Source organism: Urocampus carinirostris, chromosome 1 (assembly GCF_059441175.1).
Source record: "Urocampus carinirostris isolate Australia breed hairy pipefish chromosome 1, RoL_Ucar_1.0, whole genome shotgun sequence".
Taxonomy (NCBI): domain Eukaryota; kingdom Metazoa; phylum Chordata; class Actinopteri; order Syngnathiformes; family Syngnathidae; genus Urocampus; species Urocampus carinirostris.
The window spans coordinates 59,061,861-59,638,576 of NC_142349.1; the positions used below are offsets into that span (position 1 = coordinate 59,061,861).

At 39.3% G+C, this 576,716-nt stretch overlaps 19 protein-coding genes and 1 long non-coding RNA gene across 25 annotated transcripts; 9 read left to right on the forward strand and 11 right to left on the reverse strand.

Moving 5' to 3' along the window:
* Positions 1 to 6,482: 6,482 nt before the first annotated feature.
* On the forward strand, positions 6,483 to 37,476 carry LOC148376415 (phospholipid phosphatase-related protein type 4-like). Of its 2 annotated transcripts, XM_088346924.1 has the most exons (11): positions 6,483 to 6,931; positions 13,871 to 14,056; positions 18,024 to 18,153; positions 18,995 to 19,190; positions 24,188 to 24,245; positions 24,353 to 24,526; positions 27,369 to 27,504; positions 28,527 to 28,752; positions 29,651 to 30,248; positions 31,694 to 31,841; positions 36,144 to 37,476. In XM_088346924.1, the coding sequence occupies exons 1-11, from the start codon at positions 6,851 to 6,853 to the stop codon at positions 36,911 to 36,913; spliced, it is 2,703 nt and encodes a 900-aa protein (XP_088203050.1). In that variant the 5' UTR covers positions 6,483 to 6,850; the 3' UTR covers positions 36,914 to 37,476. The 2 variants fall into 2 exon arrangements, with proteins under 2 accessions (XP_088203050.1, XP_088203059.1); XM_088346933.1 differs by lacking the exon at positions 6,483 to 6,931 and having other exon boundaries at positions 13,982 to 14,056; positions 18,065 to 18,153.
* LOC148376416 (uncharacterized) lies at positions 19,857 to 43,133 on the reverse strand. Its single transcript, XR_015851972.1, has 4 exons — positions 43,079 to 43,133; positions 38,424 to 38,478; positions 20,774 to 20,894; positions 19,857 to 19,995 (listed from the first exon to the last, which is right to left on the reverse strand). It is a non-coding gene; the product is annotated as an uncharacterized LOC148376416 (long non-coding RNA).
* Positions 43,134 to 43,240: 107 nt separating this feature from the next.
* Positions 43,241 to 64,638, forward strand: LOC148376417 (solute carrier family 53 member 1-like). Its single transcript, XM_088346952.1, has 16 exons — positions 43,241 to 43,605; positions 44,903 to 44,954; positions 45,616 to 45,717; positions 45,806 to 46,029; positions 46,769 to 46,918; positions 47,151 to 47,234; positions 47,657 to 47,738; positions 52,202 to 52,291; positions 52,553 to 52,650; positions 54,027 to 54,206; positions 54,304 to 54,469; positions 54,554 to 54,748; positions 56,372 to 56,538; positions 56,637 to 56,776; positions 58,417 to 58,638; positions 61,847 to 64,638. Exons 1-16 carry the CDS (start codon positions 43,537 to 43,539, stop codon positions 61,899 to 61,901), a joined length of 2,076 nt encoding a protein of 691 aa, XP_088203078.1. The 5' UTR covers positions 43,241 to 43,536; the 3' UTR covers positions 61,902 to 64,638.
* Positions 64,639 to 68,280: 3,642 nt separating this feature from the next.
* asph (aspartate beta-hydroxylase) lies at positions 68,281 to 91,414 on the forward strand. Of its 2 annotated transcripts, none has more exons than XM_088346963.1 (7): positions 68,281 to 68,427; positions 78,109 to 78,261; positions 78,415 to 78,483; positions 80,336 to 80,425; positions 83,301 to 83,413; positions 87,187 to 87,249; positions 89,962 to 91,414. In XM_088346963.1, the coding sequence occupies exons 1-7, from the start codon at positions 68,385 to 68,387 to the stop codon at positions 90,691 to 90,693; spliced, it is 1,263 nt and encodes a 420-aa protein (XP_088203089.1). In that variant the 5' UTR covers positions 68,281 to 68,384; the 3' UTR covers positions 90,694 to 91,414. The 2 variants fall into 2 exon arrangements, with proteins under 2 accessions (XP_088203089.1, XP_088203097.1); XM_088346971.1 differs by having other exon boundaries at positions 89,965 to 91,414.
* A 5,630-nt stretch (positions 91,415 to 97,044) lies between these two features.
* On the reverse strand, positions 97,045 to 102,512 carry ift20 (intraflagellar transport 20 homolog (Chlamydomonas)). 2 transcript variants are annotated; one of them, XM_088319783.1, is made up of 6 exons: positions 102,405 to 102,510; positions 100,892 to 101,021; positions 100,733 to 100,818; positions 100,551 to 100,654; positions 98,065 to 98,139; positions 97,045 to 97,397 (listed from the first exon to the last, which is right to left on the reverse strand). In XM_088319783.1, the coding sequence occupies exons 2-6, from the start codon at positions 101,016 to 101,018 to the stop codon at positions 97,394 to 97,396; spliced, it is 396 nt and encodes a 131-aa protein (XP_088175909.1). In that variant the 5' UTR covers positions 101,019 to 101,021; positions 102,405 to 102,510; the 3' UTR covers positions 97,045 to 97,393. The 2 variants fall into 2 exon arrangements, with proteins under 2 accessions (XP_088175909.1, XP_088175915.1); XM_088319789.1 differs by lacking the exon at positions 97,045 to 97,397 and having other exon boundaries at positions 98,061 to 98,139; positions 102,405 to 102,512.
* Positions 102,513 to 105,371: 2,859 nt separating this feature from the next.
* On the reverse strand, positions 105,372 to 142,900 carry depdc5 (DEP domain containing 5, GATOR1 subcomplex subunit). 3 transcript variants are annotated; one of them, XM_088346998.1, is made up of 42 exons: positions 142,821 to 142,900; positions 141,918 to 141,983; positions 141,763 to 141,850; positions 141,619 to 141,665; positions 139,884 to 139,969; positions 138,974 to 139,057; positions 138,862 to 138,911; positions 138,729 to 138,798; positions 134,582 to 134,660; positions 134,441 to 134,502; positions 134,291 to 134,360; positions 134,153 to 134,225; positions 133,984 to 134,087; positions 133,825 to 133,899; positions 131,427 to 131,561; positions 130,981 to 131,042; positions 130,850 to 130,920; positions 130,692 to 130,761; positions 130,571 to 130,607; positions 130,374 to 130,494; positions 130,039 to 130,262; positions 129,754 to 129,954; positions 129,354 to 129,489; positions 128,060 to 128,148; positions 127,889 to 127,942; positions 125,928 to 126,084; positions 125,576 to 125,736; positions 123,267 to 123,387; positions 123,025 to 123,192; positions 121,300 to 121,522; positions 120,573 to 120,697; positions 119,304 to 119,382; positions 117,751 to 117,863; positions 116,596 to 116,688; positions 115,704 to 115,836; positions 113,707 to 113,806; positions 113,380 to 113,622; positions 110,281 to 110,450; positions 109,125 to 109,296; positions 108,992 to 109,052; positions 107,913 to 107,995; positions 105,372 to 105,837 (listed from the first exon to the last, which is right to left on the reverse strand). In XM_088346998.1, exons 2-42 carry the CDS (start codon positions 141,973 to 141,975, stop codon positions 105,539 to 105,541), a joined length of 4,647 nt encoding a protein of 1,548 aa, XP_088203124.1. In that variant the 5' UTR covers positions 141,976 to 141,983; positions 142,821 to 142,900; the 3' UTR covers positions 105,372 to 105,538. The 3 variants fall into 3 exon arrangements, with proteins under 3 accessions (XP_088203124.1, XP_088203116.1, XP_088203109.1); XM_088346990.1 differs by lacking the exon at positions 142,821 to 142,900 and adding an exon at positions 142,096 to 142,113 and having other exon boundaries at positions 113,380 to 113,619; XM_088346983.1 differs by lacking the exon at positions 142,821 to 142,900 and adding an exon at positions 142,096 to 142,113.
* Positions 142,901 to 143,645: 745 nt separating this feature from the next.
* mrpl37 (mitochondrial ribosomal protein L37) lies at positions 143,646 to 158,579 on the reverse strand. Its single transcript, XM_088319802.1, has 8 exons — positions 158,112 to 158,579; positions 155,898 to 156,075; positions 153,980 to 154,095; positions 150,807 to 150,995; positions 150,525 to 150,679; positions 148,263 to 148,394; positions 144,576 to 144,650; positions 143,646 to 143,936 (listed from the first exon to the last, which is right to left on the reverse strand). Exons 1-8 carry the CDS (start codon positions 158,494 to 158,496, stop codon positions 143,853 to 143,855), a joined length of 1,314 nt encoding a protein of 437 aa, XP_088175928.1. The 5' UTR covers positions 158,497 to 158,579; the 3' UTR covers positions 143,646 to 143,852.
* A 3,374-nt stretch (positions 158,580 to 161,953) lies between these two features.
* On the reverse strand, positions 161,954 to 174,350 carry LOC148376422 (beta-1,4-galactosyltransferase galt-1-like). The gene is made up of 5 exons (XM_088347009.1): positions 174,251 to 174,350; positions 168,972 to 169,592; positions 166,133 to 166,463; positions 165,880 to 166,055; positions 161,954 to 164,835 (listed from the first exon to the last, which is right to left on the reverse strand). Exons 1-5 carry the CDS (start codon positions 174,259 to 174,261, stop codon positions 164,607 to 164,609), a joined length of 1,368 nt encoding a protein of 455 aa, XP_088203135.1. The 5' UTR covers positions 174,262 to 174,350; the 3' UTR covers positions 161,954 to 164,606.
* Positions 174,351 to 180,816: 6,466 nt separating this feature from the next.
* Positions 180,817 to 188,514, reverse strand: LOC148376423 (ER lumen protein-retaining receptor 2). The gene is made up of 5 exons (XM_088347020.1): positions 188,237 to 188,514; positions 186,913 to 187,013; positions 186,538 to 186,696; positions 183,172 to 183,424; positions 180,817 to 181,824 (listed from the first exon to the last, which is right to left on the reverse strand). The coding sequence occupies exons 1-5, from the start codon at positions 188,325 to 188,327 to the stop codon at positions 181,790 to 181,792; spliced, it is 639 nt and encodes a 212-aa protein (XP_088203146.1). The 5' UTR covers positions 188,328 to 188,514; the 3' UTR covers positions 180,817 to 181,789.
* Positions 188,515 to 191,361: 2,847 nt separating this feature from the next.
* LOC148376424 (immunoglobulin superfamily member 6) lies at positions 191,362 to 200,291 on the forward strand. The gene is made up of 6 exons (XM_088347045.1): positions 191,362 to 191,425; positions 191,494 to 191,820; positions 193,705 to 193,805; positions 193,880 to 193,927; positions 197,464 to 197,574; positions 197,655 to 200,291. The coding sequence occupies exons 1-6, from the start codon at positions 191,371 to 191,373 to the stop codon at positions 197,709 to 197,711; spliced, it is 699 nt and encodes a 232-aa protein (XP_088203171.1). The 5' UTR covers positions 191,362 to 191,370; the 3' UTR covers positions 197,712 to 200,291.
* Positions 200,292 to 200,300: 9 nt separating this feature from the next.
* Positions 200,301 to 211,724, reverse strand: mfsd13al (major facilitator superfamily domain containing 13a-like). Its single transcript, XM_088347031.1, has 7 exons — positions 211,356 to 211,724; positions 209,731 to 210,045; positions 206,001 to 206,417; positions 205,770 to 205,924; positions 205,609 to 205,692; positions 204,442 to 204,585; positions 200,301 to 203,228 (listed from the first exon to the last, which is right to left on the reverse strand). The coding sequence occupies exons 1-7, from the start codon at positions 211,686 to 211,688 to the stop codon at positions 203,087 to 203,089; spliced, it is 1,590 nt and encodes a 529-aa protein (XP_088203157.1). The 5' UTR covers positions 211,689 to 211,724; the 3' UTR covers positions 200,301 to 203,086.
* Positions 211,725 to 215,597: 3,873 nt separating this feature from the next.
* cdr2a (cerebellar degeneration-related protein 2a) lies at positions 215,598 to 230,088 on the forward strand. Its single transcript, XM_088347058.1, has 7 exons — positions 215,598 to 215,804; positions 218,790 to 218,902; positions 220,052 to 220,200; positions 222,633 to 222,788; positions 226,009 to 226,323; positions 227,879 to 228,125; positions 228,907 to 230,088. The coding sequence occupies exons 1-7, from the start codon at positions 215,726 to 215,728 to the stop codon at positions 229,144 to 229,146; spliced, it is 1,299 nt and encodes a 432-aa protein (XP_088203184.1). The 5' UTR covers positions 215,598 to 215,725; the 3' UTR covers positions 229,147 to 230,088.
* A 2,395-nt stretch (positions 230,089 to 232,483) lies between these two features.
* sdr42e2 (short chain dehydrogenase/reductase family 42E, member 2) lies at positions 232,484 to 255,143 on the reverse strand. The gene is made up of 13 exons (XM_088325962.1): positions 255,134 to 255,143; positions 254,504 to 254,658; positions 253,176 to 253,448; positions 248,579 to 248,674; positions 245,576 to 245,633; positions 245,382 to 245,500; positions 245,240 to 245,315; positions 237,438 to 237,520; positions 236,326 to 236,463; positions 234,578 to 234,643; positions 234,211 to 234,274; positions 234,058 to 234,131; positions 232,484 to 233,512 (listed from the first exon to the last, which is right to left on the reverse strand). Exons 1-13 carry the CDS (start codon positions 255,141 to 255,143, stop codon positions 233,252 to 233,254), a joined length of 1,473 nt encoding a protein of 490 aa, XP_088182088.1. The 3' UTR covers positions 232,484 to 233,251.
* Positions 255,144 to 272,391: 17,248 nt separating this feature from the next.
* Positions 272,392 to 309,801, reverse strand: mosmoa (modulator of smoothened a). The gene is made up of 3 exons (XM_088347072.1): positions 308,881 to 309,801; positions 294,989 to 295,201; positions 272,392 to 278,285 (listed from the first exon to the last, which is right to left on the reverse strand). Exons 1-3 carry the CDS (start codon positions 308,984 to 308,986, stop codon positions 278,101 to 278,103), a joined length of 504 nt encoding a protein of 167 aa, XP_088203198.1. The 5' UTR covers positions 308,987 to 309,801; the 3' UTR covers positions 272,392 to 278,100.
* A 7,438-nt stretch (positions 309,802 to 317,239) lies between these two features.
* LOC148376429 (kelch-like protein 24) lies at positions 317,240 to 328,155 on the reverse strand. The gene is made up of 12 exons (XM_088347085.1): positions 328,102 to 328,155; positions 327,575 to 327,820; positions 325,058 to 325,192; positions 323,774 to 323,965; positions 322,612 to 322,755; positions 322,328 to 322,514; positions 322,040 to 322,186; positions 321,654 to 321,782; positions 319,866 to 320,042; positions 318,994 to 319,140; positions 317,775 to 317,940; positions 317,240 to 317,707 (listed from the first exon to the last, which is right to left on the reverse strand). The coding sequence occupies exons 2-12, from the start codon at positions 327,797 to 327,799 to the stop codon at positions 317,551 to 317,553; spliced, it is 1,806 nt and encodes a 601-aa protein (XP_088203211.1). The 5' UTR covers positions 327,800 to 327,820; positions 328,102 to 328,155; the 3' UTR covers positions 317,240 to 317,550.
* Positions 328,156 to 334,346: 6,191 nt separating this feature from the next.
* anks4b (ankyrin repeat and sterile alpha motif domain containing 4B) lies at positions 334,347 to 341,538 on the reverse strand. The gene is made up of 2 exons (XM_088319814.1): positions 341,378 to 341,538; positions 334,347 to 335,669 (listed from the first exon to the last, which is right to left on the reverse strand). Exons 1-2 carry the CDS (start codon positions 341,536 to 341,538, stop codon positions 334,547 to 334,549), a joined length of 1,284 nt encoding a protein of 427 aa, XP_088175940.1. The 3' UTR covers positions 334,347 to 334,546.
* A 3,729-nt stretch (positions 341,539 to 345,267) lies between these two features.
* slc25a17l (solute carrier family 25 member 17-like) lies at positions 345,268 to 354,706 on the forward strand. The gene is made up of 9 exons (XM_088319823.1): positions 345,268 to 345,521; positions 345,632 to 345,692; positions 348,421 to 348,487; positions 348,577 to 348,731; positions 348,850 to 348,966; positions 349,045 to 349,190; positions 349,466 to 349,561; positions 349,820 to 349,902; positions 353,608 to 354,706. The coding sequence occupies exons 1-9, from the start codon at positions 345,447 to 345,449 to the stop codon at positions 353,753 to 353,755; spliced, it is 948 nt and encodes a 315-aa protein (XP_088175949.1). The 5' UTR covers positions 345,268 to 345,446; the 3' UTR covers positions 353,756 to 354,706.
* A 65,093-nt stretch (positions 354,707 to 419,799) lies between these two features.
* Positions 419,800 to 421,788, forward strand: LOC148376432 (forkhead box protein Q1-like). The gene has a single exon (XM_088347098.1). The coding sequence runs from the start codon at positions 419,847 to 419,849 to the stop codon at positions 420,531 to 420,533; it is 687 nt and encodes a 228-aa protein (XP_088203224.1). The 5' UTR covers positions 419,800 to 419,846; the 3' UTR covers positions 420,534 to 421,788.
* A 5,201-nt stretch (positions 421,789 to 426,989) lies between these two features.
* On the forward strand, positions 426,990 to 430,654 carry LOC148376433 (forkhead box protein F2-like). The gene is made up of 2 exons (XM_088319837.1): positions 426,990 to 428,006; positions 430,164 to 430,654. The coding sequence occupies exons 1-2, from the start codon at positions 427,148 to 427,150 to the stop codon at positions 430,340 to 430,342; spliced, it is 1,038 nt and encodes a 345-aa protein (XP_088175963.1). The 5' UTR covers positions 426,990 to 427,147; the 3' UTR covers positions 430,343 to 430,654.
* Positions 430,655 to 441,016: 10,362 nt separating this feature from the next.
* On the forward strand, positions 441,017 to 443,109 carry foxc1a (forkhead box C1a). Its single transcript, XM_088319852.1, has one exon. It carries the CDS (start codon positions 441,202 to 441,204, stop codon positions 442,645 to 442,647), a length of 1,446 nt encoding a protein of 481 aa, XP_088175978.1. The 5' UTR covers positions 441,017 to 441,201; the 3' UTR covers positions 442,648 to 443,109.
* Positions 443,110 to 576,716: the final 133,607 nt, after the last annotated feature.

Genomic DNA, 576,716 nt, shown 5'->3' on the forward strand with positions numbered 1-576,716 from the left:
AAATATAATGAAGTAAAATAATACATTTTCTTATTCAAATTATCAATTCATTTTCTGCATTAAATTGTTGTTTGTAATATACCGATTAAAGGGATAACCACAAACCTGTCTTTTTTCATTTTCTCATTTTACCCTTCCTTTTTTCTTAACTTCTTTTTACAACATAAAAATTCGTAATATAATCCATCAAAGCAAGTGAGCCTTTTGAGAGACTGCTCTCTTTAATAAGTTGAGCCGAAAAAGCCGGTTCTCTGAAAGAGACGGACTTCCTTTTACTACATCAAACTGCTCGCTTCGTTTGCAACGAAAAAAAACGATACCGAGATAGAGGCTTCCGCGGCGAACTTGTTTGACTTCATTGATTTGCCGTTTCATGATAGTCGGTGTATACCGGATGGTACCCATAATTGACAAATTTGCGTTTTTTCCGTACAGATTTGCTCGTACGTTGTACACGTCTTAAAATGCATAATAGATGTACTTTGTACGGCAAAACCGTACAGGTTGACAGGTACCCATTTGGTATCTTTCATATAGTGAAAGTAGTCTTCGGATGAATCCTAACTATGCTTACTGTATTTTTAATTTTTCCTGTATCTGGCTTGCTTGTTTGTTTGTATCAATGCCAAATCCCATTTCATAAATTTACCAGGGGAAAAAAGTAATTGTCTTGGGTTTTATTATAAAATAAGAGTTCCCTGTTCTTAAACATTATATTTGATATTTAGTTTTGTCCCTAGGTGTGAATGAGTGAATGAGTTGTCTGTCCCTGTGTGCCCTGCGATTGGCTGGCAACCAGTTGAGGGTGTCCCCTGCCCACTGCCCGGAGATGGCTGGGATGGGCTCCAGCCCCCCGCGACCCTAATGAGGATAAGCGGTACGGCTAATGAGATGAGATGAGATGAGTTTTGTAGTGCTTTTGTAGTATTTCTGTTTTTTTTTTGTGTGTTACACCAGAAAAGTTAACCGCTCTTTAGGGCCCCCTAGTGGTTGCAAAGCCCTAAGCAGCCGCTTCGTTGGCTTATGCCTTGGGCCGGTGTAGTGCACCGGCTGCACTCTAGGATAAACGTGTGATAAAGACTTAAAAGATAAAAATAAGATAACAATGTCAGATAGATAGAAAAAAATTAAATATTAGAAAACTGCCTTAAGTTTGATTAATACTGTAGTACAATACCATTTAGCAGCAAGAACATTTCAAATAAATAAGTGATGAATACCCTTATTAATAGAATACCCATCGTTTTTCAATCGACTACCAAATGACTGTTATAATAATGTAAGACATGATCATGTGTGGCAATAATTGCTAGAAGCAGCGTTCAGTTATTTAGCGGGGCAGGTCTCTTATGAGCCTTAGGCTTCAAACCGTCGTCGCTTTTTCATTTCAATATGTTAAATCTGATGTTTGTTGCAACTTGAAAAAAAGAAATATAAAAAGAAACATAATCAGGCAGCATGGCGGCGGAGTGGTTTGCACGTCCGCAGCACAGTTTTGAGGTCATGGCGTCGAACCTTCATGTGTGGAGTTTATGGAGTTCATGTGTGATATTTAGTTTTGTCCCTAGGTGTGAATGAGTGAATGAGTTGTCTGTCCCTGTGTGCCCTGCGATTGGCTGGCAACCAGTTGAGGGTGTCCCCTGCACACTGCCCGCAGACAGCTGGGATGGGCTCCAGCACCCCTGTGACCCTACTGAGGATAAGCGGTGAAGATAATTGATGGATGGATGGAAACAAAATCATTTTTAAGATGAAATGATAATATATGTAAATTTGTGCAAGATGCTAGGTAAAGCATACGTTGGATTTTGGGGGTTGTTGGGGGTAGTCAAAGCCTAGATCTGCAACCTCAGTGGAAATGTTTATATCTAGGCCTAAAACACACTTCTATTCTACAGCTTATGAATGCCCTATATTTCACATTGAAAGTATCTGTGTATTATTTGTTGTTGCAACATCCATTGCAGCCTGGTCAACCTGGAAGGGTTATTACCTCATGTGCAGTCCCTTCTCACGGTTTCTTAATTTTCCCCATGTTGAAGTTTTTGAGTTTTTCCTTGCCCTCATGTAGGTTTTAGATTAGGGGTGGTGTAATAAAAGTCTGTACTTTGCAATAACTTGTGGTCCGTGCAGCACTTTGAGACTCCTTGTGATTAACGGCTATACAAATAAACATTACTTGACTAAGCACGGGTGCGGCACAGTTCTGAGGTCATGAGATCGAATCATCCTATGTGGAGTTTGCATGTTCTACCCATGCTTGCGTGGGTTTGCTCCAGGCATTCCAGTTTCCTCCCACATTCCAAAAACATGAATCAGGTTATTTGGCCGGCCTTGTATTGTTCCTAGGTATGAATAAGCAAGTGAGTTGTCTGTCTCTGTGTGCCTTGTGACTGGCTGGCAACCGGTTCAGGGTGTCCCCTGCCCACTGCCCGAAGATGGCTGGGATGCGCTCCACCCTACTGAGGATAAGCGGTGCAGATAATGGATGGATGGATGACTTAAAGCGCTTCTGGGGGTGGTGGATGGACGCTGACACCTATTTAACAAGAGCTAGCATCAGAGCACAACCACACACATTACAATTCTGCCAATTTATTTTCTCAAAACCTTTACTTAAACCTTTTGAGCTAATCTTTTCATTCATTTTTTATTTATTTATTCTTTTTTTTTTTTAAATTGAGGCTGCCACTATTATCCAGCATCGACCTTGGGCATGTTGGACAGGTGGCCACACAATTCTTTTAGTACCTACAATGTTAATATATAGACTATCATTGTGGTCTTGTTCATATGTAATTTTCTAGGATAGTACATTACCTTCTTCCCCTGTAACTCAATAGTTTTATAGGTTTAAAAAGGGCACCCACAGCTATCCATTCATCCATTATCTGCACCGCTTATCCTCAGTAGGGTCGCGGGGGTGCTGGAGCCCATCCCAATTATCTTGGGGCAGTGTGCAGGGGACACCCTCTCGTTTCAAGTGCCCCGCCTGAAAAGTATTGTAATTTTAACAGCAATATATTTGTCGTCTAAGGAGACGATCTTTTTGTGATCTTTTATTTTTGTAATATTTGAACTGTAGACGTTGCTGTAGTGTGTGGTTTAGGGCATCCAAGCCCATCACAGCAACCACCACTCCATTTTTTTCCCGTTACCTTTTTGTGCTTTTCCGCAGACCCGAAGGACACATCCTTACCCTCAGGACCTTTCCCTTTTTGTTTTTAAAGACTCCTCTTCTTTTCGTTCCCTACTGGATTATTGGACTACATACATCATTGTTTAGTCAGGACTACGTTTACCACTTTTCTCTTTTTGGTTGTGCTTTTTTGTTCACAATCACAGACAGAATGTACTCAAATTTATTTTCTGACAACAACTCATGCTTGTCAGAACTAGAACAAAAGGTAGACCCAAACGCATGAGGTTTCACACAAAAGTTTATCGGGATATCAAGGAAACAAACGCCAGCGATCCGGTGCCCGCTCGACAGGGGGAGTAAGCAGCTCACAGGATCGAAGCGTGATCGAAATGCGGAAGTGGATTTGCCGGGGCGTGAGATCGGAGCGTGGTCAAATGGGCAAAACGGGTAGATAGCCAGAGCGGGAGACCAGAGCGTAGTCAGTGGTCAAAAAAATGGGTCGATAGCTAAAGCGGGCGATCAGACGTGGTCGGTGGTCAAAAAAAGATCAATAGCCGGAGACAAACTGGAAGTCAGGAACAGACGAGAAGGATACGGATGAAGACCGGACCGACGGAAGCCAGAGTCAGAGTGCTTGCCTTGCATATGCAGAGGTTCGCTGACGGACTGACCAAGAGTGACTGGAGTACTGGGTATAAATAGGAGGGGAATCAATCAGGCAACTAGCAGCAGCCGGCGCCAAACGAACGGGCACAGATGAGTGCAATGAGTAATCATGACAATGCTTAAGAATTGACTTGAGGGATAACAACTGAACAATTGTATTTCCTCTCCTTTTCACATTCATCCTAGAGAAAAAACTCAGGCCTTTTGGATGGGTGGAATGATGGCCGGAGGTACACAGGTCTCATCATAGGGACAAAAAAGTCTTTAAGATTTAAACAAAGTCTGATAACACGTTTTTGATCGTAATTAAAAACATTCTTCGCTATCTAACGATAAGTGATGCTCCGTGATTATAAAATGTGTAGATTTTGGACCATTCAAACGTTCAGGCTTACTCAGTTTTAAAGATTCACCCATTGGCCTCAAAACAATCTTAAAAGTAGGAACCTTACCTACCACACTAATTTACTAACCAGTTAATACCCAAGCGCATAGGGAAAGGATCCATCTTTCCTTTGGGCGTGATTTTAGCTGTTCTGGCCCTTTAAAACGGGACAGCACTCAGGTATCGGTCTCTTTTTGCCTGCCTGCCGGACCAATTAATCGCCCAAGGTTCCAATATTTGGAAAACTGCACTTCACCAGAAACCCGATCACCATGTCCAATGAACTCAAACAGTCCCCACAATGTAACTCCGGCCAATACATGGATTTCACCTCAGACGCTGCGTCTCCAAGGTGACTGTTTCAAATTGAAACTCATGCTCTTTTGGTTTGTGGATAGTCAATTTTACATGTGGGGTGCGTCGGTTGTGTTGTCGTTAAATAGTTGAAAGTAGAAAAATAAATTCTATTACGTGTGTGTTAGACATGCCACACTGAGTTCTAACAGCCTTTATATTTTTTTTCCGCTGCACCTATCAGCTTTTATCTTGCTTTTACCAACACTGATCCGAGACGCGTAACACATTAGGTAGGAGTGGGTGGGTGGAGGATTCAGAGAGAATGACTTTATGCCTGTCGTTGATGTTTTTTTTGTTAGTGTAGAGAGGAAATTATAAGAAGTAAGGAAAGGCCTGTTTCAAATACAGTCCAAACGGCAAACCTTAAAAAAAGATGAAAAAAGAAGAGTTTATTCAAGCGCCTCTAAGATATGCACGTACACTGATCTGACTGAGGCTGAGATCATGACTTTAACCCAGGAAATGGCCGCAGACAGTACCATTTTCAAATACCAAACAGCACCTTTAATATGCCCTAATACAGGGGTGGCAAACACGCGGCTCTAGAGCCGCATGTGGCTCTTGGCCAATAAGAATGCGACTCTTTGCCTCATCCTATTTTCTATATACTGTGGCTCTTTGCCTCGTTTAATGTTTAGTTTTTCCCCTATTAAAATACACTTCAAACCATCAGAGTTAATAATAAATAATAAATAATATTTTGAAATTAATTCGGCAGATTTGTTGTTTTTATGCTGCTCCGGACACATAACTGACTGCCAATCATCTGCGTAGGTTACGTCTAATGCCGGTCAGTGCGTCGTGTGGCTCTTTGACTCTCACAGTTATAATTGTCGGCTCTTTGTGTTAAACTTGTTCGCCACCCCTGCCCTAATAGAACAAATGTGCCACTTCATGATCTGAGTGACATTGTGCGCCTCTAAATATTGTCTCACTCGGCCACAGTGGTCTTGTTTAATGTTTAGAGCAAAATTCAACCGTCTATTATTGATCTATTTTTACCCAGAATATAGCTGACTAAATTAAACATCTATCTAGAATTATGAGAATATATTTTTCTTTTAACCCATTCAGTACCATACATATTCAGAAGCATTGTCTCTGAGTGCCAAAACATAAAAATATGTTTTTTGTTTTATTTCAAAAAACAAAAAACTTCTTAAGGATTTGGCGCTGATGATCAGTAATTATCAAGCCTCTGGGAATGATTCCAGTATGATAAATCACCACTAAATAGTAGGAATGGCTTTGATCAGCTCTTGGTCCACACATACAGGAGCCCCGACTTCCAATTGTTCTTCTGCTTGCTTTATCCTGCGATTGAGAGTGTGTGGGCCACCCCTGACTGATCAAAATTGTGAGATCACGTCACCGGAAACATTGGGCGCTGAAAAGTTCTTGCAAAATGTATGCATAAGTGTAGTGTTCTTGTAATAAAATGTTATTTTGCAAGCAAAGTGCCCTTGTGTATGGGAAGCTTTGTTTCGACACAGGTTTCACAAATGCAAAATGCAAGTTTTTTTTGGGAAACTGGTATTTTCAAGAAACTTCGCAATGTTAACTGTTGTTTACTAAACAATGGTGAACGCTTGAAACATATGTTTTTTCTAATGAAAGATGAGGGTGCAAGCTTTGATTTATCCTATGCATTAATAGTTACAGAACTATAGGCCTTCAAAAATGAACCCAAATGGCAAAAAATTGGCTTGCACACGCACTTCACTTTCGAGAGAAAAGTACCACATCGAATGAGTTAATATATACAATAATATATCGTTTTCCTCATAGAATCTCTGATACACTGTATTTTGTATCACCCTTGAACAGTGTATGCATGCGTGGTCAGCTGAACGAAAGGCGCGGGCGGGTATCAGTGTATTAGGCGCATGCATGCACGCGTGCGCGCAAGTGAGCTCGTGTAGATGTGTGCGCGTACGTCTGCGTGGCTGGCGGCTCGCGAGCCTCAAGTTAGCCACCCCGAGCCATACCAGCGAAACACAACCGGGCTGTTGCGAAGAATTGCGAATTCTGCTTTTCATATTCGAGCTGTGGACTTGAGGAGCTCCTTCGGGATATAGTTTGCAATTTGGAGGACGTCATGCCAATCGCACGCCACCTCGACAGCGCGCCACATAAACGCATTTAGGACAACCGAAGATAGGATAACCTCAGCATCAGGTCATCATCTCGGCAGCAGAAGGAAGATCTTGCAGGAAAAACAAGAGGAATTGATCAATAACACAAGTAGCAAGTGCAGCGCCTTGTCTCTTGGCAACGGGAAGCAGCAGCATCGGCTCGGAATGACGACTCTCAAACGCCTCAAATTTGGAAAGGAGACAAAGGACAGCGTTACACTGCTGCCATGTTTTTATTTTGTAGAGGTTAGTTGATTTTTTTAATCTATCTATCTATCTATCTATCTATCTATCTATCTATCTATCTATCTATCTATCTATCTATCTATCTATCTATCTATCTATCTATCTATCTATCTATCTATCTATCTATCTATCTATCTATCTATCTATCTATCTATCTATCTATCTATCTATCTATCTATCTATCTATCTATCTCTACACACCTACCTATCCTTAAGATCTAATTGCATATACCTGTCCACCTCAGGCAATCGTTCCCCTTGTTAATCAATTAAATTCCTCTTGTTAAGCAATACTAAACCTTAAAAATACACCTCAGAACCTATTTACTCACAGCAAGACAGACTATGTGGAACATTGGTGTCAAACATGTGGTCAGTAGGCCTGATCAGCCCCGCCAAGGGTTTTAATCCAGCCCGCAGGACAACACCGTGAGAAGCTCAAGAGAAAAATGAGCTGCACTTTTAACTATGTCCACTTGATGTCACCAAAGTCAGGTGCCTCTGTCTCTCCCTCCCTTTCTCTCTGTCTTGCTCCTTCTCTCTATCTTTATCTCTGTCTTTATCTCTGTCTTTATCTCTTCTTTGTCTCTTCCTTACTCTGTTTTTCTCTCTTTCTCCAGCTCTTCTCTCTCTCTCTCTCTCTCTCTCTCTCTCTCTCTCTCTCTCTCTTTCTCTCTCTCTCTCTCTCTCTCTCTCTCTCTCTCTCTCTCTCTCTCTCTCTCTCTCTCTCTCTGTCTCTCCCTTACTCTCTCTCTCTCTCCCCCCCTCTCTCTTTCTCTCTCCCTTACTCTCTCTCTCTCTCTCTCTCTCTCTCTTGCTCTCTCTCTCTCTCTCTCTCTCTGTCTTTTTCTCTCTCTCCCCTTCTCTCTACCACGCGACCAACCCGGGCTAAAATGAATTTGACTTGAATTTGGGATAAATTTAGGCCTATTTTTCCCTTTGGAATTGCTTTAATCCCATCTCTAGGTTTCTTAATTTTCCTCTTGCTGCTTATTTTTAGTTTTCCCTGACCTTGTTTGGTTGTCAGATCAACTTTTTGTGAGAAAGAGCTCTACGGATACATTTGACTTGACTGTAATCCGGCAATACAAGCGATTTCTAGCACTTTTTTTTTTTAATTCAAAAGTTACTTTACGAGATTGCTTGTCGACTGTAATACCCAAGTGTGTGTTTGTGACAAGGCCTTACACCCCAGGATTTGAGATGTGTTCTGATTTTAAAGGGGTGTTATCTAGCGCCTCCTGGTGGTTGAAAAAACTTTATTTATTTGAAAAAAACAACACTGAAAAATACACGAACATATAAACAGGTCAAGAACTTTGCATTTATTTTACATGACATGAGCCTCAGCTCGAGGAAGCTGATATAATTTTCCATCTTCTTGCTGCTACTAGTAGCTAAAAATTAAAAGACAATATTATGAAAGGCCTGGCAAAAGATTGAAAATGGTGCAATTCAACAACTTTGTGTTTCTTGTAGGTTGTATTCCTTTTTGTGGTTTTCAGCACTCGTTTTCAGTTGCACTACATAATAAAGCGACATCTAGTGGTCAAATAATGCACACTCTCTTTTAAATACAATGTTAATTGACATTTGGTAAATACAGTATTTGCGATACTTTGTCCAGGAATGTATAAAATCTGAATTTAGTGAAATGCTAAGTTGTGAGTGTTTATTACCTGCTAATTTATGCTTATATCTGTTAATGGCTTTTTAAAAACAAAGTCTATAGAGATTAAATACCTGTGGGCCAAGTATTTTATCTTGAAGGACCTCACATGCCATTTGATGGTAAATGCAGTGGAAATCATATTCAGATTCGAACCAATTTAAAACTGGGCCTCTCAAACTGGTTCCGCAGTACAACATTTTGTGTGGTCAAAACAGCCCAAAACTCATTAAGGCCGAGCAAATAGAGTACGGATATTTGGGCGCAATCTGTGTTTGTAGGCCATTCACATTATTGATGAACGCACTTCCTTGTGAGTGAAAACCAGACCAACATTTATCCAGAGGGGTGTTTAAGTGATTTTTTTGTAAGTGATAGATTGAAATTAAAAACATGCCCCAACACGCAATCGTGCTGAGAATTGACGTAATTTCCTTTGGATGTGATGAAGGCAAAAGTACTTTTTTGCAGATTTTCTTCTCACTTCCATTATCTCTTTTTTTACTCTTTCTCTTTTTCCTCTTTTGCTGGAGTGCTGGAGACGATCCCATCTATCCTCAGGCAGTAGGCAGTGCACACCCTGATCTGGTTGCCAGCCAATCACAGTGTTTGTGCTAAATATGTAGGGTACATTCATTAAGAATTCTTGGAAATAGTCTTTTTTTTTCAAAATGGGAGGAAATAACATGAAGTATATACTGTATATATTTTTTTTACAAGGGCGATGTAAACAATTCGGACGTTAAATGGAAATGTATTTTCTCTATTGCAAGACAAGGAGTTTCGATCGAACAGCTGTCATGGATTATACTATTAAAATTATTATTTTATAGTTATACATAATATACACCCCTCCACTATCTGCCTCGCTTATCCTCAATAGGGTCACGGGGTTGCTGGACCCATCCCAGCTATCTTCAGAACCCTGAACTGGATGCCAACCAGTCGCAGGGCACACAGAGACAGACCACTCAATCACCTATTCACATCTAGGGACAATTTGAACCGGCCAATTAACCTCACATCCATGTTTTTGGAATGTGGGAGGAAATCGGAGTGCCTGGAAGAAATCCACGCTGGCACGGGGAGAACATGCAAACTCCACACAGGGAGATTCCAGTAGCTGGACTTGAACCCTGAACCTGTACACCATGTGAGCTAACCACCCAGCCGCTGTGCCGCCTGTACCAAATATACTTAATTATAAAATGGTTTGTAGAGAGAGAAGCACATAGCACAGCAACTATTGCCTCATACTGAGGGCGGGTGATACTGGGAATGTTGGTATCGGTCTAATCCAGTAAATTACACGATAATCAATCTAAATCGACCCGATACCGACCAATTTTGCTTGGAAATGTCATGATCATTGAATAGTTGACCCCTTGAGTTAGTTTATGATTCCAATAAACACAGAATATATTTTTTAAATCACTATATTGAGATAAGCGGTATGGCTAATGAGATGAGATGAGATGAGACTATATTGAAAACTTTATCAGTAAAAAAAAAAAAACTGAAATATTTCCTCTGTTTTAGAAAAAATGCCAAGAGAGTCAAACCAAAAAAGCAGCGATGTGACGGAAATACAAGAACTGTATAACAAACTAAAATACCTTCCCTTGCACAATATTTTAAACTAAAGCCAATAAAGCAAATAAAGTGTCAATCGTCTCTCATTAGCTCTGTTGCCATGGTGACAAAAGATGTACAGGTTTTTGTTCAAGAACAGTAACATGTTTACATTTTGGTTACAGCTCATTGTTCTTTGTAGGGTGAGATTTGGTTACGATTTTATGTAAATTTGTGGTGTTGCTACAACAGCAGACCACACTTTAGCACACAAATTAAACCTGGAATTGTCCTTTTCTGTAGTTGAAAAAAAATCCCCACATATTGTGCTTCCTGTTTACCTCTTTCATTTTTATTTTCTAGTAAGGGTTAACGTCTAGAATTGGCCGCCTCTTCTGACTGGCAGGCAGGATGCAGCAGCAGGCTTGGTAGAGAGAGGTGCTGAAAGTCTTTCTGACAGTCACGACTATGCCCGAGTATGCTGTATGAGAAAAGGGCAGTACATAGAAAATTGGGGGAGGAGTAACGTATCGATCAAGTACTTTTCAAGTACTTGCTTACAATCGATAATATCAATATTTAGATCGATCCGCCCAAATAACGCTGGTTATCTTTTGGTGAAACTTTACACGCTTGGTAAAGACATTTTTTGTGTTTTAATGAAAAGGTCGCACAATTTGAATAGTCAACTTTTTTAAACTTGAGACCAATTTGTGTTTTTACTAGTGCAAAGGACTACCAGTTTGATTAACATTTCTGAAATAGCTCTTATAGTGTTACTACAAATACTGTTACTATGTTATAACGTAGTTATGATTACAAATGAGGCTAAAATCGTCTTCAAAAATAGTTGCACAGGAATTTCAAACCTACTTGATAGGCTGATTCTAACAAAGGGTTTTCAAAATTATTTATAAGAATTGATAATGTAGGTCAGGGGTATCAAAATAAACTCACCTGGGGTCGGGATTTACACAAAAAAGTTGGGTTGAAAACATTCATTTATCAAATTCCCTATTCAAAACAAGATCTAAAAATTGAAGAAAATTGCACAAGGGGCCAAAATTCACAACATTCTGAGAACAGGGAGCCTGATGTGCTTACCTTTGGCGCAGACGTAGTAGGGCGAGAGATGGGAGGGAGTGCTTGCACTTTTTGCATAGCTCCACCCCTCCCTCCCACTCACCCAATCAAATAACTTGAAGTTCTCGTCCTGTGTTTTGGGGTATTTACAATTTGTTCCGTGGATTCATCAAAACGTATCTGAACACTGAACACAGATTATATAGTGAGCTTTTATATGAAGGATTCTTTAGCGTTATACAGCCAAAACGAGTTTTTTTTTGTGTGACACCTTGACTGTAAATGTAGTGAAAACATGACTTATACATTCTGAAAAGTACTGTTCTATAATTCAGCTTTGGTTTAGCTTTGCATGTATCTGAACAGGATCAAAAGTTTTGAACGAGAAAATATGCATGCAATTCAATTTGTCAATGAGCCATAGATTCCCGACCCCTGGTATATAGTATAGTATACGTCATATAATGAAGGAATAGGTACAGTGACTAAAACGTCAGAATATGATATCCAGGGATGAGATGGCGTTGTTCATATTGATGGGCCATTATTAGCAATAATGTAAAATGGTCATGCGGGGCGAATATGATTACACGGCAGGCCGGACGTGGCCCGCGGGCCGGGAGTTTGACACAAGTGATGTAGATGAAGAGCCCTGGTGTGCACTTTATGAAAAAGGAAGGGTCTTGTAAACAAATTGTGGGTCTTTCAGTGTTTTGGCAGAGTCGGTGGTTGACAAAGGGTAAGGGGAACTAGATTTGTGGCAATGTAGTTCCTCGACAAGGGAAATGTGAACTGAATGCTCATTTTTTTCCACCTTTGAGGTCGACACTTGTTTGCTTTATCAAGCTGCTCCCAGCAATGATGTTCAAATTTTGCTCTAATTCCCGCCAAGATTTTTAAGATATCAAATACAAGTCGGAACCAATTGCAGGGGTTTCCTCCACTGCTTCATAAGCCTGGTGGGCCATCACTTTTATTGCCCCGCTGTCCCCCACCCTTGCCTCTACACCAGGCTATTGACAGTATGTTCCAACCGTAACGAAAACACCCAGCTCCCATCAATAACCCCACGATTGTGCACCTTATCGTGCGTTTTAAGAAAAAATGAAGTTTGTTGTAGGCCACCAACACCTAAAAGGGCCAGTTTCCATTGTCCAATAATAATATGATGAGAGTGGGCTATGCAGTATTTTAGGGTTGGGGGTATCAGCCTGATGCAGATATACTGTATAGGAAACTGTCCCGAGAAGAAAGGGTGCATCAACATCTTACTGGCCTGTAGTAATTTGTGGTCTCGATATCACACTTTATTGCATGTTTTTGTACCTATGACATTGCACCCCCCCTCCCCCCCCCCCCCGCCCTTTTTTTCCATGTCAGTTGCTATGTGTCCGCATTTCAAATCGCACTCTGTCGGATCATCCTACCCACTAACTGGCTGCTAGGCAACAAAGCGGACTGAATGGGGTTTATTTTTGTACTGTAGAAATGTAGAAACAGGAAAATAGCACGGAGGGTTATGCATTGTAATTATGTTTGTTCGGATTATTTATTAATTCATTTATTGGTTCATTTACTTATTTAAAAATTAAAATAGGTTACAACAAAAGAAGTGAATCGCAAATGTATTCATTTATTTGTATGTGTTCATTACAACTCATCACAAATTTATATCAATAATTCCAAATATGATCATAATTCATACTGATATGGATGCTATGGATTTTAAATTGACAAGTCTTATGCAAAAGGCTACTTTTAACAAATTAAAAACTGTATGACACCAACGCTAAGAGCTGTAATATGTATTGTGGTCAAAGTAAATAACTGTGTGAACAACATAATGTCATGATTACCGATGTGAATCACCTGTGCCCGCTCATTTGGCGCCAACCGCTGCAGGCTCTGATTGGCTCTCTGTCTCTATTTAAACCCAGTCCTGTCAATCCCCTGTTGTCAGTCCGTCTGTGAACCTCTGTTTATACAAAGCAAGCCTTTTTCAACCCTGACTCCTGCATGTCCCGTTTGTCTCCGGCTACGACCTGTTTTGACCATGACTGCTCTCCTGTCCCGTCTTAAAACCCATTTTTGATTGGCTATGTCTATTCTCCTGTCCTGGCTTACGACTCGTTTCCGACCCCGACCACGCTTTGCTCTCCCAGTCCCAGCTACCGACCCGCTTTTCCGTCCCTGACACCACCATCGCTCGCTACGGAAGATCCACTGCCGTGTTCAGATCACAATCCGAGTGCAAGAGCGATTTGCTTCCCGCGTCCAGCGAACACCTGATCGTGGGCGCAGCCCTTCCTCTTTCTTTCAATAAAACTTGTGGTAAACGTTACGCAATTGGGTCCTGTTTCTGTTCTGGTCCTGACACATAATCGGCCGTTTGTGGCGCCTTGCCAGTATGTTGCACCCTGCCCATTAAACGTCTTTGCTTTTAAATGTGTCCCTGTTTGACCTTTTATGGTCATTTTACACTAAAGATGCAAAGTTAGTTTGTCTCCCGCTATGCACTATGTGTGGAAGTGTTTTGGAGTTTGTTTTTGCTACCCTGCATTCCAACTTCTTATGAATTGTTAAATCTGTTTTATGTTTTTGTGTCTTAATTGCAGATACCCATTCTAACCCTTTTGGTCATCGGTCTCTATTTCCTGGAGCTGACAGATATTTTCCAGCCAGTCCATTCAGGGTACAGCTGCAATGACAAAAGTCTTTCATTGCCTTACATCTCACCCCAAAAAGACATTTGTCCTCTGGCTCTGCTCTTCAGTTTGACATTTGCTATTCCCACTGGTACTGTAAGTAAAATTTATTCTGCATTGAGTAATATCTGACTCATTGTTTATTGGGAAAGTACCATTGCAAGTGGTTCAAAAAAGATTAACAGATTATGAGTGAGGCATATTCTGCTAAAATACGGCATTGTCTAAGCCAGCAATCGATACTGATGCTGATCTTACACAATTGCTAACAAAGGTCAAATCAAAGCAAAATGTATTTGTAAAGCATTTGTAGTCACAGAAATACAACTCAAAGTGCTGTATTTAACATTAGATGTACAATATGAAAACTGCCTCAATTTTTCCCTACTCAACATGTTAATGTCAAATGCAGACACTCACACACACAATTAACTAACTAACTCACTCACTCAGTCACCCAATCAATTAATATAATAAATTCATTAAAACATGATGGCTAGGCACAGACTAACCATGTGAGGACAAAAGTGGCTGAACGCTGCCTCACGATTGGTTTTGTTCTTCACCCTGAGAAACGATAACAGATCGCTGCCATAGGACCTAAATGCCAGCAAGGGCCGATAATATAAAAACAAGTAAGACATACCTGTGATGCAGAATTTTGCAACAGCAGCATATTGTGATATTCTCTTTGGGAAGTCCAGAGAGCGGGGAATATCATTCATTTAAATTACAACAGATGAAAGATAAGAAGTCAGATTCGAAGCAGATTAATAAAATGTGTCGTATAGAAAGATCTCAAATAGAGTGTAGTAGAAGACAGCAAAAACAAGAATTAACATCAGAACAGGTTAACACTTAGAGCAGATTTGTTCATGAAACATTGATTCTACATTGGAGATCAAAATTAGAGCACAATTTTCAAACACTTGAGTACCGTAAATTCCGGACTATAGAGCGCACCTGATTATAAGCCGCACCCACCACATTTTAAAAGGATAACCGCTTTTGTACTTACACAAGCCTCACCTGTATATAGGCCGCATGCGCCCACATTAAAACATGTATCACAATCATAAAATAATTTCCTTTGTATTGTCATTCTTTGTAAGAACGAAATGTCGATACACCTGACCCGTTGTAGCGAGCCGATGCAGCCGCAGCCAACAGAGGGCGCCGCCATTTTACCAATGTTATAAGTCTTAGGTATGACTCGGCCGAGGCGCGAACCAGCGACCTCCCAGTCTCAAAGCGGGCGCCCTACCATCTAGGCTACTGAGCTGGTATAAAGTAACCCAAACCCGACTGTAAGTCCCGCGATTGTAACTGAATATAAAGTACACAGTCTAAACACCTCAGCCGGCAAAATGAACGAAAAATGATACCGGTACTTAAGATTTGATGCAGACCTGCAGAGTCCGGGTGCCCGTTGAAAGTAATCCAAGGAAAAAAAGTGTATATTTCCAAAGGTAAGGGTGGGAAAAATTTATATCCACTATTGTCGGCCGCGTCCACAAACACGTCTCACCTAAAGTAAAGTTTACGTGCAATAGCTCTGTTTCCTTCTTTATCGGATTGCTCGTTTGCTTTTAGCTTTCTTTTTGCAATTTGCATGATGAGGGTAAGTTTACGCTAATTTAATTTGTGCACAAGCTAAGAAGTTGCAGTCTTCCTCGGCCCATATGTTCCAGCGGTCTAAATCTTACCTTTTGTACTCGAGCGCCGCTGGCGGCCGTTAGAAAAATTACATAAATTGGCCGCATCACTGAATAAGCCGCAGGGTTGAACGTTTGGGAAAAATTTAGCGGCTTATAGTTCGGAATTTACGGTATTTAAAAAAATGCCAGTTTAAGGACATAATGTTGTGTCCATACCATGATACTACAACACTTTTTCACAAAACGGATAAGGTATTTCAACAAAGAAAAACAGTATTTTGCCAAAAATGCACTGATCAAAATTAGAGAACACTTTCAGGTGCCTGCCACTTAATGGTGCTAATCTAGCACATGGTTCAAATTTCCTTGATTATCAGTTAACCACTATTTACCTGACATTCTAACTGCCAGTTTCAATGACTTTGCAAGATGGTGGGCTAGTCTACAGTGACTGAAAGCCTCCGGCAGCAGGTGGTCCACATGAAAACAAAAGGGATGACCTTATCAGTCATATCAAGACTAGTTGATCGTTCCAAATTTGTGATTTTAAGAATGTAGAATCTGTATAAAACTAAAAACTCATTCAAGTAACACAAGAAGAAAAATGCAAGATGACAGATGACAGGTCACTGCAGAGAATAGAGATGGGTAATTGTTTCCACACTGCAGCTGGAATTGCTCACCAGTTCAGTCTCGCCATACAGTGTCTCGCCGTTCAAGAGCATTTGGATTGAACGCCCACACTGCAGTGATCAAACATCTTGTTAGCAAAAAAAATAATCAAAAAGGTAGACTGAGCTTTGCTGAGCAGCATGTAGTGTGGACAGAGGAGACCTGGTCCAGAGTTCACTTCGGTGATGGAAGCAAATTTCTTTTATTGGGGTTTGATGGAAAGAATCGTGTTCAGCGACACATTGGAGAAAGATTAAAGCCAAAGTGTGTAAAAAAAGTCGGTGAAAGGTGGAAGAGGGAGTGTCAGGGTTTGGGGCGTGGTTTCTGCTGCAGGAGTTGGGTCTCTTGTACAGCTACATGGCAAAGTGAATGCAAATGTGTGTCAGAAACTTCTTCAACAACACTTGGTTCCTTACTTGCGTTCATCGCCCAATCAGCCTGCAGTCTTCATGCAGAACAAAGCTCCATGTCACACAGCAAATCGAGGAAAGAATTTCCTTGAAGGGGAAAACATTGGATTCATGGCACGGCCTGCCCAGAGTCCTGGTCTCAACCCAAAAGAGAACCTCTAAAAAATCCTTGTTGACAAAGTTATGGCAAAGAAACCCTTTACAATCACCAAACTGTGGAGGAGGCTGGAGGAAGAATGGACCACAATCGCACCAGAGCAGTGCGAGAGACCAGTTCTATCCCATGGCTGCAGATGTGCTGAAGTCATTCACATCTGAGGCCTGTTGACTGTTGTAGCCTTCAAAATCTTTGTTCCGTGCCAAAGTCATTGTTGTTTTTTCATTTTGATCAGTGCGTTTTCTGAAAAATATCTTCTTTTTTTTTAAATGCCTTTGATCATTTTGTGAAAAATGTGTTGTCGTACCATAATATAGACACAGTAAAATGTCATCTAACTGTGGAACAGTGGAGATGGCATCATATCAAACGTATTCAATTCCTTACAAGTTGTTCTTTAACTTTGATCTCCAGTGTACATTTGCTTGAAAAGTAAACTAAATTTTACCTACGAGCAAAAGGCAGGAGCATCAGGCAGAGGCTGCAGTTACACTTGAGGCCAGAGGTAGCGGCCATGAGTAAAAAAGTAGCAACCGCCGTTCATTCGTGACTTAAGCAAAAATTTTTGGTCTATGAACTTACTTCTTCGAGTAAAATACATAATGAGAAGAAGTAAACATCACTTTTGCCTCATGAGGAGATGTTATTAGCTCAAGAATTTCAGCGCAGAAGATCACATTAAGCAAGGTCCAACCTATTCTTAGTTAGCAATAGATTTTCTCGGGCAAAAGTTGAGCGACTTAAGTAAGATTTCCCTAAAAATAACGAGGAAATCGCCAGTAGGATAATGGTTCATTTAACTGTGGGAACCTTTTATGGTTTAACTCTGATATTTATTCACACTCATCTTATAGACTGCCCTTTTCATATAATAATGAAGGTAAACCACCTCTGTCTATGCACAAGTGAATTTCTTAAGCTATTGTTGTGTAGTTCATATGTGCTCGGAATATTCTGTGATAAAACTTTTGAATGATCTTCTTATCCCCAGCTCTTATTTTGACCGACCTCTCATCTCATAACACGTATACGTAACATATAAAAACCAACACGTGTAGGAAGAAAAGCCGTTACTCAACATTTGTCAATACCATCTGCGTGCCATATAATAAATGGAACATTCAGCAATTTAACAATTACTTGACTTATTCTTCCTTTTTGTTTAGATTCTCATTGGAGAAGCTATTTTGTTCTGCTACTTATCAAGGAGGTCTTCGACTATGCAGACCGAAGCAGACATTAGTGCCGCAGGATGCAACTTCAACTCCTATATTCGCAGGGTCGTTCGCTTCATCGGTGAGGAAACACCTGCAGTAGCAGCCTGGATGACTTTTTTTTCGATGAACACAATGAACCATGCAAGGACAATCATCGATTGAGGGAGTTTGTAGCTGGGTCAGAGGGAGTGTAAGACGATAAGCTTGGCAGTTATCCCCCATATTTTTATGAGAAAAGATGCAGCCGTGGGAGTTGCCGGCTCAATTGGGCCATTTGGATTATGTGTAGTGTGCCTTAGCCCGGCCTGTTGTGGTCTAAATCAGGTCGATGGAAATTGAGGAAGGTAATGAGAACAATGCTGGCTGGTGTCTTTTTGCAATGATGAAAAAAAGAAAAGAAGATATGTTGTTTTATGCTACAATATTTATGAATTGTAAACATGTTTGAACTGGGAAAATAGTGTTCAAATATTGTAAAATAAGACAAATTCTACTTCACATGCCATGTCGCTAAAAGAACAAGACATTTACTTGGAAAGATTATTGTTTTTCTTATTTTGCTAAGCTTTATTTCTCACTTTCACTTTGAGTTTTTACAGTGTAGGTTTATAATGGTAAATGTGGATGGTAGTCTCAAAAGCAAGTGTGGGGATGTTGATGTCTCTTTGGCGATGATTTGACTGATTATACACGTTTTTGAATGACATAACCAAAGCACAGCCCAAGATCATAGATATTTGCAATTGTCCAAATCAAAGATAACATTAATTGCATGAAACGTTTATAAATCTTAATATCGTTGTAGAATTTTCTATTTTTAATGTAGTTTAAAGTGTATTTATGAAACCAATCCTTTTTAATTAATGAATTCAAAATATTTACATTTAAATACAGTTCTTATCATTCGTTTTTGTGTGCAGGTGTCCATATCTTCGGACTTTGTGTGACAGCGCTGATAACTGATATTTTTCAACTCTCTACTGGAATGCACACACCTTATTGGTTGGAAGTGTGCAAACCCAATTTGACTCAAATTAATATTTCAACTTGTGACCAAGCGTTTATTTTGGATGATATTTGTTCGGGACACGACACCATGCTCATCCTTGGCGCAAGGTAAATACACTATATTCTGTGCTGGATGAAGAATGTGCATGTGTATATTATATGTAGAGTATATAGAGCAAGCTTTTTATTTTATAGTGTGGATGACACAGTTAGTGTCAACAACTGCTGTTGTGTTTTAACTAATCTGTTTTTATAAGATCTGTAATATTTCCCAGAACAAAATTTTGTCTAATCCAATGAATTACACAGAATTCTTTACTTAAAATGCAACTTCCTATGCACGTTCATAAAATGCAGTAACTCAAAACAAAGTGCGCAATCAATAACGCTCAGTCACGCAGTCACTGTCTTATCATCTGGAACACACCTTTACCCAAACGTAAATCCCTACAGTAAAAGAGCTAGCATTCACTTCAACTCAAACAGCTTTATGGACTAACTCACTCTCACAGAGAACCAGCGCCTGCAAATAAACCATTACCCAGGGGTGGGCAAACTTTTTGAGTCGCGGGCCGCATTGGCTTAAAACATTTTTTGAAAGGGCCAGGAGGAGAAAAAAATGTTGATTACATTTTTTGTATATAGCGATACAGTCTTGAATAAAAACCTCAGCAATACCTGAGTGTAGCTCCTATGCTGTTAGACAGAGGAAAGAAAAGCTACTGGACTTGTTCTAGGTTTGAGGAGTGCTAATATTTATTTTGTTAAATATGTTTAATTTCGGTCAGCATGGCGGGGCAGTCATTAGCGCGTGTGCGGCACAGTTCTGAGGTCATGAGATCGAATCTTCCTGTGTGGAGTTTGCATGTTCTCCCCGTGGGTTGCGTGGGTTTCCTCCGGGCACTTCGGCTTCCTGCCACATTCCAAAAACATGCATGTCAGGTCAATTGGCCGGTCCAAATTGTCCCTAGGTGTTAATGAGCGAGTGAATGGTTGTCTGTCTCTGTGTGCCCTGCGACTGGCTGGCAACCAGTTCAGGGTGTTCCCTGCCCACTGCCCGAAGACAGCTGGGATGGGCTCCAGCACCCCCGCGACCTTACTGAAGATAAACGGTGCAGATAATGGATCGATGGATGGATGTTTTATTTATTTTTCAGTTTGATAGCCGGTCATCTACTCTAATTTCGTTGTTAACCTATTTTTAGTAGCAAAATTTACGTTTATCTGCACTGATAGGGTTTAGAATTAACAATCAATCTATTTTGTGTCAGAATAAGTTTCACAGTAATACACTTTGAATTTCAATGACAGTTCAAATGAATGACAAGAAGGTTCATTAAATAGGCAAAGAAAACACAATTCCAATGTTTTCCAGTTCAGACGATCCAAAACGCATTGGTGGAGAAGCACCTTTTCCGTTACTGGCTTCATCCAGTGTTAAAACTGAGAAGTGCAACAGAGTTGAGCTTAAGCGCCATGTGTGGGCCATATTCAACTATATTCTCCAACCCGCGGGCCGCTGTTGGCCCGCGGGCTGTAGTTTGGACACCCCTGCATTAACTTCTAAACACCCTTGGATCAGCTGATTTTACCCAAGTAGACTCAAGTCAAGTTAATAAAGCACACTTATGTGTGATTGGCAGTTTTCTGTCAAACATCAGATCCTTCAAATTAAAACGCTCTCTACTCACCTCACCACGGACTGCAACAGCCAAACCTACTAATTTGACTTTTTTTCGGGACCTTGGCCATTTGATCGTGTAGCATGATGGGATTTGAGTTTTGAAGCACTCCTGATCCTGCCGACAATGCCTGATAGAATACAGAATAATGTATTTTCAATGTTGTTGGAAAAAAGAGACGGATTACAAGACCGTTAGCTTGACTGAAGTGAAAGGAAAAGGCACTGTTTGTCGGCAGAAAGCTAATGTATAAAAGCTCTGATTGTCTAAAGGTTTCGTCATGAGGAAATACTTATCTCATCCGTGTCAGGAACATCACTAAACTTGGTCGATTCGAGTGTTGAGAACGTTCTTGGTTATGTGTTAGCACCAACGCTTTTATGAAGAGGGAAAAGAAGCTACTGGACTAGGACTAGTTTTGATGAGTGGTAAAATTAATGGAGGAAATACCAGAGTTAAAATGTATTTTCACAAAAGCTGCAAATTTATTGAACAATGAACAAGACAATAGACAACATTTACCATAAATTATAGTAAAAGAACCCTCTTGCCTGGTTTATGGTGTTAGAAGAGAAATCATAATTTTGGTTTCGGAAAGTTCTGGAGCCCACAGTCAAGATCAAATTATACAATTCGTACCGCGACCTTGATGTGAAGATATATGATGAATCAGACCTTTGTTGGATTCTTGGTCTGGCCAGCTCGCTACTCGGGTCAGTGAAATTTCCAATCGCCCAAAGAATCAAAGATTTTTCCCGGGTGTGAAAAAAAAGCCTGGCCTTTGAAAAAGGCCAACGGAAAGAACTATATTCAGTCTTTTCTGAGAGAATAAACGTTGGCGATGTGGAGCCGTCTGCGGGTACGTGTCAAGGAACATAGCCTAAGTTAGTTAAAATAACTTTAAATACACAAAGGAAATAGGCAAGTCAAGTAAGAATATAAAAATAGAAACATCAAAGACATACAATATTAAAAGGATATGTCAAATTTGATTTAACTTTTAAAATCCATGGGCCATGAGCAAGATTTTCTGTTTATCGGCAGAACGCTAATGTATAGAAGCTCTGGTTGTATATTGGTTTTGTCACAATCCAATTCTGATCTCATCAGCGTCATCGATATCACCAAACTTGGCCAATTCGAGTGTCCAGAATTGTTTTGGTTACGCAAGTACCTCAAGTCAGTTATATAACACGGATATCTTTCAAGATGTGACCTGCAAAGTTCATGTTCCTCCACAATACTAACGAAAAAAAATCCTACATATCTAGCAACGAAGATGGAAAGCATTGCTCAACTTTGAGCTTTGTGGACAAATCTCGTAATAAACCATTTAGTGAACAAGCAGGCAGGAAATTAACGTGCGTCATGTTTCATCTTTCACAGTGTGCTGCGTTTTAGTATCACGTGAGACTAGCTGACTAAAAACAAGTGCATTTCAGTAATACAGTATAGCCGAGACGCGCGATTCGGGGGTTGATTCTATGAGCCGAGGTTAATGAGTTCTACAACATCACAGAGATCACAGTAATACTTTCTTCCCGCTTTTTCTTTGCCAGGAGATTTTTCAAAGAAGTAGATCGCTATATTCTTTCCAAGTTGCATCGAAAAACTGCAAGCACAGCAACAAGCAGAGTACTGACCAGGTGTTTTACCTGCCGGCAGCTACGATCTGCTTCTTGAAAAACAACAGATGGCGGAATTGCTGCAGAATACAGTATTATCATATTGACTGCTCTTCAGTAGCACAGAGTTAAATTCATTTGGTACTTGAAAGGTCAAGTGCGGAACTTCCAAAGTAAAGATTTTTCACCTCATTTGACATTCTATAGAGACAGTATCCATAGAAACAGCTTTAAGTATCTGCACAATTATTCTTCATTTTTCCATTTGCAGATAAAAAAAAATTGGTGAATTTTAAACGTAATAAATAAGTAATAAGGAGAGAAGGCTCAATGGATTTTTTTACTTACAAGGAGGACAGGGCTGGAATCCCTCAGATGAGGGGTTCAAACCCCTGTTCTGAAGCCCTCCCCTGAACACCTTCTTTTTACTATATCTTCTAGGTTACAAAAAAACAGATCAGCCGCTCGGGGTGTGGATATCAAAGCACGGCAACATGATTGGACAATAGTGAAATAACACATATCAAGACAGCCTTGGCAACAACCATAACAGGGAGTAGGTAAAATAATAGACAGCCTTGCTCTGTCCACTCCACGCATCAGCCCGGTATTGCAGTACCTCCGGGAACGGTGCATTCGCAATGATCGCAACAAGGCTTTAGGGCTAGGACCTTAGCTTAGTCTTTTGGCTGAGAGTAAGTGTCCCGGCTCCTAGGCTTTGTAGCATATAATGAACTGACCGATAACGGATAATGGATAATGAATAACGAAGATAGATCAATAACCCTTAAACCCCCCCCCCCTTCCTTTGCAAATGTCATACAATAAATGACTTACTTAACATTTTCATTTTAGTATTTATCCAACTAGAGAAACAGGTTAAATATAGCAAGTTTCATCAAAGTTTAGATAGACAATTTCATGCATAGAACAATTTTAAACTGGAAAATATATTGGTATGTACCTGAACATATTCTCTCTGAACAGATCCAAAACAAAATACAATAATTTATTATCAACTTCAAGGGACATTTTGTATTATTTATAGCCTCTCAAGCAAAACCTCTTTCATTAAAAAAACAATAATGTTTTAAATAATAAGCAAAAATACACAAACTTTCCTATGAATTTGCATTTTTAAAATACTCATTGGTCGAGACATTTGTATTTATTTTACATAACATGAGGCTCACCTGGAGGGAGCTGACATGATTGTCTGCCATCTTGCAGCTATGTGTACCCTCAACAACCCAAAAACTTGTGAAAGGCTGTAAAAATTAAATGATAAGTAAAATGTTGCGGTTTGGTCACTTTGAGATTCTGTAGGTTGTATTCTTCCTTGTAGCACTTGTTTCTGGTTGCACTACACAATGTAGTGACATCTAGTGGTCAAATATTACACAGTGTGCCTTTATAACTTGCCTCAAACAAACTGCTTCATGAAGGTTCCGTAATGAAGGATTATAGCATAAAAAATCAATAATTCTGTCAAAGGAAGGCAGCATGTTCGTTTTAGCATTGATTTTTCACCTCATTTTTTAAAATTCAAATGAGTTATTAGTGATAGAAGAAAAATCCCAAGAATAGCCACATCTTTGTATACGCTGCATTGTTCTAATCAAACTTCAATCAAAAGATTAGTCACCCACATGATTTTGAATTATTAATAAAAATACTGGTTGTCATAATACATACAGCATCAACCCTGGAAATGTGCTGTTCAAGGGAGCTGTATTTGAAGCTGACTCATTTTCCAAGTATAACCACGAATAACTCATTTTTCTTTTTTTTTTTAAAGGAAATCTTTTCCCTCCCAGCATGCCTCCCTGGCTGGCTTTGCAGCGGTTTATGTCTCCGTAAGTGCACACAAGCTCGTTTACACAAATTCTACTGATTTTCCTACAGTAAATGAATAGTCGGAGGTGTGAGTGAATTGCCTAAAGGGGTTTCAATTATGTTTCAGATGTATTTAAACACTGTCCTGACAGACTCTACAAAACTGCTGAAGCCTCTATTAGTGTTTTCTTTCATCATGTTGGCTATTATAGCCGGATTAACCAGAATCATACAGTTTCGAAACCACCCTGTCGATGTCTACTGTGGATGGATCCTGGGGTTGGCTGTTGCTTTATACTTGGTAAGGCACACGACAAATATAAACCCTGGGGATCAAAATTGGAGAACATCTTCACTGTTGCATAGTTAAATTACATTTCATTGTGTTTATATCATGATACTGCAACTTTTTCTTCACAAAACGATTACAGGAATATTACCCCCATAAATATTTTTCAGAAACGCACAGATCACAATTACTGAACACTTTTAGGTGCCTCCCGCTTAATGGGGCTAATCTACCACATGGTGCTAGTTTCCTTGATTATCTCTCAACCCCTATTTAACTGGCATTCTAACTGCCAGTTTCACTGACTTTGCAAGATGGTGGTCCGTTCTAAAGTGACTGAAAGCCTCCGTTAGAAGGTTCAGTTGAAAACGAAAGAGATGACTCTGTCAGCGATAGCAGGACAAGTTGATCGTTCCAAGTCTTTGATTTCTAGAATATTGAATCTTTACAAAACTATAAACTCATTCAAGTCGCCTACAAAGGCTGGACGTCAGTGAACATGTCACTGCGGTGGATGTCAATGGGTAATCGCTGTAATTGCTCGCCAGTTCAGTTCTGAACATGGTACGGATCTGTCCCGCTTGGACTGAAGGCCGACACTGCAGTGACCAAACTTCTTATTAGAAAAAAAAAAGCTCGACCTATCTTTGCTGAGGAGAGCAGGAAAAAGAAGAACTGGTCCAGGGTTGACTTCAGTGATGGAATCAAATTGAATTTTTTTGGGTCTGATGGGAAGCTTTATGTTCGGTGAGGCTGGAGGAAGAAGGGACCAAAATTGCACCAGAGCCGTGTGAGAGACCAGTACAATCCTATGCCAGCAGATGTGCTGAAGTCATTTACAGCAGAGGCCTGTACACTTCTTATTAACTGCTGAATTTTGTAACCTCCAGAATTGTTTTTTCATGCCAAAATCATTGTTGTTCTTTAAAATTGATCAGTGTGTTTTATTTTTATTTTGAAGTCATTTTTTGCAAGTTGTTCTCTAATTTTGTGTACATATACTAAGGTATATAAAGTGCTTCACAACTACGTTATATATTCAAGTTCTAATTTTGAATACAATGTCTAATCAAATCTAACATTAATAGAAGGGATGCAATAATTATCAGGCTGATAGCTATCAGACAACAAACACAAAAAAAGACACCCAGTGTAATAATCAATCAGCCGACGCTACTTGTTAAAAAAATTCCAAGCATTTATGACACTCATTATAATATATTGTCATTTTCTACGTAGTATTAGCACAACATGGTTGTCTCTCCTCTTTACCTATTAATCCCATGGCTCAGGATGTATACAGGCTGTTGTGATTGTATGGGTTACTGAACCGTAGTGAGTACATTGAGTTTTGTTTCCTATGTAGAATGTTTTTTTGTCCTGGGCTTGTTGCCACTTGATGAAAATAAGTGTTGTATTTTTCTTGGCCAAGGCATGTGGCCATTAAGCATTGGAGCACATGTATGATATTTACATGATTATTAAGACTATAATAACCACAATCATACCTTTATGTGGTTATTATAGTCTTAATAATCATTACTGTACTGATAACGTAAGTACTGTATTAGTCAAATGACTGACTGATAACACTACTTTTTGGAGACATGTTTATCATAGTTATATACTGTTGTTGTAATCGTAAACTAAATTAATGACACTCATTAAAATATATATTTGTATTACGTACATACAGCAAGGTTATTTGGATCAGTATATCTAGAAGCATGATGCTCAGTATTGTAAGAAAAAACAGTCAACGTTCACCCTAATTCGGATTCATTTTATAAATGGATTATTTTTACATCTTATGTACTAGGAGTAATTTATTTTCCATCGGAACAACAAATTGGGGTCATTGACTGTGAAACAGTCAGGCATTGTATATTATAATCTTGGATTCAAGTCAAGTCAAGTCATGTTTATTTGTATAGCCCTTAATCACAAAGAGTCTCAAAGGGCTGCACAGACCACAGATTCTTGCCAACCAGACTATTATTACACCATTCCCTGATCTAAAACCTACTTGAGGGCAAATAATACACAGATATTGTCACCATAGAATGTAGGTCATTCATATGCTATAGAATAGAAGTGTGTTTTAATCCTAGATTTAAACATTTCCACTGAGGTTGCATATCGAATCTCAGGGGGAAGAGCATTCCACAGCACCGGGGCCCGAATGGAGAACGCTCTTGAACCTGCGGAGCTCTTCTTGGCTCTTGGGATTACTAGTAGACCAGCATTTTCAGAGCAAAGGCTCTGGACGGGAACATAGGGGGAAGTTAAATCTGAAAGATATGAGGGAGCAAGTCCATGCATGATTGTGTATACTACCAACAGAACCTTAAAATCTTAAGCTAACAGGGAGCCAATGCAGGTTTGCTAAAATCGGGTTAGTGTGCTCAAACTTTATTGTCTTAGTTAAAAGCCTTGCTGCAGCATTTTGCACCAGCTGAAAGCTCTTGATTTTGGACTTCAGGAGACCGGAGAGTAGTGCATTACAGTCATCGAGACGGGAGGTAACAAACGCACAAATTAAAATCTCCGCATCCGACTGAGACAGCATCGGGCGAATTTTAGCAATGTTGCGAAATGGAAAAAAGGTGTTCTAGTAATATTCTTAACGTGTGTTTGAAAGGACAGATCGGGGTCAAATATGACACCTAAATTTTTGACTGATTCACTCTGGGTGATATTCCTGTCTTTTCTGTTGTCAGTATAACAATATTTTAGACAACCACAAGAATGTACACTATCACATAACCCAATATTACTGACATTGGAATTATAAAGCGTTATATATTTGTCTTGGTCACCAGACATCAGACTGACACTGTATACTTGTATTTAGGGAATTTTTGCAGTGGGTAATTTCCGACCTGGAGAAGATAAGTCAAAAAGACAACAGCTTCCCTTGTCATTGAGGAAGCCTCCCCCACCTTCTTTCCATAGTGTGTGCCAATCAGAAGTCAACAACAGCCACCAAGGTAAAGACATTTGATAATCTCTTTTCGGAGAGGGGCGACTGACAGCAAGACAAACACATTCAGAAAAACAAAGAAAATAAAAAAAGGGAAAAAAGTAGCAAAAAACACACACAAAAATGTTTGGACCATGGCCAACCCAAATGCCCAAACACCCAAACAAGTTAAGCACCTCGGCACCCAGGTTAATCATGCTTTCATCCCTCCAGATGAAACGGGACACAAGAAAGCGGCCGTGTCACTCGGGTCAGGGTGACACAACACACTCTTCTGTTCAACAGCAGGGCCCGACAGCTTTCACTGGTTTACCCCTGCCGCATCATACGGGTGACCTGCTCATCCCTTAGAACACGTCTAAACATCCCACCATCCTTTTACAACACGTCTCCACTCATTCCTATCACCAACAAGAGCTCTAGCTTCCACTATATTTAGACCTCTTTCCTGCAGTGCACTCATAACACCATCCATCCACATCAATCGCAGACTTCCCCTTGTTCTTCTTCCATTTACTTTGATTCCTGAAGCGTCTCCAGCTCCAATACGATAAGCCTTCACCTTCCATGTTCCAGCTTTGCCATAACTGCTACGCCATCCCTCCTCCGGTTCCCTCCTTGTCCACACCATCATTCACCCGGGCCACCTTGCTTAAAGGTATTCCCAAATCATCACCTCAAGCTCTTTCTTCACCCTATGACCCCCCTCTCTGGTTTCCCTCCATTTAAAGATCACCTCCTTTGCCATCCCAGTCCCTCACCCCCTCTCACTGAGTTTTTTTCACCTCTTTATTTTTTCTCCAGGAATATCTGAAATTAGTAAAAACTATCGTTCAATTTAATTCAATTTCAATATTTATTTTTGCTACAAAATCATGTTAGACAAAATGTTTAATCCATAAAATGGAAGAAACTTACCCACCATGGAACAGATCTCTTTAAATGTTTAGTTCCTTCTTATTTTCCCTGTTTCTAAAGTGGAGTTTGAATACAGCTCCATCAATTTTATCTTCTTTCCTTTTGATCTAGGGAGCCACCACATGTTAACGGCCAACCAACCGGAGCCAGTCCCCATCAGGACCACTTCGCATCCTTTGTCCCCCGGCCAGGCAACACGAATGCTGACACGGAGCGCCTCGTACCGAGAGCCTTCCCACGCTAATATGAAGATCGCCAATGCCGATGTGGAGATGATAGTCCCCCCTAGTCCAATGGTCAACTGTGATAAAAATTTCAATAGCAGCACGTTGCCAAGGTAATCCCTCAACCCTAAATCCCTAAAGTCTGTCATGCGTCTTTTAAATACCGTAAATTCTAGGCTACAGAACATACCTGATTAAAAGCCGCTTGCGCAAATTTGAGAATGAATCTTAATTTTGTCGAGACGAGCCGCACCGAATTCAAAGCCGCAGGCTGAAAGGTGGGGTGAATTGTTTTGAGGTGTCCGTAAAAAAAGGCAAAAGTTAAATATTTTCTCAATTAAGTATGTGTTAAAATGCCCACCTGAGATAAAAATTGCCTATATGGTTTTATTTTACCTTTTGGACAGCTGTTCAGGGCAAGCTCATTATGTAAGATGAATGGGTGACGGGGAGAGTGGAAAGTGAGGTTTTTAGTTGCGCAGTTCCCCCCTACCCTAGTTTGCCGAGTATCAGGTATCGTATCATGTGACGATTCAAGATGGCGATTTGAAAGATTTCAAAAAACTTGAATGACGGCTGCATCTTGGATTCATTTGTCATAGTTCCTTGTGGATTGAAGAAAACTCCAGCGACATGACAATAACACCGAATACATGGAGAGAGAAGCGTAGATAGATAATTTCCACCCCTGTTCAATTTGGATGTATAAATTGAAGACTTGATAAGTGGGTGTAAAAGTCGAAATACTGAAATTTTGTGAGCACCTCTAAACACGAGAAATGCGGTGCAGCTCGTCTTGACAAAATTGAGATTCATTCTCAAATTTGCGCAAGCTCTAAGATATGTGATCTCCATGACCCCTCCTTTCTACTGTCAGATGTCCCTGCCAACACCCTGACGAAAAGAAAGTGAACCAGCCGCATTGTATTTAAAGCTTCATTGTTTAAAACGTAGGAATAAGGTAGCGGCTTGCTGTCAGGAATTTACAGTATGTTTTGCCTCTTCACCCAGGTCTCATGGTGGCTCATCAGGAGAAGGATGTCGGATCCCTCGACGCCACGCCTCCATCCACACCTCGATGGATTCGACCCGATCCAAACAACTACTCAGCCAATGGAAGAACAAAAATGACAAGAGGAAACTGTCCCTGCAGGTCATGGACGGCATCAAACCGGCATCCTTGTCCCCCCAAAGAGACGTGCAGCTGCACTACCCCTCCGAATCATCTGCCTTGGGTCCGGATGCAGACATCCACAGTGGAAACCAGCTTTTTTCGGCCCCCGGCCAAGAAGCTGCAGCCCACATCCCACCCTCTTATATGAAAATAGCACCGAGTTGCGTACCCGTTGCCAATAAAAGTCCCCTGACCCAGAACGGAGGAAACGTATTTACCGGCGGCCCGAGAATTATCCAGTCGCGTCCTGGATCTTCCCAACTCGTTCACATTCCTGAGGAGGAAAATATCGCCGTCAAGGATCAAGATAGTGAATCTGAGGACAGCCCTTTTGATCTGGTTGGGTCTTCCAAACAGAAATGGGTTAGAGTAACGGAGAAGAGCAACCTCCCTTGCAGACCACTCAGTGCGGGTGGGCAACCTCGACTCATGCAGGTGATCCATACTGATATTTTATGTTTAACCAGCTCTAGCGTTGTCTTTGTTGATAGAAATTTACATTCTTCCTTTGCATAATGAAAATGTATCTATTAAGTATTTTTGAGTAACAGTGGTAGCCAAACTGTTTTACCTGAGGGCCACATAAATAAAAATGATTAGATGTAGAGGTAAGATCAGGCCTAAAAAAATCCTGCCCGACCACCCAGCCTGAATCTGCCCGAGCCCGACCAATTAACTTGATTTGAGGGACCGAGCCTGAAGCAAACCCGAATTTTAATATTTTATTTGAGGACTCGGGAGGAGGAAGCGTGACTTTGATTTTATTTTACTCTGATTTAGCAAGCTCACAAATATTTTTGTTTTTAAATTGTGTTTTCAGGATTTACTTTTCATCGTTTGGGTACTTTACAGATTTTGCTTGCTGATTGGCTAAACAGTCTTCACGTTTATTAGTATTTGACAGTGAAGTAGTTATTGATAAAAAAATAAATAAACATTTATACAATCATTTTATTTGTCAAAGGAATGCTTGAGCCTCTAGGGAAGATTTGTACTTATTTAGTTTTAATATAATTCTAAAAATTAAAGGTTTCTTTTCTCAGATTTCGCCTGTCACTGATTATTTTTGGAATGTAACCCCTGCAATAAAACGAGGGATTACTAAAGATTTGGGGAAAAAACAACGTTGTTGGTTTCAGACTAGTTAACCTATATTTTTTTATATTGAGAAAAAATTCAGTGTGTGAAAAACACCATTTTTTGTAAGAAAAAGAAAAAATTTAGCGATGTGGGCCGCTCAAAGTTGTGAAAAAATGTTTACTGTAGGATGGACAGCTCTGCTAGAAATAATTTAAAGAGTCAGCGTGTATTATTTGACCTCTAGAAATCACTGTATTGTTTAGTGCAACTAAAAACATATGGAAGTGTACAAACTACAGAAACTCAATGTGAACAAATTGCACCATTATTTTTCTTATTATTTTTCTGTCTAGTCTTTCGCAAGGTTTTTGTTTTTTGGGTACCCATATCAGTAAGATGGCGGACAATAGGTCACTTCTCACTAGGTGAGGCTCGTGTTATGTAAAAAATATTTCTCAACCTTCGAGAATTTTTAAAAAGGCACCTTTGTAAGACATGTTCAGTTTTTTTTTTTTTTAATTTCTAATCCATACTGCTTTTTTAATGAATCATGTAATTTTTTTTTAACCACTTTTGGGGTGCTTAAAATACACACAGTCCCTTTGAAGCAGGTTTTTTCTCTCGGGTTTGCAAGTTTTGGAATTCGCAAACCCATCCATCCTTCAACCTTACACAGAGAACCACGTCCACAATGAAACCCCGTTTAACTTTTGTATATTAGCATCGATTTGTGCTCAGTTAAATATCCCGCAGTTGCTAACATGATGTATTTTTCTTTTCACTGCAATTCGTCCTTGTAGGTCATTTCTTTCTCAAAACAACAAGGTTTGCTCAACTCTCGATCAGAGGATGGTGGCAGCACTGTCAGCTGCACCGGATCTATTCGGTATCGAACCTTGATGGATCAAGACCCATCACCACCAGCCTCCACCACAGGTGCAATGGAAGGTATGGATTGCTCGAAGACAATGTATTTTTATAATCATTACCGCATATTTAGATTAAATACAATCAAGTAGGATTGCTTTTTTTTCCTTCCAAATGTCAACCGACTCTAGTATTTTGTAGTAGTCGTTTTCCTCTACAGAACAAAAGTCCTGAGATATAGGCTCTTTCCCATTACTGCCTCTTCCCCTCAATTTTATTACTTACGGTAGCAAAGCACATTTGCAATAAGCCTAAGATTGTTCCAACCCTGTGCAAATCGTAGAGTGAGGCGCATGAGTAAGGGAAACATGCCCTTTTTCACCAAGTCAGGTCAAGAACACCCTAGTGTCTCCCTAGCCACGCCCCTACAGCATTACCAACCCACTGGTAGAATCATGGAGGAAATCAACCAAATATATGTGTTTATGTTGCGCTGTATGTTCATACAAAGAGTGCAGGACAAGGAAAAGAGTAGGGGCAGGACAGGTGGTAGGGGGAAAGATGAGAAAGATGAAGTGCAGTGCTTGTCTACCGGCATATTTTTTTTTTCAAGTAACACTACAGTATATGGTTGTATCCAATCCAAATGATACAGTTTTGAAGTTAATAAAATTAAAAGGAAAATAAAATACGCAAATTGTTGCATATTTTAGGTCACAACTTATCTAGCTTGAAGTGATGACATGGTAAACAGGAAGTACACTCTTAATTCCTAGATGAATCATTCCCTTTACCCTTACCAAATAAGGTGAAAGGTGAGGACAAGTATAAAAATACAAAGTGGGTAGGAGAAAGAGGAAGTAATGGGATCGATCCTCATGGTTTAGTTCCTTTTTTGGTTACTGTTTAAAAGGGTTCAGAACAGACACAAGTCACACGTATACAGTAAAAACTAACTTTGCTTTATTCTACATTGTACTTTTCTGTTTTCGCTTTGGGGAATACGATTATTGGAGAATATGGGCTCATTTCCATAACAGAGTGCGCTATAAACTCAGCAAATCCTTGACAAAACTCAGCAACCACTTTTTAACAGAACCCAGAGCTGATATTGAGGGCTGGCTTTGAAATTACTCAAAACCTCAAGGGTACAGAGAGGAACACAGAGCCTCACTTTCCTGCCAAATTTCTGGTGAGCTGAACAAAGGCCCTCTTTTTGCATGGGCTCCAGGTAACAAATACTTCCAGATTTAGGTCCTCTGTTGTCAGGGGAGGGTAGCCTTTATTTATTAATGAATGATCAATTAATAAAGGCATGCCAGCACTGTTCTTTTTATCTAATAAACAAAAGGTAACCTTTAACAAACCATTTAAATAACACAACAGGCTAATTTATAATGATCTTGCAGCACAATCCAGTTTTAACAAAAACAGGGTACCACTTTCTATAAATGCGTCAATGGCTGTAAAATTCAAACCTATACAATTTCATCAATGTCCAACTGAGTTTAAAATTCCTTACTTATAATTTTTCCACTGCACATATTTGCTTTTATCTTACTTTTAGCAAAGCTGTTCGGGGTGAAACAGGGCGGTTGGAGAGTAACTTCATGCCTGTCCCTGCAGTTTGTTTATGTTTGTTACTTCAGCATAAAAAAAGTGAAAGTTAAGGAAAGGCCTCTTTCAAGTACAGTCTGAATGCCAACCTAAACCCCAAGAAAGATGAAAAACACGAGTTTATTTGAGCGAGTCTAAGAATTATGTCACACCTATGTTGTTAGACAGAGCGAAGAAAAGCTCCTGGACTAGTTCTTGGTTTGATAAGTGGTAAAATTGAAATAGGAAACACCAATGTCAAAATTAATTTGAACAAAAGTTGGCAATTTAATGAACAATGGACAAGTTAATAATAGGGGCGGCAGTAGCTCAGGAGGTAGAGCGCTCGTCTTAGGATCAAGGAATCCCAGTTCGAATCCTGGCTTGTCCTTGTTACATGTCGAAGTGTCCTTGGGTAAGACACTAAACCCCTAATACCCCCAATAAGCAGATTAGCGTCTTACACGGCTGCAATACAAGGCCGCTATTGGGAAATGTGAAGCACACTGTAAAGCGATTTGGAAAGTCATTGACTTGAAAAGCGCTGTAAAAATGCAGATCATTTAATTTCATTACAACATTTAACATACATTATCGCAAAGAAACACTCCTATTTGATTTAAGGTATTAAATGAGAAATCCTAAATTTGGTTGATCTTGGTTTTCTAACCCGGTTTTACTTCTATTTCAGTTTTGATGACCAGTCATCTATTATAATTTCGGTTGATAACCTATTATTAGTTGCTAAATGTACAATCTATCCGCACGGATAGGGTTTTAAAATCTACCTTGATCAGTTTCCTGTCAGAATTTAAGTCATACTCTAATATACCTCAAATTTCAATGGCTAGTTAAATGAATGACAAGGTTGATCAAATAAGAGAAGGAAGACAAGAAGGTTCATCAAATTAGCAAAGAAAATGCAATTTTGATGTTTTCCAATTAAATTATTTACGAATCCAAGGGTATCGCCTATTTCGTAAAGTTCATGAGTCACCAGTCAAGATCAAAAGAAATACTGTAATCCAATTCCTTGTGCGAATTTGATGTGAAGCCACATAACGAGTCAGATCTTTCTTGGATTTTTGGTCTGGGGTAGCTCGCTACTCGGATCATCCTGATTCCCAATCCTCCAAGGAATTGAGGGATTTTCCCAAAAGGAAAAAAACCTGACCAAAACTCGAGTTTTCCGTCGATTGTGACTCACTCTGTCACAGGGTGGCGAGATTTGTTTTTTCCAAGCTATGTCTTGTTAACAATTGCTATTGACAATAGTAGGTTCCGTCTGCCGTCTAGTCTACCTAGGTGTGCTTGTTCTGAGTAATGACAAATAACTGGCTATCGAAACTTGCTGTGTCTATAATTTCTTTGATGTATTTGCTTACAAAAACTTTAAACAAGGAATAATAGATCATTGTCGGCCAATAGAAATAATACCTTTCATTTGATAATTTAGTTATATGATCAAATATTTATAACAATGTGTTTTGCGTCAAATGTTGTTTTAGTGTAGAATTGTTTTTTTATTTTTTTCCCCAACCTGCTTTGTAACAAGGGTTACAAAAGTGTTTTAGATTCGATCTATATCTGTTTTGTGCCAGAGCTTAAAGTCACTTTAAACTGTAATGACAACTCAGATGAATGACAAGGTTTATCAAATAAGCAAAGAAAACACAAATCTGATGTTTTCCAATCCGGGTGATTCCAAATCCATGGGTCATGCTGGTTTCCCAAAGTTCATGAGTCCACAATAAAGTTAAAATTAATAATCCAATTCGTACCGCGACTTTGATAAAGGGATTTTGATGAATGAGATCCTGGCTGGATTCTTGGTCTGGGATAGCTCCCCAATCGGATCACAGAGATTTCAAAAAGAGATCAAGGAATTTTCCTGGCAGGAAAAAGAACCTGGCCAAAATTTGTCTAGTACAGGTTTTCATCTTCACCGGTGGAGTAAACGAAAAACAGCACGAATTTGGTTTTCCAATTCTAAGCAATGTCGTGCTAATAAACGCAGGTTCTATCCGTCATCTACACTGGCGTGCATGTTCTGCCCACTGTGAGGACAAAAACATTATGACGCCAATGATGTCTTTGATGTATTTTCCTACAAAACCTGAAACTGTCACGATTACTGATGTGAATCACCTGTGCCCACTCATTTGGCGCCAACCGCTGCAGGCTCTGATTGGCTCCCTGTCCCTATTTAAACCCAGTCCTATCAATCCCCTCTTGTCAGTCAGTCTGCGAACCTCTGTTTATACAAGGAAAGCCATTTTCGTCCCTGACTCCCGCCTGTCCCGTTTTTGCTCCTGTTTGTCTCCGGCTACATCATGTTTTGATCCCGACCAGCGAACACCGGATCGTGGGCACAGCCCTTCCTCTTTCTTTCAATAAAACTTTTGGTAAACGTTACGCAATTGGGTCCAGTTTCTGTTCTGGTCCTGGTCCATAACAAATCACTGTTTGCTAATTAAAATAATCTATATCATTTAATAATTTTGTTATACGATCAATTATTTACTAGAATGTGTTCCCTGTCAAATTTTAATAATGTATTTATATGTCAAATTATCCCTTTATTTATTTATTAAATTCTTATCTTGCTTTTTAACGGGGCCTACAAATACATGTACTTGTATGCGCAACATAAGGAGCTTGACAGAGGCTACAGTGATGACACAAGCTAGGAGTTGGTGGCAACGAGTAATAAAGTTTAAACTTCTGCACGGCTTAAGTCTCTTTAAAACAAGAACAGTCTTTAACTATGTTTTTCTTCCTTTGAAGGCTCAGGGTTGGAACGAACCGGCAGCATAGTCCGGGTTGAAGCTCACCCGGAGTCAAACAAGCCCGTGGTTAAACCACCAAGCACAGACGGAAGCGGCTCCTGGCGTTGGAATCCAGCGGAGAAGCGTCCTTCGCTTCGACACCCGGCCTTTAACATCAACGACTTCCACCGAAACACGGACAGCTGCGATTCCTCCCAGGACAGCGCGTCACAGGACGGGCGTCAAAGCGCAGGAGCACCCAAACCGGAGAACAAAATTGTAAACGAAGGCGCCCACCCCACTCACCCACACTTCGTGTATCAGCCTCAGCCGAATTACCCGGATCCCAACTCCAACAAACATCTCCCTCCCAGTACTGTATACGCTCCTCCTTTCCATCACCACCCACAGTCCATCACAACTATTCGGGTCACCCCCGTGGAAGGGACGGCCGCAAGCAGCGACGGCAGCTCCGACAGCCAATCGGCTGCCTCCTCTAGCCGGGAATCCACCTTGAGAAGAAAAAGCGGCACGCATATTCACTTTAACCAAGATTCCGGGCTTATCACTGATCGTATTCTCTGCGACAAAAGTGACCTTTATAAAAACGAAAGCAGCAATTTTTTCCAAGAAAACTTGAAAAGTTTTCAAGAAAACCCCATCCACCCTAACAGGCATTTACAAGGGATGTTTGGACGTCCAAGCCCGCATCCGCCACCTACTTTGCCGCGCCCCATCATGACTCATTCCTCGCCTCCGACCCTAGGCCTGGCCTATAAGGAAGCGTAATGCTACGTCTGCAAATTAAAGCATGATCCAATCAAGACTTTTTTTCAAAGAAGTATTCTGGAAAGTAGGGATGTCAAACTTAGTTTGACTCTGGGGCCGGATCCAGACTTTCTGTCCCAGGCGGGCTGGATCAGTAAAAGAATGTCAACATAAGGTTTTTAGATTACCATAGTTTTTCAGTATTTAACTTTATCATATTACTTTAGGCAGCATGGCGGGGCAGTGATTAGCGCGTGTGCGGCACAGTTCTGGGGTCATGAGATCAAACCTTCCTGTGTGGAGTTTGCATGTTCTCCCCGTGCCTGCGTGGGTTTCCTCCGGGCACTCCAATTTCCTCCCACATCCCAAGAACATGCATGTCAGGTTAACTGGCCGGTTCAAATTGTCCCTAGGTGTGAATGAGCGAGTTGTCTGTCCTTGTGTGCCCTGCGACTGACTGGCAACCAGTTCAGGGTGTCCCCTGCCCACTGCTGAAGATAGCTGGGATGGGCACCAGCTCCCCCCGTGACCCTACTGAGGATGAGCAGTGCAGATAATAAATGGATGGATACTAGTTTAGAGAAGGAATCAAAGAAGGAAGGAAGTAGAGAGGGAAGTAAAAAAATGAATTTTATGTTCGGCATTGAAAGTGTTAACTCATCTATTTCAAAAGATAAGTGAATGCAGTTTTACAACTCAACCAACTCACCAAACTATACAGACTCAAGTGGGAGCTATCAAAATCTATATGAACACTGGTTTCAAATGATTGAAAAATAAATACAAAATACCAATTTTAGCAGTGCATGGGCAATAAGAATAGACTACATCAGATCAAACAACTGGGCAGGGGCCTATTAAAACTGAGTTGTATACTTAGAGGAAGCATTTGGTTTGCATTTATTCTTAAAATCCTAACTCTTGATAAATATGACCTAGAGACTCGTTTCTTATTTTGGCGTACTTAGAAATGTATGCCGGGCTGGATTAAATCATCCAACTGGCTGGGTCCGGCCCGCAGGCCTTTTGTTTGACATGCCTGTCGTGAAGTAATACGAGTTGTTGGACAACTTTTTGCTTCGCATCAATTTCAATCGATGGCCTTGGTGAACATTATTTTATGATATTTTGAAAGTGAATTCATGTCACAAGCCATAGAACAACACACTGAGACTACCTACTACCTACTTTTAACAATTTTTGTCTCCAGCGTGAAGTTTAATTTTACATTTACTTTCTACAACTTAAACACACATTATAACAGTTGACAAGGAGCTTTTTTCATGGTAAACCATACATGCCAATGAAGAATAAATGGGGAAGAGTTCATGATATAATTGCTAATGTATTCTCGACTTTAGAGAAGCCCGCATGTAAATGCATTTTAGCAGTGACGTGCAGCGAGTTTTTCGTCTGGTGAGGCACAGTTAGATTTACAAATAAATAAACCTGGATCTTATTCATCATTTGATTGTCAGAGCAAGAAATAAATATATTGTGTCACAGAATAAAAAATGTGTTATTGTCTTACCTTATAAATGAAGTCTATGGGCTCCTTTATAAACAGCATCAATAAATAGGTAATCCTGAAAAAATGATAAACACAAAAGCCCATGAAATTATTACAAAAAATATATTTAATGGCTTGATTGGCTGTTAACTTGTTAATACTATGACTAATTGTATTGTTTCGGGCAGAGGTGTGGGCCAAATCCGAATCCTTGGTCTCACTATCGCCACCCGCCATTAGGCAAGAGAACTGCGTGCCTCACTTTGCATCTGCAGGCACTTAGCACAGTACAAGTTACATACTAATTGTTTGAATAATATTCATATTATGATGTTAAAATTCAGCAAAAAAAATCCAAAAATTGTTTTGTTAAATGAGAAAAACTTGAACACAATATAAATATGAGGACATACCCTTATTTTTATATTTTATAATTCCACGATGACAGGTGAGGCACACCCTTACCTGCCTCCCTCCCTGCACGTCACTGCATTTTAGAGGGCGGCATGTGAAAAAAATATGAATAAAAAGTGCAACCACAAAGCAATATAATGTACAGGAATACATTATTACAAAAATCTCAGAATACACGTGTAAATTATTTCATATTCAACAATGGTGTATTTCTAATATGTATTTATCAAAATGAGTACCAGAAGATTTTTTATGACAAAAAACTAAATACAGATAGATTTCTTAATTAAATGCCGGTAATGTATGTTATATATAATTACTTATTGTAATGTAAAATCAAGTTTATATCAGCCATATTATATTTAAAATGCTGCGTATTATCATACATTACTAATTGAGCTAGATGTATTTTTTGTAGAGAGCAAATGGAAACTGGAATTCATTTCCAAGCATTTACCGTAATTAATTTCGATCAATCTGTAAATAAATAGGTACACTTCTGTTTTATCACCAAAATCACTATGACCTATTGTACAGGTCAGTAAACTAGCCTTATTTTTGAGTTTTTGGAGTGCTCACGATGGGATCCGATAACCTTAACGGAAGTCCTTGTGTTGTGGTTTTATAGAAATCTGAAAAAAACTTAAAACTGCTTTAGATTTTTGTGCATTTTAGCATTATTGATGTTTTGGGATGTGTTTCTTCTAAGTTATTTGATGTTTTTTTCGGAGGAGGGGGGTTTATATAGAAATTTCTAGTTGTATTGTACTTGGTATCAGTAACTATACTAGAGTTGTGTACTACTACTGCTACTGGCTTAAAAAGGGGGTATTGAACAGTTTTACCATTAGATAACCTCAACAAATATTTCAACCTCTTTTGTCCTCTTCCCAAAACGTAACACAGTACTGCGCTTGCCGAGCGTTGTAGCACAAACTAGGAGTGTATATCGAACCAATCCAAGTAAAATCAAGGTAGTATCAATCAATATCAAACCGACACAATCCTCTTTCCTTAGAAATGTAAGGATCATTGAATAATTGAACCTGCCCCCCCTTGAGTTAGTTTATAATTCTGATAAACACAGCACAATGATTTTAAGCACTCATTTTTTATTTTATTTCAACTACAATGCAAATTCTAACAGTAATATATATATATATATATATATATATATATATATATATATATATTCAGGGTGTCCCATGGCCACTGCCGAAGATAGCTGGGATGGGCACCAGTTCCCCCAGGACCCTGTGATTGGCTGGCAACCAGTTCAGGGTGTCCCCTGCCCACTGCCCGATGATTGCTGGGATGGGCTCCAGCACCCCCGCGACCCTACTGAGGATAAGCGGTGCAGCTAATGAGATGAGAGATGAGATATATATATATATATATGTCTCTTACTACTGTTTCAGAACAAAACTCAAGCGAGTAAAACAAAATAAGCAGCAATGTAACAATAAATACAAATAGAACAGTCAACATAACAACCTTATTTTCAATCGCACGATATTTTAAAAATCAAGTCAAAGTGCAAATACCGTAAACAACACAATGTACAAACCTTAAACGATATAAAGTACAAAATACTTCTACGAAAACAACTGTTTCAGAAAAAAAGTAAAAAGTCAAACTAGAAAAGCAGCAATGTAACGAAATTACACATACTGTACTGTATAACAATGTCTACATGACATCTAAAATACCTTCCATTACAAAATATTTCAAATATAATCAGTTGCGCAAATAAAGTGGAAACACAATTGGATCGAATTTGAAAGTTATAACGTATGTATAATTTTACGACACTCTCACAACATAATTATAGTGATAGTTGACATGGAAAGACAGTATCGATCCCAAGAAAATAGTGTCAAACCGATCAAAATACTTGCTCAGTATTGACAATATCGATATTTGGATCAATTTGCCAACCCTTAGCACAAACAAAATAAGCGCTATGTGGTTTTCTGAGTCTGTCGAGGTTTTCTTTCCCTAGACATAATTTTATGGCCTCTATTGAAAAATAAGCGCCAATGTTAGCCCTTTGGAAAACCACATAACGATGTGTTGCTCTAATATAATATAAACACTAGAAAAATATGTACTTTATAACATTTAAAACACGTCATAAATAGGACCATATAGGCAGACGACGATGTTGAAGTTGTCTCATACTAAGGAATTGTCGTTCTCGCCAAATGTTTGACTTGTTAAAACAAACGCTTGCGTGATTTTGTGTTGTGTAATAGTGCGCATAATTAGCAAACTAATATTTAGCTTTCGGGTCGTAACATAAAAAAAAAAGCTTTTTACCATCCAAAATGTTACATTTTTAGTCGCTTTTACTTCAATATTCAACAATGTACTGTGGCTATGCGCTTATGTCATTTCTTATTGCGCTTTTGTGAAACTGCGATGTAAAAGTGCTGAATTTGTAAGCAACGATTCAATCATTTGGAGGTAGAAAGGTGTCAAATGAACGTACTTACAAGCTTCTTTGTATAAATGACAATTTGCAGAGTTTATGACAGAATTGTATTTGTTTTTGGTACATTTTTACTGGATGTGTAAGACAATGTGCACGACGTTGAAAGATTTTAATGTCGCTAAACGATGTAAAAACAATGGAATGCTTTATTATAGAAAAATTGACATTCCATTTTTATTTTTATCTTTTTTCAGTGTTGCCTTATTTAACTTTGCGTGTACACAAATAGAGATAAACTTGCAATAGCTATTAATATGATACCATGTGTGCATTCCATATTTATTGTTGGTTATATAAATGAGCATTTTGAGATTCTTCTATATGTTATATAGTATACAGTAAAAAGACCTGATTTTTATTCGGTGTGTGAGTATGTTTTTCAATATTTACATATTTGAAACCTTGGTCAAATAGTATTACTGTGGTAATATTTTTGTGGTAATGTCGTGGTAATACGTTTGTAGTACAGTGTATTACTTTTGCATCATAGTTGTAGTATCACTGTCATAGTATGTTTTCAATATTTTTTAGTAGACACACATGGAGACAAAGCTGGCACCGAAGGAAAATACATTTTGTCCTAGTAGTATTTTTTTAGGCTACTACTGTTATATATTTTCATACTTGGAACCACAGGCGTAACCAATCTGTTGTTGGGGTACCCCTCAAAAAAATATAACATTTATAAAACACTCTGTTCTTTAACAAAGAACGGGATATGTATAAATATAATGAAAAACGCTTGCTAGAATTAAAAAAACTAAAATCTCAACAACTCAGTGTTGGAAATACTTCACTGCCTTAAAATGGTTCAGTGCATTTGATTCTTAGCACAGCTCTCTCCCCTTTAAGACAGCTAGTGTCACTTACGCATTGCGGCCGGCTCCGGTGTATTAGGGTGAGAGTATATTATAATGTAACCCCAATTTTTTAAATTTCTGGTCAAGTCAAATCATGTTTATTTGTATAGCCCTTAATCCCAAGGAGTCTCAAAGGGCTGCATAGACCACAGTTTATTGCAAACTACAGGCCATTATTACACCATGCCCTGATCTAAAACCTACATGAGGGCAAGGAAAAATTCAAAAACCCCAGCATGAGGAAAATGAAAAAACCTTGAGAAGGGACCGCACATGAGGTAATCATCTTTCCAGGATTACCAGGCTGCAATGGCTGTTGTAATAAGAATTAATACACAGATATCATCTACAGGAAATATAGGTCATTCATAAGCTACAGAATAGAAGAGTGTTTTAAGCCTAGATTTAAACTGTTCCACTGAGGTTGTAGACCAAATCTCAGGGGGCAGAGCATTCCACAACATCGGGGCCCGAATGGAAACCACTCTCGAACCTGCGGTTCTAAAGAAAAATACATACAAATATATGCTATACACCTGCAAATAGATATGATACTTTTTCTACCACCTTATCCAAAGATCATATTTGGATAAAAAAGAACATTCAGTTAATAAAAAACGGCCTTGAAGCAAACATTCAATTAATAACACCTGCCTCAAAACAAACATTCAGTTGATGAAAACGTCCTTTTGAAATGCAAAGTTTTCATCCAAGTATTTTCATTAAAGTGTTATTATAATTGAATGTTACTTATTATAACACTTCCTATAACACTAAGTGAAATGAAACCAACCAGAAACTCTGGGTGCTCAGCTTTCCCCAGAGCACTGAACCTAATATCGCCAATTCTTTGAACATTTTTGTTCTGGATTTAAAAAAAAAGGAAATAAAGATAAAATAAAATTTACCGGCCGCATGTAGCCCGCGGGCCGCAATTTGCTTCGAGCCAAAAACCTCTGCTTCGAGCCAAAAACCTCTGCTTCAGAGAGTGGCAGTGTGGGTAGTACGCTGAAGAAGAAGACAAAGAGGAAAAAAACAAACGAAGAAGAAGCCAACGAAGAAGAAGAAGATTAGGAAAAAAGAAGCAGACGAAGAGAAGCTGAAGACGAAGAGGCATTAGCTGCAGTAGCAACGAAAGAGGCCATTGCTCTTAACAATGTGATTATTGAGTTTAAAATAAAACACGTTTTGGCATAACATAGAAAGGCCCAAGTGTCACTTTTGGCCAAAATCTGACTCACTAGCTTTGCTTCTATGAAATGACTGACTCAAGGAAAAAATGAGGTTAGCCATGTTCCGTTTACGGTAGTGAGCTTTTATTCCACACGGTTTTCAGCAGACAGCGATTTGTATTTGAACCTCCAAAATGAAGTTCACGGAGCATCTATCAGCTCACATCACACCGGAATGGAGGAAACAATATATTCAATATGAGGTGAGTGTTTGCGTTCCCTCTTGTCTGTGTTGTTTACAAATAATGCAAACGTATTATTGCAAGTTCCGTATCGTTTCATCGCTGAACACAACTAGTGTCTCTGGTGCAAATCGAGAGGTTGTTTTCGTTTGAGATTTCTATGCATTTTTATTGTTAGTCTAGCAGATTCTGCCTTCATTGTCATCCGTCCAACCACTACGTCAATAAATGCTGACTAAGCATCTAACATTTTTGTGATGATGGCGATTTCTCATGTGATCCAATTAATTTCCACCATCCACTGTAGTAATTTATCTTATTCCTTTTGATAGGCAAGGGCAAATGTTGATTCTTGCTGATGCAGGAGCATTTTGACCAGCACTGTTCTGCTGCTGTCATCGCGCTTGGATCAGTGTATTTCATTGATCTGAAGTTTGTTGTTTTTTTTAAATATTTTTACAGATTTTAACTCTATGCGTTTTTTGTACTCCATGGTGTTTCTTTGGAAACACAAACGCCAGAGTATTTCATTTTTTACCCCTTGTTCACACTTGTGGCACACTGCAGTGAAATCCTTCCTGAGAAAAACTGTAGAAATTAAACTCAGAATGCCAATGGGTTTAGAAACACACAATACATAGATATTTTGTTCTGTACAATTGTTTAAGAATCTGTGGAAAAAAATCCATAAATGTCATGTCAATGTGTTTGACTTCTAATGGATTTACCCTTTAGATCACGAGATGGAAAATTTGACATGATCATGTGGTTTCAGTTGACCAATGCAAAAAAAAAAAGGTCTGTTTAATTTGTTTTCTGCAATTACATAGAGATCGAATCTTACCAATCATAAGATATATTGTCAAATGACGCAACAACAGCCTCTTGATTTGTTGCCAAATATTTTTAGGGAGCTTTGTGTGCTTTTTTGCACGTTTTGTGAATGAATCAATTACTCTTTGCTGATTACGAAGAGTCTTATGTAACAAACAGTCCATGTGGCTTTTTTCTAAGGGCATATCAACGCAAAAAAATCAGGATATGCGACATTTTTCTTTGAAAAGTTGTAAATCCACAAATTGTTGAATCAATTTCACCAAATATATTGTATTCTGTTGAGCTTCTATACACTTCTCACCATTAATGCAAGCGGTTCAGTGTATCATTTCGTGAACAAGGTTAAAAACATTTTTGTTTTCATCTCTCTTTCAACTTCATGCATGATGATGTCCAACACGCACTGAATTAAAAAAAACCTCATTGTGACCTAAAGGAACCCTTTATCACATTAAATGTTGGTTTTTTTCTCAATCTCCAGGCTTTTAAAGAGATGTTATATGCTGCTCAGGACCAGGCCCCATCAATTGAAGGTATTTTCACTCGCCATTGATATTTTGGATTAGAAATTCAGATTTACTTCCGTAACATAAATGTAAATTATGTTGAAACTTTACTAATAACATTTTGGTTAGTAAGGCCAATTTCTTGTAAGTGGATAATTAGAATAGAATAGAATAGAATAGAATATACCTTTATTGTCATTGTTACAAATGGGCTAACATATTGTGACAACGAAATTGGGCATGACACTCCAGTTTTACACATAGTGAGGGTATGAGCAAGAAGATAAAGGAACAGAGAAGATAATGTTATAAAACAAGGGGAATAAGGCTATAGTTATAATTTACATGGTATTTACACAACAATGTCAGCATGTGGGATGTTACATACAGGGTTGTCGTGATAACGTTGTATCGTAACGGTTGTGCAATATTGCATTTGGTGCAAAGTCATTGTCATCAATTAAATGTTCTGAATGGCAGTCATTTTATTTTATCTTTTTTCTGGTACAAAAAAATATATTGGTACATTTTCTCGCAAACTTGATCACAGAATATATTTTTTTATTTTATAATATGTTGGATGGTCTTATTGATAGTAATATTAAACATTTTATGGCTTGAAAATAGATTTACTAAGGCATGCATCATTCTTATCTTGTAACAAAATTCTCAATGTCTCTCGTTGTAGTGACAGATGATGACACTGTTAAACGATATTATGCAAAGTTCGAAGAGAAGTTCTTCCAGACATGTGAAAAAGAGCTGGCCAAGATTAACACATTTTACTCAGGTAATTTACATCACAAAATTAACATTCGGAAAGAAGTGATGCATTCAATAGAATTATATTCCTCTGTTTATCTTCCTTTGTATCCCAGAAAAGCTGGCTGAGGCTCAGCGTAGATTTGCCACGCTACAAAATGAATTGCAGTCGTCTTTGGATGCCCAGAGAGAGATTACCACCAATGGTCGGGGTTTGCGAAGGAGGAAAACTGTATTTACTCTGTCACAGCAAGAGCGATGCAAACACAGGAACATAAAGGACCTTCAGCTGGCTTTTTCCGAGTTCTACCTCAGCTTGATCCTGTTGCAGAACTACCAGGTTTAGAAACACAAACTGTACACCCAAAAGTTGTTTTCCCATACATACGGTAGTCTTCCTCATTTTGTCATTTCATGATTTTGTCATGAACTATAGATATTTTTTGTTGTGACAGACAAAAACACTATTTTGCTGCCATTATAAATGAACCCTAAATATATATTTCTTTTCTCAACCTTGTAAAACGGAAGTTGATTAAAATGTTGTGGAAAAAATTCTAAACTTGAAATGGTTCGGATCAAGAAATGTGGAAGAGCTGTCAGAATACAAGCACGTGTGTGTGAATTCTGCATTTTCCGTGTGGACTTGTGTACGTGGCAGCAGAGGCATCTGCAAACATAAATGTGCACTGACCCCCCCCCTGCTTTGACAACTGCACTAAGCAATCAATTAGCTGTTATTTATCAGAGTCTTAACGCTGTTAGGTAATTCTAATCTGTGCATGCAAACAAACCTGTTTGAGCTACTCTAAGATTGAAGCTTTGATGTAGTCTTTCAAGCCTCCATGCCCGGACTATATATCAACAGCATGAAAATGATACCACAATCTCATATTTAACTCTTGACTTGCTCAGAGAAACATTTTCCAAAATGGGAAGACAACATAGGTCTCTCAGATCACAATTCGTGCATTATGGAGACCCAACTTTAGGAATACAATCAATTAAATATTGTCTTCATTGTTCAACAATATGATCCAATAATTGTTTTTTTTTCATTACCCTATGCATGTCTGCAGAACCTAAATTTTACTGGCTTCAGAAAGATCTTGAAGAAACATGATAAGATTTTGGATACGTCACGGGGTGCTCTTTGGAGAGTTGCCCATGTCGAAGTGGCGCCGTTCTACACCTGCAAGAAAATCACACAACTTATTTCTGAAACTGAGGTAAACACATTTCTTATAATTACAAGGACCATCACAAAACAATAATTTGAAAGGATCTGCATGGCTGACTACCGGCAGGTTCACATACAATTGGTAATTGAAGTTAAGGATAAAAGTTCGGTACTGTTGGTGCGTTTCAATGTGTGCATCCTGAGACACTCCAGGAAATGTCAACATTGCCGCTAATTCAGCCTGTAGCTCTAACAATGGAATCGCTTTTGCTGTCTTTCAGGCTTTGGTTACAACAGAGTTGGAAGGGGGTGACAGGCAGAAGGCCATGAAGAGACTGAGGGTACCTCCCTTGGGAGCTGCACAGGTAAGAAGGCCATATAGATTGTATACGAAATACACTGAATAAACACGACTCAGTCCTATCAATATTTCTGATTTTTACATATAAAAACAGTAAAATGCAAATCGTCAGCTTTGGCTGTTTATTAATGTATTAATGCTATGCACCAAATGATTTTGAATCCTCCTTGATTTTATTAGCACTTTCACTTTTTTAAGACTGACCCAGTAGCTACTGAGATAGAGTATAATGCTTCGAACTAGGAATGTGACCATTCCCCCTTTTTCCCCCAAAATAATTTGTTGTGCTAAAGCTCACAAACTATAGATGCCACTGATATTTGAAAATTTTTGTTGTAATGTCTCTCTGCTTTTGTGTTGGACCTATTAAGTGATTCGGTATGGCATTTCCCCACAATAATTTTATCTTTTTTCGTATTTTTACAGCCGGCGCCTGCTTGGACAACCTTTAGAGTCGGACTGTACTGTGGAGTTTTCCTTGTCTTAATGGTCACTGTCATAATTACAGGTAAGACAACTGAAGCTACTTAATTTTGTTTTGTAGTAGTCAAAAGGAGACTGGGCTGTACGTATAATTGACTTGGCTTGTTCTACACTCTTTGGTCATATATTTTGACACCAGTTTTGAAAGATGCTCGATTTCGATCGTGCACAATTCTAATGAGTTGGTAGCCTATTGAGTAGGTAATTGTGAATACCTTCGGAGTGAGCAGCTTTTCTTACCAATGTGGTTGAAAACTGGGCTGGGCTCTCTTTCATTTGTTACATTTAGCACCTTAATGTGAAACTGTTTAGACAGTAAATGGAGATAAGAAACTAAGTCATTGACAACTGTTCGAGAACTTAAAGGATTGTTGGTCAATTCTTTGAGTAGCAGGCAACATCATATGTACATGTAAATGTGGAAACTAAAATTTTTGCTCCTTAGGTTTTCAATGTTGCTCCCTCAAATTAACTCATTGATTAGAAAGTACCGTATTTTCAGGACTGTAAGTCGCTCTGTGGTATGAATTGCACCGACCAAAAGATGTCTAAATAAAGAAGGAAAACTAAAATGTAAGTCGCAATGGAGTATAAGTCACATTTTTGGGGGAAATTCTAATTGATAAAACCCCAACACCAAATAAATATATGTAATTTTAAAAGTCAATTTAAAATAAAAGATCAATATATGAACGTTACATGATAGATATGCCTGTTAATTTCAGTAACGATGTAACATTATATTCAGATAACTCTAGCATTAATTACATATTTACCAAACTAACGCTTATACTCCAAATCACTAAATACAATGAATTTTTTCAGCACTACAGGGAAAAGGTTGAAATTATCAACACAGGCCTTAAGCGCCACCCGATAGCAATGTGTCAATAATTTCACAGATGAGTCTCACCGGAGTGTAAGTCACACCCTTGGACAAACGATGACAAAAAACTGCTTATAGTCTGGAAAATACGGTAAGCATGTCATAGGCAACGAAATATGCATTTTAATGTATAATTGCAGTATAATACTCTGGACCTTTTTTCCTATCTTGGCTCCCGTTCTTAGCTGTATTGAACTCTTAACAAAGATTTAATTAAAAAAGTGTCACCAGAAATGACTCTAGCCACCTTCCACTAGGGGGATATGGCTGTGGTATATATATACTGGACTGTCTCAGAAAATTAGAATATTGTGATAAAGTTCTTTATTTTCTGTAATGCAATTAAAAAAACAAAAATGTCATACATTCTGGATTCATTACACATCAACTGAACTATTTCAAGCCTTTTATTATTTGAATATTGCTGATTTTGGCTTACAGCTGAAAAAAACTCAAAAATCCTATCTCAAAATATTAGAATACTTCCTCAGACCAAGTAAAAAAAATAATTTTATAACAGCAAAACTAAATCAAACATTTGAAAATGTCCATTGATGCACTCAGTACTTGGTTGGGAATCCTTTTGCACGGATTACTGCATCAATCCGGCGTGGCATGGAGGCAATCAGCCTGTGGCATTGCTGAGGTGTTATTGATGCCCAGGATGCTTCGATAGCGGCCTTCAGCTCATTCTCGATGGGGCTCAGGTCAGGGGAATTAGCACGCCAATCAAGGACAGTGATGCCATGGTCAGTGCACCAGTTACTGGTGGTTTTGGCACTGTGGGCATGTGCCAGATCATGCTGGAAAATGAAATCCTCATCTCCATAGAGCTTTTCAGCAGATGGAAGCATGTAGTGCTCTAAAATCTCTTGGTACACAGTTGCATTTACTCTGGACTTGATGAAACACAGTGGACCAACACCAGCAGCTGACATGGCTCCCCAAACCATTGCTGACTGTGGGAACTTCACACTGGATTTCAAGCAACTTGGATTTTGCTCTTCTCCAGCCTTTCTCCAGACTCTGGCGCCTTGACTTCCAAATGAAATGCAAAACTTGCTTTCGTCTGAAAAGAGGACTTTGGACAACTCTGCAACTGTCCAGTGCTTCTTCTCCATAGCCCAAGTCAGACGCTTCTTCCGTTGTCTTGAGTTCAGAAGTGGCTTGACCATGGGAATACGGCTATTGTAGCCCATTTCCCGGACACGTCTGTGAACTGTGGCTTTTGATACCTGGACTCCAGCTTCAGCCCACTGTCTTTGAAGCTCCCTCAAATTCTGGAAGCGGCTCTTCTTCACAATTTTGTTAAGGCTGCGGTCATCTCTCTTGGTTGTGCAGCGTTTCCGGCCACATTTTTCCCTTCCAACAGACTTTTTGTGGAAATGCTTTGAAACTGCACTCTGTGAACAGCCTGCTCTTTGAGAAATTTCTTTTTGTGTCTTACCCTCCTGATGGAGGGTATCAATGATGGTCCTCTGGACAGCAGTCAGATCAGCAGTGATTTAGTTTACTGAACCAAGCTGAGTGTTTTTAAGGCTCAGGAAACCCTCGCAAGGTGTTTCGAGTTAATTAGATGATTCAGGTGATTAGTTGAATAGCCTACTTGTATACTTTTTCATGATATTCTAATATTTTGAGATAGGATTTTTGAGTTTTCTTAAGCTGTAAGCCAAATTCAGCAATATTAAAATAATAAAAGGCTTGAAATAGTTCAGTTGATGTGTAATGAATCCAGAATGTATGACATTTTTGTTTTTTTAAATGCATTACAGAAAATAAAGAACTTTATCACAATATTCTAATTTTCTGAGACAGTCCAGTGTATATATATATATATATATATATATATATATATATATATATATACCTTTAGTTAGACAATCAACTAAAATTTTATTTGATTTTCTTTTACATCAGGGAAGAGACTGGATTAGGTTCCTGTGTAATCGTCAAAACAGGAAAATGACTGTACAACTGTTCAGTAATTTTATAGTGTTTTTAAAGTCAAGGGTTTAATCCCATCACATACTCTTTCATAAAACCAACTTTCTTATTGATCTTTCTACTCCTTCTGCTTGTTTGTTGAGGCCATGGTATTGATTCTTCTCTAGTCTAGTCTAGTCCGGTCAAGTCATGTTCATTTGTATAGCCCTTAATCACAAAGAATCTCAAAGGGCTGCACAGACCACAGATTATTGCAAACCACAGACTATTATGACACCATCCCCTGATCTAAAACCTACACGAGGGCAAGGAAAACTTCAAAAACCTCAGCATGAGGAAAATGAAGAAACCTTGGGAAAGGGACTGCACGTGAGGTAATCCCCCTGCTAGGATGACCAGGCTGCAATGGATTTTGCAATAACAAATAATATACAGATATTGTCAACATAAAATATAGGTTATTCGTATGCTATAGAATACAAGTGTGTTTTAAGCTTGGATTTAAACATTTCCACTGAGGTTGCAGATCGAATTTCAGGGGGAAGAGCATCCAACAGCACCGGGGACCGAATGGAGAACGCTCTCAAACCTGCGGATCTCTTCTTGGCTCTTGGGATCACGAGTAGACCAACATTTTCAGAGCGAAGGCTACATAACGGAAAATAGGGGGAAATTAAATCTGAAAGATATGAGGGAGCAAGTCCATGCATGTGTTTATATACTACCAACAGAACTTTAAAATCACATCTTAAGCTAACAGGGAGCCAATGCCGGTTAGCTAAAATCGGGGTAATGTGATCAAACTGTCTTGACTTAATTAAAAGCCTCACTGCAGCATTTTATACCTGCTGAAGGCTCTTGATATTGGACTTCAGGAGACCGGAGAGTAGTGCATTACAGTAATCGAGACTGGAGACAAACGCATGAATTATAATCTCCGCATCCGACTGAGACAGCATAGGGCAAATTTTAGCAATGTTGCAAAGATGGAAAAAAGCTGTTCTAGTAATATTCATAACGTGTGTTTGAAAGGACTGATTGGGGTCAAAAATGACACAAAACATTTTGACTGATTTTTGACATGTCATGATCTCAAATCATCCTCAGTGATTAGAAACATGCTACCTGCTTATCACTTGACACTGCATTTAATGTGACATAACATATGCAGCAATCGTTCATTCCTCTTTTCCTTTTCTTTTAATTTTAAACTAAAGTGCTTCACTTGCAAAAAGAATAAGCATTCTACTAGATGGGTTCATCGCTTCACTCGTGTTTATTCTCCCTGTTTTGCCATAACCATCTCTCCTGCGCCTCTATGCTTTTCATGGTCCCGTAGGAATTTACGTGCCATAACGCAACATGATCACATATTGTTGATTCATTCCCTTCCGCAATTTCTTCCAGCTGGTCGGTAATGTGGAGTGGGCATGACTAGGGAGAAGCTAGGGGCACTCCAGAATTAATTTGGTGAAATGGGGGATTGTGTGTCTCACTCTTTTCTTACTCCAAACTTTGCAAAGGGTTGGGACCTTCTTGCCGTCATTGTGAACACACTTTTAGAATAAAGAAAATTGATTTGTGGAGAGTTATGGGATTTAGTCGAAGTTGGATTATTTTGTCTGTACCTTTAAAATGTATCCACCTTTTTTCAGGAGCTGTCATGTTTCCCATCGCTGACGTTTGGCCAATGATAAGAATCTACAGAGGAGGCTTTCTCTTAATAGAATTCCTCTTCCTTTTAGGTAATTCACATTTTAACAATAATGGGTTACTACGCTCGAGTGGATTTTGAAACATGTTACATTCTAATCCCTTTAGAACAAAAGGTTTAAGCCACAGTAATGGTTCACTACCATGACCAATATTTTTTAACTGGTATTATTAGGCAAAGGGGGATATTGCATGGATTGCTATACATTAATACTAGATGTTGGGTAGCAAGCTACTGTTCCTCAAATAGTATCTGCTGACATTCTAACTGTTTTTTCTTAATTTTGTTGTAGGTATAAACACCTATGGGTGGAGGCAAGCAGGAGTCAACCATGTCCTTATATTTGAACTCAATCCCAGAAATAATCTTTCCCATCAACACCTGTTTGAGGTTTGAACAAGCAAATGTGTATTTACGTTGTGTATGTATCTGCATGTGTGTACAGGTTGACTATGTACACAGTGTGTTCAGAGGGTATTCAGACCTCTTGAAATTTTTCACTTTGTGTCATTGCAGCTCTTTGCCAAAATGATTTCTCATTAAAAGTGGGTTGTGTTGTTTGAGCTATCCTTAATAGAGTTGAATGATATTTTCTCTATCATGTGCCCAACTTCGTTCAAAGAGCTCTTATGCTTTTTTTCTCACAATACTCTTTCTGGTTTTATCTTACTTTTAGCGAAGCTGTTCGGTGCGGAACACATTAGGTAGGAGGAATGGGGGAAGGTTTAGGCTAGGCAGTGCTTACCCCCTCTTTTTGGGGGGGGATAGTAAACGTTTAGGGACAGGTATTTTTTAGGTCCTTCCAAAAATGTCCGATTGGTTTTAGGTCAGGGTTCTGGATGGACCAATTAAGAAGAGTCGCACAGCTATTCTGAAGCCACTCTATTTAAAATGTGTGCTTAGGTTCATTGTTCTGTTGAAAGGTGAACCTGTGGCCCAGTCTGAGCACTCTGGAGGAGGTTTTTCTACAGGATATCTCTGAACATGGCCGCATTATTTTTTTCCTTCAATTGCAACCTGCAGCCAAAAGCCCCGCAAACACAACTTGATGCTCCCGCCACAGTGCTTTACTGTAGGGATTTTATTGGACAGGTGTTGAGCAGGGCCTGGGTTTCTCCACTCATACTTTCTCCTATATTCCTTCATCTATGGAGCTTAGTCACTGTGATCTTTGGGTCTATTCTCACCAAAGCTCTTCCCTCACAATTGTGTAGTTTGGCTGGTGTTGGCAGCATTGTTGTTGTCCTAGACTTCTTCATTTTAATGGCTATGGAGGTTACTGCTCTATTAGGAACCCTGAGTGCAACAGATTTTTTTTTGTAACCTTGGCCAGATCTATGCCTTGCCACAATTCTGTCTCTGAGCTCTTTGAGCAGTTCATTTGACCTCATGATTATCATTTGCTTTGACATGCACTGTTGGCTGTAGGGTGGTGTACAGCTGGACTGCAATAAAGAAGCAGAACTTTAAAGAGAAGGATCAGAAGAATTAATGAAGCACAATATTTCCGTTTACTTGTTAGATACAGACTGGGAAAAATATCTACATTGTCAATATTAGGAGCTGAGAGTACATTAATGAAAAATGAAATCGTGTTTTTTTTTTTAATTTGGCAAATGGTAAAAATGCGGAGAATGGAAAAATTTCAAGGAGTCTGAATACGTTCCATACCACAGAAATTGACTTTTATCAATGCTTGTAAATATGCCAACATCTGAAAAGATGTAATGGAAATCAAACCACAATATTTTATTTGTTTTTGTTAGATTGCAGGCCTTTTGGGAGTGTTGTGGTGCGTCAGCCTGCTGTCATGCCTTTTTAGTGACAGCATTCCAGTTCCGATGCAAGCCAATCCCTTGGCTCTTTATGGCTTTTTCATCATTTTCCTCATCAACCCGTTCAAGACCTGCTACTACAAATCACGCTTCTGGCTTCTCAAACTTCTGGTAACGTCACTCCTTGTTTCAATTCATGAATGTTGTAGTTGTGTAGGGGGAAAATGCTTACAATACAAAGCGCTACAATCCATATTTTCTTCCACAGTTTCGTGTAATGACCGCACCATTCCATCGTGTGGGCTTTGCAGACTTCTGGTTGGCTGATCAGTTAAACTCATTGGGAGTTGTTTTATTAGATATAGAGTACATGATCTGTTTTTACAGTTTTGAACTTGATTGGAAAAAACACGATGGACTCATCAACAGTGAAGGTGCGACTGTTCTCTCAAACACAAAATAAATAATTGAAAATGTAGTACATTCTTGTAACGGGATCTAAATGTATTCATGTTCAGGTAACGATGTGTGTAATTCCTACTCCTATGGAGTCCGCGCAGTGGTTCACTGTCTCCCTGCTTGGTTCAGATTCATCCAGTGTCTCCGGCGTTACCGGGACACGAAAAGGGCTTTCCCTCACCTGGTTAATGCTGGGAAATACTCCACTTCCTTCTTTGTTGTAACTTTTGCTGCTCTCTACAGTACACATAAAGGTACATTTTGGACAGTTTTGCTCAAATAGGTGACGGAAGTAATGGTTGCACTAGCAGTTATTTAAATGCTTTTTAAATTTTGTTTCCCGATTTTTCTTAACCTAGAGCAGGGGTCACCAACCAGTTATGTTATGATTTTGTTATTACTATTATGTTATTACCAGGGTGTAGTTATTAGGAGTTGGGTTATAATAGACCACCGCCGCTACCTTAAATTCCGGACTACAAGCTGTGAGCTTCTCCGTTTTCTCTTCATTTTAGGCACTGCAGCTTTTAATACGGTGCTGCTTATTATTTTTCTTTCGTTGCTCCACCAAGGAAAACTGAGCGCTTCTCTTTCCCTTATTACACGTGTTCTGAATACAAAACACTGCGGTGATATCTGAAAGCATTAATGACGCCCTTCAAGAGATATTTGTTTATTTTTTGGCCAACATTGTTTATATAATTCATAATTTGAGCAAATCAGGAGGTTTAACAGTACCTTAGTAGATATTTACAGCATACTCTTGCAATTTCATCTTTTTCACGCACAAATCAAGTCCTCAATTTTTACATCCGAATTGAACAGCAGATGAAGTTATCTAGCAAAAATGCTACACTTCTTCTGTATTATCGGGCTCAATGTTAGGTCGCTGGAGTTTTCTTTAATCCTTGAGGAACGATAACTAGTGAATGTAATTTGCTCGGGTACCGCGGCAACTACTAATGACAACATTAAAAGATGTCTTCCACATCTGTGTTGCAATCAGGCGCTATTCTCATGGGGGTTGCACTGGCACTGGCGCTGTCGTCTAGAAACATTGGGCTTACATTTTACGCAATTCAGCTCTGATTTGCATTTTCTTTCGAAGCGGTAGTAAATGTGTGCTTGTCTTTGTAATCACCATCTTGAATGGTCACATGATCCAAAAACGTATCACGAAAACAACTTGGAGCAGAACTGAAAAACAATGCAGCGGAAAAGGGCTTCAAGTGTGCAGGGGGTGCCCAAGGTGTCAACACCAATTTTCTCATGCGGTTGGCACCAGGCATAACATGAGAGAAATGGCCGTGAAATAGTTCCATTTTATGACTGTTTAAGCGTGCAGCTTTAAATCCAGTGCGGCTTGTACAAAGGCAAAATTGAGTTTCATTCTTAAATATGAGCAGGCAGCTTTTAATCAGGTGCACTCTGTAATCCGGAATTACGGTATACAGCAGAAGTTATTGGCACATTTCTAAGAATTTTGGATAAATCTATTATGTAATTAAAAACAGATTCTGTCAATGTTTCCTCATTTCACTTAAGTGTCACACTTCATTAGAAAGTCCAATAACCCATCCTTGTTGAGCTATTTTCAGAATTGGTCCGCTTGATACTCAGGTGATCTTTGGGAGCTACTTGGTGTCCGGGGGCAGCACATTGGTGACCCTTGATCTAGACTACATTCAGTCAACCATTTTTTTTTTTTTTATGACTTCTCTTTTTTTGTTCTACTCAATTTAAAATATTGAAATGTTAATATCTACTTACTATTTTTCATTTTATAAATGTCTTATAACTTATCTTTATTTAACCCAGATTTGTCTGCCGGCTTTCTGCCAATCTAACCGACTACTTTTTTTCCGTTGCTTCCGCAGCTCAATCATACGATGACGCCAAAATCTTCCTCTACTTGCACATCGCGTGCTTAGTGGTCAGCTCTTGTTACACACTAGTCTGGGATCTAAAGATGGATTGGGGCCTGTTTGACCGCAATGCTGGAGAAAACACCTTTTTGAGAGAGGAGATAGTCTACCCACACAAGGTGTGTTCATTTCTTTTTTGTACTTTGAGTACTGGGCTGAACTTTGTTCATGCACTTTGACGATGCTCATGTTTTGTCGTTCTTTGTTTCTATTCTAGGCCTATTACTACAGTGCAATAGTGGAGGATGTACTGTTGAGATTTGCATGGATATTAACTGTTTCTCTCAGCACATTCGTCAGCCTTCATGGCATCTCCGACATACTGGCCACTGTATTGGCCCCAATGGAGGTCTTTAGGTACGATGCTGTCCTTCCATGTTGTGGTAATAATATTACATTCGACTTCAAAGCACCTTCCAGGACAACCAAGGTTGCTGTACACAGAATACCAAAGATAAACAAAGATAAAACAAGCAAGTGATAAATACTAAATAAAAAAAAAAGTAGTGTTCAAAAGGGGGCAGTATGTGAAGCAAATGATTATGAATAGGCAAGTCTGGAGAGATGGGTCTTGAGTCTGGATTTGAAGGTGGACAAGGTGGCAGGATTCCAGAGGTCAGGCAGTAATGAGTTCCAGAGCTGGGAGGCAGAGCAGCTTATAGTGATTTTTTTTCATGCCTGTGTTTTAATTTTTCTCTCCCAAATGGATTAGGAATTGGTTTCTCTTCACCTGATTCGGCTTCTGATGTGACATCACTTTCTTGCTTTATGGTCACAAAAGGATGAAGTTACTTTTGCTCTGATTAGTGGTTAATATGTGAATGACCACTTCCCAGGTCAGCCACCTTAGAAACATGTGCTAAATGTCCCACAACCTAAATCCTTTTACAATAATTTAAGTAAATTTATAGATGTGGTAGCTTGTTCAGATGACCAATCTTTAGCAATCTTTGCTGTCCTTTTTTCTCCATTTTGTCTAGACAAGGCCTGTCATGATAACCGATTTTAAATACTGGTCTTGGATTATATTGATACTATGAATTTATTTTTTATAAGAACTATTTTCCAAGTACAGAGAAGAACAGAGTCGTGCGGTGAGGTTCATGTCTGGTAAGGCACAGTCGGATTACGAAAAATTAACCTACATCTTTTTCATCATTTGGTGGAAAAAGGAAGGAATATAAAAACAGTAGCATAGAAAAAAGTGCTATATTGTCTCATCTTATAAATGAAGTCTATGCACTGCTTTCTTTGATTAAAAGCATTAATAGATGGATAATCCTCAGATATGAAAACAATCCATGCTATGAGAAAAATATAATGGATGGCTTGATCTGCTGTTAACTTGCTGATACCATGACTAATTCTATTGTTTGGGGCTGAGGTGTGCGCCTTGTCAGAATCCTTAGTCTCACTATCGCCCCCCTTTGAGGCAAGATAATTGCTTGCCTAACTCTACTTCTACAGACACTCTGTACAGCAATAAGTTACATACTAATTGTATTAATGATATTCAGAAAATCAGAAAATCCAGCACTTTTCTAACAGTGAATCCAAAAATTGTTAAATGAGAAAGAATTTCAACACTGAATAAATATAACCATTTATTATAGTTTTGATTTTATATTTCAGTGATCACAGGTAAGGCACTACCACACTGACTGCACATCACTGGTATAATACGACCTGTTTTTATTCTCGTCTTAATTGTGAGCGATACTCAAGACCAAATATTCTATCAGCGCATTTTACGTTCCTCATCCTTGGATGATTATCCTTTGGATATTTGACCTTTTGTGTTCATTATAATTGAGAAAATATTGTTTCAATTTGTGGTTAGATGCCTGAGAAGCATGTACCAGTCAAATTTCTAAACCGGATGATTTCTGCTCCTTTCCTCAAGCTTGAACATAAGAGGCCTTTACTTTAGCTATTAAGTCAACATCCCTTATTGAAAATGAAATGTTTTTTTCCATTCAGCACTTTTTTCTTTGCAGGCGTTTTGTGTGGAACTTCTTCCGACTGGAAAACGAGCATCTGAATAACTGCGGTGAGTTCAGAGCTGTCCGAGACATCAGCGTGGCTCCACTCAATGCCGATGACCAGACCCTGCTGGAGCAGATGATGGACCAAGAGGATGGAGTCAGGAACCGACAAGGAAAAAAGAGCTGGAAACGGAGCTATAGCATGAGTCTACGTCGGCCAAGGCTTGCCTCACAGTAAGTCTCTCTCAACACCCCTAACACCCACAGCTAATGCTAGCAAGCTGCTTGATTTTGTGACAAGCTGAAAATCTTATGGTCCTATTATTTAACTCATCACAATCAATGACCAGTAGATTATGAATTTACGGTCGACCCCAGGATGAAACATTGATCCTTTCTCATGAGGGTGGCGCAAAGTGAAATTCGTGTGTGGCGGGGAATAGAAACCTATGGTTATTAACTTCAAACATCTGGTAGTCCAGAGAAGAAAATTAAAATAACAAAATAGTATATTGGAAGTAGTACTAAGTTTGAATTTTCATGTACATGAATAATTGGCAAATAAATATACAAACGCTCTCCTACATACGACCATTCGACTTACAAAAAACGGTAGATAAGAAAAAAAATTCGGGATGTCGAAAATTATCCAGACAGCGCTGTAAGTTAGATTTGGTATTATGTGCACCTTTTTCCGAGTACAGGATAGTACTGTAGTGCTTCTTTCCGCCGTGTGGCGCTGTAGGAGGTCACCCAGCATCCACCCCGAAGAAGAAATCCGGCTTCTACTTCCTAGTACTGTGTATACATTCTATACTGTTTATCCAGCGCTAAGAACTTTGAAATTTTTATAGTTGAATATCTCGTGCATCCGTTCAATATGGTTGGTGTAAAGAAAAGGCGAGCCGTTTCTTTTGAAATGAAAGTGTAATAAGAAAGCTTGATGTGGTTGAGAAAATGGTTGGATCGCTTTTTTTTTAACACTTTTTGCCATGGAGGAGGAAGTCGCCTAACTTTTGAAGCGCATCTTCCTAAATAAGTTACACTTAACTTTATTTATCTTTATAGAGCATATTATTTTATGAAATGTTAATTTTTTTTTGTGCAAAACAATACAGGTTACTTATACAAGCCTTAAACATACAAAACATACAAAATAAAGCACTGAAGCAACTGCCGAACAAATTCAATTTACAAACGATCGTCCAGAACCGATCTCGTTGCATTCCAAAAAGGTCCCGTGTTAGACAAAACCCAGGGAGTAGAACCCATAATTTATTCATTAAATAATCTATTATACATTGAAACCAAAGACCAAACCAAACTTACATGTTCAAGCATTTGTTTAACAAATACTAGTACTGCACTTGATAAAAATGTTTTTGTTTAAATACATTTCTGTACTGTCAAATTATAAGTTTGAAAATAAACAGTTTAGAAAATGAATGGATGGATCTTGTTGCTACGTAGCACTACAGTGAATCCACTTTTTTCTTACTTCTGATTACTTGTCGCCATAATGTGGAGGTTACTGATTAACAATTATGAATTTACAAATAAATATTCAGATTAGGGGGGACAAACGGTGATGGCGGATTAAAAATTTAACTGATTTTAAAACTTCAACTTGCCAGGAATTTAACCTAAGTAGATTTCCTTGCCATAATTGCCTCCTTACTTAACTTTTAATAATGGTCCCGATAGTCGATTGGTTAGCCACTTAGTGAGGGTAGCATTTCGCGTGCCTTCTTTGTATTCAGGGATCAGAATTTTCCGCGGATCCGCGGATTTCCGCTGTTTTTGAACCCCAAAGGTCATTCCCGTAAATCGTCTAAATTCGATGAGAAAATATTTTGGGGGGGTGAGGTATGATACGTGACTGTTTCATCACCCCAAGTTAGCAGTTAGAGATCGCGAGAAAAATCGGCAAAAAGAAGCGCAGCGCATTAGATCTATAACACACAACGTGGTTTAGCTAACAAATAGATCGACTCCTACCATTGGTCGATAGGTTCGCTGATAACCAATCAGCGGAGCTTTTGTTCAGAGCATTGGCTTTCTCAAACATGGCGCTCCTTCCGGTCTTTTCAAACGGTGAAATGAGTGTTGGAAAAAGTAAATATGAAAATACTAAGAAAAGAAGACGAGGCTTTTGTCTCTAAGATTGATAAAGGAATCAAGAATAAATTTAAGTGGTTATGGCTGGAGAAGACTGTCACAGTAAACGTTAAAATCGGCGCAAAGATCGAGGAAGTTACAGAAACTTTGAGCCAGTTCATCGCAAAGTGTGATGTTCCAGGGAAAGCAAAGTGTCTATACTGTGTCGATCTGATCAATTATGGTACGCGAGGTTGTGTGGCACTGATCGATCATGCTAAAATGAACAAGCACAAAGCAAAAATAGCTTGCCGGCGATCAAATTATGCACTCGGATCCGCATTTAAAATCGGCAGTGAAACTAACAGTAACACCACCGCTTCAACAATATTGGCCGTTCCAAATCCTTCCACTTCAAATACTAGCAGCAGTCAACCACTGGTTCCCCTGTGTGACAGAAAATCCCAATCTGAGGTATTTATAAATCTATTTATTTATGAAATGATTTTATCTTTTGTGTTTATACAATATTTAGAACAGGATAAACAAAATTTATGACATGTATTTTCTTTAAGCATGTTCAGTTTGTGCATTCTATTTTCAAATTAATGATGAATGGTTATTAATGTATATATTTTCATATATATTGTTGATTAGTAGCTAAATACAAGGTCCATCTTCATCATCAAAACACAACAACAATGGTGATGGTTGTAACATTGTAATCCCCCAATTGTTTTAAACATCTTAAAACTGAAAAAAATACATGGTTTCTGTTTTGTTGGATTTAATTCATTCTAGTGCAATTTTCACATAGCAAATAAGATAAATGCTGTTGGCATCACTGCAAGCCTTGGGACTCATAGTGAATTAATACAGTACAAAACTACTGTACTGTATTGCCAAATGTGCTTAGAAGCGGCACAAAAAAATTCTGAACTGAATGTGTCATAAGCAATAGCAGACCAGTATTTTATATGATGTTAGCCAACAGCAAACAGGGATCTGAGTAATTTGTCCCTTGCATGGCTGACTCCCTATTGGTGTGTGAGTGTGTTTGTGAATGGGTAAGTGTGAAGCACATTGTAAAGCGCTTTGGGAGGTCTTCATTGACTGGAAAAGCGCTATATAAATGCAGACCACTTACCACCACTTTCTTTGCATGAACACTGCAAAGTTTGAAAAAGGTTTTTGGGGCTTGTAGTCGTATTGTTGAGAAAATCCCGTAAGGAGGGGCCTAAAAATAACTTATTCCTCACCTTGAAAATGCTTTAAGGCGGGGATGCCATATCCCGGGGGTCTACTGTACTTTTAATTTTTTTTTCCTTTTTGTTGTCTCTTCCAGATCCAAGACCCGTGACACCAAAGTCCTAATAGAAGATACAGATGACGACTCCTGACATCAGGCCACGCCCCTTGCCTGGGTCCAGAATTTATTCAAAGGAGGAAATGCTTCCTCCTAACCAAGGTTCTACCCGGCAGGTTGGGCGTTGTACTCCGAGGGAGTTCAAGACTTTCGTGACTACAAATAACTCTTGATACGCGAGCCTATGCCAAGGTTCAGTGCTGTTTCAAAATTGAGGGACTGAAAGTGCAAGTGGAGACCTCCGTTACAATTTTTCCATGGAATTCACCTTCACCATATTCTCCAAGATTATTACCCCACTTCCCCCTCCTAGTGAGGTGAACAACTATCCATGTCATCAACAAACCCAAGATGTCTTAAATTATACCCAAGTCCTCATCATTCCTCTCCTTCATTCCTCCTGCTTGACACCAACCAAATCCAAGTTTTGGGAGCCTAAGCAGACTTTACGGACAGGAGCTAATCTTGCTCCACTTGGATGCCGTGCTACCATTTCGTGAGAGACAGACTTCCCCCACAGACACTCCTTCTAAGGACCACAAAATGTCCCTGAGTTAACGTTTGTCTCAGGATCATCCATGCTTTCCACACTCCATAAGAAGACTGCGTATATAAGGGAGATGTTACCTATTTTTGTTCACCTTTCCAGATTCAAGGTGGACGGACTTAAATGGGATTTGATAAATAAGCTACAAATGTGTAATTATTTGTATCTGTGGCTCTTGAGTAGAAAATGGACAAAAGTAAGCAGGTGTAGATTTTTTTTCTATGTTCGCTAGAATTCCAGGAATGGTGTCTTCCGAGCTTTTAAACACTCGGTGGTATGTGAAATCATGCATACGTACGGCTAAAATTATACGTATTTGTTGAATGTCTGTTACATGCTGATTCTGAGACTCCAGGCAGATTTCTTTTCAGGTGCGTACTCTGAATCGTTTTTTTTTTCTTTTTACAATGATTCCGTTTCGCAAATATGTCACTTTTAAGAAAATGTGTATTTCGTCAGGTAAAATCTGCATTTTGTTATTATTATGAAATCAGTTGTATTTGTATTAGAAGTTGCAATAGTACTTTACTGTTACTATTCTTATAGCACCTTGTTAAGGGACTCAATGATATAAAATGTAAGTCTAAATGTGTGCGGTTAGGCTCTATATTTCTTTAAGTCTGCGCCAAAGTGGGCTCAAATCAGTAGATATTGATATCTCGTGTTACGGGTGTAATCAAAGCAGGCCAATATGGTAACCAATGAAAATGACTCTTCTTATCCTCGATAATATCTAAGCAAGAACTAAATTCCTTGAGTGTCTGCTGGATGTCAAATTGCATAAAGTGCTTCTAAGAGAATCTGCCAGCAAATCTCTTAAGAGCAGATTATGTAACCATTGACCGGGCACAATAAAGCTCCTCTCTATGCCAGAGGGTGATTTAAAAATAGATATTTTAACCAATTTTGCTTTGTTTAATCAGTTGATTTACTCGATGATTCAGATATTGGTGCACTTTTGTCATAGTTATGAAGCTTGAGCTTCATATATATCAGTTTGCACCATAATCAAACTGGATAAATTTGTGTTATAATAAATGCACCACAACTTAGACCAACAGCGGACAAATTTTTAGTCTTCTCACCAAATTGTCATGTGCACAGGCGGAGTGTTTAAATGCTAGCATGACAAGCATGGCAGAGAGCATTTTGCCAAATTCCCAAATGCGCTTAACAAGACTCACTGGCACGAGAAGAGGGTGTCATCTGCATTCTCGACAGATTTAGAGCCTGTGGCGTTTCTTTACTAAATCGGGAAAATTTCCAAATTCTTGAGCATTGTGTTATCCTGTCCTCAAAATTTTTGAGTGGTCATCTGAAATATAAGATAGATTTTATTTGAATAATGGAGAGGAGTCAGGTTTTGTTAAAAGACTTGCAGCCCTAGTGTTAATACGGACACCTCCTGCCTTGTGTCTCAAAATGAGTTGTTGTATAAATATGTCCTATTTATTTAACTACTTCAGCTTATTTGTCTCCAAAGGCAGTTCATTTACCTAAATTCTGTGAAAACTAGAATAATCTGTTTTCTGGACTGCAAATCAATTTTTATCATTCCTTATTTACGATGGTTGTGTTTATTGAAGGCTTTTACCGGTCTTTTTATGTGGATCGTGTTCATTTTCCGGTAAAAGTGTTTATAAAATGTCATCAAATACTTTTATGATCATTTAACTTGTGATATGCCAATTTATTTTCAAATAGTATGAGAAGTAACCTTTACATCGCCAAAGCGAGACATTTGCACAAGTGACGTCTGCCTTTTTAGTTACTGATTTTAAGAAACCAACTTTTTATATGGTGGTATCCAAATTTCACGGTTTATCGAACGAATACGGGCGCCTGCAGGGTTGCGGCGAGGATGTGGCTGCAGAAAATGTTTTTACACGTTGCTTTATGTTTTATGTGGGTGTGTCATTATCTTCAAGTCTTAAAGTTGACCTCGGAGTTTGTAACGGCTTCTTAAAAAGAACAAGTAGTTATGATCCATGATGCCAACATCTCCTGTTACTCTCATGCACATTTTGACATGTTGAAATGTCCCTAAAGCAAAGCTTCTTTTCTCTCTTGTGCAATGTTTCTTGTTTTCTTTTTGTGTGCTTATTATGTCCTCAATTTGTTGTTGCTGTCATTCTGTTACATTGATGGCAATAATAGTCGTGCAAAATAAGATTATCATCTTGTTATGAAGTCTTTAGATGAACAATAAAGACAGAAAACTGTCCGTTGTTGTCATTCAGTCGGGTCAATGGTTCCCAAACTTTTGCAGGCTGGCACCCCCTTGCCTCCCCAGTGTATTCCTATTCCTAGCAAAATGGGACCGAATAAGTGATGTACTGCCCTTCTTCGGTGCAAGCTTTGTTTCCTTCTCGATTGTTGACTCTGGTACTATGTTTACGGAGTCCGCTATGACACCCAATGAGCTCACACGGTGGGTGTGGTATAGTGTGGCGCTTGCAAACTTTGAATCACGTTTATTGGCTTGTGCTATTATTAAAACTTGCCTCTGATTGGTCGGCGCTTTTAAAATTTGAATATTAACAATTGTGGTCGGCCAAAACTCATTCGCTACAAAACCTTGAAAAAATACGTAGTGGTTTGCGGTTTAAACTTCTGACTTTGACTTCAGACTGCCGCCCCCCTTACTGCGCCCCTACCGCCCCATTCTTCCTCACCGCCACCCCCGGATCTTTCCACCGCCCCCAGGGGGCGGTACCGCCCACTTTAGGAGCCGCTGAGTGAGGTAGATGTGAATATGGCAAATGGTCTATATTTATATAGCGCTTTTCAACTCAATGAATACCTACCAAAGTGCTTTACAATGTTCTTCACACTCACCCATTCACACACACACACACACTCTCTAGAGCAGGGGTCGTCGATATGGTGCCCGCGGACCTGTTTTGAAAATAGCTCACCAGTGCTGGGTCATTTTGGTTTTCTAGTTAAATGATTATTTTTTTTATTGTTTGACTGAGTCCATTTAACCCTAATTTTTAATATTTACCATGGTGATAACATAGTAACAACATGATACGTTGACATTTTTGAAATTCAGATAATTATTTTTTTTTCAAGCAATTAGGAGAATAGAATGAGAATCTATGTATTCATCTTGATTTATTTTACAGGAAATAGAAAAAACTGAATTTTAATTTATAAGTTTTATAAAGCAAATGTGTAAAAAAATGTGTGTTTTTTAGCTAGCTAGCTGGCTACTTTTTTAGTTTTATAGCTAGCTATCGTTCCTACCTTTATAGCTATTTAGCAAGATATCTAGCTTTTTACATTATTTGCATGCTATCTTGCTAACATTTTATATTTTGCTAGTTATCAGGCTATATTTGGGATTTTCAACTGCATTTTTCCATTCTTGTTAACCCAAACGATTTTGTCGTATTTTACACAATTTTTTGCTATTTCAATTCGATCATATTCCGAAATTAATATGATTTTCATTTAACATGTTTTTATCCCCGAGGTTTTTGTTGTTGTTGCGTTACTTCAAAATTTTGGTATTTAGTGTATCCCTGTGGATATTCTGGGTAAAAAGGGACTTGCAAATATAGTTTTCTAAATTGTTTACAGTAATGTCTTAATATGCCAGGGATGGATTAGTTTTTTCGGCTTACTTAGAACATATTGTATTTTTGTTAAGATTCCTGCTTGATTTAATTGCATTGTAATAATGTATACATGTTTCTGTAGTGCAGTGGTAAGCACATTAGAAATACTGTATACTGAAGAAAGCAACCCCCAAAACCTGTCGTTTTCCCTGCTTTTAAATTTTTTTCATTTCGTCTTTTGCTTCTTTTCTCCTAACGTTTTACTTATTTTTTTAGAGGTTCCCCCCTAATTTTGTTTTCGATTTATCCTTTTTTCTTAGCTTTTTTTTTTCTTTTTCAGCTTCTTTTTTTCCTGCTTTTTAGTTTTTTCCTGCTTTTCCACCCTAATTTTATCTTTCATTTCTCCTTTTTTCATAGCTTTTTTTTGTATTTCATGTTTTTTACATTTTTTCCCCTGCTTTTTACTTATTTTTTTCCCTGCTCCTCCCAATTTTGTTCTCCTTTTCTCCTTTTTTCGTAGCTTTTTTTTGTTTTGATATTTCATCTTTTCTCCTTTTCCTGTTTTTTTCCCCTCAATTTTGTTCTCCATCCATCCCTTTTTCCTAGCTTTCACTTTTCATGCTTATTCCTCCTTTTCTTTTGTATTTATTTGTTCTTGCTTTTTATTTTTTTCTTCTTTTTCCTGTATTATTATTATTATTTGTTCTTTTGTTTGTGTTTTTGTTTTTTCAGACTGCCCTCACCACTACATACAGTTTTCCTTGAATGGGCAGAGTGTGGGTCAGCACACTTGGCTTACCAGGTTGGTTTGTTGTCAATTAAAATCAACCATCAAAGTTCAACGTTTAGAAATATTACACATCTTCGACAGAGATCACATTTATATATATATATATATATATATATCATGTAGGTTTTAGAACAGGGGATGGTGTCATAATGGTCTGTAGTTTGCAGTAGTCTTTGATCTGTGCAGCCCCTTGAGACTCTTTGTGATTAAGGGCTATACAAATAAACATGACTCGACGCGACTCAACTTTATAGAGAAACTGATTTCCATTGTATGGGCTACTTCCATGCACTTCCATTCCAAGTGATTTGTTGTTCGCGAACGAAAAGGCTGAATGAGCCAGCTCTTTGCGTAATAGTCGGCTACTCATCAATAAGGAGCCGGCTTTCTTCAAATCGCTCTCTTTCTCTCTGATTTCCCGTTTCTATTTTTCTTTTTTTTCTCTCTTTCTTCCCCTCTTTTCTCTGTCCCTCCTTCTTAGCCTCTCTCTATCTTTCCTCTCTATCTCATGTTCTCTCTCTCTCTGTTTTTCTTACCTTCCTGTCTTTTTTATCTTTCTCACTGGTTCTCCCTTTCTCTCCCTTTCATTCTCTTTGCTCCTATCACTGCTATTTTTTAGTACTCTTTTTCTCTATTTCTATATCATTCCCTGCCTCTCTCTCTTTTTCTCTAGCTTTCTTTTCTCTCGCATCACTTTCTCTATTTCCTCTCGTTATATCTGCCTCTGCTTCTTCCTCACATTCTCTCTTTTTCTTTCTTTCCTTTCCCCTTGTCTTTCTTTCTCTCTCTCACACACATTCTCTCTTTCTCTTTCTCTATCTTTTCCCTTCTCTGCCTTTCTCTCTTTTGAAGGCGCTTGTAAACTCTGTGTTATTTGTTTAGTACAAACAACAAAGTTTAAATTTCACCAGACATCAAAACAATAAATGCTATTGTAACTTATGTATTGTATATACTGGCCATTTCCCACTAATCTGGGAGCTTCATACAGAGGAGGGGATTCCCAGCCCCCTCACACAACCCAACCCATGTGTCGCAAGACCTGTCATTGGGAGTCATGAGGTGAGCAAAGCCCCCAATTCCAACCCCTAATGCCGAGTGCCAAGCAGGTAGGCAATGGGTACTAATGTTTTAAGTCTCAGGTACGACTCCCGGTCTAGGAGCGGGCGTCCTACCCCCCAAGATCACCGAGCTAGGAATTATAATACAGCAGCATGATGAATTTTCAAAATGAATTAAAATGGTGCATCATGTTTCATTTTTATTGGTTATACGCTATCAAAAGTAAAACTATATTTTTTCCCCTAAAGAACCCTTTGGGAGTCGAGCCGAAAAAGCCGATTCCTTAAAAGAGCCGGAATCCCCATCCCTGGCCGCCGCCACGTATGTACGTTTCTAACCCGGAGTCCCGCCCCCTTCGTCACCTTTCGCTTATTGACGTCATCACCAATCTCCTCATTCGAGAACAGCCATTGGTCGCCCTTGCCATCAATCAGCTTGGAAACGCGCACGCTATTTTTTAAGACCCCGCACAAGCGCTCCAAACTCCCTTTTCCGAAACACGCCTTCCACTCCACCGAGATCCCCACCCGTGGCTTCTAAAGTCCGAGAATCATGACCCTGACGGAAAACGCCAAGATGAATACAAAATCCAAAGGTAACTCCGGTTTCTCGTCGCTTATTACGCATTTATAACCTAAGCGCAAATCTAACGCGCAGCCATTTTGATGGCCGCCTTTGCTAGTTGCAAGTCTTATCGCGTAGTTTAAATGCTGAGTGCAGAAAAGTCTTTATTCGTTTTGTGTTCGTGTCAGTGGTACGCGCTGGTGTATGCAAAGTACTGTACACGCAATATTCCGACACTCTCCAACTTGCACTCTTGGTGTCCTCCATTTAAACAGTGAGCTTCTAGTTATCAATGGAATTGTCATTATATCGTGTTGAGTTTAAGTGTAAAATGTGTTGTATTTTAATTGGTGATCATGCGTGACTTAAGGGGGTAGTGGGTGTGACTTTCCTTCGGCCTGAACCGCTGACCCCCCTCGGGGTCTCTTAAAGCCTTGCACAAATCAATCCATCCAAAGTTATTCAATGTATTGCCACGTGGTGGGGTGGACGTGCGACCGACTGTTTAATATGGCGTGGGCTGCATGCTGCCCTCATGCATACGTAAATGTGCATTTGCATTTCCTTCAACAAACCTTATGGGCCACTTAAGATGCAATCTGAAGTCCCTGGGAACAAGATGTTCCGCTTTATCCTCAGCTCCGCCCACCACTATACGTTTGCAACCTGTTAATAGTGAACTCGACAAAGTTATATATGCATAGTCAAGTCAAGTCATGTTAATTTGTATAGCCCTCAATCACAAAGAGTCTCAAAGGCCTGCACAGATCAATGACTATTGCAAACTACAGACTGTTATGACACTATCCTCTCATCTAAAACCTACGTGAGGGCAAATAATATAATTGTGACATTATTCCTTCACCAATCTCTGTGCCTCACATTGGATTTTGTGAGACCCTAGTGGGTGGACAGTCTGGGCCAGGGGTTTCAAACTCATTTTAGTTTGGGGACCACAAGATAGAAAAATAAACCTTACGGGTGCCGGACTAGCTTATTAAAGAAAAGTAAAGTGTGAGAGAGAACAAAGAGAGAGAGAAAAGATATTTGGAGAGAGAGAAAGTGAGTGAAAAATAGAGAGCGTGAGAGAGATAGAGATGGAGACTTAGAGACAGAAAGAGACGGTAAGAGGGAAAGGGAGCTAGAATGAAAAAAAAGTTGACAGAGTAAAATAAAGACAGCGATGGAAAGTGAGGGTGAGAAAAAAATAGCAATCAGGAGTAAGAGAGAGAAAAAGTGCGAGAGAGAGGGAGAGAGAGAGATAGGAGAAATAGTAAGGGAGTGAGAGAGTATGAGAGAGAGATTGAGACAGAAAGAACGAAAGAGACGATGAGAGAAAGAAAAAACGTGTAGACAGAGTGAAGAACGACTGGAATGGAAAGTGAGGGTGAGAAAAAAAGAGCAATCAAGTGTAAGAGAGAGAAAAAGTGTGAAAGAGAGAGAGGAGAAAAAGAAAGGGAGTGAGAGAGTGTGAGAGAGAGATTGAGACAGAGAGAACAAAAGAGACAGTGAGAGAGAGGGAAAAACATGTAGACAGAGTGAAAGAAAGAGTGATGGAAAGTGAGGGTGAGTAAAAGAAAGGGAGACCTAAAGAGAGAGAAAGAGGAGAAAAGTAAGAGTGGGCAAAACTGGAATTTATGGTATCGATCCAATCCAGGTAAATACATGGTAGTATGGATCGATCCCGATAATTTTTGCATAGAATTGTCATGATTATTGAAATTTTTGTTCAGGAACAGCATCATGTTTGCATTTTTGTTGCAGCCTGTTGCTCTCTTAAAGGTGATTTGTTTTTGTTGGTTTATGTTGATTTTTAGCAGTAGCAGCCCATTTTATCAAACAAAATACACTTGGCATTGTCCTTTTCCTGTAGCCACACAGCGCTGAGCTTCCTGTTTGCTTCTGGTAGAGGTGGGTACAAAACTATGGTCCTCTCTTCTGCCTGGCAGGCAGGATGCAGCAGCAGGCCAGGTTGGGAGTGGTGCTAAAAGAGTGCTTGTTTTTCACAAACCAGGCATAAACCTAGACAGTTGCCAAGGGCTCTGTTTGAAAGAGAGAAAGAAGGGCTGCGCAAATTGGGGAAAACGCCACATTTTACCCAGCCGTCTAATCACAGTGCAGGCGGGGCGGGGCAAACACCAGAGAACGCGCTTTAAAAATTCAAGTTGTCGAGACTCTGGCGGGACCACTTAAACCCTGGCAGTCTGCCAGAATCTTCCAATGGTATGGGAAACACTGCATCTATCCGACCAAGTAGTCATATTTAGTGCATTCAAAATGCCCGATTAGAATTGAAGTATAAATAATTGTAACACTCACTATTCCACCCCATAATCAGCCGGCCACCAGTCGAGAGTTTCCCTTGCCCACCGGCTCAAATCGAGCTGGAAAATGAAGGAATGAATGTTAATGTGAGGTTCAGACTGAACCATTCAGTTAATGATATTTGTGGCAACTATTGCTCAGTACCAACTTTGCCACAAACTCAGGCCAGGAACCGTCAGGAGTGGAGAAACTTGTCCAGAGTTGCGTCCTCTGTGGTGCCCTAACGACCCAGGCGAGATCCGTGAACTGTAATAACTCATAGTTGACTAAACTCATCAAACTTTTGCTTCCACCCTTTTGATTTGGGATTTTCCTTGGGCTGCAACTAACGATTATTTTAATAATCGCTGAATGGGTCAATTATTCTTTCTGTTAGAACCCGAACAGGCGGAGGACCCAGACGCGTAACGTTTCACACAAGCTTTATTTTATGGGTATGGGGCAGTCATGCGCGTGAGCACAAACGCCAGTGATTTGGCGATCGCTGGGCGGAAGAAGTGAGACAGAGAAGTCATGCGCGGGAAAACAGGAAGCCAGAGGCAGAGGAGAAATCGAAACCAGACAGGACAGATGGGATCAATGCCAGATTCAGGATACACGAGCATATACCGGACAGGACGGAACAGGCGGGATTGATACCTGACACTGGGTACACGAACATGATACCGGACAAGACGGGATCGATACCGGATACTGGAGCCAGATACCGGACAGGATGGGACAGACAGGATCGATGACGGATACTGGAGCAAGTTACCGGACAGGGCGAGACAGGCGGGATCGATACCAGATACTGGATACACAAGCAGGATACCGGACAGAGTCAAAATACAAGTCTTGCAAATGCAGAGTTTCGTTGACGGACTGACAAGGAGTGAATGAGAGCACTGAGTTTGAATAGGAGGGAGCCAATCAGGCAACAAGCAACGACTGGCGCCAAACAAGCTGGCCCAAGTGAGGGCAATGGGCAATCGTGACACTTTCGATTAATCGATGATTCGGATTTTTTAAAAACATTTTTATTTTCCTTTTTTTTTAAATATTGGACATCTTGGACAAATAAAAACAAGTACACAAAACAATAGAATATTTTATGATATAAAACCATAAAAAGTCCAAGTCGAAATCTTAAAACCTCATTGGAAATGTTAAAATCTAAGCTTCTATAGCATATGAATAACCTATATTTTATGTTGAAAATATAAGGGGACGGTGTCATAATAGTCTGTAGTTTGCAATAGTCTTTGAACTGTGCAATAATAGTCTGTAGTTTGCAATAGTCAGACTCTTTGTGATTCAGGGCTGTACAAATAAAAATGACATGACAAGTGTTTGTCAAATTATTTAATAATGAACAAAAACACATACAAATTTATGCTATACCCCTGCAAATGTGTAAGATACCCTTTTCCTATCACCTTAGCCAAAATATATATATATATATATATATACCGGAGCCATATCCCGCTAGTGGGAGGTGGCTAGGGTCTATTCTGACTCTTTCTGGGAGATTGATACAGAGGAGGGGATTCCCAGCCCCCTCGTTGAACCCAACTGATGTGTTGGGAGTCATTATAATTACAACCCCTAAAGCCGAGGCAATGAGTACCAATGTTGTAAGTCTTAGTATGACTTGGTCGAGGCTTGAACCACAACCTCCCAGTCTCAGGGCGGGCGCCCTTACCCCCAAGCCCATCAAGCTGGTAGACTTAATATACAAAACAAAAATGAAGAGCAATAAATTACATTTTATGCCTGTCAAAAATTGCATTTGCCAATATATATAAAAAATGTCAACCCACTTTTTAAAACAGATTTGTTTTTTGAGGTTAAATCTTTGAATATGATAAACATTTCCAATGTGCAAATGGTATAAAATATGATTAAGAATCTCCCCCATGTGTTGAGACAAACATGTCATTATTTTTCTTTTTACTTTATAGATATTATTTAGTTTATTTTCATATTATCTGTATTTCTGCAGCACTTTCTGTTCCCTTTAAAAATTGGTAACTTTATAATTTCATGCAAATTTTGTTTTTAATGATGCGATGTTAAAAAAATCATTAAAAAAAACCAAGGGTCTCAAGGTGCCTTTTGCTGGATCAAAGTGGTACTACAACCAACTACTTCACAACGAGATCCAATGCACTTATAAGCATTGATTTAACATGCTCAGTGGCTCATAAATCAAGCCAAACGACGAATCGATGAGGTAATTAGTTGCCAACACGTTTATTTTATCGATTAGTTGTAGCAGCCCTAGTATACACATGGACAATTTACCAGTAATATTCTGGTATCAGGTTAAATCTTTAATCAATATAAATGTTCATGGTTCTGGTAGTTGTTTGCTTTTAAAATAAAATTTAGTTTTGTAAGAACACCAATACATTATTTACAACATACAAATAAACATCACTTGATGAGCTACTACTTAATTTGGTAATTAATGGCCAAAGTATGTTTAATGAAACAAAATAATTCACTTAACATAAGTAAAAAACATACATTAAATGAAAATGGTATTACTTTCTCAATATGATCGTATTGAAATATTTTATTAAAAAATGTGTTAATTATGATAAAATCGTATAAGTTAACATCCAGGAGTATTTCATAGTGATTTTTAAATATAAAATATAGTCATATTCATGTTGATTTTTTTGTGACTTTAATCACAAGAAGTCTCAAAGGGCTGCACAGACCACAGATTAATCGCAAACTACAGACTATCATTACACCATCCCCTGATCTAAAACCTACATGAGGGCAAGGAAATATTCAAATCAACTTATAACTGTAAAAATGCTTTATTTGTATGATCTTTGTTGTTCTGTGTAAATAACAATAAGGTAGTTGTGGGAAAGTTACTTTTAATCCGTACTACAGACGCTCCCCTACTTACGACCATTCGACTCGTGAAAAACAGTAGATGCGAAAACATTTTTCGGGATGTCGAAAAATATCAGAAAATTGCTGTAAGTTAGATTTTGTACTGTGCACTATTTTCCGAGTACAGGACATTACTGTAGTGTTTCTTTCTGCCGTACCGGCGTGTTGCGCTGTGATCACCCAGCATCCACAGGGAAGAAAAAAAATCCAGCTTTTACTTCCTAGTTCGTGTGTAACCATACAGTGCTATGTGTACTGAATATCCAGCCCGCTCAGAACTTGGACGTTTTTATTGTTTACTATCTCGTGCATCCATTCAATATGGTTTGTGTATAAGTAACCTGTATTGTTTTGTACTCAAAAATAAATATTTCATAAAATAATATGCTCTATAAAGATAAATAAAGTTGAGTTTGACTTAGTTTTGGAAGATGAGCTTCAAGAGTTAGGCAACTTCCTCCTCCGTGGTAGAAACTGTCCAAAAAAAAAAGCAATCCAACCATTTTCTCAACCGCATCAAGCTTTCTTATTCCACTTTCATTTCAAATGAAACGGCTCCCCTCTTCTTTACACTTTACACCAACCATATTGAACAGTTGCTTCAAGCTGGACGGTATATCAAACAATAAAAATGTCAAAGTTCTTTGCACGCTGGAGATACAGTACAGTATGTTTATACATGAACTGGGGCTGTGACATGAAGAGTAAGCCGGTGGATGCTGGGTTGGTAGAAATTTTGGTCATGCTGCTATAATGGTAGATTTTGTCTATATCCAACTTACAGCATAATATCAGGGTTAGGGTGCTTGAGATCCTTGAAATTGCTTGAATTTAAATGTTGTGTTTTCAAGGTTTGAAAGATGCTTTTGTATTCTTGAAATGGTTGCCATGTTTCTCAGTTGTCTGACTCGAAAGACCAAGCGTTAAATGATTTAAAAAAAAAAAGTTCGCTTAAAAATGATGCCAACGCGCCTGCCCTGGTGGCTTCGTTTTGCCGTTGCATTTCTTTTTTCCTCGTGATTAACGGCAGCTGGCATTAGTTATATTACGCAGGTGCATCAGACCAAGATGTAGGAAGGCTGAGGTTTTGATTAACGATGGCTAGTACATGTAAAATATAAAAAGTGGCTAATAAGTGGAACAAATCCAAGCACAGCATGCTGCAAATCAAGAAAGAAATCCAACCCTTCAAAATGGGAGAGTCGGATTTCTCCAGTCTAAAATACGGGTAATTTGAGGAGTTTACTACCTTAACTATGTATTTTTTTGCTAACTCTTTGCTATATGCTACACCTAGAAAAGTCACTACGAAATGTGTATCAGTTCAAAAATAATGTATCAATTATGCACATTTATAATGGGCCATGAAAATTATTAAGGTAGCATTCCTAGTGGCAAAAATGTAAGCTACATATGACTATCATTTGCTAAATGATATGTGGAGAGATTTGTCTCAAACAGATTTACACACGTATTGTTCAAATCAACGAATATATTCGCAATTTACTCAAGATCTAAAAATCATATGTCTTGAGAAATGTACATGCAGTATTAAATATCACATAGGAAGATCACAGCTATAGATGCCTTTCCATTTTTTTGAGTTTTTCCTTGCCCTCATGTAGGTTTTAGATCAGGGGATGGTGTAATAATAGTCTGTAGTTTGCAATAATCTGTGGTCTGTGCAGCCCTTTGTGACTCCTTATGATTAAGGGCTATACAAATAAACATGACTTGACTTTGTAAGCCAGTGTGATGTAGACAAGCTGTGTTGTTGTTGGTGGGATCAATAACAATAATGGCTAGAATATTAATCAATAATTTTTACTATTACTAACAATATAATAATGTAATTGCTCATTTTTGAATGGTTCTGGAAAAATTGGGGAATTTGCTTTGTAAGTCCTTTAAAAAAAGCTTGAATTTGGCCATGAAAAAGGCTTATGAACCCTGTGAGATAAAATCCAATTTACCCGTAAGCTTAATATGCTTGTTAGCACTTTTGACTGGTTTGCATTCGCAGCTCAAGTTCCATGTGTATGTGGCAGACTCGTTCCTCCCCCATCCCAGATGCCCAACAGATTACACCTCGACCCGGGGATAAAAAGCGGACTCCGCTCCATTCGTTTAAGCAGAGCAACCTATTTACGGTAGTCTGCCGGTTGTAAATGCAACCGGCAAAGAAACCCAGAAAGCGAGCAGAGATCAGTGTCTTCCAACGTGACGCCGCTCAGCCAATCAGATTGCTGGTCGAGAGCACTTTTGAGAGGTGAGCAAGGAAGGCGAGTGACGAGGAAGAAAGGTCAACAGATAAGGTTGTGCTTGAGAAGAAAACAAACAAGAAAAAGGACTGAAACTTGATTTAATTAATACACTCAAATATTGATATGCATGAGGTGGTGTGTAAGAGCGATTAAGAACTGTCATTTATATAAAGAATGGCACACAAACATAAAGAGGTAAATAACTTACAGGTAAGATAAATCCCATTACAGTGGTACCTCTTACGAATGTAATTAGTTGACGTTGTGAGTCATACCTAAGACTTATAACATTGGTAAAATGGCGGCGCCCTCTGTTGGCTGCGGCTGCATCGGCTCGCTACAACGGGTCAGGTGTATCGACATTTCGTTCTGTGTACATTGTTACAAAGAATGACAATACAAAGGAAATTATTATTATTATAATAAATCCGTTGTAAATCGAAACACGTCTTCCCATTTAAATTATTTGAAATGGGATTAATCCGTTCCAAGGTCTTCAAATGCAACCACCCTCCATTAAATCAACTGCAACTGCCTTATACGGACACTAATGTTCAGTCAATGTTCATAAATTTAGCACATAATATAAAGAAAACGATAAATAAGGCTAAAAATGCAAACGATAAAGTTAATGTACAGTACAAAGCTTTATTAGACAAGAAAAGTTAAAAAAAAAACGAATGAAAATGATAAAATATAAAAAGTCACTTGAATGTCTTGGCACGATTTTCCACTTTCTGTGCCAGTTTGGTTGCTGGATGCATAAAATAGCCCAACTTACAAACAAGATAGGTTCAAAAGTAGCTTCAGTGCTATATTTTGTAGGTTTAAGGTTTATATCAGCATGCTTAAGGCTTGTTTAAGTAACCCGTATTGTTTTGTACTCAAAAATAAACATTTAATAAAATAATATGCTCTCTAAAGATAAATAAAGTTGAGTTTAACTTGCTTTTGGAAGATGAGCTTCAAGAGTTACGTGACTTCCTCCTCCGTGGTAGGAAAGGGCCAAAAAAAGGAGCTCCAACCATTTTCTCAACCACATGAAGCTTTCTTATTCCACTTTAATTTCTTCTTTACACTTTACACCAACCATATTGAAGGGATGCACGAGATATCAAACAATAGAAATGTCAAAGTTCTTTGCACGCTGGAGATACACATGAACTGGGGCTGTGACCTCTACTTACATGCAAACTCTGCAGAGGAAGGCCGGTAGCTAGATTCAAACAAATGAACTCCGAACTGTACCGCGGACGCGCCAACCACTCAGTGCCGGTGCTGCCCGGTGAGCAACAATCCCACCCCAATTACAAGCCGAGATCCAAATCAAGAAAGGAAATCCACATCTCAAATTAATCGCATGAAAGGATTGTGCAGTTAAAACCAGGGATAGTAAAATGTATCCACATAAACAAAATACTAGCAAAAACAAAACAACTATTCCCTTTAATGCTCAATTAGTTGCATATTTTTGTCTTCAATAATAAAATCCATATCTCATATATTCTCTGTTATATTTGTGTTTGGCCATGCTCACCATTGGCAGGGAACCATCCCATTAAGCCCATGGGTGGGTCCAGACCCAACAGTTGAAACACACTGCTCTTGGAATTATGAACGTACTTCCTATTTACCATTGCATAGATTCATGCGTTTGATGCGACAATTCAATATCTTTCCTTTCTTTTTTTCATTCAATTTTGCTCACTTCAAAACAGATTGAAACTGGTTACAAAAATAAACTAGTGTATAACTACTAAATAAATGCCAGACGAGCACTGCGTTTCAGTTTTCTTTATTCTTCCTCGTCTTTCCCACATCCCCCAATTTCTGTTCTTGTCCCGCAAAGCCCTGAGTAGAAATTTATTTCCCGTAACACAACTCAACATAAGTAAAAATAATTGGCTTTTTCCCTCCCACAATCACTTTCAGCTGGTTGGTAATGCCCAAGGGATTGTGGCAGGGGTATCCTCAGGCAGTCTAGACCTAACCTGATGAAACGGGACATGTGTCCCTCACTCTTCTCCTGACCTTTATGCTTTGCAAAGGGTTTGGACCTTTTTACTCTCATCATGAATGCACTTTTTTAGAGTAAGGAGTAAAATCGAAGGGAAGTGATCATGCATTAGGGAAATATATGGGCCTACATCTGAGTAGAATTACAGTAACCACATGTTAGTTACCTGAAAAATCCCTTTCTAAAATAGAAATTGTCCTTTCTGATTCAGATGGTACGAAGACAAACAAGAAAGCAAAGAAGACGGAGTCCGCTTCAAGCAGCAACACATTCTTTACCTGTTTCATTGTTCTTGCCCTGCTGGGGGTCTGGACGGCCATAGCAGTGGTATACTTCAACCCATTAGACTATGACGACATTGTTGGTGAGTTTAACTCAGATGCTATTGGCAACATTTACAGCACAATTTTTACTGTAACATAATTTTACCAACATTTGTACCATTTTTCCTTATAGCAATTATTTAAAAAAAGTACAAAGGAAACAAACTTGTTTACTTATCTTACGTACGTTTCAGGTAAACTGGTGGCGTACGACACTGACGGGGATGGCGACTTTGATTTTGAGGACGCTAAAAATCTTCTAGGTGAGTATTTTCTTTTATATCTGATAACAAAAAATGTTGTCAGTGAAATGCAATAGATGCAGGTGAAATACGTCTTGAATTTCAAAACTCCTAAAACACCAGAGCAATATGCTTTGGCAAGTCTTCTTGTTGGATTCTATTATGTATTTATGACATTATTGTCAATTTATGGTTGTTTGGGGATGATAATACGTTCCTCATTAAAGTAGGGATGGCTCAAAAATGTTTAAAGCAGCAAGGAAAGATTAGGTTTCTTCAAAGTTGTCTTCCCACCCACACATGCAAATCCATCATCCATTAAAGTGTTTCCTACATATTTTTCAACCATAAACAGCAATATTCAAAATTAAAATACTTATAATACTTATAATTATATTTCGGTTGATTTGTAATAAAACCAGACTATGTGAACTTTTGTTTTTTTCAATTTACATTACAGGGAATAAAGACCATGATCACTATTATCTAATTTTACGAGACAATTCTGTCTTCTCTCCTTTTGATAATCCTATAAAAAATAAATTAACCAAAGGTACTAGTATTGATAGCCATGGCAAGCATTGATACTCAAATATTGCCCAGTATATTGGCTGAGGAGACCAAGAGGAAGGACGCGATTGACGTGGATGGATGGTGTTATGAGTGCACTGCAGTAAAGAGGTCTAAATATAATGGAAGCTAGAGCTCTTGTTGGTGATAGAAAGGAGTGGAGAGGTGTTGTGAAAGGATAGTGGGATTGTGGACGCGTTCTTAAGGATGGGCTGGGCACCCGTATGATGCGGCAGGGGTAAACCAGTGAAAGCTGTCGGGCCCTGCTGTTGAACAAAAGAGTGTGTTGTGTCATCCTGACCCGAGTGACATGGCCGCTTTCTGGTGTCCCATTTCATCTGGAGGGACGAAAGCATGACCAACTTGGGTGCCGAGGTACCTAACTTGTTTGGGTGTTTGGGCAATTAGGTTGTCCATGGTCCAAAGATTTTTGTGTGTTTTTGCTATTTATTTCCCTTTTATTTTCTTTGTTATCGTATGTGTGTGTCTTGCTGTCGGTCACCCCTCTTGAGGGATATGACCAAGGTAGATAGATAGATAGATAGATAGATAGATATTGGCTGATATCTTTTGTTACCTGGTATCGGCCCTTGCCCAATCCTCCGAGCTATTGTCACATCTGCTCTTGTTTTAAGAGTAACCTATGCGTTTTATTTATTCAGCCCATTGGAGTTGATACTACACTCTTTCTGGTAGGAAATACGGTAGGAAATTTGATTATGGTCACTAAGTCAATAGATAGATAGATGGATGGATGGATGGATGGATGGATGGATGGATGGATGGATGGATGGAGAGAGGTGTGCGCTTTGATGTTTTTCACCAGAACAACTCGTTCGTTAGTCTTATTTGGTAGAGAGTTCACATTTACCATGATTACGGACAGTACCGAAGACTTATAACGCCGCTAGCTGCTTAGCTAGCTCCGGCCTTCCATCCACGATAGGGCCCCCTCAACACACCGGCACGAGAATTCTTCAAGGCAAGGAGTTGATTCCTCGAATAAACGTATTTTTGTGCGTTAAAACCCATCACGATAGGATAGAAAGAAATCCAAAGTGTAGTTGTCAAACGGGACAAAAAACACAGAAGATAGAAGCAGACACTTAAAACAATAAATCACCAGGCTTAAGAGCTTTTCTATTTTTGTCTTTTGGTTGCTCCCAAAAATTGCATTCAAAGACGGGATGTCTGGAAGTGTTTATTAATACAGGATGAGGTCCTCATGTTGACAGAGAACATCCTTATTTAGTAACCCAAATATTAGTTAGCATTAACCATTGATATCTGCATTATCTCACAGGATTGAAAGGTGATGCTGCTCAAACGACTTCTCCTGATGAAGATGATGTAGCCCCAGTCGTGATTTCTCCTCCTGAACCAATAGAAGAAGGTAATACAATTGTCACTAATCCTGAGTGTAAATGTTTGGAATTTTGGGATGTAAATTGAAATGAAATCAAATGAAAAAAATAACTGTGATTAAAATTCAGAGATTAGAAATAAAAATACAAGAATCAGAAAGGATTTGAATCAGTAAATTGCTGATGATGGTGTTGATCAACTAGCAGGTCTGCATTTGCATTCAAGATTATTTACAAAGTGTCTTAGCATTGCATAACCGGGCTTCACCAGGCACCGATTAAACTTCACCTGTTGTGTCCTGCCCAATCCTATTTGCATTCTTTCCTCACGGGATGACTTCCCTGAAATCAAGCGCCGTTTTATTGTCCAGACTTGTTTTATTAATATGTTTTATAATATTATTTAGAGATATGTTTGGTCATTCCCTTTTTCGGAGATAAAATTTCTGTTTTCATTTCAAAGTTGCGTCCTAATTGGTGCACTGACGACTTATCCGCGAACCGAGAATTTCAATTTACCGGATCCCTTGTTTGTCAGATAAGACCTTTTTGGAGACATGGCATACTTTTTTTTTTCATTTAAATAAATCTCCAGGCACACCGCCCCACGATAATGTTTATAAAATTATTTTTGGCACTATTTGCATGTTAGTTAATTGTTGTTTTTTTATTCATAAATTATTATGTTGCCTAAATTGTATTTCTTACTTGGGAGTAAGTTTTTCTTATAATTTGTGATCACTGTGGCTTATTAAATACAGGTTATTTTGTTTTGGTCAAGAATTTTTCTGTAATGTTGGATTTTACTATATTTTCAACCAGTTTTTACAATTTTTATGTGTTTTCTAGAAAATAACCATATAATAATAACAAAAATATAAATTCATTAATTGATTTTACATTAAAATCAGCAGAATCATGTGCAGTATTTTTTTTAACTTTATTTGATTTATTTTAATATTTCTTTGCAGGTACATTTTAAACAGCTTATTCGAAAAACGATTTTTAAAACATTTCCCTGTACAACTTTCTTGGGGGACGGCGGAGATTAGGTCTGGGTATGGTTAGGCAGCATTTCTACACAAACTAAGCTACACATTAAACTGCACATAGGTTGTATGTTCTCCCCGTGCTTGCGTGGGTTTCCTCCGGGCACTCCGGTTTCCTCCCACGTTCCAAAAACATGCATTTCAGGTGAATTGGCCGGTCCAAATTGTCCCTAGGTGTGAATGAGCGAATTAGTTGTCTGTCCCTGTGTGCCCTGCGATTGGCTGGCAACCAGTTCAGGGTGTCCCCTGCCCACTGCCCGCAGATGGCTGGGATGGGCTCCAGCCCCCCCGCGACCCTAATGAGGATAAGCGGTACGGCCGATGAGATATATATATATATATATATATATATATATATATATATATATATATATATATATATATATATATATATATATATATATATATATATAATAAAACAGATCATGGGTGAAGAATTCAAACAACTGCAAGAAAAAGAACAGCGACATGATTGGCTGATAGCAACTGGGACATAATCATCAAAACAACAAATAAAACTATGCAATACTACTCAAAATAAAAATCCTACGAAATCCCCTTAGCAAGTGTCCAATATTAAAAACAGAATAAACTATTTGGTGTTCCTCGTGTCCCACAAACATAAGGTTGAGCGATGAAACAGACCATGAAGCTATCCCTTTCAGTAGGCTCACTCACGCGAACTGACAATCTGGCGCATTTGAAACGTTTTCAGCGCCTGTGTGCATTTGTGCACCACTTATGTGCAGCCATGGCAGAATTTCCACTTGGTTGCTATGACAATCTGCACAGCCTGCCTGTGACGTTAACAAACAATTGGTCATCCAATTGAGCTCATTCACATTGGCAAAGGTGGATTTTCATAGGTATTAGGATTTTAATCCCAATTCCGATCCGAGGTGGGTGATTGCTGTGTAGGGGTGGATAGCAATCTATGGTAATGCCTTCCGAAACGCAGTTTCTCAGCTAAAAACATTAAAAGTGACAAAATAGTACATATGGAGAAAAATATACATGTAAAGGAAAAAAGGAAATTTGATTCACCGATAGTGTGATGTGACTTGAACTGGTCGAGTGAAGTTACGGGTGGATGCAAACAACATTGGCTGATTAAATATGAAACTGATTTTAAAATTTCCATTTGCTAGGATTGTCATGCCGTTAGAAGATTTATTTTCTTTATCCGCCTAATTATTTTTAATAATAGCCCTAATTGTTGATTTTTTTACAGCCATACAACTTAGCGAAGGTAGCCATTCTGTGTCTTCTTCGTATTTCTTGATAATTGCCAGCTGTTAACACGGTTATCATGCTTTTGCTTCTCCCTTTAGCATTATGGCAAGCCTTGACAACAATAGGGGAAAAATTAAAAAATACAGTATTGTAAGCTGGGAAACAACATATTATAGAGATTTTAAACATGAAAAATGACTAAAATTGTCAGGAAGTGAGGAATATTATCATACAGAAATGATAAAAAAAAATCATAAAATAATTTGATTCTTCCCTCTTATATTAGTAACAGAAGACCACCATACTAAATAGGGACATAGCATTTTAGTGTACTTGTACTACAATCAGAGTAATTTATTTTAAATGAATTGATGCTGCATATATCCCAGTATGGTAGAATGCAGTTAGGTAAACAAGAATATATTTGAAAAATAAGTTTAAGCCCACACAAAAAATACCATTTTATGTCACTGGGACTCAAATGGCTCAGAATAACAGGAATGACTCGTATACTGTACCAGCGCAATTACTCTGCAAGAGTTACTGTGCACAAACTATTTGCCAAAAATGTGACCGTCTTACATTCTGCACGGCTTTTCTAATCCTTTGATTTTATTGTTAGTTGTAGAACCTGCATTCGAGGAGCCAGCCGAGGCTGAAGGCGTTGAAGTAGAAATTGAAGTGGAGCAAGAACAGCCAGATGAAGAAGAGCAAGAGATTTTGGATCAAGCTGAGGTTGGTTCAGGACATAAATGAGCGATTCAGCAAATGTTATAATGCAGCACGGTCTTTTTTTGTTTAGTTTTTTTTTCATTGCGACATTTAGGTAGTTCTTCGGCAGGGTTAAGAAAAGTGCAGCTCAGCGGCTTTCTTGAAGTTAATTGCTTTTAATTAACTTGTATTCTTTCCGCCTGCTTCTTGAAAAGTAAATTGTATAATTGGGGGTGGCAGCTTGTCCCCAAAAATGACGCAAACTCAGGACTGCTCATAAAACAGCACACTGGGGATTAGACATACATCAAAATTGTGAATGTAATCTTTTTATACAGTCCTTTACAACAATAAATAGAAAAAAGTAGAAACAACAATTAAAAAAACAAACCAAAAAAAAAATCAATATTGGACAATCAAATACAACAGGATCAAATAACATGAAATATGAAAACATGAATGAAACTTTATTTCGAACATAACAAAAACAAACAACAAGTCAGAAAACAAAAACAATGTACAGTATTTTCACGACTATAAGGCGCACCTAAAAGCCTTTATTTTTTTCAAAAGCTGACCATGCACCTTATAGTACAGTGCGCCTTATATATGGATCAATATTGAGTCGCAAGGTCTAAGGCAAACAGCCGCTGACTAGATTTTCCCGCGTAGGCAAAGTAGTCCGCCGTGTATGCTGGGATCCAAATACCGGCGTTTTTTTTTCTAACCAATGTATCAATTATCATTTGAAACGGTCCCTTTTGGCTAAAGTTATTCGGAGGGAAAGGAGGCCGGTCCTTTTTAGCATTTATAGGCTTGCATAGGCTAAAGCGGGGCAAAACAAAGCCTGCAATTGGCCGAAAAAGATGAATGTGAATCCCACGTTAGGTTGCTCTATAGCAGGGGTTTCAAACTCCTTTTTACTCGGGGGCCGCACGATAGAACAAACATTCTGTCGGGGGCTGGACTGGTTGATTAAAGAGAAAGAAAAAGAGATAAAGAAATAAGAGAAAGAGGGAGGGAAAAGGAGAGAGGGCGGGACAAAGAAAGAAAAAGAGAGAGAGGGAGAGAGTGTGAGAAACAAAAGATAAAAAGTCGTGAGGGAGGGTGAAAAGAAAGGGAGAGGAAGAAAGAAATCCAAAGAGAAATGGAAAGACAGAAGGCGAGAAAAGAGAAAAGAAAGCGCAGAGGGTAGGAAGAGAGAAAGAGAAAAGGAAAAAAGCATGTTAAAAGACACAGAGAGAGAAAGAGCAACAAAGGAAGAGAAAAAGAGAGACACAGAGAGTGAAAGAGACAGAGAGTGGAAGAAAAGGTGTGGAAGAGAGAGAGAGAGAGAGAAATAAATACAAGTACAGTGTCTATATGAGAGGCACCTGGCTTTGGCAACAACAAGTTGACATATTTCAACCTGCAGATTGTTTTACTCTTGCGCTTCTCTGAGTGTTGTCTCGCGGGCCGGGTTCAATCCCGTAGCGGGCCTGATCTGGCCCGCGGGGCGCCCGTTTGACACCTGTGCTCTATGGCACGGAAAAAACATTTCTTACTAGTGTGTATTTGTAAAAATGAATTATGGGGCTAAATAGACAGCTAGCAACAAACAACGTCCATCAATGCAGATGCTTCTCGGCGGATATTTTCTTGTATTTGTCAGCATTATTGCGGTCACTATTGGCTAATGTTATTTGGAGGTAAAAGAGGCGGGTCCTTTTCAGCATTTACAGGCTCGCATAGGCTGAAGCGGGGCAAAACAAAGCCTGCAATTGGCCGAAAAAGATGAATGTGAACCACAGTTAGGTTGCTCTACGGCAGTGGTTCCCAAAGTGGGCAGTACCGCCCCCCTGGGGGTGGTGGAAAGATATGGGGGGGCAATGCGGAATAACGGGGCGGTAGTGGGGGCGGCAGTCCGAAGTCAGAAGTTTATTTCAAGGTTTTGTTGTGAGTGATGGAGTTTTGGCCAACCACAAATGTTACTGTTCGAGTTTTAAAAGCGCAGCCCAATCAGAGGCAAGTTTTAATAATAGCACAAGCCAATAAACGCAATGTCATGGCGGACTCAACAGAGTGATCAAACGAGAAGGAAACAGGGATGTGATTTTTCCGACTATAGTCGGAATACCGACTTTTTCACTTGCGTAGCAAACAAATTAAAAATCCGACTGTCTCACTCTTACCTTTATTGCTATGGCGCACCCTGGCGGGCGTTAGAAAAGTTGCATAAATTGGCCGCATCGTTGTAAGAGCTGCAGGGTCTGAACTGCATTTGAACTGACCTTGCAGTATTTACAAAATAATCAGGTATGTGGGCAAATTATTTTGTTATTTAAAACTTCTAAAGATGTTACTAAATGATTAATTTAAGCATGGTTTGGACAAGTAAATTGGCTTTGCCCTGGACACCCCGGGGGGCCTGCGGTTCCAAACCCCCGGCTAGGTTTCAGACTTTATCTCCTTTCATCAATCACATCCCTTAAACTAAGCTTGCACCGAAGAAGGGCGGTACATCACTTTTTTGGTTTTGACGAAGCGGACGGGGAACAGAAGAAAACGCGTAGTCGCTAGATCCAGAGGAAACAAGTCATTTTTTACCAGCACCTTAAAAATGATCGCATATTACAATGTAAGGCATGTCAAAAAGGATTACAAGTAAAAGACAAAGACGGTGCATCTACAATTCGACTAGGAGGGAAACAAACCTCCATCAAAGAGGCATTTGCGGCCATACGAAAAAAGTTCTCAAAGGCGCAAAGAAATAACCAATGCTGTGACTCTAGCTCAAAATGTCTAATAGTTTCCAACCCCAAAACTGCATTATTTATATTTTGTATTTTTAAGGTTTATATAAGTATGTTTAGGGCAGCACGGCGGCGCAGTGGTTAGCGCATGTGCGGCACAGTTCATGTCTTGGGAACCTCCTGCGTGGGTTCAAATCCAGCTCCAGATTTCCTGTGTGGAGTTTGTATGTTCTCCCCGTGCTTGCGCGGGTTTCCTCCGGGCACTCCGTTTTCCTTCCACATTCCAAAAACATGCATTTCAGGTGAATTGGCCGGTCCAAATTGTCCCTAGGTGTGAATGAGCGAGCGAGTTGTCTGTCCCCGTGTGCCCTGCGATTGGCTGGCAACCAGTTCAGGGTGTCCCCTGCCCACTGCCCGATGATTGCTGGGATGGGCTCCAGCACCCCCGCGACCCTACTGAGGATAAGCGGTGTAGCTAATGAGATGTGATTAGATAAGTATGTTTAAGGCTTGTATAAGTAACCTGTAGTGTTTTGTCCCAAATAAATTCATAAAATAATATGCTCTATAAAGATAAATGAAGTGAAGTTTGACTTACTTGTGAAAGATCGGCTTCGAGAGTTAGCTGACTTCCTCCTCCGTGGTAGAAAGTGCCCGAAAAAAAGCGATCCAACCATATTCTCAACCGCATCAAGCTTTCTTATTCCACTTTCGTACGAGATAATAAACGATAAAAACGTCAAAGTTCTTAGCACGCTAGAGATAAAGTACACGTAGTATGGTTACAAAAAACTAGGAAGTAGAAGCCGGATTTCTTACAGCCATATGCAAGTATTTTTTGATATCACCCAAAAATGTTCATATCTACCGTTTGTACTTCATTTCTGAAGTACAGGATGGTTGTTGAATTCTGCATATTTTTGGACTGAAAAATTCTTTTTGGAGACTCCAAGTCCAATTTCAAAACTCCTGATTTAACAAGTGCCTCCGTGCCAATGAACCGTAGCACCGTATATATCAATAGAAATGCAAGATGTTAATGACATGAATTCTTCTTCGTTTTAGATATTTGAGGAAGAACCTGAAGCAGTGCAAGAGGATCCTGTTGCCGAAACGTTGGCCATGGAGGTGCGTATTTACTCTTTTCAAATGTATTTATTATATATGCATACGTGGGCGGCACGTTGGATAACTGGTGAGCACGTCCGCCTCACAGTTCAGAAGTTCCGGGTTCCATTCCAGCTTCCAGGTTCCCTTTGTGTAGTTTGCATGTTCTCCCTGTGCCTGAGTAGGTTTTCTTGGTACCCCGGTTTTCTCCCAAGTACCAAAACCTGACTCGCAGGCCAATTGTCAATTCAAATATTTCCCTAGGAATGACTGTGTTAATGGTTGTCTGTCTCTCTGCCCTGCGATTGGCTGGCAAGCAGTTTATTTTTCCACCAAAAATGGGAAATATACTATTTTCATGTTTGGCATTGGATGCTTTATTATAACAGTTGAGTGAGTGTAATGAAATGAAATGATCTGCATTTATATAGCGCTTTTCAAGTCAATGACTTCCCAAAGCGCTTTACATTGTGCTTCACATTTCCCAATAGCGGCCGTGATCTGTGCAGTCATGTAAGGCTGCTGACCTGCTTATTGGGGGTATTGGGGTTTCAGTGTCTTACCCAAGGACACTTCGGCATGTAACACGGACAAGCCGGGATTCGAACTGGGATCCCTTAATCCTAAAACGATCGCTCTACCTCCTGAGCTACTGCCGCCCCGAGTAGTTTTATTCTTGAACCAACTCACCACGCTGTACAAACTCAAATGGGAGCTATGAAAAGAATACAATTTTAGCCTTAATTGTACTGGTTAGAATTTAATAAAAAAGAAACATGCAATAAGATTAGACTACATCAGATCAAACTACTAGGTTCGGCCTACTGAAGCTGAGAATATATCCTTAACTGTAGCAGCCAGAAGGAGCACTTGGTTTTTATTTATTTTAAAAGTTTTAATAGAAATTACCAAGAGACCCACCTCTTTTTTGATATACTCATGGCGGGTTGGATTAAATCATCTAAAGGGCAGGGTCTGGTACGTTGAGATCTGGTATGTTTTTCATGCCTGGTCTAGGGTTTCCTATGACCACTGCCCAAAGTCGGCTAATAATTCTCCACCCTAGTGAGTACAAGTGGCTGAAAAATAAATGATTGAATGAACAAATATCTTTACATATCTTCATGCTTTCAAGTAAAATTGCTGTCCTCGTTGAAGTCAAGTCAAGTCACATTTATTTGAATAGCCCTTAATCATAAAATGACCTAGGATCACAATTACACCATCCCCTGATCTTAAACCAACATACGGGCAAGGAAAAACTCAAAACCTAAGCATGATATTCTGCAGGCATTCAGGGTGGTGTGGAAGGCAGGTGGGACATCAAAAATTAAATATAATACACTTTAAATTGAGCTTATGAAAAAACCACTACTGATTTTAACTACTATAACAAAATTGTCACATATGAAAAAGTGCCGTGGAAAATCACGTTTTCTGGAAATCCCTTTAAGGATTAGAAAAATCTAAGATATTTATTTGCCATTTTTATTACTGGACTTTTACTATTATTGGAATAACAAAATTGCATTCACTGTTTTACCATATATATCCCTGTGGTAACCAAACTTTATGAAGCTAAGAGCTATTTTCTTTTGGTGATCAGCGCAAAGGGCTACTTGTTTGATATTCATATAAAAAATGACAACGTATATAAATGTTCTTACTATGTTATAATTAAGTTATTAACAGGTTATAATTATTAGAAGTAGGGTTAAAATAGGCCCAGTAAACCACTAAAACCTTGCCTAAGGGCGCTCGGTGGTGTATGGATGGATGGATGGATGGATGGGATAGATAGATAGATAGATAGATAGATAGATAGATAGATAGATAGATAGATAGATAGATAGATAGATAGATAGATAGATAGATAGATAGATAGATAGATAGATAGATAGATAGATAGATAGAGGTATGTTATAAGCTAAATTATATGCTAAATGTAAAGAATTTTGAAGAATTTATTATTTATCTGAATACACTGATCTAGTCAATGTTTTCTTGTGTCAGTTTAGGTAGAAATCAAATTTCATAGAAAATCACACTGCCCCATCACTAGGAAGCTATTTTCAGGCAGGCTACTCAGGGGCTATCTGGTGAATCCAATTTTTTTCCAGGATCCAGTTCAAAAGTGTTTTAGTATAACTTAGTATATATCAATATGATTTCAATTGCCTTATTTGTTGGCGGCTGAGTGGATAGCACGTCTGGGGCACAATTCTGAGGTCATGGGTTCAAATCCAGCTATATCTTGCCATATCTTGCATGTTCTCCCCGTGCTTGCGTGGGTTTATTCCGGGCACTCCGGTTTCCTACCACATTCCAAAAACATGCATGTCAGGGTAATTAACCGGTCCAAATTGTCCCTAGGTGTGAATGAGTGAGTAGGTTGTCTGTCTGTGTGCCCTGTGACTGGCTGGCAACCAGTTCAGGGTGTCCCCTGCCCACTGCCCGAAAATAGCTGGGATGGGCTCCAGCACCCTCGCGACCCTACTGAGGATAAGCAGTGCAGATAATGTATGGATGGATGCCTTCATTTTGTCAAAATCAAGGCCTCTCCTTGTGTTTAAATACTAATCTGATCCCAAATAAACAATGATTCTGTTGTCAGAGAATATTAGTTACTGTGCTAATCACTAAAAGATAGCACCTCTATTGAATATGGATACCTTTTTAATGAATGCTCAGGGGATCCAGGTGCAAATACCTAAACAACTGTGTTTTTTCAAGCAGATTGGTGGAGAAATGCCAACAAGAGAAGAAACTGAAAACAATAACGAGGAACCACCTACAGAGTGGGCCACAGAGGAGCATGTGGAGACCCGTGAGGAAGAGCCACATGTAGAAACAAATGAGGAACTATCAGAGATGCAGGCTGATATGGAATATGCTGCCGACCAAGGAGACGTCCCGACAGAGGAGGATGTGGAGGAAACTGGGGAATGGGACTCTTCACCACCTCCTTATGAGCACATAGAGGAGGAACCTCCCATAGTACTTGAAGAAACAGAAATCATTGCCGATGTTGCAGAAGAACTTGAGGTAATTGCTCAAGAGACATACGAACAAGATGCTCCAGAGGTTTTGAATGATTCAGTTGAGCCCATTGAAGAGGAGCCTGCTGCATATGAAGATAATAACGAGGAAGTATTACCAGACGTGGAAGAAACAGAGGACATCAATGAAGAGAACGAGGCAGCGCCTCTCGATGAGTCTGAAAACGAAGAAGTACTCTCAGATGACGCTGAGAATGAAGAGGTTTTCTCGGATGATACTCAATACGAAGACGTTATTTCAGATGATTCCATGGATGAGATGGAGGAAGTACATTTAGATGGGCACGAAAACACAGAAGCAGCAGACGCTTGGGCAGAAGCTGTTGAGGAAGATGTGGAGGAAGCAGAAGAATTAAAAGAAGCACGACTTGAAGAGAAAGAAGTTGAGTTGGAAGTAGAAGAATAGAGCTGTGATCATTTATAAACGGGCATTGATGCCCAGGACACATTTAGACAGTGGAACGCTGGGACGCTAGCACATTGGAATTTGGGGGGGGCAAGAAAATAAACAACAAACGTGAACTTTAACTATATATTTTTTAATAACAGCCCGACGTTTGCGCAGATCTGATGGGTTTTTGCGCACGCTTAGAACCTTACCTGTGTTTTTTCTTCAAGGTTGGTGGTTTTTCCCCGGAAAAGGAATTCCTTATCCATGTTGGAGAGGTTAGATTGGATGTCGCCAATCTCGGTTAACTGTGGGCCTGTGAACCCCTTTTGAGACTTTTTTTTTGTGAGTAGGGACCATTAAGAAAAAAGGACCTTAACTTAACCTCACTCTTGTATTTGCTGTAGGGTTTAACGACTGTTTAGCATGTTTTGATAACATCTGTCAAATGCTGTGTTTCATATAATCAGTGCTTCAGACTAATTTGAAATCGGCTTGTCTTCCATTAGAACCTTTCACAAATTTCACTGGTTTTCGCACAATTTTTAGACTTTTTAACAAGAACTTTGCTTCCTGGGAGTTTTTTTCGGGCACCTCACGTAGCATTAGAGGTAAGATCGGGTCTAAAAAATTCAGCCTGACCCCGTATATAAACCCGAACTCGGCGGATTAACTTGATTTGATAATTGATTGTAAGCTATTGGCAAGAAGCACAAATAACGTCTGACATGAGGGAGGTGGAGGGTCTTTTACCGCATCACCGAGGAGGAAAATTTCTTTGGATATAGTGATTCTGAGTTGAACTGATATTTTGGTAAGCATTGTCTTTATCTTAATTATTACTTGAGTAAAAGTAAGCGCATGCTGTGTAGACCTTCCTAGAATGGGAAAGTAACGTCGAGAGAGAAGCCCGACCGGCCCGACTAAACGATTCACATTTTAAGCCCGAATTTCGCCCGTCTCCTACCTCTATGTAGCATCTACCGAAAATATGCACAACATCAAACTGAATTTTGATTTCCTGAAAATACACCTCAGGACGTTGTGGCCCACCTAGTTGATTGCAGCTGGGATTCCATATTTTGACATCACGAGACAACAAAAAGTCCCAGCTCCAAAATATCTGTCAGGAACAGCACACAAATATCTCTTTGCTATTTCACCATTAAGTCACAGTAGTGGTGTAACACTATCCAAATGTCACAATATTGTGGATAAGACAGGATCATAATATAGTATTGTGGAGAGTACTGATGTTAAGTTTAAACTTGAAAAATAAGGCGAGACAACATCAATGGATTTTACAAGGAGAACCGGGAGAGGGGCTTTCAGATAAGTGAATTCCATTTTGTCCTGAAGCCCTTTTCCGAGCCCCATCTATTTATGAAATCTCAGAGATTACAAAAACAGAGCAGCCCTAAAGGGTGTGAAAAATCAGAGAACAGCAACATGATTGGCTGATAGTGACAATGATGTAATAGTCAAAACAACAAACTGCCATCCTATTAAATCTCCTTTGCTTCTTGTCCAGTATTTAAAACAGAATTAACCAATCAAATGACAAAGAAATTCCGGTCAGCATGACCCTGACATGTCATTTTCATTCGTATGGGCAAAAATATGAATTTCGATGCGGTTGTTGAAAATGAATTGGTGCTGAGGCTGATTTCTAGGAGTTCTAATTGCCGTAGTGGCAAAAACATATTTGATAGCAAACTGGAAATCTGACTTTTTTATTTGTTCTATTTAAATCTCTCTCTCACTCCGAGTCGATAAGTCAACAAGTCGCTCTATTGAAAGCCGGTAAACAAACAAAAAAAATAAAATAAAGGTGCCACACTATCTATCTATCTACTTTGGGCATATCCCTCAAGAGGGGTGACCAACAGCAAGACAAACACAAACAATCTCATCTTATCAGCTGCACTGCTTATCCTCAGTAGGGTCGCGGGGGTGCTGGAGTCCATCCCAGCAATCACCGGGCAGTGGGCAGGGGACACCCTGAACTGGTTGCCAGCCAATCGCAAGGCACACAGGGACAAACAACTCGCTCGCTCATTCACACCTAGGGACAATTTGGACCGGCCAATCCACCTGAAATGCATGTCTTTGGAATGTGGGAGGAAACCGGAGTACCCGAAAGAAACCCACGCAAGCATGGGGAGAACATACAAACTCCGCACAGGAAGTCCGGTAGCTGGATTTGAACCCACACAGGAGGTTCCCAAGACCTTAGAACTGTGCCGCACACACGCTAACCACTGCGCCGCCGTGCTGCCCAACACAATAATAACAAAGAAGAAAAAAAAAAGGGAAAAAGTAGCAAAAAACAGAAACAAACATTTTTGGACCATGACCAACCCAAATGCCCAAACACCCAAACTAGTTAAGCACCTCGGCACCCAAGTTGGTCATGCTTTCGTCCCTCCAGAAGAAAGCGGCCATGTCACTCGGGTCAGGATGACACAACACACACTATTCAACAGCAGGGCCCAACCGCTTTCACTGGTTTACCCCTGCCGCATCATACAGGTGCCCTGCCTATCCCTTAGAACACGTCCAAACATCCCACTATCCTTTTACAACACCTCTCCACTCATTCCTATCACCTACAAGGTGCAACACTACTTCGCGGATTTTCCCTTTTTGCGGGTGGTTCTGGTCCCCCTTAACTGTGAAAACCGAGGGGATCTCCGTACATTTAGTCACATAATAACAATATTTTGTGGTCATCCTTATATCGCAATATTGTCGTTACGGGTACATCCCTGACAATTGCGTCACGAGTTGGGCATTGATGAAAAATAATGTGAGGACAATCGAGAAATTCCAAGCAGTTTTTAAATGTGAACACTTTTACATGTTGGTTCTTTTCTGTGTGCGAGTTTGCGCCGGTGATGCTTAAGGTAGAAATGCAATGAAATGTCTACCTCTGAGCCCATTTTAGGGATAGCACATCTTCAAGGTTTATTTGCATGTGGGATGTCTCTGTTATGTATTTTATTTTTTTCTCCACTCCTAACTTAAAATTAGAAGCATCCTTAGCTATGCCTCCCGATAAAAAGTTGCTTTTCTTTATTTTTGTGGTAAACGGTACTCACCCGACTTTTTTGTACTCGTGTTTTGGTTCCGTGTGAATAAAACAACGAAAGGGAGGACGTGTTTTCATTTCGATCTTATTTGTCTTTTTGTATAGGTGATTGAGTGATTCTTTGAAATTTTTTTATTGTTAAAATGTCATGAGACGTGGAAGTGTTTTTTTTCCCTCCCTGCCTAATAAATACAGTCATGGGTCCACTAATTATTTGTTGTTTATGTAATTTGACATCAATTAGATGAGTGTTTCCTAACCTTTTTTTTCCAGCTAATTGACATTTTTCCCCCATCAAATAATCTCAAGACAAACTCCGCCAAAAATATTAAAAAAAATAAGAATTCCGGGCAACTGTTTCTTGATTTTTTTTCAAACACCGTGTGTAATATTTGACCACCAGATGGCACTGTTGTCTAATGCTAACGAAAATCAGTGACATAGCAAGAAACAAGACGGGAGAAAACATGGCGGCGACCTCAGTAGGGATTCCACCATGTAAAAAAAAATCAAGTTTCTCGACTTGTGATTCTTACCCACAAAAGTGAACAATGGTATGATGGTTCGTGTATTTTTAATCTAGTATTCAAATTAATGTTTTGTTTCGTTTACTGACCAAAAGCTTTTTGTTTCACGAGGAGGCACTAAATATTACTCAGGGTCCCTTTAAATAATCATTTTGCCTAAATTGATAGTATAGTCAATGTAAAGCTTAGCGGTTACCATTGCTCAGGAAGTCATAAGCATTACCCAGACTACCTTTCATTGTGTCAAAGCAATGTTTCTTCAGTGTAGTACAATTAAACATACTGAACAAATCTTTGCAGAAATGTGAGCGGTGTACTCACTTTTGAGACATAAAGTACTGTAAGTGCTGCACTGAAGTAAAAAGAATTAGACAAAAGCCTCTCAATTTTCAAATCCATTTAATAGCCAAAAACATTTATTTGAAAAACATGAACATGATTACAAAAATGGGGGTTCAACGACTCCTGACAGTAAAAATCGGCAAATAAAAATGGTTTGTTTTGGATCTGTTTGGACATCAAGGTTAGATAGCCGGCAGAAAGTATAGCCCATGACTGGAATAATTTGTCAAACATTCTAACACACTTATTTTAAGCACTATAATTTAAAGATTATTGTGTTACAGAATAAATACTTGGAATGCACAATTAATCAACCCTTCCTTTGACAGTTCACAAGGACATACTTTACAATTTCAGAGCAGGAACTAGCAACTTTTGAGTGTTGCACAGCAATGGATGCTAAGCAACGTTTTTGCCTTAGCAACCATATGCAATTTTCTTACTACTATGAGGTGCTAGTGTTGATCTGTTGTTTTAACAAACAAACAAAAAAAAACGCTTCAATCCCTTTGGAGATTATCAGCCAATCAAATCTTGACCTTTAGTCAGAAACATGACCGAAATGGGCACGTTATAGCAGGGGTTAGGTTAGTTGTGGCTTCTTTCATTTCTACGTATGGCTCAGAGATAAAATAGGCAAGACATAAAGTTTCTAATTTTGTTAGCGCTGTGCTAAATTCAGTACATACAATGTCGAAGCAGCACTAGGGTGCCAAATGATTCAGTCCAGAGTATAGAGGGCAGTCCCACCAGTTAACAGTCGAGGTGCCACACCAACAGACCCCCTTTTGGCTCTAATGTTGCGAAGAAATCCTTTATAACAAAGCTCATTAAATAATAACTTTACAATAAAAACCCATAGAACAAACTGTCAACACCCCAAAAGCCGAGCCAAGCACCCGGAGCGATTAGATTCAATGGACAGTAGGGGTGCGATGAAAGGACGCATTCGATACATCCATAAACTTTCTCGGTTGAAGTATTTTGTGACATTTTTACAAAATAATTGCTAGCATCTCATTTTGAAACCATTAATTATGAAAAGAAATGAAGGTCAAAACAAGCCTTAACGATCTTAACTGTGGGAGAGAGACAAGTTTAAAGTGGTGTATTTGTTGATATGGGACATGGGCTTTGGCATCATTATTATTTCATAACTTTTATTAAATCATCTAATGTCACGCAGTAGAGTGCACTGAAAAATTAGCTTTTGTTTGGAGGTTTTGTTAAATTTTGTCATAAAATATATGGTATTATTGCTCTTTAGGTTCAAAAGGTTCCCAACCCCTGGGTTAATGTATCTCGAATCTACAAACATTTTTGGAGCAATCCAAGTACAGTATATCGTTTACATGCCTTGAGAAAAACGAGTTTGCGAGTATTCCGATTACAAAGAAAAGCATGGAGCGAATCATCACGCAAAAAGACAAGTACATTTAGACGTTAAAGGTTAATTTCATTCATGTCTCTCAGCTAATTCAACGAAAATCCATGCTGCATTGCTTTGTCCTGTGAATTTACAACATGTGCTCCTGTGTTGTTTGCCAAAAGCACAGACTTACAATATACACAGATGGATACAACTGTGACATTTTAACCATGAAGGCAGAAGATAAAACGGAAATGTTCTTGAGACTTCCACATTTACACATGAGGCTTTTTAGTCAGTACGTTTGCGTGTATCATTTGTCTCCATACTACAAGTCCCATGGCGCTTTGGGGTATAAAAATATCTCATCTCATCTCATTAGCCATACCGCTTATCCTCATTAGGGTCGCGGGGGGGCTGGAGCCCATCCCAGCCATCTCCGGGCAGTGGGCAGGGGACACCCTCAACTGGTTGCCAGCCAATCGCAGGGCACACGGGGACAGACAACTCACTCGCTCAGTCACACCTAGGGACAATTTGGACCGGCCAATTCACCTGAAATGCATGTTTTTGGAATATGGGAGGAAACCGGAGTGCCCGGAGGAAACCCACGCAAGCACGGGGAGAACATACAAACTCCGCACAGGAAGTCTGGAGCTGGATTTGAACCCACGACAGGTTCCCGAGACATGAACTGTGCCGCACAAGCGCTAACCACTGCGCCGCCGTGCTAAAAATATCCCGGTTGAAAAAGAATCGGATCATTCAGATCTGTATACATGCAAAAGTATTTGGAAATGAAAGGACTAAGCCAACCATCACAATTGGAATACTCACAGTCAGCTTAAGACCTTATATGTATTTCTGTGCATGCTTTAGGTGGCTTTACATTATCGAGATAATAATAGTAAACAATATAAATAATAGTCAGTTTCCAATCGGATTTTAGTCAACAAGTAACCACTAATCATGCTGACAAGTGGCAGACAGGTAGTGAAGTGCCAGTGTGAAGATCTGCCGACTACCTCCACGTCTTCATCAACAATTGAGGAAATGAGCTCCTCCAAATTCCAAAGCAATTCCTTTACATAGCTGCACATTTGAGAGATGTGGATCCTGTGAGGCCTTTAAACGTGTTTGTAAGGCACATTTCTTTTCTGGATTCAACAAGGCTCAGTTTTCCCACACGGATAAATTCAGTCTTGCACAGGATTGGCATAGCATCCATGCACCAATGTTTGTGTGCCATCTTTAGTTTTTTCTTCTTTCAAGTATTCAAAAGCAGCGTTACAACCTGAATCCTCCAATTATAATCCAAGTACCTCTCGAGCAGCGGTACTCCGAGGGTTCTGAATGACGAATTCATGACGTTCTGGTTGAATTCCAGGATCAACTGTTAAAAGAAAATGTTGGTCAGATAAAAACTATATACCCGGACAATCGCTCACCCTTAATGCATTTGTTAATTGTTAAGGTACAGATTGTACATATATTTGTTAAACAAATGCTTGAGCCTGTAAAAAATACACTATCCAAATGGGGGTGCTGGAGCCCATCCCAGCAATCTTCCGGCAGTGGGCAGGGGACACCCTGAACTGGTTGCCACCCAGTGGCAGGGTACAAAGAAACAGATAACTCACTCGCTCATTCACACCTAGGGTCAATTTGAACCGGCCAATTAACCTGAGGAAACCTCCTGCAAGCACGGGGATATCATGCAAACTCCGCACAGTAAGGCCGGAAACTAGGTTTGAACACATGACCTCAGAACTGTGCCTCGGATGCTAACCACTCATCCGCCGTGCTGTCTTGTAGAGTAATCAGATAATAATTATAAAAAATAATAAAGGTTTATACTTCACAGTTTTTTTCTTTTTAGAATGTTACTGCCGCGGTTAACGAGTGTTCTCTGAAGTTTTTGCTTTGTTGAAGAAAGGTTGGCCCAAAAATTGGCGGTCATTTCTCAATTGCCAACCTTGTGATGCTAATCAGAGTTGGAGATTTTGATTTGATTCAATGTAAAAATAAATACAATGTAAGAGAACACACTCATTACTCACTGCATAATAAACTGATTGATGAACTCATTCTGCTCAGATTCCACTTTAGCCAACGCCTCACATTCAATGCGATATCTGAAATGATACAGAATTCAAAATTAGCTTCGATGGAGAAATTTCAGTCTTCTAAATGTACAAAATGTTTTAAATCATTGAGGTTATTTCATGTTAAAGCCTGTAATAGTGCATTAAAGACTCCTGGTTTGACCAGAAATGTCATTATACACATTCAAACATTTGTGTTTTCCATGAAAAAGTCCCTTTTATTTCTCAAATGAGTTGTCCAAAGTCTGTGTTCTTTTGTTCATCATATCAATGTCTTCCCTTTGCTAGCCAGTCTCAGATATGGGTTCTTTTTTACCACTGCGCCTCGGAGTTACTTCCTTACTGTAGATGTTGACGCTGGTGTTTTCTGGGTAGTGTTTGACTAAGCTGCTAGTGAAGGACCTGTCCCGCTTCAATTTCACAAAATAGAGACTCTAATGTACTTGTCCTCTTACTCGTTTGTGCAGTGGTGCCTCCCACTTATCGTTCTACTCAGTCCGTGCTGTTCTCCTAAGAGAGTAGTACACACGGTTGAAGGAGATCTTCTGTTTCTTGGCAATTTCCCGCATAGAAAAGGCTTCATTTTTCAGAAGAATAGAAATGAACGCTTTCTTATCCTGGCCATTACAGAACTTTGACCGCAGCCGCGACACTTCAGATACTCGACTAACCCAAAGGAACGTCAGTTTTATAGCTTCTCTTACCAAACAGTTTTCAGTGGTCCTGACTTCATTGTACAGGGGTTTTCTAAAAGCCTCTTTGTCTTCTAAAGCAATTAGCAAATACAATGTACTATTAGAACACAAGTGCTTGTTGCCGGAAATGGGCCTCTATACCAGGGTTGCTACAGTTAAAGTCAAGTTAGACGGAAGACTTTTAAATAAGATTTAAGACCATGTCGGCAAATTAAAAACAATCTAAACAAAAAAAATCCCCCCCCCCCCCCCCCAAAAAAAAAAAAATCAATAAAAAGGATGTTTACAGTACATTATGGATCATCAGTCAAAAATGGCTATTAACTCCTAATTCCAAAGAACTCTTCTGCTACATTCATGAAGCATTTTAATTTTATGCATGAAAAATGAGTTTAGTCCAGTGTAAAACATTTTTGAAAAATATAACACTGCTTTATTCATGACACAATTTGAGTGTAGAAAACACATACTTGGAGAAAAAAATCTTCGTAATATTGATAAATTATAATTCAGATTATAATTCATGCGTTTGTTACCTCCAGTCTCGATTACTGTAATGTACTACTCTCCGGTCTCCCTAAGTCCAAAATCAAGAGCCTGCAGCTGGTACAAAATGCTGCAGTGACTAAGACAAAGAAGTTGGATCACATTACCCTGATTTTAGCTAACCTGCATTGGCTCCCTGTTAGCTTAAGATGTGATTTTGAGATTCTGTTGGTATTGTACAAAGTCATACATGGACTTGCTCCCTCATATCTTTCAGATTTAATTTCCCCCTATGTTCCAGGTCCGGAGCCTTCACTCTGAAAATGCTGGTCAACTAGTGATCCCAAGATCCAAGAAGAGATCCGCAGGTTTGATAGTGTTCTCCATTTGGGCCCTGGTGTGGAGAAAGCTCTGCCCGCTCAGGTTTGATCTGCAACCTCAGTGGAACTGTTTAAATCTAGGTTTAAAACACACTTCTATTCTATATCTTATGAATGACCTATATTTCATGTTTACAATATCTGTGTGTTGTTCGTTATTGCGGCATCCATTGCAGCCTGGTCATCCTGTAAGGGGGATTGCCTCATGTGTGGTCCCTCCAAGATTTCTTCATTTTCTTAATGCTGTTTTTTTTTTTTGAGTTTTCCCTTGCCCTCGTGTAGGTTTTAGATCAGGGCATGGTGTAATAATAGTCTGTAATTTGCAATAATCTGTGGTCTGTGAAGCCCTTTGAGACTCATTTTGATTAAGGGCTATACAAATAAACATGACTTGACTTCCTGGATGTGGACTATTAATAAATATGATCAAATCTTTGTGTTTACATTTTAAAGACTTTCAAAAATTGTATTTAAGACCTTTTAATGCCAACCAAGCCCTTATTTTTAGAATAATGAATTGAAAGCCTTTTAAGAATTTTCAAGGATCTGCAGGAACCCTGTATAGGTATTGCATTGAAAACAAACATTTGCATTTAAAATAGTCATTTACCATTTTAACAATGTTTCAGGTGTATTTCTAAATAGTTTTGTTATCTTCATTGGAAAAAACATTACTTTTCTTTCAAAAGTAAGGACATTTCTTAAGGACCCCAAACTTTTGAACGGTAGTGTATATTGTACCTCTCTGACTATAGCGAACAAGGGAATGTAGCACGTAACATATAAATAGCTAGCGCACAGTACAACAGTTTGGGTATTTAGTCATCAGTACTGCTTTCTAATTGTATTTAGTAATGACTCAGAACCTTCAGTTCTTCACCTTTCAAGTTGCATCTTCTTCTCTGCAATAAGAGCTTGAAGCTGTTGCTGCATAGCCTCTCTCTGCTTGGCCATCATCTTCAGCACGTTTCTTCCTCCGATAGCCTCAAATAGGAGAAAGCATTGCGTGACTTGCAGGATTGATTTTGACGATAAGTGGGGGGAAAAAAAAGCCAATTTTACCTTTAACTTTTCAGCCTCTGTCTCTTTTGCCAACTCATCAACAAGTTCCATTAAAGATCCAACTTTTTCCTGGAACTGTCCAATCTCTGAAAAAGCGCGAATAAAACAGTACAAGAGACGAACTCATCAACGTTTAGGCGTAAGTGACACTAATCTTACTGTCGACAAACTCAGTGCACTCTTCTTTGAGTTCGGTGGTCTTTTGGCTGACATCTGGTTCGAGCGCTCGGAGTTTGTTGAATTCGTCAAAGAAAATGCCTTCCTCTTCTAATAAGTCTTGAGCCATGGCCTAACAAGTAACACAGAAAGGTAAATAGTATGCCCATCACACACATGTAATAAAAATCAAAGATGAGACTTTGGACCTGACAACGTAAAGCGTGACTTATGTCTGAACAGAAATTGGGCCAAGAATTAAGACTGTGTTTGTATTTGATCAAAGTTTAGAAATTTGTCGCTAAATTACTCAGATTAGTAGAGATAGAAAAACTTAAAGAGCCATAAACACAGACCAGAAAGTCATCAGCTGCTTACTACACAGTGTGGGAGACATTTCAAATGGAATAAGATTGTCTTTATTGTCATTGAAACATTGCGATTGGACACGGAATTCGAAGGTAAACGTGTAAGAAAGACTTAAAAGATGGTGTCTGTAACTTCGAAATATTCTACTTGCTGACGCGATCTTCTGGCTAAAATCATCATTGCAGCCTCTGCCAAGCACCTTCTGTTGCGCCTGCAAGTATGTGCAATTCTTAGCTGCGCTTTAATAAACTCTTCCTTTTGTCAACTTTTTGGAGGTTTGGGTTAGCATTTGGACTGTATATAAAACAGTCCTATTCTTACTTTCACCATTCTCATCTTGCAATAAAAGAAAACCACGACAGCGAGCCAGAAATCACTCTTCTCCCACGCCCTTCTCCTGCCTCCTTTCCTCCAGCGAGAGGATTTCTCCTTCTAAAGGGGAGCGTGATGGAAAATAATTGGGAAGCACTGCACTAGAGAGTCAGAGAGAGGGGGCAAGATTGTCCTAGAGTGTGTTGGAAATTTAGAAGTAAACACTTAGTGTGTTTAAAACAATATTAAGTTCACGGTGTGCTCTTAATGTGAACTAAAACAGAGCATATCTTATCAGCCATATGAAAGAGAACGGTTTATTTCTACATGGTTAAAATGTGAGCATTCTTTTTGTTGGACAAAATACACTTGAGCTTGGTTTTCTCGATTTCTTTCTCAAGGTTGTATTGTTCATTTATCTTACACTACATTCATTCTATTTATATTTATTTTACTTTGTCTTTTATTAGCATATTCGTTTTTGGAGTACCCAAAAGTAACCGAAAGGTAATCAAGTTAAATTACTGCAACGTTATGGTATTCAGATAACGTTACCGATTACATTTTTCAACAGGTAATTAGTAACTGAATCGGATTCCATTTTTAAAGTAACCCTCCCAACCCTGATTATTGTAAACATAACTGTGCCGAAATCGAGGGAGTTCGCTCGAAAATAAACAAAACATTAACATTTATCTGGTTACAAATTTGAACAACAAAACTACGTGGCATTAAGTGACGTGAATCGACAATGAGCGTAGCTTCCTAAGCATTAGCGAAACGCATTTTATTACAAATTAAACATAAGGTAACATTCATTCTGTTTAATGCTTACCTGTGACGATTTAGTTTGTACCAAATAAAGTATATAATAAGTGTAATCGTTGCCTCTCTACTCAATGTTCCATACGGGAAGAGTCCCGGAGATCTTGTGCTAGCTACCACCACGTATTATTGACGTGTTTTTCGTGAACGAAAAGGCTTTATGAAACGGCTCTTTGAATGGAGCCGGCTCCCTACCAAACAGCTGATTCCCTTCGAGATGAAATGAAATGAGATGCCTTTTTTTCTCGTGAAAGTGGTCGATATGCATTTGTTTTATTCCGTGACTTTAAATATGTTAAGTGCTTTATATAAAAGGCTAAAATTGATTTTTTTGGGTAGATATTTTATGTTTCCTGTGTTGTTCAGGGAAAATATTTTTCACAATTAGCTGTTTATAAATGTGAAGTTTGTTCTGAAATTTCATTATTGCACTAACAAGTCAATATTTTATTGAGGTGTTGTTTGTTTTCAGAGATTCAGAGTTGCTTTACTTTAAAGTTGCTTAGTACAAAAAGGTTCAAAGTTCATTGAAGAGTAAAAATATTAAAAGCTATTGTAACTTAGAACGGTCTCCGGTCCGAGGCCGGGTACAAACATTTGTTGGCCGAAGAGGGATGGGTACTAATAGGCTGTACTTGCCGAAGACACATCGCAGGAAAGAGTGCCTTTATGACCCTCGTGGTTAAGGGATCCACCTACTCACCAATTTTTTTTAGAATAATAGATTTATTTAGAATGTCTCTATTCATATTGAGCATAATTTTACATAATTTCTGGTAAAATACCGATCTTTATTTTTTCTTTCTTATTTTGTTTCTCTTTTCACGGCCTATTCTTTTCTTTTTTTCTTTCCCCCCCCCCTCACTTTTTACATTTCTCTTTTCTTTTTTTTCTCTGTTTTTCCTCTTCAATGTTTTTATTTTTTAAAAATATATATTTTCTTAAATCATTTTGTGCATAATGTTACATACTGTATCCCATTTTATTGTTGTACATTCAGCTTAAATGCTAGTATACATGGTAGGGAGAGTATCTAGATGAGTAGAAATTCACCCCTCGTACTTAGTTGTATTTCGTAGCTAAATGCACGCTTCGGGAATTTTCTCTCCAAGGGATGTATATGTCAACATAGGTAATGCAACAGTATTCATCCATCAAATAGCACGATAATTATCTGCATTTATAAAGTAACGGAGTAATGTAGTAACGCACAAAGTAGTACCCATGGTAGAGTTACAAAATGTTATTGATAACGCATTAAAGTAGCTGTTACAGAGAAAAGTAATTGCGTTCCAGGAATGTCTTTCTTTGTAATCCGTTACTTCCAAAACTAAAAGGGAGTTCAAAAACAAAAGTTGTTTTCACAATAATTTGCAATAATCTGTGGTCTGTGCAGCCCTTTGAGACTCCTTGTGATTAACTGCGTCACAGATAAACTTGACTTAATTGGTAATACGTGAGCCAGAGCAAAAAAAACAATCTAAAGAGCCGTCTCTCTTTAGCAAGCAGAGCCGAAAAAGCCAGTTCTTTTTAAGTGCAGTACTACCTTTCTGCCTACGTAGCCGCCATGTTGGAAGGGGCGACTTTGATTCAAAACCAATCCTATTGCATTTGCAAAACGATTGTTATTTGTCAAAAACCAAAGGTGTGATTCGATTATAGTATTTTACAAATAATAAATGTTTCCAATCCAATTTTGTGGATTGTTGTGCACACTCACAGGACTCTGCCGCTGCTAGCTTGGCATTGCACTACGCACGCGCGGAATAAGTCGCTATGTCTTATTGCTATGACAAGTCACAACAACAAATTTTTTTTTTTTTCTCCTGACAATTTAAACAAACAGTTGTATAACGACACTCTTGCGTTTATTGCTGTGGTTGTGTTTAAAAAAAACCCTGCTCAGCAACATTTGTGGAGTAAAAATCCATTTACTATTTTATACTATGAAACCAAACAGCAAACCGTTTTTACAGGCCCAATAATTTGTTTAGCAAATAAAAGTATTGTAAAATGTACCTGTAAAAATGTAATTATTTTTAACCAATATCAAGAGACTGTTTAGCAGCCCAAGTATGTCTCAGCGAAGAACAAACTGCGATACAGCGAGGGATTTCTGTATTAAGATTGAAATGTGTGCTCTGACAGTAAAACTTAATGAACAGGAATAGACTTGTAGAATGAAAACAAAGGACATTCATTCATTCTGTTCTCAACATGTCCTCTCACAAAATTATTGATAGCAACATGAAATTTTATCTGCACCCTAATAGCTAAAAGCAGCAACCATGACGCAAGTCAGATTCCCGTGACGTGTCACGGCAGAGACCGAATACGGTAAAGTTGTGTTTTTTAACCAAATTCCAGCAAATAAAACATTTTGGGTCAGAGGCAGAAACTCGTGTAAGGTTATGTGCAATGTGCATTCACTGTCCTATAAGCTTCAATTCAGCAATAGGGACCATCTCCCCCACCGTGTCCCTGGTATCTAAGATAAGATAATCATGTATTCGTCCCACAATAGAGGAAATTTCTTTTGTTACAGCAAACGACGCCTTTCGGAACATTTTCTGATTAAGATCTCAAGCGTCTTATTAGCGTTATTGGTTTGTGATGTCTTCAAGCTTCAGCTTAATCGTCTGCCCTAGTCTTGTCCGCTTGCAACACCTTTAACCTGCCAAGCACACCGTTCTTTGCTCGCCTCCCTTTGTGGTAGCAGTGAATTGCTATATACGCTTCATTAAACTTACTCGTCTTAACTTCAGTGAGAAGACTTGTTTGTTTCTTTACCCCAACTCACTTTGTCTGTCTTTGCATCTGTGTTAAATATATTTTTCATGGGGTCACTTGAGGGTTTGTTACACTTCATGCTTATACTTCATACTCAATGCTTATACGGTGTTCTTAATGCCTTGCGTGAAGGCTAAATGTAAACAAAACATTCTTCTAAAGAGAACGCCACTGCGCCCTAGTGTAGTGAAGGTACAATTTCACTTTATTTGGGGAAAGAAAAGAAAAAAAACTTCCCCAAAGTCAAATGCGCCCGCGCCCTCCTTGACGGAGATTTGACACCTACCCCCCCGAGGGTGGCCTGCGTCACTATTTGAGAACCACTGCCACAGTTCAAAATGGACTGAAATGCTTTTAGGGAGCGCTGGTATTAAGTTTTTCCTGGCAGATTTCCCAGAAGCCGAGCAGTCTGTTGTCTTTATTAGCACAGAAGTCCGTAAAGTCTTTCAGCAGACGGTCAGCCAGCTTCTCGTCACCCAGAAGTCCGGTTCTCCAAGCTTTAGTCAACATGGTGTTGTAGGCCCAATAGTAGCCAATGCGATCCTCGCCGCTGAATGACCCCTGGCTGTTAGACGTGGTTGAGTTCCGGCGTCGACGCTGCTGCCCGCTGCTATATTTGCGTTTGGAGTATGGCAGTTGAAGCAGAACGGTGCCTGGAAAAAGGGCAGACTCAAATTGGATCAAGAACAGGGGTGCTCATTACTTTGTGTTTTTCCCCTGCTTTTTTTCATCTCTTTTCCCCTTTTTCTATTTTTGTTTCTTGTTTTCTTAGCGTTTTACTTATTTTGTTCTTGCTTTATTCTTTTCCTCTTTCTCTCTTGTCCTTTTTTCTTGTTTTAGTTTTTTTAATAGCTATTTACTTTTCTCAGCTATTGACTTCTTTTTCCTTCTTTTTTTCCGAGCTTTTTCTTGATTTTTTTGTCCTTTTTTCCTTTCTTTTTCTTCTTTTGTGTCTGTTTTTCAAGCTTTTTTTCTTGTATTTTTTATTCTGAGAGCTTTTTTCTTCTTCATGTTTCTTTTTGTTTGTATCCCTTTCCTTCTTTTTATTCTTTGTTTCTATTTCAGTAGCTATTTATTTTTCCCCTTGCACTTTTCTCTTCTTTTTTTCTCGTTTCCTTATTTTTTTATAAATTTATTTTTTACGCCTTTTTTTCTAATTCATTTTGTGCGTAAAGTTACAGAATAGCATATGATTAACCTATATTTTATGTTGATAATATGTGTATTATTTGCCCTCATGTAGGTTTTAGATGAGGGGATGGTGTCATAGTCTGATCTGTGCAGCCCTTTGAGACTCTTTGTGATTAAGGGCTAAACAAATAAACATGACTTGACTTGACTTACTTAGATCAGGAGCTACAAGTGGATCGCTGAGGTAATACTGTACTGCTAGATCACAGGAAAGTATTCAGTGCATTGTATTCTTAGGGACGCGCTGCCATCTAGCAGTCAAATGCAGCATTTTAGCATAGACATTAATGTTGCTTAGCAGCAGTAGCAAATAGGAGAACTCAAAATTTTGTCAATGTAAGGTGTAATTTAATACAATTGTTTTGAATTGTTTGCTTATGATGTAAAAAGTATTTCATGATTAAGAGTCCAAATTAAGTGTATTTTCAATGTATTTTCATTCGCGTTAATAAACCATAAAATGTATGTTGTTAGAGTTTATCCATATGCCTTACAAATCAATAAAGAAAAGCCATTACAGAGACTCATCACAACTTCGCGCTTCAGGTATCGCTCTTTGTGGGAAAAAATAAAAAAAGATCAAATGAAAAAACAAAACAAAGGATTCCTCCCACATCACGGGGGAGCGTTTTGTACACCCTACATTTACACTGATAGGCCAGCACCTCTTGACTCTCCGATGTCGATTGGCCAATTTATATCATGGCGTCTTTCATATTGTACTGTGACCAGACACCTGCTCTGCATTTCTGCATTCCGCTGAGAAGAGTTTGTGTCCCGCTCCTTTCATTATGCTCCCTAAATGATGCATATATACATAGAGCGTGATATCTGTCTGTCTCTCTCTGTCTCTCTGTCTGCCCCTAAAAACCCCAAACCATAGACTAATTCAAAATAGGTACAGGGTTTCAACTTGCTGTCACTCTGAGTTGGTAAGTCCCTTTAATAAAGGTATGCACAAAAAATACTGTGTACCTTTAAAATCAAACTTTCTTATTTATGCTCTCTCCCATCGCTCTCTTCAGACTCCCCTCTCTCCCCACTCCCTCGCTCTCAGCCCCTCTCCTGCCTTTTCGGATGTCATCTGTCCTACTAGTCAAGTCATGTTTATTTGTATAGCCCTTAATCACAAAGAGTCTTAAAGGGCTGCATAGACCACAGATGATTGCAAACCAGAGACTATTATGACACTATCCCCTGATCTAAAACTTACATGAGAGCAAGGAAAAACTCAAAAACCTCAACATGAAACCTTGAGAAGGGACCGCACACTAGTGGTCTAGCAATAAAGTGTAAGTTCCCTCATCCCCGATTCCTGTTGCAAACAATGTTTTGGGATTTTAATTACCATTGCACTATTATATGCCGTAAACATAGAAAGAGCCCAATGGTATCTCTTACTGTAGTCCTAATTTCATGCAGCTTCTAGTGTGTTGTGCATTGAGTATGAAAAATATATGACTAATTTTTGGGGGGGGGGTTGCCTAATAGTGCAGAAAATACAGTACATTCTGTGTGTGTAAACTGAAGAACCAACCTGTTACATGGATGTACTGGGGCCTATTCTCCGATGGGAAATTGAAGGCAGAAGCAGAAAATTTGTCCTGAACAAATCCAAATCTGTAAGATTTTAGGTACACAGAGGATTAGGAACTTTAGAAAGATATAATGTAAATAAATATGAGCTGCGAGAGTTATGATACAAGGCTTGATAATGGAAAGATCTTGTGTTGCAAAAGTTGATGACGGTCAAGTAAGACTGAGTCTCATAATACATCCCTCATGCCCATTTATGTTTTTTGGGGGGAAATTTGAAATATATATGGGTAATTTCTGTTATTCTAGAGAGAATTCAAGTGCATACATGCCAACCTTTTATCATTAAAACGTGCTAGATGTTATCATGCACTTTTTATGTGTGAAACACAATCCGTCTTCAGAATATTAAAAGAAAAAACCATGTGCTTGTTTAAAAGGGACAGTGTGTATTATTTGATGTCTCCTAGTGGTAAAAACACATAATTTTTTTAAAAACAAAAAACAATATTGGTTTAAATAATAAGCAACAATACATATCATACAAACAAGTTTTTTTTTTAATTACTCGTATGTAGAAAAATAAGCATTTATTTTAAGACCTAACATTAGGCTGATGGTTGGCCATCTTTCAACATAATGGGGAAAAAGAGAAAAATAAATGAACAAAGGGGGAAAAGAAAGACGAGGAAGAAAAAAAAGGGAAAAAGCTGCATAAACGAGAATAATCATGGTAATTTTTGGTCACTTTGAGTCCCCGTAGTTTGTAGGCTTCCTTGTGCTTTGAAGCGGAACTACACAGTTGTGACACCTAGTGGTCAAATATTACAAACTTTCCCTTTAAAATTGAAAGTGGAAAACTTCTACCTAAAAGGAAATCTAATGTGATGGAGCGATTAATTTACACACAAAGTCTTCAAAAAAAGAAAAGCAGCCATTGACTAAAATACTAGTCTCGAGCCAAAGTTGATATTTGTTTCAATTGGAAAATAATGGTTAAAAAGTTTCAAGGGCGAGAAGCAGTAGGTGTTGGTGTACATGCAAGTTTAAAATAGCAACTTCAGAGGAAAAAAAATAAACCTGCTCAATATGGCCTCTTGAAAGAGCTGCATCCTGTCCCAATAGGTCTCTGGTTCAAAGCCTGTTCAAAAGGGTAAAAAAAAACAAAAAAATAAATCAATTGGAGAAAAAAAATGGCCATTAAGAATTATACCGTCAAACAGGTTTTCGCTGCCATTCTTCATCAGACATTGAATATTGAGATGAATGAAGAGTTGCGCTCTCAGAGGGTCTCCGTACAAGTGCGACGTCAGTGCAAAGGGACCCTCCAACACAGGAACCAATAAGAAACCACAGGATGCCGCTTTCCTGTGCCAACCTTGAATCTTTAAAATAGACAATTATTAAATAGACTTGGAAGAGCGGACAGATAGCCGGTAAAATTAACCACAGTTCGGAACTTTCTATTCCTGTTTATCTTTCGATCTAAAACCCAAGCGTCTTCCGCAAAGATTAAAAGGTTTCTGTTCCAAAACTTTCGAAAGTAAGAAGAAATCTCTAGGGGTAAAACCCTCAACACAAAAATGGAAAAACTAAAGAATTTTGAGCATTGGCATGTACAGTGCTGTTCAAAATAATAGCAGTGCAAAGTGAATAACCGGAATATTTCAGGTTTTAGTATATCTACTCCATAGTACGTGACAGACAAGTTACCGGTAGGTGCAGTAGATTCTCAGAAAACAAACAATACCCAGCATTCATAATAGGCACGCTCCGAAGGCTGTGCAATTGGGTAAATCGTTCATCCACCCCGAAGAAGAAATCCGGCTGCACTGTATCTCTAGCGCGCCAAGAACTTTGACGTTTTCTTGTTTAATATCTCGTGCATCCATTCAATATGGGTGGTGTAAAGTGTAAAGAAGAGGCGAGCAGTTTCTTTTGAAATGAATGTGTAATAAGAAATCTTGATGCGGTTGAGAAAATGGTTTGATCGCTTTTTTTTGGCCACTTTTTACCACAGAGGAGGAAGTCGCCTGGCTCTTGAAGCCCATCTTCCAAAAGTAAGTTCAACTCAACTTTATTTAACTTTAGAGAGCATATTATTTCATGAAATGCTTATTTTTTTAGTACAAAACAATACAGGTTACTTATACAAGCCTTAAATCTACTTATATAAACCTTGAACATACAAAATATAGCACTGAAGCAACTTACGAACAAATTCTATCTTGTTCGTAAGTAGGGTCACCGTCTTTATTGTACTAAACAGCTGTTTTTTTATTGCAATAGTTTTGTGTTTTCTTTGATTAATTAACGATTAATGTTGATGTTTTATTGTGCTGTGCCTGAATAAAAAGCCACAAACTTACCATCTCAAAGAGGACTGCTGCAGTGACAGTCATCCAATGGAGTTTGATCTCAAAGGCGGAATTCATGGCGAAGTTGCCGTGGTAATAGCAGGTGCACCATTCATTTCGACCTCGGCGATTACTTGCGTCCACATCCAGGGTGACTGTCTTCTGTTCCGGAACTGTGGCAGCTAGAAGAAACACAGATAGTAAATGGACAGGAAACTTGGCTGTTTGTGTTGACACGATTTCATTTTTTGTGTGTCATCAACATCAGTGGTTGTCAACTAGTCTGACTTCAAGACCCACCAGCCCACGTTAATAACAAGTCGCGACCCAAATTGAGAATATATTTCCACTTGTATTAAATAAAATGATTGTGCAGTTTAAACCAAGCATAATCTAACCTATTCAAATTGTTTAGGAGACAAAAGTCAACTCAGGTCAGGTTTATTTGTATAGCCCTTAATCACAAGAAGTCTCAAAGAGCTGTACAGACCATCATTATTACACCATCTCCTGATCCAAATCCAACACAAACCTTCTCAGGTATGAAAATTGATGTATATATTAACATGTGTGTAGAACACCAAAAACATACTTATCTTAAAAAGCAAGTTAAAAAAAGTGTGAAAATAACGAATGAAAGTTTTACCCCCTAATTATGTCTTAAAAATTTCACAAATAAGTCTCACCGGAGTATAAGTCGCACCCCAGGCCAAACTCTGAAAAAAAAAACTAACTTATAGTCCAGAAAATACAATACTCCCTGCACCAATTCAAATTTCATAATGCCCTGTCCCGGTGCAGTATGCCCCTGTCCTTTTGGGAACCACCGTTGTTGTTTTTTTCCTGTGGCGTGAAATGGCGGATGATAACTCATATTTGCAGGGCATTATTGCCATCTACTGCTAAGGAGTGAAATTGACTCAATTATTTTTATTTTCTTAGTAATACTTAGCCAAGGGAAAGGCCTGTCAAATCCATTGTAAACAAGTCTGCGATCCAAAAGTGAGTCGTGGCCCACTAGTTGAGAAACACTGCTTTTTGGAGTCAACAGCATATTTAGTGGATGCTGCTGGAAAATGGTTAGTGGTAGCTTGGACATCCCCTGACAAAACCAAATGGTGCACATTTAGCTTTATTTTATAAATGGACAACATCAGATACCCAAAATATTGTTTATACATATTATATATTCAGCTCGGTGGCCTTGGGGGTATGGCGCCCGCCCCGAGACTGGGAGGTTGTGGTTCAAGCCTCGGCCAAGTCATACCTAAGACTTAAACATTGGTACCCGTTGCCTCCCTGCTTGGCGTTCAGCATTAGGGGTTGGAATTGGGGGGGGTTTGGTCACCTAATGACTCCCAACACCTGGGTTGGGTTGAGCCAGGGGCTGGGAATCCCCTCCCCTGAATCAATCTCCCAAAAAGAGTCAAAAATGACTCTAGCCACCTCCCACTAGGGGGATATGGCTGTGGTTTATAATAATAATATAATATCTGTCAAGTCACATTTATTAGCCCTTAATCACAAAAATGTCTCAAAGGACTGCACAGGATTACAATTACACAATTACCTGATATTAAACCAACATGCGGGCAAGAAAAAACTCAAAACCTCAGGATGAGGAAAAAAAAATTGTTATCTGTTATTATAACACGATGAGAAACACAACTGCTCCCTCTTTTTGGAATGATCCGTTTGATAGTTTCATTGACAGATTATAGCATGGGTAGTTTTTTTCTGATTATCATTATCTTTGTCAAAGCAAAGGGCCGCGACCCACTGAAACCAGGTCCACGTCCTAAAAGTGAGTTGCGAACCATCAGTTGAGAAACACTGATATATATCACTGATGTCGTGATTAGGTTTCGGCACTCTCACCGCCAGGGCCCAGGTTCAATTACCGTCACGTTCAATGTTTTGTGATTTTGGACAGCGATATTTTTCTACTGATCAATGATTGCACTAATAAATGCTGCAAAACCTCGTGTATGCATGCACCCAAACTTTCAGTTCTTTTTATGCAAAACAAAAATGTGCAATAAATACGTTCTACTCTCACTACAGTTTTAATTCCTTTCGCCTTATAGTCCGGTTTCCCTTTTATATGCAAAATATATGACAAAAGACCATTTTTAGGGTGATCCGGTGCGCCTTATAGTGCAGAAAACACGGGAAAGGGGATAATTAATATTGCACACCGAACATTTCAGTTCATTTTTCAAAACAAGTATAAAAATCCAATAAATTTCATTCCACTTCACAATTGCGTGTCCCAGTTCGACAATAAATGTAAATGTTCCTTCTCTATGTTTGAAAGCATCAATGGGGCTGAATACTTTCGCAAAGACACTGTACATACAGCACTAAACTGAATGCAATGATGGTCCGCTTCAACTACAAAAGAGAAAAGGCCAACAACAGTGGTGGGCCGTGAGGTCATGCAAGGTCTTCTCTGCTGTCCTAAAAATATCTGAAAAATGTGATGCGATTTAATAAACATTCATGGAAAAAATATAATTGATTCATAATTGTCAGCTTCTTTTTATTGATTTTCCCTTGGTTGGGCTGGTCCCAGATGTGTGCTTTCAAATGTAATCATTTAACCAATCAAATATCAGTAAATAGTAGGAAATCTACCCTGAGGCCTTCCCAATTAGTTCTGCAGGCCCTGAGGCATGACATCAGTGTCGATAAAGCTGTTGGTTTAGCCAGATTTCGAGTTGGCAGAGCCAGGGCCCTTCTAGAAGGCGTAAAGAAATGTCAGCCGTTTCACCAACTATGATTGGCTAAGGAGTTGAATTTAAGCATCACAACACGAAACAAAGAAAAAAACGCTCTTATTCACTGCTCCGTTCAAACGGAATTTTTCAGCCGTACATCGAATGAAAACATATGCCTGAAATACAACAGGACAGGCTCGACTTTCAGCATTAGCTACGATGGCGATAAAAGATGGAATTGAAACGCATGGAAAATCTGTACGACAGTCAGTGAAATTTTCCTCAGGTAAGAAAGGACGATCGATTTCGTGCACAAATAAGAATGGAATTTTGGCAGGAAAAATTAGGTTTAGGTGTGAAAGGCACCGCCCACCACTGGGCAACAATTTACCTAGCATTGCAGCAGACTGGCTCCGTCCTCCAAAACTGCGACTGAAAGAGCTGTGCCTGCTCGCATAAGAGGCCGGTCGGCTCGGCAACCAGGGCAGGAGGAACGCCGGGAGGTCAGATGGTTGTTGCTCCTCCAATACAAATGCCACCTCGAACCATTTTTTCTGGAACAGGGCAAATTCTTCCAAACCGGCATTGGACCAGCCACAAGCCACTGTGGGGGGGAGCTGCGAGGCTTGACCTGCAAAAAAAGAAAGGAGAAGATCTAACGTATGCAACTCTGGATATTGAGCACACTTTTAAACACATTTTTTTTTAACACATTTACCATCCTTTTCTGCCACAATCCTGTAGATGTAGAATCCATAAACAAAGGTCCGCATAGCATCTCCAGAAGCATGAGTGACCAAACCTTCCTCGAGCATTTTCTGAGACGGAAAAGAATGAAAAACATGATGCACTCTAGTACAATGGTTCTCAACTAGTCTGACTTTAGGACCTAAAATTATACACTATGACAAGCAGCGACCCAGGCAACAAAAAATGGCCACTTGTCAAATGTATCCAATGTAAGGATTGTGCAGTTCAAAGCACATATAGTAGAATATATTCACATTGTTTTTTTCTTTTTTTTCCAAAAACAAAATGACCAGCAAAACCAAAACAACTTCAAGTACCGCATATACTCACATTTAAGCATACAGCGCATATAAGGAACTGCTTAAAACTGCTTTACAATAGCCACGTACTAAAATAGTTCCAAAATATTAATAAAACATGTGCCTAAACATTGATAAGTGTTTATTATATAGTTAATAAAGAGTAATTTACAGGTAAAAAGCTAAACATATTACCTTTTTAAAACATTTATTCTACCTTCCAGGGGTTCTTCAATGGTAGACATTTGTACGCCATTTTCGTATTTTGCAATAGTTTCTCTTTGACCGTTGTCACTGTTTTCCCCTTTTGCTTCCCCTCATCACTAGCTTTCTTTGGACCCATTAGTATGAGCAGAAAAAGGAAATAAAACCAAGAAAATCATAATAAAATGAGATGTGGTCCGTCTCAAATGCGCCGGTTGACTGAACAGGTAGAGGAAATCGAGCAGGGCGTCATTGCCCTCTGCTGTTGAGGAGTGTAATTGATCCTCCGTTTTTCTTCTTCGTAGCATAACTTTGCAAAGCAAAAGGCCAGCGACCAACTGGAAACGGTTCACAAATTTGGGTCCTGACCCACCAATTGAAATATTCGGCAACCTATGGCACGCGTGCCAGCAATGGCACACTCGAGGGGTTAACCAGTGGCACTCGAGCGCACGGCAAAATACTAATGATTTTTTTTTTCATGCGCATTTTTAGGTGAAATTTAAACATTTTCATTTGCGCTCTGTGTTACTTAGAGGTTTTAAGGTAGCGCCCCTCTGCCCTGTGTGTGAGCGTTTCTGCGCCGCGCCTCGCAGATAAGGAAAGATCTGTGTTTTAACCCACCCACAGAAACACCGGCGCGCGATAAATGAATGAATCACAGCAGGTCCTCCAGCGTAAAAATCTCGTTCTTTTCAGCCAGCGTGGACAGACGACTGTGCAAAAAAATGACTGTGCTTGTTTGTGCATTATGCCTCGAGAGCGTTGTACCTCGCACGTGTTAAGTGTCATTACGAGACGAAACATGAACATGAATTCAAGGACGAGTCGTACAAAGCGGAGACTTTAAAACGCGCTGTGTCCAGGTAAGGCAAACAAACACAATCCCTGAAAACATTTGTCACTGCTAAAAACTTCACCACTGAAGCAAGCTATCACATTGCTCACTGCATGGCAAAGCACGGAAAACCATTTACTGATGGCAAGTATATTAAAGGTGTGTGTGTGTTTCAAGTTTTGATGGTTTCTAAAATAAGATTTTATTGATGAATGGTTGCTGTCTGGGTTGCGTGCATACGTAAAAAAGCTCGACAAAACTAAATTATGTATGTCAAATCAAATGTTTTTTTGATTGTAGTTCATCGTTGATGAAGAATAGTTGAAGTCCACATGTTGCTCAAATTCATTTTTTAGTTTGTTGATGAACAAAAATAGTAAAGATAAATTGGTCAGTTGTACAATGTATATTCATACAACATGAATATAAAAATGACAGCTCTGTTGGATATAAAAAAATTGTTGTGCGAGTCATTAATCTTGGTGTGGCACACTGATTTATAAGGACATTTAAAAGTGGCACTCTCCACCAAAAAGGTTGCTGACCCCTGCTCTAGGGAATAGATGCAAAATCTTAAAGACTGTGAGAAAGATTTCAGATTTGAATCAAAGACGTAATTTTTACCTGCATAACATCAACCGCCATGTTCTGTGTGGTGACACCTTCTACATTAGTGACAAGCCAGTGGATGACCTCAGCACTTATAAAGCAGTTGAATGGCAGGCCTCTCTGTTCCGGGAGGAGGAGGACACCCGTCCTATGATATCAGACACCACAAAAATAAATCAGAAAACATCCCAACAAATGAAAAAGATGTCATCAACCATTTGCTTGGCATATCACAAGGCACACGTCACAGCTCTTGCATTTTGCGAAGAGGACAAGAACTGGATTTTGGTCTATATATTCAGGGTTTGTACACCTTTTTAATGGCTAAATTCAAGCACTTTTTAAGGACTTTCAGAACAAATTTTTCAATTTCTGTAGTACCATCAAAAGAAGAAATCCAGTATGAATCGCTACAGAAAGGCACCCCACTGAGGGCCTTGAATTCTCGCTAACTTAATTTATGCATAGCCCATAATAATAGTCCAGAAGTGATATGTAATCCTGGCACTAATACATATTTCATAGTGCCCTGTTGAGGTGTAGCATGCACCTGTCCTCTTGTGGGTGATCCATAGGGGGTGATGACGCTTCATAGGCCAATGCCATACTAACTAATGCCAGCTGCTGTGAATGACGAGGGAAGAAATCCAATGACAAAGTGAAGCCAACCAGAGAGCGGTGTCAGCGTCCTTTTTAAGCAGACTTATTGTAAAACAATTTCAAGTATTTACTAGCACTTCACCCAAAATCAGGCACTTTTTAATCCCTGAAAACACAACATTTAAATCAAAGCATTTGCAAAGATTTGAAGCAACCGTATGAACCCTGTATATTAGGTGAGGGGATGTTGACAGATTCTAATCGTTGTTGTGCTCCTGACACGCTTAAAATTCATGTGCCTACTTACGTGGGATTTTTAATGGCCTCCAGGATCTCCAAAAGTGTTGATGAAGAGGACAGTGAAAAGTCATCAGATGCCTGCTTATTGCATACTGCTGATCTGTAAAATATAATAAACTGATAACAGGCACCGTTTAATTTGCTTAGGACAACTGTGTTCAATACTACAATTATTTTTAATACAAACACCCCGTTAGCAGTGATCATACAGATATTATAACTTTGACATTGTCTTCCCTTCACTATTTTTATACACAAACCTTAAAATCAAATGTTCTCTTGTCTGACACACCATTCCACCCTAAATACAAGTTACGAACCAAAACAAGAATACCAGTTCCCAAATTCATTGAACAAAATTTGCGCGGTTTAAACCAGAGATAGTAGAATAAAACCCAAAAGACCTCAAGTCATAATATTCCATTTGATACTCAATTAGCTGCATTTTCGATGAAATCCAAAACACTGAATTGAAATTCAGTGCCTTTTTTTAAGATACTAATATTGATAGTTCATATATTCTCCGCTGTATCCAAATTTGTCCAAAAGATTTTATCGGTCTATAGCTGTATTTTCAGGGAATTATCAGCATCTACTATTAAGGGAGCTTGAATGACCCTGTTATTCTTTTCCCTTTTCTTAGCAAGGCAAGGTCCTGGGACACATTGAAAACCGATCTTCGACTCTGTTGGGTTGAGAAACACGGCTCTAAATCACAACAATTGTTTCTTTATTACAATATAACATTCATTTGAATGAATTTTAACTCTTATATTAATTAAATTGCCACTTAAGGGTAGCCAATAGCATTGCCGACCGCAGAAAGTACAGAGACAGAAAAGGATCGGCACAGATACTTGGTATTGGAACCCGCCACTCTTTACATTTTAATCATTACTTTCAAAAGGTGTTATTTAAAATGAAATGCACATAGAACACAAACACTCTTAACCAGTTGTTTGAATTAAATATTTCACCACGGATGATTGTGAGTTTTCGATGTAGTTATTTGAAAAAATATATATAAAGTGTAACAACAAATGAGTAATTAACTTTATGTTTAAAAAAATCCACGAAGATACCTACTCTTGTTATGGACCAGATAAGAAAATAATAAATATTACCACTATCAAGAATAGCCCGTCATTGAATTTAATGTTACCTTGGGTCAACACTAACGCTTGTTGCTCCTTCTCCAGCTGACTGGACAGATGTTCCAGATGTTTGTCCCACTTGTAATCCTTTGTCTACCACTTCTACACATTCAGCAGCAAACTATACAAATAAAAACACAGGATCATCACAATCGTCTCTCTTTGTAATGAATTGCCATGCTTGTTATTTGGGTTTCGGAAGGGAGGGAAAAAAATAAATACAGCAATCCCTCGCTGTATCGCTATTTACTTATCACGGTTTCGCTACTTTACGGATTTTCAGCGTGCATTGTGTTCCGCATTTTGATTAGCTGAACAGGCGCCCCGCCACTTTCCTGCTTGAGTCTGCCTGCACGTTAGAGATAAGATTCAGCCAAAAAAATCCAGCCCAACTGTACCGCAGGTATAAAAGCCTGAAACAGCCTAAGACCGACCGATTAACCTGATTTGAAGCGACTGAGCCCTAAGTAAACCCGAAGCTGCACTTCGGCACCAAAGTGCAGTGCTAAAATGCACAATTCAGTGCCGAAGTGCGCCGAACAGTGTGCATGTTGTGCAAATCCTCCATAGATAAGAAAAAAGTAATCAATGAGATAAGCTTGGCCAGGCTTAATGATTGGCATTTTACCTCTACTGCACAATGACGTTGCGGTCTGGGTTGCACGCATACGTAAAAAAGCTTGACAAAACTAAATTATGTATGTACTTTTTTTCAATTTCAAGTTTTCCTGTCACCAGCAAAGTTTGACTTCTCGACCCGATAAACTTGCTCTGGAGCCACATGCGTCTCAGAGGCTCCCTAATGGCACTCTGGGGCCTTTTCAAAAATGTTTGATAATGGAAAAATATATAGTTTCTGTAATGGGCCAAACGGGAAACATTTTTTACGTTTTCCAATGAATATAGATAGATCTAGAATGATTCCTTCTTTATAAGGCTTTGAATTTTTTTTGCAGCATCAGACATTTTGTCCATTTATGGCTTTCCCACCATTTTGCTGACGGGTAGTAAATGCAGTTTTCCATAACATCCACATGATGACAACAAAGTATCATGTAAAGTTAAGTGAATAGTGTCCTTAATCAATATAGTTGTGCAATAAAGCAGATTATTTCTAAAATTAAATCTGACAATACATCATGTTTATAAGGTACCGAACAGTACTTTTGTTCATTAAACAAATACTTGAGCATGTAAATTAGGTTCGTTCTTTGGTTTGAATCTATAATAGAATATTTAATAAATAAATATAGGTTTCAACTCCCCAGGTTTTGACCATCATGGGACCTTTTTGGAAAGCAACCCCCGCGAAAAAAGAGGGATTACTGTACATGGCACTTTAATACCTGGTTACTGAGGGCATGTGAAAATAGTCAACATCACAGAAAGTTGCAAAGAGCATAAGCATGAGTGCAGCCACATAAGCATGCGTGCACATAAGAATGCGTAGTGATGTAAGGATGTGTTTAGCACTTGTTTTGGACCGGTCCAAATGCAAAAGCAGATTTTTTACGAAAGTCAGTTTTCAACTTTATTCGTTCATTGAAGAGGAAACACTAACCTTTCGTGGACTTTCTACACTTGTAAGTTCAGGGACAGGTGTTAAGGGCTTGACCTTCGGCTGCTGCTCCTCCAACGTCCTTTAATAAAAACAAAAAAGGAATAAATAAAAAGAGAGTCTCATTAAAATTAAAATCACTGACTATGTCATAAACCGTATGATTCAGACTATAAGCCGCAACTTTTTCCCCAAGCATTCAACCCTGCGGCTTATGCAACCATGCGGCTAATTTACGCATTTACAAGCAGGAAAAGGTAAGAGTGATACACATGTAATATGTGTTGAGGATGCAAGCTTAATGTAACTTTGTGTTTTGTCTATGAATAAAACAATAAAAAAAAAAAACTTGAAAAGGTGTCAATCATTATGAACCATTTTACGAGTCTGTTTATTCTTAAATGGAAAAAATGTGGCGAATTGAACGGATTACAAAAACCAACGTCTAACGAAGCTGAAATGTTTTAGGCGGATTTCTATCTATCTGTTGGCATTATCGTGTGTTTTGGAGTAAATAATTTACACGGTTGGATTCTATAGATTGTATGAATGCAACAAAGCCATTTTTGCGGACATTTGAAATGTTTTTTCCTTTAAAAATGTACTGGGTGCGGCATATAATCAGGAGCTTATAGTCCGAATTTAACGGTATATGTCTGGTTATGTTTGCACTTTCGTTAGTTTTATAATTACGTTTTTAATAATTTATTTTCATAAAAGGTTACAGGATATTTTCGCAATGACCGCCTTGAAAACCCGAGCCCCGCCCAAAATTTGGGATGGGTTGGGCCTAAAATGTCAATCATTTCGTCCGGGTTCAGGCCAGTTCAGCACTTGGTGGCGTCAGAGGGGGGCAGAATCCATCGCACATACCCTCCACAAAGCAAAAGAAACAAAGAACAATTAGATTGGATAATTTTTTTCAATAAATAAGTGAGAGCCCTACTACTCCATCTTCCTCACAAATAAAATATGAGAACTATGGTTTGCTTCAGGCTCGGTCGCTCAAAACAAGTTAATTTGTCGGCCTCTGGCTGGGATGGGCTTTAGTTCCTGCAGGCCCGGGTCGGGCAGCGTTCTTTTTAGGCCCGATTTTACCCCTACTTGGAACAGTTTTGATGTGCCTACTATGTAGTCGCTTTGATTTAAAAAAGCTACATAAATCCGTTAAAATAAAACGCATAAAGGTTAAACAATTGAAACTTCTATGGTCTAAATTCTGCAGCACCGTTTGGACTGCGCACATTCTACAGAGCACGCTTCTTACGGTACCTATGGTTTTGATCCATCTCCAGTAAAGCTGTTAAAGCAGATGTCCCTTTCTTGCCTTGCAGTGGTGCCATTGGTTCAGGAGGATATGAAAGGAGAGAATTCAAGGCCCTCAGTGGGGTGCCTTTCTGTAGTGGAAAAATCCACACACACACACAAAAACAAAATCAGATCAATGCAGCAAATGGTACCAATTTTTAAAAAAAAACAGTATGCTTTTACTAAAAATGAGGGTAAAAAAAATAATCTGACAGTTGGTAGCTTTAAAATCATGCCGTCGTATACCAAGCATAGCGAAAGTATTCGGCCCCCTTGAACTTTTCAACTTTCCCCCACACCTCAGGCTTTAAACAAAGATATAATATTACGTTTTTGGGTGCAAAACTTGCAACAATTTTGGCACATATATGAAGTGGTATTTAACTTTTTAGATGGTTTATACTTTTCTTTTTCTTTGTAAAATTAAAAACTGAGACGTCAAAGCAATATTTGAAAAACTGAAGCCTAGATGTTTAAGCATAGATGGTTAAAAACATTGATAAAGTCGTGGGTTCTGCAGGAAAATCATATCATCAGGGCCACAGGTGACAGTTTGGATGCAGGAAACAAAAAATCCTCGTCTTTAAAAAGAAAATAAATAATAACTGAAAATAACTGACCTAACTAACGTTTCTATGTAAGCTGATATCGCCTTAAGCATGAATTGCCCCCACTTTCCACATATACTCACTCTGATTATCCTGTCAGAGCGATGACGTCGTCGTATGCGGTTGACTCCTTCAAGGAAGCGGATGAAGCTATCCAGCGGAGCCCAGTCACAGCTACCTCCCATTCCGGTACTCGATCCCTCTCCGTATACATCCCAGTGTCCGTCTCCATCAGCTACACGTCGAGATCCGCCAGCTGGAAGCACCAGGAACCGTGTTCTCCAGAACTTAAGTGAGTCGATCAAACTGGCAGAGGAAGAAAGTAAAGTCAGATTTGGGGTCAAAAGTATAATTCTTCCTGCATTTTAAACACTGCAGCTTTAAATCTGGTGCAACTTGGGTTGTTTTTTCACAAAAGTGGATGGTCGCAAGGGTGTCGGCGACAACTTCAGACGCGCACCACCCTTTCCGCAGATCCCCCCAGCTGAAGTGCCCGTAAGGGCTCAGAATGCCCTCCCCTGAATCAATTTCCAAGAAAGAGTAAAAAAATGTGAATGTGATCTTGACTCTGGCCACCTCACACTAAGGGGATATGTCTCCGGTATATATCAAACCATCCATCATCTGCACCACTTATCCTCAGTAGGGTCTCGGGGGTGCTGGAGCCCATCCCAGCTATCTTCGGGCAGTGGGCAGGGGACACCCTGAACTGGTTGCCAGCCCGTCGCAGCCCACACAGACAGACAATCACACGCTCATTCACACCTAGGGACAATTTGGACTAGCCATTAACCCACGGGTGTCCAACTGATTTTAACTCGGGGGCCACACAATAGAACAAACATTCTGTCGGGGGCCGGACTAGTACATTAAAGAGAAAGAAAAAGAGGGATAAAAAAATGAGAGAAGGAGGGAGGGAAAAGGAGAGAGGGCGGGACAAAGAAAGAGAGAGAGTGAGAGAGCGTGAGAAACAAAAAAAATAAAAAGAGAAGTCGTGAGAGAGGGGGAAAGAAAGGGAGCGGATGGAAGAAATCCAAAGAGAAATAGAAAGACAGAAGGAGAGAAAAGGGAAAAGAAAGCGCGAAGGGTAGGAAGAGAAAAGGAAAAAAGGAAAAAAGGAAGTTAGAGCAAAGGAGGTTAAAAGATAAAGAGACAAAAAGCAACAAAGGAAGAGAAAAAGAGAGACACAGAGAGTGAAAGAGACAGAGTGGGAGAAAAGGGGTGGAAAAGAGAGAGAGAGACAGAGTGGGAGAAAAGGGGTGGAAGAGAGAGAGAGAGACAGAGTGGGAGAAAAGGGGTGGAAGAGAGAGAGAGAGAGAGAGAGAGAGAGAGAGAGAGAGAGAGAGAGAGAGAGAGAGAGAGAGAGAAAGAGAGAGAGATACAAGTACAGTGTCTTTGTTCGAGGCACCTTTCTTTGGCAACATCAAGTTGACATATTTCAACCTGCAGCTTGTGTTTCTCTTGCGCTTCTCTGAGTGTTGTCTCGCGGGCCGGATTCAATCCCTTAGCGGGCCTGATCCGGCCCGCGGGCAGCCTGTTTGACACCTGTGAATTAACCAGACATGCATGTTTTTGGAATGTGGGAGGAAACCGGAGCACCCGGAGTAAACCCACGGGGAGAACATGCAAACTCCTCACAGGAGGTTCGATCTCATGACATCAAAACTGTGTCGCACACGCGCTAACCACTACGGCTTGTACGAAAACAAAGTTGCGTTTTTCTCCTTAAATTTACCCATGCATCTTTCAATCAAATGCGCTTTGCAGTCAAGAATTTAGAGTATTTATAACACATCATTCACATATACCTGAAGTCCTCAGAACCCGCAGAGCAGATATACTGGTCTAAATAATTCCATTTATATTCCTCTGGTCTTTCGTGGCCAAACTCAACCCAACAGGAAACAAACTGAGCATCCGCATGTGGGGGACACAGGCTGTAGCTGTACTGGATTTGACGCGACTCACATGGGTACCTACAACAGACAGGCAACTCTCTTGTGCATCATTGTAAAGAGGACACATGTACAAAATCCGCTAGTGAACTCACTTTGGCAAGTATCGGGTGACAGTGAGCATCTTGTCTTTAAGGCAAACTTTATGGAAGGTTCTACCCATACTGAGCCAATAAACTGTCTCCTCTTCCTCTCCTCGGCGCATTGATATCAAACCTGGAAGAACAGAATAGTTTTACTCTGTAAATATAATTAACATTTAAGAGACAAACACAGAAATCATTGCAATTGAATTTTGGTCTGTTCTGCTTTTTTTGAATGATAATAATTGTGAATTTGATTCTTAATCCTAATTAATGTTTTTATCCATTACTTAATGCCCACTATATAGTTGTATGTACAAAGTTTTCTTATGTGAATTTTATATCAAATCTATTACGTGATTATTACTAATAATAATAATACCATTATTAATAATAACCCGAGAATGCCACTGTTCCAAGAATGACAGTGCTCGTCTTGGGACCAAGATCGGAGGTTCGATTCACTGCTCCTGTGAGTTATACGTTAGTGGGCAAGACACTAAACCCCTAGTACACCCAATAAGCAGGTAGGCACCCTGCATAGTTGTCGCTGCTATCGGTGCGTGATTGTGTCTGTGAATGCACATTGCAAAGCGCTTTGGGAAGTCTTCAGTGACTTGAAAGGAGCCTCATAAATGCACACAATTTACGATTTAAGTGTATTCTGAAATAGCTATTGACTGGTGTTATCTAAATATTTGATCAGAAATTCATCAAGAATATTTCATTGCAACATTTTGAAAGACAAAGTCTGAACCAAACCTACAGTTGACAATTTAACTCTAATGGTCAATTATTGGTTAAATGCGTAGTCCTTAGCAGCGGTATTTGGTCCCATGCTCATCTAAACATTGGGTCAACACTCCAAGGACACTTTTCAAATAGTTGGCTACCAGTTTAAAACACAAATCTTTTTTTTAAGTATTCATGGAAAGCAATAAACCTTTTTACTGAGTGTCAAATAGAAACATGTGATATTAAATAAGGTCACGGATTCTGATTGGCTGATTTTGGTGTACAGTAATCCCTTGCTGTAACGGTATACCTTTTGTGGTTTTGTTACTCATCATGCCTATTTCACTGCATTTTGATTGGTTTAGTCAGTTAGTTCTGCCGTTTACCCACGCTTTATTGAATTTCTTTATTTTGACATTCAGAGCATTGGGCAGAAATTGCATCACCTACACACTCACCAATTTTTCCGGTACCTTCAAAGGAGGAACAATTTTTTTGATGACTAAAATAAAGTCACTAGCTAGCTGCGAGCACATACTTTGTGCTATTTTGAGGTGTACATATCCATGTTCTATGATCTTTCTTTGTCAATGGGCTGGTATAAAATGAAATGAATTCTGTCATTGTGCTTCAACGGTACACGCGAAGCTTGGCTACATCACTAGTGTTGACAAACACAGAAAGGGCTAGATGGGTGTTGTGTAAAAATTAAGTTCAATAAGAAAGACAAAAAAACGAAAGAACGTACCATATGTATAATACTCATTTTAATAATATCGATTGCCTCAAAGCAGAGTGCATTCAATTTTTCAATCTTAAAGACTGCTGATATTTTGATTTTTGTTTTACTTGTTTTAATTTATATTTCTTGCGTTCTTTTCAGGGGATCCGTGCAGCTTTCCCAAGATTTATTTTATATTTCTTCATTTAATGCGTGGTTTAAAGAACCAGACTGCTAAGAAACAGGGCAATGGCAACAATTTCAAGCATTTTCGAGCATTTCACCCAAAATTCAAGCAGTTCCCTTAAAGTTAAAGTTAAAATTTAAGCATTTTCAACGATTTCAAGCACCTGTACGAACCCTGAATTTAACTGATTTACCTGGTCCATACCAGTTCTAAGCCAGCTGCTAGGCGCCAACCAAGGGCGACTTAAGCCATTCTGCCCCTGCAGCAGCAGCACAGGGCCCAGACGGGCTAGAGAGATCCGCGCTTTACAATGTGCTTCACACTTTTCCCTTTTACACACTAGCTAACCGATAGCAGCATCAGCAAAGCAAGGCAACTACCTGGTATTGGGGGCATTAGGGATTCAGTGTCTGGCCCAAGGACACGCCGACATATAACACGGAGGAGCCAGGAATCAAACTTACGACCTCTTGATCTCAAAACGAGCACTTTAACCTCCTGAGCCAATGCCGCCCCCAAGACATATAATAATTGTAAAACATTTTTTTTTTAACTTTGTACTTTGAGGATATTGCCTATCATGGGTCATTTTTGGAATGCAAAACCCGCAGAAAACAAAGGATTACTGTACTTTCACTAGTCATTTTTAACAGACAAAACATTTCTGAAACTTGTTACCTCTAGTGTATAAAGGGCTGCTGCCAAGAGAAGCAGCCACAGAGGGTTGCCGTTTCCTCTTGTTAGACTGGACAATTATCTGGTAGCCTTGCATCAACCTCTGACAGATGAATTCTTCAAACACCTGAGTAGCATTCATCCCCGGCGACTCATCTTCTCGCCTAAAAATAATGAGGCTTATAATAGTAGTCACAAAAACACGATCTTCCTAAACCAATACTGTAAATGCCCATTTTTAATCGTGATTACATAATAAAATGTTATTTAAAACTTTATTCTTGAAATTTTGCACGGATATGCTAAGGAACTATAGTTGAGGTACAATTGGGTAAAAACTGAGGCCTGCGAGTACCTCTCCAGATCACCGTGTGGCAGTAAGTTATAGCATCCTTCAGTGTAGTCATTTTGTAGAATTTGCCGGTCAGGGAAGTAGTCAGTTGTGAGAGGAAGGCAGGCAGGCGTGGTCAAAGATTTCCAGTCAACCCCCACAGCGCAACAAAAGCTGGGAACTAATCAGACAAAGGAATCGGTACAAACATCTCGATATAAAATTAGCAGAATAATTGAAAGGGCAGCCTTAAAACACCCTAAAGGTATAGACCAAGGGTCTAAAACTCACGGCCCATGGGACTATAGTCTGAGGTGCCACCCATAACATGAAAGTTCAATATACCGTAAGTGCAGCCTAGTTTGATATGGATGCTTCCACCGTGCTAACTAGACTAAATTGTTGAATTATTAAAAAAAGACAATTGACAGAGGGTTACTAAATCATTTTAGTTCAAACAGATATAAATCTTAATGTCTTCACCTTTTTAAGACTTTTGAAAATTGGATTTGAGATGTTTTAAAGCCAATTAAGGCTTTTTTTAGAACAATGAATTCAATGCCTTTTAAGACTTTTCAAGGATCCCGGAAACCCTGTTAATAACCCATTTCTACCCTCTGATTTCAAATAAGACTGCAGAAAGGGGGATGGAAGATCGTCACAGCTCTTAAACTAAGACTTAAATGACAGTGAACACACCTTGAACATAACTTATGTCAAGTTTCTGCCTTTGAACCAACCGTGTTAAGCACATTTTCCCTGCTTCATCATTGTTATAAAACAGAACTTTGCTGATGTTGCTTCTGTCATGTTATCAAACTAGACTGCATATAAGATTTAATGTTGCAGTAACTTATTCTGTGAGAAGCCACATTGAGTACAGGAAAGACTGTTGTAGCCCAACTGGTGGCCCCCAAGTCAATTCAGTTTAAGACCCCTGGTATAGACAGTTACGACGGGTAAATTAATTAAAGAACATGATATAATAATTTAGATAAAAGATTAATTTATCATTTACAAATGTGACTGCACCCAATGCAAATTAGTAAGAGACGTTTTAGGGGCTCGCCAAGTAGAGCACTCTACTCATTCCCAACAAAAAATACACACTCGCCCTCTAACCCTTTTATGGAGAACACTACTCATGAAATCAATGTATGTTGCGTGGTGGTCACATACACCAAGCCCCCAATTGGCAAATATGTCTTTTGGCAATATTTATGTAAAGACTAGATAAAAACCAAATCTGCAAAGTGAGTGAATGGATTCAAATAATCACCAGGACTACAACTACCACTAACCCAGAGCCATAATAAGAGCAAAAAAAAAATGTGTTCTTGTGTTTCCATTTGAAAAGTTGTACTCTGTTGGGTGTTATCTCTTTGCAGAAAAAGAACCTGTTCACAAAAGCCAGTACCTATTGAATAAGGTTCAATTGAAAAAAAGGGAGAATCCATAACTTCGTAAAAAAGCCATTGTGCCACCAGAAAAGATATTCATTTATGGAATGATTTAAAGTCACAACCCTAAAAACCAAACCTAAAAACATATATTTATATTTTGCATTTTAGATAAATATACTAAAGAATATTGATATATCAAGAATTTCTTTGGATAATATGCTATGGGAGTCATTAGCGATACTATTATAACTTTGAAATGTTATTTATTTGTTTTCTAATTTTTCTTTGCGGGGTAAGGTAATGTTTTTATTTTTTGACCACGAATATTTCGAAAACTTTCAAGGTGTAAGCACTCAAAGGACTCGACTTCAGCCTCCCGTTGGGCACATGTATTATATGATTGTATTAGACAGTTTTCTTTTGTTAATTAATGATTGACGTTTTTTTTGTGCAGTACCTAAATAAAAATCCACAAACCAATAAAAACAATAATAAAGAGCTGCTATTAACACACAACATAGGTGTGTAATCCGTTTCAAACTTACAGGTTCAGACTCCTCCTAATTCATTTGAAAAACTTACTTGGATTGGCACCGTTGCGCGATGAGTCTTCAAAGTCAGAGGCATTACTTGTTGCTACAGAGATAAAAGCAAATTTTAGACCAGATAACGAGCTGCAGAGATGGACAATAATAATTGTGAACTCTTTTATTGGACCAACGTTCAAGCACTTTATGCATTGTGACAGTTTACCACCGCTGTTGGCTGAACTTTGAGTGCTTTCTTCCATCCCTCCACTCATGTAAACAATGTTTTCATCTGATGGCGGGCAGCCCGTTTGTCTGAAACAGAAGTAGTTTGCACTTGGTCTTTTATTTTGCAGAAAAATACATTTGACAAACTAAGATGACTTTGTCTTGCTGTTTATTTGAGGAATGCGAGTTTCACATATCAATGAAAATTGACTACTTAAGGAGCCTGGATGCCAACAACATGTTCTGAATTTCTGTGTTAAAGCAGGTAGCGTATTTTCCGGACTACAAGGCGCAGCCAAAGACCACAAATTGGCCAGAAATTTTAACATGGGCTTTATATTCTAGTGTGCCTTATATGTGGACGAAATTCTAAATGTGTTACCATTTTTGTGCAATTATTCATCAGTAAATAAAATCCTACTGCTGACCAAAATTGCATAGCAATTGTGGCAACGGCGCTCAAACCCGCTAGCAATGGTAAAAAGGACCGATTCCTAACCACCAAGCCGCTGGGGACACAATTGCATACGGTATTTCAACAACCATAGTGTGCATTGTGTTTAAAGGTGTAGGCTGTGGCTGCCTTACAAAAGCAGGGACAAGCATACAAGTGTGCATATTTGAAAATACAGCAGGAGAAAAAATGACTTTGCTTGTCGTATATTTAAGTACTTATAACAAAGTAAAACAACTTGTTGGATTTTTTGATCCGGCTTCCTCCACTTGTGAATCTTCAATTCTGTTGCGGCTGCTCGATTTCCGTGTTCTTCCGTATAGCGTAGAAATCAACACACCATGGCGGACAAAAACACGGAAAACATTTAATGGAGGAAAAGGGAGTTTTTGGATTTAATAAATCTTTGGGGAGTGAACTCTGTTCAGCCTCCAGTTGCACAATAGCTTTTATATTGCTAGATATGCTAAATCCATGAGTACTTCTGCAAACAATCGACGCATTTCGTGTGACGTCATGTGCCGTTCCTTTTGAAGCTATGCAAGTGTATGCAATGGTGATCAGTTATATATTCTAACTGATGAATCAACGCGCAAATACGGCAATTTTTTTTTGTGTGCAACCCCAGCCCTCACCATAGTTTTAATTCCATGCGCCTTATGGTCTGGTGCAACTTATATAATAATAAATAGAAAAAGTTCACAAAATACTTTTTTTAGGGGTGCGCCTTATAATCCGGTCAGTATTTTATTGCGGGAAATACAGGAATTATTCGTTCTACATACACAGATTCTAATTAAAAAATTTTAGCACTTGATAATTTGCAACTTTATCCAACCTTCCAGAGGCCTCCTGATATGCAAGTTCCAGCAGATCCGCTGAAGTGTGGGCAGAATCTCTTTGGGAGCCATCTTGCAACTCTGCAATGTTTTGCCTGGTCTGGTGGTGAATTTGAATAGCTTCTCCAAATGGATCTAAAAAACAAATGAGACTTGAGTTCAGTGTTTTAACCTTGTCCTTTCAAGAGGGGACACAAAAGCATCAGATAAAGATACACAATTGGGCACACCTTTCTTACAAAAAAGAAAAAAAATCAATACTATTTGCGAAATGCATCCACAATGGACAAAATTATGTCAATATTTCAAATAATTCAATTGATAAAAATGTTGAGATAATGGAAAAAGTGATGGTGGGTGTGAAAATAGATGTTTTTATGTTAATGAAGTAGAGCTCACCAACGGGGAATGTGTGCATCCAGCGCCTACGGTTAGACGTGAGCTTTATGGGCAACCGGGTTGGCGTGAAGGGGTTTATAAGCGCCCTCTGGGATGTGTAACCAGCTGGATGGATGAAAAGGGTGGACTCAGCACTTCCCACCGCAAACCTGGCGGGGGCGCTCGAGTCTCGTTGAGAGTCTCCCGCCTTCTCAATCAAATCTGGATAAAGAACGAAAATGAATGCAAAAGAGAATTTTGGATTATTGAATGTGTATTTTTTTGATTCTCTGACATTCAACCTACCTTTCGTACACGAGTATCCTAGAGAGCTACTGACTTCGTACACCATAGAGGGCATCCTGGGTATCAGAAGCATGTTGGCTACATGTCCCAGACTATCATCAGATGTCAGGCTATGCTGTTCATCACCAACACCATAACACAGAGGAGGGGATGTGCCTATGGCAGAAGCCAAGTCCACGGAACAAGAGCTTTTCTTCCCACTTCTCTCTTTACCTCTACCAGTCCTGTAAGTAGAGTTACAGTATATAGAGTACAATATTTCTGGCAAACATTGATGCAAGTGTCGAGTATAAATTATACTATGGTATAAAAAGTATATAAAAAAGGAAACACACCTGCTATTTGGACTTTTCTGAATCAGTGAAGGACCAGGGAGTCTAAAAACTTGAGAATCATGTGCATCATAGTCCACTTGTATTGGCAGGCCGTTTTCACAATCCTTTTGTATACACAAAGCTGTAACAATAAATTTTAAAAAAGGTTGGAGCACAGAAAAAAGTTAAAGCAAACTGTTGCATATTTTAGAACTTACTTTGATCGATGCCTTTCTTTTGTTTTTCAAAATGATGCTGAAGGAAAAATTAGATTTTGAGTTGAAACATGAGATTATACACTATAGAGTTGTGAAATTCAAGTAAAATGTATTATTATACCTTGTGACCAGCAAGTTTAATCCGGGGAATGAATGTATTACAAGAATGCTGACTTTTGGAGGTATAAAAGCTAAAAAAGAGCAAACATTCAAGAGAACGATTATTATTTCAGACCATAAAACTGTTTAATTATCCAAATGATCAAAATACACTCTTGCCTATGATTGATCCAGTGGGGTAGATTATAGTCATTGCCTGCACAACCCTCAGGTGTTGATTTATTATGCAACTAGGGAGTAAATGTGAAGTTAATAAATACAACTGGTTATACAGTATCTTTGGCTTTTACCTTAAAGAGTGGTACTGCGTGTAATGGTTGCTCTCCCATACACACCAAGTCCACACCAATACCTATAATATTATTTCTTTGTGTAAGACTCTTTACATTAAAGCAAAGTTGAAAAATTCAAACACAATTATTAATCAAAAGAGACAGGTACAAGAGGACGAAATAAAATCCCTATTTAACCTATTCTCACACCACTGGGAAGGGAATAAATTAATTATCTAACCACATATTCTCCTCATGAGCATCCAACAGGAAATTCACTTTCAAATAGTATACTATACAAAAAAAATTAACAGCAAAAAAAACTTGATGTTCTGAAGTTCTCTATCAGGTCCTTGCAATTAGATGATTTTTCATTCATTGGGAGACATCAAATTCAAATGAAAGTAACTGGCTTCAACATTTAAAATGTGGAGGATTGTGTTTGTTTTAGAGTTTATACTTGCCATTGTCAATCATTCGTTGCTTGGTAAGAATCATTAGAAGACGATCCACTTCAAAAACTCCCACGCCCGGCGTGATGACAACTGACATCTGACCAGTCCGGTCAAAGTTGCGATTGATATAATGCTTGTCAAAAACTAAAAAATGAATTAGAGAACATTAGTTTTGTGGATGTGGTTTGAAAAAACTGGGATTTAATTTGTAATGCTGAAACCTTAAATTTTCCATGCTATTTTATAAGACTTATTTTATGATCACAGTATCCTGAGTAAGGCTACCACTATCCTTAAATTTTACTCCTCAATTTAGCAAAGCAAAGCCTGAACCCACTGTAAAGCAAGGAGTAAGGGGGAAAAGTTAGGGACCCAAGCCTCTTTTCACAAAGTCAGGTCGGGAGCTAACTAGCTCCTCTCAAGCCACACACGCTCAGCATTACCGACAAGCAAGAAGCCATTGTGGGAACGAAAAAAAAAAAAAAGATGGGTGGAGGGGGGTGGGATCGGAGGGGAAGAATAAACAAGAGTGAAGCGCAGTTGTGAGTACAGTACTTGTATGCTGCCATACTTCTTTATTTTTCAGGATAAACACTACCATTTATTATCATAACCGGTTCCAATTTTTAAGTAAGATGAATTGAGAAAAACATAGAAGAGCAATTGTCGTATTTTACAGCACAACAAACTCAGTTCGAAATGTCAATGTGGCAAGCAGAAAGTATGTTTGCAAATCCTATTGGAATTATTCCCTTGTCCTCACCAAAGAAGTGGAAAGGGTGGTAAACAGATAAACAAGACGGAGTGGGTTGTTCTAGGACAAGGGTGTCAAACTCATTTTAACTCGGGGGCCACACGATAGAACAAACATTCTCTGGGGGGGCGGACCAGTAGATTACAGAGAAAGAAAAAAAGAGAGAAAGAAATAATAAAAAGAGAGGGAGAGAAAAGTAGAGAGGGCGGGACATAGAAAGAGAAGAGAGAAAGAGAGATAAGAGAGAGAGAGAGAGAGAGAGAGAGAGAGAGAGAGCATGAGAAACAAAAGCGATAAAAAGAGAAATAATGAGAGGGGAGGGAAAAAAGAGGGAAACAGAAAGAAATTCAAAAAGAAATAGAAAGAGAGAAGGGGGCACGAGAGATGGGGAAAGCAGTAGAGAGAGAAAGAGAGAAAAGGAAAAAGGAAGAGAGAGCAAAAGAATGTAAAAAGACACAGAGAGAAAAGAGGAACAAAGAAAAAAGAAAAGAGTGAAAGAGAGAGAGAGAGTGAGAGAAAAAGGGAGGAAGAAAGAGAAAGAAATACAAGTACATCGTTTGTGAGAGGCACCTGGCTTTGACAACATCAAGTGGCCATATTTCAACCTGCAGCTAGTTTTTCTCTTGCGCTTCACTGGGCGTTGTCTCACGAGCTGGATTCAATCCCCTAGCAAGCATGATCCGCCTGTTTAACACCCCTGTTCTAAGAGGAAGTAATGGGAATAATTTTTAAATGACTTGAATATGATTCTTTTAATAATAATAATAATAATTTCCTTTGTATTGTCATTCTTTGTAAGAACGAAATGTCGATACACCTGACCCGTTGTAGCGAGCCGATGCAGCCGCAGCCAACAGAGGGCGCCGCCATTTTACCAATGTTATAAGTCTTAGGTATGACTCGGCCGAGGCGCGAACCAGCGACCTCCCAGTTTTAAAGCGGGCGCCCTACCATCTAGGCTACTGAGCTGGTAAGAAGGTAATGCAAAAAAAACCCAAACATCTTTATAACCATCACATAGATGGCGATAACTAAAGGATCCAATAATCATTTTTGACATCTAAACTGTTTTCCCCAGTCCTTTAAAAAAGAAAATGGCGAGGTACTAGGCTATAGAAGAATTTTAATGTCCATCTGACATTCAAACTCAATCACTCCTACCCCCTTTTTAGCCCACTTCCAGTTAACCAAACTTTGCTAAATTGGATCACATTTCAAATCCGTCCCATCCTTTTCAACCAGGTTTTATGGAGGAAACCCTGCAAGTGAGACATATTTTCAAAATGGATCTTGATCAAATTCCCTATGTTATGAGAAAAATGGTGATCCCCAAACTTCAACCAATATCTCGTACATTTTTCATGTAAGGAGGTGGCATGTCCGCACCAACATTAAGCAATCATTGTTTTGTCCCCAATATTATGTGGTAACTCAAAAAATAAATAAAAATCGATCAGTCATCTAGCGTCGCAAAAAGGGTTAAATAGGTTCTCTGCTGAAGCACTGATGATGTGACCAATGAGATTGGCTGTGCATTGTCCCTGTTAAATGTGAGAATCGTGTTTGGTTCTTATTTGGGCCCTAACAATGCCAACCGCAAACATACACCCATGTGTATTTACACTTTTTTCCCCAGACAATTAGTATACCAACCATTGAAAGAAAGGTTGATGGCTTCCAAGTAGTTTCCCTGAGCAGAAGTTGAATTATATCCAACAGGAAAACCATCTGCAATAAAGAAAGAAAAGTTTTGAGTCATTATACAGTACAACATTCAGATGAAAGTCTGGGCTTTAGTCCCCGAAGTGTCACCTGCTTCTTTAAGTCGCACCAGGACAGGATATTGAATAAAGAGATTCTTGACGGTGACTAATAAGGCAGTCCACTCATCACGCCTTTCATTCTGAGCCACGACTCTGATAACAAAAGACATGTTTCGTTCCTATTCTGCCGCCACCTCATTAATATGAATACTTTGTACCTGTAAAAGTCCTCATAAAAACGTCCTTCGTGATCTTGTTGGATCGATGCTCTAATACTCTCAGGAAATTCATCTGTGAGAATGAGGACTCATTACTGTATTAATAACGTGCAAAAATGGAGATGATGAGAGGCTCACCTTTCGATTTGGCATTGTAGAACGTACGTGAAAAAAGCACAACTGTCACTTCATGACTGCAATTTTTATCCTATTAGAAAAGAAAATTATCACATATTATGTCGCTCACTGTGGATAGAATATCGCCGAACAAAAAGAAAACTCACAAACCTTCCACTTTCCAAAAAGGTCTGATAGGAAACCATTTACAGCCTTTTCAAAATATAGGTCACCTACAATTGAAAGGCTGAGATGAGACTAAATCAATTGAAAAACATGTGAGGTGTATGGTGTAAAAAAAAGGTAACTAACCATAAATGTCAAAGTCCCACATCTCACAGCTCATTTGGATAAAGATGTAAACCATTGCAGATGTGGATCTGAACACAACCTGGATCACAAGGTAATTAGGTTTAATATTGATGTTTCACTTTGTTGATTGTACTTTTACTTAATGTGAAATCTATGACAACAAATAAACACAGGAATTTTTTCCTGCCGCAAATGAGATTTGGGAACTGATATTCTGGGTAAATATGCTTAAGGCTCAATCTCATTACTCCCGCTTCCCCTCAAATTTGCTTCTTACTCTAGAAAAGCATGTTCCAGATGAGGTTTAGGAAATCTGTATCCTCAGTAAGTGCAGAGTAAGGTGGAAAAAGTGAGGAACAGAAGCCAATCCTGGAGCGCCCTAGCTCCTCACTGGCCAAGCCTCTTCAGAAATAGCAGGCAGCTCAAAACAATAATGGGAGGGAAAAACAGTTTTAGGTGTATGTTGTGTAATGGAACATTAATTCCTTCGAGTCAAGTGAAGTCATGTTTATTTGTCTCATCTCATCTCATTAGCTACACCGCTTATTCTCAGTAGGGTCGCGGGGGTGCTGGAGCCCATCCCAGCAATCATCGGGCAGTGGGCAGGGGACACCCTGAACTGGTTGCCAGAAAAATCGCAGGGCACACGGGGACAGACAACTCACCCGCTCATTCACACCTAGGGACAATTTGGACCGGCCAATCCACCTGAAAGGCATGTTTTTGGAATGTGTGAGGAAACTTGCATAGCCCTTAATCACAAGGAGTCTCAAAGGGCTGCAAAGACCACAGATTATTGCAAACTATTATTACACCATCCTTTGGTCTAAAACCTACATTAGGGAAAGGGAAAACTGAAAAACATGGAAAGGCATCTATAGTTGTGATTTATCTATGTGATATTTGATCCTGCATGTACATTGCGAATATATTTGTTGATTTGAACAATACGTGTGTAAATCTGTTTGAGACAAATCTCCCCACGTATACGTGTTAGGTAGGAATGATGGTCATATGTAGCTTACATTTTTACCACTAGGAAATGCTACCTTAATAATTTTCATGGCCCATTATAAATGTGCACAATTGATACATTATTTTTGAACTGATACACATTTTGTGGTGCCTTTTCTAGGTGTAGCATGTAGCAAACAGCTGGCAAAAGAATACATAGTCAAGGTAGTAATCGCCACAAATTACCTGTATTTTAGACTGGAGTAATCAGACTCTCCCATTGTAAAGAGTTGGATTTCTTTCTTAATTTTCAGCATGCTGTGCTTGGATTTGTTCCATTTTTTGGCCACTGTTTATATTTTACATTTACTAGCCATTAATAATTAAATCGTCAAGTTTATTTGTATAGCCCTTAATCACAAAGAGTCTCAAAGGGCTGCACAGACCACAGATTATTGCAAACTAAAGACTATTATGACTAAAACCTACATGATGGCAAATAATATACATATTATCAACATATAAATATAGGTTATTCATATGCTATTCTGTAACTTTACACACAAATTGAATTAGAAAAAAGGCGTAAAAAATAAATTTTAAAAAAAATTAAGGAAAAAGAAATACAACAGGAAAAGGAGAAAAAAGAAGAGAAAAATGCATGGGGAAAAATAATTAGCTAGTGAAATAGAAACGAAGAATAAAAAGAAGGAAAGGAATAAAAACAAAAACAAGAAGAAACACGAAGAAGAACAAAGCTCCAAGAAAAAAAATACAAGAAAAAAAGCTTGAAAAACAGACAGAAAAGAAGAAAAAAGAAAGGACAAAAGGACAAGAAAAAACAAGAAAAAGCTCAGAAAAAAAGAAGGAAAAAGAAGTCAATAGCTGAGAAAAGTAAAAGGCTATTAAAATAAACTAAAAAAAAGAAAAAAGGACAAGCAAGAAAGAAAAAAAGAAGAAGAAAGCAAGAACAAAAAAAGTAAAACGCTAAGAAAACAAGAAAAAAAAATAGAAAAAGGGGAAAAGAGAGGAAAAAAAGCAGGGGAAAAACACAAAGTAATGAGAACCCCTGTTCTTGATCCAATTTGAGTCTGCCCTTTTTCCAGGCACCGTTCTGCTTCAACTGCCATACTCCAAACGTAAATATAGCAGCAGGCAGCAGCGTCGACGCCGTAACTCAACTACGTCTAACAGCCAGGGGTCATTCAGCGGCGAGGATCGCATTGGCTACTATTGGGCCTACAACACTATGTTGACTAAAGCTTGGAGAACCGGACTTCTGGGTGATGAGAAGCTGGCTGACCGTCTGCTGAAAGACTTTACGGACTTCTGTGCTAATAAGGACAACAGACTGCTCGGCTTCTGGGAAATCTGCCAGGAAAAACTAAATACCAGCGCTCCCTAAAAGCATTTCAGTCCATTTTGAACTGTGGCAGTGGTTCTCAAATAGTGACACAGGCAACCCTCGGGGGGGTAGGTGTCAAATATCCGTCAAGGAGGGCGCGGGCGCATTTGACTTTGGGGAAGTTTTTTTTCCTTTCTTTCCCCAAATAAAGTGAAATTGTACCTCCACTACACTAGGGCGCAGTGGCGTTCTCTTTAGAAGAATGTTTTGTTTACATTTAGCCTTCACGCAGAGCATTAAGAACACCGTACAAGCATTGAGTATGAAGTATAAGCACGAAGTGTAACAAACCCTCAAGTGACCCCATGAAAAATATATTTAACACAGATGCAAAGACAGACAAAGTGAGTTGGGGTAAAGAAACAAACAAGTCTTCTCACTGAAGCTAAGACGAGTAAGTTTAGTTGGATTTCTTAATTTTCAGCATGCTGTGCTTGGATTTGTTCCATTTTTTGGCCACTGTTTATATTTTACATTTACTAGCCATTAATAATTAAATCGTCAAGTCAAGTTTATTTGTATAGCCCTTAATCACAAAGAGTCTCAAAGGGCTGCACAGACCACAGACTATTGCAAACTACAGACTATAATTACACCATCCCCTGATGTGAAACCTACATGAGGGCAAGGGAAACCTCAACATGGGGAAAATTAAGAAACCTTGAAAAGGGGCCACACATGAGGTGACAAAATGTGATGTTGTACAGGGAAAAACACAAAGGGTGGTTGCCGTGAAGACAAGGGAAACATAAGAGTGAATTGCAGTAATTGTCTGTTGACATAATTATTTATTTTGCACCATACAATTTATTGTTGTAACCAGTTCCAATGTTGTTTTGAAGTGAGTGAATTAAAAGAAAAAAAAGGTAATTGTGGACCTTACTCTGGACAAGCATGTTCCTGATGAGGGCAATGAGATTTGGGAACTGATATTCCGGGTAAATATGCTAAGGCTCAATCTCATTACTCCCACTTCCCCTCAAATTTGATTCTTCCTCTAAAATAGCATGTTCCAAATGAAGGTTAGGAAATCCGTAACCTCCACAAAGCGCTGAGTAAGGTGGAAAAGTGAGGAACATAAGCCCCCTCTGGAGCAGTCTAGTTTTTCACTAGCCATGCACCTTTAGAATCACCGACTGGCTCCAAACAATCGAGGGAGGAAATAAACAGCTATATTTGTTCATGTTGTGTTATGGAACATAAATTCATACAGATTGTGATATTGGACAAGGAAAAGCACAGGTCTGTCGCAAGTTGAGGAAGAATTAACAAGGGTGAATTGCAGTACTCGTCTGTCAATACAGTTTGTTGTTGTAACCAGTTCCAATATTGTTTTGAATTGAGTGAAATAAAAGAAAAAAAGCATGAAAAAATGTAACATGTTACTCAAACGCTGCTCAAACTGATGTGATAAGATGGAATCAAGTTCTTAATTCCTAGAGAGGAATCGATCCCTTGTCATCACCAAAGAGGTGGATGGGAAAAGAGAAAGATGAACAAGACGGAGTGGGTAAGTGAAAAAGGAAGTATTGGAATTGAGCCTAAATTACACCTGAGTTCATAAATATCAGCAGGACTACCAAACTATGACTTTTAGTAAAATGAACTAAAGAGATTAGACCAAAAAGACAATTGATGAAAAGAAAAAATGCTTTTCAATTTTTTTTTAATTTTCTAATTTTTCAAGTGAATTACAGTACTTCCTCTGCATGAAGCAAAGTGATACTATATTTAAGGTGTTTAGGAACTAGTTTCCCCGTTTTTGTTTAAGTATAGTCTCCATCTTACCCTGGTGTCTTCACTGACATAGCCGCAAGTCACTTTCTCTCCCTTCACCCACAGTTCACTTGCCTGGGACCTAGCACACCACAAAAAGAAGTACACTTGAATGAAAAAAAAAAGAAAGAAAGATTGAATGTACCTGATTCCAGCGTACTCCACTTTCTGTGACACATAAGCGCATGTCCTCACCTACAAAAATAAAATTCAATACAATTGACAAAATAAACATCAAAAACCTTTGAAACCCATACCAAACTCTTTTTTAGTCTCCACATGTCTCCCCTGCCAATGTACTGGTCCTTAAACGTCAGTTCCATTAAGTCCAGAGTGACGTCCTATAAACATGAACATATCGTTATTAGTTTCAGTACATTCACAAACTGTCATGGCCTTTTTGGTCAATTATTACAGGCTCGAGGCGTCGTTGCTACATCCTACCCATGTTTGTTATTGACGTTCACTATGTTTTGTGTACTGTTACCCGATGCTAAATCTATTGCACCATGGTCATCCTGGAAGGAGGATTACCACTTGTGAGGCACCTACTCAAAGTTTCAGATTTTCCTCAAGTTGAGGTTTGAGTTTTTCCTTGCCCGCATGTTGGTTTAAAATCAGGGGACGGTGTAATTGAACCTGTGCAGTCCTTTGAGACATTTTGTGATTAAAGCCTTTACAAATAAATGTAACTTGACTTAAAATGCGTTTTCATGGGATATTTAGTAATAGACTAATATAAGTTGGCTAATTTGACCACACACCAGAGACCTCTATCTGCAAAAATAATCCATTATTTTCCTTCTGTTATTTGCAGCACTTTCTAACAGCTTTTTCATTAAATCTTAATTAAATACTTAATAAATAAAATGATGACAAACTGATCTAATATCAGTAGCATCCCCCAGTTATTTGGGGGTTTAGGTTCCAGACTATTTCCAAAATAAGCACAATCTAGATTTATAAACATATGTTCACATCCACATTATACACATAAACACAAGTAGGCTAAAATAAAATCAACAAAAAGTATTTCAAAACACTGAATCCATTTCTGTGACTTGCTTAAGGGAACAAAAAATTGACGGAAACTATGATGGAGTAGTGCAAGTATACTTTAGTACTTCTTTTGAAGCCATTAGCTAAAGAAACCAAAACAAAACAAACCTTTGGGTCAACAATGTTAACAATGACATCTTGATATGCACGGAGTCTGAAAGCTTGTGCCACAGCCTGATCCACACTGATGGTTTCTAAAGAGGAATGGAAAATGAAGGAATTTAAAGTATTGGAAAGTAAATAACTATATTTCTGTCACAGACCAATCGGGCTCAAATTGATGACAAAACATTGTTTTTATAACTACAAGTGTATTTTGTGCTGTATTATGTCGCATGAATTTCAATTTCAGTCAATTGTAGTTGGTGTCTGAATTACATTTAGTGATTAGTAGCATTATATATAAAACAAAATTAATCTGGTATTATGATAAATATTATTGATGATTGTTATTATACCTATGATGTGACTTATATTGTCATTATTTTTGGTATTATTGGTATCAAATAATCTAAGTGAGCAGAGGCCTTATACAGTCAATAGATGGGTAAAGCTCATAATTAGGCTTGTTATTATTATTAAAACAATTATCGTGACTATTATTTTTGTTGATATTATTATTATAATTGTCCACTATATGTCTATTATTGGGCAGAAGGGCGGCGTAGTGGTTAGCGCGTGTGAGGCACAGTTCTGATGTCATGAGATCAAACCTCCTGTGTGGAGTTTGCATGTTCTCCCCGTGCTTGCGTGGGTTTCCTCCGGGCACTCCGGTTTCCTCCCACATTCCAAAAACCTGCATGTCAGGTTAATTGGCTGGTCCATTATTTCCTTAGGTGTGAATAAGCGAGCGAATTGTCTGTTCCTGTGTGCCCTGCAACTGGATGGCAACCAGTTCAGGGTGTCCCCTGCCCACTGCCCGAAGATAGCTGGGATGGGCTCCAGCACCCCTAAGACCCTACTGAGGATAAGCGGTGCAGATAATGGATGGATGTCTATTATTATTATATTGTTATCGTGCTGTCGCCATCATATTATGCAAATTCATTGCAACCTGGATCTATATTTATAAACAAACAATGAGGCTAATAAATATGTTGGTGATGAATGTGAAAAACAAAAACAAAAAACACTGGGGATCAATCACATAGATATACATCTTAAAAAGAACAAAATACAGACATGTCCTGCACATCTAATAGTTAGGGAAGACAAGTGGGAGCTTGATGCTGGAGGCATCTTGCTCAAGCTTCCATGCCATGTGTTTTTAATGCACAGATCAGGACACTTAATATTGGGTGGTTATGCTACCTGTGGGCAGACCCCCTATAACAGCAGGTCCAAAAATACTTTTATGATTGACAACACACACCACAAAATAGTCAGTTCTCACTATGAGCACCCATGAGAATTATTGTTATTATAAGAGATACTCTTATTAAATATTATGCCGAAAATGTATGGCGACAGCAATGATGATAATGATGACGGTGAAAATAGTGAAGATGATGTAGTGACTGCATCCACAAAACCAATGTTTATATGGATATTCATGAGGTGTTTTTACATGTATATACACAAGAGATCTAGCTTTAAAACTCAAATATTAAGAAAGTTTAGGGGTGGGATTAAATAAGCATATGTTTCTTCCTATTTCTTTTCGGACATGTACGTTAACTTTTTTTGGTGTTTTTTTTTTACTTCTTTTGTTTTGACATGTTCAAAATAAAGTTTGATTCATTCTTTCAATTTGAAAAAGCTGAGAGAAAGAGAATGTTCTTAAGATAAAACTCTAATAGCGGCAAACATGATTTACAGGAAAGGTTTCAAATGGTCGACATACCCTTTTGAAGGTCTTCTTTTAAACTCTTCACTTGGAGCAACAGCGGACTGCACATTTTAAGAACAACGAGAAAGGCCGTAAGCTCACGTTTGTTGGGAATAAATTAAAAGCTCTAGTAACTCTCTACTTATGGCATAAGTTTACCTAAACTCATCTGTGGGATGTGCAATTTCAATGATGTCCCAGAGGCAGATCAGGGGGAAAACCTTTGGATTAACCACCACCTCATCATCTGGCCAAAATCAAAAATAATATTAGATAAAAACAATATAATAATACGTGTGATGATTTTAACTTACCGTTTCCACCAAAACCTTTCTTGTGCAGCACAAGTTTGTAGGATTTGTTGGTCTTCATTGTGTAATCTTTGATGAAACAAGCATAATAGGCTGATCAATCATTTTATTGGGCACATAGCATCACTAGTATACATACAAAATAATGTGTTTTTCAGTTAATACAAGTAATCAGGTATACCTCTAAATGCTTTGGCACACATAATCAGATGTCATCTAAGTGAGAGCTAGTTTGTTGCTTTTAATACATGAACTACTGCATAAACTTGGATGCCAGTAAAGTTACAATATGACTGTGACCATTGTACGGTTTTATGAAGGTGAGAGCCTAGTTACTGGACTTAGAACTGATATTTAATGTAGCCTAGCAACAGGGTTGGGTAGGGTTACTTTAACTTGATTACTTTCAATTACTTTTAGATTACTCCAATACCAAATATGCTAATAAAAGACAAAAGAAACTAAATATGAATAAAATTATGACTCACAAAACGTGGTAAGCTTTCTCTCCTGGCTTAGATCTCTTTGATCTCCGGCAAAACTAACATAAAATGCGACAGAAACAAAATGAAAATAAATTCAAACAGCTTGCCATCATCATTTTGCCGTTTCATGTATTCAGTTACTCCCCAAGCCTGCACAAAATTAAGTAATTTTATTCATATTTAGTTTATTTTGTCTTTTATTAGCATATTTGGTATTGGAGTAATCCAAAAGAAATTGAAAGTAATCAAGTTATAGTAACCCTACCCAACCTTGCCTAGCAATAAATGAAGAGGAGTGTATAATTAAGTAAACATCCTAACACACTGGTTTAGTTATACGTCCAAATAAATCACGTGTCATGATTCAGTTATATTTAAAGCTCTGCGAAAAGGAAGATTTCGTCATCATTTAAATGCTTACCAGTTTTAAATGTCACAGTCGCGTTTTAGTTAATATAATTGTCATAACAAGTTGCAAAGATAAATGTTTTCATCCATTTTATTTCTTCTTTGTTTCATAATGGGTACAGAAAACGTTTAAGTGCATTTACCGCCATCTATTGGTAGGGAGTCTGAACAATGACGCACCAGTGGAAATACGGGGTAAAACAATACAGAATTTTAAATTCTAAATGCCTTTACATCATCGTCACTAGTGATGTCGACTTCAAGAATTATTTTTTTTCAAAAATATTTTCACGTTTCACTACCTTAGTGAAACCAAAACTATATAGATATATAGATTAAGCGTTTCTTTTCTGCTGTTTTGCTTTTCCTGGACGTCATTCCTCTGGTTTTCGATTCAGTTTATTTTTTTAATATTTCCTACTCCACTACTTTGAAATTTTGTACTACTTCCTTTGGTTTTCATTTTGGTCTTACTGAAATTAAAATTTAGCATCTCCCACTCAACTAAACACTCAGTGACCTTTTATTTATACTCTCATCATTCAGGATGAGCTTGTACCCAAATAATTTACCGGTAATAATACTAGTTGTAGTATTTTATGCAGTATTCATCCAGCTATCCATCTTTTCTCACTTGACTGGCAATTGATTGCTGTATTTACTGTATCCAAGCACATTTGTCTCTCATGTCAATAGTGATTCAATCAATATGCGAAAATTGCATTCCAAGTGTTGATTGTTTTGTTTTGTGCACTACTCTTGAGAGACTCCAAATCTAAACCCTACTGAAGCAATTGTAATCCTTGAAGCAACTGAATAGATTGAAAACCACTGTTACTTAGTATTAAAACCATTTATTAGTCATTCACTCATTGTCCAACTGCTTATCCTCAAGAGGGTCAATCCAAGCTGATTTCGGCAGCGGGCGGGGGACCCCCCCGGACTGGTTGCAAGACAAATTCAGGGCAGAGACAATTTTGCAGAACACTATTACAATAATTACACGATTTCCCCACACTCCTTTTCAAAAACAGGCTTTGGTTCTTTAGTGCTCCACAGCCCCATGGAGGTACAGGGCAAGAAATTTGGAGAACGTCTCTGGCTTGTATCCTACAAGACCAGCTGGTACCTATACAAAGAAAGAAAACAAATGGAAATCCTTTAATTGTTACTTTTAGTGACTCGCTATTGCCGCAGCAGTGGTTGGGGTATTATTAAAGTTTTGGTGTGTCAAAAAGTTAAAGGGTGGAATATTTGTTTGTATTAAGTATGTGTTAACGATGCCCAACTGAGTTCAAAGAGCCTTTATATATTACATAACAAATGAATATGGTATTCTCGGAATCTACTGTACTGCGTGACATCTTAGTTTACGTTATAATATTGGGCAAGAAGCTTGAAAGACATCTTTTATCTCAAATTTGTAGTTAGTAGTGTAGCTCGTATGCAGAAAGGCCACTGTTCGTCCTTTCCAAAATGATCAATAAAGAATAACGTATTTTAAAACACCTTTAATCCAAATTTAATACACATAATTTATGCAAATCTACTCGTAGCATGCTTGCTGGAATCCTACAATTATAATTTGGTAACGATTATTCAATAATCACAGTTAGAGCTAAATTTATCTAAGGGTGGCATATTCTTGGTTTGATCTCCACGCCAACCACAAAATAATGCGGTTTAAAGTATACTTTTTTTTGTTTGAAATAATCGAGAAAGCATCACACGCCAGCATTTATTATAGAGAAAGCCAGGATGCAATTACCTTCACTTCCTTCCTGAAAAGTATCGGTTTGACGTTGGCACTTTCGTGCAGCTCTACATCTTTATCCAACCAAACCTAAAACAATACAAATAAACAATGCTCAGTTGCCAACTAGAAAAAGACACATGAACAAACCCTGAATAACAGAAATTATTTGAGTAAAACAGACACAGTATATCAAATATATATATATATTTTTTTGCTACTAAGGTAATTTGACTTTTAAGGCATGCACATTCCGATTTTAGTTTTGGCTCTTTTTCTCCGAGAGATGTGAGAGGGAGGATTTAAAGCAGCAAAAACACATGACATTAGATAGACCCGCTTCTGGATCAAATTGTCCCTGATATTCATATAATAGCTGAATATATATGTATATATATATACTGGACTGTCTCAGAAAATTAGAATATTGTGATAAAGTTCTTTATTTTCTGAAATGCAATTAAAAAAACAAAATTGTCATACATTCTGGATTCATTACACATCAACTGAACTATTTCAAGCCTTTTATTATTTGAATATTGCTGAATTTGGCTTACAGCTTAAGAAAACTCAAAAATCCTATCTCAAAATATTAGAATATCATGAAAAAGTATACAAGTAGGCTATTCAACTAATCACCTGAATCATCTAATTAACTCAAAACACCTTGCGAGGGTTTCCTGAGCCTTAAAAACACTCAGCTTGGTTCAGTAAACTAAATCACTGCTGATCTGTCTGCTGTCCAGAGGACCATCATTGAAACCCTCCTGAAGGAGGGTAAGACACAAAAAGAAATTTCTCAAAGAGCAGGCTGTTCACAGAGTGCAGTTTCAGAGCATATCTACAAAAAGTCTGTTGGAAGGGAAAAATGTGGCCGAAAACGCTGCACAACCAAGAGAGATGACCGCAGCCTTAACAAAATTGTGAAGAAGAGCCGCTTCCAGAATTTGGGGGAGCTTCAAAGACAGTGGGCTGAAGCTGGAGTCCAGGTATCAAAAGCCACAGTTCACAGACGTGTCCGGGAAACGGGCTACAATAGCCGTATTCCCATGGTCAAGCCACTTCTGAACTCAAGACAACGGAAGAAGCGTCTGACTTGGGCTATGGAGAAGAAGCACTGGACAGTTGCAGAGTGGTCCAAAGTCCTCTTTTCAGACGAAAGCAAGTTTTGCATTTCATTTGGAAGTCAAGGCGCCAGAGTCTGGAGAAAGGCTGGAGAGGAGCAAAATCCAAGTTGCTTGAAATCCAGTGTGAAGTTCCCACAGTCAGCAATGGTTTGGGGAGCCATGTCAGCTGCTGGTGTTGGTCCACTGTGTTTCATCAAGTCCAGAGTAAATGCAACTGCGTACCAAGAGATTTTAGAGCACTACATGCTTCCATCTGCTGAAAAGCTCTATGGAGATGAGTATTTCATTTTCCAGCATGATCTGGCACCTGCCCACAGTGCCAAAACCACCAGTAACTGGTGCACTGACCATGGCATCACTGTCCTTGATTGGCCTGCTAATTCCCCTGACCTGAACCCCATCGAGAATTTGTGGGGTATAGTTAAGAAGAAGATGAAAGACACCAGACCTACAAATGCAAATGAGCTGAAGGCCGCTATCGAAGCATCCTGGGCATCAATCACACCTCAGCAATGCCACAGGCTGATTGCCTCCATGCCACGCCGGATTGATGCAGTAATCCGTGCAAAAGGATTCCCAACCAAGTACTGAGTGCATCAATGGACATTTTCAAATGTTTGATTTAGTTTTGCTGTTATAAAATTATTTTTTTACTTGGTCTGAGGAAGTATTCTAATATTTTGAGATAGGATTTTTGAGTTTTTTTCAGCTGTAAGCCAAAATCAGCAATATTCAAATAATAAAAGGCTTAAAATAGTTCAGTTGATGTGTAATGAATCCAGAATGTATGACATTTTTGTTTTTTTAATTGCATTACAGAAAATAAAGAACTTTATCACAATATTCTAATTTTCTGAGACAGTCCAGTATATATATATATATATATATATATATATATATATATAAAATAGCTGATTTCAGAACATAGAATCCTTATTTGAAAATACAGTAAATATTAGTGGTGGGAATTAATGGGTATCTCAAGAGTCAATTCCCATTTATATGGTTACAGTATGATTCGATACCAATTCAAATGCCTGAAAGTTAATTTATACAATTACAAAGCACACTGCATTGTCTTATGTTTTATAGTCTGTAAAAACACTGATCCTTTTAACGAGGGCGGAATTTTTTATTCATCCGGTTACGTATTGGCTTTAGCTTAGCCTCAAAACAGACATATTTCCCTTAAAGGACAGGGTATAATACCTAGTGCCTTCTAGTGGTACAAAAAACTTTCAGTTAAAAAAATTATTGATTTTAATACTAGGCAAATATATATGAGTTTTTATACCAATGTTAATTGTGTAAAAGAAATCATTCGACGAGAAATTTGTATTTCTTTTACATGGTGGAATCACGACCTAAGGTCCGCTCTATGTTTGTCTGGCAACTTGCTGCTACACTTTGCTCTCTGGCACTGGTTTCCGTTCTAATTGGACAACCGTGTGCTCTAATGGTCAAATATTACACACTGGGGCTTTAAGCTCAAGCTTATTTATGTGGACCGACAACAATAACCTTTGGTTCTTGATTCAAATTATCAACAATTTGTATATATTTGAATTAATATTTTTTTAATTTATTTTTTTCCAATGATACATTTGAGGAATATAATATTTTATTCCTTTTCTAAGGAAATTACATATTTTCGTACTTACGCAGGAGCTTCGAAAAGTGCTTTGTAAACTATTTTATGTTACTTTCTGACTATTGAACTTCCCTAAACAACCCCATGTTTTGTTATTATGTTACCATGAGCATTTTTAGCAAATCTACTTTAGTGCCTGAGTAAAATTTTACAATCCAATTTACTGTGTTTGTATAAACCAGTGGTTCTCAAATAGTGGGGTAGGTTCCCCTTGGGGGCACATTTGATATCGGGTACTTATTTTTTTTATTTTTACTATCCTAGAAGAAAGTGCAATTGAACCTCCACTACATTAGGGGGCAACAGCGCTCTTATTGGCAGTGTGTCTGTGCTCGATGGTAAAGCATCTGCACTTTGTACATACATAGACGAGAGAATAAATATAAAGAGTAGATACGAAGTGTTGCAAACCCTCCGGTGACCCCATGAAAAAATATTTAATGGGGATGAAAAGACAGACGGAGGGATAAAGAGACTGGGATAAAGAAGAAAATTAAAAGTCTCCCAAAAGCTAAGACGAGGAAGTTTGAAAAAAAAAAACATATATAGCAATCAGCTTTACTGTGTTTGACGAGGAAATACAGCTTTTTTGCTTTAGTTGAAAATGTTGGCAGCGGACAGCATGGAGCTAAATCAATTAAGCTGTCAAATAACCACATCACACCAAAATCACGCTGATAAGACGCAGGAGTTTTTTTGGAGGGGCAAGAGGTTTTAAAAAAATAATTGAGAAGCACTGGTATAAACTGACCTGGGTGGGTATGGGATTTCAATGAAATTGAGAAAATCAGTTTGTTTGCAAACACCTTAGGCTATATCACAGACCTTTTTTTAGTCTTTGGCATTTTTAGTGCATCATTATTACCAACGTAAGAAAAACAAACACAAAAAAAAACATTGTTTAACTACAAAAAGTAAACAAACCTGGTTTTTAATACCGTCGTCTCCACTCAGATCGGTGGTGTTGAGTTGAAAAACAATGAAATGGAAAATTTGGTCTTTGACACCAACTGCCTGTATTGTGATTGGATGATCCAAGACGCCGTGGGACTCGGTCTTGGCGTATGCAAGAACGGATGAACAGATGCGGACAAGGCAAAAAGGATGCGGGGGAAGAAAGAAAAAAATAGAAATCAGTTAGTAAGGTCTCACATTTGGCCCTTTTGGGGGTGGTCAATAGTTTTCTTTCCAATATGAAAAGTTATGACAAATCAAATATCATACCTGTCAACATCAGACAATTTCTCCACTTATTAATAATTGCAATTCCCCTTATTAAGCAATGATAAATCTTACAAACACAACACGGCACCTATTTACTTACAGCAAAACAGACTATGCAATTTATTTATTTATTTATTTAAAACAAGTTTAATTTAATTTCAAACAACCCTTTGAGGAGCTTTCTTAGATCTTTCCCCACTTGCAGTAAATTAAGTGTTGCTTATTATAGCATATCGAACCTTCTTTTGTGGAATTTGCATGTTCTCCCCGTGCTTGCGTGGGCTTCCTCCGGGCACTCCGGTTTCCTCCCACATTCCATAAACGTGCATGTCAGGTTAATTGGCCGGTCCAAATTGTCCCTTGGTGTGAATGACCGATATGGGTTTTTCAGAGCCCATACCGATTATTAGTATTAGCAGGAGGCAAATAACCGATATTTGGAGCCGTTCTTAATTTGCTGTAAAAGTTTAAAAATTGGAATCATACATTTTTAATAATGCAAAAAAAAAAAAAAAAAAAGAAAAGAAAAATATTTATTATAAATTCAAATACAACTAAGAGGCCACTGAAACATTTTATATTAAATCAATGATAACACGGGGCAGCACGGCGGCGCAGTGGTTAGCGCATGTGCGGCACAGTTCATGTCTTGGGAACCTCCTGCGTGGGTTCAAATCCAATTGTCCCCGATATTCATATAATAGCTGAATGAATATATATATATATATACATATATATATATATATATGCACGGCGGCGCAGTGGTTAGCGCTTGTGCGGCACAGTTCATGTCATGGGAACCTGTTGTGGGTTCAAATCCAGCGCCAGACTTCCTGTGCGGAGTTTGTATGTTCTCCCCGTGCTTGCATGGGTTTCCTCCTGGCACTCCGGTTTCCTCCCACATTCCAAAAACATGCGATTCAGGTGAATTGGCAGGTCCAAATTGTCCCTAGGTGTGAATGAGCGAGTGAGTTGTCTGTCCCCGTGTGCCCTGCGATTGGCTGGCAACCAGTTCAGGGTGTCCCCTTCCCACTGCCCGATGATTGCTGGGATGGGCTCCAGCACCCCGCGACCCTACTGAGGATAAGCGGTGCAGCTGATGAGATGAGATGAGAATATTAACACAACTAACATGACTAATCTTTCACTTAAATAAAAAACAGTGCATAAAATAATATCAGGCTTAGCAGCAACTCGTATAAAAGTACATAAAAACTTAAATAGCTCCCTGATTTTTTTACAATAAATAATAATGTTTATACAACCAACATGGCTTAAATTAACTTAAAAACAAATCATGAATACAAATTTCAACGGACCTCACGAGCTGAAGTGTGGGCACTCCGGTTTTACACCCAGATTGACAAACTAATGTTGTGATAACAGCTCATCACTCATCTTTTCACTTTAGCAAGCTTTTTACGCTCTCAACCAAATAAAAACATGCTTGATTGACAAAGAAATGTTACTATAAGAGCTAATATATCAGTCTCCACCTAAACAAGTTTCCCTCGAACAAGTTAACTAGATTTTTTACGCTATCTGTTAATCAACCACACGGTTTTCTACCACGGACTTTTTTAAAAATCTCAATTTTATCAGCCGTCTTGATTCACAGGCATGTCGGGAGTCAGGAGTTAGCAGAGCTGCTGCTGTTTACTTCGCTCTAACGTTATTCTTTCTGCTTTAATGGCTCAGCCACTGGTTGCTTATCCAATCAGAAGGCGAGGGATAGGTAGCGTGTGAGACTGAAGGCAAAAGAGAGGGAGAGAGGGGGAGAGGGGCTCAGCTGCATGAGCCTAAATAACCCACTCTTAATAAATGTTGAATAAATACAAATGCCGACACCGATATCTGTCAAATTTCCAAATATTGTTGACGACAATCGGCCTGCCTGATAATCGGTCGACCTCTACAAAGTACCTTGACTGATGGAGCAAGCACACATACACACAAACTTACCCCATATAGCATCCGAGCACGTGCAAGAGCATTGCCGAAAACAAACATGATCATTTTGGCTCTGAATTGATCTGGACGAAGTGTGAAATTGAGATCAAAACCCTCCACAAAGTAAAGTGTGTGGGCATGAGGGTAATAATGCTGCTCTCTGAAACCTGTTTGAGAAAAATGAAAAGTGAAAAAAAAAACAAGTAGTTAATTACAATAAATAACTCCTCTTTTATGAGAGGAGTAGGGTGACCTTCACTGGAATGGACGCAAACAAGGAGCGCCATTCCGTACCTGTGCAGTTGACGTCCTCCTTATACACATTAATTTTCTGCAAGTCCACCGTAGGTAATATCGGATAAAACGTTTCAAGGACTTGATCCTTAGTTTCTGACACTAGCTGTTGTCCAGAAACTCTTGGAAGAGGATCCATGCTGTGATATAAAAAGCCATTTTGACCCCGAATCTGCAACAAGTCTTTGCCTGATAAAGAACACAGAACACACTTTCACTAAAGAAAGCATCAGCAGAAAGATTGCGTTAAGCAGTTACAATGTGGCAGAGTATGAAATCAACAATTTAAAAGGAACATAGTGTATTATGGACTCAAATAACAAATCTAGTGAAAGTAAGGGCAAAAAAAATTAATGGTAATTTTGAGTTCCTTTAAAATATTTATAAATCTCCCAAAAAAAGATAGAATACCAAACTATTTTAACTTAAAAAATTTGAAGTCAACAACAGCATATTGACAAATTATAAGAGGAAAAAAGGCGTATTGAAGGGAACAAGCTGTTGATTGTAGGGAGCCGACTCCCTTCGTTCACTTCAAAGAGCTGGCTCATAGAGACGTTTTGTTCGCGAACGACACGAGTGAGGTGGTGTCAAAACTCAGTCCTCATTAACCCTTTTCTTTCGGCACATTACTAAATATTGTGTTCGTAATAGCTATCTAACTATGTGATAGTCGCTATTTTGAATGGTGACATAATCCGGAATATTCAAAAGGAAATTAAATGTTTTTGATAAATGTTTTTTAGATGAAGTGTTTGAGGAGTATGTTAGGAGTGACAAGATTGGATAGATTGAGAAATGAAATTGTGAGAGACAGAACTGGAGTGGTAGTGGAACTGAGCAAGCGTGTGGATAAGAGCGTACTCGGTTGGTTTGGACACATGGATGAGGAGTGAATGTTGAAGAGGATCTACAGAGCAGAAAATGGAAGGAGACCAAGAGGACGGACGCGATTGACGTGGATGGATGGTGTTATGAGTGCACTGCAGGAAAGAGGTTTAAATATAGCGGTGATAGGAATGAGTGGAGAGGTGTTGTAAAAGGATAATGGGATGTTTAGACGCATTCTAAGGGATGGGCAGGGCACCCGTATGATGCGGCAGGGGTAAACAGGTGAAAGCTGTTGGGCCCTGCTGTTGAACAGAAAAGTGTGTTGTGTCACCCTGACCCGAGTAACATGGCCGCTGTCTTGTGTCCCCTTTCATCTGGAGGGATGAAAGCATGACCAACTTGGGTGCTGATGTTCTTAACTTGTTTGGGCATTTGGGTTGACCATGGTCCAAAAAATGTTGTGTGTATTTTTTTCTACTTTTTCCCTTTTTTTTCTTTTGTGTGTGTTTGTCTTGCTGTCGGTCAGCCCTCTCGAGGAATATGACAAGGGTAGATAGAGAGATAGATTGACAATAGGTTCCAATTATTCAGAAAAGATATTGTACATGTAAGTTAAAGCCAAAGGAAACCTTTTATTGTCATGTTTATTTTTTTAAACAGCAGTAAAAAAAAATCACTTATATTTCATCGTTACTGAAAAGATAACGCTGTTACGTAACGGCGTTGTTTAAAACAGCGTTGTTCCCAACACTGGTTCTAACTTTTAAAAAGACCTGTTGCTGGTTAGGAAACTCTTTAAGGAACTAAGGCACATATGAAGGTAATTTTTTACATATACAATAACAGTGTGTTATGTAGCATAATATATATTATACATAACACACTTAAATGGCTAGGTAGAAATAAAAACATTAAGCTGGTTTGCCAGTAAAATTCCTTAAATTTACAACATTATTATCTGAAGCACAGAATTAAAAGAAGTGGAATATATCCCCACTGTTTTGTAACCTTGGGAAAAAAATTTGACACTTGTGTTGCTCAGTACAGAAAAACGTAATCAATGTAAAAAATGTAATATTAACTCTTACATAAGAAGGGTGTTTTTATTTTTTATTTTTGTCCTCTGACAGAAACACAACTCTATAAGAATATAATTATAGCACACACACCAAGCAAAAGTCAATACTCTTAGTGCAATGATTTGGTCTGTCCATCAATTCTGTTGGTCATTAAGATATTCCTTAATTTGGGATTGTGAAGAACAGACAAGCCGAAGCAAAAGGATTAATCCTGTTGTATTGATTTGAAATGATAAAAATAATCTCGGTGTCACTCCACCATTATGCAAATCCAGAGGTGGGTAGTAACGGAGTACATTTACTCATCACTCAGCCTTTCACTTTAGCAGTAGTTATTCCGTTACATTGACTTGAGTAAGTTTTGGGAAATTTTGTACTTCTAGGAGTATTTTTAAATCCCTAACTTTTATTTTTACTTGAGTAAATTCGTGAAGACAAAAACGGTACTTTTATTCCGCTACATTCGGCAACCGTGAAGTCGTTTCTTCGTTACTTAATAAATCCCCCTCCACGTAAGTACACATCTGTGACTCCGCTCTACCATGTTTAACCAATCAAACACAGCAGCCTCGTCACGTGACCCTATTCAACTTCAGCTAGGGTAAAACTTGTTTACGGATGAAACAGATAGAAAATGTCGCTTAGCAATAACGACTATGAAAACACAGAAGAGGAGGAGCACCACTGGCCTCACATCAAAAGCATGTTCCCCTTAAAAAGTGTGCGAAACACCGCCTACAATATGTAATGTTTCCTTTTTGAGTTCATGGGCTAGCTTGTTCTACTTGCAGAGCCTGTTAAGATAAGTATTGGGTCTTTAAATGTGCCACTCGGTGTAACATGTGCTTAATTTATTTATTTGATTTATACTATTTAATTTTTATTGTTTATTGTAGCACTTGAACTTAGGTTGATTATTTCAATCTACTTTTAAATCAAATTAATTTTTTGGCTGATTGGATGGACTTTTAGAATTTGATGATCTAATTGGTTGTTTTAGAAAAAATCAATACGACGTTGCTAGAGTTACTCAGTACTTGAGGAATTTTTCCACTAAGTATTTTTTTACTTCGACTCAAGTAAGTATTACGATGACTACTTTTACTTCTACTCGAGTAATATAATTCTGAAGTAACAGTACTTTTACTTGAGTAAAATCTTTGTGGACTCCACCCAACTCTGTCCAAATCCTCTCTAAATCAATTTACACGTATTATTAGCAACATAAAGGCGGTTGGTAATCAACTTCACAGTAATATTTACCTCTTTTCCATGAAGCTGCCAATGAGTATTTCTCAGTGAGCATCCTTCTTCCAATGGATGGATGGCTGGACTGAAGTGTGCCACAAAGATGGAGCAGGTTGAAGAGGAGTGTTTTGCTAAGACAAATATACGTCAAAAAATAGATTTAGAAGATGTTGTGTGAAGTTATGACATTTTTTGATGCTAGTACAGTACGACCATAGGGTGCACCGTGTTAAAAGGCGCAGCCTCCGTTGCTGGTTTTATTTCTGAATTTAACACATACACAGGGCGCACCGCCCTGTAGGGTGCGAGTGCCCTCTGCTGCAGTTGCCTTACAACAACACAGACAAGCGCACAAATAACATTGATTCATTTCATCTTCAATTCTCTCACGGATGCTCAGTTTCCATGTTCTTCCACGTAGCGTAGAAATCAACACACCATTGCAGACGTAAACACGGAAAGCATTTAATAGGGGGAAAGTGAGGTTTTGGATTTAATTACAGTAATACTTGGGGGGGGGGGGGGGGCAATACCATTCAGCCTCTGGTACCACAGCAATTTTCAAATGGCTAGATACGCTACAGCGTTAGCATCCATGAGTACTCTTGCAAACATTGGACGCATTGCGTGTGATGTCACGTGTCCTCTTCTGCACAAACGGGACACTTGTGGCATTCAAATTTAAGTCACAGGAGATCGCGTACAAGTCGTATATAGTTAGAGAAGTGAACAAGCTCACAAAAACATCGGATTTAACCCAAAGATCAAAATAGAGCATTAAGCTCTGCAGTGTAAACGGCAGCCTCATCGTGTCCTCAGCTAAGTCCGCCACTTCACATCACACGCAGCGCGCACTGCACAATTTGGAGAATATCTTTAAGGTTCTCTTACCAACATAAAAATGTTTGCATGGACCATGCCTATTCTTATCTCTTCAATTTGATCTCCCCCTATGTTCCTGCACGGAGCCTCTGCTCGGAAAATGCCGGTCTACTTGTGACTTCAAGAGTCAAGAAGAAGTCTGCAGGCTTGAGAGCGTTCTCCATTCGGGCCCCAGTGCTGTGGAAGGCTCTGTCTCAGATAAGATCTGCAACCTCAGTGGAGGTTTTTAAACTAGACTTAAGACCCACTTCTATTCAAAAGCTTATGATTGATGACCACCTCATACTTTTCTTTTCCTGTCTTTTTCCGACTGCCTGGCTCGTGGTGATACAAGGGAGGACGATATGAGATGAGTCAGCGGACCAGCATCTGGACCTGAAGCATGTCAACGCCTGCATCAATCAGCCGGCAGAGATGGGAAGCTGCGTCCTTGCTGTCATGGTCTTTTTGGACTATTTTACAGGCTTTAGGCGTTGTTGTTGTCATGAACTTTTTGGACAAATTTCAAAATATTACCTATTGTTGTCTTTTATTGATGTTCACTATGTTTTGTGTACTGTTACCCAATGCTAAATCCATTGCACCCTGGTCTTCCTGGGGATTACCACTTGTGAGTCACTTTCTCAAGGTTTCATATTTATCTCGTGCTGAAATTTTTGTTTTTTAATGCAAAATCAATTGCAGCCTGGTCATCTGGGAGGGGGATTACTTCATAGTACCTCAAGGTTTATTCATTTTCCTCATGCTGATAATTTGAGTTTTTCCTTACCCGCACGCTGCTTTAAGATCAGGGTATGGTGTAATTGTAACCTGTGCAGTCCTTTGAGACATTTTATGATTTAGTGCTATACAAATAAATGTAACTTGACTTGATCGGAGACGTTTATGTGTACTGTAATCAATTCAAGATGCTGAAACCTATGAGACCAAAGGTAAAGTGTTCTCAACGCTTCATTTGTTTTTTTTTAACAAAAGGATGGAGAATGTAAAATATATCCAGCAACATCGGTGCCTATTCTACAAATATGTAGGAAATACAATGCGTAAATACCCAAATTTTACTGGTTGCTCCTCTGTTGTGTTCCACAAGCAGGCATGTCGAATGGCGTTCTGAACACGGTCGTCTTGATTGGGTAACTGATTGGCAGGATTCTCAGCCAGAGCTAGAAGCTGTGGTGGCAAACCAGAAATCTGCACACTTTTGGTTAACCAAAGCGCCTGTCGAACACCTGAGAGGAGAGTATAACATTATAACACTAAAACAAGTGCAAACATGGTGAAGCAACTTTCAGACACTTTGGTACTAGCCTATGGAAAAAGTGTGCCGGGGGACATAACATAAGATCTGCAGAGACCCTTCGATATTTTGAAGAGGAGGCTCAAGACACACTTTTTTAGTATGGCTTTTAATTCAGCGTCTTTATTTACCTTGTTTGTTTTTTTACTTCTAACCTTCTCCCGCATCACATGTTACTTTCAATTTTCTTCTTTTATGTTTCAGGTCTCTAGTTGTTTTACACTCCATCATTCCTTACAAGTTCATTTAAAATTCTGTATTTCCTCAAGTGGGGGTATACACAATGGTAGGGTGTGGTTAGTTGGCTGACAGGAGCACAGTTTTAAACCCTTTCTCTATTGCACATTAAATGGTTTTCTACAGCACTGAGTTGCAGTTTGTCATCTGAAAAGTTCTACAACGAATGCAATTTGATTTGATTATCTGCCAGTTGATCATTGATTATAGTCAAGAAGGCTACTGCCTCAAACAAACATATATTTTTTAATAATGTATTTTATACATGATTCTCCAGTATGGTAGAGGAATGTTAGGAACCTTACAAAACTTTTTTCAACAAATAAAAAAGGGAGATTTATAATTTTTTATTCTGAACTTTTCTTCAGGGTTCGTACACCTTTTTCATGGTGAAATTCAAGCACTTTTGAAGCACTTCGAATGCCAATTTTTCCATTTTCCCAGAACCTTTAAAGCAGGGGTATCAAACTCATTTTAACTTCCGAGCTACAATAAACAATAAAACTTAAATAGTATAAATCAAATAAATAAATTAAGCACATGTTACACCAAGTGGCACATTTAAAGACCCAATACTTATCTTAACAGGCTCTGCAAGTAGAACAAGCTAGCCCATGAACTCAAAAAGGAGACATAACATATTGTAGCTGGTGTTTCGCACCCTTTTTAAGGGGAACATAAGGCCAGGGGTGCTCCTCTTCTGTGTTTTCATAGTCTGTATTGCTAAGCGACATTTTCTATCTGTTTCATTCGTAAAAAGGTTTTACCCCAGCTGAAGTTGAATAGGGTCACGTGACGAGGCACCAAATTTTTCGAAGCTGGAAGCTATGTATGTGCAATTCGAAAACAATACTGTTGATATGTTACTTTTATGTTGTTACCAGGTTGTAATTATTAGATGTAGGGTTAAAGTTTACTCAGTCAACCACTAAAATATCTGAATTGTATAGGGGCACCGAGTTATTCACATATACAAGATATTTAGAAGAAATTATCATGATTTGAAAGACGCTGATCATGACAATGATTTCTTATGCCAGTAAGAAATTCCATTTCTGAGAAAAGTGAAATGACCCATCACTGTTGAGCTATTTTTAGAACCGGTCTTTAAGCTACTTAGGTGTTCTAGGGGGCTACCTGGTGCCCCTCCAGCACCATGTTCGGACCCCTTGACTAGGGATTGGCCTCTCTTCAGTCTATTTACATACAATCTATTTCAGGGGTGTCAAACTCATTTTAACGAGGAGCCACATGCGAGAAAAAAAATCTTACGGGGTCAGACTAATAGATTAAAGACAGTGAGCAAGAAAAGAGAAAGAGAGAAAGAAGAAATAGAAAAGGGAAATGAGAGAAAGACAAAAATGAGAGAGAAAAAGTTAAGTAAAAAAAAGGAGAAAGAAAAGAGAGGGAGAGAGAAATGTAAGGGGGAGGCAGACAGACAGACAGATAAAATTAGATTGGGAAACACAGAGACAGACGGGAGAGAAAAGTAATACAGCTCCAGTTGTCAGTGGGGTCTGGCTTTGGCGACATCAAGTGGCCGTATTTAAAACTACATCTTATTTTCCTCTTGTGCGTCTTTTAACAATGTCTCGAGGGTTGGATTAAAACCTTTGGCGGGCCTGATTCGTCTCACGGGGCCACATGTTTGTCACCTGTCATCTATTGTCCATGCGTCATCATGATTTATGTTCAAAATGGAAGTTCATACTGGTAAAAGTTTGAGGTTACCTTCCAGTGCGCTGGTCTTCTGGTTGAAAACATAACAGGGCGTCTCTTTATACAAGGGCATCTCGTGTTTTGGAGGAGAACGGTATTGCGTGGGATCATGATGTTCACGAGTCCAAGGCGGATAGACAGGTTTAGCAAGCCCCGGGACAAAGTGCATCTTTTCCCCGTAAGTGATCATCTCTAGTCCTGGGATGTGCACTTTTTCAATTGGCCTCTTTACGACTTTGGAAGCTCTCTTAGCGTAGCTCCGACTCCCATGAAAACATCGGGATTGTATTCGGATTCCCTCTCCAAATGTAGAGAAACGATTTAAATCTCTGTTGCATATTGATTTTGAAAAACGCAAAGCCAAAGCAGTGGCAAGGTAGGTCGTTTCTGGAAACATTGTCCTGATAGTTGTCAATGAATCGCGAGCGTGTTTTTACTTGTCAAATGTCGCCCCGGAAGCATTTTTTTCTTCTTCAAGGTTAACAGCCGTTGTCCTCATCACTTTCCAAAAATACTGCCCCCTATCAGCAAAGAGTCTCATTTCCGTTCAAGTCCTCAAAGTGCAAACATTCATTCATTATCTGCGCCCCTGATCCTCAGTAGGGTCGCGGGGAAGTGCATAAAGTATAGCGAAAATTCTGGTCTGAAATATAATACTTTATTGCCTATAATATTGACAATGGGTTCCAATTGTTTTAGAAATATATTGTACTTGGCATATATGACTCAGAGACGTTTAAGTTAAAGCCAACAGAAACCTTTATTGTCAAGTCTAGTCAAGCCATGTTTTTTGCATAGCCCTCAATCACAAGGATTCTCAAAAGGCTGCACAAACCACAGACTATCACACCATCCTCTGATCTAAAACCTACATGAGGGCAAGGTGTCATGTCCTGCACAGTTGTCATGGCGCCCAGCTGGCCCCGCCCCTTGACACCGGCTGAGACGCATTGGGCTGATTGCTCTTGGAGTACTTAAACGCTCCTTTTGGAACTGCCCGCTGCCAGATCATTGCTTAACCTTGTTGAAAACTTGTTCATGCCTCTTTGATCTGAGTAATGCCTAGATTGTAATTTTGCCTGCCTTTGAACCTGCTTTGTTTTGTTTTTGGTCCCTTTGTGTGTTGGACAACTTTTCTTTCTCAATTAAAGTGACAGATCGTCTAAGCAAATGAGTTCCGACTTTCTGCTTCCCGGCCCGTTTCGTGACACAAGGAAAGACTCAAAAACCTCAGCATGAGGAAAATAGATAGATAGATAGATAGATAGATAGATAGATAGATAGATAGATAGATAGATAGATAGATAGATAGATAGATAGATACTTTATTATCCCCGTAGGAAAATTCACACTTCCAGCAGTCTACCCCGTTGTTTATTAACAGATTAACATGATGCCCTAGGGGGCTTGTAGCGGAGTGGATGACGTCACGCTAGTCCAAAAGTTCGACATCCCTGCGGCAGATGGAAATCTTTTCTTTGTGAAAATCCAGGGATACACCACCTCGTGTTAGCAAGTCCGCCTTCTCTCCGATTCCCCCCGGCTTTCGTGTCTCTGTATAGCGGCGTTGAAGCCAGATAGCTCCAGGTAGCTCCGGGTGGCTACACGTTAGCGTCTGGAATGCTAAACGTGAGCCACGTTTCCGCAAAACACAGCAACTGCGCTCCCTGTGCGCTTCGATGTAATCCCCCTCCCGGATGACCAGGCTGCAATTGATTTTGCGTTAAAAAACAAAAAACTTTTTGGAAAAAAATGAAATAATTAAAGTATAATTCATCCATCCGTCATCTGCACCGCTTATCCCCAGTATGGTCGCGGCGCTGTCTTCGGGCAGTGGGTAGGGGACACCCTGAACTGGTTGCCAGCCAGTCACGGGGCACACAGGTACAGACAGTTCACTCGCTCCTTCACACCTAAGGACAATTTGGACCAGCCAATGAACCTGACATGCATGTTTTTGGAATGTTGGAGGAAACCGGAGTGCCCGGAGAAAACCCACGCAAGCACGGGGAGAACATGCAAACTCCAAACAGGAGTTTCGATCTCATGACCTCAGAACTGTGCCGCACATGCGCTAATCACTGAGCCGCTGTATTGCCCAATTAAAGTATAATATGAAATCAAAATCAAATCAAAAGGATGACCAGGATGCAATGGATGTAGCATTAACCAACAAAACATAAATATTGTCAAGATGAAATATACAGTAGGTCATTCATAAGCTATAGAATACAATACTATTCAACCCTAGATTTGAGTATTTCCACTGTGGTTGCAGATAGAATTTCAGAGGGCAGAGAATTCCACAGCACCGTGGCTCTTAAACCTTCGGATCTCTTCTTGGCTCTTGGGATCACTTGTAGATCACTATAGTATTGTCAATATTATCATCATCGTTGCGAAATATTACATTCACAAATGCAAATTAATTAGTAGAAAAAACTTTCATTGCCTTCCAATGTGAAGTGAAACATCACATGATATCCATAAAGCCTTCCCAGAACCCAAAGGCCATTAAAACAAATACTATTTGCAAACATTTTGGCATTTTTGTGTAACTTTCAGTCTCCCCTATGGCATATTGTCTTTTTTTTATGGTATTTTGGTTTGTTGTACAGTTTGAATGTACGGTTTACACAACACTGTGGTATGATGTTTTTATGGTAATGTATATGCAAATGTTCAATAAAGCCCAAAAAAACAAACAAAAAATATATTAACTCATTCAATGCCAAACATTTCTCTAAAATGGGAAGAGCCAGTGCCAGACAATCGTCGTCATAACTCAGTCCAGTTTTAAATTCAACCCAAGCACCCCCCAAAATCTTACCATTTTAAAAACTCTCTTTTCCCTCATAGACAACAGGAAAAGAGTCAAACTAAACAGAAATGTGAACAACGTAGCGTCGGAAAAATGGGCGTAACCGCTGTATAATATACTCTTACCGTAATACTCTTCCGCTATGCCGCAAGTGACAGTAGCCAAACAAAAAATTAGCGGGTTGGGGGCAAGAGCGGTGCTTGGAATCGAACGGACTGAACCATTTCAAGGCAGTTGAATATTTCCGATGCTGTGTTGTGTACATTTTTGTTTTAATTAATTTCTTTTTAATCTAGAGTTTTTCATCATATTCATGCCTATCCTGTCCTTTATCAAAATAAAGTGCATTTTAAAAATACTATAATTTGGGGGGATTGTGTTTAATTTAAGGGCGCTTGAGCACCCCCCAAAACCGGCTGGTTACACCCATGTGTTAGGAATAATTAAGGGACTTTGCTTGTCTTGCAGCGCCCTCTACAGAGATTTGTATTCCACAAAAATAACAAAATGTCTTTATTCCCTCTCTCAGGTTTCTTGTCAGTAATGCATTGACGCACTCCTGACCTAACTTTGTGAAATGTGTCTAGTGTCCCTTACTCTTCTACCTTCCTTTAGGCTTTGTGGAGGGGCGGCAGTAGTTCAGGAGGTAAAGCGCTCGTTTTGGGATCAAGGGATCCCAGTTCGAATCCCGTGTTACATGTCGAAGTGTTCTTGGGTAAGTCACTGAAGCCCTAATACCCCCAATAAGCAGGTTAGCGCCTTACATGGCTGCAAGGCCGCTATTGGGAAATGTGGAGCACATTGTAAAGCGCTTTGGGAAGTCATTGACTTGAAAAGCGCTATATAAATGCAAATCATCAGATCATTGGGATGGGACATTCTTCCCCTCCTCGCTTTACTCGAGTGGTATTTTTCAACCTTTTTTGAGCCAGGGCATGTTTTTTTACATTGGAAAAATTTTGCGGCACACCACTAACCAAAAATGACACTGAACAGTATGTTTAATTACAGTGTAATTTATAACACCCCAGTTTTTACAGCACATACACTTGACAATGACATACTATTTGCAGAAAATGATTCATAAATGTTTTTATAAAATTTTACATTTTAAAAGGTGTCATTGGATAATTTCTCACGGCAGACCTGACGATCTCTCAGGGCACACTAGTATGTCGCGGCACAGTGGTTGAAAACCGCTGTACTAGAGGAAGGATCAACATGGTGGGGAATGGAGAGTATTTTGTCTGAAGGTTAACACTTACCCCAAGGCCTAAAATATCATTCACTATTCAGCCCTGCATTTTTGTGGCCAGACAAAATAAAAACACTTGCACCCAGATATATAATGTTTATAAAAAAGACACAATTTTGGGATCCAGATGATTTTATGTGCCACTACTTGACACAATTCAAATCATTGCAAAATCAGTGCACTTCTACTTTTGTCAATCCATTGATATGTAATTAATTCTAAGAATAGTTTGAAATGATCAATCATCTGATAATTTAAAGAAAAAGTGGATAGTTACTCTTAAAATTTCGACAATGTACAAATGGAAATAAACAACCTTTCGACTGTGCGACGAGCTGCACCCTCCTGAGATTGCTTTCGACTAAACATTAATCTTTATGAGAACGCTGCAGGAGTTTTTATGACCCCTTATTGTAGACAAAAGCAATAAAGTGACCTGCGTGTATGTAAGCTACAGCAATGATTCATTTGGAATCACAGAGAAACACTGATTAACAAAAAGGAATTCTGTGACTCAGAAGAGACTGGTCAACAGCCCCTTCAAATGCTCTTTTCTAAAATATATATATATTCACATTTATTTGGGTCAACATTAATGGTCATAAATCTATCTATCTATCTATCTATCTATCTATCTATCTTGGTCATATCCCTCGAGAGGGGTGACCGACAGCAAGACAAACACAAACAATAACAAAGAAAATAAAAAAGGGAAAAAAATAGCAATAAACACACACAAACATTTTTGGACCATGGCCAACCCAAACACCCAAACAAGTTAGGCACCTCGGCACCTAAGTTGGTCATGCTTTCGTCCGTCTAGATGAAACGGGACACAAGAAAGCGGCCATGTCACTCTGGTCAGGGTGACACAACACACTATTTTGTTCAATAGCAGGGCCTGACAGCTTTCACTGGTTTACCCCTGCCATATCATACAGGTGCCCTGCCCATCCCTTAGAATGTGTCCAAACATCCCACTACCCTTTTACAACAACTCTCCACTCATTCCTATCACCAACAAGAGCACTCGCTTTCACTAGATTTAGACCTCTTTCCTGCAGTGCACTCATACACCATCCATTCACGTCAATCACAGCCTTCCTCTTGGTCTCCTTCCATTTACTTCTGCTCTGTAGATCCTCTTCAACATTTTGGTCCTCATCCATCCTCTCCATGTGTCCAAACCAACCGAGCAACTCCAGACTTTTTACCATACATACCTCCAAGCTGTAATTCAACCTTTCCTTTCATCTTTGTGTCACTCAAGGCTAACACATCAACCTTCCTTTTAGTCATCATCCTTCCGATCTCTTTTTTCCACTCAGTCGCTTTACTTCCACATCCTCTCACATTTGGTGACCCTATAACTAGGGTTTGCGAGACCTTTCGGTCCCGCGCCCCCCTTTCTTTGCCTTACTGTCTACCCCTGTGCTGTTCTTGTGCTTGCAGACTAGTCTTTATTGGTCCCCACATACAACACTGTCATGATTACTGATGCAGGGCACCTGAGTCTGCTCCGTTGGCGCCAACAGCCACGGCCGCTGATTGGCTGCTGATCGCTTTTTAAACCCCCGTCTTCCTGTCAACGATTGTCAGTTTGTCTGCAAACCTTAGCTACACAAGGCAGCTTTTTTTGACTCCTGACTCTATCCTGCCCTGTTTTCCGTCTGATTCCCGGTGCCGATCTCTTTCCTGAACCCGTTTAACGTTTTTGCTCCTCCGTCCTGTTTTCTCCCCGCTCTCGACACTGCCTTCGCTCGACACGGAAGTGCCACTTCTGCATTCCAAGCGATCTGCTACCCGTGACCGACGATCACCGGATCGTGGGTGGAAGCCCTTTCCTCCTTCTAAATAAAGATGAGTAAACGAACGCGATTGTGTCCTGTCTCCATTTCTGGTCCTTGAGAAACACAATGCCCAAAATGACAAAAAAAGGAATGTTTGACACCAAATAAATACAAATGGTTAGAACTACTGTACATATAACTGAAATAGGTGGACATAATGATCCAGTTCTTTACACGAGCAAAATTTAAGTAATAGTTTTTCACAGTTAAATTAAACATCTCCAGAATAACAAACCATTACAAATTAATAAAAGCTTGTTTGAATAATTGTTGAGTAAATAATTCTTAATGTATGGATGCGACCTCATATAAATTAATAAATAATAGGTTAATAAAAAATGGTGCAAATGATCTATAATATAGCATAAAATATTCACTTTACGAAATAGTGAGTAAACTTAAAATTATTTTCACAGATAAACATAAGTTCAGGCTTTGATATGATCACAGTCATGTTTAACGCTAAAAGCTCTTCTTTCTATCAGTAAAATAATTAGGAGGCTCGAATACTAATCTGCATTTTTGAGAAAATTTCGGTTGGTTTGTCGGTCAGTCAGGCAGTCAACTAAACAACAGGTACACTATTTTGTACCTCCTTTGCGCATCCCTACTCTCTTCAATGCGCTATCGACATTGGGGATCAGCTTTTCATGAAAGTCCCAGAGTCTGGAATCCACGTGGAGGTCCTCCAGCTTCAGAGAAGACCGCAAGGCGTGGCGAACGTGGATGATCCGGCATACATTCGGTGGGACTTTGTAGCTACGTCCGAATTGTCGCAGAACTTCATGCACGGATGTCTGCTCCACCAATCTAGCAATGGCACAAACAGTTTTCACTGTGTTTGTTTTGGTTTCATGGCACAATCACGGCATTTTGAAGTGGTTTCTGTGTCTCACAAAAATGTCGAGAAGGCTGTACCGGAGCCCTCACTTGCAAGGTTTGAGACGGTATTTGAGTCTCAAGTGTGTTGTGCGTGTAAAACATACACTATACCTGTTTTGCAGAATAGTGGTTCTCAAACAGGTGTACTAGCACAGAATGGGGCAGTGCTATGCAATTAGGTTCTTGTTTGGTGAGGCACAGTCTGATATACGAATAAATTATTTTACATCTTAGTCATTATTTGATTGACAGCACAAGAAAACAATGTATAAACTGTAGCATAGAAAAAACAACGTTTTGTTGTCTTTTCTTATACATGTAGTCTCTTTGCTGCTCCTTTTGAATAAAAGCATCCATAGGTAGTGCTTCAGGGTCAAATAGAAAATCCATGGAACAAGAAAATAAATACTGGATAGCGTTACCGATTGTTAACTTGCTAATACAATCACCAATTCAGTTTTTTGGGCTGAGGTGTGTGCCAAATAAGGATCCTTGGTCTCTCTATCACCCTCTGCACTGAGGCAAGATAAGTGCGTGCCTCACTTAGTATCTCCCGATGCTCAGCTCAATAAATATGTTTTATAGTACTTGTATTAACGTGTGAAAAATTGGGGATTTTGAAAAAGAAATTAAAAAAATTGTACAGTTACATCGGAAAGAACCTTTAACACTGACGATTTAATATATTGTTAATTTTATATTTCCATGATGGCAAGAGAGGCCGGTTGTCACTGTCCCGTAAGGGTATTTGAAGACACTTCAAGGCGTATTTGAGATTTGAAAGTTAAATTTATTTAAAGATTTACAGAACTTGCTTCGCTTCTAACTAATCTGCACCTACAAATAAGCTGTATTTATTGTCCTGTTGTGTTTTCATTTCAATTTTCTTCTTCACAATTTATTAGAGTACTCAAATACTTTCCCAGAAAATAATTCCTTAAAATCAGCACAATTATCCACAGATAGTATTACCTTGGTCGAATGATCATCTTGTAAGGGTGATAGACCGCATAGTCTGGCTCTTCTCTGTAGATATGCTGCAGGATATTGATACCCGGCACACCTTCCCACTGTGGCAGTCGGAACCTTCCCTGGGGCTCTGAGTGGATCTTTGGGAATATGTGGTTTTCAATGCGAAACTCACTGGTCTGGAGGACAAACAAGATGAACAAGAATGAGTATCTCCATTTATGCCAAATTGTCCCCGGAGTACGCAAGACTTTACAGTTGGATGCTGTTTTTCCAGAACGCTCATGAGGGACGGCAGGTCTTTATAAAGGTATGGCATTATGATCTCATCCAAGTCATTGAGCAAGACATAGCGAGACCGATGCATTGATCTGTAGATGCACTCATTGAGCGTGGTCAGCTGGCCGAAATAATGAATGTCACCGCCGCTTTTAGCGAAGGACCAACCACGTGAAGGTGTCAGATGTCTGTCAATGGGCCAAGGGACGATCTCGAGGAAGCCTTCCTGACTGTAGCTGTCCAACAAGCGACCGAGCTCTGGGCCACTGCTGGTGTTGTAGATCACAACTTTGTTCACTCCGAGCATCCTAAGGAAGTGGACGATTAAAGTCAAATCACCTCTATTTGTATAGCTGGAAATCACAAAATGTCTGGTAGTGCTGCACAGACCACCATTATCTTCATCTGAAACTATATGAGGGCAAGGAACTACTCGAAAAACCCTAGGATGAGTAAAATGAAGATAACTTGAGAAGGAGTGGCGCATGAGGTAATCCCCCTTTCAGGATGACAAGGCTGTAACGGGCTGGATATTTTAAGGGCATCAACAGACAATAAACACTTAACATCAACAATAAAAACAAGTAAAAATTGAAATCATGCAAAAAGGGCATTTGACAGTAATCTCATCGTGACTTTTAAAGGTTTTGGTGGTGAACAATACTGTACTTGGTGTTGGCATATCAAAATATTTGGAGAGCCATCTTGGACCAGAAAAAAACACAAGTTTGGAGCTGCAAAAAAAAATGAAAGCTTAATATAAGCCTTATAGGGAAGGAAAGACATTATGCATATACACTGTATGTATATCTATATTTATTGCAAAATTTTAAGAATGTTTGTGTCAAATTTTCCCCTACAAAAAACGTATTTTTTTCTATTATCAAACATTTTGAAGCGCCAGGGAGCCACAAGGGAGAACCAAAGAGATACATGCAGCTCCGGAGTTGCTTGTTGCTGACCCCCATTTCAGACAATATATCCCAACTATCATATATTTATGTAAAATAAGCTGTATTGGTTGAAAAATACATTGAGCCAAACATTTTGGACCGGAATAATTGATTTATTTTTCAGTTTAACACAAAGTTAAAATTAGGATACTAGCAGTATACTGTATATCTGCCTAACCTGATTTTAATGCCACTGTACATTTGCCGATAAAAATAGATCAATGATCATGCATGCTTGATTTATCTATCCATCTACCCTGGTGATATCCCTCGAGAGGAGTGACCGACAGCAAGACAAACACATACAAAAACAAAGAAAATAAAAAGGGGGAAAATTAGCAAAAAAACACACACAAAAATGTTTGGACCACGGCCAACCCGAATGCTCAAACACCCAAACAAGTTAAGCACCTCGGCACCCATGTTGGATCACGTCCAAAACGTCCATACATCCCACTTTCCTTTCACAACACCTCTCCACTCATTCCTATCACCAACAAGAACTCAAGCTTCCACTATATTTAGACCTCTTTCCTGCAGTACACTCATAACACCATCGAGCCACGTCAATTGTGGCCTTCCTCTTGGTCTCCTCCCATTTACTTCTGCTCTGTAGATCATCTTTAACATTCGCTCCTCATCCATCCCCTCCATGTGTCCAAAAAAAACGAGTACTCTCTTATCCACACGTTTGCTCAGTTCCACTACTACTCCAGTTCTGTCTCTCACAATTTAATTTCTCAAACTATCTGATCTTGTCACTCCTAACATACTCCTCAAACACTTTGTCTCAAAAACATTTAATTTCCTTCTCAAATCTGCGTTCAGGCTCCAAGTCTCTGCACCATACAACACAGTCGGCACAATCACACACTCATACAGTCCCCTTTTAACATTCATACTCTTGTTGCTCATCACTCTCCTCAGAGCACCCAAAACCTTGCTTCCTTGATTCACTCTGTGCAATACAAATAAAAAGCCTTACGACCAAGAATAAGCCGAAGCCAATAACTTTAATCTTGGAGTTAGGGAAGATAATCAAAATTGAGTTCTACTTATTACAATGATATCATAGTCAAATATCCATGTCTCATAATTGATCCTAAACTGTAATTTTGGTTACATGTGAAACAAACTGCTAGAATAACATTTTTCCAAATACGCAAGATTGCGAAGATTCTTCCAATGCTGTTGAAATCAATGCTGAGATACTAATCCATGCGTTTGTTACTTCTCAGCTTAATAACTGTAATGTACTGCTCTATGCAGCTGGTTCAAAATTGGTTTGAACAAGTTTATTGACACTAATAACAGAAAACAAACAGTGCGAGGTTTGAACAACCCCGCTTGACAATCTCAACAGCAATCAAGCACATTCACAATATTATATTTCAATATGATGTTTAACAGCAAACACAATGTGAGGTTTGAACGACCATCTTAACAGCCAAGCATATTCACAATTCCGTCATGTCCGGCAACACGACTTTTTAACATTTTTTCTGACATTTTTAACATCTTTGTTAGTGTCAATTGAAAGTTTTTTGGTTTGAACAAATTTATTGACACCAATCACAGCAAACAAACAATGTGAGGCTTGAACAACCCTTCTCGACAATCTTAACAGCAAAAACAGCAAAATGCTGCAACAAGAAATTTGACTAGGACAAGATAGTTTGATCATATCACCCCAATTTTCACTAACTTGTACTGGCTCCCTGTGTATTTAAGTGGAGGTTGTCATTGTGGCCTGTGCAGTCCTTTGAGACGTTTTGTGATTACAGACTTTACAAATACATGTGACTTGACAAGAAGTTAAGCGCATGTTACCCAAAGCTGTAATGGCTCTTGAAAAAAGCTCACCTGTACATCTCCAGGGTTTGCGCCGCCTGAAGGACATTGTTGAGGTTTCCAAACAAGACTGAGATGCACACCGTGAAGTTGAATGGTAGGCTTTTCTCGTTTTCTTCTGCAATTTTCTGGTTTCTTACAGGCAGCCACGTCAATGTTTCGGTGGAAGTCATCTGTCGGAACGGCACCAGGGCCACGTGCGAGCCTTGGCAGCCGGCCGGTATCCGACAAAGGACATCAGTGGTGACATAGGGGAATCCGAAGTTATCAGAATGAAGCAGAACTTTGGCTGGGATTGGATTGGACTTGGAACCCTGGCAACAGAACCTGCAATACAGATCCTTTACAGAGTCTCTCTTGAAGATGGCGATGATGCGTATGTCCTGGCCAGATACCCTCTTATCCACGTAGGCCGACACCAGTAGATGATCCGTGCCATTTAGGCGGGTAATGGTCTCCTCTGTGACTCGAGCAGGGCACGTTATAAGCGAAGTTTTAAAATCACTAAAATCACTGATTGCTGTCCTTCTTGACCAGAAGACAAAGATGACAAGAACTGTGGCCAAAATAACAAGGGACAAAGTCCTTTTGAAGGCTTGGACATTTTTCGCCCAATTCTGTGATGAACACATCCTAGGAAAAAAGCACATATTGCATAGAAATTTGTCAGATTCACAGCCAACCGGGGTGTCAAGAGGGCCAAAGAGTTTAATACAAAACTTCATATTATTTGCTTCACATTAGAAATGGTAAGGTGCAGTAACGCCTCTCTACTGATAAAGTACAAGTTGCATTTCACTGATTAGAACTCTGTGTGTGCCTGCTGTTTTCGACTTATATAATAGCATTTTGAGGGCCAATAGAAAATTGAGTTCTGAAGCTCTTTTTAGGATGAAAGCCACCAAATGAAAGATCTAACCAAGTCAAGTCAAGTCAAATTTATTTATATAGCCCTTAATCACAAAAATGTCTCAAAGGACTGCACAGGATTACAGTTACAAAATTACACAATTACCTGATCTTAAACTAGCAAACCAGCATGCGGGCAAGGAAAAACTCAAAAACCTCAGTGTGAGGAGAAAAGAGAAACCTTGAGAAAGGACCTCACATGTGGTAATCCCCTCCTCTTTAACGTGAAAATACAATAAATTTCTATATTTTACCCTCCAAAAGTGAACCGCAGTTGAGAAAAGGACGTTTTTGTGAAAGGATGTATTTCAAGCAGATATTTTTTATTTGCATTGAAGACAATACTGTACACAAAGTAAATCGGCTCTAACCATTAATTGATTTTTTGTGTAATTTGCAAGTTCAACGTCATGTCAGGAAGTTCAACAAGACCGGCAGGGCCACAGGGACGACTTTCGAAATGACTAATCAAACAGGATATTCAAAAACCCCCAAACTGTCGAACTGGCTGAAAACAGGAAATTATGCAAACCGGGAGTTGATTCAATTTGCTCACAACAATCGCAAGCAGAAGAGTACATCTATCTATCTATCTATCTATCTATCTATCTATCTATCTATCTATCTATCTATCTATCTATCTATCTATCTATCTATCTATCTATCTATCTATCTATCTATCTATCTATCTATCTATCTATCTATCTATCTATCTATCTATCTATCTATCTATCTATCTATCTATCTATCTATCTATCCATCTTGGTCATATCCCTCAAGAGGGGTGACCGACAGAAAGACAAACCCATTCAATAACAAAGGAAATAAAAAGGGAAAATAAAATAGCAAAAAACACACACAAACACTTTTGGACAATGGCCAACCCAAATGCCCAAACACTGAAACAAGTTAGGCACCTCGGCACCTAAGTTGGTTATGCTTTCGTCCCTTCAGATGAAACAGGACACAAGCGGCCATGTCACTCGGGTCAGGGTGACGCAACACACTCTTGTTCAACAGCAGGGCCCGACAGCTTTCACTGGTTTACCCCTGCCGCATCATAGAGGTGCCCTGCCCATCCCTTAGAACGCGTCCAAACATCCCACTATCCTTTTACAACACCTCTCCACTCATTCTTATCACCAACAAGAGCTCTAGCTTCCACTATATTTAGACCTCTTTCCTGCAGTGCACCCATAACACCATCCATCCACGTCAATCGCGGCCTTCCTCTTGGTCTCCTTCCGTTTACTTTTGCTCTGTAGATCCTTTTCAACATTCGCTCCTCATCCATCCTCTTGATGTGTCCAAACCAACCAAGTACTCTCTCATCCACACGCTTGCTCAGTTCCACTACGACTGAAAAAGTATAAAAACATTTATTCATAATGTCACTGACACTCTGTTGCCAGACATGAGACTTTATTTATATGACAATGGTTTCCACAATAGCAGCACGGCGGCGCAGTGGTTAGCGTGTGTGCGGCACAGTTCTGAGGTAATCAGATCCAATCTCCTGTGCGGAGTTTGTATGTTCTCTGTGCTTGTGTGGGTTTCCTCCAGGCACTCTGGTTTCCTCCCGCATTCCAAAAACATGCATGGCAGGTTAATTGGCCAGTCCAAATTGTCCTTAAGTGGTAATGAGCAAGTGAGTTGTCTGTCTCTGTTCGCCCAGCGACTGGCTGGCAACCAGTTTAGGGTGTCTCCTGCCCACTGCCTAAAGACAGCTGGGAGGGGCTCCTTCTACTGAGGATAAGCAGATAATGGAAGGATGGGTTTCCACAATATTCCGCCAATTAATCTTCTTTAGAAGCAGTAGGTCTCTAGCCTCTGTTTTTACCAACATTTTTATCATCCCAAATTTAACACACATGTGAGGGACAATAGAAGAATACTACCGTCCTTCCAGAGAATCCATCCATTTTCTGCACCACCCATCCTCACTTGGATGGCGTGGGAGCTGGAGCCCATCCCAGCTGTCTGAACAGGTTCACAGCCAGTCACAGGGCACACAGTCAGACAATCATTCACACGCTCACCCATACCTGTGGACAATTTGGGACATACTTTTCAAACTGCTATGAATGTGTTTTTGGAATGTCTGAGGAAACCTGAGTTCTTGGGTATGTGGGAGGACATGCAAACTCTGCACAGGGAGACCGGTAGATTAATTTGAACCCGGCACCTCTGAACTGTGGGCATAACATGCTTAATCATTAAGCCGCCGTGTATCCAGTATACATGACATTTCAATAATCTAATTTTTTCTGCCATAAACTAACACAAAAAAATGTTTTTCCTTAGTATAACAGTTGATAGTGAGATGTTTGGACGCGTTCTAAGGGATGGGCAGGGCACATGTATGATGCTGCAGGGGTAAACCAGTGAAAGATGCCGGGCCCTGCTGTTGAACAGGAGAGTGTGTTGTGTCACCCTGACCTGAGTGACACGGCCGCTTTCTTCTGTTCCGTTTCATCAGGAGGGACGAAAGCATGACCAACTTAGGTGCCGAGGTGCTTAACTTGTTTGGGTGTTTGGGAATTTGGGTTGGCCATGGTCCAAAAAACTTTCTGTGTGTTTTTTGCTCCTTTACCCCCTTTTTTCTTTGTTTTGTATGTGTTTGTCTTGCTGTCCGTCACCCCTCTCGTGGGATATGACCAAGGTAGATAGATGAATATAACAGTTCATCCATCCATTCATTATCTACACCGCTTATCCTCATTAGGGTTGCAGGGGTGCTGGAGCCCCTGAACTGGTTGCCAGCCAGTCGCAGGGCACACAGGGACTGGCAACTCACTCGCTCATTCACACCTAGGGACAATTTGGGACGGCCAATTAACCTGACATGCATGTTTTTGGAATATGGGAGGAAACCAGAGTGCCCCGGTAAAACCCACGCAACCACGGTGAGAACATGCAAACCCCCGCAAAGTAGGTAGCTGAACCCATGACCTCAGAACCGTGCCGCAGACGTGGTAACCACTCAGCTGCCGCACCGCCCATAACAGGTCACTCAAGGAATAAAACAATTGCATCAGTCACTTTTTGTTTTACTTTTCCTTGGGTTATTTGTTGTATAATTTGTGAACGACTACAATGATATTGGTGTTCTTTATTTTGCATGTTATATGATTAAAAAACAAGTATCCCAACAGTTAGCCCATGGGTTTGCAAGATCTCCTCTCTTTCTTTATTCTAAGGGGCTGACAATCTGCTGCCCTCTTTAATTATGGCAGACGGTCATCAACCATTGAATGAGTCAATCTCACTTATCTCAGAGCTTTTAAAAGGAGGGACCTTTACGTTGGCTGTAGGTATCCTGTTATTGAAATAAGACAGCAATTTTTTTCTAACTCATTATATTTGATGTTAGAGGTAAAATCGGGCCTAAAGAAATCCAGCCTGACCTGACCCAGGCCGCGAGTATTAAAGCCCAAGCCTGACCAATTTGCTTGATTTGAGGAACCGAGACGGAAGCAAACCTGAAATTTAATGGTATTTGTGAGATCCTAGGAGGAGGAGGGGTGAATTTGGCTGACTTTGCATCTCCACCCCAACCCCCGCAGCACGCACACTCCTCTGGGTACGACCGTGCTGCCGTCAGTACGCCCCGATCGCGGCCCGCGAGAGCGCTGCCGAGAGGGGGGATGGAACACATCGCGCGGATACGCCACAACAAAAAAGAAACAAAGAACAATGATGCGTGGATAATTAAAAAGAAAAAAAAACTGTGACAGAGAAGCCCGGCCCATAATGATTGACATTCGTGTAGGGCTCGTATTTAAGATCTTACCTCCAGTTGAAGTCAATAAACAGGCACCTTACTTGTAAAAATCCTACATTAGTCAAATAACATTCAAATAAAGTCTCCTCCTGAGCTGTTTTTTTAAAATATATCTTGTTCAAATGTTTAAAAACTGAATTGAGTCTTTATGCTGGTTGTCATTTTACTTCTGTTTCTCTCACATGTTCCGTTTAAAATAGGGAAGGAGAACATGCAAAAGCTTATCTACCGTTTCACAACCTGCATAAAAACCAGAAGTTCTTACCAGACTTGTTCCGCTAGACCCCCGAAGAAGTTGTTAACGAAAGAGAACAAACATACACAGAGCCATCCAACCTAAAAGCCTAGAAATAAATCCTAAGTATTAAAACAAGGAAAGGTTCTTGGAAAATCCAGCCATGAACGTTCGTCTGTCCGGATAGAAAAAATGAACACTTTAGAGTTTCTCGCTCAGATGAAACATTTTGGTACTGTGACAGGAATTCAGAATAGGAGACAAAAACATTGACTTAATTGCAAACCAATTGGCTATAGTTCAGAATGCTTTCTCCTTAACATATATTTGGTAACATTCTCAAAATTTACAAAATTTACTTACAGAGTGGTCATCCTCCAGGCAGTTTCCCCGATCCTGTCATTATTATTCCCTTAGACTTTGAGTGTATATCTGCCCATGTGCAAGCGTTACACAGTCTAACTGAACCTTTAACTCTATATGCATTGTGCAAGTAAGGTAAGTGGGTGGATGGGGCGGCACCGTTTTTTTTACTCCGGGGTAGAACTGCCCATCATTTGCATACACCAGTCATTATCATTTAACACCATCTCGGATTGGATTTCAATCTTTAGATGGAAAACTTGGTAAAAATGATCAAAACAAAAACATAAACATGGAAAAATATCAATGATTTGTATAGTACAAACTGCATGATTTCATGGGGGTGTAGTAATAGTCTGTTGTTTACAATTATCTTTGGTATATACAGCCCTTTGAGACTTCTTGTCATTAAAGACGTCACAAATAAACATGACTTGACATGAACTGAGTAATAGGTAAAAGAGTCATCCACTAATAGTGAAAAGGTATACACAATGCTCTCCCAACTATGTGATTACTACAATATTCCCAAAACCCTACGCAAGTTTTCCCAATACATTTTTAAGGACATGTTATCAACCCCCAAATCACAAATGTATACAGAACTTTCCAAAAATTGTATTTCATTGTGGTCAAAGATGATCTGAGACTGCAATCAAAACAGGAAACAGATATAGAAATAATTGTATTGTACAAAACCCTGCTGCAATTCACATCATTTATATTCTATAGTTTTCCTTTCAACTTGTTTTGTTTTGGTGTCCTTTAGATGAACAACAGCATTGCTGTTTTACATTTAGTGAATGACGGCATTGCTTTTAACATCTTCCAGTTGGACTTGTTGTATTTTGTTCTAACATAAGCGTTCGTTCAGAGCAGGGGCCGGCAAACATTTTGAGTCAATCAATCAAAATCAATTGCATTTTTTGTGTCTATCGTTAGAGTCTGGAATTTCAAACATGAGGGGAAAAGACAATATTGGCCTTTCTCGATTATTGACATTTTTTAAAAATGTTATTTGCATTTCTTGCACATTTGATTCAGGCAAAAATAAAAAATAAAATGACCCAAAAAATGGGGATATTTATCTTTAGAATAGCAGCAGCGATACGCATTTATGAATCAACAAACATGCAGACATTTACAAGTACATGCTAGATTCCTTCTTTTGAATTTGAATAAACCTTTTAATTAAATTGGTTTTGAAATGCTCAGAAATAAAGCAAAGTAATAAATAATTAAAGCACTATATTTGATATTTATTGAAAAAACTCAAAGTGCAAAATACAGCAGTTGTTTTTTTTCTTCATTCAATTTGTTAAAATTTTAATTTGTATAAAATAAATACAGGATAAAAAAAATGGCATGTAAAGAAATGTGAATGTTGGGGACACAAGTGGAACCAGATCAACATGTTTTATCATTATTATTTAAATATATCATTATTTTTCTCGCATTTTTGCCTTTTTAAAGCACAAAATTCGATATGCACTGAAAAACTCAAAATGCAATACAGTTCGCTCAGGAGTTTTTTTCCCATTTCATTTAGAAATATCTTCCAATTAATCTGACATGCAGGGAGGAATGCTCAGAGGAAAACCCACACAGGTACGGGGAAAACATGCAAACTCCACACGGGGAGACTGCGGTAGTTGGACACTTGAACCCTGAACTTCTGCACTTTGGGGCTGCGCGCCAACCACCTATCCGCCGTGCCGCCCTATAATTATCATGAGAGATGTAATAAATAAATGATTAAAAAAATAGTAAGTAAAGAAAAATGAATGTTAGGCACACCGGGAACCAAATCAACAGTTTTTATTAGCATTAAAAAAAATCATTTTATACATACCATAATACTTTGAACATATTTGTTTGGCCAGCCAGATGAAAAAGCATGACAGGCCGCAAGTGGCCAGCGGGCCGTAGTTTACCCACCCCTGTCAGAGACACTTTTTGTTTTTTTAAAGGGGGGGATGATGATGTGCAAGAGTGAGGTTTTCTCTATTGAAGAGTCGACTCATTGTTCCCTTTTTAGGTTAATCATCACCAAACAACAATGTTTAACTGTTGGAACAAAGAACTCCTAAAGGATAGTGACACACCCAAACAAAGAAGATTAAAAAGGCACCTGGTTTTAAATGGACTTGGTTCGGGTTCACAAGGTGAAGAATGCCTTTGATATACCAACTGTTCCCGTTGAATATTTAATGAGGTGCGCTTTGAAATAGGAGTTCTTTTCGTATGGTGGTGATGTTGGTGATACAGTGCCTTGCATAAGTATTGCCCCCCCCCCTTCAAGAACGTTTTGACATCTTGCCATATTTCAGGCTTAAAACTATTTTCAAAGAATCGACAACTTTTGAGATGAGTGGGATGTGAAAAGAAACCAAATTTATGCAACATTTTGCATCGTGAAAACAAATAAAAAATTGAAAAGGTGGCGTAGCGAAAATATTGGCCCGCTTTAGGTTAATACTTTGTACGTCCCTATAAATTTACTCCATGAGGAATATTCATCCAGCCCACCGAACAAAAATTGTCAAAATATGATGTTATTATATACTGTATATAAAATTTTAATTCAAGTTCTACTTATAAAAAATGCTTTTTGGTGCCAACTCTGCGACAACAATACTTTGACAGAAATACTATAAACTTAATTCAAAGCTAAATATCAAACTTAGTGCTTAAACTCTGAAAACCAAAAATATTACATAAATACTACAAAAATAATACTACAGTAATACTGTACTATAATACAAAAGATTCTATGACAGGAACATTACAACAGAAATACTACATAAATACAATTACAATAATGTTACAAAAATATAAAATAAATACTTTAAAAATACTATTATGGAAACACTACAAAAACACAGTCAAACTATTACAGAAATATTAAAACTCGACTACTATAGAAATACTTAAAAATAATTTACAGAAATACTACAAAAATATCACTTCGGTAACAATACATTACTAAATTACTATTACAGAAACATTCAAACAGAAATAATACAAAAATACAACCACAGTAATGTTACAAAATATATAAAAGAAATACTTCAAAAATACTATTATGGAAGTACTACAAAAACACAGCAGAAATATTACAGAAATATTAAAACCCTACTACTATAAAAATAGTTAAAATAATTAACAGAAATACTACAAAAAGACCACTTCAGTAACACTACAATACTAAATTAATGCTACAGAAATATTCTAACAGAAATACTACAAATATACAACTACAGTAATACAAAAATATTAAAGAAATACAGAAATTACTACTATGGAAATACTTCAAAAACACTTCCAGAGAAGTAATACAAAAATACCACTCCATTAATACTTTAATAGAAAAAAAATACTACAACAGAAAATTATGACTGAAATATTTAAAAAAACTTCTACGGCTGTAAAATACTACAGATATACTTTTAAAATTCTATCATGGAAATATTATAAAAAATACTAGAAGAATACTACAAAAATATGACTGCAGAAATTCCAAAAAAGATAATAAAAACAAAACTACAAATATATGACACAAATACTACAGAAATACTGCTGCAGAAATTCTACAAAAATATTTTGAAAGTAATACTACATAACTCAATATGGAGTTAAGTTATTAAAACAGGGACATAATATATTGCTTTGCTTTAATTGTGAGCTTTTAGATCCAATTTGATGAATTTTTTTTTTAAAACAAATATAAATAAATATAACATGTAGATGTATGCAGCAAGGAGGTGCAGTGGTTAGCGAGTGTGTGGTACAGTTCTGAGGTCATGAGATCGAACCTTCCTGTGTGGAGTTTGCATTTTCTCCCCGTGCTTGCATGGGTTTCTTTCGGGCACTCTGGTTTCCTTCACCATTCCAAAACAACATGCATGTCAGGTTAATCAGCCTAGGTCTGAATGAGGATAAGCGGTGCAGATAATGGATGGATGTAGATGTGTGCATGTATGTTTATTCATAAATGATAAAAACACATAGGCTCTGGAATCGGCCCCTTGGCCAAATGTTTTAACCCATGCGGCCGCCGACTCCAAATAATTACTTCTGTTTTAGTCCAAGGCAACATGAAAGGAAATATATTGTGAGTGAAGCCACAAGGAGGAGCAGTGCAAGATCAAGGCGCTCAGTCAGGCGCAACAATGGCAATGGACCACCTGGGAAAGAGTGATCAACAGGACCATCAAGTGGTCCAAGATGTGGAAGATGCCTCAAGCAAGGCTGAGTTTCTTCATGCGGGCCACGTATGACCCACTACCAAGTCTAAGCAATTTGAGACAGAGGTATGGCTCAGAGAACTGCCCCAAAACCCAAGCCAACAACATATCCTGTCCAATTGCAGGGTAGGTGTATGTGGAAGCACGATCTGGTAATCCTGTAGTACCCTGCAAGCAAGACAGGAATCCTGGTAGAGTTAACTGTTCCTTGGGAGTGAGGAGTAGAGGCCACGTATGAAAAAAGAGAGACAAATACACAGAGATAGTAGCAGAGTGTCACAAAGCACATATATCTGGTTGGCTGCAGGGGGTTTGTTGAAACATCCATCCAATGCCTCCTCAGGAAGATTGAAATGAGTGGAGCGAAACTGAAGAGGGCAACTAGGGACCTGGCAAAGAGGCAGAGAGAGCCACCTTCTGGCTGTGGCTAGGAACGAAGGACAGGTCGTGGGGAAAAGAAGTGGTCCTAGGGGTGGCTGCAGGGGGCTGTTAGTCCACCACCATTAGATGTTCCAGGATAAACGGAGCAAAACATCGATGAAGGGTAGCTCCTGGCTGATGACGCTGCAGTTACTCGTCCCATTTTGCACCGGCCATGCAGGTAGTTCTTACCTGTGCTCTCATCTAGTTTTTACATATTACTGGGGCCTCGCTTCCTGCCATCGGGGACATTTACAGGAAGCGTTGTCTCAGGAGAGCTACATACATATTTAAAGGACTCATACAACACAGCACACTGCCCTCTGGGAGGCACTACAAGAGCCTAGAGAACTAGAACCACCAGGCTTAAAAACAGCTTCTTCCCCAGGGCTGTCTTCCTGCTGAACTCTGCCCCACTTCCTCCCTCCGTCCACACTCCCTCTGCTAAACTCTGCCCCAACTTAACCCCCAACACCTCAGTACATCCTGCACTTTTTATAAAAATCTTACATACTTTAATCTTTAGAGCCTTTTCATAGTCAATGACCTGCTTATAATCTGTACATACCTGTTCCATACTAATATATATCTCATCTCATCAGCTGCACCGCTTATCCTCAGTAGGGTCGCGGGGGTGCTGGAGCCCATCCCAGCAATCATCAGGCAGTGGGCAGGGGACACCCTAAACTGGTTGCCAGCCAATCGCAGGGCACACAGGGACAGACAACTCGCTCGCTCAGTCACACCTAGGGACAATTTGGACCAGCCAATCCACCTAAAATGCATGTCTTTGGAATGTGGGAGGAAACCCACGCAAGCACGGGGAGAACATACAAACTCCGCTCAGTAAGTCCGGTAGCTGGACTTGAACCCACACAGGAGGTTCCCAAGACCATAGAACTATGCCGCACACGCGCTAACCACTGCGCCGCCGTGCTGCCAACTAATATATATATATATTTTATCCCACTACCATGTCCTTCTTACATAACCATACATATAGTTTACTTCTGCACTCTTACACATATTTATATGCTGCTATGCACTTCTGGTTGGATGCTAACTATATTTTGTCACCTTTTATTTGTGACTTGTTCAACAACAATAAAGTTGAATCTAATCTAATTTATTCTTTTAATCCCCCCGCCCAGGAAAGTACAAGATGATAGAAAACTGAACTGTATACTGTACATATGCATACAATTTTTATGTAAATATTTCATGTGGCCTAACTGAGCTTTGATTTAGTCAAATGTGGTGACAATAGATGCGAATTTCCCCCCCACATCGTCGCCTATTCATATTATGAATTTACATTTGTATAAAAATAAAAAACGGGACGATTTGGTTTATTATAATTTCTGAAACGCAAGGTCCTTTACCGGACCAAGCACCTTTCCGCCTTGAATATGTCACAGAACGAAAGGATGTAACGACATTGCCACAAATTTAGTTTTAACAAGTATATGAGAGCCATATGTGATGCAATGTGTATTGTACGGTGTAATCCTTAAAATTTGATTAAAAAAAAAAAAAGTTTTCCCCAGTGACGGGTATCATTATTTTTACACGCAGCTGCCCACCATTGCCGAGGTCTTGCTCCTCTCTAAAGAGCAGGAGGGCGCTTTACACAGAAAAACAACGACCAGATGATGAAGGTGCTGTATCTAAGACAGATCAGGAGGTCTCTTCCACTACTGTTAACCAAGGATAATGGTACTGTTATATGAGGGGGTGCAAACTCGTATCTAAAATAAATGTGCCTCGAAAGGGACGGCGCAGTTCGGCTGGACTTGCCCAAGACACACCACGGGAAGTGATGCCTGGATGGCACTGGCGGGAAAGGACTCCATCAACCATCATCGAATATGTTTTGGTTCTATAAAAACTCCCAAAAACTGGCGGTTCTCATGAAATCTTTAATGTAGGTGATATCATGCAAAAAAAATGTACAAACTAGAAAAACAAAGCAAAACCATGAAAACCCTTGGAGTAACCAACTTGGATAACATTTCTACTCTGTGTATTTACTCGTATGTTCATAGTGATGAAACAATTTGACAGTGAACTCTGATCATATTGGAAGAACCGCATGTAGTACTGACAATGAAAACGAACAATGGCTGAAACTTAAAAAGAAAATGTTAACTGTCACAGAAAAAAAAGTGTTTAATTCTTTACTTATTAGAAATGTTGAGTCAGGCTAAAACATTATACCTCAAATCCCTACCTTTATAGGAGAGCCTCAAAAAACAACTTTACAGCTCCTCAGATTGTTCAATTAGTAAAAATAACACACCCACGTGAGTGAAATGACCAATAGTGAAGATTTAAAAAAAACGAAAATATATTTTCAAATTCTAACTTGGTACGTTTCAGCCTGAATCAAAAAGATTCTCAGACGATACCTGCGGATAAAATAATATGCATACAAAAAGAGAATTAAAAAAAACAAAATACAACACTGTGGGAAGTAAGAAATGGCTGTTCATCACGAGGCACTCAGATACATATTTTTTTGGGAATAAGACTGTACAATTGTGCATTTTCTTAATGAAACTCACCCTCTTTGTGACTGTTGAAAAAATGTGTGTATTGATGGTCATGTGGAGGCAAAAAAATAAGCCTTACTCCTATTGGAACAGCCAAGAAAAAGAAGTTTAAGGCAAGAATGCTGAACAGAAAAATCTGATGAGGACTTGGAATGACGGCGTTGGTCGTGCTGCTGTAGACCGCCCGTTGGCGATCGCGTGTCAACAAGACTTTAGTTTGTTATTTTTCCCTTCGTTCTTTGCTGTCAGCTTTGTGGTACGCTGGAAGGTGACGGCATTCCGTGATGTTATTTTGGGGCCGGGGGGCCGAATCTGCAACTCTACGCCGGCAGGCTCAGCTTCTTGCCTTTCAATACTGAATGCAGGGGGGAAAAAAATGAGTACTGTATTTTCTGCACTATAAAGGTACACAAGAATAGAAGGCACACACCATAAAATAGTTATTTAATATATTCTTTATATATAAGGTAAACCGGACTATAAGGCATGTGGAACTGAAACTACAATAAAGGGCTAGTGCTGCACATGTACAGGAATTGAAACTGGATCGCACTGCATCTTATCCATTAGACCACTAGAAATTTAGACAACAAATGAAAAAACATTAGCTTTTTTTTCTCATCATCACTACTTTTAGTCACGGTGCAAAATTGTTGACGTTATTATTGGGTAGTTCCGTGAGAATATTATCATACATCAAACCAGCGCATGGTACAGGAAGGTTGGGGACCACTGAAATACAGTATCGTATCGCCTACTCGCACAGTCCTTATGAAGCGCACACGATTCTGAACAGAGTAACGAGAAAGGCATTGTGGGAAGTAATTTGGTCGTCCTGATATAAAAATATGGCCGCACATATTCAAATCATTTTACTTACAATGCTTGGTTTGATGAGAAAAAAATGACACCAAATTTTAATCACCCTCATGTTTCTCATTCGTCTAAAATTTGGTACCATAGCAAAAAAAATGTGATAATAAAATACGACCTAATGCCTTTTACTTTTTTCATCAGCATCACTAGAGCTGTTGTGGACGTTGGTTACCTGTTCCATCCAATGTGCAATTGTTAACAACCATCAATGTCACTCATGGCCTGGTGGTTAAAATTGGGTTTCTCTTATCATTGCTAACCAGTTCAATCCCTATTGCAACAATATAATGTAACGAATGATCAATAAATGCAAAAATATGGTAGCGCATGTCCACTTTTGTCCGAATGTATTGAGCAGCGGATTATAAGGGGCATGTTCAAATTTCCGGCCAATTTGGGTGTGCCTTATAGTTCGGAAAATATGGTAATTCATACAAATACCAATTATCGTAAATTTCAAAATATAAGGGGCACCAGATTATAACCCCCTACATTTAAGGAATGTAGGTTGAGGATAATGATCAGGGAGCTATTTGAGTTTTTGTTTCTCTATACAAGTTGCTACAGAGGCTAATCTTATTTCCTGCACTGGTAGTTTTCGGTTTAAGAAAAAGAGTAGTCATATTCTTTGTTTTGAAGCTATTCAAGTTTTATTGAATTTATAACAGATATTCTTTGTATCTCTTTGCATAATAATTTTTTTTTGCAGCAAATGAATATCGGCTCCAAATAACGGTTATGGGCCTTCTCTTAATGCTAATAATCAGTATCAGCCCCGAAAAACCCATATTGGTCGATCTCTAAAACGAAAACACAGGGAACCTACCTTTGGTGACGTAAAGGTAAAAGAAGTCGCAGTAGAGGATGGTTTGGACCACGCCGGCGACGATGGCGATCATGTCGAAGAATCCTTCGAAGTAGAAGCGCCAGATCCAGTTAAAGAGGTAGAGCGCTCGGTAGAGGCCCAGACAGAACAAGTAGTGGGTGGTGATAGTCTCTGCCTCGCCAGTCTTGCTGATCATGAAGAGCTGCGGCAGGATGGCCACCGACTCCAAGTAGATTGAGAATGTCCACAGGATCTGGAAACACAGGCATGAGAAGCTATGTTGGTGTGGGCTGAGTAGCTTCCTTTAGTCTAGACCAGGGATCGGGAACCTTTTTGACCTAAACAGCCATAAAAGCAAAATATTTAATTTTCTTTTCGAAATGGCCACAACATAGATTTTAAGACAAAATTAATCAAAACAGCCAAACCTGCTCTCTAGAAGCTTATTCTTCAGGACATTTTATTTCATTTTGTGAAATTTGATGATTTGATCAAATCTATGAAATAGTAAATATGCCAGATCCTTTATCCCATTCAATATAAACATACCACTTAAAATTAAGTCTCTCTACCACAGTTACTTAAGAGGGTTGAGGTTCATTTTGTCATGTCCTAGATAATAGTTTTAAAACAAGGTGCATGCAAAGTTTTTTGTGAAAATATCAGAAAATACTGCAAACAAAGATACCAACGTGTTTACCCCTAGTGCAGACGGGGCTGGGCAAAGGAGAACAAGTGCACTGGCCCTGTGTATAAGTACGCTCATTCCTACCACTCACCCAATTAAATTGCTGTAGGTGCTTTGCTAGAGATTCTGGGTAAAATGTCTGTTTTGGATAGAAGTTTGTTCTGTGGCTTTTCATCATAAAGTGTGTCAACAATGAACATAGATTGTTTAATGATCTTATATATAAAGGATTATATAAAAATTAACAGCCACAACGGGGTCTTTTGGTGAGACATATTGACTGTATACTGTAGTTATATTTGTGTCGTATATATACACACCGATGTATACATATACTGTATAGCCAACCCTTCGTGAAGGGTTGAAACAATATATTAAAAAAATTGCACATGTTCTAAGCCATATGAACTCATGAAAAGAGCAATTTATTTTACGCGAGCCATAGGTTCACGACCCTGGTCTAGACACACTCCCATGTTTTTCAAAGATATCTAGAAACACTTCTAAGACTTCTTGAAGAAGGGAGTCACTTACAAGCTAGGCTGAAAACAACATCCAAACTCTTGGACTTAAACCAAAAAGATAAAATAAATTATCATATATTCCAGACGATACGGTGCACCAAAAGACCGCAAATTGGCCATAAATTTGAAAAAAGGGCTTATATACTGCGCCTTATAGTGCGGAAAATCCGGTACAAAAATAAAATAAAAGCCATTTTTTTGTACTTACTAATAATAACCCAATATACATTGATAAATATACAGGAATACTTGTAGCTGCTGAATTACGGTATTTATTTGTATTAAATTCTTATAAAACAAACAAAAATTGAATACTTATGAAGATAAAACCTACTGACAACAAAGTGCAACTGATAAAGTAAAAAACCTGAGAGATAGGAATGCTAAAACACAGGCAAGTTCATTCTATTTTAGTACTTTGAGTAAAAAAGGCTGGTTATGATCAAATTTAGCTTGTAGCTCCTGCACTGAAGGGCCCACACACATGTCTTTTTTTCCAAAAAAAGTACATATTTGAGGCATTTAACTTACAGTGGACAGGAGAGTGAATAATGAAAAAAAAATGGAGTAGGAACTGATAATGCGGATGATGATGATTGTGAGGCAGTCTATAAATAAGTCCCTCTTGAATATAAAAGAAAGAGTTAAAAAAATACCATAAAAGTAAATTAGACTCTCCTCACATCTATCTTAGTGCCAGCTAATTGACTTCAAGAACAAATGTACTGAATGCGACACACACACAGTGTGTGTTTACGGATTAAAAGTTCCCAACTGGAGTAAGTTGGTTAGCTCTGTAGTTTTAGCATGTAAACATTGGCCAAAGTCTGACAAGCTGACAATATCTGTGTACAGTCTTATTTGTTATTGCGACACCTGTGGCAGCCTGGTCACCCTGAAAGGGGGATTACTTCATGTGCGGGGTTTTCTCGAGGTTTCTTCAGTTTCCTCATGTTGAAGTTTTGAGTTTTTCCTTGACCACGTGTAGGTTTTTGATCGGGGGATGGTGTAATAATAGTCTGTAGTCTGCAATAATCTGTGGTCTGTGCAGCCCTTTGTGACTCCTAGTGATAAAGGGCTATCCAAATAAACATGACTTGACAAGGAGCTGACAAAAAGGTGCAGAGGGACACACAAACTTTGGATAGAATAACTCGTTGGTAAATAATCAAAAGTTCATTCTCTCATAGGATTAGCCAAGTGAGGAACTTTGGTTTGTAATTCAAATCCGGTTTAAAAGGTGCTTAATTTCAAGGTTCTTTCATTCTCCTCATGCTGAGTTAATTTTTTCCTCGCCTTCATGAATGTTTTAAATCAGGGGATGGTGTAATAGTAGTTTGTTGTCTGCACAGCTATACAAATAAACATTACTTGACTAATCAAAAACAATACACTGGCCCCTCTACATATGAAATACCCTAGTTATGAGAATTTATAAATATGAGATGTCTTTTGAGCAAAAATCTTGCCTGACATACAAGAGAAAATCCAAGTTCTGAGAATTTTTAGACGCAACCACTAGAAGGCAGAGGACCCGAAACCCTTCACCCCTAGAATCCCGGTTAGCATGTTCGTTTCCCGCCATACAGATCTGAACCCGCGCACGTGTCTTGTTTTTATCCATCGATCCCCCTTCTCACACAGCTCTCCCTGAATCCTCCACCACCACGCATACGCCGCGGATTCCCTTCAAGTCAAGTCACATTTATTTATAAAGCCCTTAATCACAAAAATGTCTCAAAGGACTGCAAAAGATTAGAATTACACCGTTACCTGATCTTAAACCTCCATGGTAAATGCTCATAATAAAATCACATTTTATATTACCAATACCTTTTTACAACATTTTTACGCAAAGTTACTATTTGGATGTGTTTTAGGGATCAGGGGAATGTGTTTTGGATTTAATTGGTTTTCATTCATTTCTTATGGGAAACTTTGTTCGAGATACGGGAAATTCTAGATACAAAGTCGATCCGAGAACAAATTTATCTCGTGTGTAGAGGAACCACTGTACAACATCGACTAGGTCTCGGTCTACTTGGCCCACCACAGATTTCTAAGGTGTCAATTAAGGTATCCTGAGTGGTCAAAATATCAAATTAAAAGCAGAAAATGAAAACAAATAGGATTTTTCATGATAACTTAACACACCTCAAGTGGAGAAAAATCATGATTGATTAGGACAGCCAAACCCCCGACAGGGACCAGCAGGAACTCCACCCGGAAGCTGTCGTGATTTCCATCATAGGTAGCCCGGAACTTGGCGTAGATCAGGTAGACGGTTGCGTACGCACAGCCGATGTAGATCACCTTTTAAGGCAGAAATAGAACTTTTACTCGAGGGCAAGTAGTCACATTATTTGATCAGATTGCAGGAGATTGTTTAACAATGACAATGTCATCCCAAGAGACAAAACACATCAAAATGTTTTCCATTGTTTCTTGTTTATGTCAGAAGTAGTCGATCAAAGCTTCCTGGAATACCCCATTGTTTGCAAACAGGATGAGGTTTTATTTGCAATTTACCTTCATGCACGTGTTGTAGAGCGAAATGAAGGAAGTGAGCAGGTCCAAGTAGCGTGTGGTGAACACAATCGCAAAGAGAATTTGACTCTTTCCAGAGATACCTTTGAAAACAAGTAGGAGACCTTTCACTCATGAGCAGATGAGCTTGAAAGTTCACTGAAAATATTTTAAACTTGACTGTACGGATGTCATTTGTCATAAAAAATGTTTACAAAGTACAGTGTTTTGTTAAATAAACGCTTGAGCTTGTAAGTTGGGTTTGTTCTATGGCTTAAATATATAAAAGAGCAATTAAAAAATTATAAAAAAATAGTTTCCTCTTCGCAGGGTTTGACTATCGAGGGACCTTTTAAGAACGCAATCCGCGCAAAAAACGAGGCATTAATGTACTCAAACAGCAGCATCACCTAATAGAGTTACACTTGTAATGATCAGTTACTGTATTCGGCAAATCCCTGTACAGAGTTGGATATTTCATCATTCACATTGAAACCCGAAAAATGAGCTAGAATTTGGATCAGTGTGTTGTTCACACAAAAAATATACAAAATAAAAAAGATAATAATAAAAAGTTAAGTCACCCACCCCTAATTTTCTCAAACTGACAATTTAAAAAGCCAGTTAGCTCAGAAACAATATGTGTCCTGAACACTGTACTCACAAATACCGAGAGAGGGAAAAACAAAGTTCACTTGTATTAGCAGTTAGCAATTTTCAAGCGATAAAACTGCAAAGATATCTCCGCTGGTTATTTACGACTGAGCTTACCTTCATTAAAAACATAAAATCGTGTTAGATGTTAGCATCCACGCTACTTCCGTAGCGCTTTCCCAAACGCCACGTCAGACCCAAGACCGAAATAATCGAATATCGAACACAAGAACACATGCCGAGTAAAGGCTAAATGTAAGCGTTCCTTTGCTATACCGCGTGCAATATTCACAAATGTAGAGCTTTAAAGTATGCTACTCTGTAAAAATTGTTTTAAAAAAATAAGTTGACCCACATTACCAAATTGTATAACAACAAGTTAACTCAATCGATTCGAAGGTTTGGCATTAATCAACACTAAGTACATAAAAACGTATGTCACCAAAACAATCATGCAACTAAATCCTGCCTTCAATTCTTTTCATTATTATCTAATAATCTAGTCGCGATCGTCGAGAATTAAAGTGAAAGCCCCCTCATGAATGGGGATCGCTCGCTATGTTAGCATCCAACGCTTCTAGCGAATGAAGTAACCGACTATGTTATAACTTTAAATATTCTTTATGTATTTTTTAGTTACTTAGCAGATGGCGCTTATGTGTCCTAAACTGACCTGCACACGACCTGCTTTTCCATATCTTCAGTAGCAGGATGATGATGGCTGCCAAGTGGGAAAGGTCTCCAGTTAGGCGGAACACGTTCATGGCTGCAAACTACAGGGCCCAAACAATCACTTTGATATATTTTATCCTCTAAAAACTATTGTATCTTCTTTTAAGACCTCCAGTGAGATCAAATTGTCTGCTTTCACTTGGTTGGCCAACGAAGCCGCGCGGTTCTCTCCGGTTTGAGAATATGGCGAGTTTGCAGGTCGACGTGGAAGGGGGCGTAAACATAACACATAGACGGATTACCATTGGGTATAAAGTTTGATTGACGGCTACCCAAGCCGCGCCTATGAAATGGCTGGGTGACATGTCACAAGGGTGGGAGCCAAATATGGAATTTAAAACTTAAAATATGTTTGGTGATTTGGATTAACAAAAAAAATCTACAATTTGGAAATATAAGTAATTGTGTGAAACTCTCATTTTCAGGAAAAATAATTTGGATTAGTTTGTGTAATTATTTTTGAATGGACTCCTTACCAGGCTACGTCATCACCGAATCACCACAGGATTCGTGCGCATTATTGACCCCAAACAGCGGGAATATCAGTACGATTTTATAGTATTCATCCATCTATCCATCCATTATCTGCACCGCTTATCCTCAGTAGGGTCACAGGGGTGCTGGAGCCCATCCCAGCTATCTTCGGGCAGTGGGCAACGGACACCCGGAAGTGGTTGCCAGCCAGTCCCAGGGCACACAGAGACAGACAACCATCCACTCGCTCATTCACACCTAGGGACAATTTGGATGGGCCAATTAACCTGACATGCATGTTTTTGGAATGTGGGAGGAAACCGGCGTGCCCGGAGGAAACCCACGCAAGCATGGAGAGAACATGCAAACTCCACACAGGAGGTTCGATCTCATGACCTCAGAACTGTGCCGCACACGTGCTAACCACTGCGCCGCCGTGCCCTCGACACTAACGAGTTAGTGAGAGCTGTCTGTCCGTCCGCTTTAGTTCTTCTAAAGTTCAACTTATTTGTGAACTAAGCTACTGTAAACATGCATAATTTTGAATGCATCCAATCTAAACCATTTAACTTGCTGGCATAAAAAGATATTTTACTTGTTACTTACCCGATTTGGACCGGCGTTGTATACAAGGCGAAAAAGTGCCACACAAAAGCTCCACAAAGTGGATACCACAACATGGGTGTAGCACCGGTTAAATAATTAATTTTGCTGTTGACCTCGATCACTAGAATGAAGTTGTTATTTTTCTGCTTGCATATACTTTGTGATTATTTGAGACATTAATATCAATGAGCTTTTTCTGTCAATCGCTTGTAATAGACTGACATGAATTCTGCCGTTCTGCCTCAACTATGCCCACGGAGCTTGGCTACGTCACATTTATTTACAAAAGCAAAATAGGGTTCTATCTCTACAAATACAAATACTGCCGTGAAAAGTATTTGCCCCCTTCCTGAATTCTGTATTTTTTGCATATTTATCACTCAGATGATCAAAACGATTTTGATATCACAGAGAACCAAGAAAATACAAAATGATATTGTGAAATGTTGGTTAAATTTATTAAGGCACCAAAAACAAAATCAAAACTTATGTGAAAAAGTAATTGCTTCCCTTGTTAGATCACAAAGTAACCGTGACTAGCCACCGTTTTGGGAAAGCTGAATTCAATTTCACAGGCCACACAACCTGTGTTGAATCAAGAAAGTACTTCAATTTGAATCTGATAGACAAAATGAAGCAGGCTATGAAATCTCAAGAACACAATTGAAATGTCACGGTCCCAAAAATTACAGAAGAAACTGGAGAAGAAGTTACTGAAAACAATCCATCTGGTAAAGGTCACAAAGCAATTTTTATGGCTGTGGGCTTTAGTGAACCACTGTCAAGGCCATTATCCGCAACAGAAAACTGGGAACAGTGGCAAACCTTCCCAAAAGTGGTCAAACAACTAGGATTACTCCAAGAGTGTCTCGTTGAGTCAATTGACAATCGGAGTGATCAACGGTATATAATGTCACAGCGAATGTGCAAAATAAATCAGAATGACACTCCTCTCTGACGGCACAAGTGATGTGTTTTAGCGAGCATGTATTGTGCGCCGTTGCTAGACTACTTTACTAGGAAAGAAGAAATTAAATGGCAAAGCAAAGCCGCCAGAGCAGGTGTGCCGGCCTCATTTTTAAGCAGTCCTGGGGTTTTTTCTTCAAATTAACGCGGTCCATCGAGTCAGACTGATGAAAAAACATGGTGACAATTAAAGGATTTTATACGATTGACTACAAAGTACATGTATGCAGTTCAATGCAATAAAGATATTCACTGACTGTGTTTTTATTCAAGGTACATTAGAAGGTTAGGCTGTGTGGAATGCATCAGACGTATTTCTGATAACAGAATTCCCGTGAGTGCTGACGCAGAAGGCCAGACGCAGAAGGGCAGACTTCGGGGTGCCGCTGGTATGCGAAGATTGTGGATCCCAGCCGACACGCCCTCAAGCGGGGAGATGACCAATAAGAGAAAGCTAACGTTAACTACAGGTGACACATAACACATAGCCAATGGGATGTCTTTGCTTTGTTTGTTGAAGTGTATAAATGATCCGGGGCAACTCGGAGGGGGTGGTCGTCTCCGATTGGGTACACTTAGGTCTTCTTGTGAGGAACAATAAACATCCGCCCCCGTGTGGAACAGCCGACTGCCTGGTCATTTTTTCTCTCTCAAAAAACGAGCGCGCATAATTGTTGGATGAATGTAGGTCGTGTATGGTTAATGGAGTCAGATAACTGATTCGAACAATTTGGCAAAACGGTACATTTTTATGGATAAAAAAATCCCAACACAATTTCAAGAATTTTCAAGCACTTCACCTGTAATTAAAAGTCAAACCTTGAAAATACAACACTACAAATCAAGCATTAGTAAGGATTTCAAGCACTGGTATGGACCCTGTTGAGTTCATATCATGTCAGTGATGATGCAAATGCATGCAGGCTAGGAGAAAAGAGGAAGGAACACAGCAGTGTTGAGTAAGGGGAATTTACCCATCGCTTCAATTTGTTTGTTAGCGTTAGATCAGTTTTGTTTGAGTCTACAGACATGGTGCTTTTGTTTTGGCTTTTACTCCTTTCTATCACTTGGTGGCCAGCAAAAGGTAGCTACACATTTGCTTGACATCTCAACAGACTTCTTTCATTTTAAAGCTTGTGTCAAATCCATCAGGAATGTTCCAACCGCCGAGCTGCCTTACACAACCGAGTCGGCTCATTTGGCGAGCACCGGGACAAGACATCATCATACGGTGCAGAGTCCATTCCGAATGTTCGCCCGAAAGGTTTCGCTACAAGTGGTTCACTTTTGAACGCAGGACGCACGGTGCGCTTAACCTGAGTCACGATCATCACAAGTACAATTTACAAGGGGCTGACTTGCAAATTAGATCCCTGAACAGCAACGACAGCGGGATTTATTATTGCGCTGCCAAGACTTTAGGAGAATCAACAGCCGGAGCTCAGCACGTCGGACTGGGAACGACACTCGTTGTCAAAGGTAAGTTGTCACGTCACCAATTGAATAATCCAGCTATTTTTCATTACAGAAATACCATTTTTCTGCGAGGGTTGCCTACCAAAAAAGTCCCATGATAGACAAAACCAGTAGAAACATTTATTTATCAGCTATCAGTTCATGACTGGATAGGTAAGGGATGAAGAAGTAAGGAGAAGAACCGGTGTGGTGAGAGAGCTTGCAGAGAGTGTTGATGAAAATGTTCTGAGATGGTCTGGACATATGGAAAGAATGGATGAAGGCTTTTTGACTAAAGGAATACAGTGGCTTGCGAAACTAGTTGCCCCCCTTGAACTTTGTGACCTTTTGCAACATTACAGACTTCTAACATAAATATATAAAACTGTAATTTCTTGTGAAGCATCAACAATAAGTGGGACACAATCACAATGTGGAACACACTTTATTGGATATTATAAACTCTTTTAAAAAATAAAAAAAACGTAAAAGTGGGTGTGCAAAATAATTCAGCCCCTTTACTTTTCGTGCTGCAAACTCTGTCCAGAAGTTCAGTGAGGTTCTCTGAATGATTCAATGTTGATCTCAATGACTAACGATGATAAATGGAATTGACCTGTGTGTAATCAAGTCTCTGTATAAATGCACCTGCACTGTGATAGTCTCAGCATCATGAAGAACGAGGAACACACCAGGCAGGTTCGAGATACTGTTGTGGAGAAGTTTAAAGCTGGATTTGGATACAAAAAGATTTCCCGAGCTTTAAACATCCCAAGGAGCACTGTGCAAGCAATAATATTGAAATGGAAGGAGTATACGACCACTGCAAATCTACCAAGATCAGGCTGCTCCCTTAAAGTTTCAGCTCATACGAGGAGAAAACTGATCAGAGATGCAGCCAAAAGGCCCATGATCACTCTGGATGACCTGCAGAGATCTACAGCTAAGGTGGGAGAATCTGTCCATAGGACAACAATCAGTCGTATACTGCACAAATCTGGCCTTTATGGAAGAGTGGCGAGAAGAAAGCCGTTTCCTAAAGACATCCATAAAAAGTGTTGTTTAATGTTTGCCACAAGCCACCTGGAAGACACACCAAACATGTGGAAGAAGGTGCTCTGGTCAAATGAGACCAAAATCAAACTTTTTGGCTACTGTGTCAAGACACTCCCAAAAAATTCCAAGGAAATAGATAAACATCTACTTTTGTGTACAAGCAGTTTTGGAGCTGCATGTGGCTTTGGCACTTCCCTGGTGCTTTTCCAAAAAAACAAAGCCACAACAATCCAAGCCCAAGTAGAATGCCCGGCAACCCCAGGCCATTATGCTTTTACAACCCCTAGCAAAAAGTATGGAATCACCAGTCTTGGGCAAGTCCTCACTCAGACATTTTATTCTGTAGAAGAAAATCAGATCACAAACATTATATATTTATTTACTATTTATTTCCCTGCACTTGCTGCATAAAAGTAACATTTACTGACCATTGCAATGTTTTTCTTAATTTATTTTAGAGTTTCTGAATGCCAATATGTTGTACTTTGGAATGACCTTACAGTTGTTTCGTGTTTGTGATCAGAGTTTTTTCTACAGATTAAAATGTCTGAGTGAGGGCTTGCCCAAGACTGGTAATTCAATACTTTTTGCTAGGGGTTGTATTAACATAGGATAAATAAAAATCTAATATCGTTATTGGTCTGGAGGAGCAGGACGTTATCTGTATTGGTAGGAAAAACAGCTATCGTGTATCCCAACTTTTTATCAACTCACATTTTCAAATTCCAGTCATGATCTTTTGATATGAAAAGGCAGATTCAACTAGTTTTAGAGAGAATCTTCCCCACGTTTGGATTTCCCCTTGAATACAGAAGTATTATACAGTAAGAATAAGTTTCCTTGTGCTTGCAGAAAGGACACAACTAATGTTGGGTCACGTTCTCTTATGGTTAACGTTTGTCGTCTTGGGCCTCTACAGTTTGGCAACCGTGACGTTGATTTTTCAAAAGAAGGTACAGTGAATTATGCAATTTGAGCTTTTAATGTTGACAGTTTCTAACTTCAAGCTTGTGTGTATGTATTCCAGTACGGTTTTAATATATACAACTGCCAACGGATACAAAAAAGTGACAAGGTCAGTTTTTTTCCATTGTTTGTAATTTTGGGGATTCGTTTAAAAGCAATATGGAGTAAAGGTCCAAGGAAAAACAGAACAGGAAGTATGGTTGGCGATATATTACTTATGACAAAGGCGGTAGCATTTACACCCAAGTACTGTACAGTTATCGTCATTTACAATGCCCATTAAATCTATTCAAATGATTTGACAGCACGTTGCTTACGCATTATTCCTATAATAGGCTGTTCTAGTATGTTTTTAATTAGTTATTTTTGTTTGTAATACCAATGTTACCATACCATTCTGTCGGGCCACAAGGGTTTAATTCAGGGGTCGGGAACCTTTTTGACTCAAAGAGCCATAAAAGCAAAAAATATTAATTTTATTTTGGGAAAGAGCCACACCATATATTATGAGACAAATTTACTAAATTGCTAAACCCGCGCCCGAGACAAAAGCTTAGTCTTCAGCACATTTATTTTTGATGATTTGATAAAAAATATGAAAAGAGAATAATGCCAGAGCCCCTGTCCCAAAATCAACAAACATACCACTTTAAACTTGTCTCTTTCTTGCAATTACTCAAGATCGGTTAAACTCCTTTTGACCCTTTTTTTCATACATATTGGTTTCAAAACCAGATGCAAGCAGTTATTGTGTAAAAACGTCACAACATTCTGCAAATAGGGAGCCTGATGAGCTCACTTTTGGCGCAGACGGCGTAGGGCGAGAGATGGGAGGGAGTGCTTGCACTTTTTGCATAGCTCCACCCATCCCTCCCACTCACCCAAACAAATGACTAAGTTCTCTTCCGGTGTTTTGGCGTATTTACAGTTCTGTGGATTCATCATAAGGTATCTGAACACTGAACACAGATTATATAGTGAACTTTTATATAAAGGATTCTTTAGCGTTGTACAGCCAAAACGAGTTTTTTTTCCCCCTTTTTTTGTGTGACACCTTGACTGTAAATTGTAGTGAAAAACGTGCCCTATATATACTGCGAAGTAATTTCATGTTATTTAGCTTTGGTTTGGCTTTGCGGGTACCTGAATAGGATAAACAACTCAAGTTTTGAACAAGATGGAGGAATTTTGCATGCAATCAAGTTTGTCTCTAGGCCACAGATACTCATAGAAAGAGCCATATATGGCTCGCGAGCCATAGGTTCCCGACCCCTGGTTTAATTGGTCCCACCAGATTCTCATGAATTTGTATTATTAAAAAATATTTTAAGAATATAGATACAAATTCAATCTGAAATAAATTTAAGATTTCTCATTATATAAATGATCGCAATCGCCATGGTGTGAATTTGTGCAACGTATCAGTCAGAAGGAATCTTTGTCAGTCAGCCCCTCCCCTAATGATGACAATTGGTTGTTGTATTGTTTGCCTCGACTGCACTGTGATTTAACAGCTGGGTTAATGAACATAAAGACGAGCATCTTGTTTTTCCAAGTTGAACATTGAAAAGAAAAAAAAAATTAAAGACAAAGAAAAGTTTTAACGCTAAGTGTTGCACACAGAAACCCTGCTCAGTGCCTCGTTGCACTGTTGGCGTTTTCAACAGAGTGTACGCAGCAAGCAATTACAAAAATGTGCCCAGAGCAGGGAAAGGCATTGATAGACATAAATGCTTACTATATTACAATAACCTCCTGTAAACCATTGAAGAAGAACCGGCACATCCTGTCATTGAAGCAATTACAAAAGCAGCGATACTGATACCAAATCGCAGTGATTTGATCTATTTACTCGGCAATATGATACCTGAAAATTTTAAAGCATCGCAGTCGGAACAATAATAGTTATTTTTAGTCTAATTGGATGACATGCAGATTTTTTTGCCTTAAACCCCTGTCTTGTTTATTATGTTTTGTTTGTGTGACTTGTTTGCTGTGTCATAGCCTTTCATAACTGTATTTATGATTCAATAGTTTACAAGGGCAAGCATTCATCGTATATCTCGCTTCCTGATTTTGCTTTAATAATGCACCAAATCGCTTCGCTTGAATTTAAAAGGTGCAACATTTTCTTAGAGTGGAGCATTGAAATTAATTCAGGCATCAGTTTCTTCTTTTTTTTGTCTTTAAAGTTGGGGTGCGGTGTTTGAGGTGCTATTAAAAAGTTGAAACTAGATAATCTTCTTGTTTAATCATGGGTTGACAATGCCCAACTGAGTTGAAAGAGTCTTTATGCTTTATTCTACCGTTTCTATCTGCTTTTATCTTACTTTTAACAAATCTGTTTGGGCTGGAACACATTACGTAGGCCGAATGGGTTGGGAGTACGGTAGGGAGTGCTGGACAGTGATGTCATGTTAATCCCTGCATTTTTTGGGTTTATATTTGTTAGTGTAGCATGAAAAAAATTAAAGTAAAAAAAGATTTGTTTCAAGTAGAGTCCAAACGCCAACCCAAACCCCAAGAAAGATGAATAAAGAAGTTTGTTTGAGCATGTCAAAAAAATGCATGTAGTTGCATGTGCAACATAAGGAGCTTGACAGAGGCTGCAATGACAACAGAAGCCAGAAGATGGCAGCAACAAGTAAAACAGTTTAAAATTCTGTACCTTTTAAGCATGATTGACAACCATGTTTATCTTTTTGGTCATTGTGGCTGAGGAAGTAATACAGGTTATCAATTTAATTATGATTTTACTATATTTTTAACAGGTTTTAAGTTTTACTGTCATTTTGTTTTTCTAGAAAAATAATAAAATACTTAAAATCAGCAAAATTATCTGCTAGGTTTTTTTTTTTTTATTTAGGTTGTACCTTAGGTTTTATTTTTGTAAAATATAAAATAAACATTCCAAAAACATGCATGTCAGGTTAATTTCCAAATTGTCCCTAGGTGTGAATGAGCGAGCGAATTGTCTGTCCTTGTGTGCGACTGGCTGGCAACCAGTTCAGGGTGTCCCATGCCCACTGCCTGAAGATTGCTGGGATGGGCTCCAGCACAGCCGCGACCCTACTGAGGATAAGCGGTGCAGATAATGGATGGACGGAGCAGAATATAAGTATAAAAAAAGGAGAAATCTGCTGCCACTTATTAATATGGATGAATATTACAGTTCCTCACTACGGCATGCTTAAAAACAAAACAAAAAAACAAATAAATTGGGCTCTTTCCTGCACCACACTAGAAATGTCTCAAGGCACACCCCGGCACAATGGTTGAAAACACTGACATCTATGTCCCTTAATTATCTATAATTCAATACACATTACTCAATAGGTTGGTAGCAGGCTCCTTTGAATCCTTAGATTCAGAACCCTTCAACCATCCATCTTGACATTTTAAAAGGGTTGGGAGTGGGGGGCTAATTCAAGAAATAATTTACATACGTTTCTATTGACAGAGTAATTAAGCATTTACGAATAACTGTTTGTAAGAAAAGTGCGAAAAACTTGGAGAATAAGGTAAAAAAAAAAAACTAAATAATCAAAATTGCAAAGCACCAAACCTTTAAGGTAAACAAGCACCGATCCAGCCCTAGACATAACATGGACACTGTAATCTGCATTGATTTGCTTTGGTTGACAGAAAAACACCAACAAATCAAGAATATTCCATGACGTGCTGCAAGAGATGCGTCACAGGAGGGAGGTGAAGCAAAGTAAACAGAAATCAAAAAGAAATTCTGCACCAGTTAAGGTATGTGCTCTTTAGTCAATTATGTGAGTTATAATCACACAGTTTATTTTTTCTATCTATTTTAAAAATCTCTTTGGCAGGTAACAGCTGCTGATTTAAACAACAAACCTGATGATGACATCTATCAAAATGTGTAAGAAGGTTTCAAATGGAACAGGAAAGAATGAGGCTTTTATGTATGGAGGAGCAATCTTGCCACATGTAGAAATGCATGTATGAATTAATACCAACAAATATATGGCATATAAATGAATAAACACATAAATTAAACATGTAATATCTAAAAACAGTGCCGCAAAAAATTATTTGCCCCTTCCTGATTTCTGCGATTTTTTTCATATTTATCACTCACAAAAGGTTTCAGATCATCATCCAATTTTATTATCACACAAAGATAACCCAAATAAATACAAAATGCGGTTTTAAATTGTTGTTTCCATTTATGAAGGACTGGAAAAAATCTAGGCCTATGTGGCCCTATGTGAAAAAGTAATTGTCCTTGATACCAAAAGCTACAGTATTTGGGCAACCTTTGGCAACAACAAGACATTATATATTTACGATAATTGGTAAGGAGTTTTTCAAAATACTGGGGATATTTTTGACCCACTCTTCTTTGCGAAATTGCTTATATTAGCCATATTGGAGGGTTTGCTAGCATTACCTGCCCGCTCAAGGTCAGAGAACAGCATCTCAATTAGATTTAAATCCAGACTTTGACTTGGCCACTCCAGAAACTTCATTTTGTTGTTTTTTGAGCCATTCAGCAGCCGACTTGCTGGTTTGTTTTTGGATCGTTGTTCTGCATGATCCAAGAGCGCTTACGTTTGATGGCACAAAATGATGGCCGGATGTTCTTCTTCGGGATCTTATGGTAAACACCAGAATTATTTTTATCCGTCAACCACAGCAAGTTGTCTTGGTCCTGAGGCAGCAAAGCATCCAAAGACCATTACGCTGCGGCACCATGCTTTACAGTAAGGATCTTGTTCTTTTTGTCAAATGCTAGACCATTTTTACGCTAGATGTTATCGGGCTGCACCCCTTCCAAATAGTACATTTTTGGACAACTCAGTCTACAGAATGTTTCTCCAAAGGTCTTGAGGATAATCAAGATTCTTTTTGGCAAATGTGAGAAGACTCTTTGTTATTTTGTGACAGCAGTGATTTTTTTATGCCTGGGAGCCCTCCCATGTATGCCATTTTGGCCAGTTTCTTTCTGTCGGATAACCAGTTGTCATCCTACTTCAGAAGTAGTCTAGCACTGGCGCACAATATATGCTCTTTGCCATATCATACGTTAACAAGAATCACATGTTTGACACTTTTGTTTGACACAGTGGAGTCATAAACACATACCTTAACTGAGGCCAGCAAGGCCTGCAGTTCCTTGGATTTTTTTCAAGGTTCTCTTGTAACCTCCTAGATGAGCCGTTGCCGCACTCTTCGAGTAATTTTAGTTGGTTAACCACTCTTTGGAAGGTTTGCCACAGTTTTTTCTTGTGAATAATGGCCCCGACAGTGGTCCGGTGAGCCCTACAGCCTTAGAAATGGCTATGCGACTTTTTCCAGAGTTACAGATTTCAATAACTTTTCGATTTTCTTCTGGAGTTTCTTTGGATCGTGGCATGTCAATTGTGTTCTTGAGATTTTGTAGCCTACTTCACTTTGTCCATCAGATTCAATCTAAGTAATTCCTTGATTTAACACAGGTGACAATCAATTTTTCGAATTCAGCTTTCCCATAACTATGGTTAGTCACCGTTACTTTGTTATTCTCTGCCACCATCTCTTGGCTTGTGTCATCATTGCAGTCACCTCACTCATGATGCGGACGCAAGGACATGTAGTTCTTAGACACACTCAAATCAACTCTTGTCATCTGTTGGCATTTGGACTCTACTTGAAGCAAGCCTTCTCTCACTTTCACCACTTTCATGCAATACCAACAGATAGAAAAAAAACAAAAAAACCTGAGGGGACGAGCATGACGTCACTTTCCAACATTTTCCACCAGCCCCCATTCTTTGAACTGCCCCGAACAGCTTTGCTAAAAGTAATATGAAAACAGATGGGTGCCATTCGGGCAATGTTCATACATACTTAGTAGAGAAAATATTTAACTTTCCACTTTTTAAGGACGCCTCACACGGCGCACTCCACCTTTAATGAATGAATGAATTGATTTAATGCCATATATTTATGTATTACATGCTTTATTAGGTGTTCATTTGTTTAGATGACATATAGTTCAATAAATTTAGTTATACATGTATCGCGCCCCGGCCGAGTCATTCCTAAGACTTAAAAAGTGGTCGGCGGCGCCCTCTGTTGGCTGCGGCTGCATCGGCTCGCTACAACGGGTCAGGTGCAATCGACATTTCGTTCTGTGTACATTGTTACACAGAATGACAATACAAGGAACTTATTATTATTATTATTATTATTACATATGGGAAGATAGTTTGTTTATATTTCAAGGCCTGGAAGACGTCACAACACTTGGGTACTTGTACGAAAGTATCACTTACTATTAGTGTATTTACACTTACACTGGGCCCAATAACCCGAGCTCACCACAATTTGTTTAAATATTACATACAATTTATGAAGCTGAAGATTGGATATGAAATCTCGTGATAACTGTTTATTTTATAACCTTTCACTTGTGTACCATATTGTACAAATATCACCATGAATGAGTGTTAATGAAGGGAGACACCATAAAAGACTAAAAGAAACTTATTTTTTAATAAAAGTCTAAACCCAACCTGAGTTTGTTATTCTGTCCGTTGATCATTATACATGTCCAACAAGGCACATTAGATTATCTAGTACAAAACTGGACAAGGTACAGTTGGAAACAGTCATTACCCCAGACAACGACAAAGAAAACAAACATAATATTTTCTTACATTCCGTATAAAAGTGCAATAATTTCCCATTTCAAAATACAGTAATTCATGGTTGCATTGTTTTGACGATTAGAGGAAAGTGATTCAGTAAAGTTTAGGCAAAACACAAGCACACAGTGTGGGGCAAGAAAAAAAAGTTCTTGGATTTGGATGATTCGGATTCTGGATAAAATAAATTCCCTTTTTCCTACTGTTGATTCCTATGATCATAATCCTAGTTTGTTCAACATCCTCCATTAACCGGGAAGTTGCAAAATAAAAGCAACAAGGCATTTCTACGTGTTTTCCCTTGATGGGGTTCCACTGAGTGACAATTTGCTTGTAATCCAAGGTGATTATAGCAATACTTTAACAACACATTTAAAGATGTCCTTAGCCTTTGGGACTCTAGTGCCTGGCATGTACTGATATATTTTCGTATACAGACGCAGCCCTACTTATGAACGAGATAGGATCCAGACGATCGTTCATGAGTTTAATTTGTTCGTAAATTGTTTCAGTGCTATACTTTGTATTAAATGCATGTTCAATGTTTATACAAGTATGTTTAAGGCTTGCATAAGTAACCTGTATTGTTTTGTACTATAAAAAATAAACATTTCATAAAATAATATGCTCTATAAAGATAAATAAAGTTAAGTTTAACATACTTTTGGAAGATGGGCTTCGAGAGGTCCTCCTCCGTGGTAGAGAGTGGCCGAAATAAAGCGATCCAACCATTTTCTCGACAGCATCAAGCTTCCGTATTCCACGTTCATTTCAAATGAAACGGCTTGCCTTTTCTTTACACTTTACACCAACCATATTGAATGAACGCGTGAGATATTTAACAATATAAATGTCAAAGTTCTTAGCGCGCAGTATAGAATGTTTACACACGAACTAGGAAGAGGAAACGGATTTCTTCATTGGGGTGGATGGTGGGTGACCTCTCACAGCACCACACCCTGGTAGCGGTGGAAGAAGCACTACAGTAATGTCCTGTACTCGAAAAAGGTGCACACAAAACAAAATTTAACTTACAGCAATGCCTGGATATTTTTTGACATCCCGAAAAAAATGTTCGTATCTATCGTTTTACGTAAGTCGAATGGTTGTAAGTAGGGGAGCGTCTGTATGTCATTTTTGTTTTTTCCCATAATAACAACAGATGATATTAAACATGATATGTGACAATAATTACACCAGGAGTGTCAAACTCATTTTAAATCAGCTGCCACATGGTAGAATACGATCTCACGTGGCTGGGACAAGTAGTTTATAGGCATAAAAAGTGTGATTTCTATTTTAGGTAAAATAACAACGGATGACCCTTTACTTTCTTAATGTCCTGTTGTTGATAAAACAGTAGTCTGCAAATAGCGCTACAGTGGGTGGATTTCTTTGAAAGTGGTTTTTGGCTTTGGTGACATTCAGTGGACATGATTAAAACTGCAGGTCATTGTTTGACGTGATGCAGCTCATTTTTCTCTAAAGCTCTCTCAGCATTTTCTCGCAGGCTGGATTAAAATCAGTTGGCGGGCTTGATACAGCCCGCCAGTTAGATAATTGACACCACCGGTTTTGGAGCATCAAAGGGGATGGTGTAATGGGATGTGTGATGTAGTTAGTAGCCTGTACAGCACTTTGTGACTTGTGATTAAGGGATATACAAATTAACACAACTTAAAAAATGGAGGTAAAAATATGCAAATCTGCAAATGTTACGCGTAACGTTCCTCTCTGCATTTTTTCACACAAGCAAAAAAAAAAAAAAAACACACGCAAGCATTCCAAAACAATAAGCACCCGCCAGAACCTGTTGCAACTAGCCATAATTCTATAGACAAAAGGATTAAGATTTTTGCTTTCAAGATTTTCCATTAAACAAAAAAAGAATGATTTGAAGTACACTATTGACTGGTTTTAGTTCTAGATAGGCATGTCAACTGTGACAATTTCCATAGTACAGTGGGACAAAATTGGAGTACCAAATACCTTCAACCTAGTCTGTTGAGAATTTACTCCAATAATGAATTACCCACCTTCAACAAACTGAAAAATGAGCAAGAGAATGAATCTAAAATTACCATGCAGATCCGTAATGTAAATATTATTCTTTCTGAAGTTCGATGTTAATTGATTTGAGAAAACTCAAACAAAAGTCAATAAGTTGTTTTCAGACTTAAAAGTATGGCCTGGCCTTTTTAATCTTAGTTTTGTCACATCAGAGCCAACTTCTCTAGATGCTTTATGATTGTCTGGCAAAAATTAATTGACAATACATTTCAGCGTAGGATTACTCATTTGAACGAACATTATGGACTGTATTGTTTAGGTTTCAACTGCCTAAGGCACAATTGTTTGTCCGTGTCGCAGTGCTTAAACTGGTTCAACGGTTGTTTAAACATTTAACCAAGGAACATTTTTAGATATTCATCTCCTTACTCAAGTCGGTCACACATATCAAGAAGAAATAAAATACGCGCTTTCACGAATAACCCCTTTTTAAAGCGCTTTCACGAATAACCCACTTTTAAAATCCGGATGATCTATAAAATAAACACATTTACGAGGTACCGTCATTTAATGGTCCGCCGTCCTCTTCGGCGTCGCTTCTAGACTTCAGTGTACTTGCTGTCCACAGTATGAGTGTTCCGGATTGAAAAAGGCCTCCAGGCCAGGATTTGAATGGCAGCGACACACATGGGCACCACACACACTAAGTAGAACATGACATTGTTGAGGCTCTCCGAGATGCTGCCAAAACAAAGACGTTAAAGAAGGTGAGCTAGAAAATTCAGTAAGTAAAAAGTCAGTAGGATTTCCTGTCAAATATCCCAAAAGCTAACACTATGCATCGGTATGAAATACAAAACAAGCAGCAATAAATACAAACATTCTTATAAAGCATTTGCTGTAAAATGTACGGACTAGACCAGGGATGTCAAACTGAGTTTGGCTCTGGAGCCAGATCCAGGTTTTCTGTTCTCATGCAACCAGTAGAAGAAAGTCAACTTACATTTGTTTAGCTTACTCTAGTTTTTCAGTATTATGCTTTATCATCCAGCCTACTTTAGTCGCCTACCCTAAATACTGTAATCACGGATGACAAGGGATCTTATTTAAGCAGAACACATTTATTTAAAAACAATGTGGAAGAAAAAAAGATGTCATGTTCATTTTCACGTTTGATTGGTCTAATGGCTGATTTTAACAGTCTAACGAATGCTGTTTTACACCTGAACCATCTCACCACAATATAACAACTCAAGTGGGAGCCATGAAAAAAAATATATAATTGTTGCCTTAATTGTCGTACTGGTTTGAAATTCATACAAAATAAATACAAAATAAAGGTTTTAGCAGTGGATTGGCATTAAGATTAAACTGGACCAGGGATCAGCAACCTGCGACCCCAGAGCCACCTGTCGCTCTTTAGAGCTGCCCTAGTGGCTCCCTAGGGATTTTTACGAAATGTTTAAAAATGGAAAAAGATGGGGAAGGCAAATAGATAGATGCATTTTTGGTGTGATGGTTTTTATCAAAATAATTATTAAATATTGAATGACTAACTTTTATGTATGAATCACAATTTATTTTAATTAAAAAATAGATATCTAAAAGCTTTTTGTTTTTTGCAGCTACAGACATATTTGGCTTTTCTGTTTTTTGGTATGTCATGACTCTTTCAAATTTTGGAGTTGCGGATTCTTTGACCAAACAGATAAAAGTACTAGGCTGGGCCTATTAAAGCTGAGAGTATATCATTTACTGCACTCTAACAGCAAGAGAAACCATTTGGTTTGCATTTATTTAAAAAATTCACATCTTTTAATATAAATGAGTCAAGACTGGCTTCTATTTTTAACATTTTCAGAAATTTATAGCAGGCTGGATTAAAGCATTTAACAGGCTAAGTCCAGCCCGCAGGCCATATGTTTGACATAGCTGGGCTAGACACACTATTGACCTTGGATTCGCATCCTTTCCAGCATCCTTCACGTGTTCATAGCCAAACTGGTTGAGGATGTTAATCACCAACATTGGAGCCAGAGACTGAGCAGGCTTAGTGAACAGAGCGTTGGTCCCAAACACCATGGAGGAGATTGGGGAGCTGCAAGTACACCGTATAAAGAGACAGTTGTCATATTTCACTACACTGAAACATCATGACCTGCATTTGACCTCCCCCGCCAATTTTAATATGCACTCTGCCAGCCCCCGCACCCAGCAATAGTTGTCCAGGGACAATGGATTGCTGCCACAACCGTGTAAAATAATACTTTTATATACGAGCATATCGCCGCCATTATACCAATTAGGTATGTCTCGGCCGAGGCGCGAACCAGCGACCTCCCAGTCTCAAAGCAGGCACACTACCATCTAGGCTACTGAGCTGGTGCATCGACTCGCTACAACGGGTCAGGTGTATCGACATTTCGTTCTGTGTACATTGTTACAAAGAATGACAATACAAAGGAAATTATTATTATTATTATTATTATCTAGACACAAGAATTTTGACATACGAAGCAAAATCTAAGTACGAGCCTTCCCAGAGGCTACCACTAGAGGCCGCTCACCGCGAGCATCAGCTTGTCCCAGTTTGAGTATGCGCTTACCGCCATTAGACGCCTAAGCTTGCGCATATGGTTATTTTCTGGAACACGTTTTATTTTATTTTTTTAATTACAAGCACTGAAGAAAGTTCTTGACCTATTTAAAAAAAATCACAATGACGCAAAACGTGAACAGACAAAAAAAAGGATCGTTTTGTGAACTAATAAGCAGATGGGCCAGGCAATGCCTGGCCACGTGTCTCGATTATGTAGGTATTTATCGGAGGTGCTTCAAACGAAACCTAGCAATAGACACTTGTGGAGACCTAAAGTACAACAGTGTACATTTTCAGGAAAATCGGAGCCGCATGGGAGCCTATGAGTCACCAAAAAACAAACATTTTAAAGTAGTATAGGGATAAACAGACAGACAGACAGACAGAACTTGGCCCTGCTTGATGATACAAACCTTCCCCTCAATAACAATGTTGTTCTTCTTTAAGCATTAAAAAATACTAGAATGATTTCAAAATAAAGACAAAAAAAAGCACTGAGAGCTGTGAAATCACTGTGCTCACCTGCGTTTGTACTTTTGCATGTCGGTATCAATAATATCCGCCAGAGGCAAGCCAAATAGACTGAAAGTAGCTTGCACCATGACCCTGAGAAGCACCAAAACAGTTAAAAGCCATCATCAAGGGTTGTGAAAAGAGGTACATGTTTCCGTTGATTCTCTTACATGCTCAGAGTGATGAACAGTACCAGGATACGGTAGTGCTGAGCGCCGAGCACCAGCATGAAAGCTCCCATCAAAAACTCCAAATAAAAAGTGTACAAAATGATTTGGTAGTAGCCAAGGCTGTGTAGAAGTCGGTCACAGCTCAACACTAACAGCTAGAGACGGCATCATATTATACATCTTGATCTCAAAAACAAAATTAATAATCGGTGCTCAAATTCCAAGCTTTACCTGAGGACATATGAATCCCGCTCCGTACATGAAGCTCCTAGCCATTGACGGAAGGACATCAGGGGGAATCAGGTGATCAGTAAATATCAGAGTAAAATTACTAAAAAATGCCAGTGCGAAGACCTGGAAAAAGTTCATGAGCACAAAGAGCCGGAAGTCCCTATTCGTGATGATTTGCCAGATCAGCGTTTTCACCGCCGGGGCGGAAGACTTGGAACTGTTGGAGGCGGGATCAGTCGCATTGTCGTACACTTTGTCGTCAAACTGGCTTCGGCTGTGGAAGCCAGTGTAGAGCATGCAGCCGCAGCTTAGGATGGCGATTATCACGGCAAACCCCTGGAAAGCTGCAAAGTCCTCCATGTTTTTGGATAATACGCCAGAGAAGAGGACGCTCGACGAGCCCAGCAGCAAGGCCATCTGGAAAACCACAAAAAAGATGGCCGTTAGGGCTACAACGATTAGTCTGCGCTGTCAAGAAAAATCCATAATAGAAATAGTCGACAATGACGTCCACTCTACACGAATGTAATCTCTGCTTAAAGTCGCTCATGCTCAATAGCATCTGTCTCGACCAGTACCATAAACATACAGAAATGGCAGCGTCAACATTTAGTACGAGCAACAAAAACTTATGAAGTTTCGGAGGTACGGCCAATAAAAATACTGGTTGGAAAGTTTGTAAAGCAGACCTTCAGTATCATGGCAGTGGCTCGGTGACACACGAACATTTAAAGAGCATGTCGGACAGTTGAACCAAACAAAATCTGACTCGCCTCGGTAAGATTCAAGTAACATTCAAGCCAATACGGTTTTGATGACACGCGTATATTTGCCTCTAAAGAGAGCATGAGTGTTATAACAATCTGTGCCTGACAATTAAAGGCAAGCAGTCCAAGGAACAAAAATCAGTTATTGAAACATTAAAAACGACAACTGTCAAACTTTTAAGAATCGTTAAATTCTTTTGTTACAGACTTAACAGTTGACAACTAAATGTACCAAACAAAATGCACATATGTTTCATTTACTGTTCTACTGTTGCTCATCGGCCTGTTCATAGTTTACAGAGATGAGAAATTTTCACTATGTGTGCACTGCTAAAGTTTGCGGAAAGGTGTGTTCACATTCACGTGTCAGATTGAATATGTTTGTGTACAGGACTGGGAGCGTGGATGTATGTACACTGTAAAGGTAGTTGTACTATTCAAATGGGACAGGAATTACCCAGGTGGGGTCAAGTGTTGACTGATCCAATGCGTGTGTCAAATTAACCCAATTCTCTGGATTGCTTTGAGTACAAGAGACAATACCAAATGACTTAAAAAATAAATTAAATAACCGAAATTTAGACAAATTGACCTAAACAGTAAACTAACCAGTGTCAAATTAACACTCGTAAATAAGGTCCACTCATTTTATTGGACAACACCCCAGAATTAACTAATCCTAAAAGTCCCCCAAATTTTGACCTTTCACTTTAAAAAAGAATAAAAGAAAAACGAAAATATCGTGTCCTCCAACCGTTAGTTATTCCCTTTTAATTATCAACTTGATAACATTCCCCCAAAACAGGTCGTGTGGTACAAGGAAACCCAATAACTGTATCATTTTGTTAAATCAATCCCCCAAATTGGGTCCTCCTTTTTATTTAAACAATATTCAATCCAATTTGGGTTATTTTTTATCCTTTCAAAAAAGGGTAATTTTAATAGACAAGACTCCAAAAATGTGATCCTGCTAAAACAAGCTCCCCCAATCCTATTTTAAACACATGCTTTAAAAAATAAAAGAAAATGCAAAGTGTATGCCCCCTAAAATTGACTTAATTTCTTAAATCAAAAACAGATATAAAATTTTGATGACAACCCACACAACCAAAACTGGATCGTTTGTTTGACCAACCCCCACAATTTAGTCATCCTGTTGGTTCAGACAATCATTGACCCAATTTGGGTTGGTTTTAACCCAATGTCGGGCAAATTTGGACGGATGCTCTCATGGGTAAATTTGACCCGAATTCTTGGGTTGTTTTGCATTTACAAGCAGCACAGTAGAGGTCAAGTCAAGTCATGCTTATATGTATAGCATTTTATCACAAAAAGTCTCAAAGGGCTGAATATATATTTTTTAATACTACAACTATATTAGCTATAATAACCTACGATCAAAATGACCATGTTTAATGCTGCGCATCCTGTGGAGAATGATTCTCCACATGACTACTCTACTAGGGTTCCTACAGCCCAAGGTGAGTTAAATTCAAGACTTTTTAAGAATTTTATAATACCTTCTGAAATCAAATTTAACACCAAGTCGAGAAAAAACTTCTCATTCAATTGACACTTTCCTAATACTTAAGGAGCATGAAGTGAAACGCGTACCGAGAACTGTGAATCCCACCTGGCCTGGATGGGGTTCCAGGAAGGGTGCTGAGGGACTGCGCAGACTAGCTGGCTGGGGTCTTTACCCAAACTGTGCCTGGCGGAAGCTACAATCTCACCCTGCCTTAAAACCTCGACCATAATCCTCATCTCAAAGAAGTTATGAGTGGTCGGACTCAATTAATACAGGCACTTGGCCTGTGGGCATGAAATGCTTTGAAACGTTGGTGTTCCAGAACATCAAAAGTTACCCGCCTCCCACACCAAACCTTCATCAATTTGGCCACAGGGCAAACCACTCCACTGATGACGTACTAAACACTGCTTTATTGGCTCGTAGATCTTCCAGCTGCTGCTCCTGCACTCCTCCACCAGTTCCTGGTACTTCACATGTTTTGTTGGCTTCCTCCATGTGCTCTTCCCATGCTACTGTAAGTTCCAGCATAATCAGGATGTTTTGAAGCCTCAGACGTTATGATCATGTCTGGCCGGAGGAATGTTACTGCAATGTGCTTATTGTCTTATATCACAGGTGTCAAACTCACGGCCCGCGGGCCACATCCGGCCCGGCGTACAATTATATCCGGCCCGCAAAATAATTTTGTATACATCTACTATAATGGATGAAACGCTGATAACTTTCAAACTATACTCCGATATTAAAAACCACAATGACCGAGAAAATTATGTTAACTGACATTGCCGGTAAACCCGTGTGTCTCATTTGTGGAGCTTTTGTGGCCGTAATTAAGGAATTTAATCTAAAACGGCACTACAAGACAAAACTTCAGAGTAAGCTGAAAAACTTGAATCCAGATAAAGGATACAGAAAGTTGAAAAGTTCAAGAAGAATATGAAGATGTTTTTCACCAAAGCAAAATTCCCAAAGTGAAAAGCACAAATTTTATTTATATTTCCATATTTTCAATTTGTATGGTTTTTACAGGATATATTTTTATGGAGAGCAACAATTTTTAATTCATTTAATGTTTAAGTTTGTTGATTCTGGAATAATATTCCTGACTGTTTTAAATTCATATTTATTCATGTTTTTTTTTTTTTAAAGGTACAGTTTTGTGTATTCAATATATATTTATCCTGTTCGGCCCGTGACCAAAGGTGTGGTTGGAGTTCTGGCACTCTGTGTAATTGAGTTTGACACTTCTGTCTTATATCATATGAGATTGCTATGTCTAATCTCGTTGCATACAATGCTTTACAAGGATTTTCAATGACACTAAAGACAATTCAATTTAAATTGGTTAGAATTATATTTGGCGAGAACGTTGATTTGTTGGTGCACCTATCGACTAAACTGTCATTTGTCTTTACAACTGCACTCAGTTTACCTGGTTATACTTGACGAGTCTCAGTCGGTTCTGATGGTGACCTGAAATCTCGGCGAACAGGGCGGACTGAGCCAGTAGCACAAACGTGAGCAATCCGTCGAAAGCGCACAACGACACAATCAAGTGGACGCCGCAAAGCCAGTCTCCAGGGACGTAGGACCTCCATGGGAACCAAGCGATGAGGAAGGCCAAGGAATAAAGCGGGGCGCCGTACAGAATGGACAGGCGGCGCTGAGAGCAGCACGCCAACTTAGAGTTGTCTTGCATGTATCCGAACAGAGGGTCGTTGATGGTGTTCCACAACATATAAACGACCTGTGGAAAGGCAAAGATTTAGATGTTGTTCAAATACAGAGACACATCACTACTTCACGCTTCGGTTATCGCTGGTTCACTGCTTAGGTGATTTTTACTTGAATTGAATTGTCTTCATTGTCATTGATGTCAAGGTATCATGCATTGTGTTCTGTGTTCTGCAGCAGACAGGACACAGCGATTGCTATCACAGGGCAGATTGTGTGTGCGTGTGTGTGTGTGTTGGGTGGGAGTGGCTGTCTCCAACAGCTTGGGTGGTCGGGCGCACAAGTTAATGTGTGCACCCAAAACAAGAGAAAAAAACTGCAGTATGAAATATGTCCACTTGATCTCGCCAAAGCCTGGCATAACTCGCAAAGCAACTGGAGTGCGCTCTCTCTCTCTCTCTCCTTTTTTCCATTTCCCTTTCCTTTTCACTCTCTTTCTTTTTCTCTCTTTTTACTTCTCTTGTTCTATCCCTTAATCCCTCTGTTTCTCACTTTAGTTTTTTTCGTCTGTTTTTCCTCTGTCACTTCCTTTCTCTCTTTCTCTCTCTATTGTGCTTTCTTATTCTTTCTTTCTCCCTTTCCTACTCTCCCGCTCTTACTCTGTCTCCCTTGTTCGCTCTCACACTCTCTCTTTATTCCTCGCTGATTTACTATCATTCTCTCTTTTCGTTTTTGTCACTTTCTTTCTCTCTTTATCACACTATCTTTATCTTCATTTTTTTACCCTCTCTTTCCTTTCCCCCCGTTTTTTTTGTCTCTCTTTTTCTCACCATCTATTTCTCCCTTTCTCGCACTCTCTCACTCTAGTTCTTTTTGTCTCTTTTCACACTCACTCAGACTCTCGCTCTTTGACTCTTTCTTTTCACTTCTCTCATTCTTTTTCTCTCTTCATATCTTTCTCACCTCTTCCTTTTTTCTGTCTCTTTGTACCACTTTCCTGTCTCTTCCTCTCTCCCCTTTCTCTCTTTCTCCATTGTGCTCCCTCTATTTCTCTTTCACTCTCTCTCCGTGAGTCTCCCTGGTTCTTTCTCTGTTTTTATCTCTCTCTCTTTCTCTTAAATATACTGGTCTGGCCCCCGTGAGATTTTTTTTCTAGCATGTGGCCCTCAGCTTAAATGAGTTTGACACCCCTGATTTAAATGAACTACGTATTTTTCACCACTAGGGTTCGCTAAATAATACGCACTGGGGCTTTAAGCATTGACTACAGTACAATTCCTCCGCTATTGACAATAATAGGGGTACCATGCTGATAAAGTGCATGCTTTCCTAAATACATAACAAGCATTGACACAATACGTGTTTTTAGTAAACTTGTCTCACCTGTGATTTCTGAAACGCTCCCTCGGATATCTGGTATTTGTTGATGAAGAGTTTGACATAGTAAAAGTTGAATATATTGTTGATCATGGCAGATCCCAATGTGGCCATGGCATAAGTCAGAGCCACCGGGTTGACTTCCATATTGCCCAAAAGCCGAGGCAACTTCATGCTGCCCAGCGCACCTTCCACGGCCAGGTAACACTGTCTCCAAAACTGGTAAATATCGCTCAAACGGACCTTTCGAGTGGCATTTTTCAGTTGTAAGCGATACAATGACTTGCGTTCGTTAATGGTTGTTACGTGACGCTTGTGGACTTTATTAATAAGCAACATTGGTTTCTTGATGTTTGGTAAAGAAGGCGGTGCTTACATTTGGCTAGCATGGTGATAGGTCAAACGCCTTCTTTTACTTCCGGTTGTTGTTTTATGAAGTGTAGTAATGGGAATTCCGGCTCTTTTGAGAGAACCGGCTTTTTCAGCTCAATGCACTAAAAAGAGCCGACTCTTTCGGCTACCAAATGGCTAATCAGATGGTTTTTGTTACTTGAAGCCAAGGGTCACAAAAAGTGTCCCGCGGGCCAACTGCAGCCGAGCAATGATAGTTTGTGGCCTGTCTTTTTTATTTTTTAAGAGTTTAAGAGTTTTTTAATGTTGATTTGGTCACTTTTGCATTGTTTTGCGGTCGTTTGGGGTTGTTTCAGGTAATGAAGGTAATTTTTGTTTTTATTTTAGGTTTGCTTTTTGGTTATATTTTGTTCTTATATGTTGTGTTTTTATCGCTTTTTTTGGTCAGTTTTCAGTCGTTTTTAATTTTTTTCATACCTTTGAGTAATATGTATATTTTACTACTGTTCAGTGCTTCTACATACATTTCACTTCTTTTTCATACCATTTAATTTAGTTTTAGTAATTTTTCACACTTTTCACAAGCTTTTGTACTTTTCCGTGCTTTTCAGCACTTTTAAGTTATGTTTCATTCTTTTCAGCACATTGTTAAAATTTTTAGATAGTTTTTGGGCCCCTCTCTTTAAGAAAAATAGATTTGGTTTTGGTGGTGTTTTCTGCCGGTTGTTTTGTTCTATTTTGTTTCAAGTTTGTTTTTTAAAACATATATTTGTCGCTTTTTTGGGGTCATTTTTAACAATTTTCATACTTTTGAGTGTTATGAACTTTTTTTTCTTCTTTTCAGTACTTCTTTTTTTATTCCTACTGTAAATATCTATTGAATTGGTATACTTTTATTCATTACTATTTCTACAGCAAAATTTTGTAGCTGGACTGTACTTTTATTTTGTCGTATTTCTACCGTAATATTTTTATGGTATTATTGCACTTTTATTTTATAGTATTTCTACAGTAGTAGTTTTAAAGTATTACTGTACTTTTATTCTGTAGTATTTTTAAAGTAGTACTTTTAGAGTGTTACTGTACTTTTATTTTTTAGTATTTCTACAGTTGGCTTTTTATAAAACTATTGTACTTTTATTTTGTCGTATTTCTTCAATAGTATTTTTAAACATATTGCTGTACTTTTATTCCGTAGTATTTTTACTGTAGTATTTTTAAACATATTGCTGTACTTTCATTCCGTAGTATTTTTACAGTAGTATTTTTATAGTATTACTGTACTTTTATTTTATAGTATTTCTACAGTGGTATTTTTATAGTATAACTGTACTTCTATTTTAAAGTATTTTCTGTAGTAGTATTTTTGTGGTATTTCCATAATAAATTATTGTACTATGTCTGTAGTATTTTTATGGTATTTTTGTTGTAAAATGTTGGGAGAAGTATTTCTGTCAGAATATTTATGGAGTAGTTTTTTTTTTTATTATAGTGTTACTGTAGTGGTGTTTTTATAGTATTTCTGTGGATTTATTTTGAAGTATTTCCATACATAGGCTAGCCTGGAGAGGTATGGGCCTCACCAGGCTGTACTTGCCCAAGACACACCACAGGAAATGGTTCCCCTACGACCCTAGTGGTTGAGGGATACATTCAACCAACCAACTGACCAACCAACCTACCGACCAACCAACCAACCAACCACCAACCATTTCCATACTAGTATCTTTGTATTCTTTTATATTACTGTCTTAGTATTTTTGTAGTATTTCTATAGTTTTTTTGTAATCCGAATGAATACAAATATGCTAGACCCTGTAATCAAGCACTAAATTTGATCTTTAGTTCTGTAGTAATTTTGTAGTATTTTCGTTGCAGACACATCAAGGGACAATGGGGACAAAATGGCACCCCCCAAAAAAAAAACATTATTTTACCAGTACTACATTACCAAATCTAAATCTTCATGATATTTTCACCATTTTTGTTTGCCCACCCATGATCTGGGTGGTCAGCACCCCCAAAGCTCTGAAGGTAAAATTTTAGCCGAGAACTCAAAGGGTATATTGTATCTCCCTTTCCACCAACAACCACATACAAATATCTTTTAGTTATACAAGTATTAATTTTGTCATTTGAATATGTCGTTAATATTAAAATAGTAAATAAACAATCGACCTCCGTGTTCTCAAACACAAGCTTTTTCATTACCAAGAAGATAAAAAACTCAGTATTATTAAAATTAGTATCAATTAATAACTTATTTTAATAATAAATGGTAGGAATCAACGTGACTGAAGCATTTCAAGGCAGTGGAGTATTTCGGACGCTGCGTTGTTCACGTTTTAGTTTTGTGTTACTGTTTTAGTTTTCATCTAGCTTTTTCATCATATTTAAGCTCATTCCTATCACCAACAAGAGCTCTAGCTTCCACTAGATTTAGACCTCTTTCCTGCAGTGCACTCATAACACCATCCTTCCACGTCAATCGAGCCCTTCCTCTTAGTCTCCTTCCACTGACTTCTGCTCTGTAGATCCTCTTCAACATTCGCTCTTCATCCATCCTCTCCATGTGTTCAAACCAACTGAGTATTCTCTTATCCACACGCTTGCTCAGTTCCACTACTACTTCAGTTCAGTGTCTCACAATTTCATTTCTCAATCTATCCCATATTGTCACTTCTAACATACTCAAGAGCAACACTTCATCTAAAAAACATTTAATTTCCTTCTCAAATCTGCATTCAGGCTCCAAGTCTCTGCACTATACAACACAGTCGGCACAATCACACTCTCATACAGTCCACACTCATATTCTTGTTGCTCATCACTCTCCTCAGAGCACCCTAACCCTTACCTAACCTAAAGCTTTCAACTTCTTCCAGCACCTGCCCATGCAACCTTATTTCTAACGCCATGCCCACTCCATCACGTCAACATTTCATCACCTTACTCTTCCCAACATTCACACATAACTTACGCCTATCACCAGGGTTGGGTAGGGTTACTTTAACGGGATCACTTTCAATTATTTTTGGATTACTCCAATACCAAATATGCTAATAAAAGACAAAAGAAACGAAACATGAATAAAATGATGACTCACAATGAAATAAAAAGGTTCTGCATTTATATAGCGCTTTTCAAGTCAATGACTTCCCAAAGCGCTTTACAATGTGTTCCACATTTCACAATAGCGGCCTTGCAGCCATGTAAGGCGCTAACCTGCTTATTGGGGGTATTATGTGTTCAGTGTCTTACCCAAGGACACTTCGACATGTAACACAGACGAGCCGGGATTTGAACTGGGATCCCTTGATCCCAAGACGAGCGCTCTACCTCCTGAGCTACTGCCGCCCATAGAGAAAGCTCACAACACGTGGTAAGCTTTCTCTCCTGGCTTTGATCTCTTTGATCTCCGGCAAAACTAACATAAAATGTGACAGAAACAAAATGAAAATAAATCAAAACAGCTTGCCAACATCATTTTTGCCGTTCCATGTATTCCGTTACTCCCCAAGCCTGCACAAAATTTAGTAATTTTATTTATATTTAGATTATTTGGTCTTTTATTAGCATAATTGGTATTGGAGTAATCCAAAAGTAATTGAAAGTAATCAAGTTAAAGTAACCCTACCCAACCCTGCACATAACTTACGCCCATCACATATTCTTCCAAACTCCATTACCAAATTAATAAATAAATGCATAAAAACACTCAGCTTGAACTCAATGAAAATATCACTTTTGGAAATATGGGTCTGAATGCGTAATTGTTGTAATACTATCTCACTCAATCTTCTATATTTTTTCATTATTTTGGGGAATTGAGCGCCACCTTTTGGCAATAGGTATTAACGACATGCCACGTGGCTGCAGTCAACACATGAAGCGGATGTGGAAGCTTGGCAGCAGGGCGGGGAGTAAAGAGAAACTGACAACTTCGGAACAACTTAGAGCTCAGTGACAGCTGAGGGAGATTTTCTCTTCTAACTTATCAGCTGCTGCCTCATTCGGTCGTAAGAATGCTAACTGAAGGGATTCTGGAGGACGATTTTGACAAAAATGGTGACGGGTGGTGCCCTCAACAGAACCTCGAGCACGGTGAGCTCTGTTGCATCCTTGTCCTCTCAGTTTACCTTTAACTTTTTAAACTCTAGCTACGTTTCCTTTCAAAGTACAGTTATGTATCCAAATTTGAGCACAAGAGTGAAGAATGAAGGTCGGAACTGCATATTTTTACTGAGGAATCGCATTGTGCTTCACTGATAGTCATGAACTTTACAGTTTTAATGCTCGTCTGTATAGCATATTGGGGTGTTGCACCTGCAAAATTGAATTTGCACGTAGTTGCATTTTTTTAATGTAAGATTTAAGTTTATTTAATAACATCTGTCTTTGGTTTGTTCGGATACAGTTCGTGATGCATCATTTAAGAGTTGTTTACATCACTGGTTCTTAACTGGTCTCACATCAGGACCCATTACACCTTAATAACAAGCTTCAAACCAAATCAAGAAACAATTTCCACTTCTCAAATGAAAGGATTGTGCGGTTTAAACCAGGCATAGTAAACTATATTTACCTTATTTCCCTAAAAACAAAATGACCAGCAAAACCTAATCTACTTGATGTAGTGCAACGTATATTATCGCATATAAGCCTACATCGCGTACAAGCAAACCCCTAAAAGTGCTTTAAACACACATACTTAAATCATTTTAAAATATTAATGAAGCGTGTACCTAAATGTTGATAATTATTCGTTCATTAAGACGAATATAGTAGTAAAAAAGCAAAAAATATAATATTTTCTAACCTTTTACTGTTCTTTCCAGCAGCATTTCAATGGCCGACACTCGCACACCATTTTCGTATTTCGTAATACTGTAGTTTTTTTCTTCGACTCAATTGTTGTTGTCACTGTTTACCACTTTTCTTTCCCCTAATCACTAACTTTCATGGGACTTGTTATTATGGGCAGGAAAGTGAAATAAAACCAACATAATCACACTAAAATTAGATGTGGATCCTCTCATTGACTGAACCAGAAGAAAAGATCAAACAGAGCATCACCACCATCTATTGTTAAGGAGTATAATTGACCCTCTGTTTCTCTTTCTTGGCATTATTTTGCCAAGGCAAAGGCCCATGACACACTAAATGGGGCTTCACGGCCACCTTTTGCATCTCAACCCACCAGTTGAGAAACTCTGGTTTACGTTCCAGTATTTTTATAAAAACCCTTGTATAAAATGATATTGTGCCTACTTTTAAGAGGTGATTATTTCTACATTGATATCGATGCACATTCTGAACATTCTAATCCTCCCTTAGGAGGATTTAATATATTGCATTAGTTGAGCATGTAGGTGACCTAATCAGTGTACAGTACAGATAAACTGACTCCTTTGTATCTTGAGTAGTATGCAAGAAAGTAGGACTTAAAATCTCCAACTAACCACCGAGTGTTTACTATGGAGACATTACTTGTTGTTTCATTTATTTTATCATTTTAATATCATAGGTATTTCGGGATTAATATGGTAATCATATTTTGGATAAATTAAATAAGTACTGTCAAATCAAGGTAGTTATTTATCAAATCAACATTGATTTGTTGAGCACATTCGGATGAACTGCAACTCAAAGTGCTATATAAAAACATTCAAAGTCCAGGAAGAAAATGAAAACAGTTTTAACACCTAACATTCGGTAACTCGCACACAACGGTTAAAATAAAATGAAAAGAGAAATGAAAAATATATGAAAAATTCTTTATATATAGTAGGACCTTGATTCCTTGCCGATCGTTTCCATTATCGCACAATTAAGCATTCTTTGTACACATAATTCTAATCATGGAGTGGTTACCAAACTGCAATTACCATTTTTGATCCAGGAATACATGTAGGCAATGTTGTGAATTAAAAAGTCAATAAAGAGCTGGCTGCTGATCGTTTTTGTGGCCATCTTTTTTTTCTTGCCTTATTATTTTATTCTTAGGACGACAGCCTTTTTGTATCCACTTACTTTCATTTCTATTGTGATTTCGTGGATTTTTGAACTGATTGTGACTTTGCTTTTGGGAAGAGATGAGGGAAGAAAAAATTAAATGTCAACACCAAGATATGGTCAAGTCATGTTTATTTGTATGGCCCTCAATCACAAGGAGTCTCAAAGGGCTGCACAGACCACAGATTATTGAAAACCACAGATTATAATTACACCATCCCCTGATCTAAAACCTACATAAGGGCAAGGAACAACTCAAATACCTCAGCATGAGAAAAATGAAGAAACCTTGAGAAGGGACTGCACTTGAGGTAATCTCCCTTCCAGATGACCGTGCTGCAATGGACGTTGCAATAACATGTATAAAATATACAAATACGGGTCATACATAAGCTATCAAATAGAAGTGTGTTTTAAGCCTAGATTTCAACAGTTCCACTGGGGTTGCAGATTGAATCTCAGGGGAAGAGCATTCCACAGCACCGGGGCCCGAATGGAGAACGCTCTTGAACCTGCGGATCTCTTCTTGGCTGTTGGGATCACTAGTAGACCAGCATTTTGAGAGGGAAGGCTTCAGCCCGGAACATAGGGGGAAATTATATCTGAAAGATATGAGGGAGCAAGTCCATGCATGATTTTGTACAATACCAACAGAACCTTAAAATCAAATCTTAAGCTAACATGGAGCCAATGCAGGTTAGCTAAAATCAGGGTATTGTGATCAAGTTCCTTGTCTTAGTGAAAAGCCTCCCTGCAGCATTTTGTACCAGCTGCAGGCTCTTCATTTTGGACTTAAAGGGCACTTGTTGAATGTCGTATATATTAAGTGTATTCATTTTCATAATCAAGGGGCTCATGGAGATTTATCAGAAGCGATCAAATAATTCCCCTAAACCAGTTGAGGGTTTCAAAAAGCATCTATAGCAGCAAAGGAAGGGCCCTCATATGCCTAACATACCTCTGTTTCAACGGCTTTTGGGAACAGGAAGGAAGCCTGTGTACATTTTCGGTCTGTAGTTGTTTGTGTCCTGAGTGTTGACGTGTTCGAGGGTGTCTTCCCGTGTTTGGCGACAGATCTCCATTTGGCCGCCAGGCTCGGAAAAACCCTCCTGGACCGAAACCGCGAGCTGGAACAGGCACTGCAGCAGATGTACTCAACCAACCAAGAACAGCTGCTGGAAATTGAGGTGACACAAACACATACACAAATTCATGGAATAAGAAACTGGGTGAGCAAGTCAGCAGATGTGTTGGGATGTTTCTTTTCCCTACTTCGGTTCGGCATTATAACAACATGTGATTTCAGGAATGAGGTTGCATGAGAAATGTTTTTGCGTAAGCAAGGCGTCTCTGTAAATAGAATAGAGGCTCAAGTTAAGTCTTTTGTTTCGAGTCGGTGAGCTGTGTACAAATTGCGGAACGTTCATCTAGTTAATTCTGCATTTAAGCTGACTTAAGACATTCCTGAACATGTACTTTTGTCTAACTAATTATTACGTGTTTCATTTTTGCCCACTGACAAAAACCACTTGGACAAATGCACTCAAGTTCACTAATGTTACAATTGAACCCACCAGGTTGCCTCACATTAGTAATCTAAGTACGGTACTTTCTGTCTGTTAAACTTGCTCCACTTTCAGTGTTTGAATATTGTATGTTAACATTGTGCCTCAAATACCCTATTTTCACGACCTCAGGGCGCCGTGGTAAAAGGAGCAGTGCAGTCTCGTATTTAACACATAGTGTGCACTGCATGCTAGGGCGCGGGTGCCCTCTGCTGCGGCCGCCTTACACAGGGTTCCCACGGATCCTTTGTCTTAAAAGGCATTGAATTCGTTATTCTAAAAATAAGGCCTTCATTAGCATTGAAATGTCTTAAATCTCATTTTCGAAACCCCTAAAAATGTTTACACATTAGCAAGATTTATATTTGTTTGTACTAAAAACATTTAGTAACATTTAAAAAAGCTTCCTGGATGCGTTGAATCTTCTTATTGAAGAAGACCATAAAGTCATGAGCATAATGGGTAGGACCATCTGAAATAATCTGCTGTCCCGTGAGCCGCTACCGTGTCAAACAGGTATTTGGAGTTCTTTTTATGTGCAGCATAAGCCTTAGAGAAAGTTGCTGTTTAATTGTTATTGATATGTTATACTCTTTGGGGTTTGTTCTGGAAGCCATAACTATAGCCCTTTGAGACTATTTATGATTAATAGCTGTTTAAATTCATCTGATTTGATTTAAATTCAAGATAGAAGATGCTCCACTGGATGATGGTGGGCAAGAGGCAGCAGCTAAACAGAACTGAACCATATAAATCCTGTTTCATTACCAGTATTTAGCCAGGCAGGTGGAGCTGCTGCGTCACACCAACGAGCAGCACGCCAAAGTTTACGAGCAGCTCGACTCGTCCACGCGGGATCTGGAGCGGGACAACAAGAAATTAATTCACGACGACCGCTTGGCTCAGAACAAGATCAACAGGTCCGGACGCAACTCACCAAATTACAAATATTGTGTAAAACGGGGTCACCGACTTGTAACCTTCAAAGAACATTTGAGTAGCTTCCAGGACAATTCTAAAAATAGCTCGCCAGTCAAATAAAAGGTTGGAAAATTATTTGGGATAGCATAAAAAAATAATTTTGCGTTTAGGCCTGCAATTTCTAATTGGGATACTTGTATCAAGTTCAACCTTTGACTTGCCTTGCTTTCAATTTTCTTTCCATTTCTAACCTAATCTTCAATTTTATTTACCATCTCCAATACTTACCTAGTCTTCAATTTGATCTACCATCTCCAGTACTAACCTAGTCTTCAATTTGATCTACCATCTCCAGTACTAACTTAGACTTCAATTTGATCTACCATCCCCAGTGCTAACCTCGTCTTCAATTTTATCTACCATCCCCAGTACTAACTTAGTCTTCAATTTGATCTACCATCCCCAGTACTAACCGAGTCTTCAATTTTATCTACCATTCCCAGTACTAACAGAGTCATCAATTTAATCTACCATCCAAGTATTGACAAAATCTTCAATTGTATATACTATCCAAGTACTAACCGAATCTTCAATTTGATCAACCATCCAAATACTGTAAAATTCGGACTATAAGGCGCACCTGATTATAAGCTGCACCGAGTACATTTTTAAAGGAAAAAAAACCTTTTGTACATAGATAAGTCGCACCTGACTATAAACCACATGTGCCGACTTTGAAACATTAAATATTTACAAAGAAAAAGTTTTAATAATATACGCTACCTGTGGGTCGCCAGACTTTTGATAAACAAATATGTGTCCATATGATGTCACTAGTCACTGAAATATGTCATGCCGTATATGATCGGAAAGCCTAAATTCTCAGGATTCAATATATGATTATCATTTTAAAATATAGCCATCAGAAAAACCTCACTATCAATCTGAAACAAGATATCCGAAAACTATAAAGCCGGCGTAACTCACTATTACGTCCCCTGGCTGTCTTCAACTTCTTTGAAAAGACTCGTAAAATGATTCCCAATATGGTAGTGTTCCTCTTCTGCATGATAGGGGTCTGTTCATGCTCGTTTTATTCATGCACAAAGCGTTAAACTTTGACACATTTATTCCATGTGTCTCTTACTGCTCGGGCGCCCCTGGCGGCCATTAAAAAAATGCATAAATTAGCCGCATCATTGCATAAGCTTCAGGGTTGAAAGCCTGGGAAAAGTGTTGCGGTTTATAGTCCGAATTGTACAGTATTAACCTGATCCTCAAATTTATCTCATCTATACCAATATCCATCTATACCACAGGTGTCAAACTCACGGCCCGCGGGCCACATCCGGCCCGGCGTTCAATTATATCTGGCCCGTAAAATCCTTTTATATACATATACTATAATGGCCCGGGTCTATGAAACCCTGATAACTTTCAAATGATACTCGGATACTAAAAATCACATTGGCCGAGAAAATTATGTTTACTGACATTGCCGGTAAACCCGTGTGTCTTATTTGTGGAGATTTTGTGGCCGTAATTAAGGAATTTCATGTAAAACGGCACTACAAGACAAAGCTGAAAAACCTTGAATCCAGAGAAAAGATACAGAATGTTGAAGAGTTAAAGAAGAATATGAAGATGTTTTTCACTAAAGCAAATTCCCAAAGTGAAAAGCACAAATTTTATTTATATTTTCCGTTTTTTCATATTTTCATTTTTAAAGTTTTGACAGATGTTTTGAGATATTTTTATGGAGAGCAACAATTTTTAATTCATTTAATGTTCAAGTTTGTTTATTCTGGAATAATATTCCTGACTGTTTTAAATTGATATTTATTTTTTTTTTTTTTAAAAAAAGGAAAGTTTATTAAATCAATAATTATCCTGTTCGGCCCGCGACCAAAGGTGTGGTTTGAGTTCTAGCCCTCTGTATAATTCAGTTTGACACCCCTGATATATACCAACCATCTTGGTGCCCGCAGAACACCTTGCCCGTGTACTGGTACTGAAAATAGCTTACCAGTGATGGATCATTGCGATTTTCTATGCAATTGGATTTCTAACTGTCTTGAGAAATCATTGACATGATCACTGTCTTCAAATAAATGAACAATTCATTTTACAATTAATTTGCATAAACAAAAATCACTCAGTGCCTTATGTTTTAGTGGTTTTCTGAGACGATTTTGATCCTAATTTTAATTGCAACCTTGTAATTAAATAACAATATGTTTTTATTTTAGAAATGAGTGTGAAAATGCTTGACCTTAGTGCTAATCTGTAACCAAAAATAATTCCCAGTTTCAAAAAGTTCTGTGTCCCTCGGTATAGACAGTGTCTTGTAAATATAATTATGAACAAAATAATCCCAATGAATCGAAATAATAAAGAAATTCAGGCTTATTTTTGTATTCCCTCTTTCTAGTCTGACCGAGTCCATACACGGGCTTCAGACGCACGTGGAGAGTCTGCAGGAGAAGCTGGAGGCGATGGTGTCTGCTCAGTTAGATGCAAACAAACGAGAGCAGCGACGCAACCTCACTGCACAGAGCGTTTCCTGTCTTAAGGAGCTCCATGAAAGGTGCAGTCAAACTGAGTTTCCCATACGGGATGCACTTCATGCTCACTTGGGAGTTACTTTTATATAGGGAGTATTTCCAAAATAAGAATGATGGTGACTGCGAATGCAACAAGTAAAGGAACGGAGGTCTGGCTCATCGGATAGTCAAACTCCCATCCCTTGATGGGAAAGCCGATGGCCTCCTTGAGGATGGTACTGAGTCAGTTCTTACACTTCCACAATAAAGAAAAGAAGACGGTCAAAGGGGCAGTGAACCTAGTGGTGGATGAAGGGTTCTTGTTTTAGGGAGGGCCAAGATCCCCACTAAGGCCGATACGCCAGACCTTCATCGCTTTCCCCTTTGCATTCGCTGTCACCATACTTTTCACTTGAATACCTTGCTCGGTTCAAATAACATCTAAAACTGAGTTGGAAGAAAATTATTAATAGAATAAAATAGAATAGAATATACCTTTATTGTCATTGTTACAAAATGGGTTAACATATTGTGACAACGAAATTGGGCATGACACCCCAGTTTCACACATTCACAGTGAGGTAAAAAAAAAAAAAGAAGATAAAGGAACAGAGAAGATAAGGTTATAAAACAAGGAGGATGAGGTTATAGTTATGATCTGCATTTATATAGCGCTTTTCAAGTCAATGACTTCCCAAAGCGCTTTACATTTCCCAATTGCAGCCTTGTATTGCAGCCATGTAAGACGCTAATCTGCTTATTGGGGGTATTAGGGGTTTAGTGTCTTACCCAAGGACACTTCGACATGTAACGCGGACAAGACGGGATTTGAACTGGGATCCCTTGATCCCAAGACGAGCGCTCTACCTCCTGAGCTACTGCCGTTATAATTTACACAATATTTACACAAGAAATGTCGGCATGTAGGATGTTACATACAGTTTGGAATCGTAAGGGTTTGTGCAATATGCATTTGGTGCAAAAATAGTCATCATAGTGCAAAAAATATAAACATCATGCTAAAATACAGTTCACCACACAAATGTGACACGATTTTATTTCGATGTTTTACACCCTATGTGATTCTTTAGAACCCGAATTTCAAATGCACAAAAACATTTTACCGCGGATCCTTCTCATCTCATCTCATTAGCCGTACCGCTTATCCTCATTAGGGTCGCGGGGGGGCTGGAGCCCATCCCAGCCATCTCCGGGCAGTGGGCAGGGGACACCCTGAACTGGTTGCCAGCCAATCGCAGGGCACACAGGGACAGACAACTCATTCGCTCATTCACACCTAGGGACAATTTGGACCGGCCAATCCACCTGAAATGCATGTTTTTGGAACGTGGGAGGAAACCGGAGTGACCGGAGGAAACCCACGCAAGCACGGGGAGAACATACAAACTCCGCACAGGAAGTCTGGAGCTGGATATGAACCCACGACAGTTTCCCATGACATGAACTGTGCCGCACAAGCGCTAACCGTGCTGCCCTCCGCGGATCCTTGAAAAGTCTTAAAAGGCATTCAATTTATTATTCTAAAAAAAGGACTTGCAATTTTCGAAAGTCTTAAAAATATGAAAACATTAATAAGATTTATATTTGTTTGAACTAAAAAGACTTTGTAACCTTTATCAATCATCTTAAAAATTCACCGTTTTTTTTTTTTTTTTTTTTTTTTTTGTGGCCACATGGCGTGACCACAATAATGGAACTATCAAAACGGTGATGTGGTTTCAGTCGGGCCTTTCATAGCAGAGCCAATTCTTAGGTATACCCACAATACAAATAGCCCGGAAAGTGGACATTTAATGGGAAGTGGCTGTATGTCGAACGTTTTTCACCATGGCTAAAAACTGTGCCAGGTAATGTGCACGAGGCAAAAAATATTTGTGTTTTTTGTTTTGTTTTGCTTGTTTCTATTGTGTGTTTTTTTTTGTTGTTGTTTTTTTTTTTGTCGACTTTGTCGTAAATTTGATTTCAAAAGGCATTAAAAAGGCTTGTAAATTCTTGAATTTAACTTGTCTTAAGCTGTATGAACCCCGACCGGGACAAATTGGCCTTGGGGCACCTCTTAAATATGTGATTTATCCTAAACTTCACAAGATGTGTTTTCTTTTTTTCATGGTTTCACACCGTATTCAGGGTTCGCTTATCGAAATAATCATTTTGGATATTCTCCCTACACAGTACTATTCAACAGAGGTCGGGAACCTATGGCTCACGAGGCCTACATGGTCCTTTTCATGAGTGCATATGGCTCGGAGATAAAATTGAATCCGCCCAAACAGTTAATATATTGTTATTTTAGAACAGATTGACACACATGTGAAGCTAATATGTTACTGGACCTTCCAAGGGTTCAGTCCAGTACATATAGGACACAATTTTAACCACAGTTTACAGTCAAGGTGTCACACCAACAGACCCCGATTTGGCTGTAAATCGCTAAATAATCCATTATATGAAAGCCCATTAAACAATACATGTTTATTGTTGAGACACTTTATGATGAAGAGCCACGTAAAAAATTTCAAACACCTAAAAGCTCTTGCCAAAGCACTTGGCGCAATTTGATTGGGTGAGCGGCAGGAATGGGCGGAGCTAAACACGGGGCTCTAGCATCCCTCCTTCGCTCAGCGCGGTCTGCACTGAAGGTAAATACGTTGGTACCCTCCTTTACAGAATTTTGTGACATTTTTACTAAAGACTTTGCTTACACCTTGTTTTGAAACCATTCTTTAGGACAAAAATGACAGTCAAAATCAGCCGTAACTCTCTTAAGTAACTGGGGGAGTAACACAAATTTTAAAGGGTGTACTTACATGGGTCACAGGTTCTGGCATTCTTATTGTTATTATTGTTGTTCTCATTGTTCTATTAAATAATCAAATGTCACACAGTGAAATTAAATGTGCTGAAGAATAAGCTTTTGTCTGGAGAGCGGGTTTAACGGTTTTGTTGAATTTTGTCTCAAAATATATGTCTTTTTTTTCCACCCCCAAAAAAATCTATTTTGCTTTAATGGCTCTTTGAGTCAAAAGATTCCGACCCTTGGTACATAAGGACCACCCTTTTAGACTACTGTAACCAAATGGCCTCGGTACACCTTTTGAATTTGTCTTATCGAGGTGAAACGTCTCAGGGAGCGTTTTCTTATGGTTTCACACCATGTGAAGGACTTTGCTGACTAAAAATCAAATGTTTAAAAATGAGGACCACCCTAATTTCCTTACCCAACGCCATGTTGTTGGATCCTAGGTGCTTACCCGAAGGTAGGCTACAAGTTGATGGATCCCGGACGCTGCGAGAGTCGGCGGGTGACATTCACCGACGTCAAGACCCGGAAGAGGAACACGAGTCCCTGCGCCGCTCCATCTGCTCTCTCCGGGGTCAGCTCGCGGCAGAGACGAGCCGTCGAGAGGCGGCCGAGAGAGAAGGCGAGAGAGCAGCCGACGACGTGAGAGGCCTAGAGCGCCGGCTGGACGAGCTGGCGGGTTGCAGGGCCAGACGGGCGGAGCTGGAGACGCAAGTGGAGCAACTGAGGCTCCAGTGGCGCGCTGACTGCATTTCCAGGTATATAATTCCCACTTTAATGGATTGTCAGTTTCCATGTGCATTTCACTGAACACCTGGAAAGGTATTGTGAGTGAAACACACAAAACCATGCACGGATACAAGTGTCCACAACAAGCAAACATTACTGAAGATTAATCCATTCCAACATAATGTTTCGTAGCTCGAATTGCTCAATATGAAAATAATTCATCCATCCATCCATCCAACCATTATCTGCATCCTAGCTATCTTCGGGCAGTGGGCAGGAAACCTTGAACTGGTTGCTTGCCAGTCGCAGACCACACAGGGACAGACAGTTCGCTCGCTCATCCACACCTATGGACAATTTGGTCCGGCCAATTAACCTGACATGCATGTTTTTGGAATGTGGGAGGAAACCGGAGTGCCCGGAGGAAACCCACGCAAGCACGGGGAGAACATGCAAACTCCACACAGCAGGTTCGATCTCATGACCTCAGAACTGTGCCGCACACGCGCTAACCACTGCTCCGCCGTGCTGCCCTGAAATAATTCAACACTAGGTATTTTAGATTGCAGTATTTGTCTATTTTCTCGTTATCCATTTATTTATTTGTTTGCGTTTTGCTTTGTATTTACATTTTTCGCATTTTAAACTTAGGAGTTATATTTTACTTTTAGTTTTTATTTATTATATATCATCTGTACTTTTATACAAAAATACAATATTGTTTTGACTAATTTGCTTGTCTGTTATACAAATAATTAAATGTTCTTGTATATCCATAAAACCTGTTTTTAACGAACATTGTGTATTATTTAGTGCCTCTAAATTTTACGAAAAAAACGTAATTTATTTTTAAAAACAATAGCGATTTGAATAGCAAGCGAAATACATATCATACAAACATGCATTTAAAAAAAAAATATATATATATATATATATATATATATATATTCATGTCTTTGGAATGTGGGAGGAAACTGGAGTGCCCGGAGGAAACCCACGCAAGCACGGGGAGAACATACAAACTCCGCACAGGAAGTCTGGAGCTGGATTTGAACCCACGACAGGTTCCCATGACATGAACTGTGCCGCACAAGCGCTAACCACTGCGCCGCTGTGCTGCCCGAGGGTGGAGTATAATATCTATATATTATTTTGAAACCGAAACCAAGAAGATGTGGTCTGGCTGGTCCAAATTGTCCCTAGGTGTGAATGAGCGAATGAGTTGTCTGTCCCTGTGTGCCCTGCGATTGGCTGGCAACCAGTTCAGGGAGTTGACATGATTGTCCGCCATCTTGCCGCACCGAAAACCCATAAAAATTGAAAAAGCTGGGCAATTTATATTTCAAATATGTGCGGTCTTCTTTGTGCTTAGTAGTACTTGTGTTCCGTTGCACTACACGATGCAGTGACATCTAGTGGTCAAACTTTACACCGAGTCTTTTAAGTATTAGGGTCCAAAAAATGAAGTATGCTTTTAATCCAAAAAGTTCTTATTTATTTCTTCTAATTTATTATTTGAAAATTCCATGTGGCCAATGGAAGAGCCACTTTTGAGTTCTTATTCCTTTCTGATCCTCCCTAAAGCAGAAAGCCAGACAAATTGCCCCTTCGTGACCTGGTGTTCTTCACGTCCGAGAATAAACCCGAAGACGATCAAGACGAGTCTTTGGTCTTTGAGGACGCGAAGAAAGAAGTTCAGGAACAAAAAGACAACAGAATTTCAAACTTGTCCGATGACCACGACAAGATGTGCGTAAGGCGAGCGGAGGTGGTAAAGAGAAGGGGCATTTTGCTGCTCAACGAAGTGGATGCGCAGTACAACGCACTGCAGGTTTGTACCAGGGGCGTGTTTGTTCATTCTGGGGCCCCGTTGCAAGCCCAGTTGTGGGACCCTCATTGTCAGTTAGAATTGAACTGTTGAATTGTTTCTAATGTCATTGATTTCAATGTTACGAACAGGGTCGGAAATATTGCAGTTCGGTAACGGCGTTATTTTTTTCAGTAACTGGGTAATCTAACGAATTACTGTTACTGACGGTCAAAAGGGGTGCGTTACTTTGGCTGCAGAACGCCTCAGTACTCCTGACACTGTTTTCAACAACGCGGTTTTCCGCTCTATTCCTAGTTGTTTATGTCACGTCTTTTCGGCTCATGTCACTCTTTAAAATAGCGACTACCATATAGTTGGATAGAGATTACGAATATAGTATTTACTAATGCGCTGAAAGAAAAGTTAAATGAGGGCTGAGTTGCAAAAAATGTTAGCCTATTATTTGAAGAAACCCGACTCATGTTGTCCGCGAACGAAAAAGGGATTCGGCCCCCCACCAATCAATAGCTGCTTCCCTCCATGACACCTTTTTTTCTTTTGTGTTTCGTCAATATGCATTTTATTGTGGGATTCTGTGTTGTTGACTTTACATTTATTCAACATAAAAAAAGTTAAAATAGTTTTGTAGTTTATCTTTTTTCGGTAAATAATTTTTTTAAACCTTTCCTTTGTTACCTGCAATATCCCCAAGGTTTATGTGTGTGTCAAGATACCTCAACTGAAACCCCCCCCCCCCTTCATTCTTTCTTAACCCCTGCCCAATTTTCATGCATTTTTTAAGGTAAAATATGAAGAGCTGCTCCAAAGGTGTCACCAGGCAACTGCAGGGCTCACCCACACATCCGTCCAGACGTCCTGCAGTCCATCCAAAGGGGTTCGCCCGCAAACCCGCCGCTTTTCCGGTTCGGTAACAGAGCTCCCAATAATGTCTGAGGAGGCCGAGTACAAAGTCCTGTTTAAGGAGATCTTCACCTGCATCCAGAAAACCAAAGAAGACCTGCACGAGAACAAATTTGTCTAAAACGTGTCCGCCCTGAGATTGTATCAGTCCTTGTCCTGGAATGTCATGTGTACATTTTTTATGCGCTTTGCTCTCAAACTATCTTGGTGCTGCGTGCAGATTTAAATTGCACCGAGTTGTTCGTAATAATGCTTAAGTCAGTCTGCACTGATCCTTCTTTTTCCTCCAAAACTTGAAATATCAACAGTATTTATGTTTTACGTCAAAATTGTGAAACTTATCAAAGGCCAATACCGTCCAAAGGCTGTACAAGACATTTAGGAGTTTATGTGTGGATTTACGTTACAGTTTGTGCTGAGGCCCTTTATTTTACAAGTTTTTATTTGATTTGAGGTATCTGCACTTGATCTAGACTCAAACTATTTCAAAGTGTAGCTGCTTATCTGCAAATATGGCACAACAGTTTGAATATGTCGTGTGTTACTTAATAAGCAAAGAAATGTTGGAATGCTATAATAGGATCTGGAACCCTTGCGTGTGAGTGACGCTATAATCCTACTGTTTTTTTTATTTTGTTTTTTTTTGCACAGTAACATACTCTGGAACAAAGATCTGTGTTGCACAATTTTGTTATTTATCTGGATTGATTGAGTTTATTTATGTTTTTGCTTCATAGTTGACTGAGTGAAAATGCTAACATGCAAAAATCAAGAGTTGTAAAAAAAATAAAAGGAAAAAGGTTATTCTTTTTCACTTGGTTAGTAAAGGATTTGCATGTCTTAGTGTCGAGATTTAAACCACTGCTCAAGTACAGTGGCTTGCGAAACTATTTGGCCCCCTTGAACTTTGTGACTTTTTGTCAAATTTCAGACTTCAAACATCAAGAGATAATACTGTAATTTCTTGTGAAGCATCAAAAATAAATGGGACATAATCATGAAGTGGAACACACTTTATTGAATATCTTAAACACATTTTAACAAATAAAAAAACAAAAAAGTGGTTGTGCAAAATTTTTCAGCCTTTTTACTTTCACTGCAGCAAACTCTGTCCAGAAGTTCAGTGAGGATCTCTGAATGATTCAATGTTGATCTAAATGACTAATGATGAATGGAATCCACCTGTGTGCAATCAAGTCTCTGTATAAATGCACCTGCACTGTGATAGTCTCAGAGATCTGTTTAAAGCGCAGAGAGCATCATGAAGAACGAGGAATACCAGCCAGGTCCGAGATACTGTTGTGGAGAATTTCAAAGCTGGATTTGGATACAAAAAGATTTCCCAAGCTTTAAACATCCCAAGGAGCACTGTTCAAGCAATAAGATTGAAATGGAGTATAAGACCACTGCAAATCAACCAAGATCGGGCCGTCCCCCTAAACTTTCATACAAGGAGAAAACTGATCAGAGATGCAGCCAAGAGGCCAATGATCACTCTGGATGAACTGCAGAGGTCTACAGCTGAGGTGGGAGAATCTGTCCACAGGACAACAATCGGTCGTATACTGCGCAAATCTGGCCTTTATGGAAGAGAGGCAAGAAATAAGCCATTTCTTGAAGATATCCATAAAAATTGTTGTTTAAAGTTTGCCATAAGCCACCTGGGAGACACACCAAACATGTGGAAGAAGGTGCTCTGGTCAGATGAGACCAAAATCAAACTTTTTGGCAATAATGCAAGACGTTATGTTTGGCGTAAGAGAAGCACAGCTTATCACCCTCAACGCACCACTCCCACAGTCAAACATGGTGGTGGCAGCATCATGGTTTGGGCCTGCTTTTCTTCAGCAGGAACAGGGAAGATGGTTAAAATGGATGGGAAGATAGATGGAGCCAAATAGAGGACCATTCTGGAAGAAAACCTGATGGAGTCCGCAAAAGACCTGAAAATGGGACGGAGATTTGTCTTCCAACAAGACAATGATCCAAAACATAAAGCAAAAGCTGTAATGGAATGGTTCACCAAAAAACATCTAGGTGTTAGAATGGCAAAGTCAAATTCCACACCTCAATCCAATTGAGAATCTGTGGAAAGAACTGAAAACTCCTGTTCACAAACACTTTCCATCCAAGCTCACTGAGCTCAAGCTGTTTTGCAAGGAGGAATGGGCAAAAATAACAGTTTCTCGATGTGCAAAACTGATAGAGACATACCCCAAGCGACTTGCAGCTGTAATCGCAGAAAAAGGTGGCGCTACAAATAGTTAACTCAATGGGGCTGAATAATTTTGCACACCCACTTTTTCGTTTTTTATTTGTTTTAATAATTTAAGCAATCCAATAAATTGTGTTCCAATTATTGTTGATTCTTTACAAGAAATTACAGTTTTATATCATATAGCGACAAGTCTGTATTCATCCATGGAAACCGAATGACCACAAACTAAATAAAAGCTAAACAAAAAGTACAACTACTTTTTGCATCTCAATTCTTCCTTAAAGGAACTTTAAAGAGTTTGGAAGCTTGTTACTCCCTGCCGCCATCTCCTGGTTCAAGTCATGATTGCAGCCTCAGCTCATTCATGCGCTTGAAGAAATTATTTTTTCATATTTTGGGGGGAGCTGGGTTTGGCTTTTGGACTTTACTAGAAGCAGGCCTTCTCTTTTACAACTTTCATTCTACACTGACAAAAAACTGCAAGTACGAGCATAACGTTACTCTTCAGTCCCTTAACCCCCATTCCTCTAATCTGATGTGTTCCGCTCCGAACAGCTCTGGTAAATTATAGGCGCAGTGGACAATAAAGCATCAGGGCTCTTTGAACTCAGTTGGGCAATGTTAACACATAGTTAGTAGAGAAAATATCTACTTTTAAGGACACCTCAAACAACGTACCCGAGTGAGCCCCCCTTTAACGAGGAATCTGCGAGGTTTAAAAAACCCAAAACATAAAACAGTGTGACGTCATGATGATTACTTTTTTTTCCTTGTGCAATGGCGCCCTCTTATGATAGCCGTAAACACACTCAAACACAAGCACACACCTTAAAATTCCTTAACTGCGTATTGATAGACGTTAGTCATATTATTTTGTCAATTTAAGTGAGTACATATAATTATGTTCAAAGATGACTAGACAATTACATACAAAACCGAACACATGTAATTTTTCATTTAACAAAAAAGCCCAACCCTGCGAAATTGTTTAATTTTGGTCATTTTCTCATTTTTATATATATATATTTTGCAATATTATTTTTTTAAATGGTTACAACTACGTATTTAAAACATTTTTCTATTTTGAATATATATTATTTCTTATTTTACAATAATATTGTTAAAATAAAATAACTACTATTTGCTGCACTTATTTTAGTATTCTTTTGACAGCCGATCATCTGCAAATTGTTTTTTTTTTGTGCTCATTTTACTGTTTAATATTTTCGTTTTTTTAATTCATATCCCAAATTAAAAAAATAGTAACTTATTCCTGAATTATTTTATATATTTTTTGTAAATCTTTTGGCACATTGTTTGTTTCTGTGGTTCAAAAAAATAGTTCCAATAAGCATATTTATTTGCAATATTGCATATCACATTATGTTGCACAAACGAACAAAGGTTATTTTGCAGTGTAGATCCAATGATATTTGTGAATCAGCTAGGAAAATGTATCAAATAAAATCGAAATGAAATGAACTAAAATTCAAACTTGGATATCTTGGATATCTTTTACTAAACAAAAACAAAATAACACACTTCATCAATTTAAACTGTAGCCTTCGACGACTCATTTTATTATACATGCATGATGACTATTTTTTGCACCAAATGCATATGTTGACTATTTTTTGCACTATGATGACTATTTTTGCATCAAATGCATAATTGCACAAACCCTTACGATACCAACTGTATTACGATACCAAACTGTATGTAAGATCCTATATGCTTACATTTCTTGTGTAAATATTGTGTAAATTATAACTATAACCTTACCGTCCTTGTTTTATAACCTTATCTTCTCTGTTTCTTTATCTTCTTGGCTTTTTTACCTCACTGTGAATTTGTGAAACTGGAGTGTCATGCCCAATTTGGTTGTCACAATATGTTAACCCATTCTGTAGCAATGACAATAAAGGTATATTCTATTCTATGAGGCGATCAGCTACTTCACACACTGGAGCATCAAACACTGCGAAGGAGGTACAAATATTTAACAACGTTACAAGTCAGCTTTAGAATTCCTTAACATGCAGCTCAGCATAAATAACAGCATGCCCAAAGCTAGCATTAGCAATAGCAGAAGCACATAGGGTCTGTGTATTTGGTGGGTCCAGTGGTCTTGAGGCGATCCAGACCCAGCCTGTCTGGATTTTAGGTACTGCTCCACAGAATCGGCCAAGTTGTACGATTTGGGACAGTATCCCAGATCTCTGCGGGCCTTGTCTATTTTGAAGGTGTGGCTGACTGCAATGTTCCTCACCTGCACACAAAAAAAACACACACAGACATGTTGGACTTTTTGCCACAGTGGCACCGCAGACTGTTATGTTTTATTCAGCTATGGGACAGAGAGCAAGATCCTGGAGCTCAGCTTTGGTTTCGGCTTCGGCCTCATCACATATTCTCGAGGAGGACCTCGTGGGCTGTGACAGAACCCTCCATGAGAAAGATTCTCCTAAAGCTTGTTAAAAGTTGTCATGGGAGTTCATATTTAAAGGGACAGTGAATAAAGCACTACAGTACTGTCCTGTACTCTGAAAAAGCTGCACATAATACAAAATCTAACAGCAATGTCTGGAGATTCTCTACTGTTTTTCATAAGTCGGGGAGCGTTTGTACGATAGTGCATATGTTTTTGCCTGGAATTTAAATAAATGTTCTGTTTTTTTTAACTGAATAAAAGTTTGTTTCATACCTCTAGAAGGCACAAAATATTACATTCCGCCCCTCACGAAACACTCCTGAAGCGCAACTATTACTTGACTTCAATTTATGAGTGGAAGAGATAAGGAAAAAATACATTACTTCACTTCTGGTGAACAGGAGAGGCACCTTTATCACAGGCCTCAGAAATAAGTGCAAATATTCCATCAGGATGGCTGGAAGAGAACAGAAAAGTTATAATGGATGCATGTCAGAAAAATTCTGAATAGGGTTTTTTCATAAGCAATGGGTTACCTGCTGAATAAACGAGAGAAACGGGCAGATTTATCAGCGGCCGACTGTAGCCCAATCTTTCAAACTGCAACAAAACCAAGGAAGTAATCGTCGTTTATGCAATTCCACCCAAAAATGTGTCAACAAGGCTTTTTCCAATTTCTCTTATCATTGAAAGGCTGCGCTCTTGGGGAAATGGGTTTTCAACAGCAGGTTTTTTTCATCAAATAATTCAAAAACAGGACATTGTCCAATCAGGTACCGACTTGTTTGCCTTTGCGGTTATATAAACGTAGCAGGACTGTAATAATTAGCAAGATTACAATAATGACGCCTTCACGTACTTTTAAATGTAGCCCCAAAAATTTATTTCAAATGTTGTACTCACAAGAGGCGTTAACCATACAAAGAGGTTAACTGAAAGTCCATCGTTGATGAAATAGGACTGCCCACTCTAGGAAAAAATAGACAAACAAAGAGAAATATCTTGTATAATTGGTTATTGTGTACCACGGTGTCTTAAAGGGACAGTGTGTATTATTTGGTGCCTCTGAATGTTATCAAAAAATAATTTAAAAGAACAATATTAATTTAAAAAATAAGCCAAGAAAACGTGCATTTTGAAAAATCCTCGAAATTTGAGAAATTTGCATTTATTTTACATAACATGAGCCTCAACTACAAGAAGCTTACATAATTCTCCCCTATCTTGCTGCTGCGGGTACCACCCCAAAAACATCTTCAAAGGCTCGGCAAAAATATTAGATGAAAGATGCTTTCTGGTCACTTTGAGTCTTCGTCGTTTGTATCCTTGCTTGTTCTATTTAGCACCCGTTTTTGGTTGCACTCTACAATACTGTACACCGACATCCAAGGGTCAAATAATACACACTGTCCCTCTAAATAAATTAAAAAACAACAGAACCTAAATAAAAAGAAATGAATACATCAATGATTGATTGAAACTCAACCGAATTGCCCCAAATTCATAAGCAGATAAATCAGGGGTAGGGAACCTATGGCTCGGGAGCCATATATGGCTCTTTTCATGAGTACATATGGCTCCGAAATAAAATGTAACTATTGCACATCTCTCTGTCAAGTGATTTCATCCCGATTTTGGTCCATATAAAGCCGAAGCAACTAAATGCAGAAGTTCGATAAGAAACCATTTAAACTGATAAATAAAAACGCTGGCAAACGACTTTGTTTGGGTGAGCAGTACAGGTGGGCGGATCCCTGCACACAGCGCAAGGCACTTGCTTCTCTCTCTCTCGCTCAGTGCGGTCTACACCGAAAGTGAATATGACGATATGCTTATTGTTTGCAGTAATTTGTGACATTTTTACAAAAGAACTTTGCATGCACATTGTTTTGAAACCGTTATTAAGGACAAATTTCATGGAAAGAAATTGCCTCAACACTCTTAACTGAAGGTGGAAGACAAATTGTAAATGACATATTTAGATTTGGGACACAGGATTTGGCATTATTATAATTTCATACATTTGATTAAATCATCAAATGACACACAGTGAAATAAAATGTGCTGAAGAATTAGCTTTTGTCTAGAGAGCGTCTTTGGTGTTTTTTTTTTTAATTTTGTCTGAAAATATATGATGTGGCTCTCTCAATTTATTTTTAAAACATTTTTTGCTTTTATGGCTCTTTGAGTCAAAAAGGTTCCTGACCCCTGACATAGATGGATATATATAGATAGCTCACCAGGGATGGGTCATTGCGATTTTCTAGTAAATTTGATTTCTAACTGGCTGTTTTAGTAGTTGACTTAACTTCTAGTAATTACAACATGGTAATAAGATAGTAACAACAAAGTAATAACACAAGTCGTTATCATCTCTGAAGAGTGGGATGATGCTCTACAATGTAGATGTACATCAAAAACAAGTGCTGCATCTGAGCCAGATCAAAACCTCCCTGGAGAAGGATGAGCGTCGCCAGGCTGTACTTCCCCACGACATATCACAGGGAATGGTGCCCTGACAACCCTGGTTGTAAATAATCTCTGAACTGTGATATCAAAATGGTAGCCCTTGGTGCCAGTCAGTAACAAAAAGTAGCTCTCGGCTTCAAAAAGACTGATGAGCCCTGATTTAAAGTGATATGCGCACTCACAGCGACGCAACCCTTCTTCACGGTGAGCGCTTCGGCAGCCAGCACGTGAGCTAGCACCAGGTTGTCCACGTGCACCCAGTTCATTCGTGCCCGCTGGTTGCCGAATCGGAAACTGAATAACCGGCGCTCCACGTTCACCTGCCAGTGGCAAAAGTGCGAGGTTAGATAGTTCAAACACTTTATCATCCCCTCAATGTCTTAAAAACCGATCAATCAATCAATCACTCAATCTATCAACCAACCAACCAATCAATGAACTATAACCTCAAAACCTATTACCAAACAGCAGCTAGCCCACCCCAACATAGGTTTTATTGTCACTGGTGACTTCAATCAGGCGTTCTTAAAGCCTGTACTCCCTAAATTCATTCGTACATAGACTGTGCAACCAGGTGAAATAAAACAATAGACAAGGTATATGACAACATAAAGAATGCATACAGAGCTTATATAAACCGTTCAGATTTAAATGGACAATAAAAGGTCGGGGCAGGCTGTGTGAAATGATGATTTGTCTAGGACATTTCTGATAACAGGAGGCCTGGGTGTGCTGACGCAGGACGACCATAGATTGTTGGGCACAAAACAACTACCTTGGCACGCCCATGGAAGGAGCCGACACGACATCATGCGGGGAGAAGATAACCAATAAGAGAAAGCTAAAGTTAGATGCAGATGACACATAGCCAATAGGGGAATAGTAGGATGTCTTTGCTTTGTTTGTTGAAATGTGAAAATGATCCCGGGCAACTCGGATGGGGGCCGTCTCCTGTTTACACTTAGATCTGCACTAGGAATAATAAAAATCCGCCCCCGTGTGGTCCTTCCTGGTCATTTCTCTCTCAAAAAACGAGCATGCATAATTGTTGGATGAATGTAGGTCGTGTTTGATTAATGGAGTCAGATAACTAATTAGAACAATTTGGTAAACGTTACATTTTGATAGTTAAATCCCAAGGTTTTTGAGTTTTCCTTGCCCTCATGTAGGTTTTAGATCAGGGGATGGTGTAATTGTTGTCCGTACAGCCCCTTGAAACTTCTTGTGATTAGGGGCTTTACAAATAACCTTGACTTGGTGTTTTTCTAGTGGCGTGTCTGCGTGTGGTCCTCACCATCACTCTATGGAGGTGTCGGCGCTCCTCGGGGCCATAGATGCCGCAGGGACGTAGGACACAGGTTCTCAGCAGACCGCCACCTGTGCAAAGCACCATCACAACACTTTCCAGGGGTTTCACATTCACACATGTTATAAATATGAAATCTATTTTAAAGGAGACAATAAGCTGAATCGACATTTGAACTGAGTTTTTGTGAACAAAATGTTTTTTTTTTAAATTTTTGAATTGTATCTAACACAATCAAGTTTTAGATAGTTAAAAAACATATCGTCTTAATCTTTTTCAGTCGCAGACCGCAATGGGTTAAAACATTTGGCTTGGAGGGAAGGCCAGACGGTAAAAAAAAGATTGATCTGACTTATTCTATTTGCCGCCGAGGAGTCTCTAATCTAATGCCTCGGCAAAAAAAGAGGGAAAAAAAGGATTGTTTAAACAAAGCCAATTTTTCTCATATGCTATTTCAAAAAGACGTACTACAATTTTAGGGCATTTTTTTTTTACGACAAAAAAAAATTGAGATACGTCTTTCTAGAATAGAATAAATAAACAAGGCAGACATGCTGATTTTGTATTTAATTTTTGTATTTGAAATTGATTTACAGCAACAGAATTACAGCAAATAAATATAATCCATCCATCCATTATCTGCACCGCTTATCCTCAGTAGGGTCGCAGGGGTGCTGGACCCCAACACAGCTATCTTCGGGCAGTGGGCAGGGGACACCCTGAACTGGTTGCCACCCAGTCGAAGGGCACACAGAAACAGACAACTCACTCATTCCAAGGGACAATTTGGACCGGCCAATTAACCTGACATGCATGTTTTTGGAATGTGGGAGGAAACCCACGCAAGCACGGGGAGATAATGCAAACTCCACATAGGAAGGTTAGATCTCATGACCTCAGAACTATGCTGCACACACGCTAACCACTGTGTTGCCGTGCTGCCCTAAATCGATATAATATGACCCTATTTTTAAATAGATATAGTTTAATATTTAGTGCCCCCTGGTGGTACAAAAAACTTTCATTCAGTCAAGTCAAGTCATGTTTATTTGTATAGCCCTTAATCACAAGAAGTCTCAAAGGGCCGCACAGAGAGTTGGGACCAAGGTAACAAAGGCTACTACACCGTCAAAAAACTCAAATCCTGATGTGTCCCCCTGCTTAAACCAATACACAATAAAACCAGTCTAAAGTTTGCTAGAGAGCAGACTGGAAGAATATCGTATGGTAAGATGAAACCAAAATATAACTTTTTTGGGGGGGCAAAAACAAAACTTCTCGTGTTTGGAGGAGAAAGAATACTAAATGTGGTCCCTTCTCAAGGTTTCTTAATTTTCCTCATGCTGAGCTTTTGAGTTTTGAATACTAAGCAAAAATATGTGCACACGAAAGCACAATGTGGACCAACCAAATTTTTGTTGTTAGTACTTTATTCATTATTATAAATATACATCTAATTTAAATCTAATCCAAACTACTTAAATCCCGTGTGTGTGTGTGCATGTGTGTGTCTGTACGGGACTTATAAGCTCTCAAACGGCTCAAGCAATATTTGGGAAAATATATACAGTTGTACTTTAAATCCGAGCAGGTGTTTTTAGCTAGGTTTTGTGTTGAGGCAACCCCAATAAAAAACAACAAAATCGATAAACATCTGCTTTTGTATGGTCTGCTTTCGTGGGGTCCCTAAAGGTCTTTGGTGGCCAAATTGAGTACTGCAGCTCTTGACCACCCACCACTCCAAGCAAACGAACCAATCATCGATCGGCCCGGCAACGCCAGGCCTTTTTTTGTATATTATAATATTTTCAATATTTTCGTTGGGCGTAATAATAAGACATGTGTAGAGAAATCGAACATAAACTGCATTAATGTGATTTTATTTACTTTATATTATCAAAAGGCTGCTGTTTGATTTTTATTATTATGCTACGTTGTATTGCACTTTTTTTGTTGCAAGGATAAGGGGCACGTTATTTTTCACGTTTTCGTTTTCTGAATCCTAAAAATGAAAATTACATCAAAAATGTGAATTTTTTTTGCATTTCTTTACTTCGAATCAATGAAACATGCTGTAATTTATTAATAGTGTAATGATGTTAAACTTGAGGAGGTATCCTACAATAGAGTAGTCACGTGGTGCATCATTCTCCACAGTATGCGCTGCATTAAACTTGATAGCAGGCTAATATAGCTAATATACATCCTCACAGAATATGTTGCATTCATTATTAGGCGTATATGGTTAGTTGGATCCCTTAACCACTAGGGTCGTAGGGACACTATTTCCTGTAGAGCACAGGTGTCAAACAGGCGGCCCGCGGGCCGGATCAGGCCCGCTAAGGGATTGAATCCGGCCCGCGAGACAACGCTGAAGGAAGCGCAAGAGAAAAACGAGCTGCAGTGAGAAATATGTCCACTTGATTTCGCCAAAGCCAGGCGCCTCTCACAGTGACACTGTACTGTATTTCTTTCTTTCTTTCTTTCTCTCTCTTTCTCCCTCTCTCTCTCTCTTCCTCCATTTTTCTCTCACTTTCTATCCCTCTCTCTTCCACTCGCTCTGTCTCTCTTTTTCTTTCTTTGTTCATTTTTGTTTGTTCTCAATCTGTGTCTTTTTACCTTCTTTTGCTCTCTCTTCCATTTTTCCTTTTCTTTGTATTTTCTCTCTCTCTCTTGTGGCCCCTTCCTCTTTCTCCCCTTCTCTCTTTCATTCCTTTCCTCTTTCTCTCTCTCTATTTTCATTTGGACTTCTTTTTCTCTCTCCTTTTTCCCCCTCTCTCACTATTTGTCTTTTTATCTCTTTTGTTTCTCACATTCTCTCTCTCTTACTCTCTTTTATCTCTCTTTCTTTCTCTCTTGCTTTGTCCCACCCTGTCTCTTTTTCTCTCCCTCTTTCTCTCTTTTTCTTTCTCCTCAATCTACTAGTCTTTTTTTCTTTGTTTCTTTCTTTCTCTCCGTTGTTCCTTTTCATGCCTTTTTTCTTTCTTTCTTTCGTTCTTTCTTAGTTTCTTTTTTTCTCTCCATCTTTCCTTTTCATTCTTTCTTTTTCTTTCTTTTGTTATTTCATTCTTTCTTTCCCCCATCTTTCCTTTTCATTCTTCTTTTTTACTTTCTTTCCGTCCATCTCTCCATTTCATTCTTCCATCCTCATTAGTCCGGCCCCCGACAGAATGTTTGTTCTATCGTGTGGCCCCGAGTTAAAATGAGTTTGACACCCCTGCTGTAGAGTGTCTTAGGCAAGTACATTCTAGCGGCGCTCACCCCTCTCCAGGGCGACATATGTTTCCACCCGGTCTTTCATTTTTTTGCGGCCCCGGACAAATTTTGTTTTTTGGTCCAATATGGCTCATTTAACAGTTTGGGTTGCCGACCCCTTGCACTAAAGAGTCGCATTGCATAGTGTCTTGATGCTATTTAGTTGTATTATTTGATGTGAAATCTGGTATTTACAGTGTTATTTAAATGCCAGTGAGTGGGCTGGACTGACATGTGATCTCTGGATTTGAAAGTGACTGTTTGCCAATGCTGTCGGCGTGCTGCTAAGAGGAATTGGGTAAACTGCCTTTTAGGGAGAAGAAGTGTGAATATTTTTCATCTGCACTGTAATCAGTGGGCCCACGCATATTTGCAAATTATTTTTCACAGAAATATTTGCTTTGAAGACTCTCATACTTGCTGACAAATTCGTCTATTAGCTATATCCATCCATTATTTGCACCGCTTATCCTCAGTAGGGTCGCGGGGGTGCTGGAGCCCATCCCAGCCATCTTCGGGCAGTGGGCAGGGGACACCTTGAACTGGTTGCCAGCCAGTCGCAGGGCACACAGGGACAGACAATTCGCTTGCTCATTCACACCTAGGGACAATTTGGACCGGCCAATTAACATGCATGTTTTTGGAATGTGGGAGGAAACCGGAGTGCTCTGAGGAAACCCACGCAAGCACGGGGAGAACATGCAAACTCCACACAGGAAGGTTGGTAGCTGGATTTGAACCCATGACCTCAGAACTGTGCCGCACACTAATTAGCGCAAAGGGTATTTGGTGTGCCTTTCTCAAATAACAACTTATGATGTTATTACCATCTTGTAATTATGTTATTAACAGGTTAATTATTGGAATTAGGGCTAAATTGACTCAGTCAAAGATTCAAAAATCATTTTACTTGAACATCACAATTATACAGCACTGGGGAGCTATTATCAGAACACTGTCCTCAGAGGGAACCCTGGTGCCTGTGTACACCACGTTGGAGAACCCTGATATAAAGTGCAAGTATTTGCTTTTGCCAAGCCACCTTAGATACACATGGGGACCCAGCAATGGAGCTCATTACTGAAGCGTAGAGGAAACAAGCAAGGTACATCATTGAATTCAATGAGTGACATGAGTGAAATTGGAAAGGACGTCTATTTTTTTAATGATGTTGCTACCGCTTTGCCCATGTAATCAGAATATTTGTAAACGCTGTGTATACGGGGTGATTCGCCTGTCTTTAGGCGTGTAAACGGTTCATCCGGAACACAAAAAAAAAAAAAAGACTTCTGATCCCGGTAGGACTATTGCGTGCAAGTTAACATAGCCTTTCCAATGACAACTTACTTTAAAGACTTAAAGGCATCCTGTGAATACATTACAAAAACTAAATAAATGGGGAAACAATCACATAGATACATCTTAAGAAGAACACAAAACACAGATATTCTTTACATCTCAGAGTTAGGGCAGACAAGTGGGAGCTTGATGCTGGAGGCAACTGGCTCAAGCTCCCATACCTTGACTTTTTAATGCACAGATCAGGAATGGTGACCCTGCTGTCTGGGTCCAAAGATACTTGGATGGCAGAAAACACACACCACATAGCAGTCTGTTTCACCATGAGCACCCAAGAGAACTACGTTTTCATAATAGATACTCTAATTATACAATATGCTGAAAATGTATGGAGATAGAAATGATAACGATGATGGTAAAAAAAGTGATGGAAGTAGTGATGATGGTGATGATAATGAAGAGAATGTGTTGTCATGATTACCGATGTGATGCACCTGTGCCCGCTCCTTTGGCGCCAACTGCCTCGGACTCTGATTGGCTCCCTGTCCCTATTTAAACCCACTCCTTTCTGTCACCTGTTGTCAGTCCGTTTGCGAACCTCAGTTTACACTAGGTAACCCTTTTTCAACCCTGACTCCCACCTGTTTTTTGCTCCCGTCTGTTCCCCGGCTTCGATCCTGACCACATCTACTCTCCTCTCCAAGCTTACATGTTTTTGCTCTCCTGTCCCGGCTACTGACCCGTTTTTCCATTCCAGACACTGCCATCGCTCGCCACGGAAGTCCCAGTTCTGCGTTCAGAGCCACCTGCTTCCCACGCCCAGCAGGTCGTGGGTGCGACCCTTTTCTGTTCTTCCAATAAACTGAGAGAAACGTAACGCAAGTCGGTCCTGTCTCCGTTCTGATCCTGACATGTGTATCCACAGAGCCAATGTAAATATGTATATTGATAAGGTATTTTTTATACACAGGGGATTTAGATGTGGGTTACAATTGTTAAGGAAATCTGGGAGTAGAATTTAATAAGCATATGCTTTTTCCTACTCCTTTTCGATCATGTATGTTAATATTGTTTGTGTGTTTTTATTCTTTTTTCGATTTGTTGTTTTGATTTTGCTTTTGTCAGGTTCGAAATAAAAGTTTAATTCATTCATTCATTGATTGATTCAGACACTTTCCGGCCCAAAAGCTGGAAAAAAGTGAATTCCTGCAGGCTGATCTTTAACCTTGTGTCCATAATGAAACAGCACTAAGCTAAATTGAATAAATAAGGAGACGGCTGGTAGAATGGTGTCGGGTCACAAAGCAGTCAGGAGGGGAAGCCTTGCAGCTGTTGATATCAAGGAGGTGTAACATAAGAGGATTTGGAAGACTTCATTCATTGACTTACAATAGTAAATAATTAAAAAGAAAACAGCTTTTACAAAGTAGTTATTTAAAGGGACACTGTGTATAATTTGCCCACTAAAAGCTGTTGTATTGTGGAGTGCAACCGAAAACATAACACAAAAAAGAATACAAACAACGGAGAATCAAAGACAAAACCATTTTTCTTCTTTTTTTGCCCATCCTTTCACAATGTATTTGGGTTTTTGGATACCGGTAGCAGCAAGATGGCAGACAATCATGTCAGGGTGAGCTTCATGTTATATAAAATTAATACACATCTCTTAACCTTAGGAGTATTTAAAAACATGCTCGTTGATATGATAATACATATATTTTTCCTTATTCAGATCAGTACTGCTTTTTTAATAAATTCGATTTTTTTTTACCACTAGAGGCGCTAAATAATACAAAATGTCCTATCTATCACTCTGATGGATAAGTAACTCAGTTTTGCTGAAATCATTTTGAGAGACTCCTCCAGATGCTCATGATTATGAACAGGATTAGCAAGGAATGCCTCATTAAAATAAAATAGGATTAAGGATCAATTTTTGTCAGTTATGTATTTTTTTATGGAATGTTTATATTCAGCTTTAACGCCTCATAAGTTACGGAGAACATTTCAATACCCTCACCTCGACCCCAGATAAGTGGACGAAAATACAGATAGATGGATGTGTTTTTAATATATTTCTGGTGGGCCATCTGCTGGCAGAAAAAAATATCTGAAAAATGTGATGGTAGCTATATTTAGTCCACGAGTACCAATTAAATAATTCAAAATTGTCTGTTAGCTTCCTTTCATTGCTTTCCCCCTTGCTGTGCTGCTTCCTGATGTGTGCTTTTATATTTTAGCATTCAGCCAATCATATTTCAGCCATTACTTGTTGCCAGGATGATAAATCTACTTGGAGGCCTTCACAATCAGTTCTGCAGGTCTTCAGGCATAAAACAAGTGACGATAAAGCTGTTGATTTATCCAATCAGATTCCAAGTTGGCAAGCCAGGGCCAGCTAGCGGGCCTCTGGAAACGTTAAGATTCAGATTCAGATTCAGATATACTTTATTGTCATTCTTGTACACGTGTATACAGAACAAAATGTCGATACATCTGATTAAGCTATGATTGGTTAGAGGGCGGTAACGGCTAAGTCTCCGTGACGATTAAAATAAAAGAGTTCCAAATGTAGCAGTTTCCCTCCAATTGTAGCTCCAGGTCATTTATTTCATGTGTAATGGAAAGGTCTTGAGGAAACGCAGGCTCCTCAGGGATAGCTTGTGGGGGTTGTTAGCCTAGCTGTAGCAGTAGGTCGGACCTGCAGACTCGCTATTGCTTTGTCTCCCGACGCCACCTCAGTTGATTTTTGACCCGATAATCTACGGAGCACCCTGTAGTGATCAGCTGTTCCTTTTTGGGCTCGTCAGACTTTCCTCAGAGTCCAATTTGATTGATGAATTCGTCTTCGGACTTAGAATGCGCATTGCCCAGTCCGGCTGTTTGCCTGACAGCATCCACCAGCCTATCACAGTCATGCATGCAAAAAGTCATAGCCACCCAATACACGCACACATGATCTGCCCCGTGCAGTACCTACTCTGTGCTCTCTCTGACCACAATGAACAATACGTTGATATCAATGACAATAAAGACAATTCAATTCAAAATCTGCGAAGGAGTGAACCAGCAAAAACCGAAGCGCGAGTAGCAAGGGGGTCTCTTTATATGTCTTGCTCAAAGAAAGATTGGCTAAAGTCCACCCCAGCAACATTTTCAAAGAGAACAAATTAGATTAGCTTAAATTGATGTCAAGATTATATCATTTCTATGGCAACCAGCATGTTGCATACCTTTGAGAGAACAACCGTTGGCAGAGAGGACCATCTGCTCCGCTATTGCTTTGGTCCTGGAGTAGTGATCAATGTGCTGAAGCATGCAAGAATGGACTTCAAAACACAAATTTATCTAATGACAAGTTTGAGCTTTACTTGCCATGTCAGGGGCAACAGAGGAGACGGAGTCCTCGTCGCCATCTTCGATTGGTTCCCCTGTGAAAACGGCATTGGTGGTGCTGGTATACACCAGCATGGAGATGTTTTGTTCTTTGCACACTTGGAAAAAAGTGAAATAGTTAAATATGCCGATATTTTTGCTACTTTGTATTTGACTATGGTTTCCTGCCTTACCATTTATGATGTTATTGGTGCCACCCACATTAACTGTCTCCACTTGTTCTCTCCTCAACTGGGAATGGACAGGCAAGATAATTGCAATTAGCTCCGTACCTAATCTTACTCTATTTTGGATTTATCTGTAGTCAGGGGTGTGCTAGTACACAGAGAAATAATATTTTCTGGACTGTAAGTCATACCTGTGTATGAATTGCATCGTCTCTATTAAAATATAATAATATATACATAGGCAAGCCACACAAGGTTATAAGATACAGATATCTATGTTAAAAAGTTTGCCATTTACTGAATGTACAGAACATTTTGTACTGTAAACATACATAGGTTTTAGATCAGGGGATGGTATAATAATAGTCAGTAGTTTGCACTAAGTTGTGGTCTGCACAGCCCTTTGAGACTCCTTGTGATTAAGGGCTTTACAAATAAACATGACTTGACTTGACATGTACAATATATACCTAAACAGATGTATTTAAAACAGTGCATTATGATAAAGTAGACACTTTTGGCTGGATTCAAACAGAACAGATCCAACAAATAACACGGTACTGTAATTGTAAGAGAAATTATGGTCTAAATGTGCCTTTTATACTATATTCTATACTACCCAATATATACTTTTATACTCTTATATTTTTATACGTTTATATTTCTATAGTGCTCAATAAGTGTGTGGTTTTACGATTTTGCAAACAAGATCAGGAGAATAAGTTCTCAGGCACCAAAGAAAGAGCCACTGATTTAAAAGCTACAACTCGAAGGCCTTTATCAGGCCTGCTAGCTGGCTAAATCAAGATTACTTTGACTCCCATAATCCAAGCCCCTCGAAAGCTTGTTTTTTTCTTCTCTTAGAGAGGCATTGTGTTTATAAAGTTTCACTATCCTTTTCACTCATTTTTTATACTCACACGCCATCTAGCCACCAACATTATACACTGCATTTAAATATGTGATTTCTGTCTGAACCAATCAGATTGATTTCCTGTGTTCATATAAACCAATCAGATGTGTATTTTCCTTCTTGTGTTTTACAATAAATGAGACTTGTGCTAGAGGAGGAGCGTGTTTTCTCCCTGATCTGATCCTGGAAACGCACACCGATGGAAGGGGCTATAAAAAAAAGTTTTCGACTCAGTATGTTCTTTTCTTCTTTCTACTACAATCTCAAGTTTTAACCTTGACAGAAATCTGATCATCTTTACTGAAACCCATGAAGCCCTCTTCGTTAGTGTCTGTGTTGAACCACCTTAGAAGTGTTTTTTTCTTTGCATTAAATCTCTTGTTATTCGTTCTAAGAAGGTCTAGCGGCCCTAGCTGAGGAAGAAATATCCACAAAATAGCTGCAGCGTTGTATAAGCCTCATTAATCAAAACCCAGAAACAAAGTAGCTATTTATAGTCCAGAAAATACAGTACTGTATATTATTCAAAGGAAGAAGAAGAATGTAACAAGCAAAACCAATAAGACCAGAGAATTCAATTTTTTTGTGCTTCAGTTGAATTTAAATGACATTGTGCCTGTCTGTTTTGTGCACGAGGAAACAATATAATTTCAATTACATATTGATACTGTATATTCTCAGAGACCATTGCTCACAATAATATTAGTTAATCTACACTTAGGACAGGAAAAATCTTGCCTGTGGATGTTGTTATTTTATCCATCTCCATTTGCTGCTCCACCATTTGTGTTAAAAATGGTTACAGCCAGTGTTCCCTCTAAGCTACGCGCGTGCGCCATTGCACACTGCTCGCATATTCTCAGCGCACAAGAAAATCTAGCCAGCGCACGAGAATGAGGGCTCAAAATTACGAATTAAGAAGCGACTTAAGTCAAAGTTACAGTGCATGAAGGTAAAAATACACGGGTTCCCCTGACGTTGTGTCCTAAATGCGGTATTTTGAAGTCGAGTCGAAGTAGAACGAAGTTAAGTAAAGTTAGTAGAGTTTGTCGAGAACCGGCTTCTTCGGCTCGGCTCACTAAAAGGAACCGGCTCTCTCGGGTTCTAAACGGCTCTTCAGGTTGTTTTTGCTTCTTTAATCCCAACATGAACAAATATTATGTAAAATTATGCACAAAATTACTCAAAGGAAGGGGGGATAAAACAAAAAAGAAAAAAATACCAAAATGAAAAAGTAGTTAAAAGCTGGGAAAAAAGAGACAAAAGGAAGAGAAAAAAGAAGGAAAAATTTAGAAAAAAAACTGAAACAAAGAAAAGAAAGAAACAAAGGAAAAAAGTAAAAAGAGAACAAAAAGAAAAAGTAACAGCTAGGAAAAAAATAACAAAATGAGATTTTTTTAAAGGAATTAAAAAAAAAAGTAGAAAAAAACACGGAAAAAATAAGAAAAAGTTTGCGTTGCATTCAAATAATTTCCAATTATATCAAGTGAATCTTGTTGCCAGCATTGTACTTCCACTAAAAAATGTGATTAAGTACAGTTCTGTATCTTGCAACCGACTAAATAAGCCCCCAAAAATGTTAGTTTTATGCAGCAAAATATATGAGGAAAAAAAAAGAATTGGAAATCTTGTGAAAGAATTGTTGTAAAAACAAATGACGTTGGCAAGCCGTACAACCTTTGCAATAAAACATTAGTCAATTCATTCAAAAGTGAATTTTTTTTTGGCATTGCCGGAAATTCAGCAAAATGTAACGTGATATCAAGTTTTGGACATGTTTGATAATGGATTAGTTGCCACACTTGAGGTTGCTGTTGCTCACTGTTGTTTCAAGCGTTGCTCACCGACTTTGTGTGAACGCTCAGACCCGTGGAAAATTAGAGGGAACATTGGTTACAGCACAGTGAAATAAATAGCATTTAACCATGATGAACTCAAATATGTATCGTTTGGATACTGGTTATAATTTACAGATAATGTTATCAACTCATCAGCTTGAAGCCTTGAAGCCAAACTACTGAATGTTGCAAAGTGAGTGGTTTTCACTGGTACCATAACAAAGGAAATTAGGTTGATAATGTCCGTTGAATATTTACCTGCTCAGGGCCGGACATGCCGTACGAAGCTGAGTGGAACACACATTCGATGCCCTGACAAATGTCCAAGAGTGATGAAGAATCCCGGATGTCTCTCTGCCACAATAAGAAGAGAAAGGTCATCTTCAAAAGTCACCTTCAGGTGATTTCTGCTCACCGTTTGCTGGAAAAACTCCAGGCAAACTTAAAATCAAGTGTGAGATTTATCACAGAAATGTGGATATTCGTAAATTATCATGTATATGGTCTGCATTTATATAGCATTTTTCAAGTCAATGAAGACCTCCCAAAGCGCTTTACACTTACCCGTTCACACACACTCACATGCCGAAAGCTGTGCCAACCATGCAAGGCAACTATTTGGGGCATTAGGGATTCAGTGTCTTGCCCAAGGACATTTCGACATATAACACGGAGGAGCCGGGAATCGAACCTGTGTCCTTTTGATCCCAAGTTGAGAGCTTTACCTCCTGAGCTACTGTATAGTAAACCCTTGTTTATCGTAGGTTACGTTCCAAAAAGAACCTGTTGTAGGTGAAATCTGTGAAGTAGAAACTTTTATTATAAATATTATTATTGTTAAACAATAAAATACTCTATCAAATGATGGAACCAATGGGAAAAACAGGCCCAAGCATTAGTTAAATAGGTAAATACTGCAGTGACCTTGTCTAGTGTGCCACAGGAACTTGTCCAATTTTATCTTTGCAAAAAAATCAGGCCGTTGTTCCATTTATTTGCTTTCTTCCAGTGATCAGCAAAAAAAAAAAAAAAACCTAAACAGAAAAATTACGAACCTACTCAAACCCTTTTTGGTCCCCCTGGCAGATACTTTTTACTCATTTTTGATATGATTTTTGCTATCTTTCTAGAAAAAAAGAACATGAAAATCGGTAAAACTAAAAAAAAAAAAACAGTTTAAAACTGAAGTAAATTCACAAACTGCAGCAAAATTACGAACTTCCTTAGGCACGGGGATCAAAAAATTTTGCAATGTCAATTTAGGTAACAGGCTAATTTTCATTTAAGATTTGGAAAACATGAAACTTGTGCCAGGAACTCATTTTCTAATACTTTTGACAGAAAAAGTATCCATCACGGTTGCCATGGCGCCCGATTGGCCCCGCCCGTGTGATGCCAGCTGCGGCTCGTTGACAGATTGGCTTCCCTTCTTTTTAAGCTCTGTGCTCTCACTCTCCCTTTGTCACTCCGTCAACGAACCTCTGCCCCGCAAGACGTGGGTTTTGACTCTGTCCGATTTCCTGTCTGCGTTTCCTGTCCGGTATCATTCCAGTCTATTTTTGTCCTGTTCATTATTCTCTCCAGTTTTCGTTCCTGTCCAGTTTGTGCTGTTTAACTTTGATATCCTGTTATCAATCCTGTCTGTCCCGTCCTGTCCGGTATCGACCCCATCTGTCCGATATCTGCTTGGGCAATTGGTATTGATCTCATCGGTCTGGCTTCCTGTCATTCCACGCCAGACTGCTGCCTAACGTGCATGACTCCCCATTTCCCGTAAATTTAAAGGCTTGTGTGAGAAACGTCACACATTTGGGTCCTGTGCGGCACAGTTCTTAGGTCATAGGTTCAAATCCAGCTACCAACCTTCCTGTGCGGAGTTTGCATGTTCTCCATGTGCTTGCATGGGTTTCCTCCGGGCACTCCGGTTTCCTCCCACAGTCCAAAAACATGCATGTCAGGTTAATTGGCCGGTCCAAATTGTCCCTAGGTGTGAATGAGCGAGTGACTTGTCTGTCTCTGTGTGCCCTGCGTCTGGCTGGCAACCAGTTCAGGTTGTCCCCTGCCCACTGCCCGAAGACAACTGAGATTGGCTCCAGCACCCCCGCGACCCTACTGAGGATAAGCGGTGCAGATAATGGATGGATGGATAGTTACTCTCTTAAGGATTGTTCAGCCAATCAGAATGTAAAACACTATGTATAATCAATATATGTGAAGCAGCAAAACCATGAAAGGTAAACCATGTTATAGCCAGGGATTGTCTAGTCTTTTGAGTTACATTACACTTTTCATTAAAAGGGATTCACCACTGTCTTTTGGCACAAACATCCAACTAAAATTCCATTTTTGTGTTGCTTAGTGATACATTTATTCTGGTTCCAAATTTGGGAACCTGCAAAAGAGATTTCCTCGGATGCCAATTCCAATTTGTTGGTGGCGGAATGAGGGAGAGAGACCAATCAGGAGGAGTCAGTGGACCAGCCGGCAGAGATAGGAAGCTGTGCTGTCGCTGTCATGTTTTTTTATTGATCTTGATTACGTTTTGTGTATTGTTACACAATCAAATATCTATTGCAGCCTGGTCATCTTAGAAGGGGGATACCACTTGTGAAGCCCCTTGTCAAGGTTTGTTATTTTCTTCATCCTAAGGTTTTTGCATTTTTCCTTGCCCGCACGCCGGTTTCAGAACAGGGGATGGTGTTATTGTGGCCTGTCTAGTCTTTTGAGACTTATGTGATGAAAGGCTATACAAAAAATGCAACTTGATTGTTTTTTACAATTTTTTGTGCACTGTTGTTTGTTGTTTTGACTATTAAATCGTTGTAGTATAAGTCAACCATGTTGCTTTCCTTTGATTTCCCACACCCTTTACACAGATCTTTTTTTGTAACCCAGGTGATTTAATTTAAAAAAAAATCTCTGGGTAAGGCCGTTAGAACAGGTTGGACTTTCTTATCTGAAGGCTTCTCTCCCTGTCCTCCATCTTCCATTGATGTCTTCTCTCCTTATTTTGAGTGTCTATTAAAGTTAGTAATTTTAATTGGATTTTTGTAATTGACAATCAGGATCTGTTACATACGCCCATAAATAATTGCACATGTGTGACAATAAATTAACAGTATGATTTTCTGAGGAAAACAATAACCTTAAAAAAGGTGTTTATATTCTACAACCAACATGCATAGATCAAATAGAAAAACGGACAAGAACTGCCCCACGGAAAGATAAATGATTCTAATTAGGTTAAGAGTGTCATGAAGCTGTCACGTGAAACCCGAATCATATCGTCTGACCTCTGGGACTCAGTCACCAGCCGTCTGGCTCATTGAGCCAGGAGGATCCTTCGACTTTGAGTTTCATTCCACATAGTCAGGTCAAGCAGTAAGCTTGATTGGCACTCGTCATACGTGTAAACACTTGAATGGCTGTGGAAACCAATATCTGTACTTTCTGGCTTTACAAAATATACATTTTCAATACTTTGCGACCTCAAAATTGAATAAATATATAAAATAAACTCCCTTTTGATTGAGGTTATTTAGAAAAGAAGGTGTGGCTGGAAGCTAACCTGGAGTTGAGCTTCAGGAGCTTCTTGTCACAGTCTGTATTGTGTGTAGCCAGTTTAAACATGACCATATCATCCATCCATCCATTATCTGCACCGCTTATCCTCAGTAGGGTCGCGGGGGTGCTAGAGCTCATCCCGGCTATCTTCACGCAGTAGGCAGGGGACACCCTGAACTAGTTGCCAGCCAGTCGCAGGCCACTCAGACAGACAACTCACTCGCTCATTCACACCTAGGGACAATTTGGACCAGCCAATCAATCTGAAATGCTTGTTTTTGGAATGTGGGGGGAAACCGGATCGCCCGGAAGAAACCCATGCAAGCATGGGGAGAACATGCAAATTCCACACAGGAAGGCTGGTAGCTGGATTTGAACCCATGACCTCAGAACTGTGCCACGGACGCGGTAACCACTCAGCTGCCCTGACGCCCATGACTCGATCAGATTACGGTGATTCCCGAGAATACGGCATTAATTCCCTCTGATGCAAACATTAAAATGACAAAATAGTATATAGTAAGGACTACTTATGTGGAATGTAGATGTGTTTCAAAAAGGACCAATGGTAGCCCTTTATGTCCCTTCTTCATATTTTCTGATAATCACAAGCTTAACAAGGTATTCATGTTTTTGCTTCTCCCTTTAGCATTACTGCAAGCCTTGGGGACCCATTGTGAGCAAATACAGTACCAAAAATTTATTGTATCATCAACACGCATAATCTCTCCAAAGCATATTGTATTCTGAACAGAATGAATAGGCATTGTGGTAGTTAGTTAAGCCAATAACATATCAGCATTTTCAGGATACCATAACGCTAACCAACAGCAAACCAGCATTTCATATCAAGTCAACCAATAGTAGACATCTTTAAGAACGCACACAACCATTAGAATGAATATGGCAAAGATTTAATTTTGTAAGTTTTTGGACAAGCTGTTTATGTTATATAGTGGGTTAATGCCGTAACCAGGGGCCAAAAAACATCTCATTCCATCAAGCATCATAAGGTGGGGAAGCCTATTGCAGGGGTCTCCTGTACAGTGTATGTAACTCATTTTTAAATACTTTGAGTGTAAGCAGCTGAAATAATTTGTTGTTGTTTAATAGTAAGGAAAACGTTGTAAAGAGGGACTGAAACGCCATAAGGCAGGGTCTACTGTTTACAATTTCCCTTGGGCTTCTTTCATAACATTCTAACATTTTTTGCAACCATTAAGTAAATAAAATATAGGGCAAGTTTTAGAGGCTAGCAACAATTGGATCCAGTCCACTTTGTGTGTTGTACCTGATAGAAGAGTACTCCGTCAGGGATGTCCCATGATGGCTTTTTAATGTCCAGAAGAATCACAGACTTCCCCTGGGCAGCCAGCGCCCTCCCCAGCCTGAAGCCAAGGTATCCTCCACCTCCAGTCACCAGAACCTTCTGACCTGGTAAACCGTGTCGAACCACTCTGGAGGAGGCCACTTCGTTTTCCCGCTGCCGCTGGGCCAAATTTGCTTGATTGAGCCGGGATGACGCACTGTGTGGGGGAACGTTGCGGAGGGGCTGGCCGTTGGTCTGAAGGCGGCAAAGGGAGACGGTGTGGCAGGGGAGCTGCTTCACTTGGCAAAGGGAGCCACTGGATTCCCTCATGTTGGGACTGTAAAGCTCCATTGATGCACTGCATTCAGTGCAAATTAATTTATCAGTGCTTCAATTTCCTCTGTACTTTCAATGTTACATATTTTCATACATAAGGGCACACACCAGAGGGCGCATCATATTGAAACTATAGTAAGAGCTTCCATTTATACAGACTGATACTGATGGGATAATTGTAAATACATTTATCATTAATTTACTCTAATGTAGAATTAGAATTGTAATAAGAAATTTCCTAATTATATAGGGTTCCTACAGTTGACTAAAATGTTTTCCTTGCTTTAAAGAGATTTCTCACCTTGTGAACCACTCAACCATTCGCCTGAAAAGATAAGCTGCCGAATTGTCATGTTTATTTTTCTCCGGTCTGTTTGATATTTCTTGTTTTACGATAGTGTCCATTGGCTATGTTAAACTCTCTTCCCCTAGCTAACCTGTGACTTAATTTTTTGTAAAAAAAATAGGGGAAGCATATCCTCATGAGAAAATATTGGTGTCATTTGTCTCTCTTATTGTGTGTTTTATTCAGAGATGTAAGGTAATAGACCTAACACAGACACATATTAATGCAATGCATATGTGCCAAAATCGTAACTGAATTGTTTGGATTCACTTAAACCTTGGGCCAGTTTCCAAGCATTACTATTTCAATATTTCTTCCTATTTAACCTGACATTCTTTTCATCTTCATTTTGGCTTTTAAGTCTTAACCACGCGTTTATCCTGGATTGCCATGTCTAATCTTGTTGTAAACAATGTTCTCTACGTAGTTATCAATGAAAATAAATAGAATTCTTATTAAAATTGTATATTATATAATGTTCTGAACTTTTGAATACTGGTAGAACTCTTTTGCAGCTTGATTCCTGTGAAAAGTCATTTTAACTATAAAAAATAGCGTAAAATGATATTTTCTATAAACAAGGGTTAACTTTAACATTATTATAGAAGAAATGAACGAATGAACGTACGTTTGTTACAGCAGTGGTCCAGTCGTATCCTTCTTGTAGTTCATGTAGTCTTATGCCGTCACCTGTCTCGCCTACATTTCCACCTGCACCCTCTGATACCGTAATGCAAGACTGCAGCACGTACTCCCTTTCCAGGTGACAAGTGGTAAAGAGAGCTCCGTCGGTGGCTCATATTTCCTCTTGAGCTTCTGTGGCACCTGGTAAACCACGAAAACATCAAACAACTCTGAAGTGATTTCATATTTGTTTCAAAAATTATTCAAATCCAAATGATGCAGGTACATTTTGTGATGATGTGAGAGTCATACATTCCAGTTCCGCTATTTGATTATTCATCAAGTTGTGATGGCTGCCTAATAAATTCAAATGATCAAAATGATGAGTTTAAATAATTATGATTTGGACTTAAGGGCCGAAAACCCACAACGAGATGATTTTTGAGGAACCTCGAAAAGGTCAAACCGTTAAATAATTTAACAGGTAGGAAGCACCTGGACTCTCTTACAGCATGCTTCGTTGTCTGAGGTGTAATCGGAGCCGGCGTGTTCCTTTTAGGAGGTAGCCAATTCAATAACCTTGGTTGACTAAGGAAGTTTGAGAGTGAGAAAGACCCTTGAGGGAATATTATACCATCTACCATCTTTAGAACATGAGTCATCTACTATCTAGCCTTCAATTTGTTTCAAGTGACTGCTGTTGTACCACATAATTTGTCCATCCATCCCTACCTCCCTCACTCCCTCCATCTATCCATCCATCCACCCATCTATGACGTGCGTTCATGTCTGGTGTGGCAGTCAGTTTTACGAAAAACTGAGCTTACATCTTATTCATCATTTGATTGGCAGAGCAATAAATAAACTGCAACATAGAAAAAAATGTTCTATCGTCTTACCTTAGCTTATTAATGAAGTCTGTTTGCTGCTTATTTTGAATACAACTAATCCTCTTGCGCCCCCTCAAGACGTCTCTCTCCTCATCCGGGTTATTCTTTCTTCATAGGGTCACTTAAGGGTCTGCGCCACTTTGAATCTACACTTCATAACCAATGCTTATACAGTGGAACCTCGGTTTTCGAACGCCTCTCAGTTCGAACAAATCGGAGTCCGACCAAAAATTTCGAGAAATTCTTGCTTCGCTGTTCGGTCAAAAAATCGGAGTTCGAACGCCGGTAATGCGTGGGTGCGTACGCGAGGGTGCGATGCTGAGCGGCGTACGGGTGTTTTAGCCCCTTATTATGCCTCCGAAGTAAGTCAGTGCAAGCAGCAATGTTGCTACAGGTGAAAAATGAAAAGTAGTGCGTACAAGTATTGCATTTAAGAAAGAAATAATAGCCAAATATGAAGGAGGTGTGCGAGCGCCTTCTGCTGACCACCACAAAGGTAAGAAATCCTACTCATAAGATTACGATAACACGAACGTACGATTAGCCTGGGTTAGCTTTAAGTTTACTTTAAACATTCAGGGTGTTGGAACGGAGCCCAACATTGAGGTTGTTGGAACCGAGCCCCCTTTCCAATGAACCGCTCACCACTTGTTGTGGAGCCCCGGGTGCTAAATGACTTTTAAACGACCTGATTTTTTTTAATTTTTACACGTTCATGTTAGCGTAATCTTTCGTACGGAAGATTACGATAACGTGAACCTACGATTAGCCTGGGTTAGCTTTATGTTTACGTTAAACATTCATGGTAAACATTCTGGGTGTTGGAACGGATTAAGACGATTTGCATTATTTTTAATGGAAAAAATGATTTCGGTGATCGAACAAATCGGATTTCGAACAGGGTTCCGGAACGGATTATGGTCGAGAACCGAGGTTCCACTGTACTCTGTAACAAAACACTGTCAAATAGAGCGCCGCTGCTCCCCAGTGTAGTGGAGGTGCTATTGCACTTGATACTTTGGAAAGTTCAAAAAAAAAAAAGAAAAATTAAAAGGTCTAACGCACCCGTTCCCCACTTGATGGAGCCTCACGCCCGGAGGTCCTGCCCCACTATTTGAGAACCACTGGAATACAGTAATCCCTCGTTGTATCGCGGTTTACTTTTTGTGGTTACCCAACTTTGCGTATTGTCATCGTGCATTGTGTTCTGCATTGATTCTGTTTGGCAAAACGGTCACGCCGCCCCTTTTCTGCCTGAATCTGCCTCTGGTTAAGGATACCCAGGGTATCCTATGTAGGACACATACATAAAACGAACATTCATGACATATGCACAATCTTTTTCAATTTTGCCTTTTTCTAAAAGCTGTCATGTCAACAAAACGCTAGCTACGCTAGCAACTCATTAAAAGCCAAAAGAATTACGTGCCTCACTCTGCAACTGCAGACACTCAGCTCAGTTATACGTTACATACTAATTGTAGTCATAATATTCATAATTGTTGGTTGGTTGGATCCGGTAACCACAAGGGTCATAGGGGCACTATTTCCTGTGGTATGTCTTGGGCAAGTACAGCCTGGAGGCGCCCATCCCTATCCAGGCCAACATAAGGGGAAAATACATCAATTTTAAAAATGAAAATCCCCAAATTGTGAAGTTAAATCACTTCAACACTGAATAAATATCATAAATATCCACCCATCCTTTAGTGACGAATAACATACACGTGACTTCAGCCTACAGTGCCGATTAATAGGAGTGTGTGTGCATGCTTGACACTCTCACTAGATGATGCCTCGCTCAGATCAGTCACTCAGTATCCGGAGGAGATGTAACCTTGTCTAACTTGCCATGACAGAATAGATGGAGGAAAAAGTGGATGGAAAACGCTCTGGCTAGCCAACTCACTGTCCAAGAATTCATGTAAAAGAAACGATAACAGGCACTTAAAAGTGTTGGGAAAGGATCCCTAACTGTAGGCAACAATGTCTTTTTTATTGGCTCCTCACTGCTCAGTCTGGAGGACATTGCCAGTTTGCAATGCCACAGCATTTTAAAGATGCCAACATTTTAAAGGACTTCTCTCACCCAGGCCACCACCTCTTTGACCTGCTGCCCTCTGGTAGGTGCTACAAGTCCCTTAAAACAAGGATTATCAGGTAGAGAGAGTCTTTTTCCCCAAGTCCATTGTTGGTCAAATGACTGAATTTTGGTTTACCATTTTATTTATTTATTTTATTTGAAACCTTTGTTTGTGTCTGTTTATTTGGCGTTCCGGGTCTTTGGGTGGGTGGGGGAAAATACAGTACTATACATATTGCTATATTCTAATACATACTACTATACTCTCACTCATGCACATACTACTTTATCCAGGCTCATTCACATACTAGAGCAGGGGTCGGGAACCTGTGGCTCGCGAGCCATATATGGCTCTTTCTATGAGTATCTGTGGCTCTGAGACAAATTTGATTACATGCAAAATTTCTCCGTCTTGTTCAAAACTTGAGTTGTCGATCCTATTCATGTACACGCAAAGCCAAACCGAAGCTGATCAATAAAGAATTACTTCGCAGTATATATAGGGCACGTTTTTCAATACAATTTACAGTCAAGGTGTCACACAAAAAAAGGGGGGAAAAAAACTCGTTTTGGCTGTACAACGTTAAAGAATCCTTTGTATAAAAGTTCACTATATAATCTGTGTTCAGTGTTCAGATACCTTATGATGAATCCACAGAACTGTAAATACGCCAAAACACCGGAAGAGAACTTAGTCATTTGATTGGGTAAGTGGGAGGGATGGGTGGAGCTATGCAAAAAGTGCAAGCACTCCCTCCCATCTCTCGCCCTACGCCGTCTGCGCCAAAAGTGAGCTCATCAGGCTCCCTATTTGCAGAATGTTGTGACGTTTTTACACAATAACTGCTTGCATCTGGTTTTGAAACCAATATGTATGAAAAAAAGGGTCAAAAATAGTTTAACCGATCTTTAATTGCAAGAAAGAGACAAGTTTAAAGTGGTATGTTTGTTGATTTTGGGACAGGGGCTCTGGCATTATTCTCTTTTCATAATTTTGATCAAATCATCAAAAATAAATGTGCTATCGACTAAATTGTCTCATAATATATGGTGTGGCTCTTTCCCAAAATAAAATTAATATTTTTTGCTTTTATGGCTCTTTGAGTCAAAAAGGTTCCCGACCCCTGTACTAGAGAAACGATATAAGAATAGGCAAGAACAATTTATAGATAGCATAAATTGATTAACGGAAGTCAATATGGATTCAGGGATTTATTAGAAACTTTATGATCTCGTGGAGTTTTCCACTTCACAGCTGCAATTGTAAGTGAACAAGGAGGTACTGCCAATCTGTCAATTGTTGATGTGAAAAGAAAGAAGCTATAAATTGAGGGGATGTAGTAATTTCAAGATTCAATCATTATAACTATTGTGATGATGATTATTATTATTATAACTTACATGACTATTATTGTGAATATTATTAGTACTAGTGTTATTGGTATCCAAATAATGTTAGTGAGCAGCCTTATACAGTCAATAGATGGGGCAATTATTATAACTATTATCAAGAGTATTAATTTTGTTGTTGTTACTGTCATGGTTGCCATGGCGCCAAATTGGCCCCGCCTGTGTGGCGCCAGCTGTGGCTCATTGACAGATTGGCTTTCCGTCTATTTAAGCTCAGTGCTCTCACTTTTTGTTTGTCAGTCCGTCAACAAACCTCTGCCCCGCAAGATGTGGGTTTTGACTCTGTCCTGTTTCCTGTTGGCATTTCCTGTCCGGTATTGTTCCCGTTTATTTTTGTCCTGTTTAATAGCGGTTTCCAGTTTTGTTCCCATCTATTTTTGTCCTGTTTATTATTCTTTCCAGTTTTCGTTCTCATCTAGTTGGTCCTGTTTTATTTCAATATCCTGTTTCTTTATCAAACCTGTCTGTCCCGTCCTGTCCGGTATCGACCCCATCTGTCCGATATCTACGCGGGCAATTGGTATCGATCTCATCCCATCATTTCACGCCAGACTGCTGCCTAGCGTGCATGACTCCCCATTTCCCGTAAAATAAAAGGCTTGTGTGAGAAACGTCACGCGTTTAGGTCCTGATCCAGTTCTGGTTCACGACAGTTACTTTTATTATTGTCATCAACTAAATGACTGGTGATGATAATGATGATGGAGTGACAGTGCATCCACAAAACCTATATAAATATGTGTATTCTTATGGTGTTTGTTATACGAAAATACACAGAATATAAACAGTAGGAGTAAGTGGGGTAGGATCTAATAAACATATGCTTCTTTCTCTTCCTTTTCGGACATGTTACATTCACATTAGTTTTGTTTTTTGACTTATTTATGTTTTCTCATGTTCGAAACAAAGTTTCATTTATTTATTCATTCATACTATTCTCTCTCACGAGTTCTAGTTTAGTCTAATACATGTTTAATTATATTGTGCAGTATTAAACAAGAAGTTGGTTTCGTCAATAATACATTTTGATTTGATTAAAGTGACAACCCTAGAAAGACGAGTTCTTTCCTGCACCTGTGTGCATTTGGATCCTACAGAATAAATCAACATTCTTAGCTGTGTTCTGGAAAGTTTCAGCGGCTGTGATGTCAAGAAGTACTGATAGTGAAGGGGGCAGCTGAAGGAGAAATAGTGATGAATGAAGTGCCGGGAAATGCTGGTCAAAATAAATAAATAAATATGAAAGCCACTGCGTGCAACCCACTTGTACTTGCTCTGAACGACAAGGTTTCAGTTCCAGATGGGTGGAAAATAAATTTTTGGAGGTGACATTGACTCATTCTAGACATATTTGACCTGTAATCTATGATTTTTCATGTCAAGAAACGGAACTGGATCAGGACCCAAATGCGTGACGTTTCTCACACAAGAAATGGGGAGTCATGCACGTTAGGCAGCAGTCTGGCGTGGAATGGCCAGAGGCCGACGAGATCAATTGCCCGAGCAGATATCGGACGGATGGGGTCGATACTGGACAGGACGGGACAGACAGGATTGATAACAAAACAGGATATCGAAATTAAACAAGACAAAATAAATGGGAACAATACCGGACAGAAAATACGACAGGAAACAGGACCGAGTCAAAACCCGCGTCTTGCGGGGCAGAGGTTCATTGACGGACGGACAAAGGAAGAGTGAGAGCACTGAGCTTAAATAGACGGAAAGCCAATCTGTCAACGAGCCGCAGCTGGCGCCACACGGGCGGAGCCAATTGGGCGCTATGGCCACCGTGACAATAGGCCAAATATTCTATTTTAAGAGATTTTAAAAGCTTTATATGTAATATTCTAGTGACGAGCTGTGGTATTTCACACCTAAGCCTTCAGTAGGCTGAATCACTCCAACCCTCAATAACTATTGTATGGCTATAAAACAGTTACTGCATCTAGAACTGCGACACATATAAAAAGCATCAATAATAACCTCATAAAATTGCAATATTATTTAGGAATATAACCACATTTTACTCACCAACAATATGTTTTTATTTGTGCAAAGAATCCATCTTCCTTTCTTTCCTCGCGAAGATTTCAATTGCTGTGTACAGACTCTCCTTGTGTTTCAGTTCCATCAAGAAGTATGTTTCTATCGCCATCAAAGCTAGTGATGAAAGTCAAGCATGTCTTGTCGTATTTCTGGCATGTTTTTTTAACACGATTTAGGGCTGAAAATGTCCGTTCGACAAAAGCAGTGGACATGGGGATTCTGTATTCTTCTTCACCTTTTCGTTGTGATATTTCCATTACCGCCCCCTAGCCAACCATAGTTTGTGAAACCACTAGCAGGCACTCACTCGCCAACTTGGAATCTGATCAGCTAAACCAACAGCTTTATCATCACTTCTTGTTTTACTTTAGGGCCTGCAGAACTGACTGTGAAGGCCCCTTGGTAGATTTTTGACTAGAATGTAAATGGTTAAATGCTTAAACATAATAAATAAACACCCGTTTATTGTACAGCAAAGGAAAACATAATGCCAATTTGCAAGAACGAGCTTATAATTAGGATTTCTCTGTTGACAATTTTGAATTACAATGTTTTGGCCCTATACACCATTGATATATTGGGATTAAAATGTAATTTCATTTTTCTATAAATGTCTGCCTTTAAAGGGGCAGTGTGTAATATTAAATACCTCCTAGTGGTACAAAACACTCTCATTCAGTAAAAAAGACAACAACATGGATTTTAATACTAGGCAAAAATGCGTGAACCATTATACCAATGTTAATTTTTATATATAAAAAAACATAGGTCTAAGAATTCGTATTTCCTTTAAAAAGTGGAATCAATACCAAGAAGTCGCTGCCATATTTTTCCGGCATCTTGCTGCTATGCTGTACTCATGGCACTGGTTTTCTTTTGCATTAGACAATACAGTGCCATCTGGTGGTCAATTATTACACACTGGGGCTTTAATTGCATTTTAACTGCATTAGAAAAATTACTCTGCAGGATTCAATTTTAGACATGACTCTAAATCTGAATTTTTAAAAATAGTACGAGCAAAAGAGCCGTTTGCCCCATTTTTGGTCTGAAAGACTAATTGAAGTGGGTTAGTCACCTTATTTCATCTCATTTCGGGCTGGATGGCAGACACCAGAGCATTCGCTTTTGCACTTAGAAGAGGATTTACAGCGAAATCAATTAGCTGAATTGTATGTACAGTACTGTAATGCTTCCTCCATAATAACAGAGTAGAATGTTGTGAACGCGGTAGCGCAACACCCAATGGGACACACTGCATCATTTATAAATGTAAAAATAACTACATAAAAGGGTTACAGGTTCTACAATACGAAGGTTTTGTACATAATGTATACATAATTAAGAAAAGAAAAACAAAAAACAGGAGAGTTCACAGTGAGCACACAATGCTATATCCATCATCAGCAAAATCAATGCGGGGTTTAATAAGATGACAAAATGAATGTTCCGGAAAGGGAAGGAAATGTAGTGGTAGCTCATATATGCATTTAAACAATTATAGCGGGTCGAAGTTTGATTAATGGGAACTGGAACCTTCGAAGGGGCCTCTGGTATACCGCTTGTGAAGGCTTAATTCTGAGAACAACAATATATCCTCAGATAATCCTACAAACAATGTGTAGTTTACTGAGTAGCGCCTTTTTCTTATTAATTGTCAGACATAACGTAAAACAACCTCTATAATCTTATCATGATTTAGGGGTGGACCAATATTCGAGGAAGCAGGAAACAAGGCAGGCGCGAGCAAAAAAGGATGGATGTTTAATAACAAACTCAGGAACAAAGTAAGAAATAAGTGGTCTCAACAACCTCTGCTGTAGAATACAGTCAATATCAAAATCACGAATAATGAAGTGGAAGTTTGCAAACAAATTGGGTGCAGGTGGGCGCTCTCCAGGCTCTCCCTCCAGGTGGGCGCCCTCTAGGGGCTAGTAGTGTTCTAGATCCTGACACTTATTATAGGATATAATGTATGACATTACGTTTTGGTGTTCGGAATAACAAACAATATAATGGAATGGATGAATAAAGGCCACTATGGTGATATAAAACAAATTAACATTGGGTTTGTTTACATGCAGGCAATAATCTGATTGAAAACGGACTACTGCCACTATTCCAATGTGAACGGGCAGAGAAATCCTATTAAGGTCCGACTGCGACCATTATGCTTGCTATGGTTGAGTTAGTCCTTTCAATTCCCGATCACTTGTACCTGCACATGATTTGGGTACCGTATTTTCGCACTATAAGGCGCACCTAAAAGCCTTTATTTTTTTCAAAAGCTGACCATGCGCCTTATAATACAGTGCGCCTTATTTATGGATCAATATTGAGTCGCGAAGTCTTGCAACTAATGCAGCAGCCGCCGACTAGATTTTCCCCCGAACGCCAAGTAGTCCGCGGTGTATGCTGGGATTTATTTACCGGCGTTTCATTGGCTAACCAATGTGTCATTCGTCATTTGAATCGATCACTATTGGCTAAAGTTATTCGGAGGTAAAGGGGGCGGATCCTTTTTATCATTTACAGGCTGGCATAGGCTAAAGCGGCAAAACAAAGCCTGCAATTGGCCGAAAAAGATGTGTCAATCATCAGTTGAATCGATCACTATTGGCTAAAGTTATTCGGAGGTAAAGGGGGCGGATCCTTTTTATCATTTACAGGCTGGCATAGGCTAAAGGGGCAAAACAAAGCCTGCAATTGGCTGAAAAAGATGAATGTGAATAGCAAGTCTGGTTGTCTACGGCATAGAGGAAACATGTTTTACCATTCTGTATTTGTAAATATTTTACTCTCCTGGATTTACTACACTCACGGATATAAGAGGACCATGGTTGCACATTATTATCGAACACAACGACTTCAGTGAGCTACACCGGCTATATATTTTCCCTGTATCTTGTTTCAGACTGAACTCGATGTTTCTGTCATAAGCTGTGCAGATAATGGATGGAATGGAGTGTCTATTTTTAAATTAAACTCAATTCCAAGTGTTTATTGTCATATGCACAGTAAAGTTGCGAGCGAAAAAGAAAATAGAAACTAAGGAATGGTTGGCATTTCTTGAATCCCAAGACTTTAACCTTCCGAATGATATTTGGAACGATGCATTTGAGTGACATCGTACGGACATCGCATCCGCACGTGTCTACGACACGTATTTGCTTCTTTGCAAGCTTTCGGAATGTTAAGGGGGTAATAAGTTTGACTGAACTATCTGACTGTTTTGTCGACGTTCCCATTGTAGCGCCTTATAATCCGGTGCGTCTTATCTATGTCAAATATAGGACCAAAAACTATTTTTTCGGGGTGCGCCCTATAACCCGGTGCGCCTTATAGTGCGGAAAATACGGTAATCCTATTAAACTGCACTTATCAAGATCACAAACGACCTCCGCAATGCCGCTGATTCTGGTTTACTTACAATTGTCATCCTCCTCGACCTAAGTGCTGCCTTTGACGCAATTTCCCAATCCACACTTCTTTGCAGATTCTCTTCACTTAGCATATCCCACAACGCACACAACCCTATCCCACAACATTGGTTCCACTTGTACATCACTGGCCGCACTCAATCCATTCAACTTGAATCCTTCTCCTTTAACCTCTCTCTAATCTACTCAGGTGTGCCCCAGGGCTCTGTCCTGGGGCCCCTCCTCTTTATACAGGGATCAGAATTTTCCGCGGATCCACGGATTTCCGCTGTTTTTGAACCCCAAAGGTCATTCCCGTAAATCGTCTAAATTCGATGAGAAAATATTTTGGGGGGGTGAGGTATTATACGTGACTGTTTCATCACCCCAAGTTAGCAGTTAGGGATCGCGAGAAAAATCGGCAAAAAGAAGCGCAGCGCATTAGATCTATAACACCCAACAAATAGATCGACTCCTACCATTGGTCGATAGGTTCGCTGATAACCAATCAGCGGAGCTTTTGTTCAGAGCATTGGCTTTCTCAAACATGGCGCTCCTTCCGGTCTTTTCAAACGGTGAAATGAGTGTTTGAAAAAGTAAATATGAAAATACTAAGAAAAGAAGACGAGGCTTTTGTCTCCGAGATTGATAAAGGAATCAAGAATAAATTTAAGTGGTCATGGCTGGAGAAGACTGTCACAGACTGACATGTATTTTCTTTAAGCATGTTCAGTTTGTGCATTCTATTTTCAAATTAATGATGAATGGTTATTAATGTATATATTTTCATATATATTGTTGATTAGTAGCTAAATACAAGGTCCATCTTCATCATCAAAACACAACAACAATGGTGATGGTTGTTACATTGTAATCCCCCAATTGTTTTAAACATCTTAAAACTGAAAAAAATACATGGTTTCTGTTTTGTTGGATTTAATTCATTCTAGTGCAATTTTCACATAGCAAATAAGATAAATGCTGTTGGCTCCGCCCTGGACCTGGCCGGGGCCGGCGGCCCCTGGCTATTTCAGCTGAAAATGAAAATCTTCATTCTGATCCCTGTTTATAACCTATCTACTCCCCCGAGGCCATATCCTCGGTATATTTCCTTCCACTGCTTAGCAAATGACATCCAATTTTACCTTTCCTGCAAGCCCGACTTGATACTCCCACCACCCAACATCAACTCCTGCCTTTCTGAAATTAAATCCTGGTTCACAGTCATCTTCCTAAAACTAAACAGCAATAAAACTGAACTACTTCTCATCAGCACCAAATCCACTCTCTCTAAAGTGGACTCCTTCTCTTTTCCATTGACTATTCCTATTCTTGATCATCTACTTCACTTACTGCCCCATTTTAACGCTACTGTGTTTTTATTTAGCTATTTATTACTTGCTTGTTTTATTCTTACTTTATTGTTTTTTACTATGTGTACAGCGACCGTGGGTTTTCTGAAAGGAACTTCAAAGTACAATGTATTAATAATATTATTATTAGGTTTCTCTCATCCGGGATGTTTTTATGCTCCAAAGCACTGTAGGACTTGTAGTACAGAGACTAATAAAACACAAAGCAGTTTGCTCGCTCAAAAAGCCTCAACAAATTTCTGTTGTATTTTCTGCCCCTACAGTGAAAATGCTACAGTCTATGTATAGTTGATGTCATAGTTGTAGCCATTGATATATAGTGTAAATCAGTTCCTAGGTAAGCCATGTACGAGCATACCTTGTATACAAACGTGATGCAGCAATGGAGCTAGTTTTTGAAGCACGGAGGAAACGCAGATGGTATTTCGTTGAATTTTGTGAGCTGACTTAAATGATCCTTTAAGGTCTATTTGCATGATGAAGTCATGCTCGCCTCGCCGTTGTAATCGGAAAACAATCTTCGCAAATGCCAAGTATTGGGGTTATTTGTTTGTCTCTGGGCATGTAAATGATTCTTTTAATACGTCCGGCTTCTGATACCAGTTGGACTATTCCCTGCATGTAAACAGAATCATTGAAACAGCCAACTTACTGCGGATGACGGAGATGAGTCAGAGATTGATGCAACCTCTGGGTGTCATTCATGCCTCCAGCCCCTCCCCCTGCCCCTGCTGTAAATGACAGATGGATCATGTGGGTAGCAGACAAAAGCGCTCAGACGTGCAGGAAATCAAACTGTCGGTACTCTGCTTGGTGTCGTGTAGAAATGATCTTCAGTTCACCTTTTAGAAAGGCATGGGTGAAGGATGTTGGGGCACTGTCTTGGCTGCAGATGAATGACTGGCGGCTAGCCAGGTTTATGGACTGTGAGGAATGGAGGCAAACACATTATATGCAAGACAACAATCGCTTTTTATACAAGCACGGTGGAGAAAAGGTGACCGTTTGTTTACAGTTAACAGGTTCTGCGATCAAATCTCAGCTCAGAGAAGCTGTGGAACATTGACAATTTTGGAATAATCTATGCGAGTTGTATTAAATACTAAATCAAGGGTGCACCAGATAGCCACCTCAGTACACCTGATTTGCCTGGGGAACGGTGCTCAAAAGCTCACCAGTAACGAGTCACTGTGATTTTCGGAGAAATGTCCTTTCCAACTAGTGTGAGAAATCATTGACATAACGCGTCTTTCAATACATTTATCCAAAATTATTTTAAAAATAGGCCTTTAATTTCTACATCTAAATCACTCAGTTCCCTAATACAAGGCAGATGTTTTGGTGGTTCACTGAGCCTATTTTAACTCTACTTCTCATAATGATAACCATGTAATAACATAATACAGTAGTAACATAGTAACATAGCTTCAAAAGGTTTGGTGATCAGTAATCTAAATCCTTCATGACCGGCGCCAAAAAAATAAACGTGCCTAGGTTATTTGTGTGTTTATACTTTCAAAGTATGAACATTAAGAACAACAAATATGTTACACCAGTAAAAAATTGTCAGTCTTTCATTGACTAAGCTTATATCTTTATGTGATAGTGCACATTCTACATTAACAAACTAAAATATTATATATATCTCATCTCATTAGCTGCACCGCTTAGCCTCAGTAGGGTCGCGGGGGTGCTGGAGCCCATCCCAGCAATCATCGGGCATTGGGCAGGGGCCACCCTGAACTGGTTGCCAGCCAATCGCAGGGCACACAGGGACAGACAACTCGCTCATTCACACCTAGGGACAATTTGGACCGGCCAATTCACCTGAAATGCATGTCTTTGGAATCTGGGGAGGAAACCGGAGTGCCCGGAGGAAACCAACGCAAGCACGGGGAGAACATACAAACTCCGCACAGGAAGTCCGGTAGCTGGATTTGAACCCACACAGGAGGTTCCCAAGACCTTAGAACTGTGCCGCACGCGCTAACCACTGTGCTGCATATTTTATATATATATATATATATATATTAAACTTATTCAAACAAGACCATAGTCTGGAAATAAGTATCTTAAGGGTCATCAACAGGGTGCCCGAGTGCAACAGGCAGCTCCCTAAGAACACCTAAGTAGACAGCAGGCCGGTTCCTAAAATAGCTCATCAGTGATAGAAATGAACTTCCTAGAATATCACAATAACCTTTTCAGGCATGAGAAATCATTTAAATGACCCTGTCTTTAAATACATGATCAATTCCGACAAAATTCTTATTAAAATGAACAATACAAGGCAAATTTTTTGGGGCTCGATTGAGCAGATTTTAACCTGGAAAAAACAACATAACAAAAACATGATTTGTTATTCTATGAATGCATATAAAACTCGTAGCCCTTCGCGCTAATCGTGAACCAAAAATGAGTTCTCTGCTTCAGTTATTAAAACGATTTATGTTCTAATATTAACAAATTTGAAATACAAAATATTTTTAAAGTGTTTGTTGTATTGTGATGGGGGAAAAAGCCCTTCCCATGAAGCCACATAATGTGTGCGTGTGCAGTGTCCATACTGGCAGCAATACACAGTTCTCTCATGTATCCCTTCCCAAGCAGCTGATCTAAAATAACACAAGAGGCCTATCAGAAAAGACATTCATGCCCTTGTGGAAATAAACACAGGGGGACTGAGCAGAAATAAACAGTCGGTTCAGGCGGGAAGGTCTGCAGAGCCTTGAGATTTCCCGATTCTCATCCTCCTCCTCAGGCTCCTGGAGCTACAATAACACACATAGCTCAAAACTAAAACAGGTGAACTCTCTAAGGTCAAAACATTGTAAGGTAGGAACGCTGTAACCCGAAGGTCAACTTTAAAGATTGTGTAACACATTTTTAGGAGAAAACACTTTTGAGTGTAAGCTACAGGCCGCAAATGGCTCCTGAGCCATAGTTTGGACATGTTTGCTGTAGGGTTCTATAACACAACACAAACACACATGTTTACATTCTCATCATTGGACCATTTCAGAGCACTTTTAATACTGAATATAAAACAAAAAAGCATCCAAAAGAAAATGTACTAGCTTGGTAGCTTAACATGATTTTAAATGAAGAACATTGGGACATGACTTTTTCTGTGGTTTGGCTGGGTTTATTTTAGGCCAGAAGCGTATCTCGCCTCCATCTGGATGCAGAGAACTGTTTGGGATCTGTCAGTGCTGATATGTCGCATTAGGCATCCTATCAGCTAAGCCTGTCAAGCCCAACTAGTCAAGCCTTCTCAGATTGTTCCTGGCAAATGTCATCATCGTCATGGTGGGCTTTTACAAGCTTATGGGAATAGCAATGCGGAAAAGCAGTTAAAAGTTTCATTTATTTTCAATATTCCCTGGTGAGGATATCTTTACTTTTTAAAGTTTTTGTCTGACTTAAATTGTTATCAAAATTTAAAGAGTTGAAATTTTGATAAAGGCTCTCAAGTCCATAGACGAGTCACAAAGTGAAAAAGTTCTTGATTAGGTTTTAGATAATAATGTTAGGGCCTTCACCATTTTTTTGCAGGCTGATGAATCTTTCAACACTTGGCAAAAATAATATACTCTATCAAGATTATAATAGATGGACAGAATACTGCACCAAACTACAACCACCCTACTAAGGGATACCCTTAGGGCCATATAAATCCTGGCCCAAGGGAAAGTGATACTTCCATATAAACCGAGAAGTAGAGGCAGCAGTTAACTCACTGTAAATCAGAAAGGAATCGACAACATTTCGTCAGAACTCAAATGAAATAATGATAAATTAACTATAAACAACTTGACAACGATTAGCAAAAGGATCTGGTAAGGACAGAGGGCATCTGCATGGACAAAATGGCAAGTAATTATTATACCAAAGAAAAGAAAGAGGGGAGCACAGCAGATGAGTGGTTAGCACATCTGCCGCACAGTTCTGAGGTCATGGGTTCAAATCCAGCTACCAGCTTTCCCGTGCGGAATTTGCATGTTCTCGCCGTGCTTGCGTCGGTTTGATCCAGGCACTCCAGTTTCCTCCCACACTCCGAAAACTGTCCAAATTGTCCCTATGTGTGCGAGTGAGTTGTCAGTTCCTGTGTGCCCTGCGACTAGCTGGAAACCAGTACAGGGTGTCCCCTGCCCACTGCCCAAAGATAGCTGGGATGGGCTCCAGCACCCATGCGGCCCTACTGAGGATTAGCGGTGCAGATAATGGATGGAAGAAAGGAAACCGCCAACGATCAAGGATCCCTTAACCGCCAGGGTCATCGGGGCGCCACTTCCTGTGGTAAGTCTTGGGCAAGTAAAGCCTAGCCTTTACAAGTACATCTCTCCCCAGGCCTTTTTTGCTCAAATGATATAACAATCAGTCTCGGCAGCCATACAAGTGAATTTATGCCACAAGTCCTACTGAACAACCTAAAAAAACAGGCTGAAAACATTCAAGCCAAAGAGTAGGCAGGTTTCAGGAAGGAAAGGAGCACCACAGAACAGATTTTTAATCTGCACATCCCATGTCAGAGGTTTCAACACCATCAGAGAAACCTTTATCGTGTCTTGATGGGTTTCAAGAACGCATTAGACAAAGTATGGCAAGCAGTCTTGCGAACCATTATGCAAAAGCACGACATGGGCCAAAAACTAGTTCAGATAAACTGAACAGCTTCATCGCAATGCTAACTGTGCGGTACTGATCAAATGTTGGAGTGTGGTTTCGAAGCACAGACAAGGCTGCACTCACTCTACAACTTTATTCAACATGTTCCTGGAGAAGATCATGACCGAAACCCTGGACCAACATGAAAGTTCAGTTGTTTTTGTGGAGAATGCCTAAGCCTTGTGGTGCAGGTAGGTGCAGCAATGGTACAATGAATGGCGAGCAGACAAAATGGGGCGAACTGGCAAAAATAAAACACAGAGAGCTAACAGGGGCTAAAAGATCTGGAACACAACAGTTATTTATTTTTCATCCTCTGATATTTTTGTAATTTTTTGTATTTTTCTGTTATCATTTCAATGTACCTACCTTTCCATTAGTTACCTTCATTCAAGACTAATACATGCCTTTCTTTTAGGATGAATACTGCTAACAAACTTGGTCAATAAATAGATGATTGAAAAACGCGCACTTATAAAAAAGGAAGGAAAAATCACAATCACATACCTATAAGGGCGCAAAGGCAAAAAAGGAACGCTCGGTGTACAAGACGGCAGGTCTACTTACCGGATGCAGCTTGAGATGATGAAAGCAAGTGCCTCAGACAAAACAGTCAGAAGTCCCCCAGCGACACGATAAGCAACTTTAATTACTCCAAGCTAAAATGAGCGCTATGCATTCGCTAATCGCTACAATCGCCATCTGTTTTTCAGTGCCATTGCTTTGGTTCTCATTATCATCGTCACAGCTATAGGATGATACGGGATCAAACTGTCTACTTTGACAACGAATTCCTTGAGATCCATGGTGCGTGGAATATTTTGAAACATATCTGCATGATTGGGGGGGAGAAACAGTACATGATCTCAGTGTCTGAAACTCGTAACAAAAAGTTACCGGACACCAGGGCAGACAACTCTGAAAAGTTGCCTGCCCAACCATAAAGTTACCTGCCCCATTTTTCATAACTTAAAACACAAGACGACTAATCGCAAAAAAACCCGTTGTATTATAGTATTAAGGATTGATAATGAAAATATATAACAGAACAACAACTTAAAATTAAGTGTATTATAAATCTACTTATAACATTCATTATATGTATATGACATCACCGTTTTCCATCTGCCATCAGTATGTACCTGTATTTACTCGTCTTCATTCATGCAATGTTTGCGCTGCATCGTCTGCTACAAGCCACGTGAACTCCTCTTTCCACGATGCTTTTAATGTACGTTTACGTTTTGTAGCGTCATCAATTTAGCTTCTTTTGAATATTTCTTCTGGGGCTGAGGTTTTGGCTTGATTCCTAACCACTTATTAACTTTTCCTGTGTTCTCTGTACGTCTACTTTGGAAAATGATATGCAAATGCACGAACTTATAACGCTCGGAAAAGTCCGGAAGCACGAAGTTATTCGATGTAGCCTTCTGATCGGCTGCCGAGAATGAAAATTGCGAAAACGAACCAAAATTCCGAAATTTCCAAACCGAACAAAGATTTCGAAATTGGAATAAAGCAAATGTTTGATTTGAAAAAAAATCTTTCGGCTTTTTTTTTTTTTTTTCTGAAAAAGTTGTCGGCCACCCAGGCGGAGACGACTTGTAAGTTGTACGCCCGACGTAAAAGATGCACGCGTCCGGGCAGACGTTATTTCAAACACTGATGTTCTTTGCCTAGTTGAAAAGGAAAATGGGTATTTGTAATACCTTTATATATATATGGATTGAAATGCAATAAAGCAAAAAAAAAAAGGGATGAACCAAAACAAAACTTTCGTCAAGAAGTTAATCCAGGCATAACAATGAATCAAAATCATCTCAAGGGCCTTAAAAACCTTTTTTTCGGGGCCACATCTTGCCCCCGGGCCTTGATTTTTTTCTTATGTATCAGCTAACAGTGGGACATTAATAGTACAAATAAAATCATTTTTTTCAGATTGTGAACTATCTACACAAATTGACACAATTCAATGAGAAACAATTCAGTCCAAGGTCAAATTGTCACCATCATGAAACCTTTATTACAGTAACTGCACAGGCAAAGCTTGAGTGACAAGTGAACATTTTGAACTGTCGTACAAGTGTAAAAATAAGTTAAGGGTGTATTTTTGGGACTTAATTCGCATCTTTTTACAGAGACTTAATTCCTCAGGGATGTCCAACTTGAAGCAAGGTACACACACACAAAACCAGGCCAAATTTGATTTTCAGGAAAATACCAATTAAAGCAGGTCTGTTTTTAAGCAGTGTGACTAATCGCTTGTAAGTGTGTACCAGGCCATCAAGTTGTAGACAATATCATAAAAAAAGTGAAATCACTACAATCAGATGTTTTAACGTTCCCCTTAGCAAAAACAAAACTCACTGTTAGCTAACCACTCAAAGCCACGTTCCTCCTTTTATTCAGTGATAAATAATTTTCTATGATCATTTATGTTATCTGATCAAAGCAACAGACAAGGTAGGAGTTTGCCACCGTTTGAAAATAATACAAATAATGAGGTAAGACGTTCTTTTTTTGTTAATGATTTTTGTTGTCTTTACATATGAATGGTGCAACTACTGTATTCCTGTCAGCTATTCAGTCCTTTCTACAGAAAGTGTAGCTTTTGTGTTTGTACATCGATTGAAAAAAACAGGTCATGGCACAATACTGAAACAACAGAGAAATATTATGTAAGGATAGGAATCAATACAATTCTGTTGATATAGTCTTAAGACTTTGTGATTGAGCTTTGTGATTGTTTTCACACTCACACATTACGAAACGACTAACGATTTTTTGAGTGTGTAAAGGTTATTATACTAAGTGCATGACAGTAACCAAAGACGTTTTTTGAAATTTGTATGTGAGAGTATTTCATCAATATATATGTGCACAAAAAAATTGTATGGAAAGTGTGTAAGAGGGCATTTCAGTTGCTTGAGAGATAATGTACCCACAAATTAAGGGCCAGCCTATCCACCAGTTGCCGAATAAACATGAGAGAACGTGAGTACATTCATTTCCTTTGATTCTAAATGTACACACAAATACAAGACTGGATTTGTCCAACTAGACCCGGTGAAGATCTGACATTTTTACCGAGACGCTGGACTGATGCCATCTAAATTGATGTTGAAATGTAAGCAGTGAATTTTATTGGACACAAAAATTTGCTTTAACAGTGTTAGCATAGAGAATTTTTCACCTACATTTGTTGTTGTTTTTTTTCCCCCCCTTTCTTTTTCTTTTAAGACTTCCTTGCCGTCGTTTTTTTTTTTTACTTTGGAAATAACTTACTCCTGTCTTGGTTGTCATAGCAACAATCTGAGTACTGTAGACCGCTGTTTAGTTTGGTTGATGGGGACCAGAACCCTCGTCATACACGGAAACTTGTGAAGTAGAGCCGTCCCTCATTTTTAACATAAAGTTTGCCGGCCCTCGTTTGCAACAATAGTCAATCGGAGATAATAGATTGCGATGACACTGGTGCGGTTTATTTAAAAGAAAAAAGGAAAAGGAAAAAAAAAGAAACGCTTCATATGAAAAAAAAATTGTCGGCTTGGACCCCACTCTCAGCAATAGTCAACTGGGGATAATGGATCACCTCCAAAAGAGGGCAGTTCATTCAATGCAGAAAATAAAAATAACCTTTAGCGATAGTTGACTTGGGATAATTGATCGCGGAAGATTTTCAATACGCGATGCACCGAGGCTGCAAATGACGAAAAAGCGAGGGAATACAGTATTCCTGCTTTGGACCCACTGGTTCACACACCCTTCAACATGGCTCAATTTTAGAGAAAAGGGAAGATTTGTGGACTATTATACATGACCAAAATTGATTGGCCAATTTCACAGTTCTTTACATAACATGGCAAACAGCAAAGCTTGAAAATGTATTAATGTTATTTAGTTTCCTAGGCAATATTAAAGACGTTCATCTTTCCCTGACAGCCTCCAAAGCAAAAGTACACTGATCCGAAAATTATTGATATTCATATTTTGTTTCCTACTTCAAGTTCACCTTTGGGCCTTGGGGCTTTACAGTGAGTGTTTTTCCACTTGACAAAACCCCCACGCAATATGTGAGTGTGTGTTCTATTCACAAAGCTCAAGAACATGAATGGACCTGACCTGCAGATCCTGTGTCTCAGTCATCATGTTAAAAAGGTGAAACAAAATGAAAAATAAAAAAATAACGCTCCCCGCTCACTAGCTTCCTGTGACCACCGACCACAAAGGAGAATACCATCGATTGTCAACATGCACAGAAAATCTCTCACCTTATGCAATCATAGCTTTTTTGTCCAAAGCGGTCAATACTGGGTTTTATATTTAGCACCGTAAGTCTCTTCCAGCAGCACTGAAGCAGCACTTATCTGTATGTCCTTGTGGCTGCACTTTACTCACACAAAAAAGGATTGCTGACAAAAAGAAGAGGATATAGAATTACACTACACATTCAAATCGTTTTTCATTCAGTTGAACTGAAAATCAACTTTCACTTGAATATGTTTGACAGATACTGATAATTATTTTTCTCCTCCAACTCTTTTTTATGCGTTTATCTTGGAGTGCCATAGTCAAATCTCACTGCAAACAATGTTCACTACATTGTTATTACAGACAATAAGACATATAATTTTAAAATGACAATGGTTTTCTCATAAATTCGACTTTTTACGAGACTTTGTTCATAACAGTGACCTGAAATCAACTGTGTTTATTGAAATGGAATGCTATTAAGCATTCCAGTCTTGGAACTCCCTGAACTGGTGCTGATGTATGAAGTAAAGAATGCATGCTTCTGTGTATTGCTACATGTGGTGTTCACAGAGTTCAAACAGGCATTGCTTAAAGCACAGGTCTCAGAGTGCAGTCCTGCATGTTTCCCTCCTCAAACACAGCTTGATCACATGCCACTTTTAGCAGAGATTTCTGATGAGTACGGTGTACAGGACTGTCTTAGGAACGTTAAATATTGTGATAAAGTTTCTTAATTCGCGTAAAGCATCAAAAACAAAACAAAAAATGTTATACATTCTGGATTTATTATAGATCAACGGAAATATCGCAACCCTACGAGTAAACTTGTTCATAATATTTTGTGATTGGCTATTTGAGTGTATTCCATAGTCAGCATAATAAAACAAAAAAGGAATTGTACATTTTGGTTGTTTCATAATGAATCAAGAATGTATGACATTTTAAAAATAAGGAATTTAATCAGAAAAATCATATTTTATGAGACAGTCCTGTATAGGAGGGACATCCCTGAAACATTGAGGACTGTGATCCTTGAAGACTAGAGTTTGATACCTATGATTTAGAGGTTTATCGAAAATATGATTAACTTTGATAAACATTCGCTTGTCTACATTTCCTATGCCTTCGTTTTTTTTCATCTGTAGTTTTCAAAGCACACAGAGTAAGAAATATAATTTGTTTTATATTACATCTGACTTATAATTGGCAAAGACAATTAAGAGTTTTAGCACACTATCTGTAAAACTCCTGCTAGTTTTGGAGTGAATGGAATCAGGGGTACCATCTGTTAGCAAATAGTACAGGTGTCAGGAATCTTTTTGATTGAAAGAGTCATGAAAGCAAAATAGTAAGATTTTTTGTGTGTGAGCCACACCATATATATATTTTAACACAAAATAAAACAAAGCTGTCAAACTTGATCTACGGACAAGAACTAATTCTTTAATGCATTTTATTTCACTGCATGACCTTTGATTTCCTAAAACATGATATAATGCCAGAGCCTGTGTCCCATGTCATTAAATATCCCAATTAAAGATGGCTTCCGCAGTTAAGATTTATTTTAACCTTCATTTCTGTCATGAATAATGGTTTCAAAACAAGGTGCAAGCAGAGTTCTTTTGTAAAAATGTCACAAACTCCTGCAAACAATAAGATTGTATTTACCTTTTAGTGACGTGTTGTGGTCAGTTTTTAACCGAGGGGATGGAGTGGTCATTATTCGTCATCCCTTCCGTTTTATAAATGCTATTCTTTAAAAGCAGTAGCTCAGGAGGTAGAGCGCGTGTTTGGAACTAAGAGGTTTAAAGTCCGGGCCTCCAGGTTAAATGTCCAAGCGTCCTTGGAAGATACTGAACCCCTAACACCCCAACGCCCTCGATAAGAAGGTAGGTGCATGGCTGACTCTGCTATTGGTGTGTAAGTGTGTGTGTTTGAGCTACATTGTAAAGCACTTTGGGAGGTCTTAAGGTACTGGTCAATTTATCATCTTTTAAAACTACAAAAATCTGCCTTAAAAGTCCTCGTGCGCAAAAATGATCATTTGTTATTTTTTCATAACTTGCACAAACTATATGCTTGAAAAAATCTAAAAAGGACCCTCCCATGTGGATTCGATGCGTCTCAATTGCTGAGAAAAACAGAAAAAAAATCCTAGTGACATTTTTATGGGGTGCGTTGTTTGAGGTTAGGGTTAAAACAAAGTTAAAAGTAGAATATTTTCGCCATTATATATGTATTAACAATGATCAACTGAGTTCAAAGAGCCTTTATATACCACCCACCCACTGCGCTTATTTGCTTTTACCTTACTTTTAGCAACGCTTTTCGGGACGTGCAGCACTTTAGAAATCAGGAAGGGGGCATTAATAGTGTTTTCATGCTTGTCCCAGTGTTTTTTTGTTAATGTCGCATGAAAATGGTGAAAGTAAGAAAAATCCTGTTTCAAAATACAGTCCAAATGCAAACCCTAACCCCCCAAAAGATTCGTTTTTTGACAGAGGCTCCTATGATGACTTAAGCCGAAAGATGGCGTTGCGAGTAGATCATTTCCAGATTCCGAACAGAAACTTTAAAGTTAGATAAGGGCTAGAACACTCCTGGCACTAGTGGTGGAAACACGATGTTGCACTTCCGGCACTAATATGTGATAGTGAATTGCATCTCTGAACCAGATGTACTCGCGAAAAGAGCTTCATCATTCCTGACCCGTGACATAGTATTTTGTCACTCACATCTAGCTGTTTTGAGGGAATTTAGAAACAGAAGGTGTTTGAGCACATTTGGCTTAGTCAATGTAAGCTGTTGCATGTTGGTGGTATTCTCCTCTGTGGTGCGTATGCAGATTGGGGTTTTCGCACTCACCTCCGCAACCCACATGCATTCCTTTCAGGGGGAGTTATGTGATGGGTGAGCAGCAACCCAAGTCGACAGCCAGCGTTTCCTCATTCACACTCAAAATACTTCTGTGGAAAGGCCAACACAATGAAAATGTACAAAAACACAATCTCAAAACGGGTAGGGGCAAAGAACACAGAAAGAAGTAAAGGCGCAAATAATAATGCGGAAGCATCGGTCATGGTGTGGATGTGTGCCAAGGGCACAGTGACCCAACAGGTTGAAGTTCCAAAGGGGGGAGTTAAGGGCTTCAGTGGTCCTCAAAAACAGCTTGCTAGTCTTATCCTCACAGTTGCCATGACAACAGCATCATTCCAGACAGGACTACGGAGACGGCCTGTACGAAATGAACAGCGGCAGGGTGCCTATGTCCTTCACACTCGTCCTCTAGTCGTAGTATTTACGTTCTTCCTTTTGTAGTTATACTTTCAACAGGACTCAGAAAATCTCGGACAGAGTTTGTTTGTTGTCCTAAGATCTTCTGTGTCTCCATGACCTGTAAAACTCGACACGTTTTTTGTTTTGTTTTTTGTCCAAAGGCAGGCAGGGTCCAGACCTCAGCCTGGAAGGCAAACTTTGCCGGCAAAAAGCAGTCCAACTATAGTGAAGAAGATACTGAGGACGAAGAGCACATAGGAGGAGCCCACGACTGTGTTGTTGGGGAGCTTGTACGGTTGGCCTCCCACCTCGTTTATGTAGAATCCTATGGGAAAGATGAGTGCCGCCATGCAGAACAGGATCACTGAGGAGCAAGAAAGAAAACAGATCGATGAGTGCACTTTATTTGACAGGGCAAAATTATACCCTATCTGGCTAGCAGAACAGTCTCAAACAGATACTCTGCCACCTGCATGCAAACAATTGTCTAAAGAGGGCATTATTGTACATGTGGGTCTTTATTTTAAGGGTGGGTGACATGCAATTGATATTTCCTGAAAAATTTGTATGAATTGATTTGTGTGACATCAGCTAAAGCTACCTTCATTGGTTTGCATATCAAATACAGAAATCAAAAGTCAAAACAAGAAGCAAACAGTTATGGGCTACTGACAAGCATCCAGTCCACCTTGATCATGTCAATGATTTCTCATGCCAGTTAGAAATCAAATATTCTAGAAAATCATAAGGACATATCATGAGTGAGGTATTTTCAAAACCAGTCCTTGAGCAAATAAGGTGTTCTTATGGGCTATCTGGTGAATGTGGATACGGTGTTTATGACCACTGATCTAAACTTTTACCAAACAGTTGAAACTATTCATTTTAGATTGAATAACACTCCAATTAATATTCTTCCAAGATTCAATTTTCAGGTTTTGGATCAAGCCCAAACTAATACTCTGCATTTTGATCTACAAGCATAATTATCACACTCAAATGAGTTATGTTCTGCATATGCTAAATAAACTCTCAACCACCATAACAGCCCCCGCACACCTGTATGTACAATCGGATTACTTGAAAGAGTATACATGCATGAGTAATCGGAGAATAAAGACTATTGCAATCAGAAAACTTGAAGTCTGTCGGCGATCTTCATCATATTATTTGTGGCTGTTGAAAAGGGTTTTAAATGATAAAAATACTTACAATATTTAGTTTCTGGTCGAATTACTGCCTACATGTAAACATACCCAATGTTTAATGAAAGTATCATATTTTGTGAACAGGTTACTGTAATGCAAAACCTCCGACTTATTGGCTACCATCTGCTCGAAAAAGGGATAGAGGCCATACAAATATGCTCTTGCTAATCCATTCATAAGAATCCAAAGGTCTGATGCACTGGGGTAGTGTTAAAACGAATCCTCGAAAACATACCATACAGTTGTCAATTTAAGGCAAGGCTTTTGCAGTTGATTGGTCTGAATATTCGGCCCCCTCCTTACACATAGGTCACACCCAAGAGAAACTTGAGTATGTACACAGAAATAGTCTGAGCAAGTTACACAAAGCTATCCATTCAGGACTGGTGGCCAGAGCCCAGTTCAGCTAGATTCGCCACCTTTCGCCCCATTAATTACTTTGTGAAATGTCAACTTCCAACTAAATTTAACTAAAATTGCTTTCACGCTCTTTTGCCAGACAAAATACCCGATTTTCCATGTATTGGACCGCTCGTGAAAATATACAATACTGCAGGAATATAGTAAATTTGGCCTAAGTATATAGTATATTCCTAGCACGTATTCTTGTGGGTTATCATAGTATTGACAGAGCAATAACACTTAAACATGCACGTTAACAAATATTCGATAAAACTGTATTACATTCAATGCACCAACGTTGGTAACAAAACATGCAAATCACTTTCTTGTTACATATACGGAACTGTATCTTACAAATGCCCTGTGAATTATTAATATTTAGGACATAGTTTTGATGGTAAAATGTTACTTATATACAGTGATGCGTAGTAACGGAGTACATTTACTAAAGGACATTTCAAGTCTAAAGGACATTTCACAATTCAACAAAGTAAGATTTTAATAGCACTGAAGATCCCTAGTGCTGTTTACCTGTTTATAGAGAATTACAGAATCCAATAATGCTCCTTAGTCCAGGCCACATTTACATTCTTTGTTTTAATTACCAGAAGGTTAATGAAACTTTTGTGGTTGTAGTTGGTAGAAAATCCTCTACTCAAGTCATATAATACAGAGTGCATTTACTCAGTTACGTTTACTTATGTAAGTTTTGGGACATTTTGTACTCCTGGGAGTATTTTTAAATCCCTATACTTTTACTTGAGTAAATTTGTGAAGAAGAAAACGGTACTTTTACTCCACTAAATTAGGCAATCGTGAAGTTGTTACTTTGTGACTTAATAAATCCCCTCCACGTAAGTACGCATTTGTCTGTCTCCGCTAAAGCGCATTTATTTTTACGCAAAACTCCGCCAGGCTATACCAAGTTTAACCAATCAAACGTAGCAGCATCGTCACGAGACCATATTCAACTTCAGCTGGGGGGAAATTATTTAAGGATGAAAATGTTGCTTTCAATACCGACTATGAAAACACAGAAAAGGAGGAGCACCCCTGGTCTCAAATCAAAAGCGTGTTCCCCACAAAAAGGGTGCGAAACAGATGCTACAATATGGAACGTCTCTTTTGTTCGAGTACATGGGCTAGCTTGTTGTTCTACTTGCAGACCCTGTTAAGATAAGTCATGAGACTTTAAATGTGCTATTTGGTTCTACATGTGCTTAATTTATTCATTTGATTTATGCTATTTTCATTTTATTGTTTATAAAGCACTGGAGCTCGTATTGATTATTTTAATCGACTTATAAATTAAATGTATTGTTTTGTTTATTGGATGGACTTTTTGGATCATTTGTAATCTCATTTGTTGTTTTTTTTAAAAAACAACAATAAATACGACGTTGCTACAGTTACTCAGTACTTGAGTGATTTTTTTCACCGAGTACTTTTTTACTTTTACTTAAGTAGGTATTTGTATGACTAATTTTACTTCTACTTGAGTAATATTATTCTGAAGTACTTGACTTGGTTACTCTACTCACCTCTGCTCATATATTTCCTATATAAAGAAACTGGATTAGAAGTTGCCACTAAGAGTCACAGACACGAAAATCTGCAATGGCGTAAATCGCCATTAATTCACAATATAAATTGTAAAATATAAATCTATTCAATTTGCCATTCAACTCTAAAGGACATTTTACAATTCAACAAATTAAGATTTTAATAGCACTGAAGATCCCTAGTGCTGTTTACCTTTTTATAGATAATTACAGAATCCAATAATGCTCCTTAATCCAGGACACATTTACCTTCTTTGTTTAAATTACAAGAGGGTTAATGAAACCCTTGTGGTTGTAGTTGGTGAAAAATCCTCTACTCAAGCCATATAATACAGAACTAAACTGACAGGGACCGCTTGCTGCTGCTTTAATTGGAGTGCCAGTGAGGAGATTAAGGAGTCTCTTGCGATTTCTCATTGCAGCTCTCAAATTCTATTACTTAGTTAAGTGTCAACTTACATTACCCCGGAAAGTATAGGTTCAATCGCTGCTTATTCGAAATGATTGCTTTTTCTGCATTTGTGCCAAGTACCATTGCTAGTATTAAAGGTGAAACCTATACATTCAGTATTTTATCTCATATGTCTCCAGATATCACATTTTCCTTCTCATAATCAGAAGCCAAAATGTGTGTTGTTCATCACCACAATTAGAGCTCAGCAAACATGAAAAGACAAACAAATCATATCGGCCTTAACATCCCTTAAAAATGCCAAAATAGAATGTTGAGTCTAGATTGATTGTATAAGGCCAAAAACAGGTTATTACCAGAAAACATTCAGCACATATTTAGAAATCCAGACACAAAACTTTCAAATCTTAAATATAAAAACAACATTGAAAAGTTTCTGTAGATCTATAACTGATATAACACTATGGAACAATCTCAATGAGGACCTGAAGCAAATTCAAAATATCCATCAGTTCAAGAAAAAGTACAAACATATGTTGCTTAGTGGCTACAAAGGAGAAAGACCATGAATAATTACTGGTGAATTTGATTTATGTATTAATATGACACAGTAACGAGAGGCAGAGAGATCTAGTTGTATGTCTGTATGTGGGGAGCTAGGTAGGTAGGTACGTATAAAGGTAGGTAGGTAGGTATGTGTAATTCAGTGTATGTATATACTCTTCTCTATTTACGACCACTCGACTTAAGTAAAACGGTAGTTACAAACATTTATTTTGGGATGTCAAAAAATATCCGGACATTACTGTATGTTAGATTTAGTATTGTGTGCACCTTTTTCCGAGTACAAAACATTACTGTAGTGCTTCTTTCCGCTGCTATGGGCGCGTGGTTGGGCAGCGTCTGTGTGTGTGTATATATATATATATATATATATATATATATATATATATATATATATACATATGTGTGTGTGTGTATGTGTAAGTATGCATATATGATTGTATGAGGGTGTCCCCTGCCCACTGCCCGAAGATAGCTGGGTTGGGCTCCAGCAACCTCACGACCCTACTGAGTATTAGCGGTGCAGATGGATGGAGTTTATATGATTGTGTGTAGCCTGTGTATACACATGTATATAGCCTGTGTATATACATGTATATAGACTGCGTGCATGTATGTATGTCAGCGTGTATATGTACATATGCAGTATATATATATATATATATATATATATATATATATATATATATATATATATTTTATATATTGTTTTTGTAAAGGGGTAAGAGCTAAAAAGCTATGCTTCAGCTCACTTCTTTCTGAATATGTATTTTGTTTTCTCTTTGTTTTCTGATTTATGTAGCTTCCAAATTTTTCTTCTTCTATTTTTTTTCAATGTTTTTGAGAAATCGTTGGACAATACAGTGGAACCTCGGTTCTCGACCATAATCCGTTCCAGAACCCTGTTCGAAAACCGATTTGGTCGATCACCGAAAATCGTTTTTGCCATTAAAAGTAATGTAAAATATTTTTAATCCGTTCCAACACCCTGAATGCTTACCATGAACATAAATATGAAGCTAACCTAGGCTAATCGTACGTTCGCGTTAGCGTAATCTTCCGTACGAAATATTACGCTAACATGAACGTGTACAACTAAAAAAATCAGGTCGTTTACACGTCATTTAGCACCCAGGTCTCCACAAAAAGTGGTGAGCGGTTAAAGGATAAAGAAAAGAATTATGAATAGGATTTCTTACCTTTGTGGTGCTCAGCAGAAGCCATGCTGTATGTATAGCAAGATCGGAAACTCGCACACCTTCTTCATATTTTGCTATTGTTTCTTTCTTAAATACAATAGTTGTACGCACTACCCTTCTTTTTTCACCTGAAGCAACTTTGCTGCCTGCACAGACGTTCTTCGGAGGCATAATTAGGGGCTAAAACACTCCGTTCACCGATATCTAAAGCGAAAGCAAAAAGAAGTGCGCGCGCACATCATAACCGTTCTTCACGAGGGGTGGGGGCAATCTACACCCGTACGCCGCTAAGCATCGCACCCTAGCGTACCGGCGTTTGAACTCCGATTTATTGAACGAAAAGCGAAGCAAGAATTTCTCAAAATTTTTGGTCGAGAACCGATTTTTTTCGAACTGAGAGGCGTTCGAAAACCGAGGTTCCACTGTAATCAGAAATCATTGCAGTACTTGTAATGCATATTCAGAATAAATGACAACAACAACTGTACTATGTGTCCTTCTCAGAAATGGACTGCACCTATTCCGTTTTTCACTGTCAAACCTCTAATGATTTTCGCAATTTAATGTTGTGAGAAAATCAATGTACATACTACATACTTTACTCGAACACTCGCAGTACAGCTGGGAGAGAGTTGCTCACAAATGCCATGGCAACAGAATGCATTTTCCTCTAGGTGTAATAATTTAACCATGGATACAACCTTGGGCGATTACTGTACTCGTACTAAAAAAAGCTCTGACACGACAACTTTATGCCTGAATACAGTACATGGATGCTATGAAAAAGCAATCTGGCGAAATTATTGTAAGGGTTTGGTGCGTTGTTTGAGGCTGCCCTTAAGAAGTTGAAAGAAGTATATTTCCTTTATAAAGTATGTGTTAACAATGACCAACTGAGTTCAAGGAAGCTTTATCATTTTTTTCCCCAACGCGCCCAACTGCTTATCTTACATTTAACACCGTTGTTGACTCGCAACTCATTAGGAAGCAGGAAAGAGGGAGGGGGAAAAGAGTGTTTTTTTTTTTGGGTCGTCCCAGTGTTTTTTTTTTTTTTGTTTTTTTTGTTTGTTAGTGTAGCCTTAAAATGGTAAAAGTAAGAAAAGGCTTGTTCCAAATACAGTCCGAAGGCCAAACACCAAAACAAATGAAAAAGGAAGAGTTTATTAGTCCTGGACAAATGAGCTGATTGATGCTGCGATCATGACTTTAAGCCAGAAGGTGGCGGTGGAGAGGAGCAGAATTTTAAATTGCGGACACACATTTAGTTAATTCAATGCCAGACGTTTCTCTTAAATGGCAAGTGTGGGTGCCGGCCATTTATTCTTGCCATTTTGACTCCTTTTTAAACGCCTAAAGAAGATGTAATCCTGAAGGTATTGTAATGTCTGTTACTTTTGTGGCAAAAGATGCGGAGGTTTTGTGATTTGAAGTCAGTCTGTGTGTGCTAGTGAACGGTGTAAGTTACGACCAACAGTAGGTCTTGTGTGAATGTTTATACCGCTTGTTATTTTGTAAATAAATTCGCGAGGAGACATAATCAGTGACTGAGTGCATCACTGACCACATGGAGGGGCTTTACACTCTGTAGACATAGGACATTTCAAAAGGAAGCTTGAACTCATCTTCCATTAGAAAATAAAATGTTTCTAGCTTTTACCATTGTTTAGTAAACAACAGTGGAACATTGCTAAGTTTTTAGAAAATACTCTACTCGTTTTCAAAAAAACTAAGAAAAAATGCTGTGAAAGGATGCATTTCAAGCACAACTTTCACTTCAGTACTGTTTTTCACTCGTATTTGTGATAATTTACATATCCAAACCATGGGTGTCCAACATGGTGCCTGCGGGCACCATGGTGTCCCCTAGGGAAAGCTGAGGTGCCTACAGACCTAAAAATAGCCCATCAGTGCTGGGTCATTATGATTTTCTAGTAAAATTATTTCTTTAGTGAGTGAGTCCAGTGAACACTAATTATTAATCTGGTAATAACATAGTAACAACATAGGGATGACAAGTTAGTTTGTTATTTTAGACATGAATATCAAATTGGGTGCACTAATTAACAGCAAAAAAGTAGCTCTCAGTTTGAAAAAGGCTCGAGCCCCTCGATCTAAACAACGCTTCCCATAAACACAAGGGCACTTCGCTTGCAAAATAAAATTCTATTGCAAGAACACTGAAGTTATGCATGAACTTTCCAAGAACTTTTCAGTGCCTGATGTTTCTGGTGATGTGATCACACTGTTTTGGTCACTTGGGGGCGGCCCACCCACTAACAATCAGAGGATAGAGAAAGCAAATCAACACACGGAAGTGGGGACTCCTCGATGTATGGACAAAGATCTGATCAGAGCCATTCCCGCCATCCATTGGTGATTTATCATACTGAAAAATTCCCAAGGGCTTGATACTTACTGATCAGCAGCGTCAACGCCTTTAGAATCGTTTTTTTTTTAAATTAAAAGAAACAATAAAACATATTTATACGTTATGGCACTGAATGAGTTAAGGACAATAATAAGATTGTGATCCAAAAAAAACAAGAGAGCATTAGACCATCTATCGTACACACAACCAATAAACTATTCATGCATTCGCTGTTGTTTTGGTTTCGATTTGCTCTTTATATGAATGACATTTAAAACTGGGAATAGATGGAGCAACTCGTGTGACAAATGGCCATCGAACATTATGCGTTCACACTCATTTTTCATTTTGAACATGATAAATCAACACGGGGGACACCACACAACCCCTATCTCGTCGCTAGTTTTCATAAAAAGATTAGAAATTTATCTCAGCACTTTTTACAGTTTGGCTCGTGAGCCATAGGTACCCGACCCCTGGGGAACATTATTTACTATGTTCCGACATTTTTCCGTTTTTCTTTATAGTTTTGTGAGCAAAACAGTGACAAAATAATTGAGATCAGAAAAAATGTATGCAATCTTTTTATTTGATTTATCTTATTTTTTTTTTTTCAGTGCAATTTCATTCCAGTTATCAAATATATTTCCCTGTGCTATTTTGACCATATCGTTAGTATTTAATGGCACTGTGTATAATTTTTAGTGCCTCCAATTGATACAAACGTTTCATTAAGAAAAAAAACATTGTTGAATATTTAAGGAAATACTAGGCAAAAAAACATTGTTATCTTTTATAGAAAATAATAGGTTGAGAATTTTTCATTTCTTTTACATAGCGGAATCCCTACCTCGGAGCCGCCGCCATGTTTCTCTGGCATCTTGTGTCTACGCTGTGTTCTGTGGCACTGGATTTTCTTTGTATGAGATAATAAAGTGCCATTTAGTGGTCGAATATTACACACTGGGGCAAAGAAAATGATAATCTGCTGCGGCTTACTGATATGGATAAATATTAGTTACTCGGCTGATCACTGGAGGCAAGGATACTGTACACTGGCATGCGTTTTTGCAAAGATAAAATTCGTTATTTTCCTGCAGCAAGTAGATGATAAGATTATTGTATTTTATGATGAATTAACTACAAATATTTAGCATTACAGAGACCCTTATAGTTAGTTGTACGGTATTTTTCTTGCTTCAGAGAGTTTTATCACCCTTTGGGGACGGAACCGGTTAAGACCTATCAAACATTTGCATGTGGAGTAAAACTGCACTCTTCTGTTTTATGTTCCCCTGTATACAAATGGAGCCTCAATTTACCATGTTTCTCCTCCCATGCCGGTAACCCCTGAACACATTTCCCACAAAAATTGACTATGGACATGTAAAATACAGTGTTCTTCTGTTGTAGCATAGTTTATTTTTGAAGGTGTCGCTGTTTTTGTAGATTTTTGAAAAAAAAAAAGTCAAATCTGACATCGTAATCTTAATTAGAAAAAAAGTCCAGTATTTGGTGTAATTGATCGATTATGGATAGATTTATTGTTATAAATTAAACCAGGCTAAGACCATAGAAATACAGTATTTAAAAAAAGTGGCATAATCATTTGAAAAGTGATAAACTTATTGAGAAATCCCCATTCCTTTCCTTGAAATTGTGAGCCGTTGTTTGACAATGGCTCAAAAGAAGGGAGAATAAGAACTGCAACGGTGGTCAATGGAAAAAAAAAGTTTTTGTTCTAAACAACGAAAAATGTTTGTGGGATTTGAATGATTTTTCTTAAGTCATAAAGATGAATTTTTTATTGTGTTATTTAATTGGGCTGTTACAGTTCTAGAAATAAATTTTCAGGACAACATCTCATTAAAGAGCATTGACACGTTTTAAAGAGAGATTGCCACCTTTTGTGAATTTAATTCATACTAAAAACCTTAAAATCACATTACTGTTAGAATGTTCAAGGTGTTCAGGAAAGCTTTATGTGGAAAAAAAAACCAAGAGCGATAGCAATTAGCATTACCGGACTATAAAAAGCTTTTACACAAATAGTCGATTATGAAGGTGAACTTAGCACTGTGTCACAGTAATGTTATAATAATTAAAAGCATGCTGATAATGCAACAAATGCCCGACAAATAGGAATATTGGCAAAACAAGGAGCAACTAAAGGAAACAATAATACAAAAAAGTAATTATATACACCCATAAGAAATTAATTTAAACAAAATGTACATTAATGTTCAAGCCACAATGATTGCTATGTCTCAACAAGAGGGATAATAGCACAAGTATGACTTCAGATTTGAATAACTGCTCAAACATTTTTTCTAATGCATGTTTGATCTTTGCTTGAAATAATTCAAATTGTAATTCTAGGCATGAGTAAAAATAAATACATGGAAGGGAAACATTTCTCCATCAACTTCCATCCATCCATCCATCCATCTATTGTCTGCACCGCTTATCCTCAGTAGGGTCGCGGGGGTGCTGGAGTGCATCCCAGCTATCTTAGGGCAGTGGGCAGGGGACACCCTGAACTGGTCGCCAGCCAGTAGAAGGGCACACAGGGACAGACAATTCACTCGCTCATTCACACCTAGGGACAATTTTGTACCGGCCAATTAACCAGACATGCATGTTTTTGGAATGTGGGAAGAAACTGGAGTGCCCGGAGGAAACCCGCGCAAGCACGGAGAGAACATGCAAACTCCACAAAGTCGGTTCGATCTTATGACCTCAGAACTGTACTACACATGCGCTAACCACTGCAACGCCATGCTGCCCCTCCATCAACTTATTTTTCTTAAAGTATTTTATTGAATAGAAATAAAGTGAGGAAAATAATTGCTTGTCATCATAGATGCCGACAGAGCATCAAGTTGCACCAACAGTAAAAAAAATAGATATTATGGTATTTGGCAAATAATTTATAACAAAAAAAGTTTCACTTTAATTTAAAACAACATTTCGTTTATCATCAACAAAGAGTAGGGTAAATGGAGAGAATGAAAGGCAGAATAAAACAATTATTAAAAGGGAACTGGATGGAACATTTTGATTTTGTTAAATATTACAAGTGTACAAGAACTAACACCTTAATGAAATGTTTGGTAGACCAGATAGAATTCAATTGTTAAAAAGATAAATAAACAAATGAAACAAAGGATATAATGTGAAACTAATGAGGAAATTCCTTTATAAGCAAAGACGGGTTGAACAAAGTAATGATGTTATTGCCACTCTGAGCAGCATGCGACCCCTTAATGAGCTGTGAGATAAAAAAAGAACCGCTCGCAATTTTCAAGTTTTATTGACAACACCAACAAGTATAAAAATAGCAAAAGGTCAACTTGGGTTGATTAGTCAGATAGAAAAAGATCATATTTGCTGTCCTGAAAGAATTGGCGAGCAAATAGCCCTATTTAAAAGCTGGGGCTAGACGTCCAAAGTCTAGAAATGGCTAAAAATCAGTGAAGAATTTTAAATGCCGCTGTGGCTGTTAGAGGAATCTGAAACTCAAGACTGTGCGAAACAATCATGAAACGTGATAAATTTGATATATATTGTACTTGAAGTAATTCCAGTTCCACTGTTTTAAGCATTGTTCTATCCACTGTTTATTTTCATCTATTGAAGAAGGTGTTTGGTGAAAGAAATGAAACTGAACATGAATGGTGAAGGTGATCCAACATACATCGATGCCATTGGAGTTTCTCGTGGTGTGATAGATGAATATAAATTGGCTAAAAAAATTGCTGGCAAAGGTGAACCTATATTTTTATGGAATACAGTATCACCTACAAAACGTATATAGGTCCAATAACATCCACAACAACGTCCCAAATGTTAATTTGAGAAAGGAATGTTTCTCTTACCTTAAAGACCAACTTGCTGCTACCCCCCCACCCCAAATGGCTTATTAAACTAGAATGGCGGTTGAGGTGCTTTTGGTCAAAAAGGTAGGGTTTATATGATGTTTTGCGAAAAATGCTGCACAATAATCCCAAATTCCACTGGCCTAAATGAGCGCCTGACAAGAGCAACTGAGGGTCTTCAAACCATGAAGCGCAAAATGAAGGACCACTCTGGGTAGAAACTTCCCCGTGGGACCAATGGTTAAATGCTTTCGTGAGGTACAAGGCTTTGATGCATGTTATTCAGATCTTTATTTCCGCATTTTGCAGCCATAATAATCTAGTTGTATCTCTTGTCTGTGTGCTCTTATTCCGAAACTCATTAATTCTCTTTTCTCACCCACGAAGGAACAGGTGGCAGAGATGTATCCTTTGATGATGAAAAATGTCAACGATGATGATGATGAGCATTCGTGAAACAGGCTTGACCTCTAGTCCAGGATCATGATTAAAAACGCTTTGTTTAAAAACTATTGTACAACTGAACATTGAAAGACGAGTTTACTAGATGGTGTGATTTTTTTTTAAAACAATTATAAAAAGGGTAGAAATTTTAGAACCCTTACAGTCAAATGGTATTTTTCTTGATTCAGAAAGTTTTAGTACCCTTTAGGAACGTGGCCTGTTCAGACCTATCAACCATTTGCCTGTGGAGTAAAGCTGCATTCTTCTGTTTTATGTTCCCTTGTATACAAATGGAGTGTCCCTTTTGTTCCTTCCCCTGACTTCCCACCCCCATAATTCTGTGGAAAAAAGGGGAGTTGGTGAAGTTTTGGGCAGATGAGAATCAGGCTGAGAACTGACAATCTCCTCATGCGCAATAATAATGTCTCTGACTCTTATTGTATGTTTTATTCAGAGAGGTAAGGTAATAGACCTAACAGTAGGTACCACGACGGCACATCATCGGGCTTTTCAATGACAATGGTCCAGCTCGCCACCCTTTTTTTGGTTTTCCATTATGAAAAAGTACCTGGTACCACTGTTTTTCATACCACCTGTGTCAATGTTTCAAAACACAGTCCCGGGACTAAAGTCACTGCAGACCACCGATTGGTCAGAGAGGATCGTCGCATTAGCTGGAGTTAGAACAAAGCCGCCATTGTGTGTTGGCATATTACCTAAACAAAAAACGATTTTATTTTAGTTATTACTACCCTTAATTATATCCCGTGGTCAGATGACGAGGTGCCGTCGATGAACGGATCCAGCGGCAGCTCACCCGGTGCAACACACAACGAAAAGGTGTGGTTTGAAGTGCAAACATGGAAGTTGTTTGAAAAGATGGATTTAAGTTATTTATTTAAGAGTTTACATCTCCGTGCTTTTTACCTGAAAGATTCTTTTGAAGTAGTTGGATTTATATGTGAAAGTAGAATTTCAAAAGAAGGGCTTTGGGCAACAAATTATGGAGATTATATATTCGCTCAGACGACACGACAGCTGCCCCGGTAGCTAACATTTCCATGTGTTTTTATAGTAAACCAACAAAAAACAAACAAATAAGTATTTCTTTTGGCTTTGAATACTTGCCAGAAGTTTTATTTATGTTCTTAAATCGTAAGTGTTGCAATAAGGGGTAAGAACGGGCCAAAAAAATTCAGCCTCGACCCGACCAGAGTGTATATAAACCCGAACCTGACTGATTAACCTGATTTGATAAACGATCCTGAAATGAACCCGAAGCTTTAAATTTTCGTCAAAGTAAACACAAAGCTTTACTCTGGCCCCGCACACTTCAGCGCCGAACTGTGTGTTTTGGCGGAACTACGAAGCTTGGAATTGACTTGGGGCGGAGTCCCTCAAATCAAAAGTGCACTGCAAGTGCAGCGCCTAAATGAACGGTTTGGCGGTGAAATGTGCATCTCGGCGACGTGCAGCGAAGGAAAGTGAAACTGAATGAAATGGCACTGGAAGGAAAATCATATTCTGCAGTTTACAAGCTGTGAATTACTAAAATTTTGAAAGAAGTTTGTAAAGCGCAGCACGGCGGCGCAGTGGTTAGCGCGTGTGCGGCACAGTTCTAAGGTCTTGGGAACCTCCTGTGTGGGTTCAAATCCAGCTACCAGACTTCCTGTGCAGAGTTTGTATGTTCTCCCCGTGCTTGCGTGGGTTTCCTCCGGGCACTCCGGTTTCCTCCCACATTCCAAAGACATGCATTTCAGGTGGATTGGCCAGTCCAAATTGTCCCTAGGTGTGAATGAGCGAGCGAGTCGTCTGTCCCTGTGTGCCCTGCGATTGGCTGGCAACCAGTTCAGGGTGTCCCCTGCCCACTGCTGGGCTGGGCTCCAGTACCCCCGCGACCCTACTGAGGATAAGCGGTGCAGCTAATGAGATGAGATGAGAAGTTTGTAAAGCTTGTAAGCTATTGGCAAAAAGTAGAAATGATGTCTGACGTGAGGGACGTGTCTTTTACCCCAACACCGAGAAGGAAAATTTCTTTGGATTTAGTGATTTTGAGTTAAACTGATAGTTTGGTAAGCATTTTCTTTATGTAAATAATCCCATGAGTAAAAGAAAGTGCATGCTGTGTAGATCCTCCACGATGGGGGGGTAAAAAAAACGGTGGGAGAGAAGCCCGATCAGCCCGACTTAATGATTAATATTTTAAGCGTGAAATACGGGCCGGGTTCAGGCCCAGGCTCTTACGTTTAGTTGCGATGCATTACTTTTCGTGGATGAATGGCCATTACATTTATATTTTTATGAGCAGATTACTGGTCTCTTTTACTTCACATATAAGATAAGTGGATGTAGTGTCCTTTTCATTAAAAAAAAAACATGAGAGTATGTGAGTCTTATAGGATATTTGCTAATGTAACCTGACAATATAAGCAATTGTTGGCTGTTACCAGTTACTGAGATCTGGATTAATGCCGTAATGAGCTAGACTGTTAAAACAAAATCAAGTTTTTTAATATTCCTTAGCATAGCAAGTATCTGCGTACAACTGAGTGATTGGTCCAAAGTAAAAAACTCACTCGTGGAAAAAAAAAAACACTGATGAATGAATGCCTTCAAACTGATGCAGCAAATATTGTCATTTGTCAGATACTTTATGTAGAACGGGGAGAAAAAATGACTTTTTAATGTATTTTTCATTTGTCACCCACATTGTAAGGGAAGATATCCGTCCCTGTCAAAGCCACAGAACACAGGCGTCAGGAAAAAAAATGCATCCAAGAGTCTCTAATAATACAACGGTTGCATTCAAAGTTCTGTCATAGCGTCGTTTGTTTAGGCGTGCTCCTGACAATATATTCTCTCAGCGACCATTCAACACCCACTCAGACTGATGAATATGGTTCTGTCAAAGAACAAGATGAAGAATAGAATCCATTCTAGGTTTCTGTTTGGAAATTAACAAAAGTGGAACGTTCACGCAAACAGACCTTGAAAATAAATAACAGTATTTTCTTCTGAGAAGAAAACAGTGGCTCAAATTCCAGTGAGAGAATTCAATATTAAATTAGCCCAGACAGTTTTGTAAGGGATGTGTTCAGGGTTGGGAGGATTTATTTGAAAATGTAATCCAATACAGTTACTAACTATCTGTTGAAAAATGTAATCAGTAATGAAATTCAGATACCATAATATTGAAGTAATATTACTGGATTATTTTTGGATTACTCCAATACGAAATGTGCAAATAACAGACAAAAACAATATTAAATAAAATTACTAAACTGTGTTTAGCATTAATGAACAAGGTAACCTTAAAAAGGGATTGGAAGACACCAAGATCATTCATACATTCATTCATTATCTGCACAGGTTATCTTCAATAGGGTCGCAGGGGTGCTGGAGCCCATCCCAGCTATCTTTGGGCAGTGGGCAGGGGACACCCTGAACCTCTTGCTAGCCAGTTGCAGGGTACACAGAGACATACAACTCACTCACTCACACCAGGATCTGTTCTACAAAAAAGTTCTCAAATTTTAACAACGTAGTAGAGACTCTGCCATACTTACGAACGAGGTTTCGGACGATCGTTCATAAGTTGAATTTGTTTGTAAGTTGCTTCAGTGCTACATTTTGTATGGAATGTATGTTTAAGGTTTATATAAGAATGTTTAAAGCGTGTATAAGTAACTTTTATTGTTTCATACCAAAAAAAAAAAAATCATAAAATAATATGCTCGATAAAGATAAATAAAGTTAAGTTTAACTTACTTTTGGAAGATGAACTTCAAGAGTTAGAAGACACCCTCCACTGTGGTAGAAAGTGGCCGAAAAAAAGTGATCCAACCATTTTCTCAACCGCATCAAGCTTTCTTATTCCACTTTCATTTCAAAAGAAACAGCTCACCTCATCTCTACACTTTACACCAACCATATCGAATGAATGCACGAGATATTAAACAATAAAAATGTTAAAGTTCTTAGCACGCTGGAGATTTAAGTACAGTATGTTTATACACGAACTAGGAAGAGGAAGTGGATTTCTTCTTCAGGGTGGATGCTCAGTGACCTCTCACAGAGTCACACGCCGGTAGCGGCGGAAAGAAGCACTACATTAATGTCCTGTACTCTGAAAAAGATGCACACAATACAAAATCTAACTTACAGCAATATCCAAGTATTTTTCGACTTCCCCCAAAAATGTTTGAACCTACCGATTTTCATAACTCGAATGGTCGTAGGTAGGGGAGCGTCTGTATAGTTTATAAAGCAAAAAAAAAAACAACAACAAAAAAAACCCACTGAATGTTTACTTTTGAAATTTCCACTTTTATTTTTTAATTGTTTGAAGTGGGGATACCAAACCTTTTAAAAATATTCAGATTTATAGGCTAAGTTAATTATTTTAAGCAATAAGTGGGTTCTCTTAACCATTACGGTCACAGGAGCACCATTTTCCTGTGGTGTATCTTGGGCAAGAACAATCTAGTGGCGCCCATCCCTCTCCAGGCCAACAAATGTTTCCACCCAGTCTTGAAATGGGGACCTTTCGCATGTTAGGCGAATTTGGCAAAAGTGAGCAAATGGTGGATTTTGAACAACTATTACCTGAAAATTTAAAAAAGATAATCAATGAAATTTACTAAATGTCCCTGAACGCATCACTAGCGAGCAACTTTGCGGCCTAGCTGCCTCGCGCACGTCGTGTATAAACCCAATCTCTCTCTGTCTCTCTTGTGTCAGTGATTAAAAATTATTACACAATTAAAATTGTAATCCTGCAAAGTAATTCTTATTCTAACTACGTGTATCTGTAGTTTGATGAAATCTTTTTTCTGTAAATATCGGAATAAAAAAAAAAAATCATGCTAATTACGTAATGCTGTTACATCTATTCTGTTACTCCCCAACCCTGCATGTGTTATGGTAGACTCGAGATAGACACAGAAGAAAAATAAGAAAACCTTCGGGGTGAATGTGCTGGCATCGAGTCTTGCAAATAAACATCATCTCTCATTGTGCAGCTAACTTACTGCCAGTGAAGGCGATCCAACGGGCGTACTTGGTGGCTTCTCGGCGCCAGTGAGATGCCACGAGGAGTCCGCAGGTGACAGTGAGTGAGATGATGCCCATGATTATAAAGAAAAGGGTGGTGACCCACTCAGGGGGCAATCGTGGAGGGATGCAAGTTCGGTCCCGCCCGTGGATGGTCTGACATTGGCGGACAAGACCAACTGTGAGGGCACCTGCAAGAAAAAATTAAATTCTTTATTTAACTCACCTGAAGTATAAACAGTTCTGCAACCTGTTCATCTATGATACGTTATAATGTCCCATAGTAAGTAACCTCTCGACTGAGTCTATAGCAGAGAACCGAAAATAATTAAAATGAACAGCATCTCACAAATTTCAGGGAATTTCTTTGGATAATAGTGAGATGAACCTCAAGAGGGAATGTCACTTGCGTGCTGAAAAACTATACAAAATTTGAACAGGCTTGACAAGAATGTAAAGGCTTCTTTAATTTGTTAAAGAGTGGCTATTCAGGTAATATGGATCTATTTACATATACATGCCCAAGAAACTAAGGCTATCATGCTCATTGATATTTAACTGTAGGGTTCGACTGATCATTCTTGGAAACTAGAAATTTCTCATGACTTGTTCATACAAGGCATGTTTTGAAAAAAGATGACAAAGGTATTTGTTTGATTTACACAGTGAGGTAGGCCTGGGCGATAAAACGATAACGATAATTAACATGATATTTTTTTTTGCCACGATAAACAATAAATATGTTTGATAAAAGCCGATACTTTTAACTGTAATTACCACCAGAAGCTCAGGCAATCATTTCGCAGGAATAGCAGCTCACACAGAGGAAGCGAAAGGACTACAACAAGGTCAAAATGAGTGATGAAGAGATGAAGGACACCCAACGTACTCAATCAAAGTATGCTGAAAGATTCGCAGACAGGAGAGTTGTTTAGAGGTATTTTGGCTAATTCCAAGTTTGATAAAAAAAAAACTAAAAAACAAACAATCAGAGCAGCAACATGCAGTGCTAACTTTGCCGACAACATGCGATAAACCAAGATGGGCTACACCACAAACTTATGTTGCCATTCAAAACAGTACGCTGAAGGAAAAACAATTCAGTCCCAAACGAGTGCTAGCGGACTTTCAACAAACAGCGAGCCGGTACAACAAACGGCTAGCTAGCAAGGCGCTACCTGCAAACACCGACCCCTGAAGGGCACTGAAACGAGCATTAATGTTTCCATTCAAATTGGAAAAAAAGATCCCACGGTTTCTCCTGGATAAAAACTTAATCAGGAGTAGCTTTTCATTCTGTCATGATCTTGCACATTTAAAACTAAAAAAGACACTTCAAATTAATACAAGATTATTACTTCATCCGACCAGACGGGCAAATGTATGGCCCCGGGGTAGCAAAATGAGGAAGAGAGGCATCATAGCAAAGTGTCAGCAGTCAGAGCAGATACAAGCTCTGCTGACATTGGTGCAGCCACTCCAGATGACGGAATTCAATAAGGCTCCGCCTCAAGGAGAATTTCTACCTGACTAAGCATAAGCAGATTAGTGCAGTGAACACTTGATGTCTGCTCGCGCTTTCAATTCAGGGGTTATCTGCCACAAGTAATTACCGAATGTAGACAAATAACAAGGCGTCAGGTATGACAATGTGTCCTGAGATGCAATTGTGTGACATTTATAGAAAAAAACTATAATCGATTAGTCATTGGGGTTTTTACTAGGGATGAATTTTGTTCAGTTTCACTTTCGTTCGCTCCGTGTCACTGAGATGCGCACTTTGGTGCCAAACCATTAATTTAGGCGCTGAACTTGCAGTGGTAATGGTAAATGGTCTGCATTTATATAGCGCTTTTCAAGTCACTGGAGAACTCCCAAAGCGCTTTACAATGTGCTTGACACTCACCCATTCAGACACACACACACATACATCAATAGCCAGAGGCAGCCATGCAACGCGCCTACCCTCAGTGTCTTGCCTAAGGACACTGTGACATCAAAATATCAAACAGAAGTGAGGTATAATAGTCAAAATAACAAACTGACATCCTATGCAATCTCCTTTGCATGTGAGGGACTCGGCCCCAAGGAAACCCCAAGCTGAGTGGTTCAGCCAAACCGCACAGTTTGGCGCAGAAGTACGTACTGCCGGAGTAAAGCTTTGCGTTCACTTTGGCGGCAAATCAAAGCTTCGGGCTTGTTTTGGGCTCGTTTATGAAATCAAACTAATCTGTCCAGTTTTGGGCGACTTCGGGTTTATATACTCGCGACTGAGGTCGGGTCGGGCTGATTTTTTTGGGGGGGCTCGATCTTAATTCTAAAAGCAGGGTATGTACACCCTATTGTTTTCCCTTCTAAAAGACCTTAATGAGTTTCAGATAAGAGTGAGGGGACCTATGTCTTGGCGCCTAATGCTATAAAAGAGGCAAAGTTTTCTTTAGGCTGTCTTTGCACATAACTTTATAAGTTCATAACCTATGACTGAACCAACACATTCCGGAATTTTGTAAGGTGTTTCCAGGTATTCTATGGTGCGAGAGTGTAGGTGAGCGCGAGAGTTTAGTTTTGGAGAGCGTTTGGTGTGTTTACAAAGAGATCGTAAGTGTTTCTGAGTATTATTTTCATGTACGAGGAGCAATCCATTACCCACACAAAACGACACGCTACATTGGTAGCAGCGGTGGGATTACGAGCAGGTGAAGGAGAGATGTTTACATAGGAATTAGGAAGAAGAAGTGGATTTTTTCACTTCCGGGTGGATACTGGGTGACCTCAAAGAACACCACACGCCGGTAGCGGCAGAAAGAAGCACGACAGTACTGTCCTCTACTCGGAAAAATATGCACACAATACAAAATCTAACTTACAACAATGTACGGATATTTTTTGACATCCCGAAATTTTTTTTTTCGTTTCTACCGTTTTATGCAAGTGGAATAGTCGTAAGTAGGGGAGCGTCTGTACAAGCTTGTGGATAACATGTGATACAAAGATGGACGACCTAAATCAGCATTCACTGGCTGTCGTCATCCTCACGTTCTGATTGGCTGAGAACAAGCTTCGTCGTATCTAATATTGGCTGAAGTCGGCAGGCATGAAATAACCTCCTGTAAACCATCAGAGGGACCAGCATTCTTTCATAGCATCAATCACAAGCAGTAATGATATTTAATACTGTGATTTACTAACTGACTGATATGAGTGTTTAATTGAATTAAATGTAAAAATTCATATCTATGATTCGGTCTGTTTACTCGCCTATATGATATCTTAAAATAGTACAGCATCGGAACAACACTAGTAGTTTTTAGAGTAATTATATGACGAGCATTTTTTTTTTGCATTGAACTCCTATCTCGTTTACCACGCTTTCTTTGTAGGTGTGACTTATTTGCTGTGTCATTGCCTTTCATGACTTTTGTACGCCGCCACCCCGCCACGTCCCTGGGCCTCCCTATTCTGTCCACCCATCGGGGTCTCACAAAATTCTATTGGAAACACTGTAATGTGTTCCGCCATCTTTGTAAGATAAAAGCAGGAATGATAGTGGAAAATAACGAATATGGGCTTTTTTTATTTCAGTTGGGCATTGTTAACACATACTCAACAGAAAAAAATCTAGATTTCAACTTTTTAAGAACAATGTAAACGATGCACCCCTCCTTTAAATGCCATACTTTACCACTAGTTACCAACTGCAGTAAACAAGTGTTGTTAACCACATAATACTCATCATTAATAATCCAGAAAACAATTGAGCTAGTTTTCACCATATTGTATGAATAAGTGACAAATATTTCAGCAAATGTATTCAATTGAATTCAAAATTTTATTGCCACCCAAGCAATGCATAATTTTTGTAAAACAAAACTGCTTCTTACTGCATGCACATTGAAAATACATAATGTAATAATAAGTAAGGGGTGATAATATTAACATAAATAATATTTGAAAAAAAACTTAAGGACTTAATCATCACTTGGCATTATCACACAATACCAATATTGTGTATAGTGTGGTCAAACCAGTACTTTATTTTGCAACATTGAGGGTGATGATTGCAGTTGCGTAGAAGTTAAAAAAAAAAAAAATGTTAGTTCTCGACTTATTGACCCATTATTGTCTACCTAAGGGCAACAGTTCAAACATAGAATGTCTGGGCTGGAAAGAGACCTTCACAATTTTCTGTGGTCTCGCCACAGCGAGCAAAGGCACAGTTCGTCAGGTGAGGAAAGGGGGACAGTCCACACGTTTCTGGTTTTAAACGGGTTATTGCCTGAATACAAACTAAGTCAATGGCTACTGATTAATCACATGCGTGGATATCGTTAATAACCAGGTCTGACAACATTCATACGAATTACGCTAAAGACATGGCCTATGTTACTATCCTGCTGCTCGTTTGAACACAATTCTTGATTATAAGGGCAGCAAAATTTTGTCCCTCATTTGTGTATTGCTGCCCTGCAATTAACTCACATTGATTGAAAATATAGTGTTTCTGGTCCCCGTGAATTGGTCAGAATGAAAGGGAATGACCACAGTAACTGCTCCTGTTCACAATGGCGACAGAAATCATTAGCGGGGCATTGAGGACACTGCTTTTTTATGAATTTTGAATAAAACAAGCTCCAGAAACGTGTGGTGGCAAGTAAGAACAGCAGCCATTTTAGTGCTAGTGATATGGGCTTTAACGCCGTGCACTAACATTGAACCTCATTTAATTTAATACCTAACTCAGGGTTGTTGAAAATTGTCTTTTTCCACCGAGCATCTCGATTCGCGCTAAAATATTAACAACTGTAACACTAAAGGCATTTGTTATGAGTCAAAGCATTTGCAAAGCAGCACTAAAAATGAATTCTTTCAAAAATGGGTCTAGTAAAACAAAGAAGGCCAAATGATGACTTTTAATAATGTATTAAAAACCTCTGTAAAACGAAATTCAAACTGGTCTGAATAGGAGATCCACCTCTAAGGGTACAATTTGATGGACTGCAAACAATATATATAAGTAAAGCAAGAGTGAATAGTTGACGAGCAGATTGTTTTTTTTGGCATTTACCATGATTTGTGGGTGTGACTTGTCTGCTGTTTTATTGCCTTTCATAACTAGTGTAAGCATGCCCCTAGGAACGTCCCTAGGTACGCCCCAGGGCACGCCTCTGGACCCCCCTAGGATGTCCACCCACCTGGGTCCTACAAAATTCTATGGGAAACACTAGATGATGACTATGTATTGTCTGTTTATGCCATTGCAACAGCCTGGTCATCCTGGAAGGGGGATTACTTTATGTGTGGCCCCCTGACAAGGTTTCTTAAATTTTCTCATGCTGATGTTTTTTAGTTTTCCCTTGCCCTCATGTTAGTCTCAGAACAAAGGATCTTGTAATGGTGGTCTGTGCATCCTTCTAAAACTTTGTGATTAACAGCTTTACAAATAACTGTGACTTGTCATGACCTTATACAAAAAGAATAAAAGACAGGGATAGTAATAGGAATGGATTCAATGATTGGTGCATGTGACTGACGCCTGAGCTTAATGCCTTCTGCCTTAATTTTGTCACATTGCACTGGAAGAATATCACTACACACTGCAACCGTCAAGCACTGATGCAGACAATGAAGTGTCTTATATAGGGGAGTCCAGTTTTCCGAAGTTAGGCCAGATTTGGTTAGCTAAAATGTGTGAGGGCAGACTATTCAGCTTTGCAATATTTGAACAGGCTTTAATAAATTCAGCTTCCGTGAAAAGTTTGCAGTGCTTGACAATTAGCGTCACAACCTTGTAGCTCTCCTTTGAAGCATTTTCATTTGACTAGCAGGGTCCCATGAAAAGGTGCAGCTTTGGTGTTAAAACAGTTTCCAGTTGCATCACTTTTTCACAGCGTTTGTTTCCAGTTAGCTTTTTGTAGTCAGCATGTCTGGCAGTGCCTCTTATTATTATATTATTTGAAAGCAGCCACAATCTATTGGCTAACTAGGTAGCAAGATTGTTTCGGATTTTGGTGAAAATATTTGTCCTGGAAGCGGCGGCCCTCACAGTAAACTTGCCTTTTTTATTTACAGTTCCCAAGTCGGAAATGGGGTGGGCTAAAATTCTCACAGAAAGCCAAGGGCTACTGCCATCATCTGGTGAAATGGTGATTTAATTTTATTTTTATTTTTTTTGGGGTACAAATGTATTTTATGCAGCAGGCAACAGTACTGGTGGGCCACATATGATTATTTTACGACAAAAGCAGCAGGCAAGTAAAAACCTGATCATGGGCTTAACTAGCCCCTAGGCCGGACTTTGGACATGCTTGGTCTAATGTGCTTAATAATTCTTTAAAGTGAGATTGGACGGAACTGAATATACCCTTCAAGTGGTTGTTGCTGCAAATTAGAGAAATACTGTATGTCTAAGCCAAATTGCTTAGGGTAGTGTTTTTCAACCCTTTTTGAACCAAGGTACACTTTTATTTATAAAAAAGTTCCAAGGCACATCGTTCGTCGAACATGTTTGAATATTAAGTTATGCCAAATATTTCACTGTACTACCTCATAAGTAGGTAATTAGTATATAAAAGAAGAAAATGATACTTAAAATAAAAAAGAATGATGTGCTTCATTTATGTTTTTATTTTTTACAGTGCAATCTTAAACCGCTCTGTTAAACAAATTAAGTGATTAAATGTACTGTGCTACCTCATGAGCAGATAATTAGTATATAAAAAGTATATAAAAATCTACTGCCACCTACTGATATGGATGACTATTACAGTTCCTTGTCTGACGATTGCAAAAATACTGAATAATGGCCTGATTTTTTTTTCCCTTTTAAGGCTGCTGCCCCCGCGACCCGACCCCGGATAAGCGGAAGACAATGGATGGATGGATGGCCTGATTTTTTGGAAAGATAAAATTGGGCAAAATCCAGCGGCACACAAGACAAGGTCTCACGGCACACTAGTGTGCCTAGGCACACTGGTTGAAAAACACTGGCTTATTGTGAAAATATTTAAATTATTTGACTTCCACATGTCTGCAAAAATGTTTGTTACCAAGCCATTATTTCTGAACATTCAGTTCTACATTTAGACCAAAAAGATCCACAATTGCACCACCTACCCCCCCCCCCCCCCCCCCCCAAAAAAAAAGGAGATGTGAGAAGCTGGCGAAGTTACAGGCTGTAAATTTTGACCAGCTGAAATGGAAGAACAAAACCTACAAAAATAACATTATTATTACTCCTCCTAAAATAACCTGGTCCTCTTATCTTGGGTTGTATCTTGGACTGAAAAAGCCAGTCTGTTCTTGGTTAAGACTTGGCCATTTTCAGACAAGTTTACAGAATGATTCGGGTGTTATTGAGACTCAGCAGAATGACACTGGTGAATATCGAGGGCAGTTGTGGATCATTTGCCAAAAATCACACATTCTGTCTGCTATAACAATGGGTCAGCACAGGAAATCAGCCAAGGATATCATGCTGATGTGAGAACAATGGCAAGACGTTTTGCACATAAAGGTGGTCCCTTTTTGCACTTTGTCACAGGCCTGTCAAATCTGTCAATAAAAACAATTGAGACGGTTGAGTTACTCCTTGCATGAATGAAATTCTTGTTTATGTAAACCCTAACCTATTTAGTTTATCTAATGCGGGGGTATCAAACAGGCGGCCCGCGGGCATGATCAGGCCTACTAAGGGATTGAATCTTGCCAGGGAGGCAACACTGAGGGAAGCGCAAGAGAAAAAAGAGCTGCAGGTTGAAATATGTCCACTTGATGTTGCCAGAGCCAGTTGCCTCTCAAAAATGCTGTACTTGTGTTGCTCTGTCTCCTTCTCTCACTCTTCTTCTCTCACTCTTTCACTCTCTCTGCCTCGCTTTTTCTATTTCATTGTTCCTCTTTGTCTCTTAGTCTCTCTCTGTTTTTTTACCTTTTTTGCTCCCCTTTTATGTTTTCCTTTTCTCTCTTTCTCTTGCTCGCTTTGCTTTCCCCTTCTCTTTCTCCCCTTCCCTCTATCCATTTCTTTTTGGATTTCCTTCTCTCTTTTTCCCCCTCTCTCACTATTTCTTTCAGCCCTTTTTTTCGCACATTCTCTCTCTCACTTTTCTATTTCTTTGTCCTACCCTCTCTCTTCTTCTCTCCCTCTCTTTTTGTTATTTCTTTCTCTATCTTTTTCTTTCTCTCTTATCTACTAGTCCTGCCCCAAGAGAATGTTTGTTCCATCATGTGGCCCCAGAGTTAAAATAAGTTTGCCACCCATGATCTTATGCCTTAATTGGATGCTAAATTTCTTTTTCATCCATGCTTTTCTACATTGTTTGACACCCAAGAATTGTAGTACAAAAATAGAAACATAAATAAATTATACAAGTTAAATCTGGCTGACAATGAACAAGCATCAAGTGGATCTGTATTTTTCACCGAGGCATTTCCCTTTTATTTGCTGTCACTAAATCCAAAATTATCAGTTTATAAGAACGTATTGTAAATCTGGCGACCAACGTAAGGGCAGAACTTGTAAACACCTGAGATGCAGTGATAAAACACACTTTTATAGCGAGGATTAAATAGCTTATGGTATTTTGTTGATGGTGGTGAGTCACATGAAAAAAAAGGATGTATTTAAAGTACTGTAAAAAGTGAAATGCAGACACAATGTCTATTTGTATAGTAATGTCACTGAGGCTTTGCTCCTTCCTTATTCTTTATCCCCATGCAAACAGGGCTAACTTTTGTCACTATTCATGTAAACAGCTTATTCTAAATGGTACAGAAGCACCGATTGTTTCTTGAATCTTGAACGAGTTTCCCTACATTTAAACATAGCTTACGTTGATTTTCCTAAAGGTTCAACACTTAGTAAACAATGTTGACCTTCCCACACAGTATTTTACCCATAAAGACTTTAAATAAAATATGTGACATTTTTCAATTATTAAATCACAGCTGCCAGCAGGGTTCATAGACCTTTTTCATGGCCAAATTCAAGCACTTTTTAAGCACTTTCAAAGCCAATTTTCCAATTTCTCTTGAACCCGACATCTTGGTCTCTTCCCCTGTCCTCTTGGGTGCTATGTGATGATGCTTCGCATGACAATGCCATACAAACTAATACCAGCTGCCGTTAGTCAAGAGGAAAGGAAAAATCCAATGGCAAAGCGTAGTCACCAGAGCAGGCATGTCGTCGTCCTTTTTAAGCAGACTTGATTTACTTTTCTTCATTTAATGCGGACTATCAAGTCAGACTGCCGGGAAACATGACAACAGTTTCAAGCATTTACAAGCACTTCAACTGAAATTCAAGCACTTGTCAAACCTTGAAACCACATTAAAATTCATGCATTTTCGCGGATTTCAAGCACCCGTACAAACCCTGTGCCAGGCATATTGTTAAATGTTAGAAAACAGAAATAAAACGAGGTCTACCCCTTAAACCTAGAATTGTGTAACACAAGTGAAGAAAGATCGCCAATCCCGAGGTTTAGCTATTTGCCATGCTTAAGCCTAAAATAAATGGTTTACTTATTTGGATTCACCTTGCCTAACAAGCTTGATTTAGTACCTATACCCTTATGGTGGTGCCAGGTTCTTCTCTGATAAGTACGTTGAACTGATAATATGTATTCCAAAAGGGGTACAAGCCAACATCTGTTTCTGATTATATTAATACTGTTGGTACATTCAAATGTTGGTTTATATTAAAATGTACCAAATGTGATTCGCCAACTTATATCAGATGTTTCCTCCAGTGTTTGAAAAGTTTTATTGATGGACTTTGGATGGATATGAAGGGAAAGATTGATCCACAAATATGAATGACAAATACATTATATTGTACAATTAAACACTCTTTTGCTCTTTCTACCTTCTTAACATATGCATTACTATCAACTCAAGTGTTTGTTTTAGTACCCTTTAATCTGTTATATACAGAAATAACCCCAGTAAGTTAGACTGTGCCTTTTAAAACAGTATTTTATCGTTATACAGTATTGTTTAGAAAATAGGGTATCCTGGGTGGTACTGTAGTTTTATATCATAATTTACCATAACTGAAAAAAATTGTATAACACTTGTTTGTTTCATAAAACTAAAGATACATTCACGGTATATATTACATGTTTAGTTGTCAACTAAACTATCAACTTTAGTTTTCGAATTTATAATCAAATAGTTAAATTCCTGTATCTTTCAAAATTGTTCAAATGGTTGAAAGTTGGGTGTTCTTGACAGTGATTTTTATTTAATTACCATTGCCGTGTAAGCATTGTTTTGAATAAAGAAAATTGTGTTTACTTTATTTCAGATTAAATTGCATTCATTGTATTTTCCATCCAAGCAACTTTCCAGATGGACTAGACAAAGGCCTCCCCTAGCTGTCAAAAAACACAAAGAGGGGTTGACCCTGAGACTGTAGACATGCGATTGCAACAGAATTCGTTTTTGTTTGTGCAACTTCTTCACTTTCAGTTTAAAATATGGAAATGGACTCTTTTGGAAAAAAATGGGTGGTAATTTAAATGTTTCATGGTTCTGAAACAAAATAATTATTGATGCTAGCTTTAGCTCTCACAAGTCGGTGCTAAGGATTAACAAATGTTTCTTTGCATTTCATAGATATACTACAAAAGCTCTCAAAACTCTTTAGTTGCAGAAAGGAAAAGTTGCGACATGAACCGAATAATCCTTGGTTTCGCAATTCACAGTAGCTGGATATGGGCATAAATGTCATTTGGTGTTGGTTTTATCAAAGCATTGGCTAGAACAAGAACGGAATATGGAAAAAAACTGTAATTTGGACACTTATTGCTTTGTCTCAACTTGTCTTCTTCATGCGAGCAGCCAAAGAACAAAGCACATTCAAATCGACCCAAAACACTGGGCAAACAGATAAGGAAGTGACATCTGCGACAGTCAGTCAGACAAAGGAAGTTGGTTACTCCGACTGGGTTGACACGCAGGCAATCTTCATGTTTAAATTATAATTTGGGTTTCAGAAATGACCCTAGTAAACTGTTGTATAAGGAAATATTTATTCAGCTGCTTGTGGTAGATAAAAGACATTTCATTCATGACACTCAGCACGCTAAATAAAGCACAGCAAAATTGCCTCCATCCATCCATTATCTGCACCGCTTATCCTCAGTAGGGTCGCGGGGGTGCTGGAGCCCATCCCAGCCATCCTCGGGCAGTGGGCAGGGGACACCCGGAACTGGTTGCCAGCCAGTCGCAGGGCACACAGTGAAAAAGAATTCGCTTGCTCATTCACACCTAGGGATAATTTGGACCGGCCAATTAACCTAACATGCATATTTTTGGAATGTGGAACCCACGCAAACACGGGGAGAACATGTAAACTCTACACAGAAGGTTCGATCTCATGACCTCAAAACTGTGCCGCACACGCGCTAACCACTGCGCCGCCATGCTCCCAGCAAAATTCCCTCCAGTGAAACAAAAAACCCAAGACTCCTACTAATAAAAATCAAGATAATGTGAATGTGTTGATGAAAACAAAAACTCTGGTTATTTGGAGGGGTATCTCATTCTATTTTTTTCCAAAAACAAATAAGATCCTGAACATTTCTGTGCGCGTTTATATGGCCATGGTAAGATCCCTTAACCACTAAGATCATAGGGGCACCATTTCCTTTGGTGTGTCTAGGACAATTGCAGGCTGGTGGCGCCCATTCCTCTCCAGGCCAACAACTGTTTCTACTTGGCTTCGAACCAGGTAACTTTAGCATTTTAGGCGAATGTGCTTACCACTGCACGACGGAAACACTACCAAACCCAAATACGGGGAATAATCGGTTTTGAAAAGGTTGTTGACAACTTGCAAAAATAGTTTGTGCCACCCACGTCACAACGCTGTTGTTGTGGATTTTGACAGCAAAACTCAGAAGTGCAGGTTGACAATATGTTTATTCTAATAATGCAACAAATGCTAAAAAAATGCTTGATGCAAATGCAATAATATGTTTTTGTAGATGATGAACCCGCCCTGACCTAGTTACTAATCTGTCATTCTGCGGGGGGAACAAAGAGACACGTTATCTGTAATCAGAACCAAAACGTATCCTAGCAAACACTTTACTGTAGCATGGGTTTAAGAACGTTTTTGTGTCGCATTAATGAATCTTGGGCATGATAATCAATTCATCAAACCTTCAGAATTTAGTCGACATGCGGGTAATTGAGTTGATTTAGAAGATGAATAGTGAGGAGAAGCTACCGCCATCACTTTCTAACTGAAGTTTATGGGTGGGATTTTGCTTATTAAAATATTTTTGTTGTAGTTGAATTCTACTATCATAAGGGTTCATTCATGTTACATAAACAAATCAAACTTCCAATGTAAACATGAGCTGGATTGCCTCAAATTATTTTCAAAATTCTTGGGGGTTTTCTGACAACAGAGGATCATTTTAGAAAAAAAAAAAGGATACAGAGAAAAAAAATCCCTGGGTGAGCATGAAGTTCAAGTGAATCATTAGGAACTGTTTGTTCTTAAATATAGAAGGTCGGTAGGATCCCTTAACCACTAGGGTCGTAGGGGCTTTTACACAGAGGAAAGTACATTTTGAATTGGTCTTTACACAATACATGAATGATTGTGGCACTAATATATATTTTTGGATCATTTAAGTTTCAAACCCACTAATCTCAGCTGCATCAATATCAGATATTGAATGAATTGGTAATACCACGAATGTTAAATTCATATAACTAAATTGTTTTACGGACTATAAGGCACACCTCAAAACCCAAATTTGGCCAGGAATTTAAAAGTGCGCCCTATAAACGGATGCGCCTTATATAGTGTGGATAAGATTGGAAATATGTACAGCATTTATACGAGTGCATACTACCGTATTTGTGCAAAGACTGATCAATCGAAAAACATCGTTGACCACAAATGAAAAGCATATGCAACAGGACTTGAACCCGAGTCGTGGCATAGAGAGCCCCGACAATTAACCATCATTGATACAGGTGACGTACGAAAAGGCATTCGATTTTATCTCATGATTGCGCTATTTTTACTCATTGTGTTAGAAACAAATGTTAGAGAATGGAGAAAACAGTTAGTCGCCCCAAAAAGTACAAATAAAAGGTAAGCCTGATTCATTATCAGGTAAACCAAAGAGAGTTGTTTTTCTCGAATAGCTTTTTTGCGATCAATTATATCTTTCAAGACGACTTTCTTATTTCTCTATTTTCTGACATTTGTTTCTGGCACCGTGAGTAAAAATAGAGTGATAATTAGATAAAATCTAAAGTATTTTAATATTTCATCTGTGCAGAAGCTGCCCGACCTACGAACGAGTTAGGTTCCGGACGATCGTTTGTAAGTTGAATTTGTCCGAAAGTTTCTTCAGTGCTATATTTTGTACAAAATTGAGTTATTATTTTTTTTGTACAGGAGGAAATCATTTGTTTTTTTTCGTTGGAACAATCTCGTTTTACCTAATTCGGCTCTAATCTAGAGCGTATCCATTACTGGCAGCAGACGACAATGTCATCGTGGAATGTTACTGATAAAGTCTATGAAATCCTGCACCACTACATATAATAAACAACACTAAATTTACTGAATAAGGGTGTACAGCTGAAAAAGATGCTTAAAGATTGTTTGAGTGGTTCATCTGGTAAATAAAATAAACCTGTTTACACAAATTATCTTTGCTTTTATTCTACAAAGTCTGTCTTGCTGTGTTTGTAAGGATTTTTATCTGTTAATAAAGGGAACTGTGATCATTAATAAGGGAATTAATTGGCTGAGGTTGACAGGTATGATCAAAAGTCAATCAAATAATCAAAAACAGTTAGTAGTTGTGCACCCAACTGAAAGGCTAGCAGTACTTCCATTTACCTGCTGACTCGCCAGTGTTGATCCAGTCTGGATTTGCAATGCTGGCTATTGCAAATATATCCGCTGCCAGAAACAGGCACCCCGAAATAATGGTCAGCTTATCCATAGTTTGTCCTTCATCCAACGAACTTGTCAATGACGAGAGGGAGAAGGAGGCAAGGATTCGTGTGGCAGTCTTTGTCCAAATCCGACCCCGGGAAAAACAAGGAGACAGCGGGGCGGCTGTTGTCAGTCTAACCTCGCCCCCCGATTCTCTACCACCTCAGCGGGATCCCCTCTCGTGTGCTTCCACGGTGGATTTTTCTCGCAGCCATGTTTTAGCTTCCGACTCCAGCACGCCAGAGCATCACATCTTAAACCATAGATCGCGACTGATGCGCTGGGCTTGTCCTATCGGAGGCAAAGCATCGGGTGAAGATGTAGCAAGCAAGCGGCTAGCTACTTTCCAGCTTCGGGCTCGGTGAGACGAGCTGCGGCCTGTAGGTTGCTCCACTGCCGTGGGCACGAATGGGCTAACATTTTACTCACAAACCAAAGCACCAAGACTCATAACAGAGTTCTCCGTGGGTTTTTATGGTTGTTTTATCCAAAGTCACCGTGGAAAACGAGAAGCCATCACCGACGCGACAGCTCCCCTGGTCCCCCTCAGGTTGTTAGCCGAACAGCCTCCTTCGCTCCTTGTTCCTCTACCGTGGACGGCGTTCGTCGTACGGGTGAAGGAGGAGAAACACGAGCGTGTTTAAATCCACGTCGCGTTGTTTGAGGTCCACGAAGCGTGCGGCAAAATAGAGCGGAGGTTGTTAATGCGCGCGTCCCACCCGCGTAGTCGCCGTTAGCAGCTGAGTCTCCCGTTCCGCCTCATGACATCAAGCCGAACATGAACACCCACTTGGTCCACTCTCCATACTCACTGCCCCGCAGTGTTCTCGTCCTACGGGGGAGGGGAGGCTTCGTTCACTTCTCTCGCGATATTATTAGTTAATAGTAATAATAAAAAAATATGGAAAGTCTTGTCCTCGTTTGCACTTTTTTTGTGGAACACATACCTGTCAACCTCCAGGGCTCCATGCCCTAACAAACCGTCGTATTTCCCCTTACAAAATACCAAAAAGTCTTACACCATATTTTTTTTTCAAACGTGTTTATTTATGTCGTTGAACATGTTATATTGTACATGTGTTTCGTTATATCATATATATTGTAACATTATTTATATTATATACCGTAAATTCAGGACTATAGAGCGCACCTGATTATAAGCCGCACCCACCACATTTTAAGAGGTGAACCGATTTTGTACTTACACGAGCCGCACCGGGCAGCACGGCGGCGCAGTGGTTAGCGCTTGTGCGGCACAGTTCATGTCTCGGGAACCTGTCGTGGGTTCAAATCCAGCTCCAGCTGTGCGGAGTTTGTATGTTCTCCCCGTGCACTCCGGTTACCTCCCACGTTCCAAAAACATGCATTTAAGGTCTAAATTGTCCCTAGGTGTGAATGAGCGAATGAGCTGTCTGTCCCTCCCCCTGTGTGCCCTGCGACTGGCTGGCAACCAGTTCAGGGTGTCCCCTGCCCACTGCCCGGAGACCCTAATGAGGATATGCGGTACGGCTAATGAGATGAGATGAGACAAGCCGCACCTGTATACAAGCCGCATGCGGCCACATAATGACATGTAATAAAATCACAAAATTAGCCCAAACCCGGCGATGAGTCCCGCGATTGTAACCGAATATAAAGTACACAGTCCATAAACCACAGCCGGCAAAATGAACAGAAAATGATACCGGTACTTAACATTTGATGCAGACCTGCGGTGTCCGGGTACCCGTTGAAACTAATCCAAGGAAAAAAAAGTCTATATTTCCAAAGGTAAGGGTGGGAAAGATATATATCCACTATTGTTCGCCGCGACAACAGGTCTCACTCACCTTTACCCCACTTCCCGTCAGCCCGCCCATGCTCCGTCCCTCTTTATTAATTCGCAATACATATCAGAATAAGTGTCTCAAATAAATACATTACAAAAATATACAGGTGCAAATACATATTACACATCGGTTACAAATATTTACAAAGAAAGACTGTACACCAAGAGTTTTCAAAGCTTTAATTATGAAATTATAACTTTCATCCCAAACCGTGCCTGTGGAGGGTAGCAAAACGCTACTAGCAACACGCTCGCAGGACAGTAGACGGGTCTGTTAAAAGAAACATACCGTACTTGTAGAGACTACGGTGAACTGTCTTCATCTTCCTGACATCATCAAAGTTGTCTTCCCTAGTATAGGAAAGAGACTTTGTCATATAGACGTCGTCCCATGCTCCCTTATTCAAAAACACGCTAGCAACACGCTCGCAAAGTAAATTTTACGTGCAGTAGCTGTGTTTCCTTCTTTATCGGACCGCTCGTTTGCTTTTAGCTTGAAAGCTACGTCATGTGCCTTTCTTTTTGCAATTTGCATGATGAAGATATGTCTACGCTAATTTAATTTGTGCACAAGCTAAGAAGTATCAGTCTTCCTCGGCGCATATATTCCACCGGTCTAAATCTTACCTTTTGTACTCGAGCGCCGCTGGCGGCTGTTAGAAAAATTACATGAATTAGCTGCATCACTGAATAAGCTGCAGGGTTGAAGGTTTGGGAAAAAAGTAGCGGTTTATAATCCGGAATTTATGGTATATATATATATATGTTACAATATATATGATACATTTTGTTGTGAGATACTAAGTTGCTCGACATGAATGAGGTTTATTATAAAGAAAAGTTCAAAAATTAAGTATCTTGGACGTTCACTGTAGAAGAAAAAAATACATGCAAATATAATTAAGTAGAATAATACATTTTCTTATTGAAATTATTAATTCATTTTCTGTATTCAATTATTGTTGGTAATATACCGATTAAAGGGATAACCACAAACCTGTCTTTTTTCATTTTCTCCTTTTATACTCCCTTTTTTTCTTAACTTCTTTATACAACACTTCGTAATATAATGCATCAAAGCAGGTGCGCCGTCTGATAGCCGGCTCTCTTTAATGAGTTGAGCCGAAAAAGCCGGTTCTCTTAAAAAAGACGGACTTCCTTTCACTACATATCTACCACATGAAATCCGAGGCGGCAGACGCATGCGCACAGTAGCATCAAACCAAAAACGATACAGAGACAAAGGCTACCGCGGCGAACTGGTTTGACTTGATTGATTTGCCGTTTCGTGATAGTCGGTGTATACCGGATGGTACCCATAATTGACAAATTTGTGTTTTTCCGCACAGATTTTCTTGTACGTCGTACACGTCTTAAAATGCATAATAAACGTACTTTGTACGGCAAAAACGTACAGGTTGACAGGTATGGGAACAGTCTGGGAAGGTTTTGGGGTTCAATAGCGAAGGACATTGTTTTTCGACCTTTTGGGGCAAATGCACACTTTTTGCAATAAAAACCGTCATAAAAGCCTCCTCTGTCATTCCGAAATATTAAAAAAATATACGAAACTGTTATTTTTATTCTGTCAAAGTGGTCCAATTTAAAGGAACAGTGTGTACTGTATGACTGCTAGATGTCGCTGTATAGACCCCTATCCAGTCAGGGTTGGGGAATAAGTAATAGAATACATGTAACGTTACGTCTTCAGGATAAAAACCATGAAAATGTATTCAGTTACAGAAAAATATCAGGATTACTTTGCAGGATTTTGATTTTGTTTAAAATCATTTTTCTGTTGCTGGTACTTCAGGGGACAAAATTCAAGTCCGGTGTTTGTTAGTTTGAACAGTTTTCTTATCATTTTCCTTGTTCTTATTACCTTTGTTTACATACACCATGTTTTTTCCCCTTCCACCCGCAGAGCTGCCCAAAGGTAACTACAAAACCTGACTTTGTGTTCCCCCCTCAACAAAAAAAAAATTATCGCAAAATTGACAGAAAAGTGCCCAACAATTAAAGTGCAACGTACTAAACAACATAAACAAACAATCATAAACAAATAAAATACTGCACCACGAAATGAATGCAATTTAATGCCTGGGAGCATGAGCCCTCTTCCCCGGCATCCTTTTAATCATCCATTCATTCACTACATGCACTCATTCACATGATTCTTACATATACATAGGGCAGCGGATGAGTGGTTAGCGCAACCGCCGCACAGTTCTGAGGTCATGGGTTCAAATCCAGCTACCAGCCTTCCTGTGCAAAGTTTGCATATTCTCCCCATGCTTGAGTGAGTTTCCTCCGGGCACTCCAGTTTACCCCTACATTCTAAAGATATCAGGTTAATTGTCCCTAGGTGTGAATGAGCAAGTGAGTTGTCTGTTCCTGTGTGTCCTGCGACTGGCTGGCAACGAGTTCAGGGTGTCCCCTGCCCACTGCCCAAAGATAGCTCGGATGGGCTCCAGCACCCAGGCGACCCAACTGAGGATAAGCGGTGCAGACAATGGTTGAATGATGTACCCATAGATGAATTGTAATTTCAATTACCGACACTAGAGGGACAGATAGAGATGACAAGAAGTCCCAGAGTGTGTTGGAAATTTAGAAAGTGAACACTTCCTGTGTTTAAAACAATATTGAGTTGTTGATGTGCTCTTAATGTAAACTAAAACAGAGCTGTTATGTCTACAGGTGCACAGATAGCAATTTTAAGGAACACAATTTTTTTTGCAATCCCCAGAGTAAACATACCTTTTCGAACCCACAGTAAGCGACTATGGTGACAAGCCATTAAAATAACTGACTGGAACGAGGACATTAGGATTATACGTGTTTGCATTCCCATTTCATATCTGGTAAGTTATCAGAGGTATCAGGTTTGGAATTAGTTGAATGCCTTAGTAAGTGTAAATAGGATAAGTGCCAGGGAAATTATGACTTGTTTGCTACCAATGCCTGCTATATACCGTATTGTACGTTTGTTACCACTTTTAGAATAGTATTTATAACAATAATCATGACATTATTATCTGTTGTCCCACCAAGACTAACAATGTATATAAGGTGGCTGCAAGCCATAGGAGTCAATTCTTCAAAAATATAAATTATGTGTGAACTAAGCTACTGTTAAGATGAACTGGTCTTCGGAGACAACTTTTCGTCCATTTAAATTGCTGGCCTTAAAAGTGATTTAACTCGTTACTTATACGATTTTGACCGACATTGTATGAGGCAAAGAGGTCACACACAATGTCTCCACAAAGTCGCTTGTATAATTTACAGGTAACGTCGATCCAAAGAATGGGTTTTTTTCTGTGATCACCAAAATAAAGTCGCTATCTTGCTGCTTGCACAAACTCTGTGCTTGTTTGAGATGATTCCATCTACGATCCACAATCTTTTTCTGTCAATCCGCTGGTATAAAATGACATGAATTCTGCCATTCTGCCTTAACAATGCATGCGCAGCTTGGTTATGTCACTCTTGTTTACAGACAAGGAAAGCGGTCAATTGAGTAGTGCAAGGACAAATGAACTACTCTCAAAATCACCATACTGCACAATTTCTTTTCACATTTTTTTTTTGCACAGCCTTTCACGAGTTTTGGGGCTTTCAGATAGCTGTAGCAGCAAGAGGGTTGACAATCATATGAGCCTCTTATGGGTGTGGTTGATGTGATGTAAAACAAAGACTACGAGAGATTAAGGGGTATATAAATGAACATGACTTTAGAAAAAAATGCACGTGTTTTTTTTTTTTTTTTTAAACATTTTTAGTGAAGGCCTTTGTCACACATAGTCTCTTAAACTTCACAATCTTTGGATTTTCATTTCTCAAATCGCTGAGTTTTCACATTATGCTACGAGTATTCATACAATTAGTATGTACTGCAGATGCAAGAGAGAGGCATGCAATTCTCTTGCCTCGTGGCAGAGGGCGAAAGAGAGACCAATTATTCTGATTATGTGCACACCTCAGCTCCAAGCAATAGCATTAGCAAGCTAACAGCAAGTCAAGCCACCCAGTATTTGTTTTCTTGTTGCATGGACTTTTGCTAAAAATTGAGTAATATCCCTTCTCTATTTATACTTTATTAAAAAGAACAGCACATACAGTTCATTTACAAATTAAGACAAGGCAATACAACGTTTTCTATGCTACCATTTGTATATTACTTTCTTGCTCTGCCAATTAAATGATGAATAAGATAGAGGTTCCTTTTTTTTGTAATCTGACTGCCTCAGCAGACACAAACATGCCCTTGCATCACTGTGGCTCAGCAGATAGTACAGGATATTCATTTTAGTTAATATTTTACCCCTTATAATGTGTTACTCTACTTTTTTTAATCTAGTTTCTCCAGAAAAATAAAAACTATAATACTTAAAGGTGGGGTGCGGCATTTGAAAACTTAAGGCTCCAGCAGATGGAGGCAAAGTAATACATGATTTACGTCCATTCCTTAGACGTGCACAAAGAACCTGTTTTTTCATCTTTTTGGGGGTTTGTTCCGCCTTGAACAGGCTGGATAGAAGCAAGATAAAAGCAGATAGTTTCAATTTTAAGCATAATGGCTCTTTGAACTCAGCTGGGCATTGCTGAAACACACAGAGAAAATATACTTTTAAATGACACCTCAAACAACACACTCCACCTTTAATATGAGCAAAATCATCTGTCGTTCTAATTTCGTATTTTTTTCTGCAAAATAATTAAAACAACAAAATAATGAGTGATATGTTTACTTACATTTATAAAAATGGCAGTGATCAACAGCTTCAATAAACCAGTTATTGAAAATATCTCCAGGCACTACCTCATAAGAAGATAATTTATACCATTTATAAGGAAAATGTGTGATATGTTGCAATGATATGGAAGAATGTTACAGATACTCGGCTGACGATTTGAGGAAAATAGATACTAAACAATGCCATGGTTTTTTGCAAGGATACATTTAAATCCATTTTGTTAGTGTGTAGTGGGGAATATTTTAATCAAGATGAGTAATAGCTTTGCTAAGTCAGAAAAAAAAACACAGAATTACCTCGCTCTTAAATTACTAGATACTTGCAATTTGTTGTATCGATGTGATTAGGAAAAAAATATTTTTGTCTCTACAATTGCTGAAATTGTGCCGGTGGACGTAATCTTTATTTGAATCCTGGCATGAGCGTTCCTGTCTTTATGGTAAACTGTTGACACTAGTTAAATGGCTCTCCCTTCTGGCTGAAGAGAGAATGACCTGGATGAATTACATATATTGAAATACATGTCTGCCTTCGGTGACGTCCTCTCACGCAGATTTATACCTAAACTATAAAAGAAAACAAAATATTTAAAAAGGCGGATATAAGATTGTTTAGAACAGGGATGTCAAACTCAGTTTGGCTCTGGAGTCGGATCCAGAGTTCGTGACTCAGGCAAACGGGATCAGTAAAATAATGTCAACACTACTGCTTTCTGCCCCTAAAAAAACAAAAAAAACAAAACCCTACCGCCTTTAAAAAAAACAAAAAACAAAAAAAAAGTATGGCTTTCTGAAATTAAAAAAAAGAAAAGAAGTCAACACAAGGCTAGTATTTCTAGTCTACAGCTACTTTATTTTCAACCAAGACCAAGTCTTTGTGCGAATTAATGGCTCCGACGACCGCGTTCTAACCGTTTTGTTTAGTTTACCATTTCCAGTTTCAAACAAGCATAAATATTCTGGGGACGGATTATGTTTTGTGTGTAAAAATACACTTTGCAATGAAAAACATCACTTAGTAATGTCAAAGGTTCGCACGTATGCGTTGAGTAAATGCCGTTTTACACCTGAACCAGTTCACCACTCTCAAACCATAACCTGCTCTTGAGCCATTGGTTTGCATTTAATGAGAAAAAAAAATCAACTTTTGAATGAAATTAACAAAGGAATCCAATTTTATGGGCATACTCTGAAATTTGTGGCAGATCGGATAAAATCAGATCCGGCCCGTAGGCTGTATGTTTGACACGCCTGGTTTAGGTGTACAATCAGCCCAGCTCAACAGAAAATGCCTTCGTAGTGGCCCCAAACTTGTGATTTTTTTTTTTTCAAACAAAAGACATTGTTAAGCAAATTTCTGTTTTTGGTTGTAAGCACAAATATGCATTACAATTGCCAGGTAAAGTGGTACTGTGCAAGGAGCAATTTAGCTTCGAACTGATGAAAGTTGTTCTTGGAAGATGCAACGCAATTTTGATAGCACATAAGACAACAAACCTCATGACCAGCACTTTGATAAAAGCCATTTTAAAATTAGTCAGGAAGTAGTTTCAACCACTTGGTGAGAACTCGGGTAGCTTTAGATGAATCCCACAAATTACAATTAACGATAATAAACACGCTCCTTTGATGCATTCGATTATATGTATGGAGAGCAAGAATAAAGGCATGAGTTTTCAGTTGTATTAGTCCACTTTAATTACGTTTACTTTATTTAAAAATACAAAAATAGTCGAGGCGAAGTTAATACAATCTTTAAAAAAAAACATTCATACAAAGCACAGCTCACATTTGAATTTTGCATGGGTAGCTTAAAATATTCACAGTTTAATTTATTGGCCCATACAGCACATTGTTGATAGAAAACAAAGTTCAGCGAGTCATTCTCACAGTTGGATGTAGTTTAAATAAATATGTCAAGGTGTAATTCTTAAATACAGGTCTGTATGTTGATGCCCCAGGCAGCACTATCCGACATGATCACTTAGCTGTTATTTGGCACACTGGGCGAGTAGAGGGACAAAACATCTTTCCTTAGCATGAGCGACACACAACTGAGCCAGCTTCGACTGGTGGGCATCTCACCGACAATCTCCCACGTGTCGGTCTCCTCGCAGAACCTCTCAATTGTGTCGTGATATCTAACAGGAGGATACGACAGAGTGCACGTGATGTAATGTAGAGATGCAGTTTTTTCTTACACCTCACCTGTCCCATCCTTCCTCTCCTCCCAGCACATAGATTTTACCATCTACTACAGCGACGCCAGGCCGGTAGCGTCGTTCTTTCATGGGGGCACACATGGTCCACTGATTGGTCTTGGGGTTGTAACATTCCACCTTGTCCGTGTTTTCCTTTGATGCATGCCACCCGCCTAAAGTTGAACATTGTAGCTCAGAAATTGTGGAAGAAGCTCCAAAACCAAAACATACACTTCCACATACAATATGTAACATTGAAATGCAGTTGCATTCAAAATATACATAAAAATGGTGTACCAGCGCATCATATTTTTTGTAAGGGATTTTCCTTCCATCCATCAATCCATTACTTGAATCACTTGTCCTTAGTAAGGTCGCTGGGGTGCTGTAGCCCATCCTTGCTGACCTCAGGCAGTGGGCAGAGGACACCTTGAACTGGTTCCCAGACAGTCGCAGGGCACACAGGGACAGACAACTCACTCACTCACTCATTCACACCTAGGGACAATTTGGGACAGCCAATCAACATAATATGCATGTTTTTTTGTAATTTGGGAGGAAACCGGAGTGCCCGGAGGAAACCCACACATAACATCATATGAACTGGGTGTGCTGGTGAAAAACATCAAAGCGTACAGGGAGTGCAGTTTGCTGTGTTTTACGGAAATGTGGCTCACGTCTAGCATACCGGACGCTAAAGTGTTGCTACCCGGCTTCAGCGCTGTTAGGGCAGACACAAAAGCGGAGAAGAGGTGGACTCGCCATCTACGTGAACACTAAATGGTGTAACCCTGGGCACAAAGACTTCCATCTGCTGCAGGGACGTCGAGCTTTTGGCCTAGTGTGTGACGTCATCCACTCCGCTGTTGCTAAACTACAACACAGCACCCTGAGGCCATTCTGTTAATCTGTTAATAAACAACAAAAAGGATACTGCTGGAAGTGTGAATTTCCCAACGGGGATGAATAAAGTATCTATCTACATGCATGGGGAGAACATGCAAACTCCACACAGGAAGGCGGGTAGCTGGATTTGATCCCAAGACGGCAAACTTTGCCGCGGACGCGCTGACCACTGAGCTGCCATGCACATTTTTTTGGGGGATATTGACTGATATCTTGCATAGTTTGGCTCTAATCTAGATCATCTTGGTCACTGGGAGCAGATGACATGATTCACATACAACTAGTAAACAAACTACAAAACCCAGAAGTGAATACTTTACCTATGACATAAATCTTTCCTTTTAGCGTACAAGCAGCTGAACCAGAACGAGGAATCTGCATTGGAGAAACTTCTTTCCATGTCGCAGTTTTAGGGTTGTATACTTGAGTAAGATCTGAGCCGTCGCCATCCTCCAGAACAGCGCCACCTACAAGACAAACAAAAAAATGCAAACTTTTAGAGGGTTTTGAACCAGTCAAAGTATTTTCTTACATAGGCTCAGTGAAATTGAGGAACTTCGGTTTGTAATTGAAATCTGGTTAAGAAGGTGCTTAATCAAGAACAATACAGTGGCCCCAATACATTCGAGCCACTCTAGGTGTGGAGGAAATACTATATTTATTCATGTAGTTACGAGAAATCCAAGTTACGAGATATTTTTCGAACAAAAATCTTGCCTGGCACACGAGAAAAAAATCCAAGTTACGAGCATTTCCAGATGCTATCACTAGAGGTCCAATTGCCTAAGACCACACACGTCCAGCTGCAGTTAACATGTTCGTTCGTGATTTCTCGTACACCCTCACTCCTTCTCTACCTCACTCACTCACTCTTCCACCAACATGCATACATCTGTTAGGAACTGCTTATTTACTCCATGGTAAGTGCTCATAATAAACTCTCATTTTGTTTAGTTAATACCTTATTTATCTCATGACTTATTTTTATGTCTGAGTACTATTTCATACTTTTTACAGCTATTAAGTCTCAACTTGGATGATTTTGGGAAGCCTGGAAACTGACTTTTTCAGCAATTTCCTAGAAGGGAAATCCTTTGAGATGAAAAAAAAAAAATTCTAGATACGAAATTGATCCAGTAATAGATTAATGTCGTATGTACAGAAGCCACTGTACGTTTGCGTCATGTCTCACCTGTGATGTAAAGGAGACCATCAAGTGCCACGACAGCAGGACTCGTGACAGCCATTTTGACTGATCCGGTAAAGTGCCAAGAGTTGGTGTGAGGGTTGTAGCATTCCACTGAAGCCAGACGAAAGTGACCTTGCCAGCCACCCACAGCATACACAAATCCATCCAGCATCGCAAGGCCTGCAAACAAGGAAAGATACTTGATTCAGGCAGAATGATCCTTGTAGGTCAGGTATGGGAGAATGCACCGCTAAGGCACTTCGCTGCATTGTAAACATGTAGACTACGATGTTTTACCGAGTTTGTATGTTTAAATATCCTGCAAGAGAAGAGGTCTCAAACTCACGGCCCACAGGCCAATTGCATCCCGCAAGACAATAGTTTTAAGGCCACTGCCTTAATATGAATGCTTAATGCAATTGTGGCCTGTGCAAGTTTGATATGGCTATATATATATATATATATATATATATATATATATATATGCTAATTAGCTAGACAGAGCTCAATGTGGCCACAATTTCAATGCATGTGGGCGGAAAAAAAATACTTAGCTTGCAAAAGAGTTCGATTTAGAGTGCTTTTTAAACGTGGCACTTTATCTGGAAGTCAGTGAACTTGGCTGATAGCTCCTGTTGAAAGCACGAAATATAGGGAGAGAAAATGCGCGACAGTGAGAAAGCGCTTGAGCCTGATGTAAGTCTGCCCTGCAATACGACTGGCTAGCTACTTTTGGGTTTAGCCCACGGCACATATATCCATTACAGACTATATTTCCAACAAATTAGCGGATTCCATTAATTAACCTCTTAATTTTTTGCAACACAATCATGAATTATTTGATTCAAATTGAAATGCAGAACAGGGGCTCAAAGGGTTGGGAGGGATTATCGCCACTGTTGATGAGCGTTGCTGATAACTTTTGGGGAGTTTCTGCCTTTGAGCAAAGTGAGCTGAACATCTTTTGTCTGCTTTACCATAGTTATTGATCACAACTTGAACGTTTTTGCTTTTGTCGTGTCGTAATATGCCACAGTTGCCTGACTTGGAGCTACCACTTTAAGCCGCGAATGTGCAGATATAGTCTCATCTCATCAGCTGCACCGCTTATCCTCAGTAGGGTCGCGGGGGTGCTGGAGCCCATTCCAGCAATCATCGGGCAGTGGGCAGGGGACACCCTGAACTGGATGCCAGCCAATCGCAGGGCACACAGGGACAGACAACTCGCTCATTCACACCTAGGGACAATTTGGACCGGCCAATCCACCTGAAATGCATGTTTTTGGGAGGAAACCGGAGTGCCCGGAGGAAACCCACGCAAGCACGGTGAGAACATACAAACTCCGCACAGGAAGTCCGGTAGCTGGATTTGAACCTACACAGGAGGTTCCCAAGACCTTAGAACTGTGCCACACACTGGCTAACCACTGCGCCGCCGTGTTGCCCGTGCAGATATAGTGTTATGTTTAAATACATTGTACAGGGAGGACACATCTTCAGACCAGTTCATGTTAAACATTCAAATCATGTTTAGAAAGTTGCACACATTTGAATAGAAAAAAATAAATACATTTTTCTATTCAAATACTTAGTTTTGTCATATGTACATTTGAAAAAGTGGAATATTTTTATCAGAACTTTTCTTGATGCCATCCATCCTTACCTCCGGCGGCTCTCAAGTACGAGGACTTTAAAACCCCCATGTGCTAGAGAGTATTGTTAAACTAATTCCGTTGTTTCTGATAATTGACTGTTTAAGTAAAATAATGGCACCAACTGAAATAGACACACCAAGTTCAGAGCGAGACGTGTTCATAGGAGCCATTTCCATCCAGGTGTCAAAGCATGGGTCGTAGCGCCACATCTCCCTGCTGGCTGAGCCGTCAGGAAACTCCCCTCCAGCTAAATACAGAATGGAGTCTATAAAAGGGAGACAAGATGACAAGTTAAAATGTTTTGTTGAAAAAGCAAAAAACTATTCATACATTAGAGGTTCTTTCACATCTGTGAATAGGGAGCAGGTTATTCGAAAAATAAAATGCTCTCAACGAGAGAAAGTGAGAAAAATAAGGATTTTAGTGCCCTCTGCCATTATAAAATACAAAGAAAACATTAGCAGTATCCTTTTATCTGTGTCTTGTAATGTTTCAGATTTAATCAATATATGTTTGCCAGACCTGATACTACCAGCCCGTGCTTGCTCACAGCAAATGGCAGGGAGGCATGTTCCCTCCACTTATTCGTCATGGGATCAAAGCTCTCAACACTGCGCAGCACTACTTTGTCATCCTCACCCCCAACTGTTATGATGAGTTCCGATGACCCTGTTACCATGGACACAGCAGCAAAGCGAAATCAAAGGTGAACTTCACTCCCGTGCAGAAATTGCCCCATGATGGGTGCTATTCATTTTTGTGAGGTCAAATTATACTACCACACGACATACAATATAGTATAATGGCTACCTGTGGATTGGCGTGGCCGAACTCTGGAGCAGAAGAACTCCCTTCGGCGGTCTTTCAGCAGCATGTAGTCTTTAGCCTCCGAAATGAGCCACTGGCAGCCCTGGTTATCCTTTACCACATCAAGAGACTCAATCACATCATGGAGGTAGTAGGGGCTGATCAGTGGCAGGCGGACGTGTTCCAAGACCTTCAACAAAAAAGGGAAATTTTACTACACTTAAAATCCTGCCAAATTATTCAACACCCACAAGTTATGCCGTTAGATACTATAGACTTAACCAGACCTTGTCAAAGCTCTGCTTGCGAGATGGACATTTATTTAGCCACAGCATGACTGCTTCAAACACAAGCTCCTCTTTGCAGACGTTCAAGTAGTCACTGGTGATAATTTCAGTTAGTTTGTCCACACATAAGGTCAAGAACTCCTCCTGCAATGCAGAATTAAAACATCACAAAAAGCTGCAGAAAAGATACACATCACTTATAGTTGTGGTTCAGACTGCATGCAATAAATTACATGATGGGGTGGTACGATACTGCATGACTAATGTATTGTGAACCCTGCATATCCTTGGTCAAGACAAAGGTAATGTTTTCTTCCAGTTTTTAAACACTACTTTTCAGAAAGGTTTTCATTTATCGCACCACGCCCCACTCTTTGCACTGAAAACTGCATTAAAATCATCTAAGTTTCATTACATCTTGCACAAACTAGAATTGTTAGCTTTCCTAGACTGCCCCAGTCTTCCTTCCTTGCATATAACGGATGTCAACTTTAAATTAATGTGAAATAATGATTTTAGCAGAATTTCAAAAGGTGTAACACTCTTGGTGCATTTGACCAGGTTGCACAATTTATAGACTTGCCAATTTGAGACAGGGTCCATGCCCTCCAGTAATGATAAAACCCAAAATAGTACACAAAATAAGAGTTACATTATGGAATACAGACTTGAATAGAAAAGAATTACAGACCCCCAATGCTAAACAGTAAGCACAACTGTAACAGAGGGGATCCTCCTACCAGACCATACTACATTACTTAGATATTTTTTAATGACGCACGATTGCTCTACATATGATAGACTGTAGTTGTAGACAACACTGCTAAAAATTGTTTCCTATTCGTAACTAGAAAAGCTGATCTCTTGACTATTTTAAACTCAGTACTTCCCATGCTCCATGTTGATATCATCCTAATGCCACAATTTGAACTTCTGCAAATTAGGTTTTATTCAATTTCAGAAATTAGATCATTTTACATAGAGATGATCCTTAAAGTGAACACACAGATACCAAGCAAAAACACATAAAACATATAAAATAATACACAACAAAAATAAATCGTACCCCCAAATTGCATTTGAGGCTCAAGCATTAATGACTTGTATTATTCCATCAATCCTTTCAGCCATATAATACATGATGGCACCACAACCCTCTCACCTGTTTGCAAACACTGCTAAAGTGCTCAAGAATGTAGTCCATGCTTTGTTTCTCCAACACCTCACAGGAGTGGGCCTCAGCGAAGCAGTGGATCCCTACACAGTTTGTCTCGTCCATCTGACGCTCCATGAACTGGCAGCAAGCCTCTCGCACCGCCATCACGTCCAATAGATTGGCTGCTGCTAACAGTGCCTGGACATAGCAGAATTTAAATGGCAGTTTCAACAATTTAGTTTGGTCAGGCTGGCTGTGGAAGACAATACAGTAAGAGCCATGTACAATAGATAAGGAGATTTTGATCACTAATGTTTCATTAGAGATGATGTGTTAATAGGTATTGTGGCTAAAGATGATTTATATCATATGTGTCAAACTCACAGCCCGCAAGCCACATCCGGCCCAGCGTACAATTATATCAGACACATTAAATAATTTTACAGTACAGATGCTGCCCTACTTACGAACAATTGTTAGATGAATTTATTCGTAAGTTGCTTCAGTGCTATATTTTGTATGTTTAAGGTTTATATAATTATGTTTAAGGCTTGAATAAGTAACCTGTATTGTTTTGTACTAAAAAAAAATTAACATTTAATAAAATAATATGCTCTATAAAGATAAAGTTGAGTTTAACTTACTTTTGGAAGATGAGCTTCAACAGTTAGGAGAAGTGGCCGAAATGCAACCATTTTCTCAACAGCGCCAACCTTTCATATTCCACTTTAATTTCAAATGAAACAGCTTGCCTCTTCTTTACACCAACCATATTGAATTGATGGACGAGATATTAAACAATAAAAAGCCAAAGTTCTTAGTGCTGGAGGTACAGTATAGTATGTTTACACACTAGGAAGAGAAAGCCGGATTTCTTCTTTGGGGTGAATGCTGGGTGACCTCTCGCAGTGCCACCACACGCCGATAGCGGCAAACAGAAGCACTACAGTGCTGTCCTGTACCCGGAAAAGGATGCACTCAATACAAAAATCTAACTTAAAGCAATGTCCTGTTTTTCGACATTCCGAAGAAATGTTCGTTTCTACCGTTTGTTTTTTGGAAATCTAATGGTCGTAAGTAGGGGAGCCTCTGTATATCTACTATAATGATATTATATCAATTGAAACCATGTTCTTTTGGTAAAATCAAACACAAAATCATGATGCATTTTTCTAACAACGCTCATATCAGAGTGCAGGTCTGATTAGATGTCGTATATAGCAAGTGGGAGAACCAACTTTTAGAATCTTTTACAGCAGAAACAAAAAACCACACGTGAGCAAAACCTACCTGGACATTTGCTTTAGAAATATGGACCTCTGACGTGTAAGCATAGCTAACCAGCATGCCGACCATCTGTGGCTCTACTCCGTTGATGGCCACCCGGTCTTGTTTTGACTCCTTGAGGTCAGTGGTAAACATTACCTTGCGGGAGCAAAAAAAGGATGCGAAGTTGATAAGAACAAGATCTGTTCAGGGGTCAGGATTAAATGAAAAGGAGGACAAATAAGGACCAGTCGATTCCCAATGCTAGAACTGTAACCACTTCACATAGCTGAAGGTAAATACACCTGTATCCTTCTCATTTCTAGCATTTACTGATATAACAAAAATAACTCGGTTCTCACCTTCTTTTGAAACCATTTACCAGCAACAGAAATGGACCTCAACAAGCTTAAGTAAACTGCTGGATGGAGACTAATTTGGACAGAGTTTCTGGTGTCATTTAATGCATTTTATTAAATCAAACATCACACAGTGAAATAAATGCACCAACGAATTAACTTGTCTGAAGATCAGGTTTAGAGGATTTGTTTAATTTGTTCTGAAAATACAGTGTCATGCAGAAGTACTAGCCCCCTTTCTAAATTCTGTGTTTTTTTTGCATATTTATCACTAATATTTCAGATCATAAACCCAATTCTGATATCACACAGGGACAACCAAAGGGGAAAAAAAAAACGTTGAAATGTTGATTTTTTTTTTTAAGCCACACAAAAAAAAAAATCTAGGCCGATCTGGCCCTATATAAAAAATTTCTCCCCCCTTGCTAATTCACAAAGTAAAAGGAAAAGCGGAGTTCAATTCTACAGGCCACACCCAAAATGTATTGCAGCCACCTGTGTTGAATCAAGAAACCACTTAAATTGAGTCAAAGTGAAGTATGTTACAAAACCTCAAGAACATAATTCACATGCCACAATCCAAACAAATACCACAAAAAAAATAGATAATAAGTGATAGAAATCCATCAGTCTGGAAAAAGTTACAAAGCCCGTTCTAGGACTATAGCAAACCATTGTAATAGCCATTATACACAAATGAAGAAAAAATAAACAGTAGCAAACCTTCCCAGGAGTGGTCGACCAACTAAAATTACTCTAAGAGTGCGACGAAGGCTCATCCAGGTTACAAAAGAACCTCTAAAAACATCCAAGGAACAGCATGCCTTGCTGGCCTTAGTTAAGGTCGGCATTCATGACTACACTATAAGAAAGACACTAGCAAAAAATGGCATCCAAGGTAAAGTTCCCAGGGAAAAACCACAGCTTTCACAAAACATGAAGACTTGTCTCACATATGCCAACAAGCATCTGAATTATCCTCAAGACTTCTGGAGAAACAATGTGGAGTGACGAGTAAAGAACCTTTTTGAAAGTTGTGCAGCCTATCTCATCTGGCACAGTAATTCACAAAAAGAGCCTGTAAAGCATGGTGGTTTGCAGTGTAATGGTCTGGGCCGCTTTGCTGCTTTAAGACAAGGAAAACGTACAATTGTTGGCGGAAAAATGAATTCTGGTGTTTACCAGAAGATCCTGAAGGAGAAGTTTCAACCATCAGTTTGTGCCCTAAAATCCAAGCGCTCTTGGATAATGCAGCAGGGCAATGATCTGAAACACACCGGCAAGTCCACCTCTGAATGGCCAAAAAGAAACCCCAAAAAACTAAAGTGAACGTTCTGGAGTGGCCAAGTCAAAGCTTAGGTTTAAATCTAATTGTGATGCTGTGGTGTGACCTTAAATGCTAGAAAACACTCCAGACTCTGAAAGAATTCAGCAAAGAAGAGTTGGCCAAAATTATTCCACACCGTTGTGGAATACTCATTACCGATTATAGTAAATCGTCAACTGGCTATGAGGTCCATTACTTTTTCCAAAGGGCAGCATGGCGGCGCGGTAGTTAGCGCGTGTGCGGCACAGTTCTAAGGTCTTGGGAACCTCCTGTGTGGGTTCAAATCCAACTACCGGACTTCCTGTGCAGAGTTTGTATGTTCTACCTGTGCTTGCGTGGGTTTCCTCCAGGCACTCAGGTTTCCTCCCACATTCCAAAGACATGCATTTCAGGTGGATTGAGCAAGCGAGTTGTCTGTCCCTGTGTGCCCTGCGATTGGCTGGCAACCAGTTCAGGGTGTCCCCGGCCCAGTGCCCGATGATTGCTGGGATGGGCTCCAGCACCCACGTTACTGAGGATAAGCGGTGCAGCTAATGAAATGAAATGAGACTTTTTCCACATGGGGCCAGAAAGGTTTTGATTTTGTTGTGCTTCAATAAATTCAGTCAACATTTCAAAGCTACTTTTTCATTTTTCTTTGAGGTGTCCAAATGGTGTTGATCTGAAACCTTTGAAACCTGAAGTGATATGCAAAAACACATAAATCAGGAAGAGGACAAATATTTTTTTGTATACGGTGTGGCTCTAATGAGAAAAAAACAGGTTTTCCTGACTTTCCCGACACCGGGGTTAGTTTGTTTACAGGTAAAATTGGGAAGGCTCAAAGACGGCGATGTAAAGTCCACCCAGGCTTACCTGAAAGTAAGAGCTAAAGGAGGCCAGCACAATACGGTGACAGGGGAACTCCTGCCCCCCACAGCACAAAGTGACATCGCAAAAGGAGTTGTCCAGCCGCATGGAATTCAGGCCCTGCAGGACCGTGTTGGGATGCCGGGCTTCCACAAAATAGTAGTCCTCGTCGCAGACGACGGGGGTCTCATCAATTTTGGCCACAGGGTTGGTTTCCACAATCTCAGACATTTCCGACGCTAGAAGGGAATCCTGTGAGCCAAGCAAAGACAGAATGTGGAAAAACAAGATACCTCACATGCGTGCCCCAAAATAATGCCAACCCCACAAAGTAAAGAAACAATATAACCAATGTTAGCATCTGAAGAGGTTGAAGGGGAGAAATCGGTTTATTAGCTTGCTCACTAATAAGGCTTAAGTTAGCTGTGTAACAAAAACTGTGTAGCTGTAGGTTTATTAGATGTAATTACTTTAGCCCATTAATTCAGCAGAATTTCAGCATTGTAAACTTAAAAACTAGAATGTAAAATGACCTGAAGGCATAATCCTGAAACAGAAGTCCAAGTTTTTGATGCGAGCAGGTAAACAGCTACTTGCTCTTTTTATTAGAGGTTGAAAACAGCTGTTCGGATCTGGTGCTGCCCCCAGTCAGCAAAGAAGTGTATTGCAAACACATTTTGTGAAACAGTTTCTCAAACCAAGGCACACTTTTTGATTTAAATAAATCTAGAAGAACACCGTCCGTTGAAAATATTTTAAATCTAATTATCGACACCAATTTTATGTTGTTGTTTTAGAAACATAAATTATCATGCTGCCTAAATAATGGGGTATGATGTTTTCCAGGGTTGGGTAGAGCTACTTTAACTTACTTTCAATTACTTTTGGATTACTTCAATACCAAATATGCTAATAAAAGACAAAAGAAACAAAATATGAATACAATTACTCAATTTTGTGCAGGCTTGGGGAGTAACGGAATATACATGGAACAGCAAAAATGATGTTGGCAAGCTGTTTGGATTTAATTTAATTTTGTTTCTGTCGCATTTTATGTTAGTTTTGGCGGGATTCAAAGAGATCAAAGCCAGGAGAGAAAGCTTACCACATGTTGTGAGTCATAATTTTATTCATATTTAGTTTATTTTGTCTTTTATTAGCATATTTGGTATTGGAGTAATCCAAAAGTAATTGAAAGTAATCAAGTTAAAGTAACCCTACCCAACCCTGACGTTTTCATACCTGTCAACCTCCACGGCTCCATGCCCTTACAACTGTCGTATTTTCCCTTACAAAATACAAAATAATCCTATGTAACCGCGGTGTACTTGTCCCACCAAAGATCCACATTCACGCTGGACTGGATGATGAGGTTTTTATTACAGTTACTGCAAATGGATGAGTCACAACATTAGCTTTTCTGCTGGCTTTGATCTCTTTGATCTCATTGCAGTTCTCTCTGGTAAGACTGCCAACAAAGCATATCAAAGAGCTTTCTTTTCACTTTACATAAAATACATTTTAGAATATCACAATACATTTTTACATCTTTACATTTTAACAAGATACTTTTAACAAGAGATCGTATAGTGGATTTTTAACGTTTACAATGAATTCAACATATTTTTCTTTAGTCTGAATTTTAACCAACATCATCCTTTTTTAATGTATATGAGAAAATAGAAATAAAAACAATAATAAGTATAAAAATGGGTACAATTTACCTGCAAATGGATGAGTCACAACATTAGCTTTTCTGCTGGCTTTGATCTCTTTGATCTCTACAAGGGGAATTAATATTTAGTAAAACGGAAACAAAACGAAAATAAACCTAAACAGCTTGACAATATCAATCACATTACTGTGCATGTTGAGAGATTTGTCAGCTGGGGTTATAATGTTTAAAATTAACTTCTTTTGTGGAGCACCAAAAAATGTGTCTTACCATTGCAGTTCTCTCTGGTAAGAATGCCAACAAACCCCGCCTCCCGGTCACATGTCAGAAGCCAAAACCAAACCCCACCCCATACCAGCAGATGGCACTGTTGGACTCATCATTGCAGGACATTTACCAAAAACTATACACATATTTCAGCAGGAATTTCAATTAAACAAAAGTTATTATTACACCCGTTACATATATATTGTTAATTAACCTTTTTGTTGTGAGATACTGTGTTGCTCGACATGAATGAGGTTTATTATATAAAGTTCAAAAATTAAGTAGCTTGGACGTTCACCGTAGAAGGAAAAAATACATGCAAATATAATTAAGTAGAATAATACATTTTCTTATTCAAATTATTAATTCATTTTCTGGATTAAATTGTTGTTGGTAATATATTGATTAAAGGGAGAATCACAAACATGTCTTTTTTCATTTTGCCCTTTTATACGTCCTTTTTTTTAAACGTCTTTATACAACATAATAATTCGTAATAAAATGCATCAAAGCAAGTGAGCCTTATGAGAGCCGGCTCTCTTCAATGAGTTGAGCCGAAAAACCCGGTTCTCTAAAAAGAGACGGACTTCCTTTCACTTCACAACTTGAACTCGTTGGACTTGATTGATGGACTTGATTTGATGTTGATAGTCGGTGTATAATGGATGGTACCCATAATTGCCAAATTTGCGTTTTTCTGTACAGATTTTCTTGTACGTCGTACACGTCTTAAAATGCATAATAAACGTATTTTGTACGGCAAAAACGTACAGGTTGACAGGTATGAACGTTTTATCATTTGTGGTCACTGTTCACAAGACAAAGGAGGAAATACCACATAACATCAAATTTAGTAGATAATTTTGTTTTAATTTTGGATGTTACTGTATTTTAACCTGTTTCTAGAGTTTGACTACGTTTCAATCTAGTTTTTCTAGAAAAATAAATACTCAAAATGAGCAGGAAAAATCTGCCAGTGGAACAAACATTTTTGGGGAAGTTATACCCTCTTTTCTTTTATGTATAATACAAAAATAGTAGTTAAAATCAGAAAAATGATGTGTAAGATTTTTACTGACTTAATTTATTTTGTAATTTGCAGTGCGATGTGTTTTGTCAAAAAAAATAAATACGGCGCTACCTCATGAGTAGATAATTAATATATAAAAAACCAAAATATACATATAATATATAATATAAACACTTTGACATTAAATAGCCAATAAACTTTTTTTCTACTTCAGATTTGATTTCGGAGCAAGAATGGCTTATTTTCGCACAAAAAATTGTTCTGAAGACATTCTGCAAACAGGAAAACAAAGCTGAAGTGCAATAAGTTCCACACACCGATGCCCAAACACGTAGTTGCACTTCAGCTTCCCGGATATGTTTAGAACTTTTTTTTTTTTTTTTTGCATATGCGTAAACCCATAACCGCTGTTCTTACTCCAAAACCAAATCTGAAAAGGAAAAAAGGTCTCTTACCTTTTTCTAGTCAAAGTTTGTACTGTACTGTATACCTTTTTGGGACACCCTGCAGTAATCTGCTGACACCTACTGATATGGCTGTACAGTTATTTGGCTAAACACTGAAAGAAAACAAAGATACTGAACAATGGCATTCTTTTTTGTTTTTGTTTTTTGCAAATATTAAATCTTGCTATTTTCTGTGGCACAAAAGGCAAGCTACCCTACCTTTTCGAGAAAAGACTTCCAAGGCCCCTTGAAATAAATCAAAACGAACTGTTTTCATCATATGTACTTGCTACATATTTCTGATACCCATCACCACAATACGCGCTCTGTCGTGTTCTTTCTACAATGTCATATAGAACCTGAAATGGAAACAATTTAACTTATCATTTAAAACAAGTTTTTCCCAGTATGTTTTACAAATTTGTATTTAGTATTTTAACTTAACATCAGTGACATGAGGTGAGGTTTGTGTCTGATGAGGCACAGTCAGATTTAAAAATAACTCAACCTACATCTTATTCTGGCTGGGATGGGCTCCAGCCCCCTCCGCGACCCTAATGAGGATAAGCGGTACGGCTAATGAGATGAGATGAGACATCTTATTCATCGTTTGGGTGGCAGAGAAAAAACAGCTATATGAACTGTAGCATAGAAATAAAAACGTTTTATTTTCTTGACTTAACTTATCAAATAAGTATTTGTGCTGCTAGAGTGCCTACGCCTGCAACCAGCAAATGGATCAATAGATATAATGGATGGGTAACATGCATGCTATACTTTTGACATTAAAAAGCGGTAGTTTTCTAAACCTACCAAACACATATTAAGAGTATTCTTGAACAGCTTTTTTCCACCTTCGCAACATTGCTAAAATTCAACCGATGCTGTCCCAATCTGATGCGGAGATTATAATTCATGTGTTTGTTACATCCCGCCTTGATTACTGTAATGTACTACTCTCTGGTCTTCCAAAGTCCAAAATCAAGAGCCTGCAGCAGGTACAAAATGCTGCAGCGAGGCTTTTGACTAAGACAAGGAAGTTTGATAACATAACCCCGATTTTAGCTAACCTGCATTGGCTCCCTGTTAGCTTAAGATATGATTTTAAGGTTAGTTTGGTAGTATACAAAATCATACATGGACTTGCTCCCTCATATCTTTCAGATTTAATTCCCTCCTATGTTCCGGTCCGGAGCCTTCACCCTGAAAATGCTGCTGCACTAGTGATCCAAAGAGTCAAGAAGAGATCCGCAGGTTTGAGAGCGTTCTCTATTTGGGCCCAGGTGCTGTGGAATGCTCTACCCATGAGATTCGATCTGCAACCTCCGTGGAACTGTTTGAATCTAGGCTTGAATATTATTATATTCTATAGCTTATGAATGACCTATATTTCATGTTGACAATATCTATGTATTGTTTGTTAATGCTACATCCATTGCAACCCGGTCATCCTTTTGATTTTATTTTTTATTTAATATTACACTTTAAATATTTTATTTTATTTTTAATTGTATTGTCTGTAAATGCAACATCAATTGCAGCCTGGTCATCTTGGAAGAGGGATTACTTTATGTGCTGTCCTTTCTCGATGTTTCTTTATTTTCCTCATGCTGAGGTTTTTGAGTTTTTCCTTCGCCCTCTTGTAGGTTTTAGATCAGGGGATGGTGTTTGCAATAATCTGTTGTCTGTGCAGCCCTTTGAGACACTTTGTGATCAAGGGCTATACAAATTAACGTGACTTGACTTAATTAGTTTGTCTTGTGTACTCTATTTTTACACCTGAAACACAAACCGTCTCCTAAATATTGCAGCCCCCCCCACAAAAAACAACAACATTATCTGCTTGTTTTGGAAGTGGCAAACTTTTACCAAAACACAAATCGAATATGATAATTTGAGTGGTTTATTCACGCACAAAATAAGCCATTGATGATGTGATAATTAAAATTAGAAAGAAAATATTTTTTCCCCAGTGGTTTCACACGCCATTGCCCATCAATGCCGAGGTTCGGCTCGTTTTGGAAGGCGGGATGACTCCTTCCATCGGAAAATTACAGCGACCAGATGATGAAGGTTCTGTATCTGAGGCAGATCAAGGGACTTTTCCTGCATCTTGTGACCATGGAAACCAGTACTATCTGTTTCATGTGGGGGAGCAAACCCTTACCCCAAAAAATAGCCGAGAGAGGGTTTGGGCGATGCCAGGCTGTACTTGCCCAAGACACACCAAAGGAAGTGGTTTCCTGTGAACCGTGAAGATAGGTAATCATCATTAATGGAAAAGCTGCGGTCAATCGTGGACAATTCATCACATCCACTACACAGCATTATCTCCAGACAGAAGAGCAGCTTCAGCGACAGACTGCTGCCACAGTCTTGTACCACGGACAGACTGAGGAGATCTTTTCTTCCTCATGCCATGAGGCTCTTTTACTCCACCCGGCGGAGTAAAGGCCCACATTAAACCACACCCCCCACATTGCATATTACCGTATTTTTATTGCAGTGTGTATTCTGTGTGGCACTATCTAGATACTCTATATAACACATTACATTGGGTATTAACACGTCACATTGGGTATTTGTGTATTGTATTCTTTTTGCTTTATAATTGTTTTGTTCTCTAGCGCACGGATGCCGCTGGAAGTGTGAATTTCCCTGCGGGGATGAATAAAGTATCTATCTATCTATCTATCTATCTATCTAATTCTATTGTTTGGGGATGAGGTGTGCGCCGCATCGGAATCCTTAATCTCACTATCGCCCTCCCCCTTTGAGACAAAAGAATTCCTTGCCTCACTCTAAATTTGAAGACGCTTGTCACAGTAATATATTACATACCAATTGTATTTATAATATTCACAAAAGAATACATTTTTTTGAAAAAGAAAATTCCCAACCTTAGATAGAACTTTGGCACTGAATTAAAAAAAAAAAAAAAAAAAAAAAAAAATATATATATATATATATATATATATATATATATATATATATATATATATATATATATATATATATATATATATATATATTTAATTCTATATTTTCATGACGACAGTGAGGCACAGCCTCACCTGCCTCCCCTGACCGCACGCCAATGCTATATATAAATAGAAAAGCTTACCTAAGATACTAAATTTCATACCATCTGATTAGAATAGAGAAAAAAAATCTTGCATAAGACTGGCAACTTACTATTGAAAAGACTTTTTGCCTAAAGCAATCGATTGAGTGCCAATAATTTCAATTACGAAGCGGCAGAAAAAGGTATCTTGTATTGTGTTTTACTGAGGCTAAACATGCAGCATATTTATATAATCATGTATTCAAACATAAATAACATGGTGTGATTGTCACGTTTTAATGGGGGTGCCACAGAGAAAAGCAACCGGCCTAAAATAAGGAAATGTGGATATTTTGAGAGGCTGCTGGCGAGGATGGAAAAATTGGTGTATGACAGTTTTTTATCCACAGATAAGAGATTAACTTGTTTGATCACAGAAACACCAACACCATGCCTTGCATCAAAAAGCAGAATGCGGCATCTTTTATTGAGGTTATCACAGGCAGGTGTCTCCCAGAACACCCGGTCTCTCCAACGCATTCTTACGGCGTGCAACAGCTTCCAAGATTTTCTTTCTGGGCCCCAACTGAATGCGAATGCTTTTCAGGTCTTCATCAGAACACAGCATGAGAGCATCCAGATCCAGTTGCTCTCTGGTGAACGCAAGAGCAAACTCAGACAACGAGATAGAGGACAAGAATGCATTAAGTGGAGACGTTTCCTCCTCGTCGTCATCCAAGCCCAAATCGTCCTGCTCCCACGGGACGTCCGTGTCAACGTTGCCCTCTAAGCCAGAGAAATCTTCTTCTCCTTCGGGCAATTGGCTCTGAACGAGGTAGCCGAGGTTTTCATTATTCCTGTTTGCGACGTCTTCCGTCTCCAGACTCATCCTTTTCATGAAAGTAAGACCACCGAGACCAGGCCTGTTGAAGATGGATTGTTTGACTTGGCCTAATTCCTCATCACCGGAGCCTGCCTCTCCTTCGTCTTCCAGCGCATTCTCGTCCTGCTCGTTAAAAACATCTAAAAACTCCGGATTCTCTGATGCTGCATCCTCCTGCTTGTAGAATATGACATTACCATCTGCCCCAGATCTCTGCAGGGTGCCCTTTTCTTTCTTCCCAAGCTTCTTTTGAAGCGTGCCTTTCAACCTAGCTGTGAGTGACCCGGATTTGTCAGAGGCAATGAGCTTGGAGAACTGCTCGTTGACGCTGCTCATGGTGCCGATGCTGGACACAGCTGACGTGCCTCCGGTCTCAGAAGAAGACCCAGCGGCGTCAACACCACGGTACATCTTATCCATCTTGCTTTGGTGTCGCCTCTTAACCTTCTCACAGAGTTTCACCCGCTTCTCTGCTTCCTTGGTGGCCTCTTTCTTTAAACGGACCACCCTCTTTGGATTCTGGTTGGTCTGTTCGGAGGAGGCGCCATCCAGGAAGCGCACACACTCCATGCGGTCCCGCGAAGCAGCCACGTCCATAGCTGTATGTAGCTCGTTGTCCAGAGCGAACAGGTTGGCGTCAAAACTGACAAGAAAGCTAAGGATGTGCATGTGGCCGTTGGCTGCGGCGTGGTGCAGCGGTGTGTTTCCCCAGATGTCACTGCGGTTGGGGTCTCCCCTGTGACACACAAAAATATTTATAAAGCAAGGTTTTGCATCAATTGCAAAGCATCCACTCTCCCGTCTCTTTTTAAATCGTGCAGTCAATCGATGGACTAGTCAAAGAGTACAATTAAACATGCAAAAGGTGAAATAAAAATTAAAGGGACAGTCTGTATGATTTGACAAATAGATGTCACTGTATTGTGCCCTGCTACCGAGAACGCATGCTAAGAAGCACAAGAAAGAATACAAACTACAGAGACTCAAAGAGATTAAACCACACAATTTTTCTTCCAATAATTTTGCTCATCCTTTCACAATAGATGAAAAAAGGAAGAAAAAAACAGATATAGGGGTAGAAAAAAACAAAATAAAAAGGAAAGAAGAAAAAGTAAAGACAAAAGGGAAACAATAAGAAAAAAAAGGAAAAAAAAAATAAAAAAAGTTAAGAAAAATCTTGTTTCAATTAATAATGCCAGCTTCCTCTAGGTGAGTCTCATTTTATGCAAAACACAAATTTCTAACCTAAAAGGGTTTTTAAAAAGCACGTCTTGTCACGGTGGCCATGGCGCCCAATTGGCCCCGCCCGTGTGGCGCCAGCTGTGGCTCGTTGACGGATTGGCCTTTCTTCTATTTAAACTCAGTGCTCTCACTCACGCTTTGTCAGTCGGTCAACGAATCTCTGCACCCACAAGACGTGGGTCTTGACTCTGTCTTGTTTCCTGCTGGTTTCCTGTCTGGTACTGTTTCCGTCTATTTTGTCCTGTTCAGTATCGATCATCAGTTTTGTTTCCCCATCTAGTTTGTCCTGTTTAATAACGATATCCAGTTTTGATATCAATCCTGTCTGTCCCGTCCTGTCTGGTATTGACCCCATCTGTCCGATATCTGCTCATGCAATTGGTATTGATCTCGTCGGCCGCTGGCTTCCTGTCATTCCATGCCAGACTGCAACCTTACGTCTTCCGACCAACAATCGCAGAATCACTGGCGTTTCGGTTAACATGCATGACTGAACGATTTCCCGTAAAATAAAAGCTTGGGTGGGAAACGTCATGCATTTGGGTTCTCCTCCTGTTCCAGTTCATGACACGTCTGTATGATAGTTCATGTATTTTTGTTAATTATTTAAATCAAACTTTTTTTATTACGTTGTTTTTCCCCACTAGGAGGCGTTAAAAATACACATTATCCCTTTAAGCTTGTGTTTCCATAGTGCAGTCGTTTTGCCTAACACGCGAAAGGTCCCCGGCTTGAGACCGGGTGGAAATATATGTTGGCCTGGAGAGGGACGGGTGTCACCAGGCTGTACTTGCCCAAGACACACCATGGAAAACGGTACTCCTGCAACCCTACTGGTTAAGGGATCCAACCAACCATGTGTGAAGGCATCACAACCTTTTCTTCTAAGGGCCGCAAGCAGAAAAATAGAATTATCTATTGGCCGCTTTGCAATTCATTGACTTGCAATCGCCAAGCTATGAAAAAAACCCGATTCATTTTGTGGATATTTTCTAGTTTTTTTAAAAGTGATAAGGCCAAGACTTTAGGTTGGACCCTGCATTTTAACAGACTACCCCTGCGCTAAACAGCGACCAAAACCCATCTTTGCACTGGGGATGATGACATTGGAAATGCGACATGGACACAGGTGAGAAAGAGGAAGAAATAGCATCAACCCTTTATCTGTTAATGATGATAAAAAAATATTTAAAAAGTAACCAAACAAATAATCCCAAAGTTTTGCTTTCCTTAAAATGTGCCATGTGACTCTACTCGTCTATATCTAGGATTTTGATTTCACAATACTATTACAGAAAATTAATTGGCCAGAAATATCTGTCCATTTGATCAATATCATCGGGGAGACACTTTGCCACATAATCCTAAGTGAAACCAGTTACAGACTAATTCTACTAGGGGTCGATAAGAAACTTTCACTGTTTAGTTTTACCCTACAAATGCTTAATAATTCAGAATAATGTGTTCTGACTAGGAGTGGGGTGTTTAAAGAAAAAACATTTTGAAATTAAATTGTGGGGATTAACATACTCCATTAGCTGCAAAGTCCCCCCCAAAATGTGCTCATCACCCTCAATAAAATAATGAAATTACAACAGAATTTTTAAAATATAAAATCAATCAGTAGTTTTTCATCTCTACTTTGCAACACCATTATTGTGAATGTTCAAAATGTAGCTTCTTACATTACTATTCCGACATAATCATTCAAAAATCTAACAACAGGAGTAATCGGTAAACCATTAAGATGTAAAGTCCTCAACAGGTGTGCCTCAGTGTTCCAGCAATAAAAGCCATTAGAGCAGCAAACGTTGTGCCTTATGAACAATATGTCAATTATTTATGGGTACAACATGGAAACGAGCATCACCTTCCGCTGGAAAGCTTTTCAGTGAGAATGACATGATTGGTAATGACCAGGCGCTTTTGTGATGCCTAATGAGGACTGGAGTTGAGGGGGCCTTTAGAGGCAAATAAATGGTTCTTTTGATTTTGTGGGGTCTTTTTTTCTCCTCTCTAAATATTTGGCTCATCTTACCACAAGTTGCTATGAAAGAAGAGTGAAGATTGGTTGCAATTATGGTAAAAAGAAGTAAAAAATGTGTTGCACAAGATAAACAACCTTGCTAATTATTACAATGATAATTTTTATGGGTGGCACGGCAGACGGGTGGGGAGCGCACTACCACACGGTGCGGAGGTTCAAGGTTCAAGTCCAGCTATTGCAGCCTCCCTGTGTGGAGTTTGCATGTTCTCCCCGTGCTTGCGTGGGTTTCCCCCAGGCACTCCAGTTTCCTCCCACATTCTAAAAACATGCATGTCATTTGGCAGTGTCTGAAATAATCTCTGCACGGACGCCCGGGGCGTGCATCTTTTATGTCGGGCGCACAACTTACAAAACGTCTTTGCCTGGGTGGCCGACAACTTTTTCAAGAAATCATTTTCCAAAGTAGACGCACAGAGAACACGAGAAAAAAACGATAAGTGGTTAGGAATCAAGCCAAAACCTCAGCCCCAGAAGAAATATTCAAAAGAAGCTAACAAAAATGATGACGCTACAAAACATAAATGTACTTTAAAAACATCGTGGAAAGAGGAGTTTACGTGGCTTGTAGTAGACGATGTACCGCAAACATTGCATGAATGAAGATGAGTAAATACAGGTACATACTGATGGCAGATGGAAAACAGCGATTTCATATACATGCAATGAATGTTATTAGTATATTTCTAATAAACTTAATTTTAAAGTATTGTTCTGTTATATATTCTGATAATCAATCCTTAATACTTTGCAACAATTGTTTTTTTTTTAGATTAGTCATCTTATTGTGTTTCAAGTTGTGAAAAATGGGGCAGGCAACTTTATGTCCGGGCGGGCAACTTTTGAGAGTCCAGTAATTTTTTGTCATGAGTATCAGACACTGCAATTGGCCAGTCTAAATTGTCCCTAGGTGTAAATGAGCGAGTGAGGTTTCTGTCCCTGTGTGCCCTGAGACTGGCTGGCAACCAGTTCAGGGTGTCCTCTGCACACTGCCTGAGGTCAGCTGGGCTGGGCTCCAGAACCCCCGCAACCCTACTGAGGATAAGCGGATTATTCTTGCACATTCCCAAAGAGGAGTGAACCCTACACAAAGGGTGTCACAGTCGAATGGGAAAAACTGCTCCAAACTAAGGGCCACACTGTTTAAACGGTGAATTAAAAAAAAAAGAAATTGTATATAGTCGAGTGGACCTAATAGAACCTACTGACGACTTGACAATGAAATTCCAATGTGACCAAATAAGTAAATCAGTATTTTCTCATGCCTCTGTCAGCAATATTTTTAACAGACACAAAGACCAATTTTCTTGATATAGAAATATCCACAAAATGAACACTAAATTAAAATAAGAGGCCAGTAACTAGGCACCATATTTTCAGAAAAAGTGGGCTAGGTTTTCTTCAAAGAAAAAAATTAAAATAGCAATTTTCCATCATTCACTCAAATAATTTTTTTTTTATTCAACATTCGGACTGAAATTTTGAAAAACTGCAAGCAGCAGTTAAACAAAAACAACTCTTTCATCAAGAAGTACTGTACATTATAAAAATATGAATCCTGGTGCGTGATACCTTAATGAATCAAGTTCACTTTAAGAGGCCTTGGAAATTCTCCACACAGACCGGATGTGGCCCGCGGGCTTTGACTTTGATATACTGTATGTGGCCTACATTAAAGACATGACATTGACAAGTGGAAAGTTTTTTACAAAATTAGTGTCAGTGTTGGTTATTTTAAGTTTTGCCAACGCTGTATGTCGAGTTTTATGACTCCTGAAATGATACAAGTATAATATGTTTGCCTTCCCCTATCTCTTCCAAAAATGTTGTGGGTTAGGTCTTCTGTTTGGTAAGATGAGCTATTTAGTTTCAGAGGAGGAAAATTAACCTTTTTTGTTTACGACAATCTGAGACATTACTTTAGGGCTCATGTGACAAAAACCATGGACTGCGAGCCAAATGTGGTCCACCACATCAATTTATGTCGCCTGCTAGAGCTTAAAATGTCTGAGCATCTAAAAATAAACGGGTCAGAAGAGACATTTCCCCCCCATGTCTGCTGCGATAACTACGAAGTACAGGCTCTGCGCCACTACACACCATTATATACATATCAATGATTGGGATTGAGATATAAATGATCCTAAAATTTGCAGGAAGATTTCGTTATACAGTTATATGTCTACATACAACATTAATTTGTTGCCAGATCATGCTAAAATTGCTCATAACTTGAGCAAATCTTCCTGAAATGAAAACAAATTAATTCCTTTCCGGCCTCCCAAAAGCGGTTAACCCTAAACATCTAGAAAACACATCCACCTGATTGTTGAAAACACAATCAAATAGTAATTGAACCTAAAAAAACAGTTATAAGATAAACAAGATGATAATAAAATGAATTCAAAGCCCCGTTTTTTAGTAGTAACGTCTGGAAATTATCGTAACTGAGATTTTCTCTTGCATGTCGGTCAAATTTTTTCTCAAAATACATCTCATATCTCGGATTTCTCTGAATTTGAGTAGCTTATATACTGTATATAGAGGATTTACTGTATTTAATTTCTGACATATTATAGACAAGCATTATGGCCAGGCGTTGCCGGGCATTCTACTTGAGTAAGGTTGTTGGGGCCGTGTTATGTTGAAAAAGCGCCACAGAGTCACCAGGAAGTGGCAAAGAGCAGTTTGACCGCATGCAGCTCCAGAGCCGCTTGTACACAAAAGAAAATGTTTACCAATATTGTTAGTATTTATTGGGGGTGCCTCGGTACTCGCTAATGCCTATAGTACTACTGTGTACAGTTTCATGAAAATCGGTCCAGTCAAAACCCACATATGAACACATACACGAAAATCGGGATTTATAAAATAGTCTAGAGTTTAGATGTGTCGTGACATTTTTTCAATGCAACTGTAATGTTTGTGACCTGAATATTTATTGTATTCTGACTAACTCTACATGAAGGAGTAGTTACATTTAATTAACATACCCATTACATTTAGCTAGATTAATAAGTTACATCAGGCCCCCTAGAGGACAGTCACTAGCTGATGTGGCCCTGATGAGGGTGTCACCTCTGCTTTAAGGCCATTAATCGTACATCTTTTAATCCAAATAATGCAATCCAAGTGGTGAAAAACAGAACCAATTTTACCCTCTGCTGCATATAAGTTGGAGCGCATCCAAGTGTCCATGAAAAGCAGCCAGTAGCGTGGGCGTCATGCCATCTTCGTCCGGAAAGTTCAGGTCCTTCCTTGTGGCCTCCTTCAAAAGGTCCAGGTAACCGTCGATGGCTGCCTTGTGGTACCGCGACATGACTGTTCTCTTCCACGATTAAAAGGGAGCAGAAACAAATTGCTCACCTTCTTCGGGAGCACAAAGCCTTCAGATCAAGCGAGCTAACACAGGGTGTCGACATGTCAGCAGCAAAGAGCCATAAAACAGTGGCAAAGTCCAGTCCGCTGATGTCTGCTCACTCATCGGCACAGAGCTCTCATTATGTGACAATTAGCCTGAAATAGGCTTGCTCTACTGATTGCATTCTTTAGTAGGGCGACTGTGATACCTGTAAGGATCAGCCCCTAAATTATAGAAAATTAAGGTTTAGACATCACTTAAAATACACTTATACAGTAGATTATATACTGTCAGGGTTGGGTAGGGTTACTTTAACTTGATTACCTTCAATTACTTTTGGATTACTCCAATACCAAATATGCTAATAAAAGACAGAAGAAACTAAATATGAATAAAATTACTAAATCTTGTGCAGGCTTGGGGAGTAACGGAATACATGGAACGGCAAAAAATGATGTTAGCAAGCTGTTTGGATTTATTTTCATTTTGTTTCTGTCGCAATTTATGTTAGTTTTGCCGGAGATCAAAGAGATCAAAGCCAGGAGGGAAAGCTTACCACGTGTTGTAAGTCATAATTTTTTTCATATTTAGTTTCTTTTGTCTTTCATTAGCATATTTGGTATTGGAGTAATCCAAAAGTAATTGAAAGTAATCCAGTTAAAGTAACCCTACCCAACCCTGTATACTGTATGTATGAGTTATAGTTGATACCGTTGCTTACACATCAAAAATGAATTCTATCTATCTATCCATCCATCAGAAGTGGGTAAAGTAGCCAAAGAATTTCCTCAAGTAAAATTATTGTTTCTTCAGGATAATATTGCTCAAGTAGAAGTAAAAGTATTCTTCCAAATATTTTCTTGGGTAAAAGTAAAAAAGTACTTGGTGAAGGTACTAAAGTAATGAGTAACTGTCGCAACATCGTGTTTATTGATTATCAACAAAAATACATTTACAGTGGGACCTCGCTACTTCGCGGTTCCACGTTCGCCGGTTCAGAGCTTCGTGATCTAAAAAAAATAATAATTAAAAAAAAAAATGTATATATATATTTTTCAAGCATTTTTGAAGGGGCGTCGCTACTTCGCGGATTTTCACTTTTCGCAGGTGGTTTAGGTCCCCATTAACCGGGTCTAAAAAGTAATAATAATAAAATAAAATAATTTAAAAAAAAAAAAGTAATTTTCATTTTTCGCGGGTGGTTTTGGTCCCTATTAACCGCGATAACCGAGGGATTACTGCAATTTCAAAGTAAATTAAAGTAATCAATGTAAATTCAAGTGCTACTACAAACAATAAAATAAAAATAGTATAAATCAAACAAATAAATTAAGCACATGTAGCACCAAGTAGCACATTTAAAGCCCGGATACTTATCTTACCAGGCTCTGCAAGCGAAACAACAAGCTCGCCCATTAACTCAAACATAGTAGACGTTGCATATTGTAGGTGGTGTTTCGCTCCCTTTTTAAGCGGAACATGCTTTTGATGTGAGGCCAGGGGTGCTCCTTCTCTTCTGTGTTTTCATAAGCGACATTTTCGTTCAGTTTCGGCTGTAAACAAGTTTTATCCCCGCCGAAGTTGAACATGGTCACATGACAAGGCTGAAAAGGGCACCCTGCAGAGATCTGACAAGGCTACCTTTGATTGGTTAAACAAGATAGAGCCTGGCAGAGTTTTGCGTAAAAATAAATGCGTCGTAGCGGAGACAGACAGACGCGTACTTACGTTGAGGGGAATAATTAACTAACGAAGTAACGACTTCAATGTTGCCTATACAGCGAAGTAAAAGTACCTTTTTTCATCACAAACTTACTTGAGTAAAAGTAAAGGGATTAAAAAATACTCCTAGAAGTACAAAACTTACTCAAGTAAAAGTAACGGTGTAAATGTACTCTGTTACTACCCACCTATTGTAACGACCCTCAATCATGCGCGACACAAGGGTTCACAGTCACTCGATTTATTGCCTGCATTCAATAAGCAATACAAATAAGTCAGGGAGTCTGTGCACGACTGCATACATCTTCAGCACGAGGTGATATAGCTGAGGGTACTCCAAGCAAACAACATGCGAGCACATTGATAATGAAACCTTAATAATTACAATGAGCATAGCTTTCCCATGTACCTGCATCCAACAAACAATACAAATAAGTCAGGGCGTCTGTGTACAACTGCATACATCGAATACATTAACAAAAATACAAAAAACGGGACATCACTCAACATGCCGCACACCATGGAGTGGTTGCATTGAAACATAGATAGATAGATAGATAGATAGATACTTTATTCATCCCCGAAGGGAAATTCACCTTTCCAGCAGCATCCCTAAGCTGAGAACAATCGAAAATAACTGAGAACAATCGAAAATAACACGGGAGCTGCTGGAGTGGCTGCCATTCGTGACGGCGCCGGAGAAACGATTCAATTTGAATCATGTACAAACAAACAAACAATTGAATCATGTACAAGAAACGATTCAATCTGAATCATGTACAAACAAACAAACAATTGAATCATGTACAACAAACAAACAAAATATTTATGTTTCAATAAGTGGAGTGTTAATAAAATGGGGGGAAAATAATTTCTGATACTGATATAACCAGGTAAAACTAATTTTAAGTTACCTGTCCAAATGAATGTTGTGCCATCTCACCTTTCCCACTCTCTCTGCTCGCTCCTGAAACTTTATCAAATAGTCCAAAATTTTACCTCATCTTCTCCGCTCACCTCGTCGTCCTCTTCTCCTTCCACTTCGCACTACAGAGACTTTTTAGCTGAGCCGTCTCTTATGACACCATCCCCTGATCTAGACCAAACTAATGCAAGCAAAAATGCAATGGCAAAGCAAAGCCACTGAGGAGCTACAGTAAGACCTCGGTTGTCGCGGTCAATGGGGACCAAAACCACCCCACTCTACAAAATAGGTTTTGAACAAGTTAGAAGGAATAAATACATGCAAATATAATTAAGTAGAACAATACATTTCTTATTCAAATTATTAATTCATTTTCTGCATTAAATTATTGTTGGTAATATAGTCATTAAAGGGATAACCACAAAACTATCTTTTTTCATTATCTCCTTTTATACTTCCTTTTTTTTATAACTTCTTTATACAACATAATAATTCGTAATATAATGCATTAAAAAAAGGGAGCCGTTTGAGAGCCACATCACAGTAATCATCGTTTCAAGCTGCATTACTTTACTTTTAATTAGTGTTTTTTCATGCATCATTTAGCACAACTTATATACATTTACATACAAAAATACTGTGTGAAAGCAGCTCCTATCTGTAACAAAATATGAACTTTTACCCAAACGGATATTGCCTTCAGCATGATATGAAATAGCTGAAGGGACGGCAAGCGCAGAAGCCCATAAAGTGCCAAACGAGAAAGACAGTCGCACACGCCCATGGCTTAACAAATGGATGCGGTACCAGAGTTTTAAAAGTAATGCAACCAAAACACAGATTTTGTGAGGGTTCAAAAAAACTCAAAACAATCAAATTTCAACTCTGTTACACCATGCTATCGATGCCTAATACCGTAAAATTGGGCTGAGTGGGTGGTTTGTTCCCTTAAGTATATGCTGTACTTCCCCCACCAGCTCTTTTGAAGGCGCTAGTGAGTCATTTCCTTGCACGCGCGGCAAAGAGAAGGAATGCGGAAGTTGAATAAATGAGCTCGTTGACAGTGGTTCCTGGTGCTTCGCTATTTAGCTCCAAGTGATAGTTTGACATGTGCATGTGAATGTTTTACCACGAATTATTATTTAGTCGGTAAGCTAGGCATTCAAGACAAAGTTATTGGCAGACCGACCGTGTGCTTTGACCGGGAAGAGCTGTCAATATGTCCGCTAACGGGAGCTCACCGGTTAGTTTGTTGTCTTACGAGACTCTGGTCCACGCAGTGGCAGGTGCAATGGTGAGTGAAGGAAGAAGTACGATAACGTGACAGTTGCTCGATACTAGTCTATTAGTAGTCATCTTTATACTAGTACTTTTACAAAAAAAAAAATATGTATTTCATTTTAGGGCAGCGTCACAGCAATGACTACATTTTTCCCTTTAGACACAGCTAAAAGTCGACTGCAAGGTGAGTTCATCGCGAAATCGTTCAACATTCCTGCCAGACATTGAGCCTATTGAATAATTCATTTGCTAGCTCAAGTTATTGGGTATAAATATGTACCACATGCTTACTCTGAGAAGTTTCAAAGTCTGTCCACAGACTTTTACAAAAAGCAATCTGATATATTGCAACCAAAGTTCCGGCTTTACGATGTATAGCATAAATAGGATTACCTGTTGTGCGTCAAGTCATGTTTATTTGTTTAGCCCTTAATCACAGGAACTCTCAAAGGGCTGCACAGACCACAGATCATTGCAAACCAAAGACTATCATTACACCATCCCCTGATCTAAAGCCTACATGAGGGCAAGGAAAAACTCAAAAACCTCATCATGAAGAAAATTAAGAAACCTTGAGAAGGGACTGCACATGAAGTAATCCCCCTTCCAGGATGTTGCTATAACAAATAATAAACAGGTATTGTCAACGAAGAGAGATACTCAATTTTGGTGTTGATGTTTTCACACACTTGCCTTCAACCTTAGAGCTTTCATGTTTTTAAATTCAACTCAGAGTAACCTTAATAAACCATTCATACCACTGTTGAAGTATTAATTCATAGTATCGTTGTCATATGTATTCTGGCAACAAATACTTCATCACAAAAATGATGCCACGTGTGTCAATAGACAATACCGTATTCATTAGTAGGGGTGTAGATATGGCATGGATGTAGGTGGTCGCCACCAATAGCAAGTAATCTTTGTTTTTTTTTTGTTTTTGTCCCCACCAATATTATGTGATTACTCAAAAAAAGATTAATCAACATATCAACTTAGCCGCGCAGAAAGTGTTAAATCACGTTCTCTGCCTAATTGCTGACACATATGACCAACGTGATTGACTGTACCTTTCCCCCTTCTTTCTCGTGAAACTTATGTTTGGTTGCTAGGAGTGCTAGACATGGCTTGGCTGTCAAGGAGCCACGTAAATACGGGTGGTGGGTTTCCAGAGCCCACGCAAAGCAGTGTCATGTTGTCTCCTTCTTTGTAGTAACTGATGCCTTCAGGGAAGTGTATTTGGGCACTTTTGGGGGTGTCTGAAATTGGATTTAATCACATTTTTTTAGTGGAAGTACAATGTTGGCAACCAGATTGACTTGGTATAATTGGAAATTATTTGAATGCAACACATATCGTTTAGCTCCTCAGTGGCTTTGCTTTGCCATTGCATTTTTGCTTGCATTAGTTTGGTCTAGATCAGGGGATGGTGTCATAAGAGACGGCTCAGCTAAAAAGTCTCTGTCACGAATGGCAGCCACTCCAGCAGCTCCCGTGTTATTTTCGATTGTTCTCAGTTATTTTCGATTGTTCTCAGCTTAGGGATGCTGCTGGAAAAGTGAATTTCCCTTCGGGGATGAATAAAGTATCTATCTATCTATCTATCTATCTATCTATCTAATTTACTACTGAGGAAAACTCAACCTGGGTGACACTTGACTGTGATAAAAATGAGTGAAGATTGCACTAAAAAAGATTAAAGGGAATGTAAGAGGTTTTTTTTCCTTCAAATAAAGCTTTAAAATCATTGCTAATGAAATTGGTCATGACTTCATTGCTTTACGTTATAAAGTTAATGAAAAGCCTTTGGAACATAAATTATCTGACAGCACAACTACATTTCAGTATATTATCATTAAAGTGGTTCTTAAATTGACATATGTAACGTTGGGTATTTTTACTATTCTACTAGTAACGAAACTACGTTAAGGCATGTATCACTAGTATGCTTTTGAAAGTTTTCTGTACAGTTGTTATGATTTAGTCCCCAGGTATGCCAAGACCAAACCTACACTCATGTTCACTAACATATTTAGTATCGTATTTATCCTCTGTACAAATAAAGCATGTATAAAAAAAAAATAATCAGTAAAATTAGGGCAATTTGCTATGGAGTGGTAATGGGCTTCATGTATTTATAAATTTAGTGAAATAACTGGGCCACACACACAAAAAACACTTCCTAGTATGTGTGTAAACATACAATACTGTATCTCCAGCATGCTAAGAACTTTGAAACTTTTATTGTATAATATCTCGTGCATACATTTATAATGGTTGGTGTAAAGTGTGAAGAAGAGGCGAGCTGTTTCTTTTGAAATGAAAGTGGAATAAGAAAGCTTCATGCGGTTGAGAATGGTTGGATCACTTTTTTTGGGCCACTTTTTTCCACGGAAGAGAAAGTCGCCTAACTCTTTAAGCTCACCTTCCAAAATTAAGTTATACTAACTTATACATGGCTTAAACATATGTATATAAACCTTAAACATACATTCCATAAAAAAATAAAGCACTGAAGCAACTTACGAACAAATTCAGCTTACGAACGATCATCCGGAACGTATCTCATTCGTAAGTAGGGCAGTATCTGTAGTGAATAAATTACTTTTCAATTCTTAACATTAATTTAACCTGATACCATAGTGTTTTAGCATTAGTTCAGGAGGTAGAGCACTCGTCTTGGAACCAAGAGGTGTCAGGTTCGATTCCTGGCTCCATCTAGTCAAATGATGAAGTGTCTGTGGCCACGACTGTACCACTAATGCTCCTGATAAACAGGTATGCGCCTTACATGGCTGACTCCGCTTTCGTTGTGTGGGTGTGAAGGTCATTGTATTGGACTTTAGTGACATGTTATAGTGTTTTATAAATGTAGTCCATTTACTATTTACCATGTGTTTTTTTCCTTTCAGTTGATGAGAGTAGAAAGTCTAAACCCACCCCAGTAATCCTGGCTGAAATCGCGCAGGAAGAGGGCGTGTAAGTACACTGATGAAGTTGAGTCATAGACATAGAAAATGTGTACTGGTAAAGATGACCAAACCTGTCCGAAACACACGTCGTTACAGGCTGGCATTGTACAGAGGTTGGTTCCCGGTCATTTCCAGCCTCTGTTGCTCCAACTTTGTCTACTTCTACACTTTTAACACACTGAAGAGGCTTACACCCACAGGGCCTCATCAGTCAAGACTCACCAAAGACCTGCTCATTGGAATTATATCGGGTAAAAGACAAAAATCATTGTAAAGCTAGGGAATATAAGGATTTTTTTTTTCCAGGCTGAAACTGTATTTGTCTGACAATTGATCTCTGGAAAGCAACTTTCTTATTTTCTTTCTCAGGGGCTGTGAATGTGGTACTAACCACACCCATGTGGGTGGTCAACACCCGTCTGAAGCTCCAGGGTGCCAAATTCCGAAATGAAGACCTTCATCAGACTCATTATAAGGGCATATTTGGTGGGTGACTCATACAATGATTAATCACACTTTTTGTGTAGGATGTACCGTAATGTTTTTGTCGCATTCGTTCTTTAGATGCATTTTCCCAGATAATTGCACATGAGGGAGTCGGCACACTGTGGAACGGCACTCTGCCCTCACTCATCCTTGTCTTAAACCCAGCTGTGCAGTTCATGTTCTACGAGTCCCTGAAGCGGAGGGCATCGAAAGGAGGCAAGAAGGTAAGCCGATAAAGTTATAAAGCAGGGATGGACGTTTGGCTTTTGGAAAATACAGTACAGTATTGACGCAAACGTATAAAGTGTGAAATGTAATTTCCGCAAAAGCAGCAATTTATCTTTAGCCCATTTAGCCTTTTCCTTTGTTTTGATCATGCACTTAGAGTGATTTTATTCATTTTGCTTCAAATAATGCTAAAAAAATAGTAGTTTCCCTTGGTTCCTGGCATTTACTTAACCCACACTTTGTTGACAACTAAGGTTGGCTTTTCCCACAGATATCTTCCGCAGAGATCTTCCTCATCGGAGCTGTTGCCAAAGCTATCGCCACCACTGCCACATATCCACTGCAGACGGTACAAGCCATCCTGAGGGTGAATAATGGATTTTTAAATTCTTTAAAGCTGCCTTAAATGTTACATGAAAATGGTTCGAGCAAACTGCTGACTGTGCACAAAGCCCAACAAAGGAATGGTCATTAATGAATATATCATAGATTATAATGTAATATTGTGTGGCAAATCTCATTTTGTGAAGTCTCATACCCCTACTTGGTAGATTGGGCATTTATTTTATGGGACTTCCATAATTTTACTGAATAATGTAAACTGTGTGTTTTTTTTTTTTAACAGTTTGGTCAGTACAAAGGTGATGGAAAGGGAGGCCTGATTGGAAGTCTGGCAAACATTGTTTCTTTGCTGATGGAAAGAATTAAGTAAGTCCTCTTTTCAAGACATAAGGAAAACTTTAATCTTTTTTTTTCCTTTCCTCTATTTAGTTTACCGATTTGTAAAACGGGAAATGTTAAAGAAAATTTAATTTTTTCATCACTGCTATTGTATTCCAATAGTAGTTTATGACTGGGTGGCATGTCTATTAACTCCAGCCAGTCTCCTGGTGTGGATTTTCCATGCTCTCCCCTTTCCTGACCGCGTCTCCTTGGGTTTACTCATAATTTCTAAATACATACAGATTTTTAATGAGTATAAATTGTTCATAGGTAGGAGTCCACATGTGCGTGGTTATTTGTCCCAGTGTTCCTCGCGGTTGGCTGTCAACAAATTTGGGGCGACCATTTACTGCCCGGGGACAGCTGAGATACAGAATTAGCGATACAGATGATGGAAAACGTAATGCTTTCTTTACTATATGAACAACTATGGCTTTGAAGTAAATGCAATCATAAATATTTACAAAACATTGTAGGTAATCCAGTTATTTTATTTTTCCACATTGTGTCAGTAATTTATCCATAGACCAAGTTCCTATCCTCTTTTAATGAGAATTGAAAGTGTGATGAGACCATCTCAGCTGCCTTACTTAGGGCAATGCGCATGGGACATCCTTGACTATTGGCCAGCCAATCACAGGGCCAATCTACCATCCATGTATGTATGTATGGAATGTGGGTAGAAAAAAACCTCCACTTGAGCATGTTTAGAACATGCAAGCTCCACACAGGAAGGACGGTTGTTGGAACTAAATCCTTGACCTCTAAAATTTGGTGTGATGTGCTAATAATTCACCAGTTTACTGCTAAATATTATCCTTATTTTGACAAATTTTATTCTGCCTAGTGCAGATAATGGCATGTACAATAGCAGCTAAAATGGTTTCAGTTTGTACCTGCAAACAAGTTAAACTGGTGTAATCAGATTTTCTATTGCCTCTGTAGGAATTTCTCCGGGTACAGAAATTAGTGAACTTAAAACAGATTGTGATATTGTTTAGTGAGCTCAGTACACCACCTTTGGATTACTGGGGTGCTGCTGAGGATTTTAAGAACATTTTACAAGAATAGTTTACGATTTACAACATTTGGTGTTGAAATCCTTGAAAAATGCTTGAATTTTAATGTTGTTTTTAAGGATTTAAAAAGTGCTTAAATTTTGGATGAAGTACTTGCCATGTTTCTTAACAAGTCTTGCAAAAAAATGGCGCTGACACTGCTCTCTGGTGGCTTCGCTTTGCCATTGCATTTCTTCCTTTGTCTTTGACTGCAACTGGCATTGGTTTGTACTGCGTTTCCCCTTTTGGGTTGTGCCCAAGATGAAAGGTGCATGTTACACGTAAACAGGGAACTGTGAAATATGTATCAGCACAAGCTTACGTCTCAATTATGGGACAAGCAAAAAATGAAGGTAACTTTTCCCAAATGTAGTCAATATTTACTCGAGATCTAATAATCGTATGTCTTGATAAATGCGCTTGCAAGATTAAATATTGCATATGTAAGTCGCAGATATATTTGTCTATGTAACACACATGATTCGCACCAGATTTTTCTTCACAGTACTAAACAAAATTGGACATTTTTGAAAGTCCTTAAAAAGTACCTAAATTTGACCATGAGAAAAGTTGCACAAACCCGGTTTACTCTCCATTTTAAAAGGTAGTGTGTTTGAGGTGTCCTTAAAAAGTTGAAAGTTTAATATTTTGTCTATTCTGTACTGTATGTGTTAACATTGCCCAACAGAGTACAAAGAGCTTTATTTCCCATTGCGCCTATCTGCTTTTATCTTACTTTTATCATACTTGTTAGGGGCGAAACACATAAGGTTCAAGGAATGGTGTCTGGGGGGAGTGCTGAAGAGATGTGTCATGCTCGTCCCTGCAGGTTTTTTTTTTTTAATTTTTTTGTTATTGGAGCGCCAAAAAGGTTAAAGTAAGACCTACTTCTAGTAAAGTCCAAACACCAACATAATCCCAAAACCTGTGCGTCTAAGACGGTCTTTTTCAACCAGTGTGCCGGGGCACACTAGTGTGCCGTGAGACTTTGTCTCGTGTGCGGCTGGAATTTGCCCAATTTTATCTTTCCAAAAAATCAGGCCATTATTCAGTATTTTTGCTAACTTCAGACAAGGAACTGTAATAATTATCCATATCAGTAGGTGGCAGTAGATTTTTATATACTTTTTATAAACTATCGTCTCATGAGGTAGCACTGTACATTTAATAACTGAATTTGTTTTATAAAGTGGTTTTAGATTGCACTGTAAAAAATAAAAACATAAATATAGCCCATGATTTTTTTATTTGAAGTATTTATTTTCTTATATACTAATTATTTATATCAGTATCAGAAATTATTTTTCCCCCCATTTTATTAACACTCCACTTATTGAAACATAAATATTTTGTTCGTTTGTTTGTACATGATTCAATTGTTTGTTTGTTTGTACATGATTCAAATTGAATCGTTTCTTGTACATGATTCAATTGTTTGTTTGTTTGTACATGATTCAAATTGAATCGTTTCTCCGGCGCCGTCACGAATGGCAGCCACTCCAGCAGCTCCCGTGTTATTTTCGATTGTTCTCAGCTCAGGGATGCTGCTGGAAAAGTGAATTTCCCTTCGGGGATGAATAAAGTATCTATCTATCTATCTATCTATCTATCTATCTATCTATCTATCTATCTATCTATCTATCTATCTATCTATCTATCTATCTATCTATCTATCTATCTATCTATCTATCTATCTATCTATCTATCTATCTATCTATCTATCTATCTATCTATCTATCTATCTATCTATCTATCTATCTATCTATCTATCTATCTATCTATCTATCTATCTATCTATCTATCTATCTATCTATCTATCTATCTATCTATCTATCTATCTATCTATCTATCTATCTATCTATCTATCTATCTATCTATCTATCTATCTATCTATCTATCTATCTATCTATCTATCTATCTATCTATCTATCTATCTATCTATCTATCTATCTATCTATCTATCTATCTATCTATCTATCTATCTATCTATCTATCTATCTATCTATCTATCTATCTATCTATCTATCTATCTATCTATCTATCTATCTATCTATCTATCTATCTATCTATCTATCTATCTATCTATCTATCTATCTATCTATCTGCTTATAAGGTAGTACAGTGAAATATCTGACTTAACTTCATTTTCAAACATTTTCGACGGATGGTGTGCCTCGGAACTTTTTTATAAATAAAAGTGTACCTTGGTTATAAAGGGTTGAAAAACACTGGTCCAAGAAATGCAAGTATTTGCACCAAATCATGTGTTCTCTGCCGCCATCTCCTGGCATAAAGTCATGATTTCAGCTTTAAGTTTTCCTCAACTTTAAAAGTCTGGGAATCAGAGTAAGGAAGCGTAAAGCATTTTGAAATCTCAATTATGTTAAAACTTACGCAGATTTACAATTGTTAGGTAATTATTCTTTTATCTGATTGTACTCAAGGTATTCTGGGACTATTTGGATTTTGTATAATCAATTAAATATTATATTTGAACTGAAATCTTTGTCCAAGTGTGACAGAAGCTAAGTAGTTTGGTATCAGTGTGCTTAAGTCCAGGTCAGATTTCAATATTTCGACTTTGCATGATGGCTGGTCGTTCATTAATCAATATGTGTTCTATTTTTGACAGGAAGTACGGTGTTCTCGGGCTGTACAAAGGCCTGGAGGCCAAACTACTTCAGACGGTGCTCACAGCCGCCCTCATGTTCGTCGTGTATGAGAAAATCACCGCTGCCACCTTTAAGCTAATGGGCCTGCACGAGAAACTGAAGCGCTGAGTGAGACGTCTCTAGCAACTAAAATGCAGCCGCTCAATTGGATACACTAGCTAAAGAGGAGATGAGGCACATAAAACGGATAAAATGACCAATTTGGAAATGTCTTTGCCAGACGTCTTAATGAAGTCAGGCTGCCACTTTAAATCCAACTAATGGAATTATATAATTAACGACAAATTACCTCTAATAGGGTGTTTAGTGAGCCATTCCTTAACCAGTTTTGTGTATTATTAGGGGGGTGCTTAAGGTGACTATGCATAAGATAAATATTTATCCTAATGGCTATAGATTGTTTCAAACATGTTTTTAATGGAAATTGTATGTGACTCCAAATAGTGACCAAAAGGGCCAATGTGAGACACTTTAAGAGATGATTATTAATACATCTCTTCCCTCATTGTGGGCCAAGATCTGATCCTGAGGTTTCTTCCACCCTTTTGCACATCTTATTTGAATATTTATGATGGTTAAGATTCTTTGAGTTTTTGTTGACTTTCTTACTGTACAAATAAGGATTGTTGGACAATGAAACGTCTAAAAATTGCAGGAATCCAGCCGTCAATGAACATAATTTATGAATCCTGATTTACAAAATGTCTTTTGTATCAGCAGTTTTATTGACTATCTGTGTGAAATCTTAGGGAAGCAGGTGAGGTGTAAGGTCACATTTCCTTAATGCATATGTTTTAAATAGGTGATTACCAACAGTTCATCCCAAAATGTCTTATACTGCTGTCATGAATAGTATATTGCCACTGGACCTGATGACTTTTTAAAGGAGGTTTTATTTTATTAAGAATAATTTATTTGAAGCAGGGGTTGGGAACCTTTTTGACCCAAAGAGCCATCAAAGCAAAATATATTTTGTTTTTAAGGGAGTAACATAGTGTATTGTAAGACAAAATGCAACAAAACGACAAAAAACTACTCACTAGACAAAAGCTAAATCTTTAGCGCAATTTATTTTCACGTGTTTTATTATTTGATACAATTTATGAAATTAATGATGCCAGAGCCTTGTAGATATACCACTCAATATTTGTTTTCCTCCCACAGTTACTTGAGTGTAGAAGCTCATTTTGACCTCTGTCATTTCTGTCTTAAAAAGTGATTTCAAAACTAGTTCTTGTGTAAAACTCACAAAATACTGCTAACAAGAAGGCTACCAACGTATTAACCTTCTGTGCAGACGGCGCTGGGCGAGAAAGAGAAGGGAGTGCATGTATGTAGAGATCCGCCCGCCCCTATCGAACACCCGAATAAATATATCTGGGTCCTTGGCTGGCATTTTCAGATGTTTACAGTTTGTCGTGTGGGTTTTCATCATTAATGGCCCAACAGTGAACATGCCTTGTTTAATAAGCCTCTATGTTAAACATTTCATGGAGACGTACAGCCAAAAGGAGTCTGTTCGTGTAACACCCTGACTGGAAACTTAAGTTAAGAATGTGCCCTATATATTCTGAACAAATATTTTTAATTCTCAGTGTTGCTTTGGTACCATAATTGCCTCTCTACATACTAAATTTGGAATGGCACAAAGAATTGTATCATATTTATTCTCAGACCCAGGTTTTTATCATAAAACGAGCATTTTTTTTGGCAAGACATGGATTCCCAACCCCTGATGCAAAGCTTTCTCGCCTAAATTCAATTTTTGTGCTCCGAATGTCTTATTTGACTTTACAACTGTCTGTCAATTTTTCCAACTCTATTTAAATAATTCCTATATCCTGCCATTACACTGTTGATGTCATTATAATACTACTTACCTTTTTAACAAAACTCTGCCTGGGTGGTGGTGGCATAAACAAGTGCCTATGGTTTAGCGAATGCACTAAACAAAGTTAGCCATTTGAACATACCTGTCAACCTGTACAATTGTTTTCAAAACGGATAACATCATTTTCAAATAACCTACATTTTTTTTTGCATATCATAAGTCAAATTTATTTTATTGATTACATTGTCTTATGTGCACTGAATTTGAAGAGCTGAAACTGCGGCTACAAGGAGAAATAAAGATCTGGATTTTGCAAATCAGGAAAATATATTGAGAAACGGAGCAAAGAGCGTTAAGGCGTCATGAAGTCATTGAAATGAAAAGGAGTGTGACAAGAGCCTTGTACTCCTGGTAAAGATATTTCACATGAACAATTATGTAACCTAAACATCGATGGGGCAAGTTAAGAACTTTTATTTCACCTTCATTCAGCAATTTTCCACTGATAAGACATTTTCCCCCCAGCTTGATGTTTGGTCACTCAGGGTTGACAGGTATGTCTTTATATGACATCGGTTCAATGTTTACATGAGAATAACATGTATTGAGCTCTTGAAGCCATTTTTAAAAAGTTTTTGGGGGAGAAACACTGTATAAAATTGCTTTTCTCAAAAGGAAACTTTTTTAAAAATAATATGTTTGATGTGGTGTCAGTATTTTAAATAAAGTATTCTGTTTGACATTGCTTTTGGGGAGTATGATAAGGCATCAAAGGCTGCAGTAGCATAAAAATAATATTTAGATCAAGTAAAGATCTGAATAACGATACTGCAAAGGTATTTTCCTTCGCAGTAAAGATACCACTAGTATCACCTAGTTTTTCCTTCTTTCCCAGTGCATTCCATCCCAAAAATCTCATCAAGTGAAAGTACCTTTTTTTCCCTTAGGTTTTCTGCAGAAATATTTTGTTTACAGGGTATAAATTCTACGAAATATTTATTTGTTAGAAGCACGGCGGCGCTGTGGTTAGCGCGTTTGCGGCACAGTTCTGGGGTCATGGGTTCAAATCCAGCCACCAACCTTCCTGTGCGGAGTTTGCATGTTCTTCCCGTGCTTGCGTGTGTTTCCTCCGGGCACTCCGGTTTCCTCCCACATTCCAAAAAACATGCATGTCAGGTTAATTGACCGGTCTAAATTGTCCCTAGGTGTGAATGAGCGAGCAACTTGTCTGTCCCTGTGTGCCCTGTGACTGGCTGGCAACCAGTTCAGGGTGTCCACTGCCTGGAGATGGCTGGGATGGGCTCCAACACCCCCGCCACCCTACTGAGGATAAGCGGTGACGATAATGGATGGATGGACGGATTTATTCATAGCATGTTTGGAATGTATATGTAAAACTTTGAATATTTATATGAAAGACAGTCCCATCTATATTTGTGTATGTATGCTGATTCTCTTATCAGTAGTCCCAAACCATTGACGCAATACCAGTCTGCACAGAAAGCAAAATAATATTTGTATTTGTTTGTTTATTGTTAACCTTTTGCCTATTACTGATACTGTAAAGTAAGAAAACAGCCAGAAAAAGACATGACCAAAAACTGGACACAGACTTGTCAACAATGGCCAGACAAGGTAATGCTGTAAAGCGACGTCATGCTCATCTCTTTGTTAATGTAGCATGAAAATGGTGAAAGTAAGAAGCGTGTCTAAGAAATGGCGTGCTTGAAAGTGCACCATGAAGGCGGACACAATTAAAACAGTTCCAAATTCTATTTAGTTCCTTTAACAAAGTTGTTTTGTTGCCAACTTACAATTGGTCCTTAAATCCAACAGTGACGGGGTACGCTTTACATGGGACAATACAACCCTTAAAAGTCCAATTTGTGCCTGCTGCATGTCCATCCACATGCAGTTGTAACAGTACCCAGCTTCAAAGAAAGGGGAAAAAAATAACAATTAAAATGAAGAGTAAAATGGGGTTGGATATTAAAACTCTAAATATGTTAAGTCTTCTGGAGGAAAAATGTTTTGCTAACCTTGCACATGGTTGTTGCTTTGTGCATTTAACGATGAGCGGGGACTTCTTGTGCTTGCTTTAGCATACCTGCGGTAACCCAACACCGGACTCAAGGCCCGTGACCCAAACATGTTTTTAGGGTCGGGCATTACTGAGCCCCCCGCCCGCAATTTGATGACAGTTTTACTTAACCCCGGCCCACTCCGATCCTGCTTGTTGACCCTGCGGTTAGGGGGGCGCTGACCTCATTTGCCTTTTTATGTTCTTTACGTCAATCGCCGGCACCGCTCGTCACTCAGACGGCCTTTGCCGCCAGAAGATAAATAGCCGAAAGCTGATTTCTTGAATAAACTCATGTGAAAGGTGTCGAGACAGTTGATGGGGAGGGACCAAGATAAGCTTCGGTTTTTCGCCCGTCAGCCCTTTTTTTGTTTTTCATTTCACTACATAACACACAAAATGTTTTGGCTCCAATCTCTCAGGTACACAGTAAGACACCAATCTTTTCCTCATCCATAGTCACGCTTCGTCATATTCCCTCGCCTTGGCTTTCGGGAAACTTTCATTCTTCTCTTTTTCTCCGTTTATCTCCGCCCGTCTTCTCATCCCTGTTACAGTGGCTTGCGAAACTATTTGGCCCCCTTGAACTTTGTGACCTTTTGTCACATTTTAGACTTCAAACATCAAGCTATAAAACTGTAATTTCTTGTGAAGAATCAACAATAAGCGGGACACAAACATGAAGTGGAACACTATTGGATATTTTAAACTTTTTTAACAAAAAACCCCGAAAAAGTGGGTGTGCAAAATTATTCAGCCCCATTGAGTCAATACTTTGTAGCGCCACCTTTTGCTGTGATCACAGCTGCAAGTCGCTCGGGTATGTCTCTATCAGTTTTGCACATCGAGAATATTCAAGATATTTTTGCCCATTCCTCCTTGCAAAACAGCTCAAGCTCAGTGAGGTTGGATGTAAAGCGTTTGTGAACAGGAGTTTTCAGTTCTTTCCACAGACTCTCAATTGTATTGAGGTCTGGACTTTGACTTGGCCACCTTGGTATGTTTTTTTAGTGAACCATTCCATTGTAGCTTTTGCTTTATGTTGGTGCTATCCATCTTCCCATTAATTTTAACCATCTTCCCTGTCCCTGCTGAAGAAAAGCAGGCCCAAATCATGATGGTGCCGCCACCACCAAGTTTGACTGTGGGAATGGTGTGTTGAGGGTGATGAGCTGTGCTGCTTTTACGCCAAACATAACGGCTTGCATTTTTGCCAAAAAGTTCGATTTTGGTCTCGTCTGACCAGAGCACCTTCTTCCACATGTTTGTGTGTCTCCCGGGTGGCTTCTGGCAAACTTTAAACAACACTTTAATATGAATACCTTTAAGAAACGGATTCCTTCCTGCCACTCTACCATAAAGGCCAGATTTGTGCAGTATACGACTGATTGTTGTCCTATGAACGGATGCTCCCACCTCAGCTGTAGACCTCTACAGTTCATCCAGAGTGACCATGGGCCTCTTGGCTGCATCTCTGATCAGTTTTCTCCTTGTATGAGCTGAAAGTTAAGGGGGACGGCCCGATCTTGGTAGATTTGCTGTGGTCTGATACTCCTTCCATTTCAATATTATTTCTTGCACAATGCTCCTTGAGATGTTTAAAGCGTGGGAAATGTTTTTGTATCCAAATCCAGCTTTAAACTTCTCCACAACAATATCTCGGACAGCCTGGTGTGTTCCTCATTTTTCATGATCTCTGCGCTTTAAACAGACCTCTGAGACTATCACAATGCAGGTGAATTTATACAAAAACTTGATTAAACACAAGTGGATTCCATTTATCATCGTTAGTCATTTAGATCAACATTGAATCATTCAAAGATCCTCACTGAACTTCTGGACAGAGTTTGCAGCACTGAAAGGCTGAATAATTTTGTACACCCACTTTTTAGATTTTTATTTGTTAAAGCTTAAAATGCCCAATAAAATGCGTTCCACTTCATGATTGTGTCCCACTTATTGTTGATGCTTCACAAGAAATTACAGTTTTATGTTTGAAGTCTGAAATGTGGCAAAAGGTCACAAAGTTCGGAGGGGCAAATAGTTTTGCAAGCCACTGTAAATATTATTTTCAAAGTTTAACCTGGGGGACTGCTACACTTCGTCTCAACACTTCCTACTCAGTGCAGAGCAATAATCCTCAATGAAAACAAAACTTCTTCACCACAAATGCACTCTGCCAATGAGCGCTACTGCCCCCTATAATAATGGGGGTGTAATTGCACTTTTTTCTTGGACAGTTAAAAAAAATATTCCCCAAGGTCACACGCGCCCCACTATTTGAGAAAAACTGGCACAACACAAGGTACAATTGAATACTTTTACATTTTTTGATTATTATCGTGAAATAAATAAATGCCATTGTTCCTTTTAACCTTGCAGTATTTCAACATGCACTCCATAAAATATTGTGATAAAAGTAATGCGTATTAAATATGTAGAAACTTAGGGTTCGCTTCATATTTTGTCACCTGCTCAAATCTTTGCATTAAAATAAATGACCAGCAGGGGCCGCTGCGAACCAGGTAGGTAAAATGACCAGACTTCAATTATAAATTCCCTAATTTATCACGGTACTTGGATTACGACAGCCTATATAGAGTCTGGATCCGCCCCTGTGTATAGTTGCTCGATTTAATTCAAGTTTACTCCCAAAAAGCAGTATCCTCAGACAGGGCGACTTTGTGTGATCAGGGTGACGAAAGAGACGGCGGGTGACGGCTTTGCCGCCTCCGCGTCGCGTGAGACTAAGCGGGCCTGTTTGCAGTGTCTGTGTGGTCCATGCCTCGTCAGGGTGTGTGGTCTCCGGCTGACGGGCAGGGGGAGGACGGGGAGAGCCCTTCCGTGAGTGCCTCGGTGTGTGCGTGTGTTTACTTTATCCAGAGGCAGGACCAGGATCTCTGTGGCCACAGCTTGTCAAGAAAGCCCGGCCTTCCGGCACTCGCTGGGTAACGGGTAAACACTTCCCACCATTGCTCCGGCAGGGCTCGTTCCGAGATCAGTTTTTGCTTCTCGAGTGTTTTCTGTCACGCACCCCCTCGGAAGAAGAAATCCTCTCGCAGAGTCTGTTGCCGCCGCATTCACCAATATCTCTTTTTCTTCCGTGGTTAGTAAATACTGTATTCGTATTTGCCATCTAATTGCAAGTCTCTATTTTAAATGGTGACATGATCTGATATCACGGTTCACAGATCCCTTAACCAGTGTTCATTTTACCTCTGAAAAGTGATGGGTCCCGGGGACTCGCATGCTCAAAAATCTATGGGTCCCAACAGAGATCTATGGGTCCCCAAAATTTAGTGTGCTCCATGCCCTTAAAAACTGTCATATTTTCCCTTACTAAATACAAAAAAAAAACATTTTTCTTCAAACATGTTTATTTATGTAGTTTAACATGTTACATTGTACATGTGTTTCCTTATATCATATATATTGTTAATGAACATTTTATTGTGAGACACTTAGTTGCTCGACATGAATGAGATTTATTATAAAAAAAGTTAAAAAATGAAGTCGCTTGGACATTCACTGTAGAAGGAAAAAATACATGCAAATATAATTAAGTAGAATAATACATTTTCTTATTCAAATTCTGAATTTATTTTCTGCATTAAATTATTGTTGGTAATATACTGATTAAAAGGGATCACCACAAACCTGTCTTTTTTCATTTTCTCCTTTTATACTTCCTTTTTTTATTAACTTCTTTATTCAACATAATCATTCGTAATATAATGCATCAAAGCAAGTGAGCCGTTTGAGAGCCGGCTCTCATTAATGAGTTGAGCCGAAAAAGACGGTTCTCTAAAAAGAAACTGACTTTTACTACACAACTTAAACTGGAGATCGGCGTGCAGACGAAAACTCGGACCGCGAGACCAAAACAACAATGGCGGATCTGCCTCACGAAAAGTTTGGAGTGCGGTAAATCTTTGTTAAAAATGATAATGACAATTTCGTGTCAAAAAAGTTGCGTCCCAGGGACGCACGTTGATTTGACACGATGCGTCCCCAGCAAAAATAATGCGTCTAGGACGCAGGGACGCAAGCAAACGAGAACACTGCTTAACCCAGGGCCGTTGCTAGCCATTTAGGTGTCCTAAACACAAATGCTACTGCAGGAGTTTGAATGTTCTCCCTGCGCCTGCGTGGGTTTCCTCCCACATTCCCAAAAATATGCATCTCAAATTAATTGGCCGGTCCAAATAGTCCCTAGGTATGAATGAGTAAGTGAGTTGTCTATCTCTGTGTGCCCTGCAATTGGCTGACAACCAGTTCAGGGTGTCCCCTGCCCACTGCCCGAAGACAGCTGGGATGGGCTCCAGCACCCCGTGACCCTGCTGAGGATAAGTGATGCAGATAAAAGATGGATGGAAGGTGAGGACATTTTGTTTTCTGAGTAAAATGTTGTTTTAACATGCTTTGAATGAGATTTGTGTTAATAATTTCGTGCTGTTAAAAAAATATTTTACATAGACAACAAAGTAATTCATACTCACTTTATCAAACCAAAACTTTCACTGACACGCCTCCTAGTGACACTTTTCACTATCTGCCCAACACATTCACTATCGGAGGGCTTTGTTTTAAAATGTGATTACCTAAGTGGTCTTTTTTTTTTTTTACATTTTTGTTGTCTTCTTGTGTTTTACCTTGTGAAAAATACTTGATGAAACCACAACCAAACTCAATTTTGTTCCTGGTGCTTTTTCTTTTTTTTTGTTTGTTTTTTAAATACACACACTTGTTTTGGTATTGAAGGTGCTTGCGTGAGACTCATCTAATAGGCCTGTGCACCAAATGAGCAGACAAAAAACTAATTCAAACCAAGGAGAGTGCGTCCTTTAAAACAGTGCGCCAAATGTGTGTGGAAATACGGTACAATAATGAGCTTTTTTATTTTAACATTGACTACTGGCAAGCGACGCTTGAGCTTCATCTCATTTCTCCTTTTTTTTCATTTCTGGGGTCCAGACTCTTGTTGCCATTTCGAGGCCATGCAATTGCAATTGAGGCATAATCGAACATACCACTGGGAGGGTTGGGGGGCACCATGAAAGTGGAGATACGCTGCAGATTCACCCCTTTTCTCGGATAATTTGGTTTATGCTGCTTTTGTATTGTATTGTATTTAACCATTAAGCGCAGACTATTAACACTTTTAACACTTTACACTTTTTTTCATGACCCAAATTTCTTTTGGTTCAATCCTGGGCACTTGATGCCCTACGCCTACGCGTTAACCCAGAGGTGTAATTCTATTGCACAGAGGCCCAAAACTCAAACCACAACCTAGGTCGAGGGCTAAACTGGATAAACATTTTTTTTACATAAATATGAATTAAAAACAAACAGGTCTACCATTCCAAAATGAACAAACTCAAACTCATTTAAAATACTTTGCCCTCCATAAAAATATCTATGGTCAAAACTATACAAATTCAAAATATTTAAAAAAAAAATTATAATATTCATAATATAATGTGGACTTTCTGTGATTTTGAAAAAAAAAATCAAAAATTGTGAAGTTAAATGAGAAAGACAATTAACACTAAATAATATAACCATTTCCAGTCTCCAAGCACTACATGTTTTTACATTATCTATCCTGGGTGGATGTCTAAGGCTTGACCTCGAAAGGTGTCAGTGTGACTCTCTTTAAGGAAACCTAAAGGCTCAAAAAAATCATCCTGATTGAGCTACCTGTACTGTGGGAAGAAGGATGCATCGAAGCCCATGAAAGGAAAAACGCCAAATATCAAGACTAGTCCAACAGTGCAGGGACAATCGATGGCAGACCTGGCTATTCGCAGTAGAGGTCGGGTGCAGGGGCAGGGTGGGGGAAGCCACGGAGAGAGCCTCTTGCTGGCTCTGGAGTAGGAGAGAGTAGTTTAGCTGGGGACCAGGAGAAGATGACGAGTGACTGGCCATCACTGCCGGCCCGCCAACTCGAGGGCGTTGTGGTTTAGGGTCGAAACCGCCCAGTGAAAGTTGGACACCATCTGATGACATCTTCTCCTGGTTGAAGGCTACAGTCACTCTTAAAGTGACTGCAAATTTAGCACTGATTAGAAGTGGATGTAATAGTTCTAAACATTTCCAGTCTCCAAGCACTACATGATCTTATATTATCTGTCCTGGAGTGCCATGTCTAATCTTGTTACAAGTGATGTTCACTACGTTGTTACCAATGACAATAAAGACTATTGTGTTCTATTGATATATTATAAATGTTATTTTTCCATGATGACATGTGAGGCACAGCCTCAGCTGCCTACCCTGCCTTCACGCCATGATTTTCAGTAGAAGTTCTCATTCTTTCGTAGATTCTGTTCACGGAATGCCCAACGCACACCAAAAACAAACACAAAAGTTTTCTTTGTGATTTTATTCTGCTATGTCATATTCCCCGGTACAATTTGGCTCCTAATCTTGAAAAATATACAATTCTCCACCCAAGCTCAGTTAAATAAATTGCCCCGTGCAGCTTTACTACCTCGAGTTGAGAGAGAAACAAAACCAACAGGCGCTGCCAGGGTGAACGCGTACCGAATTTCAACAATCGAACTCGGGTTTAAAATGGGAGACACTCTGAACATGAGGGAGAATAGCAACGCAAGACTGACAGGGACGTGCACAAATGGACATTAAGAGGTGCTATGTTATGGAGTGAATTCATCAATATAATTTGATGAGTTTATTTTAACAAATTAAATAACTGATAAAATGGGAACGAGGGTGGAATGTATTTTAATGATATAAATATAAGCAGAACACAATCTGATTAGCGTTTAACTTATATTCCCAAAGATCATGTCTTAAATATAATTTTAACAGTTTGGACATTTTAATGTATTAATTAGCCAGTACCAATTGGGATTCAGTGATTAGGCGTAGACGATACCGCTATTTTTGTAGACACTCCCCTACTTACAACCATTCAACTTAGGAAAAACGGTATATACGAACATTTTTTTCGGGATGTCGAAAAATATCCTGACATTGCTGAAAGTTATACTTTGTATTGTGTGCATTTTTTTCTGAGTACAGGACATTAATGTAGTGCTTCTTTCCACCACTACCGGCGTGTGGCGCTGTGAGAGGTCACCCAGCATCCACCCCGAAGAAGAAATCCGGCTTCCTCTTCCTAGCTTGTGTGTATTTCCAACGCACTAAAAACTTTGACATTGTCATTGTTTAATAGCATCCATTTATGTTTGTATATTTCACGTATTATTCGATTTTTTTTTCAATGAAAGGTTTTTTTCTTTACCACAAGGAGGCGCTCAATAGTACACAATGTCCTTTTGATGCAAACACGTGAACTGTGAGATAATGGTTTTGTTTTGGTTTTCTTAAACCAACAATCATACCTTTTACATACACTGTATTCATACGTTTAGTTTTCTCTATTACTATTGCTGTGATACCCCGGTTCCCTAAAGCAGGGGTCAGCAATGCCCGGACTGCGAACCTGTACCGGGCCGTACAGAAAGAAAAAAAATGTGCCCCTTTTTTTGGCTTGTACCGTATTTTTCCGTGTATGTACGCAAAGTTTGGGTAGGTGTTATACACGAGGTTTAATAGAACTGTAACTGCAATGATTTTATGAGTGACAAATACTGTCGACCGCATTTGCTGAGTATGGGAAGAAATCGTAATCGAACCTAGATCACTGCGGTATAAGTGCTTAATCCTAACCACTAGACCTCTACAATTGCTGATGACTTAGGAAAAGGCCTTTCATATTTATCTCATCATCACACTATTTTTGCTCGCGGTGCCACGTTGTACAACGTTGTAACGGAGCATTATGTGGAAGAGTTCAGCCAAAACAAATCAAACCATTGTGTTGGTGAGATAAGACCTAATGCCTTTTCTTATGTCATCGAAATATCTAGTCTTTTTATCATTATTATCATTGTTAGCATTATTATTACTAATGTTAGTATTGGGCCGGACCGCGTGAATATTGTCAGGCATTAACACTGGAAAACCCAAGAACCCTTCTCTTCTATGGAAACTGATGACCCGTGGGTTCTCCAGGGTCAAACCGTTCCGTGGTACAGAAATGGTTGCGGACCTATGCCGTAAAGCGTATTTGAGTAGCTCAAAATGATGAGACCTGCTTGTTTTGAAGACAAAAGTGTAACATCGGGACAAAGCGTAGGAAATTAGAAGTCAAGTAAGCTCTTCCCTTCCACTAATTCGACCGACGGGCTCCTCTGCCTCTCCCACCGCCATCTCAGGGGAAGGCCGAGTAATGCGGCCTTGCTGAGAACGCGCCATGAAAATATAAATACAACCTCGCCGCATTTCAACCATGCAAATAAACAGGGCCACCCGTATTTCCAATTAGAGGCGGTATGGAAGGCAGGAAACTCGCTAGACGAGGACAGGCAGCACCCCCGCGCCCATTTCTGGCCATTTTCCCCTAAAAGGGTCCGGGGTCAGGGACAAGTAGTGAGAGGGGGACCGAGATATTCAAACTGAGTCCATTAACTATTGACACAACCTTGTTTTCGCCCAGTTTTGCTAAGAGAAAATAGTCAATTCTGTATAACCATTCTGAGGAACCTTGCGTAACTGGAAGTCTGTCGTAAAAAGCGACTTTGAAATAAATAGATTAAAGGATAATTTGGCATTTTAATCAGGAGCGATTTTAGGTTCAGAGCACCCAGAGTGTCTAGCGGGTAAAAACATGTTTTTTTTCATTTCACTTACAGTGATTTAAGATCATTCAACACTGCTCAGGAAGGTCATTTTAAATTTATGAACATCATATTACATTTTGTGTTTAGTCAAAACAGTAATACTACTACGGTCCAATGAAGTTAAAATGTGGACTAGCATCTGTTGATAATAACAAAGTCATGGTATTGGGTGGTAAAATAACAACTGTATAACATACTCTCATTGTAATACACCAGAGCCTCCACAGACTCCACCGCTATGCCACAGGTGACACAAGCCGAGCACAAGAGGAGAGAGGGGGACATGGAGATGCTAGGAATCAAATGAACTGAACCATTTCAACGAAGTTGAGTATTTCCTGCACTCTGTTGTTCACTTTTTGTTTAGTTTTACTTCCCCTTTTCTCTAGTATTTTTCTCAATTTTTAAGCCTTTCCTGTCCTTTATTAAAGAAAAGAGATTGTTTTAAATGCTATAATTTTTGGGGGTGCTTGGGTTGAATATAGGGGTGCTTGAGAACCCCCAAAACAGGCTAGTTACGCCCATGATTTAAATCAATACTGAAATTTGATAGCAAACATAGTCGTAAATATTTTATCATGCAACTAAATTATCAAGCAAAATCTATCCATCTATGTTTCTACCTTGGTCATATCCATCAAGAGGGGTGACCGACAGCAAGACAAACACATACACAAAAACAAAGAAAAAGATACAAAAAAACACAAAAAATCAGTTATATCAATTAGCCAACAACGATTTGTTATCCATCCATCCTTCCATTATCTGCTACGCTTATCCTCAGTAGGTAGCTGTCTTCGGGCAGTTGGCAGGGGACACCCTGAACTGGTTGCAGGGCACACAGGGACAGACAACTCACTCGCTCGTTCACACCTAGGGACAATTTGAACCAGCCAATTAACCTGACATGCATGTTTTTGGAATGTGGGAGGAAACCTGAGTGCCTGGAGTAAAGCCATGGGGAGAACATGCAAACTCCGAACAGGAAGGTTCGATCTCATGACCTCAGAACTGTGCTGTACATGCGCTAAACACTGCGCCAAAGTGCTGCCCCTACGATTTGTTATACCTGACTAAAGTAAAAAGAAAAATCAAAAGTCATAGATATCATTGCTCGCTGCTGGCAGAACACGCAAGGTAACGTAGACGACAGACAAATATCAATAGCGAAGGTTAGCATGACATCACTTGGATAACCAAATCTCTCGTTTTCAAACAAAACCTTCCTCTTGACTCCACCCGGTGACGATGTGATTTACAAAGGAGAAAAAACCCGAACTAAACCAATGTTTTTGCCAATTCTATTCCAAACACGTGGACGCAAAATTTTCCAGATTAGTACTCGAGAGTTGTTTTGCAGATGTTTCTGTCAACAGCAGTCCGTCGTTCATCAACTAAATGACAGTGATGGACTTCGGGGTTCGGTTGTAGAGACCCATTTGGTGATGATGACTGACAGACAAAGACCTCTGTTAGTGCTTAGTCTTTTTTATTGTTTTTTTTCTCCTTGTCAAAAGTCTGAAAATATCAAAATCAGAATGGCTCCTATTATCATTGTATGGCTACAACAAAATTATGGGTGCACTCTAGTTTGCAAAACATACAATATGAAGGCAAATAAATGGAAAAAAACTAAGTATTAACATTTAAAATAAAAACTATACACAACCGGTATATGGTACTTAGAGTAAAAACGCAGAATACTCACCTCTGGTAACAACTAACTAACACACACTAATATCCTTATACAGTACTAGATTGTCATGTCCAGCATGGTTGCCGTGGCGACCGGCTGGCCCCGCCCCCTGGGTACCGGCTGTAGTAGATAATCTAATCTGCGTGTGTGCTTTTTAAGGGCTGGTTGACGAAACTTGACAGGCGGGTGAATGCTTGGCGGGAATGGTCGCGGACAGGCGTAATCGTAGTGTTGATGGCCGCGGCTGGAGAAGAAGGGCGTCGTAGTATTCGGAAAAGAGTTCAGGAGTCAGACGGGCAGGGCAGATTACAGAAACGGGTCGGCAACGGAGATCAATGAGAAGAAAACAGGGAGCAGGCAAAGAGTCAGACATACGGGCTTACTGAGCTGAAGGCAACAGGTAGCGTGAGTACAATCAGACAAAGTTTTACCAGAAGTTGGGGATTTAAATGTACAGGGTGCGCCAATCAGCTGTCCTGGCTGTTGGTGCCAAATCCTGAACACAGGTGTTCCCGATCCGGGTGATTGTGACATAGATGAGATTTACCATCTATCTATCTATCTATCTATCTATCTATCTATCTATCTATCTATCTACCTACCTACCTTGGCCATATTCATCGAGAGGGGTGACTGACAGCAAACCAAACACATACAATAACAAAGGAAATATAAAGGTAAAAAAATTGCAAAAAACACACACAAAAATGTTTGGACCATGGCCAACCCAATTGCCCAAACACCCAAACAAGTTGGGCACCTCGGCACCTAAGTTGGTCATGCTTTCATCCTTCCAGATGAAACGGGACACAAGAAAGTGGCCGTGACAGTCGGGTCAGGGTGACACAACAGACTATTTTGTTTAACAGCAGGGCCCGACAGCTTTCACTGGTTTACTCCTGCCGCATTATACAGGTGCCCTGCCCATCCCTTAGAACGCGTCCAAACATCCCACTATCCTTTTACAACACCTCTCCACTCATTCCTACCCCCAACAAGATCTCTGGCTTCCACTATATTTCGACCTCTTTCCTGCAGTGCATTCATAACACTATCCATTTACGTCAATCGCAGCCTTCTTCTTGCTCTCCTTCCATTGACTTCTGCTCTGTAGATCCTCTTCAACATTCGCTCATCATCCATCCTCTCCATGTGTCCAAACCAACAGACTACTCTCTTATCCACACGCTTGCTCAGTTCCACTACTTCTCCAGTTCTGTCTCTCACAATTTCATTTCTCAATCTATCCAATCTTGTCACTCCTAACATACTCCTCAAATACTTCATCTCAAAAACATTTAATTTCCTTCTCAAATCTGCGTGCAGGCTCCAAGTCTCTGCACCATACAACACAGTCGGCACAATCACACTCTCATAGAGTCCCCTTTTAACATCCATACTCATCGTTTTGTTGCTTATAACGCTCCTCAGAGCACCCAAAACCTTGCTTCCTTGATTCACTTGATCTACCATGGCTGCCATAATTAGTACCGTGAGAACGTTTTGTTTCATTTTACTGTGAAATCTAACCACAGTATCATAATAATGTTTTAAATAGCGAGGCTTCAAAAGTATGCCACTGAAATACACACTGCACAGAAAATCAGATACATTAAGATACTTTTGCTCATTTTGATTTATTTTCCATTTTAAAATCTTAAATCATACAAACTGCAGAAAACTCGCACATTTGTCAGAGACGGCAGAAAGATTACTTTTCATTTTAATTCTAAGTAATATTCTTAATATTGTTAACCATAATTCTTACAATGGGCAAAACTACATTTGGTAATTTTGAGTACAATTTGTCTCATTTCCTCCCAAAAATGTAGTGAAATAAAAAAAATAAGAAAATATTGTTTTCCTTTTTTCTCTAGAATTTTCATAATATTTGAGCCTATCCTGTCCTCTTTAAATGAAAATTGAGTTTTTAAAATACTATCATTAATATAAATACAATTATAGATATATTTTTATATATATACTGGATACATTATTTTTGTCGGAAAATGAAAATTTCCAAGCAACCCCATACTTTTCCATTTTTATTTCATTTTTTCTTTTGATACCTGCTTGAAGACAAAAAACCCCGAATCATAAATTAAGAAATAATAATAAAACAGTGATTAAAATTATGTCCCAAAAAACGTGTTTTTTAGTGTCTCAAAACATTTACAGATTAGAAAAACAACTCAAAACATATCGGGTCATATATCTTAATTTCCATTGATAGAATTATGTGTGCAAGGCTAAATCTATTATTGTCTGGATCTGAGTTGCAGTTTTTAATTCATTGGGGGAAACCATATTACTAATTTATTAAAACTAACTAAATATGGTATGTTGGACCTGAGATTCAAACCCCAAGACCTTCAAAATGCAAGGCAGAGGTGTTAAAAAGTAATTCACCCTGCTGCTATATAAACCCATTAATCCTACACTGAGTTTAGCTTCTCTTGCTCATAGCTCCTTGCGCGAAACCAAATCTGTCTTTATCGACACAATCTGTGAGAAACGAGGCCCTCGCACCGGCGTTGCATACCCACCGTTTTTTTCCGAAGGCCAGCTGGGCAGCGTTATTGCACGGCTTAGCCTCCAGACCACCCAAGAACAGCTGCCAGCCCGAGTCCAGGTCCTTGTTGGGATAAGCGCTTGTCCTGGAGGAGATTGTGCTTTGATAGCACAGCTAGCTCCACCTGATCCTACACTACTGGTTGTGCGCTCCAAGGGAAGCCGACCGAGGCCGTTGCTCGCCGCTCCGGCACATCAAGGGGCCCATTAGCCAACATAAACACACAACTTAGCTTAATTGCTCTGGAGAGACGCCAAGTCAAGAGTCACTTTTGCTCTAAATTGGCTCCAAGGACGTCGGCCGCGTTCTTGCACCATTTCAATGCGTCTGCAAAGGACCGCAGGAGTGAGTCTAGGGAAAGAATTGAGTCATCACCAGTGTTAGTTTACAACCATCATCAGCAGTGTTGGCACCAGAACCTGACCCGAGTTTCAGGTCTGGTCGGGCCTAAAATGTCATCATTATGTTCAGGTTTTGGCCGGGCTTCTCTCTCGCAGACTTTTTCTTTTCAAATTATACACCTGTCATTGTACTTTGTCTCTTTTTCCTTGCGCAGGATTCACGATGGATACCGTCCCCCCTTTACGATTTGGTCCCCTTCTCTCGTCGGCGTGCTCCTCACGAGTCCTCGCTATAATAGATGAAAATTCGGGTTTGTATACCTGTCAACCTCCACGGCTCCATGCCCTTACAAAATGTTGTATTTTCCCTTACAAAATACAAAATAATCTTACACCATATTTTTTTTCAAACGTGTTTATTTATGTAGTTTAATAGGTCATATTGTACATGTGTTTCGTTATATCATATATATTATTAATTAACATTTTGTTGTGAGATACTAAGTTGCTCGACATGAGGTTTATTATAAAAAAGGTTCAAAATGTAAGTCGCTTGGATGTTCACCGTAGAAGGAAAAAATACATGCAAATATAACTAAGTAGAATAATACATTTTCTTATTCAAATTATTAATTCATTTTCTGGATTAAATTATTGTTGGTAATATACTGATTAAAGGGATAACCACAAACCTGTCTTTTCATTTTCTCCTTTTATACTTCCCTTTTTTCTTAACTTCTTCATACAACATAATAATTCGTAATATAATGCATCAAAGCAAATGAGCCGTATGAGAGCCGGCTCTCTTTAATGAGTTGAGTCGAAAATGCCGGTTCTCTAAAAAGAGAAATCGAAAGGGAAATATTCAACTGGTTTGAAGATAAAAGACCAAATTGATATGGAGTGTCTCAACAGTTAGTGTGCAAGCTCTCAAGATTGCACAAGCCGAGAAATATAAATGGGTTCACCGCTTCCACATGTTGGTGTTCACGTTTTCCTTTATTTATTTTATCATTTGTCTATTTCTAAGCAGTTTTAAGCATTCGGCTTCAAATTCACAATATAAGATAAAGTGTAACTAGAAAAAAGCGCTACTTTTGGGTGTCAGTAATCTTTTTAAATTAAAGGAATAGTAACTGTAACTAATTCCTTTTTTCGGTATTGCGCCCAACCTTGCGTTGAGTCATAACTAACGGAAACAGCGTTGATATCCTTTTGTATCCAATCCCCTTTTTGAGTTTGTTTACGTTGAATTGACTCGCTGTGTCCCACCGCAGCCATGCAGGAACCCGGCAGGATAAACAAAAAGACTCGGGAGATTCTCTCAGGGCTTCGCTTTAAACTCTAAACACAAAAAGACATTCATGCACAAGACCTGACACTCAAACTGGAATATACATATATAAAATGGTCCTGCTGGGCAGCAGTAGTTCAGGAGGTACAGCTCTCCTTGGGAGAGGTCGTAGATTTGATTCCTGGCTCCTGTGAGTTAAGTGTCAAAGTGTCCTCGGGCAAGACACTGAACCCCTAATGCCGCGATAGGCAGGTAGGCGCCTTGCATGGGTGTCGCCGCTATCGGTGTGTGAGTGTGTGTGTGTGTGTGTGTGTGTGAGAATGGGTCACTGTGGAGCCTTGAAAAGCATTAAGTGAATGCAGAACATTTACCTTTAACTGCTAGTGACAACAAGATGCATGTCTTATTGTTGCTCAGACATGATTAAAAATCTGAAATTTGCAGAGGTGATCAGGGATAGTGAAACCAAGCCATCTTTTGGTGGCGTTTGGAAAAGTACACAGTGTCGTTTTCACAGTGAACCTCAGTTTTTGAACTATTCCTGGAGGCTCAAAGTTGTGCCGAGGCCAAGCTTCAATTTGCCAGTGAGAGTTATTATGGAGTAAAATGCATTAAATATCCATCCATCCATTATCTGCACCGCTTATCCCCAGTAGGGTCGCAGGGGTGCTGGAGCCCATCCCAGCTATCTTCGCGCAGTGGACAGGGGACACCCTGAAGTGGTTGCCAGCCATTTGCAGGGCACACAGAGACAGACAACTAACCACTGCCCCACCGTGCCAACTGCATTAAATATGTTTTTTTTTTAAACAAAGGCAACAATATTTATCTTTACTACAAAAAAATAAAAATAAAATACTAGGTGTACTCTAATCAGGTCTTTATTCCATTTTTCCCAATTTTAAATCTTATCTGTTTTTATTTTATTACCAATAACTCATTCTTTTAATTTATCATCACTGCTGTTGAGCTGCATCCAACACTTATGTGCTGTGTTATTTAATCTCATTGTATATTATCTTGCACTACAGGATAGCATTTTTATAATTTTACATTTGACATATTTAAATAGAATATTAATTCTATTCTATTCTATTCTATTCTATTCTGTTTGCTGTGTGCTTGTAGCTCCCCACCGAAAAAAGCATGGTTAAAATAAAGGAAAAGGAAAAATAAAGAAAACTAAATGTTAAAAATATTGCAAAATAAGGAAGATATTACTTCAAATTAGTAAAATGATCATATAAATAATATCAGTTTCCTATTTTTACAATACATTTTCTTTAACTGGACTTCTTTCTAGCCAATTTACAATTGCAAATATTTTTTTCTATTCAGAGTTTCCTATTCGGATTTCAATAAAAAGTGGCACTTTTTGCTAGAATAGTACTTTATTGTTCAACAGCTTATCTTTGTTAGGTGTTTTTCAATTCACAATGTAAAGGTGGGTTAGTATGAAGGCATTGGATCAAAATCTGTTTTTATTTCAAGGCATTGGCACTTATAATGGCATTTTGTGTCCACCATACAATCAGGATATAGACATTACTATTTACAAAGAAGTAGCCATGGATTTAATTATACCTGATCAAATATACAACATTGGAATCCATATGTCTCATTGTTTTTTTAAGAGAAATTATATTAAAATGACTAGTAGGATGGATACTTCATAACTGTAAAATATAAAAAAAAACCTAGTGTGAATTTAACACTCTTTAGGTAAGGACCGTAGGTTCACTGAGATGGTGTTAAAAGTTTACTCTTGTGTGTTAAATAAATACCATTACTGAGTGCCTTAAGATAAAGAAAATGTTAAATTAACACCAGTTAATCTACTGTTTATCCGTACCTAATCAAGAGTTCAGTACTTGTTTATGGTCTGGATAAAATTGTGTGGTGTATCCTACAACTAAATGTTTTATAGTACAAATCCTCAATTCTAGATTTTCTGTGAGATCTGAGAAGGCTTCAGTTTGGTCTTAAGTGCACCTCCCCAGTTACACGGCCACAAGTGTGAAAATGAAAACTGCAAACTAATATTGACCTTCCATTAAAAGGGCTTTAGCGTGTTCTGTCCTGCTTTTACATGAGGACTACATTGCTGGAATGTATTTTAACAGGTCGGAACGACCTGGGTTAGACTAACACATGACAGATTTTTACGGCAGGGCTAGCTTAAGCGCTTTGCACAACATCAGCACCGACATCGAGTCTGGCCTACGGATGTTCAGTGCTGTGTGATAAGAAAGATTAGTCAGAAGCCTCTAGTTTTCTTACTCTATGAATCACACACTTTACTGCTACTGTTTGCGAAAGTGGAGTCTTTAGTTTGAGTCTGAACTGTAATCAAAATTTAAAAACGAAATTATCACTGCTGATTGTGGAAACGTTTGCATTGTATTCTATGAAAGCATCTTTTTGTGATCTTCATACTCATGTTATGTTCTCAGGGTATGGTAAAACGTAGTCATGTTTATTTAATAGCCCTTAATCACAAGGAGTCTCAAAGGGCTACACAGACCACAGATTATTGCAAACCACAGACTACTTTGACACCATGCCCTGATCTAAAACCTACATGAGGGCAGGAAAAACTCCAAAACCTGAACATGAAGAAACCTTGAGAAGGGACCGTACATGAGGTAATCCCCCTTCCAGGATGACCAGGCTGCAATGGATGTTAAAATAACAAAAAATACACAGATATTGTCAACATGGAATAAAGGTCATTCATAAGCTGTAGAATATAATAATATTCAAGCCTAGATTTAAACAGTTTCACTGAGCTTGCAGATCGAATCTCAGGGGGCAGACCATTCCACAACACCTGGGCCTGAATGGAGAATGCTCTCGAACCTACGGATCTCTTCTTGGCTCTTGGGATCAGTTGTAGACCAGTATTTTCAGAGCGAAGGCTCCAGACAGGAACATAGGGGGAAATTAAATTTGATATGAGGGAGTAAGTCCATGCATGATTTTGTATAATACCAGCAGAACCTTAAATTCACATCTTAAATTAAAAGATTGCCAATGCAGGTTAGCTAAAATTGGGGTAATGTGATCAAACTCTCTTGTCTTAGTTAAAAAGCCTCACTGCTGCATTTTGTACCAGCTGCAGGCTCTCGATTTTGGACTTTGGGGGACCGGAGAGTAGTACATTAGCAAGCAAAATACGAAAATCCAGACATGCTAATCCATCTTTGTATTTCTGATTTATTGAAAGCCTGAAATGTATTCAAAATATATGTATTTATTTATGTTGGTCTCTGTTAATGGGGTGCAGTCTTTTGGGGCATTTATTTTAATTTTATTTTTTTATCCTAATTGTCTTTCCTGCAAGAGAAAAATTGAGTCGTAGGGGCTTGAAAATTTCTGCTTTCGCCTAATCCCTTTGGGCACTTGATTAGGTATTAGATCAGTGTATTGATATAAATATTTTGTCATTTTCTTTTGATTATTGGTTGATTTAGTTTTTTTATGCTGTGCCCAAATAAAAAGCCACAAAAATAGTCATAAAATGGCTACAAAATATTTACAACAAAAAAAAAAAACAGCGATCGAGTGATTGAACTGCAGAATAGTGAAGGAAATATATAACCAGAACAATAATTTTACCAACTATTTTTCAGGCTGATACTAATTCTTGACTATTGTCGTTTTTGATCCCAATTCCATATCCTGATACCTTTAGTTTATAAGATTCCTTGTGAGTCCTAACATAATATATTACCTTCATACTGTTTTTAGTTGATGGCAATGCATTATTTCTCATTTCTAGTTCCTGATTCTAAATGGCCACAAAAGGGCAGCTGATACTGGTGTTGGTCCCCACTACAATAAAAAAAATACTTTAAAAAAGGCTGGTTTTAGCATTTATACCAATACTTGGAATTGATACTTGCATATCCCTAAAAATGTTGCTCAGTATTAGCCTTCTAAAACAAATTGAATGAATTTTCATTCATTCTGTTTTAATAATAAAATAGTTCTAGTTAAAAATTATTATTATTTTTTTTACAAAAAGAGGGGGAACAAGTTATCCATCCATCCACCATCCTTCCATTATTAACGCTTTTCAACGTTGAAATGAGTCCAGCAGGGGGAGTTATTCAGTTAGGACCTAACTGTTAGGTGTTCAATCAGATAATTCATTAAAACTAGTTTTTTGTTTTGTTTTTGCAGGGAAATATGGTTCTTCACTGTGCATATGACAAAAACACTTTGAATTGAATTGCATTTAAAAATAGACTCATCAAAGAAACATCAAGATCAGTCTGAAACAAGATACAGGGAAAATATAAAGCCGGGTTAGCGCACCAAACTAGGTAATGCTTTGAAAAGATCTTTTGGAAATACTCACCAACTACAGTACGCTCTACTCTGTTGCAAGACGAGCGTATGATTTTGTGTACCTACACATTCTGCTGGTTTGTAAAAGTATGACGTAAAACTCGTTTTTTCTCTCTTAAAATTTTATTGTTACTGTACAATGAACATGTTTGCCTGACTGCCCATTTTGCCCACCTGTTCAGCTGCTCCCCTTGCACTCTTGCTCTCCTGTACAGTAGTCATGAGTATGATTATTTACCTACTACTGCAAATGCATATAATTGTACATTATAGGATCTTCAAAATCCTTTCTTTCTTTTCTTTTTTTAATATGTCATATGTGTAACCGCGGTGTACCTGTCCCACCAAAGATCCACATTCACGCTGGACTGGATGATGACGTTTTTATTACAGTTACTGCAGATGAAATGAGTCACAACATTAGCTTTTCTGCTGGCTTTGATCTCGTTAGCAGCTCTATCTGTAGACTGCCCAAAAGCATGTCAAAGAGCTTTCTTTTCACTTTACATAAAATATATTTTAGAATATCACAATACATTTTTACATCCATTTTAAGATGATACTTTTAACAAGAGATCATATTGTGGATTTTTAACGTTTACAATGAATTCAACATATTTTTCTTTCGTCTGAATTTTAACCAACATCATCCTTTTTAATATATATGAGAAAATAGAAATAAGAACAATATGAGTATAAAAACGGATACAATATACCTGCAGATGAAATGAGTCACAACATTAGCTTTTCTGCTGGCTTTGATCTCTTTGATCTCTACAAGGGGAATTAACATTTTAGTAAAACAGAAACAAAGCGAAAATAAATCCAAACAGCTTGACAACATCAATCACATTACTGTGCATGTTGAGAGATTTGTCAGCTGTGGTTATAATGTTTAAAATTAACTTCTTTTGTGGAGCACCAAAAGATGTGTCTTACCGTTAGCAGCTCTCTCTGTAGACTGCCAACAAACCCCGCCTCCCGGTCATATGTCAGAAGCCAAAACCATGCCCCAGCCCATACCAGCAGGTGGCACTGTTGGACTCATCATTGCAGGACACTTACCAAAAACTATACACATATTTCAGCAGGAATTTCATAAAACAAAAGTTATTATTACACCCGTTACATATGTACTCAAAGAAAACTAGTTGAAGGTGGTTTGCCAAAAGATTGCCTCGATATTTGAGAAGTGCCCAACCTGTTTCCTTTAAGACAGCATTAGAATGGAATTAGCGATAAAAGAACCGTTTAATTTTTATAACTGTAACTTACCAGGCACACCTTACTTTTATAACTTTGCTTTGTTTTATACAAAGCCATACAACTTTTTATAAGGTTGTTTTTTGATTTTTTTCGAATGATCCATTGATACATTCCATTTTGTAATCATTGAATTGTATTAGAGCAGTTGTCTCCAATCTATTTCAAGCTGAGAGCTACTTTTTGTTACGAATTAGCGCAAAGGGAACCCGGTTTGATATGAAATAAAATAACAACTTAGCGAGATGGCTCGCTAAATAGCTAATAAGTAGCTTGATAGTTAACCAGAAAGTTTAAACAGGAAAAACACAACAAGGGAGCTAGATAGCTAGCTAGAAACGAGGCCCAAAATTAGCTTGATAACCAGCAAAAAAAGATAAAATGTTAGCTAGATGCCATGGAAAAAAATTGTATAAAAGTAGTTAGATAGCTTGCAAAATAATTAAAACTGTTGCAATATAGCTAACTACAAAGTTAAAAGGGCAGCCAGTTAGATAGCTGAAAAAAAAACACATTTTGTGCTGATTTGCTTTATAAAACCCATAGAATTTAGTTTGTTTCCTGTAAGATAAATCAGTAAAAAGATGGATGAAAACATTTTTCAATACACAAATATAATCTCATTCTGCTTTCTCAATTGTTTGCTTGAAAATAATTATCAATACTTGGATAGAGTTGTTTCTGTCCATGAAGCCTATGAAATGGAATTAATTTATTTGAATTTCTAAAATAACAACTTGTCAAGTCACATTTATTTGTATAGCCCTTAATCACAGGATGTCTCAAAGGAGGTTACAATTACACCATCCCCTGATCTTAAACGAACATGCGGGCAAGGAAAAACACAGAACCTCAGCACGAGGAAAATAAGAAACCTTGAGATGGGGCCTCACAAATGGTAATCCCCTTCCAGGATGACCAGGGAGCAAGACATTTAGCATCGTAACAGTTCACAAAACATAGTGAAGATTCAAAACAGGTTCGATTCCCGGCTCCTCCGTGTTATCTGTCGAAGTGTCCTTGGGCAAGACACTGAATCCCTAATGCCCCCAATAAGCAGGTAAGCGCCTTGCATGGCTGACTCCCTATTGTTGTGTGAGTGTGTGTGTGTGAATGGGTAAGTGTGAAGCACATTGTAAAGCCATTTGAAAGGTGTTCAGTGACTTGAAAAGCGTTATATAAATGCAGACCATTTACCATCAATAAAAGAAAACAATATGTTGAAATTTGTCCGGAAATATTATTGTTATTATTATGTTGTTACGATGGTTGATCATAAAAATAGGGGTCAAATAGACTCAGTCAACCAATAAAAACAATAACTTTACAAGAAAATCACAATGACCCTGCTCTGGTGAACGGGCACCTCAACTGTTCTTGGGGGGCACCACGTTGGAGACCTTTGCATTAGAGTGTATTACCAAAATATGCAACGGGGATGTTCTGTTTTTAATATTGAACACCTGTAAAGGAGATTGCATAGGATGTCTTGTTATTATTTTGACCATTATTCCTCCCAGTAGTTCGTTATTTCGACTAATATGCATTGTTTACATCATTGTCACTATTGGCCCATCAATATTGCTGTTCTTTGATTCACACACTCTTAAGGGGAATTTGTACTTGTAACCTAAATATACAGTAAAGGGATCAGAAGAAGGCTGTAGGAACATAGATGGAATATGGCATTGAGAAGTTTTTTTTCCCCAAGTCCTCTCCTGTTATCCTTGCAAGTTGAAAATCTTTTGAAGTCTTCTCCTTATTTTGACTGTTTACTAAACTAATACATTTAGGAGTAAGCGTCATTTTTAAAGAAGGCCGCAGATTGCTGAAAATAGTTTTGACGCCAAAATCATTTCTACAATAGCGTAACTTAGCGTTTTTAGTCAGATTTATGTCAAACCCTATGTGGTTTTAACCATCTCACAAGAAAGCCACCATCTTCTAAAATGTATTTTTGAATCCAACAACTGAAAATGTAACACGAAAAATGGCCAAGTTGTTTTCGCCAACGGCAAGGTACTTGTTCAGGCCAGCGGGGCCCCCCGAAGGTGAGGAGTAGGATAGCGTGACTTGTAGCGCGGCAGCTGTCAAGAGGTGTAGAAAGGCCTCGCCGTTTTGCTCAGCTGTGAAAACAGCTGACAGGGCATGTATGCATTTTCGCACTCGCGTTCATGCAGTAAAACATCCATTCCAGACAAAGAAACTCCTCATTGGTCCTACTTCTACTTTCAAAATACTGAGTTAGATTATTGAGGTTCCAGAGAATTAAAAATGTTTCTTCCTATTGTCGTTTGAGCTTATGACACTGAGGAGAGTGTAATAATTTTGGTCTGTGCACTTGAATACACTTTGTTTCTTATCACAAGTATGTCTCACATGCTGTCGATTCTTAGATGATAATTTGAGTTGTTTTTATCTATAAGTTTAAAGCCTGAAATATGGCAATATGTCAAAAGGTTCTTCGGGGGCCAATACTTTTAGTAAACAATATCTCTAACCAATGTTCCCTGTAATTTTCCACGGGTCTGAGCGTTCACACAAAGTCGGTGAGCAACGCTTGAAACAACAGTGAGCAACCATAATCCCAAGTGTGGCAAGATAAATAATTATCAAACATGTCCAAAACTCGACATCAAGTTACATTTTGCTGAGTTTCCGGCAATGCAAAATTATCTTTCTCTTGAATGAATTGACTCATGTACTATAGCAAAGGTTGTACGGCCTACAAACGTCGTTTGTTCTTACAATTGTTTCACAAGATATCCATTTCTTTTTATTTCCTGACATATTCTATCGCATAATATCAACATTTTTGGGGGCCTATTTAGTCGGTTGTAAGATACAGAACTGTACTTAATCACATTTAAAAATTCCTTTTAAAAAGAATCTCATTGTGTTTATTTTTTTCGAGCTTTTACTTTTTTTTTGTTCTCTATTTACTTTTTTCCTACATTTCTTTCTTTTCTTTGTTTCTGGCTTTTTTCTAAATTTGTCCTTCTTTTTTTCCTTTCCTTTTCACTACTTTTTCATTTTGGTATTTTTTTCTTTTTTGTTCTATTCCCCCTTCTTTTAAGTCATTTTGAGCATAGTTTAACATAATATTTGGTCATGTTGGAATTAAAGAAGCAAAAACAACCTGAAGAGCCGTTTAGGACCCGAAAGAGCCCGTTCCTCTTAGTGAGCCGAGCCGAAGAAGCCGGTTCTCGACAAACTCTACTAACTTTACTCAACTTCGTTCTACTTTGACTCGACTTCAAAATACCGCATTTAGGACACAACGTCAGGGGATCCCGTGTATTTTTACCTTCATGCACTGTAACTTTGACCTAAGTCGCTTCTTAATTAGTAATTTTGAGCCCTCATTTTTGTGCGCTGGCTAGATTTTCTTGTGCGCTGAGAATGTGCGAGCAGTGCGCAATTGCGCACGCGCGCAGCTTAGAGGGAACACTGTCTCTAACTACTTACAAACTTTTTTAATTTTAATCTCATTCTTGAGCAATACTAGTTTCGGCGGAGAACGCCTGGGGCAGAGCCAGACACATGCTTGTTTGTTTATCATACTCCTTAGCTAGCATAGTGTGCCGGCTGGGTGTCAGCCGTGTCTGCAGCATTACCAAGCTAGCAAACTGTCACACGTCGAGACATTAATCATTACTTTTGACTTCAACAACTATTAGTCCCCCCTACTTTGCATTTTACGCATCGGTTGTTGAGTAAGCATTCTAAAAGCACGTGGAATCCTGGCTTGTACGCGTTTTTAGACGCCTGTGCTTTGCAGTAGTTAGCAACACGGCGCCTCAACCTATTAGATAGCTTTCATTCACTCTTGGCATTTAAGAACCTGACGCCTCGAAAATACATCACCTTTTTTACGAGATACTGTTGCAAACACACACCTATAATAATGTTGTACTTCATACTACTTGTAAAAGTCCAAAATTAGCATTGTAAATTATGGTTACTAAGCTCGGTTTTATTTGTTGCACAGCTGCTGAGAAACAGTCACAAAAGCTAAAAATAGTCATTAAAGTTTGAATCAGAAGAAAGATAATATGGAATTTAAAACCCTCCACAGCCCTTTGAGACTCTTTGCGATTAAGGGATATGCAAATAAAAATGACTTGACTTGATTTAACCCTTTTTTATACTAATTGAACAGGTATGAGAACGTTACCTGAGTACTAAACAATTCCATCTAACACACTAGTATTTTGCTATGTGTACTTTATTTAATTGAACATACAAGAGATAATTTTAAAGAAAGACCTTTGCATCCTCATCAGGGTTGGGGCGGGTTACTTTAACTTGATTACTTTCAATTACTTTTGGATTACTCCAATACCAAAAATGCTAATAAAAGACAAAACAAACTAAATATGAATAAAATGACTAAATTTTGTGCAGGCTTGGGGAGTAACGGAATACATGGAACGGCAAAAATGATGTTGGCATGTCGCATTTTATGTTAGTTTTGCCGGAGATCAAAGGGATCAAAGCCAGGAGAGACAGCTTACCACGTGTTGTGAGTCATAATTGTATTCATATTTAGTTTCTTTTGTCTTTTATTAGCATATTTGGTATTGGAGTAATCCAAAAGTAATTGAAAGTAATCAAGTTAAAGTAACCCTACCCAACCTTGATCCTCATATAGTTTGTTCCTTAAATTGTGGTGAAATTAATGTTAATTTCCCCCCTATGTATTTTTTTAGACCATACAAAAGATAAAATAAAATGAAATATTTGTCGAATGGCAATTGTGTCAAGACCAGAACAGGAGGAGGACCCAGATGCGTAGCGTTTACTCACAAGTTTATTGGGATATAAAGGAAAATCAAGCGCCAGCGATCCGGTGCTCGCTGTACGAGGGAAGTAAGCTGCTCACAGGATCAGCGCGTGTTCGAAATGCGGAAGTGGATCTTCCGGAGCGGGAGATCGTAGCGTGGTAAAACGGGAAAAAAATGAGTCGATAGCCAGAGCGGGGCATCAGAGCTTGGTCGGTAGTCAGAAACGGTTCGTTAGCCAGGACGGGAGATCAGAATCGTGGTCGGTGGTCAGAAACGGGTCGTAGCCGGAGACAAACAGGGAATCAGGAAGGGTGGGATATGGGTGAAAAAATTGGGACAGACAAGAGTCAGGGTAAAAAAATTCTTGCTTTGTGTAAAAAGAGGTTTGCTGACGGACTGACAAAAGGCGAATGAAAGCACAGAGCTTAAATAGGAGGGAGAACCAATCAGGTAACCAGCAGCAGCTGGCGCCAAACGAGCGGGCACAGGTGAGTGTAATCAATATTCATGACAAATTGGTGAATTTCGGCAAAATAAAGGTTGTGAAATATAAAATATGAATTAATTTGGGGTAGTTATATCAAGGTTTGTCATGGAGGGTTAAAAGGAACTAAGTTTTTCATTTAATTTATGATGAAATTAAAATAAATCGCCTATTTGGGCTGAAATACTTCCTGTGAGTGTATAATGGTTCAACAAGTCCATCTACACTCAGTAGTATTGTCAATTAATCACATTACATTAAATGATCCATCACACTCTAATGCTGTAAGTGTTATTTTAATTTTGATAATCTACCCTCATCCCGTTAAAACAAAGATCTGAATATAACATAAATAACATTCATAAAAGATTATGTAAATTAAAGTTAAAAAAAAAGTATTTATTGTGTGGTCGCAAGCACATCAACAGATAGAAATTAGCATTAGCTGTTACCGTACCGATACCTCAAACTATGGTCTGGCATCATCCATACACATGCTTTCATCATTGCACTTATCCCTCTCTTCCATAAAATGTATGTTGTATGCAAATTGCTTCATAAAAAATGGTAGACTTTTAAAATGTGATAACTTAGGTGCACTACTACTGATTTAAATCAATCTAGGTAGAGGTAAGATCTTGGGCCCGGGCCCAAAACCAACCCGAGCCCAGGCTTGAATGTCAATCATTAATTAGGGCAGGCTTCGCTCTCACCTGGATTAAAAAAAAAGTTTTATATTGCAGGGTCTTTTCTAGCTTTAATTTTGAAAATCTTTAGGGTTGAAAACAAATTCTTCTGTACTGCAATTAGTAAACCAATTTGCCTCTAGGTGTTGCTTTTGCTCCACCATAAATATTTTTTCCCCCGAAGGATGCTAGAATTTCCTTCACTGATAAAAAATTAAATTAGGTTATTAATTTGAGTTCTTTGAGTTCTGATATGAATTAATAATGTCCCTAAAAAATTGAATGAACCAGGTCGATTGAAACAAGACACACAATTTATTAACACAGAGAATTGATGATAAGGAAAGAAAAGGGGAGGGGAAGGCGCCGGAGATTATGGGAGTTTTCGACCGCCGAAAGTCTGGAAGTTATTAGCACAAAAAGAAAGTTTACCGCTATAATGCTAGTCGATTTGGGGAGAATCCCTTGCTTATCCCCAAGAACCAGCAAACATATTGTTAAATCTGAAACTGTCCTCTTACTTGTTGTTGCAGAGAGATACGGTCTCGTGCTCTGGATGGTTGCAATGTATGGCCCACGTGTCGTCGTGCGAGACAAACCAGCAAGGCAGAAGAAAAGAGGACGGGCTATCAACCAGCTACTCTTTTTATATGGACCAGGGACGGTTGACCATATCATGCCTTTTTGGGTGTGGTCTCAGATATCTGAGACCACCAGGATCAGATGACGGTGTTTGAAGTTGCTAAATTTGTTACCAAAGAAGTGAGACATTTGTGTAATGTTCTGTACTTGAGAATGTCCCTACAATCAACATAATTATGTACGGTAAGAATGTTATTTTATCAATACATTGCCTAGGATGTTTTAATTACATTCAAAACTTAATTTTATCAGATTTCATTATGTTACGTAGTAAATTGATACGCCCGGGAACTGTCCAAAATGGTACACAGTCATTTTTGTGCTGGGCTCTACAATATTATAGAACATACGGTTGTTTTGTGCACTATTTTTCTATCCTCCCAAAACTTCAATATTTGAATAAATAGGAGGCAATTAAAAATGTCTAACAAATCCGATTCATCGATTAATTAAAAGAAAATAATAGACCCATTCTCATCGACAATCGTTAGTTGCAGCCCTATCAATCATGCTCCGTGTGAAAAGGGAAAATATCTGCCATTTTCCCGTTGGTGTGCAAGAACCTCTGCTGTTTTTACTGTTTGCATCGCATACAGACGTGTTTCCTCGGCAACAGTATCCCATGCAGGGTGACATTCGCGATCGCTTGCAAGCTTCCTTTCAGAGTATTGCCTTTAGGCTCACTTGGCATTCCCATAATGTCGTTGTCGTTTTTTTCTCTTCTTTGAATGCACCTCCCTTCCCATTATGCTATCAAGAGCTTAGCAAAAGTATTTGTTTCGCACTCATGCCAGGTTATTTATTTTTTTGAACTTCCATTCCTGTCATTGACTACAGTTGACTAAAAAATGATTTAGACTCAAAAGGTTCTAATATGAGGCCGTTTGCAGCTGTCCTCTGGAGACTACGTCATTCTCGCTTGTAACACGAAACTCTGTGTTCACCGTTTTTTAGTGTTCTGGTTTAGAGATTAACATTTCGGTAGAGTGGAAGGCTTTTGATCGTTTAATGACTTTTGTGTCTTTAACCTCAAGCTTGTATTTGCGTGCCAGGTTATTGTCACGAGAATTGCCAAGTGAAAGGCGGGGCAATGTTCAATGGGTGTCTCCTTGCGGTCACAAGGGCATTGTACTCCCTCTTTCCATGACTATTTTGGTGCCCTTTACTTTTTTTGTTGTTGTTTCTTTTTGGGCCAAGTTCGTTTGATGCTGCATGAGGATCGGATTACAAAGGACTTGTTTTGATCTGGTAGTGCACCACAGCAGCATTGAAACAACAATAGGTCAATGGAGGGGAAATGCTTTTCAGGGGGTCCGACTCTTTAACGTTGGGCGTCCATTTTTTTGAAGTTTTACACATTCCCACGACTCACCTGAGTCCTGACATTTGATTAAACGAGTAGGATGGAATCCAAAGTTGAATACGCTTAATTTGCAAACAGACCACAATTTTTTCAGCAGAGTGAACTTTCACCTGGATGAATTAACAAATTTTCTGAAGTATATCCGTCTACCTAGGTCATATCCCTCAAGAGGGGTGACCGACAGCAAGACAAACACCTACAATAACAAACAAAATAAAAAGGGAAAATAAAATAGCAAAAAACACATACAAACATTTTTTGACCATGGCCAACCCAAATGCCCAAACACCCAAACAAGTTAGGGACCTCGGCACCTAAGTTGGTCATGCTTTCGTCCCTCTAGATGAAACGGGACACAAGAAAGCGGCCATGTCACTCGGGTCAGGGTGACACAACACACTCTTTTGTTCAATAGCAGGGCCCGACAGCTTTCACTGGTTTACCCCTGCCGCATCATACAGGTGCCTTGCCCATCCCTAAGAATGCATCCAAACATACCACTATCCTTTTACAACACCTCTCCACTCATTCCTATCACCAACAAGAGCTCTAGCTTTCACTAGATTTAGACCTCTTCCCTGGAGTGCACTCATAACACCATCCATCCACGTCAGTTGCGGCCTTCCTCTTGGTCTCCTTTCATTTACTTCTGCTCTGTAGATCCTCATCACCATTCGCTCCTCATCCATCCTCTCCTTGTGTCCAAACCAACCGAGTACTCTTATCCACACGGTTGCTCAGTTCCACTACTACTCTAGTTCTGTCTCTCACAATTTCATTTTTCCATCCAACCAATCTTGTCACTCCTAACATACTCCTTAAACACTTCATCTAAAAAAAATTAATTCCCTTCTCAAATCTGCGTTCAGGCTCCAAGTCTCTGCACCATACAACAAAGTCAGCACAATCACACTCTCATACAGTCCCCTCTTAACATCCATACGCATACTCTTGTTGCTCATCACTCTCCTCAGAGCACCCAAAACCTTGCAATACATCGCACTCCATTCCACCAACTGCGGCCACATCCCAACTCAAGTACCTAAATTTTCTGAAGTAATACAACAAAATTTATTATTTGTCTTTTTGATTTGTTGTCCATTACCAGAATAGTTAAAGACAACAACAAAATGCATAGTGGACATGTATTATTTGAGATACTTCAACTGTGTGACCATGGATGGATGGATATTTATTTTTTTCCTTTTTAATTTAATTTCACAATAGTTTCTTTTAAAAATCTATCCATGGAAATATCAAGCTGACTAAAAACAGGATAAACATGTACACAAACTATATTAATAGTGAAGCAGGATAAAAAAATACTCCTCCAAAACAACATCTCAAGCACAATTTGTTTTAAAGTAAATGCATAACAAATGTATCATTTATTCATATTTAGTTTCTTCAGACCTTTTTCTTATACGTACTACGTATCCCGAAAGAATATACCGAGTTAAATGTCAAAGTGACTTGAAAAGTCATATATAAATGCAGGTCATTTATCATTTGCTCTAGTTTCCCCAAATGAGATGCTCAGGTGCTACTCAGGATAACTGGCAAAAGAAATAATGCTCTGGAAACCCTTTAACTTCGCCTGATTTCAAAAACGTCTGATATTGAAGGAGTTGAATAAAAATGAATACGCACTTCATATTACCTCCTTACTTCACATTTTCACTGCACAAGCACAAACATAGACTAAGTAACACAGAACAATTCATGTTAAAACACTCCAAATATACAATAAGTTACAAAAGGGAGTACACCATTTAAACTTCTGCAGATATTTCAATACAAGACTTAATAAACACCACTTGGACACAATAAAAAGAAGGATGTGTAAAGCTTATATAACAGAGTATTTTTTCCCCTTAAAAAAATTGAAAAAATAGCCATCAATAACGAAACCCCAGGCAACAAAAGTGAGTACACCCCAGTGTCTGAAAAAACTTCTGCATCTTTTACGTGGGGCGTACAACCGAAAACTCTTTCAAGACAAAAAAACAAAAAAAAAATGAATTTCTTTTTTTCCGAATCAAACGTTTGCTTTATTCTGATTTTGAAATCTTCGTTCGGTTTGGATATTTCGGAATTTCGGTTCGTTTGGGAATTTGCATACTCGGCAGCCAATCAGAAGCCTGCATCAAATAACTTTGTGCTTCCGGACTTTCCCGAGTGTTATAAGCTCGTGGATTTGGAACAGAGAACACAAGAAAAATGGTTAAGTGGTTAGGAATCAAGCCAAAACCTCAGCGCCAGAAGAAAGATTCAAAAGAAACAAAACGTGAACATACATTAAAAGCATTGTGGAAAGAGGAGTTCACGTGGCTTGTAGCAGACGACACAACACAAACATTGCATGAATGAAGATGAGTACCGTAAATTCCGGACTATAAGCCGCTACTTTTTTCCCAAACCTTCAACCCTGCAGCTTATTCAGTGATGCGGCCAATTTGTGTTATTTTTCTTACAGCCGCCAGCGGCGCTCGAGTACAAAAGGTAAGATTTAAACCGGTGGAATATATGCGCCGAGGGAGACTGCAACTTCTTAGCTTGTGCACAAATTAAATTAGCGTAGACATATCCTCATCATGCAAATTGCAAAAAGAAAGGCACATGACGTAGCTTTCAAACTAAAAGCAAACGAGCAGTCCGATAAAGAAGGAAACAGAGCAACTGCACGTAAACTCCACTTAGCGAGCGTGTTGCTAGCGTGTTTTTGAATAAGGGAGCGTGGGACGACGTCTGTTTGATAAAGTCTCTTTCCCAAACTGGGGAAGACGACTTTGATGACGTTAGTTATACGGAGGAAGATGAGGACGGTTTACCGTGGTTTCTACAAGTACGGTATGTTTTTTTTAACAGACCCGTTTACTGTGTTGCGAGCGTGTTGCTAGTAGCGCTTTGCTACCCTTCACAGGCACGGTTCGGGATGAAAGTTATAATATTATAATTAAAGCTTTGAAAACTCTCTCGGTGTACCGTCTTTCTTTGTAAATATGTGTAACTGATGTATAATATGTATTTGCACCTGTATATTTTTGTAATGTATTTATTTGAGACACTTATTCTGATATGTTTTGCGAATTAAAAAAGAGGGGCGGCGCAAACGCGGGCTGACGGGAATTGGGGTAAAGGTGAGTGAGACCTGTTGTCGCGGCGGACAATAGTGGATATATATAAGTCTATATTTCCAAAGGTAAGGGTGACCTTTGAAAATATAGACTTTTTTTCCTTGGATTAGTTTCAATGGGTACCCGGACTCTGCAGGTCTGCAACAAGTACCGGTATCATTTTCTGTTCATTTTGCCGGGTGTGGTTTTTGGACTGTGCACTTAAAATTCAGTTACAATTGCGGGACTCAAAGCTGGGTTTGGGCTAATTTTGTGATTGTGTTACATGTTTTAATGTGGGCACATGCGGCTTATATACAGGTGCGGCTTGTGTGAGTACAAAATCGGTTTTCCTCTTAAAATGTGGTGGGTGTGGCTTCTAATCAGGTGCGCTCTATAGTCCGGAATTTACGGTAAATACAGGTACATACTGATGGCAAATGGAAAATAGCGATGTCATATACATGCAATGAATGTTTTCAGTAGATTTATAATAAACTTAATTTTAAAGTCTTGTTCTGTTTACTATTTTGATTATCAATCCTTAATACTTTGCAACAATGTTTTTTTTTGCGATTAGTCTTCTTATTGTGTTTCAAGTTGTGAAAAATGGGGCAGGCAACTTTATGGCTGGGCAGGCATTTTTTCCGGGTTGTCTGCCCTGGTGTCCGGTAACTTTTTGTCATGAGTTTCAGACACTGGTACAGCCCAAAGGCACTACACCCCTCTATGTCCAAACAAAGCACTAAATGTCATTTTCCCTCCAAAATACCACGTGACTTGTTACTTTTAGTAAGCCTCACATATGAATAAGGAGCAAGGCTGTTCAATTTGAGGTACACTCTGTCAGAATTCTCACTGAAACACCCAATATGGAACACCATGGCAAGGAACTCTCTGGGTACCTTAAAAATGAATTGTGGCACTAAACAAGGCTGCCCACGGCTACAAAATGATTGCCAACACCCTGAAGTTGAGATGCAGTATAGTTGCAAGGATCCTTCGGGATGCACTCACAGCAGGGCTTGTGTTGGATGTCCAAAGAAGCTATGTGAACTTGCACAGCATTACACTAAAATGCCATCCAAGAAATATATAGGCAGGACTATATAAAATCTGTACTTTGTTAGATTTGGTTTTGTCTGGACATTTTGTGGTTTTGTGACACTTTGTTCCTGATAATACCTGATAATACCTTCTTTTTGAGCACCATTGCCTCCAGTTACTGCTTCCCTCATATGGGGATCTTGGAGACCGGCGTAAGTTGTAAGTGCATTGTAATATCTGCACTGAGAATGAATGAATGAATGAAAACTTCACACATCAAAATAAAAAACAGAACAAAAACAACAACTCAACAACAAAATAACGTTACATAATATGTTCAAAAAGGGGTAGTAAGAAGCAAATGCTTATATTACCTACCCCTTCCAATCGACGCGTTAAAGAAATAAGTGGAGAAGTGAAGTATCAATTCTTGGTATCGAACGATCCAATTACGTGCTTAGTACCTATAATATCGATATTTGGATCGATCCGCCCACGAATATCAGGTTCATCACTGTTGGTCCAGTGGTTAGGATTCGCCACGCTCTTTGCCGCGACCTGGGTTAGATTGCTATTGCATCCAACCGCACATTTCGAGTTGAGAAAAAGTGAAACAAAATTTTATACCGATTGCGCATTATAAACAAATAAGTACGGCCCATTATTCATGCAATTGGTATGTGACCTGTGTTAGTTGTTGATGCCATAATCTGGGTGATAAGTGATCGGGAAGATGCAGACCCTCAAAGGTTGGAGATCCTTTCCCACCTGGTGGTGCACAAGAACAGATCTTTTAACTCCCCTGAGCTTTTTTTCAACCTGATCCCGACCCGACAGGCATCCTCGCAACTAGCCAAACATGGGTTGCGGTAAAGAAAACATCCTTTTCCAAAAAGCCCTCCCCCAATTTCCTGCAAGACATATCAGATGCCATGCCAAGTGTCTAACCCGAACTTCCCTGTTGGGCGACAACAGGCTGCCGCTGACTCATCGCAACGACATCAGATTCCCACAGATTATTTACTCGTAACAAGTTTGGTCGGTGACTGTCACGTAACGATGATTTTCAAATTTTCGGGAAGCTTGCGTTATAAAATTGTTTGTTTTGCTTTGACTAAGAGCATGGTCGAAGGGATTTAGGTTAGAGTAGCCTTATTGTCAACACATTATACAATATGGAGCTTTGTATGACTAATAAAAACAATGTGGTTAAATACCTAGGTTGAATCTGGATGGTTTCATTGAAAAAACATCTATCCAGCTATCTATCTACCTTGGCCATATCCCTCGAGAGGGGTGACTGACAGCAAGACAAACACATACAATAACAAAGAAAATAAAAAGGTAAAAAAATTGCAAAAAACACCCACAACATTTTTTGGACCATGGCCAACCCAAATGCCCAAACACCCAAACAAGTTAAGCACCTCGGCACCTAAGGTGGACATGCTTTCATCCCTCCAGAGGAAACGGGACACAAGAAAGTGGCCGTGACAGTCGGGTCAGGGTGACACAACAGACCCTTCTGTTATACAGCAGGGCCCGACAGTTTTCACTGGTTTACCCCTGCCGCATCATACAGGTGCCCTGTCCATCCCTTAGAACGTGTCTAAACATCCCACTATCCTTTTACAACACCTCTCCATTCATTCCTATCACCAAAAAGAGCTCTAGCTTCCACTATATTTAGACCTTTTTCCTGACAAAAAATAATTAGGAAAAAATGCCTAAAACTAGGAGTCTTCGACATCACTTTTTTTCAGACCAATAAAAGAACTCGACTGTAATATTCACTGATACCGAGTGCCGTTCCTGTCACTAAGCAGATACCAGACTCAATAGTGGTTGTGTGTACCGATTTCAATGTGGGTTGGTATCAGTTCGATAACGATGCCTGGTATCGCCACTTGGGTTATGGGCAATGAAACAAGTTGAATTTGGTTAATTAAGTATTTTCAAAATCCACAATTTGAAAATCAGCCAAAGGAAGGAATTTCAGGATTTTATTTGATTCCATCAAAACTGGTTCTGTTTATAAAGCGAGCATGTGGGCAGGATACTGGTTGTGGCAGTTTATGGAATGAAGTTACACAAGCTATTCCAGAGTTATGGTTTGCACAAGTTATAAATGTTAAGTTTATTTTAAAATCAGTTTTAAATTATTTCTTGTATTTAGAACATTTTGCATTTAATATTTTTGTAATTTAACTTAAAGGGATACCCTAATCCTAAATCAAGCAAAATGTGAAAAACCGATCAAAAGCATGCCAACAACAACAACAAAAATCCAGGGCAACAAACACAAACTTAGACGTAAATATACCAAATGATCATGCATGCTCGCCAGCTAGCCAACTGCTGAAATGGCTTACCTGCACCAAACAAAACTGGATGCCTTAGGCTGGACGCTAACCGGGAGCTTTCAGGAAAATGTCATATTAATTGCAAGACACGCGATGAAAATCACAAAGGAAAAGTCACAATCACCAACCTAAAAAAGAAGCGAGGGCAAGAATATTGAACGTACACTGTTACTCATTCAAGCAAAAGTGGGCTAAATTACTTCAAAGCAGAAATAATAATAGCATACCTGTCAACCTGTACGTTTTTGCCGTACAAAGTATGTTTATTATGCATTTTAAGACGTGTACGACGTACAAGAAAATCTGTACAGAAAAACGCAAATTTGTCAATTATGAGTACCATCCGGTAAACTACGACTATCACGAAACGGTAGCCTCTGTCTCGGTATCGTTTTTTTTCGTTGCAAACGAAGAGAGCGGTTTGATGCTACTGTGCGCATGCCGCCTGGGTATTTCCCATCATGCATCATCCCGAAAAAAAAAATGGTGTAACATTATTTTGTATTTTGTAGGGGAAAATACGACAGTTTGTACGGGCATGGAGCCGTGGTATTTTTTAATACTATTTGGTTGAAATACATTAAAGTGAAAACAATCTATTAACCAAAAACCAAACTTTGTTTCCCGGATAAGTAAGGTACTTTTATAAAATACACGATTTTTGGAATCCAATACAATAGTGGATCAGGATGATCTAAAGTGTAGTAGAAAACCTTCTTGAGGGCCTTGACTTTGACATATGTGCTTTAAGGTTACATTGTGTAATATTTGACAACTAGATGGCACTGTTTTGTAAAATGCCAACGAAAGCCCGTGCCAAATGAGCACGTGTAGTAGCAGGATGCCAGACAAACATGGTATAGACTACTAAGTATGGTTTTCGCCATGTGAAAGAATTTCAAATTTTCATATCTATGAATTTGATATATTTTTGCCTATTATTTAAATTCACGTTTGTTTTTCACTAAAGGGTTTGTTCTAACTGGGAGGCATTTGCTATTGCACACTGTCCCTTTAAAAAGAGGTTAAATACATAAAAGAATTAAAAACACAGCGATTCCTGGTATGCAATACACTATTGAATCAGGTGCCGTAGAAAACCTTTTTGTGGGCTTTGACTTTGACATATGTGGTTCAAAGAGACAATGTTAGGCACAGAGACCCGTGTAAGGAAAAACTATGAATTATTTTATTCATTGTAGTGCAGAGACAACCCCGCCATCCCCCCATACTAGGACTACCCACAAGGAGTGGAGCCATTTCCTTCCGCTGGTCGGAAAAAAAAAAAAAAACAGTTCATGAATTACTAATGTTTATTTGTATAGCTCTTACTTACAAGGAGTCTCAAAGGGCATGCACAGACTATTGCAAACTATACTGTTATTACCCCATCCCCTGATCTAAAAACTACATGAGGTCAAGGTAAAACTCAAAAACCTCAACATGAGGAAAATGAAGAAAGCTTGAGAAGGGGGCGCACATGAGGTAATCCCCCTTCCAGGATGACCAGGCTGCAATGGATGTAGCATTAACTAACAATACAAAAAATTGTCAACATGAAATATAGGTCATTCATAAGCTATAGAATATAATAATATTCAAACCTGGATTTAAGATCCAATCTCATTGGGCAGAGCATTTCACAGCACTGGGGCCCGAATGGAGAATGCTCTCGAACCTGCTGATCTCTTCTTGGCTCTTGGGAACACTAGTAGACAAGCATTTTCAGAGAGAAGGCTTCGGACCGGAACATAGGGGGATATGAAATCTGAAAGATATGAGGGAGCAAGTTCATGTATAATTTTGTATACTACTAACAGAACCTTAAAATCACATTTTAAGCTAACAGGGAGCCAATGCAGGTTAGCTAAAATCAGGGTAATGTGATCAAAATTTCTTGTCTTGGTTAAAAGCCTCGCTGCAGTTGCTGGCTCTTGATTTTGGACTTCGGGAGACCGGAGAGTAGTACATTGCAGTCATCGAGACAGAAGGTAACGAACGCATAAATTATAATCGCCGCATCAGACTGGAACAGCAAAGGGTGAATTTTGGCAATGTTGCGAAGATGGAAAAAAAGCTGTAGTAATATTCTAATGTGTGTTTGGAAGGTCAAATGTGACACCTAGATTTTTGACTAAGTCATTCTGGGCGATATTACATTTGTCTAAACATTCTGCCTTTTGGACTAAAATTATCTTGCATTTCTGCTAGTTACAAAATCTGAGAGAGACCTGGAATATATTGCATTGGCTACTCAGTCGATAGTATCATGGTGTCAGAGCCTTACCCACATGAATCACACAACGGACTTGGCCGGTACGCAATCCCTGCTGTTGGCTTCCCCGAACCAGGAATGTTTATGTAGGAAACTGGTTTATGCGTATTTATCAGATGTCAGTGGCTGTGTAAGGAATGAGTCACAAAATGGGGTGGGGCACAGCCTCTCACGCACCTGAATTGGCACAGACCAGCTGGCGGATCGAGCAAATTTTTTTTGCAGGCCTACGAACTCTCTAACCCTAATCGCCGTTGATCCCAAGCTACCCCAAAAGACAGCCACTGAAGGTGGGCGGATCGATCCAGATATCAATTATATGGATATTGTCTTGGATCAGATTGATTATATTTGTCTCGGGATTGATATCGTCTTCCCATTTTGACTATCACTCTAATAATATTGTTGGTCATAAGATTGACATTCCAGTTGATGGATCCCTCGACCACCAGGATAGTCGGGGGACCACTTCCAGGATGTACTTAACATGTGCTACATCATTGTGGGGTATCTTGGGCAAGTACAGCCTGGTGGTACCCATCCCTCTCCAGGCATTGTTTTGGGGTTGGGGTCTACTCCCCCACATGAAACAGGTTTCATGATTTAAATGGTTACGAGTAGCAGCAAATGCCTCCTGATCTGACCCAGATACAGCACCTTCTTTATCTGGACACCGTTTTTTTTCGGTGTAAAGCGTCTATCATACACCTCATCTCATCTCATCTCATCAGCTGTACCGCTTATCCTTATTAGGGTCGCGGGGGTGCTGGAGCCCATCCCAGCCATCTCCGGGCAGTGGGCAGGGGACACCCTGAACTGGTTGCCAGCCAATCGCAGGGCACACGGGGACAGACCACTCACTCGCTCAGTCACACCTAGGGACAATTTGGACCAGCCAATTCACCTGAAATGCATGTCTTTGGAATGTGGGAGGAAACCGGAGTGCCCGGAGGAAACCCACGCAAGCACGGGGAGAACATACAAACTCCGCACAGTAAGGCCGGTAGCTGGATTTGAACCCACGCAGGAGGTTCCCACGACCTCAGAACTGTGCCGTACACGCGCTAACCACTGCGCGCCGTACATTACATTTTCACTCTGTTCAGTGCAGAAAATTCGGTCATTAACCGGATTTTTGAGACTTTTTTTCCTCTTGTGAGGAATTAAATATATTAAAATGTACCATTTACCAAATTGTTCGAATTAGTTATCTGACTCCATTAACAAAACACAACCTACATTCTCCTAACATTTCTTGATGGAAAAATGAACCACACGGGGGCAGATTCAATTTCTTGAACAATTTAGCGAAGTGAACTCCATCGAATATCAGCCGAATTAGCCGAATTAGTGTCACTCGAGTCTCCGTCAAGCCTCCTCTCTCGATCTTCTGCCTTTCTTCTTCTGCCCACGTTTTTTCCCGCAAGCTGGTGTGCAGGCTCCTCCCATGGGCATGCCGATGAAAGGGGGGGGGGTTGGGGGGCTGGAGCCCATCACAGCCATCTCTGGGCAGTGGGCAGGGGACACCCTGAACTGGTTGCCAGCCAATCGCAGGGCACACAGGGACAGACAAATCATTCGCTCATTCACACCTTGGGACAATTTGGACCAGCCAATTCACCTGAAATGTATGTTTTTGGAACGTGTGCGGAAACCGGAGTGCCCGGAGGAAACCCTCGCAAGCATGGGGAGAACATACAAACTCCACACAGGAAGTCTGGAGATGGATTTGAACCCACGACAGGTTCCCATGACATGAACTGTGCCGCACAAGCGCTAACCACTGCCCCGCCGTGCTGCCCCATACAATATGTATTATTGCATTATTTTGTCGATTCTCCTGACAGTTGTTCTAAAACAGTTGTAATAGAAATCCTTTTTTTTTTGTAATCCTACTCAAGTTTTTAATTCAATTTTTTATACTTTTAGCACATCTTTATTTTCAAAATATTGTGCATTGGAAGGTTTTTTTTTAATCTTTTTGACAGTGTTTTAAAATTTTTAAGTTTAATTGCTACTCTTTTTGTTTGCTGCTCCTTAATTTTGCTCTGAAACATTTGTCGTAGTGGAAGTATATATACCCTAGTTTCACGACTATAAGGTGCACCGGGTTATAAGAGGCACCCCCAAGAATAGTTTTTTGTCATATATTTTCCATATACAAGGCGCACCGGACTATAAGGCACTACAGTGGGAACGTCAACCAAAGGGACAGTTCAGTCAAACTTATTAACTTATTATTATTCATGTATTTTAGTTGTCCTCCTGAAATTGTTATATCATATTTTTGATGCATTTTTGCTTTTTGGTTCATTTCTCTTGACTTTCGTGATTTAACTTATTCCTATGTACTTGTAGAAAAAGGCTCTACACTTATTTTTTATTAATGCTTTCATACTGTTAAAGTTTTGTAGTTATTTCATAAAAATAGAGCATTTTTAGTGCATACAATCCTTTTGCTGTGCTTATATGAAATACAAACCAACTCAAGGGGGAGGGACTTATTTAATAATCATGTCATTTCCAAGCAAAAAGCATTTGTATCTGGTCAGTATCGATCAATACTACCCTCATTTATTTGGATTGGGTTGACACCAAAATTCCCATGTATCTCCCACCCCTACCACACATCAACAGGACATGCATACAACTTGTAGCCACACCTCCCGGGTGGAGACACCCATTCAGAAATATGAACACTACAATGAGTTTTGACGTCAGAACGTGGCCCCTGGAGCGCAACCTAATCTCTGAATTCTGAAAAACTCAGGACTTTTAAGTGCTGCGGATCAAATTTTGAGTCAAGTAGACATTCAGTTTCTAGACATGCCACACACGATGACGGGAGGGGCGGGGAAGGGTGTTTTTCCCAGGATGTACTTAACAAGGACTACATCATTGGTCTTCATATCTTGTTCACAGGGTTGGGAGGGTTACTCGAATAGTGTAACCCGATACAGTTAAAAGTAAATAAAACCTGCTTTTTCACATGACGGATAAAATATGCTCTGTTTTAGTTCACAATAAGAGCACATAAAGAACCTAATATTGTATTAAACACAACAAGGTTCACTTTTTAAATTTCCAACAAACAATGGTATATCTTATGTCCAAGTTAAAGTTGTACTTGTTTGAAATGTGAATGCCAAGCCACTTGACAGTACGCAGATTTACTAAGCTAAGTAAAACATTCTCACAACATAATAATACGGTGATAAGTGTATTGTGATTTTGAACACCTATTAATCGCAAAATACAAGACAATTATTCACAAAATGTCCCTAAACGCATCACTAGCGCAAAGCTGCGCCTTCCAATTCAATAAAATGAGAGGTACACTGAAGAACAAATTATTATAAAATTATGATGGACACAATTCGTCCATTGGCACATGTTGTATGGACCCACTGCACAAACAAGACCATAACCACATCACAAAGGTGCCTATGCCATAAACCGTAGGATGCAGTAGTCACTCTGGGTGAGGCCAGTAAACAACAACAAAAAAACTATACTATTCAACACCATTAGTAATGACTAGTCAACAGAATATTGTGCAGCTGTCAGATGAGGGCTCTCACCTTGTCGGAAAGCACAAAGAGCGGTATTTAAAGAAACTGAGGATAGAAGGTCTAGCTACCAACCCATACTGTCGCCAATCAAATATCTTCCTGCTGCCTGACTAAGATCCACACATTCTGTGCCATTATATTGTCAATAGGGAATCCCCATACATGGGTGCTGCTCTAAAAGCTTATAAAAGTCAATTCTTTAAAGCCGGTTGAGTTACCGGTACGCTTTGCTGCGCTGACAAGGGGAGGTACCCTCATAATGGCAGATGACACCAACGTTAGCTGTGTATGTTTTATCCAGGGTGCCATCAAATCTCAAATAGACTGTAACCAAAAGCTGCTAAAATTGTTTATCACCTTTATTTTATACAGTAACACCAGCTAATTTAGCTACATTAAGAGTCTTCAACGTGACTCGTACATACAGGAAACGTACCTAGTAAAAAAATTCTAATTGCAAATCCTGGAGTACGTTGAGGGTTGTCAATCCCTTCGATTGATAGCAGATATCCCTAGCCGTTTTCCGTCTTTATCAAAAGGGATACGATAAAATGCCAAATTGGGCTTAGAATTCATTGTAAAGTCGTGGTCAGATTCCTTTGATGTGGATATTGATATTTGTTCAGTCCCAACTGCTTATTCAACTCCTATATTCAACAGTGTCCCCTCTAAGCTGCGCGAGTGCGCAATTGCGCACCGCTCGCACATTCTCGACGCACAAGAAAATCTAGCCAGCGCACAAAAATGAGGACTCAAAATTACTTATTAAGAAGCGACTTAAGTCAAAGTTACAGTGCATGAAGGTAAAAATACACGGGTTCCCCTGACGTTGTGTCCTAAATGCGGTATTTTGAAGTCGAACGAAGTTGAGTAAAGTTAGTAGAGTATGTCGAGAACCGGCTCTTCGGCTCGGCTCACTAAAAAGGGTTCTAAACGGCTCTTCAGGTTGTTTTTGCTTCTTTAATCCCAACATGACCAAATATTAAGTAAAATTATGCACAAAATGAGTTAAAGGAAGGGGGGAATAGAACAAAAAAGAAAAAAATACCAAAATGAAAAAGTAGTGAAAAGCTGAGAAAAAAAGAAACAAAAGGAAGAGAAAAAAATGAAGGAAACATTTAGAAAAAAGCCAGAAAAAAAGAAAAGAAAGAAATGTAGGAAAAAAGTAAATAGAGAACAAAAATAAAAAAGTAACAGCTCGGAAAAAATAAACACAATGAGAATTTTTTTTTTAAGAAATTTAAAAAAAAAGTAGAAAAAAAACACCGAAAAAAGAATAAAATGTTTGTGTTGCATTCAAATAATTTCCAATTATATCAAGTGAATCTTGTTGCCAACATTGTACTTCCACTAAAAAAATCACATTTTTTAGTGGAAGTACAGTTCTGTATCTTGCAACTGACTAAATAAGCTCCCAAAAATGTTAATATTATGCGACAAAATATATCAGGAAATAAAAATAAATGGATATCTTGTGAAGGAATTGTAAAAACAAACGACGTTTGTAGGCCGTACAACCTTTGCAATAGTACATGAGTCAATTCATTCAAAAGAGAAAAATCACTTCGCATTGCCGGGAACTCGGCAAAATGTAACTTGATGTCAAGTTTTGGACATGTTTGATAATTAATTATCTTGCCACACTTGGGATTATGGTGGCTCACTGTTGTTTCAAGCGTTGCTCACCGACTTTGTGTGTACGCTCAGACCCGTGGAAAATTACAGGGAACATTGATTCAACTGACGTCCGCTCAGGTGCTTTCGCCGTCCATCATGACACTTATAATTCCCACAAATGCAACAAAACGTCACGTGCAAAGGTTCTATATTTGCAATATATATAGATTTAAATCAAATTAAAATCCTGCAAAGTTATCCCTATTTTAACTAAATGTGCTTGTCATTTGTTGACGTCTTTTTTTCTGTAACGGAATACAATTACATTTTTTTTGTGTATCCTGATTACGTAACCTCATTACATGTATTCCGTTACTCCCCAACTCTGCTTGTTAGTGTCAACAGCAGCAATTATAACAGCCATTGAGACATCGACTCGAGACAGCGAGATGCCTGACGGTGGGAAAGCCGTCTCGTTGATGCTGAGACACGCTAAAAGATGAGTTACGACGACACTTGTGTCTGTCTGTCGCGGCCTATTACACTCCGGTGTGACATCTGGGCCGGCCGCATTCCATTAAGTGGCGCCTAACAGGAGTTGTAGACTGTGTAACGTGACAGGAAAACATTTTCGGCTATTGTCAACAAGACAAAGGATCTCCGAGAAAGCAATTTTATTTGCTATTAAGTGGCGGTTGTTGTAAAGTAGTATAATGCTCCTAGTTTCCTCGTCAGACTGCTTTTTTGTTGTTGATTTAAGTGTTATATTTGTTAGACTCCTGTTAAACAAGCCAAATGAATTCTATTACCTTTCACATCGCTTTTCGTGAATACTTTTTTGCAATCAACTTCTACGTCACATTGAATGATTCAGATGTATGATTAAAAAAAGCAAACATAAAAACCCTTCGAATATATGCAAATGTTTTTTTGTAAATCCGTTTAATCAAACTTGCCATTAATTGGTGTAAGTCTCAAATACATTCCACTGCATGTGCGGGCCAAATATAATTTACCAACCAATTGCCATTGAAGTAATGCACTGCATACATCAATAAACAAACAAAATTTACCACAATTTTTAGTTGCTAACAAAAGATATGTTTGGCTGTATGTTGAAGTGTATTTACAAATACAAATTTGTTTATTTACAAGAAAAAATAAATCGTATAAACATACCATATTTAAAAAATATGACGGAATGGATTTTTGTGTATGATCCATTGTAATTATATTTGAACATACCAACGAGGATTTTCCTGTCATGATTACCGATTGGAATCACCTGCGCCCGCTCATTTGGCGCCAGCAGCTGCGGGCTATCTGATTGGCTAACTGTCCCAATTTAAACCCTGTCCTGTCACTCTCCTGTGGTCAGTCCGTCTACGAACCTCTGATGATACAAGGCAAGCCTCTTTGACCCTGACTCCCGCCTGTCCCGTTTTTGCTCCCTTTTTTCCACCGTTCCTGATCTCCCCGTCTGTCTCTATGACCTGTTTTTGGATCCCGACCACGTCTACTCTCCCGTCTCGGCTTACGACCTGTTTCTGACTCCGACCACGTTTTTTGCGCTCCTGTCCCAGCTATAGACCTGTTTTTCGGTCCCTAACACCGCCATCGCCCGCTACGGAAGATCCACTTCCGTATTCGGATCACAATCCGATTGCAAGAGCGACTTGCTTCCCGCGTCCAGCGAGCACCGGATCGTGGGCACAGCCCTTCCTCTTTCTTTCAATAAAACTTTAGGTAAACCTTGCATTTACAGGTCAATTTAATTGCATTTACATACTATTCAAACATATATAAAAGTGAATACAAATTTATCTACGCACGTGCATTACAACAAATTTAATAGTGCATTTGTAAATATTTAGAACTATGTTCTAATAATCATAATAATATGTTGAGTGTATTCAAGTATATTTGACTGCATTCCCGAGTGAATTGAAAAAAATAAAAGTAGTCTGTAGCCCTTTCTACAAGTACATAGGAATGTATTTTCAAGTACGTTTCAAGTGAAACTAATTTTAAAGTACATTTGAAAGTATTTCAAATTTTAGTATTTACTGTACAAGTACAAATGCAACTACATGCTTGTCACAACAAGTATACTGTATTTTCCAATTTTAGAACTACAGTCCAATGCATCTACATGTCAAGTAAGCTGCAATGTATATACAACAACGTATTTCAGTGTATAACCCAACAAATAAGCGAGTCCAGTATAAACAATAATTTCATGAGTAAGCTGTAACATTACTTACAAGTACATTTAAATGTATTTGCAAATATGCTTCAATGTATTGGCATATTTGTGTATTTGCATTGAGTCAGGCACATGTTTTTTAACTTCTTCTTGATAGTGGTCCGCTGGTTCGAGAGCTTTCTCCATCCGGGCACCGGTGCTGTGGAATGCTCTTCCTCCTGAGATCCGATCTGCAACCTCAGTGGAAATGTTTAAATCTAAGCTTAAGACTCACTTCTACTCTATAGCATATGAATAACCTATACTTTTTGTGGACAATATCTCTGTATTATTTGTGATTGCAACATCCTTTGCTGTCTGGTAATCCTGGAAGGCGGATACCACATGTGCGGTCCCTTCTCAAGGTTTCTTCTTTTCCCTCTTGTCGAGGTTTTTTGAGTTTTTCCTTGCCCTCATTTTGGTTCCAGATCAGGGGATGGTGTAATAATAGTCTGAAAAAATAGTCTATGTAATAACCTGTGAAGCCCTTTGAGACTCTTTGTGATTAAGGGCTATACAAATAGAAATTTGACTTGACTCAACAGTACTTCATGAACTCAGATGATGTAATTGATAGACTATAAATGATGAGCGATTAGGTAAGTAACGGGAAATTACCCACAACAAAAGCCAAAGCCCGGATTCTTGCTATGCAGCCTGACTGTTTTAGCAGGAATGTTGGCAGCACCGCGGATTATATAAATATCATATAGCAGCTGGGTATTAATATCATTTAGCCAGATAGAGTTGGGTTTAGCACGTTTTGCCGTCAATAGCCCGGTATACTCCATTGACTCCCCCCATGCACGCATTCACTTCCTCGCAGACCACCGGGGAGATGTGTTTACGGAACATGCCAGGACCAAGAAATAAGAAACAGACATTGTGCCTTAATTGAGGCACAAAGGACTTCAATGGACACAAATTGTAACGTTGAATCCAGAATTGAAACGTATAGAAATGTGCATAAAAATGTTACATTATAATCACAACACAAAATTCCCTTCAAACCCAGAAGTAATTGCCACATTTGTAGCCCGATTCCGTACCCTCGCCATTTTTCACATTTGATCCGGCCCCTGAGTGTTTACACAAACACGGCGACTCAATCAGGAGAGGAATCCCTCGTAACCACAGCAACAAACAATAACAGACGCTGCATTCAATCTTTATGACAAGGCAGCGTTTGCTCTGTGATTAACATCCGAAGCAGCCGTGCCGCCAAACCTGTGGGGGGGCTCGGCGCTAAGCTAACATTTCACAAATATCTCCCCTCAAGGGTTTTCTTCCTTTGTCATCAATCCCACAATACCCAGTCTTCCTTCCGTCATAATTTCCGCTGTGTTGAGGAAAACCCTACTACCGTAACATTATCGCACCTGAGGTCGCATTACTTTCCTTCCGTTAGTGTAAGATGCCCTGAGGCAGGAGTCTCAAACTCAATTTACCTGAGGGGCACTGGGGTAGGCTGGGCCACACCAGGTTTTTCACAAGAAACCTGTGGTCAGGAAAGGAGCCAAGGGTTTGGTACACTGGAAGAAAACAAGGCTGTGACAAGAAGGCTTGGAACGTGACAAGAGAGGCAACAAACTAGCACCAAGCCAAGGAAACAAAAGGTTTAAATAGTGAGAAGAGAGAGGTGAGATTAGAGAGTAATCGGGACAAGTGACACCAGGTGTGGGGTGGAAAATAGAGCCATGAAGTGAATGATCAAAAAAGAACAAGTGAGGGGGAGAGAAAGAGTAAACCAAAGCTGACTGCAAGACAGAGACACGAGATATAAATTGAAAAAAACCACATATATTGCTGACGAGAAAAAAATGTTTTTTATTTAGTTCAATTGCCTTTATCAACACTTCTTTAACGTAAAACCTCCTAAACATGAATGGAACAGTGAGTATGAACTCTTCTGAACAGGGCTTTTCTTGCCTACTGCTTGCTGCAAGAAAAACAACCCAAAAACAGAACAAAATATGAAAAGAAAATGATAAACAATGAACCCTAGAATGAGAATTGATCAATCAATAAGAAAAACTTGACCCCAAAAACACTGGAAAGCGGATAAAACAACCCAAAAGAATGCCTAGAAAAGTACAATAAAATTAAATCCGCTAAAAAGTAAATCTTTCAAAGAATTTACTGAAAAGTCTGAAAAATAACTAAATAAGTACTGAAAAGTGTCCAAAATTATTAAAACTGAACTAAATGGTATAAAAAGTACTGTAAAGTATAAAAAAGTGCTAAAAAATAAGCATTGAAAAGTAGTCAAAAAGTATATATTACTCCAAGACGAACAAAAACGACTAAAAAATGACCAAGAAAAAAGTGACTAAAAAACAAAACAAAAAACAAAAAAAAAGACCGAAAAATGATACAAAAAAAACGACCCTCAAAATATAAATCTTCCAAAACACGACCAAAAAAAGGCAAAAAAAACCCTAAGAAAGACAAAAAATAAACAATCTTGTCGACCCCCAAAAAACAACCAAACCCACAAAAAAAATTGGAGCCACAAACTATCAATTGGCCCGTGGGCTGTGTGTTTGAGATCACTGCTTTAAGGCTTTTAAAACAAGTCGAGCATGGTTTTGTGGAAAGGTGATTCCCTTCTGAAAGCGATAACATTGGTTTCTATCTCAGGCCTGGCTTATTATTTACACCTGGTTATGCAGAAAACAAAAGATGATCCGAATTGTTGGAATCGCTGAACATTTTCTACCTGACTGGAAAGCATGCGGCGGTTGACGAAACACCTAAACCGCGTGGGACGATTGACAAAAGCTTCGGGTGTGTTTTCATGGCGACGGGAGGATTGTTATGATGTTTTTGAAAAGTTTTGTGTCTAGGGTCTAGACAGGAGGGCTCCAACATTTTTCAAGCTAAGAGCTATTATTTGTAGTTAGCGCAAATGGCACCCAGTTTGATATACATTTCTAAAATTGCAACTAAGCTAGATGACTGGCTAAATAGCTAAAAAGGTAGCGTGATAGTTAGCTAGAAAGCTAAACATGCAAAAGACTAAAAGGGAGCTACATAGCTTGCTAAAAGAGTAAAAAAACATCTAAACAGTCAGATATAAAGCTGAAAACAAAGCTTGTCAGAGCCAGAACAGATGCTGAAAACAAAGCCAAACGCATAATGTTTCACACAAATGTTCATCGGGATTTCGAGGAAGTTGGGTGCGGGGAAAAATGCCAGCGATCCGGTGCTCGCTGGACAGGAGGAGCAAAGCTCACGGGATCGGAGCGTGATGGGAATGCGGAAGTGAGTGGATTTGCTTGGGCAGGAGATCGGAGCGTGGTCAATGGGCAAAACAATAGCCGGAGCAGGAGATCAGAACGTGGTCGGTGGGCAAAAACGGGTCAATAGCCGGAGCAGGAGATCAGAGCGTGGTCGGTGGGCAAAACAATAGCCGGAGCAGGAGATCAGAACGTGGTCGGTGGGCAAAAACGGGTCAATAGCCGGAGCAGGAGATCAGAGCGTGGTCGGTGGGCAAAAACGGGTCAATAGCCAGAGCGAGAGATCAGAGCGTGGCCAGTGGGCAAAAACGGGTCACTAGACGAAGCAGGAGACCAGAGCGTGTCGAAGGAAGGGAAAAATTAGGGAGCCAGAGTCGATCGGGAAATCATGAGCAGACGAGCAGGATACGGATCAGGATGGAACAGACGGGAGCCAGAGTCAAAGTGCTTGTCTTGCGTATGCGGAGGTTCGCTGACAGACTGACAAGGAGTGACTGGAGTACGGAGTTCAAATAGGAGGGGAATCAATCAGGCACCGAGCAGCAGCCGGCGCCAAACGAGCGGGCACAGGTGAGGGCAATAAGTAATCATGACAAAGCTAGATAGCTAGCTGGAAAAAAGGCCAACATTTTACATAGTAACTAGCACAAAAGGTAAAACTTTGGCTGGATAACATGCAAAAAAATAGCTGGATAGCTTGCTACATAGCTAAAAAGGTAGGAAGATAACTAGCTACAAAGCTAAAGAGGTAGCCAGGTAGCTATCTAAAAACAACTTCACGTGAGGCACGTGTAAGAGCAGGGAGAGCAGGTGTAGTGTGTGAGGGTGGGTTGCAGGTAAGTCAGCTGTTGTTTTCAGATGACACTGCTTTGGTGTCTGACTCTGCAGCAGGACTGAGTGCTTTGGTGGTGGAGTTTGATAGTGTGTATGAGAAGGAAGCTTAAGGTGAATGCAGACAAGAGGAAAGTAATGAGGTGTTTGAGAGGTTGTATGGTAGGTGAATTGGAGAATTTGTTGAATGGTGTAGAGTTGAAGGAGGTAGACAGACAGACAGACAGACGGACAGACAGAAAAATAGACAGGCCTGTTTTCTCAACCCAAATGTTCATTTAGACTTTATCGTCCATCTATTCTGCATCTTTCGCTTCTGTAACTGGAGTGATCTGCAACAATGATACCCGATCAATGGCAGAGACTTCAAGCACCCTTATGTCGCCTTTGGGAAGACGCCTCAACGATGCATGCAAAGGGGAGCGGAGCGTGGCCTCACGCAACTATTGTCCTGGTAGATGCATAGTGCAGATTGGTGCTCGCTTTGTAAACACAACTGGTACCTTAGTGGGACTGGCAGCAAACATTAATTGGAAATCATTGACTGTTGAATTCTATAACCATGTGCTTGATATCAAATATATCTTGTGGATTTCTGTGATATATTTTATATTCATATTCTATATTATATATTTCATAAAAATCCATCCATTTTTGGAACCGTGTCATGATTACTCATTGCACTCACTTGCGCCCGCTCGTTTGGCACCAGTTGCTGCCAGTTTCCTGATTGATTCCCCTCCTATTCATACCCAGTACTCCAGTCACTCCTTGTCAGTCCGTCAGCAAACCTCTGCATACGCAAGGCAAGCACTTTGACTCTGGCTCCCGTCGCTCCTGTCTTCATCCGTATCCTACTATCTGTTACTGATTTCCTGTTTGTCTCTGGCTATTGACCGGTTTTGCCCATTTGACCACGCTCCGATATCCCGCCCCGGCAAATCCACTCACTTCCGCATTCAGATCACGCAACGATGCCGTGAGCTGCTTGCTCCCCCTGTCCAGCGAGTACCGGATCGCTCAATATCCCCAATAAACTTTTGTGTGAAACGTTACGCGTTTGGGTCTCCCATTTGTTCTGGTCGTGACAAATCGCTTATCCTCACTGGGGTCGCGGGATTTAGTAAAAATACTAATCATAATTCTTTAAAGGGACATTGTGTGTTATTTATACCCTCCTAATTGTAAAAAAAAACTTTATTAATTAAGAAAAAACAATATTGATATAAATAATAAGAAAAAATACATTAATTATCATCTAGACAGGCATTTTGAAAAATACTCCCAAAAAATTGCATTTACTTTACATAACATGAACCTCCCCTAGAGCGGGCTGACATGACATCTTGCTACTCGGGGTACCCCAAAAAGAACACCTTGTAAAAGTCTTTGCAGAAAAAAGGAGACAATTTATAGTGCTGTTAGGTCCCTTTGAGTCGCCGTAGTTGGTATTCTTCCTTGTGCTTTGTAGCACTCGTTTTTGATTACTTTACACAATGCAGCAACATCTAGTGGTCCAATATTATACAGTGTCCCTTAAACACTTAATAATACAACAAGATTTAGAAAAAAAGTTTCATCATATCTAATGCATAATTTCACATAAAATAGTGCTAATCCTTTAAAGATAATTTAAATGATATGTTAAGTAATCATATAAATCATAATCCATCTGGTTTAGTGAGACCGTGTTATGGCAAGGGTTTATTTAACAGCAGGAGTTTCCAACCTTTTTGAAGCTGTGAGCTACTTTTTGGTTCCTGATTAATGCGAAGGGCTGCCACTTTGATATGCATTTGTTGAATAACATGTTATTACTATGCTGTTACTATGTTATTACTGTTTTTCCAGTTTGTAATTATTGGAGGTTAGAATAGGCTCAGTTAACCACTAAACATAATGCTATTTACAAAACAAATTTTCAGGATAATCACAATAACCCAAAGTATATTTTCAGAACCAGTTCGCGGGCTACTCAGTTGGTCTTTGGGCACCATGTTGGAGACTTCTATTTTACAGCGTTCCTTCATTTTACAGTGTTAACATGTTCTGAGCCATTTCCCAATAAAAGCATTCTCACAAAGTAGAGGAAAGCTTTTTAACTATTTCACTACGACTTACAAACTGTTTTATTTAATTTTGGGTGATTTCAAACTTGACCGCAAGCCTTCCATACTTTAAAACACTTAATACACTAAATAGAGCCTTTGAGACGTTCCCTGATGGTGGTTTTGGAGGACCAGGTCCCTTTTTGTGCCACCTGGTCCAATTGCGCCTCATCCAGAACCTGCCGTTGTATGCAGTACTCCCCAAAAGAACCATCCTCCATGTTTTTTTTATGTTTATAGAACCTGTTCCTGCGTAGTTCTATAGACCTGCTCTGCAATGAAACTGCCACTCGATTGCAGAGGAGTGAGCAAGCGAAGGCGGCCCTTGTGTGCTCTACTGATTAAAGCGGCCTTCCTTAAAAGGTGGGAGTGACGTTCAGTTCCCTGCCCTTATTTGATAGCTCCTAACGTCAGTTTGATATAATAATAAATGTAGGTTTTAGCATCCAACGTGCAAAATAAATACCTTGTTTCTGATATTATTGTTCCTTTCCATCTATGAAATGGTTGATATCAACACTGATACTTCTTATCAGTAGTCCCCATCCTTAATTTACAAAATTCTATATCAGCAATATTCATTGGCATTGCATCCATCAAGCAAAGTCCATTATATACAGTGAAGAAAATAAGTATTTGAACACCCTGCTATTTTGCTATATCTCCCACAAAGAAATCATTAAGGGGTCTGAAATTTTCATTGTAGGTGCATGTCCTCTGTAAGAGAGATAAACTAAAAAGAAAAATCCAGAAATCACAATGCATGGTTTTTAGCAATTTATTTGTGTGATACAGCTGCAAATAAGTATTTGAACACCTGTGTATCATCAACAATTGTGACCCTGAAAGACTTCTCAGTCCGCCCATTAGAAGTCCACCTACACTCTATGTATCATTCTGAATCAGATGCACCTGTTTGAGGTTGGTAGTGGCATAAAGACACCTGTCCACCCCATACAATCAGTAAGACTTTAACTTGTAGCATGGCGAAGACCAAACAGCTGTCCAAAGACACCAGAGACAAAATTGTACGCCTCCACAAGGCTGGAAAGGGCGACGAAGCAATTGCCAAGCAGCTTGGTGAAAAAAGGTCCACTGTTGGAGCAATCATTAGAAAACAGAAGAAGCTAAACATGACGGTCAATCTCAATCGGAGAGAAGCCCAATTCAAGATATCACCTCCTTGGGTCTGAATGATTCTAATAAAGGTGAGGTATCAATACCTAAAGAAGGGGGGAGCCAGGGATTTGAAAATCCTCCTTATAATCTGGTGTGATTCTTCAGCGTTAAAATACAGTACTATATATCCTATATTAGTGAAGAAATATTACACAACATACTCCGAGCACGTACTAAAAATTACCTGCACTCCAGGTATAAGCCTGAATAAAATGCATCTGTTTGAGGTCATTAGCTACATAAATACAACCGTCGACCCCATACAATCAGTAAGACTTTAACTTGTAACATGGCGAAGACCAGAGAGCTGTCCAAATACTCCAGAGACAAAATTGTACGCCTCCACAAGGCTGGAAAGGGCTACGGAGCAATTACCTGAACCCAACTGAAAATCTTTGAAGGGAGCTCAAACTTTGTGTTTCTCAGCGACAGCCCAGATACCTGACTGATCTAGAGAAGATTTGTGTGGAGGAGTAGGCCAAGATCCCTCCTGCAGTGTATGCAAACCTGGTGACGGACTAAAGGACACGCTTGACCTCTGTAATAGCAAACAAAGGTTCCTGTACCAAATATTATTATTCATTTTCTCGGGTATTCAAATACTTGTTGCAGCTGTATAACACAAATAACTGATTAAAGAAATCATGCATTGTGATTTCTGGATTTTTCTATTTAGTTTATCTCTCTCACAGTGGACATGTACCTATGATTAAAATTTAAGACCCCTTCATGATTTCTAAGTGGGAGGAATAGCAAAATAGCAGGGTGTTCAAATACTTATTTTCTTCCCTGTGTATTCTCAATGTTTTTAATTTGTCCTTGCTCATTTTCGTTTATTTACGTTGCAAAAAAATACAAACCTCTAATCGTCAAGCATGCACCGGCTAGTTGTATTTTTTGCATTGCAAAAGATTTTAAGTGAGAGTTGTGTACTTGGGTCTGTGCAAAATAGAGAAAACAGAAATACACAGGATTTTTAATCTACCTTCAAAATCTGTTTTTATTTTGATCCTTTAAACGCACTGTAGAGTCGTCCGAAGCTACTGTTTATGCTTCGGGAGGCTTAATCATCTGGAAATCATCTTGACAACCACTGCGACTAACGGCCGCCTCACACGCACTCAGCTTTTGTTTGTATAGACGGCAAGAAGCCTGGAGCAGGCCTCGGGCTACTTCGCACATAAGTGGACGTCTTTACGGGGTTATTTTTAGACGCCGTGCAGAATTCGCTACCCCGGTTTACATGACTGAAATGTTTTGCGACGTTCAAATACTTTTTTTGTGTTGCAACGTGAGGCGTGTCTTAATCTGTTATGCAAATATCTCAGGATGTGTAGACCGTGCCACGGCAACAAGTCCGAATTGGAAGCACAAAATAAACAAGTTGATTTCAAAGTATCTCATGTGCACATCTTTTTTTTAGCTTTGTTTATTTAACATTCGGCTTAATAAACAATACAGCCGTAAATGTGTAATTAAAACTTCTGATGAGTCAAGTCAAGTCACATTTATTTGTATAGCCCTTAATCACAAAGTGTCTCGAAGGACTGCACAGACCACAGAAAGGTTAAACAGGAAAAACAAAACAAGGGAGCTAGATAGCTAGCTAGAAATGAGGCCAAAAATTAGCTTGATAACCAGCAAAATAAAATAAAATGTTAGCTAGATGTGTCATGTCCTGCACGGTTGTCATGGCACCCAGCTGGCCCCGCCCCTTGACACCGGCTGAGACGCATTGAACTGATTGCCTGTGGAGTACTTAAATGCTCCTTTTGGGACTGCCCGTTGCCAGACCATTGCTTAACCTTGTTGAAGACCTGTTCATGCCTGTTTGATCTGAGTAATGCCTAGTTTGTGATTTTGATTGCCTTTAAACCAGTTTTGTTTTGTCTTTGGACCGTTTGTCTGTTGGACAACTTTTGTTTCCTAATTAAAGTGACAGATCGTCTACGCAAATGAGTTCCGACTTCCTGCTTCCCGGTCCGTTTCCTGACAAGATGTCATGGAAAAAAATTGTATGTCATGGGAACCTGTCGTGGGTTCAAATCCAGCTCCAGACTTCCTGTGCGGGGTTTGTATGTTCTCCCCGTGCTTGCGTGGGTTTCCTCCGGGAACCCCGGTTTCCTCCCACATTCCAAAAACATGCATTTCAGGTGAATTGGCCGGTCCAAATTGTCCGTAGGTGTGAATGAGCGAATGAGTTGTCTGTCCCTGTGTGCCCTGCGATTGGCTGGCAACCAGTTCAGGGTGTACCCTGCCCACTGCCCGGAGATGACTGGTATGGGCTCCAGCCCCCCCGCGACCCTAATGAGGATAAGCGGAACGGCTAATAATAATGTACCAATATAGCTAGCTACAAAGATAAAAAGGCAGCCAGTTAGATAGCTGCACATTTTGTGCTGATTTGCTTTATGAAACACATAAATTATAATTTATTTTGTTTCCTGTAAAATAAATCAGTAAAAAGATTAATACATTTTTCAATACACAAATAGATTCTCATTCTGCTTTCTAAATTAATTGCTTGAAAATAACTATCAATACTTGTATAGATTTTTTTCTGTCCATGAAGGCTATGAAATTGAATTAATTTATTTGAATTTCTAAAATAACAACTTATCAAGTCAAGTCGAGTCACATTTATTTGTATCGCCCTTAATCACAAGATTTCTCAAAAGAGGATACAATTACACCATCTCCTGATCTTAAACCTACATGAGGGCAAGGAAAAACTCAAAGCTTCAGCGCGAAGAAAATAATAAACCTTGAGAAGGGGCCTCACAAGTGATGATCCCCCTTCCAGGATGACCAGGGTGAAATAGACTTAGCATTGGGTAACAGTACTGTCATGATTACCGATGTGAATCACCTGTGCCCGCTCCTGTGCCAACTTCCTCGGGCTCTGATTGGCTCCCGATCAGTACTTGTACCCACTCCTGTCTGTCCCCTTTTGTCAGTCCGTCTGCGAACCTCATTTAACACTAGGCAAGCCTTTTTCGACCCTGACTCCCACCTATCCCGCTTTTTGTTCCGGTCTGTCCCCCAGCTTCAACCCGTTTTTGATCCTGACCACGTCTACTCTCCTATCTTGGCTTACGACTCACTTCCGACCCTGACCACGTTTTTGCTCTCCTGTCCCGGCTACTGACCCGTTTTCCGTTCCCGACACCGCCATCTCTCGACACGCAAGTTCCACTTCCGCGTTCAAAGCGACCTGTTTCCTGCGTCCAGCAATCACCGGATTGTGGGCGCAACCTTTTCCCTTTCTTCCAATGAAAATTATAAGAGATGCAACGCAAGTGGGTCCTGTCTCCGTTCTGGTCGTGACAAGAAGAGAAAACATGGTGAACATCAATAAACGAAAACAATATGTAATATGTTGAAATGTGCCCAAAATGTTCATGGGAGCAATGACCCAGCTTCCCATCTCTGCCGGCTGGTCAATGCAGGCATTGAAATGCTTCAGGAAAAGGAAATTATACCTTTCAAATATTTAAGGGACAATAATATTTCCTAATATTGTTGGTTGGTTGGAACCCCTCACCACTAGGGTCGTAGGGGCACCATTTCCTGTGGTGTGTCTTGTGCAAGTACAGCCTGGTGGTGCCAATACGCCATGTAAAAATAGCGACAGTGTTTGGATATACGATACCTTAAAAATTAAAAATGAGAATAGATATCGTAAATCCCAGACAACCGATGATTAAAATTCGCATGCACAAATTTAATTAAGGAACCCACTTTTGTTTTTGTACAAGCCTCACTGGATTTTAAGCCGTATGTCTAAATAACACGAAAGAGGAACGCCCATTTCTTACATTCATTTCTGCTTATCTTCACCAGGGTCAGGGGGGTGCTGGAGCCCATACCAGACATTCTCAGTCAGTGGGCAGGTGACACCTTGAACGGGTTGCCAGCGAGTCGCAGGGCACACAGGGCTCATTCATACCAAGGGGACAATATGGAGTCACCATTAAACCTCCCATGCATGTTTTGGGTATGTGCGAGGAAATCGGAGTGGCCGGAGAAAACAGGCAGACAAGGGGAGAACATGCAAATTCTGCACAGGGAGGCGGTAGCTGGATTTGAACCCAAGACATCTCAACTGTGGGGTTGACACACTGAACCACCGTGGCGCCCGTCCATATATCTAATGTTTATAATGTTATTAATTTGTATGCACGTATACTACATAACATGTACTTACTATGTTTTATTTTGTTACTAATGTTTAACACATATGTACAATTTTAATGATTTTATCTGGAGTACGTGTGGTTTGGAATGCATTATCTAATCATCATTGTCAGGAACAGAACGGAGACAGGACCTTCTTGCGCACATTTCTCGTAGTTTTATTGGGAAGATGGGAAAGGATAGTACACACGATCCGTAGATCGCCGGTTGCGGGGAGCAGGTTGCTCACACGCGGAAGTGGTATTTCCGTGGCGAGCGATGGCAGTGTCGAGAGCGGAAAAAACGGATCAGTAGCCGGGACGGGGGAGCAAAAATCGTGGTCGAGATCAGAAAAGGGGTTGAAGCCGGGAAACAGACGGGAATCAGAACAGGAGAGAGTCAGGGTCGAAAAGCTTGCCTAGCGTAAGCTGAGGTTCGCAGACGGACTGGCAACCGGTGACAGGAAGATGGGGGTGTAAAAAGTAACAGGTAGCCAATCAGCGTCCGAGGCAGTTGCCGCCAAAGGAGCAGGCTCAGGTGTCTCGCATAAGTAATCATGACAATATAGGCTTCTATCCCCCGCCATATGACAATTTCACCTCAGAACAGAATAAATACCTATCCCAGTTCTCAATCCCAACTTGTTCCACAATTAGGTTATCCTTTTTCTCCTCAAACAGCCACAGTCGATGCCGGGAGAACTCATTTGGAGAATCATGTGTTTGTGAGGCCTTTTACGAGTCATGGCTGAGATCAGCCACCCTGCAGGATGGGCTGTGAGTTCTGAGCGCTGTGCAGAAATGCTTGCATGTGATCTTGCACAATTGTGTTCGGAGAAGCCCATCAGTGTCTGTTTTAGGATTGGTTGCATTTCAGTGTAACTCTACTCAGATATTGCTCAACACAACCTATGACCGATCACCCATCGATGGTTGAGAAGATTTTTTTAAATTTTTTTCACCCCGTCCAAACTCAAAACAGAGATCTTGAATACTGTAAATCCTATTAAGATGCATGTAGAGTCAAGGCACAGGCATTTCATTTATGTACTTCCAAGTTTTAATTGAATGACATCAGCAGAACACTTTTAACCGTGCAGACGTCTCGCCAGGTTATTATTTTAATGGCTGATGGCAATCAAGTGGTTGTGGTCCATTTGTTAGTAGTTGGCAGTACAGATGAGTTTTCAACTCATTTGCATAAAGTATGTCCTTGTGACATTTAGACCTTGTGCAATCAGTGTGACATATATTATAAAACTCCACTGCGTGGGAAAAGGAGGATAATAAATCATAAAGTGAACATTTGTAGTATGATAAGCATAAAAAAATCAAAGTCATATTAATTATGTTTGCTTGAAGTTGTTTACGAGCATCATCTCAAATAACGTTTGTGTGGAGAAATCATAACTTGCTCCAACTGAGGAAAGGAGGTTGTTCCCTGAGATCTCACAATACAAGGCCCCAGTCATCCCTTCTTTAATGCAGTGCACTCGTCCTGTCCGTTGTGCAGGAAAACACCCCCAAGGCATGATGCTACCACCACCATGCTTCACAGTAGGGATGGACTTCCTCAGATTGTTTTCGCCATTCTTCTTCCTCTGAACACACTTAGTGGAATTATGACCAAAAATATATATTTTGGTCTCATCTGATAGCAAAACATGACTCCTCAGTAGGGCAGCGTCTGTGTCGTTTAAGCAAGTAACTAGTAACCCAGAGTGCATTACTGCCAATTTAATTGTCAAATTTTACAATGATTTATTACCACTGATAATGCTCAAGTGTCTAGCCTGTGACATTTGGTGACAGCTGCAATTAAAACTACTAGAACGTAACCGTAAAATAAATGTGCGCGCACTTTGCTATGTGCTACTCTTGCGGAGGATTTCTTTATTTTTCATTCTCTAAAGCGGTGTTTCTCAAACTTTTTTTCATTTGAAAGAAATTCAAGTCACGCCGCCAGTTTATTTTAAAAAATATTTCCAAAACAAGTTTGATGTATCTTTTTGTAAACCTTAAATTGACATGTAGACTAGGTTGAAGTAGAGATTATCAATTTTCTTATCATTTGTGGTCACCGTGGCTCAGAATGAAATGAAATGAAAATGAAATGATCTGCATTTATATAGTGCTTTTCAAGTCAATGAAGACTTCCCAAAGCGCTTCACAATGTGCTTCACATTTACCCATTCAAACACACTCACACGCCAATAGCAACCATGCAGCCATGCAAGGCGCCAATCTGCTTACTGGGGGCATTAGGAGTTCAGTGTCTTGCCCAAGGACACTTCGACATGTAACAAGGAGGAGCCGGGATTCGAACCTGCGATCTTTTGATCCCAAGACGAGCCAAGACTACCTCCTGAGCTAATCTCGCCCTAAGGTGGTACACGTTATTTGTTTTTTTGATAACTTTTATATTTTTCAACCTGTTTTTCAAGTTATTCTATGTTTTGAATGGGCAAGAAACTGCCAGTGGAACTCTTTTTTAACTTATTTTTTTCTTTATTTTTCAACAAAATAAGAAAATAATTCAAAATAAAACAATCAAAAACGCTCACAATTAAATCAAATAATATGCTAGGTTCCAGTTTTAAGCACTTATTCTAATATTTAGTTGTATAGCATTTCTGTAGTATTTTTGTTTCATTTCTGTTGTATACCTGTAGTAGTATTTTTATAGTATTTATGTGGAAGTACTTTTCTAGTAATTCCGTAGTTGTATTTCCGAAGAATTATTGTATTTTATAGTATTATTAAAGTGTCACGAGGGGTGGTGGAACTGGAAGGAGTGATCGGACCAGAACAGGAAGACAGAGGCAGGAAGGGAGAACTCAAAAGCGTGACGATCCAAAAGTTTTATTTAACAAAATAAAAGTTGTCCAAAACTCTGGGACATGACAAAACAAACAGTTGATTCTTCCAACTCAACTAAACAGGACAAGGCATAACAGAACGGACAATGTTTTAAACTAAAACAGGACAAGGCATAACAGACCGGGGAATGTGTAGATATAATGAGCCAGCACCCGCAAAACCCACAATCCAGCCTTAAATAGCAGACACGCGATTAGTTGAACTGCTTCAGCTGGTACCCAGGGGGCGGGGCAGACCGGTCGCCAAGGCAACCATGACATAAAGTAGCATTTCTGTACAGTTTTTGTAGTATTTCTAAAGTATTCCTATTTTTGTCGTTTAATTATTGTTGTATTTCTGTAGTAAATTTGTAGTATTCCTGTAATTGTATTAATGTGATATTTCTGTAGTAGTATTTTGAAGTCTTATTGCAGTTGTATTTTTATTGTAAATTTGTGGTATTTATGTAGTAGTATTTTGTACTATAGTGCTGTTGCAGTTGCAATTTTGTAGTATGTTTTTCAATTGATATTTAAAGGGACAGTGAGTAATATTTAGTGCCGCCTAGTGGTACAAAAACTCAATTAAAAAGTCCTTGATTTGAATAATAACTATCGTCCCAATATTAAATTTATAGGTCGAGAAATTTGAATTTCTTTTACACAGCGGAATCCATACCCAGTAGTCTCAGCCATGTTGATCTGTCATCTTGCTGCTACGCTGTGCTCATTTGGCACTGGTTTTCCTTACCATTATACTATACAGTGCCATTTGGGAGTTTTAAGTAGTACCTTTTTAGTAGACACAAAACACAAAGCAAAGCTGTCTCCCAAAATAACCCCCCCATATTTTCAATTGGTAGTAGATTATTAAAGGAGCTGTACAGAATTTGAAACTTTGTCGCTCTATGCCGCCATCTCATGATTGCAGCCTCAATCAGTTTATTAATAAGTATGACCATTTCTCAGACACGGTCGAATAAAATCTTCTTTATTTGTCTTTTGGGGGTTTTGGTTTGAGTTTGGAGTTTACTAGAAGCAGTGTGTTTCTTACTTTCACCATTTGCATGCAACACTGACAAATATAAATAATGAAAAAAAAACTGCAGGCATGAATGTCACTCTCCAGCACTCCCCCATTCCTCCTACCTAATGTGTTCCATCCCAAACAGCTCCGCTAAAAGTAAAATTAAAGCCGTGGAACATAAAACATAAGGGCTCTTTGAACTCAGATGGACATTGTTAAGAAATGCTTGATTGAGATAATATTCAACTTTTTAAGTACACCTCACACGACGTGCCCCACCTTTAATAATGGGAATTGCAATCATTATTCAGGGGGAGCAATTGGCTGAGGTTGACAGGAATGTATATGTGTATGGTGTAGGTATTTATTCATGTACACATTCTACATGTGGTAGGATCGGTCCTCCATACCTAGAACTAGAGGTAAGATACCGCCTAAAAAAATCCAGCCGGCCCAACCCGTCCCGCGGTGTATAAGCTTGAACTCGGCCGAAACCCAACCGATTAACTTGATTTGAGGTACCGACCCCGTAGTAAACCCAAAGCTTTACTTTGATGCATGCTAAAGTGTTCGTACTACAAAACTGTGCCAAAAAGAAAATCTTTCTCTGCAGAATACAAGATGCAAATAGTGACATATTTGCTTGAAACGCAGAGAGAAATTTTGTAAATCTTGCAAGCTCACAAGAAGCGTAGACGACATATGACGTAAGGGACGTAGAGGTGGAAAGAGGAATCCGCGCATCTTTAACCGTGACACAGAGGAGGAACATTTCTTTGGATTTCATGATTTGGAGTTAAACTGATAGTTAGGTAAGCATGTACTTTATGAGATGTTGGTGCCGAACTCTAGGGTGTTAGTCAAGTACAGACGCTCCCCTACTTAAAAATGGTAGATATGAAAAAAAATTTGGGGTTGTCAAAAAATATTCGGATATTGATGTAAGTTAGATTTTGTATTGTGTACACCTTTTACAGAGTACAGGATATTACTGTAGTGCTTTTTTCTGCCGCTACCGGCATATGGCGCTGTGAGAAGTCACTTAGCATCCACCCGGAAGAAAAAAAATCTGCTTCCTCTTCCTAGTTCGTGTATAAACATTCTATACTTTATCTCCAACGTGCTAAGAACTTTGACATTTTCATTGTTTAATATCTTGTGCATCCATTCAATATGGTTGGTGCAAAGTGTAAAGAGGAGGCGAGCTGTTTCATTTTAAATGAAAGTGGCATGAGAAATCTTGATGCTGTTGAGAAAATGGTTGGATCGCTTTTTTCGGCCCCTTTCTTCCACGAAGGAGGAAGTAGCCTAACTCTTGAAGCTTATCTTCCAAAAGTAAGTTAAACTTCATTTTATGACATTTTTGTTTTTAGTACCAAACAATATAGGTTACTTACTTATACAAGCCTTAAACATACTTATATAAACCTTAAACATACAAAATATAGCACTGAAGCAGCTTACAAACAAATTCAACTTACGAACGATCATCCGGAAGCTATCTCATTCGTAAGTAGGGTAGCGTCTGTAAAAGTACTGTTACTTCAGAAAAATATTACTCAAGTAGAAGTAAAAAGCAGTCATCTAAATAGTGACTTGAGTAAAAGTTAGTGCATGCTTTGCTGATCATCCTCAGAGAAGAAAAAAACGTCGAGAGAGAAGCCTGACCCAATTTAATCATCTTACCTCTACCCAGCACCATGGGCGTAGCCAGTCGGTTTTGTGAAGTTCTCGAGCACCCCACAAAATAAAGCATTTTAAAAGCTTATTTTTTCCCTAAGCTCAGTTTACCTCATTATCATCACATTGCGATAGATTATCTACAAACCATTTACTGTTTCAAAAAGTTTTGATTTGATACTGATTTTTATTGTAATTATTATCTTCATGGTAATAAACAGCTTTTGTTTGATAACACAGAAGTAGATTATACAGTTGTGTTACTCGTTTAAATGACTGAAATAATATTTTAGTCATTGATAGATTTTTTTAAGTGGCTGTTAGCTGAAATAGGGAGAGAGATGATTAACTTTTTGACTTTAATAAGTCCCATGCTGCTTCTTCTGTATGTGTGTACTAGAAATGAGTAAAGACTGAGCATGGTGTAGTAATAGTGTATCTGCTGTGGTGTTCACACATGGAAAGTGACACTCCTGAACAGTGTTGAATGATCTTAAATCAATTGAAATGAAAAATGTTTTTAACCAGCCTGCACCCCTCAAAATTCCGAACCAAATATCACCCAGGTTGTAAAACACTTAGAAAAATCCGCCTCGGCTTAAAGGATGGGTAACACCGCTTCAATGATTCATAAGCCCCGCCCAATTGGGTTGTCCCCGAGGTGAACTATAAAACAGGTTGAAGGTGAGACACTCAGGTGTGATTTTACGCACAGAGAACGCAGAAAGACTGACAGGGGAGGGAGCTGGAGGAACGACATTATGAATTTCGGGATCGCCTGTGAGAACTACCGCAAGCCGGACTTTGGAGAGGCCAACAACAGGTCTGCAGAACCGAGAGAGTCTGAGGAATTGGGTTCGGACGGGGATTGCGCGCCGCACAGCCCGATCACAGCCGTCAAATCCAAGCCGTACACGCGCAGACCCAAACCTCCTTTCTCCTACATCGCCCTCATCGCCATGGCTATCCGGGACTCCCCCTGTGGACGCTTGACTCTAGCCGAAATCAACGAGTACCTCATGAGCCGGTTCCCCTTCTTCCGCGGCAGCTACACCGGCTGGAGGAATTCGGTGCGCCACAACTTGTCCCTCAACGACTGCTTCCATAAAGTTCTACGCGACCCTGCGCGACCCTGGGGGAAGGACAACTTCTGGATGCTCAACCCCAAGAGCGAGTACACGTTTGCGGATGGCGTTTTCCGGCGCAGGCGCAAACGCATCAGCGGCAAACGCGAAACCGAGGACGCTCCACCGTGCGCGGTGAAAAAGTTCTCCAGTTCTTTCACAATAGATAACATTCTCAGCACGCCGTTCAGAAAGGACTCGAACCGTGAACACTATGACGTCATGACGCCGAAGCCCGCTTTGTTTTACGCGCACCCGAGCGGCCTCGTGGAATTTGGACCTGCGCATGCGCCTAATTGTGGACTTCTTTTGCGATCTTGGTAGTACTTCAGTATTTACTCGGCATATTTTAAAGACGGGGGGAACAAATAAAAGTCTTGTAAACTGCTTTACAGTTTGATTCTATCAGTACGAAATCTGAACTAATAATTCAAGGGTGGCCAAACTACAGCCCGCAGGCCACAAGCGGCCCAGGAGGCTTTTTAACCCGGCCCGCCAAACGGAAATGGTAAAACGTAAATTACTACTGTTATATAATTATATAAATAATTTGTATAATTTGTATCATTATATATTTATGTATTTATATATTGATATATATTAATGGGTGCCAACATTGTCCCTTTGTGTGTTTGCTACAAGAATTCTACAACCAAAGTACTGCAAAACTAAACAGCAATTTCAGTGATAGAAATAGGGACCTGGCGTATTATTTTGCCTTCATGCTGTAAAGAAAACCAATACCTACAAAAATTGTACTACTGTAGTACTACAACCCAAAAATACGCCTACTGAGATACTGCAAAAATACTATACAATCATAACAAAACTAAATATCAAATTTAGTGCTTAAAAACGATGAGCTAATCTATTATTTGCTTTCATTTGGACAAGAAAAGAAATACTACAGAAATCCAACAAAAAACTACTACAATAATACTATGTGACAGAAATACTACAAATTACTATATGGAAAAACTACGGAATTACTATACAATTGAATGTGATATTTAGTGTTTGAAAGACAAATCCAACAAAAAATACTACTAAAGTAATACTATATTACAGAAATACTACTAAAATACCACAAAGCTAAATAGCAAATCAAGTCCTTAAAAACGGGGATTTAAATTAATGTTCTATTTTACTTTCATTCTGAAAAGAAACAAAACATTACAGAAATACAACAAAAATGCTACTACGGTAATAATACAGAAATACTACTTCAGGCGTATTACATATTACTACTTCTGTGCAGAAGTACGACAAATATACTACTAATGAAATAGTACACGTTCGCGTTTTCCCGCGCATGCGCAAACGCATCAGCGGCAAACGACACCAAGATTGTTGAAAAAAAAATCTCTTGTTGTTTACAATATATAACATCCTCAGAACGTTCAGGGGGGACTTGAACCACGAACACCATGACGTCATGACACCGACGTCTTCCTTGGTTTACGCCCACCCGAGCACCCTCGTAGAATTTGGACCTGCGCACGCGCCTATTTGAGAACTTTGACATTTGCTGAGCATGTTTTTCAAAATGGGAGACACAAATAAAAGTATTGTAAATGCCTCTCATAGTTTTTCGTTCATTGTGAAATCTGAATCTATAAATGAACTCAACGAGCAATGTTTTGAGTATATGCTCTACGCCATTTATAGTGAAATACGGTAAATCGGAATTATTTGGCTTATCATGATATGTCGCTGACATAGAACGTATGTATGTGTGCGTTTGTTTATACGTGTGTGTTTGTGTGTGTTGCATAATTTATTGTTTATAGCAGGAATCTCCAACCTTTTTCAAACTGAGATCTACTTTTTGTTACTTATTAGCGAAAAAGACTGCTTGTTTGATATTTGTTTTTTAGAATAACAACTTATTGTGTTATTACTATGTTGGTACTATGATATTACCAGGATCATTACTGGAAGTATGGGTAAATAGACTCCCTAAACCACACAAAAAATAATTTTACTACAAACCCACTACTGATAAGAACAGGTCTGCGGGGACTCCAGGTGTCGTCAGGGGGCACCACGTTGGAGACCCCTGGTTTATAGTGATATATGGAAAGGCAAATGTGTTATGAAGGGTAAAATAAGTAAATAAATAATTTATTTGAAAAATCTGTTACCATTTGGATATTTGCTCACAGTGGATGCTTTGATTCCATCCATCCATTATCTGCACCGCTTATCCTCAGTAGGGTGCTGGAGCCCACCCCAGCTATCTTCAGGCAGTGGGCAGGGGACACCCTGAACTGGTTGCCAGCCAGTCGCAGGGTACACAGAAACAGACCACTCACTCGCCCATTCACACCTAGGGACAATTAGGACCGGCCAATTAACCTGATAATGCACGTTTTTGGAATGCGGGAGGAAACCGGAGTGCCCAGAGGAAACCCATGCAAGCACGGGGAGAACATGCAAACTCCACACAGGGTGGCTGGTAGCTGGATTTGAACCCATTAACTCAGAACTGTGCTGCACACGCGCTAACACCCGCGCCGCCGTGCTGCCTGCGTTGATTCTGATTTATTTATTTATTATTTTTGAATACGTACCCGGGAACCTCATCCAACTGCTTCACTTATTAATAATTACAATTCCCCATTTAGTGCTAATTAACATTACAAACTCAACCCAGCGCCTATTTTCCTGTCAATTACCTGTAATACGTTTTTTTGGATCAATTCAAATTGTGTGCGACGTAAAACATTTTTTAAAGGATTTTTTTAGACATACTGCGTATAGCAACATTTAGTTTAATGCAAGTGGGTGAAACTTTAAGGAAGATGCTGAAATAATTGTTTGTGTTGTTTAATTGGTAAATAAAAATATCTTGTTTGACACAAATTGCATTCTAAATATTCTGCCTTGCTGTGAATACATAGGTGCGGTGTTGGGTTTGGAAGGTTTATCATCGCTTATTTAGGGAAATTAAGGGGAGAAATTGGCTGAGGTTGACAGATATACAGTATGGACTATTGAGAATAAAGACTACGATAATTTGTGTAAAAGGGTTTATTTACCAAATTACCAGCGCGGCAATTATTTCAGTATTTTTCTTGGATCGTTCCCACTTACAGCAAATTCAGTATTGCGTATTATACGTAGCAGTGTATTAAAACATATCCCGTGCAAATATTGTTATACGGTGTACACAAATTGAAATGATCAAAACCACATATAGAATGCGGAGAAGCATTTAAGTTGACAGGTATGTAAGCCTTTTCGTGTTTTTTTTATATAAAATAATTAGATTGACGTGTGAGTGGGTAGCATTTAAAGCTGTGGTCCACTCTAAGGGCTTTAATATTTTAAATAGGATGACTGTAATCTCTTCTTAAATGCAATGATCTATCCATCCATTATCTGCACTGCTTATCCTCAGTAGGGTCGCGGGGGTGCAGTGCATACGCAGACGGACAAGTCATTCGCACATGCACACCTAGGGACAATTTGGACCGGTCAATTAACCTAACATACATGTTTTTGGAATGTGGGAGGAAACAGGAGTGCCCGGAGGGAACCCATGCAAGCACGGGGAGAACATGCAAACTCCACACAGGAGGTTCAATCTCATGATCTCAGAACTGTGCCGCACACGCGCTAACCACTGCTCCGCCGTGCTGCCCCTGAACGCAATGATAATGTTTTAAAATTAGTATCCCCTTTATTGTCATCAATAACAAACATAGTGAATATTGTTTATTATGAGATTAGACATGGCACTCCAGGATACACTCGAAACAAATACTTAAAAGAGACAGAGAAAAAAGGAAAATTTTAGAATAAATAGACACATTTAAAAAGTGCTTAATTGAAGACTGGCCCAAGTTGTACAGTAAATCATCAAAAAAAAATAGTGCAGTGAAGAACGGTGCATTTTCTGTTCGTTTTACCTAAAGTACAGCATAAGAGGATCTTGACTTGAATTATAGTTTTTCCCCTATTGCAAACAATACATAAAGTAAGCAAATACAATTACAACTGGGGTCAGATTGAGTCCAAAGATAATGTCTTTCGCTCGTAATTCTCTCGAGTCATTAAACTGTTTGTTTTGACAATGACATAACCGCACTTTATTGATATGTTTCCATGGTAACACGACGTAACTCTTCGTTCTTCATGTAATAAATTGCCGCATGTTTTCCTCCATCCACGTTCCGAAACTGCGTTTGGATGCAAATTCATCTCAAGAATGATGATGATGGCGTTGATTCAATATGTATGGAATGCTTGGCTCTTCTTCTCGACGCATGCGCAAAACAAGATCCACGTGACGTGATGCAAAATGAGCGTGAGCTTCCTCCAATTTTGCAACGACAACAATAAATAAACGTCAGTTTAGCTGATCTTTATGGCGTTGGATAACCAGACCAAGTGGTTTATCTCGATTTATTTACCTGAGCAATGTTTTAATTGCTTGCTAATTAATTTCCTTGAAGTTACTTATTTTAGATTAATTGTATTGGCAGGGACGATTACAAACGACGGAGACACCATGTGACCAAAACACATACCAGTTTTTTTCATTTTTTTTCCCAACCTTTCACAGTGCTTTTGTTTTTAAGGGGTACCCCTAGCAGCAAGATGGCGGACAATCTTGTCAGCCCCCTCTAAGTGGGCCTCAAGTTCTGTAAAATAAATAAAAATTCTTGACCTACAAGTACTTCTTTTTAGATGAAAATTAAAACATCGGTTTGAGACCAGGTGGAAACACATGTTGGTCTGGAGAGGGATGGGCACCACCATGCTGTACTTGCCCAAGAGACAACATAGGGAATGGTGCCCCTGTAGTCAAGGGATCCAACCCACTTACCAATATTATATGTTATGTATTTTTGTTTATTATTCAAATCAGTATAGTTTTGTTTTTAATTCCGTTGAGGAAATACTACTGCAGAAATACTACAGAAAACTACAGTAGTACCACAAAAATAATACTCTACATTTATATATACTACAAAAAAAACTCTGAATATAATACAGCAGAAATAATACAAAAATAGAAAAACATAAACTATGGAGATACTATAAAACTTCTAAAGAAATGTTACAAACATAATTCTATGGAATTACTACAGCAGAAATACTCCCCAAATACTGCAACAACTACAGTAATACTACAAATGTAAATACTACAAACAAATACACTATGGAAATACAACGAAACTAGTGTACTACAGAAAGGTTTCAAACATACTATTATGGAAATACTACAGCAGAAATATGACAAAAATACGGCAAAAATATGACAAAAATACTACAAAATATTACAGTAATACTACAAAAATAATACAGATGTGCTCAAAATAATAAACTATGGAAAGACTATAAAACTACTACAGAAATGCTACAAACATAAGAGTATGGAAATTCTACAGCAGAAATAATACAAAAATACTATAAAAACTACAGTAATAATACAACAAGAATACATATATTTTACAAACAAATAAACTAGGAAAATACCACAAAACTACTACAGAAATGCTAAAAACACACTACTATGGAAATACTATGGCAGAAATACGACGAACATATTACAAAAAAACAGTAATACTGTAAAAAATAATACATATATCCTACAGACAAATAAACCATGGAAATACTACAAAACTACTACATAAATGCTACCAACACAATATTGTGGAAATACTACAGCAGAAATACTACAAAAATACTTAAAAAGTACAGTATTACTACAAAATGAATACATATATACTATAAAAAAAACTATGGAAATACTACAAAACTACTATGGAAATACTACAAAACTACTACAATAAGCAGATCGGCACTAACACAGTCTTATGGAAATACTACAGCAGAAATGCCAGAAAAATACTTGAAAACTACAGTAATACTATAAAAATAATACACATAAACCTTAAGAAAAACTATGGAAATACTACAAAACTACAATGGAAATACTACAATAATATACGACAGAAATGCTATAAACATATACTATGGAAATACTACAGCAGAAATACGACAAAAATCTACTACAATAAAATTACAGTAATACTACAAAAATACAGCTCTTTGAGACCTTTTGTGACTACGGGCTATACAAATAAACATGACTTGTCTTTAACCGCAAGCTAAATAATTCCCAGTGTTCATTTAATGGAAGTGTTCATAAAAAAACAAGGTGTTTATTAGAAAATACGCACCTTTGTACGGAATCAATCAGAAGAAATATTCGAAATGTGGTAAATTTTACCCTTTGGATAAAAAACGGTGATCTTGAAATTTTGATCAATAGTGCTTCTGTTTTCTTTATTTTGATGGAAGCAAAAAGGTTGTCTGAAATCTCCGATTTTTTGTGGCACAAATTCCGTTTTAAGTCACTGATAAAATGGTGGTGTAAAATCTTTAAACACATGTTTAGAGGATGTTTATAAATAAAAGTGACATTGTACTTGATGTCTTCACAAAAACACGTTTATTTATATATTACATTTACACGTTTTTGGAAAATAAAAAACCTAGAAAAATACAGTTTAGCACGTAATATTAGTACTAAATCACAAAATATTGATAAGTTAAAATACTGTTTTTAAAAACAATCCTCATATTAAGATTGTGAGGGGAGTGGGGGTAAGACGATGCTTCCTTTTTTTGTGGTTGTCTTCTATACTCCAAATCCTTCTGTCCGGCTCCTAGTCTGGATCTGGTCCAGATGGGAGGGAGTTGAGTTCTGAATGATTTCTTGGAGGGCTTGTAAGAGGTTAGAGGGGCAGAGGCAGATTTGGAGAAGCGGTAGGTGGTCGAGGGGGTGTCGGGGTAAAGTCCAACCAGGTTTTGCAATGAACCAAGCCGAGACTGGAGGCCGTCATCGAGCATGTACTAAATTAAAAGAAGGCACGTTACTTTTTATGTGATATTTTTTAAAATTTTATGTCATTTTTCATATCATGACGTCCAAGATCCAACAACACGGAGTCTTGGACCCGAGCGTTGCACGCTCTATCCTGACCCCCAATGACGCAGTGGCCAAATCCAAACGCGGGAATTCGGGTTTGCGTCGTCCGGAGAAGCCCCCCTATTCATACATCGCCCTGATCGTCATGGCCATCCAGAGCTCGCCCAGCAAGCGCCTGACTCTGAGCGAGATCTACCAATTTCTGCAAGCGCGCTTCACTTTCTTCCGAGGTTCGTACCAAGGCTGGAAGAACTCGGTCCGGCACAACCTGTCGCTCAATGAATGCTTCATCAAGCTGCCCAAAGGACTCGGCAGACCCGGTAAGGGTCACTACTGGACCATAGACCCGGGCAGCGAGTTTATGTTCGAGGAAGGCTCCTTCAGACGCCGACCTCGCGGTTTCCGTAGAAAGTGTCAAACCTTTAAACCCGTTTACAGAATGATGAACAGCATCGGGTTCGATTTCCAAAGCGCCCCTGGTTCTTTGGTTTGTCACAACGGCTATAGTTTCGATTTCAACCCTCACGGGGGCTTTGAGGGGGCGTCAGGAGCGCATTACGCGTCCTCTGGCTCTGGATCCTACGCGACTGCGACCCCCAACGTGGACTATGCGTGCCCTGAGAGCAGCAGCAGCAGCTCCTTGCAGTCCTCCACGGCCGTGGTGGGGTCCCTGGACTGTCAAAGTCCTTACGGGAATGCAGCCCCCCATTGGAGTTCGTGTGCAGTTCCGCCGTACCTTAAACAGCAGACTTTTGCGTCCAGTAACGGTACCAGTGCGCACGGAATGGCGTCGTATGCGTTGGATCAAACGTATCTGCATCACAGCGGACGAGATTCTGCTGACATTCCAGGTAAGAAAACGTTCCTTTTTAGGACTTAAAACGAGATTAGTGTACAAATTATTATTATAATGATTATTATTGTTATTTTTATTGTATTTTCCCCCGCTCAAAAAATTGATATACGGCGTACGAAAATTAAAATAATCAAAAACATACAAAATATGGGGAAATCAAGTAAATTGACGGTATGTTTATAAATAAAAGTGACATTGTACTTGATGTCTTCACGAATGTTTATTTATATATTACATGTACACGTTTATGACAAAAAAAACGTAAGAAAATACAGTTTAACTTGAAATATTAGTACTAAATCACAAAATATTGATAAGTTAAAATAGTGTTTATAAAAAAAAAACTGATATGAGGGACGTGGGGGAAGAGGGGTAAGAGGATGCTTCCTTTTTGCTGCTACCCTCCACCACCACTCTCACCACTGCAAAAGAAAAGGAGCCCCAGTCCCACAAAAGAAATATTTTAGAAGGATTAATAACAGCAAGCAACATAAAATACGGTTCTGGCATTATATTGTTACGCAAGATATTCGTTTATAGCGGGGTAATTATTCCACTACAATTTTAAAACGGTATATTTATACGGCAAGATTATTTTATGTTGATCAATGACATTTGAATTTACATTGATTAACCTAATTTAAAAAATATATACATATATACATATACATATATATTCAGGTGCTAGCCATTTTATTCATCAAAATAATGCAAATCAATACTTTAAATGTAATTTTCTTTTTTTTTTAATTCTGTAAGGTATATATAAAACTCATCGTCGGTTTTTCTGCAATGCCCGTAAAGAAATGTAAACGAACTTCCATCACAGATGGATACTTTAAAAACACAATAAAATCCTGCACAATTTATATCTTTACATTGACTCTCAGAAATTGACTCAACTATTAATTTTCGTTTACAACAAAACGACTAAATATTCTGCCTAAAAAACCCTCAAAGTCAAAAACTATGTTTTAATAAACTTGTTACATATTATTTCAGCGTATAATATGTTAATAAATAAGACTTACCAAGACCCAATACAATAACATTGAGCATAACCCAATTAAAGTAAAAGTGTGGATTTATTTGTTTTATTCATTTGCTGTTATTTTATTATTGCTGCTTTTTGTTATTATTTTTGCACTCATTTTTATTTCTTTGAAGTATTTTTTTATTTTCTATAGGTATTCAAAAACAAATGTTTTCATTTATTTGATAAAACTCCTAATTTTTAATCTTCCCTACACGAGTTAGTTGATATTTTCTCCTTTTGCGTTTTTTTACTAATTGTAGTATTTTAAATAGCAGTTGTTTTGTGGCAAAATGAACAAATAATCTTACATTTTAGCAACCTAGTATATTTGACACTTAGTTATTATCAATAAATACGTAGATGCACAAAAATACCAGTCAATGTTTTCCGTATTTGTTACTTAAAAGTAAAAATAAAATTGGAAAGTAAGTCGTTTTTTGTTGGACCGATCTCGTCTAGCCTATTTCAGCTCTTATCCAGATCGTCTTGGTCACACGAATTGCAGAAGCCAACGTCATCGTAGATTGCTAGTACTATTGTTGTATTTTACATAGTACCGTGTGTCTTGCTGCGAGTAAATAGGGTGCCGCCTCGTGTTTATAAGGTTTATTATCGATTAATAAGGGGAATTCCAATCAGTAATACGGGGAGCAATGTAAAAATATACACTGAACTGAATAAATAAACGAAAAAAAGAAAGAAATGGAAGAAAGAAAGAAAGAAAGAAAGAAAGAAAGAAAGAAAGAAAGAAAGAAAGAAAGAAAGAAAGAAAGAAAGAAAGAAAGAAAGAAAGAAATGATAAAATATAACATAGATGAGCAGAATGGTTTAAAAATACGCACACCGTTCTTTGCAGTTTTTCAATGTTTTATTGAACAAAACACAGAAACATTTCCATACAAAAACTGAAATGTTGCACTGACAGTACAATCAAACTGTACAACAAACCAAAATATCATGAAAATAAGTCGACATACCAAAAGGTTCCATAAAAATTCCATAATGTTTGCAAGTATTAATGGTTTTCATGGCCTTCTGATTTGTGGGCGTTCTTTGCAGTTGCCCGATTAAATTTTCCTGTCACGTGGCCATTAAAAAAATATATTTGCGTTGCAGCTGGACTTTCTCGCTTCTCCGGCCACTCCAGTGCAGTCTGCGATAGGAAGGATTTGGTTCTGAGCCTGAACGGGATGTCCCCCCTGCACTCGAGCGCCAGTGCGGCTTATTATCATCACCATCACCATCCTCACCATCATCAGAGCGCCTACCAGGACGTCAAGCCTTGCGTCATTTAAACAGCCAAGAGGCAACACAGGCATCATGAAAAAAGAACTACACAATTGCACCATATTTTGGAAAATATAATTAGGTTCGTTTGTTTAATCCAAAACTTGAAACTCGTTCGATGGAGGAATTTTATTCCTCATTGATGACTAGATTTAATTCAGTAGAGACAGAAACTGCAAAAGCACCCAACCAGGAAAAATCAAAATATTTGACTGGAGTAAATTATAAAGTTTTTTTTTAATGAATCTGAAAGTTTACTTTGTTGAATCCAAAAACTGAAACTTATGAATGATACCATCTCTTTTGAGATGCGCTTGTACAATCGTTACTCTTTGCACTTAATAGTTCAGAAATGACCATTAAAGGAATGTATTTTATCTAAGATGTTGAATTTCATGATATATTCTATTTTTTGTATTGCTTATTTCCTGTTTCCAACGTGAATCGATCAGCATTTTATTCATAATAATTATTTTTGGGGAATTATAATTTTCTTTATTGTCGTTGATTGCAACGGAGGTTCTAAAGGGTATTGTTCTAAACGAAATTAAAAGTATAATTCCAGGATAAACTCGAATTTAAATATTTTAGAGAAAAGGGGAACTATTGGGATAGGCATTATATTTTACATAGTGCTTTTTTATTTCTTCCCATTAGGGAACATTGATCTGGTATTTTGTGCGTTACAAGTAGAGTTCCTTTCACTTCAGTCAAGTCATGGTTATTTATATATAGCCTTTAATCACAAGAAGTATAATATGGTTTTAGATTTCAAATTAAAACAGTTAAACTTTTTTAGGACATAAATCAATACTAACCAATACCAGGTATAAATACTAGTGGTATATATGAAATTCAACAATTTCCTTCCCCTAAAACTATCTTTTCATTTCAACATTCCGTTTTCCATACAATTATTCAAATAACACGAATAATGAATATATATTTTCAATCCACCAACAAAACAAGGTGTGAAGTTCTTCTTCACCTCTCATAGTCATTCAAAGCAATCAATTCCTGCTCTCTTTCTGAGCCCAAAACATTAGACAAGCGTTTTCCAGAGGCTCCGAGCAGGATCATAGCCGTGAATTAAATCTGAAAGATATGAATGGGCAAGCCCATGCATAATTTTGTATAATACCAAAACACCTTTCAAATCACTTTTTAAAATGACGGGGCCAATGCAGGTTAGCTAAAATCGGGGTAATGTGATCAAACGTTCTTGTCTTAGTTAAAAGCCTTGCTGCAGAATTTTGTACCAGCTGTAGGCTCTTGATTTTGGACTTCGGGAGACCGGAGAGTAGTACATTACAGTACTGTAATCGAGACGCAAGGTAACAAATATATGAATTATAAACTCATCATCAGACTGGGACAGCACATGGCGATTTTTTTCAACATTGCGACGATAGAACGGACTCTGCTGCCATCAAGTGTTCAACTAACGTGTATAAAACATATCTACAAATGAAAACCATTGTAAATAAGTCAATAAATGACGTGGTTTATTCATTCATTTAGTTGCTTATTTATTTAGTTGAACAAAAATATATTTCTCAGAGAAAGTATTTGAATAAGAATTCTGTAGCATGCTGTATACTGGAGGCCAATTCAACAAGAAAAAGCACGATAATAAACATATACTGATACAGCTAGTAATCATATATCATAGAATAAAAGTAATAATGGAATCCATAAAAAAGTAATACACTTCATCACGGCACCAGAATCAACATTTGTTTTGGCTGGGACGTAAATAACAAAATAATCCATTTGTCATTGCATTTTGACCATTGTGTGTGTCTATGATGTGTTTAGGTGTTTCGGCTGGTTGGCCGTGGATACATGCGGGGTTTGTGTTGTCTTATTGTACACTGAAGGTTTTATACAGCAATTTGAGTGGCATTTTATAGCCTGAAAAGTGCTCTACGAGATAAAATTTAATTTGATTTGGTTTAGGACGTGATATTTTTGGAATTCCAACTTTCATTACTTTAGGCCTCGTCCAATAATTTTCCAAAACTGTTGAAAACTATTTCAGTCTTTCTACCTTCTTAGTAGAGTTAGTACCTTCGATTTAAATTTCAAATTCTAATCATATCATGTAACTGTCGAAGGTATTGACCTCTTGCACGGCAGAATGAGACCCAAGACGGATAGTAAAAAGCACCCTAGCAGACATCCCTTGAATGGACGTTTGAGTTGAAACAAATATCAATGACAACTACTGAAGAAAATAACCACAACTTTTTACAATTGTGTTTTATTACTGTGTGCTGGGCTGTGTGAACTGGCAAGGTTCTAAGCCTGATTTGGCATTTTATCATATCCCTTTTAATAAAGACTGAAGACAGCATTCAAACGAAGGGACTGGTGGCAACCCTTAAAGTATTTCGGGATTGGCAGCCAACATTTTTTACAAGGTATATTTGATGTATTTCCAAGCAATTTTATCTTAAGTAGGTACAAGTTATGTCGAAGACACTTAAAATAGCTACCAATAAATCAGCTAGTGCCAACTAGTTAATGTCAGTGTCTCACCGTTGCCATTTCTTACTACGTAAACTAGGTGCTTTTACGTACTATCAGCAATTCAAAATAGTAATCTTCTGAATATCACATGTATTAAAGAGTACTATGTGCTCTACCATAAGTTTTTGATGTTGTTGTTGTCTACTGTTTACTGGCTTCACCCACTGTTTATTAACATCCGTCATGGTGTGATCACGTGTGTGTCAAAGCTTATTACGCTGAAATGAACCATGAAATTATCAACAGATAATACAGGAGAAGAATGTTCAGAAGATATAGTATCATTTCGCCAAAATTAAAAATTTCAACATGCTCAATAGTGATTTCTATACAAGGTGCAAATGTCTCTTGCTTTACTGTTTCATTAAATTCCCTGAAAAAAATAGATACAAAGTCATAGTAGTATTGTTTGCTCCAGGGGGCATTTCACGCCGGCAGTGCATTTTTCGGCACAACACCTATAAAAACTGGTAAGCATTAAGACTCATAAGCTTTTATATCAGCGCCGGTGTATGGGGATACTCCATTTACCATATATGGGTACAGAAATTGTGGATTGAAGTCGGGCAGACTGGACGATTTGGTTAGATCATCAATATGTTAGGAGGAAGACGGTATGGGTTGGTAGCTAGCCCTGCTATCCTCAAGTTTTTCTACATACCGCTCTTTGAGATTTCTGCACAATATTCATTTGACTAGTCATTGACAATGGTGTTGAATAGTAAAGTTTTTGTTGTTGTTTACTGTTTACTGGCTTCACCCAATGTTTATTACAGTTTATTAACATCCTTCATGGTGTCGTCACGTGGTTAGGTCACGTGGCTAGGTCACGCGTGTGGAAAGTGTCAATATCAGGTAAGATGACCGACAGTTGACGAAGGCGCACAAATTGTGCAGTTCCTGAAGATCTTGCATAAAACTGTTATTCAGGGGCTTGGGGTTCTTTGTGGATAGATTTGGGATTACATATAGGCAAGTGTGTATAATAAATGCTGGTCAACAAGACTAAGGGACAAAATGTTTATTAAATCAAATCAAATAATTACCACTAGGCGAGGGTAAATAATACACACTGCCACTTTAAAGCAGCGGTTCTCAAAAAGTCGTGCGTGCCCTTCTGGAGAGCGAGGCTCCAGCAGGGGGCGTGCAGGTGTGTTTGACTTTGGGGAACTGTTTTTATTTTACTCCCTCAGAGAGAAGTGCTATTGCACCTCCACTACAATAGGGGAGCAGTGGCACTCTCAGTGGCAGTGTCTTGTTTACATTCTGCTTCTATGTAGTGCATAATGTAGACACATAGTGGAATATACGCTCATGTGACCCGGTGAAAAGATATTTCAAGTCAAGTCAAGTCATTTTTATTTGTATAGCCCTTAATCACAAAGAGTCTCAAAGGGCTGCACAGGTTATTGCACAGACTATTATTTCAGACTATTATTACACCATCCCCTGATCTAGAACCAACATGAGGGCAAGGAAAAACTCAAAAACCTAAACATGAGGAAAATGAAGAAACCTTGAGAAGGGACCGCACATGTGGTATCCCCCCTTTCAGGATTACCAGACAGCAAAGGATGTTGCAATTACAAATAATACACAGATATTGTCCACAAAAAGTATAGGTTATTCATATGCTATAGAGTAGAAGTGTTTAACACAGATGAAGACCCAGGCGAAGTGAGACGGGGTCAACAGACAAACAGGGTAAAGAAATTTGACGAAGCAGGTGTAGTGCTTAGCTTTCCTACGATCTCCACAGTGTTAAACGAGCAAAGACAGGCATGCTTGCCCCGTTTAAAATGTTGGCAGCGGACAGCATGAACCCAAATAAATTAAGTTGTTACTTAAAGACATTACACCAAAATCACGCCGTTAAGTTATTCTGCATGCCCAAAAAAGGGCAAAGTTCTGCCATGAATGGAGGTTACATTTTACCATGAATATTGAGCAATCGTCGTCATGCCACTATCATGTGATCACATAAAAATAAATAAAGATCGATTGATCAACACAGAGGTCAGCACGGCAGCGCAGTGGTTAGCGCGTGTGCGGCACAGTTCTAAGGTGTCGGGAACCTCCTGTGTGGGTTCAAATCCAGCTACCGGACTTCCTGTGTGGGGTTTGTATGTTCTCCCCGTGCTTGTGTGGGTTTCCTCCGGGCACTCCGGTTTCCTCCCACATTCCAAAGACATGCATTTCAGGTGGATTGGCCGGTCCAAATTGTCCCTAGGTGTGAATGAGCGAATGAGTTGTCTGTCCCTGTGTGCCCTGCGATTGGCTGGCAACCAGTTCAGGGTGTCCCCTGCCCACTGCCCGGAGATGGCTGGGATGGGCTCCAGCCCCCCCCGCGACCCTACTGAGGATAAGCGGTGCAGCTGATGAGATGAGACACAGATATTGTCCACAAAAAGTATAGGTTATTCATATGCTATAGAGTAGAAGTGTTTAACACAGATGAAGACCCAGGCGAAGTGAGACGGGGTCAACAGACAAACAGGGTAAAGAAATTTGACGAAGCAGGTGTAGTGCTTAGCTTTCCTACGATCTCCACAGTGTTAAACGAGCAAAGACAGGCATGCTTGCCCCGTTTAAAATGTTGGCAGCGGACAGCATGAACCCAAATAAATTAAGTTGTTACTTAAAGACATTACACCAAAATCACGCCGTTAAGTTATTCTGCATGCCCAAAAAAGGGCAAAGTTCTGCCATGAATGGAGGTTACATTTTACCATGAATATTGAGCAATCGTCGTCATGCCACTATCATGTGATCACATAAAAATAAATAAAGATCGATTGATCAACACAGAGGTCAGCACGGCAGCGCAGTGGTTAGCGCGTGTGCGGCACAGTTCTAAGGTGTCGGGAACCTCCTGTGTGGGTTCAAATCCAGCTACCGGACTTCCTGTGTGGGGTTTGTATGTTCTCCCCGTGCTTGTGTGGGTTTCCTCCGGGCACTCCGGTTTCCTCCCACATTCCAAAGACATGCATTTCAGGTGGATTGGCCGGTCCAAATTGTCCCTAGGTGTGAATGAGCGAGCGAGTTGTCTGTCCCTCTGCGCCCTGCGATTGGCTGGCAACCAGTTCAGGGTGTCCCCTGCCCACTGCCTGATGATTGCTGGGATGGGCTCCAGGACCCCCGGGACCCTACTGAGGATAACCGGTGCAGCTAATGAGATGAGATGAGATGAGATGATCAACACAGCAAAGGGTTAAATCAAGTTTTTTTTTTTCAAGTTGGGGCGCATAGGACAAGTGTATTGGCTGTGCCTTTACGCTATGAAGAGAGGATTTTTTTCATTTAAGGGAGAGGTGTGACCGAAACCAATAGAGAAGCACAGCTTTAATGTTAAAAAGCAATGGTTGAGTTGCATGCGACTCTGATTTAGGCCACAGGAGAATAGACTTTCACACAGTGAATCCAGGAAGTTAGCCTGCACTTTCAGATTGCTGAAGTGAAAGCTGTCGAACAGGGATCACCAACATGGTGCCCTTGGGCAGCAGGTAGTCTTCTAAGAACACCAGTGGGTAGCCCACTGATTCGGAATATAGAAATAGACATGATCAGTGCCTTTAAATACTTGATCAATTCTTCCCAAATTATTAAAAAAATTACCCTATAATGTGATTATCAAAAATAAAAATAGGTTGCCCCCAGTGATACAGGATCTAGTGTCAGAATCATCAATGAACGGCAAAAAACTGTGGCGACCAGACAATGTAGGTGCTGTATCTTAGTCAGATCATTAGGATTCTGGTAACCATGGTGTGTAGTATATTATCTATCATGTGGAAGAGAGACCCCTCACCAAAACAATGGCCTGGAGAGGGATGTGCGCCACCAGGCTGTACTTGCCCGAGACAGACCACCGAATGTCCAGATGTACATATGTAAGTAACTCAGAGGCAAGCAAATGTTTTAGCTGTCGACTGAGCCTGTTTTAGGTTAGTTTTAATACTCACAACCATGTAGTGTCATAATATTAACATACTAACCCTAACACAATAAGTTGTTATAATAAAAATACAAAAATACAATTAAACCAGCGTCCCTTAGCGGTAATCGGTAACAAAAAAGTAACCATTTGGTAACCCCTACTGTAGAGAAATATTTTATTGGTTATTAACCACGTTGATATAGCAGTCTGAGTGTCTCTGGAAGATGGATTAAAGTCAATCTAACGACATTGACGTTGCATTGCAAGCTCATTTTTGCGTATGACGCATACTCGAAGATCAGACGAAATAGAAAGGTAAAATCCTACCGAATGTCTGTTCACCATGACACCGAGTAAATTGATGGCTAAACCTTTTGGAGCCATTCAAGACACCAAGTACTACTCATATTTACTGCTAGATGGCAGCAGTGTCTCATATATGCTAAAAGAGGAAACTGACAAATTCAACCCCGCCAGGGTCCTTGCGCATGTGTCTGTATGTGTATATATATCCAGGACCCGCCCAAGTCTTCATGGGGCCCCAAGCAAAATTTGATTTGGGGCCCCCAATTACTTGATAATTTCTATACCTACTAAAACTCCTTCCATGTTCTACTCCAGGAGTGGGGAACTATTTGGAGTCAGGGGCTGCATGTGACAGTTTTATCAAAGTGGGTTTAAAACGACCGCGATTAGAGCAAAATAGTATATCAAGTCCCCGTTTTAAGCACTTCAATTGTCTTTTAGTTTTGAAGTATTGCTCTAGTTTAACATTTTTTTGTGTATTTCTGAAGTCGGATTTTCACTGAAGTTCTGAAATTTTGTACTGTTACTGTAGTTTTATTTTTGTACTATTTTTGGGAGAATTTATGAAGTGACTTTTACGTAGTATTTTTTTCAGTATTCCTGTAGTACTTTTGTCGTATTTTGAAAGTCCTTTTTTGTTGTATATGTGCAGTATGTTCGTAGTATATTTGTATTATTACAGTAGTTGTATTATTATAGTATTGTGGTAGTTTTCCTGTAGTATTATTTTAGTTTGGACTATCCGTGTATTTTGTAGTATTTTCACATAAGAATGTTTGTTGTATATCTATAATTTTTCTGTAATGTTTTGCAATATAGTGTTTCTGTAGTTTTTTTTTTTTAGTATTTGTGATATTTCCATAGGATAATTTTTGTAGTATCACTATAAGTGTAATTTGCAGTATTTCTGTTGTAAAGCACTTGTAGTAGTACTTTTGTAATAATATTTCTCTGGTAGTTTTTTGTATTATAGTATTATGTATTGGTATTTGTTTTTTTATTTCAGTAGAAGTATATGTGATGTATTTCCAAAGCAGTATTTTATTTGTATCTTTGTAGAATTTTTGTAGTATTTCCATAGTAGTACTTTTGGAGTGAATTATTCTTTAGTTGTATTTTGCCTGAATAAAGCTGGGATGGGCCCAGACTCGAGTGAGTATAAACAATTCAGGTGATGGATGGATGGATGTGTTCACACTTGATTGATATTTTGAATTTCTTTAAGTATGCATCTATTTTGAAGTAGTTTTAGGGGGTTACTTGTATGCGAGTATGTACAGTACTCACAGTCGTTTTGGTTTCACTGGTCATTTTAATTTGGGGTGAAAAAAAGTGGAATATATTCTATCTGCTTTAAACTGTAACTTCCTTTAATTGGCTACATTTGAGAGGTGTACATCATTTCTTGATTTGGGTCACAGCTTGTCATGAGGGTGAAATGGTGGGTCCTAAAGTTAAACCAGTTGAGAATCAGCGCCGTAATCCTAATACCAACCCCTAATCCTCACACCTTAACCTCCCGACTCGAAGCACTAGTCCCAACCCTGCTTTAATCGTAAACCCCAAACCATAACCCTAAACTACCAACTAACCCTACCCTAACGCGAACTTTAACCCTTAAACCTCCTCAAACCATAACCTATAACCATAGCCTAAACCCAAACGCTATCCCTAAATCCTAACCACCCCTAACTTTGCCCTAAACCTACAACATCTATAACCCCTAACTCACCTTAACCTGAATCCCGCGGTTGCAAAATGAAGAAATTATTAAATAAACCATTAGTAATTCTAAGAAATAAAACAATCCCAATTCGAAAACCTGGACCTTGTTCATGCAGAGTAGAAATTGTATTCATGATTTGTTTACAAAGATGGTTTATTTTTTCAAACATCCAATATAGAGGCTGGGATCCTTACTCGCCCCCTTTTAATATCCTAGCCTCTCCCAAATCACCCCCAACTCCAGTTTTTGGACCGACCAATAAAAAAAAGAAGAAATAAAGAGATTTATAACGTGTCTAGTTTTTTGGGCCTGCCCTTATTGTGGCGCTAGAGGGCACCACATGCCAAATCGTGATTTTTACCTGCACCAGGTCTTTCTTTTTTCAACCCTTTTCAGTGAATCGAAAATTGTAGAGTTCACAATTTTTGTCAACTGAGCGATTTAACGGGATGGAGGGTGGGGTGTGTTCTTAGGGTAACATCCTTATTTGCAACATCCTTTCAAACCCATCATATTCATCGCTGCGATGGCTATACTGTGAAATACACCAAAACTATTTACACTATTTCCATGTTTATGATTGGAAAGTTATAAAACAATTCGTAATCATTAATTATCCATAGCTATATTGTAACTAATGTGCATGATAGACTTCAATACCTTCTCATCCGTTTAGGTGAATAGGCTCAATTGTGGCGGCTTAAATGGGGCTCTGGGTGGCCAGGCCGCGGTAGGCCCATCCCGGGATTCGTGAGCAAACAGACCCGAGGCGATGGAAAAAAAAAAGGTTCATGCCCGGGTCCATGTAAGGAGAAACCGCCCGAGTTCTGCACGGTCATTTTAATTAAGAAGACGTGCAAAGGCTTACGGACTCATATCGGGGGGTGTAACGTTGCCTCGCGGTCACTATGGGCGATTTCACGCTGTGGATTGTAGCCCCTTTTGATGGGATTTTTTTTTTTACCTTCGCACATTGCAAAACTTGACCGAGGTTACTGGAGAAAACGTAGTGTTTAAAAGCAGCACATTTAAATGTGTGTTCTCTCATCTGGGTGTCAAAAACGCCATTTGGCGTTCAAGCCCACCCTTGAACAAATTTTCGCACCTCTCGACCCCAAACTTGCCTTTTAATTCCCTTGCTTAATGAGGCCAGTCTGAGCTTTGATGTCAACTTGGAGCTTAGGTTGAAATAAATAAACAGAATAGAATAGAATAGAATAGAATAGAATAGAACAGAACAGAACAGAATAGAATAGAATAGAATAGAATAGAATAGAATAGAATAGAATAGAATAGAATAGAATAGAATCGTTTTTTTATTGTTATTGATATCAACGAATAGTGAAACATTGCATGCCTCAAATTCATACATGGCACTGGTGGGTAAACGTGTAATAAACACTTTAAAGAGAAAAATAACACACAAAACTGTCGGAGTAAATAAGCAAACACATTAACAACGCAGTGCTTAGAGACTAGCCCAAGTTGTTAAAACAGTACAATGAAAAAATACAGTGCATTGTATCAATACTGCAATGAAAAGTAGTGCAATAAGATTAGCAGCAACTAAAATTCGGCAAGATGTATAATTTTACAAATTTGAGCACTTATTTAGGGTGGTCATTGCTCTGTGGAAGATATCGTCCCTGAGCCTTTGTGTCCTTAATGGTGGTGTCGGCTAGGATTCGAGGAGTCCCTTATAATGTTGACGGCTTTCCTGCGTTCCTCTGGACACAATTTCAAATAAACTTCTTGAACATTTATTTTTAATTATCTGTGTTTATCGTTAATGTTGACTTTGTTTTGTGTATGGAAGGGGATCAATTCACGTGTGGCCCCTTGTCAAAGATTTTCCTTGCCTGTATACAGGTTTCAGATCAGGGGTGTTGGAATTGGGGAATTGGAATTGGAGCCTGTGTTTTTTGGTTATGGGTTTTATGCAAATAAGTAGGACTTGACCTGACAGACGATGGTAACAATATAACAAATTTGGGTAATATTTACGCATTTGCAAAAGATAATTCGCTCTCTGATTGTTGTGACTCGACACAGGCCTGACATGCATTGGTTACCCCCTCCTTCAGATATCCCCCCTCCTTACTCTCTTCAGCACTTTCTATTGGATACTGGTGGCCATAAGCGAGGAGGAGCTTCACTGGCAGCAAAAAAGGAGGAAAGAATTTAACTGCGCAAAGTCCTGGGTGCTGACGGATGTCCAAAGTCCAGAACTTTTCCAAACGCTCTGAGATGGGGACTGCTTAAAGCAAGCTCATTCCCTCCCTTATATTTTTTAATCCCCCAAAAGACAGCTGTGAATCGATTTTAAGGAATCTTTTTTTGTCTTCCTCGGTGGAGGAGCCGAAACCATGCAGGCGCGCTACTCCGTCTCCAGCCCGAACTCCTTGGGCGTCGTGCCGTACATCGGCGGCGATCCAGGCTACTACCGAGCGGCAGCCGGCGGGGGCTACACGGGTATGCCGGCACCCATGAACATGTACACCCACGCCGCGCACGAGCAATACCCGGCTGGCATGGCGCGCGCATACGGACCGTACGCCCCCCAACCTCAACCCAAGGACATGGTGAAACCCCCGTACAGCTACATCGCGCTCATCACCATGGCCATCCAGAACTCGCCCGACAAGAAGGTGACCCTCAACGGGATTTATCAGTTCATCATGGAGCGCTTCCCTTTCTACCGGGACAACAAACAAGGCTGGCAGAACAGCATTCGCCACAATTTGTCCCTCAACGAGTGCTTCGTCAAAGTGCCGCGCGACGATAAAAAACCCGGCAAGGGCAGCTACTGGACTCTAGACCCGGACTCGTACAACATGTTCGAAAACGGCAGCTTCTTGCGCAGGCGGCGGCGCTTCAAGAAGAAGGACGTGCTTAAGGAGAAAGAAGACCGGCTTCAGAAGGACGCACCACCCCGTCAACAAACCCAGCAGCAGAACCGGGACCAGCAGGAACAAACCGGCACTCAGCCCGTCCGGATCCAGGATATTAAAACGGAGAACGGCACCGTGACCCCACCGCAGGCTAACTCGCCGTCCTTGAACGCAGTGCCCAAAATCGAGAGCCCGGACAGCAGCAGCATGTCCAGCGGGAGTCCGCAAGGTAGCATCCCGTCGAATCGCTCCATGGTAGGCATGGAGGCCGCGGAGCAGCACCAGCACCACCACCAAGGTTTCAGCGTGGACAACATCATGACCTCCCTTCGGGGGTCTCCGCAAGGTGCAGGTGAGCTTCCCCAAGCAAGGACAGCTGGCATCGCACCGTCCCTGTCGCTCAGCTACTCCCCGAGCCAAAACTCGGCGTACGGCTCTCCGTGCAACCAGAACTCCATCTCCACTACCTCCAACGCCACCTACCATTGCAACATGCAGGCGATGAGCTTGTACGCTGGAGAACGGGCGAGCCACCTGGCTGCACCCGTGCAGGACGAGACCCTGCCAGACTACTCGGTCACCACCACCACGTCGTCTTCCTCCCTGCAGGGCCACGGCGGCCTAGGCACAGGCCAGGACGGGCATCCACACTCGCACCAGGGCAGGCTGACATCGTGGTACCTGAACCAAGCCGCCGGGGACTTGGGTCACCTTGGGGCCACCTACCCGGCGGCTGCAGCGGCTGCCGCAGCGGCGCAGCAGCAGAACTTCCATTCTGTTCGGGAGATGTTCGAGTCGCAGAGGATCGGCTTGAATAACTCGCCAGTCAACGGGAATAACAGCTGCCAGATGTCCTTCCCGACCAGTCAGTCCATCTATCGCACTTCGGGAGCTTTTGTCTATGACTGCAGCAAGTTCTGATCCAAAAACAGAAAGAGGAAAACAAGAACAGAGGCCTGAATAGTTTTACCAATACTGTCCGACTTAAATAGACTAATATGAGACAGAAAACAAAAAACAAACAAAAAAGACTTGATCTTTCTAAACAGTGTTACCGCAAATAACACGTAAGTTTCTCTCTTTTACTTTATATGTTAAAATGTTTTTTTTTTCATGGACGTGTAACTTGCATATAGTAATTTATTTTCAAACTGTAGCCAGGATATATGGACCAAAGACACACAACACAACCACGCGCACACACACGCACGCACACACACGCTGACTTACCCCCCAAAAAGTGTTCCATTATAAAAGTGACTGAAGGAACGTGTATATCGCCGTATACTATCTGAAAGATTCTTCACATGTTGATAAGTATTTTTATTTTATTTTTTTGAAGGATTTTTGTCTGTTTGTTTAATAAATTGTCATTTTATGTGAGATCGAGACCGTTTGGTTTCTTGCAGGAATGAAATAAAACGGCTGGTGATATTTTACACCAAAAGCCTTAGACAAAAACCACCAATAATACATTCAAAATAAATCGAAATGGTAATTAAAATTGTAATTATTTAATGAAAAATACATATTAAATCAGTGCCGTTTTCGTTATGCAAATAAAACTGAGCTCAATTCGGACGCTGTTATTAATTTAGAAAAGTACAAATTAAGATGACGATATGTGCATTTTATTTACACTGGGTGGGTAAATTAGACAAATGTGCTAACAAAAAAGCCACAAGAAATCCCAAAATGATCGAATAGTTCTAGTATATTCGTATAAATTAGCTGTTTTTATTTTATTTTGTAACCTGATAATTACGCATCATAAAGACAATTATGAGAAATAAACGCCTATTTTTGTAGTTTTTAATTGTTTGGCAAGATAAGTTTGATTCCGTTTTGAGTTTTAGCTGCGTGTATGATAATAAAATTATTTCTAAATTCTTTTTAATAGTAAAAAACAGCTTTGATGCTTTGCATGTATATTTCGTCAACTGTCCATTTGTTGAGCGAGAATTGTTGACACAATAAAGTAATAACAGGAAAGGGTCAATCAAAACATAATAGAAACTAATTGCTAAATCAAATTGTAAGCATCGCTCCCATTAAACCTCCTTTTTAATTTATTTTTTTTAAATCTTGCACAAAGTGTGGCATTTGGATCCAAGATTGATAGTGCGTTCACGGAACACTTACAGGTCAGGAAGGAATAAAACTCCAATCAGCGCACTGAAATCGGTTTTTCATGCTTGAAGGGGAGTCAAAGAGGAGCGTGACGGCCCCCAATAATACACCAAGACCCCCCAATTTTTTCTCCCATAGGAAAATACTTAGTTAATTTAGAATTGCATGCGTATGATTTCATGCAAACACATTTTGGGGCCTCGGCTTTCAACTGAAGCCCCCAGTTTGTCTATTTTTGGGGTGGATGGGGGTCCCTAAGCATCTGGGTGTCGGACAATCCCCCCACTCTGCCCGATCACCCCCATTACCCATCTCTCCTTTCTCTGTTGGAATGTTCTGCTTCATTCCTCAAAAGCACATGCAAAAAGGAGAAGACACATTGTTATCCGACATAATGGCATGAAAAATAATGACCTTTGTTTAAGTGAAATTGTATTCATTTACATTTTTTACAATTTTTTATTTTACCGTATTTTTTGATAAAATATGTTTTTGATGAAAATAGTACTTTTATAAAAATAACCCAAGATCGAATATCACGTCAATTTATTATTTTTTTATTTTCACATTCAGGTAAACCTCAATTTCTTTCAAAAATATTTTAACCAATTCATCATCAAATTGTTAAATAAAAAAACTACAATTGTGCAAATATTACAGGAACCTCTTTTACAGGAAAGATACCTTTCTAATTCGTTTAAGTCAATTTTCTAATGTTTTTGCAGCGTGGCAAATAAAAATTTGAATGTTTGAAAACAAATTAAATTAAATAAAAGCAAGGTTTTAATGCAGCACGAAAAAGAACCAAATGAAGGGATTTAAGAAAAAAATGATGTATGGATAATTTAGAATAGAATATACAGTAATTGGATTTATTGCCATTTATATCGACGTAGTGAAACGTTGCATGCAACAATATTAGACACGGCACTCTAGGGTAAACATGTGGTAAATATATTAAAGAGAAAAAAATAGAATAAAAGACTGTCAGAATAGGCACAGATAATGGATGGATGGATGATTATTTACAAATTGGTGCTTAAAGAGTAACCCAAGTTCTAGTAACAGTGCAACGAAATTATAGTGCATCATAACAATGAAAAATAATGTACAATAACATGAGTAGCAAGATGAATCCCCGAGTAAGTCCCAAAATATATCCCTTTTCACGTTTTGCACGCTTATTTCGACTGGTGGTGGACCTGGGGAGCAAATAGTTTAAAAAACGACCGTAACGTTCACAAGTGAAAGTGCAAAATTATAGTTCTGAAATGTAAATTAAACGAACAGCAATAATTGGAACGTCTAACTCAAACAACAACATTTTTTCCCACGTTATAGTAACGGCCCAACCCTCAAAATACGAATATAACATCCTGAAAAGCAAGACATGCATCCGAATTTCAACTCCTCTAAACGTGCTCAGATAACCCCCCTTCCGCCCCCATTCCCTTTCCTTCGACTCCCCACTGTCTTTCCTGACTTCTCGTCAGCTGCTGCATGACCGCAAGTGAGTAGAAGACAACCAAAAACCCGAACAACTTGACACACGTCATTAGCGCCGAAGCCGCTTTTAAAAGACGATGCATTGAAGCTTGGGAGGTGGAGTGAGATGGGAGTCCTCATGCACACGCATTCGTACTTTCCGTGCACCTGCATGACCCACGCGGCCCTGTGTACAAAAAAAAAGAAAAAAGTTTTGAATTCTTCCCATCTGCTTCCAATCCAAAGAGTCAGTAAACGCTAATTGTGCGCGTGCGCACGCGTAAAACGACGGCAAGACACACACACACTTGTCCCTCAAAATCTCGCGAGGAATGAGTAGGTCCTGTGCTAGAATCCGCGGATAAACAAGGGAAAAATTATTTGAAGTAAGAGTTGGGCATATTTTGATTGGCGGGTTTGGGTTAAAAGAATGGTAAAACGCCCAGGCCAGGAGAACAAACTATTGATTAGATATCTATTTTGTATTTACCAATACATATTGCAATCTAATACCTCGATGAGGAAAAAAAGGATAAGGTGGACGTATCCATTTTTCTCTTAAATAGTCACTCTGATTATAAAAAGACCAATCTCATTATTTTATCTGTTTTTTTTTTTGTGTAAACGTTACATTCACGCAAAATGAAAATGGAGATAGGCTATTTTAAGAATATGGACAATGAATAAACATGGGAAAATTTATTCATCTTTCTTTTTTTGAATCTGTAAATAGAACAGATAATTAAATTGGGTTCGAAACACTCCAAATTAAAGAAAAAGTTAAGGAATTGATTATGTCCCTTTTTAAGTAAAACATTCTATCCTTTACATTGAAAAACTTAAAATACAACAAAGTAATTTTTCCCAATACATTTAAAAAAATACCTGTTATTTGAATTCTGTGGAAACTGGGGAGAAGAGCAGCACCAACTCTTTTCTTTATTTGTCGTACTTTTAAAAAATATGCAAATATTATGATTATATTTTTAAACATTTAGCAGGCCAGATTAAATAGCCCGATGGCTCGCATGCGGCCCGCGGGCTGTAGTTAGCCCACTCTTGTTCAAAGTGAATCTAGAGAATACGCGAAAATATTGTTGTGTATTTTGCAAGAGAAGACTGTTTTAAATGCACAATCTCGAGAAAAATAGGAAAATAATCAAATTACGAACATAAATGATTTTTTACGTCACAAGTAGGCAAATTAGAGTAAAACCCCCAGTTTAATTTTGCCAAATGAGTGTGTAATAGTTTGTACTTCAATTGAAGGTAAATTAAAATAACAAATACAAATAAAATGAACCAAAATAAAAAAATCCGGTGTATAAAATCCTCCTGTTTTCTCAGCTTCTGGGTAAATTGTATTTGATAGAGATTAGATATTATACAGCTACAACACTTGGTAAACACACTGTATAGAATGTGGGTCAATTAAACAAATGTAATACCGAAATGTAGCCAAAATTTCAGTTGGAAAATTCAAATTCAGTCAACTTTTCAGCCGTAATATTCATCTTTTGGGGGGAAAAGGTGGTAAAATAGGAAATGTTTCAATAAAAAACGAATTTTAATTTGTTTTGAAACCGGTTCGAAATACGGAATTTAAAACAATTCTAAATAAATCACATCTTTATTGTTTCCCCCATACATCTGCATCATTTGTATACGTATTTTCTGAATCTCATGACTGTATATCTCTCTAGAAATAACACTTTTTTAGCAGCGTGGATATGAAGAATTCCAAAGAAAGATGCACTTTAAACCGATATGAAACCTGATTCAAACTTAAAAGTAAAAACAAATCAGCAAACGGAAAGGCTATCTATGTGACTATCATTTAATTGCCCCCCCCCCAAAAAAAATTCGTATTTTTCCACTGAAATCACCGTGTAAGACTCTAAAAAGAACAGATTCTTTTACAGCGTCAATACGAGAAATTCCGTGCACGCAAACGCACCAAGTAGCCTGTGTAAACTCAATTGGATCACGCAAATTAGCACAAACAATTGACAAAAAGCTCAAAATAAAATGCATTGATAACAAAAAAAAGCAAACAGCTGACGTGCACGTGGATTTGTTGGGAGCAAAATCGCGCGTGCATGGATGTGACACGAGAGGGCCACTTTCAAAGCCCTGGGGCCATTTGAGCCCCAGCTGCAGTTGTCTGTTTCGTTTCGAATTTAAGGGGAGGGGGCATGGTGGGGGCTGGAATCTCCTTGTGTTGGCAGGCTGGGAAAAGATTGACAGAAGGGCTTGACGATTTTCATAAGATATTAAAGACACAGAAAGAGAGGGAGTTAATAAAACACGGGCCTCATTTTTGTGCATGCATTTCCCCCTCAAAAATCGAAAATATACAAAAAACAACTTTGACGTGATTTATGTCCTTGCATTTAATGGAAACGATGCAAAAAAAATCAATTAATCGATTGAAGCTTGGCTTAATGTTATTTAATCTTTGTTTATTCCAATTAATTTGCACGGAATAAACCATTTTCGAAAAAATAATTCGTAGCTAAAGGTAAATGTCTATTTAACAATATCAAGCATAATTTCCACAGATTAAAAAAAAATGAATAAAAAACAAAGTAAAAAAAGTTTTACCTTTTTCGGTGTTTGAATTTCCAAAGCTGACAGTTTTTTAATCAATCGACTTTATAACTTTAACGTAGTGTTTTGTTGCTGCTATTTTAATAGAATAGAATAGAATAGAATAGAAGAATAAAAAGCCTTATCTCAAATTTTGGTCATTTGTTATTTGGTTGGTTGGATCCCTTAACCACTAGGGTCGTACAGGCATCATTTCCCTTGGTGTGTCTTGGGCAAGTACAGTCTGGTGGCGCCCATCCCTCTCCAGGCCAACACATATTTTATCCGGGTTCGAACAAATATAATATTTACAATGAAAAAAAAACAAGGGATACGTCTTTTATTTGAATAGCAGCGATAATAATAACAACAACAACAATAATAAAAATGATGATAATAATAATAGTAATCATAATAAAAATAATGTATTTTGTTTATATAATATCGTTGCTCTCATGTCAAAACACTCTCTGAAATTAATTTTGCCTGTTCATTATCTATATCATCCTTCAATTATTTATTCAAGCGTTGTTATTAGCCCACTTCACAAGTTATCTCTTAACTCTGAACTCTCCAGTGTTGAATTTTAACAAAACTGAGGGGTGTGATTTTTCACCTAGTGTAAAACTCGGCTGACACTCCAAAATGCAATCATTCGTATCAGAGTATAATTAACTCTGAAAATGTAACTGTACGTTCAGTGTCCATTTTACACCCTGTAGAAAGGAATATATATTCACTGGGGTAGTGTTAACATTTACTCGTTAGGTGTTGAATCAACACTTGCTATTTTATTGTGAAAATTAATATTTTTCTTAACCTATTAATATCAAACGTAATGTTGCTTATGTGCAAAACATGCCTAAAAATATAATATCATGCAGGGTGTCCTTCAATTATATACACATTTTGATATAAAAAAGCCAATATTTTTTATTTATTTTTATTTTTGATCTGATTTCAAAGTAAGAATGGCATACACTGTAAATACAATGTAAAAATGAAGCTAAAGTGGAGAGTTCCACACACAAAGAGCCCAACACGTCTTTGCACTTCAGCTTTATTTTCACATTTCCAGAATGGATTCAACACATCTTTTGTTTGCAAAATAAAAAAAAACCAAAAAAAAAACCCCAAATCTAAAACAGAAAAAAGAGTATTGGTGGGGCTAGGCCCCTGAACTGCTAAAACCTTTATTATGTGTTTTTTTTATAACTAATTTCAAACCAGTAAGATGATTCAGGCAACGATCATTTATATTTTTCATACCTCCCACCTAAGTTTGTATAGCATTGCGAGTTGGTACAGGTGTAAAACAGGATTCACTCAACTGTTAAAATGAACCAGCTAACGCATTCAATGCCAAACATGAAAAAGTTTTTTCCCCCCAATTGTGAATAAATGTGTTGTTATGCTTAGAAATCATTCCTTGTCATCCATGATTATAATATGTAAGGTAGGCTGAATGATAATACTGAAAAAACTACAGTAAGGGAAACATTTTAAGTTCACATCGTTTTACTGTTGTGGCCTCTCTGAGAACAAAAGGTCTGAATCTGGCCCCAGTGTTAGTGTCTGATACGTCTTCCATCGCCAAACCCAACTGGGGTTTGAACTGGGCACAGGTTAGTGGCGATTGGACACACCTATTCGAACCATTGTTGGGGCCCTCTGGTGATTGGAGGCGAACAGGAACAGTAAAAGCAATCAGCCGACCGTAAACACATAATTTACGGTAAAAGAGTGCTGAATTATGCCTGGAAAAAAATAAAGCATTTTGGACAGTACCCAGAAATTGAAAAAGGAAATAGATATCTGACTGGTTTGAAGACTTAAGACAAAATGGATATGGTGTCTCTCAAATGTTAGTTCGCAAGCTCTCAAGATTGCGCGAGCCAGGAAATGTGAAGGCTTCATCACTTCCACAGGTTGGTGTGCACATTTTCTTTCATTTCTTTTATTAAACAATGTTAATGAGAACGTGTGTGAGTTTTTGTGTGAGAGTGCACTGAAATGCAGGAGAAGTCATTTAGATGCCTCGGCAAGCGTCAGTACACACCAATTATAAAATCTTCAATGTTTTTCCCTGCCCTCTTAAAGGGTCTGGTGTCTAAAACAGACAGACCCCCTATATTATTTCCAAATCCGTTTTTTTTGCTTGGATTCGGAAAAAAGGGGAAGAGGTGGATGCTGACACACTGATACGTTAAGTATGTTTTCGATGTTAGGGAGATTTGATAGGATTCCAGTTTCTTATTTGAAATATTTTGCATACTGTTGGTTGCTTTTACAATTGTCATTCTTGCTACTGGCCAATCATGTTTCGGTTCCTTGATGTCCACACCCTTAAGGACAGATCTGCTTTTTTAACCGATGTGGGTTGGGAACCTATGGCTTGCAAGTCTTAGATGGCTCCTTTAATGAGTATATATGTCTCTGAGATACATTTTGACCATAGCAACTTTCTCCAGTTCCAACGTCGGGTGGTTAGATCCCTATTTTGGTATATGTGAAGCCCAAGTATTACTGTGTTAAAACCATTTAGTCCAGTATATACATGGCACATTATCAACTACAGCTTATAGTCAGGGTGTCACTCCAACTTACCCCGTTATAGCAGTAGGTCGCTAAGAAATTCTTTAAATGGAAACCCATTATACTATGTATGTTCACTGTTGAGCTACTTTATGATGAAAACCCACAGAACAAACTGCAAACACCCGAAGATGAACGCAACAACTTAGAGTGATTTGGGTGAGCTGTAGAGGTGGGCAGATCTCTGCACACAGCTCAAGGCACTCTCTCCGCTCTCCCACTCAGTGCAGTCCGCAGCAAAGGTAAGTACAATGATATCCTTATTGTTTGTATAATTTCATGACATTTTTTTCAAAATAACTTCGCCTGTACCTTGTTTTGAAACCATTATTCAGGACAAAAATGTAAAATTGAGCCTCAACTCTCTTATGCAACGAAAAAAAGGCATGTGGTATATAAAGCGACAGTGTTTGAATGTAGCAAACAAGGCAGCGGTTTGCAGTCTGGAATGTATGGTGATACGTTTCTAAAATATGAAATAAAAAGTGATCCCGGTCAGGGGGCAGCCATTTTGCTGCTTGCTTTTGATAAAAATCAACATCAGAGTGGACTATTATGTCAACAAATTTTTTCACATGTTTTTCATAAAGATAGACAAGAAAAAAAAAAATCTATAAATGTGATTTAGGCGGGGGGCGTATAAATCTTATGTGAGTGTTACGGACCACTTTTAGTGATAATAATATTTTAACTTGCATTCAAGATCTATCATGGGAAAACCCCTGTTGCGTTGTATCGTTGCGAAACTGAAATCGTAACTGTAAAATGAAAACATTCTCTCCACTAACTTTCGACTTTCCGCTCCCATCTGATAACTTCCAGTGCGAGTATCGACGCAATATCGATTTCATCAGGAAAGATGAGGCGGGTCCTGATCTAACTCAGCTGTTTTTCTTCTATCTGATGGCAGATCGATCGTGATGCTCACCGTTGTAATTGTAACAACATGCTCCTGAACTATGCGCACCCCTGACAATCAGATTGTGTGTGTGAATGTTGTGTTTGTGTGTTATCTTCGAATGTTCATGTCACATCTGCCTTCCGATCCCATCGTGTCATCTGAAGCAGTGTTTCTTCACTGGTAGGTCATGACTAAAAAGAAGGTCGCGGTCCTTTGCCCGACCGATGGTCATTACAGTCTTGAACAGTAGATGGCGACACAAAAATGGATCCGGCATTTTGCACCACAGAAAAAGACTAGTGAAGTTTGTTTACACAAATACTGTAATATGTTCATCACAATTAATGGAGACCAGAACTCACTGTGATATGCACAAAACTACCAAGAAGCCCCATTTTTAGCATGTGCTCTGCCAGACTCCACTCACAGCAAAATACTTGAGATAATGGATTGCAGCCGCACGGGAGCTGTTCATTTTTGGCAGAAAAAGAAGGAAAAAAAGAGTTTCTTTATTGGCTTGACTCTGTGACGCTGATTCTCCACAGAGCCTCCGCTCAGAAAATGCCGGTCTACTTGTGACGCCTAGAGTCAAGAAGAAATCTGCAGGTTTGAGAGTGTTCTCCATCCGGGCCTCAGTGCTGTGGAATGCTTTGCCTCTAGAGATAAGATCTGCTACCTCAGTGGAAGCTTTTAAATCTAGAATTAAGAGCCACTTCTATTCCATAGCTTATGATTGATGTCCTCCTCATACTTTTCTTTTCCTGTCTTTTTCCGGCTGCCTGGCTGGTGGTGATACGAGGTAGAAGGAAGCATATCAACGTTGGCACTTTTTGGACTATTTTACAGGCGTCGTTGCTGTCATGCACTTTCTTGACAAATTTCAACATATTACTTATTGTTTTAGTTTATTGATGTTCACTTTGTTTGGTGTGCTGTTACCCAATGCTAAATCTATCGCACCCTGGTCATCCTGGAAGGGGGATTATCACTTGTGAGGCCCCTTCTCAAGGTTTCTTATTTTCCCCGTGCTGAGGTTTTAAGTTTTTTTTTTTGCCTGCATGTTGGTTTAAGATCAGGGAATGGTGTAATTGTTACCTTTGCAGTCCTTTGAGACATTTTGTGATTAAGGGCTGGCTATACAGATAAATGTGGCTTGACACAAATTTGCTCTTCGCCCCTCACTCACAGCATCAGTCGTTTGGGAATAATAGATCGCAAGTGCACGGGTGCTTTTCATTTTAGGTGGGAAGAACAGAAAAAAGAGCCGCCATAAATGACAAAGATTTACCCTCTCGGCCCCTGCTTTCAGCAAAAGTCAACGGATTGCAGCCATGACCGTGCATTTCATTTTCGGGTTGGGCATAACCGTACGCCTCTCGACAAAAGTGTGCCATGCTGGTGCCCCCTCATAGGAATGTGCAATTAGGGATAATAGGTTGTGGCAGCAAGATGGCAGTTCATTTTAGGTGGAAACGGTAACGGCAAAAAAAGGGCCGCCAGGCTCAACAAATGTACAATCTATTCGTCCTGTTTGCAGCAATGTGCAATAAGGGATAATGGATCGAAGCCGCCGAGTGCGGTTATGTTTTTGATGGACAAAAAAAAAACTGTCAAGCATTTTGTATATTATTAAACATGCAGTTAATTGAGAATTTACACACACACACACACACACACACACACACACACACACACACACACACACACACACACACACACACACACACACACACACACACACACACACTTATAATATTATCACTTGTTGTTGTTTTGGTTTTGCTGGTCATTTATTTTGGAAAAAAACATCATGAATATATTCTACTATATACTATGAAATAAAAATGACCCAAAATTTGTGTTTCTTTTACATAGTGGAAACCCCACCTCGAAGTTGCTGCCATGTTTGTCTGCCATCTTGCTACTAAGCTGTCCTCATGGCATAGGTTTTTGTTCACAGTAGACAATACAGTGCCATGTGGAAGTTAAATATTACACACTTGGGCTTTCAGAAATTCATTTTCAGGCAATAAAACATTACTGAAGTTGCCCATTCAATTGAAATAATCAGATTTAGTACTCAACAAAGGGGTATTTATATTTGCTATTAATTTTGATTAAAGTTTTTATATGTACTGGACGTATTTATCGGTATTTACATATTTTGAGTGTTTAAAAACCAGTTGGCCGAAATAGTCCCTTTCAAACTAAATGACAATGAAACATATCATATGCAAATCAATGCAAACAAGAAACATGTATTGGCTTATTTTTTTTCTCAGGTATCAGATCTAAAACTCTCTTTCAGCATATACAAAAAAATAATACATCAGGCAGCCATTTTTTTTTGCTCCCGTGCACATTTTTTCAACCTAATGTGGCCCAGGACTCAAAGGTTTGGTGACCCCAGCTGTAAAGCACTGGGTCTCAAATGGTCTGACTTTGGGACACACCATCCCACCCTAATTACAGGTTGCAACTCAAATGAATGAAAAACTCTGCTTCTCAACTGTACAAAATTAAAAGATTGCGATGTTTAAACCAGAGATTGTAAAATATCTTCATGTCAGTGATTGTTCTTTGCAATACTTTGCTAAGGTAAAAGCCACCCGACCCACTCTAAACTTGTCCCGCGACCCTCCCTTGGCTCACGACCCGCCAGGTGAGGATGCGTAACTTTAAAGCTTGTTTAATTCTGAAATAAAACATTAATATTATGAGGCGAGAAAAACAGCCGGGTGAGCAGAAGTCAGTCTCAAATATCACCTGTCAGTTTGTGTGTACGGATGATATGACCTTTGACCCCCTCGGATTGAAACCTTTCCTCCCAGCGGCCTCGTTCAGTCGGCCATTGTTCGCTCTCTGGCCAGTTAATGCACATTTTTTTGTCGTGATTGCATTGTGAAAATTTGTACAAAAACAAACATTACAAGGTGGACACAAAAGAACATTTCAAAAGGGCCAAAGGGTTGATTTTCAATTTGAATGGGGATGCTCATTGCAGATTCACAGAACATTGAGTGACATCTGCAATTTTTTCAGTGTTTTTTTGTGATATTGAAGGGAGCCTGTCTTATATTTAATGGCACTGTATTATGTAGTGCAAGTAAAAGGAGTGCTACAAACAACAAAGAAGAATATAAATTACTGAAAATCAAAGTGACCAAAATGCGGCTTTTTTCTGCCCACACTTTCATAAGGTTTTTTTTTTAATTCGGGTACTTGTAGCAGCAAGATGGCAGACAGCTCTATTCCTAGGTGGGCCTTATGTGTTGTAAAACACACCAAACTTTCTCGACCTACAAGTATTTTTTTAAAAACTGGACATTTATATGATTGTTCATGTATTTTTGCTTAAGCAAATTAATGTTGTCATGATTACCGATTGGAATCACTGTGCCCGCTCATTTGGCTCCCTGTCCCTATTTAATTCCTGTCCTGTTACTCTCCTGTTTTCAGTCCGTGTGCGAACCTCTGTTGATACCAGGCAAGCCTTTTTTGACCCTGACCCCCGCCTGTCCTATTTTTGCTCCTGTTTGTCTCCGACTACGACCCGTTTTAAACCCGACCACGTTTTTGCACTCCCAGTCCTGGCTACTGACCTGTTTTTCCGTCCCTCGCACCGCCATCGCTCACTACGGAAGATCATTTTCTGTATTCAGATCACAATCCGAGTGCGAGCACGTCTTGCTTCCCGCGTCCAGCGAACACCGGATTGTGGGTGCAGCCCTTCCTCTTTCTTTCAATAAAACTTGGGGTAAACGTTACGCAATTGGGTCCTGATTCCATCTGGTCCTAACAAATGTATTTATTTATTTAAATCAACATATTTTATTGAAGGGACAACGTCTAATATTTGACCAATAAATGGCACTGTACTATGTAGTGCAACTTTCTACAAAGCACAAGGAAGAATATAAACTACTGAGAATCAAAGTGACGTGACCAAAATGCAACATTTTTCTCCACATTATTATGCCCAGCATTACATAGATTTTTTTTTTTTTTGGCTACCTAAATGGCGGACAGCTCCCTCTCTAGGCGGGCCTCATTTTATGTAAAACAAACCAAACTTTCTCGACCTACGAGTATTTAAAAAAACGTTAGATTTATATGATTGTTTATATATTTTTGCTTATTAAGCAAATTCATGTTCTTTTGATTTTAATGAACATATTTTATCAATGTGAGACTATCCGATATTTAACCAATAGTCACTTATTATCAAAGCGGCGCTGCCACGAGCGGCTGCCTTTTCCAGCAGCTGCCCTGTTGTTTTATTGTCTGCTCCTATCTTCGGTGTTTTTTTCTTCACGTTTTGACAACTACACTATGGATTACTTCTATCCTATGGACATGGGTTTTAACGCACAAGAAATGCGTGTATTCAAGGATTCCTTGCCCTGAAGATTTCTCGTGCCGGCGTGATGAAGGGGCCCATCGTGGAGGAAAAGCCGGAGCTAGCGAAGCGGCTAGCGGCGTTATAAGTCTTCGGTACCATCCGTAATCATGGTAAATGCGAACTCACGACCAAATAAGATCATCGAGTGCTGGTGGAAAACATCGAAGCGCACAGGGAGCGCAGTTGCTGTGTTTTGCGGAAACGTGGCTCACGTTTAGCATTCCGGACGCTAACGTGTAGCCACCCGGAGCTACCCGGAGCAATCCGGCTTCAACGCCGCTAAACAGAGACACGAAAGCCGGGGAGAATCGGAGAGGAGGCGGACTTGCTAACACGAGGTGGTGTATCCCTGGATTTTCACAAAGAAAAGTTTTCCATCTGCCGCAGGGATGTCGAATTTTTGGACTGGCGGGACGTCATTCACTTCGCTACAAGCACCCCTAGGGCATCATGTTCATCTGTTAATAAACAACAGGGTAGACTGCTGGAAGTGTGAATTTCCCTACGGGGATGAATAAAGTATCTATCTATCTATCTATCTATCTATCTATCTATCTATCTATCTATCTATCTATCTATCTATCTATCTATCTATCTATCTATCTATCTATCTATCTATCTATCTATCTATCTATCTATCTATCTATCTATCTATCTATCTATCTATCTATCTATCTATCTATCTATCTATCTATCTATCTATCTATCTATCTATCTATCTATCTATCTATCTATCTATCTATCTATCTATCTATCTATCTATCTATCTATCTATCTATCTGTATTGTGTAGTGCAACCGAAAGCCTTGCTACAGAGCACAAGGAAGAATATAAACTACTGAGAGTCAAAGTGACCAAAATGCATTCATTTTTCTTCTCATTTTTCTGCCCAGCCTTTCATAAGTTTTTTTTTAAGTATCTGGAGCAGCAAGATGGCAGGCACAACTCTCTCCCTAGGTAAGCTTCATGTTGTGCAAAACAAACCAAACTTTCCCCACCCACCAGTAGTTAAAAAACGGCACATTTATATGATTGTTCATTTTTTTGCTTATTAAGCAAATTAGTGTTCTTTTAATTTTAATGAATCAAGTTTTTTGTTACTACTGACAGGCAATAATAAACAATGTCACTTTAAGCATACCAGAATCAGTTGTCAAGCAATTTATTATTTATTTTTAGTCCTTTATTGGGTAAAAGTGAGGAGCTACTACCACAGCTTTTTATAAGCCAAATAATTTTAATTTTTTTTCTTAAACAATATTTTGTGCTGGAGCCAATCCCAGCTGTGTTCAGGCAGTGGGCAGGGAACAGGGTTAGGGTCAGTCCCTGCGACTGGCTGGCAACCAGTTGAGGGCAGAGACAGACTGCTCAATCGCTTATTCAAACCAAGGGACATTTTGGACCTGCCAATTAACATGACTTGCATGTTTTTGGGAATGTGGGAGAAAACCGGAGGGCCCAGAAGCAACCCACACAGCCGCGCGGAGAACATCCAAGCTTTGCAAAGGGAGGTTGGATTCAAACCCTGAAACGCCACGGAATCGACGCACTAACCACTCATCTGTCCGTACTAAAAAGTATTTTTCCAATTTGACAAAAGTGAGTATCTCGCTTTAAGAGAGGACAACATGAAGTTGACTTCTGTTGTGCAGGTGTGAGGTGCCCAGATGGTGTTTGCGTTTTTTCCCCTCCTCTCCTCTGAATCTCTTCTGGTATCGGTGTTCCATCTCCAAAATCTAGGCTCTCGTAAACATCCCCAGTGCACGAATCCTCTGATGTTTCGCTGCCATTGTGTTTAGTGAGACTGTTCGGGCAAATACGTGAAGCGTGAGACAAAAGGGAGCAACGACTAACAATAGACGATGCACGGCCCAGATGCAACGTTAGTCAAAGAGAAAAACCCGACATGGAAACACAACTTTTTTTTTTTTATGAGATTGACCCCTTGAAGAAAGGATGTAGACTGGTGGTAGATTGTTGCTTTGCTGCCAGTCATGTCCTTCTATTTGTTTCCCGCCTTCTGTATGATGCAACTCAAACATTTGTTCCCATGATAGTATTGTCTGAAAGACTGAAACGTAAACATAAAATCCTTGCCTAGAACCCCATTTTGGTAAATAGAGACAAAGGCTGCAACTATCAATAACTAAAAGAAATTAAGGAATTTTGGTTTTCCACATTTATTTTGTCAAGTCACGTCATGTTTATTTGTATATCCCTTAATCACAAGGAGTCTCAAAGGGCTGCACAGACCACAGATTATTGCAAAATACAGACTATGATTATTACCCCATCCCCTGATCTAAAACCTACATGAGGGCAAGGAAAAACTCAAACCCTCAGCATAAAGTTAAATAAGGAAACCTTGAGAATGGACCGCAATTGAGATAATTCCCCTTCCAGGGTGACCATGCTGCACAGATACTGCAATAACAAAAACAGATATTGTGAACGTAAAATATAGGTCATCCGTAAGCTATAGAATAGAAGTGTGTTTTTGGCCTAGATTTAAACAGTTCCACTGAGGTTGCAGATCGAATCTCAGTGAGCAGAGCATTTCACGGCCTGAATGGAGAACGCTCTCGAACCTGGGGATCTTTTCTTGGTTTCGTAAAAAAAAAAACTTTTCATTTTGCAGAGCAAAAAATATATATAGACAAATTATCATTACTCCTCCTCCCCCCAGACCTGTGTTGGTTAGAACCAAATGGAATAGATAAAATGAGGTCAGATGAAACAGAAAGGCAGCTTAGTTGTACTTATCCATACTTATATGTATGACATAAAATTAAAAGTATTCTTGTAAATCTGTTTTATGTTTGCGTGAAGAAATCAGACACAAAGTGTCCAAACTTGGGCCAAACACAAACAAATTGTAGGATTAGTATGGGCGGTATTGGGGATTTGGGGAATTAGCAGGCATTATTTTAATTTACCAAGACCAAACATGTTTAATTTGAATTTGTTTGTAAATGTAAACACAAATAGTTCTTAGAAGATGAGTTTAGAACTTTACAAAAGTGATTACAGTGATCCCTCTGTTTTTGCAGTTAATGGGGATCAGAACCACTGGAAAAACATGAAAATCGGTGAAGTAGCGTCACATCTTCATAAAAGCCCCCAAAGGTTTAACCGTCATTACCGACACAGTTGTAGATCTACAAATAATAGCACATAACACAAATTTGCAGTTCAAAGAACGGTTTAATTATCATTATGCAAAAGTAAAACAAAATTGCGGGGCTTTTCATTTAAATGTAAGAAAGCAATTTAGAGAGCGGCCAGCTAGCTGCATTGACGCATCGGGTGTCCTCGTATCCAGATTTCCGTGATGATTAAAATTAAAATAACCGACCAACCAACCAACCAACCAACCAACCAACCAACCAAACAACCAACCAGCCACCGTCAAAGCAAACCTGAACACAATCTGAGCAAAGGACAACCAAATTCAAACCAAACTATACCCAAACCTAATCCAATCTCCAAACCCCTAAATGCTAAAATTGTTTTGTATTGCCCCAAACGGTAGAAAACAGGTCATCGGATGGATAATATACACCATTCCTCTGATTAAACCCGGAAACAAGACGGTCCACAAGACGAGGAAAACCAAAACAATATCTGAGCGATGAGCGGCCTGCGGCCACCGAGAAGAGTTCATCAAGAGTACAAGGCGAGCACGCACAAGCTGCGCTCCTTCCGCCAAAAGTTCAGGTCGTCTGCAGCGAACGGCAAATGAGATGTAGCGTTCACTTTTGGAAATGAGGCTTTGTCTCCAACCGATCTCACTGAAGCAATCAGGCAGCTTTCCAATCCCACAACACGCAAGGCTGTTCACATCAAAGCTCCGAGCAATTGTCTTCCCGCCCTCCCTCGCTCCTTGCAGAAAAAAAATCCCCTCACACATCAAAGCGGGAGACGGGGGAAAGTCATTTAGCGTTATCTTAATTGGGCAGCAATTTGAATAATTATCTTACACGTTGGGACCCGAAGAGAAGCGGAGGAGCTGCCATCCCAGCTCCCTGCGTCCATTGGGCTGCGATTTACGATGATTTAATGCTTTGTTTACGCTGCGCTCAAAACAGAAGGGCCGACTGCATCGGGAAAGCCTCGTGGTCCGATATTAAAGCGCTAGGGAACGATTGTAGGGCCGGCTTCCCCGAGCGGCTGAATTCAAATAAACAACCATGCATTGCAGCCACCAGCATCAGGTCCGGAAGGATTTGTGGCGTAATGTATGTGCCAAGATGTGTGCTTAGGGCAATTTTCAACTTCTGTTGAGATAGCAAATCTGTCAACTTACACCTTTTCCCTTTTTTTTCCAGCTTTTTTGATTTTTTGAAATTGTATACGCTGTATATCAATTTTTGTACAGGAATTTCTTTCATAAATCCGTTTTTTGTTAGACCGATTATGCCTTGCCCATTTCTGCTCTAATGTGGATCGTCTCGGTCCCTGGTAGCAGACGATGTCATCGTAGGTGGCTAATATTGTCGCAATACGCTAGCAAATGTTATCCTTGATTAAGACTTTATTTTTGGGGGTGTATTATTTGCACAAAAAACAAAATCAGGGTGTCCCCTGCCCACTGCCCGAATATGGCTGGGATGGGCTCCACCACCCCGGCGATCCGACTGTGAATAAGCCGTGGAGATAACGGATGGATAGATGTTTGCACAAACATCTTTGTTAGGCCAGTCTAACCTCTACTTACGAACGTCTCTACATACGGATTTTTCAGGTTACGAGCAAACTGAACGTAAAAAAGTTACCTCGAGGTACGAATTTGTTTTCCGGATTCAAATATGTTTTTGTTATTTCCTTTATCCTTTGATTTTTTTTATATAGTGTGCCTCTTATTTTCAGTTTTTTTGTGGGGTATTGTAATTTTAACATGTTTTAGTTTCATGTTCTGATGATTTTTTCATCTCATCTCATCTCATTAGCCGTACCGCTTATCCTCATTAGGGTCGCGGGGGGGCTGGAGCCCATCCCAGCCATCTCCGGGCAGTGGGCAGGGGACACCCTGAACTGGTTGCCAGCCAATCGCAGGGCACACAGGGACAGACAACTCATTCGTTCAATCACACCTAGGGACAATTTGGACCGGCCAATTCACCTGAAATGCATGTTTTTGGAAAGTGGGAGGAAACCGGAGTGCCCGGAGGAAACCCACGCAAGCACGGGGAGAACATATAAACTCCGCACAGGAAGTCTGGAGCTGGATTTGAACCCACGACAGGTTCCCATGACATGATGTGATTTAAAAAGAAAACAATACATACTTTTGCATTTCTTGGAATGGATTAACTAATTTACATTAAGAAGGTGCCTCTACTTAAAAAAATGTCCTGGTTACAATTCTGCTCCCGGAAGGAATTAAATTCGTAAGTAGAGGTACGACTGACTGTCTTCCACATGGTCTGTCTTGCTGTGTGTACATAAACGTTGCGTTGTGTTTGTAAGGTTAATCATCGCATAATAAGGGAAGTTGCAATCATTATTAATTAATAATAATTGGGTGAAGTTGACAGGTATGACTTAAATTTTAAGTCTGGTCCAGACTAAAATCGGAGTTGTCAGTTCAAAATACGAGTCAGTGTTTTTCTGGCATATTTAACTATCTACTCCAGATTTACAAACAAATATCTGAAATATAAACAAATTTAAACAGTGTCATATTTTTAAAACTTTATTTTTTTAAAGCTGTGCCCATTTTGTGTAGAGTAAAAATAGCATTTCCAGAATTTAACTTGATTTACCATGTATATGCATAATACATGTATTTGGTGTGCTCTGAAATTACACAAAAATATGTTATACAGTTAAAAGTTTTCTTTTAAATACTTTGCAATAAAGACATTTTTTCTTGTACTTCACATGATGATTTGGGGAAAAATAAAACAATACTTTGCGGTTGCGTGTAGTGCAACTAGAATCAACTACTTCTGTTGCAAAGTTACCTTCTTCTATGTCATTTTAGTGTCTTTTTTTCTTCTGAGAACTAGCATTGCTCTACGATACGATTATAGTATTGTTCTATGCCGCAAACTAGCTTCTTCTTCTATGGTGACAACTAATGTTGTGTTCTTCTGCAGGGAAAGCTGTACTTTCCGCATCTTCTTTGTTCGAAATACGCTCTGCCTTCTTCTGTGGTAAAAAAGAACATAGTCTTTTATTGATGTTCACTATGTCTTGTGTACTGTTACCCAATGCTAAATCTATTGCACCCTGGTCATTGTGGAAGGGGGATTACCACTCTTGAGGCCCAGGTCTGGAGTTTTTCCTTACCCGCATGTTGGTTTATGATCAGCGTATGGTGTAATTGTTACCTGTGCAGTCCTTTGAAACATTTTGGGATTAAGGGCTGTACCATTAAATGTAAAATAAACTTGACTTTTTCCTTAATTAAGCAGTATTGTTAAATAAGCTTGCAAAAAGGGAATAATGATCCAGTGCAATTTATGACGTTATATTTATTGCATGGTGACTCATATTCCGTAGCCACTTACATTTCAGAAAATATGCTAATAACATAATTTTTAACATAATTAAAAAATAAAAAATAAAATTCTATATAATATGATTTGAGAATTGGCAGCTATTAGACTACAGAATGAAGTCATTTTTTGGAAACACTCTGTACATCAACAAGTTACAACTAAGTTGACATCATCCAGCAAAAGCTGCATCATCGTGCCTTGTTTCCAACACAATTGGGCCACGGGAGGCAAGGCAACTCCCGTGAGTTGAGAAGTCCCAACGTGTCGCTGTTTTTTTCCCTTTCTCCGTCTGTGCATTCAAAATCCAATTTGAAAATGCCATCAGATAAGCATTTCCTCCTCCTGCACCGGCAACCAGAGAAGACCATTGCTACATTCTTATCTTATCAGTCACATCAATCTTCTGTCGTGCCTTAACAGGGTAAAAGAAAATCACAAGTAGAGTGTATATTCAAAAAAATCTTCCACAGTGTGCTGGAAATAATGCACATACTCAATATAGAAAGCAGCTTCCTCACTCATCAGCTAAGGCCTGGAGTTGGCCCCATGTCAAGAAAAAGCGCATAAAGGAAAACCCCTCTTCTTGCACTTAATACTCCCCCAACTTCCCCTTCTTTTCCTTCTCCCCCTCCGGCTTGGTGACATACGTGATAAGAGCAGAGAAGCGGGCTGTCTGAGTCTCGACAGGAAGTGCAAGCGAAACGGCGGTGTTGTCCCTCATTGGTGAAGCCCGAGAAACAATCACCCTCAGGTTGACAGATTAAACGTTTTGAGATGCTAAGAGTGAAGAGCAATCTGACTAGGTTGCTTTATGAGATGCTTTTAATAATTATTCCAAATGATTCTCCACACTCAAATCAATGGAGAGCCTGCGAGGAACCGATTGATGATGCCCTATTTGTCCCAGGGTCTTTAATGCTATTTTTTTCAGACCATAGTCAAGTCTTGAATCATCAGGAGTAGCGATACCAAGTACCAATACCCAAATAATCTTTGACAAACTGAATTTCCAGATTGAACTGGAAAACAAATTTTAACCAAGACCTAATCATAGTTCCTCAAAATTACATAGATTGAGTGGAAATTTACAATTACAGACGCTCCCCTACTTACGATCATTCGACTTACGTAAAACGGTAGATATGAACATTTTTTTCAGGATGCAGTAAGTTAGATTTTGTATTGTGTGTAACTTTTTCTGAGTACAGGGCATTACTGTAGTGCTTCTTTCTGCCCCTGGCACTGTGAGAGGTGACCTAACATCCACCGGGGAGTAAAAAAATCCGCTTCTTCTTCCTAGTTGGTGTGTAAACATTCTATATTGTCTATGTCTATACTATCTCCAGCGTGCTAAGAACATTTTTATTGTTTAAAATCTCGTGAATCTATTCAATATGGTTGGTGTAAAGTGTAAAGAAGAGGCGAAAGTGGAATAAGAAAGCTGGATGCGGTTGAGAAAATGGTTGGATCGCTTTTTTTCGGCCACTCTCTAACGCGAAGGAGGACCTCTTGAAACGCAAGTAAAAAAGTTACACTTTACTTAATTTGTATTTACAGAGCATATTATTTTATGAAATGTTTATTTTTTTAGTACAAAACAATACAGGTTACTTATACAAGACTTAAACACGCGTGTACAAACCTTAAACATACAAAATATAGCACTGAAGCAACTTACGGACAAATTAAACTTACAAACGATCGTCCGGAACCTAACCCGTTCGTAAGTTGGACAGCGTCTGTATTCTAAATTCAAATTGTAAAAACAACCAAATCGATACCAATATCTTAGATTAAGGCTGGATATTGACCCAATCGACCCTCATCACCAATAGTGTTAAGGAGAATACTACTGAAGTTGCACAAACCGACCAGGATTTTTTGAAATTTGAACATACATGTCACTGTCGTGTAAAAAAGTCGTGTTTCGATTTTCATTGCGTTCTACTAGTGGAAATGTTTACGATAAGTTTAAAGTTTGGTAGACACTCAATATAAGGAGATAAGACAGATGGATTTTGATCTTACAAAGAGTACAGAGAGAGAAACCAAACACCATATAAAGGATTCCAGCCAGTTCTATATACTCATAGGTGGAGAGATTTGTATTTATTTTACATAACATGAAGTTTCCCTAAATGGAAATAACAGGATTGATCGCCATCTTGCTGCTAAGGGTACACTCAAAAACCTTATAAAAGGCTAGGCAAAATATTTCATAGAAAAATGATGCAGTTTGGTCACTTTGGGTCTCCGTAGTTGGTCTTTGCCCTGGTGCTTTGCAGCAAATTGACATCTAGTGGTCACATATTACACAATGTCCCTTTAAACATTCTGAGATACTATTGAAAAGGTATTCCACCAATGATAACTTGTAATAGTTGATGATTAACTCAATAGTCGAAGAGATTAGTTGTTGCACGCCTCCTGTAGTCTACTACAACTGACAATAAAGAATGTTCATACATGAAGTGGAGATCACCCATACTGTTGTTTGGGATGGAGCCAATACTACTTTGTTTCACACTTGGCAAATTAGAGCAACCTGGAAGTCGACTCTAATTGCCCTGTAATTATAAACTTCCTTTGTTTGAAACACGACTGATATTAACCAGAAACCAGGGGTGGACGAAACTGGGAATTGTGGTCTCGATCATGTTCTCCCTAAGCTTTCATGGGTCTGAGAACTCACACAAAGTCTGTGAGTGTTGCTTAGAATAACGATGATCAGCATTTTTACTGAGGCTACCAAATCATTATCCAACATGTCTAAATTCTGAGATCAAATCAAGTAACATTTTGCTGGCCATTCAGCAACACTTATTTTTCAATTTTTATTGAATTGGCTAACGTAATATTGGAAAGGTTGCACAGCACAAACATCAGTTGTTTTACATCAACTATTGCTGTCATGATTACCGATGTGATGCACCTTTGGCGCCAACTGCCTCGTACTCTGATTGGCTCCCTGTCCCTATTTAAACCCACTCCTTTCTGTCACCTGTTGTCAGTCCGTCTGCAAACCTCAGTTAACTCTAGGCAAGCTTTTTTTGACCCTGACTCACACCTGTTTTTGCTCCCGTCTGTTCCCCGACTTTGACCCGTTTTTTTATCCTGACAACGTCTACTCTTCTCTCCTGGCTTTCAACTCGTTTCTGATCCAAACGATGTTTTTTGCTCTCCTGTTCCGGCTACTGACCTGTTTTTTTCCGTTCCCGACACTGCCATCGCTCACCACGAAAGTCCGAGTTCCGCGTTGAGAGCGACCTGCTTCCCGCAACCAGCGATCATCGGATTGTGGGTGCAATCCTTTCCTTTCTTCCAATAAAACTGGGAGAAACGTAACGCAAGTGGGTCCTGTCTTTTTTCTGGTCCTGACAATTGCATGAGATTTCTTTTGTTGCATGTGGATTTCTTGAGTTGGTTGCACAATACAGAACTGCATTGAATCACACTTTTTAGTGTAAGTTCAATGTTACATTCAAATATTTTGCAAATTATTTGTATGTAACAGAAGATTAATCAAAAAGACCCCAAAAAACGTGTCCTTTTTCCTGCATCTTTATTTTTTTACCCTTATTTTCTTCTATTGTTATTTTTCCTAGATTTTTTTCTTCTCTTTGTGTGTTTGTTTGTATTATATGGATGAAGAAACAAAAACAATCTGAAGAGCCGTTTGGGTGCTGAAAGAGCGAGCTATTTTTAGTGAGCCGAGCTGAAAAAGCCGCTTCTCGAAAAAAAAGAAAACTTGCACAGAAACATTGACATAGTCATGTTGCTAAGAAAGGTAATGAAGCTACGTAGTTTTTCTGTGCAGGCGATAATTAAGATAAACCACACTTGTCTCCTTTAAGAGAAACTTTAGGAATAAATATAAATATTTTCATTACAACTGTTTTTGGACAAAAGTCAAGAAAGTCAGACCCAAAAGCAGCAATGTATCAAAAATACAAATATTGTATATCAATGTCAACAAGTCAATTGAAATATCTTCCCTTGCAAAATACTTTCAAAATAAAGTTAAAAAAGTTATAACACAATTGGATTAAAAAAAAAATTGTTAATGTATGTATAATTCCGTAGTGCAGTGGTTAGTACATATGGTGGCCTGGAGAGGGCTGGGCACCACCAGGCTGTACTTTCCCAAGACACACCACAGGAAATGGTGCCCCTACGACCGTAGAGGTTAAGGGATCTAACCAACCAACATTTTATGACCCACTGAAATATTGTCATAGTAATAACTCATTCAAAGACAATAGTACCATTCCGATTGAGGTATCAATAATATTGAAATTGGAATTGATCCGCCCACCCTTACCAGAAACAAACACGGACTCAACTCTCAATAGTTTCGCAGGTTGTTTTAATTTAGTCTATTTTATGTTAAATGTATTTAAATAGTACTGTTTACTTTAGTTACACTTGACCTCATTTCCATAATTTTGTGCAAACGGAAGATATTTCACTCGTCCTGTTACAGTTTTTAGTACAATATCCCGGTTCAAAGTGCAATATCCTTGTAGTGTATATTTTTTTATTTCAAATGTGAATACTTAACATTTGAGTAGAACACTTTATGTTTTTCTATTTATAAGTCTTCCTATTTTGTATTTTTGCCAGATGAAGTGCGCCCGTAATCTCCTTGTAGAAATACAATGATAACAAAGGTGATTCTGATTTTTACAGTGGCTACGTGATATTAGCGAAAGTGTTACATTTCCACACAAAAGCCCGCGTACGTCTTTCAGTCGGACCCTCAGAGTTCAGAATACTTCTATTACACGGTACGCTCTGCCGCTGTAAAACCCCAAAATCTGACAGACACATCTCCATTGGCCGTCCCGCGCGCAGCTGCGACGGAGCTAGCATTCCTCGGCTCACTTTGGCGCCGCAGGAAGTCGTACCCCGATCATCTATTTGCTGAGTGATGGCCGATCACGTCGTGAAAGCAAACAAAGCTTGGTGAGAACGGCTAATATAATGCTGCGGCCTACGATACTGCAAAGGAAGATCCCAAAACTCAAGAAAAAGTACTGTTCCATCAGAATAATATGACTCAAGTAGAAGTAAAAGTAGTCATCCAAATACAGTGAAAGTAAGAAAGTACTCAGTGAAAACATTACTCGAGTATTGAGTAACTTTAGCATAAGTAACGTACAGTGGAACCTCGGTTCTCGATCATAATCCGTTCCAGAACCCTGTTCAAAAACCGATTTGTTCGATCACCCAAATCATTTTTCCCATTAAAAATAATGTAAATCGTTTTAATCCGTTCCAACATCCTGAATGTTTACCTTGAATATTTAACGTAGAGCTAACCCAGGCTAATCATACGTTCGCATTATCGTAATCTTCTGTACGAAAGATTACGCTAACATGAACGTGTAAAAATAAAAAAAAGGATAAAGAAAAGAATTATGAATAGGATTTCTTACCTTTGTGGTGGTCAGCAGAAGGCGCAGGTGGACGGTGGGCAGAGGAAAATAATCAAAAGTTTTTCAACCTCTTCCAAAACTTGCGGCCGTTGCTTGCTTATAGCACTCACTCTCTTAGCCACATCACTAGATTTCACAGCCTCCTTATTCTTTTAGTATCGTACCGATCGTAGATGCTGTATTCCCTAGCAAGATCAGACACTCGCACACCTCCTTCATATTTTGCTATTATTTATTTCTTAAATGCAATAGTTGTACGCACTACTTTTCTTTTTTCACCTGTAGCAACTTTGCTGCTTGCACTGACTTTCTTCGGAGGCAAAATAAGGGGTTAAAACACCCGTACGCCGCTCAGCATCGCACCCTACCGTACGCACTCACGCATTACTGGCGTTCGAACTCCGATTTTTTGACCGAACAGCAAAGCAAGAATTCCTCGAAATTTTTGGTCGGACTCCGTTTTGTTCGAACTGAGAGGCGTTCGAAAACCGAAGTTCCGCTGTATTTATTGATTATTTTAAACCAACCAATCCGATCATGAAATGATCAAAGTCCGTCCAATCAACAAAAAAATACATTCATTTAAAAGTAGAATAAAATAATCAACGTGAATTCAAGTGCATATATAAACAATAAAATATAAATGGTATAAATCAAATAAATACATTAAGCACGTGTAGCACCAAGCAGCACATTTAAAGCCCCAATGCTTATCTTAACAGGCTCTGCAAGCAGAACAAAAAGCTAGCCCATGAACTCGAACAAAGGAGACAGTCTCGCTGGTGTTTCTCACCCATTTTAAGAGGAACATGCTTTTGGCCAGGGGTGCTCCTCCTTTGTGTTTTAATAGTTGGTATTGCTAGGCAAAATTTTTCATCTGTTTCATCCAAAAACAACTTTTCACCCGCTGAAGTTGAATATGGTCACGTGACGAGGCTACGTTTGCTCGGTTAAACATGGTAGAGCCTGTCGGAGGGCTCCATCATAATCAATGTTCCCACAAAGTCGGTGAGCAACGCTTGAAACAACAGTGAGCAACAGCAACCCGAAGTGTGGCAACTAAATCATTATCAAACATGTCCGAAACTTGACATCACGTTACATTTTGATGAGTTTCCGGCAATGCAAAATTATTTTTCACTTTTGAATGAATTGACTAATGTACGATTGCAAAGGTTGCAGGGCCTACAAACATCATTTGCTTTTACAATTCTTTCACAAGATTTCCATTTCATTTATTCCTGGTGTCTTTTGTTGCATAATACTAACATTTTGGGGGGCTTATTTAGTCGGTTGCACGATACAGAACTGTATTTAGTTACATTTTTTAGTTGAAGTATGTTGGCAACAATATTCACTTGATGTAACTGGAAATTATTTGAATGTAAAACAAACCTTTTCCTTAAACAAACAAGGTTTGGTAGGGTTTCTCCTTTTTTTAAAATTCCTTTTTAAAAAAATCTCATTGTGTTTATTTTTTCCTAGCTGTTACTTTTTTCTTGCTTTTTTGTTCTCTATTACCCTTTTTTCCCTTTATTTGCTTCTTTCTTTTCTTCTGGCTTTTTTTTCAGATTTTTTTCCCGCTCTTTTTTTCTCTTTTTTCTTCTTCTTTTGCTTCATCTCTTTCACAGCTTTTCACTACTTTTTCATTTTGGTATTTTTTTTCTTTTTTGTTCTATTTCCCTCCTTTAAGTCATTTTGTGCACAATTTTACACAATATTTGGTCGTGTAGGGATTAAAGAAGCAAAAACAACCTGAAGAGCCATTTGGGAGCCGAAAGAAACCGGTTCTTTTTAGTGAGCCGAAGAAGCCGGTTCTCAAAAAACTCTACTGACTTTACTCAACTTCGTTCTACTTCGACATTGACTTCAAAATACCACATTTAGAACACAGCGTCAGGGGAACCCTTGTATTTTTACCTTCATGCACTGTAACTTTGATTTACTTCGCTTTTTAATTAGCAATTTCGAGCCCTCAGTTTTGTGAGCTGGCTAGATTTTCTTGTGCGTGGAAAAGCTCTGGGTAGTGCGCAATTGCGCACACACGCAGCTTAGAGGGAACATTGATCATAATATATGCGCCTTAGCGGAGACAGGCAGACGCGTACTTATGTGGAGGGGATTTATTAAGTAACGAAGTAACGACTTCAATCTCGCCTTATGTAGCAGAGTAAAAGTACTGTCTTTCTTCACATATTTACTCAAGTAAAAGTAGAAGTTTAGGGATTTAAAAATACTAGAAGTACAACATTTCCCAAAAATTACTCGGAGTAGATGTACTCTGTTACTACTCACCTCTGTAGCGGCCAATAATGACCCTCATAGGCAGCGTAATTGTGAAGGATGCTATCGCTCCTGTGCAGAAAAGCGTCGCGGACTACGAAGCTCGGAGAGGAAGCAGAGGCCGCTGGATGACATCAGCGCAGAAAAGCCGGGCCATTTATCAGCCGCCACCAAACACGGAGACATTCATAACATCCTGACAGGAAAATCTCGTGGAAAAGAATCACTTTGATAAGGGCTCTCGTTTTGCACTCAGAGTGCCTGATTGTGGTCAGCATTCCCAAGGAGGTCCCTTTACGCGAGGGGTAGGGAATGTATGGCTTGCGAGCCAAGTGTGGCTCTTTTCATTAGGACATCTGGCTCCCAAAAAAAAGTCTCTTTTTTTATTGCTTTTTTTTATTCAGGCCAGGAGCGCAACGCTGTTTTTCGACCACCGGCCACAGTAGCACTGTAGAGCTTTTATACTATTAAACCTGTAAGACCAAGATTGTCGCTGTCCTGCACTCAGTTTGGTTTCTCTCTCTCTCTCTCTCTCTCTCTCTCTCTCTCTCTCTCTCTCTCTCTCTCTCTCTCTCTCTCTCTCTCTCTCTCTCTCTCTCTCTCTCTCTCTCTCTCTCTCTCTCTCTCTCTCTCTCTCTCTCTCTGTCTCTCTTCCCATCTTGCTTGGCCTGACCTTATTTAGTCACTCACCTCCAACACTGTCACTTGTCCTGATTACCCTCCGATAACACCTCTGCCTCTTCACTATTAGAACACTCACTCCTGAGCTCGGTGCTAGTTAGTTGCTTATTTTCTCCACATCCTAACCTGTCTTGTCACAGCCTTGTTTTTTCCAGTGTACAAAGCCATTGCCGCCATTCCTGATCACCAGTCCCGCCTGCCGAGCCTTTGGCCTATTGCCTTTGTTGAAGTGAGTTTACAGGATCACCGACCCTTTGCCTGCCTCTTGGACCACGACTGCTGCCTCTGGCGGTCTACTGTTGCCTCAATACCCGACTCCTCATGTACCGAACCCTGTCTGATTAAAAACTTCTATCGCTCCACTGATCTGTTTTTCTGTGCTGTGCTTCTGCACCACCCTGAGCGGGTCCCTGACACCAGATATAGAAAAAAACGACAGAGGATTTAATCCAGCCTGCCATCAATTTCTAAGTATGTAAAAATAAGCGAGTCTCTGGGTCATTACCATCAAAAGTTGTGACTTTTTAAATAAAGGTAAACAAAATGCTCCCTCTGTCCGCTAGACGGCAGGGTTGAGTAGTGTGGTGAATTGGCTCTGGTGTAATACTGCATACACTCGAACTGCAAAAATACACCAGTTAACACATCCATTGCCAAACATGAAATATTTTTCCTGAAAAAATGCATACATGCGAAGCTTTTGACGCAAAAATGCACTGACTCGGACTGCCTCACAACAGAAAGTTTGGATCTCGCTCCAGACATCCCTTCTGTATAGTGTAGTGCAACAAAAAAACGAGTGCTACAAAATACAAGGGAGAATACAAACTATGGAGAATTAAGGTGACCAAAAATATCCTTCTACTTTTCATTTTTTTTAGGTGACGCTCATGTTTTGTAAAACATGTGCAAAATTCTTGACTTGGAATAATCTTAATAGTGCCATTTTTATATGAGAGTCTATGTATTTATGCCTTTTATTTAAATCAGTACTGTATTTTAAATATAATAACACTTTTTTACTACTAGAGGGTGCTAAATAATACACACTGTTCCTTTAAGTAATTGCGGGAGGGAGACCAATTGGGATATTTATTGATATGGGACACAAGCTCTGGCATTATTATTATTTCATTGATTTTAAGAAATCACATCTCTCACACATTGAAATTGTCACGATTCTGCACTCAGGTTACTCTGAAGGATCCCCCTTTCTTTCTCTCTCTATCTCTCTCTCTCTCTTCATCCCTATCTCTCTTTACCTTACCTTATTTGGCCACTCACTTCTGGGTTCAATTTTCCTCCTGAGAGCTGTGGTCCCTTGTCCTGATTTCCCTATTTCAACCTGACCTCTTCCCTTAAATCGTGCACTTGGTTCCATGCTAGTTTGTTGTCTTCCTTATTACGCCCTAAGCACCATTGTCTTAGCTCTTTTTTTGTTGCAGTGTATGGAATCCCTGCCTTTGGCTTTTGAATCACGATTGTTGCTTCTGAAGTTTACAGTACTGTTGCCTTGCAAACTGACTGTGCCAGAATTATATACCTTATTGTTTACTGTACTAATCTGTGTTTCTGCACTGTGATTCTACAGCAACCTAAGTGGGTTCTTGACAGAAATTAATTGGACTGAACATTAACTTTTATCTAGAGATCAGGTTTGGCAACTTCCTTGAGATTTGTCTCAGGATATATGGTGTGGCTTTCACTGATGAAAAAAAAAAAGGATTTTGCTTTCATGGCTCTTTCAGTCCAAAAATTTCCCGACCCCTGCTTTACGCCAAAGCTGCCGGGAACATTTCATTAGTTTGTGAGCCAAAAGGTTCCTGGGGTCCATTGTTGTTTCCATGGAACATTGAGGTAAATCGGGGCCATCACACAGCACGGCAGCAACCGTACACTCCGTTATCCGTGGTATAGCTTACAACCACACCAACCCCCATCGAAATACAATGTATTAAAAACATAAGGCAGATAAGAGTTCCCCCAAAAATGACATAATTCGAAATACGAATATCTGTGTAAACTGCACATCGGAGATAAGCAAATTCGAAAAAGTCCCACGTTGAAACAAAATATTTGTCAAACAGCCAATGATTATTCAAACCGATATCGATTTTATAACCGAAGTCGTAAAGCGCCACGAACCTTCAAGGTACTCAGCGCCCGCGACATTAAAACGTTTTCCATCGTGCTCTCCTCTTTGAAGGTCCAAATGTGCTTTCCAGTCGGTGTGTTTTTATTGCGTTTCCTCAATTGCACGCCACGCATTCATTTGACTGTTTGAGCTTTATCTTTACGATGATACAATTTTAAAGCTCAATATTATATTTTGTTTTCATAAAACTCCTAAAATTTGACATCATGTGGGTAATATCATTAGACTACCAAATTATTTTTGGATGGGATGCCTCATCTGTGTGATATACAATGTCAAACTCAACCTTATATGTTTCCCTTACATTTGAATTAAATAGTAAAAAAATGGAAAATAGTAAGTTAAAAAAACACACAGATATTTCTCATCTCATCAGCTGCACCGCTTATACTCAGTAGGGTCGCGGGGGGTGCTGGAGCTCATCCCAGCAATCATCGGGCAGTGGGCAGGGGACACCCTGAACTGGCTGCCAGCCAATCGCAGGGTGCACAGGGACAGACAACTCACTCGCTCATTCACACCTAGGGACAATTTGGACCGGCCAATCCATTTGAAACGGATGTCTTTGGAATGTGGGAGGAAACTGGAGTGCCCGGAGGAAACCCACGCAAGCACGGGGAGAACATACAAACTCCGCACAAGAAGTCGGGTAACCCACACAGGAGGTTCCCAAGACCTTGGAACAGTTCATGTCTTGGGAACCTCCTGCGTGGGTTCAAATCCAGCTCCAGACTTCCTGTGCGGAGTTTGTATGTTCTCCCCGTGCTTGCGTGGGTTTCCTCCGGGAACTCCGGTTTCCTCCCACATTCCAAAAACATGCACGTCAGGTGAATTGGCCGGTCCAAATTGTCCCTAGGTGTGATTGAGCAAGTGAGTTGTCTGTCCCCGTGTGCCCTGCGATTGGCTGGCAACCAGTTCAGGGTGTCCCCTGCCCACTGCCCGATGATTGCTGGGATGGGCTCCAGCACCCCTGCAACCCTACTGAGGATAAGCGGTGTAGCTAATGAGATATAGTAAAAGGGACAAAAAATGTCAATAATAAAGCAATGTTATCTGCCATAAGAGCAATTTTATTTAATTGAAGTTTAGGAATTTTGTACAATTGAAGTATATTTTGGTTTCAGGGTTTTTTTCTTACTTTTGGTTCCTTGTTTTTCTTTTCATCTGAAAAAATTGGGGTACCACATTACAACCCATCAGGCTACCTTTTCTGCTGCCCTCTGTTGGTCATATTTTCACATGTTTTGGAATGTTTTACCCTGTACTTTTAAAATACAGGCAGAACGGCCTGATGTTGCGGGCCATGGCTATTTGAAATGTGTGCCAAAGAAACAATTGCATCAATGATGTGGTTGGTTCTGATAGAATATTGGATTCGGCTGCTTGGAGTGGTAGGTGGTCAGGAGTTGTAGTTCCATTTTGGCTGCCAGAAGGCATTACAGACCCCACGAAAGCAGACCCCACAAAAACAGATGTTTATCAATTTCAGTGGGGGTGCCTTGACACAAAACCTAGCTGGAGACACCCTTGAAGGCCCAAAGTACAACAGTGCAAATCTTCACGAAAATCAGCTCAGCCGTTTTGAAACCTATATATCATATTGACCCTTCGCACACTTGTGACCTACCCACAGGGACCACGAGGGCTGATATGATACCAGCAAATCTGACAGATAGGATGCCCAAGATCATTAAAACATTTAAAAACTAGCAAAGATCACCTTAGAATTGATACCTGCCTGTCTACCAACCTAACAACCAATGTATCTACTATATAAACTCTTTAAATGACCTTTTAATAAACAATTGAGGGGTGATTTTGATAATGAACAAAGGACCACATTTTTTATGATGGTGACAAAATTTAAATTAGCTGGAGGATAGTTTCTACAAATTAGCAAATGCGTTTCACTCAAGTCCACCCACACCCACTGTCCGATTGAAGTAAGCATAAAAGCATTAACAACAGACGGTCTTGCTTACGCCAAACCCGATCTCACTGTTGATATTCTTTTGTGAAGGGAGGTGAGCGTGCTGCCTTTTTGTCATGAGTCAAAGGAGCATGGACGGCAGCCAAGCCTGTCCTCCCGTCTTCCTATTTTGACACCCTCAAGCACTTGCCCTCGCCGGAGCGTGGCGGGCCACGTCGCATTCAGAACAATAGAAACAGGGCCTCTTTCCACCCGCTCCTGGTCCGCCCATCCCAAACCCACGAGCTGTCACTCGCATCCGTCAAAGGTCGCCCGTCTCGCTTACTCTCCCTTACGACGAATACTGCCAGCTCGGTCGGCTCACTTTTTCCTCTCCTCTGAGGTCACAAGAGGGGAATATCCCAGAAGGAAATGCCTGAGCTGGGAAGGAGGGGCTTCTACACTCCCTATCTGCAGCCCCCCCAGTTTTTTTTTACGGCAGCCAAGGGTGTTGTTAGGTGATGCGAGGGACTTTGCGCGAGTCGTCGTTTTTAGATGTTGCAGCCAGGGTAAAAGATTTATGGAGCAGCATTTTGCTGATTTGTAATACAGATAAAGAGCTGAAGTTGAGTGACACAGAAAATGCATTTTCTGGGAAAGGGAGATACGAGCCACAAGTCTTCAAAAGAACACTGTGTAATGTTTGGCCACTAGATGTATTGTGAAGTGCAACCAAAAAGCAGTGCTACAAAACACAAGGAACAATATAAACTACAGAGACTTCAGGCGACCATTATCTTTTTATTTTTCCTAATCCTTGGAACTTCATGGTAGCATAGCCATAACTTCAGTGTAATGAAGAAGTCCACATCAATAGTACGATTAAGTTATAAGAAAATGAAACAAAAGTATTGGAAAATAAGTGAGCTTTACATCTTAACTATTTTTTTTTAAATTAAATTGAGTCTTTTTCATTAAAATGAAACAGATTTACCTCAAAGGCACTGTGTAGTAGTTGACCACTAGATGTCGATGTACTGTTTAGTGCAACTGAAAACAACTGCTATGGAGCACAAGGAAGAACACATACTAGGGGGACTCGAACTGACCAAACTGCACCATTTTTCTTTTCTTTTTTGTCTTGCCTTTCAAAAGGTTTTGGGTAATTGTAGCTGCCCCATTGCGGACAAACTTGTCAGCTACTTCTACGTATGCGTCATGCTATTTATAATAAATACAATTTTCTTGTACTTTGAGTATCCTCAAAAAGCACAATTGTTTTCCCAGAAAAATAACAAAAACAATATTCAAAATGAGTGAAAAAAACAGTTCATGTATATTAGCACATTTTTCAAATCAATACAGACACTCTGCAATTTACAAACATTCGAGTTAAAAACAACGGTACATACAATTTTTTGGGGGGATGTCAAAAAATATCCGGACATTGCTGTAAGTTAGATTTTGTATTGTGTGCACCTTTTTCCGTGAACAGGACATTACCCTAGTGCTTCTTTCCACCGCTACCGGCGTGTGGCAGCGCTGTGAGAGGTCACCCAGAATCCATCCCGAAGAAGAAATCCGTCTTTCTCTTCCAAGTTTGTGAGTAGACATACTATACTATATTTCCAGCGCGCAAAGAACTTTGACATTTTTATACTTTAAAATCTCGTGCATTCATTCAATATGGTTGGTGTAAAGTGTAAGAGGCGAGCCATTTCTTTTGAAATGAAAGTGGAATAAGAAAGCTTGATGCGGTTGAGAAAATGGTTGGATCGTTATTTTTCTGGCCACTTTCTACCACGGAAGAAGAAGTCGCCTAACTCTTGAAGCTCATCTTCCAAAAGTAAGTTAAACTTCACTTTATCTTCTTAAATATTTTTTTTAATTAATTGTTTATTTTTCAATACAAAACCACACAGGTTATTTATACAGGCCTTAAACGTATTTATATAAACCTTAAACAAACTTACATAAACCTTAAACATATCTTCCATACAAAATATAGCAAGGAAGCAACTCATGAACAAATTCAACTCACGAACGCTCATCCGGAACGTATCTCGTTCGTAAATAGGGGGAGCGTCTGTATTGTTTTATTTTAAATGAATGCATTTTGTTTACCACTGGGAGGCGCTAAATAATACACAATGCTTATCCTGAAATGTCTAACATTTTACTCTGCGTATATTTTTTCTTCATCAGAAGAAATAAATAGCATTTTCTTTCTTTTTAACAAATTGAGTTATTTTCAAAGATATATATATATATATATATATATATATATATATATATATATATATATATATATATATATATATATATATATATATATATATATATATATATATATATATATATATATATTTTGACCGATGACAATCAACTATTTACTTTCCCACATATGTACGACTGTAAAGAACGTTAAAACAAAACCAAAAATTAAAAACAATTCGTTTTTTTATTTACTTGGACCTGTTGAAATGTGAAGCTGTGAAACAAGAAAAAAAAGGAATGTAAAATGATTCAAAACGTGTTAACGAAGTATTACTTAAAAAATATAATATTTTTTCCCCATTTTTTTAACTTCAATTTAGTTGCCAATATATTTTTTTATCCTACAACTTTTAAGATACTTTAACTTTATAATAATAAAAGGCATGCGTTCCCTTCGGTGAACCTTATCTTCCACTTTTTCTATACCATCATAAAAAGGTGAGTAGGAGTTTTATAGTCTAGTGCTTGACTTACTTTTACACTTGCATGACTGCTAGAAATGTTAAAATGTTACATAAACCTTTTTTGGGACTGTCGTACTTTGACTGTGGAATGGCTTAAAAAGGACAGTTGGTTAGACATACATGCTTCCACAAAAACAGCTAGAAATGACAGTCCTTAATGCTGCTGCTGTTCATACAGGACAATGCGTAAAACATGCAGAAAGCGCAAGTGTATTCAGCCATATCAGCCTTGGCATTCCAAGCCCCAAACTTGGCTGTGAGCAATGATTTAAGTCCTTTCCCCTCTTGATAAATGCATACCTCCGCTGTAGTAAAATGAGGGGGCGCCAAGGAGAAAATAGGAGGCACCTGAAGCATAGCTCACGCAACGCCTCATCCGTCTCTGAGCTCGTGCGGACAGATGAATGTCTTTTTGTGCAGGGGCTCCATCGTCGAGTGCAGAAGGTGTGCCGTTCACCCCCATCGCGGCGCTGACGTCCGGGGAGTGAAGTGTGGCTCTGCCTCTCTGTCTGTATCCATCAACAGGGCAGAAATGTAACATTAATGGCTGGTGCCTAGCATAGACCGGTGGTGGGCCGTGAGGCCTGCAAGGCCTTCGCTTGCCTTCTCTGCTGGCCTAACATAACCAGAAAAATGCATGATTATAATTCTATCCACCTATCCACCTATCTATCTATCTATCTATCTATCTATCTATCTATCTATCTATCTATCTATCTATCTATCTATCTATCTATCTATCTATCTATCTATCTATCTATCTATCTATCTATCTATCTATCTGTCTATCTGTCTGTCTGTCTGTCTGTCTGTCTGTCTGTCTGTCTGTCTGTCTGTCTGTCTGTCTGTCTGTCTGTCTGTCTGTCTGTCTGTCTGTCTGTCTGTCTGTCTGTCTATCTATCTATCTATCTATCTATCTATCTATCTATCTATCTATCTATCTATCTATCTATCTATCTATCTATCTATCTATCTATCTATCTATCTACCTACCTTGGTCATATGCCTCAAGAGGGATGACCGACAGCAAGACAAACACATAAATTAACAAATAAAATAAAACAAAAATAAAATAAGAAGGGGAAAAAATAGCAAAAAAAACACACACAAATTTTTTTGGAACATGGCCAACCCAAATGCCCAAACATCCAAACAAGTTGGGCTCCTCGGCACCTAAGTTGGTCATGCTTTCATCCTTCCAGATGAAACGGAACACGAGAAAGCAGCCATGTCACTCGGGTCAGGGTGACACAACACACTTCTGTTCAACAGCAGGGCCTGACAGCTTTTACTGGTTTTCCCCTGCCGCATCATACAGGTGCCCTGCCCATCCCTTAGAATGCGTCTAAACATCCCACTATCCTTTTACAACACCTGTTTATAATTGATATCCATATTTTGTACCTTTAATGATACACAGAGAGCATCTTCTGGCTTCAGTTGTGGCTGGTCCACTTTTTCTTTTTTCCCTTTGATTTTGTATTGACCTGTCTTTATTGTCATTGATATCAATGTATTGTGCATTGTCTTCTGCAAGGGGTAGGTTGTATTCGTGTGTGTCGGGTGGGCGTGGCTGCAGCGTCAAAGAGATGCTAATATCGAGAATGCAAGTCCGGCCTGCTGCTACGGCTATTCTCACAATCTGCACAGGCCAATCCTTCTGGGCGAGTATCTTACCAACACTATATTCATTACCCATGAAACGGAAGACCTGTAGCTAAAACTTGTGAGAAACTGATACATTCGCGATAATTGTATTCTAATTATTGCAGAGACCTGGCTCAATCCGAGGATACCAGATGCTAGTGGGCAGCTAGACAGCCATTCCCTAAATCACTTTCTTGAACTGAAAGGAGAAACCCTCCAATTTTGTTGTACTTTTGTATAATGGCAATAAAGACCGTTCGTCCAACTGCAACTCTTTTTTTTACTTGTGGATCTATAGTTGTTATTTTGTTACAGTCATATACTCTTAGTCGTTAAGGACGCCATCTTAAGGTAAGTTTGACCTTTGGGGCTTTTTAAAGGTGCAACATTACTTCACAGATTTTCACTTTTTCATACCTGTCAACCTCCACGGCTCCATGCCCTTACAAACCGTCGTATTTTCCCTTACAAAATACAAAATGATCTTACACCATATTTTCTTTTCAAACGTGTTTATTTATGTAGTTTAACATGTTATATTGTACATGTGTTTCGTTATATCATATTTATTGTTAATTAACATTTTGTTGTGAGATACTGAGTTGCTTGACATGAATGAGGTTTATTATAAAAAAGTTAAAAAATTAAGTAGCTTGGACGTTCACTGTAGAAGGAAAAAATACATGCAAATATAATTAAGTAGAATAATACATTTTCTTATTCAAATTATCAATTCATTTTCTGCATTAAATTACTTTTGGTAATATACTGGTTAAAGGGATAGCCACAAACCTGTCTTTTTTCATTGTCTTTTTTTATACTTCCTTTTTTTCTTAACTTCTTTGTACAACATAATAATTTGTAATATAATGCTTCAAAGCAAGTGAGCCGTTTGAGAGCCGGCTCTCTTTAATGAGTTGAGCCGAAAAAGCTGTTCTCTAAAAAGAGACGGACTTCCTTTCACTACAAAACTACCACATGAAATTCGAGGCTGCAGACGCATGCGCACAGTGACATCTAACCGCTCGCTTCGTTTGCAACGAAAAAAACACTACCGAGATAGCAGAGAACTCGTTTGACTTGATTGATTTACCGTTTTGTGATAGTCGGTGTATACCAGATGGTATGATTGACAAATTTGCGTTTTTCCGTACAGATTTTCTTGTACGTCTTACAGGTCTTAAAATGCATGATAAACGTACTTTGTACGGCTAAAACGTACAGGTTGACAGGTATGCTTTTTGCTGGGGGTCCCGTCCCCATTAACCATGATAACTGAGGGTTTACTGTTATTTATCCATTTGGTACACTCCTTCCGGTATTTTGAAGTCAGTTTTTATCCAATCAAAATTTAGCTAGCCTCTGTCGTTGGCCTGCATGAAATCTGTCCAAAGGCTTTGAAATCAACATTCTGTCATCTGAGCACTGAAATTGAAAGGCACGTGTAGCTGACAGATAGGAGCAATAGCCAATCAGATCCTGAAATGGCAATAGTAAGCCCAGCAAGAAGGCCTCATGTTGAACGTGAGAAGTGGCAGTAATGAAGAAGAATGAAGAAGTGACCCGTGATAGTGTTGTGATTGGATACTCACTTTTGCTAAGTGAAGGCAGCGCTATGCAGAACAACCAAGCTACATCGTAGTCTTTTTTATGTTAAAAATGTTAACATTGATTAATGGTAACCCACTACGGATGAAGGAGATGACAACAAAGATTTGGTCACTGACATACCAAAAGCCATTTTCAAGACGGACCTTTCAAGAGAAACAGGACCACGTGAAGAGGTAAAACTTTGAGGACAATTAATTATGAATTACTTTAAATTTTTTTGCGTTATCATCCATAGTAATACATTTTAATTGTTGATTGATATTAAATGCTCCGAAAATAGCCTGTGTTGTACATGATTAAGTCTAGACAGACTTTGTAGAGTTAAAGACGAAGACGATTTGAGTAAACAAATTTGTTTCACCTGAAAAGTAACAACACAATTATTTAAGCATATTTGTTTTGTCCTTTCCCCTTTGTAGCAAATGTGTTGCATGTTGTATACTAAATTCAGGTTAATATAGTATTATTTATCTTTTTACTGTATGTATGTTCAAATATTATTTGAATTTGATGTTAGTGATCAGGAGGATGTGTTTTATGAGCTATTTAGGGTTAACTTGGAGGATTTTGGGAGGCCAGGAACAGATTCATTGGTTTTCAGTAATTTTTCATGGGAAAATTTCATTCGAGATATAAGAAATTCTAGATATGAGCTTGATCCGGGAACGAACTCATCTTGTATGCATGCAGAGGGGCCAATGTACGAGATTTGGCTGCCTTGTAGTGGTCATTTAAATTGTGGGGTTTCAAGGAGTTTCTTTAAAGTATTTAAGTTTTTTTGCAGAGAAAAAAAAAATGTTTTTAGTCATTAATTTTGATGAGTCCTCAAAATTCGAAATGTGGTAAAAAATGTGGTATTCAACATCCATAGGAATGCAAATACTAATACCACTTATAAATTATAGAATAAAATGTGTGATCAAATATCTGTGGCAAAAATTACACAAGTTGAATTCTAAATATAAAAATATTGAGAATTATTACTAAATGAAATAAAAAAAAAATCAATCAGGAATGACTAAATAAATTAGTCAAAAATACCGGAGTCAGGGCGGGAGGATCTTGTGCTCGCTGGGCAGGAGGAGCGGGAAGCCCTCACAAACTAAGCGTGGTCGGAGATCGGAACAAGTCGGGTAGCCGGGATGAGTGGGAAGCCAGGGATCGATACAGGAAACAGAGTCAGGATACGGGTAGCCAGGACAGGAGAATGGAGCTTGGATCGGGGCTTGATACAGAAAATGGAACCAGGATGCGGGTAGCCGGGACAGGAGAACGGAGCTTGGAACGGGGGTCGATACAGAAAATGGAACCAGGATACGGGCAGCAAGGACAGAAGAACGGAACTTGGATCAAGGATCGATACAGAAAGCGAAATCAGGATACAGGTAGCCGGGACAGGAGATTGGAGATTGGATCGGGGATCAATACAGAAAACAGAAGCAGGATATGGGTAGCCGGGACAGGAGAACGGAGCTTGGATCAGGGATCGATACAGAAAACGGAATCAGGATACGGGTAGCTGGGACAGGAGAACGGTTAGGGTTAGCGGCAATGGGCAAATAATTACAGTAGACCTCCTGAAGGCCTAGGTGTGAAATGCATGAACAGCCACTGGGATTTAATGTATGTCTTTCGCCTTTAATTACCTGAACATGAACAGTTCTGAACATGGCTTCTTGCAAAACAATTTGTTGTAACATTTATTTGTTTAACAAATAAACCGTAAACATGTATTCATTTATGACCAAAAACTAAAACTATATAAGAGGTGCATCCACTGTCCTTTAAGCTCTAATTCAACAGAACATAAGGTAATCTCCCTAAAATGAATATCCTTATCAGACTTTTATGATAAACTCACAATTAAGGCGGGGACCTCTCAGTATCATCCCGTGGGACTCATCTGGCCCTCAGGCTGGCTGTTTGAGACCCCCGATTTAGAGTGTATAGGCACTGGGCAAATCATTTGTTTTGTTTTGGTACGTAGCCATGGTGCCAACAGACTTCATTTTTCTGGGTTTATTCATTCTTTTATAAACAAATAACCCACACAAGTATAAATGGGTTAAACCTTCCAACTCGAGCCATTTAATCAGTACACGGTTGACCGAAATCTGAGTAAATGTCTAACCTCAGTCGAGATCCTCTCTTCCCAGTTTAACAGCTGAATCGCATCAATATCCTTCTCCCCCCTCCTCCCTCCGAAGGAAAAGTGGAGGACGTGACGGGAAAAGTAACTCCTCCAATGATCTACTAATAGCCCGGGGCCAGCCTCCACCACAAGGCTGTCCATCACCAGCCTGTGAAGCTCTGGGTTAATAGCGAACGGTTAAATAACGCCACCGCCACTTTACCTGCTGCGTTTCTGCCTTTGCTAAGCTTTTTCAGATTTTGAACAAAGACCAAACTTGAATGGGGGACAAAAGTATGGAAAGATATAAAAATAGTGTAGATTAGGGGTCCAAAATACCATTTTTGGGGTGAACTGGGGGCTGAGTGAGGTGTGGCTAAATTGGGTCTTCCAAAAGACAATATATGATAAAAACATTTCATTCTTCTCAAATACAGTGATCCCTTGTTTATCGTGGTGGAAACCTTTTTAACTTTTATTTATTATACAAATAAATACTCTAAAATCAATTTAAATCAAAGAGCAAAACCTTTAGACAGGCCCAACTATTTGTTTAAAAATTAAACTGTAAACATGTATTCATTTATGACCAATAATTACTATCTTTGGGACTGTTTAGCAAATCAGAATGCAGAACCCAATACAAAATCTATGAAGGAGTGAAATCTTGAAAAGTAAACTGTTTTATAGTGAAGGTCACTGTATCTTTTTTCCCCGTACGAAATGAGTTATTAGAATGAAATATACAGTATTATAACTCAAGGGAAAATAAGTCAGTTAGAATAAATACAACAATAATTCAGTAAATAGGTGAGTAATTAACTTAATTTTATCCACAAAAAGATAAAAAAATATTTAGGATTATTATGACAATGAATCAATCAATCAGTACAAATCGGCTGCACTTACTTTACATTACACATGTATAACTCTATTTTAAATCCAATGTGTGTGTCTGTGTCTGTGTCTGTGTGTGTGTGTGCGTTTATATATGACTTATAGGATCAAAAAAGCTCCGCGAGTGTCTTAGAATATCAAATGACCCCCCAATAAACACCAACAAAATTAATAAACATCTGCTTTTGTAGGGTCTCAAATGCCCCCTGGCGGCCAAATTGTGTACTGAAGCTCTCGACCACTCCAAGCAGCCGAATCCAAATTTCTATAAGCTTGGCAATATAGGGCCCTTTTGCTTGTCTCATATCATGGCTGGGGGTCTTAAACTATCATTACAGAATCCACAAATGCCCCGCGGCAGCAGGTTTGATACCCCTGGTGTAGATAAAACATGCTGACTCCGCATTTTTATCAAGCAATCTCTGCACCATGAAAATTCCAGCGAGCAACAGATGTTTGCGTTTTGCTTCTTTTCAGATTAAAAAAAAAAAAAGCCGACCGGCACACACAAGAGGAAACTACACGCTGAGCGAGGTACAAATAAAAAAAAGCGGATGAGTTGAGCAGAACGTCTGCATCGTAAAGCACACGAGCCAAGGAGATGATAGCGGGTCGTCCGCCTCGGCCATGGCAGCTGTCATCCCCGGCTCGTGGTTCAGAGGTCATCCAGCTGTGGCCCCGCCCCCCCTCACTCCGTCTTACCCCTCCCTACCTTTCTACCTTCTTCCCTCCCTCCGACGCAGCAGATGTGGTGGGACCACCATGGCGAGGGCCTGACCACATCTGGCTCTGATTACGGCCAGACAATCCAGCTTTATCAGCGCCGTGCACTTTGCTGAGCTCTGCTAGACTCGTTCCTTCCCGAGGTGACGCGTGACACATTCTCCACTCGCCAGCGCCGCCGTTACCGCCTGATTTATGCCGCCTTCTCCGTCGCCGCCGCCGGCCGAGTTATATTGCCGGCGGCCGGCCTGGAAGCATCCGTGTGCGAATGTTAGCTAACAAGACACATGTCACGGGTGAACTTTTATGCTCGATTGTGATTTAACGCAGAGGGATAAATCCCTGCCTGTCAAATAAAGGTAATGACTAATGTGTCGGTGTCATGTAGCCGTGGCCTTGGACCAAAATTGTACTGAGTGTTTATGTGTATGAGTGTGTGTGTCGTCCTGTACGGTGAACCTCCGTTTATAGCGTTGTACCTTCCACATTCAATGGCAGTGAGTTAAATCACAACAGCGTTCCTCCGACCTATTCTACTCTAGTCTTGTTATTTACATATTCTTTCTTTTTAAACTATTCTATATAATTACCTTGTATTATACACTACAATATATTTTTTACTCTATTCTTTTTATTCTTTTAAATATATTATTTAATCATTATTGAGTGTTCACGTGTCAAATGATTTCTTGTACATATCATGTTTATGGTTTATGCTGGCTGAATAAATAAATACAATACAATACAATACAATACACAATATGAAAGGACTGCATATTAAATAAAACCCATTTCTTTAATCAGATGAACATAGATAGAATAGAATAGAATAGAATATACCTTTATTGTCATTGTTACAAATGGGCTAACATATTGTGACAACGAAATTGGGCATGACACTCCAGTTTTACACATAGTGAGGGTATGAGCAAGAAGATAAAGGAACAGAGAAGATAATGTTATAAAACAAGGGGAATAAGGCTATAGTTATAATTTACATGGTATTTACACAACAATGTCAGCATGTGGGATGTTACATACAGGGTTGTCGTGATAACGTTGTATCGTAACGGTTGTGCAATATTGCATTTGGTGCAAAGTCATCATGGTGCAAAAATAGTCCGCATATACATTGGTGCAAGCATAGACATCATAGTGCAAAAAAAGGAAATGGTCAGACATTGTGCAATTTGAGCATTAAACGTAGTGCAGTCGACATGTGCAAGAACAAGACTTGAGTAACATTATTTTCGTATGAGGTAGTGTTGGCACGAGTTTTCAGTTTTTGTGCGGTGTCTGTTGAGCAGTGAACAAACATAGTGCAGACAGCATGTACGTGAGTACCATTTTACATACGTGTGAGGTATTTTTTTTTTTTTTTTTTTTTTTTTTTTTTTGCAACAGTTTTCAGTTGTTTGTGCGGTGTCTGTTTAGGGTGGTAATGGCTGTGGGGAAGAAACTGTCTCTGAGTCTGTTCGTTTTTGCTTTGTGTGACCTGTAGCGCTTGCCGGAAGGCAGCAGGTCGAAGAGATGGTGGCCGGGGTGAGAGAAGTCCTTGACGATGTTTTCTGCTCTGCTGAGGTAGCGAGAGCAGGCAATGTCCTCCAGACTGGGCAGAGAGCAGCCGACGATTCTCTGGGCTGTTTTTATGATCCTCTGGAGCTTTTTCCTGTCTGCTGCTGTGCACCCCGCATACCACACCGTGATGCAGTATGTTAGGATGCTCTCCACTGTGGCTTTGTAGAAAGACACCTGCAGCTGCTGTTTTAGGTTATTTTTCCTGAGCAATCTCAGGAAGTGCAGTCGCTGCTGGGCCTTCCCTACCACCGCTCTGGTGTTTGCAGACCAGGAGAGGTCGTCGGCGATGTGCACGCCCAGAAATTTGAACGAGTGGACTCTCTCTACGCAGTCTCCTTTTATGATGAGTGGTGCTGGATTCCTGCTATTCCTTCTGAAATCCAGAATCAGTTCTTTTGTTTTTGTTGTGTTCAATATGAGGTGGTTTTCCGAGCACCACGTTGAAAGTGACTCAACCTCATCCCTGTATGCCGCCTCGTCCCCTTCAGAGATGAGGCCGATCAAGGTGGTGTCGTCAGCAAACTTAATAATAGTGTTTGTGGGGTGGGTCGGTGAGCAGTCGGAGCTGTAGAGGGTGAAAAGCAGGGGGCTCAGTGCACAACCTTGGGGGGAGCCAGTGTTCAGTGTTAGGGTGGGAGAGACGTGGGTACCGAGTTTCACCGACTGTGGGCGGTTGGAGAGGAAGTCCATTATCCAGTGGCAGATGGAGGGAGAGAGTCCTAGGTGTGCAAGTTTCTCCACCAGGATCTCCGGGATAATGGTGTTGAAGGCTGAGCTGAAGTCCAGGAAGAGCATTCTGACGTAGCTCCCCCGGTGGTCCAGGTGTTTCAGCACGGTGTGAAGTGCTGTGTTTATGGCGTCGTCAGTGGAGCGGTTTGCCCTGTAGGCAAACTGGTGGGGGTCCAGTGTGAGTGGCAGGGAGTTTTTGATGTGCCGGGACACTAACCTCTCGAAGCACTTCATGACCACAGGCGTGAGAGCTACAGGCCTGTAGTCGTTGAGGCTTTCCACTGCTGACTTTTTGGGGACGGGAATGATGGTGGAGGTTTTGAGGCAAGGTGGGACGGTCGCCTGTGACAGGGACCGGTTGAAGATGGTGGTGAAGACCCCAGCCAGCGGATTGGAACAGTCCCTGAGTACCCTCCCTGGTACTCCATCCGGGCCAGTTGCCTTCCTGGGGTTTATGGTATTCAGCGCACGCCTGACTTCGTGCTCCTGAAATGTGAGGGAGTTGCTGCTGGTTGTTGATGGGTGTGATGTTGCTGTATGTGGCCTACCAGCTTCAAAGCGAGCGAAGAACTGATTAAGGTCCTCAGCTAGTGAAGCCTCAGCCTCAACAGTTGCCAGGTTGTGGCCTCTGAACATACTGAACCACAGGCTTTTTCATCCGGCCAGCCCCTCAAAAAAGGTAAATATATTATGATATTCAGTGGTTCCTCTTTATACGACAACGAGAATTTTATATACAAGTTTTATTTGCAACAAAAATCTTGCTTGCCATATGAAGTAAAATCCAGGTCATTAGCAGTCTCAGATGCTACCACTAGAGACCACTAAAAATTGCTCACTGCTCATGACAGCCTACTACCAGCATTTACTCGTCACGTTTGCGCATGCAGAGTACTATAAGCCCCCACAAAATTCTTTGTGTGTATTATCATTTAAAGTCACAGTAACTTTAATTTTAAGTGTACAATAAGTTCTTACGGATCATCGACAGTCTCTCCATCTCATACTTGTCAACCTCAGCCATTTGCTGATGGCAAATCCTTAATATTAAACCAATATCTGTTTTATCGTTTTTCGTAAGTCGAATGGTCTGTAGTGGGGGGCGTCAGTACTTATTGTTGTTTGTACACAGAAAACTATTTTGAATCCTATAGCTTATCAAAGATGCATTACCTAATGTAGCAGTTTTACCAGCACAATTTTGATATTACACTTATTTTATTTTGATTATAAAATGCATTAATACAAATACATGCTTCACCCCTCCAATAAATGCCTTACCCCTAATACCCCTCTCTAAAGTTCTGTATATAAAAACCCAAGCTAACTGTTATATGAGCATATTGGTTACATTATAAAAAGAAAGTCATATACTTCTGCTTTTGGCAGGAGTGAAAATTATACACACTAGAGTGGTCTCCCAATACCAAAATACATCGTCACTAACTCAGTCCACCAAATTGCTCTCCGTTGAAATGACTTTCATTTTTCCAGTACCAAAAAAAGGATATGTACTTTATAGATCACGTGGAGGGCCTAGATGAACCATGTTTGTACCTCGTTTGAATCCCCGTGAAATGTCCTCTCTGCTTTCATTGGCCCACAGGCGAATTCAATGGTGCATGGCCATCTATGAAACCCTCGTCGATGGGAATCCTCCCTTGTTTCTACTGCTTGCTCACCGTGCAATTATACCACTAACCTCCAACCTATATATATGTAGACAATTACAAATTTTTGCTGTTCATATTCCCATTTCAGAACTTTAGTCGCCATCTGGACTCAGTCTCATTCTTTGGGTTTCCCATTCTCATGTGCCAATTAGCCTGCCAAAAAGAGAAATCCTAGAATGAATCGTCTCTCATCATGGAAAAAGTGTAATTCGAAAGGGGAGGGCTAACTACCATATTGGGATTAATTTTACAAGTCTGTTCATTTGTAAACAGAAATAATGTGGCGAAACGAACGGATTACAAGAAACAGCCTCCAACGAAGCATAAATGTTTAAGGCCGATTTCTATTTACCTTTCGTCATTATCGTGTGTTGGATTCTATGGATTGTCCCTGACGTAAGAAGACATTTTCAAAGTTGAAGACGGCCAGGGGACGTAATGGTGAGGTAAGCCGGTTTTCTAGATTTCGGTGTGTTATGTCAGACTTTGATATTTCTCCGATGAGTATAATTAGAAATGGTCATCTTATCTTGAATGCCAAGAGTTTATGTTTTCCAATGATATGTGGCATGATGTATTTCAGTGACTGTTGACTTCGTTCAGACACGTACAGTGCATCCGGAAAGTATTCACAGCGCTTCACTTTTTCCACATTTTGTTGTGTTACAGCCTCATTCCAAATTGTATTAATTTAATCTCTTATCTCAAAATTCTACACAAAATACTCCATTATGACAATGTGAAAATTTTTTTTTTTTTTACTTTTTTTGAATTTATTCAAAATAGAAAGTTAAGAAATCACATTTACATAAGTATTCACAGCCTTTGCCATGAAGCTCAAAATTGAGCTCAGGTGCATCTTTTTCCACTGATCATCCTTGAGATCTTTCTACAGCTTAATTGTAGTCCACCTGCAGTAAATTCAGTTGATTGGACATGATTTGGAAAGGCACACACCTGTCTATATAAGGTCCCACAGTTGAGTGTGCATGTCGGAGCACAAACACCAAGCATGAAGTCAAAAGAACTGTCTGTAGACCTGCGAGACAGGATTGTCTTGAGGCACACATCTGGGGAAGGATATAGAAAAATTTCTGCTGCTTTGAAGGTCCCAATGAGCACAGTGGCCTCCATTATTCGTAAATGGAAGACATTTGCAACCACCATGACTCTTCCTAGAGCTGGCTGGCCTTCTAAACTGAGCGATCGGGGAAGAAGGGCCTTAGTCAGGGAGGTGACCAAGAACCCGATGGTCACTCTGTCAGAGCTCCAGCGTTCCTCTGTGGAGAGAGGAGAGCCTTCCAGAAGGACAACCATCTCTGCAGCAATCCACCAATTAGGCCTGTATGGTAGAGTGACCAGACGAAAGCCACTCCTTAGTAAAAGGAACATGGAAGCCCGTCTGGAATTTGCCAAAAAGCACCTGAATGACTCTCAGACCATGAGAAACAAAATTCTCTGGTCTGATGAGACAAAGATTGAACTCTTTGGTGTGAATGCCAGGCGCCATGTTTGGAGGAAACCAGGCACCGCTCATCACCAGGCCAATACCATCCCTACAGTGAAGCATGGTGGTGGCAGCATCATGCTGTGGGGATGTTTTTCAGCAGCAGGAACTGGCAGACTAGTCAGGATAGAAGGAAAAATGAATGCAGCAATATATAGAGATATCCTGGATGAAAACCTGCTCCAGAGCGCTCTTGACCTCAGGCTGGGCCGAAGGTTCATTTTTCAGCAGGACAACGACCCAAAGCACACAGCCAAGATCTCAAAAGATTGGCTTCAGAACCACTCCGTGAATGTCCTGGAGTGGCCCAGCCAGAGTCCAGACTTGAATCCGATCGAACATCTCTGGAGAGATCTGAAAATGGCTGTGCACAAAGGTCTGCCATCCAACCTGATTGAGCTTGAGACTTATTGCAAAGAAGAATGGGCAAAACTGCCTAAAGATAGGTGTGCTAAACTTGTGGGATCTTATTCAAAAAGACTTGAGGCTGTATTTGCTGCCAAAGGTGGATCAACAAAGTACTAAGCAAAGGCTGTGAATACTTATGTAAATGTGATTTCTTAGTCTTCTATTTTTAATAAATTTAAAAAAAGTAAAAAAAAGACCTTTTCACATTGTCATAATGGAGTACTTTGTGTAGAATTTTGAGATAAGAGATTAAATTAATATAATTTGGAATGAGGCTGTAACATAACAAAATGTGGAAAAAGTTAAGCGCTGTGAATACTTTCCGAATGCACTGTAATTGTTCATCAAAAGTCCGGTGGCACCCAATGACATTAAGAGGTTAAAGGTACCATATATTATTACAATTATATCTGTAAATATCTCCTGTTTCAATGTGGGCACATTTGGCCTATAGTCAGGTGCATCATATACAGTACATATACAAAATAGTTTTCCATTTAAAAATGTACTGGGTGCGGCCTATAGACAGGTGCACCTTATAGTCCAAATTTAATGGTATATACACATCGAAAAAGTTACTAAAAAACTCTGAGTAAAAAAATCCCTGCACCTATTTTTAACGTTTTTTGATTAGAAGCAATGTATTAAGATTATTAAGGCAAGTCTTTTCATTCATTTAGATTTAATTTACTCTGCTGTCTGTTTTTAAAATCACAATTGAAATTGTTAATAAGTATTACATAATAAAACATAAATTAATGTATTTTTTGTTTTAATGCTGCAATCTACTTAAGGTGTTCTGTTATTTCTAGTCTGCCAATTTTCGCTACTATGAGAGAGCAGGTTTCTGAGATAATGTCTTTTTAGTTGTTATAGGTGACTATATCATCTGTAAAATTCAGGGTTGCCAAAATCTTGGAAGACCCATATTGTACCCCCCAAAAAATGATACCATGTTTGGAGCTGCAGTAATATCAAGTATAGCCTATAGCCTAGTACGCCAACACAAGGGCTGTGGTGGGGGTATGACTAGCAGAAACTCCAATTCTTGAGGGTTTTCAGGAGGAACAACCTGAAAGAGAAGCCCTTAGTGTCCTTCTACAAAGCCAAAGTTAAGAGAATTCTGTCTTACGGGGTCACCGTGTGGTATGCCAGGAGCTTTGCAGCGAACAGGAAAAACATATAGAGGGTAATCAATACAGCCCAGGCGATCATGGGCTGCTCTCTACCCAGTCTAGAAGACATCGCCGGCTTGCGATTTCGTAGCAGAGCTATCAACATTACAAAAGTCACTTTACACCACCTCTTTGACCGGTTGCCCTTGGTTGGGTGCTACAGGTCCCTCAAAACAAGGACAAACAGGCTCATAGACAGCTTCTTTTCCCAGGGCCATCACCACGCTAAATGGGGGCAAATCTTCACAGATCTTGCAACTTGTTTTGGGTGTTTCCTTATTTGGGGGGAAGCAGCTTAATGTCATTGCGTAAAACTGTGAAAATCTAGACAGTGTGACTTAATTTGGAGTTTTTGTTGCTGCTAAATGTTATTGCTCTTCTTTTTGGTGCACTATTGATTCGATGCACTATACTTTTTCATTCACAAACATTACACCATTATTATAACTTAGGCCAGTCTCTAAGCACTGTGTTGAAAATATTTTTGCTGCTTTTTATCCTAATAGTCTCGTATATTTTTTTTCTCCTCAAAGTCTTCATTGAATGTTTATCCCGGAGTGCCAGGTCTAATCTCATTGCAAAAAATGTTTCACAACGTTGAAATCAATGACTATAAAAACAATTCAATTAAATGCTAAGTAAGGTAACATATACTGTGTATATAGTCTGTATCTATCAATGTTTATTGGAAAACATCAAGAATGTTCAGAAACCTATTATTTTCCTTTATCAAACAGTTTTTTAATAAAAAAAAAAAAAAAAAAAAAAAAACGCCAGGGAGTCAGTGGTAGGCTACAAAGAGCCGCATGTTTTTAGATATGCTTTAGATAAAGTTGTGAAACTTCCAAGAACTAGCTTGTCACTGTGATTTTTTTAAAAGATTATCATTAACCTAGCGAGGCTAGAGAAGTTATTTCAGTTGTTTTCTTAGGTGTACTCTTGACTAAAATCAGAGTGATTTTCTTGTTACATATAGCCGAGAAATGTTTCCAGAATTATTTACCGCTTTAATACTGTGGTAGCAGAATTTGTAAAGAAAGAACCCGCTGTACTTTTAGCCACCTTCATTCGGGGTGCGTGAGTGGATGAAACATTTTGAGCGCTAGATGAGAGTTAGCCTGAGAGACACCTTAGCAGTCCAAACAATCACGGCGGCTTGGTCGGCTCGCGGATTTTAACAGGGCAGGCAGGATTTCAGCTTGATATTTTTCAGATTTATGGAATTCCAGCTCATCTGTCAAGTGTTTGTTTGAAGTGATTAGCGATATCCCTCTATGCGACCACCGGCACAGAGAGAGAGACCAAGAGGTTGCATTGGCAATAATGGGTGAGGTGTCATGGGAAAATAAACGGTAGGCAATGATCCCTAAATGCAACTGAATCCTTTTTACAAAAGTGTCACACGCAGCCTGACCGTGACAACAATGTTTTGTTTTGGAGCAACAGACCTTGTAGACTTTTTGGAATACAGTGTTAGATTGGGATTTGTTGTTTGTGCCACCGTTATATTATTGTTATTATATTATTATTATATACCGGAGCTATATCCCCCTAATGGGAGGTGGCTAGAGTCAAGAAGAAATTAACATTTCTGACTTTTATATTATACACCTCTTAAATAGAGTTTATAATGGACGTTTAGTTTGTAGGCATTGCTGCTATATCTGTGTTTAAGTCGTTTAAGTTTGAAGATTTAGAATTAAGCTGTGCTAATTTATATTATAGTCTTTGGCATTTTGGAATATATAATCTTAAATGATGTGGTATGCAGTGACATACAAACAATCATCATCTCATCTCATCTCATTAGCTGCACCGCTTATCCTCATTAGGGTCGCGGGGACAATCATCATGGAAATGTAAAATTAAAATGATATGGAATTATTATATTTATTCAAAGTCAAAGTTATTTCTCATTTAACTTCACAATCTTGTAATATTTTTTCAAAACTGCAGAATGTTCACATTATATTAGGAATATTATTGATATAATTAGTATTACTGTTACAGTGCTGAGCAACTGCAGATGCAGAGTGAGGCATGCAATTCTCTTGCCTAATGGCAGCAAGCAATGATGAGACCAAGGATTCTGATTTGGCGCACTCCTCAGACAAAAACAATACAATTGGTGATAGGGTTTGCAAGCTAACAGTGAGTAAAGCATGGCTAGCATTTTTTTTCTCTTTGCATGGACTTCTGTTTCGTATCTTTAGATACAGTTATTTTAAAAAAGTTGCATGTATTACTGTGCTGAGCGTCTGCAGATGCAGAGTGAGGCATGCAATCCTCTTGCCTCATGGCAGAAGGGGATAGTCAGGCGAATGATTCTGATTTGATGCACACCTTGGCCCCGAACAATAGAATTAGTGACAGGAAAAGCAAGCTGACAGCAAGTCAAGCCATCTGTTAATTTGTGTCTCGTCGCATGGATATTTTTTATTCATATCGGAAAATTCCCTCTCTATTGCTGCTTTTATTCAAAAGGAGCAGCTCATAGACTTCATTTATAAGGTAAAGTTAAATAATGATTTTTTTCCTTCGCGACAGTTCATTTATTGATTTTTTTGCCTCACCAGGCACATACTTCACAGTGTGTCACTGATTATATTCATCAATGCATTTTATGAGCTGCTGTTTTGGCTAGCAAGAGACACGACAATTGGCTTAACAGTTTGTATTACAATAGCTGTCTGAAATGTTATTTAAAACATCGGATCTGGATGATATTTACCTAAACTCTATAACTAAAGTCTTTGGGTGGGAATTTTACTGTTTTGCTGCTGTGTTGGTTAGCAACAGGGTTAAACTGCTCTGCAGCTAAGTCTCAGGGCTCTTCTTTAAACCCCCTCACAAGTTCAGCACAAAACACCATCTAACACAGGTGGAGTTTTCTCAATTTTGCTTGATTTGTGCGGATAGAAAATTGAGTTTTGCGCTGTAGTGGAATGGAACACACGCACTCTGGGTGCTTAAAATGGACTTAATACACACAAAAAGCATATTGATTACCGGGAAACTGCATTTTTCTGTCCTGCAGGCAATTTGATCTTCTTTGTATGGACAATGCAAGTTATTTATACTATGAAAATGAGTAGCATTGAAGAGAAACATCTGCAGAACTGTTGACGATAAAGGATTTGGATTTTGAATCTCAATTATTTTACACTAAAGACTTCCAAAGCATTTTTGGTGGTGTCCCCAACAATTAAAGGTTTAACAGGTGATTTCACAATGTTCCACCTTCCCCAATCTGGCCGGCCATCATCACCCACTTTAACCTCACTCAGTGCCCATCAGCCTGCCCGGACTGGGGCCACTCTCGTAGGCTTCCAAATGTCAGGGGTCCCCATTCAGGACCCTGGCAGGGGCCAAAGGCATGTGCACTAAAGCTGTCACCGCCTTTCACTGCTCCCACTGCTGTTATCTGGCCTGCTGCGACCTTTTTGATCTTTTATACGGGTGCCACATTTATTTCAGTGCCGTTTTTAGTTCATGCCAGCTGTCCAAATCAACTGCGCTCAAATTCAATGATTTTTTCCGAAGTTAAATGAATATTTAGTTACATAACTAATACCCTGCCGGAGTACAAATGTTTTAAAATTGATTGGATCAAGCAGGCTAGCACTGCCAGTGCTAATTCCTGTTCATTTGTAAATGGGCTCCTGCTGATACCTAAAGCGCCACGTCCCCAAGTTGCTGGGTGCCAATCACCTATTTAGCATTAGTGAAGTCCCACAAGGTGATTATTTGGATTTCTTAGAGATTTCTTTATTTACATGAGAATCCAAGTGAAATACATTTTGTTTTAATTGATGTTGAAATCTTAACCCATTTGAATATGCAGGGATCTCAATTCAAACATATTGTCTTTATTCAATAACATTTAGTTTGACAAGTAAGAAAAAAAAAAGAACATTTTGATTATGGTCATTGACATGCATATGTATGAGGTCTTTTAGGAAATGTATGGACTTACTCACTGGTCTAATGTCGATATTTGTTTATTTCTCAATAATCTATAATTCATCAACAACCTAATAGGGGAGGGTAATAATGGGCTCTTTGGTATCAATCCGAGAGTATCGATCAATACCAATCTGATACCAATACGTTTTGCCTTGAAATTTGGTGATAATTTATTAATTGAACCACTACCTCTTTAGTTAGTATAGAATTACAATAAACTCAGCCTAAAATGCCTTTGTTTTTTAATAAATAACTTCAATGCAATGTTTAACATTATAAGAAAATAAATATAAATATTTCCATTGCAACTGTTTCAGAACAAAAGTCAAAAGAGTCAAACCAAATAGCCACAATGTAACATAAATACAAAGTTATCAAAGTCAACATGACAACTATGATACCTCCCATTGTACAAAATTTTGAAAATTAAGTCAAAGTGTAAATAATGTAAACAAGACAATGTTAAAACATTTGTCAAAATACAAATTATAATACTTATATAAGACAACAACTGTTTTACAACGAAAGTCAAGATAGTCAAACCAAAAAGCAGCAATAAAACACCAATACAAAAATGGTATAACGATTTCAACAAAATAACTAAAATATCGGATTTTTACTACTATAAGGCACACTCAAAAACTCCAAATTGGACAGAGCTTAAAAAATATGCGATACAATCCAGTGCAACTTTATAGAACCGGAAATACGGTAAATACATTTGGAAATGCAGAATTATAACACAAGGCTTCTACGTACAGTAGCCATTTATTGATGAATCTATTCATTTTAGTTGTAAAACTAGAACCTTTAATATTTACGTTCAATGAATTATGTTGTATATCCTTTGTTTTAAACTCATGTGCCTTATGGCTCGATGCGCTTCATATTTAAATGAAAATCTTTCACAAAGGGGTATTCTTAAAGGTGAGTTTTATATTAAAACAGAAAATACAGTACCTTTCATTGCACAATATTTTGAAACTAAAATCAGTAGTGCAAGTAATGTAACCATAATTGGACCGAATTTGAAACTTGTAATGTACAGTGGTATCTTGTTTCACGATCGATATTCTTATGAATGTTCCGGTATCCCAAGTTTGCGTCCGACTAAAATATTCCTCGTTTTACGACTATTTTTCAATGTCCAAAGTCAGTGACGCTAAAGATTTTTGCAGTTACGCTCCAACAGTCTTCTGCGTGGTTTATCAGGTAGGTAAGACCATTGCAGCCAAATGGTTTAGTCTGTTAAATCATTGGTTGCAGCCGTCAGGGCACAGTTCATTTTCGCCATTGCGCATTGTTTAAGTTTTCATCCATGGGTCCTGTGAAAAGAGGGATCCACTTACGATAGAAAAGAAGCAAAATATTATCACACAATATGAAAGTAGAGGTAAAGTTGCAGATTTGGCGAAGGAATACTGATGAATGATGTCAACTATCTCCAGCAGGACAAAAAGATACCCTAATGTCTGCGACAGTGGTGAAGGATGTCGCTGTTTTATCAAGCCGTAGGATGTCAAAAAATTAATATATGGAAAAGCTTCTTATAATTTGGGTACGAGAAAAAGAGCTTGCTTGGCACGTGATCACGTTACTGATGGCATAAATTAAGGAAGCGTTCGCTTTCTGGAAAAGACTGCAGGCTTTCATTAGAAAAAGACTTCCTCACCAAGCCAAAAGCGGACGGTCAATGGAAATATTCGACAAAAACTAAAACATAAAAAAAAAAAAAGAGATCTATACAGAGACATCGATTGCTGGCTTGTAATTTCATGCACAGTGAGTCGAAAAGCGTGCCAAAACATTTATCTGTCTTTTTACATTTTATCATTTTTATTCTATTGTTTTTTTTTAAATAACTGGTTTTGGCTAATAACCACTGAACAGTAACTTCATCTTTTGGATTTTGTTAGCCTTATTTACCGTTTTATTTATACTATGTGATATATTCATGAACATTGACTGAAAGTCAATGTGCCTACAAGGCAGTTGCAGGTGATTTAATGGCGGTTTGGTTGCATTTATGACATTGGAACGGATTAATCCCGTTTCAATTCATTTCAATGGCAAAACGTGTTTTGATTTACAGCGGTTTCATTATACAACGTCATTGCTGCAACCAATTACATTCGTCAGTAGAGATACCACTGTTTGTATAATTTAACAACATTATTATAGTGATAAGCGAAATGGGAATACAGTACGGATTTTAAGGCAACAGTGTCTATCCAATACAAGTACTCGCTCAGTATTGATAATACTGTACTGATATTTGGATCAAATCGCCAACCCTTACAACCTAAACAATATGCAAACTTTCCAAACAAAGAGAACTGAAACTACTGTGATAAGACAAGTTGCCAACTGGTACTAGACTTTTTTCAGGTGTCATCAGAGCAGCCCAGTTGGTGAACCACCCAACATGTGTGAGGGTGTTTTCTTTTTTGATGAGGGAGTGGGAGGGTCAGAGACGGTGGAGTGAAGGTCCAGGGGACTGCAGGGAGCTAATTAGAAAGCATTCTCTAACTCAGAGCCAAATGGCGCAATTATCTGGCCGAGTGAGTAGATAATTTCCTCCCATTCATCTCCCACTGTCAGTGTCCCATTGCCTGGCAACATGGGCTGAAATTTAGAAGCAGCGCCTTACCTCCTCAACCTCTCGTGCCATTTTAGGGTATATCACCTCCATTTATCCCGTCATTTCTCCCATGCTTGTCGCATACCAAGGCGGACCACCCCACGCCCCCGACCTCTCCACCCTAACAGGATTTATGACTACCACATTTCAGCGTTAGCTAATGAGTCTGTTGGACACTGGTGGGAGAGCTGGCGACAAGCATGATTAATGGAACAGCTTGATAAGTTCCATGCTCAGAAAAAAGAGTTACAACATATGGACTTGCTGATTGAGATCGAATTAAAAATGGGGTTGGCGAGTGCGTGGGAAAAGCCCAAAAACTCTAAATTCGACAACGCATGACTTAATACAGTCGATAAGCTTGTTTTTGGTCGGCGTCCAGTAGAGTGGAATGCTGCGTGTGAGCAGCAGCGAGCTAATATTTGCAGCGCCTCAAACTCCAAAGTTTTACGTTTCAGTGCACTCGTGAGGTTGGCGGGAGAGTTCATGCCGCTGACAGGATCTGCCATTTACGACCATGTGTATCTCACTTAGGAGCCAGACAAAGAAGGCATCCTTTCAACACGCCGGCCGCACTGAAAAGCGATGCGGCCAACACCAGGTATAAGACTTTTCTCATGCAGAACTAAAAGTGTGCCCTCACCCAAGCACAGGAGACAGCAAGTCAGGACGATAGGTAAAAATATTATAAATTACAGTTCGATCTCTGAGTCAAACATTACATTTAAAAAAACAGTAATACGCTTTCTATGACATTGGTTCTCAAATACCATAAATTCCGGACTATAAGCCGCTACTTTTTTCCCAAACGTTCAACCCTGCGGCTTATTCAGTGATGCGGCCAGTTTATGTAATTTTTCTAACGACCGCCAGCGGCGCTCTAGTACAAAAGGTAAGATTTAGACCGGTGGAATATATGCGCCGAGGAAGACTGCAACTTCTCGGCTTGTGCATAAATTAAATTAGCGTAAACATACCCTCATCATGAAAATGCAAAAAGAAAGGCACATCAAAAAATCCACCATCACCAACGGGTTCCAAAAGCCGGTCTGCGTGACGGAGAGGAGGGCACAGAATTAGGAGTGGATGAGACTTTAAGCGACAGTCACAGCGCGAGTGAGGCTGCGGGAGCGTAGGACGACGTCTATATGACAAAGTTTCTTTCCGACACCGTGGAAGACGACTTTGATGGCTTCAGTTCTAAGGAGGAAGATGAGAACGGTTTACCGTGATTTTTACAAGTACGGTATGTTTTTTTAACAGACCCGTTTACTGTGTTGCGAGCGTGTTGCTAGTGTGTTGCTAGCGTGTTGCTACCATTAACTGCCCTGTCACAGGCACCGTTTGGGATGAAAGTTATACTGTTATTAATAAAGCTTTGTAAACTCTCTCGGTGTACCGTCTTTCTTTGTAAATATGTGTAACCATGTATAATATGTATTTGCAACTGTATATTTTTTTAATGTATTTATTTGAGACACTTGTTCTGATATGTTTTGCATGGGTGAATAAAAAAGAAGGGGTGGAACAAACGCGGGGCTGACGGGAAGTGGGGTAAAGGTGACACCTGTTTGTGGATGCGGCGGACAATAGTGGATAGATATTTTTCCCACCCTTACCTTTGGAAATATACACTTTTCTCCTTGGTTTACTTTCAACGGGACCCGGACTCTGCAGGTCTGCATGAAACCTTAAGAACCGGTATAATTTTCCGTTCATTTTGCCGGCTGTGATTTTTGGACTGTGTACCTTAATCAAGGGCATTCATAGTGTCTATAAAATTGTTCAAACCAAATTAAGTTTCAATCGCGGGACTTAAAGTCGGGTTTGGGTTAAGTTTGTGTTTGTTTTACATTTTTTTAATGTGGGCGCATGCGGCTAATATACAGGTGCGGCTTGTGTAAGTAAAAAAAATCGGTTTTCCTCTTAGAATGTGGTGGGTGCGGCTTATAACCAGGTGCGCTCTATAGTCCGGAATTTACGGTAGTCTGACTTCAGGACCGACAATTGCACACTAATTATAAACCGTGACCCACATCAAGACAACATGTTCTTTTCTTAACCTTATCAAATAAAAGGACTGTGCTGTCGAAACCAGTAAATATTCTCATTAAAAACACAAAAAAAAAAAAAAAAAAAAGCAAAGTGACCAGATTGTAGGTGGGCCTCGGGCGTCAGTTTGCCCACCCTCGGTCTAAATCGTAGCGCTTAACTCACGCAGTACCAAATTTGTATTTTACATTTCCCTTTGAGGCCTCGCTTCTTCTTCGGCCTTAGTGCACTGTGACTCTGTTTTTGCTGTTGTGTCCACCAAAAACTTAACAGCACTTGTGTGTCCACGATCCATCATCCCTGATCGCATATTGCTGGCAGACAGTACTTTTGTTGGGCTTGGCAGCTCTTTTTTTTGCTATTACTGTATTTGTACTCTAAAAGGAACTGCACTAGTGTGACCGCGGCCTATTATCCCCTATGCCATATTGCTGCCAGCAGGGACCGGCACAAAGCATACTCACCGACACTACCGTTACACTAACGCTTTTCTTCCCTTAAAACGCCCTACGATTTTTGTTTTAATGTATGTTTTTTTTTTTAAATTCAAACAACAAGAACAAAAAAATCTTGACCCAAGACTGGTATTTTAATATACAGCTGATATATCTCGAACCGGGACTAAGTCTTGAGCGTGAATAAACCGCTTTGTTTTTGGTATAAAAATGCCACTACTAGGATTGAACATGCACGTTTTTTTTTCTAATATTCATGAAAGAGATTGTGTTTTACCAGTAAACATAGAGTGTGTGATAAAATCTAGTGCTTTTTAACAGGTTGGCATGTAATCCACTGTTGTGGGTGTGATCCATTATCTTCCATTGGTGAGAGAAGGGAACGGCAGAGAGCATTTCTATTCGGGATGCTTAGGCATGCCATGTGGCCCGCTAAAAAGGAATTGTACTGTTAATGTAATTGTTATAAGCGTTTACCTTAATGTTTTGTGTAAAAGAGTTATTGGAGAACATTTTTGTTGAATTATTTGGATATTTTTTATACTTATATGGGTGCCTTTCTTTGAAATATGCGACCTCAGTGTGCATCTGATGTAAACAACCAGCGTCGGTGAGCTGCACGTTAGATGGACTCTAGCCTGTCGTCGTTTCGGCCACGGAAAGGATGCTCTTAAGTTTAGAGAAAGGACGTTTAATGCTGATAAGAGCAAGGTCTGAAGACATTAAGCTGATCGTTTTCACTCTGCACGCAGCCCATGAGTTTTCACGGTTTGAAGACGGTTTTGCTGAAGATTAAACTTATGTCTTTGTGCTTTGGTAGGGAGTTACTGTTAAGACTGCAATCTACTATCCCTAGTTGACTTTTGCTGAGAGCTGGGGCAGAGAGCAAACTTGTGTCTTGCGTGGCAGCACTTTCTTCTATTCTTTCTGCCCAAAATCAAGAGCACCCTTTTGGGCGTGATCCGGCAGAGTGCATGTCAAAAACATAAAGCTACTTTGTAAATTTCCCTATACTGTGAGGGGTTCTGATCCACATTAAGCACAATAAACAAAGGTCAACAGTATTCATGTTTTCCCATTTCTATAGAGAGCCACATGGGCATGCCTTATTCTCCTTTCAAGTTAGAAGGAATACCAAAAAATAGAAGTGATGCCCCATTTTACAGTTGAAGTCAACTGTAAAGGTTAAGGTGTTTTTGCTACATACGTGTGACTGAAAATGGCATCAAAGTGTCTCAAGGCTTTGGTAATGACCAATCACAGCGACCAGTTTTTAGGGTTGCTTTCTATAACTTTCGTAAAATACCCTTAGGCACTATGATATCATTTTCAATTCTATTAAAAAGAACATTTTTCATAAAATTGAAAATTACAGTTGAATTTTGATTCTTAATTCACATTCTAAAAACACATCAGAAAAACCTATTTAATCTATTGTTCAGTTCACAGTTCAAGCATCCCTCAAACCCACCATAAAATCTTGTGTGTCGGAAAAATATGCGAGTCTCTAGTTGATTTCTATCAAATGATATATATTTTTTTGAATAAATTCAACATTTGTGAATAAATGGATACATGCCAACCTTTTGACATTTGACAGTTTGAGGCTCGTTCACTGCCGTTCTTCTTCACCAATCACCAACCCGGCTTTGCTATAAGCTCCTGCCACCATCAGGTGAAGTGGTGCACATGTTTAATAGAAAAGGTGAAAAAGGCACATGGAGACGATTGTATACCAATACAATTTTCATGTTAAGCAACAACAAAAAATTGAATTCTTCACACACACCTGCAAAAGCATGACTCTTTCAACACACACAGGATTGATAGAAGCTGCGTTGACCTCTGCCAGGGTGAGAAGGGTCATGCAGGGGGACATTTAGAAATGTCTGGTACCAATCTTGACGCCTTTAATGAAATGTTCCCCCACTGAAGAGACAGAGATCGCTCACAAGGGGAGTTGAGGTAGGGGGGACGGTACGGGGCAAGCCCCCCACCTTTCCACGTCACAGCTTGCAGACTAGTTAGACAAGGCGAGGTGTCGCTTCACACTAAAATGTCTTCCTCACTTCCTCTTCCTGCGCAGCTGAGCTCTCCAGAGGATAGGTGCTGAGGAACCCATATGGGCAGTCTTGGAGAAGTGTCTAAGACTCGTACTGGTGGCATAATAACAAGAAAGAAGTATTTATTTGTTATTTTTATTATTTTACATTGATGAAGGTCAGCATCTATGGAGATTATGGCTTTTAAAAGTCCCAGCACTACCGTATTTTCCAGACAATTAGGCACACCTAAAAATCCCAAATTATGCAGGAATTTGAAAGTGTGTCTTATACAGTATACCGCAAAATACACAGGCTAAGTTTGGAAATGCATACAGCATTTAAGGATGTGCGTTACAACATGAGGGTTTTTGGTTTACTATTTTCATTGACTAATGAATGATCAATCAATAACCATCGTCGACCCAAGTCACAATACATTGTATGCAACAAGATTCGATCCTGGGTCATGGCGGTAAGAATGCCAACACTTTACCACCAGATCAACAGTGGTACACATTACATATTTTTGCACTATGATGACTATTTTTTGCACCAAATGCATATGTTGACCATTTTTTGCACTATGATGACTATTTTTGCACCAAATGTATAATTGCACAAACCCTTACGATACCAAACTGTATGTAACATCCTACATGCCGACATTTCTTGTGTGAATTTTGTGTAAATTATAACTATAACCTTATCCTCCTTGTTTTATAACCTTATCTTTTCTGTTCCTTTATCTTCTTGGCTTTTTTTACCTCACTGTGAATGTGTGAAACTGGAGTGTCATGCCCAATTTCGTTGTTACAATATGTTAACCCATTTTGTAACAATGACAATAAAGGTATATTCTATTCTATTCTATTCTATTCTATTCTATTCTATTCTATTCTATTCTATTCTATTCTATTCTATTCTATTATTTTCTATTCTATTCTATTCTATATGGAAAGGCACTGGAACTTATTTAATAATCACAGTATTTTCGCTGTGCCAGAAACACTGATTTGCATAGTGCATTCTGATAGGTTAAAGGTAGGAAGTCTCTCCACTTCTTCACCTGTGCGTCAATAACGTTGCAAAAGACAGAAATAGAAAACAGAAACTATCTTACATAGTTATCTGAATCCCTCTAAACCTAATCATAATCTATCTTATCCATCTAATCTACCTAGTCGAAAGCACTTTACAAATCCCGATTTTTTTACAGTATAGGCTCCGTCTGAATCAATTGTCGAGAAAATTCATAGAGTTGTACTTTCAGCCTCTGCAGGTGTCTCTAGCAGGTTTTGTTTCAAGGCATCCCTAATAAATACCAACAAAATCGATAGACATCTACTTTTGTGTACAACTGGCCCTGGAGCTCAATGTGGCTCCTTGCCACTCCGTAGTGGCTCCCTGGTGCTTTTTCAACACACCCCATTCCCAACAACCTTGCCTAGCAATACTCAGCCTTTATGCATGAATGTATTACACCACATGCGATTGTGACATTGTCTCTAAAATGAAAATGTTATTTACCTTAAGGTATGATTAGAACCGCTTTCTTCCATCTTCGTAACAGTGCTAAAATTCGTCCTATTCTGTCTCAGTTGGATGCCGAGATCATAATTCACGCGTTTGTTACCTCCCGTCTCGATTACTGTAATGCACTACTCTCCGGTCTTCCGATGACCAGACTCAAGAGTTTTCAGCTGGTACAAAATGCTGCAGCGAGGCTTTTAACTAGGACAAAAAAGTCCGATCACATCACCCCAATTTTGGCTAACCTGCATTGGCTCCCTGTTAGCCTAAGATGTGATTTCAATGTTCTCTTATTATTATACAAAATCATACATGGACTTTCGCCCTCATATCTTTCAGATCTGATTTCCCCGTATGTTCCGGCCCGAAGCCTTGGTTCTGAGAGTGCCGGTCTTCTGGTGATCTCAAGAGCCAAGAAGTGTTCCGCAGGTTCGAGAGCGTTCTCCATCCGGGCACCGGTGTTGTGGAATGCTCTTCCCCTGAGATCCGATCTGCAACCTCAGTGGAAATGTTTAAATCTAAGCTTAAAACTCACTTCTACTCTATAGCATATGAATAACCTAAACTGCTTATGTGTAATAACCTGTGAAGCCCTTTGAGACTCTTTGTGATTAAGGGCTATACAAATAAAAATGACTTGACTTGACTTGACTTGACTTTACTCAATGGTTCCCACACTTTTGCAGGCTGGCACCCCCTTGGCTCCCCAGTGTATTACTACAACCCACACCAAACAAAGTAAACAACAACAAAAATAAATTCTGCACTCTATAAAAAGGTAAACATTGCACACTAAAAATAATCCACATACGTTTAAGGCTGTAAACATGACGTGTCTGCAATTAGTGTAATATAAAATTTACCATGTGCTATTGCATTCCTGCTAACTTATTAACACTACTGCTACAACTATTTATTACTCTTATCATAACATTTCACTTATTAACTTGCATAAATAAAAAGTGTTACCTCTAATCAATAATGCAGTTTTGGGGTTGGACACTATTAGACATTTTTCACAGCATTGGTTATTTCTTTGCGCCTCTGCGAACTTTTTTCGTATGGTGTGAAGGTCACAAATACTGCTTTGATGGAGGTTTGTTCATTACTTGTGTTTCCTCTGGACCTAGCGAATACGCTGAATTAAATTCTGCAACGGGCATTTTCTACAGTTCCACGTCCACTTTGTCAAAACCAAAATAGGTCCAAACAAGTGCTGTACGGCCCTTCTTCTGTGCAAGCTTCGGTTCCTTCTCATTTGTTGACTCTGGGACTATGTTTACAGAGTCCGTCATGACACTCAATGAGCTTACATGGTAGGCGTGGCATAGTGTGGTGCTTGCAAACTTTGAATCACGTTTATTGGCTTGTGCTATTATTAAAACTTGCCTCTGATTGGTCGGTGCTTTTAAAACCTTGAAAAAAACGCAGTGCTTTGCGGTTTTACAACCGCACTACGTTCAAACTTCTGACTTTGACTTCGGACTGCCGCCCACCTACTGCCCCCTTACCGCCCCCTTACCGCCCCCCTACCGCCTTCCTCTTCCTCACCACCTTCAGGGGGATGGTACCGCCCATTTGGGGAATCACTGGTGCAACTCATTTGAAATGTTGAGTAATTAAAATAATACAAACACAGTTACAATAGACACACTCTATTAATAACATGTTTTTAAATCGTTTGAAAGATTATTCTCAGAAGGACCACTTGTAGGTCATGGGTCATCAATCTTTTTGAAGCTGCTAGCTATGTTTTGATACTGACAGTTTGATATGTATTCCTAAAAATGACAAACTATCACATAATCCTGTTATAACCAGGTTGAAATTATTAGTTATGGGATTGGAAAGACTCAGTATACCACTAAACAATACACCTCGTATAAGGGCACTAAGTGATTTAATACAATCAGTATATTTTTTCTTCTCTGCCGTTTTGCCAAATGTTTTAACCAAATGTGGAACGAGGCTCAAAAACTTTGCTTCACCCTGATTTAAAGACAATGCTCTCTCGTGCCAGTTAAAAATCACAATGGTCAGGGGATGGTGTCAATAGTAGTCTGTAGTGTGTACAGCCCATTGAGAAGTCTTGTGATTAAGTGCTATACAAATAAACATGACTTGACCCATTACTGGTGAGCTATTTTCAGAACCAATCCAAGAGCAACTCATGTGTTTTTATTGGGCTACTTTGTGCTCTCGGACAACATGTTGGTGATCCCTGATCTTCTGTAGGTGCTGAATTGTCAACAATTTTAGGAAAGAGGCACTCTGTTAAGTATGACCACAATAATACAATGTTATCCCCAGGTCTTTAACTGTAGTATGAATAACAGCAATAGATTGACAAAAAAATGAAATAATCTATTAAGAACATTTAAAATGAGTATTACGAACAGCATTCAAGTCTTTGTGATGCTGTAGAATATGTCAACAACTGGGTGTACAATCCAATATCCATGGAGCGAAGGAATTCATTTTTAGGGGGTGCAGTTCGTGCAGGACCCCCCTAATGCACATCTCTCAACGGGACCAGTCAACAGATGGACACACTGCTGTCTTCCTGCTGGTTCCTTTGCTTTGACCATCTGACCTTGCATCACACTGAGAGGCAGGATGTGTGTGCCGCTCCCTCCGAGGCCACACAGAGAGCAAACGCTCAAAGGAAGGAGAGTCATATTCTTATTTGCTTGCTTGTTGTTCTCTAGGGGAGAATCAGTTTGTTCGCTCCGATTGTAAAGGAACGACGATAAATAGTTTAAATTACAAAGACGTTTTGGTGTTCATTCGTTGTTTTTTTTTTTACCCGTTCGAGACGTCATACTTTTAAGCAGCCAATGTTGAACACAAGTATGACGCCGTCCCATACAGCTACAGTGTATAATATTTGGGGGCGGCAGTAGCTCAGGAGGTAGAGCGCTCGTCTTGGGATCAAGGGATCCCAGTTCAAATCCCGGCTCGTCCGTGTTACATGTCGAAGTGTCCTTGGGTAAGACACTGAACCTCTAATACCCCCAATAAGCAGGTTAGCGCCTTACATGGCTGCAAGGCCGCTATTGGGAAATGTGGAGCACATTGTAAAGCACTTTGGGAAGTCATTGACTTAAAAAGCGCTATATATAAATGCAGATGCAGATCATTTCATTTCATAGATCGCACTGTATTGTCTAATGCAAGAATGAAAACCAATGCCACAGAGCACAGGGTAGCAGTAAGTTGCCAGACCAACATGGCAGCGACCTTAGGTAGGGAATCCACTATGTAGAAGAAATACACATTTTTCAACCTATCATTTTTTAATATAAATTAATATTGGTATGATAGTTCAGGTTTTATTACTTAGTATTCCAATCAGTGTTTTAACTAAATGAACTTTTTTTGTACCACAAGGAGGCCCTAATTATTACACACTGTCCCTTTAAACAGCTGGCCTTTTGGGAGGCATAACAAACTCAGTTTCAAACAGCTACAACATTTCTTGTGTCCTCTACAGAAGTTGTTTTTGTTTTTTGTTCGTGATTAATATATCGTGTTAATTTATGCTGCTTAGTTGTTGTGGATATGATCTGAAATGATCTGCATTTATATAGCGCTTTTCAAGTCAATGACTTCCCAAAGCGCTTTACATTGTGCTTCACATTTCCCAATAGCGGCCATGATCTGTGCAGCCATGTAAGGCGCTAACCTGCTTATTGGGGGTATTGGGGGTTCAGTGTCTTACCCAAGGACACTTCGGCATGTAACACGGACAAGCCGGGTTTCGAACTGGGATCCCTTAATCCTAAAACGATCGCTCTACCTCCTGAGCTACTGCCGCCCCCAAACCACAAACCACTAATGGTAGATAATGTCCTACGTAAATGTGAGTTGTTTATTTTACTACTGTATTCAAGGAGAGTAAACTGATGAATCGTGAATAAAGGGACTTGCATAATTGGTTAATTCCGTATGCTAGATCAGTGTTTTTCAACCAGTAGGCTGGGACACACTCCATGATACATGGTGTAGTGTGCTGCAAGAAATTACCAAATGCTATCTTTACAAAAAAAAAAAAACTGTGTTTTTGCCTCCTTTGAGTGATTATCCAAGTATCTGTAACATTCTCCTAATGTTAGTAAGTTTCTTTTTATATACTAATTAACTACTGAGGTAAATATATTTAATAACTTATTTTTGATCAACTGGTTTAAGATGGCACGGTAGAAATGATGAAACAAGTCAAAGTAAAAATCATGTTTCTAATTTGATTAGAAAATCTCAGATTTTACTCGAAAAGGGAAACTATTTCAACGCAAAAAATGTCCTGCTGGGTAATGATTTTTGCTCATTTTATTTATTTATTTATTTATTTATTATAAAAACAAGTTAAAAAAGTAAAACCATAAAAAAAACAGGTTTAAATACAGTAAAATCCCAAATTACAGTAAAAAAATATTAATTAAAGCAAAAAAGCACTGCATTACGTTTTAAGGCATGGAGACCACAAATGATAAAAACAACTTTAAATGGTCAATTAAGTTAAAACAATAATTCAATGTAAAAAACACACACAAAAAACACGATAACAATAAATATTTAAACTGGGACTTTTTTAAAAATATTTTCGACTGACAGTGTGCGTCAAGATTTTGGGGTGAAAAATAGTGTATATCTGCTAAAAAAATATTATTCTACACAATGTAATAGTTACGGTTTTTAGACACAAACATATGCAATAAAGTGAATCTGTGGCAATCAAACCCCAATGTCGTAATAGAACACTGTCATTCTAGGGAAATCAATATTGCAAAACATGGAGTTTCGAGTATTATTTAGGGAATTACATTTGAAGCAACAAATTCCCACTACTATAGGTATTCTCATGCTATTTCTAAAAGTAATCTTAACAAAAACATCAACACCCTAAAGGTTAGTTTTGTTAACACCAGAAAAAAAACATTTTTCACATGAGACATTTTGATTTTCTTGCATGTAATCGGGTGATACTAAACAGCTCGGTTAGGAGATGTCCTTGTCTTCCTTTTATATTCCTGTAAGTCTCGGAGGAAACTGGACCAAGACAAGCAAGTTAGCAGCTGAATGAACAGAACGCAGCGGTCAGTTATTTTCTAAAAGACTTTAGGTAATCATTACTTAAACATGCATCCTTGTTGAATTCCATTCCACGGTATCGCTCGGTCTTCCCATCGTTGCTTTTCTTGCATCTGCTTCCCAGGTTATGTCAGGAAAGCCACAGAAAAGTACGCGTCCAGAAAGGAAAGAAGCTATCTCCTGGGGGGACATTCAGTTCGTACATGCTCTCTTGTTTTAATCCAATAAAGAAGCACCCACGTGCACGCATCAATGGATCGGTGCATAGTTTGCATCGAGGGATAGCTTAAGGACAGCATCTGTTAGGACATTTACATGCAAGGTTTAGCCGAGCTACCGTTTTAGCTCTGCTAAGTCATTTAATTGGACAAGAGGTACTCCAATTGTCCCGTTGTACATTCGGGAGAGGGAAATCAGAAGAAGGAAAGAATATTGTTCATATCTCCAGTTTCCCTCCAGCTTCTACTTCATTATTATTATCATTTTAGGAGAACATTAGTGTATGTAAATGCCAATATTTACCCTTTGCACACACGTGATCTAACGAATGAAAGTAGTGATAAAAATAATAATAATTCATTTTACTTCAAAGCGCCTTTCAGGACACCCGCTGTAGACAGGGTACCAAACAACAGTAAAGCGAGAATAATAAAGGAATAAAACAAGAAATTAAGAGATAGCGAATAAAAACACAGTAGATGTCATGTCCTGCACGGTTGTCATGGCGCCCAGCTGGCCCCGCCCCTTGACACCGGCTGAGACGCATTAGACTGATTGCTCTTGGAGTACTTAAACGCTCCTTTTGGGACTGCCCGTTGCCAGATCATTGTTTAACTCTCGTTGAAACCCTGTTCATGCCTGTTTGATCTGAGTAATGCCTAGATTTTATTACGTTTTTATTTGATTTTGCCTGCCTTTGAGCCTGCTTTGTTTTGTTTTTGGTCCGTTTGTGTGTTGGACAACTTTTCTTTCTCAATTAAAGTGACAGATCGACTACGCTAATGAGTTCCAACTTCCTGATTCCCGGTCCGTTTCGTGACAGTAGAGTCAAAAGGAGGTGGTATGTGAAGCAGATCATCATGAAAACGCAAGTCTGAAAAGGTGGATTTTGAGTCCGGATTTCAAGGTGGACAGGGTGGCGGAATTCCGGAGGTCAGGCGGCAATGAGTTCCAGAGTTGGGGGGAAAGCGGCAATAGTGAGATGGAGGGAGGAGGATGATCTGAGTGTGTGGAATGGCGTGGCAATGTGAAGGAGGTCGTAGAGGTAGAGAGTGTCAAGGTTATGAATGACCATGTAGGTGAAGAGAAGGATTTTATAGTTTATTCTATGGTTGATTGGGAGCCAGTGGAGTTGCTGAGGGACAGCAGTGATGTGACAGGGGTGATGTGATGGCGATGGGGGTTAGGGACTAACTGATGTTTATGGAGGGATTTTTGAAGTGAACCATAGAGGAGAGAATTGCAATAATCGAGGCGTGAGGTGACAAGGCCATGGACGAGGATGGCAGTGGTGTGGGGAGTCTGTTGATGGAGCAGAGGTGAAAGTAAGCGAACCGGGTGATGTCATTCTTATAAGAGTTAAATAATAATGGTCCAATAATGGTCTGTATTTATATAGCGCTATTCAAGTCACTGAAGACCTCCCAAAGAGCTTTACAATGTGCTTCACACTTACATTCACACACACTCACACATCGATAGCAGCAAGGCAACAATCTGCTTATCACGAGCATTAGGGGTTCATGGTCTTGCCCAAGGACACTTCGACATTTACCTGGGAATCAGACCAGTGACCTCTCGATCCCAAGACAAGCTACTGCCACCGCAGGAGAGTGCACCCGCTCCGTGGGTGAGGTCAGTGTAGACAACAACAACAAAATAGTTATGCTATGTAATAACATTGGCAATGACTAGTCAAACAAATATTGGGCAGCTGACGGATGAGGTGGCTCAACTTGTCAGGAAGCACAAACAGCGGTATTTGGAGAAACTAATAGAATTAGCGGGGCTAGCTACAACCCATACATTCTTCTTTCTGACACATTCTCAGTTCTAACCATAAAGTTCAGTCTGCCTGACTTCAGTCCATACAATTAGTACAACTATGACCATTTTGTAGCTGGTACGAGTTGCTGCACTGACATGCATCAATGGATATGTAAATAAGGTACTTTTATTGCGATTAATCAGCGATTTAAAATATGGTTAATTTCAATAGGCCAATGCATTTATCTACAAAATATGTCAGATACACTCTGCTCAGTAGCACTATCTAACTCATTGGTAGCTACGTTGAGTGTCATCAACGTACCTCGTACCTGGTTGGTTGGTTGGATCCCTTAACCACTTGGGTCGTAGTAGCACTGTTTCCGGTGGTGTACTTTGGGCAAGTACAGCCTGGTGGCACTCATTCCTTTCACGTGTTAGGCAAATGTGCTAATTACTGCACTACAGAAACATACTTAAAAAATTACATACATTTGCTCTGAAATACATAAAAATACTCAAATCATGAGCTACATCAAGGGTTGCCAGTCCCTCAGATTGATTTGAGATATCCAACACCGTCGTCATCAAAAAGGACAAGATGAAATGCCAAATTGGACTTAGAATCTTGCCTGCACAGCCCCTGCACACAGCAAGAAATCAGCATCGTAAAAAGTCGCGGCCATATTTTTATTGTTATTTCTTTCAACTCAACAGCTTATTCAACCGCCGTGCACTCAGGTGCCTTTACCGACAGCCACAGCACTCCTACTTTCGGGGAATGCAACGTGACGTCACGTGTAAAGGGGTCAGCTGCTCTATGTCGTTACCTGCTTCTGCGTTAGCATAGGCTAGGAGCAGTTTTAATGTTATAACTGGTATACCAGTTTCCTTTGGATTGCTTAAATGTTTCATTAGAGCATAAAGCTTGGAGAGCATGTGTGTATTTCTTTATTGGATTAGAATAAGACACCTGGTATTTTTGTTTTTGGTACATTTGTTTTTGTAGTTTTATTTTAATCAATTACACTAACAAAAACTGTTGGTCATGAGTCTGAATCAGTGTGACAATGTGACATCCCAAAATCCTTTTTCAAAGCTGCACTCAGAGGCACAACTGGTTCCGATAGGTCCTAGTTGGAAAATTGGGTTGGACAAAATACAGCTTTTTGGATTAAATTTTTTTTTTATGTTTGAGTACAAATCACATCCATTAAAGGGGCAGTGTGTATTATTCAGCACCTCCAAGTGATATAAACATAATAGTCATTTAAATATTAACCCAAAATGCATGGATGGATTTAGTGGTCAAATAATACACGTGGTCAAATAATGACTCTTTAATATAAAAACAGTCCAAAAAAGACCAAACTTAAACCAGAAATGCTGTGTTTATCTTATCTAATGTGGGCCAAATTTAGTCAAAAATAAATCAATAAAATAAAGAAGTCTCATCAAAGCCTTAAAACCTGATTTCATCCACTTTCACTTCAAATAAATACAGGCATCTTTTGAACACAACAATGTCGACCTTTTAATAAATTTTAAGCCATTTTTATCACTTCTCTGGCAGTAATCAAACATCTTTTTAAGATTCAAGTGACTTCAGGGGCAACCTTTTTCTGAGCTTGTTTGCGGTTTTGCAAATGCAAAAAATTGCACCTGTTGGTATAACTAGTTCATTCAGACCACATGTGTCAAAATCATGGCCCGTGAGCCAAATGTGGTCGCCAAATCTAGGTGGCCGTAGAGAGGACAACATATTTGAGTCTACAAATAGATACGGTTGTCAAGAGTGCTTGGACTAAAACTGCTTTTCCAACAATGCCTTTTTACTACAATACCCGCAAAGTGATGGCCTAGGTCTACGACACAGCTGCGTCAGTGCCAAAAAGTGGAATTGAAAACATAAATGATCTTAAAAATGTCCAAGATTTTGTTACTTTGATTTATTCATTTTATATCATAGTGTATATAGGATGAGTAGTGACATTATTTTTCAATGCAAATGTAATGTATGGAAATTAGTTATTTTAGTTTTAAGAGCAGGTACATTATTGCACATCATTAGTTACATGAGGCCCTTTGAGGACGGCCGTTACACTGATGTGACACTCGGTGAAAATGAGTGAGGTTTTTGAGTTTTTCCTTTCTCTCGTGTGGGCTTTAAATCGGGTTATGGTGAAATATATCTGTCGTCTCTACAACCCTTTGAGAGTTTTCGTGATTAAGGGCTATACAAATAGAATAGAATTTATTTTTATTGTCATTCTTTGTAACAATGTACACAGAACGAAATGTCGATACACCTGACCCGTACAATTATACTGTAGCGAGCCGATGCAGCCGCAGCCAAACAGGGCGCCGCCATTTTAGACCTAACTGCTGTGTTGGGAGTCATTAGGTGACCAAACCCCCCAATTCCAACCCTTAATGCCAAGCGCCAAGCAGGGAGGCAATGAGTACCAATGTTGTAGGTCTTAGGTATGACTCGGCCGAGGCTTGGACCAGCGACCTCCCAGTCTCGGAGCGGGCGCCCTACTATCTAGGCTATCGAGCTGAATCTGACTTGACTCGACCCCTGATTTGAAGGGACACTGTGTAATATTTGACTGATAGATGTCGCGGTATTGTGAAAATAAGTGCTAAAATAAACAATGAATAATACAAACTATGGAGACTCGTATTGACCAAACTTCAGCATTTTTCTTCTCATTTTTTTGCACAGCCTTTGACAACGTTTTTCGGATATTCGGGGTCCCCTTTACAACAAGATAGCTGACAATCATGTCTGCTCACTTTAAGTTAGCCTCATCCATACAGCCATTATCTGCACCGCTTATCCTCAGTAGGGTCGCGGGTTTGCTGGAGCCCATCCCAGCCATCTTCGGGCAGTGGGCAGGGGACACCCCAAACTGGCCACCAGCCAGTCACAGGGCACACAGAGACATACAATTCGCTCGCTCATTCAAACCGAGGGACAATTTGTACCGGCCAATTAACCTAACCTGCATGTTTTTTGGAATGTGGGAGGAAACCCACGCAAGCATTGGGAGAACATGCAAACTCCACACAGGAGGTTAGATCTCATGACCTCAGAACTGTGCCGCTCACGCGCTAACCACTGCGCCGCCGTGCTGCCCAGGTTAGCTTCATGTAAAGTAAAATAGATAAGGATTTCTTGACCTATGAGTATTTTTAAAAATGCATGTTTATGTGACAGTTCATGCATTTTTGCTTATTATTCAAATCATTTTTTTTTTTTTTAATGAGTGATGTTTTCCCCGCACTAGGAAAATAATAATACACAATATCCCATTGAATGAATACATAAATAAATCGAATTACTTCACATACAGGTACATTAACAAAAAAAAATAAACAAATAGACAAACAAATGAGTAAATAAATAAATAAATGATGGTGATAATGTTGTTTTTTAATGGATGGAGCTTTTTACCACTAGGGGGTGCTAAATAATACACGCTGTTCTTTTAAGTGCAGCCCGTGTAGATTATGTGTTCATTTATTGATGATTGATTTTTTATTTTTATTTTGTTGTAGCAATTTAAAAATATTTGTTTAAGAACAGAGGATTTTTTTCATCAGATCAATCTGCCCAACCTCATCTACAAAACTCAATTCCAATGAAGTTGGGAAAGTGTGTTAATTGCAAATAAAAATTGATCCAAGTAAATTGCAAATTCTTTTCAACCCATATTTAAATGAATGCACAGCAAAGACAACATATTTATTGTCTTCACTCATAAACTTTATTGTTTTGGGAGAAAATCATCAACTCTGTAATTTGATGACAGCAACACGTGCCAAAATAGTTGGGACAGGTGTCAATAACTACTCAGAAAGTGGATGAATGGAAATCAACCAACTATTTGCAGGTGAACAGATGAATTAGCAACAGGTGAGAGTTGTTACTGGGTATAAAAAAGGGAGACCCGAACAAGCTAAGTCATTCACATGCAAGGATGGGGCGAGGTTCACCTCTTTGTGAACAACTGCGTGAGCAAATTGTTGAACAGTTTAAAAACAACATTCCTCAAAGTACAATTGCAAGGAATTTAGGGATATCATCATCTACAGTCCATAATATTGTGAAAAGGTTCAGGGAATCTGGAGAAATCACTGTGCGTAAACGGCATGGCCGTAAACCATTATTGAATGCCCGTGACCTCCGAGCCCTCAAGCGGTACTGCATTAAGAACCGACATCAATGTGTAAAGGACATCACCACATGGGCTCAGGAACACTTTGGAAAACCACTGTCAGTCAATACAGTTCGACGCTATATCCGTAAGTGTGGGTTAAAACTTTATGTTGCAAAGCGTAAGCCATTCATCAACAACATCCAGAAACGCCGCAGGGTTCTCTGGGCCCGAGCCCATCTAAAATGGACTGATACAAAGTGGAAAAGTGTTCTGTGGTCTGATGAGTCAGTTTTCCAAATTGTGTTTGGAAATTGTGGACGTCGTGTCCTCCGGTCCAAAGAAGAACAGAACCACCCAGACTGTTATGCACGCAAAGTGCAAAAGCCAGCATCTGTGATGGTATGGGGGTGCATGAGTGGCCAAGGAATGGGTAACCTGCACATCTGTGAAGGCACCATTAATGCAGAAAAGTACATTCAGGTTTTGGAACAAAGTATGTTGCCATCCAAACAGAATCTTTACCATGGGCGCCCTTGCTTCTTCCAGCAGGATAATGCCAAGCCACACACTGCACGTCTCACGACAGCGTGGCTTCGTAGTAAGAGGGTGCGGGTGCTTGACTGGCCTGCCTGCAGTCCTGACCTGTCTCCCATTGAAAATGTGTGGCGCATTATAAAGCGCAGAATAAGACAAAGGAGACCCCGGACTGTTGAACAGCTGAAGCTGTACATAAAGCAAGAATGGGAAAGGATTCCACTATCAACGATTCAACAACTAGTCTCCTCACTTCCTAAACGTTTATTGAGTGTTATTAAAAGGAAAGGTGATGTAACACAATGGTGAAGAAGCCCCTTTCCCAACTACTTTGGCACTTGTTGCAATTATAAAATTCTAAGTTTATCATTATTTGCTTATGGAAATAAAGTTTATGAGTTTGAACATGGATAATCTTGTCTTTGTGGTGTATTCATTTAAATATGGGTTAGAAAAGGTTTGCAAGTCATTCTATTCTAATTTTACTGACATTTTAAACTTTTTCCCAACTTCAATGGAATTGACTTTTGTAGCTCCAGCTGCTCCCAAGTAAATTGAGTTTGAGACCCCTGCAGTACAGTAAGTGATACTGCATGAACTCTTGCACGTTTTGTGATCCATCTAGGAAGTTTTTCGGTTGGCTTTGGTCCAATCTGTTTCAATAGATAGATAGATAGATAAATAGATACTTTGTTCATCCCCGCAGGGAAATTCACATTTCCAGCAGCATCCCTTCGCTGAGAACAATACAATAATAAAGCAAAAGGAATACAATATACAAATACCCAATGTGACGTGCTAATACCCACTGTAGCGTGTTGTATAGAGTATTTAAATAGTGCTACATAAAATACACACTGCAATAAAAGTACGGTAATATGCAATGTAGGGGGTGTGGTTTAGTGTGGGCCTTTACTCCGCCGGGTGGAGATAAAGAGCCTCATGGCATGAGGGAGAAAATATCTCTTTAGTCTGTCCGTGGTACAAGACAGTGACAGCAGTCTGTCTGGATATAATGCTGTGTAGTGGATGTTATGAATTGTCCATGATTGACCGCAGCTTTTTCAGTGCCCGTCTCTCAGCTACTGTTGTCAGGCTGTCGAGCTCTGTGCCCACAACAGAGCTCGCTTTCCACGCCAGTTTATTGAGACGAGAGGCTTCCTTCTTCATGACGCTGCCTCCCCAACACGCTGCCGCATAGAAGAGGGTGCTTGCCACAACTGTCTCATAGAATATTTTCAGGAGCTTTTTGCAGATGTTGAAGGAGGCCAGCCTTCTGAGGAAGTAAAGTCGGCTTTGCCCTTTCCTACATAGAGCTTCTGTGTTGGTAGTCCAGTCCAGTTTGTTGTCCAGCTGCACACCCAGGTATTTGTAGGTCTGGACAAATTCTACACCTTCTCCTTTGATGGTTACAGGAACCGGGTGAGTTTTAGTTCTCCTTAAGTCCACCACCATCTCCCTGGTCTTGGAGGCGTTCAGGTGCATACGAGCACTGCTTTAATTTGTTTTTATTTTATTAATTCTTTTTCAAAAAACATCCGGCTTGTTACTCGATGCCCTGAGTAACAAACCACCGGCGGCCTTTTTCCCAGAACTGCCCACCCCGGCAACACACATCCCCCCCACCTCGAAGCTCCACCACAGTAGCTCTTTGAATGGACTTTCCAGACCGCAGCTTAGCTCAGCTGCTCAGGCAATCAGTGCTGTCTTTTTGTGTGAGCCTGTGTAAATTTATGACCCCCTTTGACTTTGCAGACACGTGTATTTGTTTGCCGGGGGTGTGATCTTTCATCGTGCTGCATACATCACACACGCCGGGACTTCTTGGTTGTCACCGTCGTACGTTCGCGTCATCCGCTGTTTGACTTCTGCGTGTGTATTTAGGCCGCATTTCTTTATTTATCCAACTCTATTTTGATTAGCTAAGCAAATGTCGAAAGATTAATGCAGAAACTGCCGGCTTCGTAAAAAAAGGTGTGTATTTATCCTGGCACTGCACGAAACTGTAAAACGGTAATCGTCAGATTTTCATGTTTAAACTCTATATGCAATTGTGCAAAACATTGGAGGATCTGGCGGAGGAGCGATTATTCAGCAGCGCACAATGAGTTTTCGTCTGCTATTACCGTATTTTCCGAACTGTAAGGCAACCCTATGAACCCTGAATAAGCTAAAAATTGTAAAGTGCGCTTCATAACCCGGTGCTCCGGATATACTGCATAATATAATGGAAATGCATACAATATTTAAAGGTGTGTGTTTCTACACAAGGTTTTACAATATACTTCCGTATTTGAGCAATGATTGATTAATCAGAAATCCTCGCTGGCCAAATCACAATATACTGTTTGCAACGGGGTTTCATGGGTTTGTGGGGGTGAGAGCGCTTTCACTTTAACACCAGTCCAACAGATGTGCATTCTGATAGGTCGAACTCAGTTTGGCAGTTTGGATACAGACTATGCTCTCAGATGAACCGGAACAGTAAAACAATGTTTATGCCAAATATTTAGCTTTGTTTTTCAGTATAATGCTTTTTCATTCAGCGTAAATTTGTAGCCTACCTCGGGAATTTTAATCGCGGATGACAATGACTCTTCTATAACCGAAACATATTTATTCACAAAAATTGGAAAATGTGTTTTTAATGTTTGGCATTAACATTTTTTATTTTAACAGTTGAGTAAATGCAGCTTTACATCTGAACCAACTCACCACAAACATAAAAAAAAAATTAACAAACTCAAATGGGAGTTCGGAATAAAAATATACTTGCTTCAATTGTCATTGTGCTTTGAAATAAATAAAAAAGAAATACAAAACAAGAGTTTTAGCACTGAACAGGGGGTAAGATCAAATCGAACGACTAAGCTGGACCTGATGAAGGTGAGAAAATACTGGATACTTATTGTGTCTAACATGATACCAAACTGGACGTAAGCTCTTTTACACATTTACTGCCCAAAAAACAGTGGGAAGGATCATTTGATTTGTAAACTTTTGATCGAAATAAACCACAAACTTGCTTTTTTGACATACTCAGACATGTATGGCACTAAAGTCAAGTCATGTTTATTTGTATAGCCTTTAATCACCAGACAACAGACTAATATGACACCATTCCCTGATCTAGAACCTACACAAGGGGCAAGGAAAAACCTCCAAATTTTCAGCATGGGGAAATTAAGATATCCTAAGAATGGGCCGCACATAAGGCAATCTCCCTTCCACGAAGACCGGGCTGCAATGGATGTTGCAAGGGCATCAACAGGCAACACATAGACTTTAGCAACATGAAATATAGGTATTACCAGAATGTCTGGTTGACAACCTCTTGAGATCAAAATGAATCATAAGCAAATGAATACAAGTCTGTTTATAGCCTAGACTTAAACACTTTCGCTGAGGTTGCAGATATAATCTCAGAGGGAAAAGCATTCCATAGCACTAGGGCCCGAATGGAGAATACTCTCAAACCAGCAGATTTCACTCTGCTTAAATCATCCAACAGGGCCCGATCCAGCTCACGGGCCGGATGTTTGACATGCCTGAGTTAACATTGCGAAAGACAGAAACAGAAAACCTTTAACTAGGTATTTTATAAGCTCTTTTATGTACGCATACATATTAAACCGAGAGGTCATTGACATTAAGGTGAAGTGGAGATATTGTTTAACCTACCAGAACAAATCATGCAAATCAGTTTTTCTGGCACCATGAGTGAAAATTGTTTGATAATGAGATAGGGTTTAATACTTAAAATGTCGGCGCTCAGGGTTCGATTCCTGTTGAAGCAATGTTTTGCGATTTTAGACCTATTGACTGATTAAAAAAATAATTCTTACATGCTGTATACATGAATAAACACGGGAACTTTTACTGTAGTCTCAATTTATGGCCCCTATAGTCCGTTTCCTCTTATGTATGAAACATATATGAAGAGAGAATTTTTTGGGGACTCGCCTTGTGATCCGGTGGGCCTTATAATGCGGAAAAGACGGTGAGTGAAACGTTTCACCTCTCTTGTGTTCCAAGAATGTGCGCTATTTCACTGAAGGAAAAAAGAAAAAAAATCTAATACTGGGCTCCTGCGTTCCTCGATTGACATCTCATGACGTGAAAGCGAGAATGCGAGGGGTCTTAACGGAGACTTAGGCTCGGCCCCTTCCCGGCCTCTCATCTTCAGAGCGCCTGCAAAGGTGCCCGAGCGCAGCAAATCCTCGCTTCATTTCTCCATATGAACTCATTTCCTTGCGCCGCTGCTCCAGTTCACGGGATTGTAACCCGAGGAGAGCAAGCGGCGAGGGCCTCCGGGGGGCCGCGAGCATCCGAGAGCCAGAGAATTAACCCCTTGGGTCAACTGCATTATCCACCTCTATTTATAGTTAAACTTTAATTTTTAGCGGGTGAAAAGAGGCAAAAAAACAGGATTACAGGGGTCACGGCGTGAGATTTGCAGATAATTAAATCAATCGTGGAGATTGGCAAAATCTGGGACTTCTACCTTCAGTGTCCTCTCTTTTGAGTTACTCAAAAAATAATTATCCTTAAAAGTTTAAGTTGTAATCAGACAAGAATATATATATTTTTTTTATCAGTTGGAGTATTTTTAGGAACATTTTGAGTTGAAGTTGACATTCAAATGGCACAAATGTTTATTTCGTACAAAAATAGGTTAAAAAAATAGGTACAATGTATGTTTGATTGTAATTGTAGATATTGTTCTGAAAAAAAGTACTACATATACTCAATAAAAAATTAACATGAATAAAGAAGTACTCATGCAAGTACAACAATTCAGGAATGGAGCTTAAACTTTAAAGCTGTTTGATTTATATAAAACAGCAATTACCGTATTTTCCGCACTATAAGGCGCACCGGGTTATAGGGCGCACCCCAAAAAAATAGTTTTTGGTCCTATATTTGACATACATAAGACGTACCGGATTATAAGGCGCTACAATGGGAACGTCGACAAAACAGATAGTTCAGTCAAACTTATTACCCCCTTAACATTCCGAAAGCTTGCAAAGACGCAAATACGTGTCGAGAACACGTGCGGATGCGGTGTCCGTACGATGTCACTCAAATGCATCGTTCCAAATATCATTCGGAAGGTTAAAGTCTTGGGATTCAAGAAATGCCAACCATTCCTTAGTTTCTACTTTCTTTTTCGCTCGCAACTTTACTGTATATATGACAATAAACACTTGGAATTGAGGTTAAATTAAAAATAGACACTCCATTCCATCCATTATCTGCATCGCTTATCACAGAAACATCGAGTTCAGTCTGAAACAAGATACAGAGATAATATATATAGCCGGAGTAGCTCACCGAAGTCGTTGTGTTCATAATAATGTGCAGCCGTGGTCCTCTTATATCCGTGAGTTTAGTAAATCCAGGAGAATAAAATATTTACAAATACAAAATAGTAAAAAAATGCTTTCTGTATGCCGTCAGCCACGTGCTATACGCATTCATCTTTTTCGGCCAATTGCAGGCTTTGTTTTGCCGTTTAAGCCAATGCCAGCCTGTAAATGATAAAAAGGATCCGCCCCTTGACCTCCGAATAACTTTAGCCAATAGTGATCGATTCAACTGATGACTGACACGTCTTTTTTGGCCAATTGCAGGCTTTGTTTTGCCGTTCAAGCCAATGCCAGCCTGTAAATGATAAAAAGGATCCTCCCCTTGACCTCCGAATAACTTTAGCCAATAGTGATCCATTCAAATGATGATTGACACATTGGTTAGCCAATGAAACGCCGGTAAATAAATCCCAGCATACACCGCGGACTACTTGGCGTTCGGGGGAAATTCTAGTCGGCGGCTGCAAGTTAGTTGCAAGACTTTGCGAATTCATATTGATCCATAAATAAGGCGCACTGTATTATAAGGCGCATGGTCAGCTTTTGAAAAAAATAAAGGCTTTTAGGTGCGCCTTATAGTGCGGAAAATACGGTACATGTTTTAAAATCATAAGTAGGCTTGTTCTGTACAGATTCCCATTGTTAACAGTATGCATTAGACCTCTTATTGCTTTCATATTTTTGTTGAAAAAAAAACAGCTCTACTGATAACAAGGCTTTTATCTGCAGCGATACAGACTCCAGGTATCGGAATTTGGACATCCCTAAAATGATATATGGTATAACTAATCTTGAAAGATTTTCTTTTCTTTTTCTATTTACTTTTTTGGCACTGGATTGAGTATATTTTTAAAAGGAAGTATGTTTTTACCAATATCCCAGCTAAAACAAAAGGCAAAATTCCAAGATATACCATTAAAAGTGTCCTTTTAAAAGGATACATGCTGTCAAGAACCGTAACAGGATCAGGACCCAAATGTGTGACGTTTCTCACACAAGCCTTTTATTTTACGGGAAATGGGGAGTCATGCACGTTAGGCAGTAGTCTGGTGTGGAATGATAGGAAGCCACAGGCCGACGAGATCGATACCAATTGCCCGAGCAGATATCGGACGGATGTAGTCGATACTGGACAGGACGAGACAGACAGGATTGATATCAAAACGGGATATTGACAATAAATAGGACAAACTAGACGGGAACGAAACGGGAAACCAGTATTAAACAACGGGATGGACAGGATTGATATCAAAACAGGATATCGAAATTAAACAGGAAGAAAACTGGACGGGAACGAAACTGGAAAACGATATTAAACAGGACAAAATAAACGGGAACAATACCGGACAGGATTTACCAACAGGAAACAGGACCGAGTCAAAACCCAAGTCTTGCGGGGCAGAGGTTCGAAGACGGACTGATTAATGAAGAGTGAGAGCACTTAGCTTAAATAGACTGAAAACCAATCTGTCAACGAGCCGCAGCTGGCGCCACCCAGGCGTGGCCAATTGGGCGCCATGGCAACCGTGACACACGCATCTACGAGCAAATGCACATTGTTTAACATGTTTTCAAGTACTGTACGTTCAAAACTTTTTACGAAATACGTTTGAACATAAAATGCTTTTGCAAAAAACGTTCTTCTACGTAACAGGGATATTTATGTTGGTATGTTATGTTAAATAAATTAATCTATAAAGTATTACAACTTTTCTTTCCAAAAGCATTTTTATGCAAGATATCGACGCAGACTATATAGTTGTTGTCCTGTACAATGACCTGTGTGTTTTCGTGGGTTTTTGTTTTTCTTAAAGGACTTTGCGTTCTTCCATACATTGTAACCACTCTTCATAGCAAAATACAGGATCTTATGACTTAACTGTTACACTTTTAACAGAAATACCTCCAGTATCCCACAGTTATTCTCGAATTGTAAACATCCATAAATGTTTGCTCTTTACTTCAAAATAGATATCCTTTCCTTAATTTAGTGTAGTTAGTGGGAAGCGAAGCTGCCCAGTGCTAAATTTACTCCAACGCCTCCATAGGAGGGGCAAGGGGGTCACATGCATAAATACCGCATTGTAGTTGTTTACATTGCATATCTGCCCACCGTGACCTTCCACATAGTGTGATCACAACATCCCACTGGTGATAAAAGCCTTGAAAATGCAAAATCAAGGGGAGCAAAGAGAAAATGGCCTTTTGTTGAAGCAACTGTGTGTCAAACCTGACGCATTTATTAGGAAAAAAGGGCAAACAGTCAGTTCTGTGGGGGAAGGATAAACGACACAACACAGAAAGCCCCTCCTCTTAGTTCATTTGCAGAGCTTTGATTCAATCAAGCATTAAAGTTTAAACTCCAATTGTTTTTTCGATATTAACAACTCCATGATAAACATAAAAAGGTGACTTTTCCTAAATAAAAAGCCAACGTGACCTCAGCGTTGGCCTAAAAGGACATTGTGTATTACTAATTGGATGAAAAAACCTGAATTAAAAAAAAACAATTATAATTGAGTAATAAGCGAAAATGCATAAACTATCACATACACATGCATTTTTTACAAATACTTGTGGGCCATGTTACTGATAAAGGTAGCCTTAAAAATATTTTTAAAAACATGTGAAAGGTTGGGCAAAACAAAAAACAAAAAAACAACCTTTTTGCTGTTTATTCATTTTGAGTCTCCGTTGAGATTCATTTTTCTTGTCTTTGGTAGCACTCATCTTTGGTTGTACTACACAAAACAGCAACATCTAGTAGTCAAATATAACCCAGTGTCTGTCCTTTTAAAGGACACCTTTCCTGTAATTTGAAGCATTTGACAAATAGACTTTAAGTCTTAATATAATTATTAGGTTTTACTTCATAAACACATGTATCAAAGTCATTTTGATGGAGACAACTCTTACCAGGAAAAATGACGCCTTGTTCACAAAAAACACACCTCTCCCGTTCAAAGCACCCACTGGCCTTCTTCACCGGATTGGTGGTGCATTCAGAGAACAGACACGAAGTCGTAGTTATCAAATATTCAAAAAAGTTCCAGCCGCTAGATTATGTAACAGATGTTGGACACCAAAGTTATTAAATAAATGTACAGTATATCATTAAAATAAGCCTTACTCGATAAACACCAATGGGGTACATCATTAAAAGCAGTAACGGGTTCTTTCAATCGTACAAACAAAATAATGTATCAAGCCTTTTTGACAAGATGGGAGAGGGTGGAGAGTGTGTTTCAACTAGTGTGCACACTACTAAAGTCTTATTTACTGTAGTTGTATAGCTCTCAATCATCCGAGTCTAATGTACTGACGGAAATTGCCCAATTTTATCTTTGCAAAAAAGCATTACATTATTCAGTATATTTTTGTTCTGGCAGTGATCAGCAGCAGAACTAACATTCATCCATGACAGTAGGTGGCAGCAGATTATTATGTTTTTGATTTGTATATACTCAATGGCTTTTCATTGGGGAACTATATGTAATACCTTATTTTGTTTCAAGAAGCTGTTTAAAGAATGCTCTACGAAAATAATAGAAATAAATCAAATGAAGTAAAATCTAACGTAGTACAGAATTTTGCATTGGCATATAATTTTGCTCATTTTAAGTGTTTTTTGTTATTTTTCTAAAATAAATAATATAAAATACAGTTAAACAGTTAAAAAAAAGCATAATAATAGCAACATTATTGATGAAAATGAATAACCACAGCAAATACAAATGATGCAAAACCGTTGTACTATGAATTTACGAAACAATGTAATCTAAGGTTAATAAAAACATGTAACTTGTACTTGTATTTTCGAAAGAAGGTGTGTTTCGTGATTTTATAATGAAAAAAAGTGTGCTTCATCTCTCATCTCAACAAAAGTTGGGGTACACTGTTGTCGAATTCTCCGAAAAGCAGGAAAAAAGCCCATAGATGTGGTTTTAGTGAGGATCTGGCATTTTAAAGCCAAAACCTCCAAAAAGTAGGCCCAGCCAGATATATATATATTAATTTAAATGAAAATACTTGCAACACTTTGGCTGCAGCCAGCAACTTCTTCTTCAATGAAAACACCTCCCATGCAGCAATTTAATCTGTTTTTATACGTCTAGGCTTTTTCTGCTGTTCCTTAGCACTTACACTGCCGTGACACATTTTCCAATCGTGGGAGCGGTCATTTGAACCATTGAGTGTAAATCCCACCCGAGCAGCCTGGGTGCTATTAAAGGTCATTGTCAGTGTAATGCAGACCAGGTGACACCTTGAGTGAGAAGTGAGCTGCTCATCAACGCCAGCATGATAATGAGCACACGTGGTAATTACTCCAACACTGTTCTTCACTCCTCCGACCCACTCCACCCATTTTCTTAATTCAGCACACCCCAGCCTGAGTAACGCAAGCCGCTGCCCGAGCACAAAGGAGGCCTGTGTGAAGTGTTCGCCCGCCCCTGTGAGCCCCTCAACGTCCCCCGCCCCAAACAGTGTGGCTGATGTGCTCCATTTGCCGGATGACGGAGCGAGTGGGACGAGGCAAAAGTTCACACACCTTGCTGGCTAGCATGGCAGGGAAGGCGGCATGACCCTGCTGAGTCGCTCTTCGGGGGCCAACTCCCGTGTAACCCCCCCCTTTCGCATTTGAATGGCTCCCTTTAGACATTGCGGTTGTGTTCATACCTGAGATGCAGTCCTGGTGGCTTGGGCACAATTACATTAACGTTTTCCTATAATAGACTAACGTTGGGAATGTATGGCTCGTGAACAGTGTTTGGACTGATGCGCTACAAAGGAACGCCATTACATCTCTCCAAAACAAGTACTGCAACGCATTACTGATAAAATTTTGTAACTCTTCCGTCGTTACCCTGGTGCAATACTGCGTTATTACACTACTGAATAAAAGCAGACCATGATTTACAATGCCTTTTTATTACTGCTACACCATTGACTGACAATCTTTGTCAGCAATAGTTTCTGAAGAGTGGCCATGTTTTTATTTACCTACAAATTACAACTCAATACAGTTGTGGTGACGTAATCTCAAGTACAAGGAGTTTGAATTTCTCTTCATGAGGATAATTTCCTTTCCGTGGCTATAAGGCACACCCAAAAACCCCAAATTATCCCAACATTTGAATGTGCGCCTTATAATCTGGTGCGCACCTATTATGAGGGCAAAATTGAAATTTCGTTACCATATTTTTGCAGTTATTGATTGTCGAGAAATTTTAGTGCTAATCACAAACAGCGGGGATCAGACTGGATCACAATGGTTAGAGGACCAAATCCCAACCACCAGGCCACTAGATACATGGATGGATTGACATAAGATGCGAGGAGAGTGCCCAATCTATTGGGAAATCAGTGGGGCAAACGTAAGCAGAGAATTTATGGTAAAAGCGTGCTGAAATTTTATTCTTAAAATTATTTTTGCACTACACCATGCCTGAAAAAAACAAAACAAAAAAAAATGTCCAGGACTGTACCCAGAAATGGGCAAAGAGATCTCCAAATTGTTTCAAGCCCAGAAAAATGAAAAGGGATAAGGAGAGTGTTCGTTTGCATGGTCTTAAGATTGCAAAACCTAAGAAATATGAGTGTTTCACTGCTACCACAGGTTTGTGAAGACAGATTATTCTATTTCTTTTTTTATTTATGTTTAATGGTGTCTGCTTCTGGGCAGCACAGCGGCGCAGTGGTTAGCGCATGTGCGGCACAGTTCTGAGGTCTTGGGAACGTCCTCTGTGGGTTCAAATCCAGCTACCAGACTTCCTGTGCGGAGTTTGTATGTTCTCCCCGTGCTTGCGTGGGTTTCCTCTGGGCACTCCAGTTTCCTCCCACATTCCAAAGACATGCATTTCAGGTGGATTGGCCGGTCCAAATTGTCGCTAGGTGTGAATGAGCGAGCGAGTTGTTTGTCCCTGTGTGCCCTGCAATTGGCTGGCAACCAGTTCAGGGTGTCCCCTGCCCACTGCCCGATGATTGCTGGGATGGGCTCCAGCACCCCCGCAACCCTACTGAGGATAAGCGGTGCAGCTAATGAGATGAGATGAGATGAGATTTCTGCTTTTATGCGAGTTTATACAGTAATTCTTAACTGGATAGTTACTTTCAGAGCACCACGCTACTTTTTGGTGTCAGTAATCTTGGGTGTAACTTAATTACTTTTTAAATGAAGTAACTAGTAACTGCAACTACTTACTTTTTTCAGTAACGTGCCCAACACTGATTATAACGCTGGGAGAGCAACACTGGGTTTTCAGCACTAGCCTTTTCCCAAAATTGTCATACGGCGTAATCAATTTTATCGATCAAAAAAACCCCAAAAAACATATCAAATACAGGGAAGATGTAAACGTTTACAGGTATGTAATAAGCCTGTGTGCTGTGGTTTTCCCACCCCTGACATGGATTAAATGTAAATCATAAATCATTTGGCCATGAAGTTGTTGTTGCGACCAACATTAGTATATACACAATTTCACTTTAATACAGTAACCAACAAAATAGGAAAACGTTTAAAAAATAAATGTTTTTGTACTGATTTTTGTTATTCATATTGTTGTTTACCTGTCAAACAGCTGTTAAAATGAGTACAAATCGGTATATTTGCACACTTCCGATACACTCGATTCTGTATAGTCACAATGCATTGTCAAAGGTCATCTACAAAGTAACCGTAATAAAAAGGAAACAATTGTGCTTCTGCTTGTACAGATATTAAAGGATTTCCCTATCATACCTGTACAACAAGATGTGTTTGCAGAGGCTCCCTTTTCCAGGACGTTGGTGCATGACTTTTTAATCAGCGCACTCTCAGCTGCGTCAGGGTGGGAGGTTGTGACAAGCAAAACAAATGGCAGAGCCACCACGCTTCCTATTTTCCCACAATTCAGCTGTCTCAGTAAAAATCAACCGCTGGTGACTGAGCACAAACTGGCATGCCCCCACACACAACACACTGCAACACTACCACCCTCCCTGAGCACACAGACAGCCGCCCTCTGACCCCGCACATGTGCACCCCCCACTTGGTTGCACTGCAGCCCAGAGGAATTCATTTTCTAATTTTCCTTGACTGAGCAAACAATACACACGCCTTAACAATGTTGACATCTCTAATGCCTTAAAATGCAGTAGTAATGGAGCTTTGATTGCTCGTAAGTGGATACACGATTACAAACACGCAGCTCACCACGCTGCTGTCCTACTAAGATTCTCCACGAAGTGAAATGACAATTGGTGTCAGGACTGTACAATTATTAACAAAGACTTGGATTGTTGTTTCATAGAAATATGCAAATAAAGGGTAGTGGGTGACTCACTATTGTACTGACGGTTATATGCTAACCGAGAAGTGAGACTTCAAACCCAAGTGAGTGTGACGCTTTCAAGCTCTGAAATGTATTTGCAGAAGCAAGCATGGAGCCATGGACTTAGTTCACAAATGTCAAAATTAGGGGCCACCAGTCAAATCCGGCCATCAAGAATGTTTTGTACGGCCCCTAAAATGATCTTGATTCGCTATGACTCTTTTTAAATATTGTCTATACAAATAAAAATGACTTGACTATCTTAGTATACACAATTAATCGTTGGGTATAATGTATTTTTAATTCTATGTTACTTCCCCTTGAAGAAGGTGAATAGATTGTTCCACTTTAATGTATCTAAACACAAATGTATTTTAAAAATAATTTCAGTTGAGTGAAAGGCAGGCTTTTTTTATTAAAATATAACCCACTTTGTGTCTTATTTATTGCATGTTTGAACAAGAGGAAGAGGAAGCAATTTTGTCTGTGCTGTATGTTGTGCATATACTGTAGCATATTTGAAGGTAAAGGTAACTGATGGTGCATGAATAATACTGTCTTTTTTCAATTAAATTCAATGATATGGGTTATATCTATATATAATAAATGTATCTTTGTGACTGTTGCAAATTGAAAAAAGCTGACGGAGCCATTAGAAAGTCTTACTTTATTTATCTGATCATATTTGAATAGACTTCTTAGGTTTTCAATTGGGTTTACTACACTTTATGTGTGATTTTAAAATGTTTCAACAGTGAATGAATCGAACCCTCAGCTTGTAGCCAATGTTTTTACTTGGCCCTCCATTCATTTGACCTTGACATATTTGGGTTAATTAAAGGAAAGACAAATGCATTTGTTGTTTAAATACAGTTATTACAGGGAGTTACGTTCCAAAAATAAACCTTGATAGGCAAATTAGGTGAAGTATAAACCTTTATTTTTTTACAATTTTTATACAACTAAATATTCTATTATACACTAAAACCAAAGAACAGACCTTTTTTACAGGCTCAAGCATTTGTTTAACAAGTAAAATTACTGTATAAACGTTTAATATTGTATTTATTTTACAATTAACTACAGTATCATCAAATTATTTTATGCAGGGAAACTGTTTAGCCAATTAGAATTCAGAACACAATGCTCGATGCAAGTCCGTAACAGCAAAACTGAAAAGTCAACCGCCAGGGATTACTATGCTAGTACAATAACAATTATTATGAATATTGTAGTCTTGTATTTATTAAGGATGAGATGATTTATTTTGTAATTAAATAGCTTAAAATACTTTCCTTTCGATTTGTTGTAGTCCAATTTAACAATCATAATATGCTTTACTGAAGACATGTGTTTCAGGAGCCAATCAAATTAGAGCCATCTCAGGCTGAAAGACATATGTTTGGTCTTGGCATTCCTCATACGATAATGGTCGTATACATAAGAAAAGTCACAGCACACAATTCCAGCAGGGTACGTGATTTTACCCTTTCTGCGCTACAAAATGGATAACATTTTGATTGATTGTTCATCCATCCATCCTTCCATACATTATCTGCACCGTTTATCCTCAGTAGGGTCGCGGGTGTGCTGGAGCCCATGACCGCTAACTTTGGGCAGTGGGCAGGGGACACCCTGAACCGGTTGAAGGGCACACATTAACAGACAACTCACTTGCTCATTCACACATAGGAACAATTCGACCAATTAATCTGACATGCATGTTTTAGGAATGTGGGAGGAAACCGGAGTTCCCGGAAAAAAACATGCAAAATCCACACAGGAAGGTTCGATCTCATGAGCACTGAACTGTGCCGCACACGTGCTAACCCCTCCGCTGCCGATCGATTGTTCAATCGATACTTTTATTAATTGCTCACATAATTGGTGAGGACAAAACTGTCACGGGGCGTGGTGGAGTGGAAGGTGACCGGACCAGAACGGAGGCAGGAGGCATGAAGGGAGAACTCAAATGCGTTGACGATCCATAGGTTTTATTTAATAAAATAAAAGTCGCCCAATACTCCGAGGCAAAACAGAACAATACAGAGTTCCTCCGGCACGAACTCAACAGGACAAGGCATAACAGACTAAAACATGACAAGGCATAACAGACTAAAACATGACAAGGCATAACAGACTAAAACAGGACAAGCATAACAGACCGGGATTGTGTATAAGAGTAGTAATGAACCCGCAACCGCAGAGCCCACCATGCAGCCTTAAATACAGACCCACCATTAGTGGAACTGCTTTCAGCTGTTGCCCAGGGGGCGGGGCAGACTGGTCACCAAGGCGACCGTGACAGAGCCCCCCTCTTAAGGGACAGCTCCCGAGGTCCCAAAAAAGAAAAAATTACAACCTCACGCCCCGGAATGGTTCGACGCTCACGATTGGGGCAACCCCGCTCCCTCCTCCGAACACGCAGGAACGGGGAGAGGCAGGCGCCATCTGCGTCGGGCGGATCGGAATCGGCGCTCGGCAGGGGGGAGTCCGGCGGGCAAGCTGGACAGGGGATAACAGACAGGCAGAACCGACGAGAACAGGACAGGCAAAATCAGGCCAGAATCAGAACAGGTAAACAGGACAGGCAAAATCAGAACAGGCAAAATCAGAACAGGTAAACAGGTCAGGCCTCTACAGAAGAGTCGCACTCAGGTCAGGCCGATGCAGAAGAGTCGCACTCTGGGGGTTCAGGTTCAGAAGAGTCAGAATCAGGGGGTTCAGGTTCAGAAGAGTCCGACTCAGGGGGGGGATCAGGTTCAGAAGAGTCCGACTCAGGGGGGGGATCAGATTCAGAAGAGTCAGACTCAGGGGGGGATCAGATTCAGAAGAGTCAGACTCAGGGGGGGATCAGATTCAGAAGAGTCAGACTCAGGGGGGGATCAGATTCAGAAGAGTCAGACTCAGGGGGGGATCAGATTCAGAAGAGTCAGACTCAGGGGGGGATCAGATTCAGAAGAGTCAGACTCAGGGGGGGATCAGATTCAGAAGAGTCAGACTCAGGGGGGATCAGATTCAGAACAGACAAGACAGGACAGGAAAGACTGAACAAAATCAGTACAGGGAGACTCAAGGCAGGCATGGGAGTCGAACAGGCAGGCATGGGAGTCGAACAGGCAGGCATGTGAGTCGAACAGGCAGGCATGGGAGTCGAACAGGCAGGCATGGGAGTCGAACAGGCAGGCATGGGGGTCGAACAGGCAGGCATGGGAGTCGAACAGGCAGGCATGGGAGTCGAACAGGCAGGCTTGGGAGTCGAACAGGCAGGCTTGGGAGTCGAACAGGCAGGCTTGGGAGTCGAACAGGCAGGCTTGGGAGTCGGAGTTGGCCCGACGGGCAGCGGAGTCGGACTTGCACGCAGGGGAGAGGGAATAGCAGGCAATCGGCACGGGAGTCGGGCAGGCAGGCGTCAATTCTTCCTGGGACCCCATTCGAGGCACAGCAAGGGCCACGACGGGCGGGGCCGTGGTTCGAACGGGCAGGGAAGGCCAACTCAGTAGGCGCCTGCCAAACTGCGCACTCCAGCTCTCCCAAAGTCGCGCTGGGATCGTTCGCTGAGTTCAATTGTTGGCGGGTTCATTCTGTCACGAGGCGTGGTGGAGTGGAAGGTGACCGGACCAGAACGGAGGCAGGAGGCATGAAGGGAGAACTCAAATGCGTTGACGATCCATAGGTTTTATTTAATAAAATAAAAGTCGCCCAATACTCCGAGGCAAAACAGAACAATACAGAGTTCCTCCGGCACGAACTCAACAGGACAAGGCATAACAGACTAAAACATGACAAGGCATAACAGACTAAAACATGACAAGGCATAACAGACTAAAACAGGACAAGCATAACAGACCGGGATTGTGTATAAGAGTAGTAATGAACCCGCAACCGCAGAGCCCACCATGCAGCCTTAAATACAGACCCACCATTAGTGGAACTGCTTTCAGCTGTTGCCCAGGGGGCGGGGCAGACTGGTCACCAAGGCGACCGTGACAAAAACAGTGATTACTCAATTTTGGTGGGGACAGGTCGCCTCTGCCCATGCCTATTCTACATTTTTAGCGGCATATTTTGGGGAAATATATCACCAACAAGATTGTTGCCATAAAAACAATGTTTTAAGCCCCCACCTGCATGGCTGGCTAATGATGATATTTGTCAAAACATGCTGTTATTCAGTAGACCATGTTGCAATTGCTTATTTAGCACACACACAAGTTGACAAAATTTGTCGTGACATATTACAAGAACACTAATGTCTTCTATTTCTGTCGTCGTGACTTTATTTGACATCCATGTCATAGACTACGCTCTCTCTCTCTGTTGGACTGTCTGGCGCCCCCCACATCATCATGATTTGTCGACACATTCACGTCCCTCAGCTTTTCTTAACGTCTTACCATAAAAATCATCCACTCCTGCCAAGACGAGCCACCGAGTGACTTATACTGGCTGGGAGTTTGAGCCATTCCTCGTTTAGTGGCCCGCGCAAAAACGAGGGGGTGGCGGCTTTGGAAAGGTCCGTTCAATTATTCCCATGGTTCTTATTCTGGGCAACTAGTGGCGTGGTGTCTACAGTTTCCCAGGCCACTCCTAAAAAAAATGACACATTCGCAGACCAGATGCTTCAGACAGCCAGCACAGAGCCGTGATTATTAGCAGGGCGCTCTTTTTTGTCTCGGCGAAGAAGGCGGGCTATATTTAAACCCTGCTGAAAGTTTGAATATCCTTCCACCCACCACTGCTGCCAGATATTGCAGCCTTCCAAGCTCGCCGCGGGGAGTCGGGTACAGAGGCGGGGTGGGCACGGACACAGCACAGTATCATTACTTGAAACGTCAGATTCGCTTACCCTCAATGGACATGTTCACCAAACTTATTTTACCGTATTTTCAGGACTATAAGTCCAGTCAAAAACCCCAAATTGGCCAGCAATTTAAACGTGAGCAGTATAATCCCGTGCGCATTACATGCGGAAAAAATGCAAATGTATTTCCATATTTGTGCAATTATTGATCAGTAGCTTAGCGCTGACCACAGTTGCATAACAATGGTGGCAACGGGGATCAAAACAGATCACAATAGGGAAAGAGAATCTTATCCACTAGAACAATAGGGATACAGACAACACATTTTCATGAGATTAGGTTTTATTTCATTATCAAATTTTTTGTAACGTACCAGATTTTAGAGAAATGTGAAAACAGGAAGTGTTTTAAAATCAGTATAAAATTTTGTTTCACCTTTCAGCTCAAACAAAGCATCGTAAAAGCAACAAACGTTTGAATGCATGTGCCCATGCGCCTTTCAGAACAATTGGACTACTTGCTATGATGCCTTTGTCTTCATTCAGGTCAAAACTCTACTGGCGATACAAAACTGTATTTCAGTGGTCCCCATCTTTTCTGTACCTTTCTGTTTAATGTCTCACAATATTCTCGTGTCCCGGCCCAATAATGACATTAACAATTTGACACCGTGACTAGAAATAGTGTGATGGAGACATAAAACCTTGTGCCTTTTCAAACTCCGTCTGTATCCCTAGTGGGCTGATGGATTGGATCCAGCGTACTCTTCGCCACAACATGGATTTGATTTTCGTTGCATCCAATATTATGTTATTGTGATCAGAGAAAATACGGTTAAACTGCCCAGTGATTGACAATTGTTTGTTTTCTCCATCCTTTCTGGCAGTTATTGTACGTGGCATTCCAAAACCAGAGACCTTTTCACATACATTCCAACATGGTAAAAAGGGGGTGTGAGGGGCTGTCAATTTAAGTCGAGAAATATCGTTGTCGTCGCTTGAACTGCCATCGAACCGCGACAGACATGGGAAGTGAAACAAAATGGCACGATTATGTGCTCTTCTTCTGTTTTTCTACTTACCAGAGGCTCGGCGTCATGAAAACAAATGATGCCTTACCTTACGCTCATGGCTCACAGATATATCTTTTTTTTTTTTTTTTTTTTTTGCAAGCGGCAATATAATCTATGATCCCGGTGCTTCATATTTGGCGGCAAACCCGCTGGAAGCTATCGTTTTGAATCCTCTGAGCTTTTTGGGCTTCCTGTGCGGTGGGTGGAGTCGCAGGGATTTTGCTGTGGGGTCAGACAAAGTGGCATCGCAATGAAATATCTATGAATAGCAGGCTCCAAAAAGAGACTATTTTTGCTAGGGTTCAAAACAACAACATTGATGAATCTGAAAGCTGACCACCATAGACTTGACTCCTCTGTACTTTTTAAAAACACAAATGACAAAAGAAATGTCCAGAGTTTTCTAGACTGACGTATTTCAGCGGCTTTAGTATGCTTCTGTTTGGCAACTAGTCATTAGTCAATGATGTAATTTAACAAAAAAAAAAACTATTATAGAGTCACCTCCATTTTAGAACAGACAGAGAGAGGTGTGCCATGTCAAGTCAAGTCAAGTCAAGTCAAATTTATTTATATAGCCCTTAATCACAAAAATGTCTCAAAGGACTGCACAGGATTACAGTTACAAAATTACACAATTACCTGATCTTAAACCAGCATGCGGGCAAGGAAAAACTCAAAAACCTCAGTGTGAGGAGAAAAGAGAAACCTTGAGAAAGGACCTCACATGTGGTAATCCCCCTTCCAGGATTGACCAGGGTGAATTACAATTAGCATTACTGTACACCTAATAGTAAACATTAGGTAAGATGCTGAAAATGTCCGGAAAGTGCATGACATCAACGACGCCCCCAGCCTGCAAACCAGTCCAGAAAGTCTATGACGGCCATGACGCTGCCTCCCGTCTCTGCCAGCTGGTAAATGCAGGGGTTGACATGCTGCAGGTCAGACGCCGGTCCGCTGACCCATCCCAAATCATCCTTCGCCTTCGTATCAGCCAGGCAGGCGTCGGAAAGAGACAGGACAAAACAGAATATGAGGTGGGCATCAATCATATGCTTTGGAATAGAAGTGTGTCTTAAGCCTCGATTTAAAAACTTCCGTTGAGGTTGCAGATCTTATCTCCAGAGGCAGGGCGTTCCATAACACCGGGGCCCGGATGGAGAACGCTCTCGAGCCCGCAGACTTCTTGGCTCTCGGAGTCACGAGTAGACCGGCATTCTCCGAGCGCAGACTCCGTGCAGGAACATAGGGGGAAATCAAATCGGAGAGATAAGAGGATGCAAGCCCATGCAAACATTTATATGTTAATAAGAGAACCTTAAAGTCACATCTTAAGTGGACTGGGAGCCAGTGCAAGTTGGCTAATATAGGAGTAATATGCTCAAACTTTTTGGTCCTAGTCAAAAGTCTAGCTGCCGCCATCAACAGAAAAATGGTTGTTCACCAGGGAAAGAGGAATACATTGGTCGTTGCTCCATTACCAATCATTTAATTGGGGGATTAACTGATTAACATGTGTTTGATTGTCGAGTAAAAACTAATCCTATACAAGAGACGCTGCATATGCATGCTGACAGTGCAAAAAAGTAATAGATTAATGGACAACTAATTATTTATTAAACTAATCACCGATTGTTTTCAAATTTAATTATAGATTATTGGGATGTAGACCTCTTGGATTGGACATTCTCAAATGTTCAGCAATTCAATTTATTTCAGCCGTACATTTTCATATTTTTCTTATGACATTTGTCACGGCACAGTAATTGAATGTTTTTTACAATCTTTATTAACGTCAAAAATTACTTCAAATTGACGAATTGGAAGATGTATTTCATTCAAACATACCTTATATTGGTCAGCCCTCAGGTGTAGGTCTTTTTTTTCAATTTATATCTTTTTTTCAACGATTTTTGGGTATTTAGGTTCATATTGTTGAAGATATCTTCATAATTTTTGGTGCGCAATAGAAAGAATTCATCATCTTAACAATTGGTGTAAATGTTTAGAAAAACTGGAAGAAAACATGTGGAACAAGCTGCAACCCAAAAACACACGAATGGTTCTTGAACTTGCTGGCAACGCTGGAAATTTTTTGGGCGATCATAAGAACTCAAAAAACTGGACATCGCACCACCCAGACAGAGTTCACCACAGTCAGGTCGGTACATTATGATCCCACAATGTTTCAAAAGTGGAAGAATCAACAGAGAACTTCATCACAATTTGGTCATGATTGTACCTCCACATTCACCTTCAGAAGATTAAGAAGCCATAGAACCCACGGATCAACTTGGACTCTGAACGACTGACAGACTCACAAGTGGTCGAGAGCTTCCAGGTCTTTATTAGCGGGAAGTTTGCTTTTTTTGCTCGCATTGTACTATGACGTGAAAACCCTTACCACCAAGTTCTCAGCGACATTGTCAGAAGGAGCAAAATAAATTGTAGGAAAATACAGGAAGAAGATAAAGCCATGAGTCATAAACCAAATACTCCAACAGTGTAACACAAGACAAGAACTCAAGAAGAAATTCAGCGTCTGCAGAGTTGAAAACAGTTCCGTGCCCTCTGATGTTGTTGCATACCATTTGACAAAGCATGGGCTTTGTCATGGATGCCTAGAAGTTTCCTGGAGCAACGCAACTGTTAGTACTGGACAATATCATTCTCCTGGGCACGGTTCAAGGGGGCAGAAGGAAGGGAAGGCAAAAAAAGAACTGGGGCGACAACATCAAATAATGGACAGGTGCCAACTTTGCCACAACCCAAACTCAGGCCTGGAACAGTCAGCTGTGGAGAGAGCTGTCCAGAGTTGCGTCCTATGTGGTTCCCCGACGACCCAGGTGGTTAAGGGCTTCGTGAACTGTGAATAAGCCATACGGGTAACAGAATCCTTGTGAAATTTTACAACGCTAATCACAACCATTGTTTTAATTTCGCAAATAAAATGTTAAATTGATTGTTTACTCCATCCGGTTAAAATCAGGAGATCATTCATATGATAAAATTAATGTTCGTCTGAGGCCTATCAAAAACACATGAACCAAGTCCAGCCAGACACTGTGACCTGATCCAAACACTATTGTAAAAGGCATACTGGGAGCCAATGTTTATTGGAATATCGGTACTTGCGTGTACTTAATGTGCCCTGTGATTGCACTGTGGTCAATCACACACTACAGCTAATGAATGTACTGTTACATAATTTCTGCTCACAAAAAAACGAGACAGAGAGCTGCAGGGGATAAAGTAATAAACAAATGAAAGGCAGTTTTTTATATCTTATATGAAAACCATATGACCTCTTTTGCACTGACAAAAAACTCGAGAATTTGTACATGGAAATATGATGCTCAGAGTAACTATTCCTGCCCCATTCTTGTCACATTTCAAAATAAAATCCACATGTCGTTGTTGGCATTCCCAAACATCTTCCTGTGTATGAACATATCATCACGTCTGTTCTTTTTCTGGAAACATGTCCGAACAACAAATCCTTGAGGAATTTCCACTGGCTCTTACAAAGAGTTTAGAAATAAAGCCAACTTTTGACAATGTGGGAGTGAGGCAACTTTTAACATGCTCATATTTGGGACACAAATCACGAGCGGAGGCAGCCGTAGGCTCGCGGCCCAGGGCTGCTATCAGTCCTCAAATGCTTTGGACAGGATGGATGAAAAATATGATTATCAATGTCACAAGATCAAGCAAAGCTTCATAAAATTCTCCATGTGCTGCACCTCGAGAAAACGCGGAATAGCTTTTCACATGCACGTGTTAGCGATAAACCTGCCTCGCTCGCTTGCTGTTATGGTGGCCGCCGGCCAAACAACTTGTAAGAATTCCTCCTTTTTCTCAGACTTCCGCAGGCGCCAGCCGCCGCCGTACTGGAAATGACTTCGCCGAGGGGAGTAGTGGAGAGAGGGAAAGAAAGAGAGGCTATTTTCGACAAGCTGCCCAAAAAATATTTCATAAATAACAGCAGGAATGAGTGGTACATAGGTCAATGTGAGTTTATGAGTCACCGATGATGTCTTGAGTTTGACGGCTCGGAAAATGTGGAAGCGATGAGAAGAGCATTCGTGCATTCATTGTTCTGCGTGGAGGCTAAATGGAAAGGACATGAATCTTTCTCTCACCTTTTCCTCTCCTTAGTCTCCCTCTCTCACCCCCCTGCCACCTCTCTGAGGGAGGCGACTCCCCCAAGTTTCTCAGGAATGTTGAGTCCTCGGTGCCTCTGTCCCTTGGGGGACGTTGGTCGAGGTCTCGACCCTTCTCCTGTATCCCTGGAGCTGATCAACTAACTAAGTTAGCATGAGATAACTCATCGCTCCCACCAAGCCTTTAGCAAACCCCATGAAGCCTCTCTGACTCCCCTTCCATTATGTTTCCTGTCACTACTGGTCCTAATATGAGACAGGAACTTCATTAAAGGCCGGAGAACATCCATCATGCAACTGTCTCACTTTTGCCCGAGGCAAACTTTGTCTTTCGACCCTGTGACGTCCTCAGACGGATGATTTGTTCTTTACCCTGTTCGTGGGCCCTAACGTCTCTGCTTGTTTCCTGGTCAGTGCTTCACCGCTATGGGCCAATTAAGTGCGGTAATCTAATCTTTTCTTTGCAAATTAGCTGTATCGTCTGATAAATACATCAGATACACAGTTAAAGTTGTTCAGAGGTACCTCTTCATACGAGCCCTATACGTTCCAGGACTGTGATTGTGGCTCAGATTGCTCGTTTAGTGAGCAAACTTTCCTGATGTGAATAAAATAAAAATAAATTGGTCCCATCCAGTCATTTCAAAAGAATCCAAATGAACGCGGACAAAAAACCCTTGCAAAAATTATTGAATCACCAGTCTTGGGCAAGCCCTCACTAAGACATTATTCGGTAGAACAAACTCAAATAAAAAGCATGAAGAAATAATACAGTTTTTCAGAATTATAACTCATTGGTATTCAGAAACACTAAGATAAATAAATAAAACAAAATTGTGGTGGGCAGTAAATGCTACTTTTAGAGACCAAGCACAATATGAAATCACTCTATACTGAGGAAAAAATATGGAATTAGTGCATTTTGAGTAGAAAATGAGGACACACCCAGTCAATTTGCTTTGCTTGATTAGGCACATGGCTTAGATTAAGTCTGCTCATTAGTCAGCAGTTGAAAACAGTGCAGTTATCACGCATTTGGAGAACTCTTGGATTAATTGGATTGGCAAGTAGCATGGCTCCAACAAGAGATATGCCACTTGAGACCAAAAACGGGATTGTCAAACTTATTGAAGAGGGTAACTCTACTTGCGTGGTTGCCAAAGATGTGGGCTGTTCTCAGACAGCTGTATCAAAATTTGGATCAAGTAAAATTGCCTAAAGGAAATGGGATTTTCATACAGGAAAGCTATAAGGAAACCATCATTGGTGCTTAAACAGAAAAGAACAAGGCCGCAATGGGCTAAGTAGAGGAAATCATGGACGTTGGATGACTGGATAAAGGTTATCTTCAGTGATGAGTCACAAATCTGCATTGGACAAGGTGATGATGCTGGAACTTTTGTTTGGTGTCGTTCCAGTGACATTTACAAGGATAACTGCCTAAAGAAAACATCAAAATTCACACATTTCTTAATGATATGGGGCTGCATGTCAGGCAAAAGCACTGGGGAGATGGCTGTAGTCAAATCTGCAATTAACGCACAAATTTACATTGACATTTTGGACAGCTTTCTTATTCCTTCAATTAATAAAACGTTTGAGATTGATGAACTCATTTTCCAAGATGACAATGCATGATACAGAGCAAAAACTGTGAAAGCATTCCGAGGAGAGACACATCCAGTCAATATCATGGCTTCCAAATAGCCGAGATATCAACCCAATTGAAAGCTCAGAGACTGACCGTGCAACTCAGTACTAGTGATATGTTTTGATTGTTATTTCTCTGTCTGTTTTTCATGGGGCGGCATAAGCTCGGGAGGTAGAGCGCTCATCAAGAGGTCGCAGGTTCGATTCCCGGTTTCTCCGAGTCATATGTTAAAGTGTCCTTGGGCAAGACACTGAATCCCGAATGCCCCCATAGCAGGTAGTTGCCTTGCATGGCTGACGCTGCTACCAGTTAGTTAGTGTGTAAAAGGGAAGTGTGAAACTCATCGTGAAGCAGTTTGGGAGGTCTTCATTGACTTGAAAAGCGCTAAATAAATGCAGACCATTTACATATACATTTAGATTTAGATGATTCCATATTTTTTTTCCTCAGAATGGAGTGATTCCATATTTTTTCCCTGTTCTTGGTCTATAAAAGTAGCATATACTGACCACCACAAAGTTTTTTTAAACTTCATGTTTTTTGTGTTTTCTGAATAACAAGGAGTTGCACTTTTGAAAAACTGTATTATTTTTTCATGCTTTTTATCTGAGTTTGTTCCACAGAATAAAATGTCGAAATGAGTACTTGTCCAATTGATTCCATACTTTTGTTGGGTTTTAGCTATAAAACACACCCTCCTGATCACAAAAAACGCATTCAAATAGTAATTAAACATAAATAATACAGTAATTAAAAAAGTTATTTTTAACTAAATAAATGTGGGTTTATTACAAACAATTACCATAGAGGAAGGTCATGGTTGTTTTGCAAGCAAGAGGATCGCAAAACAGTCTACTGACAAGTTTTACGTATTTTAAAGGTTTTTGATCTGTTCAAATTGTGTACAGCGTATATCTCGCCTTGCCCATTGTGGCTCTAATCCAGATAGTCTCTGTCACTGGTAGCAGAGGAAAACATCATTGTAGATTGCTAATATGGTTGCAATATATTACATTGTCTATCTAGGGATGGGTAAATAGGTGCTGCTTTGTGTTCTAAGGGTTTTCTTTTCTTAAGAAGGGGAGTTGCAACCATTAATACGGGAGCAATTGGCTGAGGTTGATAGGCACGTGAGCGAGTGTTGCTAATATGTAAGCACTTACTTTACGCTTAAAATAAAAGTTACCGTGACTTTAAATGAACGTCCACACAAACATTTCATACAGCACATTTTTTGCCTGTTGTAGTGTGCATGTGCAAACTGGAATACACTGATGTTGGCAGTGAAAAGTCCTGAGCAGGGAGAAGTCATGAGCAATGAAAGGTCTCGAGCAGTTATCAGTGGCAGCATCTGAAAATGCTTATACCTTGACCTTTTGTCTTAAGTGGAGCAATATTTTTTTTCCAAATACAATTATATATCGAGAATTTCGTGTTTAGAGATGCTCTAAAAGAGAGATGCAATTGCACAAATGTTTTTTAACCATAATAATATATAACCTAAATAAAGATGTCCTGATCAGGATTTATAAGCCCAGAGTCATTTCATTTGGAACTAATACAGAGTCCCAAAATGAAACGAACAACAACTGTATTATGTGTATTATAGAAAGGGTGAGATCCTTTCTCATCTGGAAGGGATTTCTCCGCGCTGAGAGGAGCCAGTTGAGGTGGCCCGGGCTTCTGGTTAGGATGCTTCCTGTACGATAATGAGGACAACCCAGGGGGAAAATATATGTATCGGCTGTCATGAGAAAGACAGGAGATCCCATGTGATCGAAGAAGTGGCTTGGAACATGGAGGTCTGGGCCTCCCTGCTAAGGTTGCTACACCAGAACAGTGGAGGTGGATGGATGAATGGATGGATGGACAGATGATTTCCAGTTACTTCCAGAGACTTCTATACTGTCACCTGTTGTCAAGTCTCTTGGACTGTCATTTTCCTTTTCCATTCGAGCGTCATACGCTCTAAATCCTACATAATGTTTGGAAACAATAAAAATGTCTATTACCGTAAATTCCAGACCATAGAGCGCACCCGATTATAAGCCGCAACGACTAATTTTTAGGTGATTTGCCATTTTTGTACTTACACAAGCCGCACCCATGTATGAGCCGCGTGCGCCCGCATTAATACTTGTGACACAATCACAAGTTTAATCTAGACCGTGCTGTAAGTTCCATAATTGTAACAGCATGGATAGTACACAATTCTAGAACCACATTAGGCACCATAAGCGGAAAATGATACCCGTAATTAAAGTATGATGCAGACTTGCAAAGTCCGGGTCCCGTTGAAAGTAATCCAAGGAAACAAAATGTATATTTCCAAAGTTAAGGGTGGGAAAAATATATATCCACTATTGTCCGCTGCGACAACAGACAGATCTACCGGTAACTCAGCTATACCCCAATTCCCATCAGCCCGCGTTTGCTCCGCCCCTTCTTTTTGATTTGTCCGTAGAACACATAACAGAATAAATCTCTAAAATAAATACATTACAAAAATATACAGTTGCAAATACATATTATACATGGTTACACATATTTACGAAGAAAGACGGTACACCGAGAGAGTTTTCAAAGCTTTAATAATAATAATATAACTTTCATCCCAAACCGTGCCTTTGAAAGGTACCAACACGCTAGTAGGATCACGCTCGCGATGCATCAAACGTACCTGTCAAAAATAAAGCATCCCTTAATTGTGAAATTCACGTCAGATCGTCCTCAACTTCCTCCTCATAACTATTGCCATCAAGGGCGTCTTCCTCATTATTGGAACGTACCTTACTTTACAGACAATGTGTGCTTATACTTAGAGGTTGCAGTCTTTCTTGGCGCACATATTCTACTGGACTTAATCTTAACTTTTTATACTCCAGCGCCGATGGTGGGCGTTAGAAAAATTCCATAAATTGGCCGCTTCACTGAATAAGCCGCAGGGCTGAACATTTGGGAAAAAAGTAGCGGCTTATAGTTCGGAATTTACGGTATTGAAAAACCAAACCTTTTTCTCTTTGTGCTTCGTATTTAATGGCTCTTCTGAGTGTCTGAAAATGGAAGAAGAAAGCTTGCCAAAAATGGATCAATAAAAAAATAAAGTCAAGTCATGTTAATTTGTATAGCCCTCAATCAAAAGAAGTTGCAACCGGCTATACAGAAACTTTCACCCTGTCCCCTGATCTAAAACCTACATGAGAGCAAGGAAAAAACGTTAAACCTTCCCATTTGTGTTGTTGCAGGCATATGTGTTGTCAGACTTGGGGAATATTTTAATCGCAGTGATTTATAATGCGTTAATATACTCCCTGAGACGATTTTGCAGATCGTATCCAATGCATTTATCATAGCTTGAAAGTTATACAATAATGATGCTCCAAAATGACAAATAACCTCAGTAGTTGGCAATCACCAACGTTTTTTCAGTCTCATTTCCAAAAGGATTTTATTGCCACTTGTTTAAAAGATATATGGCCGCTGGTCTCCAAGCTGCCCGTGCGATCCGTCCTGTGACCTACAGGTTATTTCTCACACTCGAAACTCTACGACGGCCGAGAGCTGAAAGTGACTGCAATGAGCCTCCTGGGACCTGCCTCCTGTTTGTTGTGTATTTTCTCAAGCCTTTTCTTATTTCCCCGTGAGGTCGGCAACCCTGCAATTTTCTCCCACACGCCGTCTACAGCGCTGCCCTGTCACTGGTCACCCACCCACCCCACGATCCCCTCATATTGCCTGAGGTGATACGTGAACTTAGATACACACTTTGTCCCCTTGGTGGGAGAACTGAGAATTGTATGGAAAAGGGGGGGTTGAGGCAGAAGGAGTAAACATGAGGATTGGTTTAGTGGAGGAAACATGGGGATTATAGAAGAATTTCAAAAAAATGTGTCACTTCAGAGAAAATGTTTAACACGCAGGTTGTGACTTTTCAATAGCTGCAGGCCAGGTTGAAGTTATCAGAAGGTCAACGTTTGAATGCGACAGTTGAAATCAAAGAGGCTTTTATGAACTTCTAACCTAAAATCTGGATCTTGTTAAGTTAAATTAAATGGTGCTAACCGTTTGACTGCCTGTTTGTGTCACATTAATGCACGTATATTCCGATACACCATAAAATTTAAAACAAAAGGAGATCCTACCTGGTAAAAAGTCAAGCTAAAATATTAAAGGGAAAAATGTTGGAGGAGTAAAACTATAATCTTTACAAATTTCACTTAAAGATCATTTTTGCTCCTTTTATATATCTTGGATAGAAATGTATGACATAATTTTAAGGAAGGAAAAGTATTCCTAAAACGGAAACACGATCTGCCAGTGAAATTATTGTTTTGTCCTGTGCCTTAATTATCTTTTCTTTATAGTTCTATAGGTGCTTAAAAAAAAAAAAATGGGGCAGATTTGGGCAGCACGGTGACGCGGTGGTTAACGCGTGTGCGGCACAGTTCTGAGGTCGTGGGTTCATATCCAGCTACCAACCTTCCTCCTACATTCCAAAAACACGCGTGTCAGGTTAATTGGCCGGTCCAAATTGTCCCTAGGTGTGAATGAGCAAGCGAATTGTCTGTCCATGTGTGCCCTGCAACTGGCTGGCAACCAGTTCAGGGAGTCCCCTGCCCACTGCCCGAAGATAACTTGAATGGGCTCCAGCACCCCCGCGACCCTACTGAGGATAAGCTGTTCAAATAATGGATGGATGTTACGTCGTCACTGCACAGCTCAGTAGCCTAGATGGTAGGGCGCCCGCTTTGAGACTGGGAGGTCGCTGGTTCGCGCCTCGGCCGAGTCATACCTAAGACTTATAACATTGGTAAAATGGCGGCGCCCTCTGTTGGCTGCGGCTGCATCGGCTCGCTACAACGGGTCAGGTGTATCGACATTTCGTTCTGTGTACATTGTTACAAAGAATGACAATACAAAGGAAATTATTATTATTATTATTATTATCTGAATAAGTCCTAATTAGCTACGTCTTTGGCGGCACGGTGTATGGGTGGTTAGCACGGAGCCCCTCGCTGCTGACGTTCAGGGTTCAAGTCCAGCTACCGCAACGTATCCATGCGGAGTTTGCATGTTTTCCCCGTGCCTGTCTAGGTGTCCTCTGGGCACTCCGGTTTCCTACCACATCCCCAAAACATGCATGTCAGGTTAATTGGCCAGTCCAAAGTGTTCCTAGGTGTGAATGAGCGAGTGAGTTGTGTGTCTCTGTATGCCCTGCGACTGGCTGGCAACCAGTTCAGGGTGTCCCCTGCCCACTGCCCGAAGATAACTTGAATGGGCTCCAGCACCCCGGCGACCCTACTGAGGATAAGCTGTTCAAATAATGGATGGATGTTACGTCGTCACTGCAAGGTTGTCTACAGGGTTGGGTAGGGTTACTTTAACTTGATTACTTTCAATTACTTTTGGATTACTCCAATACCAAATATGCTAACAAAAGACAAAATAAACTAAATATGAATACTATTACTAAATATTGTGCAGGCTTGGGGAGTAACGGAATACATGGAACGGCAAAAATGATGTTGGCAAGCTGTTTGGATTTATTTTCATTTTGTTTCTGTCGCATTTTATTTTAGTTTTGCCGGAGATCAAAGAGATCAAAGCCAGGAGAGAAAGCTTACCACGTGTTGTGAGTCATAATTGTATTCATATTTAGTTTCTTTTGTCTTCTATTAGCATATTTGGTATTGGAGTAATCCAAAAGTAATTGGAAGTAATCCAGTTAAAGTAACCCAACCCAACCCTGGTTGTCTAAGATATACACATACGTGTAACGTTAGTATACCGTGTTCTCTGAATTATGCATTTTTGGCCGGTGCGACTTATACTCACAAGATAATTTTGGTCCGCCTCGATACAGTGCTTATGAATAATAAGATCAAATGCTCCCCTACTTACAAACATTCGTGTTACAAACATACAAGCATTTTTTTCGGGATGTCGAAAAATATCCGGAAATTGCTGTAAGTTAGATTTTGTATTGTGCTCACCTTTTACAGGACATTACTGTAGTGCTTATTTCCGCTGCTACTATGTGGTGGTGCTGTGAGAGGTCACCCAGCATCCACCCCGAAGAAGAAATCCGCTTCCTCTTCCCAGTTCGACATACTGTATTGTATGTCCGCTACGAACATCAACGTTTTGAATATTGAATCTCTTCCATCCATCCAAATATGGTCGATGAAAAGCGAACTGCTTCTACAGAAAAAAGAGGCGAGCCATTTCATTTGAGATGAAAGTGGCGATAATAAGGGAGATTGATGCGGGGGTGAAAATGGTGGATGTTGCAAGTATTTCAACATGAATCGTTTGATCATCCGTACCATCTACAAAAACAGAGATTGCAAAATGCAGCACGTTAAAGGTGCAGTGCAGATGCAATCGACCATCATTTGCAAGAGAAGAGGCAAAATCTTAGATGAGATGGAGAAACCTCTCACCATGTGGCTCGAGGATCATAAACAGCGGCGCATTAACGAAACTCTTACCTGAGAGATTTTTGCTCATGGGTAGAGCCATCGCATTCTTCGAGCAGCAAGAACCAAATATTGAACGTTGCACAAAGGTTGCAAATCAAAAGAATGATGCCATACAGTGCTACCGCATCATTTATGATGAGAAGAAGGAAAAAATAATGTGTAGCTGTTGTTGGATCACTATTTTCGGCCACCACACTCTCTAAAAGGAATACAGAGCAATCCTCATCTACACTGTGGGAGTCCCGGCAGCAACGGCCTGGGTTGTGGAACCCAGAAGGGAGAGGACCCACGAAGAAGGGAGAGGACCCACACAGAGGACTGGAAGAATGCTGCTTGGGAGGGTGGGATGTCAGAGCTATGCCCTTGCACAATAGTATTGCCTTTTACACGCTGGTTAACTACTGTTAAAAGAAAATAACTCTGAAATTGTTTGGTTGATGTTGAAAATGTCAGGAAAAAAATGTTAAAACGTCTTATCGTCACGTCATATTGTCAGATATAGGGAATTGTGGATGCGCTTGGTGGCTGTTGAGATTGTCGTGTTTGTTTTGCTGCTGTTGGTGTCGGTGGATTTGTTCAGACCGAGGACAATCGACTTTGGCCTGGACGGATCTATTGACACTAAACACTAACAAAGATGCTATATAATGAAATTGTGAATATGCTTGATTGCTAATAAGATTTTCGAGAGGGTTTGTTCAAACCTCACTTTGTGTTTGCTGTTAAAAACGTAATATTGGAATATAATATTGTCAATGTGCTTAATTGCTGTTGAGATTGTCATGATTGTTTTCTGTTTTTAGTGTCAATAAATTTGTTCAAACCAAAAATCCTCATCTTCTCGTCTCGAAGGAGGAAACTATTGAAGCCCATCTTCGAAAAGTAAGTTAAACTTAATTATTTTATTAAATGTTATACTATATGTTTGTTTTTACCTATACAAGCCTTAAACATACTTATACAAGCTTTAAACACATTTTTATAAGCCTCAAATATAAATCCTTTGCAAAATACAGCACATGTTCAATTTACGAACAAATTCGAGCATCCGGAATGTATCTCGTTTGGTCGGTACTTGCACTTATAGTACAACTTTGGCCAGCACTTGTAAGGTTTTTGCCTATTGACCCCATCATTATTTTTGTCTTATTTCTATCTTTTGAGTCTCTTTTTCATTTTTTTATGTATAAGTATATGTACATACATATATATATATATATATATATATATATATATATATATATATATATATATATATATATATATATATATATATATATATAGAGAGAGAGAGAGAGAGAGAGAGAGAGAGAGAGAGAGAGAGAGAGAGAGAGAGAGAGAGAGAGAGAGAGAGAGAGAGAGAGAGAGCGAGGGCAGCATGGCAGCGCAGCTCTAAGGTCATGAGATCGGACCTCCTGTGTGGAGTTTGCATGTTCTCCCCGTGCTTGAGTGAGTTTCCTCCGGGCACTCCGGTTTCCTCCCATATTCCAAAAATATGCATATTAGGTGAATTGGCCGGTGTAAATTGTCCCTAGGTTTTAATGAGCGAGCAAATTGTCTGTCCCTGTGTGCCCTGCGATTGGCTGGTGACCAGTTCAGGGTGTCCCCTGCCTATTGCCCCGCGACCCTACCGAGGGTAAGCGGTTCAGATAATGGATGGATGGATATATATATGTGGATTTATATAGAAATTAGGGGTTCTTTGGTGGATGATTATACCAATGAAGGACATCCGATTTCTGTTTCAATATTACAGCCAAGAAGCGAAAACCATTAAGAAAGCAGGTTTGTACTTTTACCTTGGCTGCGGCAAGACTGGCATTGTTAGGTCAAAATTCAACTGGAAATCAAAAAGACATCTATAAACTTTCAAAAATCTGGATTTGGTTATGTTATGCCACCATTGCTCTGGCGTTGGTCCATTTGTGCCACATAAAATGCAAAACCACAACACATTGGCTGTATTTATTATTTCCATTCTGGGACCCCCCCAAAAACAAAGGAAATGGAATTCCTGCCTTGTTTAAACCCAAAAGGTTTCCTTCGCTCGAGCCGTTTATTGCTCGTCTCTTGAATGAACCGGCGTCCTGGCGATGGGTATTACTCATAATTCCCAGCATTGCCAAGTTGCTGTTCAGAGAGCCATTAAAGTGTTTCAACTCGGCCATTCATTCTACATTGCATTCCTCCAGTAACATTCTTTTCTGTTATGAATTATTGCCATGGTGATTGGCAAGCAGTGTTAAGTCTTGGCATCTTTCCTTGTGGGCATCATTCAGCACCTTTCACATTATGCATTCAAACAACACCTCCACCTGTCCCCTTCCAGATCTGCTTTATTTCATTGGGATGTATGTTACTTACACATTGTGAAGGTGAAATTAACCTTTGGCAACAATCTAGAATACGTTACGACCAATATTTCCACCACGGCTTGGTAGTATAGGTGAAGTTTCCCGTTGTTTATTGTCACTTGGGAGTGAGAGAGGTTTAGGGGCAAATGGCGCTGAGCTGTTGTGAAAGTTGATACGGTAACTCTCGACTTTCAATCAATGTCAGGTTTGTTTTACAAGCACTAAATTCCACTTCTGCGTTTGACCCGTCACAGTAATAAACACAAGGGCGCCTCAACAATGAATGCAGGTGTGATGTAGAATACAGTAGGGTACCTTGTGCTTATTCCAGTTAGATCTATCTGGGATATTGAGGTGAGAAGATGCCATGTATAACTCCCTGAAGACATTTTTATAGTTCACTTAAATGCTAAATGTTATTTCACTAATTTACATTGAATTTTTGTTATGAGGCGTTAGTTTTCATTGTACTATTATTACATCTCAGGCAGCCTCAAGCTCACTTGTTAACCTGACTGCCCATTTTGCACATCTGGTTAGCTACTCTTCTTGCACTATCGGCACTATGGTAAAATACTATACGTAGCCAAAATACAATACAACTTTATTTATATCTGTACATTCAAGGAAACTGTGGGGGTCAGATGCATCGACATTTCGTTCTGTATACACGTGTACTAGAATGACAATAAAGTAGATCTGAATCTGAATCTGAATCTGAACAATCTTTTGAAATTTGTTGCCTCTTTATCCTGACATTATTTAATATTTTTTTCTCCTTATTATCTGGAGTGCCGTGTCTAATCTTATTGCAAACAATGTTCACAACGTTGTTATCAATGACAATAAACACAATTCAATTCAATTCAATTGAAAAAATTGCCGCCCTTTTTCCATAACACACAGTAGTTGTTTTCCTAATTAATACTATGATTCCTAACTCATTTGGAAGCTGTTGCCGATCATAACAACAGCACTGAAGACACAAATTACTTTCATGAAGATGTGGAACCAAAATGGAGACTTGTGAAACACATTGTTTGAACACATGTTCAAACCAAAATCTCTTGACCTTTTTCTATGTATTTCAAACGCAGCTGCTAAATTTGAAATACCTGGTCTTAGCAATATTTACTTCACAACAGTTCACTGACATGCAGTGAGGTGAGGCTCATACTAACCCTCCTCACCTTTCATAATAGAAATATAAATTAGAATTATATCAAATGGTTGCATATATTCTTTGTTGAACTTATTTTTAATTTGACTTCAAATATTTCTTTTCAAAATCACTGAAATTACGCATCATATTATGAATATAATTAGTATGTGACATATTTCTGTGCTGTGCATCAGCAGATGCAAAGCGAGTTATGCAATTATTTTGCTGCGTCACAGAAGGGCAATAGTGAGACCGAGGATTCTTATTTGGCGCACACCTTAGCCCCCAAAAATAAATTTGTGATAGTTGTCATGATTGCCCATTGCCCTCACCTGTGCCTGCTCGTTTGGCTCCAGCTGCTGCTTCCTGATTGGTTCCCCTCCTATTTAAACTCCCCGCTTCCATTCACTCCTTGTCAGTCCATCAGCGAACCTACGCACTTGCAAGGCAAGCATTTTTTTACTCTGGCTCTCGTTTTTTTCCTGACCTGTCCTGTATCCTGTATCCTGATTCTGTTTCCTGTATCGATCCCCGATCCAACCTCTGTTCTCCTGTCCCGGCTACCCGTCTTCTGATTCTGTTTCGGTCCCTGATCCAAGCTCCGTTCTCCTGTCCCAGCTACCCGTATCCTGATTCTGTTCCCTGTATCGATCGCTTAATAAAGAATTGTATAAAACCTGTACCGGTCGTGATAATTGTATTAGTAAACTAACAGTAAGCAATCCAGTAATTTTCATAATGGAGGATTACTTATTTATTGATGCTTTTATTTAAAAAGGAGCGGCGCATATACTTAATTTATAAGTTACGGTATGACAAAAAAAAATAATTTTATGCTTCAGTTTACAGATTGCTTACTTGCTCTGCCAATAAAACGATGAATACGATATTTGAAAATAACACACAGGTGCTTCACCAGACACGGATCTCATGTCCTGCAACCATTTTAGTAATCATCTATTGAATACCATGTATTTTTGTATATCTTAAATTTCTTTGTAGTTGCACATATATTCCTAGTGTTCCATCCATCTTTTTTGACATAAATCTACTTTCGCATAACGGATTTGATTTGCATTAATCCAATACAGTGGCGCATCTACTTACAAATTTAATTTAATAGCTTCATAACCTGAAAACCATGTAAGTAGAGATGCATTTTGCATATAGCTGTGCTAATCTGTTCCAAGCCCTGTAAATGTACAGTATGTAGTAGTATGTTCTTTCAATAAATCATAAAAGAGCAATAGAATATGAAACAAATACATGTTACAATTAGATTTCCGCATGAAAAAACTTAAAATGAGAGGCACATAATATGAAAAAAAAGAAGAAGAAAAAATAAATTCTAAAAATACTAATTTGCCTTTTTTGCCTCGCGGTTCTTAAAAAGCTGTTCCAATGACGTCTGCTTTTGCCAGCTTTTAAAAATCCGTAGGAAATGCGCGAGGCAGACATAGCGATAGCCAGACCTGTCAACACATATTCTGGGTGATTCTTTTTCACATATCCAGAGACTTTTTGCTGAAATTTATTTAATTTGGGCTGGATGAATGATGGCTGAGTCTTGCGGGAAACCCTCGTCCTTCTCGTCTGTAAACTGTGACGGTGACACGAAGAGCATGCTGGGAGCACGCATGCGCATTGGATGCTGGGCAAATTTGAAGCGATAGCCAATTTGTTTACATATAGGGAAACTCTGGGAGCTGCCGAATAGCAGCGTGTACCGTACTGTATTTTTGTAACTAAAGGCAATCTTCCGAACCATGCAATATTTTCCTGTTCAGGTACTGTATTTTCCACACTATAAGGCGCACCGGGTTATAGGGCGCACCCCCAAAAAATAGTTTTTGGTCCTATATTTTCCATACATAAGGCGCACCGGATTATAAGGCGCTACAATGGGAACGTCAACAAAACAGTCAGATTGTTCAGTCAAACTTATTACCCCCTTAACATTCCCAAAGCTTGCAAAGAAGCAAATACGTGTCTCAGACATGTACGGAAACAGTGTCTGTACGATGTCACCAATCACTCAAATGCATCGTTCCAAATATCATTCGGAAGGTTTAAGTCTTGGGATTCAAGAAATGCCAAACATTTCTTAGTTTCCATTTTATTTTTTGCCGGCAACTGTGTGGACAGCAAAGTAAGAATTTTATTGTGCAGGGAAACGGGGTTCTTTACTTTGTATATGACAATAAACACTTTGAATTGAATTTAGTTTAAAAATAAACTCATCACAGAAACATCAAGATCGTTCTAAAATAAGATACCGGGAAAATATAAAGCCTCATAGCTCACCTAAGTTCTCTTGCAGCCATCACGTTCAATAATGATACGTAACCATGTTCTTCTTACAACCGTGAGTGTAGTAAATCCAGGAGAGTAAAATATTTACAAATACAGAATAGTAAAAAATGTTTTCTCTATGCCGTAGTGCAACCCAACGTGTGATTCACATTCATCTTTTTCGGCCAATTGCAGGCTTTGTTTTGCCCCTTTAGCCTATGCGAGATGATAAAAAGGATCCGCCCCTTTTACGTCCGAATAACTAGCCAATAGTGACTGATTCAAATGATGATTGACACATTGGTCAGGAAATGAAACGCTGGTATATAAATCCCAGCATACACCGCGGACTACTTCGCCTTCGGGGGAAAATCTAGTCGGCGGCTGCTTGCCTTAGTTGCAAGACTTTGCGACTTAATGTTGATCCATATATAAGGTGCACTGTATTATAAGGTGCATGGTCAGCTTTTGAAAAAAATAAAGGCTTTTAGGTGCGCCTTATAGTGCGGAAAATACGGTACTTTGTAACCTGAAACTTCTGTATATAGAGACACCACTGTATTAGGTTATTCCAGAACGTCATATCTTGCAAAATATTGCAGGGACGAACGCAAGATCATTACAAACTGGTATTTATTTTCATTGACTCACGTTGTGAATCCCTCCACCCTGGAAGACTTTCATTCGGAGGAGGAGGGGCCATTCGATTTGCGTTACACCAGAACCCCGTGACCTCCGTGTCACAGGTGTGAATGCAAACGTGACAATGTGGATAATTGCCTGATACACGTAGCCAAACGCTGACAGAGAGCAACGGCTAAAACTCAAGTGGACTCGAGGGGGCTCGGACATGTCAAGAAGCGATGCACAATGGCCACACTGAGTTAATGGAGATGCTCGCTTGACCTAAAGTGTGTAGAAACAGCTTTCAAAACACCACTGTCAATCATAGCATGCACACACTCACACACGCTCGCACGTCACACTCGAGTGCTAACAAAGGGACAGACAGGCATGCACTCACATGCACACTCACGATTACTGCGCACACCTGGCAGTGAATGCTTGCTCATTTTACAGAATGTCATGCAAAAAGTACTGGTATGCTTCCATTTGCAAAGTCACGAAATAGATATTCTCAAGTGAAGGTATTTTATAGACACAGTCAATACTAAGAATTCTTAATACCTGCAGCAGTTTGAGTACCGTAAATTCCGGACTATAAACCGCTACTTTTTTCCCAAACGTTCAACCCTGCGGCTTATTCAGTGATGCGGCCAATTTATGTAATTTTTCTAACAGCCGCCAGCGGCGCTCGAGTACAAAGGGTATGATTTAGACCGGTGGAATATATGCGCCGAGGAAGACTGCAACTTCTTAGCTTGTGCACAAATTAAATTAGCGTGGACATATCATCATCATGCAAATTGCAAAAAGAAAGGCACATGACGCAGCTTTCAAACTAAACACAATCGAGCAGTCCGATAAAGAAGGAAACACAGCTACTGCACGTAAAATTTACTTTGCGAGCGTGTTGCTAGCGTGTTTTTGAACAAGGGAGCCTGGGACGACGCCTATATGACACAATCTCTTTCCCATACTGGGGAAGACGGCTTTGATGACGTCAGTTACAAGGTGGAAGATGAGGACGGTTTACTGTGATTACTATAAGTACAGTATGTTTTTTTAACAAAGCCGTTTGCTGTGTTGCTAGCGTGTTACTAGTAGCGTTTTGCTACACTTCACAGGCACGGTTTGGGATGAAAGTTATAATATTATTATTAAAGCTTTGAAAACTCTCTCGGTGTACCGTCTTTCTTTGTAAATATGTGTAACCAAGTATAATATGTATTTGCAACAGTATATTTTTGTAATGTATTTATTTGAGACACTTATTCTGATATGTTTTGCGAATTAAAAAAGAGGGGCGGAGCAAACGCGGGCTGACGGGAAGTGGGGTAAAGGTGAGTGAGACCTGTTGTCGCCGCGGACAATAGTGGATTTATTTTTTTCCCACCCTTACCTTTGGAAATATAGACTTTTTTTCCTTGGATTAGTTTCAACGGGTACCCGGACACTGCAGGGGTGCATCAAACCTTAAGTACCGGTATCATTTTCCGTTCAATTAGCCGGCTGTGGTTTTTGAACTGTGTACTTTATATTCAGTTACAGTTGCGGGACTCAAAGTCGTGTTTGGATTGATTTTGTGATTGTGTTACATGTTTTAATGTGGGTGTCTGCGGCTTATATGCAGGTGCGGCTTGTGTAAGTGTAAAAGCGGTTATCCTCTTAAAATTTGGTGGGTGCGGCTTATAATCAGGTGCGCTCCATAGTCCGGATTTTACGGTACTCCACATTGAACACAACACAAGTACTGTGACATTGCAAAAAATTAGTCTTAGAAAAAGAAAATATGCATACGTTAGCTGCATCACTGCATAAGCCGCAGGGTTAAAACTGTGTGACAAAAGTTGCGGCTTATAGTCGCAAAAATATGGGTCTAATTATCTGCTTATGATGGTACAGGTAGTAGGGGGAAATATATTAGATCATTTATTTTGTTTGATGAAGCTGTTCAAAATTGTACCATTGCTAAATTTCCAATAGCCCTCCAGTCCCTGTATAGGGGGAGAACATAACTGTACAGAAAAATAAAATGATTTCATACGAGAGGAACTACAACTATATAAAGTCATCATTTTTATAAAACCGCCCCAAGTGTTTATTGTTTACAATCTCGATAATGTGAAGTAACATATATATCGTAGTCGTAAAAATTGAATATTTGCACATGTCTAGCTTCCAACATCGGAGTCAGTTTTCAGCATGGTGCATAGACGTGTGAGTTCCACCAGTGAAACGACACGTCCGCTTTGATTACAAACCCAGATTTCCTTCCACAGGTACGGAATACTCTCACGGGGTTGTGTGGCTCCTGTGGGGCAGGAGGTACGCCGCCCAAGTTTGTAATTGCAATAAAAGACGACACGGCTCCCTGCACTTGCGGAAGGCTGCACACTGAAACGTCTTATGCGGTAGTGGTGTTTGTTTGGATTGTGTTCTCTGCTGTTGGACTCTGAGGGCCACAAGGTTGGGTACACCTGTACTACCTTCTACTCTATCAATGTCATAGTGCGTTTTACAAGCGCGGGATTGCACTCTTGCCTTTAACCCTTTGCGGTAAAACAACACAAGGGGGAGTTTGCTTTGAGTGCAGGTCTGCTATATTGTCCGTAACCTTGAGTTGGTCGAACATACCTGCCGTTTTGGCCAGAAAACCTTTTGATTCACATTAGGTTCTAAAATTTGGCTCAAGGACCGGCCCAGAAGGTAAATAACAATTACTCTAATTTGACGTATTTGCCGATAGAATTTATATTTATTGACCACGGCAGTAGCTCAGGAGGTAGAGCAATCGTTTTAGGATTAAGGGATCCCAGTTCGAATCCCGGCTTGTCCGTGTTACATGTCGAAGTGTCCTTGGGTAAGACACTGAACCCCTAATACCCCCAATAAGCAGGTTAGCGCCTTACATGGCTGCACAGATCACGGCCGCTATTGGGAAATGTGAAGCATAATGTAAAGCGCTTTGGGAAGTCATTGACTTGAAAAGCGCTATAGAAATGCAGATCATTTCATTTCATTTCATTGATCTGATACATGTCATGAAATTGGTTGTAAAACAGTAAGAATTAAAGCAAAAATATTTTGCATTTTAAGCACTAAATTTGATGAAATGCCTTTGACAAAACTTGAAATGCAAAATGGCAAGCTTTTTTTTTTTGCTAGATTATTTTCCCTAAACATTGTTGTATTTTTCTCTAATGTATACATTATGAATACAATGAGAAAATACAGGTACAGTATAGGGGCAGCACGGCGGCGCAGTGGTTAGCGCGTGTGCAGCACAGTTCTCAGGTCATGAGATCAAACCTCTTGGGTGGAGTTTGCATGTTCTCCCTGTGCTTGCGTAGGTTTCCTCCGGGCACTCCGGTTTCCTCCCATATTCTAAACACATGCATATTAGGTTAATTGGCCGGTCTAAATTGTCCCTAGGTGTAAATGAGCGAGCAAATTGTCTGTCCCTGTGTGCCCTGCGATTGGCTGGCGACCAGTTCAGGGTGTCCCCTGCCCACTGCCTGAAGATATCTGAGATGGGCTCCAGCACCCCTGCAACCCTACTGAGGATAAGCGGTGCAGATGATGGATAGATGGATGGAGGTACAGTATAATGTGGCATGACATTTACATCACTTTAATGTTGGCCTTGAGTATTTTGTACTTTAAAGAATGGGTGCGTTGTTTGGGGTGTCCTTACAAAGTGGAACGTAGAATTTCAACGAAGCCATGCTGGGTTCAAAGAGCCATTATATATATTTTTTTCCCACTGCACTATTCCGCTTTTATCTTACATGTACCCTCAGTGTTCTGGCTATGCAGCCCATTACGCTGAAAGAAAAGTGGCAGGGGTGAGGGGAGTGATTTTACACGCATGCTCACGTTTTTCTTTTATTCTACGATGAAAATTGTGTAAATAGGAAAAGGAATGCTTGAATACAGTCCAAATGCCAACCCAAACTCCCAATGAGATGAAAAAAGAAGAGTTCATCCGAGCGCGTCTAAGAAAGTCACGTACTAGCATGCGCAACTAAAGGATCTTGAAACAGGCCACAATGAAGATGGTGTCAGTGAGTCGAATATGTAAAAGTTACAGACAGCTGGACTGTTCAGCTGGAATGTTTATGAAGAATATATTTCTTTGATGGGGGTTTACAAGGAGACACCAGGTTCAAGGGTGACACCTAGGTCAATAAGAGGCTTGTGCAGCGAGCAAAATGTGACATAGAAGTCTTGGATATGTGTGACTTCTCTCATCAACAAATAGGCACAACTGATCCATTATTTTGTTAAATTCCATTAATGTTATCAATTAGGAGGCATTTGTTTAGCACTTATTTGTTGATACTTGCATTTCAGCTGCTAATTAACATCCATTATTTATTTTCTTTGGTATGCTCAGTTTTAATAAATTGTTTAACTGCCAACTTAAAATTTAAAATATAAATTGAAAGTAAAAAGAGAAACTTTGAAAGTAAACTACAAATTACAGTTGTATGAATGTGTCTGGGGATACACTAATGGAGGAATAGTGTGCGTTGCGGGAAAGGATAAAAATGACTAGTGGTACTTTTAAACTAATATTTTTTCTAGTTTTGTTCAGAGTCCCAGATTTAAAAGCCAAATCCTCACAAAGTCTTTGGATAAAAGTTGTGCTTACAAAATACCAGTGGGTAAAAAGGCACAAACCTGAAAACAATAAATATGGAAAAAAACAAAAACAAAACATAAAAACATCTTTAAATTTGTCAAACGGCAAATATGCACTGTTCAAGTCTTGTTTTAGAATGTAATATCACCCCTTACCACTTGATGGCAGACATCATCCATTTATTTATTATCTGCACCACTTATCCTTAGTAGGGTCACGGTGGTGCTGGAGCCCATCTCTGCTATCTTCGGGCAGTGGGCTGGGGACACCATGAACTGGTTGCTAGCCAGTCGCAGGGCACACAGTGACAGACAACTCACTCGCTCATTCACACTTAGTGACAATTTGGACCGGCCATTTAACCTGGCATGCATGTTTTTGGGAACGTGCGAGGAAACTGAAGTGCCCGGAGGAATCCAAAGCAAGCGCGTGGAAATCATGCAAACTCCACACAGTAAGGTTGGTAGCTGGATATTATCCCATCACCTCAGAACTGTGCCGTGGACGCGCTGACCACTCACCCTTCCGTGCCACCTTGGCCAGACGTCTGTTGCAATTAAAAAGTTCTTATGTGCCTCAACTCAAACTGTATATGTTTTGCAAAGTTGTGTCCCTGGTCACCTTAGGGTTACCTGTTTTTCTAATTCACTCAGAAACAGATAATATTTTATACACGATGATAGATCATAAAGAATTCATTTTGTCCACCTGCATCTGGTTTAGAACCGCTTTGTCCAAAATGGCCCTTTGAGTAGTGCTGATGAAAAGTTGTCAATCCCTCTAGTATTTATGTTGTTTCTTTAGCAATATGCAAGTAATGTGTCAACATACCACACTGAATCAGAAGCTTTACTTACTTTATTCAATTTTCATGGAAGCTTCACTTGATATGAATCGCACAGTTAAAAATACACCACAGATCCCACTACCACACATAGAGGCTGACTTCAAATGAAGCCAGTCCAAATAGAAGCTGCTAACAGGCAGATAGGAGACTACGGACTATGACGAGAGAGGGAGGGTATTCTTCCTCCCCCTTTTTTTGTTGTAAACAAGATCACTATTCGCCACGTTTATACCGTAATTTGGAGGCCAATTTTGAGTAGATGGGTTACAAATTGAAACTTTGGGATCAGGTGCACAACGTGAGAGAGCAGAGTCTTTTCTTTTACCTAAGCAGTACACAAGTGGCATTCTCTCTCCCCCTCACTCAAGCCCGGAGTTCATTGTCACTTGTACACCTCACGCAGACCGCATGTGTGCCCATAAACTCTCCGTAAATGTATTTTTGTCACATATTTAAGAAAGTCGTAAGAGTATTTATAGAGGATCTGTGGTCGGGAGGCGGAGGAGGGAGCTTTGTACACTCCTACCATGGTAGGAGCGTAAAACATCTTGTTTTCATTACTCGGGCTAGGGGGGAGTAGAGTTGGGGGGTTTGAGGTAGCAGCCTTAATGTGTGTTTGTCTGAATGTTTCTGAACGCAAGTGAATGTGTGCGCGGTGCATGTAATTGTCCACAGGGCGACTCACGCCGTTAACCTAAGCGAGGAAAGCGAGTAAAGGGCTGATGACATCCAGATGACAACAGAAAACGATGCGGTCCGCAGAGAGGACATCGCTAAGCGGCGACTCTGCCGCTGCAGAGAGAAAGTTCTGTTTCTCTGCAGCGACACACAGCGAAATGGACCGAGGCGAAGCGGGGGGAAAAGGCTGACCTTGGAGCGACCTTCCCAAAAACCTCTGAGTCAGCTTTATGTCCAGTTGCGGTGTAGCGAACGTACTGTGCATTTATTTGAGGTGACGGGTGCAAGGGGGTGGTGGGTCTCGCGAGTTAGTTTTATGGAACGCTTACCGGCCAGTGACTCCTCCTGGTGGGTTGGGGGAGACGTACAGAACATATGAGAACTACTGGAAATTTCCGTGAACCCTCACCGTGAACGATTATTACATTTGGAGACACGGTGTCGCGTTTGGTGCACCTTCAGAAGTTGAAAAACCGGGAAGACAAATATTTTGGCGGAGTACACATCTTAAGTAACTTACATGTTTGTAGAAGAGAGATCTTTAAGAGAGAAGAAAAGTAGGAGTTTAAATAAGAATGACATGCGAGTGTTATCTCCCGTAAAATGCGTGTGGGCATTTACTTCTTCAGTGAGTGCAAGACACCGAAAAACTATAAATTATATACTTATATATGGTGAATCAATTCCCCCACACCCCCACCAAAATATTTTATTTTTATTTTTATTTCCAACAAAATTACAGTGCTATGTCCTTTTGTTGACCTCCTATGTATATTTCATTTGGACCTTATATTTTGAAAGTATGGAGGCTATGCCTTGATTTCTCTCGCGTTAACAGTAAGCGTCTAGCCAATGGACAGGGAATCTGCATGGGGAGAATACAACGAAAATCGAATTATTTTTTTCTAGATGTGGAGATACGAAACAAAGCTTTCTTATGTACTTTCTTTTAGAAAGACAGAAATAAGCTTCTTCTTAAATGTATTGATCATGCAGTTTAAACCAGAGATGGTAGAATATACAGTGGTACGTCTACTTACAAATGTCTCTGCATACAAAAGTAGTTTCACATTATAACGTACCTGAACGGGAAATATTACCTCTACTTACAAAGGGTTTCAGGATACAAAGTCAAAAATACAGTACAGTATGCACTGCCAATTGCCATAGGAAAACGAATGCTTGAATACAGTCCAAATGCCAACCCAAACCTCCCAATGGGCACCAGAAAACATAGAAGCTTGTTAAAAGGTAAATGCATATTTTTACTATTTCCTTTGTTCTTTGTTTTTTTTTTTAATTATTTGCCTCTTGTTTAATGTCTATAGTGCAGTAGGCTAATTTTAACATGTATTTGTTTCATTTTCTGATGTTCTTTTATGATGATTAAAAAATATATATCATAATTTGGGGGGATTTGGAACGGATAAGCGCATTTACATTGTAAATACGTCTCTACCTACAGATGATTGAGGTTACAAAACTTCTCCCACAACAAAATGAATTCGTAAGCAGAGGTACCATTTTGATAGTTTTTGTTTTAAACAAAATAACCACCAAAACCAAAATGACTTCAAGTAATAATATAACCTTTATTACTCAATTGTATACATTTTTAACAAAGTCCAAAACACTTTATTTCAGAAGCTTTAACCAACATGCAAAAACATGAAATGACACATTTAAGCTCTCTTGTGCCGCACAAAACACATTTATTCTTGTCATTTGTCTTCAATCTCATACAGTCTTTGCTGTACCTTCATTTCGCCATGTTTAACATGTGCAAAACAAACCTTACCCGTCTTTTCTCTGTGGTATGAAATAGAGAGTGTCAGTTAGCATTCACAGGGAATTATTGGCTTTTACTGTTAAGGAATGTAACTGACCCTTAGTTACTTTCTTTGGGATTACTTTACCATGGCAAAAGCCTGTGACGCACTGAAAACAGTTCGGTGACCCATCTAAACTAGAATTACGCTTTTGGGAATCTCGTTGTGTAAAAACACACCACCCCAGCAACAGTATTCACGTGCCATTTATTATATAGTTCAAGTATGTAAATCCAGCCGATTGAATACTTGATTTGTACTCGACAATCGTTTGAAATGTTTTACAAAGCAGCCCGTTCGACCATGAAACTGTTTTACCAAGTTATATTATTACTCATTTTTTTTTTTTTTTGGTTTGAACAAATTTATTGACACTAAAAACAGAAAACAATCATGACAATCTCAACAGCAATTAAGCACATTCACAATATTATGTTCCAATATTACGTTTTTAACAGCAAACACAAAGTGAGGTTTGAACAAACCTTCTCGAAAATCAAACATATTCACAATTTCATTATATAACATCTTTGTTATTGTCAATAGATCCGTCCAGGCCAAAGTCGATTGTCCTCGGTCTGAACAAATCCACTGACACCAACAGCAGCAAAACAGCCATCAAGCATATTCACAATTTTTTTATATTTGACAATATGACGTGACGATATGACGTTTTAACATTTTTTCCTGACATTTCCAACATCAATTAAACAATTTCATTGGGGGATTAAAGTAAACATCTAAAAACTTCAAATGAAACACTCTGCTTGTTGTACCGCACAGTATATCATCTTTCTGGCTGATTTATATTCATGGTAATATAGAAGGTAAATAAAAAAAAAAGAAGAAAAGTGAACACAAAGTTTAACAATGTAAATTCAAGGTCAGGTTGTTCTCAAAGTTGAATGTTGTTCTGTATTTGAATTTACAGGACTGGCTGGCAACCAGTGAGTGTGTCCCCTGCCCACTGCCTGAAGTCGCCTGGGAATGGCTCCAGCACCCCCACGACCCTAATGAGGATAAGTGGTGCAGATAATGGATGGATGGATGGAGTGTAAAATGTAGAGAAAAAAATGTTCGGATCCCGGTTCACGGATGTCTTGATCGCTTGTGTGCGAGGGGGACCACTTTCTGTGGTGAATCTTGGACAAGTACAGCCTGGTGGTGCCCATCCCTCTCCGTGCTGTTTTTGGCTGGTGGGTTGCTCTCCTGCAGAAATGGTTTCCATGGCTACTAGTACCAGGATCTGATTGAGTTACAGCACTTTCATTTTCTGGTCATCGTTGGTGTAAAGTGTCATCCTGCTCAACAGAGGACCCAGACCTCTGCATTGACAGGAAGCGGCGTGTGACATTACTGATATTAGATCATTAATCACTGGTGGAAAACCTTCTTTTTCCTGAAATGTTGTGTATCAAATTGTACAATACATATAATATGTCTTTTGGCTTTCATAATTTTGATGATAGACAAACTTTGTGACGATGACTTTACTTCCTCGCTATTGTGATGTATTAAAGGCTCAAAGGCGGTCCGATAGCAACTTTGTATTTCCTATATTTTTGTATCAAGTACACAAATAAAAAATCACCCGTTTTTGTTCCTCATCTGTTTGCACCATACTGGAGATAACCCAGCTACATCCACTTCCTATGAGCATTGCCATTATCACAAGCTCACACATATGTTTTCCCAACTCATATCTCCTCATGCAACCATATTTGCTGAACGCAAAACAACCCGTAACAAATGGATTTCTTCCTGAAAATATTTTCCCACTCATCCTTATCACATCCACCTCATCCCTTGTTCACAAGCATAATGTTGACGCCCCATCACCGACATCGATGTCACTGATAACAAAGTCAATGTGTTTTTGTTGTAACTAAAAGGCAAAAGCCCTATCACATGAAAAAAAGCAACCTGCTGAATAAATGACAGACCTGATGAATCCAAACAGCTACATTCAGTCAGCTCCCGTGGGCTTTAAGATGCAGTCCCGTTTATGTTTGCTCCCCCACGACGGCCCTTTGAACACAGCAGAACAACACGTGCGTGTTCAGTGGACGTGTCGGAAACAGGTGTTCCCCCCGTTTGATAGCCTTTATAAGAAACAGACGGTAAGTGCAGGGTGTGTCCATAAACACAGCCTGCGCAGGCCTGTGGAGACCACTACATGTCAGCTCCCCCGCTCTGTGGTGCACCATTGAAGACTCCTCATACTTTGAGTTCGTAGCATGCCGTTGAGTTGAGTGATCTACAGCTGCGTGATACACAATCGTCATTTAAAACACATTTTTGGTTACATCCGTGACTGCGTTATGATATTGCTTTTTATGAGATTGCCGACATGACTTGTCATTATCCTTGGGAAAGATGGAGGGAGATGTAACCCCTTAAAAAGCAAATAAGAAATTAAAAAAAGGATAAATAAATCAAAATTGTCATTGAAATTAAAAAAATGATAGGAAACACATAATAATAAATATTTGATCATATAACTAAATAAACTGAAATCAATTATTTTAATAAGCGACAAAATGATTTATTAAGGCCAGCACGACGGTGCAGTGGTTAACGCGTGTGCGGCACAGTTCTGAGGTCATGAGATCGAATCTCCTGTGTAGAGTTTGCATGTTCTCCCCGTGTATGCGTGGGTTTCTTCCGGGCACTCCGGTTTCCTCCCACATTCCAAAAACATGCATGTTAGGTTAATTGGCTGGTCCAAATTGTTCCTAGGTGTGAATGAGCGAGCGATTGTTTGTCCCTGTGTGCCCTGCAACTGGCTGGCAACCAGTTCAGGGTATCCCCTGCCCACTGCCCGAGGATGGCGGGGATGGGCTCCAGCACCCCTGCGACTCTACAGAGGATAAGCGGTGCAGATAATGGATGGATGGATAGATGTTTTCTTAATTCCTGTTCTAATAAAGTTTTGCAATAAAAGCCATCATAGACTATCCCAATAAGAACTGATATTCTGTCTTTCGTCAAAGCTCCCTCTGAGCATAGGGCGCACACCAGCGTAGATGACGGACAGGACCTCCATCTATTTTCTGTGTCGCTTATCATCACTTGTGGGAGATGCTGGAGGCCATCACAGCTGAGTCCCGGAAGTGGGCAGGAGACACCGTGTAATGGTTGCCAACCAGTCGCAGTGCACACAGAGACAGACAACTCACTCATTCCTGGGGACAACTCGGACCGGCCAATTGACCCTACATGAATGTCTTTGGAATGTGGGTGGGAAGTGGGGTGCCTGGAGGAAACCCACACAGATACAGGGAAAACATGCAAACTCCGTACGGGGAGGCTGCTGTAGCTGGAATTGAACCCTGGAGCTCTGCACCGTACATCCAGCCGCCGTGCCGCCCATAGACAGGACCTGTCAATAACAATTGTTGAAAAATCAAAACTCTTGTTATTTTCTGGGGTTTTGTATGTGTACTGTACTTCTCTCTTTCTCTTTTCCTGCAGTAGGGAGTGGCAGGGGCCAAGGCTGGCTGCCGCTGCTGTTGTTTCACCAAGGCGCCTAAGGATGTTCCTTGGAAGCGCTAGCAATGAGAGATGAGATGATTTTGCCTAAAGAGTGACCCAGCTGATGGAAGTGTCGTTCTAACATTAGTGCTGGACATCTGATCCAAAAGTGTTCAGCTGACTCTTTTTCCTCAACAAAAAGTCTAATCTGGCTGATGGCCTTAGCATTATAAACACACACACAAATACACAAACTTGGGTTTAAAAAAATGCAAAACCTTTTCAACTACTTAATATATAAAACAATATGATGACTGGCTTGTTAGGGTGCTGGTGTGCTTCACATGTTGTAAGCTCAGCAGGTCAAAGATGAGAAAGATAGTCTTCAAAATTCATTATCTCTGAAAATGATTGGAATATACCAATCACATATATATAGATATTGTGCCAAAACCATGTATTAATTCCTCACATTTTGTATGTTTTACAATTTTGCTATCCCTTTAAAGCTTCTTGTAGGACAAGGGTTGAGGTGCCGTTGGTATTGGGGTTACTGATTGTCTTAGCCAAGTATTTGCAGTCAGTGACAATGGAGGCCTTAAGAGCCCAGTCGGGGCATCCAATTCATATATGGTCTTTGCTTGACAGTCTGCGGCTGCTGTTGTGACGAGACAGCTCATAAGCTCATCACCCGACTACCGTAAAATCCGGACTATAGAGCACATCTGATTATAAGCCGCACCTACCACTTTTTTGGGTGATTTGCCAGTTTTGTACTTACACAAGCCGCACCTGTGTATAAACCGCGTGCGCCCGTGTTGAAACTTGTGACACAATCACAATTTTAACACAGCCCAGGCTTTAAGTTCCACAATAGTAACTAAATAGACAATCCTAGAACTAAAGTCGGCATTATGAATGGAAAATGATACCCGTAATTAACGTATGATGCAGACATGTAAAGTCCGGGTCCCGTTGAAAGTAATCCAAGGAAACAAAATGTATATTTCCAAAGTTAAAGGTGGGAAAAATATATACCCACTATTTTCCGCTGCGACAACAGACAGATCTACCGGTAACTCACCTTTACCCCAATTCCCATCAGCCCGCGTTTGCTCCGCCCCTTCTTTTTGATTTGCCGATAGAACACTGAATTCTGTCCCAAATGGTATTTTGAATCCCCGCCTAGGACCACAGTTCTAACCAAGAGTATTGCTCTGAGTTTTATATTTACCTGTCGCTTCTCTTTTCTCCAGATCAGTTTTCTTGTTGTCCTGGTTCTTGCTTTCTGTCTCCACTGCCCGCTCCAGTTTTGTGAGCGTGCCCCTGCCTCAGTTGCCAGCTCCCGAGTTGTAAATAATATCTGTAAAACTGCTTCCTTCTCATGTCTCTGCATTTGGGGTCGAGCCATTTGAAACACATGGCATCTCTCCTTTTCTCCGTTTTGACTCCACCCAGTGTGGGTGTGATTCACAAAGGAAAAAACCCACAATCCAGGTGAGATTTGGCCAGGTTTTTTTACCCCTCCCAGTAAAATTACCCGATCCCTTGGGTTATTGGAAAGATCATTGATACAAGTGGCAAGTTACCCAGACCAGTTCTTCTGTAAAATTATTTTCAAACAAAATGTGTTAAAAACATTGTGATTTCATCAACATAGTAAAAAGTGATTATTGGATTACTCTGTCAAGTAACAAAACTCTGCGCTAATTGCAGAACAGTAAGTTTAAAGGAAAAAAAATCTCCTCAGTGCAAACGTCGTCCATCAACAAAACGTCCAACAAATTGAGACATCAAGCCCCTCCTGGGAAAGGCTCCAATGCTACCACTTTACTGACATTTTCGACCTCCGCCCCAAACGATGCTGGCACAATAAAAATAAATCTGGCGCGATGATGTGTTAATCTGCTCCGACAAAGCATCTCGCCCGCCAATTAACGTGTCATATTTTATCACCAGAGTGACACCTGTTTATAATAGGAGGCCTGGAAGGACTTATGTGACTATTTTTCTTGCCTGTGCGCCAAGGGAGCGGCAGGGTGGGCTGTTACATGTGGCCTTGCGTTTCACTACCTATACGGCTCGGCTTCAGAGTCTCTACTGGGGAGTGCTGCGCTGTTTTTACAGGAGAAATTAACTTATAGACTGGAGGTGCGCGGTGGACTGGGGGTTTGCAAGTATACCCAAGGTTCTTAGTTGGAATCTTGATCAGCTTGGATTTTCAACATTACTTTTACAGTATAAAAAAAATGAATATTGAGATTATATAAGACTGATTTAAACTTCTTAATGAGGTTTGTCAAGTCAAGTCAAGACATGTTTATTTGTATAGCCCTTAATCACAAAGAGTCTCTCTCAGAGGGCTGCACAGACCACAGATTATTTAAACCACAGACGATTATGATACCATCCCCTGACCTAAAACCTACATGAGGGCAAATAATACACAGATATTTTCAACATAAAATATAGGTTATTCATATGCTGTAGAATAGAAATGTGTTTTAAACTTGGATTTAAACATTTCCACTGATGTTGTAGATCAAATCTCTGGGGGAAGAGCATTCCACAGCACCGGGGCCCGAATGGAGAACGCTCTCGGACCTAGGGATCTCTTCTTGGCTCTTGGGATCCCTAGTTGACCAGCATTTTTAGAGCGAAGGCTCCGAACCGGAACATAGGGGGAATTATATCGTAAAGATATGAGGGAGCAAGTCCATGCATGATTTTGTATACTACCAACAGAACCTTAAATTCACATCTTAAGCTCACAGGGAGCCAATGAAGGTTAGCTAAAATGGGAGTAATGTGATTAAACTTTCTTTTGTACCAGCTGAAGGCTCTTCATTTTTGACTCCGGGAGACCGGAGAGTTGTGCATTACAGTAATTGAGACGGGAGGTAACAAACGCATGAATTATAATCTCCGCATCCGACTGAAACAGCACAGGGAGAATTTTAGCAATGTTGCGATCATGGGAAAAAGCTGTTCTAGTAATATTCTTAACGTGTGTTTGAAAGGACAGATCAGGGTCAAATATGACACCTAAATTTCAGTCTCTCTGGGTTATACTACATTTGTCAATGTTCAGAGTCGTTTTTGAGAACAGGTCACGGCATTTAGATGGACCAATAACTAGCATTTCGATCTTTTCAGAGTTAAGGCGGAAGAAGTTGAGTGACATCCATTCTTTTATCTCAGTGAGGCAGGCCTCCAAATTTCCAGTTTAATTGCAAATGTCATAAGATGGCACTACAAGCGTCCTATTGATACTAAGATACTCACCCCACCTAAATATACACGTGTACAGTCGTTTTGTTCGACTGTGATCTCACTCATCACAGAGGACCATAATTGCGGTATAGGTAAGTGCCCTAAGACTGGCTGGAAAATAATCTAACATTTCTTGTTCTAGATAAATAATTCGTAAGGTAACCTCATATCGTTTAAAATCAACACACCTGTTTAACACCGTTGACCAGAATATGTGTTTTGGACTTTGCAGACTGCATAGAATAAATTATTTTAGTATTAATTTAGCCTTTGATGTACTCCATAGATAATGTAAGTATGAATTTTGTTATAAAAAGAACATTAAAATACCTCTACTTGCTAGGAGTAAACAGAAGAATCATTAATTTGTATACTGCTCATCCATACTAATACCTATACTGAAAAGGATAACTTGTTATTTAGATTTTTTACAAGCCATATATAAAATCTACAGTATAGACCCCCTTTCGGTGATTTAAACAAGTTTGACATAGACAAGCTGAACACACATTGTTGAGGCAGAACGTCAAAATAGCTGTCAGTTTATAGCAACAATGTGGTCTTTGAAATTACGATTTGTGCACCTGTACACACCAGGGTCTGAAACTCAGGACAAAAAGTTACCAGGCACCAGGGCAGACAACAAAAAAGTTGCCTGCCGAGCCATAACGTTGCTTAACCCATTTTTCACAACTTGAAACACAATAAGACGACTAATCGTAAAAAAAACGCATTGTTGCAAAGTATTAAGGACTGATAATCAGAATATATAACAGAACAATACTTTAATATTAAGTTTATTAAAAATCTACTTCTAACATTCATTGCATGTATATGACATCGCTGTTTTCCATCTGCAATCTGTATGTACTTGTATTTACTCATCTTCATTCATGCAATGTTTGCGTTGCGTCATCTGCTACAAGCCACGTGAACTCCTATTTCCACGATTCTTTTAATGTACGTTTGCGTTTTGAAGCGTCCTAATTTTTTTTAGCTTCTTTTGAACCTTCCTCTGGGGCTGAAGTTTTGGCTTGGTTCCTAACCACCTATCGATTTTTCTTGTGTTTTCTGTGCGTCTACTCTGGAAAATGATATGCAAATGCACAACCTTATAATGCTCAGGAAAGTCCGGAAGTTATTCAATGCAGGCTTCTGATTGGCTACCGGGTATGCAAATTGCCAAACGAACCAAAATTCCGAAATTTCCAATCCGAACGAGGATTTTGAAAAAAAAAAAAAATAATCTTGAAAAAGTTGTCAGCCACCTGGGCAGAGACGTTGTGTAAATTGTACGCCCGACGTAAAAGATGCACGCCCCGGCCGTCCGGGCAGACGTTATTTCAAACACTAGTACACATATCAGCTAAGCATGTTGTCTTGGTAAATTGCAACTAAAGTGACATTAAGCTTCAGGGGAAACTATAATGTTGCAATCTGAAGGTATTTCTTTAAAATTATTTCATCATTTTTTAAAGATGAATGAGACTTGAACTTGGAATCGGCCTGAAAAATAGACTAATTAATTAATACAACATAATTCTTATAAACAATTTGATAGTCCTCTGATTAATATATTGATTATGAAGATTAAAAAAATGGGGACATATAAATGATTGTAAAATATATTACCCTTGCAATTAAAAATATTTTTCAGAAGCATTCATTTCTGCCATAAAACGCCAGTGGGACTTTGTCCTCCACTCGATTCCCACACATTTCCCTGTCACGCTAAAACCTTCCAGTCGTGCGCCAGGGAGACATCCAAAGAGTGAGACAAGTGCTACTAACACGCTCCATTTATCAGCAAGTTTTGGCAGGGCATCTGCACGCTAGCTCGCCCGCCAACGTCACCGACTAATCAACACGAGCTGAGGTGTTTGCCCTCTCAGACGTAATCACGCTGATTAGCTGCTGTAATCTGCCTTTCGAGATGGACGCTTGGTACACAATCCAGAACACGCACCGCGTGCTCTTTCGCTTACCATGAACGACGCTTTGACTTATGTACCGTGTGTCTGTTTTAAATCAAAACACAGACAAGATTCAAATGCCATTGGGCCGTCTCAAAGCTGTAGTAAGCATATTTCTTTATGCTGTTTTTGATGAAATATTATTAAAAAAAAAAATAGCTTGACTTCCTTCCATCGGATGAAGTTTGAAATCAAAGCAGTCACTATGTATAAGAGTCGAGCGACTCTAATGCAAGCAAGCCCAGCAGGAGGTACGGTGCAGCTTTAAATCAAACCCACCGGAATAATCGGATGGAGGATGTGGGAATGGAGATGCCGAGAAACCCAAATGATCTTAAAAAGGAAACGGCGCTTTCAATGACCTTACTGTTACCCCGTCAAAGAGGCCACACAAGGCTCCCACTTTTCCGATACCGGCCAGGGTCCCAGACCTCCAGTTCGGTCCCATCTCAGGAACTAGCTTCGCTCTCATTTCCTGTCTGCGCAACAGCGGTCGCCTGTTCAAATTACCAACCCCTTCCAAGTTTACTTTCTCATCGCTAAACTAATTTTTTTGAACTTTATGAAAGAGAAAGTATTGTTTTTCTTTTTCTCGCACAAACCTAAACCTTCTGTAGATCATAATGCATTTATATTCATATACTGCTGATATATTTTTTAAATTGAATGTGCAATGTTTTGAAGTTTGAGGTTTTGGATAAGGAGTGACACCCCCTTCCTTTTCCTCTCCCTGAAGGATTTCTATACTCCTCTCCTCTTTCTTAGAATACATATTCAAACGTCCGTATTTACCCTGCCAGGTGCAAAGCAAGAGATATAGTAAAGCTGATATATTGGTTTCATATGTTCTGGTCAGGGGTTATGATCGACATTATGTGACCTATCATGGAATTTTAGATCTACTCACAAAGTATAATTAGAAAATTGTATTTCGTATCAATTGCTGTTGTTTTTTGGAGTAGTAGATCACAAAAACGATTTTAACCATATTGCAATTTTTCAACTTGACCAACAAAACATTATTTCAAGTCACAGGAGAGAAAAAACAGATCTGAGGATTCAGTTATTGGCTGGCAACACAGTATTTCACAAAAGTAAGTACACCCCTCACATTTCTGCAGATATTTTATTTTAATGTTTAATAGAACTTCATTTAATAAACATCGCTTTGTCCTGATGAGAATAAGTATGTAAACAACAGCTGTGGCTTACTGGAAAGATAACCTCTGGTCTAAAGAGACAAAGATGAATTTAATTGGCTCAGATGGTGTGATACATGTGCATGGCGTTGGGAATGCCATGGTTTGCGACTGCATAAGAGCAACTGGAATTGAGGAGTTTCATTTCATTAAGGACAACACGAACTCAAGTATGTACTGAGAAGAAACTGGAGCAGAGAATGATCCCTTTTTATTCGGCCGGCAAATGCTTGCACCTTATTTCGTTGTAAAAGTATGTCTAAAGATTCCTCTTTTTTACAAAGCGTAAATGAATGTGCTGTATGCAGCCACCAAAACATGTGTATACAAACCCTGCGGTCGTTTTATTTTTTGGACTTTTTTCTCTTACAACCTGTTTGGACGAAACGTTGGTGAGAGAATGTCAAATCCAATTACAATTTAGGCCTGTCTCCAAACACTTTTTATCCTTCTTATCTAATATTTCGCTTTGAGTCGTTATTGCGTGTTTATCTTGGAGTGTCACATCTAATCTCGTTGTAAATAATGTTCACTAGTTGTTGTAGATAAAAAAGACGATTCTACTTCTAACTCTTAACACACCTAACTAATCGCAAAGCATGAACAATGCACCAGAAAAACAATTTTGCAAAGTGTGACCGGATAATGTCAAAACCACCTGTTCAGGTTCATGGCACGTGTTTCGAAACTGAGGGCCTCACCCGTTACAGCCTCCTTGAGATGAACCTTTTTCTGTTTTAACGAGGAATAATGCAGCTTTTAATAAAAATCTGAACCAGACGATGTGGCCAACTCCAGGGAAAGCCATTAAATGTGAATTTATGTTGCTCGTTGACATTTTGCTAGCACGTTCCGAGGAAATCGGGGGAATTATAAACTGCCATGCTGTTTTCCTCTTTTCCAGGTATGCATAAATGCGGAGACAAATGCGGCCAGTGTTTTTAGTTTTCCCCGTTGCACTGTGTGCACATGCAGAGGGGAGGGTGTTAACCTCTGTTGTAATCCCGCACACATAATTGTATAATTACGCCAATTATTACGACAAATACGAACGTATGAAATATGGCCTGTTTGCCGGACACTGCATTACTTAAAAATGCACGGCTTCACAACATTTAGTATGAAAGCAGAGTCAGAAATCTTTGCAAAACAAAAGCACACCTCCATTTTCTATATTATGTATTCAAGTGGTGCCTCACTACAGTTCTTATTGCAAAAAACTCTGTGGAAGATTTTTGTTTCTGTCAAATATGCAGTGCTGAACAAATAAAGCTTTTTATTATGAAATCATTTAGAAATTAAACAATTAGATATAAAATCAACAAGAACCAGATCATTACCCTTGTTAGCATATCAGCCCAAGCTACTAACTAGCATGGACTGATGTGAACCCCCACACAAGAGTACAACAAACCTGAAAACGATATTATAGGTTCTCAAACGTACCTTTAAATTTGCTATTTTAGTTCCCCACAAAAGCTGTTGGGGACACAAGTGTTTACGGATTGTTAGCATTGTACTTGTAGTGTATTAGAGCCTGCCTACAGCGTAGAAATACTTAAAATAGACTAATTGAATAGTTAACTAACACACAACACAGTTTAAATCCTACAACACTCACAGAACTCTTTTTTTTTGGGGGGGGTATGGGTTGTTCAAAGTAATTTGAGCGATATTATCAAATTGGAGGGCAGCACGGCGGTGCAGTGGTTAGCGCTTGTGCGGCACAGTTCATGTCTCGGGAACCTGTCGTGGGTTCAAATCCAGCTCCAGACTTCCTGTGCGGAGTTTGTATGTTCTCCCCGTGCTTGCGTGGGTTTCCTCCGGGCACTCCGGTTTCCTCCCACGTTCCAAAAACATGCCTTTCAGGTGAATTGGCTGGTCTAAATTGTCCCTAGGTGTGAATGAGCGAATGAGCTGTCTGTCCCTGTGTGCCTTGCGACTGGCTGGCAACCAGTTCAGGGTGTCCCCTGCCCACTGCCCGGAGATGGCTGGGATGGGCTCCAGCCCCCCCGCGACCCTAATGAGGATAAGCGGTATGGCTAATGAGATGAGCGATGAGATCAAATTGGAAAGTTAGCATGAGATAAAAAAATGCCAGAACTCAGTTACAAATGACTGGACATACCTGAATATATCAGTTTGTCTATTCATAAATGGTGGGAAATCACTATCATATACAACTCGATTCACAACATATTCCTTGAAGTCTCATTATTAAGGCGATATTATTCTCTGGTGGTAGTCAACAATATTTATATTAAAAAAACACCACAGATCAACAGAAAGGGGGTGGGGGGATTTTCGATTCAATTAATATTTGGGGGAACAGCGCTCTGCCATCAGGATCCATGAGTACTTCCGGAAACACTGAGCGTAATGCGATTGACGTCACGTGTCCATTTTTGCGCATGCGGGACACCGGGAGCGTTCACACAGGCATTCACAATCATATACAGGTCACAATTAGTTGGAAATGTGAACAATCTCACAAAACATCGTATTTTACCCAAAAATGTGAACGTGAACCTAGACCTAAGAAATGCACTTATTTGCATGTGCATCATGAAAAAGCTGATAGAGGCTGCAACGATGGCATTAACCAGGAAAGGGTGGCAGAGGTGAAAAGTTCCAAATTTCATACAGCTCCGATAATCTTCAAAATATTATACTTGCCGATTTCATTTTCTGGCTGAAATCATCATTGCAGCCTCTGCCAAGCTGCTTGTATGCCAGATGCACACACGTATCCCTCTTAGATGCGCTCGATAAAACTTCTTTTTATTTCATATCTTTGGGGGTTTGGAATGGCACTTGAACTATTTTGAAACTGTATTATTTCTTACTTTCAACATTTTCATCTCAGAAAAAAAAGAAAGCCTCAATCACGCACGTGAAATCACTCTCCTTCCCCCTAATTTCTCCTTTATTACAGCCTAATGCGCTCTGTGGCCAGAACACTGTTAATAAAAGTAAGATAAAATCAAACAGCATGGTGAAAACATATATAAAAGCTCTTTGAACTTAGTTGGTCATTGAGAACAAATACTTAATGGAGGAAATATTGAATCTGAAACTTTCTAAGGATGCTTCAAACCACACACCCTGCCTATAACATATGTTAAGTATAAGTGATTATTTATTAATTCATTAAGCGGGTGTAAGACAGACTTAAGGTAATGATTAATTTATTGTTTAATTAATCAGATAAGAAAGAAAAACATTTTCTTTGCACACAGCTTTTTTTTAAATAAATTACTTTTGTAAATGTGTCCATGATGAGGGTCTCAAATAAGTGAAACATTTCTGACAGAGAATCATGTACCAAGTGATTCCTAAAGTTGCATACAATCTTCCAAAAATATTGTTCAATAGAAGTATTGAACAGAGCCTTTCCAAAGTCTTCTTGGAGGGTAGAAAAAAATGTCCCTGGTATTTTTTTAATTAAGAAAAAAAATAATGAAAAAGAAATAGAAGAGGTCAGTCAGATCAGTGTTCCTTATTAGAGACTGCCAAGACGGTTTTGATTAACTTCCACACGGGGGAACCCGATGAGAACTAAGGTGGCCCTCGGGTATAAAAATACTATATTAATAGACCAAGGCAAATGGGGGGCCACTTGGTTGCGTTACCGCTGAACTTACCCACAAAATTGTATGGCATTAGGCTTTGCAGTTGGGTTGAATGGTTTGGCTGGTGAGTTGATGGATGTTGACGTGAGTCTTAGACTTTCAGGCCGAAGATTTTGAGAAAGCAGCTGATTGATTGACAGCTCCACTGGTCGCACACGTCAAGGTTGGTGGTCCCGTTGACCACGTTTCTCCCTGACTGTGGCCTGATCGCATGCCTGGGATGGACGATGTGACCTGTGGCAACGGGAGGTAGCTACCCAAACTTCAGATTTACTTGGTCAGCTTTTTTTTACTGTGGCCTTGAATTTCACACCTAGGCCTTCAGTAGTTCTATGTCTGAACCAATCCAACTATCATTAATTGTTTTTTGCGACTATAAAATATTTACGGCAGCTACAGCTGTGACACGTGAAAGATATAGAAAAGCTATAATGATAACCTATTGAAACTTAGCCACATTTTAATCACCAAAAATCATTTTTATTTGTGCAAAAAAATCCTCCCACCTTTCTTTCCCCAGAAGATTTCCATTAATCTGTCGTATTATTCATGTGTTTCAGCTCCACCAAGAAGTTATTATTTATCGCTATCAAAGCTAATGATGAAACTTTCTGACATTTGTTTTATTTGAATCTGTGCTGAAAAAAAATCAATGGAAGCAATGGACACAGGGAATTTTTTTTCGACTTTTGGTCTTAATACATCAGTTACCAACCCCTTACCAATCATAGTTTGTAGCACCGGTGACGTTTCCTTATGCCTTCTAGAAGGCCCTGCCAACTTGAATCTGGATGGCTAAACGAGGAGCTTTATCGACACTGATGTTATGGCTTATAACTGTATAGGCTTTATGAAGGTCTCCGGACAGATATCTTACTCTGGAATCAAGTAATGTTTGAAATGTGATGGGTTAAATACTTGGATATAAAAGCACACATCTGGATTGAATTGAATTGACCTTATTGTCTTGTTGAAGCGGCGCAACCAGGGAAAAAGCAATGAAAGGAAGCTGACAGACTACTTTAGGAATTCCCTGTTTGATTTGCACTGCTGATACATTGACCCCTTTGCTCACATGTGACCTAACAGACTTATGTGAAGCCAATAAACAGGGGTCAACAACAACAATAACAACTATACCATTCAACAATATTGGTCAAAAGACTATTGTGCAGTTGTCAGGTGAGGTGGGACACCTTGTTAGAAAGCACAGGGAACAGTATTAATGGAAACCGAGGATAGCATTAGCAGGGCTTGCTATCGACCCATACATTATTCCTCCTGACTTATTCACAGATCTATCCATATCGTCAAGTCTGCCGGACTTCATTCCACACAATTGTGCCACTATACTATAAATGGAGTATTCCCACACACCAGTGCTGATCTAAAAGCTTATAAAAGTCTGGATGATCACCATTTCTTTTTAGCTGGTACGCATTCATGTGAAGACAGGGAGGTGTTGTGCTGAATAATGCACTCCCGGCATGAAATGTCCCTCCTGGCGCAAATGTTACTAACACGAATTTGTGTCTAATTTTTGGGGGAGTGTAATAGAGCAGTATAGCACGGAAAATTTCCACATTGTATACCTTGTAGAAATCACTTTTGAGCAAGTTCGAAATATTTACTTTGGTAAAATGACACCGCCATTTCTTACCAATCGAAGGAAACATTAACGAGCTGCTTTTATTACGAATAACTAGCGATTAAAACAAAAATCTTACAAATATCCCAGGTGTCGCATTCTCTTAAGTGCTCCACCATAAATCTAATTATGCTGAATT

Excerpts from the sequence above, each read along its gene's own strand:
- depdc5 (XM_088346998.1), bottom strand. The coding sequence starts at position 141,975 with ATGAAGACCAACAAATCCTACAAACTTGTGCTGCACAAGAAAGGTTTT. Across the intron at positions 123,388-125,575 it reads CAGCCCTTTATACACTAGAG|GTTTGATATCAATGCGCCGA; the intron begins GTAACAAGTTTC and ends CTGTTCTTCCAG. Across the intron at positions 121,523-123,024 it reads GCGGGTTCTGAGGACTTCAG|TTTGATCGACTCACTTAAGT; the intron begins GTATATGTGAAT and ends TTCCTCTGCCAG.
- anks4b (XM_088319814.1), bottom strand. The coding sequence starts at position 341,538 with ATGTCGCGGTACCACAAGGCAGCCATCGACGGTTACCTGGACCTTTTG. Across the intron at positions 335,670-341,377 it reads CAACTTATATGCAGCAGAGG|GGGAGACCCCAACCGCAGTG; the intron begins GTAAAATTGGTT and ends TGTGTGTCACAG.
- LOC148376432 (XM_088347098.1), top strand. The coding sequence starts at position 419,847 with ATGAATTTCGGGATCGCCTGTGAGAACTACCGCAAGCCGGACTTTGGA.
- LOC148376433 (XM_088319837.1), top strand. The coding sequence starts at position 427,148 with ATGACGTCCAAGATCCAACAACACGGAGTCTTGGACCCGAGCGTTGCA. Across the intron at positions 428,007-430,163 it reads AGATTCTGCTGACATTCCAG|CTGGACTTTCTCGCTTCTCC; the intron begins GTAAGAAAACGT and ends TTTGCGTTGCAG.
- LOC148376417 (XM_088346952.1), top strand. The coding sequence starts at position 43,537 with ATGAAGTTCACGGAGCATCTATCAGCTCACATCACACCGGAATGGAGG. Across the intron at positions 45,718-45,805 it reads GATTAACACATTTTACTCAG|AAAAGCTGGCTGAGGCTCAG; the intron begins GTAATTTACATC and ends TTTGTATCCCAG. Across the intron at positions 54,207-54,303 it reads TCTGGCTTCTCAAACTTCTG|TTTCGTGTAATGACCGCACC; the intron begins GTAACGTCACTC and ends TTTCTTCCACAG.
- sdr42e2 (XM_088325962.1), bottom strand. Across the intron at positions 237,521-245,239 it reads CAACGGTTGTTCTCTCAAAG|GTGGCGGTCTGCTGAGAACC; the intron begins GTATGCAACATG and ends TGCTTTGCACAG. Across the intron at positions 234,132-234,210 it reads TTCTCTCGTTTATTCAGCAG|CCATCCTGATGGAATATTTG; the intron begins GTAACCCATTGC and ends GTTCTCTTCCAG.
- mrpl37 (XM_088319802.1), bottom strand. The coding sequence starts at position 158,496 with ATGTTTCCAGAAACGACCTACCTTGCCACTGCTTTGGCTTTGCGTTTT. Across the intron at positions 154,096-155,897 it reads GAGCAACCAGTAAAATTTGG|CAAAACACTCCTCTTCAACC; the intron begins GTATTTACGCAT and ends TATTTGTCTTAG. Across the intron at positions 150,680-150,806 it reads GGAGGACGTCAACTGCACAG|GTTTCAGAGAGCAGCATTAT; the intron begins GTACGGAATGGC and ends TTTCTCAAACAG.
- LOC148376423 (XM_088347020.1), bottom strand. The coding sequence starts at position 188,327 with ATGAACGTGTTCCGCCTAACTGGAGACCTTTCCCACTTGGCAGCCATC. Across the intron at positions 187,014-188,236 it reads GAAAAGCAGGTCGTGTGCAG|GTATCTCTGGAAAGAGTCAA; the intron begins GTCAGTTTAGGA and ends TTGTTTTCAAAG. Across the intron at positions 183,425-186,537 it reads ATGATTTTTCTCCACTTGAG|ATCCTGTGGACATTCTCAAT; the intron begins GTGTGTTAAGTT and ends CTGTGTTTCCAG.
- foxc1a (XM_088319852.1), top strand. The coding sequence starts at position 441,202 with ATGCAGGCGCGCTACTCCGTCTCCAGCCCGAACTCCTTGGGCGTCGTG.
- LOC148376429 (XM_088347085.1), bottom strand. The coding sequence starts at position 327,799 with ATGTCTGAGATTGTGGAAACCAACCCTGTGGCCAAAATTGATGAGACC. Across the intron at positions 321,783-322,039 it reads GCACGGGCTGGTAGTATCAG|ACTCCATTCTGTATTTAGCT; the intron begins GTCTGGCAAACA and ends TCCCTTTTATAG. Across the intron at positions 319,141-319,865 it reads TGGTCTCCTTTACATCACAG|GTGGCGCTGTTCTGGAGGAT; the intron begins GTGAGACATGAC and ends TTTGTCTTGTAG.
- LOC148376422 (XM_088347009.1), bottom strand. Across the intron at positions 166,464-168,971 it reads CAAACCCTGGAGATGTACAG|GATGCTCGGAGTGAACAAAG; the intron begins GTGAGCTTTTTT and ends CCACTTCCTTAG. Across the intron at positions 164,836-165,879 it reads AAGATGATCATTCGACCAAG|ATTGGTGGAGCAGACATCCG; the intron begins GTAATACTATCT and ends TGCCATTGCTAG.
- mfsd13al (XM_088347031.1), bottom strand. The coding sequence starts at position 211,688 with ATGTTGCTTATTAATAAAGTCCACAAGCGTCACGTAACAACCATTAAC. Across the intron at positions 206,418-209,730 it reads GACTCGTCAAGTATAACCAG|ATGGCCTTGCTGCTGGGCTC; the intron begins GTAAACTGAGTG and ends GTGGTTTTCCAG. Across the intron at positions 204,586-205,608 it reads ATGCAAAAGTACAAACGCAG|CTCCCCAATCTCCTCCATGG; the intron begins GTGAGCACAGTG and ends GTGTACTTGCAG.
- LOC148376415 (XM_088346924.1), top strand. The coding sequence starts at position 6,851 with ATGACGACTCTCAAACGCCTCAAATTTGGAAAGGAGACAAAGGACAGC. Across the intron at positions 14,057-18,023 it reads TTGCTATTCCCACTGGTACT|ATTCTCATTGGAGAAGCTAT; the intron begins GTAAGTAAAATT and ends CTTTTTGTTTAG. Across the intron at positions 18,154-18,994 it reads CAGGGTCGTTCGCTTCATCG|GTGTCCATATCTTCGGACTT; the intron begins GTGAGGAAACAC and ends TTTTGTGTGCAG.
- cdr2a (XM_088347058.1), top strand. The coding sequence starts at position 215,726 with ATGCTAACTGAAGGGATTCTGGAGGACGATTTTGACAAAAATGGTGAC. Across the intron at positions 220,201-222,632 it reads GCTCAGAACAAGATCAACAG|TCTGACCGAGTCCATACACG; the intron begins GTCCGGACGCAA and ends CCCTCTTTCTAG. Across the intron at positions 222,789-226,008 it reads CTTAAGGAGCTCCATGAAAG|GTGCTTACCCGAAGGTAGGC; the intron begins GTGCAGTCAAAC and ends GTTGGATCCTAG.
- slc25a17l (XM_088319823.1), top strand. The coding sequence starts at position 345,447 with ATGTCCGCTAACGGGAGCTCACCGGTTAGTTTGTTGTCTTACGAGACT. Across the intron at positions 348,488-348,576 it reads ATCGCGCAGGAAGAGGGCGT|GCTGGCATTGTACAGAGGTT; the intron begins GTAAGTACACTG and ends ACGTCGTTACAG. Across the intron at positions 349,191-349,465 it reads CATCGAAAGGAGGCAAGAAG|ATATCTTCCGCAGAGATCTT; the intron begins GTAAGCCGATAA and ends CTTTTCCCACAG.
- ift20 (XM_088319783.1), bottom strand. The coding sequence starts at position 101,018 with ATGGCTCAAGACTTATTAGAAGAGGAAGGCATTTTCTTTGACGAATTC. Across the intron at positions 100,819-100,891 it reads GTGCACTGAGTTTGTCGACA|AGATTGGACAGTTCCAGGAA; the intron begins GTAAGATTAGTG and ends GCGCTTTTTCAG. Across the intron at positions 100,655-100,732 it reads CAGAGGCTGAAAAGTTAAAG|GCTATCGGAGGAAGAAACGT; the intron begins GTAAAATTGGCT and ends CTCCTATTTGAG.
- LOC148376424 (XM_088347045.1), top strand. The coding sequence starts at position 191,371 with ATGGTGCTTTTGTTTTGGCTTTTACTCCTTTCTATCACTTGGTGGCCA. Across the intron at positions 193,806-193,879 it reads CGTTGATTTTTCAAAAGAAG|TACGGTTTTAATATATACAA; the intron begins GTACAGTGAATT and ends TATGTATTCCAG. Across the intron at positions 197,575-197,654 it reads GAAATTCTGCACCAGTTAAG|GTAACAGCTGCTGATTTAAA; the intron begins GTATGTGCTCTT and ends TCTCTTTGGCAG.
- asph (XM_088346963.1), top strand. The coding sequence starts at position 68,385 with ATGACCCTGACGGAAAACGCCAAGATGAATACAAAATCCAAAG. Across the intron at positions 68,428-78,108 it reads GATGAATACAAAATCCAAAG|ATGGTACGAAGACAAACAAG; the intron begins GTAACTCCGGTT and ends TTTCTGATTCAG. Across the intron at positions 83,414-87,186 it reads AGATTTTGGATCAAGCTGAG|ATATTTGAGGAAGAACCTGA; the intron begins GTTGGTTCAGGA and ends TCTTCGTTTTAG.
- mosmoa (XM_088347072.1), bottom strand. The coding sequence starts at position 308,986 with ATGGATAAGCTGACCATTATTTCGGGGTGCCTGTTTCTGGCAGCGGAT. Across the intron at positions 295,202-308,880 it reads CAACACTGGCGAGTCAGCAG|GTGCCCTCACAGTTGGTCTT; the intron begins GTAAATGGAAGT and ends TTTTTCTTGCAG. Across the intron at positions 278,286-294,988 it reads TTGGATCGCCTTCACTGGCA|TGATCCTGTTCTGCATGGCG; the intron begins GTAAGTTAGCTG and ends CTTGCTCCTCAG.